The following is a 477,650-nucleotide window of genomic DNA, read 5'->3' on the forward strand; positions in this document are numbered from 1 at the left end:
TTCTAAATACTGCCATGTAAAGGCACTATATAGTGCTATATGGATTTTTTTAAGGTTCTAAATGGAACCTGTATGGTGATACAAAATAACATTTGTAAGGTTCTATGAAGATCCACAAAAAAAAGTTATATCTACCACCAAAAAGGGTTCCGCTATGGTTGCAACACTTTTTGAGGGTTCTTTATAGAACCTTCATGGAGAATGCTTCTATAAACAACCTTTCTCAAGCGCAAAGCATTTTTAGTTTTTTTAATTCTGGTTCAATATCCATATAATACTGTTAAATATAATATTGTTAAAATTTCATGGTTGTATTATTGTCTTCATTAAATAGTTGAATCAGCTCTGGAATGGCTGGGGGTCCCTGAGGAGGTAATTGAGAACTACTGACACAAAGCCACATGTGAGTCTTTCACAAGACACCATCACTGACCATAGTCATATTTAATATGTCATGGCATAACACAACACATTAGATCAACTGGAATGACACTCTCACTAAAGGTTGCACAAAACCACACCCCAATATATTTAATGAGCCCCAGCCCCTACATTGAATTATTTTTACAAAAGAGAATGTAACCCTTTTTTTACTGCAAAGAACCATTGAAAGGATCAAAAGGTTCTTTGGGTCAGTATGGTTCCACATACACCCATCACCCTTCCCAAATAACCCTTGAGGAACCCTCATTTCTTAGTGTTTATTGCACCACCAGTATCTCTATCTTCATATCTGTTTTCTGACACGATGTACAATCCTGGGCCTGTCTCGGCACTGTCTCCTCTCTGAGCAGGGCCCTGCCTGTCCTGACAATGTCCTTTCACATCATGTTATTGTATAGCACACTCTGGGATGCAGTAGTGCAGTCAGCAAGACATCACTCAGCCTCTTTGTCTGATGTCTGCCCCCCTTTTCTTTTCCATTAATGCACTTGGCGTCCATTTGAAAGTGACGGGGAACGGAATGTGCCTATCTGTTTAGCTGTCAGAAGATCATTGACAATAGTAATAGCGCTCACTGTTTGCCTCATTAGCCTTACTGAAATCCATAGCGGCAGGCTGAAGGATCTGACAAGTGGCAATCTCCCACCACTTTTATTTCATCCGCTGTACTGCTATTCCCTCACTCTGCCTTTCTATCCTGTCTCGCTCTCTCGTTCTCTTGTTCTCTCTCTCTCTCTCTCTCTCTCTCTGTCTCTCTCTCTCTCTCTCTCTGTCTCTCTCTCTCTCTTTCTCTCTCTCATATCCCTTCAAAATCACCGAACAGTGATACATTTTTGACATTACAGTACAGAAATGAAATCTACCCACAGTGTTAAAGATTTCTCTACAGAACGTAATCCAAAATATTCAGAATGAATACATGAGGCCAGACCTCTTCAAGGGATAGCAGGTTTGTACACACATACACCAAATACTCCAGGGGCATGGCAAATGGATTTTGGGTCCACTGGGTTTGTCACATCAGAATAGTGCTTCAGTACAGATCACAAGGTCAGATTTTCTTTAAAAAAATATAGATAAATGTCTCAAATACAGTCTCCTAACTTTAGAATCAGGTTATGGTGCACTAAAATGTATTGACTTTTTTCAGTGGCTAAGGTGTGGAATGTTGAACACCTCTGCATGTCAATACAGTATCAACTCGTATTAATCTGAGGTTCAGTTAATCCTAAATGACCTGTAAGCAATCAATGCACAGTTATTTAGATGCCCTATTGCCTATAGTGGCTACAATTGACAAAACAAACAAGTTTGGTCATCTTGTGTTACAATCATTTTCTTTACATACAGTTGAAGTCGGACGTTTACATACACCTTAGCCAAATACATTTAAACTCAGTTTTTCACAATTCCTGACATTTAATCCTAGTAAGAATTCCCTCTTAGGTCGGTTAGGATCACCACTTTATTTTAAGAATGTGAAATGTCAGAATAATAGTAGAGATAATTATTTATTTCAGCATTTATTTATTTCATCACATTCCCAGTGGGTCGGAAGTTTACATACACTCAATTAGTATTTGGTAGCATTGTCTTTAAAATGTTTAACATGGGTCAAATGTTTCAGGTAGCCTTCCACAAGCTTCCCACAATAGATTGAGTGAATTTTGGCCCATTCCTCCTGACAGAGCTAGTGTAACTGAGTCAGGTTTGTAGGCCTCCTTGCTCGCACACGCTTTTTCAGTTCTGCCAACACATTTTCTATGGGATTGAGGTCAGGTCTTTGTGATGACCACTCCAATACCTTGACTTTGTTGTCCTTAAGCCATTTTGCCACAACGTTGGAAGTATGCTTGGGGTCATTGTTCATTTGGAAGACCCATTTGCGACCAAGCTTTAACTGATTTCTTGGGATGTTGCTTCAATATATCCACATAATTTTACTTCCTCATGATGCCATCTATTTTGTGAAGTGAACCAGTCCCTCCTGCAGCAAAGCACCCCCACTACATGATGCTGCCACCCCCGTGCTCCACGGTTGGGGTGGTGTTCTCCGGCTTGCAAGCCTCCCCCTTTCCTCCAAACATTACGATGGTCATTATGGCCAATCAGTTCTATTTTTGTATCATCAGACCAGAGGACATTTCTCCAAAAAGTACACTCTTTGTCCACATGTGCAGTTGCAAACTGTAGTCTGGCATTTTTATGGCGGGTCTGGAGCAGTGGCTTCTTCCTTGCTGAGCGGCCTTTCAGGTTATGTTAATATAGGACTTGTTTTACTGTGGATATAGATACTTTGTACATGTTTCCTCCAGCATATTCACAAGCTCCTTTGCAGTTGTTCTGGGATTGATTTTCACTTTTCGCACCAAAGTACGTTCATCTCTAGGAAACAGAACGCGTCTCCTTCCTGAGCGGGATGACGGCTGTGTGGTCCCATGTTGTTTATACTTGCATACTATTGTTTGTAGAGATGAACGTGGTACCTTCAGGCATTTGGAAATAGCTTTTTCTGAGGTCTTTATTTTTATTTTCCCATGATGTCAAGCAAAGAGGCACCGAGTTTGAAGGTAGGCCTTGAAATACATCCACAGGTACACCTCCAATTGACTCAAATGATGTCAATTAGCCTATCAGAAGCTTCTAAAGCCATGACATAATTTTCTGGAATTTTCCAAGCTGTTTAAAGTCGCAGTCAACTTAGTGTATGTAAACTTCTGACCCACTGGAATTGTGATACAGTGAATTATAAGTGAAATAATCTGTCTGTAAACAATTGTTGGAAAAATGACTTTTGTCATGCACAAAGTAGATGTCCTAACCGACTTTTTTTAAAACCTTTATTTAACTAGGCAAGTCAGCTAAAAACAAATTCTTATTTTCAATGAGGTCCTAGGAACAGTGGGTTAAGTGCCACTAGGCTACCCTGCCGCCCCTGACTTGCCAAAACTATAGTTTGTTAATTAACAAGAAATTTGTGGAGTGGTTGAAAAACGAGTTTTAATGACTCCAACCTAAGTGTATGTAAACTTCCAATCTCAACTGTATATCCACAGACAGATAATATATATAAAATTGAATTTCATTGGTCACGTATACATTATTGCAGGTGCAGCAAAATGTTTATGTTTCTAGCTCCAACAGTGCAGTAATATAGGATGAGCCATGACTAGAATATATTATATACATATATTGTGGATAAAACAGAATATAAACACTCTGTACATATGGCAGCAGTCTCTAAGGCGCAGGGTAGCGTACCGGGTGGTAGCCGGCTAGTCACAGTGACTAAAGTTCAGGGCAGGGTACTGGGTGGTGGCTGGTTCATGGTGACTATTTTACAGTCTGATGGCCTTGAGATAGAAGCTGTTTCTCAGTCTCTCGGTCCCAGCTTTGATGCACCTGTACTGTCTACGCCTTCTAGATGATAGCGGGGTGAACAGGCTCTGGTTTAGGAGGTTGATGATCTTCTTATAGAGGGCTCTACATATTCCCAGAGATTGCCTACTACACAATCTTCTCCACAGCAGTATTAAACAATCCATCATTCCCTTAACTCTGGCTCTGTGTGTTCCAAATAGCACCATATTCCCTATATAGTGTACTACAAATGTAGTGCACTATATAGGGGATAGGGTGCCATTTGGGACACATAGGCTGTGTTCAGTAATCAGACACAGCCCTCTAGTGTCTTCTGCCTGTCTCTCCTGACTCCTCTGGCCCTGTCAGCTTCTCCTAGTGTTGCTTCAATCTCACAGTCACTCTGAGCTGAGCAGTCAAGTAGATGCTGACATGATTGCCTTTAAGCAGCGCCTCTTGTCCCCATCCCTCTATCCTTCTCTGTCTTCCCCTCTCTTCTCCTCCCCTCTCTTCTCCTCCCCGCTCTTCTCCTTCCCTCCCCTCCTGTCCCCCCTACCCTCCTCCACCCCTACTCCTCTCCTGCCCTCTCCTCCTCCCCCTCCCCTACTCCCTTACTCTCATCATCAGTGACACACAGCTGCAGCCAGACAGGCCAGGCACCTCTTGTGACAGTAAGAGCACCATGATGGATTGCCCTGCCAAAACTGCTGATCAAAGGGGGTCAAAAGTCAAATCTGGGTCCGCACTATCTGAGCATGTGCAAGAGAGATAGGTTGCACTGGGCATGTGAAATAATTAGATAGGCAGTGGAGCTCTTGTTACAAAAAACTCAGTGAAATCTGAATTTGTATGAATTTTTGTTTTTGAATGTTGCAATTGAATGTGTTTATTTAATCTTTATTTTGAATATTTTTTTAGTTCATTTGATCAAAGACACAGTTTTAATAAGTATTTTTTAGACTGTGAACATGAACAGCTGAGCTGGAGTACTTGATATTTGGGGTTCATCACTATAATAGTGATTGGATGTGCCATCAGATGTGTTATGGAGTGCAGTTTTATTAGTGCTTGTCTGATTGAGGAACATGGCTTATGTTTACAGACAACTGGCACAGACAGTCATGGGAGGAAGATACCAAAATGTGCACCTCACCCTCTCTCCCCTCTTTCCCTCATACATACACACACGCGCACATGCACCCCCCCCCCCCCTCCCCCACCCCCCACAACAACCACACACACACACACATACAGTATATAAACATAAAATGTAATATACGCCCTGATCTGGCTGAATAGGCACTCTGCTGAAAAGACATGTGTCACAGTAGCATTGACCCAGTGGTAGTGATGTACTGTAGGTAGAGATGACAGCATCCCAGCCACTGAAGATAACTCTGGGACATGCCAAGTTTGGTATGTGTCACGTCCTATCGTTGTCACAGCCACACATCTCAACAAGATGCAGAGGTATTTCTGTACGGAAACAGCATCATTAAAACGGTCATGTTTTTACCTTGAGACATTTGTTGTTGTTGAGAGATTACATGGTTAAAGGATTTATTTAAGTGATAATACCCGAAAAGACAGTGTTTGGAGGAAGTCGAAGTCGAGGGCTGGCAAACCGTGCAAATATATCTTCCGAACACCGGCTTCCAGGACATTATCACTTTTACACAACGGGTTGCCAACATATTCAAATAATGATTGACATATTTTCATCAAAATGTTATTTTGATGAATTTATTCATACTATTTCATCCTTGCACAAGATATAGTCCAGACACAAATCTAGGGTTTCTACCCAAGCCATCTAGATGGTTTAAGGATTTATACGTGGTTTAAGGATTTATATATATATATATATATATATATATATATATATATATATATATATATATATATATATTTATGCTGGATGCCTTCCTAATTTTGGGTTAAAACATTTGACAAATGTACTAATATTGGATAGACTATTAGCATACATTTTTCTGAGGGGATATGTTCTTTGGAGAAAAGTAGTAATATTCTAGCTGTGCCACTTGAGATGCTGGTTCGAGTCCAGGCTCTATTGCAGCCGGCTGCGACCGAGAGACCAACGGAGCGGCGCACAATTGGCCCAGCGTCATCTGGGTTAAGTGAGGGTTTGGCCAGCAGGGATGTCCTTGTCCCATCGCGCTCTAGCACCTCCTGTGGCGGGCCGGGCGCAGTGCACACTGACACGGTTTCCAGGTGTACGGTGTTTCCTCCGACACATTGGTGTGGCTGACTTCCGGGTTAAGTGGGCATTGTTTCAAGAAGCAGTGCGGCTTGGTTGGGTTGTGTTTCGGGGGATGCACGGCTCTCGATCTTCACCTCTCCCAAGTCAATACGGGAGTTGCAATGATGAGACAAGACTGTAACTACCAATTGGATACCTCGAAATAGGGGAGAAAAAATTGGTAAAATAATATAAAAATATATATATATATTATGTCCACCCACACTGTCTCAGGGATACACTATGTGCCTTGTATCTCACAAAGACTATGAAAATTACATCTTTATGGAAGAACTGACCCAGTCATCATCCCCCAGGTCGTAGGCCTACTCCATCAATAAGAGTGCACTACATAGGGAATAGGTTACCATTTGGTACGAATCTGATTTCAAGCCTGGTTTCAGATTAGCAACATTTATCACTGTGAGAGAAGATGGTATAATTAGCTTGTCAGTCTACTTTAGGCTGAGCTAGCGCCTGGCTAGCGCTCTGCGGGAAGAAGGATGGACTGCATGCCAAAGGACCTGACAGCCAGTCGATAATGTGGCAATTAATGTCATAAATAATTCTAAAGTCAATTATTTCAAAATGGACCCTGCACTCTCAAAAAAGCACTGTATTTGCTATCCTTTCCCTTCTAGCAGACGGGGTCGATTGTTTTCCTCTTCTACATATGGGACTAATAAAGCCATATGGCAGGGTTCACCAACTAGAAGAAAAAAAAGAAACGCACACCTATTTAGGCGAGGTGCTGGCTAGCGGAGTAGAAAACTTGAAAATAAAGGAGAGCCATACACTCTAGGAGCTCAGATGCAAAGAATGTAATTTACCCATTATGGTAAAAAAAAAATAAGACACCAGGAAATCAGCTCCAAATGATTTTGATGTTGGAAATCTGTTCCAAGTATTCTCACGCATAATACAGACACGTGATCGTATACAAATGTAAGCAATGTTCGAAATTATTATGTTTTAGTCAAATATCATATCTGCTCTTGCGGTCAACTTGCAGTCTACAGATTATTTGTAATTATGTTCCAGCCCCCTGACCTGCCACTCAAGAAAAAATTGGCCAGCGGGGGATTCTAGTTGAGGATCCCTGCCATATGGTGAAACCATAATCATTTCGGATAGAATTTATACAGTACATGTTTTTATGTGTATTTGTACAGTCAACACAAACATACATTTAATTTGAGAATGCCTAATATAGTGTGTGCGTGTGCGTGTGTGTGTGGACGTGTGTGTGTGGACATGTGTGTACGGACGTGTGTGTGTGTGGACGTGTTCCCACAAGAATAGTAAATGAACAAACATTTGACCAGCTGGGGACATTTTGTTAGTCGCCACAAGGTCAAATGCTATTTCTAGGGGGTTTAGGGTTAAAGTTAGAATTAGGGTTAGTTCTAGGGTTAGGTTTAAGGTTAGATCTTTGGGATAAGGTTAGGGGTTAGGGAAAATATAATTTTGAATGGGACTGAATTGTGTGTCCCCACAAGGTTAGTTATACAAGAGTGTGTGTGTGTGTGTGTGTGTGTGTGTGTGTGTGTGTGTGTGTGTGTGTGTGTGTGTGTGTGTGTGTGTGTGTGTGTGTGTGTGTGTGTGTGTGTGTGTGTGTTGGTGGTATCATTATTTCTGTGTCATATTTTCTAATACATTTCTGTTGAAATTGGAAAATGTCAAAACATATATTGTTAATATGGGTATCAAACAACCGTTTTCATCCAAATTAAAGTGCCTCATCTCCTCTCATGTCCGGTCATAACACAATGGTTTCTCAAGTTCATAAATAATGTGAGTCAATCATTTAATGGAAATAGCAGTTAAATATATCAGATGTATCTCTAAATCCTTCCGGAAGGCCTTGAGATGGAGGGTCAAGCTGGGTGGTAATATATAGAGTAGACTGTGATGTCTGAAGGTCGTGTCAGTTCTCTTCTACATAATGCATGGATCGTGTAACTCAGACTGACTCCAATCTCCTGAACCTGAACCTTGGAATGAGCATTTTACTAAGTAAATCAGCCAACATGGTGGCATTTCTATTAACCCACCAATGTGCTACTGACACAGGCATGAATCATGAATCATATCATATCTTACAAATTATAAATCATGTTTACTACTACATAGGGTGAGGGGTAAATGTTATTAGATACATACCGCCATCTGTTTTGCAGTTATGGCTAATTTATTTTTAGCGCAGTAGTAAGTAATAAAATGGAGTGTTGTCTTTTAGAGGGTTGGGAGTAATAACAACTGGGAAGGAGGGTAAATGGAGGGCACTGGTGTAATCAATCTAGCATATAGTCAGTCAGAATATAACTAATGTACTTGCACTGAATAGTGTCTTTGGCACATTGAATTTTACTGTGAATTTGACCAGATTATACCAAATAACCTCAACATTGACTGTACAGTAATGTTCACTATCAAGAGGTCCAAATGCAACATGATAAGTCATTACTTCAGGAGATGTACAATAGCCTATATATGTAAAACAAATATACTTCCCACATTGTCTTCTCAAGGTACACTGTAAAAAAAAAAAAATCCTGTTGTTTTACGGTAACTTACTGGCAGCCAGTTACCTGTAAATTACTATAAAAGAAAGTACAGTATATAACCGTATTTTCCCCCCAAAACTGTAGTTTAACAGTACATTACTGTAAAGTGCTTCCTTTTCAGTAATGTACTGTTAAACCTAAATGTAACCCGATGAGGTTGATATTTTGTCTGTGAAGCAGTGTAGTCTTCTCTAGTATTGGATATGTTCAATAATAATTCATGTGTAATACGTTGCATTATATCTCACTATACTGTAAATACGTACTGTAGGGTTTATATGTTATATTTGAAGCGGTTTACACACCCCCAGGACACTGGTTCAAGCATTGAGGTAGCAGAGAGCTTCGATTTATGCATGCAATCACTGAAACAAAGGAGTGGAACATTTTGACCTTTACAGAAAACAAAGGGTTCAGGGCCAATGGTGCCTCAGAGGAAAACTGCACCCTTGTGAACCAGCAGGGGGGACTTCGCATACGACAGGGATCAAATGTTTATCTGCTACTGTTTGTACCGCTGAATTGTACCAGTTGAAAAAGGGAAGAACTGAATCTCCTGGTCTGTCTTTGCTACGCCGTTCTTTTATTCCTTCCATTGAAGCTTCACCTTCATTATTTAGATGTTTTTTCTTTCATGAATGCTTTCTTTTGTTTATATAATATAAGAGTCAAAAATAGGAGAAAAGGACGTGATAGTGGAAGTAATAAAAATGAAAACGTAATTTTACTTGACTAATTTTAAATCAAGTTGGGTTTATTGAAATGTTTTAGAATGGTTGCAAGGTCCACTAGTGTACAGGTCCAGTGTTGTTCAACCCCTCTGCTTGCGTGCAGCCAGGATCCTTCTGTTCTCATTCCTTTCTGTATCAGAGAGGAACCTAATGCAAAATGAATGTGGCCCATGGCATAAAATATGGTAGTAGAGCTTAGCACAGAGGATCTCTGATCAAAAAGCCTTGGAACATCTGTGTAAACACATGGCTTTTTTTCAACGATGTAGACAATGTTCCCATAGCCTTAAGATATATGTCTGGGGCAATATACATTGCCCTGAGGCTGTACTCTACTGTACCAGGCTGGCACTCAACATCTGTAAAACACCCAGATCTACTTGCAATATCCACATGCAATATCCAAGCATTATCGTAGGGTGTAGTGGAATATCAAAGCATTATCGTAGGGTGTAGTGGAATATCGAAGCATTACAGCAGGGTACAGTAGAATTAAGACGTGGGTCTTAATTTGGGGTCTTTGTTCATACAAATATTTTCTTAAACATTCAGCTTATTAGTTTAGTGAACGAAAAACAGTGTCGACTTTGTACAGTAAAAAAAGATCTAACATGTCCCCAAACTACTTCAATATTAGGATTTTCTTCCTAATATTTTAGGTGGTGTAGTTCTCCACTAATGCATATAATTAATTGTCAATATAAAGATAAGCAGACCTTTGATCTATTGAATAACAATAGTTTCAGACATTCAGAAGAAATAACATGGTCTAAAAAGACACGGGTGGTTTTATAAAGGTCATATCTGTGGGCTTACGTGCGTTTGTAATCCAAACAAAAAGGAACAAGAAATACCAGTGAACGATAACAACCTCATAGAAACCTGCTCCTCCTTCCTTTGTTGTTGTTCTTCTTCTGTATTTCTGTTAATAATAGCCCAAGGTAAAGATTTATCTGCTGTTGACAATTTACTTCAGCTTCAAATAAAGCAGCCAAGGTCACTTTTTCCTTCCCCTTTTTTTCTCCTTCTGTGGGCTGCCGGTCCCCACAGGATTAAATTGTCATGTCCTTCTAATAGACAGCACAGGGAATCATTAGTCCTGCTCAGCTGTCTGACTGATAGGCTTTTCAGGCCTATCATCAGAGTGTCTGGCTGTGTCCAAAATAGCACCCTATTCCCTACACTGTGCACTACTGTTGACCGTGGCCCATAGGGAAACACATAGGGCTCGTCAAATGCAGTGCCCTATGTAGGGAATAAGATGCAATTTGGGACGCAGTCACAGCCATAGGCCTCCCCTCCCTCCCTCCCTCAGCCAGCCAGCCATTATTGACACTGTGTCAGGGCTGAGAGGAGGATGGCTTAATCAGGCAGGACACTCAACATTGATTTGACAAGCCTGGCGTAATGACCTCCTTGTTTTGGTAAAGGATCACTGTTTATCCAGGATGGCATTGATGCACTAAGAGCCACCGCCTAGCTAGCTAGCTCGCCTACTGCATTGTCATGGAAACTATTATCACTAGAGGCTGCATGGCTAGCTCTGCTCTGGTGTGTGTATGTGTGTGTGCTCTGATGCTGCTCTGGCAGTGATCTCTGTAACCAACAATCCTGTATTTCAGTAGTGCAGTAGTGCATAGGGATTAGGGTACCATTTGGGGATGCACACCGAGTGTGCTTCAGTAGCCGCGACAGCCATGGTGGATCAGTGCAATCAACAGCCCCTCCGCTTCCCTCGAGCCTCTGAGGTGTCAGACAGTAAATATTATTGGCATGCTGACAGTCCCCCGCCGAGCCAGGGTGTGTAAAAACGTTAATAAGCAACATGATGGGCCCACTTCATCCCAAGGTGAGAACGTGGAGACTGTCTTATCAACTATTATCCACAGGCTGCACTGAGACAACCAAGCCTCCCCTGTCAGATGATTTGTCTAGCAATCGCAAAGGGGGAAATTCAGACACAGAGTTACACGCTTGTAAATGGAAATGTATTTCCTTTTTATGCTTTTCTCTCTGTGCATATTTTGACCTTGAACTTAAGCATGAGGAAACGCATGTGACAGTAAGTTTATCCTTTGGGGTGGAGATGAAAGAAAGAAAGGTGTGGCTACAGATACACCGTATTCTGACCTGGACTTAATTCCCTCATTCCACCACCTTTATGCGTGAGGAAACCATGAATAAGGTCCAGCACCTATCGGTTCAAAGTGGAAAAACATCTACACTTAATAACAGCGTTCTCCTTGCACTATAACGTATAAATTGATAAGCGCTAGGTAAATGAGTAATCCGTTTGGAGAAGGGGATTGTAATTACAAATAGAAATGGTTTTAGATTATTTTTTCTTATGATCACTGGAGACATGTGAAACCAGTCATACGGAAGCGAACTGAAAATCATATCAACATGGAATGTATTGCAGACCCTTTTCACAGCGAAGTAGGCTATAACTAGCTGTGCCGTTATTCATAATTGTTATTGTTTGTCTTCATAATTTGCAGGGATGAAATTTGGAAATCCAATCTATTGGCTTCTGATGTGATCTTCCTGTCCGGGTTGGTGCCCCCCTCGGGTTCGTGTCGTGGGGGAGATCTTCTTGGGCTATACTCAGCCTTGTCTCAAGGTAGTAGGTTGGTGGTTGAAGATATCCCTCTAGTGGTGTGGGGGTTGTGCTTTGGCAAAGTGGGTGGGGTTATATCCTGCCCGTTTGACCCTGTCCGGGGGTATCGTCGGACAGGGCCACAGTGTCTCCCGACCCCTCCTGTCTCAGCCTCCAGTATTTATGCTGCAATAGTTTGTGTCGGGGGGCTAGGGTCAGTCTGTTATATCTGGAGTATTTCTCCTGTCTTATCCAGTGTCCTGTGTGAATTTAAGTATGCTCCCTTTTATTCTCCCTCTCTTGTTCTGTTTCTCTTTCTCTTCTCTCGGAGGACCTGAGCCCAAAGGACCATGCCTCAGGACTACCTGGCCTGATGACTCCTTGCTGTCCTCAGTCCACCTGGACATGCTGCTGCACCAGTTTCAACTGTTCTGCCTGCGGCTATGGAACCCTGACCTGTTCACTGGACATGCTACCTTGTCCCGGACATGCTCTCTCTCTACCGCACCTGCTGTCTCTAACTCTGAATGATCGGCTATGAAAAGCCAACTGACATTTACTCCCGAGGTGCTGACCTGTTGCAACCTCTACAACCACTGTGATTATTATTATCTGACCCTGCTGGTCATCTATGAACGTTTGAACATCTTGGCCATGTTCTGTTATAATATCCACCCAGCACAGCCAGAAGAGGACTGCCCCCCCCTCATAGCCTGGTTCCTCTCTAGGTTTCTTCCAAGGTTCCGGCCTTTTTAGGGAGTTTTTCCTAGCCACCGTGCTTCTACATCTGCATTGATTGCTGTTTGGTTTCTGTACAGCACTTTGTGACATTGGCTGTCACAAAGTGCTGTACATTTGATTGATTGTAGCGCCCAACCTACCGTGTTGATTTATGCGCTCAACAATGTTTTAACTATATGCTATATCATGTTAAATATTAGCCACTATTGGGAGACAGTAATACCCACACACATTTATAACTGTCACTTTAGTATCCTTCCATTTGTAGCCTACATTTTGCATCATTCCATTCCATTCTGTTAACCTTTCTTTCCTTTGTCACGTCCGTGTAGTTTTTCCTGAGGGTAGCTAGCAATAGTGGATCATATTACGTTGCGCAATAATTATAGAACTCAGATCACACATAGAAGTTTAAACCTGCAGCCTGGCACACTGTTCAAGATGACTGCACTGCTGTCCTTACAGTTCAATGCTTAGTGAGGATTATTATGGTAGATTTATGGGACTGTTTAACCCCTATTGTACAGTACACTTGTCTCACCTTCCAATATTTCATGGATTTAACTTGAATATGGAAACTCTCAGGATTAATCAAACACTGTCTTTTGCTTCATCAATATATTTTGTTCATAAAGTCTCAACAAACCATTTTTTAAATTATTCATAAATACTTTCCTAACCCTTAAATAATTTACAAGATCAGAGTATTTTTTAAATCTACCAATTGATGCTGAAACAGAGACGAATATTAATACAGTGCCTTGCGAAAGTATTCGGCCCCCTTGAACTTTGCGACCTTTTGCCACATTTCAGGCTTCAAACATAAAGATATAAAACTGTATTTTTTGTGAAGAATCAACAACAAGTGGGACACAATCATGAAGTGGAACGACATTTATTGGATATTTCAAACTTTTTTAACAAATCAAAAACTGAAAAATTGGGCGTGCAAAATTATTCAGCCCCTTTACTTTCAGTGCAGCAAACTCTCTCCAGAAGTTCAGTGAGGATCTCTGAATGATCCAATGTTGACCTAAATGACTAATGATGATAAATACAATCCACCTGTGTGTAATCAAGTCACCTGTGTGTAATCAAGATACTGTTGTGAAGAAGTTTAAAGCCGGATTTGGATACAAAAAGATTTCCCAAGCTTTAAACATCCCAAGGAGCACTGTGCAAGCGATAATATTGAAATGGAAGGAGTATCAGACCACTGCAAATCTACCAAGACCTGGCCGTCCCTCTAAACTTTCAGCTCATACAAGGAGAAGACTGATCAGAGATGCAGCCAAGAGGCCCATGATCACTCTGGATGAACTGCAGAGATCTACAGCTGAGGTGGGAGACTCTGTCCATAGGACAACAATCAGTCGTATATTGCACAAATCTGGCCTTTATGGAAGAGTGGCAAGAAGAAAGCCATTTCTTAAAGATATCCATAAAAAGTGTTGTTTAAAGTTTGCCACAAGCCACCTGGGAGACACACCAAACATGTGGAAGAAGGTGCTCTGGTCAGATGAAACCAAAATTGAACTTTTTGGCAACAATGCAAAACGTTATGTTTGGCGTAAAAGCAACACAGCTCATCACCCTGAACACACCATCCCCACTGTCAAACATGGTGGTGGCAGCATCATGGTTTGGGCCTGCTTTTCTTCAGCAGGAACAGGGAAGATGGTTAAAATTGATGGGAAGATGGATGGAGCCAAATACAGGACCATTCTGGAAGAAAACCTGATGGAGTCTACAAAAGACCTGAGACTGGGACGGAGATTTGTCTTCCAACAAGACAATGATCCAAAACATAAAACAAAATCTACAATGGAATAGTTCAAAAATAAACATATCCAGGTGTTAGAATGGCCAAGTCAAAGTCCAGACCTGAATCCAATTGAGAATCTGTGGAAAGAACTGAAAACTGCTGTTCACAAATGCTCTCCTTCCAACCTCACTGAGCTCGAGCTGTTTTGCAAGGAGGAATGGGAAAAAATGTCAGTCTCTCGATGTGCAAAACTGATAGAGACATACCCCAAGCGACTTACAGCTGTAATCGCAGCAAAAGGTGGCGCTACAAAGTATTAACTTAAGGGGGCTGAATAATTTTGCATGCCCAATTTTTCAGTTTTTGATTTGTTAAAAAAGTTTGAAATATCCAATAAATGTCGTTCCACTTCATGATTGTGTCCCACTTGTTGTTGATTCTTCACAAAAAAATACAGTTTTATATCTTTATGTTTGAAGCATGAAATGTGGCAAAAGGTCGCAAAGTTCAAGGGGGCCGAATACTTTCGCAAGGCACTGTATATTTAGATGGCTTTCTTTCATTGATCCCTAATATTCTGAACCTCTTCTCTTGATATTCTAGTGAGTCTGTCAACAAAATTTGAATTAAAAGGTACACCGTATTTAAAGAGCGTGTTACACACCTGCATAAGGTAAATCTGAATACCTGGACACACCTAGACAAAAGGAACACTTATGTGAGAATGCGATTCCTTGACTACAGCTCAGCGTTCAACACAAGTGCCCTCAAAGCTCATCACCAAGCTAAGGACCCTGGGACTAAACACCTCCCTCTGCAACTGGATCCTAGACTTCCTGACAGGCCGCCCCCAGGTGGTAAGGGTAAGAAACAACACATCCTCAACACGGGGGCCCCTTTGGGGTGCGTGCTCAGTCCCCTCCTGTACTCCCTGTTCACTCATGACTGCATGCGGAGGCACGGCTCCAACACCATCATTAAGTTTGCCGACCACAACAGTGGTAAGCCTGATCACAGACAATGACGAGACAGCCTATAGGGAGGAGGTCAGAGACCTGGCCGTTTGGTGACAGGACAACAAACGTTCCTTCAACGTGATCAAGACAAAGGAGATGCTTGTGGACTACAGTAAAAGGAGGACAGAGCACACCCCCATTATCAACAACAGGGCTGTAGTCAAGCAGGTTGAGCGCTTCAAGTTCCTGGTGTCCACATCACCAACAAACTAACATGGTCCAAGCACACCAAGACAGTCGTGAAGAGGGCATGACAAAACCTATTCCCCCTCAGGAGACTGAAAATATTTGGCATAAAGGTTCTACAGCTGCACCATCGAGAGCATGGTTACATCACTGCCTGGTATGGCAACTGCTCGGCCTCCGACCACAAGGCACTACAGAGGGTAGTCCGTACGGCCCAGTACTTCACTGGGGCCAATCTTCCTGCCATCCAGGACCTCTACACCAGGCAGTGTCAGAGGAAGGCCCTAAAAATTGTCAAAAACTCCAGCCACCCTAGATATAGACTGTTCTCTCTGCTACCACACGGCAAGCGGTAGCGGAGCGCCAAGTCTAGGTCCAAGAGGCTTCTAAACAGCTTCTACCTCCAAGCCATAAGACTCCTGAACATCTAATCAAATGGCTACCCAGACTATTTGCATTGTCCCCCCCTTTTACTCTGCTGCTACTCTGTTTATTATCTATGCCTAGTCACTTTAATAACTCTACTATACTGACATGTACATATTACCTCAATTACCTCGACTAACCGGTGCCCCCGCACATTGACTCTGTACCGGTACCCCCTGGCATAGCCTCGCTATTGTTGTTTTACTTCTGCTATTTAATATTTGTCACTTTTATTTATAATTTTGGGGGCTATTTTTGCTTAAAACTGCATTGTTGGTTAAGGGCTTGTAAGTAAGCATTTCACTGTAAGGTGACTGTGACTGTGTGTTGAATACCTGTTGTATTCAACACACATTTCATTTGATTTTGAATACCAACTACTGAGAAGTGCATTGGAAAGTGTGAGTAGGAAAAACATACATTACCTATGTCTGAATTTGCCCCAAAATGCCTTGTGTATACTAGAATATATAGCCTAGAAACTACAGTATACTGGACTGTATTCCTCTTAAAATGGAGTTGATATTGCATATGTACAATATAATTAGTAATTCAATTATTAGGGATCCCCCCACCTAAAAACAAATACAAGATCACAAATAACAATATGACATAGAACACAATACATCAGTTTTTTTAATTTGTGAAAATACAAAATGAAATCATGTACAACTTATTTACAATCCTTAAAAAGACAATATACTGTATTTAGCATTGGATATTGTATGTACAGACATAGGACCTTAATTTGATAGTAGTGTATTTGAGGTTCAAAAAGGCTTCTGAAGTTTGTAGTTTCTACTTTGAAATTTCAGACTTGATTTTCCCTAAAGGAACATTTTCATAATGTCCATGAATTCTAATACACATAATTCACATTTCCTTTTGCTGCAGGATTATTTCCTTGCTGTAGCAAACTGGCTCAAATTAAGATTCTACATCTGTATGACATAGTCAGAAATATAAACATAGCACTTGTCATTGTATCCACAAATCAAAGTGTTAAAATATACAAACAAAACAAACTAAACTGCAATGCCAATCTCCTCTTCACCCAACATCTATAAACGCAATAGGAATAATTCACTAAAGCTTTGTATTGACTTCTTGAAAGGACCAAGAAGTAAACATAGAACATTTTATTTCGCAGTTACTAAGTAAATTCCTAATTTCAATGTTAGTTTAAGACTTTAACTCTCATCATTCGTTACAATGCTAATTATCCTCAGGGATTCTGTACATTCCCAATAACCTTTTACAATTAAATATCAAATTTTCCCAAGAATTTACATGATTTGAAATGTAATTTATACGGTTTGAATTGCCTCTATGACTAGATATGACACGCTCTTCTTTAGCAATAGCAATATACATGCCCTGCTTCTATATAATCCCTATCTTAATAAACCACTTTCTCTACAGTGGGTCTTTAGCCAGAGTCCTTTGACCTGAACACTGCCCGGCACAATGCTGGCACAGAGGCACGGAAATCTTGGGTGTTCCCCAAGTCAGCAAAATGCCACACCATTTCTTTCTTCAGATTACTGACTTTTTCTGTCTCTTTAAAGTCATGTACTGCTTTTTTATTGTATGCAGACAGAAAATAGATTAACACATATGGTTATGGTTTATGGACATGACAAATTGGTGTGGAGTTTGAGTGTCAGTTGTGTTACACCAAAACATGAGCTTTGTACTGTAGTTAGCCAAATGCTCCCTTTATGATTCAGCTGTTTTGGGGTATATCTACAGAAAATCCTCGACCTTCTTCTACCGTCTGAGTATAGCACTGGGACTGGTCATGGAGAACATCCAAGCTACTCTAGTGCCTCCATGCCAAGCAGAGCTTACAGCCAAAGGAGGATCTGTCTACAGGTATAGCACTGGTCCAGGAGGTTAATGCACATTCCTCTACTAACAGAGAGTTGCGGAGAGAGCTGTAAGATTGGTGAGTGGGTTCAGGGGTCAGGGGTTGTTGTAGGTGCGCGATGGTACCAGAGCTACAGATATATACACCCACTTTATACGATATGTGGCTTTCTCATTCTTTCACCTAATTCCTGGTGATATTAACATAACTTATTAACCCTCCCTGTGCTTCCAGGTACGTCTATTAAGGTAATTAAGGTATAGGTAGGGTTATACAGGTAGGGTTATACAGTATAACCCTCCCTTTGCTTCCAGGTACGTCTATTAAGGTAATTAAGGTATAGGTAGGGTTATACAGGTAGGGTTATACAGTATAACCCTCCCTGTGCTTCCAGATAAGTCTATTAAGGTATAGGTAGGGTTATACAGGTAGGGTAATACAGTATAACATAATCCAATAGGTAGGCCTATTAGTTAAGGTAATTAAGGTCCGTTCATCTTATTAGCTGCTCGGTTAGCTTACTGAACATCCTCCAAAACAGCATCATCATACTTGGGTTATAGCATTATGCCGCTATAATGACAGGTCAAATGTATTGGGAATATGGTTTATTTTGTATTTCCAGTGTCATTCCACCCACATCTCATATTCCAGTATATTTGTTGGACATTGATATCAAAGCTAAAAAGGCAGGAAGTATCCTGTAGATCAGAAGACGCAAAAACAAACTGGCCAATCGAAATAAGGCTTGGGCCAACACAATAAAATGTACTATTTTGACATGAATGTTGACAATCAATCACAAATATAGTCTTGGGAATTTACTCGTATTAAATGACGATCCACAAAGTGATAATATGGTGAAATCAAAATCGATAAAAATATAATTCTGGTGGGACTGCATTTAACAAAAAATACCATATACCCTTTTGCAAACTTTGTTATGTATTGTATCTTACCAGGCATGTCAAAAACACATGGACCCAAAGCGTACGACTTTCCAATACTGGATACATGTCAGTCTTGAAACACCATTCTACAAATGAAAGTAAAAAAAGGAAAATGCTTTCAATGGCAAATAATTTGTCCAGTTTCATAACAATCTAATATAAAGTTTCATCATATGTAATCTTGTGTTGCGTTGCTATCTATTCTGACTGAAGCGACCCTCATTCTCCAAAATGGGTAATTGATGGAGTCTGGTCACTAAGGAGGAACTGGCTGTGCAAACTACATGGCTGAGTGTTAACGTTAGTGACTGTCTGACTGTACATTTGATTGATATATGATTGTATTTATGTATATTACGTTGCTTCATTTATATATAAATATATATATATTATGTTACTGTATGTACTGTACATATGAACTGGAAAAAGGTTGTCATTTTCCAAGAGGTTAGTTTGTACTGATGTGATCAGTAACTGGTGACTGATGAAGAAGGAATCTGAGGGAGAATACTGAATGATGTTTTCCCATGCAAACACCCCATTCGTCCCAACTACTCCTTTGTTCTCTGGAGTTCTATATTAAAAGAATGCTTCGGGATTTTGGCAATGAGGCCCTAAATCTACTTCCTCAGAGTGGATACCATTTTTATGTCTCTGCATGCAGTTTGAAGGAAGTTGCTAACTTGCGTTAGCGCAATGACTGAAAGTTTATGGGTATCTGCTAGCATGCTAGCACGCTAGCAGATAGCGCAATGTCTGGGAGTCTATGTGTAACGCTAGTTAGCATTGGCTTGTGAAACTAACTCAAACTTCCTTCATACTGGACACAGAGACATACAAATTGTATCCACGAGTTCATCTGAATCTGGGGGAAATATATACAATCCCAAAGTATCCCTTTAAAGCTAGAATCTTTACTTGAAACAATAAAGCAGTCAACCCTTTTTTGGGGGGTAAAAAAAGGGATAGGTCTGGTGCAATGTAACCACTCTCTAATTCAGATAGAGAGCTATAGATGCAAGGACTGACCAGCCAAAATATCAACATTACAGTTTTAACCATGTTTTGAGGCTATACAGTATTTGTTTACATTTACATTGTTTACAAACATTGGAGTAAAACAAACTTATATTTTGGGTTCTGATGGGGTACGACAGTTGAACTAAGCTCATGAGGCAAGTTTAAGTTATATTCTTCAAGATTCAATGGGTATATATCATTAAAGCAACTAAAGATTCAAGCTTTAAGGTGTTCTTCAGGTTCCAGCTCCACGGGTTCTTGGTGTACTTCCATGTGTTCTCTAGGTGGGTTCTAGATGTTCTTGGGTTCGAGTTCCAAGTTCTTTTTCCAGGTGTTCTACAGGTGGGTTCAACTGTGGGTGTCAACATGGGGTTCTGTAGTTCAGCATTCGTCCTCCACCTCTCTGATGGATGGAATATGGTTGTTGGTGGATTTGTAAGGGTTCTGGTTGACCTGGTGGTTGGCTGTGTGACTACTGTGACTAGTATTCATTGGCTTGATGTGAATGTTCCTGTGGTAGGCCGCGTTCTCAGGCTCATCTGTAAACCATGTCTTTTCTGAGAAGCAACAGAGAAATTAAACAGTTAATGGTTTGTGGATGTTACTGGGTCCGTCTTAAATGTCACCCTATTCCCTATACAGTGCACCTTCTTTTGACCAGAGCCCATAAGGAACTGGTCAAAAGTAGTGCACTGGGGAATAAGGTGCCACTTGGAGTGGAATCACTGTTTCCAAAAGGCTACAGTGCCTTGCAAAAGTATTCGGCCCCCTTGAACTTTGCGACCTTTTGCCACATTTCAGGCTTCAAACATAAAGATATAAAACTGTATTTTTTTGTGAAGAATCAACAACAAGTGGGACACAATCATGAAGTGGAACGACATTTATTGGATATTTCAAACTTTTTTAACAAATCAAAAACTGAAAAATTGGGCATGCAAAATTATTCAGCCCCCTTAAGTTAATACTTTGTAGCGCCACCTTTTGCTGCGATTACAGCTGTAAGTCGCTTGGGGTATGTCTCTATCAGTTTTGCACATCGAGAGACTGACATTTTTTCCCATTCCTCCTTGCAAAACAGCTCGAGCTCAGTGAGGTTGGATGGAGAGCATTTGTGAACAGCAGTTTTCAGTCCTTTCCACAGATTCTCGATTGGATTCAGGTCTGGACTTTGACTTGGCCATTCTAACACCTGGATATGTTTATTATTGAACCATTCCATTGTAGATTTTGCTTTATGTTTTGGATCATTGTCTTGTTGGAAAACAAATCTCTGTCCCAGTCTCAGGTCTTTTGCAGACTCCATCAGGTTTTCTTCCAGAATGGTCCTGTATTTGGCTCCATCCATCTTCCCATCAATTTTAACCATCTTCCCTGTCCCTGCTGAAGACAAGCAGGCCCAAACCATGATGCTGCCACCACCATGTTTAACAGTGGGGATGGTGTGTTCAGCTGTGTTGCTTTTACGCCAAACATAACGTTTTGCATTGTTGCCAAAAAGTTCAATTTTGGTTTCATCTGACCAGAGCACCTTCTTCCACATGTTTGGTGTGTCTCCCAGGTGGCTTGTGGCAAACTTTAAACGACACTTTTTATGGATATCTTTAAGAAATGGCTTTCTTCTTGCCACTCTTCCATAAAGGCCAGATTTGTGCAATATACGACTGATTGTTGTCCTATGGACAGAGTCTCCCACCTCAGCTGTAGATCTCTGCAGTTCATCCAGAGTGATCATGGGCCTCTTGGCTGCATCTCTGATCAGTCTTCTCCTTGTATGAGCTGAAAGTTTAGAGGGACGGCCAGGTCTTGGTAGATTTGCAGTAGTCTGATACTCCTTCCATTTCAATATTATCGCTTGCACAGTGCTCCTTGGGATGTTTAAAGCTTGGGAAATCTTTTTGTATCCAAATCCGGCTTTAAACTTCTTCACAACAGTATCTCGGACCTGCCTGGTGTGTTCCTTGTTCTTCATGATGCTCTCTGTGCTTTTAACGGACCTCTGAGACTATCACAGTGCAGGTGCATTTATACGGAGACTTGATTACACACAGGTGGATTGGATTTATCATCATTAGTCATTTAGGTCAACATTGGATCATTCAGAGATCCTCACTGAACTTCTGGAGAGAGTTTGCGGCACTGAAAGTGAAGGGGCTGAATAATTTTGCACGCCCAATTTTTCAGTTTTTGATTTGTTAAAAAAGTTTGAAATATCCAATAAATATCGTTCCACTTCATGATTGTGTCCCACTTGTTGTTGATTCTTCACAAAAAAATACAGTTTTATATCTTTATGTTTGAAGCCTGAAATGTGGCAAAAGGTCGCAAAGTTCAAGGGGGCCGAATACTTTCGCAAGGCACTGTATATCATAAGCTTTCCAAATCAGTACTGTTTAAGCTGAATGGGACCTAATGTCAGATAGCAAGCTATCTTTATAGAATAGTTTACCATGCTGTTGTGTGTGTCAGTGGTCATGCAATGCAAATATCATAATGTAACGCCACAGTACAATAGTCTACAACAATCAATGCATTCAGCTCTGGGTCAGCTGGGATGGCTGAAATGGACTCATAGGTTGCATCCCTAATGGCACCCTAATCCTTATATAGTGCACTACTTTTGACCCAGAGCTTTATGGGTCCTGGTCAAAAGTAGTGCACTTTAAAAGGGAATAGGGTCCCATTTGGGATCCACCCAATATCGATAATGTTTATATTCAAGATTTAAAATAATTCAAAAGTAATATTGCTTTATGTGGGGCTTCAGGCTTTGGCTTGATGCAACCTGCATTGTGTGGATCAAATTAGAACTACAAGACCAACTGACGGATGATTTGATATCCGTACTGTATATATTAAATTATGAAATTACTTATTCAATGACATTGTCCTAACAAGTGTACTTTCACAGAAGTATATGGTGGTTAGTGTAGAAAGATCCCTAATGGCTGACGTATCTGGTGGTTAGTGTAAAAAGATCCATAATGGCTGAAGTATCTGGTGGTTAGTGTAGAAAGATCCATAATGGCTGACGTATCTGGTGGTTAGTGTAGAAATATCCATAATGGCTGAAGCATCTGGTGGTTAGTGTAGAAATATCCATAATGGCTGAAGTATCTGGTGGTTAGTGTAGAAATATCCATAATGGCTGAAGCATCTGGTGGTTAGTGTAGAAAGATCCCTAATGGCTGAAGTATCTGGTGGTTAGTGTAGAAAGATCCATAATGGCTGAAGTATCTGGTGGTTAGTGTAGAAAGATCCATAATGGCTGAAGTACAGTATCTGGTGGTTAGTGTAGAAAGATCCCTAATGGCTGAAGTATCTGGTGGTTAGTGTAGAAAGATCCATAATGGCTGAAGTATCTGGTGGTTAGTGTAGAAAGATCCATAATGGCTGAAGTACAGTATCTGGTGGTTAGTGTAGAAAGATCCCTAATGGCTGAAGTATCTGGTGGTTAGTGTAGAAAGATCCATAATGGCTGAAGTATCTGGTGACTAGTGTAGAAAGATCCATAATGGCTGAAGTATCTGGTGACTAGTGTAGAAAGATCCATAATGGCTGAAAGGATTTACTCTACTTTGACTGACTTCACTTGTTTACTTTATTGTCCCCATCTGTAAAATGTGTTTGCTGTTAAATTTGCCTGAAAACAAGTCAAAGTGGCATCAAACCATTTGGTGTGGTCATATAAACTACTCCGTAATAGAGTATTTAAGAGGGACTGATGACGAGCTTATAGTCATGCAGCTCTGGGATGCTGTCGGGCATGTAGCATTTATTTTGGAAACACCAGAAGCTTCTTTGCTTTCATTTAGAAAGCAAAAAAAAAAGTCAACAAGGGCATGACTTTGATGCATTATCTACTTCATGCATATTCATTCATCGCATCCATACCTTGGCCCATTTTATTCATCCTTGTTGCACTTTAGAAAAACAAGTGTGAACTACGCATGTAAGACAAATAGGCATCATACATTGTATAACCATACAGTGGGGAGAACAAGTATTTGATACATTGCCGATTTTGCAGGTTTTCCTACTTACAAAGCATGTAGAGGTCTGTAATTTTTATCATAGGTACACTTCAACTGTGAGAGACGGAATCTAAAACAAAAATGCAGAAAATCACATTGTGTGATTTTTAAGTAATTAATTAGCATTTTATTGCATGACATAAGTATTTGATTACCTACCAACCAGTAAGAATTCAGGCTCTCACAGACCTGTTAGTTTTTCTTTAAGAAGCCCTCCTGTTCTCCACTCATTACCTGTATTAACTGCACCTGTTTGAACTCATTACCTGTATAAAAGACACCTGTACACACACTCAATCAAACAGACTCCAACCTCTTCACAATGGCCAAGACCAGAGAGCTGTATAAGGACAACTGTTGGCGCAATTATTAGAAAATGGAAGAAGCTCAAGATGACAGTCAATCACCCTCTGTCTGGGGCTCCATGCAAGATCTCACCTCGTGGGGCATCAATGATCATGAGGAAGGTGAGGGATCAGCCCAGAACTACACGGCAGGACCTGGTCAATGACCTGAAGAGAGCTGGGACCGCAGTCTCAAAGAAAACCATTAGTAACACACTACACCGTCATGGATTAAAATCCTGCAGCACACGCAAGGTCCCCCTGCTCAAGCCAGCGCATGTCCAGGCCCGTCTGAAGTTTGCCAATGACCATCTGGATGATCCAGAGGAGGAATGGGAGAAGGTCATCTGGTCTGATGAGACAAAAATAAAGCTTTTTGGTCTAAACTCCACTCGCCGTGTTTGGAGGAAGAAGAAGGATAAGTACAACCCCAAGAACACCATCCCAACCGTGAAGCATGGAGGTGGAAACATCATTCTTTGGGGAAGCTTTTCTGCAAAGGGGACAGGACGACTGCACCGTATTGAGGGGAGGATGGATGGGGCCATGTATCGTGAGATCATGGCCAACAACCTCCTTCCCTCAGTAAGAGCATTGAAGATGGGTCGTGGCTGGGTCTTCCAGCATGACAACGACCCGAAACACACAGCCAGGGAAACTAAGGAGTGGCTCCATAAGAAGCATCTCAAGGTTCTGGAGTGGCCTAGCCAGTCTCCAGACCTGAACCCAATAGAAAATCTTTGGAGGGAGTTGAAAGTCCTTATTGCCCAGCGACAGCCCCGAAACCTGAAGGATCTGGAGAAGGTCTGTATGGAGGAGTGGGCCAAAATCCCTGCTGCAGTGTGTGCAAACCTGGTCAAGAACTACAGGAAACATATGATCTCTGTAATTGCAAACAAAGGTTTCTGTACCAAATATAAAGTGTTGCTTTTCTGATGTATTAAATACTTATGTCATGCAATAACATACAAATTAATTACTTATAAATCATACAATGTGATTTTCTGGATTTTTGTTTTAGATTCCATCTCTCACAGTTGAAGTGTACCTATGATTTAAAAATAATACAGACCTCTACATGCTTTGTAAGTAGGAAAACCTGCAAAATCGGCAGTGTATCAAATACTTGTTCTCCCCACTGTATGTCTAATAACCAGTCTAAATGTGCTAGGATGAAACTTAAAGGGGTTCTTCAGGATTTTGTATCTACTCCCTCTGAGTCAGATGAACTCGTGTATACCATGTTTATGTCTCTGTGGCCACTATGAAGGAAGTTAGAGGTCGTTTCGAGAGCCAATGCTTACTGGCGTAGGCGCAATGTCTGGAAGTCTATAGGTATCTACTAGCATGGGTATCTACGAGTTCATCTGTCTCTGGAGCAGTAGATAAAAGGGCCTCATTGCCAAAATCCCAAAGTATTCCTTTAAGGATTTTGGGCACTGACCAGCCAGGCTAGTAGATCACAAATTCATGTCCAAAATCTGTGCCATGCGAAATTTGAACATTTCACTGGCCTGGCTGGCTTGTGTGTCAGATTATCTACTAGCCCAGTATAAAAAGTTCTAGCCTCAGGCTAGCTTAATATCCATCCCTAAAAACATTTGAACACATCAAAGTGTATTACGGTAACATGGTTCCAATTCATTTGCTAATAATTTTATAAAATTATGTTACAGCATGTACTCTACATTGGTATACAAATGCAAAGCAACTATAGAATGTCCATGCTTGTTTCCACAGCGTTCAGAGAGTTGTCCATGCTACTGTATAAATGGTCCTCTTTTTTTGATTTGACTGTAATTTAAAAAAATATATGAAAGGCATGCAACATCCAAACTTAATATATCTAAAAGAGGCATTCGCCTATATTAAAATACTAAAATAAGTATGCTATGTAAGACCAAAAAATATGCAAGATAAATAAAAACAAGCTTGTAAGTATATTTGTAGTCTCACCTAGAGTACTAACCATTGTAGCATTCACTCAGCAACCTCAGTAACTGTTAAAGATATCCTGTAAACCCACACTTAAACTTCAGTATTCTCAAGGAGATCACACACAAATGATCTCTCAGTATGCAGTTTGTGTGAGTAGTTCCTTGTTTAGAGAGTGTAGTATTGTAGTATTGCATTATATTCAGCTGGAGCCTTGGCTTAATAAACCATTTATAAACAGCATGTGACGCCTAGCATTGGGGTGAGTTTCTGTCGGGAGTGTTCTGGAATCCAATGGGCTGCTTTAGCATTAGTTAGCCTAGCATGCTGATGAACAAGGCAGTTTAATAAAAAAACGAGTATTAATTCAATCTTCTCGATTTCGCGGATTGGATAATGGGATAATTAGGAGTCCAGTGACACCTTCCATCCCTGGACTGAGATATATCCCTTATTGGTCACTGCAGTGAAAACATAGTGGCATAGGGCCGTTTGGACATGTATAGTTTTTTGGGCCTTTTCCCCCCAGCATTGTCCCAGCCAGGAAGAATGAAGTCCTCCACAATAACATGGGGCTTGCCTGTCCTAGCCACTCGGTAGCTCACCATATAAGATGCTTCTAGACCCTTCTTATTAATGGTATCTGTTGCTTTTATACATGTCTTACTACTCCCGTGGCTTATTTTTCAAATGGCCATGTTCTGTCTCTAAATGTCTGCACAAGTTTCATCGAATTCTGAGATAGTACTTTTGCACATATAACACACTGTGGCTGAGGAAAGGCACTACTCCTAATATAAGTGAACCCCAAATCAATGTAGTTCTCATCATATTTGCGCCTCTTCGATGGTTCAACGTCCCTGTCTGTTGTTAGGTGCTTTCCCGGGTGAGGGGGCAGTAGCTCTTTGGCTGCATCAGATTCACAACTGTCAGTGTCCATGTTTGCTGGGCTAACAACAAATGTAGAATTACTGATGCTAGCATTGGATGTGCTCGCGGAAGCAGAACAACTTGTGTCGTTGACAGGTGCAGCACTGCTGGTAGTAGCAGTACTACCAGTAGAGCTGGTATGTGTCTCTATGGACACAGGCCTTACTTTTTTAACCATTTATCAACTTTCAAGCAAATGGATTGAGCAGCAGCTATGTTTGGCTACATATGGACTGTTAGTGGAATTCCCGCAAAAAAGTAATGGTTAATGTGATTGGATGGTAATTATTTAACTAGGCTACCTGTACTTGACATTGTGTTGTTATTTCGCTGAACACGAGATGGTTTAATTTTATTTTTGGCAGTGAAACGAGGCTACTCACACCTCACCCAAATGTATAGTCCCTTTGGAAAATATAAATGGACTGTTTGAAAATGTGAAGAAAAAAAATATACTGTATATATATGTTTTATATATGCCGACGGCATTGCCTAGTTTGGGAATACCTGACATAGATAAATACATTTATAAATATGTTTATAAAAAGTGAGTCAAACCATTAATCAACCATTAACACATGTCATATAAGTAATCTGATGAGTTGACAATAACTGCTTTATAACTGTTTTTATAGTACACTGGTAGTACATTATAAATTGTTTTGAAATTGTGAACATACTACGATCAAACAGCTTATTAATTATCTTAACTCAGTAATAAATAATTAAAATTCTTAATTAAATGCAAATGTAGAGATTAATTACTGACATTTACAAATATAGGAACAATGATTCATAAATGTAAGTAAACTGTTTAGAAATGGTTTATTAAACCTCTTGAGACTAGGGGGCAGTATTTTGATGTTTGGATGAAAAACGCACCCAAATTAAACTGCCTCAGGCCCAGAATCTAGAATATGCATATCATTGTCAGATTAGGATAGAAAACACTCTAAAGTATCCAAAACTGTCAAAAACAACTGTCTGTGATTATAACAGAACTGATATTGCAGGCGAAAACCTGAGGAAAATCCAACCTGGAAGTGCTGTTTTTCCTGAAAGCTCTCTGTTCCATTGCCTGCCTTCGCTCCATTTAAAGGGGTATCAACCAGATTCCTTTTCCCATGGCTTCCCCATGGTGTGAACAGTCTTTAGACAAAGTTTCAGGATTTTATTTTGAAAAATGAGCGAGAAAGATCACATCGCATCATTGGATGGCTGGGTGCCAGCAGCGTTTTGCATGCGCAACAGCTTGGAGCAGACATTTTCTCTCTCTCTCCTATTGAAGAAGCTAGTCCCGGTTGAAATATTATCGATTATATATATTGTAAAAACAACCAGAGGATTGATTATAAAAAACATTTGACATGTTTCTACGGACTTTACGGATACTATTTGGAATTGTTGTCTGCCTGGTCGTGACCGCTCGAGCCTGTGGATTTCTGAACATAACGCGCCAACCAAATGGAGGTAATTTGGATATAAAAATAATCTTTATGGAACAAAAGGAACATTTGTGTAACTGGGAGTCTTGTGAGTGCAAAGATCTGAAAATCATCAAAGGTAAGCGATTCATTTATTGCTTCTCTGACTTTCGTGACCAATCTACTTGGCTGCTAGCTGTTTGTAATGTTTTGTCTACTGAAAGAAATGTCCTTACATAAACGCTTGGCATGCTTTCGCCAAAAAGCTTTTTTGAAATCTGACACGCCAGGTGGATTAACAACAAACTGTGTTTTGCTATATTGCACTTGTGTTTTAATTAAAATGTATTGTTTTTAGTCATATTTTTTGTAGTTTTTTTTATTTTATTTTACCCCGTTTTCGTGGTATCCAATTGTTTTTAGTAGCTACTATCTTGTCTCATCGCTACAACTCCCGTACGGGCTCGAGAGAGACGAAGGTTGAAAGTCATGCGTCCTCCGATACACAAACCAACCAAGCCGCACTGCTTCTTAACACAGCGCGCATCCAACCCGGAAGCCAGCCGCACCAATGTGTCGGAGGAAACACCGTGCACCTGGCAACCTTGGTTAGCGCGCACTGCGCCCGGCCCACCACAGGAGTCGCTGGTGCGCGATGAGACAAGGATAACCCGGACGACGCTAGGCCAATTGTGTGTCGCCCCACAGACCTCACGGTCGCGGCCGGTTACGACAGAACCTGGGCGCGAACCCAGAGTCTCTGGTGGCACAGCTGGCGCTGCAGTACAGCGCCCTTAACCACTGCGCCATCCGAGAGACTGTTTTTAGTAATTTAATTTGAATTTGGCGCTCTGCAATTCAGTGGATGTTGACGAAAATGATCCCGCTAACGGGATGGGTGCATCCAGAAGTTTTAAGGGATCTTAATATCAAGTGTTACCTTCTGCTGTTATCTGCTCTTGAATTGGGATGAAAGACGTGCAGGAGCTGTCTTTTTCCAAGTTGGTCCATTAAACTATGTTCGGCGAAATTCAAAAATGACATTATGCTATAGAGACCTCTGATTATTCACTGTTACGGGTTCATACACATTTTCAACGACTTCTCCATTACTTTTAACCAAATTTGCATGACTATTATTATAGTCTACATGAAAAAGTAAGCATTATTGACACTGGAAGGCTGCTTGCTGTTGCCACCCTTGATATAAAATATTAAAAACAAATACTTCTGTCTTTAAAAAATTATTCCCTCGTTCAATGAATCAGGGATCAAATGGATAAGGTATCTAACTAGACATGTCTATATACAGTACCAGTAAAAGTTTGGACACACACACTCATTGCAGGGTTTTTCTTTATTTTTTACTATTTTCTATTGTAGAATAATAGTGAAGACATCACAGCTATGGAATAACACATATGGGATCATGTAGTAACCAAAAAAGTGTTAAACAAATCCAAATATATTTGAGATTCATCAAAGTAGGGGTGTTCTACAGAAGATAGCCCTATTTGGTAAAAGACCAAGTCCATATTATGGCAAGAACAGCTCAAACAAGCAAAGAGAAATGACAGTCCACCATTACTTTAAGACATGAATGTCAATCAATGCAGAACATTTAAAGAACTTTGAAAGTTTCTTCAAGTGCAGTCGCAAAAACCACCAAGCGCTATGATGAAACTGGCTCTCATGAGGACCGCCACAGGAAATAAAGACCCAGAGTTACCTCTGCTGCAGAGGATAATTTCATTAGAGTTACCAGCTTCATAAATTGCAGCCCAAATAAATGCTTCACAGAGTTCAAGAAACAGACACATCTCAACATCAACTGTTCAGAGGAGACTGTGTGAATCAGGCCTTCATGGTCAAATTGCTGCAAAGAAACCACTACTATAGGACACCAATAATAAGAAGAGGCTTGCTTGGGACATTAAACCGGTAGAAATCTACCCTTTGGTCTGATGAGTCCAAATTTGTGATATTTTTGTTCCAACCGCCATGTATTTGTGAGAGGCAGAGTAGGTTAACAGATGATCTCCACATGTATGGTTCCCACTGTGAAGCATGGAGGAGGAGGTGTGATGTGCTTTGCTGGTGACACTGTCAGTGATTTACTTAGAATTCAAGGCACACTTAACCAGCATGGCTACCCCAGCATTCCATCCCATCTGGTTTGCGCTTAGTGGGACTATCAATTGTTTTTCAACAGGACAATGACCCAACACACCTCCAGGCTTTGTGTATTGTAATTGACAAAGAAGGAGAGTGATGGAGTGCTGCATCAGATGACCTCCACAATCCCCAACGCTCAACCCAGAGATGGTTTGGGATGAGTTGGACCGCAGAGTGAAGGAAAAGCAGCCAACAAGTGCTCCGAATATGTGGGAACTCATTCCAGTTGAAGCTGGTTGAGAGAATGCCAAGAGTGTGCAAAGCTGTCATCAAGGCAAAGCATGGCTACTTTGAAGAATCTAAAATCCAAAATATAGTTTGATTTGTTAAACACTTTTTTGGTTACTACATGATTCCATATGTGTTATTTCATAGTTTTGATGTCTTCACTATTATTATACAATGTAGAAAATAGTAAAATATAGAAAAACCCTTGAATGAGTAGTTTGACTGGTATTGTATAAGGCTCAGATATTACTGTTTCAGGGGAGATCTCTGCACAGCAAGTTATTTGTCAATTAGGCTATTCTTAGATCATTTTTTACGTTGTCACAATAACTGTTTAATACATTTAAATTTAAGTAATTTAGCAGATGCTCTTATCCAGAGAGACTAACAGTAGGGAATGCATACATTTTCAAACTTTTCCGTAGAGGGGAATCCCAGCTTTCCTACGGTGCAGATGTATTTAGGCTATCTATAGTGCCGGTGGAAAGGCGACAACTACATTAATGCTTAGTTAGCTATAATTAAATGGCGACAAAGCTGCTACAAGTTATGTTTTGATTTGGCCATCTAGTTAGACTGTTGTCTGTCATTACTTTATACCGGCTGTTGAAATGTCGCGCTCTCTCTCCTTGGGCAACAGCCCACTCACACTGGCACTCATGCAGCACCACAGACATGCACTGAAGGGTCATTCAGATAATGGCTGATATGTCATTTTTTAATTGATTGATCATATTTAAAAGTGTGCTTTCATGATGTAGATTAACAACAATTATGAAACTAATTTCCATGACCTTACAAACCTTCATTTGACAACTTGGAACTGCGCATCATGCCATTCAGGCTAGCACATTTTCAATCTGCACAAGTCTACTGTCACACGCAGATTCACTGACTAGCGGCAAATAAACTTGAACAAAGTGGAATCAGAAAAATTAATGCCCACTCTCCCTTGCTATTATTCAATGCAGATCCGGCCTTCATTCCACATTGATCAAACTTTTTTGCCTTGGTGTGGGAATCTGGGCCGGCAACATGCTATTTTGTTTTATAGAGGAGCCGGTACGCAATTCCCCAAAAATTAGAAGTGCCGGTACAGCGCTCCGGAAAGCTCTGGACCAAGTCAAGCACTGGCTGTCATCATCGACTTAAGGCACTTCGGTAGCCATTTTGATTTCTATGTTATAGAGCCATTGATGTCGATCAGTGAGAAGAAACCGGATAGGACACTTGACAACAGTTAAGACAGTTCACAGGCATTACTCGACAAACATGGATACGTCCCAAATGGCTCGCTATTCCCTGAACCCTAAAAGCAACAATCTTTTTTCTTTTTTTTCCCCCAAATTGGTAATGATTTAAAAGAGACACTAACTGTCAAGCAGTAACACTTTTATATTTTATTAACCTTTTGTACCATAAATGAAATGTCCATTAGGGCTCTGGTCAAAATTAGTGTACTATATAGAGAATAGGGTACCATTTGGGATGCATCCATCTTTAGAGGGGTACATACTTCTGTTTGTCCCGCGAGTCCCTGCTCTTGGTGCGGTTGGTACGGTTGGTGGCAGTGAGAGAATGGACGGAGGAGCTCTTTTTGCTGGAAGAATGGGAGGAGTGGGAGCTGTGGGAGAGGCTGGCCCTGGACTGACCCGCATTGTGGTCAAACTGCATCAGGCAGAAGATCAGGTCTGATGGCACCAACTCAAAACCATATGGGGGATTGGTTATCACATACCTAAAGAGGAAAGAGCCAGTGAAGAGTCATCAATACAGATTGATTTATTGATTTATCCCAAAAAATTATCAACCAGATACCAAAGCTGGTTGAAATGGCGTAATTACAAACATATTACAACGGTTGAAATCTAGTTGTAATGATGTCGTTGCAACCAGTTTTGCCTTCTGGGTAGTGGACATTCTGCCAACAATAATTTAAACTACAACATACTCACCGTTTAGTGCATTGACTTGTATGACTTTGTGTGTTTAAATGTGCGTCTCTTAATCGATAAATTCCGAAGCACAGCATGTTGTATGTTTTTAAAGCTTTACAAAATAAGTCACCGTAGCAACCACCATCCTGTAAGGCAGAGAAGCAGAACATTTCATACGGAGTTTTGATATTTCACACACGTTTGTCAAATGATACAGATCTCAATAAAAAAAATCAGATAAAAATACATATATTTCTTAATGTGAATGAAAGGTGTATTTACATATGAACATAGTAAATTTCCCTCAAAACGAATTTCATTATAAACATGTCCATTGTTTGTATGGTACAGCATTTGCTATGATAGGGGTCACAGGCCTGGATATATCATATCACCCAGCCATCTCCACATGCCTTGTTCTCCCCTACTGGCCTCGATGAGCAAACAGTCCCGAAGGACTTCTCTCTACTGCAAGCCGAGGTGACAAAACACAACCAGTCACTTACTCCCAAGTCAGCGAAAGGCCCGTCGTACAAGGCTAGCTGTGCCACACGACACCTGTCCCGGTTAGCGAGGGTCTGCGGTGTGCTGTAGCCTCCTCGTAATGCGTTCTCCTCCGCCAACAGACCCTCCAGCTCTGGAGTGGCCCCCCCTGTTACCAGCGTCCGGATCAGGGTGAGGATATTATCATTGAAGTATGTCTGAAAGGATGAAGAAGAAGGAGAAAGAGAGAGAGAGGGAGTATCCTTAAGCAAAGCAAACCCAGTCACAGCTGAATCCACACAAAGTGCCATGCAGCCTGAAGAGACAGTACTATCTAACCCTGGCCTGTCTCTTCACGTCGCCCTGCACCCAGACTGAACAAACAGGATATTCCAATTACTGCAGGTTACACTCTCTCTCACTCCTCTCCTTTCACGTCCATCAGACAGAGCTACAGTGACTTGTTCCTACACATTCATGCTGTTGAAGTACTCTTAGGAGTGGTAAGATCGGGAACGAAAGGTTTAGCCGGATAGAGAAGAGACGACAGTAGAGTAGCAGTGGTGGGGTAATAAATATGTAACAACCTCCTGTTAGTCAGTTACACCAATGTAGACTAGAGAACATGTTCAGGCCTTTTGATATCTCTGTCCCTTATCCCTAATATCATGCACATCTTGGTTACTACTTTGTTCCCAATTAGTGAGCCTGTACTGTGATGTCTGCCGCTTTCTAACGCTGTAGACTATAGAGGCTACAGCTGTCTCTCTGTCTGTCTGTCCTTGTTTGTTCTACACAGGAACATGTCCCCTGGCTGGGCCGCTGTCAGGGCTCCAGAGCAGAATGATGGACGAGGCCAATCTATTAAGTAGCATGACCTTTGTCTACAGTGAATCGCACTTGAAGGCAGCTTCTCAGTCAAAGTGAAAGGTAGACAGATGAAGCCATCATACCAGGTAAAGTGCCAGGCTTTCGTGTCTGTCTTCCGGGAGCTTTTTAAACACTGGGACATAAAATGCAATTGTACCAATGGGATTCCACTAAGACCTTGCTTGATATGATGATGTCTGTATAGATACCTTTTAGATAAAAACATCTATAGTTACACCTTCCTAACCAATATTTTCATTGCGCATTTAGGTTATGAAATGTCTAAACCACAAGCGCTTTGCGTTATCAACTGTGGTCCGAACCCGGGTCTCTGGCGAGCCCACTGAGCTAAAGCCTAGCCAATCGCTCAGGGGAGCCAACACAAGCCTTCAGGTCTGGGTTTTGTTTCTTACCGCACTCATCAGGGAATCCAGCACACTGACTGCGAAGGCCGTCCCACAGGCAAAGGGCTGAGTGAGGTACAATTCTGTGTCAGGGTCATCATCATCATCCTGGTCCAGGAACTGAACATTGGAGTCATTCACTGGTGGAGAAAGACATACAAATATGAACTTATTGATGTGTATGCTACTACAGTATCATGGTATAGCATGAAACACATGCTGTTGACTTTGCCAGTAACATGCCGACTAGACCGGCCAGGTTGCGTGCGTGAGCATTGCAACACATACATGTTATTCACTAATTTCATCCAAACTGCTCGTGCATCAACGGGCAGTTTGGATGCGCTGATGCGCTGTAAGTCCCGCCTTTCTCATCTACTCATTGGTTTTCCCAAGCATACTAACCCAAGTGGGTGATTGAAAGATGAATGTGGAGAGATTAATCCTCGACCAACCTGTGCCCCCGCACAATGACTCTGTACCGGTACCCCCTGTATATAGCATCGCTACTGTTATTTTACTGCTGCTCTTTAACTATTTTTTACTATTCTCTATCTATCTCTATCTCTATTCTCTATCTATTTTTTTTTTTACTTAACACTTATTTTTCTTAAAACTGCAATGTTGGTTAAGGGCTTGTAAGTAAGCATTTCACTGGAAGGTGAAAGTACCTGTTGTACTCAGCGCATTTGACAAATACAATTTGATTTTTATTTAATCAAAGAAAACTAACAAAAAACTAACTAGGTCTCCCCTTTACCTGTGAAATAATTGTCAAAGTAGAGATACAAAATCATGTGTTAACTCAAAATGGGTAAAAATTCTACAGAGATCCAACAAAAAATAGGACCATTATGGATTTCAGGGAAAATAACAACCCAAAGTTTATCTCCCAGGACAAAGTAGCTAGCAACAACAAGCTAGCTAAATGTCCATGAATGTTTCATGTGTGTTTCGACCAGTCTCCAAATTAATAGAGTTGGTTCACAGTTGGTTTTGATATTTTAACTTCATAAACGCGTCATAAACGTGTCTGGTGGGGAGACAAAATCGACATGACCACAATGGCGGACGCGCGTATGGGGCCGGTTTGGTCAAGGTGTAGGCTGCTGAATATACAATACAGTATAACTCAATTTGATCAAAAGCTCAACCATATGGAGTAAATAATTATCATGCATACTATATACTTTTACATACAGACTAAATGTGCAACTTAATCTAAGACATGGTTCACATCCAACAGTGACTATGAAGCATCACATATTCAGTGATAGAACGTACACAATGCCTGATAGCACAGAGGGATTGCTTTAAACAGTCAATGGCAGGGGATATGGATTGTTATGAGAATGAGAGGGGGTTTAGTATTTCAAAAGTATACATTCAAATCATTGTTGTACTTGGAGAAGATCTTAATCTTTACAGGCATCCTTGAAACCAAACATACACTTAGTGTACAAAACATTAGGTACACCTTCCTAATATTGAGTTGCAACCCCTTTTGCCCTCAGAACAGCCTCAATTATTTGGGGCATATACAAGGTGTCTCTACAAGGTGTCGAAAGCGTTCCACAGGCAGGCTGGCCCATGTGACTCCAATGCTTGCCACAGTTGTGTCAAGTTGGCTGGATATCCTTTGGGTGGTGGACCATTCTTGATACACACAGGAAACTGTTGAGTGTGAAAGACCCAGTACCGTTGCAGATCTTGACACACTCAAACCAGTGCACCTGGCACCTTCTACCATACACCGTTCAAAGGCACTTAAATCTTTTTTTTCTTGTCGATTCAACCTCTGAATGCCACACAAACACAATCCATGTCTCAATTGTCCCAAGGCTTAAAAATCCTTCTTTAACTTTTTATTGCAGTGGGCTAAATCAGGGTCAAAAAAAATATTGGTAGTCTTAAACAAAATGGATTAAATAAAATAAAAAATCCTCTTGACTCTACACACAATACCCCATAAAGACAAAGTGAAAACAGGCTTTAAAAAATGTTTGCAAAAAAACAACCTTATTTACATAAGTATGCAGATCTTTTGCTTTGACTCGAAATTGAGCTCAGGTGCATCCTGTTTCCATTGATCATCCTTGAGATGTTTCTACAACTTGATTGGAGTCCACCTGTGGTAAATTCAGTTTATTGGACATGATTTGGAAAGGAACACACCTGTCTATATAAGGTTCCACAGTTGACAGTGCATGTCAGAGCAGAAACCGAGCCATGAGGTCGAAGGAATTGTCCGTAGAGCTCGGAGACAGGATTGTGTCGAGGCACAGATCTGGGGAAGGGTACCAAAAAATGTCTGCAGCAATGAAGGTCCACAAGAACACAGTGGCCTCCATCATTCTTAAATGGAAGAAGTTTGGAACCACCAAGACTCTTCCTAGAGCTGGCCGTCCGGCCAAACTGAGCAATCGGGGGAGAAGGGCCTTCGTCATGGAGGTGACCAAGAACCTGGTGGTCACTCTGACCGAGCACTAGAGTTCCTCTGTGGGGATGGGAGAACCTTCCAGAAGGACAACCATCTCTGCAGCACGCCCCCAATGTACATTACAGAAGACTGAAATATAACAAAACCGTTTGACATAGAAACACTGGATTTTTGGTGTAAAAATCAATAAATGTTTATTAATTATGAAAAATAGTAATAACATTCCACCCATGATGCCACTAGATGGCGCTTTGGTCATTTGACTGCAAGAAAGGTTTATCCTGTCTCCTCCCCTTCATCTACACTGTGGATTTAACAAATTACATCATAGCTTTCACCTGGATTCACCTGGTCATGGAAAAAGCAGGTGTTCCTAATATTTTGTAAACTCAGTGTATATTGAATCTGTGAGTATGGTCTCTGGTTGGATTTGGGGTCAGCTCTTACAACCCATATCCAGGCCATTCATGCACTCATGGCTTTATGCATATTTAAAGCCTCAAGCTCTGAAATTCAACGCAAACAATCCTCAAGAGATTAAATATATAGTATTAACAACACGGATAAGATATAGTTTTGTCTTGTAAATATAGCTAATAGTTCCAGCTATATCTACACTGAACAAAAATATAAACGCAGCATACAACAATATCATTGATTTTACTGAGTTACAGTTCATATGAGGTTATCAGTCAATTTAAATTCATTCATTTGGACCTAATATATGGATTTCATATGACTTGGAATACAGATATGCATCTGTTGGTCACAGATACCTTAAAAAAAATGGGCCTCAGGATTTCTGCACTGTTTTTTTGTGCATTCAAATTGCCATCCATGAAATACAATTGGGTTCGTTGTCTGTAGCATATGCCTGCCCATACCATAACCCCACCGCTACCATGGGGCACTTTGTTCACAATGTGGACATCAGCAAACTGCTTCAAACTGATGCCATAAACGTGGTCTGCAGTTGTGAGGCCGGATGGAAGTACTGCCAATTCTCTAAAACGACGTTGGAGGCAGCTTATGGTAGATAAATGAACATTAAATTCTCTAGCAACAGCTCTGGTGGACATTCCTGCAGTCAGCATGACAATTGCATGCTCCCTCAAAACTTGAGACACTGTGTTGTGTCAAAACTACACATTTTTGAGAGGCCTTTTATTGTCCCCAGTACAAGGTGCACCTGAGTAATGATCATGCTGTTTAATCAGGTTCTTGATATGCCACACCTGGATGGATTATCTTGGCAAAGAAAAAATGCTCACTGACAGGGATGCAAACAAATTTGTGCACAACATTTGAAAGAAATAAGCTTTTTGTGCCTATGGAACAGTTCTGGGATCTTTTATTTCAAGTCATGAAACATGCGACCAACATTTACCATGTTGCGTTTATATTTTTGTTCAGGGTATTCATTTAAAAAGTCTTGTTACATACTTTTCACTGCCCAAAACTATGTCAATTTTTTTTAAACATGCCTTTGACCACAAAAAGCACAAGGCTTTTAAAAAAGAAAGTATTGATGTTGAGTTTTGTTTCAGAAGTGTTACTTCTATCAGACACTTCCAGCTGGGTGCGAAAATAAACGTCAGTCAGATTTGACGAGTCAGATGAAAGGAAGGAGGTCATTGGCCAGAGGATATGATCTATGAAGAACTAAGATGCTACTTTGGAAACAGCCACAAGGACTTGTATTGGGATGAAAGGTCCTTGTGATTCTCAGAAAAGAGAAAGAAAAGAACAGACGCATGAAGAAAGGAAGAAAAAATAGGCCAACACAGTCAATTGCAACAAAAGAACCCAGAGTAACATAGTACAATGTGCTCAAAGTGATACCATGGGAATGAACGAGACTAGGGCTACGTCCCAAATGTCACCTTGTTCCCTACATAGTCCACTACTTTTGACCAAGGCACAGGGCCCTGGTCAAAAGTAATGCACTACATAAGTAATAGTGTGCCATTTGGGAAGCAACCACAACCTCTTGGGCCAGGCAGCACGAGAAATCAAAAGGCAGCTTGATGGAGGACGAGGAGGAGGCGGCTGTAGAGCAACACTGAGGCAGTAGCTTCTTACCCAGCTCTGTTATTATTTGTATGTTGATTCCACTGCTTTTATCCTGACTGAATGAAACCACAGGCAGGACTTTGCCTGCTGTTTTTGATAATGGTGCTACAGACAAGTGTTAGGGAGAAATAGTTACGTGATGAAGCATGTTCAAGAGGTTATTAAGATTAGATGAATGTATTAGTCACGAATGGTTAAAAACATGAAAATCATCTTCAGAAGGTTAGAGAGCAGCAATTGACTGAGGAATTATGTTCTGTTTGGTTTTGGTTGGTTGTCATCGTCAAAACCTGAAACATTCTTACTATAGATTAGAAAATGTTTCATATTCTCAATGAGGCAATTCACTTTGGTGCTTTTTCGTCAATCATTAATAAAAAATATTAATATAATTACATGAAAATTTCCTTTTCACACATTTCACCCTCCTAAAAGAGTTTGTCAAAGTGACATTTCATTCATACCTGCTGACATACCTAGTTCAGTGATGATGGGGATGTTGGCTCCTGTTGTGATGGAAGCCTGTCGGACCAACCCCCCATGAAGTGGACTGTTTTCAGGAGAGGACCTGTCCATGCCTGGAGGAGTGAAACCTGCATGGACAGATATATAGACGTTAATGACTGCCTACGACATATATTTAAAGGCTCTATAAATGCGTACATTGTGGGTTACTACAAAACACATTCTTGCTATGTAGCACTGTTGTTCTGCCCCTCAGCAAGGCATTTAACCCCATTGTTCCACGAAACCGATGGCGTGGATGTGGATTAAGGCAGCCCTCCGCACCTCTCTGATTCAGCGGGGTTGGGCTAAATGCGTAAAAAACATTTTGGTTGAATGCATTCATCTGCGCAACTAACTAGGTATCCCCCTTTCCCTTTACTTATCTATTATCTGAGGAAGGTATATCAGTAGAAAGGAACAAATCATGATTTATTTATAATAAATTTATATATGTTTTAGCCATTCTTTGTCACATTCAAATAATTTGTAGTAAGACAATATTACACAATGTTGAGTGCAATATTCTTGAGGTCCCTCCATCCATCCCTAAAACATAACAAATGTTACATGTGGCCCATTTTGTTTCCATTAATGCCACAAAATAATAAAACAAGTGATGTGAGATTGACTTGACATCTCTTGCTTTCCTCAAACGGAGAAGTAAACACATTCATTCAGTGATGCTGTATGCATTATACATGGTCCTTGTTTTGACATCTGTGTCTTGCTGCTGACTACGGTAAACCCATACAAGTATTAGAGACACAACCAAAGGGCACAGAAATGTATTTTCAGGACAAGAGGTCTCATTTACATGACATTCAATGCCAGGGAGTGGCAGGCCATTATTGAAGATCATCTCACTCCACTGACACTTCTCACAAGAGAATTGTTTGATATAAAATTGATAAATGATCTGCTAGAAAAAGATATATAAAAATGGTCAGATTGATTACATATGAATAATAATAATTATTATTATTCATTTGCATTTAATCTACAAACAAATACACATTTAATTGACTTTGCATTCTCAAGTAAAGCATTATGCCAGGATAACGCCAGATTATCACCAATTACATTATGAAGAAACCAACCAGTAGCTAACTAGTCATTGAAGAACATGAATTACCAGGCTTTCCTGTCAAACACACCAGGTCAGGGATATTCGTCCAGCCAGGGCCTGTCTCCTCTGGGCAGAGCACTGAACTATGATAGGCCAACTCCTTCCCCTTGCTTACCTTGGGAGTTAGCCTGCAAGACCCCGATGCTGTCGTCAAACTGCATGGACTTGATGTTGAGTGACGCCAGGATGCATTCCTTGTCCTGCAGTGACGCGTCGTCAATATTGTTCTGATTGGCCGACAGGATGACACACATGTCACAGAGGTTGATATTGACAGCCCTCAGATCGGCCCGGCTTAATGGTGTGCCCTGTGAAATATGAATATAAGATGAACAAACATTGTTATTCTATAATAAATGATAATAGTAGAGATGTGATGGTGTGCCCTGTGACAGGAGAGGGATACAAAGGTGAAAAAGTTATTCTATACACTGTAAAACATTTCCTGTAATTTTTACAGTAAATTACTGGCAGCACAGTCAGTTGTTACAATGTAGTTGAAGGTATATACAGCTATATAACATTAAACAAAGTGTGAATGGTCACGTCATATCGCTGAGTCTCCGTTTCAGTTATTTAACTCAATTAACTCATATTCCTTTGGTCTTTCTTCTGGAGGAAAACAAACTGACATAAATTTTTAAAATGTGATTTAGTTCTACTCACAGGTAAGATGGAGACTTTGGGGAAGTTGTGAAGGGTCTCCCATTCCCTCTTCAGATACTCCAGGGAACCCACAAACACGATGGGTTTCAGCTCGTGGTAGTGGAAGTTGCTAGCTCTCAGAGGCATCACAAGGTTCCTTAGGCCCACCAAAGCCGACTTCGCGTCTCCAAATATACAGACGACCACATGGCCGCTTAGGACAGTCATGGCAGCTTCACTTCTGGTCTGAGACAGGGAAAAAAATCCAGTGACATAATATAATACAAGCCTTATAAAAGGACATTAGAAAGGCTCTTATTTATAACAAGTAATAAAGCATTATACCTGCAGGCTGCAAATTACTAACCAATGCCAGTTATTCTGAACAAAGTGTCCCTTGAAATTATTATTTGTCTACTGACTGTAATATAGTATCTATTAGATTGTAATTTGCCATTTCTAATACAGCATATTGGTATAATAAATGTCCTATACACAGGACCCCCCATGGAGCAAATGGCATGCCAACCACCTCATTACAATGTGTTTAACTGCCCTTTTGTGACACAACACGTCTGTTGCGGGAGAGGACCGTGTCACCAGATGCGTTCCAAATAACATCCTATTCCCTTTAGAGTTGACTACTTTTGACCAGGACCCACAGAAAACCCATAGATATCAGGTCAAAAGTAGTGCACTATATAGGAAATAGGGTGCCATTTGGGACACAAGCACTGATGAATGACCCCCTCAGCGGGAGGGAGTATGGAGACGCGTGAGGGAGTGAGGTACCCACCAAGATGACCTTCTCGATGTCTTTGGACTGGCACCAGTGGAACATCCCTGTGGAGTCGTACTTCTTCACGTTCATGTCCATGTTCTCAATCTGTTCGTTCCCCGGCATGAGGAGAGGGTCATGCCTAATCAAACAAAAGAAGGAGGGAGGGAGGAGAGAAATGGAAGGATAAGAGATAGACCTGCAGGGAGGATTGGAAGCTTGTCGTCGTTGTGTCGTTTTAAAATGTAATGAACTGGCGCGTAGTCGGCAGCCGCTGATCAATATTTGAACATCAAGATGAAAGGCAATAAATTGTTGAGCATTATTTACATGCGGTCGTATAACCTTAAAGTTGGCGAGACAAATCTATCTGGTTTATATTTCAGCTAATGTCAAAGGGGAATTATGTTTTTAATAAAAAATGGAAAGCTGAAATGTCTTGAGTCAATAAGGGTTCAACCCATTTGTTATGGCAAGCCTAAAATTACTAGTTCAGGAGTAAACATTTGCTTAACAAGTCACATAATAAATTGCATGGACTCACTCTGTGTGGAATAAAAGTGTTTAACATGATTTTTGAATGACTACCTCATCCCTGTACTCAACACATACAATTATCTGTCGAGTAGTGCATTTCAAACACAGATTCAACCACAAAGAGCAGCGAGGTTTTCTAATGCACCTATTCGTAGATGGGTAAAAACAAAAAACACAGACATTGAATATTTTTTTGAGCATGGTACAGATATTAATTACACTTTGAAAGGTGTATAAATGCACCCAGTCACTACAAAGATACAGGTGTCTTTCCTAACTCAGTTGTCGGAGAGGAAGGAAACCACTCAGAGATTTCACCATGAGACCAATGGTGACTTTAAAACTTCTTAAGGCTAGGGGGCAGTATTCAGAAGTTTGGATGAATGAGGTGCTCAAAGTAAACTGCCTATTACTCAGGCTCATAAGCTAGGATATGCATATAATTGGTAGTACTGGACAGAAAACACTCATAAGTTTCCAATACTGTTAAAATAATGACTTTGAGTATAACAGAACTGATATGGCAGGCGAAAACCCGAGGAGAATTCATCCGGAATGCTATTTGTTTGAGGTGACACTGTTTAAAATGCCTGTCTATGGAAAATCAAAGGAATACCTCCCAGATTGCAGCTCCTAGGGCTTCCAGTAGATATCAACAGTCTTTAGAAAGAGTTTCAGGCTTGATTTTTGAAAAATTAGCTAGAATTTGTAGTTTTTCTAGGTGGCTCCAATTTTGGCTGTAGTATTGTGGCGCGCGTGGATGAGAGCATGCACTTCGTTATTTATCTCCGGCAATGAACATACTATTCTCCGTCTTAAATTGTATTGTTTATTTACATATTAGGGTACCTGAGGATTGATTAGAAATGTTGTTTGACGTGTTTGGACGAAGTTCATTGCTAACTTTTGGGATTCATTTGCATGCATTTTGAACGAGGGAAACTGGTGGATACTGAGCCAAGCGCACCAACTAAACTGACTTTTTTGGGATATAAAGAAGGACTTTATCGAACAAAAGGACCATTCGTTATATAGCTGGAACACTTGGGATTGCAAACTGAGGAAGATCTTCAAAGGTAAGTGATTTATTTTATCACTATTTCTGACTTTTGTGACGCCTCTGCTTGTTTGGAAAATGTTTGTAATGCTTTTGTATGCGGGGTGCTGTCCTCAGATAATCACATGGTATGCTTTCGCCGTAAAGCCATTTTGAAATCTGACAAAGTGGCTGGATTAACAAGAAGTTAAGCTTTTAAATGACGGAAGACACTTGTATTTTCATGAATGTTTAATATTACAAATTAATATTGCGCTCTGCAATTTCACCGGATGTTGGCCAGGTGGGATGCAAGCACAAAGAGGTTTTTAAACAGTTGAATGGCTGTGATAGGAAAAAACTGGGGATGGATCAAAAACACGCATCCTGTTTGCAATAAGGCACCAAAGTAAAATATGTGTCAAAGAAATTAACTTTCTGTCCTGAATACAAAGTGTTATGTTTGGGGCAAATACAACACATCACTGAGTACCATTCCACATATTTTCAAGCATGGTGGTGGGTATGCTTGTCATCGGCAAGGACTAGGGAGTTTTTTGTTTAATAAAAGACTCACAGCTGTAAACGCTGTCAAAGGGGATTCTAACATGTATTGACTCAGGAGTGTGTGTCACGTTGTTCGTAATAATGATGGTCGGACCAAGGCGCAGCATACATAGAGTTCCACATATTTTATTAGAGAGTGAAACTTAGAAGAAGAAAAAAACAATAAAGAATAAACTAACCTTGACGACAATGCAGTGCTAACAGGCAACTTAACATAAACAATATCCCATAACCCACAGGTGGAAAAAATGCTATTTAAGAATGATCCCCAAATAGAGACAACAGTAACCAGCTGCCTCTAATTGGGAATCATACAAATCACCAACATAGAAAATCAAACCTAGGACCCCACATAGAAAATATAAACTAGAACAAAAACCCCTAGTCACGCCCTGATCTACTCTACCATAGAAAATACAGGTGACAGCGTGAATACTTATGTAAATTAGATATTTCTTTATTTCATTTTCAATAATGTGTAAACATTCTAAAAACATGTTTTAACTTTGTCATTAACTTTGTTATTATATTATATGTAGATGGGTGAGGGAAAAAATGTATCATCCATTTTGAATTCAGGCTTTAACACAACAAAATGTGGAATAAATCAAGGGCTATGAATACTTTGTGAGGGCACTGTATTGTGTCACAAATGGCACCCTAGTCCCTATATACTGTAGTGAACTACTTTTGACCAGAGTACTATGGGCCTTGGTCAAAAGCAGTGCACTATATAGGGAAAGGGTGCCTTTGGTTCGCACCCTCTTTCACTATTGTTAAGTGTCCTGCACTCAATATAGCACTTTACCTCCTTCAGGTTTTCACATAAGCCATCAGCAGGACTGGCCATAAAATTCCAGTTTCCATCCTCAAAACCCACTCATCAATATGATATTAAAAACCTTTTAGAGGATCAGCAAACAAATCACTTTTACTCAAAGTCGAAGTCAAAGCTTTATTTATTCTTATTTTTTTCCACTCTTTTTTTCTGCTTATTCCTGTCAGAAGTGATCAGTGGAGACGCCAACAAACTGCAGGGTCATCAGAGTGAGTGACATCAAATGTGAGGAGGAAGAAGGAAGGAGATGGCAGCAATACACTGCTTCTGGATGCCTCACAAATTGCACCCTACACCTTATGTAGTGCACTACTACCTTTGACCAAGGCCCAAGAGGCTCTGGACAAATGGGCCTTGGTCAAAAGTTGTGCAATACGAAGGGAATAGGGTGCAATTTGGGACAAACCCTCTGACTGGCATGAGCATGGACAACCAATTACGGCTTCCTTACAGCATACAGCTTCTGACGCTGCACTCCTCACGGTAAAGCTTTAACAGACCACACTTTAAATATTTCAGCAATTTGCCCAATCATATTTGCTTTCCAAACTGAAGACCATTAATGTTTTAGCATCTGAGCGGTGTGTGTGTCAGGACCGAACAAACCAATTTCTAGTGAGTGCGGTTATGAGCATCTGAGCTTGATGGTATCCTACGCTGACCACTAAACGTTCTCCAAACAAGCGTACCTGCGGTTGTACTGTGCATGCATTGACGCTAAAACAGATATGATCTATACAGTTCGTTTGAAAACAGTTATAATATTCAGGTTGTGGAGACAGGTTGGGGGGAAGGCCAAACGGTAGTATGAGGGTTAAAGCACATTTTATATGGGATTAATAATTGTGTTTTAGGATATAACGCCTTATCATCAAGTGCTACAGGCATAGAAAAATAAGCATGCCTGTTACCATGTTAATCTATGAAAATAAAACTACTTTTAGTTCCATACATTGTACCTAGCTTTTGTTACAACATGGATTAGTCAAATACATTTGCCTGAAGATAATACCCTCTGAAATATGCACATACTCTGTCTTCATCCTTTTAAATACTTTATATATTTTATCAGTTAAAAGCACTGTATCTTTGATCTGTATGGACATTAGAAGAATGCCACCCTAAGTAAGGTTTTAAGTATGCATGATGGTGTCAACTGAAAGTACAATCCCTCAGGCTCCATCAGACAGGAGACCCAAAATGTCTGCCTGTGGGGGTTTAACCCAAGGCTAAAGCCTTAATGTTCCTCTCTCACAGGAAAGTAGATGGATAACGCTGGCAAACGTCTACTTTAAAGCAGCAATCAGCAGTTGAAACAATAACAAAGCAAACTCCCGTCTCTGTTTTGGTAAAAAGCTGAGGGATGGAGCTAGAGAAATGTAACCACTCTAAAATTCATGGACAGAGCTATGGATGCAAGGAAAGACCACCCATAATATCAAAATTATACTTTGAACAATATTTTGAGGATATATAGTGTTTATTTAAATGTACATTGTTTACAAACATTGGCGTAAAACAAGCTTATATTTTGGGTTGTGATGGAGTGTGACAACTAAGCTCATGAGGCATTTATTTTATTATAATCTTCAAGAATCAGTGTATATCATTAATTTACAAGTCCAAAAATGGATGAAGCAACTGCAGATTGCCCCTTTAAAATGCTTTCTACTTCTCAAACTGAAATCTGTCAGGAGAACTCAATTCAAAACGACAATTCAAAAAGATCCAGATTTGTACGTGAAAGACACAAAGGTTGTGTTTAAACAGGGTTAGTGGAAGAAAAATCGTGGTTGTTTTATTGTAGTGCACGACCCACACTTAAATATGTGAAGAAACACTATACAGTACCAGTAAACAGTTAGGACACACCCACTCATTCAAGGGTTTTTCTTTATTTAAACCATTTTATACATTGAAGAATAATAGTGAAGACATAAACTATGAAATAACACTTACGGAATCATGTAGTAACCAAAAAAGTGTTCTTCAAAGTAGCCAGCCTTTGCCTTGATGACAGCTTTGCACACTCTTGACATTCTCTCAACCAGCTTCATGAGGTCACCTGGAATGCATTTCACTTAACAGGTGTGCCTTGTTAAAAGTTAATTTGTGGAATTTCTTTCCTTCTTAATGCATTTGAGCCAATCAGTTGTGTTGTGACAAGGTAGGGGTGGTATACAGAAGTTAGCCCTATTTGGTCCATATTATGGCAAGAACAGCTCAAATAAGCAAAGACAAATGACAGTCCATCATTACTTTAAGACATGAAGGTCAGTTAATCCGGAAAATTTCAAGAACTTCAAGTGCAGTCACAAAAACCATCAAGTGCTATGATGAAACTGGATCTCATGAGGACTGCCACAGGAAAGGAAGACCCAGAGATACCTCTGCTGCAGAGAATAAGTTCATTAGAGTTATCAGCCTAGGGCCTCCCGAGTGGTGCAGTGGTCTAAGGCCACTAGAGATCCTGGTTCCAGTCCAGGCAGGCTCTGTCGAAGCCGGCCACGACCGTGAGACCCAATTTTGTCCATTCGCGCACTAGCGACTCCTGCGGTGGGCCGGGTGCAGTGCGCGCTAACACGGTCACCAGGTGAATGGTGTTTCCTTCAACACGGTGGCGCGGCTGGCTTCCGGGTTAAGCGGGCATTGTGTCAAGAAGCAGTGCGTCTTGGCTGGGTTGTGTTTCGGAGGACACACAGCTCTCGACCTTCGCCTCACCTGAGTCCGTACAGGACTTTCAGTGATGGGAGAAGACTGTAACTACCAATTGGATACCAAGAAATTGGGGAGAGAAAGGGGTAAAAAATAAATATATAAAGAGTTAACAGCCTCAGAAATTGAAGCCCAAATGAATGCTTCACAGAGCTCAAGTAACAGACACATCTCAACAACAACTGTTCAGAGGAGACTGCGTGAATCAGGCCTTCCTGGTCAAATTGCAAAGAAGAAACAACTCATAAAGGACACCAATAATAAGAAGAGACTTGCTTGGGCCAAGAAACACGAGCAATGAACATTAGACCGGTGGAAATCTGTCAAAATTTGGGATTTTTGGTTCCAACCGCCGTGTCTTTGTGAGACGCAGAGAATGTGAACGGATTATCTCCACATGTCTGGTTCCCACCATGAAGCATGGACGAGGAGGTGTGATGGTGTGGGGGTGCTTTGCTGGTGACAATATCTGTGATTTATTTATAATTCAAGGCATACTTAACCAGCATGGCTACCACAAGATTCTGCAGCGATACGCCATCCCATCTGGTTTGCGCTTAGTGGGATTATCATTTGTTTTTCAACATGACAATGACCCAACACACCTCCAGGCTGTGTAAGGGCTATTTGACCAAGAAGGATAGTGATGGAGTGCTGCATCCGACCTCAGTCCAATTGAGATGGTTTGGGATGAGTTGGACTGCAGGATGAAGGAAAAGCAGCCAACAAGTGCTCAGCATATGTGGGAACTCCTTCAAGACTGAAAAGCATTCCAGGTGAAGGTAGTTGAGAGAATGCCAAGAGTGTGCAAAGCTATCATCAAGGCAAAGGGTGGCTACTTTGAAGAATCAGAGTGGCGCAGCGGTCTAAGGCACTGCATCTCTGTGTAAGAGGTGTCAGTACAGTGAGGACCAACTCCGTATTAATGTCAATATTAATGTCAAGAATTTTGGAATGAGATGTTCGACGAGCAGGTGTCCACATACTTTTGGTCATGTAGTGTATGTTGAACAGATCATTTTAAGAGAATAACATTTATGAAATATGCCAAGTTCTCACAATGGCTGATCATCAGAAACAACCACTTCTATTAGCAATTGGTTATCTCAATTTGTTTTATAATTGATTCTCAGTAGTTGCCTGCATGTGGATATACCTCTTGTTCAAAGTATAAACCATTAGCTCCTTCATATGTACATTTTGGCTGGGCTGATCTAACATTATCAATTTACCTTATACATTTTTTTATTTTACCAGGCAGGTCAATTAAGAACAAATTCTTATTTACAATGACGGCCTGACTTGCATGTTGTGTTTTTAATAATCTGTAGGAAGTTGAAAGGAAGAACAGAACAGGTGCTAATAAGAGTGAAAGCATTTAGTGCTTTTACACACAGCTAAATATTTCATTACGAGCTGCATGTTTCACCACACTCAGTGGAGGCCTGTCACTTCAATCTCCACTCCCCACCATGACTGGTGATTGAGGCAGAGACTGTCTGCCAAGATAGCTATCTCTCACAGTCTCACAGGCACACTGTGTGCGTTCCAAAAGGCACTCTATTCCCTATATATAGTGCGTTACTTTTGACCAGGGCCCATGAGGCTCTGATCATTAGTAGTGCACTATGTAGGGAATAAGGTGCCATTTGGGAAGCAAACACTGTCAACCATGACGGCCTGGCTGCCTGTCACTAGCCTACACCGCCACTCACCTCAGCCGCGATGTACCCAACATGACATGGGTGTCACGGTGCAGACGGGTATAAGCAAATGCTTTGTGACTTTCCACAATTAGATGTGTCTCATGGCCCATCAAGAGGTATGGAAATGGTGTTAATTTCAGCGAGGAGGAAATCGTCAAGGAGGATAGTGGAAGAGGAGGTGAGGTGTGACTTGTTACCTCAGTGACATGTCACTTTCTCTCTCTGCCATCATCAGGAGATGACTATATCACCATGACTGCGTCCCAAATGGCACCATATTCCCTACATAGTGTGTTACTTTTGACCAAAAGGAAGGGTACTTTGTACTTAGAAAATAGGGTTCCATTTGAGATGCATCCTATATCTCCTAGTATCTCCACAGCTGATTGCTTTCATCAACACATACTGTAGGCTATGGGTTAAATTATTTACACTGTGTAGATTTAGCAGAGTCGAAATCTTTATGAATGCCATAGGTTTCAGATCCACCCGTGAACCAAGAAAAGTTTGGGGTGGTTTTATTTTTACATTCTAATTAGTAATATTTCTTCTGCCTAGCTTGTAAGCCTATCACAGTGATGGATTAATTTAGATTCACATTCAACATGAAAGATAATACATCAGTAGCATATAAAATCAATGAATTCTAGAGCATAAGGAGTTGACAGCTCAACTGAGAAGAAACTCTGCTAGAAGCTGGGCATTTTATTTGTGTCAAATTTCCTCTTCCAGCATTCCCTTTAGTAAGAGTAATGTAGCTACAGCAGCTCCTAGCTGTGGGTGAACACTCTGTCCCGCTCCACTCCAGCAGGCAATGAAAGCAGGCGATGGCTTTGAAAATGCTCCCCCCATCATACAAACTGACAAAGGCATGCTTTTCAAAAACCCACAGCCAATCTGTTGATCATTACTTATTTACAGAGGCCGTGGGGCCCCCAGGTCCTGTAGAAAACACATTTGATATAGTATACATAACCAGATGGGTTTTTTTCTCCGCTTGTAGAAATAAAGTATCCCTGAGGCTAACCCAAACAATCCCCTCTTCTCCACAGCGCATACAGCCAGGCAGTCAGGCGATGCACCATGTAGCTCTTAAGTAGTTCATATATGAAAGATCAGATCTACCTGTATATCCAGCAGTATTAACATGGCCAACAGAGGAGGAGGATACGATAGGATAAACTTCAACGTCCCCTAAGGGGGAAATTGGCTTAAACACACAGTGCTGCTGTATACAAAATAAGCACTGTACATTACACACTTTGATGTGAGTCTGGTGCGTTAGCGTCCATTTAGCTAAGGGCTATAACATGAAAAGACCTTAGTCTGAGTAACATTACAGATCACCAGGTCTTCAACTACCTTCCCAGGAGCCAGGGAAACCTCCTAAAGTGGTACTGTAAAGCTCTGACACCACTTTGAAGCAAATCAAAAGAGGGCAAATGCCTGCTAAGAAAAATGTCCAATCTAACAGATCAAAGAAAACATGTGTAAATGATGTGACAAACAGGGACACTCCTTAGTTTTCTGCACAAAGGTGATTTCCTCATGTAAGAGGGTGAACAAATGTTTGTGGGTAACTGTAAAGTGTAGTACTATTATAACTTGCTCGGAAGTACCTTCAATTCAACTTACTTTTACACAAGTACATAGAGTAGTAATATAAAGTAGAATTACATCATGTTTTATACAGAGAGGTTTTGAGTTGTTCCATACACTGCTGTGTGACTTCTCTCTGACCTGGTCCATCTATTACCTTTCCTCTTTAATGATAAGGATTCTTCTATTCCCTCTAATGGCCTCATGTGTTGAATAACAGTCCCTATCACCCATCAAAATCAATAAACACTCATTTAATTCCATGGGACAAGATAAAAGCAAGGTAGCATTTGATTTTCAGTTTGGATGGTGATGGTGCACATCACTCGTGGCCTTATGAACCAAAAATAGAACTCAAAGGGATCGCTACAATAGAGGAGTAGCCCCAGGCGATAGAACCACAGGAGCCTCTCTGATTGGGTGGTGATGTCATTAGTGTCACTGCTGTTTAAAGACTCCAGTACATGTGGATGGGACTAGGAGGGTGACAGTTGAGGCCTTAAAACGAGAGTATTTCTCAAACAGATTATCATGGTCGGCCCGTCTGTCCCTCTCATTAAATAACTATTGAAGCTCTATGTGTCATTCACCGCTGATGAACTGACAGAGTAAAAATGCTTCGGCGTTAGAGAGTTCTGTCCCTTCTTTTTCTATGTCTAATTCCATGCAACACTTATCATCACAGTTGTTAGGTTAAAGAAATCAAAAATAATATTACTGATATATAGTGCTCTCTTGAAGCTGTTGTCCTACCTCATCATTTTTGGTGACCCGTTGGGTGAATTCCTTGTGTCTCCATTACGTTGTTTCTTTTTAGGCGACAGTGTCGAATACTGCTCCTCTTCGACTGCAAGCACAGACAAGAGTGTGAGGAACAAAGGAATGGCTGAGTGAAAACACTTATAGTAAATCATACATTTACTGTATGTACTATAAGTAACAACACCAAGACAACACAATCAGTTCAAAGGTCAGAGAAGATCCCAAAGAGAGAGGTTAGAATAAGGAGACCAGGAGGTGAGAAAGGAGTGAGGAAAGGGTGAGGTGGGGTAAGGAAAAGACAGGAGGGCACATGGTATGCAAGTACAACCTGACATGTTTGACAAACAGTCCAAAATCCCCAAAATGCAACTCAACCAAAATGCAGGTGCACATTGTCCGTGTGTGTGAACATAATGATCCAACATGCTGTGTGCCATCCCCATCATGCTGCTGAAATAATGTATCACTGACTTACTGTAAAACTGACTTACTGTAAAATGTAATTTCTGTAAAACAGACTTACTGTAAAACGTTGATAAGTGCTCATTTTAGCTCTTACTGTAGCTTTCATACTGTGCATAGAATATTATATGACAAAAATGGTACAATACAGTACTGTACAAGAATCCCCATAAAAACCAAGCCCACACTAGAAGGGCAATTACAAATCATACCTTCTCTTTTCCTTGTCAAACGTTTCTACATGTATATCTTGTTCACATTCTTTAGAAATATACAAACTGTAATTATCCTCATAAAGCAAACCATTTCTGAATCATTGTAGTTTAAAAATGCAGTATGGAATCAACCCATAGAATTAGCTATTGCTCGATTCAATCCATAGCGTAATAGAAATTTAAAGGCAATGTTCCCGAGTTAGCGGAGACTGCATTCACAGTAAACATTGCATATGTCAGCTTAATCGGAAATCAATCGTGTTATAGTGCTGAACTTCCGCAATACGGATTGAATCAAGCCCCTAGTATCACTAAGAGGGTGTGACTGACTGTAACACATGCATTAACCCAGTATAGGCAAATATTATTTAAAATTCCATATGGCCATGTCCTATTAGCGACTACTCATTATATTAGAAACACTTAAGATGCTTCTACTGCCGGCTATGAAAATCACTCACAATGTTCGTTCATCTAATTAAGATAATAAAGCATAAATATCACGGAGATGACATCGGAAATATGGCCCCTTTGTTCCAATGTCTGAATGCATCTGAGGTGGCTGGTCTTTAGTTTCCTCTCGTCTCGGGGCCTGACGACATTGACTGCGATGCCCTTGGCTCGTGTAATTAGGTTTGTCTGAGTGCCAGTATGATTTATCCACCGCTCAGCTTCCCCTTGGACATTGTCTTTTAACACTACGTGAAACTACATGCACTGACCCAGGCTCTTCTCTTTGCGGAAAAATAAATTACAAGTTTCACCCTCGAGTAGAAATTAATTTAGCTGATATCACATTTATACACAAAAAAATAAAGAAAAAACAGCTCCTCTGTGCCAGTTGAGTGAAAATAAAATTGAAGAAAAACAGCAAGCTTCTAACTAAGACTGTTACTAAAATCCTCTCATTGCATGTTAGCGTTTCTATTCACTTATCTTTAACACACAACTAGCCATGTTAGCAGCCATGTTGAGTTATAACGAGTTAGATATACAAAACCAGGATAATGTCCCAAATGGCACCCTATTCCCTATATAGTGCACTACTTTTGACCAGGGCCCATAGTAGTGCACTAGGGAATAGGGTGTCGTTTGGGACACACTCAGACAAAACCAGGAGAAGCAGCTAAGTGGTTTTAAATGGTGTTTCAGACTGTCAACATGACACAACGTGTTTAAACCTGACCTTCCTTTACAAAGGAATCTAGAATGTAACTCCTACATTCAAATGAATAACATCTCAAATATCATGGTCCTTTGAAGTTGGGCTACACGTTCAATTGCAACGCTGCTGGCATGTCTACCTACGACAGCATAATGGAAACAGGGACGAAGCACTGTAAGTAAGGGGCTTTCAGCAGAGTGGGATGCTGCTCACCCACACACAGACACACTGCTGGAGATGGCTGGTCGTTTGTTCACATCTTCCTCAGTCAGTTTGTTCAATATTTAATAGCTCCCAGCTGACAGCTGCACACACTGGGTCATTAGTAAGGAATGCTACACATGCAACCACTCCACTCCACCCCAGCAGTACAGCAGCCTAAGCTTCAGTCACAAACACATGTGTTGTGACGTTAGCTGTTGTGCAGGGCCTAGCTAGCCTAGCCACACCGTGCCGCACAGAGGCGAAACGCAAAGGGGGCTTGCAACCCCTCCACTAGAGCCTAGCAACAGCCTCACTCACAAACACATGCGTTATGATGCTAGCTAGTATTGTTGAGCCGGGCCTAGCTAGCCTAGCCACACCGTGCCGCAAGGAAGGGCAACACGAGGGGGCTTGCAATCTCTTCATTCAACCCCAGCCACAGTCTCAAACACATGCACCTGTGTGTTGTTATCTAGTAGTGGTGAGCAGGGGCCTAGTTACTGTTGCCTAGCTAGCCACACCATGCTGTGGTTCTATGTGAGAGGGCTTCTTACATGTACAGTGTCTCATATTGAGCAGGGTGGCATTACTAGAGTGACTGGGCTGGTATCTGTATTTCACTGGCAGGCTGCGTGCCCTCAGGAGCCTGCTGGCCTCCTCTGCTGCCAGCCCCCCTGGTCCACCTGGTACCCTCGCCACCTCGACCAGCTCTCTGGAACCCAGGAGGCTACGCCTCAGCACTGAGGGCCCCCTGGAAGGCTGCAGGCTTCCTTTACGGTTGTTGACTAGAGGAACTGACCCAGAGCCGGACCCAGAGCCAGGCAGTACTACTCCACTGTGGGGCGTTGCTACTTTATGGTGGGTCGCGTTGGCCGTGGAGTTGTGGTTCAATTTAATAGACTTGTTCTGATAGGTTGACCTTTTGATAAGGGTGTTGTCTTTAACTGCCAAATAGAAAATAATGAAAATTAGCAAATAACAATAATCACAGTTTATGAAATGTAGTTTGTCCTCAAATTAGTAACTATGGGGTTGATTTTAAATGTCTTTAATAATGGGTTGGATATCAGTGGATTTTTTTGTTGTTGTTCACAGTCGTGTCATTCATTATTATTTTAAGTATGGGATATGGCACAAGAATACTAACAGTTAAATAATTAAGGATCTCATTGTTATTAAACACCACTTAACCAGTAGACTCTTAAAATGAAATGTTAGATATGACATTCACTTTGATATTCATAATAAACATTAATTAATTAAGCAGGGCTTTCAGGTGTTACTTGGATTGTTGTACGATAAGAACAACGGCATGACAACGGACATTTACAATCAGTGTCTAAAAAGGAAAAATAGCATAATGCTGAATGAGGAAGAACTCAACGTAGTTTATCACAATAAATCTAATAAATCAACTATTTTAATCCCTAATCAAAGCAGTTTATTTGTTTATTTACTTATCTAATTTCCTAGTGTTTAAAATAGACAAAAAATTGTAAATATGACTCAAATCTAACAATTCCATCAGGAGGAAGATATTTCCACCTCGCCCAAAGCTAGCTGGGAACAGAAGCCAGTGAAGCCAGGGTGTAGAGATGATTATTTAACTGGTCAGCTGTCTAATACATTACCATCCCAGCCCCAAACCTCCTGCATTCATCTGTCCCACGTCAAACCCACACAGCTTTACAGCAGGGACAACACATTGTGGCAGATGGGCTGGCTATCTAGGACCAATGATGTTCAGTGCATTCTGAAAGGCTGAATACTTATGTAAGTATGGTATCTGTTTTTTATTTGTAATAAATTTGCAAACATTTCTAAAAACCTGTTTTTGCTTTGTAATTATGGGGTATTGTGTTTAGATTGGTGAGGATGTTTAATACATTTCAGGATAAGGATGTAACGTAACAAAATGTGGAAAAAGTCAAGGGGTCAGAATACTTTCCGAATGCACTGTAAAATATTTGCCCTGGATTGCTGATTCTATATTGGCCATTGAGAGCCTTTGAAGACACCAGTCGGTATTGGCACTACCCAGTAGGAGCAGTCCTCCATAGGACATTAATGTAATTCTACAGTATTTTAATTAAATGTTTCAAGGATGTACATGTATTTAAATATTTGTGTTGTTGTAGTGGGGACAGTAATATTAGTAACCTCACAATTATACTTTAAGGAAAAGGTTTATATATATAAAATAAAATAAATTAGCTCACAAAACATAATTGAAAGTATGCATTAAGCTGTCTGTAATAGAATTAACTTGGCAAAGATGAATATAGTCATTTATAACTTCTATAGCTTCCAAAATAACATTTCTATAGCTTCCTAAAAATGTTTAACAATGGTTTGGGGACTGGAAAGATGGAGGCACAGTGGTTTCAACACAGCACCCCCTACCAGTCATCTAGTGTATGTATAATTAATTGTCTAGGGCCCTCAACTCTGTAGATGGTCTATAGTAATATTTTCTCACTGCACTATACCCCTCCTAAATAATGTAGACGATTATGTGTTCTCATTGTCAACTCCCCCCCCCCCCAATGAAAACAATTGATCCAATAGCTATTTCCAAGCGCTCTTGAAATTCTCCAGACATAAGTGTTATCTGAGAACTAGAGTGCTATACTCTACAGTCCAGTGAACTCCAGAGATACCTTAGAGCCGTAGCACCATCTACTGCTCAAATTACAACTAATACTTCATGAAACATATAGTATTGGAATATACAACTGAAAAACAAACAGGTATCGGTCTGTACTTTCCACAAATAAATATTTTTAAATCAATAAATAAAGTGATACAATAAAATGTCAAAGTTAATTTGCCTCATGTACCATGTTAGGCTTTACTGTACAGCAATGTTTTTATCACAGGGCAACATCAGACAGACACAAGCCCCCCTCCCAAAGATACACAACCCAGTCCAGAAGGACATACTACATAGTCGCTTTATCAACGTCAGTGGTTGAGGATGTGGGATTATTGAGCAGTGAAACACAGGAGTGGCTGACAAGCAGGGTTGAGGTAAAACAAAATATATATATATATATATATTTTACCTTTATTTGACTAAGCAAGTAGTTAAGAACACATTTTTATTTTTATTTAATGCAGTCAATCCAGGAAGTTAAAAAAAAAGAAGAAAAAAAAAAAAGAAGAAGAATTCCAATTACAATTGTTCTCCCATTAGAAAAATAACCATGAAGGAAAACTGGAATTGTAATTTAAGTGTACTTCCTGAATTAATGAAATTAATTGAAATGGAATTGACCCCAACCCTACTGACGAGCAAACAGGAAAATATGAGGTAGACACAGTCAGAAGGATGGCGGCAGGGAATGGACAGGGGACTGGGATTAATGACTTAAGAAACAAATAAAAACATAAATTGAAATCAAAACTTACTTGATTTGATATATCCGTTATAGTTATTTTTTGCTGAGAAAAATGCAGATACAATGAGAGGTTACAGGGTTGTTGCAATGAGAGCAAATTATATAGGATAATAATACAGGTTAAAACTGAAGGATACAATGTTGGTTAGAAAGCCGCTGTTGGGTTGAATCTCTTTAAGACACCACTGAACTGTGGTGTGCCTTGAAGACCATATAGACAAAGCAATGGAAAATATAAAAAAATATGAAGAAAAAGAAGAATGTTTCAATGATTTGCGGTGATGCCGTCAGCAAGCTGAAATTATGAATGGTTAACTTAAAATGATAAACCGTATTGTTACAGCGCAACGTAGTTGTAGTTACTGCATATACAGTACAGCATACATTGATGACAGAGGCCTATAGCAGAATGGTCTACATTTACAAAGGAAAGGTTTTCCCTACTCCCCGGTAGGGATATCCCCGGTTCCACAGGATTGCCTGGGAACATCTGGATGCATGGAAGTTACTTTCTGTGAGTCAGTGATTCGGCTTTTGGACCCAGAGAAAGTACATGTTCATAAGTACCTTACGCATTGAATTCCCATTCCTGTATAGTACAATATAAAGGTCAGGCTTTGGGCTAAAGGCAGGACTGTGACAGGACATGTTCAACCAGGGAGCATGCTGGTCCTGGCATCTGTCGCCTGCGATCGGCCGGCACAGGACTAAGAGACTAGCATCTGTCCCCCAGCGAGGGGGGGGGGGGGGGGGGGGCGAGAGGGACCGAGAAATGGGGAAAGAGGGAGAGAAGAGAGGGAGAGGAAGGGAGAGAGAGAGGAGGAGAGAGGGGGCCCTGGGGGAGGAGAGAAGGAGAGAGAGAGATGGGGAGAAAGGAAGTGAGGGAGAGGAAAGGAGAGAGAAAGGAGGAGAGAGGGGGAGCAAGGGTGCTCTGGGTTGCCTAGTGGTTAGGAACTGTCACCCTGAGTTTCATGACAACCGGTAGCACTCAAAAAAAAAAGAAAATGCAAACATAATTTCCATGTCAGCCCGCGTAAGTCCCTGCCCTCAGCATGCCGCACACCGTGTAGACAGCGACTCTGGAGTATTCTCTGCTATCTTATCCATGCAGCCAGACTACAGCTAGTCAACTGGTCACATCCACAACAGCCCTGGAAGACATGATGCAGCTGGAGGGGAGAGGATAGCCCCAGAGATGTAACTATGTGCTGGAGATCTGCTTTTGATTAAAATACGTTTGCTTAAACAAATTTGGACTGACTTAATATATCAAAATAACATGTAACACATTGCATATTCTGCTCTTCTCAGGACTTATTTTCCCCCGACACAAACAACAACATGCACTAGTGTCGAGTGATGATGTCATGCGCCGACACCTCAGAGAGATATAAAATGCCTGAGTTATCAGGAACAAAGCTCCCTTGGCTCCATGTCTGTATCTCTGTCTGTAGGGGCCTGAGTTACCAGAGACAAAGCTCCCTTGGCTCCATGTCAGTGTCCCTGTCTGTAGGGGCTTGTTTCTTGGCAGGGTGGGTTGTGTGTCTTACAGCCCCGGCTCTTAAAGCACCTCAGTGATGAGTGATCCAGGTCACTAGTAAATGTACCACATAGGCCACAGCATTATGAAACCCTTCAACAATGTCCAAATAATAAAGGCAAGGAGAATTGGTTATGTCCATCCAAAATATCTAAATATTATTTAACATTTTGTCAATAAACTCAGCTTATTCAAATGTAAGAGATGTACTGTAACCAACTAAAAACATTTCATAATTCAATAAAATAATGATACATCATTTCATACCCATCTTAAAAGAATCCATATAAATTACACATTTTTAAAACAACAACAATAAAGCCGTAAATTATCTGACGCTAAAGTAAAACCAAAACACAAACTATGAAGAAACACCAGCACAACACACGCTAGACTAACATAGCATGCTCTAGAAGACAACTACCATCTTCACTAGTAGCAGGACAAAGACACTACACAATACCTAAAATCATAACACGAATATCCAACAACATCAACAATTACGCCAGTAGCTAACTAAAGTGCCATATTTAAACTATCGATTCCTTTTAAACCATACAGAAAACAAACGAGCCAGACTTTGTACCACATGAACATACATACAGTGAACATCACGAACATGGATAACACATGCTGTGTCACGTTGACAACTTACAGGCACTTAAAGTGGTTGAGCAATCATTAAGAGAGACAGGAGAGAGAGGGAAGCCACGTTGCTGAAGGGTGTCCTTCGTGTTACTATCATGATGCACATTGGCTGACATGCAAGAGCAGTCACACTCTGAATGGCCGCAATCAAAACAACATGCCAGCATCATTCTCTTGTAGACGGACATCTTGGCTACAGTCATGGGACGGTAGGGTGGTTGGTTGGTTGGATGGCAGGATGAGAGGAGGAGAGGAAAGGCAGCAGGTTAATGGCAACACAAGGTTATTCTGTACCTAGGAAGGAGGATGGGGCTAGGGAATACTTGGGAAGGGAGTAGCTGGGGAGTCAGACTCGAACTACCACATCGCTGACTGGTACTACTATTCTATAATCTAAAACTGACCAATGTAGCTAAATCCTATTGTGGGCTTTAGTTTGAAAACATTCATTGATGCTAACTTCAGTCAGTAGCTATCTTCTGAGACTAGTGGATGTAAATATCAAAGGGTCAATGATGACACTCAAGGTCATGGATGATAGATGCCCTGAGGTGAAATACACTGTACTCAATACTTGCATATAAAAGGTGAGTGGATGGGCTACTGTATTCGTTGTGTAGTGTATCACAGTTATACACAGTTATAGTATCACAGTTACACCAAAGGTATATCACATGATATAGTATGCAGCCTAAAGGTTTAAATAAAACAGTTTGCTGGTTTTGTGATGAACATGAACTGTAAGCATTTGACAACCCAAGCAAAGCAGGACTGTGGAATCTCAATGTTATGCCAAAAGCTATAACGCTACAGTATATCTTTGTCATCTTGACATAGATCCTCAGAAAAGTTCACATGATGTAGCCACTGGATGAGATGTTAGCCACATACAGTACAGTACACACGTAAGAGGATGGGACTGGGTGCTGGTTTGGCCTCAATGGGAAAGAATTGGGTTCACTTTGTTGGATTTGTAAAAAGTGAAGGTGTAGTGACTTTTGGGTAGAAAAAAATGGCACTTTCAGATTTCAAATGGTAGGTTGTTGTAATCATTACTAGTTTATAGAGTTTGGAGGACATCTGGTGGTTAGTTGCAGTAGAACTGATTATTTTTCTACAGAAGTCAAATATGTATCATGTATCATGTAAACATCACACTCTAAAAAAAGGTTATTGAGGGGTTCTTTGTCAGGTGTGAGGGTGATAAGCGTAACATTTTTTTTTGCATTTCAGGAAGGGTTCTTTACTGCTGTGATGGTTGTGAAGAACCATCATGTTCTTTCCCCCCAACATGAATGCCTTTATGCCATGAAGCACTACACTGTTAAAAAGTTACTCTAATTTTTACTCATTCCGGGGGTTTTCTTTATTTTTACTATTTTCTACATTGTAGAATAATAGTGAAGACATCAAAACTATGGAATGACATATCATGTAGTAACCAAAAAAAATTGTTAAGCAAATCAAAATATATTTTATATTTGAGATTCTTCAAAGCAGCCACCATTTGCCTTGATGACAGCTTTGCACACTCTTGGCATTCTCTCAACCAGCTTCATGAGGTGCCTGGAACCTGGAATGTATTTCAATTAGCAGGTGTGCCTTGTTAAAAGTTAATTGGTGGAATTTCTTTCCTTCTTAATGCGTTTGAGCCAATCAGTTGTGTTGTGACAAGGTAGTAGTGGTTTACAGAAGATAACCCTATTCGGTAAAATACCAAGTTCATAATATGGCAAGAACAGCTCAAATAACCAAAGACAAATGACAGTCCATCATTACTTTAAGACATGAAGGTCAGTCAATCCGCGAACATTTCAAGAAATTTGAAAGTTTCTTCAAGTGCAGTCACAAAAAACATCAAGCCCTATGATGAAACTGGCTCTCATGAGGACCGCCACAGGAAAGGAAGACAAAGAGTTACCTCTGCTGCAGAGGACAAGTTCATTAGAGTTAACTGCACTTCAAATTGCAGCCTAAATAAATGCTTCACAGAGTTCAAGTAACAGACATCTCAACATCAACAGTTCAGAGGAGACTTCGTGAATCAGGGCTTCATGGTCAAATTGCTGCAAAGAAAACACTACTGAAAGACACCAATAAGAAGAAGAGACTTGCTTGGATAAAGGAACAATAGCAATGGACATTAGACCGGTGGAAATCTGTCCTTTGGTCTGATGAGTTCAAATTTTGATTTCTGATTCCAACTGCTGTGTCTTTGTGAGACGCAGAGTAGGTGAACGGATGATCTCTGCATGTGTGATTCCCACCGTGAAGCATGGACGAGGAGGTGTGATTGTGTGGGGAGGCTTTTGTGGTGACGCTATCTGTGATTTATTTAGAATTCTAGGCACACTTAACCAGCATGGCTACCACAGCATTCTGCAGAAATACATCATCCAATCAATCTGGTTCGTGCTTAGTGAGACTATCATTTGTTTTTCAACAGGACAATGACCCAAAACACACCTCCAGGCTGTGCAAGGGCTATTAGATCAAGAAGGAGAGTGATGGAGTGCTGCATCAGATGACCTGGCCTCCACAATCACCCGACCTCAACCCAATTGAGATGGTTTGGGATGAGTTGGACCTCAGAGTGAAGGAAAAGCAGCAAACAATTGTTCAGTATATGTGGGAACTCTATCAAGACTGTTGGAAAAGCATTCCTCATGAAGCTGGTTGAGAGAATGACTGCCTCTCCTGGTTGACTGCCTCTCCTGGTTCACCAACTACTTCTCTGAGTTCAGTGTGTCAAATCGGAGGGCCTGTTGTCCGGACCTCCCCCTCTATGGGGGTGACACAGGGTTCAATCCTCGGAACAACTATTTTCTCTGTATACATCAATGATGTCGCTCTTACTGCTGGTGATTCTCTGATCCACCTCTACGCAGACGACACCATTCTGTATACTTCTGTCCCTTCTTTGGACACTGTGTTAACAAACCTCCAGACGAGTTTCAATGCCATACAACTCTCCTTCTGTGGCCTCCAACTGCTCTTAAATGCAGGCAAAACTAAATGCATGCTCTTCAATCGATTGCTGCCCACACCTACCCACCCGTCCAGCATCACTACTCTGAACGGTTCTGACTTAGAATATGTTGACATCTACAAATACCTAGGTGTTTGGTTTGGTTTCTAATTCACAACAAAGCATCCTTCACTCATGCTGCCAAACATACCCTCGTAAAACTGACTGTCCTACCGATCCTTGACTTCGGCGATGTCATTTACAAAATAGCCTCCAACACTCTACTCAGCAAATTGGATGCAGTCTATCACAGTGCCATCCGTTTTGTCACCAAAGCCCCATATACTACCCACCACGGCGACCTGTATGCTCTCGTTGGCTGGCCCTCGCTTCGAACTGCAAAAATCACTGAAGCTGGAGACTCATATCTCCCTCACTAGCTTTAAGCACCAGCTGTCAAAGCAGCTCACAGATCACTGCACCTTTACATAGCCAATCTGTAAATAGCCCACCCAACTACCTCATCACCATATTGTTACTTATTTTGCTCCTTTGCACCCCAGTACCGATACTTGCACACTCATCTTCTGCACATCTATCACCCCAGTGTTTAATTTGCCATACTGTAATAATTTCTCCACTATGGCCTATTTATTGCCTCACCCCCCTTATCCTGTTATGGATGATGCGAATTTTCGCAGCTTTTTGTTAAAAATCGCGCAACATTTCAAAGTCCTGCTACTCATGCCAGGAATATAGTATATGCATATGATAAGTATGTGTGTATAGAAAACACTCTGAAGTCTCTAAAACTGGTTAAATCGGGTCTGTGGCTATAACAGAACGTGTTTAGGACTAAAAATCCCAGGGAAAACTGTTTACCAAAAACAAAAACAAAATATTCGTCCACCATTCAATGTATTGTTTAAGACGACAGAAAATATATGCAAATCCCCTGTAAACGCCTACAGCTGCCACACGATGTCGCCATTGCTATCAATATCTGAATCATTTATCCTTGGTTACAACACGAATAGACCCCTCCTTTCTTGAGGCGCACCACAGTATGTTGTGAAACTGAAAAAATGGACGATGATTTCCAGACTTGCTGCTATCGAATACAGATCGCCCCGTGATCAATTTGATACATCATTAACGTTTATTAATACCTAAAGTTGGTTTAGAAAAGTCGTTTGAAGTGATTTGTAAAAGTTTATAGGCGACTTTTGTAATTTTAAAAAGTGACGTTGCGTCTTGTAAATGGACTTTTTGCAGCATCAGACTGGCCTTCAGCAAATGACATTTTGGGTATACAATGACGGATTTAATCGGGAAAAAGACCCAATTGTGATGTTTATGGGACATATAGGAGTGCCAACAAAGAAGCTCGTCCAAGGTAATGAATGTTTTATATTTTATTTCTGCGTTTTGGGTAGCGCCGGCTACCGCAAAATCTGTTGTTTACGTGTCGTGCTGGTATTTTGGGGGGTGCATGCTATCAGATAATAGCTTCTCATGCTTTCGCCGAAAAGCATTTTACAAATCTGACTTGGTGGCTAGATTCACAACGAGTGTAGCTTTAATTCAGTACCTTGCATGTGTATTTTTATGAAAGTTTGAGATTTATCGAGTACTAAGTAAAGTACTATAGGTGGCGCTCTGAAATTTCCGCTGAGCGGTCCCTGTACAGGGACCACCTCCATAAGAAGTTATCCTACCTCATTTGCATACACTGTGTGTATTGTATTATTGACTGTATGTTTGTTTATTCCATGTGTAACTCTGTGTTGTTGTTTGTGTTGCACTGCTTTGCTTTATCTTGGCCAGGTCGCAGTTGTAAATGAGAACTTGTTCTCAACTAGCCTACCTGGTTAAATAAAGGTGAAATAAAAATAATAATAATAATAAAAATAAAAAATATGTCAAGAGTGTGCAAAGCTGTCATCAGGGTAAGGGTGGCTACTTTGAAGAATCCAATATATTAAATATATTTTGATTTGTTTAACACTTTTTTGGTTACTACATGATTCCATATGAGCTATTTCATAATGTTGATGTCTTCACTATTATTCTGCAATGTAGACAATAGCACAAATAAAGAAAAACCTTTGAATGACTAGGTGTCCAAACTTTTGACTGGCACTGTAACTGTCAACCAGCTGTCAGTAACTTACTGTACTTTACCTGGACTTTTCTGATTACAAGATAGCGTAATATCAGTTGACATCTGCTAAGCATTCTTTGTGGTGAACACACTTGGGATCTCACCTGGCCGCAAACAGACCTTCCTGTCACACCATCAGGTCAGTGAGAGTGAATTTTCCTGTGAATTTTACAATAACTACTTGAAGCAGGCTGACAGAAAAATATTGAAAAATAAACATGAACTACAGTACCTGGTGACCAACTGCCATTAAGTTACTGGAAAATGCACAGTAACCTTAACCCTTACGGAAAAAACACATGAATTTAACATGTGATCGCGGGATCCGTTGTGATCACTTGTGATTTAATGTGAAGTAATGTGACAACATAAAAATACACATGACAACATGTGAGAACATGATCTCATATGAAATGAATGTGAAATAAATGTGACAACATGGGGATGCAAAATTTCAACATGTGAGAACATGAAACTACACGTGAGCACATGTGAAAACACGATTTCATGTGAAATAAATGTGACAACATGAGGATGCAACATTTCAACATATATACCATTACACTACACGTGACAACATTTGAGCACGTGAAAACATGATCATGTGAAAAGAAATACATCACGGGGATGCAACATTTCAACATGTGATACCATTAATTACACGTGACAACATTTGAGCACAAGTGAAAGCCTATATGTCAAATGCCATTTAGAATACTTTAAAAGGCATGGTCCCCTGCAGCTTTTGTCTAGTTCCCAGTTTGTTTCAGGGATGACCCCAATGATGTTTTTAGGACGTTCTCAGAATGTTGTGTTATGGTCTTCTATAGGTTTTGTCTAAAATACGGTAAATCTAAAACTAGTTACTGTATTTTACAGCTAAATGAAGGTGTTATGTTAAAGGACAGTATACTGCAGAGATTGGCTATATATTTATTGCCAATAATAAATTTCTGCATGTTGCCTAAAGTTGCAGTACAAATAAAGTAAACATGCACAACAACTTCAGTGTTATTTCTATAAAATGACAGTATGCAGCTATATTCTGATTTCAATTACTGTAACATCTTGTATAATTTTGTACTGTGAACACATTTGGGAAAAGCTGCCCAGAATCAAATAAATAATTGTACAATTATCAACACCAGCGTAACATCAACATAAAACTATGCAGGGCTTAAGGACACTACAGTATACATTTGTGGATTTTAACTTGCAACCTCTTGGTAGGGAGTGCATCGATGTTTCTGCAGTGCCAGCAGGGTCATACTCATTACTTGGAACATATTTTTATAACATTTTTTATTTAACTAGGCAAGTTAGTTAACAACAAATTCTTATTTACGATGACGACCTACATATATTAACACACTCAAAAAATAAGGGTATGGTTAAGGTACAGTGTTGTTCCTTGGCGTACAAAAAGTCAAAGGTACACATATAAACTCACATGGTACAGTTTATATTTTGGATATAAGGTACAATCATTATTACACTTTAAAATATAAGTGGGGGCAGAGATGTGCAGTATTTCTGTTACATGTATTTGAAGTATGTATTTCAATTACTTCTGAGTATTTTCTATTACACTGGGCTGAAGTATACTCCAATGTATTAGGTAACAACATACTTTCGAGTGCTGTAATTCGTATTTTGAAAATATAAAACACTTTTCTATACCATTTTTTTTTATAGTGGTTCACCATTTTGTGGCCACCTTTCACCCTGCATTGGTATCAGAATTCTGATGGCACTATGGTGGAATAAGACCATCTGCTACATGAACTAAATATAATTGTGTATGTAAACATGTACAATTGCAAAAGATGCTGAGTATTATTCTAATGAGCTCCGCCACAAAACAAGGTTCGGTCGAGAAGGGATACAGCTTTTGTCGAAATGGACTTTTCATAGCAGGTTTTGGAAAATGTACGTATCAGGTTAATTGAATTAACGTAGCAGGTTAGGATAATTAGGTTAAACTGTGTCCCATCTAGAGATTACCCCAAAATAAGGCCAATAATAGTAATAATAATACCCAGTGTGCTTTGCAGTTCATTTTGGTTCATTTTCACATACATTACATTTTGTAATTTAGCAGACACTCCTATCTAGAGTGACTTACAGTCAGTGCATTCAACTAAGGTAGATAAACAACAACATATCATATCAAGTAAAATGGTTCTGTAACCGTTACTGAGAATGCTGTTGCTGTACATACTTGTGAATGTATTTTTGTATTTTAAAATAAAAACTACATGTATTTCAATAAAATACATTTCAAAACACAAGTATTTCGTAGATTATTTTTGTAACATTGATCTTCATGGAAGTTTGTAATTGTATTTTGTAATGTTTTACCCATCAATCACTGTGTGGTGGAAAAGTACTGGTTGGGCCTCATTAGCATATTTGGGGGAGTGGTCAAATGTGGCCATTTAGCCAATTGCAGTTTCCCAATGACTTTAAAGCACCTGAATGCACCTGAAGCTGGTATTTCCGACTTCACAATTGGTAAATTCCCACCTCCCACATGGTTACTAATGCAGTACCATATTGAATATATTGGGTAGAAAAATGTACCATTGTACTAGATTCTCTGCACATGTACCCTTTTTGTACACCAGGGAACAACATTGTACTGTAACCATACATACTTTCATATTTAATAGTGTGTGGAGATATGTTCATGTTCACAAGTAACCATCTGGTGGCCCTCCAGAGACATTAATGCACTCCAGACCAAAAGGTTGCAAGGACAAGTGCCAAGAGCATTTATGCACACAGTGCTAGATTCTATAAGATCTGCACTAATGGCCACCTGAATAGTGGTTGTTTTGGCAGTGTCGGAGGTAGAACTGCATTAGAGCTGTCAAATCCCCAAGCAGTTCCCGGCCTTATACCTAAAGAGGACATTACAATTGGCTGCACAGAGCAGGTTGGAACACCGGACTGTGCTATGTGATCTACAGCTCAATTAGGCTGATAGAAATTTAATTTTTAATTTTGATTTGAGTTTCATTATTTCTATATAGCCTACACTTTCTCATTATGAAATTCTAACGTGATTAGGATGGGTGTGGCTTTGTGACAATGACCACATGACCACAAAACTCCAACACCGCCATATTTATTTTACCTTTATTTAACTAGGCAAGTCAGTTAAGAACAAATTCTTATTTACAATGACGGCCTACACTGGCCAAACCTGGATGCCAATTGTGCGCCGCCCTATGGGACTCCCAATCACGGCCGGTTGTGATACAGCTTGGGATCACCAATATGCTTGATCTGATTGAATCTAGGCCTTAATGTCAAGTGTCCCTAAGCACTGCTACTTTTTCGTTTGTGTTCTTTGGTTATGGTTGCGTCCAAAGTGTGCTAACGACTGTTAAGGTCAATTCAAAAAGTGAATCAAATTCCCAAATAATCTTAATTTGAATTTCTGTGCACTTCCCGAATACAGTTCGTTGTATAAATTTCAGCTGAAGAAATACAAAAAAAGTTGTTCCCACTATTTTCATCACAACTCCGTAGCTGGTAACTTACTATAAAATTACAGGACTTTTGATTTTACAGTTTGTCCCAAAAGCACACCTAAACAAGTATCCTATACGTTTAAAGTGAGGAATGGCAAGCTAATTTTGTGAAATCATGTTGAAAGGTGTTTTTGAAACACTTCACATGTGAAAACGTGTTTTTGGAACACTTCACGTGACATTTCACATGTGAAAACGGGTTTTTGGAACACTTCACGTGACATTTGACATTTGAAATGATCTGAAATTGTGTTTTTGGAACACATGTCACGTGACATTTCACATGTGAAATCATGTGAAAATCTGTGTTTTCATATTTTACATTTAAAAACCTGTGTTTCCGGAACTCTTTACATGACATTTTACATAGCGGGATTTACTTATAGCGGGATTCCTTATAAGCGTCTGGATTAATCTCCCACTCCTTGAAAGCGGCAGCTCTAGCCTTTAGCTCAATGCGGATGTTGCCTGTAATCCATGGCTTCTGGTTCAGATATGTACGTAAAGTCACTATGGGAACGACGTCGTCGATGCACTTATTGATGAAGCCGATGACTGAGATGGTGTACTCCTCAATGCCATTGGATGAATCCCGGAACATATTCCAGTCTGTGCTAGCAAAACAGTCCTGTAGTGTAGCATCCGCGTCATCTGACCACTTCCGTATTGTGCGAGTCACTGGTCATTGGTACACCCGCTTTAGATGTTGCTTGTAAGCAGGAATCAGGAGGATAGAATTATGGTAAGATTTGCCAAATGAAGTGCGGGGGAGAGCTTTGTATGCATCTCTGTGTGTGGAGTAAAGGTGGTCTACGATTTTTTTTCCCTCTGGTTGCACATATGACATGCTGGTAAAAATTTGGCCCAAAAAATTTGGCAAAAGTTTGCCTGCATTAAAGTCCCCGGCCACTAGTAGCACCGCTTCTGTGTGAGCATTTTCTTCTTTGCTTACGGCCTTATAGAGTTGGTTGAGAGCGGTCTTATTGCCAGCTTCGTTCTGTGGTGGTAAATAGACGGCTACGAATAATATAGATGAGAACTCTCTTGGTAGATAGTGTGGTCTACAGCTTATCATAAGGTACTTCTTTAAGACTTCTTTAATATTAGACATTGCGCACCAGCTGTTATTGACAAATAGACACACACCCCCACCCCTCGTCTTACCAGAGGTAGCATCTCTGTTCTGCAGGTGCATGGAAAATCCAGCCAGCTCTATATTATCCGTATCGTCGTTCAGTCACGTCACGTAAAACATAAGATGTTACAGTTTTTGATGTCCCGTTGGTAGGATAATCTTAATCGTAGGTCATCAATTTTATTTTCCAATGATTGCACGTTAGCAAGAAGCACGGATGACAGTGGGGGTTTACTCACTCACCTACGGACTCTCAGAAGGAGGCGAGGATCTGGGCCTGTTCCAGTGAAAGCAAGATATCCTTCTCGTCGGACTCGTTAAAGGAAAAAGTTTCTTCCAGTCCGCGGTGAGTAATCACTGTTCTCATGCCCAGAAGTTATTTTCGGTCAGAAGGGACAGTAGCACCAACATTATGTACACAATAAGTAAAAACAATAAGTTACACAAACCTCAAAAAACTATCATAACAGCCCATTTGGTTGGGAGAATGTAAAACGTCAACCATGTTCTTCGGCGCCATCTTTGGTTCACTCCAAAGTAAATCAGAATAAAGCAGCAAACTGTCCCTTACAGCAATAATACCTGAAACAAGCTCTAAAAATACAGTAACTTTTTGAATATTTACTGAATTTTCACTGCAACCAGTAGCTAGAAAATGTTGAACAGTGTAATGAAGAATCCTCTGATTCTGTCAATGTAATTAAGAACTATACATATGGTTATACCAAGAGTTATTCGAAGAACTGATGTAAAAAGGCCAAAAAAGGGTTCCTTACAGGGACTAAGAAATATATATAATTGGTACTAACTAGCACAGTCTTTTTTTCTCTTGTACCACAGGAAAAAATAATTGTTATGTAATTGGACTCGTATATTTGTATATTTGGCTTCATCAAATACTTAAGGTTGACGGGTATCTACCCTAATGTATAGGGTCGACAAATCTACCAATCATCACGTTTTTTGTGTTCTCCTTGACCTGAGAGTATAGCATGCAAATGATGTGAGTGAACGTGAAGGATGCAGGCAGAAGTGTCCACCATCGCCACATGCAACATGTGCAGTACACTCAACAATAACAAAAAAGATCGAACTCAAGGGTAGCAGGCTGTACTACGGAGGGTAGGGGTAGGGCACCTATATTACTCACAATAGAGCACTATACGTGAACAGTTAAAACATTGTTTCATGTTCCAAGGCAGCAGAAAGAGAATACATCATTAGCGTCAGTAGATATGGTCATCAAAGTTATATGAGACAAGCCTCTTTAAACAAGGCACAATATAGAAGAAGCCTGTTTGAAATCTTGAAAGGAGAAAATAAAAACAGATTTAAGACAGATCACACTGTTTTTGTTGTTGTCATGACTGGTCCCAGATCTGTTCAGATTGTTTTGCCAACTTCTATAGTCATTGTAATGCCAAACATGACAGATCTGGGACCAGGCTATATGTTTCTATATCCTCATTCTCTTTATTGAGTGCTACATTAAATATGAATAAATATGCGACCCAAATGGCCACCTATTCCTTACAGTTGCAGTGCGTTCTGTGTGGTGAATACGTTGGATTTATTGAATGTATGCGTCAAAGTGTATGTGTCAAAGTGTATGGGTCAAAGTGTATGTGTCAAAGTGTATGTGTCAAAGTGTATGTGTCAAACTGTATGTGTCAAAGTGTATGTGTCAAACTGTATGTGTCAAACTGTATGTGTCAAACTGTATGGGTCAAACTGTATGTGTCAAACTGTATGTGTCAAACTGTATGTGTCAAACTGTATGGGACAAGCTGTATGGGTCAAACTGTATGGGTCAAACTGTATGTGTCAAAGTGTATATGTCAAACTGTATGGGACAAACTGTATGTGTCAAAGTGTATGTGTCAAAGTGTATGTGTCAAACTGTATGTGTCAAACTGTATCTGTCAAACTGTATGGGACAAACTGTATGTGTCAAACTGTATGTGTCAAACTGTATGTGTCAAACTGTATGGGACAAGCTGTATGTGTCAAAGTGTATGTGTCAAACTGTATGTGTCAAACTGTATGTGTCAAACTGTATGTGTCAAACTGTATGTGTCAAAGTGTATGTGTCAAACTGTATGTGTCAAAGTGTATGTGTCAAACTGTATGTGTCAAACTGTATGTGTCAAACTGTATGGGTCAAACTGTATGTGTCAAACTGTATGTGTCAAACTGTATGTGTCAAACTGTATGTGTCAAACTGTATGGGTCAAACTGTATGTGTCAAACTGTATGTGTCAAACTGTATGTGTCAAACTGTATGGGACAAGCTGTATGTGTCAAAGTGTATGTGTCAAACTGTATGTGTCAAACTGTATGTGTCAAACTGTATGTGTCAAAGTGTATGTGTCAAACTGTATGTGTCAAACTGTATGTGTCAAACTGTATGTGTCAAACTGTATGTGTCAAACTGTATGGGTCAAACTGTATGGGTCAAACTGTATGGGTCAAACTGTATGGGTCAAACTGTATGTGTCAAACTGTATGGGTCAAACTGTATGTGTCAAACTGTATGTGTCAAACTGTATGTGTCAAACTGTATGGGTCAAACTGTATGCGTAGACGGCTTAACAGAAACGGTATCAGAGATTGAATGTTGAAATTTTGTTTGCCACATATCCAGAGGATGCTGCGTACCATTTTGCACAACAACAAAGTAGGTGTGATCGAGGCGTAAGGCACAGTTTTATACAGTATATGCATATTAAAATATGCCTGTGCATTAAAGACAAAGCTCAATAAATATTGTTATTAATTAAAGAACAGTAAATAAATACTTACATCGTTTGCATCCACATTTCTTTATCCTTTTGGGATCTGTGATGTCATCGTGACAAGCTTTGCAGTAAAAAAGTGCCCTAAGAAAACAGCACAGTATTAAATCATCAGCAAGTCCAAGAGTAATTGAACATACAGTAGTTTGATATCAAACTGTATTTGTAGGCTTTCTGTCTCTTCTAACAGAGGCAATTAGGTACATTTTCCTACATTTGCAGTACATTTTATCCTGATGCCTAGTCACCTTACCCCTGTACATATTTACCTCCATCACTCCACTATCCCTGCACATTGGAAATATGGTACTGGAACTGACCCTGTATATACTATACTTACTTACCTCATCGTGTTCTTCTTATTTCTTATTTTTCTATCTCATGTGTTTTTGTTCGACCTTGTTATTTTTAGTATTACACTGTTATTGATTACTGCATTGCTGGGTTTAAAGCTTGCTAGAAAGGCATTTCACTGTACTTGTGCATGTGACATTAAAACTTGAAACTCGAAACATTTACATACCTCTTTACTTCTTTGGCATCGCTGGCGATAAAGAACCCCAGGGTTCCTTCCTGCATCTTCACATGGTTCCCAGGGTTGATGAGGGTGCTGTTGTCAATACAAACAAATATACATGGTCGTCAATGAGGAGAATCTTTCTGTTACATTTAACATCCTAATGCACTAATCACAAGGAATGGTACACAAGGTACGCCTTTCGGACAAACACGGGTTGGTGAGGTACTGTAGTTCCTGGGAATCAAGCTAAAAACAAATGCAGGTGTCACTGGTATTATACAATGGCTGCCATCACCCAATGATAATTAAACAGTGACAAGTAATGATTAGAGAACCTCCACCTATAGATAATGGAAGGGACAATATGAGAATCCTCAGAGCTAAACCAGTGGCCAAAACAGGTTGTAATGACACCATTTCAACCAGCTTTGTCAGCTGGGAAGATGCTTGTATACTAACTAGCCAGATCACCCCAGAACTGTTTGTGTACAAACAGCACAAACAGATTTGGGGCGATCAGGCCATTTGTATGAACCTGATGGTTCAGTAAACAAGCACTGGCTCTTTAAGAGGAACATACACGCCACATCAATCCTCAGTAATTAGGTTAAAATAGTACATGGCAATGATTTTAGATGGAAAGTAGTCATTGATGTTTCTTTTCCACTGAGACTGTGACAGTAATTTGGCCAAGAACACCAGCCATGCTGTAATAAAAGTTAATTGCATAATTTCACACCTGCATACACATCAAACAGTAATCTGAAATGGAATGGTGGAAACATCCAACTATAAATATGAATACAAATCTGAATAACAAATGCGACATGGATGACTGTGGGTGTGTTTGAAAGTATTGAAGGTAAAAAATAAAGAATATGGATGTCGGGGGCATACCACTTTCTTTGTCAAACTTTGTAAACTATCTGTGTCAATTAGTGATGAGTACTGTGTATTAAGTTGAAGTTGAAATCCATTACAATAGATCACAGTCAGGACAGCTGTATTGTCATTGTAGTCTGGATATTGAGGTTTGCATGTAAAGATCTGGAAAATGGACATCCTGTACTGTGCTACATATGACTTGGTTCAACATTATTTTTACAATACAATTTCTGACAAACATCACATTGTACAATTGGCAATGTACAACACAGTGAACTTTACCTGCTTTCCCTTATATCAGACTTGTACTCGATAGCAATCAGTAGCAGCTTCAACTTCACATAGCAGAGTCTAGAGAGGAGCATTCAAAATCAGAAATATTTATACACAATCAAAGGGATGAGTAGGAGAGAGACAGACAGACAGACGTAGAGAAAGAAAAGGAGGGAGAGGGATGAGAGAGAGGAAAAATAAAAAGATAGAGGGGGAGAGAGAATATACTTGATATAGTAGGGTACTTCAGAAAAGAGGGTCATACTTACTCACAAATGGTCGGGAAGGATAAGCCCACAAAGGCACTAGACAGATACTCAGTGTACATTTCATTGGCTACTCCTTCCAGATAATACTTCTGCCACGTGTCCTCTTCAATCTGAAACAATGACAGATAAAACATGGCTTGCAAAGGTACAGTATTTTATCATGAACATATTTCACTCGCACAAAGGTTAACAAAGTGACCATAAAGCAAATAACACTTTAAGAGTGTCTGTACTGTATGGTGTATACTTAAATATAAGACAAGTATTCTGAAAATGCAAATCCAGTCAGACAACGTGTGAACATTACTGTACTAAAGGCTGTGGAAAAGTAGAATAATGTTAGTTCAATATCTCTGGCTCTTCCTGGTCCTTCGAGACGGATTTAAACGGACGACCTAACGATTACAGTCTTTTTGGCTCTCCCTAACGAGTACCTTGATGAAGGATCTCATGGAGAAGAGGTTGGCCAGCATGGTGGACAGGCCCTGAGCCAGACAGCTCTGTGCTATGAAGCCCAGCTTCAGCTCAGCCAGGCAAATGGCATCGTCACCCTCCTTCCAGTTCCAACTGGGAATGTTCAAAAGGTGGGCCTGGGGACACACAGGAAAGGTGGAGCGAGATTAAGGTTCTAAAATTCTCATACATTTCCTGAATTTTGCAACCCTTCTATACAAGGGAGGTGCAGGAAGAGCATCAGTAGAGAATTCATGTTCGCCTGCCTCCGTTGGAGTTCAATGACACAGTGTAATAAGTAGCACTCTGAAGGGTTTGTACTGTACACACCTTGTTGTGGTACTGCAACATCTGGGTAATGATTCGGATTTTGGGGTGGTAGTTCTTGATGGATATCACCCTGAAATATTGTTACAAGAAACAACTTAAGACCCATCTAACAAATCTAGGACACAGTAGTAGTAACACAGGTTTCTTGCTTAGGGAACTTGAGGTTAGACATTGGTATGTATTATCAATGCATTTCTCCAGAATACATTTTCACGTGCTCTCAAGCATACTGTACTTGCGTAATTTATCAAGGTGATAGAAAATGGAATAACTTTTGTATATCAGAATACATTTCCATATTTCCAATACACAGTTATACAACACAGCTTGGTTAAGTTGTTTCTGTACCTCATGATGTTGGAGGCATCCTCAGCATCAGGGTCTGCACAGTATTTATTAGCTAGGATCAAACAGGCGTCTGCTGACTCTATCTGAGGGCGGGAGATGACAGAAACATAAGACCTGACTCTATACAGACACTGGTCAAAAGTCGTGCACTACTGTACGTAGGGGAATATGGTGGCATTTGGGAGGCAGATAGACTTAGGACATTAGACTGATGCCAACCACCCAGGTGCTCCATCTGTAGAGACACTAGAAATCATAACTGCATTCACTCAGAGCTATGAACAGCATTGTACGTCACCGTGCGTTAATTTCTAACTTCAGTCAAAGTATATTTACCCTTTATAGATATCAATAGCTGTGTCCGAATACCCATACTAAAAATAGTTGGCATTGTGGGTTTTACGAAAATATAAAATGTTATACTATGTGAAATTCCCAAAATGTTGTATGCTTTAAATGCCAGGATGTCATACTCATGTTGGCTTTTCATCTAGTAAAATTCACTGCACACTATTGAGGAAGAGATTAGTCTTTCGAGACCCACGTGTGTTTGACAACAGCTGATAATCAGATATGGTTTCACGCTGTACCCAAAATGAGCGAATGACGGTAATAATATGCATTCTCAGTATGGATGAGCCTAGGATGCTGATATTTGTTGCTTACTGCATTCGATTTTACTAGAAACAGACCTTCTAATGTAGTAATATTTGTTCATATTATGCCGTTTTAATGTGTAGTAAGCAGCACAGATTTCAGGCACAGCCAATAACTTACCTGGCTTCTAAATTATGTCTCAATGAATGTTTGACAGTAAAAAATACAATATACACAATACCGTTCAAAGGTTTGGGGTCACTTAGAAAAGTCCAGTTTTTTTAAAGAAAAGCAAAAAATTTTGTCCATTAAAATAACATCAAATTGGTCAGAAATACAGTGTAAACATTGTTAATGTTGTAAATGACTATTGTAGCTGGAAACAACTGATTTCTTTATGGAATATCTACATAGGCGTACAGAGGCCCATTATCAGCAACCATCAATCCTGTGTTCCAATGGCACATTGTACTAGCTAATCCAAGTTAATCATTTTAAAAAGCTAATTGATGATTACAAAAACCTTTTGAAATACAATGCTGTGTACTACTCCCTTCACAGAACAGAGAAAACTGGCTCTAACCAGAATAGAAAGAGGAGTGGGAGTGCACAACTGAGCAAGAGGACAAGTACATTAGAGTGTCTAGTTTGAGAAACAAGGTCCTCAAATGGCAGCTTCATTAAATAATACCCGCAAAACACCAGTCTCAACGTCAACAACCGTTAGGGAGGAGGTCAGAGACCTGTCCAGGTGGTGACAAAATAACAACCTATCCCTCGAAGTAAGCAAGACTGAGGAGATGATTGTGGACTACAGGAAAAGGAGGACCGAGCACACCCCATTCTCATCGACGGGGCTGTTGTGGAGCAGGTTGAGAGCTTCAAGTTCCTTGGTGTCCACATTACCAACAAACTAGAATGGTCCAAACACACCAAGACGGTCGTGAAGAGGGCACGACAAAGCCTATTCCCCATCAGGAAACTAAAAAGATTTGGCATGGTTCCTGAGATCCTCAAACGGTTCTAAAGCTGCAACATCGAGAGCATCTGGTTGCTGGTTGCTTCACTGCCTGCTACGGCAATTGATCGGCCTCCGACTGCAAGGCACTATAGAGGGTAGTGCATACGGCCCAGTATATTACTGGGGATAAACTGCCTGTCATCCAGGACCTCTACACCAGGCGGTGTCAGAGGAAGGCCCTAAAAATTGTCATAGACTGTTCTCTCTACTACCGCATGGCAAGCGGTACCGGAGTCAGGGACAAAAAGGCATCTCAAAAGTTTTTACCCCCAAGCCATAAGACTCCTGAACAGGTAACCAAATGGTTACCCAGACTATTTGCATTGTGTGTCCCCCCAACCCCTCTTTTACGCTGCTGCTATTCTCTGTTAATCTTATATGCATAGTCACTTTAGTCGTACATACTACCTCAATTGGCCCGACCAACCAGTGTTCCCACAAATTGGCTAACCGGGCTATCTGCATTGTGTCCCACCACCCGCCACCTGCCAACCCCTCTTTTACGCTACTGCTATTCTCTGTCCATCATATATGCATAGTCACTTTATCCATATCTACATGTACATACTACCTCAAACAGCCTGACTAACCGGTGTCTGTATATAGCCTTGCGACTGTTATAGCCTCGCTACTGTATATAGCCTCGCTACTGTTATTTTTCACTGTCTATTTACTGTTGTTTTTATTTCTTTACTTACCGATTGTTCACCTTATACCTTTTTTTTGCACTGTTGGTTAGAGCCTGTAAGTAAGCATTTCACGGTATTCGGCGCACGTGACAAATATACTTTGATTTGAACAGTGAAAAGGTGACTCCGGGATGCTGGCCTTCTAGGCAGAGTTGCAAAGAAAAAGCTATAACTCAGAATGGCCAATAAAAATAAACGATTAAGATGGGCAAAAGAACACAGACACCGAACAGAGGAACTCTGCCTAGAAGACCATTTGAGGTGATTTGGGATGAATTGGATGGCAGAGTGAAGAAAAAGCAGCCAACAAGTGCTCAGCACAGAGTTGAAGTCGGAAGTTTACATACACCTTAGCCAAATACATTTAAACTCAGTTTTTCACAATTCCTGACATTTAATCCAAGTAAAAATTCCCTGTCTTAGGTCAGTTAGCATCCCCACTTTAATTTAAGATTGTGAAATGTCTGAATAATAGTAGAGAAAATGATTTATTGATTAAAATGATTTAATTCATTTCATCACATTCCCAGTGGGTCAGAAGTTTACATACACTCAATTAGTATTTGGTAGCATTGCCTTTAAATTTTTTTTACTTGGGTCAAACGTTTCAGGTAGCCTTCCACACGCTTCCCACAATACGTTGGGTGAATTTTGTTCCATTCCTCCTGACAGAGCTGGTGTAACTGAGTCAGGTTTGTAGGCCTCCTTGCTCACACGCTTTTTCAGTTCTGCCCACAAATGTTCTATGAGATTGATGTCAGGGCTTTGTGATGGCCACTCCAATACCTTGACTTTGTTGTCCGTAAGCCATAACTTTGGAAGTATGCTTGGGGTCATTGTCCATTTGGAAGACCCATTTGCGACCAAGCTTTAACTGACTGATGTCTTGAGATGTTGCGTCAATATATCCACATCATTTTCCTACCTCATGATACCATCTGTTTTGTGCAGTGCACCAGTCCCTCCTGCAGCAAAGCACCCCCACAACATGATGCTGCCACCCCCGTGCTTCATGGTTGGGATGGTGTTCTTCGACTTGCAAGCCTCCCCCTTTTTCCTCCAACCATAACGATTGTCATTATGGTCAGACCAGAAGACATTTCTCCAAAAAGTACAATCTTTGTACCCATGTGCAGTTGCAAACCATAGTCTGGCTTTTTTAATGGTGGATTTGGAGCAGTGGCTTCTTCCTTGCTGAGCGGCCTTTCAGGTTATGTCGATATAGGACTTGTTTTACTGTGGATATAGATACTTTTGCACCTGCTTCCTCCAGCATCTTCACAAGGTCCTTTGCTGTTGTTCTGGGATTGATTTGCACTTTTCGCACCAAAGCACGTTCATCTCTAGGAGACAGACTCCTTCCTGAGCGGTATGACGGCTGCATGGTCCCATGGTGTTTATACGTGTGCACTATTGTTTGTACAGATGAACGTGGTACCTTCAGGCATTTAGAAATTGCTCCCAATGATGAAGCAGACTTGTGGAGGTCTTGGCTGATTCTTTTGATTTTCCCATGATGTCAAGCAAAGAGGCACTGAGTTTGAAGGTAGGCCTTGAAATACATCCACAGGTAAACCGCCAATTGACTCAAATGATGTCCATTAGCCTATCAGAAGCTTCTAAAGCCATGACATCATTTTCAGGAATTTTCCAAGCTGTTTAAAGTCACAGTAAAATTATTGTATGTAAACTTCTGACCCACTGGACTTGTGATACAGTGAATTATAAGTGAAATAATCTGCCTGTAAACAATTGTTGGAAAAAGTAGTGGTCCTAACCAAATTGCCAAAACTAAAAATTTGTGGAGTGGTTGAAAAACGAGTTTTAATGACTCCAACCTTAGTGTATGTAAACTTCCGATTTCAACTGTATGTGGGAACTCTTCGAGACTGTTGGAAAAGCATTCCAGGTGAAGCTGGTTGAGAGAATGCCAAGAGTGTGCAAAGCTGTCATCAAAGAAAAGGGTGGCTATCAAATATTAAATATATTTGGATTTGTTTAACACTTTTTTGGTTACTACAGGATTCTATATGTGTTATTTCATAGTTTTGATGTCTTCACTATTATTCTACAATGTTGAAAATAGTACAAATAAAGAAAAACCCTTGAACGAGTAGGTGTAACAGTATAATTTTAGACCGTCCCCTCGCCCATACCCGGGCGCGAACCAGGGGCCTTCTGCACACATCAACAACTGACACCCACGAAGCATCGTTACCCATCGCTCCACAAAAGCCGCAGCCCTTGCAGAGCAAGGGGAACTACTTCAAGGTCTCAGAGCAAGTGACGTCACCGATTGAAACGCTATTTAGCGCGCACCGCTAACTAAGCTAGCCGTTTCACATCCGTTACATAGGTGTGTCCAAACTTTTTGACAAACCTACTAGGCAGAGTTCCTCTGTCTGTGTTCTTTGCTCATCTTCATTTTTTATTTTTATTGGCCACTCTGAGATATGGCTTTTTCTTTGCAACTCTGCCTAGAAGGCCAGCATCCCGGAGTCGCCTCTTCACTGTTGACGTTGAGACTGGGTGCTTTGCGGGCCATTTGAGGACTTGTGAGGAATGTATTTGTCCTCTTGCTCAGTTGTGCACCGGGGCCTCCCACTCCTCTTTCTATTCTGGTTAGAGCCAGTTTGCGCTGTTCTGTGAAAGGAGTAGTACACAGCGTTGTACAAGATTTTCAGTTTCTTTGCAACTTCTCGCATGGAATAGCCTTCATTTCTCAGAATGAGAATAGGCTGACGAGTTTCAGAAGGAAGTTCATTGTTTCTGGCCATATTGAGCCTGTAATCGAACCCACAAATGCAGATGCTCCAGATACTCAACTTGTCTACAGAAGGCCAGTTTTATTGCTTCTTTAATCAGGACAACAGTTTTCAGCTGTGCTAACGTAACTGCAAAAGGGTTTTCTAATGATCAATTAGCCTTTTAAAATGATAAACTTGGATTAGCTAACACAACGTGCCATTGGAACACAGGAGTGATGGTTGCTGATAATGGGCCTCTGAACACCTATGTAGATATTCCTTTAAAATCAGCTGTTTCCAGCTATAATAGTCATTTACAACATTAACAATGTCTACACTGTATTTCTGATCAATTTGATGTTATTTTAATGGACAAAAAATTTGCTTTTCTTTCAAAAACAAGGACATTTCTACATGACCCCAAACTTTTGAACGATAGTATATATATATATATATATATATATATATATATATATATATATATATATATATATATATACCCTTGTAAACGCATTATAAAAGGTTACCATATTGTAAAGTGTGACCAAATGTTCTTATACAACAAGGACCGGGAAAACTTATTGAAGAGTTGGACTGTCAAGGCCCTTTTCTCCATTAGTAGCTGAAAGAAATAAGTCAGGTTAATACTCATTAAAACAGGCCAGTTACCTTGACTCTGGCCAGGTCATGTGGGTTGAGAACAGATCCCTGGTAGAACTCCACCTGGGTGAAGTGGCGTTTAAACAAGGCTTCCAGCTCAAGATTAGGGGAAATACTGGGACACAAAGTAGAGTTTGTTAATGTTAACCAGGGCCTCCACTTCACCTCAAGATTCGGTTTAGTACTGGGACAGACAGGAGAGCGACCTATGTGTTAATGTTAGGGGGCTGAGTGAGGTCTCGTCTCCTCAGCAAATCAAAGTGAAATTTATTGTGTAGTATTTGAAATGTAATTTATTCTAATGTATAAGTAGTGTGCTGGTGTACCGGGCAGGCCCAGCGCTACCAACGGTTTCCATGGATCTGGGTGCTTTTTAGGATATAGTCATTGTAGAGTCTGAGTATTCCAAAAAAAGGAAAGGTGGTGGCAGTTCCCGAAAGGTTGTTGGGAGTCATTTTTTGGGAGCTGCTATCACCTTTCCTTCTCTGAAACACTCAGTATTGTTATGAGTTTTGGGGCCATTTTTCCAGACCCAGATTAAACATAGTCGTGGAATTAAACACACTTTCAATTTCCCATTGAGTATGGTTTTTAGTCCAGGACTAGGCTTAATCTGGGTCCTGGAAACTGGCCTGTAAAGTGTAAGGAAAAAACATGGTACACTTACTTATGGAGAAAAACAATTTCTACATTGACATCATCCCTGTCCTTGTGTAGGAAGTCTTTAAGGAAGTTGGACACACTTTCAAGTGTTATATGACCACAGACCACGATGTGCCTATAGGAAATAAGATCCAGGAATAGTCATAAGATTTAAGCTATGGTTTGCTAAAAGCTGCAGCCAAAATGAAGACGCTGATAAACTACTGATAGATGTCAGTGTCACATTCCTTCTTGATTCTGAAAATAAAATGAAATTATAAGTTGGATCTGACAAAAAAGTTTTGTCCACACCACAGTATAGTCAATAAAAAAGGACCTCAAAAATGTGGTTTCTGTGTAGAAAATGAACACTGTCAGCCCATTGTTAACTTCCCCCAAAAATACATAATTCTCCCTGGTTTGTACATGTTCTGTGATGAACAGGAGTCCATTTTTTACGTGAACAGGTGTAAGAGCTCTTTAGTCCTATGTGGTGCCTGAAGGACAGGAGAGATCACAGAGCTGAGCATGTTCTGGATTCCCAGTAACAGATTAAAAAGGATGAGTGTCCTTTGTTGGCGATTATGATGTGATTACTACATTGTACAATCCAGGAAAGAGCTTATCTTTAGCTAGAGACATCTTGCCTCCACGTGAGGGAAGTTTTCCGACAGACTGTATCCCTGCTACAGGATAGTACATGCAGGATTGTGAGAAAACGCTTCATCGTGAGATGAACTCAGGATGGGTTTAAGAAGGGCATTTTCCAAACCAATTGGTTTGGAAAACATACTGACAACATACTGACAACTCACATACTGCACATTGTTTTGAAATACCTCTTTAATATTGTATCTTATTAGAGTTTGGGACTGCATATAGCCTAGCGGTTGGGAGTGTTGGGCCAGAAACTGGAAGGTCATTGGTTCAATTCCCTAAGTCGACTAGGTGAAAAATCCCTTGAGCAAGGCACTTAACCCTAATTGCTCCAGGGAAAACCCACTCTGTGGAAGTGGGATATGCAAAAAATGAATTTCCAATTCGTACGTGTGAAATAATTATTATTACATTTGTTAATTATTGTATCATATTTACTTTATATTATTATTATTATTTTTTTACAGAGATGCTATATTTATATTTGTAGATGAAAAGGTATTAAAATGCATTGACAGTAAAACTGAGACATAAGGATATGAATCACTTGAAACAGAAATACAGATACATCAGCATGCAGAAGGAAAGAGGGAATAAATGGCCAAAACAAAGTTATAGAGACTGGACTAAATCCAAGTAAAAAAAATCAACAGAACAAAGTAAACAAAACAAAATTCTAAAAGCGAGCCAAGAGAAATCAAAGTTTGTTCAGAGGGTGGAAGCAGGATTTAGGGCAGAATCCTATTGTACCTTAAGAAACATGTTTTTAACTTGAATTTCAGTGTGATCCATGCATTGATTATGTGTTTGGGCCTTAGGGTGTAGGTCTGACTGAAGATTAAGGCCAGGAATGTAGCAGGGCTTGGAAAAATAAAATGAACTGGTGGTACCAGACAAAAAATACATAATCCAGAAGAGAAAAAACAGGAAATGAAAGGCTAAATATAAAAGGCTAAAAGATAACTAACTAAAAGCATGCGAGGAACATGCAAGATCATGTGTGGACGAAGCAGATGTAAAAGGTAACCGCATTTCAAATGATCTGGAAGAGAATTATATTTAAAATATCTGATTATTTAACTGCAGGTAATCCCTTCTTGTAGTTTCTTAGGACACTCTTTTGCTATTGTGCAGAATTTTCTATGACATCATCTCTGTCACCAATATATAAGACATAATGTTCAAAATGTATTTTTAAATACTGTAAAGGTACTACAGCTATAGCTGCAATAAGTCTTGACTTTACTGTAAAAAAGATAGTGGTGGGTTGCAAGATGCATATGATTGGCAAACACAAAACACAGGCACAAACATGTAAGTGTTCTAGTAAATAAGCAAGTAAAACACTCAAGCATACAGTATAGCAAATAATACATTTGACACATCACAAAAAAACATGTATTCATTATAAGAAGCAATGACAGCTAGCACACAAATACCAGTACAAAGCAATAGCGTAAGCTTTCATGGCCAAGCTCTCTAGTCACCAGTATGACTTTTTACCCCAAAATGTATAAAAGTATTAATATCAATCATTTCTGGATAATTACTGGTACCCCACTTTAGGAGAGGGGGACTTGAGTATTCACACCAAAACCACACTTTTTAGAATCATTTTTGTTTTGTATATTTGTTTGACTTACTTTCTGCCTCGTGTTGAGTTATAACTCCCTCCGTATTTCTTCCGATTAAGGATGAGAGCAGCAATTTCTGGCACGTAGCGAGCAAACATGGCCTACATGCATGGAACAGAAAAAAGAAAAGGGCATGCAGAGGATGGTTCTACTGCGGCAGAGGCAGTAGAGCCTCCCAGTAATACTTACTTTCTCCCATTAACCGCACTATAGGAACCACCATATTTCTTGCGGTTTCCTATTAACTCTATGATTTCAGGGACGTAGCTCGCAAACATGGCCTAAGGAGAAGATAGGAGACAGAAGAAAATACTAAAAAAAAGATACGCAAAAGAGAGAGCTGTGCGTCTATTTTTGCTTAAAAGATATCCGTAAAATTATTTATTTTATAGAAAAATTAAGAGAGAAAAAAAGTGTGAATAGAAAATGTAAAAAAAAAAAAGTATTGTTCTGGATAAGGTAGGTTACACACTGAGTGCACAAAATATTAGGAAGACCTGCTTTTTCCATGACAGACTGACCAGGTGAATCCAGGTGAAAGCTATGATCCTTATTGATGTCATGTGTTAAATCCACTTCAATCAGTGTAGATGAAGAGGAGGAAACAGGTTAAAGATGGATTTATAAGCCTTGAGACAATTAAAACATGTATTGTGTATGTGTGCCATTCTAAGGGTGAATGGGCAAAATAAAAAATGTAAGTGCCTTTGAACGGGGTATTATGTGGTAGTATGTGCCAGGCCCACTGGTTTGTGTCAAGAACTGCAACGCTGCTGGGTTTTTCACACATAACATTTTCCCATGTGTATCAAGAAAGTTACACCACCGAAAGGACATCCAGGCAACTTGACACAACTAATGGGAAGCATTGGAGTGAACATGGGCCAGCATCCCAACCTGGTGTCAGAGCATTTTGTATTATTCTGTATAATAGTATGATATGATACGTTTCATATGGTATGTATTAATTTGTGGATGTCCGTCACCCAATTCGTCTGATATGTTATGAATTTCCAAAATATATGATATGTTACAAATTCTAGCTAGGTGGCTAATGTTAGGTAGCTGGCTAACGTTAGCTAGGCTAGGGGTTATGGTTTTGGGTTAAGGTTAGGTAGTTAGCTAAAACGGTTAAGGTTAGGTTTAAGGGAAGGGTTTGCTAACATGCAAAGTAGATAACAAGTAGTATGTAGTTGAAAAGTTGCTAATTAGCTAAAATGCTAAGGTTTTCCATGATGAGATTTGAACTCACAACCTACTTTCATTTTTGCCTTAAGAAACCATCTGTTTTACGTAACCATATGTCTCAGATTTACATTTACCATGTTAAATCTAGTCTATGAGACCAGGCTGAGCATCCCTGTGGAACACTTTGGACACCTTGTAGAGCCCATTCCCCGACAAATTGAGGCTATTCTGAGGGCAAAAGGGGGTGCAACTCAATATTAGGAAGGCGTTCTTAGTGTTTTGTACACTCAGACAAAGTTAGATTACTACACTACAGTAAAAGTTATAACACAATCTGAAATTATGTAAAGGTTATCATATTCAGATTTGAGAAAAAAAAAGGTATGATAAGCAACGAAGAAGAAAAAAATGACAGGAAATATTTAACTTAACCAGCTTTTACGGATATTTATTTAGGAAAAAAGCAGGAAAAAATTACAGTTGACTATATCTGTATGTCAAGCTGTGATTGAAAAGAAAACGTTTAAAATAATAAAAAGGAAGAAAAAAACCTTATATGCCATGTTTTGTCCAACAAACACTTATGCCAGGTTGATTTGAATAGTACAACCCAATGTAACATAGCTGCAAATTGGATCAATTCATTAAATTGCTGAAAAATTACCTGAATTATGTCAATCCTATAGATTTGAAGCCTTGTGCATACTTACATTTGACTTGACAGTATATACAACTTATATATAACTTATATATTGTATACATTTATATAAACTATATAATATAACTTACATGAACGTATATAAACTTGGGTAGGAGAGTGACGCGTCATATTGTTAATGTCACTCTGATAATACTCAGGTACAATGTCCAGAGATAAAGGATAATAGAGGACTTTCAGCAACCCTTGAACCTCCGAACTACTGTAGTAGTACTGTACTAATGTACACACTAAGCCTTCTTCCATTGTTACCCCAAATACAAATGATCAAGTCAAATTAACATATTAAAAGTTCAATGGTTTTGGTTGCATATCATGCTAACTGACTGTTGTGTATCAATGGGTGTTACTGGCATACACTGTTGTGCCATGTTAATCATCAAGCTGGTCTATAGATCACTCCTTTCACTGTGTTTGTTGGAATTTGGGGAAGGGGAAGCTCAAGGATTGGGTCACCTGAAACCGCACATTACTTTAGTTAACGTTGCGAACCATTAGAAAACAAATCTTACTCGGTTTGAAAAATATAGAAATGCAATAAAACTATATAATAATAATAAATATATATGTATATACCTTCAGTACAATTATTATATAATAAATATTATAGGCGTAATTTGTAATACTTACAAATAATAATACATTTGACAATAAACTGCCATGGGTAACAAACTGCCACAAAAAACAACTACAAGACAACAATGGAGCTTTGATTTTAACTGGCATTGAAGTGCAAAGACTTTCCAGCTGTTGGTAGCAGCAGCAGGGACATGAATCATGATGATTGCAGGTGTGATCGTATGGATGAAGGACGGAAGCAGGTTAGGAGTAAATTAAATAAGAGAGGGATTTTTACCAAACCACCAAGGATGAAGAAGACCATGAAAAGTCGTCCCAGGGTGGTTTTTGCATACACGTCTCCATAGCCCACAGTGGACATAGTAACCATGAGTAAGTAGACACATTCCCAGTAGGAAAGTGCTTGGGAATTTTGGAAGTTTTCCCAAGGATCCCCTGAGTTTTCCACCTAGAACAGAGGTCACAATAACGGATATTGACAGAGAGGAACATGAAGAGCATTGTATTACAACTTACTGACTTGCTTACATACTTACTCAATGGCCGTCTCCGAATACCCATACTTGTATTCTAAATAGTAGGCATTTTGGGTAAGTGAAAAAAGTTTTATAGTATGTGAAATGTAGAAAATTTAGTATGGTTTAAATGCCAGGATGTCATACTCATTTCAGAGGACAGACAGAGTATCACCAGAGACACTCTTCAAAGGACAAAGGACTGTTGGGCAACACGGCCTTCCATCTACCACCAACCTATTGAAGAGTAGCTCAGAGTAAATATGAATTGCATTTTCCTTTTCCAAATGGGCGGTATTTTAGAATGCATAAGATCCTGTATTTACGAGAGACATCGCTTCTCCCTTTGTTCTTCAGTCTTCCCACTCTTTCACCTAAACCCAACCCCCCTTTTTCTTTGTGTAACCAGCTGTCATATCTGTTCTGTCCGCCAGGGACGTTTTCCTTTATGACATCATTTGTAATCAAGGTATGATCCATTCTGTGTATACGTAATTCTGTGTGATTAGTTAGGTATTTAGTAAATAAATAATTAAACCAAATTTTGCTGATTCAACTTGTTAGCCAGGGTTCGTGAAGATAACCAAGAACTTACAACTTTCAGATGAGACTGAAATAAGGTGACGATTAATATTGACTGCTATTGATGTAAAATATTACTAGGTCTTTAAGAGTTTATTCGGAAGAAAACTGCTCTATAAATATTATTTTGTGGTCCCCCGACTTTCTAGTTAATTACATTTACATGATTAGCTCAATCAGGTAATATTAATTACAGAAAGGATTTTATAAAATAGCATGTCATATCACTTAATCCGGCATAGCCAAAGACACGACACTGTTATATGTGTCAGAGACTGAGTATTTACCATAATACAGTACTTAGTCCTTCTGTTTTGCCTTTATGGCTCTCTGTGACTTACCAGATGTATGAAGCCTGCCGCTGTTAGCCATGTACTTATGAAGATTGAACATAAGTTCACCAGTTTTATGGAATTGCTATTGAAAACAAGAGAGCCAGACAATATCAATTAACAATGCTAGTGTTCAACAAAAAAAAGACCTGCCTTGTGTGAGTTCAAAAGAAGAACACCAGTAAAGGATGCCCTTTTGATAACATAATGAATAATTGGTAACACTAACTTGAACTATTATGTCAAAACAGTGCCAAAACATTACATATCACAAAGCAGTTATTGCTGTATAAGTGCCTAATGGTGATTTTGTCTGAAGAACATCCTTTGGGATAATGGATGATAACTGGTTACAGTCTGAGCTGCTCAGCCTACAATATTATGTAACAGCAACAAACCGAAAACTTGGTAAAAATGTTTTTGGGAATAATATTTCAAAATCCTAAATGTTAAACTAATGACAAACTTGCTTTCATTGCCGTTAACTTTTCAATACAGAATCAACTGTGAATAGAAATGTTCCTAAGGTATATACGGGTATCTGCCAAAATAAAGGAAACACCAACATAAAGTGTGTTAATAAGGCATTGGGCCCCTTGAACCAGAACAGCTTCAATGCACCTTGGCATAGATTCTACAAATATCTGGAACTCTATTGTTGGGATGCAACACCATATAGTACTTCCATGAGAAATTCCATCACTTGGTGTTTTGGTGATGGAAAACGCCATCTCAGGCACCACTCCTGAATTTCCCATAAGTGTTCAATTGGGTTGAGATCTGGTGACTGAGACAGCCATGGCATATGGTTTACATCGTTTTCAGGCTCATCAAACCATTCAGTGACCCCCCTTGCCCTGTGGATGGGGTCATTGTCATCCTGGAAGAGGCCACGCCCATCAGGATAGAAATGACTCACCATAGGTTGAAGGTGACCACTCACAATGGCGGTGTATTTATTGACGTTTACCTTGCCCTCTAAGGCAGGGTTTCCCAAACTCGGTCCTTGGGACCCCAGGGGTACACGCTTTGTTTTTGCCCTACCACTACGCAGCTGAAATAATCAACTAAATATCAACTTTTGATAATTTCAATCAGTTGTGTAGTGTTTGGAGAAATAAACTTGAGGACCGAGTTTTGAAAATGCTGCTGTAAGGGGTTGAGTGAACCATGCCAGGAGAATATACCCCACACCATAACAGAGTCGCCAGAATCCTCATTTACTCAAGTGTTTCCTTAATTTAGTCAGTTAACTGTATATTTCTAAGGTAATGTTACAGTGACGTGCATTGTTCTGGTCGTTCATGTACTGTGTGTTCTGTTCTGTTCTGGCCTTACCTCCATTACAGTAAATGAGTCTGGGGATTATTAAAAAAAAATGTTGAGCTATAAGCTCTTTCTGACATCTGTGCATCACAAGCTTTAATTCTAAGCAGTGGGGTAAATTGTAGAATTCATCATGTGGCATGCTGTCCAATAGGTTTCAAAGAGCAGAAAATGTGCACAATTTGGAATTCCAATGAAAAATATCGAAATTAAATTGAATATAGGATAGGTTATACATCCTAAAGAACAATACCTAACATGTTACCATTTCAGTTTTGAAAAGTGACAAAAATGATTTACTTGTTATCACAGAAGTACAGTATAATATGGTAACTTCTTTCATTCCCCAAATATGACAGCAATAAACCAAACTGTTCCCAAGTAATCCACCCAGACTGAAAGTAGGCCAAGCTCAGCTGACTAGTTTCCAATAATATTTTTTTTTAAATTGAGAGGAGGTTCTATATTTAACAATTTGCAGTAGCTACTGTACATTAAAATGCCACTGTATTAGAAGAGCTTGTGAGCGTATTGTATAATTGTAAATGTATCAATATTCATCACATAGACAGAATTACAAACATTGTCATAACATAGTGCATGCAAATGCTTTGAATACTACTAACTAGAATTAATACACACCAAATTTTACTGAAATTGAATACAGTGAAGTTGGAGAAAATAATAATGCACTTACCTTGTTTTTAATATGTTCAAAAACTGTAAGATTTCTGAGAACTGTATCAACCTTAATGCCCTTAAAAACCTCAAGCCTGTGTGAGAGAAAAGTAAAAGTAGAAGTTATTCAGAGTTAATTATTTGCATGTTATTTACATAAATCCGCCCACTGTAAATCCGGAAAAACACAGGACACCAACATAATTGCATACCTTTGAATCCTTCATGCATTTTTAAAAGCTTCAATGGATTCATGACTAATAGAAAATGAAAGGCCTCTCAAATAAACAAAAATAGTAGCGGAAAAGCACAACCAAGATGTTGACCTTTCAAAAAACAAAAACAGCAGCGACGAAGCTAGTAGCAGCAACTGAATATTTTTTTTTTTACTAAAAACAACAAACTCTGCATCAAATAATCTTCTGGAGAAAATAAATGCAATGCTAATATCAGGAGACAACTAAGTCACAAAGCACCGGCGTAAGGACTAAAAGATCGAAAACAGCAAGAGATGAAAACCTGGATTAGTCGGACCAAAGACATGTGGACAGGCCTAGTTAGATGGGTCAACAGTCACATTACGTCAAATAATCCCAAATTTGTTGCCATTTGTTTTTTAAATCTGCTAAATCTGAGTACCCTTCCAAGAGTTTAAGAACAAAGGTGCAATTGCCAAACAAAGGTGCAATTGCCAAATGCTGTCGCATGTGTGTGTGGCCTGTGCCACACAAAACCAAACAGCCTGTGGCTAGTCGTGCTCACCAGTACAATCTAATTATTAGTACAATCTAATCATCCATTCGATGTGAAAGAATTAATTGCTTATTTTTATAGCACAAAAGTTTGTTTCATTATGGCACACAACAGTATGTCAATCCCACAAACCCCTGGGTTAACTAAGTGTACTACAACACATGTACAGTAGATGTCAATGTTGTGTCACCTAGAATAACATTTGTTTAAAAAAATATATATATATTGTATTGACAATATATTGTATTTTCCTCCATTTTCAATGATTATTGTCCATAATTTCCTAAATTATCAAATCAGATTATGTTACTCATAATATAATTTTTTCAATCGCTTTTTTACAAGTATGTGGTAACCTCTTATGTGGTAAATCCACATTGCAATCAATACATGTTCATATAGAAAACTTGCTTTCACAATGCAATGCTTACATTACTTTTGATATGACTGCCTTCTCATTTATTAAAATACAATTTACTCATACTTAATCCATTTTCTCTAAATTGATAATCCCTTACCCGTTTGGTAAACCTATAGATTTTAAACTGTTTTGTCTGCTATATACATATGTGGACACCTACAGAACTAAAATGTATGTTTGTAAAGTATAAAGTAGGATATATACGGCAATGTACTATTATGGTTTTAAATCTGATATTGACAGGAACAGAAATGTACTGCATGTAACAAAAACATCCCTTATAGAGTAAGCATCCCTTAGCCCTTATATATATATAATTATGGATAAAGTGACTAGGCAACAGGGTAGATAATAAACAGTAGAAGCAGCGTATGTAATGAGTCAAAAGATTTAGTGCAAAAAAGGGTCAATGCAGATAGTTAAACGGTTAACCAACCTGGACTAACTATTTAGATGTCTTATGGCTTGGGGGTAGAAGCTGTGGTCCTTTTCAGAGTTGGTGCATAGGTACCGCTTGCCATGAGGTAGCAGAGAGAACAGTCTATGACTTGGGTGGTTGGAGTCTTTGACAAATTTTAGAGCCTTTCTCTGACACCGCCTGGTATAGCGGTCCTGGATGGCAGGGAGCTTGGCCCCAGCAACTTGTATATCAAGTAATTGCCATACCAAGCGGTAAAGCAGCCACTCAAGATGCTCTCAATGGTGCAGCTGTAGAACATTTTGAGGATCTGGGGGCCCATGCCAAATCTTTTCATCCTCCTGAGGGGGAAGAGGTGTTGTCGTGCCCCCTTCCGGACTGTGTTGGTGTGTGTGGACCATGATAATTCCTTAGGTGATGTGGACACCGAGGAACTTGAAGCTCTCGACCTGCTTCACTATAGCCCAGTTGATGTGGGTGTGCTGGGCCCTCTGTTTCCTGTAGTCCACGATCAGCTCCTTTGTCTTGCTGATGTTGAGGAAGAGGTTGTTACCCTGGCACCACGCTGCCAGGTCTCTGACCACCTCCCTGTACGCTGTCTCATCATCATCTGTGATTAGGCCTACCACCGTCATGTCATCAGCAAATTGAATGATTGTGTTAGAGTCATGCGTGGCCACACAATTGTTGGTGAATAGGTTGTACAGGCGGGTACTATTTACGCAAACCTGAGGGGCCCCCGTGTTGAAGGTCAGCGTGGCGGAAGTGTTGCTGCCTATCCTCACCAGCTGGCGGCTCGTCAGAAAGTCCAGGATCCAGTTGCAGAGGGAGGTGTTTAATCTCAGGTTCCTGTGCTGAACGCTGAGCTGTAGTCAATGAACAGCATTCTTCATCTTTTTCGGTGGGGTTTAACTGCTGTTGGCATCCAATATGTTGCATTACTGCCCACAACTGGACTATAGTATAAACCACATACGTTGTGGTACAAAATGGGAAAAGGAAAAAGGAAAACACCCTTACAACTAACCCTACATAAAAACCCACGACTTTGACCCTATCTGCTCCTGCACCATGCCAACGGCCTGGGAGGATGGGACCCCACACCTCAACACACCCTGTAACTCTAATGAAGTCAAATCTTGTATACGCAAATACTTCTCTGCAGCTGCCACCACCACATCTATTGTTTTGTGATTTGCATTCCATTTCTGCTGTACAGTTGATAACCATTGCTATGAACCCTAAGAAGCCAACCTTACTGAAGCATATATCACTCGTTGGCCAAACCTCTGTGCTGGTACAGATCTACTACTACAAAAGGTATTTATAAAGCCCTTTTTACATCAGCCAATGTCGCAAAGTGCTATACAGAAACTCAGGCTAAAACACTAAACAAAAAGCAATGCAGATGGATAAAGTTGTGTCAACTTAATCCATCCTCCTCTACTTTCTTCTGTCTCAACACACGACACCGGCACTACTCTGACTCTGGTCCCCTCAACCTACCTCTTTTGTGCCGGACACTTCCAATCGCCAGCATCGTGGGCCCTCCTACAGTTGACACACAACTTTATCCACCAAGACTACACCATCCTCCTGCACACGTCCCATATCTTGGAATCTCGCTCCTACACACTGCTGCAACATGACCACAAACATTTCATGAACAGCATTCTCACATAGTTGTTCTTCTTATCCAGGTGGGAGAGGGCAGTGTGGAGTGCAATAGAGATTGCGTCATCTGTGGATCTGTTGAGGCGATATGCGAATTGCAGTCGGTCCAGGATGTCTGGGATGATGGTGTTGATGTGAGCCATGACCAGCCGTTCAAAGCCTTTCATGGCTACAGATGTGTGTACTACGGGGCGATAGTCATTTAGATAGGTTACACATATTGTTTTTATGCAGATTTTACAATACTCGCATGAAAATCTGTTGCCAAGTGTATGGAAACCTAGCTAATGATCTACATTTTTTTTATACATCTCCCATTTGGCATGTCTCATGATGCGGTTTACAGCAGCACTGACGGCTGTATTGACATGACAACTGCATCAGAGTTTTGAACAACCCTTCCTCCCATTTTGTTCCATGCTGACTGAAGACCTAGCTAGCGAGTAACTAGCTAACACTAAACACAGCTATATAAACCATGCCCCTCTTCAAACACGCCTTCTCTGATGTTGGTTACAAGGCAATACTAGTACTAATTAAGTAAGAGAATATCATGTTTTTTGTTGTTTTGGCCACTCCAATACCTTGACTTTGTTGTCCTTAAGCCATTTCGCCACAACTTTGGAAGTAGGCTTGGGGTCATTGTCCATTTGGAAGACCCATTTGCAACCAAGCTTAAACTTCCTGATTGATGTCTTTAGATGTTGCATCAATATATCTACATTTTTCCCCCCCTCATGATGCCATCTATTTTGTGCAGTGCACCAGTCCCTCCTGCAGCAAAGTACCCCCACAACATGATGCTGCCTCCCCCGTGCTTCACGTTTGGGATGGTGTTCTTCGGCTTGCAAGCCTCCCCCTTTTTCCTCCAAACATATCAATGGTCATTATGGCCAAACAGTTCTATTACAAAAAGTACGATATTTGTACCCATGTGCAGTTGCAAACCGTAGTCTGGCTTTTTTATGGTGGTTTTTGGAGCCGTGGCTTCTTCTTTGCTGAGCGGCCTTTCAGGTTATGTCGATATAGGACTCTTTTTACTGTGGATATAAATACTTTTGTACCTGTTTCCGCCAGCATCTTCACAAGGTCATTTGCTGTTGTTCTGGGATTGATTTGCACTTTTTGCACCAAAGTACGTTCATCTCTAGGAGACAGAACGTGTTTCCCTCCGTGAGCAGTATGATGGCTGCGTGGTCCCATGGTGTTTATACGTGTGTACTATTGTTTGTACAGATGAACGTGGTACCTTCAGGCATTTGGAAATTGCTCCCAAGGATGAACCAGACTTGTGGAGGTCTACAATTCTTAACTGATTTATTTTGATTTTCCCAGGATGTCAAGCAAAGAGGCACAGAGTTTGAAGGTAGGCCTTGAAATAAATCCACAGGTACACCTCGAATTTACTCAAATTATGTCAATTAGCCTATCAGAAGCTTCGAAAGCCATGACATCATTTTCTGGAATTTTCCAAACTGTTTAAATGCACAGTCAATTTAGTGAATGTAAACTTCTGACCCACTGGAATTGTGATACAGTGAAATAATCTGTCTGGTAACAATTGTTGGAAAAATTACTTGTGTCATGCACCAGGTAGATGTCCCAACCGACTTGTCCCAACCGACTTGCCTAGGTTTTGTATGTCTATGTTTTGGCCGGGTATGGTTCTCAATCAGGGACAGCTGTCTTTCGTTGTCTCTGATTGAGAACCATACTTACGTAGCCTGTTTTCCCACTGTTAGTTGTGGGTAGTTATTTTCTGTTTAGTGTTTGCTGCACCTGTCAGAACTGTTTCGGCTATTCTTTTGTATTCAGTGTTCAGTCAATAAATAATATGAACACGTACCACGCTGCACCTTGGTCTACACCTTCTTCTAATGAATGCCGTTACAGAACCTATATGCATTTTACAGAAACCGTATGTTTTACATTGGTTATCTTGTTATTAGTCCCAACCTTCTATCTCTTATCACCATCCATTTTGGATTTCTGTTTGCCATACATTTTTCAACTGTGCTGTGATGCTTCATAAAATTACTGAACCTTTCTATTCTCATAGCTTTGACAGATTGTAAATTAAAGATAAACATTTTTGCTAAAATAATTATATTATTGATTGATTGACTATGACTTTTCAAATCACCCAGTATTGCTATCTGCAGCGTTAGTTCTAGGCAAATGTTACAATTCTTCAGCCATTCCTGGACCTGTGACAAAAAAGAGCCCCATATGGACAGTACCAAAATAAATGATCTAATGACTGCCTCCTCAAAGCAAAATCTACAGAGCTGGGAAGATTGTATCACCATTTATATAAAATTATATTGGTTGCAAGAAATGTGAATAATAATTTAAATTGAAAAAAGTTTTGAATCCGGCGGTTTGCGTGTCAATTCATAAACCATGTGCCATGGAATAGGTACATCAAAAATCTCTTCCCAACTATTTTGCAATTTATATGGCACAGCTGTCAATTTTTTGGTCCTTAAATTAAATTCTTTTTTTTTAAATGTATCACAATTTTCTTTAACCATTTATGTTTAATGCATGGCCCGACAGACAAGTTCCTTACTTTTTCCCCGTTCTACTTGCCTCTTCCATTTTTGTGGTAATGCTGCAATTAGTTGGTTGTAATTTTGGGTAGAGCAGACATTTCCATATGTCTGTGTTAGCTGCATGTGTGACATAACTCCACGAGTCCTATATATGATATAATTTACAAAAATTACACCTTTTTGAAACATTTTATCAAAAAAATAAGTTTTTTTATCAATTAGTATACTTGGGTTTAACCACAATATTTGTTGTATTATTTGTTCTGCCTTTTCAGATGGATTAAACTGAAATTGCAAACAACTTTCTAAGGCTTTAAAAAAATATATATTTTGGAGATGATTTCATTTTCAAACAACCGAAAGTGAGCAGTTGTAATTGAATAAAGGTCATTCTTGAACATGTGGTGAGACATTCCTACCAATTTACTACAGAACCATTTAGGATTTAAGTATAACTTTTGTATGACTGATGCCTTTAGTGAGAGGTCTAATGTTTTAATATTTAATCATTCCTGCCCTCTGAATTAATATTCGTTATATAAATAGGCCCTTTTAATTTTGTCTGGCTTGCCATTCCAAATAAAATTGAATATTTTTTTATTCACAAAATTTAAAAAGCAGGTCACTAGGTGTAGGCAAAACCATAAGCAAATAGGTAAACTGTAATATGACTAAAGAGATCATCAGGGAGATTTTTCCACAAATAGACAGGTATTTTACCTTTCCATGGTAGCAAGATCTTATATATTTTTGCTAACATTCTAAAAAAATGTATTGGACTGAGATCATTTCTTTCTTTCGGGATTTGTATACCGAGTATGTCCACATGCCCGTCAGACCTTTTTTTTTGGTAAACTATACAGTAACGTAAAAGTTGCATTTTTTTGTGATCCAATAAGTAATTCAATACATTTATCATAATTTGGTTTTAATAGATCCTCTATGAGGCTGTGGAGGGATTCTAATTGTGGTTTAAAAAAAACATGAATCATCAGCGTACAATGACACCTTTGTTTTTAAGCCAAGGATTTTAACAGCTAACATTTTGATGGCAATAATAAATAGATATGACGATAGTGGACAACCTTGTTTTACTCCTCTTGACAGTTTAAAACTACTGAGATGTAGCTATTATTTACTATTTAACACCTAGGGTTACTATACATAACTTTAACCCATTTTATAAGAGGCTCTAAAAATGTAAATATTCAAGGCATTTTCTATAAACTCCAGTCGTACTTTATCAAAAGCCTTTTCAAAATCAGCAATGAAAACCAGGCTTGGTGTCCCTGATATTTCATAGTATTCCATTGTTTCCAGTACTTGTCTTATATTATCTCCAATGTATCGTCCATGTAAAAAACCTGTCTGATTAGGATGAATAATATCTGACAATATTTGTTTAATTCTACGCATAATGCATTTAGCTAGAATTTTTGCATCCCAACACTGAAGTGTAAGAGGCCTCCAATTATTTAAATTGGATCTTTATATATACACCACTTGGATCCTGTTTCAGTAATAACGAAATCTGACCGTCTTGTTATGTGTCTGATAATCTACCATTCATATAGGAGTGGTTAAAACATGCTAATAATGGTCCTCTGACTATATATTTTTTTAAGTATACTTGTACTGGTATGCTATCCAGCCCTGGAGTTTTCCCAACCTTAAAGGCTTTAATTGTGTAATTATTATTTTTTATTTCACCTTTATTTAACCAGGTAGGCCAGTTGAGAAGAAGTTCTCATTTACAACTGCGACCTGGCCAAGATAAAGCAAAGCAGTGCGACAAAAACAACAACACAGAGAGATACACATGGGATAAACAAACATACAGTCAAAAACACAATATAAAAATTGGTATAGTGTGTGCAAATGAATAAGGAGGTAAGGCAATAAATAGGCCAATAGTGGCGAAGTAATTACAATTTAGCAATTACACTGGAGAGATATATGTGCAGATGAGGATGTGCAAGTAGAAAGACTGGTGTGAAAAAGAGCAGAAAAACAAATATGGTGATGAAGTAGGTAGTTGGTTGGATGGGCTATGTACAGCTGCAGCGATCGGTAGGCTGTTCTGCCAGCTGACACTTAAAGTTAGTGAGGGAGATATAAGTCTCCAACTTCAGTAATTTTTGCAATTCGTTCCAGTCCTTGGCAGCAGAGAACTGGAAGGAAAGGCGGCCGAAGTAGGTGTTGGCTTTGGGGATGACCAGTGAAATATACCTGCTGGAGCGCGTGTTACGGGTGGCTGTTGTCTCTGGTGACAAGTGAGCTGATATAAGGTGTAAATTTACCGTGCAAAGACTTATAGATGACCTGGAGCCAGTGGGTTTGGCGACGAATATGTAGCGAGAACCAGCCAACGAGAGCATACAGGTCGCAGTGGTGGGTAGTATATCGGACTTTGGTGACAAAACGGATGACACTGTGGTAGACTACATCCAATTTGCTAAGTAGAGTGTTGGAGGCTATTTTGTAAATGACATCGCCGAAGTCAAGGATTGGTAGGATAGTCAGTTTTACGAGGGTAAGTTTGGCAGCATGAGTGAAGGAAATAAGGAAGGAAATAAGAAGCCGATTCTAGATTTAACTTTGGATTGGAGATGCTTAATGTGAGTCTGGAAGGAGAGTTTACAGTCTAGCCAGACACCTAGGTATTTGTAGTTGTCCACATATTCTAAGTCAGAACCGTCCAGAGTAGTGAAGCTAGTCGGGCGGGCGGGTGCGGGCAGCTATCGGTTGAAGAGCATGCATTTCATTTTACTAGCATTTAGGAGCAGTTGGAGGCCACGGAAGGAGTAGTGTATGGCATTGAAGCGCGTTTGGAGGTTTGTTAACAGTGTCCAAAGAAGGGACAGATGCATACTGAATGGTGTCGTCTGCGTAGAGGTGGATCAGAGAATCACCAGCGGCAAGAGCGACATCATTGATATATATAGAGAAAAGAGTCTGCCTGGGAATTGAACCCTGTGGCACCCCCATAGAAACTGACAGAGGTCCGGATCTGATACTGTAAGTAGTTAGTGAACCAGGTGAGGCAGTCATTAGAGAAACCAAGGCTATTGAGCTTTATACCTTTTGGAATTAGTGCAGGATGAAAATTTCTGTTTGAAAAAAAATTGCCTTTGCTTTCCTAACTGACTGTGTGTATTGGTTCCTGACTTCCCTGAAAAGTTGCATAACGCAGGAGGTATTCATTGCTAGTGCAGTACGCCACAGGGTGTTTTTGTGCTGGTCAAGGGCAGTCAAGTCTGGAGTGAACCAAAGGGTATATCTGTTCTTAGTTCTACATTTTTTGAGAGGGGCATGCTTATTTAAGAGGAAGAGGAAAGCACTCTTAAAGAACATTTAGGCATCCTCTACTTACGGGATTAGTGTGTGTGTGTGTAGGAAAGTAAAGAAATAAAACAACAGTAAAAAGACATTTGACAAAAGAGTAGCAAGGCTATATACAGACACCTGTTAGTCAGGCTTATTGACGCTGTATGTACATGTAGGTATCGTTCAAGTGACTATGCATATATGATGAACAGAGAGTAGCAGAAGTATAAAAAGAGGTGTTGGTGGGTGGTGGGACACAATGCAGATAGTCCGGTTAGCCAATGTGCGGGAGCACTGGTTGGTCAGGCCAATTTAGATAGTATGTACATGAATGTATAGTTAAAGTGACTATGCATATAAGATAAACAGAGAGTAGCAGCAGCGTAAAAGAGGGGTTGGGGGGACACACAATGCAAATAGTCCGAGTAACCATTTGGTTACCTGTTCAGGAGTCTTATGGCTTGGGGGTAAAAACTGTTGAGAAGCCTTTCTGTCCTAGACTTGGCACTCCGCTTGCCATGTGGTAGTAGAGAGAACAGTCTATGACTGGGGTGGCTGGGGTCTTTGACAATTTTTAGGGCCTTCCTCTGACACCGCGTGGCGCAGAGGTCCTGGATGGCAGGTAGCTTTGCCCTAAAGTGATATACTGGGCCGTACGCACTACCCTCTGAAGTGCCTTAGGAAGTGTTTTAGGGAGTGTTTGACAGTGATGAAGGGTGGTCGTTTGACCGCGGCCCCATAACGGATGCAGGCAATAAGGCAGTGATCGCTGAGATCATGGTTGAAAACAGCATAGATGTATTTAGAGGGTAAGTTGGTCAGGATGATATCTATGAGGGTGCCAATGTTTACGGATTTGGGGTTGTACCTGGTAGGTTCCATTATAATTTATGTGAGATTGAGGGCATCTATCTTAGATTGTAGGACGGCCGGGGTGTTAAGCATATCCCAATTTAGGTCACCTAGCAGTACGCACTCTGACGATAGATTGGGGGGGCAATCAATTCACATATGGTGTCCAGGGCACAGCTGGGAGCTGAGGGGGGTCTATAACAAGCGGCAACAGTGAGGGACTTATTTCTGGAGAGATGGATCTTTAAAAGTAGAAACTCGAACTGTTTGGGCATAGACCAGGATAGTATGACAGATTTCTGCAGGCTGTCTCTACAGTAGATTGCAATACTTCTTGCATCAAGAAGTTCCTCCTCTATAATTTGGCCGTCACATGAGTCTTTCTGTACACATGTTCATTTTAGCTTCGGTTAGCGGAGATGGAGGAGACTGACGCGAAAACATTTCCTTAAAAGTACTTTACTTCCTCTTTCAAAATTTAATTTGGTGAATCATACGTGACTCCATCATTTGTAACAAGTTTCAATAGATTTTTTTTTTGGTAGCATTTCTATGTTAAAGATTGAAAATGAATTTGGTGTATTTTTCCCCATATTCCATCCAGTTCGCTTCATTTTTTATAAAATATTACACTGGAACTTTCTTGAATAAGTTCCTCCATTTCTTTTTGTTTTTCCTTTAACTTATTCTGTGCTTCTATGGTACAGTTTTTATTGCTATTGAACTGTAATGTTAGTCCTTCAATTTCCTTTGTTATTATGGAGTCTTTTGATCTAAATTGCTTTTGTTTTATAGATGAGTACTGAATTGCATTGCCTCTAAAGGCACATTTAAGTGTTCCATACAATAAGGGGATCTGCTGTACCTATGTTATGTCGGAAAAAGTCAGTTCTACATTCTTCTGTTCTAGTCATAAACAAGTTATCATCCAGTAGGCTTTGATTAAATTTGATTAAAATTCTGTGAGAGTAATATATATGCCAATTATGTGAAGATCCGACCGCATTCTGTCCCCTATCAACAGTTATTTTAACTTTTGGTGCCAGAGAGAATGACATAAGAAAGTAATCAAGACGACTAGCTTGATTAAGCCTCCGCCATGTGTATCTCACTAGGTCAGGGGATTTAAGCCTCCATATATCCACTAATTCCAATATATCCATGACATTCATGATTTCCTTAAGTGCCTGAGGGTGATAGTTTGTAGTGTGATTTCCTTTATGGTCCATAGAGGTATTTAAAACCGTATTAAAATCCCACACCATAATAATAGAGTCTAGTGTTGCTTGTAGAGTTGATACATTCTTGTATATATTTTCAAAGAAGCTTGGATCATTATTATTTGGACCATAGAGATTAATAAGCCATATGTTTATTGTCTAATAAAATATTTAAAATATTCCATATACCTTGATGATCTGTTTCTACAATTTTCACATTTGGAACAAAATTACTGTTAATCAATATTGTCACCCCTTTTGAAATTCTTTGCCCATGGGAGAAATACATTTCGCCCCCCCAGTCCTTTTTCCACAAAACTTCATCTAAAATTGTTGAATGAGTTTCCTGTAAACAATATGTATTATATTCCTTCTCTTTTAGCCAGGTAAATACTGATCGTCTTTTCATATTATCTATTAAGTCATTACAATTATAACTGGCTGTACTTATTTCACCACTTACCATAATGAGACACAAGTTTCAATTCTATTTATCAAAATATATGTTTTTAAACGTACCATTAAAAAGTAACATGATGTTTGAATGTCTATATAGCTGTACCATGATATTTGCATTGCTACTAGGTAAACCTCCAATTGGCCCCCACTATTCCACCTGCTAAAAGTCCTCTTCATCCCAAGTTTGGTTGTCATCCCAATGCCCTGCAGACCACCCCCGACCACCCAGATCCCATAGCCCCGGAGAGACCGGGATCCATCCTTCGAAAAGAGCACACAATGCCACCCACAGAACAGAAGCAGATCAGAATATTAGGTTATCATTGGTGTATTAAAATGAGAGTTAAGGTGACGTCGCCTTGTCCCCTTAATAATGAATCCAAGTGTTTGACATGAGGGAGGGGACCAGTAACTTTATCATCAAACTTTATCAATGTAGAAGCAACAGTCATTATTCGTACTTGGGTCATCATACTTTGATCTGGTTCCCTTCAAATAATCACGTTATGAAAAACATGATTGACTGTTCATGACCTTTAACCTGTTTAAAGGTCTTACTCACATCGGCTACGGAGAGCGTGATCACACAGTTGTCCGGAACAGCAGGCGCTCTCATGCATGGTTCAGTGTTGCTAACCTCCAAGGGAGCATAGAAGGTATTTAGCTTGTTTGGTAGGCTCAGGACCCGCGGCTGAGTTTTCCTGTGTTATCCGTGATAGTTTGCAAGCCCGGTGTATTAGGATTCGATCTTGGTCCTGACGCTTTGCCTGTTTGATGGTTCATTGGAGGGCATAGCGGGATTTCTTATAAGCGTCCGGATTAGTGTCCTCCTTAAAAGCAGAAGCTCTAGCCTTTAGCTCACTGAGGATGTTGCCTGTAATCCATTGTTTCTGTTTGGGATATGTACATGTTCACTGTGGGGAATACTTCATCGATGCACTTATTAATGGATGAATCATCGGATGAATCCCAGAACATATTCCAGTCTGTGCTAGCGAAACAGTCCTGTAGCTTAGCATCCACCAATTCCATATTGAACACGTGTATAGCCTAATGTGAAAACAGTGTAATGTCTTGTAATTTACAGAACTGTAGAATACTACATTTAAAGGGACATTTTGAAATGTTTTGCTATTAGATTAACTGGTTGTTAAAAACAACTAAATTGAGAAGATATCATGTTTTCTTTTGATGATTAAATCAATGTTCTCATGGTATTTTACAGTAAACATATATTTTGGATCAATGGTTGTATGGTGAAAGATTAATGCACAATAAAAGGTTTTGAATATAATACTTGCTGTGCTACAAGTGTTACCAGTTTGGAGTTTTGTACTAAGAGTTTTTAAAATTCACCACATGCTTGTGAGAATAGCACCAAAGCTATGTAGAAACAAATGCCCTCAAAAGATTGACTGTGTCAATCCTAGAAAGTAACTAAAAAACATTACCGTAATGCATGATTCAAGGCCACTAAAACCATTTCTTACAGCAATTTCTACTCTAAAGTACTTGTAGACTCTAAAGCATATCTTCTCTTGAAATTAGTAAATAATCCTAAATAATCTTTAGCTAAACTGCAGCTCCAAGAGTCAACAATAAAGTGAAATTAATCTCCATAGACGTGCAGTAAAACATGACGTTGGTAACAAAAATGTTATTGTAAATCAAATATCTATAATCTATAAATACAATATATAAATCATTCAGAGTCTCACTTCCTCCACACAAATTTTTATATTGATGTTACAGAAGCTTCGTCCAGATGGCAACACAACGCACAACACAAACCCTGGACCTGAGCTCTCTCTCTCCAGCTGACACGATAGCCGCCAGTGGAATTTGGACCAGGGTTTATATTAGATCCTATCTATTATTTCCTACATCGGCTAGCAACGTCTTAAGTTCTTACCCCAGTAAGAGATTAAATGAAAACAGGAAGTCAAGGTGTGACACAGGTTGTCCCGGTCCTTTTTTTCCACGGCCTGCCGTCGCTGGCCCATCTTGACCCTGTAGCCATTCTGAAAGAGCTCCCCGCAAGACTTCTTACGTCTCCACGTGTTCTGAAACGTCTCAGAGCGCGTGCCCCCTTCGGGCCCTCTGTACACTAACATCTTAGTCGGAATCATGATGTCTGTCTTCCAAGACTGACAAATACCTTTGGCTAAATGACGGGCAAGTCGGCAAAAGCTTCTCGAAATCGAAAAAGTAAGATGCCCAGCTGTTGCTTTTTATCAGTCGGTGTCCAAACAGCTCAGTTCAAGGCTTCACAACATCCTCTGGAACCACGTTTTCCAATTCCTTACAACAGCTTACCCTATCTAACCACTGCTTCTTTCCCCTTCCTTTATCACACAGCAAATCAAAGGCTCTCAGTGTCCATATTGGACAGCAGAGAAAAGACGAGCAAGTGGGCTCAACATGTCTGTGTCCAGCAGGAAGAGATTTAGGTGTGTTGGGATCAGATTTACCACAGACACTCATACTGTAGCATCCTCGTTGTGATCATCATTGGTGTACGGCAAGCTTAAAGCAAGCCCCTCTTCTGATCCATCAGAATATTACACTATAAGCTCCTTTAGGATTCGGCCAACCCAGAGAAAGACAGAGGGCAGACAGACGGTGAGGCAAGTATGTCCTATTACTACCAGACGATGTACAGTACATCTCATCAGACTGCAGATAGTCTATAGGATGGCCACATTCTGTCATAGACAGTCATTTTAGGGTAGAATGTATTTTAACTCCTCAAAACTGTCACCAGAAAGAAAGTGTATCACCACGTGATGTGGAGTGCCGAGTCAAGCTCTGGGCATACAGTGGCATTTTTCCTATTTTGTTGCCTTACAACCTGGAATTAAAATGGATTTTGGGGGGAGGTTGTATCATTTCATTTACACAACATGCCTACCACTTTGAAGATGCAAAATATTTTTGTTGTGAAACAAACAAGAAACAAGACAAAAAAACAGAAAACTTGAGCGGGCAAAATTATTCACCCCCCACCCCAAAGTCAATACTTTGTAGAGCCACCGTCTGCAGAAATTACAACTGCAACTCTCTTGGGGTATGTCTCTATAAGCTTGCCACATCTAGCCACTGGGATTTCTGCCCATTCTTCAAGGCAAAACTGTTCCAGCTCCTTCAAGTTGGATGGGTTCCACTGGTGCACAGCAATATTTAAGTCATACCACAGATTCTCAATTGGATTGAGGTCTGGGCTTTGACTAGGCCATTCCAAGACATTTAAATGTTTCCCCTTAAACCACCCGAGTGTTGCTTTAGCAGTATGCTTAGGGTCATTGTCCTGCTGGAAGGTGAACCTCCGTCCCAGTCTCAAATCTCTGGAAGACAAACAGGTTTCCCTCAAGAAGTTCCCTGTATTTATCACCACCCATCATTCCTTCAATTCTGACCAGTTTCCCAGGCCCTGCCGATGAAAAACTACCAACAGCATGATGCTGCCACCACCACGCTTCACTGTGGGTATGGTGATGAGAGGTGTTGGGTTTGCGCCAGACATAGCGTTTTCCTTGATGGCCAAAAAGCTACATTTTAGTCTCATCTGACCAGAGTACCTTCTTCCATATGTTTGGGGAGACTCCCACATGCCATTTGGCGAACACCAAACGTGTTTGCCTATTTTTTTCTTTAAGCAAGGTCTTTTTTTCTGGGCACTCTTCTGTAAAGCCCAGCTCTGTGGAGTGTGTGGCTTATTGTGGTCCTATGGACAAATACTCCAATCTCCTCTGTGGAGCTTTGCAGCTCCTTCAGGGTTATCTTTGGTCTCTTTGTTGTCTCTGATTAATGCACTCCTTTCCTGGTCCATGAGTTCTGGTGGGCGGTCCTCTCTTGGCAGGTTGTGGTGGTGTCATATTTTTTTAATTCTTTAATAACGGATTTAAATGGTGCTCCATGGGATGTTCAAAGTTTCAGAAATATTTTTTAGAACCCAACCCTGATCTGTACTTCTCCACAACTTTATCCCGGACCTGTTTGGAGAGCTCCTTGGTCTTCATGGTGCCGCTTGCTTAGTGGTGTTGCAGACTTTGGGGTTTTTCAGAACAGGTGTATATATACTGAGATCATCTGACACTTAGATTGCACACAGGTGGACTATATTTAACTAATTATGTGACTTCTGAAGGTAATTGGTTGCACCAGATCTTATTTAGGGGTTTCATAGCAAAGGGGGTGAATACATATGCACGCACCACTTTTCCATTTATTTATTTTTGAAACAAGTTATTTTTTTCATTTCACTTCACCAATTTGGACTATTTTGTATGTCCATTACATGAAATACAAATAAAAATCCATATAAATTACAGGTTATAATGCAATAAAATAGGAAAAACACCAAGGGGGATGAATACTTTTAAAAGGCACAGTATCTGAGAAGCTTTAGGAATCATTAATACATTTTTCTCTGGATTTAGTGAAAGAACAATGATCCTGAATTAAAAAGAACAATGATCCTGAATTAATCACAACTGCTGTACAAAAACTGACTGCTACCTACTGTACATTCAAGCTGCATTTTTTACATTCCACATAGCACCTCAAAGCAGGAAAGGGCAGCAATGCTACTGTACAACAGACGGAAAAGCATTACATTCTATTGATGGAAAGCTTACATAATAGTTTATCTATTCATTCAGTATATCAATTGAGGTACACTTGCTATTGAAAATGTGTGCAATGAAAGTCATTTCAAAACATTCAGATGTTCAGTGAAATCCCAATGTCCAAAATCAACACAAAAGATAAAACCTTTCCAGCGAGATTACAGAATAACATTTTCAAAAAACATCTCTTATTTTCTTTCAATATCCATAAGTGCGATCATTTAAGGCTAGTATCAGTGGACAGCTTAACACTAAAAGCCTCTTTCTGTGTTTATTTGTACAGCTCGTGAGTAAAAAGCTGGAGCATTTGGAGCGGGAATTAGCTGCTATCTTATCTTTTTGGGCAATGTTCTGCTGCTCCCTGGCACTCGTCCCCGAAAAGCTCTCACAAATGACTTACTAAAGCAGCAATGGAGGTTTGAATTTGAATGACAAACTGGTTTTATTTTCCATCCAAAGGTATCAAAAACCAAAACAGTTGAACTTCCAACTAAGACTTAGTCAACATGGAAACTCCACTTGCATGGTAGCTAGGCAACATCACTCAACAGAATTACTTGGTACGTTGCCAGAGTTAGCTACATTAGTAACTTGGAGGGTAGCCTATAAGCAGTTAACTACAGTAGTAACTTGGAGGGTAGCCTATAAGCAGTTGGCTACAGTAGTAACTTGGAGGGTAGCCTATAAGCAGTTAACTACAGTAGTAACTTGGAGGGTAGCCTATAAGCAGTTGGCTACAGTAGTAACACTTAGGGTAGCTTATAAGCAGTTAGCTACAGTAGTAACTTGGCATCTGTGCATGTTTACTTCCAACTAACATAACAGTCCTGAGTGCTTTCTTGATCTTTAGTGTTTGAGTGCGTATTTGTGGATGTGTGTGTCTGTTTGTATCTATGTCAGAATGTTCAGACAGAAGATTTGGGAAAAGGCTCTTTAGTCAATGAGAGATTGAGCCTGACTAGGGATATGAGAGCGTATTCATTCAGTGAGGGCAGTAGTGCTAAGCTCTATCCACAGAAGTTACAGCGTGACCTGGGTTCAAATACTATTCAAAATAATATCTAATACTTTACTTGGGCTTGATTGAGTTTGCCTGGCTTAATGAACCAATAGAATAGTCCCAAAACTGCAAACCCCGCTCTTAATTCAGATATAGCAGTGTCATAGCATTGCCAGGTCATCACCATCAATCTCCATCTATTTTTAAAAGCAACTGAGTGCTAAAGCATGTCTTAGTTGGATGCATATTAAGGCCCAGCAGATGGCAGTCTTTTCTTTGGATAATGGACAGCCTGTAGGGTTATCTTACCCTATGGGCCTGGTCAAAGGAGGTGCGCTAACTGGAATATGGTATCATTTTGGATACAGAGCTTTATCTGCCTATGGCCCCTGAGGAGTATCCTACGAATTAGGTTTGAGGACTTAGCGAGGTAACTTTGTGAAACTCTGAGATCAACTTGGGATAACGAGTCATACGAATGTGGCTTACCTTTTAGTCAGGTACATTTCTATGGCAACGAATCATTAAGAACTAACTTGCTCTGGGGTAGGCAAAGTCAGGGCTAACTCCATTAATCAAGAATATAAACTCTGCAAAAAAGGAAATGTCCTCTCACTGTCAACTGTGTTTATTTTCAGTAAACTTAACATGTAAATGTAAATAAATATTTGTATGAACTTAACAAGATTCAACAACTGAGACATAAACTGAACAAGTTCCACAGACATGTGACTTACAGAAATTGAATAATGTGTCCCTGAACAAATGGGGGGTAAAAATCTAAAGTAACAATCAGTATCTGGTGTGGCCACCAGCTGCATTAAGTACTGCAGTGCTTCTCCTCCTCATGGACTGCACCAGATTTGCCAGTTCTTGCTGTGAGACTCTCCACCAAGGCACCTGACATTTCCAGGACATTTCTGGGGGGAATGGCCCTAGCCCTCACGCTCCGATCCAACAGGTCCCAGACGTGATCAATGGGATTGAGATCCGGGCTCTTCACTGGCCATGGCAGAACACTGACATTCCTGTCTTGCAGGAAATCACACACAGAACGAGCAGTACGGCTGGTGGCATTGTCATGCTGGAGGGTCATGTCAGGATGAGTCTGCAGGAAGGGTACCACACGAGGGAGGAGGATGTATTCCCTGTAACGCACGGTGTTGAGATTGCCTGCAATGACAACAAGCTCAGTCCGATGATGCTGTGACACACCTCCCCAGACTATGACGGACCCTCCACCTCCAAATCGATCCCGCTCCAGAGTACAGCCCTCGGTGTAACGCGCATTCCTTCGACGATAAACGTGAATCTGACAATCACCCCTGGTGAGACAAAACCGAGACTCGTCAGTGAAGAGCACTTTTTGCTAGTCCTGTCTGGTTCAGTGACTGTGGGTTTGTGCCCATAGGCGACGTTGTTGCCAGTGATGTCTGGTGAGGACCTGCCTTACAACAGGCCAGTGTGGACAGTCTGAGCACTGATGGAGGGATTTTGTGCGTTCCTGGTGTAACTTGGGCAGTTGTTGCCATCCTGTACCTGTCCTGCAGGTGTGATGTCGGATGTACCGATCCTGTGCAGGTGTTGTTACATGAGGTCTGCCACTGACTTTTGGGGAAAAAAGGTGCTGATGCATTGATAAGCACACCAAAGACGACATTAATGATAAGTAATCAAATAAGGATGGCACTTCTAAAAGTCTATTTCACACCATATCCTGCTGAATTTGCAAGATAACTTTTCTTTCATTTCATGACAATGTGGCACTGACTTGCCATGTATTGATGTTTCAGCATTGTTTCAATGAAGAGTTCAGCGTTTGACTAGCCTCGTGCGACTTGCACACGCTGTTACAAGCCTGCTAGAGTTAGCATCAGGCAGAGGAACAATATCCACCATAATAGTACTGATTAAAGGTCCCGATTCTGATTCCCATGTAAAAGTGACTTTTGAGTGACTAAAACATCACCCATAAAAAAAATAGGGATTATTTTTTTGAAAAAGTACTTTTTCTCTAATGTCAAACTACCAGGAAGTCTGTAAAGACAGACTGAGTGGGCGGGGAGCTAGTAGGCTGAGTGGGCGGTGAGCTAGTAGGCTGAGTGGGCGGTGAGCTAATACATACATTTTCCATTTGGTATGTCTCTTGATGTAATGACATGAAGACAGAGTCTGAGTTGAGTAACCCTTCCCCGCTTTTGTTCCATGCTGGCTGAAGACCTAGCTAGTCAGTAACTAGCTAACACCAGACACAGATGGCGTTACCATTGTTGTATTAAAATGTGGCTTTTTGTGATAACACAAACATCTCTTAATAATCCAACCTCGATCCCGCCTCCTGAATCCAAGTGTTTGACATGGGGGAGGGGACCAGTAAATTTAGGATTAAAATGTATCAATTTAGAAGCAACAGTCATTTTTCATACTTTGGTAGTCCTACTTTGATCTATTTCCACCCAAATATCATCACATTTCATGAGAATTTTTTATTTTATTTAACCTTTATTTACCTAGGAAAGTCAGTTAAGAACAAATTGTTATTTACAATGACGGCCAACAAACATGATTTTGACGGTTCGGGACCTTTAAGCCTGAGCTGGAAGATGAACTTACCTGAAGCTGGTTAGCTTTAGAAAACCCTAAGTAGATATATTGTATCTTGCTTCATAGGATACCCCTCTGGTCAAAAGTAGAGCACTATATAGTCAATAGGCTGCCATTTGGGACACAGACAGAGCTAAAGCTACAGTCAGATGCTGATCAGGACTGAAAGGAGGGGGGTGTTTTCCTGAGCTCTTATTGACAGCTAATTGACAACTGATTGACAGCTGATAAAGATAAATCCCTAACCAACACCTGCATGTGATGAAGCAGAAAATCAGCTTTATCTGTAATCTCCTATAGACCTCTCGCTCTCTCCTGGAGATTAGCCACAGTTTTCTGAATCCCACATGGAACCCTATTCCCTATATAGTGCACTACTTTTGACCACGGCCCATGGGGAATAGGTTGTCATTTGGGACGCGGACTCAGGCACTCATTCATTTAGTAGATTGATTTCTATTTTAAAGCAGTGAATCAGGCAGGCGCCACTCAACAAAAGCCTATTAACTTTAATATCCCACTCATCATGTACTTTCAATCATAGACCAATTTCAATCACTTCAATCATCATTCCAGGTACTGTGGCAAGAAAAACAAAAAAGATTGTTCAATGACATGAAAGGTATTGAAATTACTTGTTGTATTCCATCATGGCAACTTAATACAAGACTGACAGCAGTGCAATATCACAACACTGTGAAATGTACATTGACAGGAACCAGAAACCATCACTGGTAAGTAAAACAAATGATTGATGTCAATGAACAACCAATACCACTATTACAGTCAGCCCCAGCAACTACTCCCAGCATCTGCGGATGTTGAAAAGAGGGTAGGGTCCAACATAAGCTAACCAAAGTAAAACCAGACCAAAAAGGAATCCATCAGGATCAACTAGAAAACAATGATTTAAATCAACAATCCATCTTAAACCACTGTAATACAACTATAATCCACTGGGGGGCGTTGCTGATCACCATTGAGGTTGAAATAGAAAACACCACTCCCACATTTGGCCAACCTGTAGGCTGTTTTGGAGGTCTGAGCAATCCAACCAGGACCGAGACTACTACATTAGTACTGGCCCATATAATAGACCTTTAGAGGTGTAAATGTAAACAGGTATTCTGTACTTACCAAGCCAGCTCCTGTTGAGATAAACAGACACGAACACTGGGGGAACAGTGAAGAAGTCCACCACTGAGTTCACCTCCAGCCAGAACCACAGCTTGTCATTAGCTGCAATAAACTGAAAGGGAAAATAAACAAATTAACTACAGTACCAGTCATTCCAGGGTTTTTCTTTATTTTTACTGTATTGTGGAATAATAGTGAAGACATCAACATTCTGAAGTAACACTGATGGAATCATGTAGTAACCAAAAGTGTTAAATAAATCAAAATATATTTGGGATTCTTCAAAGTAGCCACTTTTGTCTATTTGCACACTCTAGGCATTCTCTCAACCAGCTTCATGAGGTAGTCACCTGGAATGAATTTCAATTAACAGGTGTGCCTTGTTAAAAGTTAATTTGTGGAATGTATTTTCTTCTTAATGTGTTTGACATAATCAGTTGTGTTGTGACAAGATAGGGGTGGTAAACAGAAGAAAGCCCTATTTGGTAAAAGACCAAGTCCATATTATGGCAAGAAGAGCTCAAACAAGCAAAGAGAAATGACAGTCCATCATTACTTTAAGACATGAAGGCCAGTCAATCCGGAAAATGTCAAGAACCGTCGAGTGCTATGATGAAACTGTCTTTCATGAGGACCGCCACAGGAAAGGAAGACCCAAAGTTTCCTCTGCTGCAGAGGATGGGTTCATTAGAGTTACCAGCCTCAGAAGATGCAGCCCAAATAAATGCTTCACAGATTTCAAGTAACAGACACATCTCAACATCAACTGTTCAGAGAAGACTTGCGTGAATCAGGCCTTCATGGTTGAATTGCTGCAAAGAAACCACTACTAAAGGACACCAATAAGAGGAAGAGATGTGCTTGGTCCAAGAAACACGAGCAATGGACAACAAGTGCTCAGCATATGTGGGAACTCCTTCAATAACCCACCAGCAGAATTGGGGTTAATTCCACAAATTCAATTCTAACTAAATTCCCTCTCCCTGTAAATTTGAATTCAGATATAATTAAATTAATCTTATTTCCAATGTTAGGTACATTATAAGAATTCCATCCCCAATCCAATATTATCCCCAACAATTACTCAAATTCAATTCCCTCAGGCTTTTAGGCTAGTCCGGTCAATGCTCAGACAGCCTAGCTATACTAGAAATACAGAAATACATATACGTTTTAAGTTATTTAAAACTAATCCTGGAGTAAATGTTTTATACTAAGTGCATTAATTCCATTAACTGGGAAATGTACAAATATTGAATTCCAATTCAATTCCAATTGAATCCCAATCCAAACAGTTTAATTCCAATTCCATAACTTGGAGATAATTGAAACTCAAGTCGAATTCACCGTAAATATTCCACTTCCTGCGTGAATTGATTCAACTCTGCCAACCATCCCCCTTTTAATGTTGATATATGACTGTTGTTTGTTCAGGGTACAAAAAGGCATAAAAGTTATGAAAGAACGACAGATGAATGCTTCCACAGTTTTAATGAGTGCGATGTTTCAACTTGAATGACTTTGTTATCGGTCTTTGTTCCATGACATGATTGAAACTTCACTAGAGTAACAACTTGTTGTGTACAAGTCTTATGTAGCCTTGTACTTTCTTTACTTACCCGTAGACCAAAGTACAAGAGGAAGAAGACGTTGAAAGCCATGTCAATCTGTAGCGTGAAGTCTTTGTAGAAGTTCTGACAGGACTCGATGGGGCTGTCAAAAACACACAGAAAACTAAAATGTTAGAAATGTCTCACTTATTGAAGATGTATTCTTCTTCCCTGATTTAAAAAAAAGGCAAAAAAATGAAGAGGAATGAAAGAACTTGAAGGTGCAAAAGTTTGTATTTTCCAATGGATGATAACATGCATATATAGTAAATTCCAGAAAATCACATTGTAGGATTTTTAATGAATTTATTTGCAAATTATGGTGGAAAATAAGTATTTGGTCAATATTGGCTTTTTTGGTCCTCCAATAATCGGTATCGGGGTTGAAAAATCATTACCGGTCGACCTCTAATTTGTTGTGCTGTGTTTCGGCAAGTATGCATACTGTTTTTTTCATTCCTCAAGAGCAACTGGCATGAGCTTCTTCACAATGAGCCTTTTCTGGACTTTATCAACGCCTATGTAAAGCAACATGGACGCAGTGAGCAGTGTTGCAGCGAGATTATTGCAAGCAAATTTGCTGATACGCAAAGCAACTCAAACATTGAAATTGAATGCAACATCCATTGTCTGACAACATCAATATAGCGAACATGTTGGCTATATATTTTAGTTGGCTAGCCCAAATGGAATTGTCAACACTGTTTACTAAGCTAGCTAGCTAGCTAATCTTGGATGCAGTTGAAACTTCACAGGGTGAGGTCTGGGTGAGGTCTGGGTACATAACATACAGTATATCACAAGAGTACACCCCTCACATTTTTGTAAATATTTGAGTATATATTTTCATGTGACAACACTGAAGAAATGACACTTTGCTACAATGTAAAGTACAGCTTGTTTAACAGTGTACATTTGCCGTCCCCTCAAAATAACTCACACAGCCATTAATGTCTAAACCGCTGGCAACAAAAGTGAGTACACCCCTAAGTGAAAATGTCAAAATTGGGCCCAAAGTGTCAATATTCTGTGTGGCCACCATCATTTTCCAGCACTGCCTTAAAACCTGTTATGGCTGCATCCCTTTGTTCTCAATTTCTGCCTGAAGACATACCCAAATATAACTGCCTGTAGCTCAGCCCCAGAGGCAAGGATATGCATATTCTTGGTATCATTTGAATGGAAACATTCTGAAGTTTGTGGAAATGTTAATTGAATGTAGGAGAATATAACACAGTAGATCTGGTGGAAGAAAAGAGAAAGAAAGAGCATAGGTTTTCTGTTTTTTATTGTTGTAGTATCATCTTTCACATGTACTGGAATAGACACACAGTCAGATAGGATGCTGGAGATAATTTTGATGGATAACACAAGAGGGCAACTGTAGGTGTGCAAAGTTTCAGAATGATAACTTCAGGAATGGGTGAGCTACATGACATTTAGCATGAACTCACCCAGGTGTCCCACACAAGTTGCCCAAATGTACCCAAGTGGCCGAATTGGTGAAATGACCTATAACTATATACCGTAGTGCAAATAACTATATACAACATATCAAAAAGCAATTCTAACACACACATTTTTTTTTTTTTTGAAAATAAATATTTAATTTAAAAAAACAGTACACCCTTTGGAAGTCCTCGTCACAATATTTTGCTGCCTGTGCCATGTCCCATAGCAGTCTCTTTCTGATGTAAAGCAGAGGCAAACTGAACAAGTGGTGAATTTCATGCGACACAGAACACAACGACGCCTCCATGCTGTGCCCTTTTGGCCCTGAGGCACAGTCATGCCTGCAGTAATGAACTGTTGCATATGAACACCACTGGGGGCAGAGGTAGAGCGGGCAGCTTGGCATCGGGGGCTCCCAGTCGGAGTCGCTATCACTGTGAAAGAAAACATTTAAAAAATATGTATTGTATGAGCCTTTTATCATCACATAAAATAAACAGATATGTATTGTATAGAGCAGAGGGAACAGTCACTAAAGTGAAGTGATGCGGCCATTGTTGTGGGCCTGCACTCGCCCCCAGCACCCAATGGCTATTTCATATGGAAATGAAGAGGAGTAGCAGGCGCAGTGGCCATGTGTGTGTTTGCTGTTCTACTCCAATCCATTTGAATAAAAAAATTGAAAATATAATCTGACATGGAAAATATAATCTGACATGGAAAATATAATCTGACATGGAAAATATATATATACAGACACACACACACACACACCACACACAAAACACACATTTCATTGCAAAAAATAATAATAATATTTTTTTTTGCAAAAATATATATATTTATATTTCATAAAACAGCATTAGCACTTACCCGTCCAGAAGTACATCCTGTCCTTGCAGAAACTCAGTTCCTGTTTGAATCATAACACTCAAAGATTCCTCAAACAAAAAATCTGTCTCACTTTCACTTTTTCACTTTCACTTTAGACTTTGACTTCGCTTTACCTGATTTATTTGCCATGATATCTTCAATGAAATCATTGAAAATACAACTTTCCGAAATACAGCTGCGCGTAACAAGCCTCACAGCAACTCCTCTGATCGTCAAGGTGAGAATGGAGTTCGTTACGCATGCGATATCAAACAAGGAATGGTGCTCCATCCCAAAACCATTACATACTGGCGTTTACCTCAGCTCATTGGCTATCTACCTAGCTAGATTTCAAGAAGATCAGTGGTCATTGGGCAGAAATACAGTCCATAAACGAAGCTTCGCTAAAATGATTGGTGCGCCAGGTAGTCATTGCTCGTTGTCTTCAAATCAGTTCACTTCGGTCAATACTCCCCGCAAAAAAAACAATGATGTTTTGCTGTGTTGCAAACATCCAGAGGAATGCACTGAAACCAACCATGACTAGATAAACAATGTTTTACCGTGTGTAATTTACGTTGAATGCTCCGTAAAAAAATTGATAGAGATGGAATTCACGGCACAAACAGGTTACAAAATGTTTCGATTTAAGCTATAAAAATGGATTTTATCAAAGAAAACGGCACTGGGACCCTCAGGAAGAGAAATAAGAGCAAGATAGTAGAATGTAAGTCATAATTGTACCTTCAGATGTGAATGTGTAAAAACTCATGGCGGAAAATGTTTCTGTTGTTGATTGCTCTTCTCAAACAAAAGCATGGTATTTGTTCTCTGTAATAGCTATTTTAAATTGGAAAACGTAGTTTGATTACCAAAATTCTAATCTTTTGAAGGGTGTAAGACACTTGCATTTTCAAGAATGTTTAATGTTACGACGTTGTATTTTTAGTTTTAGAACTTTCCCCTGATGTTGATCCCTGTACAGGGATCGCAGCCATAACAGGTTTAACCCTCTTGGGCATGGAGTTCACCAGAGCTTCACAGGTTGCCACTGGAGTCCTCTTCCACTCCTCCATGATGACATCACGGAGCTGGTGGATGTTAGAGACCTTGCACTCCTCCACCTTCCGTTTGAGGATGCCCCACAGATGCTCAATAGGGTTTAGGTCTGGAGACATGCTTGGCCAGTCCATCACCTTTACCCTCAGCTTCTTTCGCAAGGCAGTGGTCGTCTTGGAGGTCTGTTTGGGGTCGTTATCATGTTGGAATACTGCCCTGCGGCCCAGTCTCCGAAGGGAGGGGATCATGCTCTGCTTCAGTATGTCACAGTACATTTTGGCATTCATTGTTCCCTCAATGAACTGTAGCTCCCCAGTGCCGGCAGCACTCATGCAGCCCCAGACCATGACACTCCCACCACCATGCTTGACTGTAGGCAAGACACACTTGTCTTTGTACTCCTCACCTGGTTGCCGCCACACACGCTTGACACCATCTGAACCAAATACGTTTATCTTGGTCTGATCAGACCACGGGACATGGTTCCAGTAATCCATGTCCTTAGTCTGCTTGTCTTCAGCAAACTGTTTGCGGGCTTTCTTGTGCATCATCTTTAGAAGAGGCTTCCTTCTGGGACAACAGCTATGAGACCAATTTGATGCAGTGCACGGTATGGTCTGAGCACTGACAGGCTGACCCCCCATCCCTTCAACTTCTGCACTAATGCTGGCAGCACTCATACGTCTATTTCCCAAAGACAACCTCTGGATATGACGCTGAACACGTGCACTCAACTTCTTTGGTCGACCATGGCGAGGCCTGTTCTGAGTTGAACCTGTCCAGTTAAACCGCTGTATGGTCTTGGCCACCGTGCTGCAGCTCAGTTTCAGGGTCTTGGCAATCTTCTTATAGCCCAGGCCATCTTTATGTAGAGCAACCATTCATTTTTTCAGATCCTCAGAGAGTTCTTTGCCATGAGGTGCCATGTTGAACTTCCAGTGACCAGTCAGTATGAGGGAGTGTGAGAGCGATGACACCAAATTTAACACACCTGCTCCCCATTCACACCTGAGACCTTGTAACACTAACGAGTCACATGACACCGGGGAGGGAAAATGGCTTAGTGAAAATGTCCAAATTGGGCCCAATAAGCCATTTTCCCTCCCCGGTGATGCAAACTAATTACTTAAAAATCATACAATGTGATTTTCTGGATTTTTGTTTTAGATTCCGTCTCTCACAGTTGAAGTGTACATATGATAAAAATTACAGACCTCTACATGCTTTGTAAGTAGGAAAACCTGCAAAATTGGCAGTGTATCAAATACTTGTTCTCCCCACTGTATACAGTACCAGGGATGAGCAACTAAAGTACTCAGGACCTGATTAGTGTCACAGCCCAGCTAACACACCTGACCCCAATAATCAACTAATCATGATCTTCAGTTTAGAATGGAATTAGTTTAATCAGCTGGGTTTGCTAGGGATGGGGAAAAGTGTGACACCACTCTGGCCCTCGAGGACTGGAGTTGCCCATCCCTGGTATGTACTTTTTAAGGTTAATAGATAAAGCAAGTTACGTTTTTAATTTTGCCTGTTGCATAATCTTTTCATTATGGTAGGGTTGTTTACAAAGAGCGCACGGACAAGGAGCAAATGGAACCTGTCCTGAGTTGACGATCCACTGTTGTGCAGCTCAAGAGAGGTGATTAAGTTACACTTGAAATTCACTACTGTTTTCCAGCTAAACATCTTAACTATAAGGTTAACTATCTGTGTGCCCTATAAATTCCCTCTATAAATTCCCTCTAGCTCAGGCCTACAGCTATGCATTTGGTTTGCTAACTTGCAAGCTCAAGCTTCTTGTAATATAGCCCAGAATTTCAAGTGTAATTTCATCACCTCTTGGTTGCAGCAGATGTACAAATATTGTTTTTATCATTGAACCCTCTCTCTGGCTAGGACATATAGACAAACTCTGTGTGACTTTTACTGCTGAGGTCGGCTACCATCCCCCGCCTGAGCCTGACCTCATTGTCCAGTGTTAGGGACAAGGTTGCTGACCTAGTCAGCCAATCACAGGCCCTATCAGGTGGGTTAACAGACTCCTTAGTTGGACACGGGCGTAGAAAGACGACAGGTCAGAAGAACTCTGCACGACCTCAACACAAGGCACCACTGGACCCTTCCAACATGGACAAGCTTCCATCTTGGAATTCCTAACTGTGTGTTAGTGCGTGAATTACCATAAACCACTTTCATCGATTCTCTTCCTATTTGCTGTGAATTAAATGAATGACTGGTTTATCTTTGTGACAGGGAAGGAATCGGATTTCACTGGTCCTCAACTCACAGCTCAGACATGTAATTCAGGATAAGTGGAGTTAGCCCTGAGTTAGCCTGCCCTGGAGCAGGTTAGATCTTAATTAGGGATAGGGTCTAGTTTAAAACTTCTTAAGGCTGGGGGGCACTATTTTCACATCTGGATGAAAAGTGTGCCCAAAGTACACTGCCTGCTACTCAGGCCCAGAAGCTAGAATATGCATTTAATTGGAAGATTTGGATAGAAAACTTAGAGTGGTTTCTAAAACGGTTAAAATTGTCTGTGAGTATAACAGAACTTATTTGGCAGGTGAAACCCCGAGGACCAAACATCCAGAAAAAAAAAATTGAGGTCACTTTTTTCAATGGTTTTTCTATGTGGATCTAGATTTCTAAGCCACTTGCTTGCAGTTCCTATCGCTTCCACTAGATGTCAACAGTCTTTAGAAATTGGTTGATGTTTTTCCTTTGAGTAATGAAGAAGTAGGGCTGTTCAGAACGAGGGTCGAGTCTAGTGTACTGTTGTGGTTGGGGCGCGCGACCTGAAAGCTCGCTCCACTTTGTTGTCGCCCGGTATTGAACACAGTTTATCCCGTCTTAAATTTGATAGATTATTTAGGTTTAAAAATACCTAAAGTTGGATTAGGAAAGTTGTTTGAAATGTTTGGATCAAGTTTACAGGTAATACTTTGTAGTCATGTTGCGTGTCATGTTGCGTAGTCATGAGTGGGAACCTGTGTTTTTCTGGATCAAACGCCACATTTTAGAGATATAACGACAGAATGTATCGAACAAAAGGACAATTTGTGATGTTTAATGGACATATTGGAGTGCCAACAGAAGAAAATCTTCAAAAGTAAGGCATGAATTATATCGTTAATTCTGACTTTTGTGTCGTGCCTGGTGGGTTGAAATGTGATTTTCATGTGTTTGTTTGATGGGGTGCTGTCCTCAGATAATAGCATGGTTTGCTTTCGCCGTAAAGCCTTTTTGAAATCTGACACAGAGGCTGGATTAACAAGCAGTTCATCTTTAAACCGATGTATAACACTGGTATGATTCATTAATTCATATTATGAGTATCTCTATTTTTGAATTTGGCGCACTGCTATTTCACTGGGTGCTGTCAAATCAATGCCGTTAACGGATTGACTGATGTGCCCAAAGTAAACTGCCTGTTACCAGGCCCAGAAGCCAGGATATGCATGGAATTAGTAGCATTGGATAGAAAACACTTTGAAGTTTCTAAAACTGTTAACATAATGTCTGAGACTATAACAGAATTGAAAGAAATCCGGTGAAAATCCAACCGGAAATAAAAATAAATTGTGGTCCCAGGCCCTTATTATGGAAACCTATTGTTTCTATGTAAATCCATCTCCCAGATTACAATTCCTATGGCTTCCACTAGATGTCAACAGTCTTTATTCAAGGTTCCAGGCTTCTTTTTTGAAAAACGAACAAGTATTTGGCGTTTTGGTTAGGAGACCACCTGAACAATATCAGTCATTCGGCGCGCGAGGGAGAGGGCGCACGCTTACAAATTTTCCTTTCCTATTGAACATACTACTTTCCGTATGAAATATTAGAGTTTATTTACATTTTAGAGTACCTGCCGATTAAACAGAAATGTTTGGACGAAGTTTAGCGGTAGCTTTTTGGACTCCTTTGTCAGCATGTTGAACGAGTGGATTACTCAAATTGATGGCGCCAACTAAACAGACTTTCTGGGATATAAAGAAGGATTTTATATAACAAAACAACCATTCATGTTGTAGCTGGGACCCTTGGGATTGCAAACAGAGGAAGATCTTCAAAAGTAAGTGATTTATTTCATCGCTATTTGTGATTTTTATGAAGCATTTGCTGGTTGAAAAATATGTTGTGGTGCGCCGTCATCAGACAGTCGCATGGTATGCTTTCGCTGTAAAGCCTTTTTGATATTGGACAACGCAGTTAGATTAACAAGAATTTAAGCTTTTAAATGATATGACACGTATATGTTCATGAATGTTTAATATTACGATAATTTATTTGAATTGCGCGCCCTCCAATTTCACCAGACGTTGTTAGCTGGTGTCCCGCTAGCGGGATGTCTATCCCTTAAGGATTCATTGACATAGAAATGTACGTGTCTAAAAGGTGAGCCACTTTCATGTCACCGGTTATTCAGAGTTGAATTCCTCTATATCACATCGTACTATACTACTCTGGAGTGATAAGAGCAATGAAGGCTCTTCAGAGGAGGACCATCCTCCGCAGTGATTTACTGTACATGTTTTACATTTAAAAAGTTATCCTTTTCAGATAAAACAATAGTAAATATAATCACGTCTCCAAATAATTGATTAAAACAGATTATTTTGTATGAAGGTTTACAGTACCCTCAACAGCACTCTGTAGGGTGCATCATGGTGTAGCCGGAGGACAGCTAGCTTCCGTCCTCTTCTGGGTACATTGACTTCAATACAAAACCGCGGAGGCTCATGGTTCTCACCCCCTTCCATAGACTTACACAGTAATTATGACGTCGTTCAAGCTCTCAGAGCTCTTGCAGCATGAACTGACATGTTGTCCACCCAGTCAAAGGATCAGATAATGAATCTAGTACTGAAAGCAAAAGATACAGCTAGCTAGCACTGCAGTGCATAAAATGTGGTGAGTAGTTGACTCAAAGACAGAGAAAGACAATAGTTGAACCGTTTTTGAGCAAGAGAGAGACATTTTTTTTCAGTTTAATTTACTTAGCTAGCCAGTTTAGCCTACTCAAACACCCTGCTCAAACAGAGGGATGCTATGTTAGTTAGCTGGCTATGACTATCCAACACAACACTAGAACTCAAGATAAGCTTTTGGTTTTACAAATCTATTGCCATCGGGGCCTGCCAGTGTAAGTGCTAAACTGCTTACTGAGTGTACACTGTAACGTTACAGCATGATTGTAGCAGGTTTACTAACGCATTAGTTCTATTAGCTATGTTGGCTATAATGTTACTTTAGCTAATATGGTGACAATGCTGTAGGCTGTGTGTAGCAGTTATGATATAGTTTGGCTTGGAAAGTTTTTTTCACCTGGTCACATACAGCTGATGTTTTGTGCATTGATGTCCACAAGGGACGAAGGGAAAAGATGGGAGGAGAGCGCATAGATGCGAGAAAGAATACAAGGTGGCTGTCATGAAAGTGAACTCTGTTTACGCGTGATCAGGGGTGTATTCATTCCGCTGATTCTGTTGAAAAAGTTCCTTAAACGCAACAAAACGGGGATGAACATACCTGAATTTGCAAAATAGAAACTCTTGTTTGCAACTGTTGGACTAATGATCGACCTGTGTGCACCTACGTTGTAAACTTTAATTCATAGGCTAGGTTGTAGCAACCTAGCAGAGGGAAATTTTAAGTATCATGTTGTAGCCTAAACTTATTGCTGTTACATTGAACTAGTTGAATGGAATATGAATGACAGTCATCCAACATGCTGTAATCAAAATAGGGCAATGCTCATGAAAAAATAATTGTCCTCTGACTGCCACTGCATAAGAGTGTCTTCTAAATTACCATAATGTAAAAGTAAACGTACAAATTAACACTTCAAAGCATGCTGGGTATTATTCTAATAAGTTTGCCCCTGAAATTATTGTCCTTATTTAGGGGGTGGATGTCATTGGAATAATACCCAGCCTGGTTTGCAAGTGTTCATTTGTATATTTACATTTTGGTCATTTAGCAGACACTCATCCAGAGTGACTTAGTGCAATCGAGGTAGGAAAACAAGCATATATCACAGTCATAGGACTGTGACATGTTTTTTGTTACCATTACTGAGAATGTTTTTCTAGTGAAGGCGTGTACTTGCAAATGTATTTGTATTTTGAAATGACAAAATACCTCAATATACCTGTCTCTTATGTAAATACAATACTTTCCAAAAGTATTTTGTATTTTAGTATGATACAATGGTCTCTAGAGTATGTGATAGCAAATCTATAGGAAGAGAGAGTCTGCAGATTCTTTCAAACGACAATTTTTCTATAAAAGCAGAGACCCAACTATGTTTGTTATGCTTTCAAGTCTGAACCATTCACCAACAATAGTTCAGAGTTTAATTAAGGCTTAACAAACATAGTCGGGTCTCTGCTTTTATAGAAAAATACATCATTTCTGTATATGTGGCAGTCAGCAGATAGTGTGTTAAAGGCAATTAGTTGTCTGTGCAGATTTAAGATAGCACAAGGTTGACAACCTGAGGGCTCAACCGTCTAACTGCATTCACAACAGCAAATACTATAATGTGCTCATTTCTGCAAGTTTCCATATGTGACTTTTTGTAGATAGTAAACCCACGGGATGTCACATGCTGCAGTCGCACCCAAACGGACCGTAGCTATATTAGCTATAAGTCCCACAAAGACAAGTTTTATGCTTATGACTAAGTCCCACAAAGACCAGATGAATTATGTAATTTTCCACGACAAGTATCTTGTATTTGTAATAAGGTACATAGAAATGTATATTTTGCCCATCTCTGCCTGCAAGACTAGGGTGTACATTTACACACCCTAAGCCTTTAGAGATTGACAACTCACTCAAGGATGATTGAGGCTGAGGATGTCCTAAAATGTACAATGTACATTGTGTAAAAATAATGCTTCAGTAGGCCTACAAGGCTAATTACAGGAAGGGCCCATATCTGTTACAACCAGCTGTCACTTAACAGACAACACGCCGCTGTGAGTCAAAGTGTGACTTAAGGAAAGCTGAGAGCCTTGTTGTTGACATTGGGTAAGCTAATGATATTGGGTCAGCTAATGACATTGGGTCAGCTAATGACATTGGTTCAGCTAATGCTTCAGGTGATGGACAGAGGGATAATACAGTATACAAACTTCTTAAAGTAATGTATATACAACATTTTATTGAAATATAATTATCATAACCTTTAGAAAAACTGACAAGGGAAGTACCACAACACGGTTCATTTTGCAAGTCAAAAGATTAAAGGTCAGGTCAAAGGTCATATGTTCTTCATCAGGTGAAAAGGTATTTCAGGTCGTAACCTGGATGACAGGGTGGGAGTACACATGGTATTGCATAGGACATAACTCTACCTGCGTTCGTTTAGATCATGAAATCGGACAATCACTCACAAAAAACAACAGACAGCGCTAACCATAGTACTCTAGTGTAGTGGTTCTCAACCTGGGGTACTAGTACCTCTGTACTGGCTTATCCACATGGGCTACTTGGAAAAACTCATAAGAACATACAGTAGGCTTAATGATCACTTGCACATGAGGGGGTGCATTGTGAAGGGGTACTTCGGGCAGATTGTGCTATTTTGTATCCAACTTCATATAGCCAGCCAGAAGAAAGGCCCACAGACACCCACACTTCAGTTTTTTTAATGTTTAGTCAAATATATCAAACAGTGATGACAGCCACACGTTCACTGCTCTCAGAATAACTCTCTCAGACTGAATGCACAAAGGGATTGGAAAGTATAAATGCGTTGTAAAAAGTTATATTTTGTGTAATGAAACAATATTCCAATGCCTGAATGAGCCTAGCTGGGCACAATCTCTTGAGACCAGAAGGCTAATGACTTCTCTCTATAAAGTCCGTAGGTCATGATGCTTGCAACACCAGGGTTGTGGGTTCAATTCCGATAGTGGACCAGTACGAAAAATGTATGCACTCACTACTGTAATTCGTACTGGATAAGTGTGTCTACTATTTGACAAAACAATGTAAACGTAAGTTTGGCCACACCTCCCCCTTGTTCTCTGGGCAATAAAAACAAGCTTTTAGGCCTCCTTCCTTTACTTCCTAATGGCACATCAGTAGGCTAAATAATAACAATATAGCCCTTTTCATGCAAAACACGTCAAAAATCTGAAAGGGCGTTCCGTTGGTGTTTCCTAGTGCTTAATGAGTGATGTTGATTGTTCTAGAACAGGAAATGTGATATTTCCTGTCTGTTCTGTTCTGTTCCGTCTGAGAGAGGCTCCGATCCTTGTCTTATAGAGATTATTAAGCAATTTCATCTGTGAGTAAAGGATTGTTGGCGTCGTGTGGTCGTTGAAATCTACTGTAAGCCCGGGCGGGCAACGGCAGTTACCTGGAAAGGATTTATCTCTCAAATGAAGAGATGAAAGGACAGGACAGAAAGACAAGCCAGGAAAGAAAGGACAGGAAAAGACAGGAAAGGACAGACAGGACAGGACAGATAGGGACAGGAGGTAAAGGACAGAAAGCACAGGACAGGAGGTAAAGGACAGAAAGAACAGGACAGGAGGTAAAGGACAGAAAGAACAGGACAGGAGGTAAAGGACAGAAAGAACATGACAGGGATAGGACAGACAGGACAAGAGGTAAAGGACAGAAAGAACAGGACAGGAGGTAAAGGACAGAAAGAACAGGACAGGAGGTAAAGGACAGAAAGGACAGGAGGTAAAGGACAGAAAGGACAGGACAGGAGGTAAAGGACAAAAAGAACAGGACAGGAGGTAAAGGACAGAAAGAACATGACAGAGACAGGACAAGAGGTAAAGGACAGAAAGAACAGGACTGGAGGTAAAGGACAGAAAGAACAGGACAGGAGGTAAAGGACAGAAAGAACAGGACAGGAGGTAAAGGACAGAAAGAACATGACAGGGATAGGACAGACAGGACAGGAGGTAAAGGACAGGAGGTAAAGGACAGAAATGACATGACAGGAGGTAAAGGACAGGAGGTAAAGGACAGAAAGGACATGACAGGAGGTAAAGGACAGGAGGTAAAGGACAGAAAGGACAGGACAGGAGGTAAAGGACAGAAAGGACAGGAGGTAAAGGACAGAAAGGACAGGAGGTAAAGGACAGAACGGACATGACAGGAGGTAAAGGACAGAAAGAACATGACAGGGATAGGACAGACAGGATAAGAGGTAAAGGACAGAATGAACAGGACAGGAGGTAAAGGACAGAAAGAACATGACAGGGATAGGACAGACAGGATAAGAGGTAAAGGACAGAAAGAACAGGACAGGAGGTAAAGGACAGAAAGAACATGACAGGGATAGGACAGGGACAGGACAGAAGGTAAAGGACAGAACAGACATGACAGGAGGTAAAGGACAGGAAGTAAAGGACAGAAAGGACAGGACAGGAGGTAAAGGACAGAAAGAACAGGACAGGAGGTAAAGGACAGAAAGAACAGGACAGGAGGTAAAGGACAGAACGGACATGACAGGGATAGGACAGACAGGACAGGAGATAAAGGACAGAAGGTAAAGAACAGAAAGGACATGGCAGGACAGGTCAGACGGTAAAGTACAGAAAGGATAGGACAGACAGGACACGATGTAAAGGACAGAAATAACATGACAGGACAGGAGGTAAAGGACAGAACGGACATGACAGGAGGTAAAGTACAGAACGGACATGACAGGGACAGGACAGACAGGAGGCAAAGGACAGAAACATTGAGGCGTGCTTCACGGTTGGGATGGTGTTCTTGGGGTTGTACTCATCCTTTTTCTTCCTCCAAACACGGCGAGCGGAGTTTAGACCAAAAACCTATATTTTTGTCTCATCAGACCACATGACCTTCTCCCATTCCTCCTCTGGATCATCCAGATGTTCATTGGCAAACTTCAGACAGGCCTGGATATGAGCTGGCTTGAGCAGGGGGACCTTGCGTGCGCTGCAGGATTTTAATCCATGGCGGCGTAGTGTGTTACTAATGGTTTTCTTTGAGACTGTGGTCCCAGCTCTCTTCAGGTCATTGACCAGGTCCTGCCGTGTAGTTCTGGGCTGATCCCTCACCTTCCTCAGGATCATTGATGCCCCACGAGGTGAGATCTTGCATGGAGCCCCAGACCGAGGGTGATTGACCGTCATCTTGAACTTCTTCAATTTTCTAATAATTGCCTCTCTGGTCTTGGCCATTGTGGAGAGGTTGGAGTCTGTTTAATTGAGTGTGTGGACAGGTGTCTTTTATACAGGTAACAAGTTCAAACAGGTGCAGTTAATACAGGTAATGAGAGGAGAACAGGAGGGCTTCTTAAAGAAAAACGAACAGGTCTGTGAGAGCCGGAATTCTTACTGGTTGTTAGGTGATCAAATACTTATGTCATGCAATAAAATGCAAATTAATTACTTAAAAATCATACAATGTGATTTTCAGGATTTTTGTTTTAGATTCCATCTTTCACAGTTGAAGTGTACCTATGACAAAAAATTACAGACCTCTACATGCTTTGTAAGTAGGAAACACTGCCGATTTTGCAGGTTATCAAATACTTGTTCTCCCCACTGTATGTACAGTACACATCTATCTCAATTACCTTGTACCCCTGCACATGGACTCGGTACTGGTAACCCCATGTATATCGCCAAGTTATTGTTACTCATTGTGTTGTTATTTTTCAATTATTTCTCTTTACCCTCTGCATTGTTGGGCCTGTAAGTAAGAATTTAACTGTTAGTGTACACCTGTTGTTTACGAAGTATGTGACATAACATTTCATGTGATTTGAATTGAGAAGTTGAATCAAGTGAGCTACCGCTGGAACAGGTAAATTAATAACCATTGACTGATTTAGCAATTGCTCTCAATTGACACAACACCATCATTGGCCATAGTCATTTATAATATGTAAGGGAATAGCACAACAAATTAGATAAACTGGAATGGCACTCATTCATGGTTGCACAAATCGAGTTGTGCGCAAACCCCGTCTTAAAATATTCTAATGAGCCACCTCCTCTACATTATTATCGCTAAAAGAGCAAATAACCCTTTTGTGAACTGTAACCATTGAAGAGCTCAAAGGGTTATTTTAGTCAGTTTGGTTCCACATAGAAACATCACCCTTCCCAAAGAATCTTGAAGTACCCTCATTTTTTTGTGTATACGTGATTTTGAATGTACAGGAAACCAACCATAACTACCATAATCTGCCACATCTACAGTTGCAGTTGTATTATCCACTTTGCAGACCATCAAAAAATGTGTGGAATATGTGTAAGGAGCATATATTTTGTTTCAGATATCATATTTCAGTGCCAGCAGCATGCCACACTGCATCCCACTGCTGGCTTGGTCTGAAGCTAAGCAGGGTTGGTCCTGGTCAGTCCCTGGATGGGAGACCAGATGCTGCTGGAAGTGGTGTTGGAGGGCCAGTAGGAGGCACTAAAAAAATACCCCATTGTTCCAGGGCTGTGATTGGGGACATTGTCCTGTGTAGGGTGCCGTCTTTTGGATGGGATGTTAAACGGGTGTCCTGACTCTCTGTGGTCACTAAAGATCCCATGGCACTTAGAGTAGGGGTGTTAACCCTGGTGTCCTGGCTAAATTCCCAATCTGGCCCTCATACCATCACGGTCACCTAATCATCCCCCTGTAACTATTCCCCAGGTTGTTGCTGTAAATGAGAATGTGTTCTCAGTCAACTTACCTGGTAAAATACATATTATTACAGCTTCTCTATAAATCAGGTTATAACCACGTTAGTCCACCTGTACCACATCATTTGCCAGATTAGATTTGGATCCCATTGACAAAAAGACCATCTCATTGTTTAGTAGAGCTCTGTTGTCACAGTGCAATAGTTTCCAGTATATTAACATAACAAAAAGCACGATACACTGTAGGTTACAGCTGTAACGTGTTGCAAAAAAATAATACTTACTCAGAGGAATCTATGAAATATATTACAAGGGCTCCGATGCTGAGGGCAAAGACAAGCACCACCTGAGGAGGAGAGAGAGGAAAAGTTAGTCTTTATTAATAGGTCAAAGCTTAGAGACCATCTAATGCATTCAATGTTATTAAGTAACACACTGAGAGGTAACATAAAGGTCCCAGTAATTAGCCTACTCTGGGGATATCACATGTACTGAGGTATATAATATGTTCATTAATTAAAGCTGGAATCCAGAGCGGTGAAACTGCCACATCTGTTTCACCAAATACTGTTTTATCCCTCTGACATCATTGCACACCATTGAACACGCAATAGAACAGTAGAGTATGTACTGCCATTTTTTTTACCACAATGCTGGATGCTCATTTCCTCAAAGTAATAACAAATGTGCCTCTGGTGGACAGTGGCGCTGTTTTGCCAATCGCAGATCTCAACTTTAAGGCCAAGGATAAATCATTCTTAACTGGCACTGTTAGAATATACACATAGTGAGCAGCTACACATCACATCATCTCATTCTGACAGGGTTATAAAAGAGAGAGCGAGGCTACAACTACACCCATGAACACACACAAACACTAGCCTAGCTGAAAGGGAATACACACAAACACAGAGAGAACTGTGCAGTATGCTACACACTAGCTGAAAGGGAATACAGCACACAAAACTGTAAACAAGAACTTGGCTCATCATGTCAATACAGTGAGATGAGGCGACAGTACAGCAGGGGATAAACAGAGATACAGCGAAGCCTTGAGCCTAGTCATATAGCTAACACAATAACAAAACAAGGGCATTGAGTGACACCCTCTCTCTCTCTCTGTCTGTCTAATAGGGGAGGGCCTTTTGAATGCAATTGAACATGTAGTCTATCTAAAGCCTGCTCCCAGATATGTTATTACTGTTAAGCATCGTTTATGGTTGATGTTATGCCTGGTGTTCAGCATTACAAGGATCATGGGAGTTGACGAAACAAAACAAACAGATCTAGGCTCACATTGGGAGAGACTACAGATTAAAGATGCACTATGCAGAAATCGCTCCACCATAGTTCGCCTAATTTCAGTTCATGTGACAAAACAAGCAAGTATACTGTAGTGTACAGAATCATTGTAATGACTACTCTGTTTGTATTCTGCCACATTCCCAGTCCCCTTGCCATGGTTAAATGCGGTGGTTCGCGCTTTCAGTTTTGCACGAATTCTACCATCTATCCATGGTTTCTGGGTAGGGTAGGTTTTAATAGTCAAAGTGGGTACAACATCTCATATACACTACTGATGAAATCAGTAACCTTCTCAGTGTACACGTCAATATTATTTTCACTACCTGGAACATATCCCAGTCCGCGTGATCAAAACAATCTTTAAGCGTGGATTCCGATTGGTCAGATCAGCGTTGAATAGTCCTTAGCATGGGTACTTCCTGTTTGAGTTTCTGCCTATAGGAAGGGAGTCGTGGTCAGATTTTCCGGAAGGAGGGCGGAGGAGGGCCTTGTATGCATCCCCGAAGTTGGAGTAGCAACGGTCGATATGCTGATAGAATTTAGGTAGCCTTTTCCTCAAATTTGTTTTGTTAAAATCCCGAACTACAATAAATGCACCCTCAGGATATATGGTTTCCAGTTTACATGAAGTCCAGTGAAGCTTGACCATGCTGGTCTGACCAGCATCCGACCAGCACGGACCATGCCCTACCAGTGCCCTATATAGAGTGCCTTTGGGACAGAGCCGGAGAGTGGCTTGGGGTAAACTGAGAGAGCAAGCAGTCAATTGAAGAAGAAACGGTGATACCCACCACTTAGCATATTTACACCAGTCAAATAAGGCCAAGAATTGGACAACATTTGAGGGCAAACTCTCCTATTAATTGCGTAGTCCATTGGCAGGAAAACAGGGAAGAAGGAAATCAACTTGATGAGACTGATAATATAGCTTCTATCTGAAGCTCTAGGTTTATAAATAAATACTTTTTTTATATAACTATTTTCCCTAAAGTATGAAATGCACCACACAACATTAAACGTTATTAAAAAGGCCATTAGGGACAATAATAATCTTATTTTTTCTTAAAAGAGTGGGGCAGTCCCACAGTGTATTAGATAAGACAAGTAAGGTAAGAGGAGAGTGGTAAATAGCAGTGGATCGGATTCAAACCCACGCCGCGCAGGTACATGTATTCTGAAGGCAGCGGCTTAGACCACCAGGCCACTATCAAGCATATTGTCATTGCTACAAAATGAACAACCCACATTCCTTATTAAATTAAAAGCACAGTGCATTTAATGTGGTCAGGGCCAGTACACTACAGTATTGTAATCCTGAGAAGCACAGATGAGATAAAAGCATCAGAAGTTAACTCCTCTCAGCATCCAGACCCGGGTTCAAATCTTCAAAAATGTTATAGCATTTATTTTAGACTGCCAGGTGGGCGAGGTCTGCACTTTTGAATGCTTTTCTATTGGTTCCATTCCAACATACAAGCTCTATCAAGTACCACTTCAGTATTTGAACACACCTCTGACATGCCACGTTTTACATAATGTTGTACGAAGTAGCAGTGACCCTGCCTGCCTTTGTCTATTTAGTAAATGACAGCCTGAACCAGCAGCAGCCCTAGCCATCCATAATAGATTAGTAGCTCAGAACTCATTAATTTCCATGATGATGTGACATTGTATTGTCAGTGTGTCCATTGACGTCTCCCATGATGAGAAAACACCTTCATGAATTTTTTATTTCCTGTCCTTCCTTTTTAAAAGCAGAGCTGGGTCTCTCTCTCTCTCTCTCTCTCTCTTTCTCCCTCTCTATAGTGGTGGATGGGCCACCAGTAGTTGATAGATGGGTGTTTCCACAAGAGGGCCCAGTTGGCTAGCTCATCCTTAATCCTATGGGCCCTGGTCAAATAAAGTGCACTACATAGTTGCCATTTGGGATACAGCTTAGCATGCCTTTACATACGAAGAAACCTGCCTAGAAAAGTAATATACTGTAACAGATTTACACTCATTATCCTGGTTTCACATCTGTGCTCTTATGGTCATTGTCAAACTAGCAGAAAACTGATGGGGGACCCGGCTAGACATGTATGAGGATACAATGGGCTTTCAGAAACATAAACTTTATGCACCTGATTCTTGATATACAACTGTCTTGTGTATGTAAATGAGGAAACCCAGATAGATAACAGGAACATGTTTTGTACAGCTACAGTATAAGACTACAGTATACTCCAAGTCACTATTATTCGAGGCACAAGTAAGTATCAAGCCACAAGGTCAGAGTCTCAAGTTGAGTCCCAAGTAGATCGGGTCAAGACTCGAGTCAAGTCCAAGTTGTGCATTCTAAGAGCAAGTCAAGTCGAGTCACAAGATTTCAAGTCTCAAGTCAAGTAAAAAAAAGGGTACCAGACAGCCCTTTTCATTATTTTGTCTACAACACATTTTGATTAAACTATGTAACTGTAAAATAAGAACCTATTTACAGGTCTTAGTGAGCCAATGGTTAAAGAGCCAAATCATACAAAATATACAAGTAGATTTACCAAATATACACTGGCAATAGCCCAAAAGAAATAGCCTCTGTATCAGACTTAACTTGTCCTATCTGAACAGACACAGATAAAGGGCAAGACTGTACAGCCTCACTCTGAGAAACCAAATGGAATCTGTCAATCTGCTCAAACAGGTAGCCTACATAATATAAGCACTTGGCCCCCAGGACCATACAATTACCCAATTAGCAACTACAACCAATAAACTGGTTCTTCAATGTAAAAGGCAATTTCCACATCCATTGTTACATTCATCTTAATCAGACAATTCTTTTTTATGATATTTCAACACCACGCATACATGATGAAACAATCATTTTCTCTTTCTCAATGTTATGACTCCAAAGCATTCTATGGGCACTGAGACGAGGGCGCACTCCTATTACGCACAACAAAAATGACAGAGACAAAGACACAGACACACGGAACCACGACCTAACCTGGAAAATATGAACAAAGGGAACCACAAACTGAATGAAATAAACAGAACTTCTACCTCATTGGTTTTGCGAACGTTTATGTGCACTATAAATATCACGCCCACTCAGAGCAGGCTAAGAAATGATTGGCTAAATGTGTCGTAGGCCTATCAAACCAGAAACAGAAATGTCAACGTGCTGCAATAAACGGTACGCGGACGGAGTGATAGATTTACATTTACCACACAGGGCCTATGCTTTTAAAGGAGTGAACAAAACAGCAAACATTTCAACAAGAGAAAAAAGCTCTCTTCACTGGCGGGAGTTCAGAGAGCGAAGAGAGTCTTCACCACAGTAATAATTAACTTTAACAACAAATTGCAAATGCAAGCTTCATAAATAAATTATCAGTTTCAAGCAATTGTTAGGCGTACATACCAAAAGACCAGCAGGCCTATGCTAGTTGCCCCATTGCTGGTCAATGTGCAAAGTAAACAGTTAATATTATTGATCAAACTATTTTTGGAGCTGCATATTTAATTATGGCAACTCTCTCTCCCTACAATTTGACATTTGCGCTGCACCCAATCCTATAGCTGTAAAGCAAATCAGCAAGCTGTTCGCCAGCTCACCCGACCTGTGTTGATTGACAGTTTGCTGTTTTTTTTACAAGGGCTATGTTGCGGCTACTGTCTCTGGCTGCGTGGAGAGTAATCCACAGAGACTCTGTGCCACAAAATGAGTGACAAAACATTACAAAACCTGGACAGATCATTTCAAGTCATCAGTCTCAAGTCAAAGTTGAGTCTCGAATTGAGGCTCCAAGTCAAATCATTTAATTTTCTGTCAAGTCTCAAGTCAACAACTCTGCTACACATGCTGGCATTTTCTACTACAAATCAGACCGATTTCCACAACAAAATCTGAATGAGGAAACATTTGTATACATTTGTATAGGCTACAATGCTTTCTACTAGCTCTGGTGCACTCTACTACTCTGGTGCACATTTGGGACAGAGCCAAGTTGTACTGTATCCCTACACCATGATTCAAAACACATGCAGAGCATTGAGACACACTCATGTTCATAAATAAACACCAAAACACTATTATCCTGAACTAAACCCCTCGGTAGGTTTGACTTGCCCATTTTGAAATGATCCTTTCCCTACGATAATGCTTTCCTCTATAGAGCATTGATAACTCCTCCAGTCAGAAATTAGTGAACACACCCACATGCATACACAAACAACACACTCATTAGCCTCTGGGTCTGTGTGGGATATGACTCTAGGCCCACTCTGTAGTAATAACAAGCAGGAAAAAGACAATGAACAGGGAAAAGAAAGGGAACAAGGAAAAAGACAGGGAACAGGGAAAGAACAGGGAAAGACAGTGAACATGGAAAGAACAGAGAACAGGGAAAGAACCGGGAAAAGACAGCTAACAGGGAAAAGACAGGGGACAGGGAAAAAGACAGGAAACAGGGAAAAGACAGGAAACAGGAAAAAGACAGGAAACAGGGAAAGACAGGAAACAGGGTAAAGACAGGAAACAGGGAAAGGACAGGAAACAGGGAAAGGACAGGAAACAGGGAAAGACAGGAAACAGGATAAAGACAGGAAACAGGGAAGAGACAGGAAACAGGGAAAAGACAGGAGACAGGGTAAAGACAGGAAACAGGGTAAAGACAGGAAACAGGGTAAAGACAGGAAACAGGGTAAAGACATGAAACAGGGAAAAGACAGGAAACAGGGAAAGACAGGAAACAGGTAAAAGACAGGGAACAGGTAAAAGACAGGGAACAGGGAAAGGACAGGAAACAGGGAAAAGACAGGAAACAGGGAAAAGACAGGAAAAAGAGCAAAGACAGGAAACAGGAAGAGACAGGAAACAGGGGAATGACAGGAAACAGGAAAATGACGGAACAGGGAAAAAACAGGAAACAGGGTAAAAGACAGGAAACAGGGAAAAGACAAGAAACAGGGAAAATACAGGGGACAGGGAAAAATACAGGAAACAGTGAAAAAGACAGGAAACAGGAAAAGACAGGAAACAGGGTGAAGACAGGAAACAGGGTAAAGACAGGAAACAGGGTAAAGACAGGAAACAGGGTAAAGACAGGAAACAGGGTAAAGACAGGAAACAGGGTAAAGACAGGAAACAGGGTAAATACAGGAAACAGGGAAAAGACAGGAAACAGGGAAAAGACAGGAAACAGGGTAAAGACAGGAAAAAGAGAAAATACAGGAAACAGAGCAAAGACAGGAAACAGAGCAAAGACAGGGAACAGGTAAAAGACAGGGAACAGGGAAAAGACAGGAAACAGGGAAAAGACAGGAAACAGGGTAAAGACAGGAAACAGGGTAAAGACAGGAAACAGGGTAAAGACAGGAAACAGGGAAAAGACAGGAAACAGGGAAAAGACAGGGAACAGGTAAAAGACAGGGAACAGGTAAAAGACAGGGAACAGGGAAAGGACAGGAAACAGGGAAAGGACAGGAAACAGGGTAAAGACAGGAAACAGGGAAAATACAGGAAACAGGAAGAGACAGGAAACAGGGGAATGACAGGAAACAGGAAAATGACGGAACAGGGAAAAAACAGGAAACAGGGTAAAAGACAGGAAACAGGGTAAAGACAGGGAACAGAGAAAAGACAGTGAACATGGAAAGAACATAGAACAGGGAAAGAACAGGGAAAGACAGTGAACAGGGAAAGAACCGGGAAAAGACAGCTATCAGGGAAAATACAGGAATCGGGGAAAATACAGGGGACAGGGAAAAGGACAGGAAACAGGGAAAAGACAGGAAACAGGAAAAAGACAGGAAACAGGGAAAAAACAGGAATCGGGGAAAAAGACAGGAATCGGGGAAAAGACAGGAAACAGGGAAAAGACAGGAAACAGGTAAAAACAGGAAACAGGAAAAAGACAGGAAACAGGGTGAAGACATGAAACAGGGTAAAGACATGAAACAGGGTAAAGACAGGAAACAGGATAAAGACAGGAAACAGGGTAAAGACAGGAAACAGGGAAAGGACAGGAAAAAGACAGGAATCGGGGAAAATACAGGGAACAGGGAAAAAGACAAGGAACAGAGAAAAGACAAGGAACAGGGAAAAGACAGGGAACAGGGAAAAGACAGGGGACAGGGAAAAAGACAGGAAACGGGGAAAGACAGGAAACAGGGTAAGACAGGAAACAGGGTAAGACAGGAAACAGGGATAGACAGGAAACAGGGAAAGACAGGAAACAGGGAAAAGACAAGGAACAGGGAAAAGACAAGAAACAGGGAAAATACAGGGGACAGGGAAAAAGACAGGAAACAGGAAGAGACAGGAAACAGGAAGAGACAGGAAACAGGGGAATGACAGGAAACAGTAAAATGACGGAACAGGGAAAGACAGGAAACAGGGTAAAAGACAGGAAACAGGGATAAGACAGGGAACAGGGAAAATTACAGGAAACAGGGAAAGACAGGAAACAGGGTAAAGACAGGAAACAGGGAAAGACAGGAAACAGGGAAAGACAGGAAACAGGGAAAGACCGGAAACAGGGAAAGACAGGAAACAGGGAAAGACAGGAAACAGGGAAAGACAAGGAACAGGGAAAGACAAGGAACAGGGAAAAGACAAGAAACAGGGAAAATACAGGGAACAGGGAAAAAGACAGGAAACAGTGAAAAAGACAGGAAACAGGAAAAGACAGGAAACAGGGTAAGACAGGAAACAGGGTGAAGACAGGAAACAGGGTAAAGACAGGAAACAGGGTAAAGACAGGAAACAGGGAAAAGACAGGAAACAGGGAAAGACAGGAAACAGGGAAAAGACAGGAAAAAGAGAGAAGACAGGAAACAGAGCAAAGACAGGGAACAGGTAAAAGACAGGAAACAGGGAAAGGACAGGAAACAGGGAAAAGACAGGAAACAGGGAAAAGACAGGAAACAGGGAAAAGACAGGGAACAGGGAAAAGACAGGAAACAGGATAAAGACAGGAAACAGGGTAAAGACAGGAAACAGGGAAAGACAGGAAACAGGGAAAAGACAGGAAACAGGGAAAAGACAGGAAAAAGAGCAAAGACAGGAAACAGGGAACAAATAAATGGAACACGGAAAAAGACAGGAAACAGGAAAAAGACAGGAAACAGGGTAAAGACAGGAAACAGGGAAAAAGACAGGGAACAGGGAAAAGACAGGGAACATGGAAAAGACAGGAAACAGGGTAAAGACAGGGAACAGGTAAAAGACAGGGAACAGGGAAAAGACAGGAAACAGGGTAAAGACAGGAAACAGGGTAAAGACAGGAAACAGGGTAAAGACAGGAAACAGGGAAAAGACAGGAAACAGGGAAAAGACAGGGAACAGGTAAAAGACAGGAAACAGGAAGAGACAGGAAACAGGGGAATGACAGGAAACAGGAAAATGACGGAACAGGGAAAAAACAGGAAACAGGGTAAAAGACAGGAAACAGGGAAAAGACAGGGAACAGAGAAAAGACATGGGACAGGGAAAAACAGAGAACAGGGAAAGAACAGGGAAAGACAGTGAACATGGAAAGAACAGAGAACAGGGAAAGAACAGGGAAAGACAGTGAACATGGAAAGAACAGAGAACAGGGAAAGAACCGGGAAAAGACAGCTATCAGGGAAAATACAGGAATCGGGGAAAATACAGGGGACAGGGAAAAAGACAGGAAACAGGGCAAAGACAGGAAACAGGGGAAAGACAGGAAACAGGGGAAAGACAGGAAACAGGGAAAAGACAGGAAACAGGAAGAGACAGGAAACAGGGGGGTGACAGGAAACAGGAAAATGACGGAACAGGGAAAAAACAGGAAACAGGGTAAAAGACAGGAAACAGGGAAAAGACAAGAAACAGGGAAAATATAGGGGACAGGGAAAAATACAGGAAACAGTGAAAAAGACAGGAAACAGGAAAAGACAGGAAACAGGGAAAGACAGGAAACAGGGTGAAGACAGGAAACAGGGTTAAGACAGGAAACAGGGTAAAGACAGGAAACAGGGAAAGACAGGAAACAGGGTAAAGACAGGAAACAGGGAAAAGACAGGAAAAAGAGCAAAGACAGGAAACAGGGCACAAATAAATGGAACACGGAAAAAGACAGGAAACAGGAAAAAGACAGGAAACAGGGTAAAGACAGGAAACAGGGAAAAAGACAGGGAACAGGGAAAAGACAGGGAACATGGAAAAGACAGGAAACAGGGTAAAGACAGGGAACAGGTAAAAGACAGGGAACAGGGAAAAGACAGGAAACAGGGTAAAGACAGGAAACAGGGTAAAGACAGGAAACAGGGTAAAGACAGGAAACAGGGAAAAGACAGGAAACAGGGAAAGACAGGGAACAGGTAAAAGACAGGAAACAGGAAGAGACAGGAAACAGGGGAATGACAGGAAACAGGAAAATGACGGAACAGGGAAAAAACAGGAAACAGGGTAAAAGACAGGAAACAGGGAAAAGACAGGGAACAGAGAAAAGACATGGGACAGGGAAAAACAGAGAACAGGGAAAGAACAGGGAAAGACAGTGAACATGGAAAGAACAGAGAACAGGGAAAGAACAGGGAAAGACAGTGAACATGGAAAGAACAGAGAACAGGGAAAGAACCGGGAAAAGACAGCTATCAGGGAAAATACAGGAATCGGGGAAAATACAGGGGACAGGGAAAAAGACAGGAAACAGGGCAAAGACAGGAAACAGGAAAAAGACAGGAAACAGGGAAAAGACAGGAATCGGGGAAAAAGACAGGAATCGGGAAAAAGACAGGAAACAGGAAAAAGACAGGAAACAGGGTGAAGACATGAAACAGGGTAAATACATGAAACAGGGTAAAGACAGGAAACAGGGTAAAGATAGGAAACAGGGTAAAGACAGGAAACAGGGAAAAGACAGGAAAAAGACAGGAATCGGGGAAAATACAGGGAACAGGGAAAAAGACAAGGAACAGGGAAAAGACAAGGAACAGGGAAAAGACAGGGAACAGGGAAAAGACAGGGAACAGGGAAAAGACAGGGAACAGGGAAAAGACAGGAAACAGGGAAAAGACAAGGAACAGGGAAAAGACAGGAAACAGGATAAAGACAGGAAACAGGGTAAAGACAGGAAACAGGGTAAAGACAGGAAACAGGGAAAGACAGGAAACAGGGAAAAGACAGGGAACAGGTAAAAGACAGGGAACAGGTAAAAGACAGGGAACAGGAAAAGGACAGGAAACAGGGAAAGGACAGGAAACAGGGGAAAGACAGGAAACAGGGAAAGACAGGAAACAGGGAAAAGACAGGAAACAGGAAGAGACAGGAAACAGGGGGGTGACAGGAAACAGGAAAATGACGGAACAGGGAAAAAACAGGAAACAGGGTAAAAGACAGGAAACAGGGAAAAGACAAGAAACAGGGAAAATATAGGGGACAGGGAAAAATACAGGAAACAGTGAAAAAGACAGGAAACAGGAAAAGACAGGAAACAGGGAAAGACAGGAAACAGGCTGAAGACAGGAAACAGGGTAAAGACAGGAAACAGGGTAAAGACAGGAAACAGGGTAAAGACAGGAAACAGGGAAAGACAGGACACAGGGAAAAGACAGGAAACAGGGAAAAGACAGGAAAAAGAGCAAAGACAGGAAACAGGGCACAAATAAATGGAACACGGAAAAAGACAGGAAACAGGAAAAAGACAGGAAACAGGGAAAAGACAGGAAACAGGGAAAAAGACAGGGAACAGGGAAAAGACAGGGAACATGGAAAAGACAGGAAACAGGGTAAAGACAGGGAACAGGTAAAAGACAGGGAACAGGGAAAAGACAGGAAACAGGGTAAAGACAGGAAACAGGGTAAAGACAGGAAACAGGGTAAAGACAGGAAACAGGGAAAAGACAGGAAACAGGGAAAAGACAGGGAACAGGTAAAAGACAGGAAACAGGAAGAGACAGGAAACAGGGGAATGACAGGAAACAGGAAAATGACGGAACAGGGAAAAAACAGGAAACAGGGTAAAAGACAGGAAACAGGGAAAAGACAGGGAACAGAGAAAAGACATGGGACAGGGAAAAACAGAGAACAGGGAAAGAACAGGGAAAGACAGTGAACATGGAAAGAACAGAGAACAGGGAAAGAACAGGGAAAGACAGTGAACATGGAAAGAACAGAGAACAGGGAAAGAACCGGGAAAAGACAGCTATCAGGGAAAATACAGGAATCGGGGAAAATACAGGGGACAGGGAAAAAGACAGGAAACAGGGCAAAGACAGGAAACAGGAAAAAGACAGGAAACAGGGAAAAGACAGGAATCGGGGAAAAAGACAGGAATCGGGGAAAAGACAGGAAACAGGGAAAAGACAGGAAACAGGAAAAAGACAGGAAACAGGAAAAAGACAGGAAACAGGGTGAAGACATGAAACAGGGTAAATACATGAAACAGGGTAAAGACAGGAAACAGGGTAAAGATAGGAAACAGGGTAAAGACAGGAAACAGGGAAAGGACAGGAAAAAGACAGGAATCGGGGAAAATACAGGGAACAGGGAAAAAGACAAGGAACAGGGAAAAGACAAGGAACAGGGAAAAGACAGGGAACAGGGAAAAGACAGGGAACAGGGAAAAGACAGGGAACAGGGAAAAGACAGGAAACAGGGAAAAGACAAGGAACAGGGAAAAGACAGGAAACGGGGAAAGACAGACACAGGGTAAGACAGGAAACAGGGTAAAGACAGGAAACAGGGTAAAGACAGGAAACAGGGTAAAGACAAGGAACAGGGAAAATACAAGAAACAGGGAAAATACAGGGAACAGGGAAAATTACAGGAAACAGGAAAAAGACAGGAAACAGGGAAAAAAACAGGAAACAGGGAAAAAACAGGAAACAGAGAAAAGACAGGAAACAGAGAAAAAGACAGGGAACAGGGAAAATAAATGGAACACGGAAAAAGACAAGGAAAAGACAGGAAACAGGAAAAAGACAGGGAACAGGGAAAAGACAGGAAACATGGCAAAGACAGGAAACAGGGAAAAGATAGGAAACAGGGAAAAGACAGAGAGCAGGGAAAAGACAGGAAACATGGAAAAGACAGGAAACAGGGAAAAGATAGGAAACAGGGAAAAGACAGGAAACAGGAAGAGACAGGAAACAGGTGGAGACAGGAAACAGGGGAATGGCAGGAAACAGGGAAAGACAGAAAGACAGAAAATGTCATTGATTGGCCAGATGGTGGTGCTATAACAATTGATTGAAAATGCAAACTTTGAAAGGTCACACCTGTCACCATTTTTGACCCCTCACCCCATGATATTCAGTACATGGGTCCCTCTCTTCACAAGGAACACATTTGTCTCAGGGGCCCGCCATGATGGATTTCCACCATTTCAAATTTTGTGAAAAACACTTAAAACACTACTTTTCTGCCACCAAATGACCGATCTGCACAAAACCTGATGTGTCGTCTATGGACAAAGGATTTTTATTTGTATTTATTTCACCTTTATTTAACCAGGTAGGCTAGTTGAGAACAAGTTCTCATTTGCAACTGCGACCTGGCCAAGATAAAGCAAAGCAGTGTGACACAGACAACAACACAGAGTTACACATGGAGTAAACAAAAAACAATCCAATAACACAATAAACAAGTCAATGACACAGTAGAAAAAAGAAAGTATATATACAGTGTGTGCAAAGGGCATGAGGTAGGCAATAAATAGGCCATAGGAGCGAATAAATTACAATTTAGCAGATCAACAGTGAGTGAAAAATGAGCAAGTAGAGATACTAGTGTGCAAAAGAGCAGCAAAGTAAATCAAATAAAAACAGTATGGGGATGAGGTAGGTAGATTGGGTGGGCTATTTACAGATGGACTATGTACAGCTGCAGCGATCGGTTAGCTGCTCAAATAGTTGATGTTTAAAGTTGGTGAGGGAAATAAAAGTCTCCAGCTTCAGCGATTTTTGCAATTTGTTCCAGTCACTGGCAGCAGAGAACTGGAAGGAAAAGCGGCCAAATTAGGTGTTGGCTTTGGGGATGATCAGTGAGATATACCTGCTGGAACGTGTGCTACGGGTGGGTGTTGTTATCGTGACCAGTGAACTGAGATAAGGCGGAGCTTTACCTAGCATAGACTTATAGATGACCTGGAGCCAGTGGGTCTGGCGATGAATGTGTAGCGAGGGCCAGCCGACTAGAGCATACAGGTCGCAGTGGTGGGTGGTATAAGGTGATTTGGTAACAAAACGGATGGCATTGTGATAGACTGCATCCAGTTTGCTAAGTAGAGTGTTGGAAGCTATTTTGTAGATGACATCGCCAAAGTCAAGGATCGGTAGGACAGTCAGTTTTACAAGGGTAAGTTTGGCGGCGTGAGTGAATGAGGCTTTGTTGCGAAATAGGAAGCCGATTCTAGATTTGATTTTGGATTGGAGATGTGTGATGTAACATGAGTCTGGAAGGAGAGTTTACAGTCTAGCCAGACCCCTAGGTATTTATAGTTGTCCACATATTCTAGGTCGGAAACGTCCAGGATGGTGACGCTAGTCGGGCGGGCGGGTGCGGGCAGCGAAAGGTTGAAAAGCATGCATTTGGTTTTACTAGCGTTTAAGAGCAGTTGGAGGCCACGGTAAGAGTGTTGTACGGCATTGAAGCTCATTTGGAGGTTAGTTAGCACAGTGTCCAAGGAAGGGCCAGACGTATACATAATGGTGTCGTCTGCGTAGAGGTGGATCAGGGAATCGCACGCAGCAAGAGCGACATCATTGATATTTACAGAGTCGGCCCGAGAATTGAACCCTGTGGTACCCCCATAGAGACTGCTAGAGGTCCGGACAACATGCCCTCCGATTTGACACACTGAACTCTGTCTGCAAAGTAGTTGGTGAACCAGGAGAGGCAGTCATTAGAAAAACCAAGGATATTGAGTCTGCTGATAAGAATATGGTGATTGACAAAGTCGAAAGAATTGGCCAGGTCGATGAAGACGGCTGCACAGTACTGTCTTTTATCGGTGGTGGTTATGATATTGTTTAGTACCTTGAGCGTGGCTGAGGTGCACCCGTGACCGGCTCGGAAGCAGGATTGCACAGCGGAGAAGGTACGGTAGGATTCGAAATGGTCTGATCTGTTTATTAACTTTGCTTTAGATAGGTGGGTATGATAGGTGGGTAGATAATGTGGGTATGATCTAGCACATCAATGTATATAGATCAGTCAAAGATATTCGTATCGTAACAACAACACTGTCAACCCTCAACATATGCAAGATCCTTCATATCGACCACACGGTGGCCCTATAAGAGGCACGTTTATATTTCTTGATCTGTTTGACTCAGAGTGACGAAATTTGGTACACATGCTCAGCGATATGAGTCTACCTAACCCATGCGATATCTCAGACACCACTGGCACGATTTTGACGAAACTTGGGTGAATGATGTGTCTTGCCATAGAGATCCAACATTTACAAAATGACACTGATTGGCCTGAGGGGGGCGCGTCAGTAATCAACTGTACGTACATTGATCACACACAATATCTTAGATACAACTGGCACGATTGTGATGACGCTTGGGTGAATGATGTGTCTTTCCATAGACATCCGTCATTTTCCAAATTACACTGATTTGCCCGAGGGGGCACTTCGTCATTCAAGGGGGACAACATGTTTACTGTTGCCTTGTACTTTTTGGAACCTTTACACAGAGGTTCCTCAAAGAACATTTTTGAACTGGAAAGGTTCCCCGTGTGGCAATTTGTAAAACCCCAAAAGGTTCAAGAGTGTAGAGCCACCACATTATGTTTGCACTCAGTATGTTCAAAACATTGTCCACAGATAAACCATACAAAATAAACCACATTATCTTTTAGAGGAGGATTGGGAGTCTCAAAATTAATCTCAGGGAACACCTGTTCCCTTGTAGTATACTGACATGGCAACAATGGGTTTTCAAATCTCCAAGTTAATTTAGCTAATATGAGAACGGCATCTCTCCTTGGGCACTTTATGCCAGGAGAGGTGATTGACAAACTTTTACCACAACACTAGCAGGATCTTCAACCACAACACCAAATGGGGTTACCATACCAAGGAAATTACATAATTTTATGGGAAATGTAATAACTACAACTATGAACATGAACACAATTAACAATATAAACTGTGTTATTAAAAAGGAACAAGAACACACACTAAATCCAATTCTTCGGTCCATTAGTTAGTGACACTGGTTTCATCACAAAGGGAGGTGTACTGTATATGAGTAGGTAGTGTAATACTAACTGAGTATAACTCAGCCAGGACATCCCTGAGCTCTATCCGTGAGTCCCAAATGGAAGCTTATTCCCTGTTTAGAACACTACTTTTGACAATGGCCTATAGGGGTAGTAGACTATGAAGGGAATAGGGTGCCATTTGGGACTCATCCCTTGTGTGTTATTCAGGTCCCCCCTAAAGTATCTTTGTGTTTTATATTTGGACAAGAAAATAGAGGGAACCCAGGTCAGCAGTTCACCTCAGAGCCAACAACAGGTCAGTGATATATTAGTTTGATGAATGCAGAGCCACATAGTAAACAGTGTTAACCACATAGTACACCGTATAGCTTGAGAGATTCACAGAGGATGTGACCCTACAGAGATCCATCAGAGCACAGGAATGGAAACTGAACAGAGAGTTGACTGCGTCGGACAGAATTCTAGGACAGAGAATGTCTGGCATCCTCCAGATTGGGAGGTTTACATTCCAGTTTGACCACTGGACTCATCTAGCACCGTGTGATAACTATGACACCGTCTGGAAACAGAAGATACTCTACAGGAATGACGGAGTCCATCCAAATCATCTTGGCTCCTGGACTCTTTCCACGCATTTCAACGCTGCATTGAAACAATGACTGGTCAATGATCCAAGACCGGCTCAGTTAACTGTGACAATGAGTCGTCATAATGCTGCATCAAATGTACATGATCTTAGGGGCATTGGCAAAGACAATGTAAGTAATCTACTTATGTACCCCTAATTGCATCTGTTTATCCTGCAGCTATTGTAAGCAGTAATCATGAGCCTATAAACCAGAGTTACACTGTTATCGCTGAGGTGGTGTGCAATAGCATGAAGACCACTTTATGCAGCTCACCCTGCACTATCAGCTCCAATGTAAATATCATGAGTAAGTCTACCTCTGATAAGCTTCCCAGTAAAGCAATTAAAACAATCAAGCAACCCAGAAAAGTGCTAAAATAGCCCATATTAACATATGTAGCCTAAGAAACAAGGTCCATGAAGTCAATAACTTGCTTTTAACAGATGAACTTCATATTCTGACTATCTCTGAAACTCACTTTGATAATATCTTTGATGATACAGTGGTAGCAATACATGGTTATAACATCTAACGAAAAGACAGAAATGCCAACGGGGGCGGTGTTGCAGTCTATATGAAGGACCGCATTCCTGTAAAGCTTTGAGACAATCTAATGTTAAATACTGTTGAAGTAATATGGCTACAGGTTCATCTGCCTCACCTAAAGCCCATTCTTGGGGGAAGCTTCTATAGACCACCAAGTGCTAACAGTCAGTATCTGGATAATATGTGTGAAATGCTTGATAATGTATGTGATATCAACAGAGAAGCATATTTTCTGGGTGATTTAAATATTGACTGGCTATCATCAAGCTGCCGACTCAGAAAAAAATGAAAACTGTAACCAGCGCCTGCAACCTAGATCAGGTTGTCAATCAACATACCAGGGTATTTACAAAATGCATAGGAATTAAATCATCAACATGTATTGATCACACCTTTACTAACGCTGCAGATATTTGCTTTAAAGCAGTATCCAAATCCATAGGATGTAGTGATCACAATATAATAGACACATCTAGGAAAACCAAAGTTCCAAAGGCTGGGCCTAATATAGTGTGTAAAAGGTCATACAAGAAGTTTTGTAGTGATTCATATGTTGATGATTTAAATAATATTTGCTGGTGTGTAATGAGGAGCAACCAGACGCTGCACTTGACGGATTTATGAAACTACCTATTCCAGTTACTAATAAGCACACACCCACTAAGAAAATGACTGTAAAAACTGTAAAATCCCCTTGGAATGATGAGGAACTGAAAAATTGTATGGTTGAGAGGGATGAGGCAAAAGGTATGGCAATTAAGTCTGGCAGCTCAACTGATTGGCAAACATACTGCAAATTAAGAAATCATGTGACTAAACTAAATAAAATGAAAAATAAACTACAAAATGAAACAAAGATAAATTATATAAAGAATTATAATAAAAAGCTTTTTGGGGCAGCTTAAATGACATTTTGGGAAAAAAAGCCAACTCGGCTCCTTCATTCATTGAATCATCACAAAGCCCACAGATATTGCAAACTACTTCAATTACTTTTTCATTGGCAAGATAAGCAAACTTAGGGATGACATGCCAGCAACAAACGCTGACACTACACATCCAAGTATATCAGACCAAATTATGAAAGACAAGACTTGTACTTTTGAATTCCGTAAAGTCAGTGTGGGAGAGGTGAATAAATTATTGTTGTCTATCAATAATGACAAGCCACCGGGGTCTGACAATCTAGATGGAAAATTACTGAGGATAATAGCAGACAATATTGGCACTCCTATTTGCCACATCTTCAATTTAAGCCTACAAGAAAGTGTGTGCCCGGGCCTCAGGCCTGGAGGGAAGCTAAAGTCATTCCGCTACCCAAGAATAGTAAAGCCCCCTTTACTGGCTCAAATAGCCAACCAATCAGACTGTTACAGACCCTTAGTAAACTTCTGGAAAAATGTATTTTGACCAGATACAATGCTATTTCACAGTAAACAAATTGACAACAGAATTTCAGCATGCTAATGAGGAAGGACACTCAACAAGCAGAGCACTTACACAAATGACTGATGATTGGCTGAGAGAAATTGATGATAAAATGATTGTGTGGGCTGTCTTGTTAGACGTCAACGCAGCTTTTGACATTATTGATCATAGTCTGCTGCTGGAAACATGTATGTGTTATGGCTTCACACCCCCTGCTATAATGTGGATAAAGAGTTACTTGTCTAACAGAACACAGAGGGTGTTCTTTAATGGAAGCCTATAAAATATAATCCAGTTAGAATCAGGAATTCCCCCAGGGTAGCTGTTCAGGCCCCTTGCTTTTTTCAATTTTTACTAACAACATGCCACTAACTTTGAGTAAAATGTGGCAGATGAATCAGAATTAGTTGGGCAACATAGATAATTAAGATGTCTTATCTGCATTATATGCTTATTTATATACTTGTTATTAGAATGTATCCCTTTGGACTCTGGTGTTGGCAGTTGCACTTCTTCCCTCAGCTGGGGCTCAGTCACTTGGGGCCCAGGCTTGTCTTTCACATATCCCTGGTGCTATGCAAGAATATCAGAAAGGGAAGAGGACAGGATGGAACATTGTCTTCATATGTGAATGTGGCTTTACCTATTCTTAAACCATGTGAAGGGATGGCATGATTAATGGGGAACCAATTACTTGTCTCCACAATGTCTGTGTGCAAGTCACTCCCTCCTTTGGCATTGGGGGGAGGTGTATGGCAGTGTCTGGAACCATTGTATGTCCTCTCTGATGTTGCACGTATCCTGGGAGAGTGTATGACCTAGAGGCTCACTCCCTTCAGTGAGATTGTCCAGGAGTGGGGTCAAGAAGGGGTTTACTTGAGAAGGGTGTATCTAGAGTTGACAATTGAGTTATGCCATTGGATGACTTGGTGTTTTTGTACTATGAAGTACCAGGAACGAGATTAGAACCTCGTCTTATGGGCCAAGCTGAACGATAATTTGTAGCGAATGCTATCTGGCTATGGGATACTCCTTTCTCATTTATAAAGTCTCACTTTGTGAACTGTTCCTAATATCTGTGGTTTGTCATGTCAACTAGGGGGTGGACCTTTGCTATAAAAGATCTCAGTAGCCATTGTGTTGTCACTCACAACGGTTCATTAGAAATGGTGAATCGTTGAAAGTCATTGCTATTGCAAAGCTCTTATTATTAAAGATGTAGTTTAAGTATAACTCTGACTGGTGTGAAAAGTTTGTCTCTCCTCATTTGATTGTAAAGAAATTAACCACCACAAAAGCCAGAGTTTCTATGTATGCGGACGACTCAACACAATACACGTCAGCTACTACAGTGACTGAAATGACTGCAACACTCAACAAAGAGCTGCAGTTAGTTTCAGAGTGGGTGGAAAGGAATAAGTTAGCTCTAAATATTTCTAAAACTTAAAGCATTGTATTTGGAACAAAACACTCACTAAACCCCAAACCTCAACTAAATCTTGTAATAAATAATGTGGAAATTGAGCAAGTTGAGATGAGTAAACTACTTGGAGTAAGACTAGATTCTAAACTTGTCATGTTCAAAACATATTGATACATCAGTAGCTAAGATGGGGAGAAGTCTGTCTATAATAAAGCAATGCTCTACCTTCTTAACACTATCAACAAGACAGGTCCTACAGGCCCTAGTTTTGTCACACCTTGACTACTGTTCAGTCGTGTGGTCAGGTGCCACAAAAAAGGACTTAGGAAAATTTCAATTGGCTCAGAACAGTGCAGCACGGCTGGCTCTTGGATGTACATAGAGAGCTAATATTAATAATATACATGTCAATCTCTCCTGGCTGAAAGTGGAGGAGAGATTGACTTCATCACTACTTTTATTTATGAGAGGTGTTATGTTATGTTGAACGCACCGAGCTGTCTGTCTAAACTGCTGGTAGACACAGCTCCGACACCCATGCATACCCCACAAGAAATGCCACAAGAGGTCTCTTCACAGTCCCCAAGCCCAGAACAGACTATGGGAGGCACACAGTACTAAATAGAGCCATGACTATTCCACATCAAGTAACTGATGCAAGCAGTAAAATTTGATTTAAAAACCAGATTAAAAAAACACCCTATGGAACAGCGGGGACTGTGAAGCAACACAAACATTGGCACAGACACAGACACACACACACACAGACACACACACACACACTATACATACACATGGATTTAGTACTGTAGATATGTGGTAGTGGTGGAGTAGGAGTCTTAATTTTGCTGGACCCCAGGAAGAGTAGCTGCTGTCACCGGGATCCATAATAAATACAAACAAATACAAAAAATATGGAAAATAACTGAGCACTGACCTCTGCCTGTTGAATGTTGCTTCATCTAGTTTGGAGAGATCCCCTTGTCCTTTAAGACAGTAACACAGTACCTATTCAAATGACTCCCTTTGTGATGAAATCACAGTCCATACCAGGACAATAACAGGACAATGTTATTGTGAGTCAATGTCACTGACACTAAAATAAACAAATTACACTTGGGCTTCTGAGTGGCTCAGCAGTCTAAGGCACTGCATCTCAGTGCAAGAGGTGTCACTACAATCCCTGGTTTGAATCCAGACTGCATCACATCCGGCCGTGATTGGGAGTCCCATTGTGCGGTGCACAATTGGCCCAGTGGGTTTGGCCGGGGTAGGTCGTCATTGTAAATAAGAATTTGTTCTTAACTGACTTGCCTAGTTAAATAAAATACATATTTAAAAAAAATGAATAAGTGATCATTTCAAATCATTTGTTGTGGGTATCACACAGTAGCACAGTCCAATGGCAGAACCAAATCAAATCAAAGTTTATTTGTCACGTGCGCTGAATACAATAGGTGTAGAGTGAAATGCTTACTTACAGGCTCTAACCAATAGTGCAAAAGCTAGTGGAACAGTAATTTGGAAAGTTTTTTATTGTTCAAGAAAAATGGAGCATATGAAAGGTCCTTCCTAACTAGCCTGTTGACACAAAGCCTTCCTTTTACAGCAGTAGGCAGCTGTTCCATTGTATCCATCAGGGGAACTTTGACTAAGTCCCAAATGGTACCATATTCCCTTTATAGTGCACAACTTTTGACTATAGCCCTATGGGCCCGGGTCAAAAGTAGTGCACTGAGTAGGGAATAGGGTGCCATTTGAGACGTGACAGCAGCTACACTACTACGCCCACAGTTTCCAACCACCAAGTGATAACAGCAAGTTAGGGTTCTATTCAATCTGTACAACTGAAGCGTTACATATTGCGCAATAAACATTTTACGGTCATTTCCGATTGATACGACATACAATGTACGCAGCGTTTACCGTAAATGCAATCTCTGCTAGTGTGGCAATATTACCTTTAAATTTCAATCACGCTGTAACACTGAACTTCAGCGATACAGATTGAATAGAGCCCTTAGCATCTGTATGACAACAACCATAAACATGATGTAGTGATTAACATGATGTAGTGTCACAAGGGAGACTCTGGCAGACATCCGACGAGCATCTGAGACATTTACAAAACCATTACTGTGAGGCTCAAAGATCCCTCTCCAACCTGACACAAGAAATGTTATTGGGTATTGCAGAAATGACAGGCATCATTCTTCAGGTTTACAACAGTAACACCATGTCACCAAGCAACACTGCTGCTGCTGCTGTTGTTTCTGTTGTTGTTGTTTGAAAATGACAATGGTACACAAAAGGAAATGCTAGGTTAAAAATATAGATAATATTGGGGTAAATATTGGACAGAACGCACTTTGAGTTATTTTGACCCAGCCAGTTGGGTCACTTAGTTGGGTTGTTGGGTTAATGATGCTGGGTTACTGCTCTTTGACCTACCGGGTCAGATCAGAAGACTGGAAGTGTGACTTAGTAGGGCCGTGTCTTTCAGCTAGTTCAGGCCATCTGTGAGAGTAAATGTAATTTCAGTGAATCTGTTCTGTTGTATTTGTAACTGTATGTTAAGAGCTGACACTTTCATAGAATGTATGAGGCCTACACAAGAGTATGAGTTCCTCAACTGCCTATGTATATCCCAGAGTTGGGAGAGTTACCATATTGAAATAATGTTTTATATTAAAAAATGTAATGTGCAAAAATATTGAAGAAAAGGTGAAATATTCAGTATACAGACTTAACATGATAAAGAGGAATGACGTACTCATGGGAGGCCATGAGTACATGTTATTCCCAATAGGCACGCCCCCAATAGGCAAGCCCCCAATAGTAATTCCTGTTCATCATGATAAGTTTGTACACGGCATTTATTATACACATTACATATTTGTATTTACATTACTATACAGTCTAAACTTACAGTCCATGGACTTTTGGAATAGACGACAATGTACATTAACATAAAACTTGCTCTTTCCTCCACCTCTCTTTTCTTTCATTTAACACCTGCTTTCATTCCTTTTACCTCTCTCTGGAAATAAACTCTTTTTTTATGCACAGACGAAAGAGATTATTGAGGATAACATCTACAGAGAGGAACAGCTACTGTATGTGGCATGCCGACACAGACTGAGAAATAACCCCCAGACTGCATGGTATTACTATCTGCCTAGGCCCTGTGTGCCGGTAGTGACAGCAGTACACACAACCTGCATACTAATAGGGCCTGTGGAACAACACAACAACACTCCGCTCCACAGGCCTGTAGTGCATCCTAAATGACACCCTATGTAGTGCACTACTTTTGAGCTGGGCCCGTAGCCCTATAAAAGAAATAAGGCACCATTTGGGACGCATAGCCTGGCTTCCTCAAACATGCTCTTAATATAATCTACATAGCATGTGTTTCATAAACAACTTATTTCACCCAGACCCAGTAATAACATAACAAAAGGAAAATAGGAGAGAACAGGTTCACTGATATTCAAGTCACTCTGGAATCTTCATCTAGATTCTAGAATCTTCATAATCACATAAATAAAACGGAGGGCAGTAACTTGGCAAGCACAAACCATTCAGTAAATTAGATGCTTAATAGTATTTAACAACCATGCCAATACTAAAGTAATTCTGAAAGAAAGTAACACTGCATAAATTAATCCTTAAAGAAAGTTCTATAAAATGTTAATGTTCTTAGAATAAACTTAAAATAAACAATGGCAAAAAAATATTATAAAATGTTGCTTCAGTCAAAGACGCTACTGTACCTGTATACTTTAAATCATTGCGCTAACAGTAGTTAGCATTGGCTCGCGAAACTAGCTCTAACTTCCTTCATACTGCACGCAGATACATAGAATGGTATCCATGAGTTCATCTGATTCTGGGTAAGTACACTGTAAAACATTTCCTGTTGTTTTTACAGTAACCTACAGCCAACAGTACAGTGCATTACATACAGTATCAGTCGAAGGTTTGGACACACCGACTCATTCCAGGGATTTCTTTATTTGTACTATGTTCTACATTGTAGAATAATAGTGAAGACATCAAAACTACAAAATAACACCAAAAGGATTAAACAAATCAAAATATTTTTTATATTTGAGATTCTTCAAAGTAGCCACCTTTTCCTTGACAACTTTGCACACTCTTTGCACACAAAACTTTGCACACTCACTCTTAACCAGCTTTTTATTTATTTATCATTTGTTTAACTAGGCAAGTTAGTTAAGAACAAATTCTTATTTACAATGATGGCCTACTCCAGCCAAACCCAGACAACGCTGGGCCAATAGCACGCTGCCCTAAAGGACTCCCAATCACGGCCAGGTGTGATGCAGCCTGTGTTGAACCAGGTACTGCAGTGACGCCTCTTGCACTGAGATGCAGTGTCTTGCGCCACTCGGGAGTCCAAAGGTAGTCTTCATGAGGTTGTGTTAAACAAATCAAAATATATTTGAGAGTCTTCAAAGTAGCTACCCTTTGCCTATTTGTACACTCTTGGCATTCTCTCAACCAGCTTCATGAGGGAGTCACCTGTAATGCATTTCAATAAACAGGTGTGCCTTGTTAAAGTTAATTTGTGGAATTTCTTTCCTTCTTAATGTGTTTGACCCAATCGGTTGTGTTGTGACAAGTTAGGGGGGTGGTATACAGAAGATTACCAAATAGGGCTAAGTCCATATTATGGCAAGAACAGCGCAAAAAAGCAAAGAGAAATGATAGTCCATCATTACTTTAAGACATGAAGGTCAGTCAATGCGGAACATTCCAAGAACTGTGAAAGTTTCTTCTAGTGCAGTCGCAAAAACCATCAAGCACTATGATGAAACTGGCTGACATGAAGACCGCCACAGGAAAGGAAGCCCCAAAGTTGTTTCGAGCTATCATCCTCAGGAATTGCAGCCCAAATAAGTGCTTCAGAGTTCAAGTAACAGACACATCTCAACATCAACTGTTCAAAGGAGACTGCGTGAATCAGGCCTTCGTGGTCGAATTGCTGCAAAGAAACCACTAACAAAGGACACAAACAATAACAAGAGACTTGCTTGGGCCAAGAACCAAGAGCAATGGACATTAGACCGTTGGAAATCTGTCCTTTGGTCTGATGAGTCCAAATTTGAGATTTTTGGTTCAAATCGCCGTGTCTTTGTGAGACGCAGAGTAGGTGAACGGATGATCTCCACATGTGTAGTTCCATCCGTGAAGCATGGAGGAGGAGGTGTGATGGTGCTTTGCTGGTAACACTGTCTGTGATTTATTTAGAATTCAAGGCACACAACCAGCATGGCTACCACAGCATTCTGCAGCAATACGCCATCCTATCTGGTTTGCTCTTAGTGGGACTATCATTTGTTTTTCAACAGGACAGTGACCCAACACACCTCCAGGCAGTGTAAGGGCTATTTTACCAAGAAGGAGAGTGATGAAGTGCTGCAGATGACCTGGCCTCCATAATAACCCGACCTCAACCCAATTGAGATGGTTTGTGATGAGTTGGACCGCAGAGTGAAGGAATGTGTTCACGAGTTACAATTTTCTATTTGAAAGTCCTGTATCTTGAAAAAAGTATTGCTAAAATTGCAAACGGTTTTGGTATTTTATATCACTTGCACTTCTAGATTAGGGATGTAATGTTTGACACCGGAGCTCAGGGGAATACGTAGAAATCGCTATGCAGTGTACTTCAAAGCGGTGTGACGATGCCTATATCACTTTATAAGGTTTGACGAAACAAAGCGTTGGACGTCAACCACTTGATTGTTTTGGTAGAAGACAAAAAGGGCCACGCTGAGCACCCGCTACGGCGTGTGGGACATCATATAATCATTTGGCTGTTTTAGGTTATTTTGACCAGCAGGTGCCTCGAGTAATGAACCCATTTTCAAAAACTTCAAGTTTCTCTATCACTATTCTAGAAGCCTTTAAGAAAACTGCGCCCAAAAACTACTATTTTTATTTGTTTCATTTGTCCATTGTTGACATAGTCCCAAAATTGTTTTGCTTGTCATCCCCGTATGATGCAAAATGCATCATTCTGGGATGATTTCTGTGTTTTGAATGTTACATACAGTGCCTTTGGAAAGTATTCAGACCCCGTGACTCTTCCACATTTTGTTACATTACAGCCTTATTCTAAAATATATTCATACATTTTTCCTCATCAATCTACAAACAATACCCCATAATGACAAAGCAAAAAAAGGTTTTTAGAATTTTTTGCTAATAAAAAATAATACTGAAATATAACATTTACATAAGTATTCAGACCCTTTACTCAGTACTTTGTTGAAGCACCTTTGGGAGCGATTACAGCCTTGAGTCTTCTTAGGTATGACGCTACAAGCTTGGCACACCTGTATTTGGGGAGTTTCTCCCATTCTTCTCTGCAGATCCTCTCAAGCTCTTTCAGGTTGGATGGGGAGCGTTGCTGCACAGCTATTTTCAGGTCTCTCCAGAGATGTTTGATCTGGTTCAAGTCCGGGCTTTGGCTGGGCCACTCAAGGACATTCAGAGACTTGTCCCGAAGCCACTCCTGTGTTGTCTTGGCTGTGTGCTTAGGGTCGTTGTCCTGTTGGAAGGTGAAATTTCACCCCACTCTGAGGTCCTGAACGCTCTGGAGCAGGTTTTCATCAAGGATCTCTCTGTACTTTTCTCCGTTCATCTTTGCCTCAATCCTGTCTAGTCTCCCAGTCCCTGCCACTGTAAAAAATAAATCCCTACAGCATGATGCTGCCACCACCATGCGTCATCGAAGGGATGGTGCCAGGTTTCCTCCAGACGTGACGCTTGGCATTCAGGCCAAAGAGTTTAATCTTGGTTTCATCAGACCAGAGAATCTTGTTTCTCATGGTTTGAGATAGGGCTTGGCGATATGGCCAAAATATTCTATCACTGTATTTTTTAAAAATTGGACGGTATGAAGGTATTTGACAGTATTTTTAGTTTTTGATTAATAAAAGTTCCACATTTGCTTAATGAGTAGTGAGTGATCCTAGGGTGGCAACACATACACTCTAAGTGATTTCAATGAGTCTTTCTCCATTCGGATTGTTTTATACTGTTCAATTCAACTTCAACCAAAAAACATTCAGCACATCTATATATTTCTGCATTTCCTGCACTCAATTGCAGTGGTGGAAAAAGTACCCAGTTGTCATAATGTAAATATACATAAATAGAAAATTACTCAAGTAAATGTGAAAGTCACCCAGTAAAATACTACTTGAGTAAAATTATTTGTTTTTAAATATTCTTAAGTATCAAAAGTAAATGGAAATGCTGAAATGTTCTGAAGTATCAAAAGCAAAAGTATAAATAATTTCAAATTCCTTATATTAAGCAAACCAGATGGCACCCTTTTGTTGTTTTTTTTATTTCCAGATAGCCAGGGGCACACTCCATCACTCAGTAGATGCAGTAGATGACATGGGATGTGCTCTTGACAAGTGTGTGAATTGGACCAATTTCCTGTCCTGCTAAGCATTCAAAATGTAACAAGTACTTTTAGGTGTCATTGGCAAATGTATGGAGTAAAAAGTGCAGTATTTTCTTTCGGAATGTAGTGAAGTAAAAGTAAAAGTTGTCAAAAAATGAAAATAGTCAAGTACAGACACCAAAAAAAATTACTTAAGTAGTACTTGAAAGTATTTTTACCTAAGTACTTTACACCACTGCTCAATTGAGATAATTTGGGCAAATAATCAAGGACTTATTTTTAACCAAATGTTGCAATTGCGATTTGACTTGCGAATTAGAGCAAAACTATTGGAATCATGGAAATAGAATGACTATTCTAATTATATAGTTAGAATATAATAGTGGGTACTTTGAATACAGTGTTGTTTGAGATGACAACGAATTAAAATTCCAGGGAGGAGTTATTGTGACAGGGTAGGAACTAAAGTGTTGATAAGTGTTTCCTAGGGGATCCTAGCTTTGGCTACATTGCATGTTCTCTTAGCTACTTAATGTAGCTAACATATTCTTGCTTTGCATATTCCTCTCTGATTTAGAAGATACTGTTGCACAAACAATATGCTGATTTAGGTCTACACTATCACTGGTATTATCAGGCCGTATTAGCTAACTACGTTTGCTCTTACTCAGTACATTTATTAGCTAGCTAGCTATTAGCATTAGTGGCTATCAACTAGCGTCTCACAAGATTTAGGGCAACTTGCTAAGAAAAGACAGACTAGCTGATGTAAGAAACAAACTAATAGTGCCATTATAGAACGCTAGTGGATTTATATTAAGAAGCAAAGTGAAAACAGCATTGTTGTCATCAACATTCTTGCATGTGCTGCATTGACCATGCAGACTGAACGCAAGTGTCTCGTGGTTGAGGAACATCAAACGTGCTCCTTGAGTGAGAGGGGGCGTGGCTAGGTCTGTGTGGAAAGTGGCACGGAGATAAAGAGCAGAGAGAGATGACTGAAGTAACGAAGTAAACTATAAAAAGTGACATTACACATAGCGTATCACATTTAACAAACCAAACACTCAAATACCGATATAGAAGGTAAAGTAAAAACCCAAACCGGTCCCTGCATCAATACCGGTATATCATGAAATACGGTATACCGCCCAGCCCTAGTCTGAGAGTCTTTAGGTGCCTTTTGGCAAACTCAAAGCGGGCTGTCATGTGCCTTTTACTGAGGAGTGGCTTCCGTCTGATTGGGGGAGTTCTGTAGGGATTGTCGTCTTTCTGGAAGGTTCTCCCATCTCCAAAGAGGAACTCTAGAGCTCTGTCAGAGTGACCATCGGGTTCTTGGTCACCTCCCTGACCAAGGCCCTTCTCCCTCGATTGCTCAGTTTGGGTGGGCGGCCAGCTCTAGGAAGAGTCTCTGTGGTTCCAAACTTCTTCCGTTTAATTATGATGGAGGTCACTGTGTTCTTGGGGGCCTTTAATGCTACAGAAATGTTTTGGTATCCTTTCCCAACCTTTCCAAATCATGTCCAATCAATTGAATTTACCACAGGTGGACACCAATCAAGTTGTAGAAACAGCTCAAGGATGATAAATGGAAACAGGATGCAACTGAGCTCAATTTCGAGTTTCATAGCAAAGAGTCTTATGTAAATAAGACATTTCTCTTTGGATATTTAATACATGTGGAAATCAAAAAATAAAAAAACGATTTTATCTTTGTCATTATGGGGTATTGTGTGACGAGGGAAAACATGTATTTAATCACTTTTAGAATACAGCTGTAACCTAACAAAATGTGGAAAAGGGGTAGGAATACTTTCCGAAGGCACTGTATGAACAAAACGATACTAAGCAAAACCAGATACCAACTAGTTTCCCCTTCCTTAGGCATGGCTGTTCTTTGTTCTTGTCCATATACAACAGGATGTTAATTTGACCCATTTTTCACAGCAGGAAAATAATCCTTCAGTAACAGGATATTATTGTGCGGATTATAATTAATGGACATTTTCGTAAGGGTTGATACATTTATAGTTAGGGAAAATCAAGTCTGACATTTAAGTGAAATCAAAAACTTACGAAGCATTTTTAAACCTTGAATGCCATACACGTTTGCATGCTATGCAGGACATTTCCTGCAACAGGGTGATCAAATTAAGATTCTACACCTGTAGCTTCTCACAACAGATTATAATGAAGTGCTCCTTAACATACTCTAAGCAGGTTCAATTACAACCATAGACTGCAAATAAATACAGAAGCTAAATAAGACAAATCTTCCCTTAGCACTTTACCATTTACTGACTCAAATACTTGAAGTTATAATATAATGCCATCTATCAGCTTGATATTTGTTGATTCCTCGGTGGGGCATGTTACGTAATCATTTAGGATGAATCACAATATGAGACAATAGGATGTTGTCACAGTAATGCATATACTTCAATGTCGACCCCCTGTATTACAGGATGACAGCGTAATAATACAGGCAGACAGACAAGACAGACAGACAGAAAAAGAATATCCTAAACATCGTCTATGACGTGATGTGCTGGACACATGGGGGTAAAATCTCTCTCTCGCTGAGGAAAGAGGATTTCTCTCTTATGCTGTCAATTCATTATTCTATCTGTCTGTGTTTTTATTCCATGGCGCTGTTGCCTCAGCCTCTTCGTACTGTATTTTAATGTTTACAGAATCATAGCTTCAATATTCAATGCCTTTAAAATAAATGTTGGCCTTTAATTAATTCTACAGAGAATAACCTATTATTTTACATAAGGAAATAACACCAGACAAATGTCCACATTGAAATATTTGATGCGTTTCCTATTTATGATTCCAAATATGTTTTTCTAACTTTTGATAGTCAACTTAATGGTATAATACACCCAGCAGCAACATGTGAGGGTCATAAATGTGGTAATTATGGGAGTCAATAACTACATACCAAAACAGCATCCCATATGGAGTACACTACATTTGACCAGAGCCTTATGGGTGCTATTTGGGACATCCCAAAGACAAAAGCATGCATTAAAAAAAGGCTTTATGGGCTGATAAACATTGAAAAAAATAAAAAGCTTGATAAATACATTTGATTAAAAGCGTGTTAATGCATTTATCTGCTATAGGAGACATGATGCCTGGCTGTAGATACATGGCTAATTGCTAATCATCCATACCTTGAGCTGCTGTTTACAGAAAGGATGCTAAACTAAGGAGGATGCATGCGCACACACGCAGAGAACAGGCTCCCTCAGTGACGTCATTGGGAGTTACTCAGTCAACAGAAGGCGCTGCATGAAACCAGGGTGGAAAAAGGAGACGCAGCTGATTTGCTCATTTTTCTTCTGTGTGGTGTTTATGACCCAGCCCCTCCATGGTCAAACATTTTGTCTGATCAGCTTTAACAAGCACAATATCTGTGTTTTTGGTTGTTGCCTTTAGGAATATAAACCCAAAATGTTATCGTAATCTCACAGATTGACAGTAGGGACAAGTTGGCACAACTTCTGAACCAAAATTTGGAAACTCTAATATTTATTTAAAGCCATTCCACAGAACAAAGTCTCTCAAATAAAATAGTCAGGAGTTACAGGAGATATTGGTAAGTATATAATATGAATTAATGTACAGCATTTCCTTTATGAGATTATACAAACACAACTACCTTTCAAATATTTGAATACCTCTATGATGACTGTCACGGCTACAGCAGCAACGCAATACAGAGAAGTAGGAATGAAAAAACAGATAAGTTCGACCAGTTCGTGTCAAGCTATTCTGTTATGTCAGAAGCTTTATAATGCAAGCTCTAAAATACAAGACAAAGTTGCTGTACTGTAAATCCCAAAACTTGAACACATCCAGTTAAGAGTCATATTCACACCTTTTTTGATAGTCCATAACCAAGACTGAATAGCCCTAACACATTTACAACATCTTGAAATTCAGCACAAACTGAAAGCTTTTTTTATTTTTTAGAGACAAAGTAGAATCTACACTTCCCGACAGCTGGTTCCCAAATTACAGTCCATCTTGGTGGGTAAAGTGCTAACCAAACACAAGGAAATGTCTAAATAGTTATTCATGTGACTCCAACATCCTGCTGGCTTTCCTGTTCTGTAGAGCCCTGATGTGGGTTTGTGTGGCAGGTGCATAGTCCATAGAGACTATGGAACAGCTATTAAACCCTGATGCATCCAAAAAGGCACCCTATTCCCCATACAGTGCACTACTGGTGACCAGGGACCATAGGGCTCTGATCAGAAGTAGTGCACTCTGTAGGGAATAGGGTGCCATTTGGGACCCAGACAGAGTTGACCAGGCAAACAGGAACAGCTCTTATGTCCTGGCTACATGAGCCACTGATTAAAGGGAACAACGAAATCGAACACTCCAGAGGAAAGCAGTTTGGCCTGAGAGACAAACACACACACGTAAGACCCACAAAGAGGTATATAATACTATTTGTATGTACTTTTAGCACACTTTTCCAGAGCCACTTACAGTTAGTACATTCATCTTAAAACATTTTACTGCAGTAGACTGTGATCTTGGTAGTCTTTAAACAATTCTACTTTGAAACAAAAGCACACACACATGGTTATGGGCTTTAAAAAAATTAAATAAAAAGACATCTGTACTGTGTCAGATAGAGTCCCTGCCCAGTCCCTGCCCTGCCCAGCTCTGCTGACCTACCATCAGGGGGAACCTGGTTCCACCATTGGGGTGCCAGGAGAAAGTAGAGCTTGGACTGGGCTGAGCGGGAGCTGCCCTCATGTAGGGTTCGGAGGGCCAGGAGACCAGAGGTGGCAGAACGGAGTGTTCGGGTTGGGGTGTAGGGTTTGAGCTCATCCTGAAGATAGGGAGGAGCAGTTCCTCTTGCTGCTCTGTAGATAAGCACCATGGTCTTGTAGTGGATGAGAGCCTCGACTGGAAACCAGTGGAGTGTGCGGAGGGGCAGGGTGAAATGGGAAGGTTGAAAACCAAGCGGGATGCAGCATTCTGGATAAGTTGCAGACGTTTGATGGCACAAGCAGAGAGCCCAGCCAACAGCGATTTGCAGCTGTTCAGACAGGAGATGACAAGTGACATGATTAGGACCTGTGCCGCTTGCTGTGAGAGGTAGGGTCGTACACTACGGATGTTGCAGAGCGTGAACCTGCAGGAGTGAGTCACTGCTTTGATTGCAGAGAACGACAGGGTGTTGTAAAGGGTCACACCAAGGTTCTTTGTTCTTCACCAAGGTCACTCTGGGATGGTGACACTGTGGAGCTGTCAACCGTTATGGAGTTGTTTGAGCGGGCAGGCCTTCCCCCGAATGGAAGAGCAGCGCCGTCTTGTCCAGATTGAGGTGATGGTCCACCATCCAAGTGGAGATATCTGCCAGGCATGCAGAAATGTGTGTCCCCATCTGGGTGTCAGAAGGGGGGGTAGTTGTGTCATCCGCATAGCAATGATAGGAGAGACCATGTGAAGATATGACAGAGCCGAGTGACTTGGTGTATAGCGAAGTGGAGAGGGCCTAAAACTGAGCCCTGGGGGACACCAGTAGTGAGAGTAGGTGGTGCAGACACAGATGGTAGGAGCGGCCTGCCAGGTAGGATGCAATCCAAGAGTGTACAGAGCATAAGACGCCCAAGCCTTGAGAAGGTGGAAAGGAGGAGATGGTGGAAAGGAGGATATGATGGTTCACGGTGTCGAAGGTAGCGGATAGATCTAAGAGGATGAGAACAGATGAGAGAGAGGCAGCTTTGGCAGTGTAGAGAGCGTCCGTGACACAGAAGAGCAGTCTCGGTTGAGTGACCCGTCTTGTTTAGGGTCATTCTGAGAGAGATAACAAGAGAGTTGATCAGAGACAGCATGCTCAATTGTTTTGGAAAGAAAGGGGACACAGGTTTATAGTTTGACGTCAAATGAGTCTAGTGTTGGTTTCTTGAGGATGGGAGCGACTCAAGCCATTTTGAAGTCAGAGGGGATGCAGCCAGTGGTCAGTTGATGGAAGTGAGGAATGGGAGAAAGTCTAGGGAGATGGTCTGGAGAAGGGAAGGCGGGATGGGGTTGAGCGGGCAGGTTGAAAGCGGCCAGACCTCACTAGTCACAGGTTTTCATATGGAGAGAAGGGAGAAAGAGGTCAAAGCGTAGGGTAGTTATGTGTGACTGGGACCAGTGGACTCAATAGGCTAAGTGAATGATTTGGAGCGGATGTCGTCAACCTTCTGGTTGACAAAGTCACCCGTATAGGGAGGAGAAGGAAAAGAGTTTCCTAGGGTTAGAGGCAGAAGCTTGAAATTTAGAGCCTTAGAAAGTGGCTTTTGCGAAGAGTGTTGAAGAGTGTTGAGACATTGTTAGGAAATTAGCTTAAAGTGTCAAGCTCACTGAGGAACTCTCCAAGGGCACCTGGTGGGCAATAGATGACAATGTTAAGCTTGAGTGGACAAGTGACAGTATGGAATTCAAATGAAGAGACGACAGGTGAGAGAAAATATCCTGTGCCACCACCGTGCCACAGACCAGATGCTCTTGGACTATGAGAGAAGTAGTCAGATGAAGAGAGAGCAGATGGATTAAGTGTTCTCTGGGGTGATCCATGTCTCCGTCAGAGCCAAAAAGTCAAGGGACTGAAGGGCAGCATAGGCTGAGATGAACTCTGCGTTCTTGACTGCAGATCAGCAGTTCCAAATGCTGTCAGAGACCCGGAATTCAACATGGCTTGTGCACGCAGGCTACAGTAAATTATAAGAGTAGCACCCAAGAGGTGGGTGGGGGGTCTGTAAAGCCTACAGGGAGAGGAGCGAACAGGTATAAAAATAAAAAAAACGTTACATTTTTTTATTATTGAATTTTAAAAGATACAATCTACCTGCAGTGAAGCCGCTCAACATTTAGATTACATGCAGTCATCTAGCAGGCACTCCCATCCAGAGCAACCAAGGTCAAGCGCCACACCCAAGGGTACAAGAACAGATTCTTCACCCAGTCGAATCAAGGACCCGAAACAGCGACCTCTAGTCCACCGGCCCAATCTCTCAACCATCCAAGATCCCACCACAGTTCCCCTTGAGAGCTACCTCTCAACCATCTAAGACCCCCCCGTCCCCCGAAAAGGGAAGACTCATGTTAAAAAAAGGAAGACTCATGTTAAAAGGAACCACCAGCTTTCATATGTTCTCATCTTCTGAGCAAGGAACTTAAACGTTAGCTTTTTTACATGGCACATATTGCACTTTTACTTTCTTCTCCAACACTTTGTTTTTGCATTATTTAAACAAACTAAATTGATTTTATTGATGTATTATATTAAGTTAAAATAAGTGTTCATTCAGTATTGTTGTAACTGTCATTATTATGCCGATTTTAATATATATACATATATTAAATCGGCATCTGCAGTTTTTGGTCCTCCAATAACCGGTATTGGCGTTGAAAAATCATAATCGGTCAACCTCTACTTCCAACCCAACTAAAACCGACGCAATGAACCACCAAAAATATCAAGAGAGAAAAGAATTCACACACACAGTTGTCAAAGCTACAAAAGAGCAAATAAGATGAGAAAATAACTAGGTGAGAGAGTGGTGTAGAGCCTTTCTCAAAAGAACTCTGCCGAACTGGCTTTGTTTCGGCAACGGGCTTAGTTGTGCTGACAAGTCTGACACCACCACTGCTTACAGCTGCTACTGAGAAACCAGGGGAGACTGAAGTACTAACACTAATTGATAATTGCCTAGCAGAGGTGGAGAGCATGCCGTCCTATACTAATTGCTGATTGCCTAGGAGAGGAGAAGCCACAACCCTCCAATACAGCCACTGATTACGAAAACAACAACAGTCCCAAATTGCCCGGCCAGTTAATCCTGGTTGAGGTGTCAACAATCATCTGCATGTTATGAGCAGTCAGCAGTTCACACACCAAGTAGGCTACTGGGAAGACAGCCAGCACTTAAAGTAGATGGCCCTAGCTAGCAAAAAGACAGTACTAGACAACAGATAAAGGCAAAAATGATACGTATCACTCCTGGAGATATCACGAATCCTCTAGCTATAGAATGAAGCACAACTTTAGCTCTATACAGCATATGGAGCTAACAGCCTCTGATCAAAACACTGAAAACCACCATGAATGGCACTCTGCTACATATACTATTCTGCTATAGACACAGAGAGAACATGTATAAACCAGTGGAGGCTGCTGAGGAGAGAACAACTCATAATAATGGAACGGAGCGAATGGAATGGCATCAAACACATGGAAACCAATGCCCGCTCTCCCCAATTAAGGTGCCACCAACCTCCTGTGGTATAAACACAACACATCAAATATATTTAGCATTTGACTTGACCTACAATGTGCCAAATTCAACAGGATGTCAAAATGACAAGTAGGCCATATGAGACTGACCCTTCGGCCTATTTTTCCATTAGAGTGCCAGGCATTCAACGCAACAGGGGAAACGGTTACCAGCATCTCTGCTGTGCTTTGGTGTATAAAGCTATCTGCTAGCCTAAGGGTAACTAGCTATCTCAGAGGGCCTTGATGGCCAAAGGCAATGACTGGTTTAATGTTTTCTAAAGGTTTTGCGATGTTACCATAGCATCAATGCTTTGCTGCAGTCAAAAGATAAAATTACCCTTTAGTGTGGAATGTTAGATATTTTTATTAAACATTATAAAAAATATCAAAAAATAAAAGACAATCTGGTGTTTCTATGTCAAACAGTGTTGTTATATTTCAATCTTCTGTGATGTATATAAAGTGTAATATTGGGAAGCAAACTCAAAATGTTATACATTTCAACTCTATATCTGACATGGTACATACAGGTGACTTCTTTTTAAGCCCATAACCATGTGTGTGGTGTATACTTTTGTTTCAATTTAGATTTGTTTAAGACTACCAAGAAACACTCTGTGTGACCCTGATTTAGCCCACTACAGTAAAAGGTTAACATACATTTCCAACAAAAAGATTAACATTTTATGCTTTTTCAGGTAAATGCAGCCTGAATGGAACACCTCAACCAGAACCTTAAAGCATTACTTGACTGGACTCTGTCCAAATGTATTCAACAAAACCAACCTATTCATTCTTTGGCATTGAATACATTTTGTGTGTCATTTTGACAGATTGCCCTTAACTTACAGTAAGTGATGCAGAAATCTTGAAGCACTTAGAAATTGGACGCTCAATCAAAGCTTTGGCTGATATCTTGAACGGTTCAGGTTGTATTTCATGTGGTGGTGTAACACTGTAACTACTCAGAGCCTGAAACACAATACACTTTGTTTGGCTAAGGTCACGCAGTGTCACACAGTGTACAGTGAGGGAGCTGACTAGGACTGTGTCCCAAATGGCACCCTATTCTGTTGAGAATGTATAATGTTCTAATACATCACACTACTATCAGTCCGAGAGATTAAGCATCTCAGAATTAAAGACTTCAAGATATAAAACAGCTTTAACTTAAATAGAATATATCAGTTCATATATCATACTCAATAGAAGTACTTATTCTAAAGGAACTTTATAGTTAAGTTTTTAGCTTGATTGCAATTAACCAAATAGGCTGACAGAACCTTGACAGAGCTAAGACAGTTATGATAGAACCTTGACAGAGCTAAGACAGTTATGTACCCTAAATGGAATAATGACACAACAAAATGTATATTAACACTGGTACAAACACACACAGACTCTAAAGTTATTTATAATCTTAAAGTGATCGCAGTGTTAATTCAATTCAGACTTGCTTTGGGAAAAGCTCATCAGTTTGGTGTAAAGTGGCGATGCGTTAGAAGGAGGATGACAGCTGCTGAATCAGGAAGCCACCTTGCTTGTTAACAGCTACTATTACACGTATGTGTGTGTGTTTTGATGCGTACACACAAAATATGACCCCCAAAAAATAGCATTTATAAAAACGGAAGTTGAAGTGAGTTTGTTCTTATCCTCCCACAAACTTTAGCCCGTGTGTAATCATTGCATTGCAAGAAGGTTAAAGTGGCCTAGTAGCCTTGTGCAGGAATATATGATGACACTCTTATTTGTAACAAAGAAACATTTATTTAAATATAATAACAATAATTGACCATTAGTGAGAACAGCATTAAATCGTTACATTTTATTTTAGCATTCAAAAATGATTAGAAATAGGCATATATTTCCTATTATTTTTTTAATTTTCATGATCATTGAAGAATACATTCATTTTCTGGTAAAATAGCCTATAGGCCTACAACAAGTTTGGATTGGCTACCATTAATCGTATCAGTCATTTAACTGGACCCACTTCACAGTAGTAAATACATAAGCTGATCCATGGGATCCAAATTTTATTGGTACAACAGACGGTTGGTACATTGACGTCCGTAGGCCACGTCTGAATACTGTACTGTCAAATTTCTCGAGTAGAGAACATTTCATTTATTTATTTATTTTTTTTTTTACCCCTTTTTCTCCCCAATTTCGTGGTATCCAATTGTTGTAGTAGCTACTATCTTGTCTCATCGCTACAACTCCCGTACGGGCTCGGGAGAGACGAAGGTTGTGTGCGTCCTCCGATACACAACCCAACCAAGCCGCACTGCTTCTTAACACAGCACGCATCCAACCCGGAAGCCAGCCGCACCAATGCGCCGGAGGAAACACCACGTGGCCACCTTGGTTAGCGCACACTGAGATGAGAGTAGAATATGTTTCTAAACACTTCTACATTCATGTGGATGCTACCATTACGGATAGTCCTGAATGAATTGTGAATAATAATGAGTTAGAAAAGTTACAAATGCACAAATAATCAGACCTGCAAGACACACTAACTTCTCACCATTACAATAACAAGGGAGATTATATTTGTGCGTCTGTAACTTTCTCACTCATCATTATACACGATTTTTAGTAATCATGGTAGCATCCACATTAGTGTAGAAGTGTTTAGAAACATGTTCCTTTTTACAATAAAAGTTACTCCAAAATATCACAGTACATTATTTAACATTAATTTCTATTGGGCACAACATAAACCAACAGCAAATTGCATCCAAAAAGTTTGTAGTCACATGTTTGATTTAATCATTGCATGCTAGGAAAATAGGACCAAATACTAAACTTTTGACTACTTTAATACACATCCAGTATAAGTAAATATTTTCTAATACCTTTGGTCCACTAAAATGGAGGGACTATGTACAAAAAGTGCAGAAATTTCTAAACAATTCGCCAGATACGGATGCAAATACCCTCAAATAAAAGTGGACGGTCTGCACTTTAACCTTATAGTCATTATTTCGTTTCAAATCCAAAGTGATGGCGCCATAACAACAAAAAATGTGTCATTTTCCCAATACTTTTGGAGCTCACTGTACAGTACAGTGCATTTGGAAAGTATTCAGAGCCCTTGACTGGCACCATCCCTACAGTTAAGCATGGTGGTGGCAGCATCATCATGCTGTGTTGATGTTTTTCAGCGGCAGGGACTGGGAGACTAGTCCGCATCGAGAGAAAGATGAACGGAGCAAAGTACAGAGAAATTCTTGATGAAAACTTGCTCCAGAGTGCTCAGGGCCTCAGATTGGGTTGAAGGTTCACTTTCCAACAGGACAACGACCCTAAGCACACAGCCAAGACAACGCAGGAGTGGCTACGGGACAAGTCCCTGAAAGTCCTTGAGTGGCCCAGCCAGAGCCCGGACTTCAACCCGATTGAACATCTCTGGAGAGACCTGAAAATAGCTGTGCAGCGACGCTCCCCATCCAACCTGAAAGAGCTTGAGAGGATCTGCAGAGAAGAATGGGAGAAACTCTCCAAATACAGGTGTGCCAAGCTTGTAGCGTCATACCCAAGAAGACTCAAGGTTGTAATCGCTGACAAAGGTGCTTCAACAAAGTATTGAGCAAAGAGTCTGAATACTATGTAAATGTGATATTTCAGTTTATTTTTAATACAATTGCAAACATTCTTAAAAACCTGTTTTTGCTTTGTCATTATGGGGTATTGTGTGTAGATTGATGATGGGGGAAAACAATTTAATCGCTTTTACAGGCTGTAACATAACAAAAATGTGGAAAAAGTCAAGGGGTCTGAATACTTTCCGAATGCACTGCATCTTTGTGCTTAGTGTACAGTATATCTTTGCATCTTTGCACATACAGTTGTATACAGTATGTTTGTGCTTTACATGGGCATGTTGTATCTTGGAACAAGGTTTGCCACCAAACTGAAATTGTATTACTTTAGAAGAGAGTTCTCTATGACTGGACTGCGTCCCAAATGGCACCCTATTAGCATTCTATTGCCTATATGGTGTACTACTTTTGACCAGACCTCTATGGGTCCTGGTCAAAAGGAGTGCAATGTAAAGCAATAGGGTGCCATTTGGGATGCTGTCAAGATAGAAGACTGAAGAGGGAAGAAGCTAGCTGGCGGTGCTGGCTGTTAGAATGTGTCAGTCTGTCAGAGTGGGGTCAAAGTTTTATCATCGCATTGTGACAGGGCTTGAGAGGATCTGCAGAGAAGAATGGGAGAAACTCCCCAAATACAGGTGTGCCAAGCTTGCAGTGTCCTAACCAATAACTCTCGAGGCTCTAATCGCCGCCAAAGGTGCTTCAACAAAGTACTGCATAAAGGGTCGGAATACTTATGTATATGTGGCATTTCGTTTTTTATTTTGTTTACATTTGCAAAAATGTCTAAAATCCTATTTTTATTTTGTCATAATGGGGTATTGTGTGTAAGGCTGTGACGTAACAAAATGTGGAAAATGTCAAAGGGTCCGAAAACTTTCCGAATGCCCTGTATGTCATAATATAAAAATAATAACTATTACAGAATAAATTCCTCACCTTTTATGGCCATGATGAGTTCATATTCCCAAAGTAGCCATAAAACAAATTACCGAGCGCATCTCTCATTTAATTGGGCCTATTAAATAGGCTATTATAATTTCTAGTGTTGCTCTATGCATCCGAAAGGGAACACAGTTTATAATATACAGTAGAATTTAATAGGTGAAGTGTGTAGGCAATGTCTCGGAATTCGCGGGCAGTGCAGCATATTTAGGTTTGAGGAAAAGTAAATGCAAAAATTATTGAATTCAAATGATCTGTTTACAAATCCACAACCATTTGGAAAGGTTTTTGTCTTTCAGAGAAATGGACACACAGCAAATGTCACTGCAAAAGAAAACATTCTGTCAAGACCTCCAAAGACATTTAATCAACACACTGCTTTTTCCTTTAGATACTGTCTTGTCCTGATTACAATACTTTGTTAGGTATACAGCAAATAAGAGCGTTGTTGTCACCATAAAAGGTGAATAATTTTTCTGTGTTTTTCTGGCGAAATTATAATACTGTGATCAATCTCAAGTGATCAATCTCAATATTTTTGTGTGTGTGCAGTTTTTTTTCCATAAATGCAGCGTTTATAAATCTAAATGTGTCAGAAAAACAAGTCACTGCCCGACTGTGTCTTTGTAGGGTCGATCTGAGAGTTATGCCACAAAATAGGACTGACATCAAGAAATAACCAACATATTAAATATAGGTGAGAAATACTAATAACCACAGCTACCGCATCAGTAGGAAAAATATACTATGAAGAAGAGCTTTCTTTACATAAAAACAAACAGATACAGTATTATAGGATACAACTTTGAATTGAGATAATTATATGTGTTAATTTATACAGTTTGAAGACTAGGAGGAGAGAGTGATGGCAACCCAGGGATTGTGCCCCATATGGAATTGTTTTCCCTAAGACAACAGACCAGTCCAGGCAGCTGCCACCAACCTAAAATAGCAGACTGGGGAGGGTTGACACACAGTGGTGGTACTAGCTGGGCACTAGGGGTTTATTTGCACTGTGGTGGGAGGAAGGCCAGGAGCAGTTAGAGAGCTGAAAGTCACATGCACGTCTGCATGTGTACACACATAAACACACGCACGCAGGGACGGGCAAACAGAAGCACGCACATATACACACACACACACTTTCCAATCCCACTGGCATCACAGGCCACAGGTGGCACATCGCCTTATCTCCAACGCCAAAGGGCACTGAAGCTGGTGACTATGTGTGACACCAATGATGGCTCCACTCTCCACTACATATGCCAGCAGCACTACTACCCTGTAGAGCCAAGAGTCAGGAGAGGAGAGGGCAGGAGAGGAGAGAAGAGGAGAGGAGAGAAGAGGGGAGGGCAGGAGAGAAGAGGGGAGGGCAGGAGAGGAGAGGAGAGGGCAGGGCAGGAGAGGAGAGGGGAGGGCAGGAGAGGAGAGGGGAGGGCAGGAGAGGAGAGGGGAGGGCAGGAGAGAAGAGGAGAGGGCAGGAGAGAAGAGGAGAGGGCAGGAGAGAAGAGGAGAGGGCAGGAGAGGAGAGGGGAGGGCAGGAGAGAAGAGAGGAGGAGAGGAGAGAAGAGAGGAGGGCAGGAGAGGAGAGGGGAGGGCAGGAGAGGAGAGGGGAGGGCAGAAGAGGAGAGGGGGGGGCAGGAGAGGAGAGGGGAGGGCAGGAGAGGAGAGGGGAGGGCAGGAGAGGAGAGGGCAGGAGAGGAGAGGAGAGGGGAGGGCAGGAGAGGAGAGGGGAGGGCAGGAGAGGAGAGGGGAGGGCAGGAGAGGAGAGAGGAGGGCAGGAGAGGAGAGGGGAGGGCAGGAGAGGAGAGGGCAGGGCAGGAGAGGAGAGGGGAGGGCAGGAGAGGAGAGGGCAGGGCAGGAGAGGAGAGGGGAGGGCAGGAGAGAAGAGGGGAGGGCAGGAGAGAAGAGGGGAGGGCAGGAGAGAAGAGGGGAGGGGAGGAGAGAAGAGGGGAGGGGAGAGCAGGATAAGAGCAAGATGGTAAACTCAGCATTGCCTGACTCATCAAGGAGAGGAGAGTGTTGTTATGGTGACTTTGTACTGAGATGAATGGAACATAGATGGTTTGATGATAACAACCCATTTCAGTTGTATAATCTACCATCTCTCTTCAGGTAACGCTGAGTTTCCCCTCCCATTACTTTCCAATGACACAAAGGATGTTTCTCTTTGCAATAGTGCTATAGAGTGTCACGCTCTCTTAATCCCCAACCCCCCCACCCCCCCTCTCTCTGTCAATTCAATTCAAGGTGCTTTATTGGCATGGGAAGAATATGTTAACATTGCCAAAGCAAGTTAAGAAGATAATATACAAAGTGAAATAAACAATAACAAATAAACAGTTAACATTATAATCACAGAAGTTACAAAATAATAAAGACATTACAAATGTTATATTATGTAAATATATAGTGTTGTAACGATGTGCAAATGGTTAAAGTACAAAAGGGAAAATAAATAAACATAAATATTGGTTGTATTTACAATGGTGTTTGTTCTTCACTGGTTGCCCTTTTCTTGTGGCAGCAGGTCATAAATCTTGCTAGTGGGATGGCACACTGTGGTATTTCACCCAGTAGATATGGGAATTTATCAAAATCGGAGGGGATTTGAATTATTTGTGGATCTGTGTAATCTGAGGGAAATATGTGTCTCTAATATGGTCATACATTTGGCAGGAGGTTAGGAAGTGCAGTTCAGTTTCCCCCTCATTTTGTGGGCAGTGTGCCCATAGCCTGTCTTCTCTTGAGAGCCAGGTCTGCCTAATGCGGCCTTTCTCAATAGCAAGGCTATGCTCAATGAGTCTGTACATAGTGAAGGCTTTCCTTAAGTTTGGGTCAGTCACAGTGGTCAGATATTCTGCCACGGTGTACTCTCTGTTTAGGGCCAAATAGCATTCCAGTCTGCTCAGTTTTTGGTTAATTCTTTCCAATGTGTCAATTAATTATCTTTTTGTTTTCTCATGATTTGGTTGTGTTGCTGTCCTGAGGTCTGTTTGTGAACAGAGCCCAAGGACCAGCTTGCTTAGGGGACTCATCTCCAGGATCATCTAGGTGATGGCTTTGTTATGGAAGGTTTGGGAATCACTTCCTTTTAGGTGGTTGTAAAATGTAACATCTCTTTTCTGGATTTTGATAATTAGATGGGTATTGGCCTAATTCTGCTCTACATGCATTATTAGGTGTTTAACGTTGTACACAGATGATATTTTTGCAGAATTCAGTGTCAATTTGGTGTTTGTCCCATTTTGTGAATTATTGGTTGGTGAGCGGACCCCAGACCTCACAACCATAAAGGGAAATGGGTTCTATAACTGATTCAAGTATTTTTAGCTAGATCCTAATTGGTATGTCAAATTTTATGTTCCTTTTGATGGCATAGAAGGCTTCTTGCCTTGTCTCTCAGATCGTTCACAGCTTTGTGGAAGTTACCTGTGGCGCTGATGTTAGGCCAAGGTATGTATAGTTTTTTGTGTGCTCTAGGGCAACTGTGTCTAGATGTAATTTGTATTTGTGGTCCTGGCAACTGGACCTTTTTTGGAACACCATTATTTTGGTCTTACTGAGATTTACTGTCAGGGCTGAGGTCTGGCAGAATCTGTGCAGAACATCTAGGTGCTGCTGTAGGCCCTCCTTGGTTGGCGACATAAACACCAGATCATCAGCAAACAGTAGACATTTGACTTCAGATTCTAGTAGGGTGAGGCCGGGTGCTGCAGATTGTTCTAGTGCCCTCGCCAATTCATTGATATTTATATTGAATAGGGTGGGTCAGTAGCTGCATCCCTGTCTCACCCCACGGCCCTGTGGGAAGAAATGTGTGTGTTTTGCCAATTTTAACCACACACTTGTTGTTGGTATGCATGGATTTTATAATGTTGTATGTTTTCCCCCAACACCACTTTCCATCAATCTGTATAGCAGACCCTCATGCTAAATTGAGTCGAAGGCTTTTTTGAAATCAACAAAGCATGATAAGACTTTGCTTTGGTTTTGGTTTGTTTGTTTGTCAATTAGGGTGTGCAGGGTGAATACGTGGTCTGTCGTACAATAATTTGGTAAAAAGCCAATTTGACATTCGCTCAGTACATTGTTTTCCCTGAGGAAATGTACGAGTCTGCTGTTAATGATAATGCAGAGGATTTTCCCAAGGTTGCTGTTGACGCATATCCCACGATAGTTATTGGGGTCAAATTTGTCTCTGTGATCAGTCCTTGGTTCCAAATATTGGGGAAGATGTCAGAGCTAAGGATGATGTTAAAGAGTTTTAGTGTAGCCAATTGGAATTTGTTGTCTGTATATTTGATAATTTCATTGAGGATACCATCAACACCACAGGCCTTTTTGGGTTGGAGGGTTTTTATTTTGTTCTGTCGTTCATTCAAGGTAATTGGAGGATCCAGTGGGTTCTGGTAGTCTTTAATCGTTGATTCTAAGATCTGTATTTGATCATGTATAGGTTCTTGCTGTTTCTTCTTTGTTATAGAGCCAAAAAGAGTGGAGAAGTGGTTCACCCATACATCTCCATTTTGGATAGATCATTATTTGTGTTTTTATTTGTTAAGTATTTTACAATTTTCCCAGAAGTGGTTAGATTCTATGGATTCTTCAATTACATTAAGCTGATTTCTGACGTGCTGTTCCTTCTTTTTCCGTAGTGTATTTCTGTATTGTTTTAGTGATTAACCATAGTGAAAGCGTAGACTCAGGTTCTAGGTCTCTATGTTTTTGGTTGGACAGGTTTCTCAATTTCTTTCTTAGGTTTTTGCACTCTTCATCAAACCATTTGTCATTGTTGTTCGTTTTCTTTGGTTTTCTGTTTTAATTTTTTTGATTTGATAGGGAAGCTGAGAGGTCAAATATACTGTTAAGATTTTTTACTGCCAAGTCTACACCTTCACTATTACAGAGGAACGTTTTGTCCAGGAAGTTGTCAAAAAAGGGTTGAATTTGTTGTTGCCTAATTGTTTTTTGGTAGGTTTCCATACTACATTTCTTCCATCTATAGCATTTCTTAATATTACTCAGTTCCTTTGGCTTTGATGCCTCATGATTGAGTATTGCTCTGTTCAAGTAGACTGTGATTTTGCTGTGATATGATAGGGGTGTCAGTGGGCTGACTGTGAATGCTCTGAGAGACTCTGGGTTGAGGTCAGTGATAAAGTAGTCTACAGTACTACTGCCAAGAGATGAGCTATAGGTGTACCTACCATAGGAGTCTCCTCGAAGCCTAACATTGACTATGTACATACCCAGCGTGCGACAGAGCTGCTGGACTTCCAATCCGTTTTTTGTTGGTTATGTTGTCATAGTTGTGCCTAGGCGGGCATATGGGGGAGGGAATGCTGTCACCTCCAGGCAGGTGTTTGTCCCCCTGTGTGCTGAGTGTGTCAGGTTCTTGTCCGGTTCTGGCATTTAGGTCGCCACAGACTAGTACATGTCCCTGGGCCTGGAAATGATAGCTTCTCCATCCTGGAGAGGGAAATCAGTCTTCAGTAAAGTATGGGGATTCTAGTGGGGGAATATAGGTAGCACACAAGAGGACATTTTTCTCTGTTAAGATCATTTCTTTCAAATTTATAGCCAAATGTAAAATGTTCCTGTTTTGATTAATTTAATAGAGTGAGTTAGGTCTTCTCTATAGCAAATAAACATACCCCCTGAGTCTTCCCTGTTTCATATCTAGTAGTTTGGTGGATGGAACTACCAGCTCCCTGTAACTTAGAGGGTAACCAGTGGGTCCGTCTCCTCTATACCATGTTTCTTGTTGGATGGCAATGTCTGTATTTCCGATTTCTTTGATGAAGTACAGGTTCCTGCTCTTTAGGCCAAAGGAAGATGATCTCAGGCCTTGGGTATTCCAGGATGAGATAGTGAAGGTTTATTGTTCTATAAAGTGTCCAATGTTGTTGGCTGTGTGGTTTAGCCTCAGGCCAGTAAGTGTGAGCAGAGACTGCTGAGCATCTGGTACATTCCATTGCTTGGGCTAGTGTAAGAGTGTGAGTTGGGCCTGTTTGCCCGCTCACGGCCTGGGTGTATGTGTGACTTCCAAGTTGAGGCCCTCTTTGCGGGAGTGGGGGACGTGGGGTGGGCAGGAGGGGCATAGGTCTGATCTGAGGGGCCCTAAATGGGGTGTGGGCATGGTTGACTTGGGGGGGTGGATGTGGCTGGTGGTGTTATGGTCTGGATGTAGGTCCTCTCGGCGGTGGAGTGGTAGGCCAGGTAAACATTTGGTTTTGAGGCACAGTCACGGGAAATACTTGCATTTACCCGCTGTATGGTAGCAGGGTGGAAGTCTTTTCGTGGTAGCAGGCTGGAGATAACCACTGGTGCGTTGGAGAAAGCTTTTTCAATCACTCCCTTGAGTGCTGTGGCCACCCATTCCTGCTGTGCTCTCAGGTCTTTTGTGCCTGTGTGTATTATTATGTGGCTGGGTGACCCTTGTTGGTCCTCAGACAGAAGGTCTAGGGCGCGTTGTGTGTTTGGACACCAGAGTTTAGACACTCTGTGTTTGGGGAAAAGTATTTTTTTCTTGTATATATTTCCCATTTGAGTCCATAAGGAGTACAATCTGTGTCTTGTGTATGTCCTCAGTGGGTGTGGGGGGGTTGTCAGAAGTGCTATCAGGGTGGCTCAGAGGGGGTGAGATCCCCTGGGCTTGGGGTTCTTCATTTGTCTGTCCCGCTGTGATTTCGACGCTATGGTCAGGGGTAGATTGTTCTGCTATGGCTCGCTCTGTCCCTCTCTAGCGAATTCAGACTCCTCAGACTGAAATATTCTCCTTGTAGTGCTTTTCTCTCAGCTGCAGGTCATTCATGCTCTCTGAGGATGAGAAGCGTTTGTCCTTCTGATGAAAACGCTCTTCTGGTCGACCAGTGTGTGCGTGTGCGTGTCTGGGAGACAGTGTGTATGTGTGAGGAGCTGCCTGCTACACTGTGGGCTCCCAAGTTGCTCAGCGGTCTACGGCACTGTATCTCAGTGCAAGAGGCGACACTACTGGTTTCAATCCAGGCTGAATCAAATCCGGCCGTGATTGGGAGTCCCATAGGGTGGCGCACAATTGACCCAGCATTGTCAGGGTTTGGCCGGGGTAGGCCACCATTGTAAATAAGAATTAGTTCTTAACTGACTTGCCTAGTTAAATAAAGGTTAAATATTTTTTTTTTAAATAAAACATCAAACAACAAGAAACTCCTTTGTTGTTCATATCATCGACAGAGCTTCAATTCACTGACCCCCCATTTAGTCTGGTCTAGGAATATGATCATCGTCCTCATTTGTCTCATCCTCAACTATAAGCTACATTCCACATACTTTATAAGTATTGCTTACAAAAACAATGCTCAAAGGTTAATAAAGAAAGGGTTAAACAATACAACACACTGTAAAAATATACTGTATATTGATGCAACTACAATTGTAAGGCAACCAGCTGCAATAGGATTGTGAGTTTGCTCAACATTTGGGCATAAAGCTGAACCAACATACATTCTCAAGTTGAATAGTATGTTCACTCAACTTAATGAAAGTGAACATTCACTTCAACTTGAGAAATTATTCTACCATATTTGCATAACCTGCAATAGAGCATGCTGGGAAATATAATAATGATGGGCGTGCTTTAGAGCAAACATACGTTTGTAATTTTACTCAGGAAGTTGGTTCAAATTCAGATCATTTTGAGCAGAGTTTGAGTAAACAAACTTTTACACATTAGCTCAAATTCTTGTCCTTTTGAAGTCCACTCAAATCACATAATAAACGTTGATTAAGCCATTGGTTAAGTTGGCTTTTTTACAGTGTAGGTTTCCATGACCTTAACCATCACTCATATGGCCTGTATAAATGTGTTTCTCACATCCATGACATGACTGGGATTGGGTTTAAGGTCGAGGTCATAGTGCCAGTGGTAGTTCTACGCTTCCAATAATAGAACACTATTCCCAGTGGCCAGCCAAGCCTCATTCTCTCTCCTATTTCTGCCTTTTTTTTCTCTCTCTCCTCCCAATCTCCCGCTCTCCTTCCCTCTCTCCTCCTTTCTCTCTTTCTTCCTCTCTCTAAATGTCACTCAGCAGGGGACTGTCACATTAGACAAAACATGCTTTACTGAGAAACTAAATCGGCCAGAAATGTAAAATCCTCCACTCAAAGACAAACACATTTCAACTGTCTTTCAACTACGCCTAATAAATGACATCGACATTGTGAATAATACTAAATTGGAAATAAAAACATGTCACTTACTACAAGTGGCCTGCAGAGTTTTCTGGCAGGACTGCAAAACAGACAGAAACACAAGCCACCTGTTCAGCCCAGAGAACAGCAGCTTAATGACACCTCTAATGAATGGTCTTGACTCATACACAACAGTATGGTTGATTACAGAGAATCGGAAAAGGAGAAGGTTTTCATGGGTTTGCACGTTTCGTTACAATATTGTTTTGAACATTTGTTTTAGGATTGATGCCCAACTGAACGTTCTGATGAAGATTTAGTCTGAAGTGCATTACTGTGGCTTTGAAACTCGATGACATTTCAAAAGGAGGCAAATAATTAGTATGAAAACCTTTTGTCATCTTTGTTATGTCGCCAGATTGACTTTAGATGCAGGACAACTTTAGCTAGCTAGATAAGATTGAGCGGACATCACTGAATTGTAGCTAGCTAACATTAGCATTGCTTGCAATTTTTTACGAACTTTGCTAGCTAATGGCAATATTGACATCTCTCTTAAGTAAATTTGACAACATAATAAGGGGCAAAGTTTTTCCTACTAATTATTTGCCTATTTTAGCAATATCATCATATTTCCAGTCCACTATAGTGTACTTTGGTCGAAACAGTCATTAGCCTCCATTCAGAATGAATGAGAGAGATTGTACTGGAGAAGCCAAGTACAAGTCGCTCGTCATTTCCGGTCACAACTTGCAGACTTGTTTACGTGTTGCTGTGTGTTTTTGTTGCCAACCTTACCTTACTTTGCTACCTGACAACTTTACGGTTTTTACTTTTTAATTACTGTTTATATTTTTAGTTTTTGCCTCACTCAACTTTTCTCATTCAATCTTTTCACTCCGGACGCTTTATCTGGACATGGTTCATCATGACCTCCAACAGCCGAAGCTAAGTGGTAACATTAACATGATGCCTTCTAATTGCAGTCGCTGTACTCATAATATACAGAAGCACGATCGCCTTACGGTGAGGATGGCTGTGCAGCAAGCCCAGCTTCAGACGCAATCGTTAGGCAAGGGTAATTTCAGTGTAGGAAAGGATGAAACATTGTCTGTGCCTCCAGTAAGTACAGATAGTAACGTATAAATCCCCTCGCACGGTCCCCGCAGCAGGACAACTTTCTCATGGCTTCTGGAGGGAAATGCTGTAGGAATGCTCAAGCGGTGTCGCTCATTCAGCCGACAGAATCTTTCAATCGGTTTTCCCCATTAAGCAGCTAGTCGGAGTCTGAGGCCGAGCCTTCTCCTGTCTCTACTCCTCCCGTTACGGGGTCTGAGACGCCGAAGCTTCCCACCATTAGCACTGACAAATTGAAAACCCTAGTCATTGGCGACTCCATTACCCGCAGTATTAGACTTAAAACGAATCATCCAGCGATCACTGTTTACCAGGGGGCAGGGCTACCGACGTTAAGGCTAATCTGAAGATGGTGCTGGCTAAAGCTAAAACTGGCGAGTGTAGAGAGTATAGAGATATTGTTATCCACGTTGGCACCAACAACGTTAGGATGAGACAGTCAGAGGTCACCAAGCGCAACATAGCTTCAGGGTGTAAATCAGCTAGAAAGATGTGTCTGCATCGAGTAATTGTCTCTGGCCCCCTCCCAGTTAGGGGGAGTGATGAGCTCTACAGCAGAGTCTCACAACTCAATCGCTGGTTGAAAACTGTTTTCTGCCCCTCCCAAAAGATAGAATTTGTAGACATTTGTCCCTCTTTCTGGGACTCACCCACAAACAGGAACAAGCCTGGCCTGCTGAGGAGTGACGGACTCCATCCTAGCTGGAAGGGTGCTCTCATCTTATCTACCAACATAGACAAGGCTCTAACTCCTCTAGCTCCACAATGAAATAGGGTGCAGGCCTATTAGTGGAGTCTGCCACTAGCACAGTCAGTGTAGTCAGCTCAGCTATCCCCATTGAGACTGAGTCTGTGCCTCGACCTAGGTTGGGCAAAACTAAGCATGGCGGTGTTCGCTTTAGCAACCTACTAGGAAAAAGACCTCCTCCATTCCTGCCATTATTGAAAGAGATCGTGATACCTCACATCTCAAAATAGGGCTACTTAATGTTAGATCCCTCACTTCAAATGCAGTTATAGTCAATAACAGGGCGGCAGGGTAGCCTAGTGGTTAGAGTGTTGGGCTAGTAACCAGAAGGTTGCAAGTTCAAACCCCCAAGCTGTCGTTCTGCCGTTGAACGGGCAGTTAAACCACTGTTCCTAGGCCGTCATTGAAAATAAGAATTTGTTCTTAACTGACTTGCCTAGTTAAATAAAGGTTAAACAAAAATATTAATTTTAAAAAAATGAACTAGTCACTGATCATAATCTTGATGTGATTGGCCTGACTGAAACATGACTTAAGGCTGATGAATTTACTGTGTTAAATGAGGCCTCGCCTCCTGGTTACACTAGTGACCATATCCCCCGTGAATCCCGCAAAGGCGGGGGTGTTGCTAACATTTACGATAGCAAATTTCAATTTTGTTATATCTGGGGTACTTCTCCTGTCTTATCAGGTGTCATGTGTCAATTTAAGTATGCTCTTTCTTTCTCTCTCTCGGAGGACCTGAGCCCTAGGACCATGCCTGAGGACTACCTGGCATGATGACTCCTTGCTGTCCCCAGTGCACCTGGCCGTGCTGCTGCTCCAGTTTCAACTGTTCTGCCTGCGGCTATGGAACCCTGACCTGTTCACCGGACGTGCTACCTGTCCCAGACCTGCTGTTTTCAACTCTCTAGAGACAGCAGGAACGGTAGAGATACTCTTAATGATTGGCTATGAAAAGCCAACTGACATTTACTCTTGAGGTGCTGACTTGCTGCACCCTCGACAACTACTGTGATTATTATTATTTGACCATGCTGGTCATTTATGAACATTTGAACATCTTGGCTATTTTCTGTTATAATCTCCACCCGGCACAGCCAGAAGAGGACTGGCCACCCCTCATAGCCTGGTTCCTCTCTAGGTTTCTTCCTAGGTTTTGGCCTTTCTAGGGAGTTTTTCCTAGCCACCGTGCTTCTACACCTGCATTGCTTGCTGTTTGGGGTTTTAGGCTGGGTTTCTGTATAGCACTTTGAGATATCAGCTGATGTAAGAAGGGCTATATAAATAAATGTGATTTGAGAGAGAATAATTCTCAGAGAGAGAAATGTTTACCTTCCAATAGTTATTATTTATTTCACTTTTGTTTATTATCTATTTCACTTGCTTTGGCAATGTAAACATATGTTTCCATGCTAAGTAATCAAATAAACCTTGTTTGATCTTTTACTATCTGTAAAGACGGGCCCCAGGCTTCCCTGCTGCAAAATAACAGATATAATAAGACTGGCATTCTGAGGGGACACCTATTTCTTCAGTCAGTCAGTCAGTCATGCTCCTGCTGTCAAAACATTAACAGACATTTTAGTTTCTGTCTGAGGCGTGGACAGAAATGTTACATTAATATCCGATTCTATTCTCTCATGCACTCAAGACCCGAAATACACCCTCAGATGGCCCAGAAATAGGCTTTAATTTGCCCCCTAAACAGGCTGACACAGAATACACACATCTGCCATGCTTAGGCAAGCTGTTGTTGCCATGGTGACAGTCAGGGTCTAGTCACTAAACAGTGGCGGTTGGCTCCACTGTGCTATTATTATTAAGCTGCATTGGAACCCTCGTAGAGATCAAACTAGTCCTTATATGATCACACACACACAAACATACATTGACATACACGCATTGACACACACACAATGACACTTATTTTCTCTAAATCATCACAGCTGCCAAAACCAACCAGAGGGGGACATTATTCACATAGTGATATGTCGATCAGATGACTTCTCTTCCTGCTCTGTCTTTGGCTACATCCCAACTGGCACCCTATTCCCTATACTACTTTTGACCAGGATCTATAGGGCTCTGGTCAAAAGTCGTGCGCTCTGTAGGGAATAGGGTGCCATTTCAGAATCAGTTTTTATCATAGAGGAGAGAACTAGGAAGCTATCTGGCTAAATCCTCATTTAGGAGCCTTTATCCTCTTTTATTTCCAGCCACCACACAGATTAGTAGACAGGACAAACAGTACCAGCATGACCTGAGACATAGGGGCTCTATTTCAACAAACCTAACGCAATGGTAATTCTTAGCGCTGGTGGTAGCGTTATAGGTTCAGGGGGGTGTCAGAAATATTTTTGCAATTTTCACAACCGGAATTATAGGCGCAGAAGCTGCCGGTGGCTCAAAGGGGCTAAGTTTTGATGAATAAACAAGTTGTGGGTGTGTCGAGGCTAGACACCTCACTGGCCAATCAGAACATGCTTCATAGCTAAATATGTGGTTGCTTCAAGTTGTGTATTTATTGTGTTGTTATCAACTCCAATTGGAATGTTAGTCCGTTATGGCCTAGTTCGTTAAATAGCCTACCACATATTTGCTAAATGTTTTCAATATGTATGCTGTTTACCTTGTTCTAATTGCATTGCTTCAATATGGAAATACATTGTTAAACATAGGCTATACTATTCACACGGATATAGGGGCTAGGCCTACTGTAAACTGCAGTCTGGACATGGACATGCCAAACATGTCAAAAGATTACATTGACTAGGCTATTGATAAGGTCTACAATTATGATCAAACCAAATAAAAACGTGTGTCTGTGTCTAAACACAGTTCCAGGCACCATAATTGCTCCCCGTGGTCATATAATACAGACAAGGCAATGGGCTATGGAGGGTTTTACACACACACACACTTTTCACAGGAGCTGGATAAAGATCCAATATAAAGAGAAGGGGGATTTCCATTCACCGTAATACTGCTCGCAAATGTTTTACAAACATCATGGAACAATATTACACATCATATTTGCATTTCTCCAGAAATAGCAGGTGAAATTGCATTGCAGTCAAGCCATGTACGGTCTCACCATAAACCCATGGACAGTAAATCTTGGTAATAAGTTTGTTTTTCATTTAATTTGATTTGAAAAACTATCAATCTGTTTTTTTACGCCAACAACAATATTTCTAAATAGGATCGGGTCAGAAGCATGATATCATAAAATCACATCTCGTTCCACGAGCGTAAGGCAATGTGTGCACACGTAGGCCTAAGGGCTCTTGGGCAGGAGACATGGATGTTAATCCTATCGATTGAATATAGTTTATTAAATAGTATACAATAACACTACAATAGGCCTAGTTATAACAAATATGTAGCCAATCACATTTGGAAATATTTGTCTACACACATTGGATTCGCATTTCGAAAATGTACTATATGTTCGAGCCATGGACAAGAGGACATGGCTCAAACAGTCTAATAAGATTAGACTACCATCGCTGTTGATATCTCACTGGGCAGAAACTGGTTGAATCAACGTTGTTTCATGTCAATTCAACAACAAATAAATCTAAAAGCTAATTGGATTTGCAAAAAGTAATCAACATTTCGTCTTTTCCACCCAACTTTTAACCTAAATCCAATGACATGGTCATTTTTTGTTATTGATTTCATGTTGAATTCATGTTAGTTGACCACTAAACCAGATGTAAATCAAAACTAGACTTTGTCCAGTGGGATTGCCTGTTAGTGACTTCGCCACATAAAAGGTAAACAAACAAACAGGCAAATAGCCTAGGTCACAAGCGGATTTAGCACCAAAGACAGTGATCGGAATTCCCCCAATTTGACAGTTAGGTCCAACAAATTTAAGTGACAGATGCATTTTTTTTTACATAATGGTCAAGGAAAAATAAGCTGTCTATTGTAAACAGACTTCCTACAGTCACTGACACCTTTTCACAAACTTTTCACAGAAGCTGCATGGACAAAAATCTTGTCCAATATAAAGAAAAAACAAGAATGCCTGTTCATGGTTTTGCTGCTTGTGATATTTTTTTATAAAACATTGGTTAAAGGTTACTGACTAGGCTACTGTGCACCTCTGCTGGCAAAATGGATTCCATAACCAATTGTGTTACAGCTTTTGGCGGGTCTTAAATATCACCATTAGCACTGATTGAAATTGGCACATTGTCGCAAGTTTTTAAGGACACACCTCAAACATTTCCACCCCTCCGACCTCAGTGCAAGCGAGCTGATATAAGACAGGTAAATGACCAACCCTGGCGCCAGGTTCTGAAAATAGAGCGCTGGCTTTTACAAGTCAAAATTGCCAAAGAGTGTGCCGTTTGACACTAGCTCCAGTTTAACGCCAGCCGAAAATAGACCCCAGGCTCTGTCTCTGTTTCCAACAGTAAGGGTAGCTGGTGACTTTGTTCTGCTTCACTAAGCCTAGGTGAAACTGCACCATTCTGACAGTGAATAAAATGAGAGTTCCTTCCTGGTCCATGCTGCTAAAATCATGATTGACAGCCTCCCTCCATCAATGTAGACAGTACAGTGGGCCAGGCCAGCTGGAGGTTGGACTACAATTGGGACTGGGGAGCAGGGTGGGGATGGAGGGGATGAAGAGGGGTGGCAGAGGAGATAATGCCCTTTATACACTGCATCCAGCCTACAGCAGCCCTTGGCACACCACTCCAACGTACACACGCATTTCATTAGACCTACCTCCCCAGTCCTCCCCCATCATCACCCGTCCCTAAACTAGATTTGCTAAGCACTGATAGCCAAATCATCAACGATGGCATCAACCCTTTTAAGGAGAAGATGTACTGCCAACAGCGACCGCTCTGATGCCAAGCTGATTTTGCACCTTGCAGAGGATGACTGAGGACAGAAGACTGTCCTTAATTATAGGCCGCCTGGGCTGGCAGGATACACAGGATGGGTCCCAAATGGCACCATTCCCTATATAGTGCACTATGGGTTTCCGTATGGGCCCTGGTCAAACATAGGGCACTATAAAGGGAATAGAGTGCCATTCGGGGCATGGGACGGGGTTAAAGTGAATTGAGGAGCCTCTCTCTAATCTGATGCTGGTTAAGTCTCTTCTCTTAATCTCACTATACAATATAATAAGGATAACGTAGGATGGAGCGGAGAGGAGGGGGGGGGCATGTGACACACACACTTTGGTGAGCACTTCCACCGGTTCGGCTGATGATATCTGGGTTCTTCAAATACTATTTAAAATAATTTAAAATACTTTATCTGTACTTGAGTAAGCTAGTCTGGTATAACAGGCCAATAGAGTAGATCCATAACTGCAACCCCCTCCTACCTGGCACTCGAGGCAGACCAGAGCAAACGCTCCAAGTATTTGAAATATTTCAAATATTGTTTGAACCCAGGTCCACTGGCTCACCAAAATGTAAACGGATCAACTGTGCTCTCTTGCTCTCGCTCTCCCTCTCAGGATAAGGGTATTACGGGATGGGATGGGGGGGGTATGGCCTTAATACTGTCCTATCTCAGATCCACTTCTCCACTTTGTCAGACGTCACCCTGACTTTGTTGTGACTGATGGACGGCGTAGCTCTTTGTGTGTGAGACCATGTTAGGTTATGGTCAAGTAAATCACAACAAGCAGACATGCATGTGCAACTTCCATTGTCATTTGTATCGACTTAAATACAGCAAGTATTTAATTTGCAGCCCTGAGAGTGAGCTTATGTGGCTTGCCAAATTTATTCAATAATTAACTTATCATAATGACTAATGCAGGAAATGAACAGGCCCACAGAACAAATGGCATATTCAAGCCATTTGTATAAGAATATTCATAAAAATGGAATGCTGATTTTCAACGCTTCCTGGATACCACTTTTTCTGAGTCCTCTATATTCCTTATCAACTTTTCCTGACAGGTGACATTCATGTGTACCACGCCTTGTGAAAACATAAAGCAACCCAGAAAAACAATATGAGACACTAACGCACCCGGACGCTGTCCTAATATGGACACCATACAGGTAACTAACTATAAAACATGAACCCTCCAGGATTCTGCCCTTATATGGATACTGTAGTACCAGGACTTGGTCCTAATAGGGACACCATAGAGATGACTATGCAACATGGACTCCCCAGGACTCGGTCCTAATTTGGACACCATACAGATGACTACGCAACATGGACTCCCCAGGACTCTGGTCTAATTTGGACACCATACAGATGACTATGCAACATGGACTCACCAGCACTCTGCCCGTCAGTGTCTGGGCTGATATCATGACCCCAGCCCAGTCTTTGACGGAGGTCATCCAGCCCACCTCACTGAGTGCAGCCACCGTCTCCTTGGTGTGCTTGATCCCGTCCCCATGGGAGGTAGGGTTGTGGACCCGCTGAGCATTCTAGAAGAGAGAGAGAGCAAGATGTATTAAAAGAAAGAGATGGAGACGGGGGTGAGAAAGGAATAGAGACAGAGACAATCAGCATTAATAATCAGGGTATAAGATCTTCAGAGCAAATGTATTGAATGTACTATCACGCTCCACCGGTCTCAAGCCCTGAAGAACAATACATGGTCGATACCAAATCAGCCTGTTTTGCTTTCAATACGTCAACACACACGTTAGCAGGAGACAGGAGAGTAATGCAAACACTGAGCCTAACACGGGCCTGGGAGGCTGTGTGCATGCGTGTGAGTGCGTGTCTCTCTCTGTGTGCGCCTGTGTCTATTTGTGTGTCTCTGGGAGAACGTGTGTATGTGTGAGGAGTGTCTCCATGGTAGCCAAGCAGCCAAAGAGCACCTCTGCTGCTGCAGCCCAGCCAACTCACTGAGTTTCTGCCTCACTGAGTTTCTGCCTCAGTGAGTGGGCTGGGCTGTCTGTTGCCTCAGTGAGTTTCTGCCTCAGTGAGTGGGCTGGGCTGTCTGCTGCCTCAGTAAGTTTCTGCCTTAGTGAGTGGGCTGGGCTGTCTGCTGTCTCAGTGAGTGGGCTGGGCTGTCTGCTGCCTCAGTGAGTTTCTGACTCAGTGAGTGGGCTGAGCTGTATGCTGCCTCAGTGAGTGGGCTGGACTGTCTGCTGCCTCAGTGTGAGTGGGCTGGGCTGTCTGCTGCCTCAGTGAGTTTCTGCCTCAGTGAGTGGGCTGGACTGTCTGCTGCCTCAGTGAGTGGGCTGGGCTGTCTGCTGCCTCAGTGAGTGGGCTGGACTGTCTGCTGCCTCAGTGAGTGGGCTGGGCTGTCTGCTGCCTCAGTGAGTGGGCTGGGCTGTCTGCTGCCTCAGTGAGTGGGCTGGGCTGTCTGCTGCCTCAGTGAGTGGGCTGGGCTGTCTGCTGCTTCAGTGAGTGGGCTGGGCTGTCTGCTGCTTCAGTGAGTGGGCTGGGCTGTCTGCTGCTTCAGTGAGTGGGCTGGGCTGTCTGCTGCCTCAGTGAGTTTCTGCCTCAGTAAATGGGTTAGGATGTCTGCTGTGCGAATACTTAACAGTGTGTGCCATAAGCGCATCTGAAGTATCCTATAAGTATAACTGTAGAACCTGTCATTTGTTCTACCTGGAACCGGAGGGTTCTTCATGACAGGCAGAATTTATGTTACGTGTATTTAAAAAAAGTATTTTAATTACTTCTGTATGTTGTATTAGACTGGATTGAACTACACTCCAATTACATTTGTAACAATATACTTTTGAAAGCTGAAATGTGTATTTTCAAAATACAAAATACTTTTCTACACCATTTCTATATAGCTGTTCACAATCTTGTGGCCCTAATCTTTTCACCCTACATTGGTATCAAAAGTCTGATGGCACTACGGAGTGATAAGAGTGTCTGCTAAATTAACTAAATATACATGTGTAAAAATGAACAATTGCAAAGAATGCTGAGTATTACTCTGAGCTCAGCCCCGAAACAAGGCAAATGACAATACTCAGTGTGCTTTGCAGTTGTTAATTTTCACATTTACATTTTGGTTATTTAGCAGACACTATTATCCAGAGTGACAGTGCATTCAACTAAGGTAGATAAACAACAACATATCACAGTCATAGCAAGTAAAACGTATCTGTAACAGTTACTGAGAATGTTGTTGCTGTTCGGCGGGCTACTTGCAAATGTAGTTTTAGATTTTAAAATACAAAATACATGTATTTTAATGATATACAATACTTTGCAAAAGTATCTTATATTTGATTTTGACACATTGTTCTTTAGGGTATTTTGTAATTGTAATTCAATGGCCTCAAAATGGTTCCCCCCCATAGAGACAGATTACAAAACCCTGAAACCAAAGGGTTCTTCATGAGGGTTCTACTTGATGTATCTTGATGTATCAAGAGCACGTTGACAGATCCCCCACAAGGTCAAAAACGGGGAGCCCAACCAGAGATCCATCAGCCACCGGCCCAAGCTCCCAACCGCCAGGCCACCAGCCCTCCAAGATCGGCCATCAGCCCTCCAAGATCCCCCCCACACAGTTCCCCAAGAGCTGCCCCTCAATCATCCATGGTTCTTTATAGAACCATCAAAAAAGGAATCTATATACTTCAGCACCAAAAAGGTATCCACTATGGTTACAAGTCAAAGAATCTGGTACTATTTAGAAGAAGAAAATTATTTGCGTTCACTACCTCATGAAGCGCCCCGCAGCCCCATCACATGACGCTCCTTGCTTTTCTACCCATAACCCCAGTAGTCTGCACCCCACTGCCCAATGACCTCACGCCGTCAGATGTTTGTTTCGTCCCAAATGGCACCCTATTTCCTATATAGTGCCCTACTTTTGACCAGGGCCCATAGGGCAGTAATACACTATAAACGGAATAGGGTGCCATTTGGCATGCATCCCTATTTTCACAGGAGCTCAGGACCTATGAAGAATCGCTTGATGTAATTTCACTGGGTTCTGAGAAGGTCGAGAGGCCAATATGAACATGTTCACTGATGGGGAAAGAATAGAATACAACAACAAGACGCTGTGGTGATTGTGACCTTGTTTTCTCACAGATGATGGCACTTGTGGGTGCGTGCCTGTGTGTGCGTGCGCTCGAGCGTATACCTATCTGCGTCATCTTCCAACAGCTGGTTAAACAATGCTACGTTTATTAGAGTCAGACTGCTGTTGCAGTGTTAATACCCAGGATTTCAGCATGCCGTTCTCCCAACATGCACTGGGGTTGTTGTGTGTCTACACTGATTGGCTAGCACGACTTCAAAGCTCTCCTGGCATGTAACTGTGCAGCAAGCAGCATGTGCTGTGCCTCTGCTTCAGCCATAAACCTTCAGAGAGCTGGGGGATCGGCACTGTTCCGATGGCACTCACGCAAAGCACAGGAAGTATGAATGGAAAGGCTACTAACACAGAAACAAAATTGCGCTCAATTGTTTGTATGTCTGAACAGCAGACAATAAAGCATAATAACTCTAAAATATGTGAACAGATATAAAGGACAGTTCTGAAATTAGGTTATATTATCAGAGAGGATATAATTATTCTGTGGCTCTTTCATGAGGAGATTCAAACCAAACTGAAGTGGTAATACTGGCACTGATAATAATATGTAGAAAACCCCCATAATGAACAAACCCAGCTTGTTGTTGTTGTGGTTGTTTGTGTTTTTGTTGCAGCAGATCGTCTTTAGGGAGGTACCGTAACAGTTGCGGAACGGAAAACAGCATATTTAGTCTTATTTAGTGTCAGTTTAATGCTGTGAAATCTAGGTCACGTCCAAAATGACATCCTATTCCCTACATAGTGCACTACTTTTGACCAGAGCCCTATGAGCCCTGGTCAAAAGTAGTGCGCTATATAGGTAATAGTGTGCCTTTTGGGAAGCATACATAATCGTGTTAGTAGGAGCTATTATTCAGAGCAAAGCCAGGCATCCTCTAGCAGACGAGCAAATTAACCATGATACATCTCCTATTGCAGGGGTAGGCAACCCTGATCCTGGAGTGCTGCAGGTACTTCAATACTTTGTCACAACTAGGTACCACACGAGACCAACTGAGGAAGGCCCTAAAAATTGTCAAAGACTCCAGTCAGCCAAGTCATAGACAGTTTTCTCTGCTACCACAAAGCAAGCGGTACCGGAACACCAAGTCTAGGTCCAAAATGGTTCCTTAATAGCTTCTACCCCTAAGCCATAAGACTGCTGAACATTTAATCAAATGGCCACCCGGACTATTTACATTGTGTGTGTGAATCAGGCCTTTGTGGCCAAATTGCTGCAAAGAAACTACTACTAAAGGGCACCAATAAGAAGAAGAGACCTGCTTGGGCCAAGAAACATGAGCAATGGACATTAGACCCTTGGAAATCTGTCCCTTGGTCTGATGAGTCCAAATTTGAGATGTTTGGTTCCAACCGCTGTGTCTTTGTGAGATGCAGAGTAGGTGAACGGATGATTTCCGCATGTGTGGTTCCCACCGTGAAGCATGGAGGAGGAGGTGTAGGGGTGTTTTACTGGTGAGATTGTCAGTGATTTATTTAGAAAACATTTAACCAGCATGGATACCACAGCATTCTGCAGCGATACGCCATCCCATCTGTATTGCGCTTAGTGGGACTATCATTTGTTTTTCAACAGGACAATGACACAACAATGACACAAGCAAGGGCTGCCTTCTAGAGAGACATCAGAAATTGTAACATTCTCTGTTTCATGGACAAATAGCTCTCTCAGGATATGTTGTTGGAATTGGTTCAGCCACCGGGCTTGTCCATGCATCGAGCCGACAGAGATAAACACTTCTTTGGGAAGAGAAAGGGCGGGGGTGTATGCTTCATGATTAACGACTCATTGTGTAATCATAACAAGTCCTTCTGCTCACCCGTCCTAGAATTCCTTACAATCAAATGCCGGCCATATTACCTCCCAAGAAAATGATCTTAAGTTATTGTCACAGCTGTTTACATTCCCCCTCAAGCAAACACACCCTCAAGGAACTTCACTGGACTCTATGTAAACTGGAAAACATATATCCTGAGGCTGCATTTATTGTAGCTGTGGATTTTAACAAAGCAAATTTGAGAACAAGGCTACCTAAATTCTATCAGCAAATTGATTGCAGTACTCGTGGCGGTAAGACACTCGATCACTGCTACTCTAACTTCCGCAATGCATACAAAGCCCTCCCCCGCCCTCCCTTCGGCAGATCCGACCACGACGCCATCTTGCTCCTACCAGAAACTCAAACAGGATGTACCAGTGACTAGAACCATTCAATGCTGGTCTAACCAATCAGAATCCACATTTCAAGATTGCTTTGATCACGCGGACTGGAATATGTTCCGGTCAGCCTCAGAGAACAATATCGATCTGTACACTGGCTCGTTGAGTGAGTTTAAATGGAAATGCATTTGAGATGTTGTACCCACTATGACTATTAAAACCTATTCTAACCAGAAACCATGGATGAATGGCGGCATTCGCGCAAAACTGAAAGTGCAAACCACCGCATTTAACTATGGAAAGAGGTCTGCGAATATGGCTGAATATAAACAGTGTAGTTATTCCCTCCACAAGGCAAACAAACGAAACAAGCGAAATGCCGGTACAGGAACAAAGTGGAGTCACAATTCAACGGCTCAGACACGAGACGTATGTGACAGGGTCTTTAGGAAATCACAGACTACAAAAGAAAACCAGCCACGTCACAGACACCGACTTCACGCTTCTAGACAAACTAAACACCTTCTTGCCCGCTTTGAGGATAATACAGTGCCACCATCACGGCCCGCTAACAAGGACTGCATCCCCCCTTTTCCTTCTCCGTGGCCGACGTGAGTAAAACATATAAACGTGTTAACCCTCGCAAGGCTGCTGGCCCAGACGGCATCCCTGGCCGCGTCCTCAGAGCATGTGCAGACCAGCTGGCTGGTGTGTTTACGGACATATTCAATCTCTCCATATCCCAGTCTGCTGTCTCCACATGCTTCAAGATGTTGTTCCTGTACCCAAGAAGGCAAAGATAACTTAACTAAATGACAACTGCCCCGTAGCACTCACTTTTGTCATCATGAAGTGCGTTGAGAGACTAGTCAAGGATCATATCACCTCCACCTTACCGGCCGCCCTAGACCCACTTCCGTTTGCATACCGCCCCGACAGGTCCACAGATGACGCAATCGCCATCACACTGCACATGCCCTATCCCATTTGGACACAAGGAATACCTATGCAAGAATGCTGTTCATTGACTACAGCTCAGCATTCAACACCATAGTACCCTCCAAGCTCATCATCAAGCTGGAGGCCCTCGGTATTAACCCTGCCCTGTGCAATTGCGTCCTGGAATTTGACGGGCGGCCCCCGGGTGGTGAAGATAGGAAACAACATCTTCACTTCACTGACCCTCAACATGGGGCCCCACAAGGGTGCGTGCTCAGCCCCTTCCAGTACTCCCTGTTCACCCACGACTGAGTGGCCATGCAAGCCTCCAACTCAATCATCAAGATTGCAGACGACACAACATGACACAACACACAACACTCCCTGATGAGACAGCCTACAGGGAGGAGGTGAAGGTACTCAGAGTTTGGTGTCAGGAAAAAAACCTCTCACTCAACGTCAACAAAACAAAGGAGATGATGGTGGGCTTCAAAAAACAGCAGGTGGGAGCACCCCCCTATCCACATCGAAGGGACAGCAGCGGAGAAGGTGGATAGTTTTAAGTACCTTGGCGTACACATCACAGACAAACTGAAATGGTCTACCCATACAGACAGTGTGGTGAAGAAGGCGCAACAGCGCCCTTCAACCTCAGGAGTCTGGCTTGTCACTCAAAACCCTCACAAACTTTTACAGATGCACAATTGAGAGCATCCTGTCGGGCTGTATCACCGCCTGGTACGGCAACTGCACCACCCTCAACCACAAGGCTCTCCAGAGGATGGTGTGGTTGGCACAACGCATCACCGGGGGCAAACTACCTGCCCTCTATGACACCTACACCACCCGATTTCACAGGAAGGCCAAAAATATTATCAAGGACAACAATCACCTGAGCCACTGCCTGGTCACACCGCTACCATCCAGAAGGCGAGGACAGTACAGGTACATCAAAGTTGGGACCGAGAGACTGAAAAACAGCTTCTATCTCAAGGCCATCAGACTGCTAAACAGCCATCACTAACTCAGAGAGGCTGCTGCCTAGATTGAGACCCAATCGCTGGCCACTTTAATAAAATGGATCACTAGTCACTTTAAACAATGCCACTTTAAATAACGCCACTTTTTATAATGTTTACATATCTTACATTACTCATATCATATGTATATACTGTATTTTATACCATCTATTGCACCTTGCCTATGCTGCCATATATTTTTATATGTACATATTCTCATTCACCCCTTCAGATTTAAATTTTTTTCCAAATTCCATTTGATTTTTTCCCACATTCCATTTTTTCTGTAAATTTTTCTGAATTCTGTGTTTTACGATTTATGCCAATTTTATCATCATAAAGAGTGTCTAATAATGTGAATGAATAACAGTAAATGTGTAATGATTCTACTGTGTTTCATTATACATTTTAAAAAGTAATGTAAGAATCTAGGCAACAGTGCAGCAAGCAATAGGCAAAACCTAGAGTTATACTTATGTAAAAAAAATTAAAATAGAAAAATAAAAAAATATGTTGCATTCATTCTTTTTTGTAAAATAGAGTGCTTCACATAAGTGTTTCATTATAAATGGAAAAAAAATACCAAAGGATTAATGCAAGGATCTATGGCTTTTCCATAGCTGGGGCCTGCCCACGGATCTTCTGTAGAACGGCACTCATATGCTGGTCGAACACACATGGCAGGTGAGTTTGACGGAGGCTGCTGTCATTTTCGGGCAACGCTCCTCCCTGTTTGCAATGCTTCACTAGAAACAAGCCGTAGCTTTCTTTGCTTTTCTAAGGGGAAGTCAGACTAAATAGTCCTGAATAAATTCTCATCTTGAATCTTCTGATGCGCTTCCACTAGTAATGGTCGTTTGAAGAGGTATGTTCTGGATAACACGGTGCTTTTCCTTGTTCTTCACATGGGCTTTAGACTTTAAGTGGTCATCACATGTATTTTTACGAGTCCAATCAATAGTATGTTGACAGAATTAGCAAAACAGCTTATCGCCTGACTCATAATAGTCCCTTGGTTAATACTCTGCTCTGAATTTAGGGGTTAGAGTAGATTTTTGTGTGGTTTTTTTACGACTTGGCCGTCTCAGACGGCCTCTTCAACATGTTTCTCAAAGTGACAGCCAAGTTGTGAGGTGACGTAAGGGTCCTACGCATGACCGACCCCCCTCGAAAACAGAAGTATTTCTCTAGGTCTACTCGTCTGTAATTTTACAATTATGAAATCATTTTGGTTACTACAATAATTAGGCCCACTTTTGATTAAAAACAATTAACAAACTCAGCCAAATTATGGAAAATTCTGCAATATTCCTTGTTTTACAGTTAATTCCATTTTTATTAGTAAATTCCGCGATTCCGACCGCGTTTTTTCGCATCAGGGAAATCATAGGGCCCCTGGAGAGCTGCATCAGATGACCTGGCCTCCACAATCACCCGACCTCATCCCAATTGAGATGGTTTAGGATGAGTTGGACTGCAGAGTGAAGGAAAAGCAGCCAACAAGTGCTCAGTATATGTGTAAACTCCTTCAAGACTGTTGGAAAAGCATTCCAGCTGAAGCTGGTTGAGAGAATGCCAAGAGTGTGCAAAGCTGTCTGTCATCAAGGCAAAGGGTGGCTCCTTTGAAGAATATAAAATATAAAATATAAAATACTACATGATCCCATGTGTTATTTCATAGTGTTGATGTCTTCACTATTATTCTACAATGTAGAAAATAGCACAAATAAATAAAAACCTTTGAATGAGTAGGTGTCTCAAACTTTTGACTGGTACTGTATGTTTCAGTAAGATTGGATTTTTGGCATTTATAGTAATAGTTATCAACTACTGCAGGGATGGAAGATAACTTGCAAAAAATAGAGGTTGTGGTGGAAGCTGCAGAGGGGTATATGGGTGTGCGAGACTTGACATCAGAAGAGTTACAGGGTGTGTTAAGTGGTGGTGTCCCATCCTTTCAGGCTGTTCGACTGCGGTAGCACTAAATAGATTTAAATAGTGGAGTAGGGTATTTATTACTACTTTTTGTGAGTGTAGTGTTAGATGGTAAGGTATTTGTGGTATTATTTTATTTTTGGAATTGTTATTCTTTTTTTCAAGCAAAGTATAAGGGAGTTATACTCCAGTCTAGTAGGTGGTGGTAATGCAACATTTTATTGGATGCCAACCGGCGTTAAACGTCATCGAAGAAGAAGAGGGGAACAATTGAAAAAAGCAGTGGAACTGGCTTTGAGGTCCAAAGTTGAATTTGAGAGCACTGGGGCATACTTTGAGCACTCTAGTTCTTCCATACAGCTTTGGAGATGTAAGAGATGGAGATGGAAAGGTTTCAATACAGGTGGTCACTCTCAGACATGTTTCTGTCTCTATTGACATGAATGTAAGGAATGCGCTACCATTTAATATGACCAATAAAATATGAGATGTGTGGGCTATCGTTTTGTTTGTATCTCCTATCAGCTTGGCTTAGTTACTGAGTCGGAGAGGAGTGGAGGAGAGAACAGTAGAGGAGGAAGGGAGGAGAGGGCATTTCAATTGAGTCCCAGTTAGTCGTATCTGGCTAAGAGGATCAGGATAAGTGGATCTGTGTTAGGGTGAAAGTGAGACACTAGTGAGAGGGGAAAATGTTTGTTTGTGTTGTCTCTGTGGAGCTTTATCAGACTGAATAGCTTGATTGAAATTTAAAGACAATGTTCCCCCGTTAGCGGAGACTGCATTCACTGTAAACGCTGCATATGTTGGCTCAATCTGAAATGACCTTAACCTAGCAATCAATCAAGGAAATGGTTCCATATCGTTTTTCAAGTATTCATTTTTCCCATACGGGATTTTAGAAAGACTTAAAATAATGGTTGTGTTTCATGTTGGCTTACCCTGGCATGACGTTTTGATAACCGTGCAAATCTCTCTAAGACAAGGTGACTTATCAATATATTGGCCAATATTTACCCCCAAAAAATTAAATGCTAATTAGCTGCTAATGTGACTATCATAAAGAACTACAAATGCCATGATGATCTGGACAAGACTGCTGAATCGAGGCAAAAGTAAGAATCTTTGGATCAACTATCTATCGTTAGCTACATTTAGTAATGAATAAACTGGCAAAATTTATTTAAATTGACAATTCTATGAATTGTCTTATGCAAATTTTAAAATTACACAATACCTGTTAGCAAAGATGTCAGCTAGAGATGACGTGCAAGAGCTTGCAGGGATTTGTAGTCTTGCATGATGTCTACTTTGATGCTAGTTAGCATTTTCAAACAATTGCAACCATTTCCCTGTTTGACCGCTAGTTTTTATGGGTATTATGACACCTCCAATGTGGGTCTCTATAGAAATCCAATCAGAGTTAGGATATCCCAAAATGTTTACTTTTAGTCAATGCCAAACTGCATTTAAAATGAGAAATTTGCTAAGTGAGACTATCTAAACCATCTAAATGCGATTAGCCATGTTAGTAACGGGTGCAATAACTACTAACAAATTAGATTAGTTAAGAAACATTTGTTATTTATCTTTGTGTAGAATAAGATCAATCTAATCAATCAAGGTATATGCAAAAACACACATACTATACTGATACCAACAACTCTAAAAATCGACATGCATGCTGGGAAATATGATAATGAGGGGCGTGTTTTGAATATGTGTGATGATTGTACCTTTAAATTCAAGATATTGGGTTAAGAAATGTACCAATATACTAGATTATCCACACATGTACCCTAAAAGGTACCGAACAGATTATATGTGCACCTCTGAAGGTACCCTATGTGTAATTTGATACCCCCAGGCACAATACTTTTGTACCCCCAGGCACAATACTTTACACTAAACGTACCATTTTTTCTGAGTGTGTATACAATGTACACACTGCTACATTCAGAGATGTGCAAAGATATGTCATGTATCTTGTTACAATTACACAATACTCTTAAGACCAATGTAACAATATAAATACAAATACCATTGACATTTAGGTTATTTATCAGACACTTATCTCACCATAGTGCCATCAGAATTCGGATACTAATGCAGGGTGAAAGAGAGCCACTAAATTGTGAACCGCTATAAAACATGGTATAGAAAAGTATTTTATATTTTGAAAATACTAATTACAGGTCTTGAAGTATCTTGTTACAAAATACATTGGATTGTAGTGCAGAAGTAATTAAATATGTATTTTAAATACATATAACAGAAATACTGCCCATCTCTGGTGACACTACACTCTGAATTACCCTTCTGGCCATGGTACTCTGTAAAGTTTGAAGCCATTTTGATTTAGTCTAGTGCAACCTGTCTTCAATATAGCTGAGGAGTCATTCACAACCATTGATTTAGTAGAATAAAAAAAACATGTTTTTAGTCATACTGTTACATAGAAAGAAGTACTAAATACACCTATGTAATGAACCTTCAGTGGAGCTCTTTCTATCAGATACACATCGTTCTCTACACATAGTTCTGAGCCAAGGTCAGGGAAATGTTGTTGCTTTTGACATATGACATTCAAACAGCACCTGTTTAAATTGTACCCTGAACGTACTTCACAGAGATAATGGCTGAGTAGTCAACGAGAGAATCTGATAAAGGAAAAGGAAAAAAAAGTGGCATTAAATTCATATAATTGGCTTCCAACTGTGACCCTCTCAGATAGTTAATGACTAAGTCTAAAAATGTAGCATGAAAAAGCCGTTCTCTATGAATTTTTTATGTCAGAAATGGCAGAGTTCAGAGATAAATGGCCAGTGGTGATATTAGACATCCCTCAGACCAATTAGTATAGTGAAAAGATCCCCTCATAAATCAAAGATGGCTGTCTAGCTTCATCCTCAGGGAACCAAGATAACTGTTCTCACCTTCAGGAGACCAAAGTGGACTCCAATGTGAAGATCCTTTCATTTCTACTGGATTCCCAACTTCCCAATCAAGGCAAAATGGGTAGATTATAATACCACTAATTAATATAGAATGAATGAAGTGAACATATCAGTGAAATTTGCATTGATGGATGTAACTTGTGAGGATGCAGACTTGCGCCAGAAATACACAGTTAGACGTTTTTCAACTTAAATTTCCTATTTATTCATGTTCAGATGAGAGCTTGCATTTATATGTGTTAGCAATGGTGGTTCTTTACATCCAGGCATATATATCGAGTCATTACGTTGCTTATTTTGACTAAAAAACATGTTTTAGTTTGTAACACTTCTACCGCAACTATCCTGCTTGAGTCTCATGACATGATGGCGGGGTGTTCTACAGAGTGCCTGGTAACAGGCAGAGGCCGATACGTAAGCTTATTAAAGATCAGTGATACTATCAAGAGCAGTGTGCGGTTTCCTTTTTCCCTCATCTAGAATAATCTATTTTGAAATGTCTGTGACATAATATTACATTTCATGCTATTTAAAATGTTAAATATTATTACCAGTTACCATCATATTTGTTGATGTAAATAAAAAATAAAAATTGTTTCTTGTTTTGAGGTGTCTTTTTTTGTTTCATGTGAGGATAGGAATGGTTCCACCTGTTATTGGTATTTCCAATGGGACCATTTCCTGTTTCGAGGTCTTCTCTGGTCCAAAAAGTTGGACCTGAACCTAAATGGACTGAAGGACAATCAGACCCGAATAGACCCAATCATTTTATTGAAAAGGTGGACCCGGACCCGAACAATCAGACCCGAGCCCAAGTGGACCTGACGATAACTAGACCTAGACCGAACACATACAGTTGAAGTCGGAAGTTTACATACACCTTAGCAAAATACATTTAAACTCAGTTTTTCACAATTCCTGACATTTAATCCTAGTAAAAAGTCCCTGTCTTAGGTCAGTTAGGATCACCACTTTATTTTAAGAATGTGAAATGTCAGAATAATAGTAGAGAGAAGGATTTATTTCAGCTTTTATTTCTTTCATCACATACCCAGTGGGTCAGAAGTTTACATACACTCAATTAGTATTTGGTAGCATTGCCTTCAAATGGTTTAACTTTGGTCAAACGTTTCAAGTAATCTTCCACAAGCTTCCCACAATAAGTTGGGTGAATTTTGGCCCATTCCTCCTAACAGAGCTGGTGTAACTGAGTCAGGTTTGTAGGCCTCCTTGCTCGCACACGCTTTTTCAGTTCTGCCCACAAATTTTCTATAGGATTGAGGTCAGGGCTTTAAGCAGTACACTCCACAGAGCTGGGCTTTACGGAAGAGTGGCCAGAAAAAAAGCCATTGCTTAAAGAAAAAAATAAACAAACATGTTTGGTGTTCGCCAAAAGGCATGTGGGAGACTCCCCAAACATATGGAAGAAGGTATTCTGGTCAGATGAGACCAAAATGTAGCTTTTTGGCATCACCCCGAGAATACTATCCCCACAGTGAAACATGGTGGTGGCAGCATCATGCTGTGGCGATGTTTTTCATCGGCAGGTACTGGGAAACTGGTCAGAATTGAAGGAATGATGGATGGCGCTAAATACAGGAAAATTCTTGAGGGAAACCTGTTTCTGGAGATTTGAGACTGGGACGGAGGTTCACCTTCCAGCAGGACAACAGCCCTAAGCATACTGCTAAAGCAACACTCCCGTCGTTTAAGGGGAAACATCTAATTATCTTGGAATGACTAAGTCAAAGCCCAGACCTCATTCCAATTGAGAATCTGTGGTATGACTTAAATATTGCTGTACGACAGTGGAACCCATCCAACCTGAAGGAGCTGGAACAGATTGGCCTTGAAGAATGGGCAAAAATCCCAGTGATGTGCCAAGCTTATAGAGACATACCCCAAGAGACTTGTAGCTGTAATTGCTGTAAAAGGAGACTCTACAAAGTATTGTTTTTTGGGGGGTGAAAAGTTATGCACTCTCAAGTTTTCTGTTTTTTGTCTTAGTTCTTGTTTGTTTCACAAGAAAAAGCATCTTCAAAGTGGTAGGCATGTTGTGTAAATCAAATGATACAAACCCCACAAAAATCTATTTTAATTCCAGGTTGTAAGGCAACTGTCACGTTTCTGACCCTAGTTCTTGTGTTATTTCTTTGTTTTAATTGGTCAGGACGTGAGTTGGGTGGGTATTCTATGTTTTGTGTTTCTAGGTTGGGTTTCTGTTTCGGGCTAGTATGGTTCTCAATCAGAGGCAGGTGTTGTTAGTTGTCTCTGACTGAGAATCATACTTAGGTAGCCTGGGTTTCACTGTTGGTTTGTGGGTGTTTGTTTCCATGTTTGTCACAACACGGTACTGTTTCAGTTTTCGGTCATGGTCACATTTATTGTTTTGTATTTCTTAGTGTTCAGTTTGTTTTATAATAAAATGACGAAAATCTTGGTCCGATCCTTACTCCTCTTCAGACGAAGACTGCCATGACGGCAAAACAATAGGGAAAATGCCAAGGGGGTGAATACTTTCACAAGCCACTATGTTGGATATCCCTTCTATAAGGAAATGTAATGGAGTCAAATAAATATGGTATAGGCTATGCAGAGCCGTGGTTGGGTCCACTCTGGTCTATCAGGTGTAGTTACATAGAACCGAGACCCGATGACAATCAAACAGGACCGACCCGGACCCGGGGGAAAAGTTTGAACTTTGGACCCGGATCTTGGGTATTTGAGTTTGGGTGGACCCATGAAGCCCTCTCTGTTCTAAGTTGAAAGGGCTGGTTGTGTATGGACAATTGTATGCTCTCAGGTAAGCCTATTTCACTCCTGTTTGTGAGTCGTTCTGTAGTGTTTGCAGTTTTTATGTACATTTTGCATAGATGAAAGCCAGGGTATAAACAAATTGTTTAGAAAAATTACTTTGTTAATTAGTAACATCCAATTTTTATATATTCTCGTAATCATTAATCATTGCAATATCATTAGCTTTGTAAATTATCTTCTTTCTGACTATTTGATACATCATGCAGTCACTTCTAAATTTAGGTTACACTTTCATCCAAAATAAATCTAGGCTCTACCATGTCGGATATTAGACATGATTGATCAGCACTATAATCTCTGGATCCTTCAACATCAGTTCTTAAAGGAAGAAGACATTGAACAGGAATAGAACATGAGGCCCTTGATACAATTTCTACAGAAGTCTTTGCATTATTCAAAAACATATTAATACATATGTCACAAGATCTCAATTATAAATTAATCCGTTCTCTATGGTGAAAACTAAAAGATATGGAGGCATCTCAAAAAATTCAAAAGTGGTATTAAAGTACCTGTTTTTACCACTGTTTGGGCTATAGTCCAATAAATGCCAATATTTTGCCAGTTGATTAACAAAAGACTCACACAGATTGCTTAGTGCTTACTCATATAAAATTACACTTCTGTAACTGCTAAACTTGGACATTACCAGAATGTCTCCATTCATCCCATTTTTGTTTTGCGCATAATAATTTTCAATCAGAGACTGTGTAGGCATAACTCTTATAAGATACAGGATATTCTAAGCAAGAATGGGATGAAAGGGAATGTCCTGAATGTGCAAGTTCAGAAGTTAGAGAAGAGTAATATAACAGTAAGTAAAACATATAATTCACACAGATAACAAGAATAACCTTTTACCATGTAAGAATATAACTGTCATACACAATCTCTCTCTCTGTGTGTGGTGTGTGTGTGTGTGAAAATCCGATCAGGAAAAGCATTTACAGAGCACATTTTAAGGAAGCCCAAAACCTAGCGTTTTGCAATTATGTTAGCACAGCTGAAATTAAGATTAAAGAAGCAATAAAACTGTCCTTCTTTAGACTAGATGAATATCTGGAGCATCAGCATTTGTTGGTTTGATTACAGGCTCAAAATGGCCAGAAACAATTCACTTTCTTCTGAAACTCATCAGTCTATTCTTGTTCTGAGAAATGAAGTCTATTCCATGCGAGAAATTGCCAAGAAACTGACGATCTCATACAACGCTGTGTACTACTCCCTTCACAGAACAGCGCAAATTGGCTCTAACCAGAATAGAAAGAGTGGGAGGCCCTGGTGCACAACTGAGCAAAAGGACAAGTACATTAGAGTGCCTAGTTTGAGAAACAGATGCCTTACAAATCCTCAACTGGCAGCTTTATTAAATAGTACCCACAAAACACCAGTCTCAATGTGAACAGTGAAGAGGCGACTCTGGGATGCTAGCCTTCTTGGCCAGCAATTATGTTAGCTGTGCGCACACTCCGTCAACCCTGATGTCCTAGCTGTGTCTGAATCCTGGCTTAGGAAGGCCACCAAAAATTCTGAAATTTCCATCCCCAACTACAGCATTTTCTGTCAAGAAAGAACTGCCGAAGGGGGTGGAGTTGCAATCTACTGCAGAGACAGCCTGCAGAGTTCTGTCATGCTATCCCGGTCTGTGCCCAAACAATTTGAGCTTCTACTTTTGAAAAGCCACCTTTGCAGAAATAAGTCTCTCACTGTTGGCGCTTGTTATAGACCCCCCTCAGCCCTTAGCTGTGCCCTGGACACCATATGTGAATTAATTGCCCCCCATTTATCTTCAGAGTTTGTACTGATAGGTGACCTAAACTGGGATATGCTTAACACCCCGGCCGTCCTACAATCTAAGCTAGATGCCCTCAATCTCACACAAATTATCATGGAACCTACCAGGTACAACCCTAAATCCGTAAACACGGGCACCCTCATAGATATCATCCTGACCAACCTGCCCTCTAAATAAACCTCTGCTGTCTTCAACCAGGATCTCAGCGATCACTGCCTCATCGCCTGCGTCCGTAATGGGTCAGCGATCAAACAACCACCCTTCATCACTGTCAAATGCTCCCTAAAACACTTCAGCCAGCAGGCCTTTCTAATCAACCTGGCCCAGGTATCCTGGAAGGATATTGACCTCATCCCATCAGGAGAGGATATCTGTTTATTCTAAAAGTGCTTAACCTCACCATCTTAAATAAGCATGCCCCATTGACAATAATGTAGAACTAAGCACAGATATAGCCCTTGGATCACTCCAGACCTGACTGCCCTTGACCAGCACAAAACATTGTGTGGTGTACTGCATTTGCATCGATATGCAACTTTTCAGGGAAGTTAGGAACCAATATACTCAGTCAGTTAGGAAAGCTAAGGCTAACAGAAATGTGCATCCTGTAGCAGAAACTCAAATGTTCTGGGACACTGTAAAGTCCATGAAGTGTAAGAGAACCTCCTCCCAGCTGCCCACTGCACTGAGGTTAGGAAACACTGTCACCACCGATAAATCTATGATAATCGAGAATTTCAATAAGCATTTTTCTACAGCTGACCATGCTTTCCACCTGGCTACCACTACCCCGGTCAACAGCTCTGCACCCACCACAGAAACTTGCCCAAGCCTCCCCATTGCTCCTTCACCCAAATCCAGATAGCTGATGTTCTGAAAGAGCTGCAAAATCTGGATCCCTACAAATCAGCTGGGCAAGACAATCTGGACCCTCTCTTTCTAAAATGATCCACCGCAATTGTTGCAACCTCCTATTACTAGCCTGTTCAACCTTTCTTTCGTATCGTCTGAGATCCCCAAAGATTGGTAAGCTGCCGCGGTCATCCCCCTCTTCAAAGATGGAGACACTCTAGACCCAAACTGCTACTGTCATGTACTGTCATGTTGTGTCTTGTTTCTGTCCTTTCTCTTCACCCTGTCTCCCTCTGCTGGTCGTGTTAGGTTACCTTTTCTCCCCCTCTTTCCCCCAGCTGTCCCTTGTCTTCTCTGACTACCTCGTTCACCCCTTTTCCCACCTGTTCCCTTTTTCCCTCTGATTAGGTCTCTATATCTCTCTCTCTTTCTGCTCCTGTCTTTGTCGGATTCTTGTTTGTGTTAGTCATGCCTGAACCAGACTATCGTCATGTTTGCTGCAACCTTGTCCTGTCCTGTCGGAATCTGCCGGTCCATCTGAGCCTACCTATGTTTGGTTATTAAAGAAGCTCTGTTTACATTAATTCGCTTTTGGGTCCTCATTCACGCACCGTAACAGAAGAATCCGACCAAGAATGGACCCAGCGACTTCGGATCCTCTCCACTCAGCCGTCGAGATCCAGGGAGCGATGCTAGGCAGACACGAGCAGGAATTGTCTGCTGCTCGACATGCCGTTGAGACCCTGGCCACCCAAGTCTCCAACCTCACAGAACAGGTTCACCATCTCCGCCTCGATCCACCGGCCACTTCCAGGGCTTTCGAATCTCCGGAGCCCAGAATCAATATCCCGCCGTGTTACTCTGGGGAGCCCACTGAATGCCGCTCGTTCCTCACCCAGTGTGATATTGTGTTTTCTCTCCAGCCCAACACTTACTCCAGGAGCACTGCTCGTGTCGCCTACGTCATATCTCTCCTTACTGGACGGGCTCGTGAGTGGGGCACGGCAATCTGGGAGGCAAGGGCTGAGTGTACTAACCAGTATCAGGACTTTAAGGAGGAGATGATACGGGTTTTTGATCGATCTGTTTTTGGGGAGGAGGCTTCCAGGGCCCTGTCTTCCCTATGTCAAGGTAATCGATCCATAACAGACTACTTTATTGAGTTTCGCACTCTTGCTGCCTCCAGTGGCTGGAACGAGCCGGCTTTGCTCGCTCGTTTTCTGGAGGGTCTCCGCGCAGAGGTTAAGGATGAGATTCTCTCCCGGGAGGTTCCTTCCAGCGTGGATTCCTTGATTGAACTCGCTATTCGCATTGAGCGACGGGTTGATCTTCGTCACCGAGCTCGTGGAAAGGAGCTCGCGTTCTCCGTTGCCCCCCTCTCCGCATCACTACCATCTTCCTCTGCCGGCTCGGGTGCTGAGCCTATGCAGCTGGGAGGTATCCGCATCTCGACTAAGGAGAGGGAACGGAGAATCACCAACCGCCTCTGTCTCTATTGCGGTTCTGCTGGTCATTTTGTCACTTCATGTCCAGTAAAAGCCAGAGCTCATCAGTAAGCGGAGGGCTACTGGTGAGCGCTACTACTCCTGTCTCTCCTTCAAGATCCTGCACTACCTTGTCGGTCCATCTACGCTGGACCGGTTCGTCAGCTTCCTGCAGTGCCTTAATAGACTCTGGGGCGGAGGGCTGTTTTATGGACGAGACCTGGGCTCGGGAACATGACATTCCTCTCAGACAGTTAAAGGAGTCCACGGCCTTGTTCGCCCTGGATGGTAGTCCTCTCCACAGGATTCAGCGTGAGACGCTACCTTTAACCCTCACTGTTTCTGGTAATCATAGCGAAACCATTTCTTTTTTAATTTTTCGTTCACCTTTTACACCTGTTGTTTTGGGCCATCCCTGGCTAGTTTGTCATAATCCTTCTATTAATTGGTCTAGTAATTCTATCCTCTCCTGGAACGTCTCTTGTCATGTGAAATGTTTAATGTCTGCTATCCCTCCTGTTTCCTCTGTCTCTTCTTCACAGGAGGAGCCTGGTGATTTGACAGGGGTGCCGGAGGAGTATCACGATCTGCGCACGGTGTTCAGTCGGTCCAGGGCCACCTCTCTTCCTCCACACCGGTCGTATGATTGTAGTATTGATCTCCTTCCGGGAACCACTCCCCCCCGGGGTAGACTATACTCTCTGTCGGCTCCCGAACGTAAGGCTCTCGAAGATTATTTGTCTGTAGCTCTTGACGCCGGTACCATAGTCCCTTCCTCCTCTCCCGCCGGAGCGGGGTTTTTTTTTGTTAAGAAGAAGGACGGGTCCCTGCGCCCCTGCATAGATTATCGAGGGCTGAATGACATAACAGTGAAGAATCGTTATCCGCTTCCTCTTATGTCTTCAGCCTTCGAGATCCTGCAGGGAGCCAGGTTTTTCACTAAGTTGGACCTTCGTAACGCTTACCATCTCGTGCGCATCAGGGAGGGGGACGAGTGGAAGACGGCGTTTAACACTCCGTTAGGGCACTTTGAATACCGGGTTCTTCCTTTCGGCCTCGCTAACGCTCCAGCTGTCTTTCAGGCATTAGTCAATGATGTCCTGAGAGACATGCTGAACATCTTTGTTTTCGTTTACCTTGACGATATCCTGATTTTTTCACCGTCACTCCAGATTCATGTTCAGCACGTTCGACGTGTCCTCCAGCGCCTTTTAGAGAATTGTCTTTTTGTGAAGGCTGAGAAGTGCTCTTTTCATGCCTCCTCCGTCACATTTCTCGGTTCTGTTATTTCCGCTGAAGGCATTAAGATGGATCCCGCTAAGGTCCAAGCTGTCATTGATTGGCCCGTCCCTAAGTCACGCGTCGAGCTGCAGCGCTTTCTCGGCTTCGCGAACTTCTATCGTCGTTTCATCCGTAATTTCGGTCAGGTGGCAGCTCCTCTCACAGCCCTTACTTCTGTCAAGACGTGCTTTAGGTGGTCCGTTTCCGCCCAGGGAGCTTTTGATCTCCTCAAGAATCGTTTTACATCCGCACCTATCCTTGTTACACCTGACGTCACTAGACAGTTCGTTGTCGAGGTTGACGCGTCAGAGGTGGGCGTGGGAGCCATTCTTTCTCAGCGCTCCCTCTCTGACGACAAGGTCCACCCTTGCGCGTATTTTTCTCATCGCCTGTCGCCGTCGGAACGTAACTATGATGTGGGAAACCGCGAACTGCTCGCCATCCGCTTAGCCCTAGGCGAATGGCGACAGTGGTTGGAGGGGGCGACCGTTCCTTTTGTCGTTTGGACTGACCATAGGAACCTTGAGTACATCCGTTCTGCCAAACGACTTAATGCGCGTCAGGCGCGCTGGGCGCTGTTTTTCGCTCGTTTCGAGTTCGTGATTTCTTATCGTCCGGGCTCTAAGAACACCAAGCCTGATGCTTTATCTCGTCTCTTCAGTTCTTCAGTAGCCTCCACTGACCCCGAGGGGATTCTCCCTGAGGGGCGTGTTGTCGGGTTGACTGTCTGGGGAATTGAGAGGCAGGTAAAGCAAGCACTCACTCAAACTCCGTCGCCGCGCGCCTGTCCTAGGAACCTTCTTTTCGTTCCCGTTCCTACTCGTCTGGCCGTTCTTCAGTGGGCTCACTCTGCCAAGTTAGCCGGCCACCCTGGCGTTCGGGGTACGCTTGCTTCCATTCGCCAGCGTTTTTGGTGGCCCACCCGGGAGCATGACACGCGTCGCTTCGTGGCTGCTTGTTCGGTCTGCGCGCAGACTAAGTCCGGTAACTCCCCTCCTGCCGGCCGTCTCAGGCCGCTTCCCATTCCCTCTCGACCGTGGTCTCACATCGCCTTAGATTTTGTCACCGGACTGCCTTCGTCAGCGGGGAAGACTGTTATTCTTACGGTTGTCGACAGGTTCTCTAAGGCGGCTCATTTTATCCCCCTTGCTAAGCTTCCTTCTGCTAAAGAGACGGCACAAATCATCATCGAGAATGTTTTCAGAATTCATGGCCTTCCGTCAGACGTCGTTTCGGACAGAGGTCCGCAATTCACGTCTCAATTTTGGAGGGAGTTTTGCCGTTTGATTGGGGCTTCCGTCAGTCTCTCTTCCGGCTTTCACCCCCAGTCTAACGGTCAAGCAGAACGGGCCAATCAGACTATTGGTCGCATCTTACGCAGTCTTTCTTTTCGCAACCCTGCGTCTTGGTCAGAACAGCTCCCCTGGGCAGAATACGCCCACAACTCGCTTCCTTCGTCTGCGACCGGGCTATCTCCTTTTCAGAGTAGCCTCGGGTACCAGCCTCCGCTGTTCTCATCTCAGTTCGCCGAGTCCAGCGTCCCCTCCGCTCAGGCTTTTGTCCAACGTTGCGAGCGCACCTGGAAGAGGGTCAGGTCTGCACTTTGCCGTTATAGGGCGCAGACTGTGAGAGCTGCTAATAAGCGTAGAACTAAGAGTCCAAGATATTGTCGCGGTCAGAGAGTTTGGCTCTCCACTCAGAACCTTCCCCTTAAGACCGCTTCTCGCAAGTTGACCCCGCGGTTCATTGGTCCGTTCCGTATTTCTCAAATCATTAACCCTGTCGCAGTGCGACTTCTTCTGCCGCGATATCTTCGTCGCGTCCACCCGGTCTTCCATGTCTCCTGTGTCAAGCCCGTTCTTCGCGCCCCCGCTCGTCTTCCCCCCCCCCCCCCCCCCCATCCTTGTCGAGGGCGCACCCATCTACAGGGTCCGTAGGATTTTGGACATGCGTCCTCGGGGCCGTGGTCATCAGTACCTAGTAGATTGGGAGGGGTACGGTCCTGAGGAGAGGAGTTGGGTTCCCTCTCGGGACGTGCTGGACCGTGCGCTGATCGATGATTTCCTCCGTTGCCGCCAGGCTTCCTCCTCGAGTGCGCCAGGAGGCGCTCGGTGAGTGGGGGGGTACTGTCATGTACTGTCATGTTGTGTCTTGTTTCTGTCCTTTCTCTTCACCCTGTCTCCCTCTGCTGGTCGTGTTAGGTTACCTTTTCTCCCCCTCTTTCCCCCAGCTGTCCCTTGTCTTCTCTGACTACCTCGTTCACCCCTTTTCCCACCTGTTCCCTTTTTCCCTCTGATTAGGTCTCTATATCTCTCTCTCTTTCTGCTCCTGTCTTTGTCGGATTCTTGTTTGTGTTAGTCATGCCTGAACCAGACTATCGTCATGTTTGCTGCAACCTTGTCCTGTCCTGTCGGAATCTGCCGGTCCATCTGAGCCTACCTATGTTTGGTTATTAAAGAAGCTCTGTTTACATTAATTCGCTTTTGGGTCCTCATTCACGCACCGTAACAGCTACAGACCTATATCTATCCTACCCTGCCTTTCCAAGGTCTTCGAAAGCCAAGTTAACAAACAGATCACTGGCCATTTCGAATCACACCGTACCTTCTCCACTATGCAATCTGGTTTCTGAGCTGGTCATAGGTGCACCTCAGCTACGCTCAAGGTCCTAAATGATATCATAACCTCCATCAATAAAAGACAATACTGTCCAGCCGTCTTCATCAACCTGGCCAAGGCTTTCGACTCTTGTCAATCACCGCATTCTTATCGGCAAACTCAACAGCCTTGGTTTCTCAAATGGCTGCCTCACCTGGTTCACCAACTGCTTCTCAGACAGAGTTCAGTCTGTCAAATCGGAGGGCCTGTTGTCCGGACTCTGGCAGTCTCTGTGGGGGTGCCACAGGGTTCAATTCTCGGGCCGACTCTTTTCTCTGTATACATCAATGAAGTCTATCTTGCTGCTGGTGATTCTCTGATCCAGCTCTACGCATAAACCATTTTGTATACTTCTGGCCCTTCTTCGGAGACTGTAAACAAATCTCCAGACGAACTTCAATGCCATACAACACTCCTTCCGTGGCCCCCAACTGCTCTTAAATGCAAGTAAAACAAAATGCATGCACTTCAACCGATCGCTACCTGCACCTGCCCGCCTGTCTAGCATCACTACTCTGGACGGTTCTGACTTAGAACATGTGGACAACTACAAATAACAAGGTTTCTGGTTAGACTGTAAACTCTCCTTCCAGACTCACATTAAGCATCTCCAATCCAAAATGAAATCCAGAATCGGCTTCCTATTTCGCAACAAAGCCTCCTTCACTCATGCTGCCAAACATACCCTTGTAAAACTGACTATCCTGTCGATCCTTGACTTTGGCAATGTCATTTTCAAAATAGCCTCCAACACTCTACTCAGCAAATTGGATGCAGTCTATCACAGTGCCATCTGTTTTGTCACCAAAGCCCCATATACTACCCACCACTGCGACCTGTATGCTCTCATTGGCTGGCCCTCGCTACATATTCGTCGACAAACCCACTGGCTCCAGGTCATCTAAGTCTTTGCTAGGTAAAGCCCTGCCTTATCTCAGCTCACTGGTAACCATAGCAACAACCAACCGTAGCACATGCTTCAGCAGGTATATTTCACCGGTCATCCCCAAAGCCAACACTTCCTTTGGCCGCCTTTCCTTCCAGTACTCTACTGCCAATGACTGGAACGAATTGCAAAAATCACTGAAGCTGGAGTCTTATATCTCCCTCTCTATCTTTAAGCATCAGCTCTCAGAGCAGCTTACTGATCACTGTACATGTACACAGCCCATCTGTAAATAGCCCACCCAACTACCTCATCCGCATATTGTTATTTTTTTTCTCTTTTGCATCCCAGTATCTCTACTTGCACATCATCATCTGCACATCTATCACTCCAGTGTTAATGCTAAATTGTAATTTCACTTTTATGGCCAATTTTTTTGCCTTACCTCCCTAATCTTACTACATTTGCACACATTGTATATAGATTTTTCTATTGTGTTATTGACTGTACGTTTGTTTATCCCATGTGAAACGCTGTGTTATTGTTTTTGTCGCACTACTTTGCCTTATCTTGGCCAGGTCGCAGTTGTAAATGAGAACTTGTTCTCAACTGGCCTACCTGGTTAGATAAAGGTGAGAGAAAAAACCCCACTGAAGATCAAACCTGACTACTGTCTGTTAACCCTCACACCTGATGATTTGGTGGTCCTCAGAATGGAAAAGGTTGTGAACCGCTGCACTAGACAGACTGAGACACCCAGCAGTGATGCACATTGATTAATGAGATCATGGATGGAGCCATGTCTGCACATAACCCAGACCACCATCAGTCTAAGGTTGCGTCCAAAATGGCATCCTATTACTGCACTACAAAGGGAATAATTTGGGACTTGCAGTATAAACTGTCAAAACGATGGGTCCTTTTTTTCCTCTGGAATATAAGAAGCACACATAACCAACCCATAAAGTAAAATGCAACATCCATTTATGGCCAGCTATGTAAAACTCTAACATTGATTTATCCTGCAATATATGTTGTTCAATTGGTAATATACATTTTTGTTCTAATTCCTCTTAAGGGAAAAGTAATCAGATTACGTTACTGAGTTTGGGTAATCCAAAAGTTACATTACTGATTAAGGTTTTGGACAGCTACACTATATATACAAAAGTATGTGGACAAACCTTAATTCGGCTATTTCAGCTACACCCGTTGCTGACAGTTATATAAAATCGAGCACACAGCCATGCAATCTCCATAGACAAACATTGACAGTAGAATTACTTTACTGAAGAGCTCAGTGACTTTCAACGTGGCACCGTCATAGGATGCCACCTTTCCAACAAGTCAGTTTGTCAAATTACCAAGTGTCGGCTGGAGTGGTGTAAAGCTCACCGCCATTGGAGCAGTGGAAACACGTTCTCTGGAGTGATGAATCACACTTCACCATCTGGCAGTCCGACAGACAAATCTGGGTTAGGCAGATGCCAGGAGAACTCTACCTGCCCGAATGCATAATGCCAACTGTAAAGTTGGAGGAGGAATAATTATTTCATGGTTCAGGCCTCTTAGTTCCAGTGAAGGGAAATTTTAACATACAATGACATTCTAGATGATTCTGTGCTTCCAACTTTGTGTCAACAGTTTGGGGAAGGCCTTTTGCTGTTTTAGCATGACAATGCCCCCATGCACAAAGCGAGGTCCATAATGAAATGGTTTGTCGATCTGTTTGGAAGAACTTGACTGGCCTGCAAAGAGCCCTGACCTCAACCCCATCGAACACCTTTGGGATGAATTGGGACGCCGACTGCAAGCCAGGTCTAATCGCCCAACATCAGTGCCTGACCTCACCAATGCTCTTGTGGCTGAATGGAAGACAGTCCCCACATCAATGTTCCAACATCTAGTGAAATACCTTCCGAGAAGAGTGGTCGCTGTTATAACAGCAAAGTCCAACTCAATATTAATGCCCATGATTTTGGAATGAAATGTTCGACCAGCGGGGGTGTCCCCATACAGTTACACTACACTACAAGACTTTGCTAGGTAAAGCTCTGCCTTATCTCAGCTCACTGGTCACGATAACAACACCCACCCGTAGCACGGGCTCCAGCAGGTATATCTCATCCCCAAAGCCAACACCTCTTTGGCCGCCTTTCCTTCCAGTTCTCTGCTGCCAATGACTGGAACGAATTGCAAAAATCGCTGAAGCTGGACTTATATTTCCCTCACTAACTTTAAACATCAGCTATCTGAGCAGCTAACCGATCGCTGCAGCTGTACATAGCCCATCCAATCTCCCTCATCCCCATATTGTTTTCATTTACTTTTCTGCTCTTTTGCACACCAGTATTTCTACTTGCACATCATCTTCACATCTATCACTCCAGTGTTAATTTGCTGAATTGTAATTACTACGCTACTATGGAATATTTATTTCCTTACCTGCTCATGCCATTTGCACATACTGTATATAGACTTTCTTTTTTCTATTGTGTTATTGACTGTACGCTTGTTTATTCCATGTGTAACACTGTTGTTTGTGTCGCACTGCTTTGCTTTATCTTGTCCAGGTCACAGTTGTAAATGAGAACTTGTTCTCAACTAGCCTACCTGGTTAAATAAAGGTGAAATTAAAAACAAGTAAAAAATAAATAAATTGCATCACCAAAAGTAACAGATTACATTTTGAAAGTTGACTACCAAATCCTGCTTACCAGTAGCAGCAGGTTCCCATTGCCAGGTATAGTTTGCATCCAAAATGGCACCCTATTCCTATATAGTGTACTACTTTTGACCAGAACCATGGTCAAAAGTAGTGCACTCTTTCTGAAATAGGGTGTCATTTGGGATGCAGACACTGTGGTGTTCCATTCCAGGATAGATGTTCCCTCCCCTCTACCCTCCTTCACTCCTCTTCACAGATCTGATTGGACTGTATAGGCCTAAGTGAAATCAATGTGAGAGATTGTTTTGACCTATCCAGTTGTCTCAGACATGTTAAAAGGGAGGTAATGAGGGCAGAGAATACAGTCAATCTGGGGTTGTGTCCCAAATAGCACCATATTCCCGATATAGTGCCCTACTTCTGACCAGCTCTCTATTAGCCTGGTCAAAAGTACTGCTCTATAAAGGGAATAGGGTGCCATTTGGGATGCAGCCTAGACCTCAAAGAGCAGCCTGGAGCTTCCCCTTTCAGGACTGCAGTGGGTGAGTGGGGGGGAGATATCTCCCTCATAAACAGAGAGGCCAACTTAAAAACAACAAGGAGAAACGGAACAGATTATCAGCCTCCATCTATGAAACACTAAAAGCACCTGCTCTATTCTAGGTGCTTTGTTTGTGATGCTAATCACATGCACAGATTGGGTGGGGGTGGGTGGGAAACGGTGTTCCTGTTCCTACACTAACCAGCTCTCTGTTAGATCCTGAGCCTAGACAATTGCATAAGGGGAAGGATTTTCACTTAAAATGAATTACTTTGCTTGTTGCTTAGCAACCAAAAAAACGGACTCTCATTGTATACATACATATGTGCCAGTTGCCCGTCGACTGATTGACATTACATCTGTGTGTGTGGGTGTGTGATTCTTGAGGGAGAGAAAATAGAGGAAGACAGGAGTGAGTGAGTGAGTGACATGCAAAAGAGGAGAGGGCAGAAGGAAGGGAGAGCTGGATGACACACGGGAGAGGAAGAGTGATTAATGTTCGTTCCATTGGTTCGATCTGGTAAAAAAAACGCTGGCTTACTCATCATTACCTAGTGTTCCAGTCTCTCATGGTGCTTTAAAGTGGAACTGACAAAAAAAATTAGTTCATTAGTTCATTAGTTCATATACACCCGCTGAAAGAATATGAGGCCTTTTTTTTATGTATGAGAAGTTAGATATAGACATTTTCACATGTTCAAACTTTGATAGAATGTTTGGGAATGAAAGTAAGGCTTTTGTGAAAATTCTATAGCAATATAGAGTGGGAAAGCGGCCTTGCGTTTGGACAATTAATAGACACTACAGTAAATAAAACCTAATAAAAATGTGTCAAGTCTTGTCCAGGGCTATGTTCAATACGTTTCTACGTTCTGGAACGTTCAATTGAACAGAAACGGTGCTGTACTGAACGACCAGTTGAAAAGAGGGGAGAGGTTGGGTTGTGGGTTGGGGAGAGCTGTCAGCACGGCCACTGCCCTTCTAAATACGTCACTCATTGCTTCAAGGTACACCTCGCCACACCCAACAAACAGGAGCAAACGTACTTCAAAGTCTGTGCAAAAACGTTCAAGAATGTTTTGGGGAAATGTGCCATTCAGTACAAACCGTTCTGTAACATAGCAAACATTCAAGTGAACTGAACACACCTCAGGATAGACTCTACACAGACAGGGGTGCCATAGCCAATCAGAGCTAAATAAGCCATTTGCCACATGGGCCTGTCATCCTTCCCTTTGAACTGGACTGTGTTTACAGGCAGTAGCACCAGCGTGACTTTAGATCGTTAGAAAGCATTCGCCAAAAGCCACAAAATAGTGGATTTCTGCAAATATGTAAATACCACGGGAGTGCCTTAGATTTGGGAACTTTACAGTTCTATTGATCAAACAACCATGAACAGGTAGGGTCTCGCTTCCTCTGTTGATTATGCACATCATCAACAATAACGTCATCATCAACAACAACAATAACAAGATCAACAACTGTTAGCCAGAGCAAGATGAGCTCAAATCTATGGAGGGAACAGTAGATAAACCCTCCCCCCCCCCAAAAAAATGAGCTTGTAGTCGGCAGACTAAATTGCAATGATAAACAATAGGAATAGTAGACTGCTCGCCCTTCTGCAGCTTGCCTGCCAATGCATTGTTTTCCTAACCCACGTTTTGACAACTGAATGCGAACATGCCTGCCCTCCCATTTGATTGATGCCAAATATATTTCATTGACAACTAAGTGATATGCTAACTGCGGATAACAGTCTTTCAAGTTCAGCATAGCTAGCTAGAAAACGGATTCCCATTTCTTGCTAGCTAGCAAACGGATTCCCATTTCTTGCTAGCTAGCAAACGGATTCCCATTTCTTGCTAGCTAGCAAACTGATTCCCATTTCCTGCTAGCTAGCAAACTGATTCACAGTTCTTGCTAACTAACCAGATGACACCTGCATCTCTAGCTCTAGCTAGTGATGGGGTAACAAACCTTCCTGAAGCATTGAGCATTTCCAGCCAATTGTGTCAAAAATAAGTTTGTTACTCCAGGCTTTGAGTCACACAGTGTACACTATTGGCACCTGCTGATCAAAATCATTTAGAGCAGCCAAATTATTATAGACAACGTCCCACACTCCATAGCGCCTGCACAGGATAGCATTTTTGTATTCTACCAAACCAATCAAGTGGCTGTTCGACGAAACAAAGCTTGATCACATGCTTCTGATAAAGCGATAAACTGTTCAGCGATTTCGACGCATGCCTCGGAGCTCCGGTATCAAACCTTAAATCACTAGCTGTAACCAATGACATGACATCCCCCCCCAGCAGCTTCCTCCCCCCTATCTCTCCCCCCTCTCGCTCTCGGTCTCTCCCCCGTCTCCCCCTCTCTCTCGCCTCCACTCTTTCTCTCCCCTCCCCCCACTTTCTCTCCCTCTCTCTCCTCTTTCTCCCCCTTTCTCTCTCTCTCTCCCCTCTACCCCCCTCTCTCTTGCCCCCCCCCCTCTCTCTCTATTCCTTCTCTCTCTCCGAAGAACTGATTGCAGCAAACAATATACCAGGTCAGCTGTGATTTACAACCTGATAGCAATATTTGTTGGACTACCAAGAAATGTATTGGTGAATATGCTATATTAATCAGGCATTGAACTGCATCCATCTATTCTGCCAACAACGCCTTATTCTACGTCATTCATTTTTTGTCAAATAGAACATATCTTTAGAGCCTCTTATAAAGTTGGTTTTGTTGCATAAACTGGTCATTTGATATTTTTGAGAGACATGATTGTCTGTTTGTTTCATATCTGTAAACTAGTTAAAACACTGTCAGTCTTTATTGTCATGCCAAACATGTATTTTAGAGTGGGCTGCAAGCAGCACATACAGTATGGAGACAGACTATAGTGCAACAGGTTGATAGTCAAATAACCACTTTCCCTTAGTAATTTCCCTTAGTAATGCCAAAGCATTATTTCCCTCACAGTAGAAATAATCATGATTTTCATATTAACCGTCCAGGCAGGCGATGCGAAACAGCTTAGTGAGGATAATGACTTTTAGATGGGTATTTTACTCTCCAGCTGTATATGTATACATGAGTGAGAGTACTACAGTAATCTCATACTGGTCTCGTTTCATACTGGTTCACACCTCACACACTACTCTTCTCACTGGTCTAGTTCTCTTAGCGTTGGCTCATACAGCAGTGGTCATCTCAGCACTATAATTCATCAAAACAAGATTATTATTTTCTTGACCAACTCAAATCTTTGTTGTCAAATAGATCCATGCTCATTAGAGTGATTGAATCCTCTATATTATACATGGTTGATACAACGATTGGAGAGAAACAGAGAGAGCGAGAGAGATCACTGAAGTTCCAAGTCCTTCCCTCTCTTTGCCATCTCTCTCACTGATCTGCATTAGGTTGGGAGGTGATTACTACACTGGATGATTAAACACAGAACTCAATGTCTAGCCACATCTATGATGCATTGTTACCTGTACTGTAGAGTTTTACGCATTAGTTTTTCTCCAAGTTTGGAGGATGAGAATAAGGCTCTGTCCCAAATGGCACCATATGCCCTATATAGTGCACTACTTTTGACCAGATCCCTATGGGCCTTGGTCAAAAGTAGTGCACTATAGGGAGGTATCCCTACTGATTGCACTTCATTTGTGATCTAATAATCTGCTAAAGTAACCTGACCACTAACTGCTGACCTCATTAGTTGTACAATAAAGCGATACCAGGTGTGTTCATCAACAAACAGTATTAAGTAATGTAACGTTATTCATGATCGGCCAGATGACATAATCCAGAGCAAGCCTATAGAATCAGAAATTGAGATGAACCGGTTCTTACATTTACAAAAAGCTCTTATCCAGAGTGACTTGCAGGAGCAATTATGGTTAAGTGCCTTGCTCAAGGGGACATTTTTCACCTAGTCGCCTCAGGGATTCAAACAGCAACTTTTCAGTTACTTGCCCAACGCTCTTAACTGCTAGGGTACCTGCTGCCCTTCTTACAGCAGAATTATACAAATAAAATTGTCACCCCTACCCCTACACAGCCATGGGAATGTCAAGACTGCAAACACAGTCCATAGACAGCCATGGGAATGTCAAGACTGCAAACACAGTCCATACACAGCCATGGGAATGTCAAGACTGCAAACACAGTCCATACACAGCCATGGGAATGTCAAGACTGCAAACACAGTCCATACACAGCCATGGGAATGTCAAGACTGCAAACACAGTCCATACACAGCCATGGGAATGTCAAGACTGCAAACACAGTCCATACACAGCCATTGGAATGTCAAGACTGCAAACACAGTCCATACACAGCCATGGGAATGTCAAGACTGCAAACACAGTCCATACACAGCCATGGGAATGTCAAGACTTCAAACGCAGTCCATACACAGCCATGGGAATGTCAAGACTGCAAACACAGTCCATACACAGCCATGGGAATGTCAAGACTGCAAACACAGTCCATACACAGCCATGGGAATGTCAAAACTGCAGTAGTAAGATGAAGGTTTGAACTGCTAGTGGTGAGCATGCATTCACTGTAAATAAAACCCTGCAATATTTACAGTAAATTACTGGCAGCACAGTAGCCAGTAAATTACTGTCAATTTACTGGCCAAATATATCTCTTTTAAAATATGGTATGATACTTTATTCTGTGGTACAGTATTCTCACTAATGCAACAAATATAGCATCTTACAAGGCATACCTCAAAATATGTTAATGTGCCCTAGATTATTTTGCCACCCACAACATTCTCCCACAATGCACCACAACTCACAGTATGCTGCTGTAAATATACAGCAAAACAGGTAATACAGTACTTTACTGTGAAGTGTAGTGGAATGCCATTAAACCCACAAAATGCATTGCTCTTTACAGTACTGGTGTCACGCCCTGCCTGACCTTAGATATCTCTGTTTTTCTATATATTTTGGTTAGGTCAGGGTGGGTACTCTAGTTTTTGTATGTCTAGGGTTTTTGTATGTCATGGGGGTTTTGTATGGCTGTTGGCCTGATATGGTTCCCAATCAGAGACAGCTGTTTATCGTTGTCTCTGATTGGGGATCATATTTAGGTAGCCATTTCCTCTTTTGTGTTGTGGGATCTTGACTATGTGCCTATCAGCACTAGTTTGTATAGCGTCACGTTTCGTTTGTTGATTTTGTTGTTTTTGTTCAGTGTTTCATCCATTAAAAGAGAATGTACGCATAACACGCTGCTCCTTGGTCTCACTCATACAACGATCGTGACAACTGTACTGTAATGTAGGTTTACAGTAGCTAACTGTAAAAGTTTTGCTGTAAATTTACAGCAACTTGTCAGTGTTGCTGACACCTTTATCAACTATTGATATAGATATTTGGTCACTCTAGTGACACACACAGTATGGTTCTGGCAACTGATGATGCTTTTAAAGAATGTCTCTTTGACACACAACAATGCTTGACTGGTGTAATAGAACAGCAGCTGTCAGTGGTGGGGGTGTGTCCAGGGTAGAGACTGGGGAAAACTATTCCTGACTAACTGTTGGAATCTTGTCAACTAACTGTGTGTGTGCGGTGCGTGTTTGCGAGCCTACATATTTTCCTGGACAACATTGCTTCATGGAAAAGTTTGTCATTATAACCAGAGGTGTCTAAAGTATTTCTTCAGATGCAATCTCACCTTTTGTTAATTTGTGTATTTGTCGCAGTCTGATCGAGTTACACTTCTATTAAATAAACTGAATATACATTCTGCATGTATATATAGTATGAAGTACCACAGCTGCCTTTCATCCATCAATTGCTAAGACAGGCCTACATGACCGGCCTACATAACAGGCCTACATGACAGGCCTACAGATGACAATGGTTTTAACAAGTTGCTTTGGTTCTAAACCTGCTCGTGTAATTTCAGACAATGAAGAAACGAGATGACACACGGTTGTAAGTGATACATCTGTGTTTGTTCATTCAACATTAGGCCAAATATACCACGGAGTGTTTGTTTTTTAAATGGTGTCCTACCTCAAAACAAAACAAACATTTCCTAAAAACAAAACTAAAATTCCCAACAAACATTTTCATAATGAATACATGAAAAAAAGTATTCTTTCGGTATTGTAATTATTTGATATGATGATTAGTTTCTGATTTCTGACAGGTCAAATAATTCTCACTTGAAACAACAGGTGTCAAGAATACAGGCAGAGCTCAAGAGCCTCAGTAATATTATGCCAAATCATTACACAGAAGATCTGCACATCTAAAACGCATATACTCTAATTCACACTTAATAAAATACACTTGGAATGTAATAACTCACACAAGTTTCACTGTTACAATGTTATGCAGGTGTTATAACTGTATTGTAATGTTATAACTGTTTTTTCATTTGGGGGAAAGGTAACAATGTGGCTGTGATTTTTGGTGGGGAAACATTATTGCACAGACTGTCACAGGCCTATAGTAAAGAAAATACCCAATTCTATATGCATCCAAATGATATGAAGCCAAAGTTTCACACTAAAACAGCAACATAGACATTAGTCAATTTCTGTCACAAGTTATGAAGGCATTGGAAATGTGCTGTGTGTGGACATATGAATATGACCAACCTTCTTTTTGGTGTTACAGTGGCAGCAGACGGTCCACAGGTACTTGAGAGTTCTCCAGAGCAGAATGATGAAGAGACCCCCAAAGAATGTGACCATGGAGGAGGCAAGGAAAGCCCACCACATGCGCTGCCCATTGCTATCACAGGGCACATCTGGGGAGAACGGGATGATCACATCCGTCTTGGATATGCGGATAGAGGGAGAGTCCGGGTAGTAACTATGTTTACCTTTAGGCATTATTCTGAGGCTACTGATGCCCAGGGATAGGTTTCCATGTTCTATAACTAGTATCCAGACGATATGGGTAGTTCCAGCCAGTGCCCCATATCCCACAATTCAGCCATATTGCTTCAACTAACTACCAACCTTCCTTCCTGTACTCTACCCTGTCCGTTTACATCAGTCCTTCAATGTAAATGTTGTGTTCTCAGCGACCTGTGACGCAGAAACTGCACTTCAAATGATAGGATATGATCGTTCCATTAGCAGAAGTCATTCACAGATCGCACAATAAGTTTTATGCGAATTGTATGCTAAATCAGATATTTCTTCAAAACTCGTTCATATAATTACATATTGAAAATCCCGTTGCTGTTCTTCTTTGTTGTTTCTTTTGGTGTAATAGTTCAATATTTCCAGGAAAGGCAGCAATTATCTTCGAGTCACACGTCGTTCTTGTTTCTCCATCAGGTAACCAAATCGCGTAGGCAATCGATGGTAACCCTCGCCCTCACTCACAAAACTCCACCTTGTTGAGTCCGTTATTTCTGGTCCATTTAGCGCTCTCGTTGGGTGTTGATTACTACTTTCTCTCTTTATGACAGCAGATGACTTATTTCCGTTCATTAAAGCTGTTCAATAATGCTTTCCATAGGTTTTCTTGTCTTCTTCTTGCTTCAGTGGCGGCCAGATGATAGCGGCTGACTGTCAGATCTATTTGGAAGATGATAAGGAACTGGGAGGGCGATTTACAGGTAGCGGGGGTGGAGCCATAATATGCACTAGCACTAAACCCAATGTCTTGAAAGCGTTTTGCGTCTGGGGGAGAAGGAGAGGATTACTTTTTCCCGAAAAGAATACAGCAGAAATATGTTGTCCACATATCGGCTTGAATAGAACCTGTTGAAAAGCCACACAAAAGCAATCTGTTGCTCTTTTAACGTTTCTTCATGCCAAGAAAACAAGTAGGCTACCTAGAATTTAAGTGAAAATACGTAGCTTTGTCACATGTAAAATATCCATGCAAAATGTATAATTTAAAGCATGATTACATTTATTGATTTTAAAGATGGATTATGATGATGAAATTAAGCAATTAAATCAATTAATTCATAGCTCGGAAATTATGCAGCGCCAATTGTCGTTTTAAATATATAACGTCTTGTTCTGACCGTTATCGTTAGGTTTAAAAACAACTTTTTTTTACTTTTTACCATGTACTAATTTATAAAGTGGAGATTCTGCTCTCCCTTGTGGTCACATATTGCATTGATCCCCTAATCGTGAGCCTGAGCTAGCAGAGAATATTTTTTTTTTTATCTTTGTTTAACTTGGCAAGTCAGCAAATTCTTATTTACATTGACGGCCAAACCCGGACGACGCTAGGCCAATTGTGCGCCGCCCTATGGGACTCTCAATCACGGCCAGATGTGATACAGCTTGGAATCGAACCAGGGACTGTAGTGACGCCTCTTAATTGTATATTATATTGACAAGATAGTCGAGTGACCGCTCTAACAATGGAAATACATGGCCTCAAAAATGGAAGAGGTAGAGGGTGAGGCGGGATCAGGTAGGACCATTATAGCCAATGAGAGGGCAGATACACACGAAGAACAGGCTATAAAGAAATCTTTGTATCTGTGCTATTTGGCGTCTGTGACAGCATGGACATCTCCATTTTAAAATAGTAAATTTTATATTACATTTTTCATTGGCTGATTGCACCTAAAAATCCCCATCCAATTGACTACTTCAAATTGCTGGAAGCCCTCAATGGCAAAGTCCATGCTAAAATGGGTTATATCCATGATGAGTCCTTTATCTCTATGACAACAGGCACAACTTTGATATAACGTTGTTGTTTTTTTCAAAGTTGCCGAAATGCCATGTATGTCCAAATTCAACATTGAACTCCATACAAAAATTCCTCTCTTCGTGGACAGATTTTGGGCTGAGTAAAACCTCTCCCTTTGCCTCTTCCTCTCTGGATCGGAAGGGGAAATTGGAATGGACAGAACGTGTACATGCGCATTCCAAATCCAGTTTCATGTGCGTTTTCTACGTTTATAAGAAATCATTCTCAGGGGAAAAAAACAGGTGTTTCAAATGGAGACAATAAAAAGATACTGGCCGATACACCCCATTGATTACCGAAAGGTTGCCGGATCGAATCCCCGATCTGATATGTTAAATCTTTCGTTCTGCCCCTGAACAAGGCAGTTAACCCACTGTTCCCCGGTAGGCCGTCATTGTAAATAAGAATGTGTTCTTAACTGACTTGCCTAGTTAAATAAAGGCAGAATTTAACGCGTTCCTGAAGATTACAGCTGGGTTTCTTAAAACGTTCCCAACGGGAGATAACATGCTCCCGAGGGCTAAACTATGATTGCAACGAAAAACCCAAAGGGTTAAACAGCAAGCAGATCAGTTAAACTCTTATTACCTTGACAATTAGTTATGATACCAGTAATCTGGTCGAGATTCTCTACTCCCATCCCCAATGAAATATCGATCAGGAGAATCCGAAAGAAGCTGATGAATGTAAAAATACTTATTTGAGTATAAGAATATAGAAGTAGTAGGCCTGTATTTCTTTAAAACGCAGAAACGTTTTGTTCCAACATTCATTCAAATTTATTCGTAAGAAATATATTTTTAAATGAAAATGTATGGCAAATATAAAACCTTTGCCAAATCATATTGTAGCAAATTAGTCTTAACAATTAAACTTTAGTAGGCTCTGGTATCATAGACACTTATATCAGTTTCATTAAAACTGTATAAATGGCCGTGTACAAACTTAAACTTTAATCAGAGAATACAAAATAACATAAAGAAAGCACTAAACCAAAGCAATGCCCTTACAAGCCACGCCTCCCAAGTCTTCTAATAAGCTGCAGTCATTGCAATATATTTGGTCAAAATGCATTTTTATTGTACTTGACAAATACCAAAAGCACTAACATGCATTTCATTTTATTTAAATTACTACAAACATTACTACAAACATGATACATCCATGTCTTTCATGTGCATATGACAAATAAACAAATTAACTTAAAGAGAGCATTGCAACCAATGTCCAACGGGCAACACTTAATTTGTACTGGGTCGTTCCACGAAATGAGTGCTCTTTCATATGTTAAGTATAAATTAATATTTCATTTTCAAAGCCTGTTACATGAAATTAAGTCCCCTTTAATATAGGCAACATTGATAATTCAATTAATCTGATTTTCAACATGAATAAAGTGCATTTTGACATGTCCCTCTGTGCGCCCTCTGTAAATTCTAGGAAGATTTTAACCCACTAAAATACAAAAACATTTCACCATCATTGCAAAGCCCAAGTTGCTTTGAAGATTATTATTTATTTATTAGTGATTCATTTACGTCTGTCCCTCATTTTAAGGTCAAATCTGTTATGTGAACTGAACTCTCATTTTAATATGGAAACATTGAACAGTCAAATCAGAAACACTTTACTTGACACCCAGTGTCATGACACGGTCATAACCATGTCATAATATGGTCATAACACTGTCATGACTCATATATTTTCACCTGTTGTGACCCATATTGCGTTATTTTATGGCTGGTTATGACACCTACATAAGAGTGTCAAAACCCACTTTTTTTTATTTTTTTTTCCCCTGCCAAGAAATGTCCTTTCGTTTGAAAGTTGTTTCTTGAATCCTTTGTTGTTGTAGTTAATTCTTTAAAATTTTTTCCATCGTATTTTAAATAACTTGTAGAAAATACACCTTATGACAATGTCATGAAGCATTATGACCTTCCTGTGTCACTTTACTTGGACTAAGAAAATGCACTTTATGACACTGTAGCCTAGTAGTTAGAGCGTTGGACTAGTAACCGAAAGGTTTCATGTTCAAATCCCCGAGCTGACAAGGTACAAATCTGTCGTTCTGCCCCTGAACAGGCAGAACTAAAACCAAAACTAAAGTTCCTAGGCCGTCATTGAAAATAAGAATTTGTTCTTAACTGACTTGCCTAGTTAAATAAAGGTACAAATTTTTTTTTTTTTAATCTGACCATTGTAATAGATGGGCCTATTACATACAATTGAAGTCGGAAGTTTACATACACTTAGTTTGCAGTCATTAAAACTCGTTTTTCAACCACTTCCCCAAATTTCTCTAGGAGACAGAACGCGTCTCCTTCCTGAGCGGTATGATGGCTGCGTGGTCCCATGGTGTTTATACTTGCATACTATTGTTTGTACAGATGAACGTGGTACCTTCAGGCGTTTGGAAATTGCTCCCAAGAATGAACCAGACTTGCGGAGGTCCACAATTTTTTTTTCTTAGGTCTTGGCTGATCTATTTTCTCATGATGTCAAGCAAAGAAGCACCGAGTTTGAAGGTAGGCATTGAAATACATCCAGAGATACACTTCCAATTTACTAAAATGATGTCAATTAGCCTATCAGAATCTTCTAAAGCCATGACATCATTTTCTGGAATTTTCCAAGCTGTTTAAAGGCACAGTCAACTTAGTGTATATACAGTGCCTTGCGAAAGTATTCGGCCCCCTTGAACTTTGCGACCTTTTGCCACATTTCAGGCTTCAAACATAAAGATATAAAACTGTATTTTTTTGTGAAGAATCAACAACAAGTGGGACACAATCATGAAGTGGAATGACATTTATTGGATATTTCAAACTTTTTTAACAAATCAAAAACTGAAAAATTGGGCGTGCAAAATTATTCAGCCCCCTTAAGTTAATACTTTGTAGCGCCACCTTTTGCTGCGATTACAGCTGTAAGTCGCTTGGGGTATGTCTCTATCAGTTTTGGACATCGAGAGACTGAAATTTTTTCCCATTCCTCCTTGCAAAACAGCTCGAGCTCAGTGAGGTTGGATGGAGAGCATTTGTGAACAGCAGTTTACAGTTCTTTACACAGATTCTCGATTGGATTCAGGTCTGGACTTTGACTTGGCCATTCTAACACCTGGATATGTTTATTTTTGAACCATTCCATTGTAGATTTTGCTTTATGTTTTGGATCATTGTCTTGTTGGAAGACAAATCTCCGTCCCAGTCTCAGGTCTTTTGCAGACTCCATCAGGTTTTCTTCCAGAATGGTCCTGTATTTGGCTCCATCCATCATCCCATCAATTTTAACCATCTTCCCTGTCCCTACTGAAGAAAAGCAGGCCCAAACCATGATGCTGCCACCACCATGTTTGACAGTGGGGATGGTGTGTTCAGCTGTGTTGCTTTTACATAACGTTTTGCATTGTTGCCAAAAAGTTCAATTTTGGTTTCATCTGACCAGAGCACCTTCTTCCACATGTTTGGTGTGTCTCCCAGGTGGCTTGTGGCAAACTTTAAACAACACTTTTTATGGAGATCTTTAAGAAATGGCTTTCTTCTTGCCACTCTTCCATAAAGGCCAGATTTGTGCAATATACGACTGATTGTTGTCCTATGGACAGAGTCTCCCACCTCAGCTGTAGATCTCTGTAGTTGATCCAGAGTGATCATGGGCCTCTTGGCTGCATCATTGATCAGTCTTCTCCTTGTATGAGCTGAAAGTTTAGAGGGACGGCCAGGTCTTGGTAGATTTGCAGTGGTCTGATACTCCTTCCATTTCAATATTATCGCTTGCACAGTGCTCCTTGGGATGTTTAAAGCCTGGGAAATCTTTTTGTATCCAAATCCGGCTTTAAACTTCTTCACAACAGTATCTCGGACCTGCCTGGTGTGTTCCTTGTTCTTCATGATGCTCTCTGCGCTTTTAACGGACCTCTGAGACTATCACAGTGCAGGTGCATTTATACGGAGACTTGATTACACACAGGTGGATTGTATTTATCATCATTAGTCATTTAGGTCAACATTGGATCATTCAGAGATCCTCACTGAACTTCTGGAGAGAGTTTGCTGCACTGAAAGTAAAAGGGCTGAATAATTTTGCACGCCCAATTTTTCAGTTTTTGATTTGTTAAAAAAGTTTGAAATATCCAATAAATGTCGTTCCACTTCATGATTGTGTCCCACTTGTTGTTGATTCTTCACAAAAAAATACAGTTTTATATCTTTATGTTTGAAGCCTGAAATGTGGCAAAAGGTCGCAAAGTTCAAGGGGGCCGAATACTTTCGCAAGGCACTGTAAACTTCTGACCCACTTGAATTGTGATACAGTGAATTATAAGTGAAAGAATCTGTCTGCAAACAATTGTTGGAAAAATGACTTGTGTCATGCACAAAGTAGATGTCCTAACCGACTTGCCAAAACTAAAGTTTGTTAACAAGAAATTTGTGGAGTGGTTGAAAAACTAGTTTTAATGACTCCAACCTAAGTGTATGTAAACTTCCAACTTCAACTGTAGGCTATGATGTAATGGATTTTTTTTGTCTTGTGTGAGTTTTGACACTATAAGTGTCATACTCAGCCATAAAATAGTGCAATATGCAGCGCATTTGGAAAGTATTCAGACTCCTTGACCTTTTTCAAGTTACGTTACAGCCTTATTCACAAAATTATTAAAAACATTTTTTCCCCCATCAATCTACACACAATACCCCATAATGACAAAGAGAATACAGGGTTTTAGAAATGTTTGCAAATGTATTTAAAATAAGAAACGTATTCACATAAGTATTCAGACCCTTTGATCATCCTTGAGATGTTTCTACAACTTGATTGGAGTCCACCTGTGGTCAATTCAACCTTTCTATATAAGGTCCCACAGCTGATAGTGCATGTCAGATCAAAAACCAAGCCATGAGGTCAAAGGAATTGTCCGTAGAGCTCCAAGAAAGGATTGTGTTGAGCTACAGATCTGGGGAAGGGTACCAAAACATTTCAGCATTGAAGGTCCCTAAGAACACAGTGGCCCCCATCATTCTTAAATGGAAGAAGTTTGGAACCACGAAGACCCTTCCTAGAGCTGGTCGCCCGGCCAAACTGAGCAATCAGGGGAGAAGGGCCTTGGTCAGGGAGGTGACCAAAAACCCGTCAGAGCTCTAGAGTTCCTCTGTGGAGATGGGAGAACCTTCCAGAAGGACAACCATCTCTGCAGCACTCCCCCAATCAGGTCTTTATGGTATAGTGGCTAGACGGAAGCCATTCCTCAGTAAAAGGCACATGACAGCCCGCTGCCTATCTTATGTATAACACCTCTACCTTGTCACAACACAAATGATTTGGCTTAAACGCATTAAGAAGGAAAGAAATTCCACAAATTAACTTTCAACAAGGAACACCTGTTAATTGAAATACATTCCAAGTGACTACCTCATGAAACTGGTTGAGAGAATGATGCAAAGAGTGTGCAAGCTGTCATCAAGGCAAAAGTTGGCTAAATTGAAGAATCTCAAATATAAAATATATTTTGATTTGTTTAACACTTTTTTTGGTTACTACATGATTCCATATGTGTTATTTCATAGTTTTGATGTCTTCATTATTATACAATGCAGAAAATAGTTAAAATAAAGAAAAACCCTGGAATGAGTAGGTGTGTCCAAACTTTTGACTGGTACTGTACATGTATCTCTGCAATGCATTTTGGCATTACATGCATTTTAGCAAAGATGCAAATATATCTACATGTATTTGAAATACATTTTTACGTGACGTTAAATATATTGAAAGTGTTAAATTAACAGTAGGTTTCCATCCAATTGGCGACAGATTTTCATGTGACTATAAAAAAATCTGCATAGAGGAAATGCAAATTTTCCCGCTAGTTGCTGTTTCCACCAAACATACTTTTTTGCTGCACTGTATTTAGTCAGCCACCAACTGTGCAAGTTGCTTGTTTGTAGGTGACCAAATACTTATTTTCCACCATAATTTGCAAATAAATTCATTAAATCCTACAATGTGATTTTCTGGATTTTATTTCTCATTTTGTCTGTCATAGTTGAAGTGTACCTATGATGAAAATTACAGGCCTCTCTCATCTTTTTAAGTGGGAAAACTTGCACAATTGGTGGCTGACTAAATACTTTTTTTGCCCCACTGTATCGGTTTTGGATTTTTTTTTAAGCACTGAGGACGCAGTGCACACAGAATGTACTTTTTTGCTCAAGTTTTCATGACCGAATTAACATCTAGAAGTTCGATGTGTTTCCATACATTATCAACTCTACCGATAGTTTTGGCACAAACTGTTGCATTAAATAACAAATATGCCCACTCTGGTCTTGGCACATGTGCTCTAGCCAACAGCTGGCAGATACAGTGCGCGTAGTCTGTGCGGGTAGGCTAGTCTACATGAGACTATTATTGATATGATGATGAGACTATTATAGAATATTTTTACTTGTCAAACAGCAGTCAAGCATTGATCATCATGTCACCAGAATATGACCCTCGATGTTTATTGGAAAGGCGCATCAAGAGCACCCTGCACTTTCACCATCCTTCAACATCTTCTTTGGGATTTGGTTGGCGGATACACCACCACCTACTGAACTGGAGTGTGAGGCCAGTCTCGGCCTACATGAAGTCTCTTCATTAGTTCCTCTAACAAAGTGAAATATAGCTCTAGACACCACCACCTACCCTACATTAAAAACTTAATTCCACTACTTTGACCCTAGCTGCTCCTGCACCATCCCAACAGCCTGCACCATCCCAACAGCTCGTAACTCTTCTGAAGTCAAATCTCGTATACCCAAATACATCTCTGCAGCTGCCACCATAACATCTATTTTCTGTGATTTACATTCCATTTATGCAGTACAGTTGATAGACCATTGCTATGAATGCTAAGAATCCAACATTACTGAAGCATAAATCCTCTGTGCTGGCACAAATCTACTACTCACTGGAATCCTCTCAGGATACCTCACACTTGACCCATCCTCCTCTACTTCCTTCACTGTCTTAGCATACGACACCTGCACTACTCTAGCTCTGGCCAATTTAATCTGCCTCTCGCACCGGACACTTCCAATTCAAAACTGTAACTATCCACTCAGCAGCAGCATTCCATGTTGTATTGGTAAGCAACTCCCGTGTTTATTTGGCACTGTGTTTGAAATTCATTGCTCCACTGAGGGACCTTACATATGTGGGGTACAAAGATAAGGTAGTCATGTAAAAATAATGTTCAACACTATTATTGCATACAGTGAGTCCATGCAACTTATTATGTGACTTGTTAAGCAAATATTTACCTCTGAACTTATTTAGGCTTTCCATAACAAAGGGGTTGAATACTTATTGACTGAAGACATTTCAGCTTTACATTTTTAATAATTTCTAAAATGTCTAAAAACATAATTGCACTTTGATATTATGGGATATTGTAATAGATTTTGCCTCATGGAATTCCCTATTGTCCCCCTAAAGAACATCCCAGTTACCAATAACAATGCCATCAATCAACTGTATTTATAAAGCTATTTTTACAATCAGCAGTTGTCACAAAGTGCTTAACAGTACCTCAGCCTAAATTACAAACGGGCAAGCAGAAGCATATTGGCTAGAAAAACTCCTACCATTATCTCATCTACTGCCACTTTCCAATATCCCTGCTGTTTTCACGGTTAACTTACAGTAGTCTATTATTGTCTACATGTCTAATTGTCTTTCTGTGACAGTCTAGGTGCACTTCCATTTCTATAAAATTAGTTGTTAAATTATCCACAACTTGATTATCTCAGATTCATTCACATCACGGACACATTCCAAATCTGATTAATCAAAGTGATTCAAACATAATTCATTTAAAACGGGCCTAGCCGACAATTCTCTACTCCACCTGCGTTGGCTAGTGCAGGCAGCATAATTGTGAATCACTGAAGATCTCTGGTTGACATTTTCCTTTGTAATTGGAGGAAAGATTAAATCTGCTGAAACAAGCACGGTGGTTCGCTATGGACGTGTGTACACACACACACGCTCCCTCTCTCTGACACAGGCTCCCTCTCTCTGACTGACCCACACACACACACATATGCTCACACACACACACTCTCTGTCTCTCTCACACACACACTGATGCAGTGGCGGCAGTGAACATGGAGAGGGTCTGACTGAAGCTAAGCCTTCTCTGTCATCAGCTAAGTGCCAGCTGTCCCTGGGAGGGGAGAGGCTCGAGGCTGGGCCTTACAGTAAACTACCAGGTCTAAGCCCTGTAGCGAAGGAGAGACTGGGCCTTACAGCACACTACCAGCTCTAAGCCCTGTAGCGAGGGGAAGGCTGGGCCTTACAGTACACTACCAGCTCTAAGCCCTGTAGCGGGGGAGAGACTGGGCCTTACAGCACACTACCAGCTCTAAGCCCTGTAGCGAGGGGAAGGCTGGGCCTTACAGTACACTACCAGCTCTAAGCCCTGTAGCGGGGGAGAGACTGAGCCTTACAGTACACTACCAGCTCTAAGCCCTGTGGCGAGGGGAAGGCTGGGCCTTACAGTACACTACCAGCTCTAAGCCCTGTAGCGGGGGAGAGACTGAGCCTTACAGTACACTACCAGCTCTAAGCCCTGTAGCGGGGGAGAGACTGGGCCTTAGAGTACACTACCAACTCTAAGCCCTGTAGCGGGGGAGAGACTGGGCCTTAGAGTACACTACCAGCTCTAAGGCCTGTAGCGGGGGAGAGACTGAACTGATCGAAGATGGGATACTGTGGCATGTACATATTTGATTGCGTTTACTGTTGTTTTTGCAGTCTGCACAGGCTCAGTTTCACATATCATGGGTGTTGTGTGATGATATTTGAATCTGATAATCAAACAAATCACTTCAAAAAGTAGGCTTTTACCACAGGTGGGCTCCAATCAAGTGGTAGAAACTTCTCAAGGATGATCAATGGAAACAGGATGCACCTGAGCTCAATTTCGAATCTCATAGCAATTTCGAATCTCATTCCATGAGGTCTGCGGCATTACAACTGCAGACCTTGTGTAACCACGCCAGCCAAGGACCTCCACATCCAGCTTTTTCACCTGCGGGATAGTCTGATTCACGTCCAGCTTGGCACTTGTAGGTTTTTACTTAAAATCAATTCAATCCAGACATTGGGACGGCATTCTGAAAAAACTAGCTAACACACACAACATCCTGTTTGACCTACATATCCATTGTCTCTTTGTTATCTTCATTGTAAAGTTGGTACATCATGGACTGATAATGGAATGGCTACTCAGAGGAACTGGCTACCATATCAGGATCAGTATTGAAACAATCAATTAGTAATGACTTTTCAACTATGACCAACAATTGAATTGCATAGCTCAAATGTATTTGGAATGTTTTCAAAAACGATCAATTCATTGATCATCACTGTGCTATCACCCAGCCCAAGACCCACCCAATCAGATTGAGCAACAAAATAATACAAATAAAACATGGAATGCTCTCTACTTGTCAGTGTTCCAAAGGGGACATCATATGTATTTTTACCTAAACATGCAAACAACATCAGATAGAATGAATAGCTTTCAGTGCACTGGAATGACATTCACTCTTATTTCAGTCAGTTAGTATTGGCCACCAATGACAGTGAATGTAATTTCTGGCTATGCTACTGCTAGATATTCCTTTTGTCCAGGTGAGAAAGGGTAGTGTGGAGTGCAATTAAGATTGTTGAGTGCATCATCTGTGGATCTGTTTTAGCAGTAATTTATTTGATTTATTCATTTTACTGTTATTTAACCAGGTAAGTTGACTGAGAACACACTCTCATTTACAGCAACAACCTGGGGAATTAGTTACAGGGGAGAGGAGGGGGATGAACAAGCCAATTGTAAACTGGGGATTATTAGGTGACCATGATGGTATGAGGGCCAGATTGGGAATTTAGCCAGGACACCAGGGTTAACTCTTATGATAAGTGCCATGGGATCTTTTAATGACCTCAGAGAGTCAGGACACCCGCTTAACTTCCCATCTGAAAGACGGCACCCTACACAGGGCAGCATCCCCAATCACTGCCCTGGGCTATTGAGATATTTTTTTTTTAGACCTGAGGAAAGAGTGCCTCCTACTGGCCCTTCAACACCACTTCCAGCAGCATCTGATCTCCCATCCAGGGACTGACCAGGACCAACCTTGCTTAGCTTCAGAAGCAAGCCAGCAGTAGGATGCAGGGTAGTATGCTGCTGGCATATGTGAATTGGAGTGGGTCTAGGGTGGCCAGGTGAATGCTGTTGATGTGAGCCATGACCAGCCTTTCCAGCTTTTCAAAGCCCTTCATGGCTACCGACGTGAGTGCCACGGGGTGGTAATCATTTAGGCAGATTACTTTAGCTTCCTTGGCCACAGGGACTATGGTGGGCTGCTTGAAACATGTAGGTATTACAGACTCGGTCGGGAAGAGGTTGAAAATGTCAGCGAAGACACTTGACAGTTGGTCCGTGCATGCTTTGAGTACATGTCTAGGATTTATTTCCCTGGTTGCACATGTGACATGCTAGTAAAAATGTGGTAAAAACGATTTAAGTTTGCCTGCATTAAATTCCCAGCCACTAGGAGCGTCGCCTCTGGGTGAGCATTTTCTTCTTTGCTTATGGCCTTTATAGAGTTGGTTAATAGCGGTCTTAGTGCCAGCTTAGTTTTGTGGTGGTAAATAGACAGCTACGAATAATACAGATGAGAACTCTTGGCAACTTAATATTAGACATTGCACAGCAGCTGTTATTGACAAAAAGACACACCCCCACGCCTTGTCTTACGAGAGGTAGCGTCTCTGTAGTGCTGGTGCATGGAAAATCCCGCTAGCTCTATATTGTATGTATCTTCGTTCAGCCATAAAACATAAGATGTTACAGTTTTTAATGTCCTTTTGATAGGATAATCGTAGGTCATCAATTTTATTTTTCAATGATTGCACGTTTGCAAGAAGAACGGAAGGCATTGGGAGTTTACTCGATTCTCAGAAGGATGACAAATCTGCAGCCCCTTTTCCGGCGTCCTTTCTTCACGCAAAAGGCATGGATCCGGGCCTGTTCCAGTGAAAGCAGGATATCCTTCTTGTTGGACTCATTAAAGGAAAAAGTTTCTTCCAGTCTGCGGTGAGTAATCACTGTTCTCATGCCCAGAAGTTATTTTCGGTCACAAGAGACGGTAGCAGCAACATTATGTACACAATAAGTAAAATAAATAAGTTACACAATGCAAAATTTTTTAAATAAATAGCACAACTGGTTGGGAGAATGTAAAACATCAGCCATGTTCTTCAGCGCCATGCTGTTCATTGACTACAGCTGAGCATTCAACACCATAGTGCCCTCATAGCTCATCACTAAGCTAGGACTCTGGGACTAAACACCTCTCTCTGCAACTGGATCCTGGACTTCCTGACGGGCCGCTCCCAGGTGGTAAAGTAGGCAACAACACGTCTGCCGCGCTGAACCTTAACACTTGGGTGTGTACTTAGTCCCCTCCTGTATTCCTTGTTCACCCACAACTGCGTGTCCAAACACGACTCCAACACCATCATTAAGTTTGCTGACGACACAACAGTGGTAGGCCTGATCACGGACAACGATGAGACGGCCTTTAGGGAGGAGGTCAGAGACCTGGCAGAGTGGTGCCAGGACAACAACCTCTCCCTCAATGTGAGCAAGACAAAGGAGCTGAATGTGGACTAAAGGAAAAGGCGGGCCGAACAGGCCCCCATTAACATCGACGAGGCTGTAGTAGAGCGTGTCGAGAGTTTCAAGTTCCTTGAAACAACGAACTATGGTCCAAACATACCAAGACAGTCGTGAAGAGGGAACGACAAAACCTTTTCCCCCTCAGGAGACTGAAAAGATTTGGCATGGGTCCCCAGATCCTCAAAAGGTTCTACAGCTGCACCATCGAGAGCATGGTATGCATGGCCTGGTATGGCATCTGACCGTAAAGCGCTACAGAGGGTAGTGCGAATGTGCCAGTACCTCACTGGGACCACGCTTCCTACCACCCAGGACCTATATAATATGCGGTATCAGAGGAAAGCCCATACAATTGTCAGAGACTCCAGTCACCCAAGTAATAGACTGTTTTCTCTGCTACCGCACGGCAAGCGGTACCGAAGTGCCAAGTCCAGGACCAAAAGGCTCCTCAACAGCTTCTACCCCCAAGCCATTAGACCGCTGAAGAATAAAATTGCCACCAGACAATTTACATTGACACCCCCCCCCCCCCTCCCTTTTGTACACTGCTATTACTCGCTGTTTGTTTGTTACCTATGCATAGTCATTTTGCCCCCACCTACATGTTCAGATTACCTCAACTAGCCTGTACTCCTGCACACTGACTCGGTACCGGTGCCCTCTGTATATAGCCTCGTTATTCTTATTGTGTTACTTTTTATTTTATTCTACTTGGTAAATATTTTCTTCTTCTTGAACTGCACTGTTGGTTAAGGGCTTGTAAGTAAGGGTTTCACGGTTAAGTCTACACATGTTGCATTTGGCGCATGTGACAAATAATGTTTGATTTGACTTTACTCTCTCACCTGGTCTTCAAATTAGGGCAAAGAGAAAAATGTGCAGTTTTATCGCTAATCTCATGCTATTCTACACATTTTGCCATGTGGCTGAGAAAGTTTTGTTTTTTAAAGCTAATTAAAGCTAAAATATAGGTGTGTTGACTGTGATAAAGGGACTGGATTATGTGCTGTCTCGTTTGCTAAATCAACAAATATAAGTAGGCAGTGATATCCATAGAAACACAGTGACATATGCCTCAATGCGGTCATATTTGTGGCTTATTGGGGGTGACTTTCAGTTAGTTATTTTTGCCCACCAGCGAGAGTGAATATCATTTCTGGCTATGCTACTGCTACATATTCCTGAGACTCTCTCACCTGGTCTTCAAATTAGGGAACTTCCATTTATATAACGTGTTTGAGTATAGTATGTCTGTTAGTACAGAGACTATTCATTTAATCAATCAACAAAATGTACTTTATAAAGCCGTTTTTACATCCGCATTTGTCACAAAGTGCTTTACAGAAACCCAGTCTAAAAGCCCAGAGAGCAAGCAATACAGAGGCAGAAGCACAGTTTCTAGGAAAAACTCTCTAGAAGACAGGAATGTAGGAAGAAACCTAGAGGAACCAGGCTCAGAGGGGTGGCCAGGCCTCTTCTGGCTGTACCGGGTTAGAGAGGAACCAGGCTCCGAGGGGTGGCCAGGCCTCTTCTGGCTGTACTGGGTTAGAGAGGAGCCAGGCTCCGAGGGGTGGCCAGGCCTCTTCTGGCTGTACCGGGTTAGAGAGGAACCAGGCTCCGAGGGGTGGCCAGGCCTCTTCTGGCTGTACCGGTTTAGAGAGGAACCAGGCTCCGAGGGGTGGCCAGGCCTCTTCTGGCTGTACCGGGTTAGAGAGGAACCAGGCTCCGAGGGGTGGCCAGGCCTCTTCTGGCTGTACCGGGTTAGAGAGGAACCAGGCTCCGAGGGGTGGCCAGGCCTCTTCTGGCTGTACCGGTTTAGAGAGGAACCAGGCTCCGAGGGGTGGCCAGGCCTCTTCTGGCTGTACCGGGTTAGAGAGGAACCAGGCTCCGAGGGGTGGCCAGTCCACTTCTGGCTGTACCGGGTTAGAGAGGAACCAGGCTCCGAGGGGTGGCCAGTCCACTTCTGGCTGTACCGGGTAGAGAGGAACCAGGCTCCGAGGGGCGGCCAGGCCTCTTCTGGCTGTACCGGTTTAGAGAGGAACCAGGCTCCGAGGGGTGGCCAGGCCTCTTCTGGCTGTACTGGGTTAGAGAGGAGCCAGGCTCCGAGGGGTGGCCAGGCCTCTTCTGGCTGTACCGGGTTAGAGAGGAACCAGGCTCAGAGGGGTGGCCAGTCCACTTCTGGCTGTGCTGTGTGTAAAACAAATGTGAAAAATATGAATATAACAGAGACAAAAGGAGATAGATCATACAGACATGATAACAGGCATAATTACACACTCCTCTTGGAATAATATGGATACATTGGCTTCTTCTATAGACCAAATACACTAGTACAAAAGGGGACAGAGTGTAGGTCAGACAAGGAGTGAGTTGTCTTGGAAGGTTACTCCTGCAATTACACTTCCATCAGAGTGCTCGTCACTCTTGGTCCTCAGCACACCATGTTATAACCAGTCCTGCACAAACACAAATCCAGAGGCGAGTGCAAACAACACCAGAAAAACAACTAGATGAATCTTTATCATTGAAGAAAATTGTGATAAAAATATGCATGTCTGTGTATGGTGTATACCTGACACGCTCCAAATGTGCCCGTTCACATATGCAGGTGCTGAGTTTCAGCGCAGTCCCTCGTCCCAGGAGGTAGTTGGCCTTGTGGTGAACGTTTTTGTTTGTGTGTAATGGTAAATTACAATTAAAACAAATCACTTGGACTTGGACAACGTTCCCCACATGTATTTATTTTTCTTAACATTTGATACAAATAATATAATTTCATTGAGAAGTGAAGTTATAACTATAGTCTACTTTCGTGTTTCAACCAACATGAGAAGATGAAATATTATAGAAAAAAAAGGAAAAGTAATTTACCAGTTTATCATAATGTTGAAATTTATGAATTCATCCTCTTTTAATTTGGTGCATTCAAACCCCTAGAACAGAAATAAAATATCCCTTTTTGAAATTCTACATTTCGGGTAATAGAAAGATGCCCATTAGGAAATGTATGAAATGTTAGGAACATTGGAACAACTCTACAACACATACATTTTCTCATGGTGAAACTATCGTACCTACGGTAAAGTATTATTGCATTTCTTAGTGTTCAAGCATTACTAGGTTGAAGGATAAATGGTGCAGAACAAATCTGTTTGGCACAACATACAGAAGGAAACATATATATATATATATATATATACATATATATATATATTTTGCATTGAGAACAGTAAGTGGGTTGTAAAACAAACGTCTGTCATTTACATCAACTTGGGGGAAAAAAAGAATCATGCAAATTTGTCATACATTTTTGTCTTTAAATATGTAAATTATATGACAAACAACAGAGGGAAAAAAATACAACATACAGAATCATTTCTGTTCACTAACTGCTACATTTGTAGGCTATAAAGGAAGGTTCATAACCAACATTATTAGATTGGGATTAGAGAACTGAAATGACAAAGAAAACATACATAAAGATGAGAACACAGTGGTCCATTCCATTCTGTTAAGAAAAACTTGCTGCACCCATGTTGAGCCTGTTGCCATAACTATAGTTCATCATGGTTATTACATGGTCTTCTAGACAGATCCCAGATCCGTTGTGACATCATGATAACAACTACAGCACAAACAGGTCTGAGACAAGTCTAAAATGTTGTTTTCTTCTATTCCATGCATCAACTTCTATTCTGACATATGATTGAGAACCATAGGAACAGGAAGAGTCAAGGAGTGCCATAGTGGAGTTAAGGGACAAACATTCAAGTAAAAAAGCATTACAATATTAAATACTAGTGTAAACGAATCTCTAGGCCTGTCTGAAGTATACAGCATCACTATGACATCATCATTATAGTGGGATTATTACTTCTATTTGTGGGGTGTGAGACAAATCAGTGCTATATGAATCTTCATCTTTCAGATAAGTGTTATTATGTTGAGAGTATATCAGAGGCTGCACGCATCCCAAATAGCACCCTATTCTCTATATATAGTGCACTACTTGGGGAAGTAGTGCACTACATAGGGAATAGGGTGCTATTCGGGATGCAAGCCTCATAGTTGACTATTATAACAACAGTGATGTGATATTGTTGACTAGTTTTTAACATTTAGCCGTGGATAAGTGTATCATACCCAACCTTCCTTGTTAAGGGTTGAAGTGTTACATAGATAGAAGCACCTAGAAACCTTCTAGAAAGCTCCATCAGGAATCCATATGACTTTACTTTGTTCTTGGTCCACTATAGTCATGATCTGAGTGCAAATGTAGGACAGGCTTCCTCCTTGGACGATACCTGCAACACAAAAAAAACTGTTTTCAAATCTCAGAGTAGATGATCTGGTCCGGTTCTGTCTCAGAGTAGATGATCTGGTCCGGTTCTGTCTCAGAGTAGATGATCTGGTCCGGTTCTGTCTCAGAGTAGATGATCTGGTCCGGTTCTGTCTCAGAGTAGATGATCTGGGCCATTACTGTCTCAGAGTAGATTATCTGGTCCGGTTCTGTCTCAGAGTAGATGATCTGGTCCGGTTCTGTCTCAGAGTAGATGATCTGGTCCGGTTCTGTCTCAGAGTAGATGATCTGGTCCGGTTCTGTCTCAGAGTAGATGATCTGGTCCGGTTCTGTCTCAGAGTAGATGATCTGGTCCGGTTCTGTCTCAGAGTAGATGATCTGGTCCATTACTGTCTCAAGAGTAGATGATCTGGTCCGGTTCTCTCTCAGAGTAGATGATCTGGTCCATTACTGTCTCAGAGTAAATGATCTGGTCCGGTTCTGTCTCAGAGTAGATGATCTGGGCCATTACTGTCTCAGAGTAGATGATCTGGTCCGGTTCTGTCTCAGAGTAGATGATCTGGGCCATTACTGTCTCAGAGTAGATGATCTGGTCCATTACTGTCTCAGAGTAGATGATCTGGTCCATTACTGTCTCAGAGTAGATGATCTGGGCCATTACTGTCTCAGAGTAGATGATCTGGGCCATTACTGTCTCAGAGTAGATGATCTGGGCCATTACTGTCTCGGAGTAGATGATCTGGGCCATTACTGTCTCAGAGTAGATGATCTGGGCCATTACTGTCTCAGAGTAGATGATCTGGGCCATTACTGTCTCAGAGTAGATGATCTGGTCCGGTTCTGTCTCAGAGTAGATGATTTGGGCCATTACTGTCTCAGAGTAGATGATCTGGGCCATTACTGTCTCAGAGTAGATGATCTGGTCCGGTTCTGTCTATGTAACTTCACTCATTACGATCTAACAGGCTGATCTTAGTTCAGCGCTCCTACTCTGATACAATTTATGAATACGAGGCCTGGTCTGACTCCAGACTGTAGGTACATATGACAGGCCTTCTCACATAGCAACAAACTGAATGTTATTATATGATATTAACATAATACTAACCTGTAAAGACCTTGCTGTACTCCTGTTCAGTTTTCTGTGCCATTTCAAACTGCTCCTTGGAATGTTTCTGAGAGACTTTATCCCGTAAGTATAGAGGATCCTTCTGTTCTCTGAATGAAGGAAAGAACAAAATCATATTAAATATCAAATATTTCAGTTCATTAAAAAAGAGGTGACACATGGCACACAGTTGATATCACACAGAGACTGTGGTGGCATGGCAACAAAATGACCCCCAATTATTTGCATAGACGGCAACAAGACAGCAACAACAAAAAAGAAAGACTGTCTCTGCTCTTCACTACAATTGCAGTGTTGATGAGTAATAGTGCTGTACGAACTGAGCGGTAAGTACAGTCAAACTTAAAACAGGCACACTGGGTGGCAACTGGGTTAATGAGCCTCTCTTGTCTGTGACCCGTCTGCTCCTGACCTGCTGTTTTCCTTTCCCTGCCTGGCCTACAGTCTACATATTGACTATATGACGCCATCTAAAGGATAGAATGTCAGAGAGTGGTTCATGGTTTGGTTCTCTCTCTCTCTCTCTCTCTCTCTCTCTCTCGCTCACTCTCTCTCTCGCTCACTCTCAAAGGCATCTGCCATAGACATACTATTCACGTGTTTATATGAGATGATTGGTCTCTGCTGGTAGTGTGGAGTGAGTGAAGAGCAGCAAGGGCTTAGCCAAATAGCTGAGAGTGTACTGTAGGGCCCAGCCTCCAGCCTCTCTCGCTCTCTCTCTCAGAGACAGAGACGAGCAGCCCCCAGTACAAAGCTCAAAACTGGAAGAGACAGGCCCAGCTTTCAACCTCTCTGTCACAGGGATAGCTCAGCTAGACGCCCCCGCAGCCCACCACAGAGCTATAGGGCTCAGCCTCTCTGTCACAGGGATAGCTCAGCTAGACGCCCCCGCAGCCCACCACAGAGCTATAGGGCTCAGCCTCTCAGTCACAGGAATAGCTCAGCTAGACGCCCCCGCAGCCCACCACAGAGCTATAGGGCTCAGCCTCTCAGTCACAGGGATAGCTCAGCTAGACGCCCCCGCAGCCCACCGCAGAGCTATAGGGCTCAGCCTCTCAGTCACAGGGATAGCTCAGCTAGACGCCCCCGCAGCCCACCACAGAGCTATAGGGCTCAGCCTCTCAGTCACAGGGATAGCTCAGCTAGTCGCCCCCGCAGCCCACCACAGAGCTATAGGGCTCAGCCTCTCAGTCACAGGGATAGCTCAGCTAGACGCCCCCGCAGCCCACCACAGAGCTATAGGGCTCAGCCTCTCAGTCACAGGGATAGCTCAGCTAGACGCCCCCGCAGCCCACCACAGAGCTATAGGGCTCAGCCTCTCATCCCAGGGACAGCTGGCACTCAGTTGATGACAGGGAAGGCTTAGTTCAATCAGATCCTCTCCATGTCCACTGCCGCACTGCACGAGTCTCTGTGAATGTGTACGAGAATGTGTGAGACAGTGTGTGAGTGCCTGCAGGGCTCTAGAGTACAACCATTTTATTTGCATATGCACCTAAATATTTTGCTGTGCAACCTGGAATTTTAAATTAGGAGCACCATTGTGCCTAAAAAAAATGAAGGATTCTAGCTTTATTACCTCAAATATTTTTCATTGTGCTCCTAAATGTCTTTGTGCGCGCCTACCTTTTTCAACTTAGGCGCACGTGCTCCTTGTAAAAATAGTCAGCGTTGAGCCCTGGCGTGTCTGTGCCTGCGTTTTGTGTCTGTGTGTGAGAGTGTGCATGTCTGTGTGTTCAGCAGACTTAATCTTCCCCTCCGATTACAAATGAAAATACCAACCAGAGATCTTCTCTAATGAATCACGATTATCCCAAGAGGAGTGTCGGCTAGGGCCGTTTCTGATTCATTTCATTTTGATCACTTTGATTAATTTGTTTTGGAACGTGTCTGTGATAGGAATGAATCGGAGATCATTTCTGCAATGTTATAGTAATGAAAGTGCACCTAGACTGAAAGACAATTAAACTTAATACACTACTGTAAGTCAACCGTGAAAACAGCAGGGATATTGGAAAGTGGCAGTAGATGAGGTAATGTGCTGCTTGCTTGCATGCTGTTTGTGGTGTAGGCAGAGTTACCGTATATGTAAAAGGTTTGGGTGTAGCTGGTGCAGAGGAGTCAGGCGCAGGACAGCAGAGATGAGTAATAAAAGTAACTTTACTCAAAATTACCAAATACATGTAGTAATACCAAGCCCACACAATAGGACCGAAATACATAAAACAAACACGCACAAAAACCATGGGGAAAACAGAGGGTTAAATAATGAACATGTAATTGGGGAATTGAAACCAGGTGTGTAAGACAAAACAAATGGAAAATGAAAAGTGGATTGGCGATGGCCGCCCGAACAAGGAGAGGGACCGACTTTGGCGGAAGTCGTGACAGTATAAACACTTTGGAACAAGTTCTGATGTAAAGAGGGCTTTATAAATACAGTTGATTGATTGATAGCATTGTTATTGGTATAAAAAAAATAATGTTTAAAGAAGACTAAAGGAGATCCATGAGCTTTTACATTTCAATAGAGGAACTCCATGAGGGAAAGCAGCTGTGATAGCTTGGCCAGATGACTCTGATAGCAGTGGTGTTAGATCATTGTCTCAAAATACAGCACACAAAAATAAGTATTTATAGTAGAATGGGGGCTAGTACTCACTTTATCTGCTTTGCATTTTTGTAGCGAATGAAAATGACAATTGGATAGATGTGAACGCTGTGAAGCCGTTCGATGGCGTGGGGTGCAATGTCAAGTAAACAGTGACAATCCTTCAAAATAGAAACAACAACAAAATCTAACCAGTTGGGTTTGCATGAGAAATGAATGAAAGCACAGCAAAGAATGTTTCCAAAATGACATATCATTAGATCAACTGACAAAATCTAACAGCCATTTTGTTAGGTTCTGTCACACTGTACATAACATACACACTGTCACGATATAGGATGGCAGCTGCCATGTATTAATCCAGATATTTACTAGTCCTGTCTATGTACAAAATATGCTGAACTGGTTTCTCTCCTAAATATGTTTTTTTTATCTCAATAAGACTAAACTGTAAATAAATAAACTAAATATACCTTCTCTGTGATTTCCTTGATGGAAGCAACAGTTGTGACATCAAAATGGCCGCTCCTTCGTTTGAAGTCTATGAAGACGCAGTCCTTCACCCCTCGTTCTATCGCCTGCTGAGATGCCTTCATCACCTCTGAATGGACAGACAAAAATAATCACATTTTAGTATTTCATATACTGTATAAAATAAAATAACACATGATAATTGACAATCAATTTACTTATTTGAGTAGTTTACAATCCTGTCATAACATGACATAGCATTATCATAACATGACATAGCACTGTTATAACATGACATAGCGATGTTCTAACATGAAATAGCATTATCATAACATGACATAGCATTATCACAACATAACAGCCCACCAGGTAGGCACCGACAGAACCTCCCGGGGGCCTCCTTCACCAGCATGTCCTTGTTAGCCTCCACTAGGGGCCCCAGAACCAGCACTGGTCTGGGGCTGGAACACTCTACCTTCTGGATCCTCTGGTAGGCCAGGCTCACACCATCTGGTAGATAGACAATACACAGAACCGTCAGCAGAATTATGGAAAACTACAGTGTGTATGTACATGATACCCTAACCCCAGAACCAGCACAGGTCTGGGAATGGATCACACCACCTCCTGGACACTCTGGTAGTTAGACATTATAGCACTATGTCAAAACAGAGATCATGAACACTGCAGTGGAAAACTAGCTTTGCACCTACATGAATAATAGCATATGCCACTTGAGGCACTTTTATCCAAAGCAACTTACAGTACAAAGCAAGTGCATACATTATGGGAATGTGAACCATGTTGGTGTAACGGCAGATTTCCTCCTCTTCGTCTGAAGAGGAGTAAGGATCGGACCAAGATGCGGTGTGGTAAGTGTTCATGACGATTTTAATAAGAAAAGCACTGAACACTATGAAATACAAAAACAATAAACTAATACGTGAAATAACCAAACCCAAACAGTTCCGTGTGGCGACAAACACACACACGGAAACAAACACCCACGAACCAACAGTGAAACCCAGGCTACCTAAATATGGTTCTCAATCTGGGACAACGATAAACAGCTGCCTCTGATTGAGAACCATATCAGGCCAAACACAGAAATAGAAAAAACATAGAAACACAAACAGACTGCCCACCCCAACTCACGCCCTGACCAGACTAAATAAAGACAAAACAAAGGAAATAAAGGTCAGAACATGACAGTTGGAATGGACCCGGCAACCTTGGTGTACCCAGGGCTCTACGCTGACCTTTCATTTACTTTTTACAAGCAGCGAGTGTGCGCCTAAGTTGAACTAAATGTAGGAGCACACAAAGAAAAGGTATCAAGCCGTTTTCTTTGTTGTAATGGTCCAAACATGACAGTCATGAATCTGCACTCAGTGTGTTCTCCATGATGCTCAGGGGCTGCGGTACAGTGAAGTAATCATTGCAACAATTATCCTCTGGGGGATCTTTAACCTCGTGCACTGGTGCTACCAAATTAAAACTCCAGGTCTCACGGCAAAATATTTAGGCGCATATGCGGGTGAAATGGTCACACTGTAGAGCCCTGTCACCAACTGAGTCACACATGACCATACATGAGATGAATCAAGAATCTACATGTTCCACGGTTATCATTTACAGTACAGCAAGGTGTGAATGGGCCTTCCTCACCCTCCATGATGGGCAGTGAGTCAGTGCTGATGGCGTCCACTAGGTCCTTCCCGTCTTTAGACCCAGAGCGTTTGTGTTTCTGTTTCCTGCGGAAGAAGGACCTGCGAGCGGCAGCCGAGAGGGTCTTACTGGCGGTACCGCTCTCATCCTTCATATCAGGCATGCTGTGTCTCCTGTAGAACTCCTGGTCCATTCTGAAAAACACAGGGGAATACACAGTACAACGGGTTTGAATTTAATTTTTTTTATTTCACCTTTATATAACCAGGTAGGCAATTTGAGAACAAGTTCTCATTTACAATTGAGACCTGGCCAAGATAAAGCAAAGCAGTTCGACACATACAACGACACAGAGTTACACATGGAGTAAAACAAACATAGAGTCAATAATACAGTATAAACAAGTCTATATACGATGTGAGCAAATGAGGTGAGATAAGGGAGGTAAAGGCAAAAAAAAAAGGCCATGGTGGCAAAGTAAAACACTGGAATGGTAGATTTGCAGTGGAAGAATGTGTAAAGTAGAAATAAAAACAATGGGGTGCAAAGGAGCTAAATAAATAAAATAAATACAGTAGGTAAAGAGGTAGTCGTTTGGGCTAAATTATAGGTGGGCTATGTACAGGTGCAGTAATCTGTGAGCTGCTCTGACAGTTGGTGCTTAAAGCTAGTGAGGGAGATAAGTGTTTCCAGTTTCAGAGATTTTTGTAGTTCGTTCCAGTCATTGGCAGCAGAGAACTGGAAGGAGAGGCGGCCAAAGAAAGAATTGGTTTTGGGGGTGACCAGAGAGATATACCTGCTGGAGCGCGTGTTACAGGTGGGTGATGCTATGGTGACCAGCGAGCTGAGATAAGGGGGGACTTTACCTAGCAGGGTCTTGTAGATGACATGGAGCCAGTGGGTTTGGCAACGAGTATGAAGCGAGGGCCAGCCAACGAGAGCGTACAGGTCGCAATGGTGGGTAGTATATGGGGCTTTGGTGACAAAACGGATTGCACTGTGATAGACTGCATCCAATTTGTTGAGTAGGGTATTGGAGGCTATTTTGTAAATGACATCGCCGAAGTCGAGGATTGGTAGGATGGTCAGTTTTACAAGGGTATGTTTGGCAGCATGAGTGAAGGATGCTTTGTTGTGAAATAGGAAGCCAATTCTAGATTTAACTTTGGATTGGAGATGTTTGATGTGGGTCTGTAAGGATAGTTTACAGTCTAACCAGACACCAGAATGAAGCAATAAGGCCCATGAAGGTGTGGTATATGGCCAATATACCACAGCTAAGGGCTGTTGTTCTTACACATGATGGAACGCAGAGTGCCTGGACACAGCCCTTAACCGTGGTATATTGGCAATACCTGAGGTGCCTTATTGCTATTATAAACTGGTTACCAATGTAATTAGAGCATTAAAAATAAATGTTTTGTCGTACCAGTGGTAAACGGTTTGATATACCATGGCTGTCAGCCAATCAGAATTCAGGGCTTGAACCACCCAGTTTATAATGCTTTTTAAACATGTTATAAGCATGCATAAGCATTAATAAAGTAATTTAATAAGGCGTATCATGTGTTTTTTAACCTTTATTTTAAAAGGGAGTCATATTGAGACCCTGCAGAAACACACACATCAAATACCAAATGCAATCATTAAATATCTCTGTGTATCAACATTTCAACATTCAACATAACTGTTACCTAAAGTTTATTTACAGCAGGTACAGTATGACTTACATGTATTTGCTGGGGACCTGCCCTCGTGCCAGCTTGTGTGCGCTCTCATCTAACTGCCACGCCATCCAGAAGCCAAAGTTGCCCTTTGGTAGCGTGTCTTCAATGTACAGGATGTCATCCTTCTTGAAACTCAGCTCCAGCTCCATCTCTGCTACTCGCTCATAAAGTGCTCTGAAAGGAGAAGGAACACAGATGGGTTGACGTTCATTTAGAAAATGTAAAGATCATTTTCATGGGGATGCAGTGATATTGTACAGTTAAAGAATATAGACATGTAAAAACCAGGTACAGTTTATTTACACCTGATGGATGTTGACTACAGGCCCGATGTGACTCCATATGTGAAGGGGATACAGTAGTAAGATGTTGACTACAGGCCCGATGTGACTCCATACGTGAAGGGGATACAGTAGTAAGATGTTGACTACAGGACGGATGTGACTCCATACACGAAGGGGATACAGTAGTAAGATGCTGACTACAGGCCCGATGTGACTCCATACGTGAAGGGGATTACAGTAGTAAGATGTTGACTACAGGACCGATGTGACTCCATACGTGAAGGGGATTACAGTAGTAAGATGCTGACTACAGGCCCGATGTGACTCCATACGTGAAGGGGATACAGTAGTAAGACGTTGACTACAGGACCGATGTGACTCCATACGTGAAGGGGATTAGAGTAGTAAATTGTTGACTACAGGACGGATGTGACTCCATACGTGAAGGGGATTACAGTAGTACGATGACTACAGGACGGATGTGACTCCATACGTGAAGGGGATTACAGTAGTAAAATGTTGACTACAGGACGGATGTGACTCCATACGTGAAGGGGATTACAGTAGTAAGATGTTGACTACAGGATGGATGTGACTCCATACGTGAAGGGGATTACAGTAGTAAGATGTTGACTACAGGACGGATGTGACTACATACGTGAAGGGGATTACAGTAGTAAGATGACTACAGGACGGATGTGACTCCATACGTGAAGGGGATTACAGTAGTACGATGACTACAGGACGGATGTGACTCCATACGTGAAGGGGATTACAGTAGTAAAATGTTGACTACAGGACGGATGTGACTCCATACGTGAAGGGGATTACAGTAGTAAGATGTTGACTACAGGATGGATGTGACTCCATACGTGAAGGGGATTACAGTAGTAAGATGTTGACTACAGGACGGATGTGACTACATACGTGAAGGGGATTAGAGTAGTAAGATGTTGACTACAGGACGGATGTGACTACATACGTGAAGGGGATTAGAGTAGTAAGATGTTGACTACAGGACGGATGTGACTCCATACGTGAAGGGGATTACAGTAGTAAGATGTTGACTACAGGACGGATGTGACTCCATACGTGAAGGGGATTACAGTAGTAAGATGTTGACTACAGGACGGATGTGACTACATACGTGAAGGGGATTAGAGTAGTAAGATGTTGACTACAGGACGGATGTGACTCCATACGTGAAGGGGATTACAGTAGTAAGATGTTGACTACAGGACGGATGTGACTCCATACACGAAGGGGATTACAGTAGTAAGATGTTGACTACAGGACGGATGTGACTCCATACGTGAAGGGGATTAGAGTAGTAAGATGTTGACTACAGGACGGATGTGACTCCATATGTGAAGGGGATTACAGTAGTAAGATGTTGACTACAGGACGGATGTGACTCCATACGTGAAGGGGATTAGAGTAGTAAGATGTTGACTACAGGACGGATGTGACTAAATACGTGAATGGGATTACAGTAGTAAGATGTTGACTACAGGACGGATGTGACTCCATACGTGAAGGGGATTACAGTAGTAAGATGTTGACTACAGGACGGATGTGACTCCATACACGAAGGGGATTACAGTAGTAAGATGTTGACTACAGGACGGATGTGACTCCATACACAAAGGGGATTACAGTAGTAAGATGTTGACTACAGGACGGATGTGACTCCATACACGAAGGGGATACAGTAGTAAGATGTTGACTACAGGACGGATGTGACTCCATACACGAAGGGGATTACAGTAGTAAGATGTTGACTACAGGACGGATGTGACTCCATACGTGAAGGGGATACAGTAGTACGATGTTGACTACAGGACGGATGTGACTCCATACGTGAAGGGGATACAGTAGTAAGATGTTGACTACAGGACGGATGTGACTCCATACGTGAAGGGGATACAGTAGTAAGATGTTGACTACAGGCCCGATGTGACTCCATACACGAAGGGGATTACAGTAGTAAGATGTTGACTACAGGACGGATGTGACTCCATACACGAAGGGGATTACAGTAGTAAGATGTTGACTACAGGACGGATGTGACTCCATACACGAAGGGGATTACAGTAGTAAGATGTTGACTACAGGACGGATGTGACTCCATTCACGAAGGGGATTACAGTAGTAAGATGTTGACTACAGGACGGATGTGACTCCATACACGAAGGGGATTACAGTAGTAAGATGTTGACTACAGGACGGATGTGACTCCATACACGAAGGGGATTACAGTAGTAAGATGTTGACTACAGGACGGATGTGACTCCATACACGAAGGGGATACAGTAGTAAGATGTTGACTACAGGACGGATGTGACTCCATACGTGAAGGGGATTAGAGTAGTAAAATGTTGACTACAGGACGGATGTGACTCCATATGTGAAGGGGATTACAGTAGTAAGATGTTGACTACAGGACGGATGTGACTCCATACGTGAAGGGGATTACAGTAGTAAGATGTTGACTACAGGACGGATGTGACTCCATACGTGAAGGGGATTACAGTAGTAAGATGTTGACTACAGGACGGATGTGACTCCATACACGAAGGGGATTACAGTAGTAAGATGTTGACTACAGGACGGATGTGACTACATACGTGAAGGGGATACAGTAGTAAGATGTTGACTACAGGACGGATGTGACTACATACGTGAAGGGGATTACAGTAGTAAGATGTTGACTACAGGACGGATGTGACTCCATACACGAAGGGGATACAGTAGTAAGATGTTGACTACAGGACGGATGTGACTCCATACGTGAAGGGGATTACAGTAGTAAGATGTTGACTACAGGACGGATGTGACTCCATACACGAAGGGGATTAGAGTAGTAAGATGTTGACTACAGGACGGATGTGACTCCATATGTGAAGGGGATACAGTAGTAAGATGTTGACTACAGGACGGATGTGACTCCATATGTGAAGGGGATTACAGTAGTAAGATGTTGACTACAGGACGGATGTGACTCCATACACGAAGGGGATACAGTAGTAAGATGTTGACTACAGGACGGATGTGACTCCATACGTGAAGGGGATTACAGTAGTAAGATGTTGACTACAGGACGGATGTGACTCCATACACGAAGGGGATTAGAGTAGTAAGATGTTGACTACAGGACGGATGTGACTCCATATGTGAAGGGGATACAGTAGTAAGATGTTGACTACAGGACGGATGTGACTCCACATGTGAAGGGGATACAGTAGTAAGATGTTGACTACAGGACGGATGTGACTCCATATGTGAAGGGGATACAGTAGTAAGATGTTGACTACAGGACGGATGTGACTCCATACACGAAGGGGATACAGTAGTAAGATGTTGACTACAGGACGGATGTGACTCCATACACGAAGGGGATTACAGTAGTAAGATGTTGACTACAGGACGGATGTGACTCCATACGTGAAGGGGATACAGTAGTAAGATGTTGACTACAGGACGGATGTGACTCCATACACGAAGGGGATACAGTAGTAAGATGTTGACTACAGGACGGATGTGACTCCATGCGTGAAGGGGATTACAGTAGTAAGATGTTGACTACAGGACGGATGTGACTCCATACGTGAAGGGGATTACAGTAGTAAGATGTTGACTACAGGACGGATGTGACTCCATACACGAAGGGGATTACAGTAGTAAGATGTTGACTACAGGACGGATGTGACTCCATACGTGAAGGGGATTACAGTAGTAAGATGTTGACTACAGGACGGATGTGACTCCATACGTGAAGGGGATTACAGTAGTAAGATGTTGACTACAGGACGGATGTGACTCCATATGTGAAGGGGATTACAGTAGTAAGATGTTGACTACAGGACGGATGTGACTCCATACGTGAAGGGGATTACAGTAGTAAGATGTTGACTACAGGACGGATGTGACTCCATACGTGAAGGGGATACAGTAGTAAAATGTTGACTACAGGACGGATGTGACTACATACGTGAAGGGGATTACAGTAGTAAGATGTTGACTACAGGACGGATGTGACTCCATACGTGAAGGGGATTACAGTAGTAAGATGTTGACTACAGGACGGATGTGACTACATACGTGAAGGGGATACAGTAGTAAGATGTTGACTACAGGCCTGATGTGACTCCATACGTGAAGGGGATTAGAGTAGTAAGTTGTTGACTACAGGACGGATGTGACTCCATACGTGAAGGGGATTACAGTAGTAAGATGTTGACTACAGGACGGATGTGACTCCATATGTGAAGGGGATTACAGTAGTAAGATGTTGACTACAGGACGGATGTGACTCCATACGTGAAGGGGATACAGTAGTAAGATGTTGACTACAGGACAGATGTGACTCCATACGTGAAGGGGATACAGTAGTAAGATGTTGACTACAGGACGGATGTGACTACATACGTGAAGGGGATTACAGTAGTAAGATGTTGACTACAGGACGGATGTGACTCCATACGTGAAGGGGATACAGTAGTAAGATGTTGACTACAGGACGGATGTGACTCCATACGTGAAGGGGATACAGTAGTAAGATGTTGACTACAGGACGGATGTGACTACATACGTGAAGGGGATTACAGTAGTAAGATGTTGACTACAGGACGGATGTGACTCCATATGTGAAGGGGATTACAGTAGTAAGATGTTGACTACAGGCCGGATGTGACTCCATATGTGAAGGGGATTACAGTAGTAAGATGTTGACTACAGGACGGATGTGACTCCATACGTGAAGGGGATTACAGTAGTAAGATGTTGACTACAGGACGGATGTGACTCCATACGTGAAGGGGATTACAGTAGTAAGATGTTGACTGATGTTTCAAAAAGAAATATGTGCAGCAATCTGATATGAAAACATTTCAGAGTGACAACATAGTTTTAGTACCTGATATAAAACCCATCTCCTGGTGAGTCTTTGAGCATGGCGAGCTCATCCAGACGATGTTGGACTTTAAACATGACCGTTTCAGCCGGTTTCAACATCTCCAGGTAAGCCTCTTCCGCAGTCTTATTCTTCATGTTGACACCATTGTACTGTTGAAAAACATCCATTCAATATTGAGCAAAGTAATAATACAAAATGTTTGTGAATCACTGAATAGTTTGCTAACATCAAATTAACTGTACATAAAAAAATGGAATCGGTAGCTAGCAAGAAGAAAGGTATGTGTTGGAGTAACTCTGCATCTACTTCAGTGCTACACATGGCCCAGGAAGTCTGTAGGTATACCTGTCTCTCTACGTATGTACCATACAGGTTACCTCTATACTACACTATACGGCCCTATACTCTACCTCCAGTATTTGGTCTCCAGGCACCAGTCCGTCGGGACACTTGGCAGGGCTGTCATCCTCCAGACTCTCTACATATATACCATACAGGTTCCCTCCACAGAGCTGCACCCCCAACTCTCCCTGGGGCTTCTTCAGCCGCACCAGCCTCACCTCTGGGGCCCTGCGAGAGCCTGCACCTGGAGATGATAGCCTGGACAGAGACGGATATGCCTCCCATAGTCAGAGTCTATCTGGCAACCCAATGACCACCACTTAAAATTGGTCAATTCAGGAACGTAACTCAAATTCCAACTTCCTGCATTGACTGAATATGAATGGAATTGACTTAAACCCTGATGACATATTAATAACTAACACTAAGGAACAGAATGCTACAGCTGTTGTTTATTTGATTTATTTCGACAATATTATGTCCACCTGAGTTATCCTGTACCTGAAGGAGCTGTGAGGGCTGGTTGCTGGGGTGGTCTGTTTAGAAGGTGGTGTCATGGTCCCTTCGTCTTGCTCACTCAAGGTGTCGATGACGGAGTGATTGTCTGGAGTGGTGGCTCCGCTGAGCTGGGGGGTTGGCTGACCACTGATGGACTCCATACGAGAACTGAAGAGAATGTCATCAAAATCAGTCTCCTATTACCTGGAGCGAGAGAGGTTTCCCAGCTCTGTGTGTGTGTGTGTGTGTGTGTGGCGTACCCTTAACTGGAGCAAGAGAGGTTTCCCAGCTCTGTGTATGTGTGTGTGTGTGTGTGTGTGTGTGTGTGTGTGTGTGTGTGTGTGTGTGTGTGTGTGTGTGTGTGTGTGTGTGTGTGTGTGTGTGTGTGTGTGTGTGTGTGTGTGTGTGTGTGTGTGTCTGTGTGTGTGTGTCTGTGTCTGTGTGTGTGTCTGTGGCCTTACCTGGAGCGAGAGTGGTTTCCCAGCTGGAACATGTGTGGATTGTACTGAGCCAGGATGGTGATGGTGTCACACTGCTGACCAATCACAAGCCTCGCCTGCTGCTCATTGGCGTTCCGCAAGTTGATCCCATTAAACTGAAAGAAAGAACAACAACAGTTTGAGTGAGTGAGTGAGGGATGGATGAGTGAGAGGGATAGAAGAAGAGAGAGAGAGCGAGAGAGACAGGGGGAAAGGTGAGAGAAAGAGAGTAAGATTAAGATCGAGAATGTGGGTAAATGGCATTTAAACATGTTTTTTGAGCTAAAGGTGCTAGATGTAGTATGTCTCAAATAAACAACTCTGCATTCTGTTTCCCCACAACATGGTGGAGACTTTGTGGCTGTGGAATCTAGTGGAAACCACTCGCGCTTGAGCCCTTTACTTACAGTATGATCCACCAACTTTAAACAGTTGAAAATACTATATTTTTCATTATTAAAAAAATATTTGGGTAGCCAAGCGGTTAGAGCGTTGTGCCAGTAACCGAAAGGTTGCTGGTTTGAATACCAGAGCTGACAAGTTGAAAGATCTGTAGATGTGCCCTTGAGCAAGGCACTTCACCCTTATTTGCTCCAGTGGCACCATACTGCTATGGCTGACCCTGTAAAACAACATATTTTATATCAAATGTATCGGTCGCAGGTGTAGTGAAATGCCACTGCTGCAGGTGACAATACAAAATGAAAACATATATTTCACAGCGATTTAAATGGTACAATGAGGGGCCTCCCGGGTGGCCCCTTAACCACTGCGCCACCTGGGAGGCCCCTCATTGTACACCTGCGACCGATACATTTGAGCAAGAGACTCTGAGTTCACGAACGGTCCATGGGGCGACACACAATTGGCCTAGCGTCGTCCGGGTTAGGGAGGGGTTGGCCGGTAGGGATATCCTTGTCTCATCGCGCACCAGCGACTCCTGTGGCGGGCCGGGCGCAGTGTGCGCTAACCAAGGTTGCCAAGTGCACGGTGTAGCCTCAGACACATTGGTGCGGCTGGCTTCCGGGTTGGATGCGCAATGTGTTAAGAAGCAGTGCGGCTTGGTTGGGTTGTGTTTCGGAGGACGCATGACTCTCTCCCGAGCCCGTACGGGAGTTGTAGCAATGAGACAAGATAGTAGCTACTAACAATTGGATACCACGAAATTGGGGAGAAAAAAGGGGCAAAATAAATAAAATAAAATGTTTTTTTAATTTATTTTTTTAAATGGTACAATGATGCTATACACAATGAATTGCTTGTTTTGTCACATAAACTGAAATTAGGCAAACATAATAGAATTCTAACAACCAGGTAATGGCAGGGTGATTTCTGCCATTGATGATTCTGCTTGTGGGATGATAACCACCCCTCTGAGTGACGCTGAAGGAATAGCGTGGTGGGTGGGGGGGTGCAGCCTGCCAATTTAACAACAAGAGCCGGTCCGGCTTTCGTTGACCAATAGGAAGACTGAACCATCGTTATGCAATTTTATGTGGGACCAAAAACATGTTTTCTTTTTTTTAACATTGTGAAACGCATCATTCAAACATTTCATTATTACTGCAGATATATAGCTGACGCTCTTATCCAGAGCGACTAACAGTAGTGAGAGCATACATTTTCATACTGGTCCCCTGTGGGAATTGAACCAACAACCCTGGCGTTGCAAGCGTCATTCAAGTCCAATGATCTACTAACTGAGCTTCACGGGACTATGACCCAAAAAGTAGGTGAGGAAAACATACCTCCAGCAGTTGGTCCCCGTACTCCAGCCGTGCTTGGTGCGCAATGCTTCCTGCCATCACCTTGGACACGAACACACCCCCATTCTCCCCACTCACTATGGAGATGCCCAGCGGTTCTGCCCCCTTCTGTACCGTCACGTTACGGGGCTCCTCCAGATAGGGCCTTTTAGGAGACCAACAGAAAGAAGAACATTACAAAACCTAATACTGACTTAGCGTCATACTGTAATGACACCACACACACACACACAAAACCCATCCCGTTAAAACATCATCAAGCAAAAAGTGGTTTTATTTTGGCACAATTTTGAAATAATACTAAATACCAAAGGCCAATGTAAATTAGTAAATGATAAGGGAAAGTACTGACTAGCCTGAATGTGAATGCCTCCTTCTGTTAAAGCATATTACGACACAGATATAAGCTGTGCATACAAAGGATGTTCCAGCCAGGCTCCAGGTCATGTTCCAATCATGCGATCAGACAAAATTCAACAGCATCGTCATGCAATTTTAAGGAACTAGTGAAAAGCACTGAAGACACTTTAAAGGAATATAATGTGTATTTTCTCTTATGTTATAGCTTAGTCTCAACATCTCACTAAGGACTTCTCAAATGCAAAGGATTAGCGTTGCAAAATTCCAGGAAGTTTCAAAGTGGCACAAAATACTTTTTGGAATTCATGGGAATTTACATAGAATTTACAATTCGGGGAGTTTAAGCACACTGATTGCTTTTCCCCTTATTCTTATATGCTTCCTGTCATCAATTGAGCCATATTACTTAAAGCATTACAAATAAAACAGTCAGGTACTTTAACAATGTTAGAAAAATCAAGACTCAAACGGCACCCATTTCTGCGTGCCTGACTAGTGTAGAACAAACCTCAAGCTCCGTAATGAGGAGAACCTGGGCCTAACAGCCAGAGGCAGGCGGAGAAAGGATCTGTTATAGAACAGATATCTAGAGCAGAGATGAAGAGGGAAGGGAGATAAATGGGGAGAGAGAGGAAAGAGGGAAAGACAGGGAAAGACAGTGAAAGAGAAGGAAAGAGAAGGAAAGACAGGGAAAGACAGGGAAAGACAGGGGAAGACAGGGAAAGACAGGGGAAGAGAGAAGAGAAGGAAATTACAGGGAAAGAGAGGGAAAGACAGAGAAAGACAGGGAAAGACAGGGGAAGACAGGGGAAGACAGGGAAAGAGAAGGAAAGACAGGGAAAGAGAGGGAAAGACAGGGAAAGAGAGGGAAAGACCGAGAAAGACAGGGAAAGACAGGGGAAGACAGGGGAAGACAGGGAAAGAGAAGGAAAGACAGGGAAAGACAGGGAAAGACAGGGAAAGACAGGGGAAGAGAGAAGAGAAGGAAAGACAGGGAAAGAGAAGGAAAGACAGGGAAAGAGAGGGAAAGAGAGGGAAAGACAGGGAAAGACAGGGAAAGACAGGGGAAGAGAGAAGAGAAGGAAAATACAGGGAAAGAGAGAAGAGAAGGAAAATACAGGGAAAGAGAGGGAAAGAGAGGGAAAGACAGGGAAAGACAGGGAAAGACAGGGGAAGACAGGGAAAGAGAAGGAAAGACGGAAAGACAGGGAAAGACAGGGAAAGAGAGAAGAGAAGGAAAGACAGGGAAAGACAGGGGAAGACAGGGAAAGAGAGAAGAGAAGGAAAGACAGGTAAAGACAGGGAAAGAGAGAAGAGAAGGAAAGACAGGGAAAGACAGGGAAAGACAGGGGAAGAGAGAAGAGAAGGAAAGACAGGGGAAGACAGGGGAAGAGAAGGAAAATACAGGGAAAGAGAGAAGAGGAGGAAAATACAGGGAAAGAGAGGGAAAGAAAATCACACAGAGAGGGTGAAGAGAGGGAAAGAGGGTGAGAAGAGGGACAGAGGGTGAGGAGAGGGACAGAGGGTGAGGAGAGGGACAGAGGGTGAAGAGAGGGACAGAGGGTGAAGAGAGGGACAGAGGGTGAAGAGAGGGACAGAGGGTGAGGAGAGGGACAGAGGGTGAAGAGAGGGACAGAGGGTGAGGAGAGGGACAGAGGGAAAGGGGAAGAGAGGGAAGAGAAGAAAAAGAGGGGAAGACGGAAAAAGAGTAACGAGGCAAAGGAGGGAAAGCAAGAAAGGGAAAGGGAGCGAATCAAAAATCCCAGAAAGGAGAGGATGGATGTCAGGAAGGTTCAGAGAGCTCCAGATAGACAAGGGGAAGGAAAGACAGTTTACAGATAAAATTATAGAAGATGGAGCCACAAACAACGTGGGACACAGCTTCCAGACAGTGATGTTTACTTCACCACTAACACTACGATCAGCATCAACTCACAGACAGACAGACAAGAGACAAAGACAAACAGAAGAGAGACCGATGGGATGTACAGGTATATATCAACATGTTCCATTGACTAATGAGGCAACACGTAACTAGTCAAAGTGATGGGGATGGTACCTCAAAGCAGGTGTGTGTGTGTGTGTGTGTGTGTGTGTGTGTGTTAGTGTGTGTGTGTGTGTGTGTGTGTTAGGGTCCTGCATCAGGTCGGAAAGGTCTTCAATCAAAATATATATATTTTTTACAAACCCAGGAGCTTGTTGTGTTGCGAATTCCATTCTGTGAGTGGTGAGGCAGGCAGTAGGCTGTGAGAGGCTGTGAGAGAGTGTAGAGCAGGTACTGTCTCTTTGTGTGGTGCTGAAACATTCTAATTCGTCCACGTGCAGAGCTATGTTCCGTCCCGCCACCACACGTGACAATACATTGTCAAGTTTTCTTTCCCTAGCTAGGCTAGCTCACTTGGAAATGGTTAATGTAACCAGAGAAATAAGAAGATAGTTTATAATGGTGGAATACACCATCGTGGAAACAGGTGCTGGCAAGTGAAACCCCTGGTTAAGAAGGATTTTGGAGTCCCTTTAGGCAAGGAGAGCAACCCGGTAGATGGATAGCTTACATAGCCTGCAAAATGTGCCCAGAAGGTATTTGTTGACAATAATTCTGTTAATTATCAGTTTGTTAATTTAGACCATACGCAGATCATATGAAGTTTAAACCACTGCAGCTGGTGAAAGTTTGAGTATAGCCAACTAAATGCATGTATTTTTGTAGGCTATATTAGATTCTGGGAATTGTTCATTTAAGTTTCAATTAAACTATTTGATTATCTGAAAACATATTGAATGTAGAGGTATTGTTTTGTATGTCGGCTATAGGCTTTCATTAGGTAAGAAGGCTAATTAGAAGTCAATTTGATTTGTCAATGTGCTGCATCGTTGGTTTCCTTTTATTCAAATGTTGAATAGACATGCAGACAAATTCATTAATGCAGGGAAGGGGAATAATAGCCTACTACTCTGGAGTCATAAAAACAATTAAATAAATGTACATTATTTTGCGGGTCAGGGATCAGCTCTCGGAACAATGCTATGCGGGTGGGTCGGGTTGCAGAGAAAAATCTGTCCTGCTGTGGGGTATTGGGTGGGGCTCGGAATTGATGTAGCCGGCAGGTGTGGCTCCAAAAAACTGACCCAGGTAGGACTCTAGTGTGCTGATGCGCGCACATGTGTGGCTGTGTGTGTGCATGTTTGCACCTGTCCTTCCGTCGGTCCCCTATTAAGGCAGGGCTGCCTGATATCCTGGGCTGGGTGGCGCTGGTGGAGATAGAGCTCTGTGATTGGCTGCTGGCAAAGGACGCTGTCTCTAGATTGGCGGGGGACATGGGAGGAGTGGAGTGGGACAGGGAGCTGCACTCTGAGTGGGACAAGGACCCTGGTGGGGGGAAGGCGAGAGGAGGGTGACATGGTGGAAGAAAAGAAAGGGAGGAGAAACTAAGTTACTCATAGGTTATTACTGTGTCGTAATCCAATTGCCCATGTACTTTCTAGGTAAATAAATGCTACTTTTGTTACCACATAGTTGATGGGCACAGAAAAAAAGAATTGAATCCCTTCAAATACATTCATGAAAATCTATTCATTACATACATTCAAAATTCAATAAGCTCATACTGTTGGAGGAGTGTAAATATGTAACCTTGTAGCAGCAGGAGACATAAACAACCTACCTCTATCAGACCCTGCAACAGACCGTGGGTATCGAGTAGGGGGGATTTTAATACGCTCGTGCCGGAAATGTAAATTACCAGAGGAACCTGTCAAGATCATAAACAGATGGAGGTGAGTTACCAGTAGTAACAGTCAGACTAACAGTAATAACAACCTCTATCTTAGAGGGGTAAGACAAGTGAATGTTAATATCATTCATGCCATGAAAGACCATAAACTGATTATAACGATAGTAAAAGCACTACATGTATGATCCCGTGTGGCTCAGTTGGTAGATGCATGCAACGCCAGGGTTGTGGGTTCGAATCCCACGGGGGACGAGTAAAAAAAAGAGTTTCAAAATGTATCCACTCACCTCTGTGGATCAGAGTGTCTGCTAAATGACTAAATTGTATCCACTCACCTCTGTAAGTGACTCTGGATCAGAGTGTCTGCTAAATGACTAAAATGTATCCACTCACCTCTGTAAGTGACTCTGGATCAGAGTGTCTGCTAAATGACTAAAATGTATCCCCTCACCTCTGTAAGTGACTCTGGATCAGAGTGTCTGCTAAATGACTAAAATGTATCCACTCACCTCTGTAAGTGACTCTGGATCAGAGTGTCTGCTAAATGACTAAAATGTATCCCCTCACCTCTGTAAGTGACTCTGGATCAGAGTGTCTGATAAATGACTAAAATGTATCCACTCACCTCTGTAAGTGACTGTGGATCAGAGTGTCTGCTAAATGACTAAAATGTATCCACTCACCTCTGTAAGTGACTCTGGATCAGAGTGTCTGCTAAATGACTAAAATGTATCCACTCACCTCTGTAAGTGACTCTGGATCAGAGTGTCTGCTAAATTACTAAAATGTATCCACTCACCTCTGTAAGTGACTCTGGATCAGAGTGTCTGCTAAATGACTAAAATGTATCCCCTCACCTCTGTAAGTGGCTGTGGATCAGAGTGTCTGCTAAATGACTAAAATGTATCCACTCACCTCTGTAAGTGGCTGTGGATCAGAGTGTCTGCTAAATGACTAAAATGTATCCACTCACCTCTGTGGATCAGAGTGTCTGCTAAATGACTAAAATGTATCCACTCACCTCTGTGGATCAGAGTGTCTGCTAAATGACTAAAATGTATCCCCTCACCTCTGTGGATCAGAGTGTCTGCTAAATGACTAAAATGTATCCCCTCACCTCTGTGGATCAGAGTGTCTGCTAAATGACTAAAATGTATCCCCTCACCTCTGTGGATCAGAGTGTCTGCTAAATGACTAAAATGTATCCACTCACCTCTGTGGATCAGAGTGTCTGCTAAATGACTAAAATGTATCCCCTCACCTCTGTGGATCAGAGTGTCTGCTAAATGACTCAAATGTATCCCCTCACCTCTGTGGATCAGAGTGTCTGCTAAATGACTAAAATGTATCCCCTCACCTCTGTGGATCAGAGTGTCTGCTGAATGACTAAAATGTATCCCCTCACCTCTGTGGATCAGAGTGTCTGCTAAATGACTAAAATGTATCCCCTCACCTCTGTGGATCAGAGTGTCTGCTAAATGACTAAAATGTATCCCCTCACCTCTGTGGATCAGAGTGTCTGCTAAATGACTAAAATGTATCCCCTCACCTCTGTGGATCAGAGTGTTTGCTAAATGACTAAAATGTATCCCCTCACCTCTGTGGATCAGAGTGTCTGCTAAATGACTAAAATGTATCCCCTCACCTCTGTGGATCAGAGTGTCTGCTAAATGACTAAAATGTATCCCCTCACCTCTGTGGATCAGAGTGTCTGCTAAATGACTAAAATGTATCCCCTCACCTCTGTGGATCAGAGTGTTTGCTAAATGACTAAAATGTATCCCCTCACCTCTGTGGATCAGAGTGTTTGCTAAATGACTAAAATGTATCCCCTCACCTCTGTGGATCAGAGTGTCTGCTAAATGACTAAAATGTATCCACTCACCTCTGTAAGTGGCTGTGGATCAGAGTGTCTGCTAAATGACTAAAATGTATCCACTCACCTCTGTGGATCAGAGTGTCTGCTAAATGACTAAAATGTATCCACTCACCTCTGTAAGTGACTGTGGATCAGAGTGTCTGCTAAATGACTAAAATGTATCCACTCACCTCTGTAAGTGACTCTGGATCAGAGTGTCTGCTAAATGACTAAAATGTATCCACTCACCTCTGTAAGTGACTCTGGATCAGAGTGTCTGCTAAATTACTAAAATGTATCCACTCACCTCTGTAAGTGACTCTGGATCAGAGTGTCTGCTAAATGACTAAAATGTATCCCCTCACCTCTGTAAGTGGCTGTGGATCAGAGTGTCTGCTAAATGACTAAAATGTATCCACTCACCTCTGTAAGTGGCTGTGGATCAGAGTGTCTGCTAAATGACTAAAATGTATCCACTCACCTCTGTGGATCAGAGTGTCTGCTAAATGACTAAAATGTATCCACTCACCTCTGTGGATCAGAGTGTCTGCTAAATGACTAAAATGTATCCCCTCACCTCTGTGGATCAGAGTGTCTGCTAAATGACTAAAATGTATCCACTCACCTCTGTGGATCAGAGTGTCTGCTAAATGACTAAAATGTATCCCCTCACCTCTGTGGATCAGAGTGTCTGCTAAATGACTCAAATGTATCCCCTCACCTCTGTGGATCAGAGTGTCTGCTAAATGACTAAAATGTATCCCCTCACCTCTGTGGATCAGAGTGTCTGCTGAATGACTAAAATGTATCCCCTCACCTCTGTGGATCAGAGTGTCTGCTAAATGACTAAAATGTATCCCCTCACCTCTGTGGATCAGAGTGTCTGCTAAATGACTAAAATGTATCCCCTCACCTCTGTGGATCAGAGTGTCTGCTAAATGACTAAAATGTATCCCCTCACCTCTGTGGATCAGAGTGTCTGCTAAATGACTAAAATGTATCCCCTCACCTCTGTGGATCAGAGTGTCTGCTAAATGACTAAAATGTATCCCCTCACCTCTGTGGATCAGAGTGTTTGCTAAATGACTAAAATGTATCCCCTCACCTCTGTGGATCAGAGTGTTTGCTAAATGACTAAAATGTATCCCCTCACCTCTGTGGATCAGAGTGTCTGCTAAATGACTAAAATGTATCCACTCACCTCTGTAAGTGACTGTGGATCAGAGTGTCTGCTAAATGACTAAAATGTATCCCCTCACCTCTGTAAGTGGCTGTGGATCAGAGTGTCTGCTAAATGACTAAAATGTATCCACTCACCTCTGTGGATCAGAGTGTCTGCTAAATGACTAAAATGTATCCACTCACCTCTGTAAGTGACTGTGGATCAGAGTGTCTGCTAAATGACTAAAATGTATCCACTCACCTCTGTAAGTGACTGTGGATCAGAGTGTCTGCTAAATGACTAAAATGTATCCACTCACCTCTGTAAGTGACTTTGGATCAGTGTCTGCTAAATGACTAAAATGTATCCACTCAACTCTGTAAGTGGCTGTGGATCAGTGTCTGCTAAATGACTAAAATGTATCCCCTCACCTCTGTGGATCAGAGTGTTTGCTAAATGACTAAAATGTATCCCCTCACCTCTGTGGATCAGAGTGTCTGCTAAATGACTAAAATGTATCCCCTCACCTCTGTAAGTGGCTGTGGATCAGAGTGTCTACTAAATGACTAAAATGTATCCACTCACCTCTGTAAGTGACTCTGGATCAGAGTGTCTGCTAAATGACTAAAATGTATCCACTCACCTCTGTAAGTGGCTGTGGATCAGAGTGTCTGCTAAATGACTAAAATGTATCCACTCACCTCTGTAAGTGACTGTGGATCAGAGTGTTTGCTAAATGACTAAAATGTATCCCCTCACCTCTGTGGATCAGAGTGTTTGCTAAATGACTAAAATGTATCCCCTCACCTCTGTGGATCAGAGTGTCTGCTAAATGACTAAAATGTATCCACTCACCTCTGTAAGTGGCTGTGGATCAGAGTGTCTGCTAAATGACTAAAATGTATCCACTCACCTCTGTGGATCAGAGTGTCTGCTAAATGACTAAAATGTATCCACTCACTTCTGTAAGTGACTGTGGATCAGAGTGTCTGCTAAATGACTAAAATGTATCCCCTCACCTCTGTAAGTGGCTGTGGATCAGAGTGTCTGCTAAATGACTAAAATGTATCCACTCACCTCTGTGGATCAGAGTATCTGCTAAATGACTAAAATGTATCCACTCACCTCTGTAAGTGACTGTGGATCAGAGTGTCTGCTAAATGACTAAAATGTATCCACTCACCTCTGTAAGTGACTGTGGATCAGAGTGTCTGCTAAATGACTAAAATGTATCCACTCACCTCTGTAAGTGACTTTGGATCAGTGTCTGCTAAATGACTAAAATGTATCCACTCACCTCTGTAAGTGGCTGTGGATCAGTGTCTGCTAAATGACTAAAATGTATCCCCTCACCTCTGTGGATCAGAGTGTTTGCTAAATGACTAAAATGTATCCCCTCACCTCTCTGGATCAGAGTGTCTGCTAAATGACTAAAATGTATCCACTCACCTCTGTAAGTGGCTGTGGATCAGAGTGTCTGCTAAATGACTAAAATGTATCCACTCACCTCTGTAAGTGACTGTGGATCAGAGTGTCTGCTAAATGACTAAAATGTATCCACTCACCTCTGTAAGTGACTGTGGATCAGAGTGTCTGCTAAATGACTAAAATGTATCCACTCACCTCTGTAAGTGACTGTAGATCAGAGTGTCTGCTAAATGACTAAAATGTATCCCCTCACCTCTGTAAGTGACTGTGGATCAGAGTGTCTGCTAAATGACTAAAATGTATCCACTGACCTCTGTAAGTGACTGTGGATCAGAGTGTCTGCTAAATGACTAAAATGTATCCACTCACCTCTGTAAGTGGCTGTGGATCAGAGTGTCTGCTAAATGACTAAAATGTATCCACTCACCTCTGTAAGTGACTGTGGATCAGAGTGTCTGCTAAATGACTAAAATGTATCCACTCACCTCTGTAAGTGACTGTGGATCAGTGTCTGCTAAATGACTAAAATGTATCCCCTCACCTCTGTGGATCAGAGTGTCTGCTAAATGCCTAAAATGTATCCACTCACCTCTGTGGATCAGAGTGTCTGCTAAATGACTAAAATGTATCCACTCACCTCTGTGGATCAGAGTGTCTGCTAAATGACTAAAATGTATCCACTCACCTCTGTAAGTGGCTGTGGATCAGAGTGTCTGCTAAATGACTAAAATGTATCCACTTACCTCTGTAAGTGGCTGTGGATCAGAGTGTCTGCTAAATGACTAAAATGTATCCACTCACCTCTGTAAGTGACTGTGGATCAGAGTGTCTGCTAAATGACTAAAATGTATCCACTCACCTCTGTAAGTGACTGTGGATCAGAGTGTCTGCTAAATGACTAAAATATATCCACTCACCTCTGTGGATCAGAGTGTCTGCTAAATGACTAAAATGTATCCACTCACCTCTGTAAGTGACTGTGGATCAGTGTCTGCTAAATGACTAAAATGTATCCACTCACATCTGTGGATCAGAGTGTCTGCTAAATGACTAAAATGTATCCACTCACCTCTGTAAGTGGCTGTGGATCAATGTCTGCTAAATGACTCAAATGTATCCACTCACCTCTGTGGATCAGAGTGTGTGCTAAATGACTAAAATGTATCCACTCACCTCTGTAAGTGACTGTGGATCAGTGTCTTCTAAATGACTAAAATGTATCCACTCACCTCTGTAAGTGACTGTGGATCAGTGTCTGCTAAATGACTAAAATGTATCCACTCACGTCTGTAAGTGGCTGTGGATCAATGTCTGCTAAATGACTAAAATGTATCCACTCACCTCTGTGGATCAGAGTGTGTGCTAAATGACTAAAATGTATCCACTCACCTCTGTAAGTGACTGTGGATCAGTGTCTTCTAAATGACTAAAATGTATCCACTCACCTCTGTAAGTGACTGTGGATCAGTGTCTGCTAAATGACTAAAATGTATCCACTCACCTCTGTAAGTGACTGTGGATCAGTGTCTGCTAAATGACTAAAATGTATCCACTCACCTCTGTAAGTGACTGTGGATCAGTGTCTTCTAAATGACTAAAATGTATCCACTCACCTCTGTAAGTGACTGTGGATCAGAGTGTCTGCTAAATGACTAAAATGTATCCACTCACCTCTGTAAGTGACTCTGGATCAGAGTGTCTGCTAAATGACTAAAATGTATCCACTCACCTCTGTAAGTGACTGTGGATCAGAGTGTCTGCTAAATGACTAAAATGTATCCACTCACCTCTGTAAGTGACTGTGGATCAGTGTCTGCTAAATGACTAAAATGTATCCCCTCACCTCTGTAAGTGACTGTGGATCAGAGTGTCTGCTAAATGACTAAAATGTATCCCCTCACCTCTGTAAGTGACTGTGGATCAGAGTGTCTGCTAAATGACTAAAATGTATCCACTCACCTCTGTAAGTGACTGTGGATCAGTGTCTGCTAAATGACTAAAATGTATCTCCTCACCTCTGTGGATCAGAGTGTCTGCTAAATGACTAAAATGTATCCACTCACCTCTGTGGATCAGAGTGTCTGCTAAATGACTAAAATGTATCCACTCACCTCTGTGGATCAGAGTGTCTGCTAAATGACTAAAATGTATCCACTCACCTCTGTAAGTGGCTGTGGATCAGAGTGTCTGCTAAATGACTAAAATGTATCCACTCACCTCTGTAAGTGACTGTGGATCAGTGTCTGCTAAATGACTAAAATGTATCCACTCACCTCTGTAAGTGACTGTGGATCAGAGTGTCTGCTAAATGACTAAAATGTATCCACTCACCTCTGTAAGTGACTCTGGATCAGTGTCTGCTAAATGACTAAAATGTATCCACTCACCTCTGTAAGTGACTGTGGATCAGAGTGTCTGCTAAATGACTAAAATGTATCCACTCACCTCTGTAAGTGGCTGTGGATCAGAGTGTCTGCTAAATGACTAAAATGTATCCACTCACCTCTGTAAGTGACTGTGGATCAGAGTGTCTGCTAAATGACTAAAATGTATCCACTTACCTCTGTAAGTGGCTGTGGATCAGAGTGTCTGCTAAATGACTAAAATGTATCCACTCACCTCTGTAAGTGACTGTGGATCAGAGTGTCTGCTAAATGACTAAAATGTATCCACTCACCTCTGTAAGTGACTGTGGATCAGAGTGTCTGCGAAATGACTAAAATATATCCACTCACCTCTGTGGATCAGAGTGTCTGCTAAATGACTAAAATGTATCCACTCACCTCTGTAAGTGACTGTGGATCAGTGTCTGCTAAATGACTAAAATGTATCCACTCACCTCTGTGGATCAGAGTGTCTGCTAAATGACTAAAATGTATCCACTCACCTCTGTAAGTGACTGTGGATCAGTGTCTTCTAAATGACTAAAATGTATCCACTCACCTCTGTAAGTGACTGTGGATCAGTGTCTGCTAAATGACTAAAATGTATCCACTCACCTCTGTGGATCAGAGTGTCTGCTAAATGACTAAAATGTATCCACTCACCTCTGTAAGTGACTGTGGATCAGTGTCTTCTAAATGACTAAAATGTATCCACTCACCTCTGTAAGTGACTGTGGATCAGTGTCTGCTAAATGACTAAAATGTATCCACTCACCTCTGTAAGTGACTGTGGATCAGTGTCTGCTAAATGACTAAAATGTATCCACTCACCTCTGTAAGTGACTGTGGATCAGTGTCTTCTAAATGACTAAAATGTATCCACTCACCTCTGTAAGTGACTGTGGATCAGAGTGTCTGCTAAATGACTAAAATGTATCCACTCACCTCTGTAAGTGACTGTGGATCAGTGTCTGCTAAATGACTAAAATGTATCCCCTCACCTCTGTAAGTGGCTGTGGATCAGAGTGTCTGCTAAATGACTAAAATGTATCCACTCACCTCTGTAAGTGACTCTGGATCAGAGTGTCTGCTAAATGACTAAAATGTATCCACTCACCTCTGTAAGTGGCTGTGGATCAGAGTGTCTGCTAAATGACTAAAATGTATCCACTCACCTCTGTAAGTGACTGTGGATCAGAGTGTCTGCTAAATGACTAAAATGTATCCACTCACCTCTGTAAGTGACTGTGGATCAGAGTGTCTGCTAAATGACTAAAATGTATACACTCACCTCTGTAAGTGACTGTGGATCAGAGTGTCTGCTAAATGACTAAAATGTATCCCCTCACCTCTGTAAGTGACTGTGGATCAGAGTGTCTGCTAAATGACTAAAATGTATACACTCACCTCTGTAAGTGACTGTGGATCAGAGTGTCTGCTAAATGACTAAAATGTATCCCCTCACCTCTGTAAGTGACTGTGAATCAGAGTGTCTGCTAAATGACTAAAATGTCTCCACTCACCTCTGTGGATCAGAGTGTGTGCTAAATGACTAAAATGTATCCACTCACCTCTGTAAGTGACTGTGGATCAGTGTCTTCTAAATGACTAAAATGTATCCACTCACCTCTGTAAGTGACTGTGGATCAGTGTCTGCTAAATGACTAAAATGTATCCACTCACCTCTGTAAGTGGCTGTGGATCAATGTCTGCTAAATGACTAAAATGTATCCACTCACCTCTGTGGATCAGAGTGTGTGCTAAATGACTAAAATGTATCCACTCACCTCTGTAAGTGACTGTGGATCAGTGTCTTCTAAATGACTAAAATGTATCCACTCACCTCTGTAAGTGACTGTGGATCAGTGTCTGCTAAATGACTAAAATGTATCCACTCACCTCTGTAAGTGACTGTGGATCAGTGTCTGCTAAATGACTAAAATGTATCCACTCACCTCTGTAAGTGACTGTGGATCAGTGTCTTCTAAATGACTAAAATGTATCCACTCACCTCTGTAAGTGACTGTGGATCAGAGTGTCTGCTAAATGACTAAAATGTATCCACTCACCTCTGTAAGTGACTCTGGATCAGAGTGTCTGCTAAATGACTAAAATGTATCCACTCACCTCTGTAAGTGACTGTGGATCAGAGTGTCTGCTAAATGACTAAAATGTATCCACTCACCTCTGTAAGTGACTGTGGATCAGTGTCTGCTAAATGACTAAAATGTATCCCCTCACCTCTGTAAGTGACTGTGGATCAGAGTGTCTGCTAAATGACTAAAATGTATCCCCTCACCTCTGTAAGTGACTGTGGATCAGAGTGTCTGCTAAATGACTAAAATGTATCCACTCACCTCTGTAAGTGACTGTGGATCAGTGTCTGCTAAATGACTAAAATGTATCTCCTCACCTCTGTGGATCAGAGTGTCTGCTAAATGACTAAAATGTATCCACTCACCTCTGTGGATCAGAGTGTCTGCTAAATGACTAAAATGTATCCACTCACCTCTGTGGATCAGAGTGTCTGCTAAATGACTAAAATGTATCCACTCACCTCTGTAAGTGGCTGTGGATCAGAGTGTCTGCTAAATGACTAAAATGTATCCACTCACCTCTGTAAGTGACTGTGGATCAGTGTCTGCTAAATGACTAAAATGTATCCACTCACCTCTGTAAGTGACTGTGGATCAGAGTGTCTGCTAAATGACTAAAATGTATCCACTCACCTCTGTAAGTGACTCTGGATCAGTGTCTGCTAAATGACTAAAATGTATCCACTCACCTCTGTAAGTGACTGTGGATCAGAGTGTCTGCTAAATGACTAAAATGTATCCACTCACCTCTGTAAGTGGCTGTGGATCAGAGTGTCTGCTAAATGACTAAAATGTATCCACTCACCTCTGTAAGTGACTGTGGATCAGAGTGTCTGCTAAATGACTAAAATGTATCCACTCACCTCTGTAAGTGGCTGTGGATCAGAGTGTCTGCTAAATGACTAAAATGTATCCACTCACCTCTGTAAGTGACTGTGGATCAGTGTCTGCTAAATGACTAAAATGTATCTCCTCACCTCTGTGGATCAGAGTGTCTGCTAAATGACTAAAATGTATCCACTCACCTCTGTGGATCAGAGTGTCTGCTAAATGACTAAAATGTATCCACTCACCTCTGTGGATCAGAGTGTCTGCTAAATGACTAAAATGTATCCACTCACCTCTGTAAGTGGCTGTGGATCAGAGTGTCTGCTAAATGACTAAAATGTATCCACTCACCTCTGTAAGTGACTGTGGATCAGTGTCTGCTAAATGACTAAAATGTATCCACTCACCTCTGTAAGTGACTGTGGATCAGAGTGTCTGCTAAATGACTAAAATGTATCCACTCACCTCTGTAAGTGACTCTGGATCAGTGTCTGCTAAATGACTAAAATGTATCCACTCACCTCTGTAAGTGACTGTGGATCAGAGTGTCTGCTAAATGACTAAAATGTATCCACTCACCTCTGTAAGTGGCTGTGGATCAGAGTGTCTGCTAAATGACTAAAATGTATCCACTCACCTCTGTAAGTGACTGTGGATCAGAGTGTCTGCTAAATGACTAAAATGTATCCACTTACCTCTGTAAGTGGCTGTGGATCAGAGTGTCTGCTAAATGACTAAAATGTATCCACTCACCTCTGTAAGTGACTGTGGATCAGAGTGTCTGCTAAATGACTAAAATGTATCCACTCACCTCTGTAAGTGACTGTGGATCAGAGTGTCTGCGAAATGACTAAAATATATCCACTCACCTCTGTGGATCAGAGTGTCTGCTAAATGACTAAAATGTATCCACTCACCTCTGTAAGTGACTGTGGATCAGTGTCTGCTAAATGACTAAAATGTATCCACTCACCTCTGTGGATCAGAGTGTCTGCTAAATGACTAAAATGTATCCACTCACCTCTGTAAGTGACTGTGGATCAGTGTCTTCTAAATGACTAAAATGTATCCACTCACCTCTGTAAGTGACTGTGGATCAGTGTCTGCTAAATGACTAAAATGTATCCACTCACCTCTGTGGATCAGAGTGTCTGCTAAATGACTAAAATGTATCCACTCACCTCTGTAAGTGACTGTGGATCAGTGTCTTCTAAATGACTAAAATGTATCCACTCACCTCTGTAAGTGACTGTGGATCAGTGTCTGCTAAATGACTAAAATGTATCCACTCACCTCTGTAAGTGACTGTGGATCAGTGTCTGCTAAATGACTAAAATGTATCCACTCACCTCTGTAAGTGACTGTGGATCAGTGTCTTCTAAATGACTAAAATGTATCCACTCACCTCTGTAAGTGACTGTGGATCAGAGTGTCTGCTAAATGACTAAAATGTATCCACTCACCTCTGTAAGTGACTGTGGATCAGTGTCTGCTAAATGACTAAAATGTATCCCCTCACCTCTGTAAGTGGCTGTGGATCAGAGTGTCTGCTAAATGACTAAAATGTATCCACTCACCTCTGTAAGTGACTCTGGATCAGAGTGTCTGCTAAATGACTAAAATGTATCCACTCACCTCTGTAAGTGGCTGTGGATCAGAGTGTCTGCTAAATGACTAAAATGTATCCACTCACCTCTGTAAGTGACTGTGGATCAGAGTGTCTGCTAAATGACTAAAATGTATCCACTCACCTCTGTAAGTGACTGTGGATCAGAGTGTCTGCTAAATGACTAAAATGTATACACTCACCTCTGTAAGTGACTGTGGATCAGAGTGTCTGCTAAATGACTAAAATGTATCCCCTCACCTCTGTAAGTGACTGTGGATCAGAGTGTCTGCTAAATGACTAAAATGTATACACTCACCTCTGTAAGTGACTGTGGATCAGAGTGTCTGCTAAATGACTAAAATGTATCCCCTCACCTCTGTAAGTGACTGTGAATCAGAGTGTCTGCTAAATGACTAAAATGTCTCCACTCACCTCTGTAAGTGACTGTGGATCAGAGTGTCTGCTAAATGACTAAAATGTATCCACTCACCTCTGTAAGTGGCTGTGGATCAGAGTGTCTGCTAAATGACTAAAATGTATCCACTCACCTCTGTAAGTGACTGTGGATCAGTGTCTGCTAAATGACTAAAATGTATCCCCTCACCTCTGTGGATCAGAGTGTCTGCTAAATGACTAAAACGTATCCACTCACCTCTGTGGATCAGAGTGTCTGCTAAATGACTAAAATGTATCCACTCACCTCTGTAAGTGACTGTGGATCAGTGTCTGCTAAATGACTAAAATGTATCCCCTCACCTCTGTGGATCAGAGTGTCTGCTAAATGACTAAAATGTATCCACTCACCTCTGTGGATCAGAGTGTCTGCTAAATGACTAAAATGTATCCACTCACCTCTGTAAGTGACTGTGGATCAGTGTCTTCTAAATGACTAAAATGTATCCACTCACCTCTGTAAGTGAATGTGGATCAGAGTGTCTGCTAAATGACTAAAATGTATCCACTCACCTCTGTAAGTGACTCTGGATCAGTGTCTGCTAAATGACTAAAATGTATCCACTCACCTCTGTAAGTGACTGTGGATCAGAGTGTCTGCTAAATGACTAAAATGTATCCACTCACCTCTGTAAGTGGCTGTGGATCAGAGTGTCTGCTAAATGACTAAAATGTATCCACTCACCTCTGTAAGTGACTGTGGATCAGAGTGTCTGCTAAATGACTAAAATGTATCCACTTACCTCTGTAAGTGGCTGTGGATCAGAGTGTCTGCTAAATGACTAAAATGTATCCACTCACCTCTGTAAGTGACTGTGGATCAGAGTGTCTGCTAAATGACTAAAATGTATCCACTCACCTCTGTAAGTGACTGTGGATCAGAGTGTCTGCGAAATGACTAAAATATATCCACTCACCTCTGTGGATCAGAGTGTCTGCTAAATGACTAAAATGTATCCACTCACCTCTGTAAGTGACTGTGGATCAGTGTCTGCTAAATGACTAAAATGTATCCACTCACCTCTGTGGATCAGAGTGTCTGCTAAATGACTAAAATGTATCCACTCACCTCTGTAAGTGACTGTGGATCAGTGTCTTCTAAATGACTAAAATGTATCCACTCACCTCTGTAAGTGACTGTGGATCAGTGTCTGCTAAATGACTAAAATGTATCCACTCACCTCTGTAAGTGACTGTGGATCAGTGTCTGCTAAATGACTAAAATGTATCCACTCACCTCTGTAAGTGACTGTGGATCAGTGTCTTCTAAATGACTAAAATGTATCCACTCACCTCTGTAAGTGACTGTGGATCAGAGTGTCTGCTAAATGACTAAAATGTATCCACTCACCTCTGTAAGTGACTCTGGATCAGAGTGTCTGCTAAATGACTAAAATGTATCCACTCACCTCTGTAAGTGACTGTGGATCAGAGTGTCTGCTAAATGACTAAAATGTATCCACTCACCTCTGTAAGTGACTGTGGATCAGTGTCTGCTAAATGACTAAAATGTATCCCCTCACCTCTGTAAGTGGCTGTGGATCAGAGTGTCTGCTAAATGACTAAAATGTTTCCACTCACCTCTGTAAGTGACTCTGGATCAGAGTGTCTGCTAAATGACTAAAATGTATCCACTCACCTCTGTAAGTGGCTGTGGATCAGAGTGTCTGCTAAATGACTAAAATGTATCCACTCACCTCTGTAAGTGACTGTGGATCAGAGTGTCTGCTAAATGACTAAAATGTATCCACTCACCTCTGTAAGTGACTGTGGATCAGAGTGTCTGCTAAATGACTAAAATGTATACACTCACCTCTGTAAGTGACTGTGGATCAGAGTGTCTGCTAAATGACTAAAATGTATCCCCTCACCTCTGTAAGTGACTGTGAATCAGAGTGTCTGCTAAATGACTAAAATGTATCCACTCACCTCTGTAAGTGACTGTGGATCAGAGTGTCTGCTAAATGACTAAAATGTATCCACTCACCTCTGTAAGTGGCTGTGGATCAGAGTGTCTGCTAAATGACTAAAATGTATCCACTCACCTCTGTAAGTGACTGTGAATCAGTGTCTGCTAAATGACTAAAATGTATCCCCTCACCTCTGTGGATCAGAGTGTCTGCTAAATGACTAAAATGTATCCACTCACCTCTGTGGATCAGAGTGTCTGCTAAATGACTAAAATGTATCCACTCACCTCTGTAAGTGACTGTGGATCAGTGTCTGCTAAATGACTAAAATGTATCCCCTCACCTCTGTGGATCAGAGTGTCTGCTAAATGACTAAAATGTATCCACTCACCTCTGTGGATCAGAGTGTCTGCTAAATGACTAAAATGTATCCACTCACCTCTGTAAGTGACTGTGGATCAGTGTCTTCTAAATGACTAAAATGTATCCACTCACCTCTGTAAGTGACTGTGGATCAGTGTCTGCTAAATGACTAAAATATATCCACTCACCTCTGTGGATCAGAGTGTCTGCTAAATGACTAAAATGTATCCACTCACCTCTGTGGATCAGAGTGTCTGCTAAATGACTAAAATGTATCCACTCACCTCTGTAAGTGGCTGTGGATCAGTGTCTGCTAAATGACTAAAATGTATCCACTCACCTCTGTGGATCAGAGTGTCTGCTAAATGACTAAAATGTATCCACTCACCTCTGTAAGTGACTGTGGATCAGTGTCTTCTAAATGACTAAAATGTATCCACTCACCTCTGTAAGTGACTGTGGATCAGTGTCTGCTAAATGACTAAAATGTATCCACTCACCTCTGTAAGTGACTGTGGATCAGTGTCTGCTAAATGACTAAAATGTATCCACTCACCTCTGTAAGTGACTGTGGATCAGTGTCTTCTAAATGACTAAAATGTATCCACTCACCTCTGTAAGTGACTGTGGATCAGAGTGTCTGCTAAATGACTAAAATGTATCCACTCACCTCTGTAAGTGACTCTGGATCAGAGTGTCTGCTAAATGACTAAAATGTATCCACTCACCTCTGTAAGTGACTGTGGATCAGAGTGTCTGCTAAATGACTAAAATGTATCCACTCACCTCTGTAAGTGACTGTGGATCAGTGTCTGCTAAATGACTAAAATGTATCCCCTCACCTCTGTAAGTGACTGTGGATCAGAGTGTCTGCTAAATGACTAAAATGTATCCACTCACCTCTGTAAGTGGCTGTGGATCAGAGTGTCTGCTAAATGACTAAAATGTATCCACTCACCTCTGTAAGTGACTGTGGATCAGAGTGTCTGCTAAATGACTAAAATGTATCCACTCACCTCTGTAAGTGACTGTGGATCAGAGTGTCTGCTAAATGACTAAAATATATCCACTCACCTCTGTGGATCAGAGTGTCTGCTAAATGACTAAAATGTATCCACTCACCTCTGTAAGTGACTGTGGATCAGTGTCTGCTAAATGACTAAAATGTATCCACTCACCTCTGTGGATCAGAGTGTCTGCTAAATGACTAAAATGTATCCACTCACCTCTGTAAGTGGCTGTGGATCAGTGTCTGCTAAATGACTAAAATGTATCCACTCACCTCTGTGGATCAGAGTGTCTGCTAAATGACTAAAATGTATCCACTCACCTCTGTAAGTGACTGTGGATCAGTGTCTTCTAAATGACTAAAATGTATCCACTCACCTCTGTAAGTGACTGTGGATCAGAGTGTCTGCTAAATGACTAAAATGTATACACTCACCTCTGTAAGTGACTGTGGATCAGAGTGTCTGCTAAATGACTAAAATGTATCCCCTCACCTCTGTAAGTGACTGTGAATCAGAGTGTCTGCTAAATGACTAAAATGTATCCACTCACCTCTGTAAGTGACTGTGGATCAGAGTGTCTGCTAAATGACTAAAATGTATCCACTCACCTCTGTAAGTGGCTGTGGATCAGAGTGTCTGCTAAATGACTAAAATGTATCCACTCACCTCTGTAAGTGACTGTGAATCAGTGTCTGCTAAATGACTAAAATGTATCCCCTCACCTCTGTGGATCAGAGTGTCTGCTAAATGACTAAAATGTATCCACTCACCTCTGTGGATCAGAGTGTCTGCTAAATGACTAAAATGTATCCACTCACCTCTGTAAGTGACTGTGGATCAGTGTCTGCTAAATGACTAAAATGTATCCCCTCACCTCTGTGGATCAGAGTGTCTGCTAAATGACTAAAATGTATCCACTCACCTCTGTGGATCAGAGTGTCTGCTAAATGACTAAAATGTATCCACTCACCTCTGTAAGTGACTGTGGATCAGTGTCTTCTAAATGACTAAAATGTATCCACTCACCTCTGTAAGTGACTGTGGATCAGTGTCTGCTAAATGACTAAAATATATCCACTCACCTCTGTGGATCAGAGTGTCTGCTAAATGACTAAAATGTATCCACTCACCTCTGTGGATCAGAGTGTCTGCTAAATGACTAAAATGTATCCACTCACCTCTGTAAGTGGCTGTGGATCAGTGTCTGCTAAATGACTAAAATGTATCCACTCACCTCTGTGGATCAGAGTGTCTGCTAAATGACTAAAATGTATCCACTCACCTCTGTAAGTGACTGTGGATCAGTGTCTTCTAAATGACTAAAATGTATCCACTCACCTCTGTAAGTGACTGTGGATCAGTGTCTGCTAAATGACTAAAATGTATCCACTCACCTCTGTAAGTGACTGTGGATCAGTGTCTGCTAAATGACTAAAATGTATCCACTCACCTCTGTAAGTGACTGTGGATCAGTGTCTTCTAAATGACTAAAATGTATCCACTCACCTCTGTAAGTGACTGTGGATCAGAGTGTCTGCTAAATGACTAAAATGTATCCACTCACCTCTGTAAGTGACTCTGGATCAGAGTGTCTGCTAAATGACTAAAATGTATCCACTCACCTCTGTAAGTGACTGTGGATCAGAGTGTCTGCTAAATGACTAAAATGTATCCACTCACCTCTGTAAGTGACTGTGGATCAGTGTCTGCTAAATGACTAAAATGTATCCCCTCACCTCTGTAAGTGACTGTGGATCAGAGTGTCTGCTAAATGACTAAAATGTATCCACTCACCTCTGTAAGTGGCTGTGGATCAGAGTGTCTGCTAAATGACTAAAATGTATCCACTCACCTCTGTAAGTGACTGTGGATCAGAGTGTCTGCTAAATGACTAAAATGTATCCACTCACCTCTGTAAGTGACTGTGGATCAGAGTGTCTGCTAAATGACTAAAATATATCCACTCACCTCTGTGGATCAGAGTGTCTGCTAAATGACTAAAATGTATCCACTCACCTCTGTAAGTGACTGTGGATCAGTGTCTGCTAAATGACTAAAATGTATCCACTCACCTCTGTGGATCAGAGTGTCTGCTAAATGACTAAAATGTATCCACTCACCTCTGTAAGTGGCTGTGGATCAGTGTCTGCTAAATGACTAAAATGTATCCACTCACCTCTGTGGATCAGAGTGTCTGCTAAATGACTAAAATGTATCCACTCACCTCTGTAAGTGACTGTGGATCAGTGTCTTCTAAATGACTAAAATGCATCCACTCACCTCTGTAAGTGACTGTGGATCAGTGTCTGCTAAATGACTAAAATGTATCCACTCACCTCTGTAAGTGACTGTGGATCAGTGTCTGCTAAATGACTAAAATGTATCCACTCACCTCTGTAAGTGACTGTGGATCAGTGTCTTCTAAATGACTAAAATGTATCCACTCACCTCTGTAAGTGACTGTGGATCAGAGTGTCTGCTAAATGACTAAAATGTATCCACTCACCTCTGTAAGTGACTCTGGATCAGAGTGTCTGCTAAATGACTAAAATGTATCCACTCACCTCTGTAAGTGACTGTGGATCAGAGTGTCTGCTAAATGACTAAAATGTATCCAATCACCTCTGTAAGTGACTGTGGATCAGTGTCTGCTAAATGACTAAAATGTATCCCCTCACCTCTGTAAGTGACTGTGGATCAGAGTGTCTGCTAAATGACTAAAATGTATCCACCCACCTCTGTAAGTGACTCTGGATCAGTGTCTTCTAAATGACTAAAATGTATCCACTCACCTCTGTAAGTGACTGTGGATCAGAGTGTCTGCTAAATGACTAAAATGTATCCACTCACCTCTGTAAGTGACTCTGGATCAGAGTGTCTGCTAAATGACTAAAATGTATCCACTCACCTCTGTAAGTGACTGTGGATCAGAGTGTCTGCTAAATGACTAAAATGTATCCACTCACCTCTGTAAGTGACTGTGGATCAGAGTGTCTGCTAAATGACTAAAATGTATCCACTCACCTCTGTAAGTGACTGTGGATCAGTGTCTGCTAAATGACTAAAATGTATCCCCTCACCTCTGTAAGTGACTGTGGATCAGTGTCTGCTAAATGACTAAAATGTATCCACTCACCTCTGTAAGTGACTGTGGATCAGAGTGTCTGCTAAATGACTAAAATGTATCCACTCACCTCTGTAAGTGACTGTGGATCAGAGTGTCTGCTAAATGACTAAAATGTATCCACTCACCTCTGTAAGTGACTCTGGATCAGAGCGTCTGCTAAATGACTCAAATGTATCCACTCACCTCTGTAAGTGACTGTGGATCAGAGTGTCTGCTAAATGACTAAAATGTATCCCCTCACCTCTGTAAGTGGCTGTGGATCAGAGTGTCTGCTAAATGACTAAAATGTATCCACTCACCTCTGTAAGTGACTCTGGATCAGAGTGTCTGCTAAATGACTAAAATGTATCCACTCACCTCTGTAAGTGACTGTGGATCAGTGTCTTCTAAATGACTAAAATGTATCCACTCACCTCTGTAAGTGGCTGCTGATCAGAGTGTCTGCTAAATGACTAAAATGTATCCACTCACCTCTGTAAGTGACTGTGGATCAGAGTGTCTGCTAAATGACTAAAATGTATCCACTCACCTCTGTAAGTGACTGTGGATCAGTGTCTGCTAAATGACTAAAATGTATCCCCTCACCTCTGTAAGTGACTGTGGATCAGAGTGTCTGCTAAATGACTAAAATGTATCCACTCACCTCTGTAAGTGGCTGTGGATCAGAGTGTCTGCTAAATGACTAAAATGTATCCACTCACCTCTGTAAGTGACTGTGGATCAGAGTGTCTGCTAAATGACTAAAATGTATCCACTCACCTCTGTAAGTGACTGTGGATCAGAGTGTCTGCTAAATGACTAAAATATATCCACTCACCTCTGTGGATCAGAGTGTCTGCTAAATGACTAAAATGTATCCACTCACCTCTGTAAGTGACTGTGGATCAGTGTCTGCTAAATGACTAAAATGTATCCACTCACCTCTGTGGATCAGAGTGTCTGCTAAATGACTAAAATGTATCCACTCACCTCTGTAAGTGGCTGTGGATCAGTGTCTGCTAAATGACTAAAATGTATCCACTCACCTCTGTGGATCAGAGTGTCTGCTAAATGACTAAAATGTATCCACTCACCTCTGTAAGTGACTGTGGATCAGTGTCTTCTAAATGACTAAAATGTATCCATTCACCTCTGTAAGTGACTGTGGATCAGTGTCTGCTAAATGACTAAAATGTATCCACTCACCTCTGTAAGTGACTGTGGATCAGTGTCTGCTAAATGACTAAAATGTATCCACTCACCTCTGTAAGTGACTGTGGATCAGTGTCTTCTAAATGACTAAAATGTATCCACTCACCTCTGTAAGTGACTGTGGATCAGAGTGTCTGCTAAATGACTAAAATGTATCCACTCACCTCTGTAAGTGACTCTGGATCAGAGTGTCTGCTAAATGACTAAAATGTATCCACTCACCTCTGTAAGTGACTGTGGATCAGAGTGTCTGCTAAATGACTAAAATGTATCCACTCACCTCTGTAAGTGACTGTGGATCAGTGTCTGCTAAATGACTAAAATGTATCCCCTCACCTCTGTAAGTGACTGTGGATCAGAGTGTCTGCTAAATGACTAAAATGTATCCACTCACCTCTGTAAGTGACTCTGGATCAGTGTCTTCTAAATGACTAAAATGTATCCACTCACCTCTGTAAGTGACTGTGGATCAGAGTGTCTGCTAAATGACTAAAATGTATCCACTCACCTCTGTAAGTGACTCTGGATCAGAGTGTCTGCTAAATGACTAAAATGTATCCACTCACCTCTGTAAGTGACTGTGGATCAGAGTGTCTGCTAAATGACTAAAATGTATCCACTCACCTCTGTAAGTGACTGTGGATCAGTGTCTGCTAAATGACTAAAATGTATCCCCTCACCTCTGTAAGTGACTGTGGATCAGTGTCTGCTAAATGACTAAAATGTATCCACTCACCTCTGTAAGTGACTGTGGATCAGAGTGTCTGCTAAATGACTAAATTGTATCCACTCACCTCTGTAAGTGACTGTGGATCAGAGTGTCTGCTAAATGACTAAAATGTATCCACTCACCTCTGTAAGTGACTCTGGATCAGAGCGTCTGCTAAATGACTCAAATGTATCCACTCACCTCTGTAAGTGACTGTGGATCAGAGTGTCTGCTAAATGACTAAAATATATCCACTCACCTCTGTGGATCAGAGTGTCTGCTAAATGACTAAAATGTATCCACTCACCTCTGTAAGTGACTGTGGATCAGTGTCTGCTAAATGACTAAAATGTATCCACTCACCTCTGTGGATCAGAGTGTCTGCTAAATGACTAAAATGTATCCACTCACCTCTGTAAGTGGCTGTGGATCAGTGTCTGCTAAATGACTAAAATGTATCCACTCACCTCTGTGGATCAGAGTGTCTGCTAAATGACTAAAATGTATCCACTCACCTCTGTAAGTGACTGTGGATCAGTGTCTTCTAAATGACTAAAATGTATCCACTCACCTCTGTAAGTGACTGTGGATCAGTGTCTGCTAAATGACTAAAATGTATCCACTCACCTCTGTAAGTGACTGTGGATCAGTGTCTGCTAAATGACTAAAATGTATCCACTCACCTCTGTAAGTGACTGTGGATCAGTGTCTTCTAAATGACTAAAATGTATCCACTCACCTCTGTAAGTGACTGTGGATCAGAGTGTCTGCTAAATGACTAAAATGTATCCACTCACCTCTGTAAGTGACTCTGGATCAGAGTGTCTGCTAAATGACTAAAATGTATCCACTCACCTCTGTAAGTGACTGTGGATCAGAGTGTCTGCTAAATGACTAAAATGTATCCACTCACCGCTGTAAGTGACTGTGGATCAGTGTCTGCTAAATGACTAAAATGTATCCCCTCACCTCTGTAAGTGACTGTGGATCAGAGTGTCTGCTAAATGACTAAAATGTATCCACTCACCTCTGTAAGTGACTCTGGATCAGTGTCTTCTAAATGACTAAAATGTATCCACTCACCTCTGTAAGTGACTGTGGATCAGAGTGTCTGCTAAATGACTAAAATGTATCCACTCACCTCTGTAAGTGACTCTGGATCAGAGTGTCTGCTAAATGACTAAAATGTATCCACTCACCTCTGTAAGTGACTGTGGATCAGAGTGTCTGCTAAATGACTAAAATGTATCCACTCACCTCTGTAAGTGACTGTGGATCAGAGTGTCTGCTAAATGACTAAAATGTATCCACTCACCTCTGTAAGTGACTGTGGATCAGTGTCTGCTAAATGACTAAAATGTATCCCCTCACCTCTGTAAGTGACTGTGGATCAGTGTCTGCTAAATGACTAAAATGTATCCACTCACCTCTGTAAGTGACTGTGGATCAGAGTGTCTGCTAAATGACTAAAATGTATCCACTCACCTCTGTAAGTGACTGTGGATCAGAGTGTCTGCTAAATGACTAAAATGTATCCACTCACCTCTGTAAGTGACTCTGGATCAGAGCGTCTGCTAAATGACTCAAATGTATCCACTCACCTCTGTAAGTGACTGTGGATCAGAGTGTCTGCTAAATGACTAAAATGTATCCCCTCACCTCTGTAAGTGGCTGTGGATCAGAGTGTCTGCTAAATGACTAAAATGTATCCACTCACCTCTGTAAGTGACTCTGGATCAGAGTGTCTGCTAAATGACTAAAATGTATCCACTCACCTCTGTAAGTGACTGTGGATCAGTGTCTTCTAAATGACTAAAATGTATCCACTCACCTCTGTAAGTGGCTGCTGATCAGAGTGTCTGCTAAATGACTAAAATGTATCCACTCACCTCTGTAAGTGACTGTGGATCAGAGTGTCTGCTAAATGACTAAAATGTATCCACTCACCTCTGTAAGTGACTCTGGATCAGAGCGTCTGCTAAATGACTAAAATGTAAATGATTGCTGGCTCATAATGTAGAAATCTAATTATTGACTCAATAAGGTTTTTATTTTTTATTTGTTCATTCGTTCGTTCATTTGTTCGTTCACTGACCCAGTCTGGTACTGGAGGGCAGGGAGTTGGTGCTGTGTGGTGTCTGGCTACAGGGTGATGAATCTGACGTTAAGTCACCAGACCGCTTGTGGCTCAAATCCAGGCTCAGACGACCTTGGTGCTGGGGACTATAGGAGAAGAACACAGTCATCAGATTCATGCAGCGAATTATGACATATCTATGTTGAGCTATATTGTAAGATCTAGACCATTAAGTGCATTGTTGACATTAAGTTTATGTTTGAATTACTGCCTTCTAATCATGGACTGATTCAGACCTGGGATACCTGGAAATGGCTTGGCATTGAGGAGGGGTATCTACCTGGGGTGAGAGTGTGAGTGGTTGCCTGAGGTGGGTGCAGGAGGACAGTTGTGGTTTGTGTGAACGTCATGGCTCCAGGCGGTATAGACTGGGTTCCTCATCACAGCGGTGACAGCAGGACACGGGGCTAGACCTCTGTGTCCGGGGTCTGGATGACCAAAAACAAGGACATTTACATTTTAGTCATGAAGCAGACACTCTTATACAGCTCTTATAAGTTAGACGCAATAAGGAAAAAAAAAAAGACATGGTCACAATCATCACAATTCAAAAGAGACGCTATCTGTTAAATCAGGGCCAGTAAGGGTTAAGAAAACAGGAAATGAAAGAGATCAGGTGCAATATCACACCTGTACTGAAACACAGTGGAGAAAACAAGATAAGAAGATGCATCTTTAATGAGATAATCTAATATACAATTACTTGTTCAGATAGTTGTAACAGGAGACTTACGTGCAGTCATGGTGCTGCTGTATCCTGGTGGTACCAAAGGCATGCTGTAACGATGAGAGCGCATGGGAGAGAAACGCACCAAGTCCACCGGCTCTGGAGACGCCTCGTCATTAGAGAAACTCTGGACGCACAGTAAAGACGGACAGGAACTATCAGCTCTAGTAACACACACTGACACGGCATGCAGCGTATGGAAAACACAGGAGTTCATTGCAGAGTTAATATTTGCTGCGTGTAATGGCAAATCAATAAGAATATCAACATCGTACCAAAAGGAAACTTGGAAAGTTTGGCTAAGCACAGCCACAGGGCTCAATTAATTAATCAACCAAACAATCAATCAACCAATCAATCAGGAATGTTAATTACCTGGATAGGGATGTGGATGTGTAGAGGGGTCATGTTCCGGCGTAACGCAGGGGCTGATTTGGGACGGTACCTTCTCCTGTCCAGCTCCTCCCCCCTCTGCCTGCTTACATCCTCATCACATGACTTCCTGGAGCTGATGATTGGCTGCATCCCCTCTCCAGGAGGGTCTATGTAGTAATTGTGCTTCTCACTGTCCCCGTCTCTGTCTCGATTTTCTCTGTCTCTGTCTCTTTCCCCATCTCTGTCCCTTTCCCTATCTCCGTCTCTGTCTCGACCCTCCAGCCCCCCCCCCTCCTGTTGTTTGCCCACCAGGGGTAGGCCACCTGGGGCCTGGCCCGGGGTGGTTGGAGGGGTGCCTGTCCCTGTGGTGATGGTGGAGTCCGAGGCAGAGCTGATCTGCTGGCGGTGTTTGAACCTGAACGAATCGCTCCTCTGAGGTGGGGTGGGAGGGGTCTGCCCTATCCCCACCCCTGGCCCCACCTCAGACTGAGAGTCCTGCGGGGAGTGTTTTGATAGCTGGGACAAGGAGAGGTAGTCCAGCTTGGAGGACGCCTCGGGCCGTTTGAAGGTGTCTGCGTCGAAGATGGACTTCCTCTGCTTGGGCTTCTTATAGATGGAGAGCTGGGCACACTCGAGGATGGACGCGCCCACCAAGACTTTAGGCCAGGTGCCTCCGCTCGGCTTCTCTCTCTCTGGAGTAGTGGTGTGTCCTTCCTCTCCTCCTCTGTCTCCTCCTCTGTCTCTGTCTCCTCCTCTGTCTCTGTCACCTACTCTGTCTCTGTCATCTACTCTGTCTCTGTCTCTGTCACCTCCTCTGTCTCTGTCTCCTCCTCTGTCTCTGTCTCCTCCTCTGTCCAGCAGCGTGCTCTAAATAGAATATAACCCCAGGGTGGAAATTGATATGTTACAGTCTTACACAAATAACAACATTACAGCACACATTAAAAACAATAACTTTCAGGAGCTATTTAGAAAAAAACTACTTGACATGCATCCATTCTTCCCCCTACCTCCACATCCCTCCAACCATCCATCCATTCCTCCACATCCCTCCAACTATCCATCCATTTCTCTCCCTCCCTCCACAACCCTCCATCCCTCCATCCATTCCTCCCACACCCCTCCAAACATCCATCCATTCTTCCCCCTACCTCCACATCCCTCCAACCATCCATCCATTCCTCCACATCCCTCCAACCATCCATCCATTCCTCCACATCCCTCCAACCATCCACCCATTCCTCCCCCTCCCTCCACAACCCTCCATCCCTCCATCCATTCCTCCCACACCCCTCCAACCATCCATCCATTCCTCCCCCTCCCTCCACAACCCTCCATCCCTCCATCCATTCCTCCCACACCCCTCCAACCATCCATCCATTCCTCCCCCTCCCTCCACAACCCTCCATCCCTCCATCCATTCCTCCCACACCCCTCCAACCATCCATCCATTCCTCCCCCTCCCTCCACAACCCTCCATCCCTCCATCCATTCCTCCCACACCCCTCCGACCATCCATCCATTCCTCCCCCTCCCTCCACAACCCTCCATCCCTCCATCCATTCCTCCCACATCCCTCCAACTATCCATCCATTCTTCCCCCTACCTCCCCCTCCCTCCAAACATCCATCCATTCCTCCCCCTCCCTCCATCTATCCATCCATTCCTCCCTCCACATCCCTCCATCCATTCCTCCCCCTCCCTCCACACCCTCCATCTATCCATCCATTCTTCCTACCTCCACATCTCTCCAACCATCCATCCATTTCTCCCCCTCCCTCCACATCCCTCCAACCATCCATCCATTCCTCCCCCTTCCTCCAACCATCCATTCCTCCCCCTCCCTCCACATCCCTCCGTCTATTCATCCATTCCTGCCCCCTCCAACCATCCATCCATTCTTCCCCTTCCCTCCACATCCCTCCAACAATCCATCCATTCACCCCCCCCCCCACATCCCTCCAACCAACCATCCATTCCTCCCCCTCCCTCCACATCCCTCCGTCTATTCATCCATTCCTCCCCCCTCCAACCATCCATCCATTCTTCCCCTTCCCTCCACATCTCTCCAACCATCCATCCACCCCCCCCCCTCCCTCCACATCCCTCCATCTATCCATCCATTCCCCACCCCCCCTCCACCCATCCTTCCAAGACCAACCTGCAGGGTAATACAGTCAGAGGCCACAGGGGTGAAGGTGAGAGGTCGTCTGCTGTGTGACTCCCCTCTCCTGTAGCAGTAGTCCTGGTGGAGCTCTGGGGACCCCAATGGCCCTGAACTGACTGGGCTGTTCTGCAGACAGCTCCCCCTGTGGGATAGAGAGCGGGAGTACATGGAGCTACTGGAAAACGGCTTGTGCTGGCAGATGGAGCCACCTCTACTGTTGTTGTCTACTGCTACAACGTTGCTATGACTCCTGTCTTTGTTGGGATGGTTGTGTCTCTCTCCACCACTGGAGCCAATATCAGGGCAGAACATGTCTGTCTGGGTAGAGCTGTTGTTGTTCTTGGAGTTCCGGGAGTGCCAAGAGTGGAGCGAGCGGCAGTTGGAGGTCTTCTCTGAGGCGTCTCGCAGGTTTTCAAAGATACTCTGGCCGGAGCAACTCTGAGGGAGCAAACAAGTGGTCACTCATTTCCACTTAGGTTGTTCATAGTGCTGAAATTTGTGACCCAGGAAACATTTACAGAGCATTCAGAAATAATTCATACCCCTTGACTTAATCCACATTTTGTTGTGTTACAGCCTGAATTCAAAATGGATTTCTCTCCCATCTACACACAACACCCCATAATGAACTCTGGCGGCAGGTAGCCCAGTAGTTAGAAGCGTTGGGCCAGTAGCCGAAAGGTCGCTGGCTCAAATCCCAGAGCCAACTAATTGAAAACCGGTTGATGTGCCCTTAAGCAAGGCACTTAATCCTAATTGCTCCAGGGTTGCCATCAATAATGGCTGATCCCTGGCACTGACCCCTCTCTCTGTGGGATTTGCAAAAAAACATGTGAAATAGGACAAATGTAAGCCCCACCTAATTATCTTGTAATAACAAAGTGAAAACATGTTTTTATACATTTTCCCAAATGTATTGAAAATGCCTTACAGTAATATTTCATTTACATAAGTATTCACACCCCTGAGTCAATACTTTATAGAAGCAACTTTGGCGGCGATTACAGCTTTGAGTCGTCTTGGGTATGTCTGTATCAGCTCTGCATATCTGGATTTGGTGATTTTCTCCCATTCTTCCTTGCAGATTTTCTCAAGCGCTGTTAAGTTAGATGGGGAGCAGCAGTGAACAGCAATCTTCAAGTCTTTCCACAGAGGTTCAATATGATTCAAGTCTGGGCTTTGGCTGCGCCACTCAAGGACTTTCACATTCTTGTTCAGAAACCATTTCAGCTTTGCTTTGGCTGTATGCTTGGGGTCATTGTCCTGTTGGAACGTAAATCTTCGCCCCCGAGTGCAAGGTCGTTTTCACTCTGAAGCAGGTTTTCATCAAGGATTTTCCTGTATTTGGCTCCATTGTTCTTTCTATCCTTACCAGTCTCCCAGTCCCTGTCGCTGAAAAGCATCCCCATAGCATGCTGCTGCCACCACCATACTTCATGGTAGGGATGGTGTTAGCGCTTTACATTCAGGCCAAAGAGTACAATTTGTGTCTCATCAGACCACAGAATATTTTGTTTTATGCACTCAGACATTCACGTGCCTTTCTGAAAACTCCAGGCGTGCTGTCATGTTGCCTTTTTCTTAGCAGTGGTTTCTGTCTGGCCACTCTCCCATTAAATCCAGATTGTTGAATTGCTGTAGAGACTGTTGTCCTTCTGACAGGTTCTCCCATCACAGCCAAGGAACTCTGAAGTTCTTGGGTTCTTGGTCACCTCCCTGACTAAGGTCCTTCTTGCCCTGTTGCTCAGTTTAGTTGGATGGCCAGCTCTAGGCAGAGACTAGGTAGTTCCATATTTTTTTCAATTTCCCAATGATGGAGACCTCTGTCCTCTTGGAAACTTTGAACACTCCAGAAATGGTTTTATACCCTTCACCTGATATATGACTCATCACAATTATATCTCAGAGATCTACAGACAGTTCCTTGGACTTCATGGTATAGTTTCAGCTCTGACAGAAACTGTCAACTGTGGGACCTTATACATACAGGTGTGTTTATTTCTAAATCATGTCCAAACAATTGAATTGGTCACAGGTGGAGACGAGTCAAGTTGTAGTGACATCTCAAGGATGATCATAGATGCACCTGAGCTCAATGTAGAGTGTCATAGCAAAGGGGTGTGAATACTTATGCAAAACACTTTGTCATTATGGGGTATTGTGTGTAGATGGGTGAGAAAAAACAAGGGGAATGAATACTTTCTGAAGGCACTAACTGTTTAAAGAAAATAGAGGAAACATTCATGATTATTACTTTCTCATTACTGGCAGGTAGAGTACATGCCAATACGGGTTACTATAATTTAATATCTCAGCTTAATAGACTAAATAAACTTTGTAATTATATGAACCAACCAGTTCCAATACAATAATATATTTCACATTTTCTCAGCCCCCATTACCAGCTCAAGATATTCATTCCACAGCTCATGCTAACATCTATCTATCTATTGCCTACAGCATTGATAACAAAGCCAGTAGATGAAGATATCCCTAATGGCATCCTATTCCCTAATAGTGCACTACTTGTGGCCAAAACCCTGGTCATAAGTAATGCACTACATAGGGAATAGTGTGGCATTTGGGACTCAGACAGCCTTAACTCACCTTGATGAGAGAGACGCTGAGAGCATCTCTGCAGCTCCGCAGTAAAGCTTCACACTCAGACAGTGACTTGTTATCTAGTGCTATTCCATTTATCTGTGGAGGGGAAAATGAGGTCAGCACATCGTATCCAAACAATGTTATAGCAGGGAAGCAAGCAGGTCTTCACTTAAATACTCCCAAGTCCCAAATGGCCTCCTATTCCCTATGTACTGCACCACTTTGCATTACTTTTGACTAGGGCTCTGGTCAAAAGTAGTGCACTATATAGGGAATAGGAGGCCATTTCAGACGCAGACCAAATTATTTATAAATGAATAGAGTCACCACGGTAATATGCAAGCAAACTGTCTGGGGATCCATGAATGTGTTATGAAATGCAATTTAAGATATGATGATGCAAAACTACAAATGGGAGAATCCGGTTGGTCATAAACAACAAGCTGAGATTTGCATACAAAAATATAGTATTAACATGTGACCATGTATTTACAATATACAGTGAGGGAACAGTAAGAGACAGAATAACAACAACAAAATCCAGAAAAACGCATGTCAAAAATGTTATAAATTGATTTGCATTTTAATGAGGGAAATAAGTATTTGACCCCCTCTCAATCACCTGGCTCCCAGGTGTCTTTTATACAGGTAATGAGCTAAGATTAGGAGCACACGCTTAAAGGGAGTGCTCCTAATCTCAGCTTGTTACCTGTATAAAAGACACCTGTCCACAGAAGCAATCAATCAATCAGATTCCAAACTCTCCACCATGGCCAAGAACAAAGAGCTCTCCAAGGATGTCAGGGACAAGATTGTAGACCTACGCAAGACTGGAATGGGCTACAAGACCATCGCCAAGCAGCTTGGTGAGAAGGTGACAACAGTTGGTGCGATTATTCGCAAATGGAAGAAACACAAGAGAACTGTCAATCTCCTTCGGCCTGGGGCTCCATGCAAGATCTCACCTCGTGGAATTGCAATGATCATGAGAATGGTGAGGAATCCGCCCAGAACTACACAGGAGGACCTTGTCAATGATCTCAAGGCAGCTGGGACCATAGTCACCAAGAAAACAATTGGTAACACACTACGCTGTGAAGGACTGAAATCCTGCAGCGCCCGCAAGGTCCCCCTGCTCAAGAAAGCACAAATACATGCCCGTCTGAAGTTTTCCAATGAACATCTGAATGATTCAGAGGACAACTGGGTGAAAGTGTTGTGGTCAGATGAGACCAAAACGGAGCTCTTTGGCATTAACTCAACTCGCCGTATTTGGAGGAGGAGGAATGCTGAATATGACCCCAAGAACACCATCCCCACCGTCAAACATGGAGGTGGAAACGTTATGCTTTGGGGGGGGGGTTCTGCTAAGGGGACAGGACAACTTCACCGCATCAAAGGGACGATGGACGGGGCCATGTACCGTCAAAACTTGGGTGAGAACCTCCTTACCTCAGCCAGAGCATTGAAGGTAAGCATCACAATGACCCAAAACACACGGCCAAGGCAACAAAGGAGTGGCTCAAGAAGAAGCACATTAAGGTCCTGGAGTGGCCTAGCCAGTCTCCAGACCTTAATCCCATAGAACATCTGTGGAGGGAGCTGAAGGTTCGAGTTGCCAGACGTCAGCCTCGAAACCTTAATGACTTGGAGAAGATCTACAAAAAGGAGTGGGACAAAATCCCTCCAGAGATGTGTGTAAACCTGGTGGCCAACTACAAGAAACGTCTGACCTCTGTGATTGCCAACAAGGGTTTTGCCACCAAGTACTAAGTCATGTTTTGCAGAGGGGTCAAATACTTATTTCCTTCATTAAAATGCAAATCAATTTATAACGTTTTTTAAATGCGTATTTCTGGATTTTGTTGTTGTTATTCTGTCTCTCGCTGTTCAAATAAACCTACCGTTAAAATTATAGACTGATCATTTCCTTGTCAGTGGGCAAATGTAAAAAAAATCAGCAGGGGATCAAATACTTTTTTGCCTCACTGTATATATTCATGAAGTATGAGTACTAATCTAGGATTAGGTCCCCACCTATTAATTCATTTGAATCTAAATGGCTAAACTGATCCTAGATAAGCACTCCTACTCATATACGCTTTATGGATACAGGCCCAGGTTTAGTAGCAAAACAATATTAGCTTTCATAATAAAAGCAGGTGTAATGTGATACGTACAGCGATGAGTCGATCTCCAACTGTGAGTGAACCCTCCTTGGTTGCTGGAGAGCCCGGAGTGACCCCAGCTACAAACACCCCACACTCCAGCCCTATACCACTGGCTGGAGGAGGCAGGGAGGATAACGTCACGTCTTCAGCACATACACATTTCATTATCCTCCTCCTCATCACAATCGTCATCATCAATCTAGTGTTGGATACTGATGACAGAAGTTTCATATTTTGCTTTCCATCCAAAAATGGATGATAAGTGCTTGGGCAGGGCGATATGCACTAAGAAAAGAGGGTTCCGCAAGGGTTCTTTGGGAAGAGTGATGGTTCTATGTGGAACCATAATAACTCCAATAACCCTTTGAGCTCTTCAATTATTCTTTGCAGTTCAGAAAATAGTTCTTTGCTCTTTTAGTGACAATTCAAATATAGGGGCGGAGGCTCATTAGAATATTTTGGGGCATGGGTTGCTCACAGCTCTTTTGGTGAAACCGTGAGAGACAGTGTGATTCCAGTTTATCTAATGTGTTGTGTTAAGCTATTACATATTACATATGACAGTGGCCTTGTGTCAATTGAGAACTGATGTCTAAATCACTAGATCTCAAACCTCTCCTCAGGGAGCCCCAGCTGTTCCAGAGATAGCACACCTGATACAACTTGTCAATTAACACAATAATAAAACCTTTGGAATTTTAACAATATAATATGTCTAACCAGAAGAAAAAAAAAACAGTATTGTTCTTCAACTGTTTTTTGTAGAACCTTTGAGATTGAGATAAAGGTTCTGTAAAATAACCATTAAAAAGAGGTATATACGACATCAGAAATGGTTGTAATGACAGCAGAATCCTTTTTGGTGCCCTTTTTTTAATAGTTCTTTATAGCACCATAAAGGTTACATGTTTAACCTTATGAGCATGCTTCTTTATAGAACATTCAAAAAGAGGCACCAAAAAGGGATCCGCTATGGTTACAAGTCAAAGAAGACATATCTGGCTCTTATATAGAACTGTACCTGTACACAGCCAATCTGTAAATAGCACACCCAACTACCTCATCCCCATATTGTTATTTATCCTCTTGCTCTTTTGCACCCCAGTATCTCTACTTGCACATCATCATATACACATCTATCACTCCAGTGTTAATGCTAAATTGTAATTATTTTGTCTCTATGGCCTATTTATTGCCTTACCTCTCTAACCTTACTACATTTGCACACACTGTACATAGATTTTCCTATTGTGTTATTGACTGTATGTTTGTTTATGTGTAACTCTGTGTTGTTGTTTTTGTCGCACTGCTTTGCTTTATCTTGGCCAGGTCGCAGTTGTAAATGAGAACTTGTTCTCAACTGGCCTACCTGGTTAAATCATTTTTTTTTTTTAAATGTTTTTATTTTGTGAGGTTTTGCTGTATATGAGTGATACCTTTGTATCCTGTGAGGTTGATCTCAATAGGAGTGATTAAGCGTCCTCCCAGAGATTTCCTCCTGCGGACCACCATATTGATCACTCCTTCTCCGCTCAGCACTGCCTTCAGAACCTGCTTCCTGTCCTTATTGGTCAGGTCCACATTGTTAATCTTCAACAGCCAATCATTCACTCTGTAGAGAGAAGAGCAACCAATAATTGACTTTGTAGAGAGAAGATGCAACCAAGCAGAACTGTAACCAGTGGATGATTAATAATAACAATATGTTTTTCAAAAGTAGGAAGAAGGCCATTAAGTGTGATTTACCTTAACCTTCCTTCAGCAATACCTCCTCTGTCCACCTTACTCACAAATATCCCACAGTCTCCTGGTAAATATGGCTCATTTATCCCCTCGGCAACGTCAAAACCAAGTGCTTTTAAATCCATGTCCTCCTGAAATAACGTAAATAAAGCATTACTATTTCCTCATTAAAAAGGCGCATCTGATCTAAAATGTGTCCATGGTTTGCTTGTCTGAATATTACTACTGTTTTACTACTGTATTCATTCTTTGTGGTTCAATTCTATTTGGCAATAGCACAAAGTAATGCATGTGGAATTGGCCAAGATAAATAGCTTGGTGAGCGCTAAACACTTACTCTGTTTTTCTCAAACTGCACAACTTCCGTCTCCCACTCCAAAGAGTCTGTGTCGATGGCTGAATCGTGTGAATTATGAGCCATCAGCTGACGAAAACTGGCCTCCTTTTCCAACTGGTCTTCAATCCTTTCTCTGTAGAAAGAGAGAGAAACTTTGAAAACAACCTTTACATTTGAAGACAAACTTGTGCATGTACAGACAGCCAGTCGTTAGATACACATTTCAACCACTAGGTGGCAATAAAACCTGGTTATAAATAACACTGTCTGTCAGAGCACCAAAACCTACAGTACTTCAAATCAAGTTACAGAACTGGCAAAGTTAAATAATAGGGTTCTATTCCTCTGTACTGTAAATAGTTTTCAGAGGTTTATATTCTGATGTGGATTGATGGAGAAATGGATGGATGGAGGATGTAGAAGGATGAATAACTCACTTGAGTTCCTTAAGTTCGCGTGACGCGTCATTTTTCTGTTTCCTGGTATCATCTAGGTTTCTCAATGCATCTGCCAGGTCGCTCACCGCTCGGTCCCTCTCTCTCCTCAGGTTGTCACATAACGTTCTGACAGACACACACACACAGGGCGTCATCTACATTAATTCATACATTGCCTTTCAAGCTTGTCCCATTTTCTGTAAATATCCAATAATCACCCACTCTTCTGTGGAAATTTAAGACCGAGCCTTTCAACTAATTTTTCGGCACTGGCCACTGATCCTTGAGTCTTCAATATCGATATAAAGTGTGTTTCTTAGCTATCATCCTGTTGGCTTCCTGACAGGTTCTAGGGGCCATGTGCTATGGAATGCAAGATGTTTCTCTCTATTTATTCTCTCTCTACTCACCGAATACTCTCTCTCTCTGCCACTATCTTGTCTCTCTCCTGAAAGGCCCAGTCGCGTCGACACTTGGCCACCTCTGCTTCCTGCGTCGCCTCCTTCAGCTCCTGAGACATGGCTTCATACTGCTTCCTCAGCACCTCTATCTCCTTGTTGGCCCGCTCCATGTCCAGGGTTGTCGAGTCTTGTTTCTGATGAGGAGGAAATGGGTGTAGGTTGAAGTTGCCCCTAGATGCTGATCTTGGGTCAGTTTAGTACCCCCCCCCCCCCCCCACTAATGGTTAAGATAAGATTGGGGGTGGGGGAAGCTTATCCTAGATCTTTACATAGGAGAAACTTCACCCCGGAGAGAGGAAATACACAACTATATGACATATGACGAACTTATGACGAACTACACTCAGTGGCCAGTTTATTATGTGTACACCTATCTAGTATGGGGTCAGACACCCCTTTGCCTCCAGAACAGTCTGAATTCTTCAGGGCATTGGAATGTTGCTCAATTGGTATCAAGGGACCCAACATGTGCCAGGAAAACATTCCCTACACCATTACACCACTGCCACCAGCCTGTACCGTTGATATCAGGCAAGATGGGGCCATGTACTCATGCTGCTTACACCAAATCGCAATAGGAACCGGAATTCCTCGGACCAGGCAATGTTTTTCCACTCCTCAATTGTCCAGTGTTGGTGACTGCGTGCCCACTGGAGACGCTTCTTCTTGTTTTTAGCTGATAGGAGTGGAAGCCGGTGTGGTCTTCTACTGCAAGGACCGACGAGTTGTGTGTTCCGAGATGACGTTCTGCACACCACTGTTAGCTTGCACGAATCTTGTCATTCTCCTTCGACCTCTTTTATCAACAAGCTGTTTTCGACCACAGGACTGCCACTGACTGGAGGTTTTTTGTTTGTCGTACAATTCTCGGTGAACCCTAGACACTGTCGTGCGTGAAAAGCCCAGGAGGCCGTTTCTGGGATACTGGAACCGGCACGCCTGGCACTGCCGCACTCAGATCACTAGTTTTGCCCATTCTAACGTTCAATCTGAATGCCTCGATACCAGTCTGCCTGCTTTACAGTACATAGCAAGCCTTGGCCACAAGACTCACTGTCTGTAGGAGCGAACCATTTTCGTGGACATAATAAACTATATATTTCAAGCACACAAGTGCTTTCAGTTAAAAATATTAGGTGAATGTGTTTCCTCATAGGAAAACTGGAATTTAGAGTTAATATTTCAATTCCAACTTCCTGATTTGATTGAATTGAAAATGGAATTGACCCCAACTGACTTGTTGTGTAACATTTTGTTTGAGTGCATCCTATGGATTAGATTATAGATTTGGCTGTGAAGTGGGACAGACGGGGATGTGACGGCTGGTTGTGCTTTTTTCATTCCAGCTGTGCTCACTGTGCTGTGCCCTTAACCCAGGGTAACCCCGCCAAGCAGGTGCCACATAGCAGGGGATTCATAAAAGATTATCCAGCCAGCCACCACGATGGCAACAAGGAATGGGACCATTTTAAAAACAGACAGACATACACCACCAATTCTACCACAGTATTTCTGCATCCCAAATGGCACCCTATTCTTTATATAGAGTGCAATCGGAAAGTATTCAGACCCCTTGACTTTCTCCACATTTTGTTACATTACAGCCTTATTCTAAAATGTATCAAATACTTTTTCCCCCTCATCAATCTACACACAATACCTGATAATGGCAAAGCGAAAACAGTTTTTAGAAATGGTAGCAAATGTATTAAAAATAAAAAAACAGACCCTTTGCTATGAAACTTGAAAATGAGCTCAGGTGCACCCTGTTTCCATTGATCATCCATGAGATGTTTCTACAACTTTATTGGATTCCACCTGTGGTAAATTCAATTGACTGGACATGATTTGGAAAGGAACACACCTGTCTATATAAGGTCCCACAGTTGACAGTGCATGTCAGAGCAAAAACCAAGCCATGAGGTAGAAGGAATTGTCCGTAGAGCTCTGAGACAGGATTGTGTCGAGGTAAAGATCTGGGGAAGGGTACTAAAAATGTCTGCAGCATTGAAGGTCCCCAAGAATACAGTGGCCTCCATCATTCTTAAATGGAAGAAGTTTGAAACCACCAAGACTCTTCCTAGAGCTGTCTGCCCAGCAATCGAGGGAGAAGAGCCTTGTTCAGGGAGGTGGCCAAGAACCCGATGGTCACTCTGACAGAGCTCCAGAGTTCATCTGTGGAGATGGGAGGACCTTCCTGAAGGACAACCATCTATGCAGCACTCCACCAATAAGACCTTTATGGTAGAGTAGCACATTGGTGCGGCTAGCTTCTGGGTTAAGTAAGCAGTGTGGCTTGGCAGGGTTATGTTTCGGAGGAGGCATGGCTCTCGAGTAAAGGGTCAGAATACTTATGTAAATGTGATATTTCAATTTTTTTTTTTTTTTATGAATTTGCTAAAATGTTGTTTTGACATCATGGGGTATTGTGTGTATATTAATGAGATTTTTTTTTTTTTAAATCCATTTTAGAATAAGGTTGTGGACAGGTGTCTTTTATACTGATAACAAGTTCAAACAGGTGCCATTAATACAGGTAAGGAGTGGAGGACAGAGGAGCCTCTTAAAGAAGAAGTTACAGGTCTGTGAGAGCCAGAAATCTTGCTTGTTTGTAGGTGACCAAATACTTATTTTCCACCATAATTTGCAAATAAATTCATTAAAAATCCTACAATGTGATTTTCTGGATTTTTTTTCTCATTTTGTCTGTCATAGTTGAAGTGTACCTATGATGAAAATTACAGGCCTCTCTCATCTTTTTAAGTGGGAGAACTTGCACAATTGGTGGCTGCCTAAATACTTAAGGTCACAGTTATGAAAACTTAGGACACTAAAGAGGCCTTTCTACGGACTCTGAAAAACACCAAAAGAAAGATGCCCAGGGTCCCTGCTCATCTGTGTGAATGTGCCTTAGGCATGCTGCAAGGAGGCATGAGGACTGCAGATGTGGCCAGGGCAATAAATTGCAATGTCCATACTGTGAGATGCCTAAGACAGAGCTACAGGGAGACAGGACGGACAGCTGATCGTCCTCACAGTGGTAGACCACGTGTAACAACACCTGCACAGGATCGATACACCCGAACATCACGCCTGCGGGACAGGTACAGGATGGCATCAACAACCGCCCGAGTTACACCAGGAACGCACAATTCCTCCATCAGTGCTCAGACTGTGCGCAATAGGCTGAGAGAGGCTGGACTGAGGGCTTGTAGGCCTGTTGTAAGGCAGGTCCTCACCAGACATCACCGGCAACAACGTCGCCTATGGGCACAAACCCACCGTCGCTGGACCAGACAGGACTGGCAAAAAGTGCTCTTCACTGACGAGTCGCGGTTTTGTCTCACCAGGGGTGATGGTTGGATTTGCGTTTATCGTCGAAGGAATGAGCGTTACACCGAGGCCTGTGCTCTGGAGCGGGATTGATTTGGAGGTGGAGGGTTCATCATGGTCTGGGGCAGTGTGTCACAGCATCATCGGACTGCGCTTGTTGTCATTGCAGGCAATCTCAACGTTGTGCATTACAGGGAAGACATCCTCCTCCCTCATGTGGTACCCTTCCAGCAGGATCATCCTGACATGATCCTCCAGCATGACAATGCCACCAGCCATACTGCTCATTCTGTGTGTGATTTACTGCAAGACAGGAATGTCAGTGTTCTGCCTTGCCAGTGAAAAGCCCGGATCTCAATCCCATTGAGCACGTCTGGGATCTCTTGGATCGGAGGGTGAGGGCTAGGGCCATTCCCCCCAGAAATGTCCGGGAACTTGCAGGTGTCTTGGTGAAAAAGTGGGGTAACATCTCACAGCAAGAACTGGCAAATCTGGTGCAGTCCATGAGGAGGAGATGCACTGCAGTACTTAATACAGCTAGTGGCCACACCAGACTATTACTTTAGATTTTTACCTCCCCTTTGTTCAGGGACACATTATTCTATTCATCCTGTTAGTCACATGTCTGTGGAACTTGTTCAGTTTATGTCTCAGTTGTTGAATCTTGTTTGTTCATGCAAATATTTACACGTTAAGTTTTCTGAATAAAAACGCAGTTGACAGCGAGCGGACGTTTATTTTTTTGCTGAGTTTATATATATATATATGGAATAGGGTGCAATTTGGGACACAGCCTATGTTTCAGCCTCTCTGCATGTTTCAAAGTGTAACACTGATAGTGGGGAAGTGATGCTGAGCAACAGTAGTAGTGAAGCATTGGGGCATTGAATTATGGTCCAGAGTAAATCAATCCCGTTCCATTCCCTGGGTTTACTGTGGCTGTTGGGCAGTAATGAAGTGCTTTGTAGAGTGGCAGGCAGCACTTTTATACCCACTATGTGTCAAAGTCAGAGACATGCTTTCCACTTCGATTGCTGGGCATTTCATAATGTAGGGATCTTTTGACTTCTACCTCTGTAGTAAATTCTAAAAGACAACCAGAGACAGAAAGCTTGACACAAAATGAAATGAAGCTGGGACAAATGTGTTGTAAGAGCCATGGAGAAGCGCACAGTAGGGGGGGCGGAACATCATTTCAAATCAATTGTAGATGGCAGGTTGACCGCAAGAAGCCAAAACTGTTAGAATATTTGACTAAAGCATAGTAATTTCACACCTTGCTCACATTTGTATACAATCACATCTCCCTATTATTATTAAATTAATCCTGCCTAGCCTGTATGGCCTGACTAGCCTGTATGGCCTGTCTAGCCTGTATGGCCTGTCTAGCCTGTATGACCTGTCTAGCCTGTATGGCCTGTCTAGCCTGTATGGCCTGACTAGCCTGTATGGCCTGTCTAGCCTGTATGGCCTGACTAGCCTGTATGGCCTGTCTAGCCTGTATGGCCTGACTAGCCTGTATGGCCTGTCTAGCCTGTATGGCCTGACTAGCCTGTATGGCCTGACTAGCCTGTATGACCTGACTAGCCTGTATGACCTGACTAGCCTGTATGGCCTGTCTAGCCTGTATGGCCTGTCTAGCCTGTATGGCCTGTCTAGCCTGTATGACCTGTCTAGCCTGTATGGCCTGTCTAGCCTGTATGGCCTGTCTAGCCTGTATGACCTGACTAGCCTGTATGACCTGACTAGCCTGTATGGCCTGACTAGCCTGTATGGCCTGACTAGCCTGTATGGCCTGTCTAGCCTGTATGGCCTGACTAGCCTGTATGGCCTGTCTAGCCTGTATGGCCTGACTAGCCTGTATGGCCTGTCTAGCCTGTATGGCCTGACTAGCCTGTATGGCCTGACTAGCCTGTATGGCCTGCCTAGCCTGTATGGCCTGACTAGCCTGTATGACCTGACTAGCCTGTATGGCCTGTCTAGCCTGTATGGCCTGACTAGCCTGTATGGCCTGACTAGCCTGTATGGCCTGACTAGCCTGTATGGCCTGACTAGCCTGTATGACCTGACTAGCCTGTATGGCCTGTCTAGCCTGTATGGCCTGACTAGCCTGTATGGCCTGACTAGCCTGTATGGCCTGACTAGCCTGTATGGCCTGCCTAGCCTGTATGGCCTGACTAGCCTGTATGGCCTGACTAGCCTGTATGGCCTGTCTAGCCTGTATGGCCTGACTAGCCTGTATGGCCTGTCTAGCCTGTATGGCCTGACTAGCCTGTATGGCCTGTCTAGCCTGTATGGCCTGACTAGCCTGTATGGCCTGTCTAGCCTGTATGGCCTGACTAGCCTGTATGGCCTGACTAGCCTGTATGACCTGACTAGCCTGTATGACCTGACTAGCCTGTATGGCCTGTCTAGCCTGTATGGCCTGTCTAGCCTGTATGGCCTGTCTAGCCTGTATGACCTGTCTAGCCTGTATGGCCTGTCTAGCCTGTATGGCCTGTCTAGCCTGTATGACCTGACTAGCCTGTATGGCCTGTCTAGCCTGTATGGCCTGACTAGCCTGTATGGCCTGACTAGCCTGTATGGCCTGCCTAGCCTGTATGGCCTGACTAGCCTGTATGACCTGACTAGCCTGTATGGCCTGTCTAGCCTGTATGGCCTGACTAGCCTGTATGGCCTGACTAGCCTGTATGGCCTGACTAGCCTGTATGGCCTGCCTAGCCTGTATGGCCTGACTAGCCTGTATGGCCTGACTAGCCTGTATGGCCTGTCTAGCCTGTATGGCCTGACTAGCCTGTATGGCCTGACTAGCCTGTATGGCCTGTCTAGCCTGTATGGCCTGACTAGCCTGTATGGCCTGACTAGCCTGTATGGCCTGTCTAGCCTGTATGGCCTGTCTAGCCTGTATGGCCTGACTAGCCTGTATGGCCTGTCTAGCCTGTATGGCCTGACTAGCCTGTATGGCCTGACTAGCCTGTATGGCCTGACTAGCCTGTATGGCCTGCCTAGCCTGTATGGCCTGACTAGCCTGTATGGCCTGACTAGCCTGTATGGCCTGTCTAGCCTGTATGGCCTGACTAGCCTGTATGGCCTGACTAGCCTGTATGGCCTGTCTAGCCTGTATGGCCTGACTAGCCTGTATGGCCTGACTAGCCTGTATGGCCTGTCTAGCCTGTATGGCCTGACTAGCCTGTATGGCCTGACTAGCCTGTATGACCTGACTAGCCTGTATGGCCTGACTAGCCTGTATGGCCTGTCTAGCCTGTATGGCCTGTCTAGCCTGTATGACCTGACTAGCCTGTATGGCCTGTCTAGCCTGTATGGCCTGACTAGTCTGTATGACCTGACTAGCCTGTATGGCCTGTCTAGCCTGTATGGCCTGTCTAGCCTGTATGGCCTGACTAGCCTGTATGACCTGACTAGCCTGTATGGCCTGTCTAGCCTGTATGGCCTGTCTAGCCTGTATGGCCTGACTAGCCTGTATGGCCTGACTAGCCTGTATGACCTGACTAGCCTGTATGGCCTGACTAGCCTGTATGGCCTGTCTAGCCTGTATGGCCTGACTAGCCTGTATGGCCTGTCTAGCCTGTATGGCCTGTCTAGCCTGTATGGCCTGTCTAGCCTGTATGGCCTGACTAGCCTGTATGGCCTGACTAGCCTGTATGGCCTGACTAGCCTGTATGACCTGACTAGCCTGTATGGCCTGACTAGCCTGTATGGCCTGCCTAGCCTGTATGGCCTGTCTAGCCTGTATGGCCTGTCTAGCCTGTATGGTCTGTCTAGCCTGTATGGCCTGTCTAGCCTGTATGGCCTGACTAGCCTGTATGGCCTGTCTAGCCTGTATGGCCTGACTAGCCTGTATGGCCTGTCTAGCCTGTATGGCCTGACTAGCCTGTATGGCCTGTCTAGCCTTTATGGCCTGTCTAGCCTGTATGGCCTGACTAGCCTGTATGGCCTGTCTAGCCTGTATGGCCTGACTAGCCTGTATGGCCTGCCTATGTCAGCAACTGGTCTTGCATTTACATGTACATGACATTTAAGTCAGTTAGCAGATGCTCTTTTTCAGAGTGACTTACAATTAGTACATTCACCTTAAGATAGCTAGGTGAGACAACATTACTCAGGCATAGTAAGTAAAACATTTCCTTAACAAAGTAGCTTTCAGCAAAGTCAGTGCGAGTAGGAAAAAGTAAAGTGTGAGTATTAGTTCTTGCTGTTCTCTTCTTCTTATACAGGTGTGTTTAAGGTGTGTGGTAATGGTCTCAGGTGATGTGTGTGTTACCTGTCTAGTCTGGTAGTATTCTCTCAGTAGCTGGTCTCTCTGTATGATGGCCTCTGTCCTCTCCTTGCGGGCTACATCTCTCTCCTCCCGGATGGTCTGGATGTCTTTACAGGCCTGGCTCAACTCCTTCTGGGCCTCAGCCTTGTCCTTCACCTCGTGGCAGCACTTCTCCAGCAGCTCATTCTTTTCACAGATAGCTCTGTCTCGGTCAATCAGCGCCGAGCCAAGCTCCTTCAGCACAAAGAAGAGAGCAATTAGCTCAAAAACTTCAAGTGACAACAACAAAAAAAGAGCCATCTTGATGTCCTGGTCATCTGTCAACCTTGTTATTGGTGTTTCTATCATGCCATGGCCTTTGTCTTTTATAATAGGATGCAGACGTGCAAGACTTGGAAGGCTTGCAAACTAGCTTATACATTCAGATGTTTCATACTATTAAATGGCAGCTAATTGATTCTCTAATCGATGTGTTTCCTATATCGTTTTAAATAACAAATTAACACCATGACTCTGAATCAGCACACATAAGTTCAACTAAGAGGACATTTCATCCATGCATTTTGCGTATATTGAACCATGACCTGGCCTGACACAAACAAAATTACATTTAAATTTGTTCTGAAAGGGGTACAATTGCTTGTCACTGTAGTGGTACCCTGTAAGGTACAGTAACGGCCAAAATAAAGGAAACACCAACATAAAGTGTGTTAATAAGGCATTGGGCCCCTTGAACCAGAACAGCTTCGATGCACCTTGGCATAGATTCTACAAATATCTGGAACTCTGTTGTTGGGATGCAACACCATTCTTCCACAAAAAAAAGTATAATTTGGTGTTTTGTTGATGGTGGTGGAAAACGCCGTCTCAGGCACCGCTCCAGAATCTCCCATAAGTTGGGTTGAGATCAGAGGGGTAACTTTAGTCAACTCTGAGTTCGACTTGGGATAACCGGTAGCACGGAAGTGGATCATCTTTTAGCCAGGTAAATTTCTATGGCAAAGAATGGTTCAGAACCAACCTTCTCCAGGGAAGGCTAACTCAGGGCTAGCTCCATTTATCCTGAATAAAGTGTCGGAACCGCAGGTTGAGGACCAATGAAATCAGATTCCCTCCCTTCCCTTCCCTCCTCTTCTGGGCCTCATTTTCACCAAGTGAGTTTCGAGGCAAATGTTATAATTTATGACAATATATCCATGTCAGTGGAGGCTGGTGGGAGGAGCCATAGGAGGACAGGCTCATTGTAATGGCTGGAATGGAATTAATGGAATGGAGTCAAACATGTGGTTTCCATATGTTTTTGTTTTTTTTGTTAAAAAAAATTAAATAAATTGTACCCCTTTTTCTCCCCAATTTCGTGGTATCCAATTGTTAGTAGCTACTATCTTGTCTCATCGCTACATCTCCCGTACGGGCTCGGGAGAGACGAAAGTTGAAAGTCATACGTCCTCCGATACACAACCCAACCAAACCGCACTGCTTCTTAACACAGCGCGCATCCAACCCGGAAGCCAGCCGCACCAATGTGTCGGAGGAAACACTGTGCACCTGGCAACCTTGGTTAGTGTGCACTGCGCCCGGCCCGCCACAGGAGTCGCTGGTGCGCGATGAGACAAGGATATCCCTACCGGCCAACCCCTCCCTAACCCGGACGACGCTAGGCCAATTGTGCGTCGCCCCACGGACCTGCCGGTCACGGCCGGTTACGACAGAACCTGGGCGGGTTTCCATATGTTTGATACCATTCCATACATGCCACTACAATTACCCCGTCCTCCTATAGCTCCTCCCACTATCTCATAAGGCCTTATTTTAAGACCTAGTTTTACACTACAGTGGCCTGAAATTCCTGGTTTACTGGCCACATCAGCCCTGTAAGTCACATTAGGCTGGCTTGGAAAGTGATGTGTAATTTCTATATGAATCAAGCCAGAGTTAGGATAGCCAACAGTTGGCATTTTCTATTCACCTGCAATCTGCATTCAGAATGACTGACAGGGTTAGGAGACGACCAAACCATTTAAACTGGAACAACCATTTCAGTAACGGGTGCAATAAATCTAACTAACTGATTGGACTAGTTGAGAAAACTGTTTATTATTTATCTTTATAGCATAAGATTAATCAGCCAATCAAAGTAAATGCAAAAATACAGATATTAAAACAATTCCTAAAAATCTACCTGCAGTAGAGCATGCTGGGAAACATGATAATGATTATGGTACAAATTTGCCTTTTTAGGGTACCACCACCGTGACAAAGCCGACAGATCAGTACCATCAAGAACTGAGGGTACACAAAATACGTTTGTAACCTTGGAAATGGAGATGTCCCTTCACCTACCATTGAGAATGAGAGAGTGACGATTGTACCTTTACATAAAAGTATTGGGTACAAAAATCTACCATTATACTAGATTATCCACACATGTGCCCTAAAAGGTACCGAACAGTACCATGTGAGATCATACATGTACCGCTGAAGGAACATTATGTGTACAGTATATTGATCTTTTGGTACCTCAGGGAACAATACTGTACCCTTATTTCTGAGTGTGTACCTCCGCTAACACTACATACAGATTGAGGTACAGATTGAGGCATTGTCTTACCTGACGTAGTGCCTCCATCTCTTCGCTGGTCATCCTCTTCTCTGAAGAGGTGTTCTTCAGTTTGGCCTCAGCCACCTCCAGCCCTGTCTGGAGCTTGTCCACCTCTGTGATCACCTGCTCCACACAATACACTTTACTGCATTACAGTGATATTACGGTTTTACTATTATACTTGATGTAGTATTTATACAAAAGGAAAGAAGCCTCCTGGCTAAATCTGGCAAATGAATAGAAATGTGCATTATCCCTATCCACTAAACCTGGTAAAGTAAAAATATCTCTCTCTGACCTGGTCCCTCTCACTCATGATGAGTCTGTACTCATTGAAGACCGAGTCCCTCTCCTCCTTGTACTTCTCACAGTCCTTAACGGCCTTCAGCTGCTGGGTCTTCAATCGTGTGGATTCTGTCTGCAGCCGCTCCATCTCTCTCTGTAGCTCCTTGTTCTGCACTGCAGCCTTCGACAGCTCAGCCTGGGTCGAGTCAAACCTGACACAGTAACAGAACAGGGGGAGAGAGGTCGAGTCAAACCTGACACAGTAACAGGACAGGGGGAGAGAGGTGGAGTCAAACCTGACACAGTAACAGGACAGGGGGAGAGAGGTCGAGTCAAACCTGACACAGTAACAGGACAGGGGGAGAGAGGTGGAGTCAAACCTGACACAGTAACAGGACAGGGGGAGAGAGGTGGAGTCAAACCTGACACAGTAACAGGACAGGGAGAGAGAGGTTGAGTCAAACCTGACACAGTAACAGGACAGGGGGAGAGAGGTCGAGTCAAACCTGACACAGTAACAGGACAGGGGGAGAGAGGTGGAGTCAAACCTGACACAGTAACAGGACAGGGAGAGAGAGGTGGAGTCAAACCTGACACAGTAACAGGACAGGGAGAGAGAGGTGGAGTCAAACCTGACACAGTAACAGGACAGGGGGAGAGAGGTGGAATCAAACCTGACACAGTAACAGGACAGGGGGAGAGAAGTGGAGTCAAACCTGACACAGTAACAGGACAGGGGGAGAGAGGTGGAGTCAAACCTGACACAGTAACAGGACAGGGAGAGAGAGGTGGAGTCAAACCTGACACAGTAACAGGACAGGGGGAGAGAGGTGGAGTCAAACCTGACACAGTAACAGGACAGGGAGAGAGAGGTCGAGTCAAACCTGACACAGTAACAGGACAGGGGGAGAGAGGTGGAGTCAAACCTGACACAGTAACAGGACAGGGGGAGAGAGGTGGAGTCAAACCTGACACAGTAACAGGACAGGGGGAGAGAGGTGGAGTCAAACCTGACACAGTAACAGGACAGGGGGAGAGAGGTGGAGTCAAACCTGACACAGTAACAGGACAGGGGGAGAGAGGTGGAGTCAAACCTGACACAGTAACAGGACAGGGGGAGAGAGGTGGAGTCAAACCTGACACAGTAACAGGACAGGGGGAGAGAAGTGGAGTCAAACCTGACACAGTAACAGGACAGGGGGAGAGAGGTGGAGTCAAACCTGACACAGTAACAGGACAGGGAGAGAGAGGTGGAGTCAAACCTGACACAGTAACAGGACAGGGGGAGAGAGGTGGAGTCAAACCTGACACAGTGACAGGACAGGGAGAGAGAGGTCGAGTCAAACCTGACACAGTAACAGGACAGGGGGAGAGAGGTGGAGTCAAACCTGACACAGTAACAGGACAGGGGGAGAGAGGTGGAGTCAAACCTGACACAGTAACAGGACAGGGGGAGAGAGGTGGAGTCAAACCTGACACAGTAACAGGACAGGGGGAGAGAGGTCGAGTCAAACCTGACACAGTAACAGGACAGGGGGAGAGAGGTGGAGTCAAACCTGACACAGTAACAGGACAGGGGGAGAGAAGTGGAGTCAAACCTGACACAGTAACAGGACAGGGGGAGAGAGGTGGAGTCAAACCTGACACAGTAACAGGACAGGGGGAGAGAGGTGGAGTCAAACCTGACACAGTAACAGGACAGGGGGAGAGAGGTGGAGTCAAACCTGACACAGTAACAGGACAGGGAGAGAGAGGTGGAGTCAAACCTGACACAGTAACAGGACAGGGGGAGAGAGGTGGAGTCAAACCTGACACAGTAACAGGACAGGGGGAGAGAGGTGGAGTCAAACCTGACACAGTAACAGGACAGGGGGAGAGAAGTGGAGTCAAACCTGACACAGTAACAGGACAGGGGGAGAGAGGTGGAGTCAAACCTGACACAGTAACAGGACAGGGGGAGAGAGGTCGAGTCAAACCTGACACAGTAACAGGACAGGGGGAGAGAGGTGGAGTCAAACCTGACACAGTAACAGGACAGGGAGAGAGAGGTGGAGTCAAACCTGACACAGTAACAGGACAGGGGGAGAGAGGTGGAGTCAAACCTGACACAGTAACAGGACAGGGGGAGAGAGGTGGAGTCAAACCTGACACAGTAACAGGACAGGGGGAGAGAGGTCGAGTCAAACCTGACACAGTAACAGGACAGGGAGAGAGAGGTGGAGTCAAACCTGACACAGTAACAGGACAGGGGGAGAGAGGTCGAGTCAAACCTGACACAGTAACAGGACAGGGGGAGAGAGGTGGAGTCAAACCTGACACAGTAACAGGACAGAGGGAGAGAGGTGGAGTCAAACCTGACACAGTAACAGGACAGGGGGAGAGAGGTCGAGTCAAACCTGACACAGTAACAGGACAGGGGGAGAGAGGTGGAGTCAAACCTGACACAGTAACAGGACAGGGGGAGAGAGGTGGAGTCAAACCTGACACAGTAACAGGACAGGGGGAGAGAGGTGGAGTCAAACCTGACACAGTAACAGGACAGGGGGAGAGAGGTTGAGTCAAACCTGACACAGTAACAGGACAGCGAGAGAGAGGTGGAGTCAAACCTGACACAGTAACAGGACAGGGGGAGAGAGGTGGAGTCAAACCTGACACAGTAACAGGACAGGGGGAGAGAGGTCGAGTCAAACATGACACAGTAACAGGACAGGGGGAGAGAAGTGGAGTCAAACCTGACACAGTAACAGGACAGGGGGAGAGAGGTGGAGTCAAACCTGACACAGTAACAGGACAGGGGGAGAGAGGTGGAGTCAAACCTGACACAGTAACAGGACAGGGGGAGAGAGGTGGAGTCAAACCTGACACAGTAACAGGACAGGGGGAGAGAGGTGGAGTCAAACCTGACACAGTAACAGGACAGGGGGAGAGAGGTCGAGTCAAACCTGACACAGTAACAGGACAGGGAGAGAGAGGTGGAGTCAAACCTGACACAGTAACAGGACAGGGGGAGAGAGGTCGAGTCAAACCTGAAACAGTAACAGGACAGGGGGAGAGAGGTGGAGTCAAACCTGACACAGTAACAGGACAGAGGGAGAGAGGTGGAGTCAAACCTGACACAGTAACAGGACAGGGGGAGAGAGGTCGAGTCAAACCTGACACAGTAACAGGACAGGGGGAGAGAGGTGGAGTCAAACCTGACACAGTAACAGGACAGGGGGAGAGAGGTGGAGTCAAACCTGACACAGTAACAGGACAGGGGGAGAGAGGTGGAGTCAAACCTGACACAGTAACAGGAAAGGGGGAGAGAGGTTGAGTCAAACCTGACACAGTAACAGGACAGCGAGAGAGAGGTGGAGTCAAACCTGACACAGTAACAGGACAGGGGGAGAGAGGTGGAGTCAAACCTGACACAGTAACAGGACAGGGGGAGAGAGGTCGAGTAAAACATGACACAGTAACAGGACAGGGGGAGAGAAGTGGAGTCAAACCTGACACAGTAACAGGACAGGGGGAGAGAGGTGGAGTCAAACCTGACACAGTAACAGGACAGGGGGAGAGAGGTGGAGTCAAACCTGACACAGTAACAGGACAGGGGGAGAGAGGTCGAGTCAAACCTGACACAGTAACAGGACAGGGAGAGAGAGGTGGAGTCAAACCTGACACAGTGACAGGACAGGGGGAGAGAGGTGGAGTCAAACCTGACACAGTAACAGGACAGGGGGAGAGAGGTGGAGTCAAACCTGACACAGTAACAGGCCAGGGAGAGAGAGGTGGAGTCAAACCTGACACAGTAACAGGACAGGGGGAGAGAGGTGGAGTCAAACCTGACACAGTAACAGGACAGGGGGAGAGAGGTCGAGTCAAACCTGACACAGTAACAGGACAGGGGGAGAGAGGTGGAGTCAAACCTGACACAGTAACAGGACAGGGGGAGAGAGGTGGAGTCAAACCTGACACAGTAACAGGACAGGGGGAGAGAGGTGGAGTCAAACCTGACACAGTAACAGGACAGGGAGAGAGAGGTGGAGTCAAACCTGACACAGTAACAGGACAGGGGGAGAGAGGTGGAGTCAAACCTGACACAGTAACAGGACAGGGGGAGAGAGGTGGAGTCAAACCTGACACAGTAACAGGACAGGGGGAGAGAAGTGGAGTCAAACCTGACACAGTAACAGGACAGGGGGAGAGAGGTGGAGTCAAACCTGACACAGTAACAGGACAGGGGGAGAGAGGTCGAGTCAAACCTGACACAGTAACAGGACAGGGGGAGAGAGGTGGAGTCAAACCTGACACAGTAACAGGACAGGGAGAGAGAGGTGGAGTCAAACCTGACACAGTAACAGGACAGGGGGAGAGAGGTGGAGTCAAACCTGACACAGTAACAGGACAGGGGGAGAGAGGTGGAGTCAAACCTGACACAGTAACAGGACAGGGGGAGAGAGGTCGAGTCAAACCTGACACAGTAACAGGACAGGGAGAGAGAGGTGGAGTCAAACCTGACACAGTAACAGGACAGGGGGAGAGAGGTCGAGTCAAACCTGACACAGTAACAGGACAGGGGGAGAGAGGTGGAGTCAAACCTGACACAGTAACAGGACAGAGGGAGAGAGGTGGAGTCAAACCTGACACAGTAACAGGACAGGGGGAGAGAGGTCGAGTCAAACCTGACACAGTAACAGGACAGGGGGAGAGAGGTGGAGTCAAACCTGACACAGTAACAGGACAGGGGGAGAGAGGTGGAGTCAAACCTGACACAGTAACAGGACAGGGGGAGAGAGGTGGAGTCAAACCTGACACAGTAACAGGACAGGGGGAGAGAGGTTGAGTCAAACCTGACACAGTAACAGGACAGCGAGAGAGAGGTGGAGTCAAACCTGACACAGTAACAGGACAGGGGGAGAGAGGTGGAGTCAAACCTGACACAGTAACAGGACAGGGGGAGAGAAGTGGAGTCAAACCTGACACAGTAACAGGACAGGGGGAGAGAGGTGGAGTCAAACCTGACACAGTAACAGGACAGGGGGAGAGAGGTGGAGTCAAACCTGACACAGTAACAGGACAGGGGGAGAGAGGTGGAGTCAAACCTGACACAGTAACAGGACAGGGGGAGAGAGGTGGAGTCAAACCTGACACAGTAACAGGACAGGGGGAGAGAGGTCGAGTCAAACCTGACACAGTAACAGGACAGGGAGAGAGAGGTGGAGTCAAACCTGACACAGTAACAGGACAGGGGGAGAGAGGTCGAGTCAAACCTGAAACAGTAACAGGACAGGGGGAGAGAGGTGGAGTCAAACCTGACACAGTAACAGGACAGAGGGAGAGAGGTGGAGTCAAACCTGACACAGTAACAGGACAGGGGGAGAGAGGTCGAGTCAAACCTGACACAGTAACAGGACAGGGGGAGAGAGGTGGAGTCAAACCTGACACAGTAACAGGACAGGGGGAGAGAGGTGGAGTCAAACCTGACACAGTAACAGGACAGGGGGAGAGAGGTGGAGTCAAACCTGACACAGTAACAGGACAGGGGGAGAGAGGTTGAGTCAAACCTGACACAGTAACAGGACAGCGAGAGAGAGGTGGAGTCAAACCTGACACAGTAACAGGACAGGGGGAGAGAGGTGGAGTCAAACCTGACACAGTAACAGGACAGGGGGAGAGAGGTCGAGTAAAACATGACACAGTAACAGGACAGGGGGAGAGAAGTGGAGTCAAACCTGACACAGTAACAGGACAGGGGGAGAGAGGTGGAGTCAAACCTGACACAGTAACAGGACAGGGGGAGAGAGGTGGAGTCAAACCTGACACAGTAACAGGACAGGGGGAGAGAGGTCGAGTCAAACCTGACACAGTAACAGGACAGGGAGAGAGAGGTGGAGTCAAACCTGACACAGTGACAGGACAGGGGGAGAGAGGTGGAGTCAAACCTGACACAGTAACAGGACAGGGGGAGAGAGGTGGAGTCAAACCTGACACAGTAACAGGCCAGGGAGAGAGAGGTGGAGTCAAACCTGACACAGTAACAGGACAGGGGGAGAGAGGTGGAGTCAAACCTGACACAGTAACAGGACAGGGGGAGAGAGGTCGAGTCAAACCTGACACAGTAACAGGACAGGGAGAGAGAGGTGGAGTCAAACCTGACACAGTAACAGGACAGGGGGAGAGAGGTGGAGTCAAACCTGACACAGTAACAGGACAGGGGGAGAGAGGTGGAGTCAAACCTGACACAGTAACAGGACAGGGGGAGAGAGGTGGAGTCAAACCTGACACAGTGACAGGACAGGGGGAGAGAGGTGGAGTCAAACCTGACACAGTAACAGGACAGGGGGAGAGAGGTGGAGTCAAACCTGACACAGTAACAGGACAGGGGGAGAGAGGTGGAGTCAAACCTGACACAGTAACAGGACAGGGGGAGAGAGGTGGAGTCAAACCTGACACAGTAACAGGACAGGGGGAGAGAGGTGGAGTCAAACCTGACACAGTAACAGGACAGGGGGAGAGAGGTGGAGTCAAACCTGACACAGTAACAGGACAGGGGGAGAGAGGTCGAGTCAAACCTGACACAGTAACAGGACAGGGGGAGAGAGGTGGAGTCAAACCTGACACAGTAACAGGACAGGGAGAGAGAGGTGGAGTCAAACCTGACACAGTAACAGGACAGGGGGAGAGAGGTGGAGTCAAACCTGACACAGTAACAGGACAGGGGGAGAGAGGTGGAGTCAAACCTGACACAGTAACAGGACAGGGGGAGAGAGGTGGAGTCAAACCTGACACAGTAACAGGACAGGGGGAGAGAAGTGGAGTCAAACCTGACACAGTAACAGGAAAGGGGGAGAGAGGTCGAGTCAAACCTGACACAGTAACAGGACAGGGGGAGAGAGGTGGAGTCAAACCTGACACAGTAACAGGACAGGGGGAGAGAGGTGGAGTCAAACCTGACACAGTAACAGGACAGGGAGAGAGAGGTGGAGTCAAACCTGACACAGTAACAGGACAGGGGGAGAGAGGTGGAGTCAAACCTGACACAGTAACAGGACAGGGGGAGAGAGGTGGAGTCAAACCTGACACAGTAACAGGACAGGGGGAGAGAAGTGGAGTCAAACCTGACGCAGTAACAGGACAGGGGGAGAGAGGTGGAGTCAAACCTGACACAGTAACAGGACAGGGGGAGAGAGGTGGAGTCAAACCTGACACAGTAACAGGACAGGGGGAGAGAGGTGGAGTCAAACCTGACACAGTAACAGGACAGGGGGAGAGAGGTGGAGTCAAACCTGACACAGTAACAGGACAGGGGGAGAGAGGTGGAGTCAAACCTGACACAGTAACAGGACAGGGGGAGAGAGGTGGAGTCAAACCTGACACAGTAACAGGACAGGGGGAGAGAGGTGGAGTCAAACCTGACACAGTAACAGGACAGGGGGAGAGAGGTCGAGTCAAACCTGACACAGTAACAGGACAGGGGGAGAGAGGTGGAGTCAAACCTGACACAGTAACAGGACAGGGAGAGAGAGGTGGAGTCAAACCTGACACAGTAACAGGACAGGGGGAGAGAGGTGGAGTCAAACCTGACACAGTAACAGGACAGGGGGAGAGAGGTGGAGTCAAACCTGACACAGTAACAGGACAGGGGGAGAGAGGTGGAGTCAAACCTGACACAGTAACAGGACAGGGGGAGAGAGGTGGAGTCAAACCTGACACAGTAACAGGACAGGGGGAGAGAGGTGGAGTCAAACCTGACACAGTAACAGGACAGGGGGAGAGAGGTGGAGTCAAACCTGACACAGTAACAGGACAGGGGGAGAGAAGTGGAGTCAAACCTGACACAGTAACAGGACAGGGGGAGAGAGGTGGAGTCAAACCTGACACAGTAACAGGACAGGGGGAGAGAGGTGGAGTCAAACCTGACACAGTAACAGGACAGGGGGAGAGAGGTGGAGTCAAACCTGACACAGTAACAGGACAGGGAGAGAGAGGTGGAGTCAAACCTGACACAGTAACAGGACAGGGGGAGAGAGGTGGAGTCAAACCTGACACAGTAACAGGACAGGGGGAGAGAGGTGGAGTCAAACCTGACACAGTAACAGGACAGGGGGAGAGAAGTGGAGTCAAACCTGACACAGTAACAGGACAGGGGGAGAGAGGTGGAGTCAAACCTGACACAGTAACAGGACAGGGGGAGAGAGGTGGAGTCAAACCTGACACAGTAACAGGACAGGGGGAGAGAGGTGGAGTCAAACCTGACACAGTAACAGGACAGGGAGAGAGAGGTGGAGTCAAACCTGACACAGTAACAGGACAGGGGGAGAGAGGTGGAGTCAAACCTGACACAGTAACAGGACAGGGGGAGAGAGGTGGAGTCAAACCTGACACAGTAACAGGACAGGGGGAGAGAGGTCGAGTCAAACCTGACACAGTAACAGGACAGGGAGAGAGAGGTGGAGTCAAACCTGACACAGTAACAGGACAGGGGGAGAGAGGTGGAGTCAAACCTGACACAGTAACAGGACAGGGGGAGAGAGGTGGAGTCAAACCTGACACAGTAACAGGACAGGGGGAGAGAGGTGGAGTCAAACCTGACACAGTAACAGGACAGGGGGAGAGAGGTGGAGTCAAACCTGACACAGTAACAGGACAGGGGGAGAGAGGTCGAGTCAAACCTGACACAGTAACAGGACAGGGGGAGAGAGGTGGAGTCAAACCTGACACAGTAACAGGACAGGGGGAGAGAGGTGGAGTCAAACCTGACACAGTAACAGGACAGGGGGAGAGAGGTGGAGTCAAACCTGACACAGTAACAGGACAGGGAGAGAGAGGTGGAGTCAAACCTGACACAGTAACAGGACAGGGGGAGAGAGGTGGAGTCAAACCTGACACAGTAACAGGACAGGGGGAGAGAGGTGGAGTCAAACCTGACACAGTAACAGGACAGGGGGAGAGAGGTGGAGTCAAACCTGACACAGTAACAGGACAGGGGGAGAGAGGTGGAGTCAAACCTGACACAGTAACAGGACAGGGGGAGAGAGGTGGAGTCAAACCTGACACAGTAACAGGACAGGGGGAGAGAAGTGGAGTCAAACCTGACACAGTAACAGGAAAGGGGGAGAGAGGTCGAGTCAAACCTGACACAGTAACAGGACAGGGGGAGAGAGGTGGAGTCAAACCTGACACAGTAACAGGACAGGGGGAGAGAGGTGGAGTCAAACCTGACACAGTAACAGGACAGGGAGAGAGAGGTGGAGTCAAACCTGACACAGTAACAGGACAGGGGGAGAGAGGTGGAGTCAAACCTGACACAGTAACAGGACAGGGGGAGAGAGGTGGAGTCAAACCTGACACAGTAACAGGACAGGGGGAGAGAAGTGGAGTCAAACCTGACACAGTAACAGGACAGGGGGAGAGAGGTGGAGTCAAACCTGACACAGTAACAGGACAGGGGGAGAGAGGTGGAGTCAAACCTGACACAGTAACAGGACAGGGGGAGAGAGGTGGAGTCAAACCTGACACAGTGACAGGACAGGGGGAGAGAGGTGGAGTCAAACCTGACACAGTAACAGGACAGGGGGAGAGAGGTGGAGTCAAACCTGACACAGTAACAGGACAGGGGGAGAGAGGTGGAGTCAAACCTGACACAGTGACAGGACAGGGGGAGAGAGGTGGAGTCAAACCTGACACAGTAACAGGACAGGGGGAGAGAGGTGGAGTCAAACCTGACACAGTAACAGGACAGGGGGAGAGAGGTGGAGTCAAACCTGACACAGTAACAGGACAGGGGGAGAGAGGTGGAGTCAAACCTGACACAGTAACAGGACAGGGGGAGAGAGGTGGAGTCAAACCTGACACAGTAACAGGACAGGGGGAGAGAGGTGGAGTCAAACCTGACACAGTAACAGGACAGGGGGAGAGAGGTCGAGTCAAACCTGACACAGTAACAGGACAGGGGGAGAGAGGTGGAGTCAAACCTGACACAGTAACAGGACAGGGAGAGAGAGGTGGAGTCAAACCTGACACAGTAACAGGACAGGGGGAGAGAGGTGGAGTCAAACCTGACACAGTAACAGGACAGGGGGAGAGAGGTGGAGTCAAACCTGACACAGTAACAGGAAAGGGGGAGAGAGGTGGAGTCAAACCTGACACAGTAACAGGACAGGGGGAGAGAGGTGGAGTCAAACCTGACACAGTAACAGGACAGGGGGAGAGAGGTGGAGTCAAACCTGACACAGTAACAGGACAGGGGGAGAGAGGTGGAGTCAAACCTGACACAGTAACAGGACAGGGGGAGAGAAGTGGAGTCAAACCTGACACAGTAACAGGACAGGGGGAGAGAGGTCGAGTCAAACCTGACACAGTAACAGGACAGGGGGAGAGAGGTGGAGTCAAACCTGACACAGTAACAGGACAGGGGGAGAGAGGTGGAGTCAAACCTGACACAGTAACAGGACAGGGAGAGAGAGGTGGAGTCAAACCTGACACAGTAACAGGACAGGGGGAGAGAGGTGGAGTCAAACCTGACACAGTAACAGGACAGGGGGAGAGAGGTGGAGTCAAACCTGACACAGTAACAGGACAGGGGGAGAGAAGTGGAGTCAAACCTGACACAGTAACAGGACAGGGGGAGAGAGGTGGAGTCAAACCTGACACAGTAACAGGACAGGGGGAGAGAGGTCGAGTCAAACCTGACACAGTAACAGGACAGGGGGAGAGAGGTGGAGTCAAACCTGACACAGTAACAGGACAGGGAGAGAGAGGTGGAGTCAAACCTGACACAGTAACAGGACAGGGGGAGAGAGGTGGAGTCAAACCTGACACAGTAACAGGACAGGGGGAGAGAGGTGGAGTCAAACCTGACACAGTAACAGGACAGGGGGAGAGAGGTCGAGTCAAACCTGACACAGTAACAGGACAGGGAGAGAGAGGTGGAGTCAAACCTGACACAGTAACAGGACAGGGGGAGAGAGGTCGAGTCAAACCTGACACAGTAACAGGACAGGGGGAGAGAGGTGGAGTCAAACCTGACACAGTAACAGGACAGAGGGAGAGAGGTGGAGTCAAACCTGACACAGTAACAGGACAGGGGGAGAGAGGTCGAGTCAAACCTGACACAGTAACAGGACAGGGGGAGAGAGGTGGAGTCAAACTGACACAGTGACACAGTAACAGGACAGGGGGAGAGAGGTGGAGTCAAACCTGACACAGTAACAGGACAGGGGGAGAGAGGTGGAGTCAAACCTGACACAGTAACAGGACAGGGGGAGAGAGGTTGAGTCAAACCTGACACAGTAACAGGACAGCGAGAGAGAGGTGGAGTCAAACCTGACACAGTAACAGGACAGGGGGAGAGAGGTGGAGTCAAACCTGACACAGTAACATGACAGGGGGAGAGAGGTCGAGTCAAACATGACACAGTAACAGGACAGGGGGAGAGAAGTGGAGTCAAACCTGACACAGTAACAGGACAGGGGGAGAGAGGTGGAGTCAAACCTGACACAGTAACAGGACAGGGGGAGAGAGGTGGAGTCAAACCTGACACAGTAACAGGACAGGGGGAGAGAGGTCGAGTCAAACCTGACACAGTAACAGGACAGGGGGAGAGAGGTGGAGTCAAACCTGACACAGTAACAGGACAGGGGGAGAGAGGTCGAGTCAAACCTGACACAGTAACAGGACAGGGAGAGAGAGGTGGAGTCAAACCTGACACAGTAACAGGACAGGGGGAGAGAGGTCGAGTCAAACCTGACACAGTAACAGGACAGGGGGAGAGAGGTGGAGTCAAACCTGACACAGTAACAGGACAGAGGGAGAGAGGTGGAGTCAAACCTGACACAGTAACAGGACAGGGGGAGAGAGGTCGAGTCAAACCTGACACAGTAACAGGACAGGGGGAGAGAGGTGGAGTCAAACCTGACACAGTAACAGGACAGAGGGAGAGAGGTGGAGTCAAACCTGACACAGTAACAGGACAGGGGGAGAGAGGTCGAGTCAAACCTGACACAGTAACAGGACAGGGGGAGAGAGGTGGAGTCAAACCTGACACAGTAACAGGACAGGGGGAGAGAGGTGGAGTCAAACCTGACACAGTAACAGGACAGGGAGAGAGAGGTGGAGTCAAACCTGACACAGTAACAGGACAGGGGGAGAGAGGTGGAGTCAAACCTGACACAGTAACAGGACAGGGGGAGAGAGGTGGAGTCAAACCTGACACAGTAACAGGACAGGGGGAGAGAAGTGGAGTCAAACCTGACACAGTAACAGGACAGGGGGAGAGAGGTGGAGTCAAACCTGACACAGTAACAGGACAGGGGGAGAGAGGTCGAGTCAAACCTGACACAGTAACAGGACAGGGGGAGAGAGGTGGAGTCAAACCTGACACAGTAACAGGACAGGGAGAGAGAGGTGGAGTCAAACCTGACACAGTAACAGGACAGGGGGAGAGAGGTGGAGTCAAACCTGACACAGTAACAGGACAGGGGGAGAGAGGTGGAGTCAAACCTGACACAGTAACAGGACAGGGGGAGAGAGGTCGAGTCAAACCTGACACAGTAACAGGACAGGGAGAGAGAGGTGGAGTCAAACCTGACACAGTAACAGGACAGGGGGAGAGAGGTCGAGTCAAACCTGACACAGTAACAGGACAGGGGGAGAGAGGTGGAGTCAAACCTGACACAGTAACAGGACAGAGGGAGAGAGGTGGAGTCAAACCTGACACAGTAACAGGACAGGGGGAGAGAGGTCGAGTCAAACCTGACACAGTAACAGGACAGGGGGAGAGAGGTGGAGTCAAACCTGACACAGTAACAGGACAGGGGGAGAGAGGTGGAGTCAAACCTGACACAGTAACAGGACAGGGGGAGAGAGGTGGAGTCAAACCTGACACAGTAACAGGACAGGGGGAGAGAGGTTGAGTCAAACCTGACACAGTAACAGGACAGCGAGAGAGAGGTGGAGTCAAACCTGACACAGTAACAGGACAGGGGGAGAGAGGTGGAGTCAAACCTGACACAGTAACATGACAGGGGGAGAGAGGTCGAGTCAAACATGACACAGTAACAGGACAGGGGGAGAGAAGTGGAGTCAAACCTGACACAGTAACAGGACAGGGGGAGAGAGGTGGAGTCAAACCTGACACAGTAACAGGACAGGGGGAGAGAGGTGGAGTCAAACCTGACACAGTAACAGGACAGGGGGAGAGAGGTCGAGTCAAACCTGACACAGTAACAGGACAGGGGGAGAGAGGTGGAGTCAAACCTGACACAGTAACAGGACAGGGGGAGAGAGGTCGAGTCAAACCTGACACAGTAACAGGACAGGGAGAGAGAGGTGGAGTCAAACCTGACACAGTAACAGGACAGGGGGAGAGAGGTCGAGTCAAACCTGACACAGTAACAGGACAGGGGGAGAGAGGTGGAGTCAAACCTGACACAGTAACAGGACAGAGGGAGAGAGGTGGAGTCAAACCTGACACAGTAACAGGACAGGGGGAGAGAGGTCGAGTCAAACCTGACACAGTAACAGGACAGGGGGAGAGAGGTGGAGTCAAACCTGACACAGTAACAGGACAGGGGGAGAGAGGTGGAGTCAAACCTGACACAGTAACAGGACAGGGGGAGAGAGGTGGAGTCAAACCTGACACAGTAACAGGACAGGGGGAGAGAGGTTGAGTCAAACCTGACACAGTAACAGGACAGCGAGAGAGAGGTGGAGTCAAACCTGACACAGTAACAGGACAGGGGGAGAGAGGTGGAGTCAAACCTGACACAGTAACAGGACAGGGGGAGAGAGGTCGAGTCAAACATGACACAGTAACAGGACAGGGGGAGAGAAGTGGAGTCAAACCTGACACAGTAACAGGACAGGGGGAGAGAGGTGGAGTCAAACCTGACACAGTAACAGGACAGGGGGAGAGAGGTGGAGTCAAACCTGACACAGTAACAGGACAGGGGGAGAGAGGTCGAGTCAAACCTGACACAGTAACAGGACAGGGAGAGAGAGGTGGAGTCAAACCTGACACAGTGACAGGACAGGGGGAGAGAGGTGGAGTCAAACCTGACACAGTAACAGGACAGGGGGAGAGAGGTGGAGTCAAACCTGACACAGTAACAGGCCAGGGAGAGAGAGGTGGAGTCAAACCTGACACAGTAACAGGACAGGGGGAGAGAGGTGGAGTCAAACCTGACACAGTAACAGGACAGGGGGAGAGAGGTGGAGTCAAACCTGACACAGTAACAGGACAGGGAGAGAGAGGTGGAGTCAAACCTGACACAGTAACAGGACAGGGGGAGAGAGGTGGAGTCAAACCTGACACAGTAACAGGACAGGGGGAGAGAGGTGGAGTCAAACCTGACACAGTAACAGGACAGGGGGAGAGAGGTGGAGTCAAACCTGACACAGTGACAGGACAGGGGGAGAGAGGTGGAGTCAAACCTGACACAGTAACAGGACAGGGGGAGAGAGGTGGAGTCAAACCTGACACAGTAACAGGACAGAGGGAGAGAGGTGGAGTCAAACCTGACACAGTAACAGGACAGGGGGAGAGAGGTCGAGTCAAACCTGACACAGTAACAGGACAGGGGGAGAGAGGTGGAGTCAAACCTGACACAGTAACAGGACAGGGGGAGAGAGGTGGAGTCAAACCTGACACAGTAACAGGACAGGGGGAGAGAGGTGGAGTCAAACCTGACACAGTAACAGGACAGGGGGAGAGAGGTTGAGTCAAACCTGACACAGTAACAGGACAGCGAGAGAGAGGTGGAGTCAAACCTGACACAGTAACAGGACAGGGGGAGAGAGGTGGAGTCAAACCTGACACAGTAACATGACAGGGGGAGAGAGGTCGAGTCAAACATGACACAGTAACAGGACAGGGGGAGAGAAGTGGAGTCAAACCTGACACAGTAACAGGACAGGGGGAGAGAGGTGGAGTCAAACCTGACACAGTAACAGGACAGGGGGAGAGAGGTGGAGTCAAACCTGACACAGTAACAGGACAGGGGGAGAGAGGTCGAGTCAAACCTGACACAGTAACAGGACAGGGGGAGAGAGGTGGAGTCAAACCTGACACAGTAACAGGACAGGGGGAGAGAGGTCGAGTCAAACCTGACACAGTAACAGGACAGGGAGAGAGAGGTGGAGTCAAACCTGACACAGTAACAGGACAGGGGGAGAGAGGTCGAGTCAAACCTGACACAGTAACAGGACAGGGGGAGAGAGGTGGAGTCAAACCTGACACAGTAACAGGACAGAGGGAGAGAGGTGGAGTCAAACCTGACACAGTAACAGGACAGGGGGAGAGAGGTCGAGTCAAACCTGACACAGTAACAGGACAGGGGGAGAGAGGTGGAGTCAAACCTGACACAGTAACAGGACAGGGGGAGAGAGGTGGAGTCAAACCTGACACAGTAACAGGACAGGGGGAGAGAGGTGGAGTCAAACCTGACACAGTAACAGGACAGGGGGAGAGAGGTTGAGTCAAACCTGACACAGTAACAGGACAGCGAGAGAGAGGTGGAGTCAAACCTGACACAGTAACAGGACAGGGGGAGAGAGGTGGAGTCAAACCTGACACAGTAACAGGACAGGGGGAGAGAGGTCGAGTCAAACATGACACAGTAACAGGACAGGGGGAGAGAAGTGGAGTCAAACCTGACACAGTAACAGGACAGGGGGAGAGAGGTGGAGTCAAACCTGACACAGTAACAGGACAGGGGGAGAGAGGTGGAGTCAAACCTGACACAGTAACAGGACAGGGGGAGAGAGGTCGAGTCAAACCTGACACAGTAACAGGACAGGGAGAGAGAGGTGGAGTCAAACCTGACACAGTGACAGGACAGGGGGAGAGAGGTGGAGTCAAACCTGACACAGTAACAGGACAGGGGGAGAGAGGTGGAGTCAAACCTGACACAGTAACAGGCCAGGGAGAGAGAGGTGGAGTCAAACCTGACACAGTAACAGGACAGGGGGAGAGAGGTGGAGTCAAACCTGACACAGTAACAGGACAGGGGGAGAGAGGTGGAGTCAAACCTGACACAGTAACAGGACAGGGAGAGAGAGGTGGAGTCAAACCTGACACAGTAACAGGACAGGGGGAGAGAGGTGGAGTCAAACCTGACACAGTAACAGGACAGGGGGAGAGAGGTGGAGTCAAACCTGACACAGTAACAGGACAGGGGGAGAGAGGTGGAGTCAAACCTGACACAGTGACAGGACAGGGGGAGAGAGGTGGAGTCAAACCTGACACAGTAACAGGACAGGGGGAGAGAGGTGGAGTCAAACCTGACACAGTAACAGGACAGGGGGAGAGAGGTGGAGTCAAACCTGACACAGTAACAGGACAGGGGGAGAGAGGTGGAGTCAAACCTGACACAGTAACAGGACAGGGGGAGAGAGGTGGAGTCAAACCTGACACAGTAACAGGACAGGGGGAGAGAGGTGGAGTCAAACCTGACACAGTAACAGGACAGGGGGAGAGAGGTCGAGTCAAACCTGACACAGTAACAGGACAGGGGGAGAGAGGTGGAGTCAAACCTGACACAGTAACAGGACAGGGAGAGAGAGGTGGAGTCAAACCTGACACAGTAACAGGACAGGGGGAGAGAGGTGGAGTCAAACCTGACACAGTAACAGGACAGGGGGAGAGAGGTGGAGTCAAACCTGACACAGTAACAGGACAGGGGGAGAGAGGTGGAGTCAAACCTGACACAGTAACAGGACAGGGAGAGAGAGGTGGAGTCAAACCTGACACAGTAACAGGACAGGGGGAGAGAGGTGGAGTCAAACCTGACACAGTAACAGGACAGGGGGAGAGAGGTGGAACTAGAAGAGGATAGTTGAAGTGACAGGAGAGAGGTGGAGATAAGGGGATGAAGTACGATACAAACAAACAGCAGCCCTTTTAAGTGAATGAGAAGACATAAAATAGCTCACAGTAAAAATAACTTGGTAAAAATAGAGCAACATCTGATAAGAAAAGCAACATATGATGAATCTTGGCCAGTCGGCATCACAACGGAAACTCTTAAACTAAGTAGCATAGATCTGCAGTCACAGGCCTTCATTTCCTCTGGATTGAATTACTTCAAGCACTCCTGAGTGATTTATGAACAGTTATGAACACTTATGAACACTTATGCAGTAGTGATGGGGGGTAAAAAACAGATGGTTACACATCATAAAATTATTTTGGACAATATTATTGACTCCAAGTTTTGATGTATTTATTTTTGCTAGGTAGCATTAGCTACCTCTTGCTGGAGGTAGTGTTGGAGGGCCAGTAGGAGGTACTCTTTCCTCTGGGCTAAAATAAAATATCCCAATGCCCCAGGGCATTGATTGGGGACATTGCCCTGTGTAGGGTGCTGTCTTTCAGATGGGACGTTAAACAGGTGTCCTGACTCTCTGTGGTCACTAAAGATCCCATGGCACTTATCATAAGAGCAGGGGGGTTAACCCTGGTGTCCTGGCTAAATTCCCAATCTGGCCCTCATACCATCATGGCCACCTAACCATCCCATGCTTCCAATTGGCTCATTCATCCCCCCTCCTCTCCCCTTTAACTATTCCCCAGGTCGTTGCTGTAAATGAGAATGTGTTCTCAGTCAACTTACCTGGTAAAATAAGGGTAAATAAAAATAAAACACAATACATACAGGCACCTAAGTATTGTGATAATATTGTATCCCATTATATAGACAGGCAATTAAAGTTGACCTCCGTGTGTGTGTGTGTGTGTGTGTGTGTGTGTGTGTGTGTGTGTGTGTGTCTCTTACCTCCTCATAGAGGTAGAGTACTGTTGTTGGTAGTGTGTAGCAGCGTCTCTCTGCTTCAACAACATGTCCACCTGTTTCTGTAGCCTCCTGTTCTCCTCCTCCGCCTGCTCCAGACGGCTCAGGTCTGTGCTGTGGTTGGCTGTCTTCTCATTGAACCTAGAATAATATAATGAAACACGAAGGGAGAGTGAGCATGTCCACAACCTTCTGGACTGGAGTCCTGCACACAATCAACGGCTGCAAGGCTAGCTCCCTTGGGGGGGTCGTGCTCATCAAGACAGGATCACTAGTACAATATAGTAATATAACAATTAAATGATATACGTTGTCTTGTTGTTGTACCTCTTCCTCAAAGCCTCGTAGTCTCTCTTGGTGCCCTCTAGCTTGTCCATAGCTGTGTCATACAGCTTGTTGAGGATCTCTGACGACCCATCTCTCATCACCTGGAACAGAGAGCTCAATCATTTTATGAAAAATGTCAATACTGAACGTTTAATGCACTGACTGTATGTTGCTCTGGATAAGAGTCCATTCTAAATGACTAAAACATAAATGTTTTGAGATATTTTGTATTGTTTTATGATAGGACAGTTACAGAGAGGGAGATGGGTAGTTGAAAAACAGTTACAGAGAGGGAGATGGGTAGTTGAAAAACAGTTACAGAGAGGGAGATGGGTAGTTGAAAAACAGTTACAGAGAGGGAGATGGGTAGTTGAAAAACAGTTACAGAGAGGGAGATGGGTAGTTGAAAGACAGTTACAGAGAGGGAGATGGGTAGTTGAAAGACAGTTACATGGGTAGTTGAAAGACAGTTACAGAGAGGGAGATGGGTAGTTGAAAAACAGTTACAGAGAGGGAGATGGGTAGTTGAAAAACAGTTACAGAGAGGGAGATGGGTAGTTGAAAGACAGTTACATGGGTAGTTGAAAGACAGTTACAGAGAGGGAGATGGGTAGTTGAAAGACAGTTACAGAGAGGGAGATGGGTAGTTGAAAGACAGTTACAGAGAGGGAGATGGGTAGTTGAAAGACAGTTACAGAGAGAGAGATGGGTAGTTGAAAGACAGTTACAGAGAGGGAGATGGGCAGTTGAAAGACAGTTACAGAGAGGGAGATGGGTAGTTGAAAGACAGTTACAGAGAGGGAGATGGGTAGTTGAAAAACAGTTACAGAGAGGGAGATGGGTAGTTGAAAAACAGTTACAGAGAGGGAGATGGGTAGTTGAAAGACAGTTACATGGGTAGTTGAAAGACAGTTACAGAGAGGGAGATGGGTAGTTGAAAGACAGTTACAGAGAGGGAGATGGGTAGTTGAAAGACAGTTACAGAGAGGGAGATGGGTAGTTGAAAGACAGTTACAGAGAGAGAGATGGGTAGTTGAAAGACAGTTACAGAAAGGGAGATGGGCAGTTGAAAGACAGTTACAGAGAGGGAGATGGGTAGTTGAAAGACAGTTACAGAGAGGGAGATGGGTAGTTGTAAGACAGTTACAGAGAGGGAGATGGGCAGTTGAAAGACAGTTACAGAGAGGGAGATGGGTAGTTGAAAGACAGTTACAGAGAGGGAGATGGGTAGTTGTAAGACAGTTACAGAGAGGGAGATGGGTAGTTGAAAGAGTTACAGAGAGGGAGATGGGTAGTTGAAAGACAGTTACAGAGAGGGAGATGGGTAGTTGTAAGACAGTTACAGAGAGGGAGATGGGTAGGTAAAAGACAGTTACAGAGAGGGAGATGGGTAGTTGTAAGAGTTACAGAGAGGGAGATGGGTAGTTGAAAGACAGTTACAGAGAGGGAGATGGGTAGTTGAAAGACAGTTACAGAGAGGGAGATGGATAGGTAAAAGACAGTTACAGAGAGGGAGATGGGTAGTTGTAAGAGTTACAGAGAGGGAGATGGGTAGTTGAAAGACAGTTACAGAGAGGGAGATGGGTAGTTGAAAGACAGTTACAGAGAGAGAGATGGGTAGTTGTAAGACAGTTAAAGAGAGGGAGATGGGTAGTTGTAAGACAGTTACAGAGAGGGAGATGGGTAGTTGTAAGACAGTTAAAGAGAGGGAGATGGGTAGTTGAAAGACAGTTACAGAGAGGGAGATGGGTAGTTGAAGGGCTTGATAGAATCGATGCGTGGTCCGGAGTCAGCAGAACTACCACTAGACCAGTCTCCGGCACGTCCTTTTTTCCCTATATTGATTTACTATAAACTGTAGGGGAATGCTATGAGGATGTGAACCCAGCAGCCCTCCAGTTGCCAGATCAATACACCCTTTTTCCAGTACCTGGCCCAGGAATTCCCCCTGTGCTATCTATATTAAAAAAATGGAACCTTTATTTAGCTAGGCAAATCAGTTAAGAACAAATTCTTATTTACAATGATGGCCTACCACAGCCAAACCCAAACGAGGCTGGGCAATTGCGTGCCACCCTATGGGACTCCCGATCACGGCCAGAAGTGATGCAGCCTGGAATTGAACCAGGAACTGTAGTGACGCCTCTTACACTGATATGCAGTGCCTCAGACCGCTGTGCCACTCGGGAGCCCAATCTATCAGTGGAGGCTGGTGGCAGGAGCTATAGGAGGATAGGCTCATTGTAATGGCTGGAATGGAATAAATGGAACAGAAACAAACACATCAAACATATGGAAACCTCGTTTGACTCTGTTCTATGTATTCCATTCCAAATAGCCTGTCCTCCTATAGGTCCTCCCACCAGCCTCCACTGCTAGCTATCTATCTATACATATACAGTGATTTTGGTAAATATTCAGACCCTTTTTCCACATTTACGTTACGGTCTTATTCTAAAATATATATATTTCTTTTAAATCCTCATCTATCTACACACCATACCCCATAATGACAAAGCGTTTTACATTCAGTACCAGACAAAAGTTTGGACACACCTACTCATTCAAGGGTTTTTCTTTATTTGTACTATTTTCTACATTGTACAATAATAGTGAAGACATCAAAACTATGAAATAACACATATGGAATCATGTAGTAACCAAAAAAGTGTTACACAAATCTAAATATATTTTACATTTCAGATTCTTCAAATAGACAACCTTTGCCTCGATGACAGCTTTGCACACTCTTGGCAATCTCTCAACCAGCTTCATGAGGTAGTCACCTGAAATGCATTTCAATTAACAGGTGTGCCTTTTTAAAAGTTCATTTGTGGAATTTCTTTCCTTCTTAAATGTGTTTAAGCCATCAGTTGTGTTGTGACAAGGTAGGGGTGGTATACAGAAGATAGCCCTATTTGGTAAAAGACCAAGTCTATATTACGTCAAGAACAGCTCAAATAAGCAAAGAGAAATGACAGTCCATCATTACTTTAAGACATGAAGGTCAGTCAATACGGAACATTTCAAGAACTTTGAAAGTTTCTTCAAGTGCAGTAGCAAAAACCATCAAGCACTATGATGAAACTGGCTCTCATGAGGACCGCCACAGGAAAGGAAGACCCAGAGTTACCTCTGCTGCAGAGGATAAGTTCATTAAAAAGTTACCAGCATCAGAAATTACAGCCCAAATAAATGCTTCACAGAGTTCAAGTAACAGACACATCTCAACATCAACCGTTCAGAGGAGACTGTGTGAATCAGTCCTTCATGGCCAAATTGCTGCAAAGAAACCACTACTAAAGGACACCAATAAGAAAAAGAGACTTGCTTGGGCCAAGAAACATGAGCAATGGATATTAGATCGGTGGAAATCTGTCCTTTGGTCTGATGAGTCCAAATTTGATATTTTTGGTTCCAACTGCCGTGTCTTTGTGAGATGCAGAGTAGGTGTACGGATGATCTCTGCATGTGTGGTTCCCACCGTGAAGCATGGAGGAGGATGTGTGATTGTGTGGAGGTGCTTTGCAGGGGACAATGTCAGTGATTTATTTAGAATTCAAGGCACACTTAACCAGCATGGTTACCACAGCATTCTGCAGCGATATCATATCTGGTTTGTGCTTAGTGGGACTATCATTTGTTTTTCAATAGAACAATGACCCAAAACACACCTCCAGGCGGTGTAATGGCTATTTGACCAAGAAGGAGAATGATGGAGTGCTGCATCAGATGATCTGGCCTCCACAATCAGCCGACCTCAAGCCAATTGAGATGGTTTGGGATGAGTTGGATTGCAGAATGAAGGAAAAGCAGCCAACAAGTGCTCAGCATATGTGGAATTCCTTCAAGACTGTTGGAAAAGCATGCCTGGTGAAGCTGGTTGAGAGAATGCCAAGAGTGTGCAAAGCTGTCAAAGGCAAAGGATGGCTACTTTGAAGAATCTCAAATACAAAATATATATTTTATTGGTTACTACATGATTCCATATGTGTTATTTCATAGTTTTGATGTCTTCACTATTATTCTACAATGTAGAAAATAGTAAAAAATAAAGAAAGCCCCTTGAATGAGTAGGTGTGTCCAAACGTTGACTGCTACAGTAAGTATTCAGACCCTTTGCTATGAGACTCGACATTGAGCTCAGGTGCATCCTGTTTCCATTAATCATCCTTGAGATGTTTCTACAACTTGATTGGAGTCCACCTGTTGTAAATTCAATTGTTTTGACATGATTTGGAAAGCCACACACCTGTCTATATAAGGTCCCACAGTTGTCAGTGCATATCAGAGCAAAACCCAAGCCATGAGGTCAAAGGAATTGTCAAGCATCACATTTGAAGGAAACCAGGCACCGCTCATCACCTGGCTGATACCATCCCTACAGTGAAGCATGGTGGTGGCAGCATCATGCTGTGGGGATGTTTTTCAGCGGCAGGGACTGGGAGACTAGTCAGGATCAAGGGAAAGATGAACAGAGCCAAGTACAGAGAGATCCTTGATGAAAACCTGCTCCAGAGCGCTCAGGACCTCAGACTGGGGCGAAGGTTCACCTTCCAACAAGACAACGACCATAAGCACACAGCCAGAACAACGCAGGAGTGGCTTCAGGTTAAGTTTCTGAATGTCCTTGAGTGGCCCAGCCAGAGAACGGACTTCAACCCATCGAACATCTCTGGAGAGACCTGAAAATAGCTGTGCAGCGATGCTCCCCATCCAACCTGACAGAGAATATGCAGAGAAGAATGGGAGAAACTCCCCAAACACAGGTGTGCCAAGCTTGTAGTGACATACCCAAGAAGACTCACGGCTGTAATCACTGCCAAAGGTACTTCAACAAAGTACTGAGTAAAGGGTCTGAATACTTATGTAAATGTAATTTCAGTTTATTTATTTTTTATACATTTGTAAAAATGTAAAAAAGTAAAACCTGCTTTTGCTTTGTCATTATGGGGTATTGTGTGTAGATTGATCAGTGAAAACCCCCAGATATAATCCATTTTAGAATAATGCTGTAATGTAATAAAATGTGGAAAAAGTCAAGGGGTCTGAAGACTTTCCAAATGCACTGTATATATAGTGCATCCACAGATACAGCACTATACAATAAACTACAGTACATCTACAGATACAGCACTATACAATAAACTACAGTACATCTACAGATACAGCACTATACAATACACTACAGTACATCTACAGATACAGCACTATACAATACACTACATCTACAGATACAGCACTATACAATACACTACAGTACATCTACAGATACAGCACTATACAATACACTACATCTACAGATACAGCACTATACAATACACTAGATTTCAGTGTATCTACAGTACATCTGCAGTACATCTACGGTCTATCTACATTATACTTACATCTGTGACCACTGGGAAATACAACAGTAGAATACAGTGGTCTCTATCTCCACTATACAATACATTACAGTACAGTTTATTTGCAGCACAACAACACTATAGCACTCTCTCTACAGCCGTCTCATTGATGACATGGCAGTGCTACAGATAATGACTCAGCATGACTGAGTCGACAACCACTCTGTCTGAATAAAGCAGAGCAGACTAAAGTGCCCTCCTCTCCTCCATAGTGTAAAAATAGATTAAGCACCAGAAAACAAGACGTGCTTCAGTCAGTAAGGCAGCATCCCAAATGGCACCCTGTTCCCTATATAGTGCACTATAGGCCATGTTCAAAAGTAGTGCACTGTATAGGGAGCCATTTGGAACGCACTCCATGGCTATATTTACAAAGGTTACACCGAAACTCTGTTTCACTCTGAGAGCTCAGAGATCAAAGGAAAAGGTGCAACATTTTTCTAGTTAAATAAATATCCCAACATTGGAACAGTTTGTCAAATTACTGCCAAGAAAAAAAGTAATTTAGCAGAGTTGAGGGTCTTGGGGCTAAATGAAGACACTAAGCAGAGACTCTTTCAGTCAGAGGGAAGAGACACCATGTAGAACATTTATAATGTGCCTCTCCGGCTCCACTGCATTTCTACTGCGATGGCTTTAAAAGGACTGAACTAAAGAAAAGGATAATAATATGAATAGACGTAATGTAAGTAGTGTGTCATAATAACGAACATCCCACAGGAGGAACAGGCACATACAGTAGGCTACAACAATTGGATGCACTGACTGGACTATAAATCGCTTTGGATAAAATTGGCACATGTTTGTATGATTTGTGCATTACGTATATTCAACATGGGTATCAGGCAAAACCTACACGAGGCATTTTCTGCACGTCTACCGCATGGCATTGGCTCGCTCATTAAATCCTTAACAGACGTAATTCACAACGGCAGCCTAATTTGAATTGACATCAGGCTCATTTGATTGTGAATTTCTATGCTGTTTGATGCTAGTTTACTTAGTAATGACATCTCATGAGCTCATCAGCAATCCCAGCTTTGGGTAGACAATGTCTAATGCCCTAAATGGCACCCTATTCCCTTTATAGTGCACTACTTTGGACCAGGGCCTGGTCAAAAGTAGAGCACTATATAGGGAATAGGGTGTCATTTGGGACCTGGCCAATTAGGCACCTACTGATCAGACTGGTATTGAAAGCATTCCCCATGAACACGTTAGATATGACTGACAAACATTTAACGATCTGAACCAAGTGTTCAAACTATAATGAGAGCTAAAACAGATCCTACAGAGTGTGCGTCCCAAATGACACCTTATTCCCTTCAGGCCCCTATGGACACTGGTCAAAAGAGTTAACTATAAAGGGAATAGGGCGTTACTTGAGGTGCAACCAGAGCAGCAATGAGAGAAACTAAATGGTTGATTTAATAAATAATAATTCATTAATAATAATTTGGTCATGTCTAATTTGAAGGCATTTCTGATCGCTATGACGACATAGTGGAATGAGCTGGTCTGACCGTGCTAATGGTCCTAAATGGGCAGAACGTGTAGAATCTGTCTCATATGTCAGAATCCAAAAAAGTTATTTCAAGAAAGGTCAAAAGAAATGTCAGTCAGTGCAAGAATAGACGGCAAAGGTTTCGCCAAAGTTCCCATCAAACCAGGGATTCGAACTGGCAACGCTCTGGTCGCTGGCCTGCTTCTATAACTTCTATGCTAGCTGCCACCCCCTGGACCCAAAGAGAGGACCCTGGACCCAAAGAGAGGACCCTGGACCAAAAGAGAGGACCCTGGACCAAAAGAGAGGACCCTGGACCCAGAGAGAGGACTCTGACCCAAAGAGAGTACTCTGACCCAAAGAGAGGACCCTGGACCCAAAGAGAGGACCCTGACCCAAAAACATTGAGCATGTCAGGGTGAGTGTGTATTCTACTCCAATACCTGTTGGTGAAGCAGCCTCATGTCTCCCAGCTCTCTCTGGTCCTCATCATGTAGTCTCCTCATCTCCTCACAGCTCTGTTTCACATGGTTGTGTTCTCTGACCAGCTGGATGTTGTCCTGCAGAACAGAATGAAATAGAATTGGAATGAATCGAATAGAGTACGGTAGTATCCCAATAGGGAAATGTGTTATGTAACAAAGTACAGGTATACTTGGAATACAGATAACTTACCTGCCTCACAGCATCCAGCTCCTCCTTCAGCGGAGACTGCTCGCCGGCCAGGCGGCTGTGGAGCGTGCTGCAAACAGGAAAAAGATTGAACGTGCATCGACCCTGGCAGTGGCATGTGTTCTCTTTTTAATAAGTGTTGTATTTCATGTGCTACAATGAGCAGGTAGGAGCATTCACACAGAGAAAACTACATGGGTGTGCTTCACAATCCCGTGTTCAAAATTGTGAAACTTCAAACTTGTGAGCAGTTTGGTGAAGAAACATTTTCTCAAGCTTTAAAGGAACAATCTACCAGTGCTTTGTGGACAGTTGCTTTTTATCCCAAACGGGCAAGTCCCCTCCAGAAGCAGACTTGCTAGTAAATAAATAAATACTTTTGTTTCTGCTGCAGCCACAGATGAAGACAAACATGGCCTGGACCTAGAGGCAGAGACAGAGGCTTAAACATTGGGGCTAATCCTTCATCTGTCTGTTTTACATTCTACCCCAGCTGTTAGGTTGTTTGTCCCCACACTATTGAGACAGTATGGCAGACATCATTAAATCACCCAAATGGACAGACAGAGAGAACATCCGGCCCCCTCTCCTCACGCCTTTCTTTTCCTCAATAAAGTAGCTATCAGCAAAGTCAGTGTTTGTACACTATACAAATAGAAAGTCTCAAAACACCATGATTGTGTAATGAAACTGTGAAAAATAGTGCACCTAAGCTGAGATCTGGTGTTGAAATGTAAACCCAATGTAAGTGTTTTAATACAAAGAATGTGTTTTAAAACATAAATGAAGTACTCTGAAACACCCAAAGTGGTTCTTCAATCTGAATATTGGTGTTTTTAAGAGTGTTGTTAAAACACTTTTGGGGGTTTCAGTGCATGTAAAAGGCAGCATCAAAATAATCTCTCATACAGGGTTGGGTTGACTAGGTATCCCCTTTCCCTTTCAATGGTTTAGAAATGCAAATGGTTTATATCCTAAATATGAATTGATGATAAGGGCCTATGGAGAATATTTATTTTCTCAATGCTTTATTTAGACAGATTAGGGGTAGTAAGATGGTACTTTGGAATTTTGCCCACTCAACCACACAGCCACACTGTAAGAAATGATTCTGGGGTGAATTGTAATCGACAACAAAAAAACAACCAACATAATCCAAATGAATGCAAGTCGTGCAGAGTCTGTGGTCTAGGGGTAAGTCACCTGGCTTAGGACACGCCACCCCTCTTCCCATGAAGACCGGGGTTTTCTGCTCCAACCCTTCAATCTGTTTCTCCCACCTATCTCTACCTCCTCTGTCATTTCAGAACTGTCTCAATAAAGTGTTGAAATGTCTTACAAAATAAAATAATGCAAGTCATTTAAATTATTTGTTGATTTAATTTTACCAAAATAACGTAAGAAGGAATCCAACTTAATATGTTGCTCAAAATGTAAGTATCTTTTATGAGGATAACAAAAGAGAGAGAAAATTTAGTGATTGAACTCATTAGAAACTTTTTTTTTAGACTTTATAGTATAATTCTATATTAGTATGAAGCTTGCTGTGCCATGAGTTGGAATGGATCATGATGAATGGGTAGCACAACTGCCAGGCAAATTGACGTTCAATGAGGACAGCACCCATTCCAATATTCATGACTGTCAATGGAAGAGGCAAGTGCAGAATCCTCAATTCTAGCAGTTCAACCTCCAGTTATTGCTGGTGGTTTGAATACTTTGCTTAAAAAAGCCCGCCAACACTGTATTAAATGGAAAATGATCAAGTACATAAAACAATGTTAAACATTAAAACACCAGACAAAGGGATCTAATTCTGCACTAGACAGATTTCAACACATCATAATGGAGAGTTTAAAAGAGACAGGCTGTGCATCCCAAATGGCACCCTATTCCCTACACAGTGCAACCTATGGGTCCTTGTCAAATGTAGTAGACTAAATAGGGAATAAGTTGCCATTTACAACGCAGGCTAGAACAGTCATGATCTGATCTTTCTGACAGAAAAGCAGTGGCTCTGCTCACTTGAATTTCTAAAATCCCTGGTGTCAAAGGATTGGGATGATGGTTTAACTGAGCAGGAGCATTTGGAATGGGACACGAGATTGGTTGACCTCTTACCCCTCGGGAAAACATGTTCTGTGCAATCTGACGCACAGATCTCATAAGAGGGACAAACACAGGTTAAAAGCCCATCCATTCATTCCATCGCCTGATTGTTAGAACAGAGAGATTCAGAGCACACAACATAAATGAGCTGGGACAAGGCTCAAATATTTATGGACCCCAACCACTCCCATGCACTTCACTACAGACCGGGGTTTAAATACTATTTGAAATACTGTCAAACACTTTGGGTGGGCTTGAATGATCTCGTCTGTTGCGAGCTAACCCTATCCACCTGGCACTCCAGGCAAGATCAATTGAATGCACAAGGCATTTGAAATAGTTCTAAATAGTATTTGAACCCAGGTCTGCACTCTACCACTCACTGGTAGATTAGAAAAGTGTGTGTGTGTGTGTGTGTGTGTGTGTGTGTGTGTGTGTGTGTGTGAACATCACTCACTGGTAGAAGTCAGCTTTCTTCACGGCCTCCTCACATCTCTTCAGTGTTGTGCTGTGTTGGTTCTGTAAGGACTGCAGGTCCATCATGGCCTTCATACACTGCAGCTTAAGATGCTCGTAGTCCTGGCCTGACTTGGAGTTGGGCCTGGTTCTCACACACACACACACACACACAAATGGATGCACACACACACACACACACACACAAGAGATGACAGAAAAGAGTGACGTATCAGAACCAAGCCCCCCAGGAGCAGATTAAAGTGCAGAACACTATGGTGTGGGTGTGTGGTTATGAGAGAGGTGGGGACGTGTAGCTTCATTCAAAATACATACTCTTGTTTAATGTTTTAACAGAGTTGCTGAGCTCACAAAATGTGGATCCCATTTAGCGTCGCCTTTTTTTGCCTTTACTTCTCTGCTTCTGGCGGTAGAGTGACTTTGGAGGAATAAAGTGGGGGTCATCCCTGGTGAGCGTGTTATCTGTTGGCTGAGGGTGGTCATCCCTGGTGAGGGTGTTATCTGTTGGCCGAGGGTGGTCATCCCTGGTGAGCGTGTTATCTGTTGGCCGAGGGTGGTCATCCCTGGTGAGGGTGTTATCTGTTGGCTGAGGGTGTCATCCCTGGTGAGGGTGTTATCTGTTGGCTGAGGGTGGTCATCCCTGGTGAGCGTGTTATCGGTTGGCTGAGGGTGGTCATCCCTGGTGAGCGTGTTATCTGTTGGCTGAGGGTGGTCGTCCCTGGTGAGCGTGTTATCTGTTGGCTGAGGGTGGTCATCCCTGGTGAGCGTGTTATCTGTTGGCTGAGGGTGGTCATCCCTGGTGAGCGTGTTATCTGTTGGCTGAGGGTGGTCATCCCGTGGTGAGCGTGTTATCTGTTGGCTGAGGGTGGTCATCCCTGGTGAGCGTGTTATCTGTTGGCTGAGGGTGGTCATCCCGTGGTGAGCGTGTTATCTGTTGGCTGAGGGTGGTCATCCCGTGGTGAGGGTGTTATCTGTTGGCTGAGGGTGGTCATCCCTGGTGAGCGTGTTATCTGTTGGCTGAGGGTGGTCATCCCGTGGTGAGCGTGTTATCTGTTGGCTGAGTGTCTGTCTAGAACGATTCTAAGTGATGTCAGGCAAGTACATCGCCTGGCTCTGTAGTGAGTCCTGTACCTACAGTAGCTATAGTGCTTCTGTCTCTTATTATATTGGAATAATCCACCCCCATTGAAGGTGGTCCCAGGTGAAGGCCAGGCTCTGTCTATAGTGAGGGTTGTAGGGAAAGGGTTCCCTAACTTCTTCCCTCAGGTCTTCACCCTTCCAGCATTGAGGAACATCCAGTGCAAAAGCACTGTTCATGACACAAACTGTTCACACGCCTCTTGTTGGCGGACAGAACATTTTGCATCAGTTATCGACACACAAATATCATACCACCCCCCCGAAAAATGCTAACCTCCCGTTATTATAATGGTGAGAGGTTAGCATGTCTTGGGGGTATGGTATTTGTGCGTCTAACTATCTCACTCATCATTATTCACGATTCATTCAGGACTATCTGTAACCATGGTAGCATCCACATGAATGTGTTTAGAAACATATTCTATTCTTATTTACAATAAAAGCGACTCCAAAATGACACTAATGTATTACCATTCATTTCTATTGGGCACAAAATAATCTGAAACACAACCAAAACAAACAGAAAATGCATCCAACAAAATTGTAGATCCCACCCCTCTAGGGGGGTATCCCCCAGTTTGGGAATCCCCGGTGTAGAGTAGTGTAACTGCAATATCTACAGTGGTTCTGTCTCTACCAAGAGTTCTACTGTACCTGCAGTCATCGAAGGTGGTGCCGGGCGAGGACAAGGCCAGGCGTTTACGCAGCTCGTCCCTCTCGCGGGTCACCTGTCTCAGCTGGAACAGAACCGCCTCCATCTTCTCACTCATCTGACCGTGGCGGTTCTCCATATGGGCCGGAGGAGGGGACGAGGCTTGACCCATGGTACCTGTCACAGTCAGACTGTCACTGATGGCTAGGGCCCTTACACCAACATAGATGATGTGAAGTGCATAGGGCAATAGGGTGAATTTGGGATTGGGCCTCAGAAGACATAAGAAGATTCAAGGCAAAAATTGAGACAGAGATCGCTCTTTCCGCAGTCAGCATACCACAGGTGGCAAGGGCCCTTACCCAACATAGGCCCAATGCCAAATCGACCCCTAAACCCTCCTCCCTGCCCTACGCACTTGTGGAGATCTGAGAGGATTTGATTTGTATAAGCAGTGTGGTGAAAGTTACCTCCACCTAGCCCATCAAAGGTCAAGACGAAGCTATAACTATATTGTTTATTAGGCTGCACCTGTCAAATCCTCTCAGATCTCCAGAAGCGCATAGATATCGACTCTTGAGGCAACAATGGAGATTGAGAGAGCTTGTGTCATACTTCATGAAATACATAAGCCAAACAATCCAAAGTAAAGTAGCACATCGTTATTATGAATAATGTGACAACAATAATCAACAAACCAGGGGGCAAAATGTGGCACATGACGTCTTCATGACTACGTTTAAAGGGACATCCTGCGATTTAAACAATAACAAAGTGGACAAACTGTTTTTTAACTAAGCTCGAGGCAGTTGGGAGCTGAAGTCTTTAAGAACCAATGGCTATATACCATTCATTTGGATGTAACAATCCCAGATGGCCCCTTTAACCGTTGACTTGTGAGTGTAATCAGTCCAACACTCCAGCCATGTCTCAATTCATTAAATCAAAGGGCCTATGTTGCAGTGTTGACATAAACAAAACAGCTCTATATGTTTTCTTTCTGGACCTCTGACTGAAGACAACAACAAGCACCACAACAGAGTCCTGCGTCCCTCTCCTCTTTCAGTAGCTCTGCCCTGCAGGGCAATCCCTCTGGCCTCCACCCAAATGACACCTCATTCCCTATATAGTGCACTACTTGTGACCAGGCCCGATAGGGCTCTGGTAAAATGTAGTGCACCATGTAGGGACTAGCCATTTGGTACACAGCCTCTATCTCTCTCCCTCAGAGAGAGAATGGCTCAATGAAAACCATTCTGGGGGGGTTGGTGGGTTGCTTTTGTAAATCCTTTTACATCTGTGTAATCACTTGTTTGTGCTGACTGAAAGTCAGAAATAGCATGCTGTCTGGTTGGTTAGCCAGTTCTCTGGACCACATTCACCTAGTTTTCTAATCCGTAAGAACGATACATTTATATTCAAACATTCATACTACTACAGGATTTTTCCAGAAATCCTAGTTGGAGGATTCCGGATTTCCTGTTTATTTCCGCCTGATTCCAGGAATATTCCAACTTGAGTTTCTGGCAAACCTGGGAATTTTGCAACCCTACTACTGCGAAAAGAGAGAAACCCATCCAGGCTCACCTGCGCTACTGAGGGAAGTGCTGCTTTCAGAGTCAGACGGCATGGTAGACAAAACACTGTAGGTGGACCCTGCCAAACAGGACACAAAGACATTAAAGTCAGTCCATTTATACAATACATCCTTACTGTTCATCAAAACAAAAATGTGTCTGGAAGTTGACTAATTCAAACATGTAACTGTAACTAATCTGATGTACGTAAGAAGTGTGTTGTACCGGCCTGCCTGTTTTGTGTTAGTGATTCAATAAAATGTTTGAAATTCAACATAAAAATAAACGGAAATTTGTATTTTTGCTGTCTGTGAAATCCCAACGCTGTTGACACCACACATTTATAGTGACATTCATTAATCATGCTCTGATTACATCAGCACCTTGGGTGTGATAAAAGTGCTTCACAAATTAAATGTATTATCATTATTATCTATAGTACCGTAGCCTACTGTAGTATTGTGCCTCAATGCTGTGTATTACTCAGTGACTAACTACACTACACAGGCTTGGTTGAGTTTAAAGGGGTTATTCATAGATCAGTAAGAGGCTTTGGTTCAACTTCAGATGAGAGACAGACAGACGACAGGCAGACAACAGACAGACAGAGGACAGACGGACAGACGACAGGCAGACAACAGACAGACAGAGGACAGACGGACAGACGACAGGCTTTGGTCGGGTCTGACAGAAGAGCCAGAGCACACGCCATCGACATCCAGATGACATACAACTCTGCTGAAGGGACAATCTGCAGTACAAACAACAACAAAGTGGACACCCCACCACTGTTTGGGTAAACAGCTGAGGGATAGGAGCAATGTAACCACTCTCAAATGAATAGAGCTAAGGATGCAAGGTGGGACCATGGACTTACCAAGGTTGGAGGTTATACAGTGTTTGTTTACAATTACATTGTTTCCAAACAATGCCTGCTTATATTTTGGTTCTGATGGGGTACGACAGTTTAACTAAGCTAATGAGGCATTAATAAGTTATATTCTTGGTGCATACATTTTTGCACTTAAATGCATGATATTATATTCACTTAATTACTTACCTATTGTTGTTGCATTGTCTTGAAGGTGAACTTGCAAGAAAGCATTTCGTTGCATTATGTACTCCACATATATCATGTGTATATAACTAATACAAATTGAAGAGACAGAATCATTAGATCACTTGTTTTGGTACTGCTTGTTTTTGGTCACAGGTTCAGGAGTAGCTGAAGAATTGCAACATTTTTCTGAAGCTAACACTGCAAATAGCACTGCTGGGTGATTTGAAAAGCCGTAGTCAATCGATCAATAATACTCTTAGCGAAATATGTAGAAACTATGAGAATAGAAAGGTTCAAAGGTTTTGTGAAACATCACAGCACGGTTGAAAACTATATGGCATGGATGGTGTTCAGAGATGGATGGGAGGGGTTGAGTGTATCTGTAGGGTTAGACTAAAAATAACAAAAAACAAGATAAACAATGTAAAATATACTGTCCGTAGAATGTAAATAGTATGTTTAGGCTGGAAGTAGAAGTATTGTTGTCCATTAGTTTACTCCAATTATAAAGAAGGAATGCAGAAACCGCTCCGCTATTTCCTGGTTTCTAAAACTCAAATAGTTTGCCTAGTATCAGTTTATGTGACAAAACAAGATGGTAGAATGATTCTCTACACTATACTATCTAAACTGCTGTAAAATATATTCTCCATAAGCAAAGTATTGTATGTTCAGCTGTTGGAAGCAAGTGTACAAAACCACAAGTAAAAGACCAAAAACGAACCTTAAGAACGGAAAGCAGAGATAGAGCACACAAAATAGCTCTACCACTTCTAATACTTGCTTTAAATGAAAATGACATATCCTTAACTCCCATTTCTATGTGAATTTGGTCACCAAAAAGTTACATATTGCCCCTTTAAAAAATTAATATATTTACAAATAAGGTCAAGGAGTCGGAAAGTGTTCAGACCCCTTGACTTTTCCCACATTTTGTTACATTACAGTCTTACTCGAAATTTGCTTAAATAAAAAATATTCCTCAGCAATCTACACAAAATATCCCATTGTAAAAAACAGAAATACTTTTTTTACATAAGTATTCAGACCCTTTACTATGAGACTCGAAATTGAGCTCAGGTGCATCCTGTTTCCATTGATCATCCATGAGATGTTTCTACAACTTGATTGGAGTCCACCTGTGGTAAATTCAATTGATTTGACATGATTTGGAAAGGCACATACTTGTCTATATAAGGCCCCACAGTTGACAGTGCATGTCAGAGCAAAAGCCAAGCCATGAGGTCGAGACAGGATTGTGTCGAGGCACAGATCTGGGGAAGTGTACCAAAAAAATGTCTGCAGCAAGACCACAGTGGCCTCCATCATTCTTAAATGGAAGAAGTTTGGAACCACGAAGACTCTTCCTAGAGCTGGCCGCCCGGCCAAACTGAGCAATCGGGGGAGAAGGGCCTTGGTTACGGAGGTGACCGTGAACCCGATGGTCACTCTGACAGAGCACCAGAGCTCCTCTCTGAAGATGGGAGAACCTTCCAGAAGGACAACCATCTCTGCAGCACTCCACCAATCAGGCCTTTATGGTAGGGTGGCCAGACGGAAGACACTCCTCAGTAAAAGGCACGTGACAGCCCGCTTGGAGTTTGTCAAAAGGCACCTAAAGACTCAGACCATGAGAAACAAGATTCTCTGGTCTGATGAAACCAAGATTGAACTCTTTGGACTGAATACCAAGTGTCACGTCTTGAGGGAACCTGGCATCATCCCTACAGTGAAGCATGGTGGTGGCAGCATCATGCTGTGGGGATGTTTTTCAGACGCAGGGACTGGAAGACTAGTCAGGATCAAGGGAAAGATGAATGGAGCAAAATACAGAGAGATTCTTGATGAAAAGCGCTCTGGAGCAGGTTAGGACCTCAGACTGTGGCGAAGGTTCACCTTCCAACAGGACAATGACCCTAAGCACACAGCCAAGACAGCGCAGGAGTGGCTTTGGGACAAGTCTCTAAATGTCCTTGAGTGGCCCAGCCAGAACTTGAACCCGATTGAACATCTCTGGAGACCTGAAAAATACAGTGCCTTGCGAAAGTATTCGGCCCCCTTTGAACTTTGCGACCTTTTGCCACATTTCAGGCTTCAAACATAAAGATATAAAACTGTATTTTTTTGTGAAGAATCAACAACAAGTGGGACACAATCATGAAGTGGAACGACATTTATTGGATATTTCAAACTTTTTTAACATACAAAAACTGAAAAATTGGGCGTGCAAAATTATTCAGCCCCCTTAAGTTAATACTTTGTAGTGCCAGCTTTTGCTGTGATTACAGCTGTAAGTCGCTTGGGGTATGTCTCTATCAGTTTTGCACATCGAGAGACTGAATTTTTTTCCCATTCCTCCTTGCAAAACAGCTCGAGCTCAGTGAGGTTGGATGGAGAGCATTTGTGAACAGCAGTTTTCAGTTCTTTCCACAGATTCTCGATTGGATTCAGGTCTGGACTTTGACTTGGCCATTCTAACACCTGGATATGTTTATTTTTTAACCATTCCATTGTAGATTTTGCTTTATGTTTTGGATCATTGTCTTGTTGGAAGACAAATCTCCGTCCCAGTCTCAGGTCTTTTGCAGACTCTATCAGGTTTTCTTCCAGAATGGTCCTGTATTTGGTTCCATCCATCTTCCCATCAATTTTAACCATCTTCCCTGTCCCTGCTGAAGAAAAGCAGGCCCAAACCATGATGCTGCCACCACCATGTTTGACAGTGGGCATGGTGTGTTCAGGGTGATGAGCTGTGTTGCTTTTACGCCAAACATAACGTTTTGCATTGTTGCCAAAAAGTTCCATTTTGGTTTCATCTGACCAGAGCACCTTCTTCCACATGTTTGGTGTGTCTCCCAGGTGGCTTGTGGCAAACTTTAAACAACACTTTTTATGGATATCTTTAAGAAATGACTTTCTTCTTGCCACTCTTCCATAAAGGCCAGATTTGTGCAATATATGACTGATTGTTGTCCTATGGACAGAGTCTCCCACCTCAGCTGTAGATCTCTGCAGTTCATCCATAGTGATCATGGGCCTCTTGGCTGCATCTCTGATCAGTCTTCTCCTTGTATGAGCTGAAAGTTTAGAGGGACGGCCAGGTCTTGGTAGATTTGCAGTGGTGTGATACTCCTTCCATTTTGCTTGCACAGTGCTCCTTGGGATGTTTAAAGCTTGGGAAATCTTTTTGTATCCAAATCCGGCTTTAAACTTCTTCACAACAGTATCTCGGACCTGCCTGGTGTGTTCCTTGTTCTTCATGATGCTCTCTGCGCTTTTGACGGACCTCTGAGACTATCACAGTGCAGGTGCATTTATACGGAGACTTGATTACACACAGGTGGATTGTATTTATCATCATTAGTCATTTAGGTCAACATTGGATCCTTCAGAGATCCTCACTGAACTTCTGGAGAGAGTTTGCTGCACTGAAAGTAAAGGGGCTGAATAATTTTGCACGCCCAATTTTTCAGTTTTTGATTTGTTAAAAAAGTTTGAAATATCCAATAAATGTCGTTCCACTTCATGATTGTGTCCCACTTGTTGTTGATTCTTCACAAAAAAATACAGTTTTATATCTTTATGTTTGAAGCCTGAAATGTGGCAAAAGGTCGCAAAGTTCAAGGGGGCCGAATACTTTCGCAAGGCACTGTAGCTGTGCAGCAATGCTCCCCATCCAACCTGACAGAGCTTGAGAGGATCTGCAAAGAATGGGAGAATCTCCCCAAATATATGTGTACCAAGCTTGTAGCGTCATACTCAAGAATGCTGTATGACTATGCTGTAATCGCTGCCAAAGGTGCATCAACAAAGTACTGAGTAAAGGGTCTGAATACTGAATACTTATACATTTGCAAGCATTTCTACAAACTTGTTTTTGCTTTGTCATTATGGGGTATTATGTGTAGATTGATAAGGGAAAAAACTAATTATTACATTTTAGAATAAGGCTGTAACGTAACAAAATGTGGAAAAGGTCAAGGGGTCTGAATACTTTCTGAATGCACTGTATAGGGGATTGGAAATGATGCAGACAATTACAATCTGCAATATTAAAGCTGATCTACCCACTACATTTTTTTGTTGAATAATAATAATAAAAATAATAGAACTTCATATCATTCATTTAAGTTTTAAAAAAAGATATACCAATTGCAGATTGCCCCTTTAAAGCCACAAACATCCATAACCCCCTGGCCTGTCACCCAGCACAACACAAAGCCTTAGCACATTCATTAACTTCTACTTGGCTCCAGGATGGAAGAGAACAGCTGATAGAACAGTTTTTTTTAGCAACTTCTGGCCATGATGTAAGGCCTACCTACTACTCAAGTCAAAAAGAGCCAGCCAGGGTGACAAACTGTTCTATTTACCCACATCCCAGCAAGAGCACTATATCAATCCCTCTATGGCAACGTTCCCACTAGCTATAGGAGTCTGTGGTTTGATTAAAACTAAGCAGAGAGAGAGAGAGAGAGAGAGAGAGAGACAAAAAGAGAGAGTCCAGAGAGAGAGAGAGATCCCAGGCTTACAGTACAGAGTCTTTTCCCCCAGCCAGCAGAATAGTGAAAGAAAAGAGGGATGTGCCTGAGGACCAGAACAGAACAGAGACATCCATCCCTATGGATCAAGTCCGCTTTGTTCTCTACAGCTTGAGTTTCCCATCAGTCTGTTTGAGGTTGTGTCCCAAATGGCACCATACTCCCTATAGTGCACTGCTTTTGGCTAAAGCCCATGAGGGCCCATGAGGCCCTGTTCAAAAGAATGCACTACATAGGGAATAGGGTGCCATTTCAGACGCAGCCTGAGAGTGTCACAATGGGCAAGGTCCACGCCTCACTCACTTTCTGGCTTCTTGGAAACCATGTGACATTATCTGGAACTTTACTGCTGCAGTAGCTGGGATAGCTAGTGTGTGTGTGTGTGTGTGTGTGTGAGTGTGTGTGTGTGTGTGTGCGCCTGTCCTACCTCGTTTGTAACTCATTTGTGTTGATTACTTTGCCACAGCAAAGCAGCTGTGCTCTTCCCTGAACCGGGCGATAAAATGTTCAGATCAGTGGCAGTCTGTGCTGTTTAAGATGAGGGAGGACGATTTATTTAAAACATTTATGAGCATGGCATTATTTCTATTACAGCATTTTGGACACTCATTAATTTTCCATTCACCCAGCTCGATGTAACATCGATAGGTTTAGGCTATTATATGATACTTGAATTTTCCCTATACCCATCATGAGGTTAATACTAGCCTACGAATCTAAGTTTATAACCTAGGTGCACAGGTAGAGAGACAAATTGGAGTAATCAAGGTGACAAACAGTGACACATTCAATACAGCCTTGCATAATCCTGCCGGCATCTAGCTGATCTAGGGTGTAATCATTAGTCCAAACAGTTGCAAACGAGAGTTTCTATTGAACAAATTCAGGTAGGCTTATCCACACTTCATTCTGTTTACTTCCATTCAAGAAAAGTTTTTCACCTGCACACACAGTAAATTTTCATAGCAGCCACATACAAACAGCATCATCACTTTCCTCGTTGTATAATTCCTTCTCGGATCTACACCCTCTCCTCCTCTCACCTTCTCCCTTCGAGTATGGACTTCGGTGGACAACAAAACAGCTGTCTGTGACGAGGCAAAAAAAAATAATAATTCCATGCCAAACCTTCATACCATAACCGCTAAGCGCTACATAGCCTACATCGTTGTCACCATATTAACATCATAGTCAACATAGCTAATAGAACTAAGGTGTTAGTAAACCTTCTACAATCACACCGTACAGTGTACAGCAAGCAGTTTAACAGTTACACTGGCTGGCCCTGGTATTTGGTCAAGGCAGCAGCTACTCTTCAAGGGGTCCAGCAACATTAAGGCAGTTATATACAATATTACATGACATTACATTTCAAAATATTTTTCACAACAGATTAAGTGTTTTCGCTCAAGCCACTACTCTACTACCACATACCTACAATACAAGATCCATGTGTACGTGTGTGTAGAGTGCGTGTCTTATCATGTGTATGTGTAAGTGTGTGTCTTTTTGCCTGTGTGTGTGTGTGTGTGTGTGTGTGTGTGTGTGTGTGTGTGTGTCTCTTCAGTCCCCGCAGTTCCATAAGTTGTATTTTTATCAGTTTTTTTATCTGATTCTTCTACTTGCATCATTTACCTGATATGGAATAGAGTTCCATGTAGCCATGACTCTATGTAGTACTGAGCACCTCCCATAGTCTGTTTTGAAAATGACATCAACTTTCTCCAGTCCCAACAACATCAAACTGTTTTAGAGACTGAGAGACAGTGTCTGGTATTGCTCCAGTCCTAACAACATCAAACTGTTTTAGAGACTGAGAGACAGTGTCTGATAGTGCTCCAGGTCTCTCTGTCAGAATAAGCAACAAGAGGACTTGGAAAGCAGATCAGCTCCTGTAGAATGGCACTATGATTATTGTGAGTAACCTAATTTGTGTTGCTTATCTTCGCCTTCTAGTGAGTTACAAACTGTCATCTCCTACCATTCTGATAGAAGTGGTGAAAGTAAAAGTTGCAGGTTACATTATTATATTCTGAGAGAGCAACTTGGCATAATATATCCTAAAACGACTGTCAAAAAACATGGTTGTAACTTTAATCTGTTTGTTATTCCATTGGTTACCTCTAGGCAGATCCCACAAGGGCCGAGTGGCCCACATTCACTGAATATGGCACCTGTAAATGAGTAATCACAAGTAAAACCTTTCTCGTGAATGACCTCATTACTGAGCGCAAAGTTGATTGCACGTTTCTCACTGAAACATGGCTTCAGTCTTCAGACTGTAGTGCCGTTGTTATTGAAGGATTCCGCCAGACTACAGCTTTACATATTCTATCAGCCTCTATTTTTACTAATGCTCTCAGCTATAAGGAAATTTTTTTTGCGAATACTGTTTAAATGTCAGCCACCCGTGCTGGCCTTAACCCTGTATAGGCCACCAAAGCACTGCCCCATTTTCTTTACTGATTTCTCTGAACTATTGGCTATTGTCCTTGAGAACTATGATATAAATCATTGTGTTGGGTGATTTTAATATTCATGTTGGCAAAGAGACTGATTCCAAGGCCATTGAATTCATGAATCATTTGTGCTCTATGGACTTTATCTAACAAATTACTGGGCCCACCCATAACCGCAGCGATAGTATGGACCTGGTTATTACCACGGGGCTTTCCATTGACATACCCTCTATTGCTGATGTTGCTTTATCTAATCCTACTGTGTATTTTTTACCAACTTGTTGCCCATAGCACAGGGTAATACGGAAAGCATTATTAAGACTATCTGAATTTGCAACAGATTTTATTGATTGTGTGAACAATACTCCATCATCTATTCTGCCTTCCACTTTGATGAGTTAGTTGATAACTTTAATAACAAATTAAGGGCAACTATTAATGCCATAGCTTCAGTAAAGTTGAAAAACACCACATCCAAAACGGAGCCCCTTGGATAAGTGAGGAAACGAATAAATTAAAGAGAAATTGCAGAAAGGCAGAGCAGAAGTGGAGAAAGTCAAAGTTGCAGGTTACATTATTATATTCTGAGAGAGCAACTTGGCATAATATATCCTGAAACGAGTCACATACATAACAAGGCAATTAGAAAAATGAGCTCGTATGGCATTTCTATCTTGACCCCTCATAATCAGAATATTAGGGAGGGCTCATCTCAACCATTGATGTCCTGATAAATCCTACCCCTGCAAACCTGTGAAGTTTGCTGCATATTTCAGAAATAAGGTAGGCTGGATATCAGTCAAGCAAGACCCGATGAGAAGTTTGATGATATGTGCCCTAGCAAAGCCACTAGGGATTTATTTTGCTCAGGAAAGTGATATCACAATTTAAATCTTCTACCTGCCTTCTCCATCCTATCCCCAACACCTTCTTCAAACGAGTTTGCATTTGCATATCAGAAGAAGTGCATGCTATTGTTAATCACTCCCTGATCACAGGCAATTTCCCTACTGCACTAAAAACTGCTATGGTGAAAAGTAATCTAGATTCTTCAGCTCTTAACAATTTTCGGGCAATCTCCAACCTTCCATTCTTAAGCAGAATTCGGGAGAAATTTGTTTTCAAACAGCTAAATACATTTTTAAGTGACAACTGTATTTAAAAAAAAATCCAATCTGGATTTCATGCCCACTACAGCACAGAGATGGCCTTAGTTAAAGTGGTAAATTATCTTAAGAGCCAATACAGATTCCAAACAGCTCTCTGTCCTTGTACTCTTGGATTGAAGTGCTGCATTCGACACTGTTGACGCTGATGTCCTTCTGGACACACTGGAGAAGTGGGTTGGCCTCTCCGGTCCAGTTCCAAATTGGTTTAGGACCTATTTAACCGGTCAAGAGTTTTTTTCACCCTTGGTGAACATAACTGAGAGAAAATACATATCAAACGTGGCGTTCCACAAGGTTCAATTTTGGGTCCGGAACTGGTCAGTTTATATACAGTACCAGTCAAAGTTTGGACACACCTACTCATTCAAGGGGTTTTCTTTATTTTTACTTTTTTCTACATTGTAGAATAATAGTGAAGACATCAAAACTATGAAATAACACATGGAATCAGGTAGTAACCAAAAAAGCGTTCAACAAATCAAAATATATTTTATATTTGAGATTCTTCAAAGTAGCCACCCTTTTCCTTGATGACAGCTTTGCACACTCTTGGCATTCTCTCAACCAGCTTCACCAGGCATGATTTCCTAACAGTCTTGAAGGAGTTCCACATATGCTGAGCACTTGTTGGCTGCTTTTCCTTCACTCTGCGATCCAACTCATCCCAAACCATCTGTAACGGTTTTCTTGTGGTGAAGGAGAGGCGGACCAAAATGCAGCGTGGTGGTTATTCATGTTTCTTTAATATAGACTCTATACATGAATAAACTAACAAAACAATAAATGTGCGAAAACCTAAACAGCCCTATCTGGTGCAAACACAGAGACAGGAACAATCACCCACAAACACATAGTGAAACCCAGGCTACCTAAGTATGATTCTCAATCAGAGACAACTAATGACACCTGCCTCTGATACTAGGCCGAAACATAGAAATACCCAAAACATAGAAAAACAAACATAGACTGCCCACCCCAACTCACGCCCTGACCATACTAAATAATGACAAAACAAAGGAAATAAAGGTCAGAACGTGACAGTAACCACCCCCCCCCCCCAAAGGTGCGGACTCCGGCCGCAAAACCTTAACCTATAGGGGAGAGGCTGGGTGGGCGTCTGTCCGCGGTGGCGGCTCTGGCGCGGGATGCGGACCCCACTTCACCATTGTCTTAGTCCGCCTTATTGTCTGCTTCCGTGGCCTCCTAACCACGGCGACCCCTCTAAATGACCCCACTGGACTGAGGGGCGGAAGCTCTGGACAGAGGGGCGGAAGCTCTGGACAGAGGGGCGGAAGCTCTGGACAGAGGGGCGGAAGCTCTGGACAGAGGGGCAGGGGCTCTGGACAGAGGGGCAGGGGCTCTGGCGCCTCTGGGCTGAGGGGCTCTGGCGCCTCTGGGATGAGGCGCTCTGGCGCCTCTGGGCTGAGGGGCACTGGCGGCACCTGGCTGACTGGCGGCACTGGCGGCCCCTGGCTGACTGGCGGCACTGGCGGCCCCTGGCTGACTGGCGGCACTGGCGGCCCCTGGCTGACTGGAGGCACTGGCGGCCCCTGGCTGACTGGCGGGACTGGCGGCCCCTGGCTGACTGGCGGCCCCTGGCTGACAGGCGGCACTGGCGGCCCCTGGCTGACTGGCGGCACTGGCGGCTCCTTGCAGACTGGCGGCACTGGCGGCTCCTTGCAGACTGGCGGCACTGGCGGCTCCTTGCAGACTGGCGGCACTGGCGGCTCCTTGCAGACTGGCGGCAATGGCGGCGCTGGGCAGACTGGCGGCACTGGCGGCGCTAGGCAGACGGGTGGCTCAGGCGGCGCTGGGCAGACGGGTGGCTCAGATGGCGATGGGCAGACGGGTAGCTCAGATGGCGCTGGGCAGACGGGAAGCTCTAGCAACGCTGGAGAGGAGGAAGGCTCTGGCAGCACTGGAGAGGTGGGAGACTATGACAGCGCTGGAGAGGAAGGCTCCGGCAGCGCTGGAGAGGAAGGCTCCGGCAGCGTTGGACTGAGTAGCTCTGGCGCCTCTGGAATGAGGGGCTCTAGCGCCTCTGGACTGAGGGGTGGGAGCTCTGTTAGCGCCGAAGGGGCAGGAGACTCTGGCTGCGCTGGAGAGGAGGAAGGCTATGGCAGCGCTGGAGAGTAGGAAGGCTCCGGCAGCGCTGGAGAGGCGGGAGACTCCGACAGCGCTGGAGAGGCGGGAGACTCCGACAGCGCTGGACAGGCGGGAGCCCCTGTAAGGATGAGCCGGAGAGACAGCCTGGTGCGGGGGGCTGCCACCGGAGGGCTGGTGCGTGGAGGTGGTGACGGATAGACCGGACCGTGCAGGCGCACTGGAGCTCTTGAGCACCGAGCCTGCCCAACCCTACCTGGTTGCATGCTCCCGGTCGCCCTGCCAGTGCGGCGAGGTGGAATATGTACTTCCGGCGCCGACAGAGATGGCCGCCTCGCTTCACGTTCCTAGGAAACTATGCAGTTTTTTGTTTTTTTACGTGTTATTTCTTACATTAGTACCCCAGGTCATCTTAGGTTTCATTACATACAGTTGAGAAGAACTACTGAATATAAGATCAGCGTCAACTCACCATCAGTACGACCAAGAATATGTTTTTTGCGACGCGGACCCTGTGTTCTGCCTTACAAACAGGACAACGGAGTGGATTCCATGCAGCGACCCAAAAAAACGACTCCGAAAAAGAGGGAAACGAGGCGGTCTTCTGGTCAGACTCCGGAGACGGGCACACCGTGCACCACTCCCTAGCATACTTCTTGCCAATGTCCAGTCTCTTGACAACAAGGTTGATGAAATCCGAGCAAGGGTAGCATTCCAGAGGGACATCAGAGACTGTAACGTTCTTTACTTCACGGAAACATGGCTCACTGGAGAGACGCTATCCGAGGCGGTGCAGCCAACGGGTTTCTCCACGCATCGCGCAGACAGAAACAAACATCTTTCTGGTAAGAAGAGGGGCGGGGGCGTATGCCTTATGGCTAACGTGACATGGTGTGATGAAAGAAACATACAGGAACTCAAATCCTTCTGTTCACCTGATTTAGAATTCCTCACAATCAAATGTAGACCGCAGTATCTACCAAGAGAATTCTCTTCGATTATAATCACAGCAGTATATATCCCCCCCAAGCAGACACATCGATGGCTCTGAACAAACTTTATTTAACTCTCTGCAAACTGGAAACGATTTATCCGAGGCTGCATTCATTGTAGCTGGGGATTTTAACAAGGCTAATCTGAAAACAAGACTCCCTAAATTTTATCAGCATATCGATTGCGCAACCAGGGGTGGAAAGACCTTGGATCATTGTTACTCTAACTTCCGCGACGCATATAAGGCCCTGCCCCGCCCCCCTTTCGGAAAAGCTGACCACGACTCCATTTTGTTGATCCCTACCTACAGACAGAAACTAAAACAAGAGGCTCCCACGCTGAGGTCTGTCCAACGCTGGTCCGACCAAGCTGACTCCACACTCCAAGACTGCTTCCATCACGTGGACTGGGACATGTTTCGTATTGCGTCAGATAACAATATTGACGAATACACTGATTCGGTGTGCGAGTTCATTAGAACGTGCGTTGAAGATGTCGTTCCCATAGCAACGATTAAAACATTCCCTAACCAGAAACCGTGGATTGATGGCAGCATTCGCGTGAAACTGAAAGCGCAAACCACTGCTTTTAATCAGGGCAAGGTGTCTGGTAACATGACCGAATACAAACAGTGCAGCTATTCCCTCCGCAAGGCTATCAAACAAGCTAAGCGTCAGTACAGAGACAAAGTAGAATCTCAATTCAACGGCTCAGACACAAGAGGCATGTGGCAGGGTCTACAGTCAATCACGGACTACAGGAAGAAATCCAGCCCAGTCACGGACCAGGATGTCTTGCTCCCAGGCAGACTAAATAACTTTTTTGCCCGCTTTGAGGACAATACAGTGCCACTGACACGGCCTGCAACGAAAACATGCGGTCTCTCCTTCACTGCAGCCGAGGTGAGTAAAACATTTAAATGTGTTAACCCTCGCAAGGCTGCAGGCCCAGACGGCATCCCCAGCCGCGCCCTCAGAGCATGCGCAGACCAGCTGGCCGGTGTGTTTACGGACATATTCAATCAATCCCTATACCAGTCTGCTGTTCCCACATGCTTCAAGAGGGCCACCATTGTTCCTGTTCCCAAGAAAGCTAGTCCTCACATCCGTCATCATGAAGTGCTTTGAGAGACTAGTCAAGGATCATATCACCTCCACCCTACCTGACACCCTAGACCCACTCCAATTTGCTTACCGCCCAAATAGGTCCACAGACGATGCAATCTCAACCACACTGCACACTGCCCTAACCCATCTGGACAAGAGGAATACCTATGTGAGAATGCTGTTCATCGACTACAGCTCGGCATTCAACACCATAGTACCCTCCAAGCTCGTCATCAAGCTCAAGACCCTGGGTCTCGACCCCGCCCTGTGCAACTGGGTACTGGACTTCCTGACGGGCCGCCCCCAGGTGGTGAGGGTAGGCAACAACATCTCCTCCCCGCTGATCCTCAACACTGGGGCCCCACAAGGGTGCGTTCTGAGCCCTCCCCTGTACTCCCTGTTCACCCACGACTGCGTGGCCACGCACGCCTCCAACTCAATCATCAAGTTTGCGGACGACACAACAGTGGTAGGCTTGATTACCAACAACGACGAGACGGCCTACAGGGAGGAGGTGAGGGCCCTCGGAGTGTGGTGTCAGGAAAATAACCTCACACTCAACGTCAACAAAACTAAGGAGATGATTGTGGACTTCAGGAAACAGCAGAGGGAACACCCCCCAATCCACATCGATGGAACAGTAGTGGAGAGGGTAGCAAGTTTTAAGTTCCTCGGCATACACATCACAGACAAACTGAATTGGTCCACTCACACAGACAGCATCGTGAAGAAGGCGCAGCAGCGCCTCTTCAACCTCAGGAGGCTGAAGAAATTCGGCTTGTAACCAAAAGCACTCACAAACTTCTACAGATGCACAATCGAGAGCATCCTGTCGGGCTGTATCACCGCCTGGTACGGCAACTGCTCCGCCCTCAACCGTAAGGCTCTCCAGAGGGTAGTGAGGTCTGCACAACGCATCACCGGGGGCAAACTACCTGCCCTCCAGGACAGCTACACCACCCGATGTTACAGGAAGGCCATAAAGATCATCAAGGACATCAACCACCCGAGCCACTGCCTGTTCACCCCGCTATCATCCAGAAGGCGAGGTCAGTACAGGTGCATCAAAGCTGGGACCGAGAGACTGAAAAACAGCTTCTATCTCAAGGCCATCAGACTGTTAAACAGCCACCACTAACATTGAGTGGCTGCTGCCAACACACTGACAATGACACTGACTCACTTCAGCCACTTTAATAATGGGAATTGATAGGAAATGATGTAAATATATCACTAGCCACTTTAAACAACGCTACCTTATATAATGTTACTTACCCTACATTATTCATCTCATATGCATACGTATATACTGTACTCTATATCATCGACTGCATCCTTATGTAATACATGTATCACTAGCCACTTTAACTATGCCACTTTGTTTACATACTCATCTCATATGTATATACTGTACTCGATTTCATCTACTGTATCTTGCCTATGCTGCTCTGTACCATCACTCATTCATATATCCTTATGTACATATTATTTATCCCCTTACACTGTGTATAAGACAGTAGTTTTGGAATTGTTAGTTAGATTACTTGTTGGTTATTACTGCATTGTCGGAACTAGAAGCACAAGCATTTCGCTACACTCGCATTAACATCTGCTAACCACGTGTATGTGACAAATAACATTTGATTTGATTTGATTTGATTTGAATAGCCCGCACTGGGCTATGCAGGCGAACCGGGGACACCATGCGCAAGGCTGGTGCCATGTAAGCCGGCCCAAGGCTGACTGGAGACCAGATGCGTAGAGCCGGCTTCATGGCACTTGGCTCGATGCCCACTCTGGCCCGGCCGATACGCGGAGCTGGAATGTACCGCACCGGGCTATGCACCCGCACTGGGGACACCGTGCGCTTCACAGCATAACACGGTGCCTGCCCGGTCTCTCCAGCCCACCGGTAAGCACAGGAAGTTGGCGCAGGTCTCCTACCTGGCTTCGCCACACTTCCTGTGTGCCTCCGCCAATACATTTTTGGGGCTGACTATCGGGCTTCCATCCACGCCGCCGTGCTGCCTCCTCATACCAGCGCCTCTCCGCCTTCGCCGCCTCCAGCTCTTCTTTGGGGCGGCGATATTCTCCAGGCTGTGGCCAGGGTCCTTTACCATCCAACTCATCCTCCCATGTCCAGTCCTCCTTGCGCTGATGTTGCTGTTGCCCGTTACCACGCCGCTTGGTCCTGTTGTGGTGGGTGATTCTGTAACGGTTTTCTTGTGGTGAAGGAGAGGCGGACCAAAATGCAGCGTGGTGGTTATTCATGTTTCTTTAATATAGACTCTATACATGAATAAACTAACAAAACAATAAATGTGCGAAAACCTAAACAGCCCTATCTGGTGCAAACACAGAGACAGGAACAATCACCCACAAACACACAGTGAAACCCAGGATACCTAAGTATGATTCTCAATCAGAGACAACTAATGACATCTGCCTCTGATACTAGGCCGAAACATAGAAATACCCAAAACATAGAAAAACAAACATAGACGCCCTGACCATACTAAATAATGACAAAACAAAGGAAATAAAGGTCAGAACGTGACACCATCTCAATTGAGTTGAGGTCGGGTGATTGTGGAGGCCAGGTCATCTGATGCAGGTCATTGTCCTGTTGAAAAACAAACGGTAGTCACACTAATCTCAAACCAGATGGGATGGCATATTGCTGCAGAATGCTGTGGTAGCCATGCTGGTTTAGTGTGCCTTGAATTCTAAATAAACCACAGACAGTGTCACCATCAAAGCACCCCCACACCATCACACCTCCTCCTCCATGCTTCTCGGTGGGAACCACACATGCAGAGATCATACGTTCATCTACTCTGTGTCTCACAAAGACACGGCAGTTGGAACCAAAAATCTCAAATGTGGACTCATCAGACCAAAGGACAGATTTCCACCGGTCTAATGTCCATTGCTCATGTTTCTTGGCCCAAGCAAGTCTCTTCTTTTTGTTTGTGTCCTTTAGTAGTGATTTCTATGCAGCAGTTCAACCATGAAGGCCTGATTCACTCAGTCTCCTCTGAACAGTTGATGTTGAGATGTGTCTGCTCCTTGAACTCTGAAGCATTTATTTGGGCTGCAATTTCTGAGGCTGGTAGCCCTGTGGCAGTCCTCATGAGAGCCAGATTCATCATAGCGCTTGATGGTTTTTGCGACTGCACTTGAAGAAACTTAAAAAATTCAAGAAATTTTCCGGATTGACTGAACTTCATGTCTTAAAGTAATGATGGACTGTCGTTTTTCTTACCAAACGCATTAAGGAGGAAAGAATACCAAAAATGTACTTTTAACAAGGCACAGCTGTTAATTGAAATGCATTCCAGGTGACTACATCATGAAGCTGGTTGAGAGAATGAGAAGAGCGTGCAACGCTATCATCAAGGCAAAGGGTGGCTACTTTGAAGAATCTCAAATATAAAACATATTTTTGATTTGTTTAACACTTTTTTGGTTACTACATGATTCCATCCATATTATTTCATAGTGTTGATATCTTCACTATTATTCTACAATGTAGAAAATAGTAAAAATAAAGAAAAACCCTGGAATGAGTAAGTGTGTCCAAACTTTTGAATGTATGTTACCCCTTAGCAGCGTTATCAGAAAGCACAGCATTGATTTTCACTGCTACACAGGCGATACACAACTGTACATTTCTGTGTCATCAGAGGATTTTAGCTCCACGGATAAATTATTAGACTGTATTAGTGATTTAAATATGTGGATGGCTCACAACTTCCTCCAGCTAAATCAAGACAAGAACGAGGTACTTATTGTTAGAGCCAAAGTACAGAGAGATAATCTGGCCGCACATTTGAAGTCATAAAGATAAAACACCAGGTAAAAAACCTAGGTGTTAGTTTAGATTCTGAACTCAATTTCGAATCGTACATTAGGAATATGACCGAAATAACTTTTTACTACTTGGAGGATCATTGCCAATGTGCGGCCATTTCTCTCCCAGGCTGATACAGAGACTCATCCATGCTTTTATAACAAGTGTCATCAGACTACTGTAAAGGCCCTTTACTGGCCCAAATACTTTTGACATTATCGATCATAGTCTGCTGCTGGAAAAACGTATGTGTTATAAATTTGCACCCCCTGCTATATTGTGGATAAAGAGTTACCTGTCTAACGGAACACAGAGGGTGTTCATTAATGGAAGCCTCTCCAACATAATCCATGTAGAATCAGGAATTCCCCTGGGCAGCTGTCTAGGCCCATTACTTTTTTCTATCTTTACTAATGATATGCCACTGGCTTTGCCAGAGTGTGATGTATGCGGATGACTCAACACCATATATTTGATACATAAGTAGTTAAGATGGGGAGAAGTATGTCCATAATAAAGCGCTGCTCTACCTTTTTAACAACACTATCAACAAAGGACTTAGGAAAATTGCAATTGGCTCAGAACAGGGCAGTACGGCTGGCCCTTGGATGTACACAGAAAGCTCTTCACAGTCCCCAAGTCCAGAACAGACTATGTGAGGTGCAAAGTACTACATAGAGCCATGACTACAAGGAACTCTATTCCACATCAAGTAACTGATGCAAGCAGTAAAATTAGATATTTTTTTAAAGATTAAAAAACACTTTATAGAACAGCTGGGACTGTGAAGCAACACAAACATAGGCACAGACACATATATACACACACATACACACACAATACCTACACATACACATGTATTTTGTACTGTAGATATGTGGTAGTGTTGGAGTAGGGGCCTGAGGGCACACAGAGTGTTGTGAAATCTGTCAATGTATTGTAATGTTTTAGAATTGTATAAACTGCCTTAATTTTGCTGGACCCCAGGAAGAGGGGGGATCCATAATAAATACAAATGCTCTCCTGTCTGGTCTAACCAAGAAAGCCATTGGTCAACTGCAAAACATACAGAATGATGCAAGCACGGGAACTGATTAAGAGCAGACGGAGAGCACACATTACAACGGTCTCTGCACTGGTTACCTGTTACTTTTAGAATACATTTTAAGATTCTTCTATTGGTTTTTAAATCAATCCACGAATGTGCACCCCAATACATGTCAGACATGCTTTTAAGTTATGTACCCAGTAGGTCCCTCAGGTCCTCTGGCACTGTCATTTTAACTATCCCAAAGCCTAGGACAAGGAGGCATGGAAAAGAAGCCTTTAGTTACTATGCCCCCAGCCAAAAAACCTGAGGGGGCCGAAACTGTAGATATTTTTAAAACAGATATTTTTACTTTTCCTTAGGGTGCTTTTTAGAAGTTCAGTTTTTATTTGTTTTTTCCTTTGAAGCACATTGTGTTGCATTCCATGTCTGAAATGTGCTGTATAAATAAAGCTTGATTTGATTTTGAAGAGCCCTCTAGTGCATATCTTGTGGGTATGCATGGGTGTCTAAGCTGTGTGCTAGTCGTTTAAACAGACAGCTTGGTGCATTCAGCCTGTCAACACTTTTTCCACAGAAAAAAGTTGAGAAGAGAACTAACACTCTCTCCTCTACTTTGAGCCATGAGAGATTGACTTGCATTTATTTATGTTAGTTCACTTCTCTGTAGACATTTAAAAGCCAGCTGTGCTGCCCTGTTCTGAGACAATTGCAAGTCCTTCTTTGCAGCACCTGACCACACAACTGGACACTTGTCCAGGTGCGACAGAACTAGGGCCTGTAGGACCTGCCTTGTTGATAGTATTGTTAAGAAGGCAGAGCAGCGCCTCATTATTGACAGACGTCTCCACTCCTTAGCTATTGTTGCATCAACCTGTTTTGACCATGACTTGCTCAATTTCCACATTATTCATTACAATATTTCATTTAGGGTTTAGTGAATGATTTGTCCCAAATACAAAGCTTTTAGTTTTTGAAATATTTAGGACAATCTTATTTCTTGCCAACCATTCTGAAACTGACCGCAGCTCTTTGTTAAGTGTTGCAATGATTTCACTCACTGTAGTAGTTGACGTGTATAGTGTTGAGTCATCTGCATGCATAGACACCAGTAAGATGAACTAGACAGCTGCCCTGGGGAATTCCTAATTCTACCTGGATTATGCTGGAAAGGCTTCCATTAAAGTTCAGCCTCTGTGTTCTGTTAGACTCTGTAGCCACAATGTAGAAGCCGGTGTAAAGCCATACGTTTTTCCAGCAGCAGACTTTCATCGATAATGTCAAAAGCCGCAACAAAGTCTAACAAAACAGCTCCCACAATCTTTCTATCATCAATTTCTCTCAGCCAATCAGTCATTTCAAATCAATTCAAATTTTATTTGACACATGCACCAAATACAAAAGGTGTAGGTAGACCTTACCATGAAATGCTTACTTACAAGCCCTTAATAAAATATTTACAAAATAAACTAAAGTAAAAAATTATAAAAAGTAACACAATAAAATAACAATAACGAGGCTATATGCAGGGGGGGTACCAGTACCGAATCAATGTGTGGGGGTACAGGTTAGTCGAGATAATTTGTACATGTAGGTATGAGTAAAGTGACTATGCATGGATAATAGACAGCAGTGTAAAAACAAATGGAAGGGGTGGAGTGTCAATGTAAATAGTCTGGGTGGCCATTTGATTAATTGTTCAGCAGTCTTATGGCTTGGGGGTAGAAGCTGTTAAGGGGCCTTTGGGTCCTAGACTTGGCGCTCTGGTACTGTTGCCATGCGGTAGCAGAGAGAACAGTCTATGACTTGGGTGACTGGAGTCTTTGACCATTTTTGGGGCCTTCCTCTGACACCGCCTAGTGTATATGTCCTGGATTGCAGGAAGCTTGGCCCCGGTGGTGTACTGGGCCATATGCACTACCCTCTGTAGCCAAGCAGTTGCCATACCAGGCAGTGATGTAACCGGTCAGGATGCTCTCGATGGTGCAGCTGGGGCCCCATGCCAAATATTTTCAGTCTTCTGGGGGGGAAAGGTGTTGTCGTGCCCTCTTCAGGACACTGTCTTGGTGTGTTTGGACCATGATAGTTTGTTGGTGATGTGGACTCCAAGGAACTTGAACCTCTCAACCCGCTCTACTACAGCCCCGTTGATGTTAATGGGGGTCTGACGGCCCGCCTTTTCCTGTACTCCACGATCAGCTCCTTTGTCTTGCTCACATTGAGGGAGAGGTTGTTGTCCTGGTACCACACTGCCAGGTCTCTGGACCTCCTCCCTATAGGCTGTCTCATCATTGTCGGTGATCAGGCCTACCACTGTTGTGTCGTACAAGAAGGGAGTAAGCACGCACCCCTGAGGGGCACCAGTGTTGAGGATTAGCGTACCAGGTGTGTTGCGGCCTACCCTTACCATCTGAGTCCAGGATCCAGTTGCAGAGGGAGGTGTTTAGTCCCAGGGTCCTTAGCTTAGTGATGAGCTTTCTGGGTACTACAGTGTTGAACGCTGAGCTGTAGTCAATGAAGAGCATTCTCACATAGGTGTTCCTTTTGTCCAGGTGGGAAAGGGCAGTGTGGGGTGCGATTGAGATTAAGTCGTCTGTGGGGCAGTATGCAAATTGGTGTGGGTCTAGGGTTTCCGGGATGATGGTGTTGATGTGAGCCATGACCAGCCATTCAAAGCATTTCATGGCTACCGAAGTGGTAATTTAGGCAGGTTACCTTCGCTTTCTTAGGCACAGGGACTATGGTGGTATGTTTGAAACATGTATTACAGACTCGGACAGGGAGAGGTTGAAAATGTCTGTGAAGACACATGCCAATTGGTCCTCACATGCTTTGAGTATACGTCCTGTCCTGTTAAATCGGTCTGGCCCTGCGGGTTTGTGAATGTTGACATGTTTAAAGGTCTGGCTCACATCGGCTACGGAGAGCATAATCACACAGTCATCCAGAACAGCTGGTGCTCATGCATGCTTCAGTGTTGCTTGCCTCGAAGTGAGCATAAAAGGCATTTAACTCCTCTTGTAGGCTTGCGTCACTAGGCAGCTTACAGCTGGGTTTTCCTTTGTAGTCGGTAATAGTTATCAAACACTGCCACATCCAATGAGCGTCAGAGCCGGTGTAGTAGGATTCAATCTTAATCCTATATTGACGCTTTGCCTGTTTGATGGTTCGTCTGAGGGCGTAGTGGTATTCCTTATAAGCGTCTGGATTAGTGTCCCGCTCCACGAAATCAGCAGCTCTGGCTTTTAGCTCTATGTGGATGTTGCCTGTAATCCATGGCTTCTGGTTGGGATATGTACGTACGGTCACTGTGGGGATGACAGTGACTGTACTTATTGATGAAGCCGGTGACTGAGGTGGTGTACTCCTCAATGCCATTGGATGAATCCTGGAACATATTCCAGTCTGTGCTAGCAAAACATTCATGTAGCATAGCATCTGCGTCATCTGACCATTGATGTAAGTGTTGTGCATGTTGAATGTCCTTCCCTATAAGCATGCTGGAAGTCTGTTGTCAATTTGTTTGTATCTGGTCAAACACCACTTTCCAAATGTTTACAAAGGGTTGATAACAAGCTGATTGGTCGGCTATTTCAGCCAGTAAAATGGGGCTTTTACAACTCTTCTGTAGCAGAATAACTTTTGCTTCCCTCCAGGTCTGAGGGCACACACTTTCTTCTAGGCTTGTATTGAAGATATGGCAAATAGGAATGACAATAACGTCCACTATTGTCCTCAGTAATTTTCCAGGTTGTCAGACCCAGGTTACTTGTCCATTTTTTCACCTCTTCCAGACTCACTTTTCAGAAATAAAAATTACAATGCTTGTCTTTTATAATTTGGTCAGTAATATTTGGATTTGTAGTGTCGGCATTTGCTGCTGGCATGTCATACCTAAGATTGTAAATCTTGCCGATTAAAAAAATCATTAAAGTAGGCAATATCAGTGGGTTTTGTGATGAATGAGCCATCTGTTTCAATGAACGATGGAGCTGAGTTTGCCTTTTTTCCCAAAATTTAATTTAAGGTGCTCCAAAGCTTTTTACTTTCATACTTTATATCATTTATCTTTATTTCATAGTATATTTTATATATTTTTTACAAGTTTTGTCACATGATTTATACATTTTCAGTACATTTGCCAATCGGTCATGCAGACAGTCATTCCTTTTGCCTTAACCATAAAAAATTTCTTAATGGGTGCGTGTGTATTAGTAACTGGAATAAGCAATTTCATAAATGTGTCAAGTGCAGCATCTGGTTGCTCCTCATTACACACCACAGACGAACACATATTCTTTACATAATTAACAGGAATCACTACAAAACTTATTGTATGAACTATTATACACTATATTAGGCACAGCCTTTGGAACTTTGGTTTTCCTAGATATGGCTACTATATTGTGATCGCTACATCCAATGGATTTGGATACTGCTTTAGAGAAGATTTCTGCAGCATTAGTAAAGATGTGATCAATACATGTTGATGATTTCATTCCTGTGCTGTTTGTAAATACCCTGGTAAGTTAACTGATTACCTGAACCAGGTTGCACGCACTGGTAACAGTTTAAAGCTTTATCTTGAGTGGGCAGGTTAATGAAAGCCAGTCAATAAAGGTCACACAGAAAGTATACCTCTCTGTTGATATCAAGCATTTCACATATATCATCCAGATACTGACTGGTACCACTTGGTAGTCTATACCAGCTTCCCACAAGAATGGGCTTTAGGTGAGACAGGGGAACCTGTAGCCATATTACTTCAACAGCATTTAACATGAGATCCTCTTTAAGCTTTACAGGAAATAGGCAGCAACACCGCCCCCATTGCCATTTCTGTCTTTCTGTAGATGTTATAGCCATGTATTGCTACCAGTGTATCATCAAAGGTACTATCTAAGTCGGTTTCAAAGATAGTCAGAATATGAATGTAATTTGTTACTAGCAAGTTATTGATTTCTTGAACCTCGTTTCTTAGGCTACATATGTTAATGTGGGCTATTTTTTGCACTTTCCTGGGATGCTTGATTGTTTTTATTGCTTTACTGGAAGGCTTATCAGAAGTAGACATGACAATGTTATTTATGTTTGAGCTGATAGTGCTTCCAACTAGGGCACACCGCCCCATTTTTAACAGTATAACTGTGGTTCATAGGCACATGATTGCTGTATACAATGGCTGTAGGTTCGACAGATGCATTCAGGGAGTTAGAGGGACATAAATTAGGTAACTTACATTGTGACTTCCAAAGCTCCTGGGATAATGTACATTTACTGCAGCATTACTACAATTCAGTGACACAATGGCAGGGATTATCTGAGCTGGGCTTGTATCATTGATAAATCATTGTCTCAACTCCGCCTTGTGTGGACAGAGTCCAGGAGCCACGATGATTTGGATGGACTCCATTATCTTCTGTTTCCAGAAGGTGTCAAAGTTATCTATAAAAGTTATTCCAACAGAGCTAGTAATCTTTTAGCCAGGAGTGTAATGCCAGTAGCCTGCTGAATCTTTTACACCCAAGGCCCAATAATGGTACAGGGCCTGAAATAATTGGCTGCTTTTTGGAATCTTTCAGAGCTTGAATCAGTTCTTTAAAATACATTTTCAGCAGTTCCGAGCTAGTCCTCCTAATGTTGTTTAATCCCATATGGACTACGACAGCGTCAGCTCCCGGCAGCTGTCTCAGAACAGTCGGAAGCAGCCTTATAATGTCCTGTACTCGTTCTCCAGGATAGCACAGGGTTTTAGCCCTGGGAACCGAGATGTTTCTTACCATAGAGCTGCTGATGACGACAGCTTGTGCAATGACCGAGGAGGTCCAGCCATTATTTCGCCTCGAGTGGTTTCACAAACCCCTAAAGGACCGAAGGGTGGTGGGGCCCGATGGACCCGAGCCAGCTGTAGTATCCATCATGGATGATGAATGGGCTGGAGACTTAGACAGGCTCATGGTCTGATGAGGGGGAGTTCTGAGGATCTGAACTCGAGGAAGAAGCCACCAGAGAGGGAGACAGAAGGTGCAGGTACCTCCATTTTGAATTGGAAGCCCCCAGGGAAAAAGGCGCCGAAACCTCTGGATCCAGGGCAGCAAATTGTTTCTCATCTGTTTCCGGTCTGGCCTTACCTTCGCCTGGTGGCAATAAATTAATACAACCGAAAGCTTACCTGAAAGCTTACCTTGACTTGGAAGAGTTCCAGTGTTGGATAGCCCTTGCCAGCTAGCTAACATAAATAGCATTCCTCTCTGTTTGAGCCGGGTGTTTGAGTAGACTAAATTAGCTAACTACATTAGCTAGCTAAGTCAGTGAAAGTGAAAAACAAATACAATGAAATATAGCTAGCTTGCTCTCTCTGCTGCTTCTCCTTAATTTTTAAATAAATGAATTTGTTAAAAATGTTCAATTACTGACTTTCTCTCTCTTTGAGTGAACTACTCATCACATTTTATGCACTGCAGTGCTAGCTAGCTGTAGCTTATGCTTTCAGTACTAGATTCGATCTCTGATCCTTTGATTGGGTGGAAGAGATGTCAGTTCATGCTGAGGACGTCCTCCGGAAGTCGTCATAATTACTGTGTAAGTCTATGGAAGGTGGTGAGAACCATGAGCCTCCTAGGTTTTGTACTGAATTCAATGTACCCAGAGGAGGACGGAAATAGCTAGCACCCCATGGTGCTACTCTATTCAGTGCTGCTGAGGTTGCTGTAGACCTTCATTGCAAAACAGTGTGTTTTAAAAAATCAAAAAAAAAATATACGTTTCTGTACTGAATTTAATAATGCAGTACTAAATAAAATCAACATTTGCTGGTCGCGTGCACAGATTTGCAGATGTTATCGCAGATGTAGCCAAATGCTTGTATTTCTAACTCCAAACAGTGCAGTAATAATACCTAGCTATACAAAACAATACGCACATTATCCAAAACAAAGAAATTAAGAAATATCAAGCAACGAGCAATGTCAGAGTCCAGAATATAAATATATATAAACACAATAGAGAGTATGATGGGGTGTTTCGACATGGTCAGTATATGAATAGAAAATGTGTGTACAACAGTAGTTTTATGGGACGAGCCATGACTAGAATACAAAATATACATATAAAGTGGATACAACAGTATGCAAACCTCATTAAAGTGATCAGTGACCAATTACTCTATGTAAAGTGCCTTCAGAAAGTATTCACACCCCTTTATTTTTTCCACATTTTGTTGTGTTACAGCCTGAATTTAAAATGGATTAAAACTAGATTGTTGTCACTGGCCTACACACAATACACCATCATGTCAAAGTGGAATTATATTTTTCGAAATATTTACAAATTAATAAATGAAAAGCTGAAATGTCTTAAGTCAATAACTATTCAACACCTTTGTTGTGGCAAGCCTAAAGTTCAGGAGTAAAAATACACATAATAAGATGCATGGACTCTGTGTGCAATAATAGTGTTGAACATGATTTTTCAATTAATATCTCAAGTCTTACATACAATTATGTAAGGTCCCTCATCCGAGCAGTACATTTCAAACACATATTCAACCACAAAGACCAGGGAGGTTTTCCAATGCCTCGCAAAGAAGGACACCTATTGATAGATGGGTAAAAAAAAAAAAAGCAGACATTGAATATCCCTTTTAGCATGGTGAAGCTATTATTACACTTTGGATGGCGTTTCAATTGTGTTTCAATACACCCAGTCACTCAGTTGCCGGAGAGGAAGAAAACCACACCATGAGGCCAATGGTGACTTTAAAACAGTTACAGAGTTTAATGGCTGTGATAGAAAAAAACTGAGGATGGATCAACAACATTGTTACTCCACAAAATGTATCTAAATAATATAGTGAAAAGAAGGAAGCCTTTACAGAATACAAATATTCCAAAACATACATCCTGTTTGCAACAAGGCACTAAAGTAATACTGCAAAAACTGTGGCAACGCAATTAACTTTAGGTCCTGAATACAAAGTGTTATGTTTGGGGCAAATCCAATACAACACATTACTGAGTACCACTCTCCATATTTTCAAGCATAGCGGAGGCTGTGTCATGTTATGGGTATGCTTGTAATCGTTAAGGACTGGGGAGTTTTTCAGGATACAAATTAAACAGATGGAGCAAAACACAGGAAAGATCCTAGAGGAAAACCTGGTCCAGTCTGCTGTCCACCAGACACTGGGAGAATAATTAACCTTTCAGCAAGGCAATAACCTAAAACGCAAGGCCAAATCTACACTGGAGTTGTTTACCAAGAAGACAGTGAATGTTTCTAAGTGGCCAAGTTACATTTTTTTACTTAAATCTACTTGAAAATCTATGGCAAGACCTGAAAATGGTTGTCTAGCAATGATCAACAACCAATTTGACAGAGCTCGAAGCATTTTTAAAAGAATAATGGGCAAATGTTGCACAATCCATGTGTGGAAAGCTTGAGACTTTTGTTTTTTTGTTTTTACCTTTATTTAACTAGGCAAGTCTTAGAAACTTGCCCAGATAGACTTACAGCTGTAATCTCTGGCATAGGTGCTTCTACAAAGTATTCAATCAGGGGTGTGAATACTTACAGAAATAAAATATTTCTCTATTTAATTTTCAATACATTTGCAAAAAAAATCTAAAAACATGATTTCACTTGGGGGAAAAACGATTTAATCCATGTTGAATTCAGGCTGTAGCACAACAAAATCAGGAATAAATCAAAGGGTATGAATACTATCTGAAGGCAGAGTACTTAGGGCAGCAGTCTCTAAGGTGCAGGGTAGAGTACCTTGTGGTAGCGCACTAGTAACAGTGACTAAAGTTCAGGGCAGGGTACTGGATGGAGGCCCGCTAGTGGTGACTGTTTAACAGTCTGATGGCCTGGAGATAGAAGCTGTTTTTCCCAGTCTCTCAGTCCCAACTTTGATGCACAGGTACTGACTCCTTCTAGATGGTAGTGGGGTGAACAGGCAGTGGCTCGGGTGGCTAAGGTTTTTGATGATCTTCTTGGCCTTTCTGTGACACCGGGCGCTGTATATATCTTGGAGAGCAGGCAGTGGGCCCCCGGTGATGCGTTGGGCTGACCACTCCACCCTCTGGTGAGCCCTGCAGTTGAGGATGGTGCAATTGCCGTACCAGGCAGTGAAACAGCCCGACAGGATGCTCTCAATGGGGCTCTTTGGAAGTTTGTGAGGGGGGCTAAACCCAATTTCTTCAGCCTTCTGAGGTTGAAGAGGTGCTGTTGTGCCTTCTTCGCCATGCTGTCTGTGTGAAGTGACCATTTCAGGTCTTCAGTGATGTGCACGCCGAGGAACTTGAGGCTTTTGACCCTCTCCACTGCGGCCCCGTCAATGTGGATGGGGGTGTGCTCTCTTTACAGTCTCCTGTAATCCACAATCAGCTCCTTCGTTTTGTTGACTTTGAGGGAGAGGTTATTTTCCTGGCACCACTCCACCAGAGCTCTCACCTCCTTCCTGTAGGCTGTCTCATCATTGTTGGTAACCAGGCCTATCACTGTTGTGTCGTCAGCAAACTTGATGAATGAGTTGGAGACATGCGTGAGACTACAGGGGGGGGCTGAGCACGCACCTCTGTTGGGCCCCCATGTTGAGGATCAGCGTGGAGGAGGTGTCGATGCCTACCTTCAACACTTGGGTCGGCCCATCAGGATGTCCAGGACCCAGTTGCACAGAGAGGGGTTCAGAACCAGGGCCCTGAGCTTTATGATGAGCTTGTAGGCCACTTTGGTGTTGAAGGCTGAGCTGTAAATGATTAACAGAATTCTTACTTAGGTATTTATCTTGTCCAGTTGGGATAGCAGTGTGCAGTGCAATGGAGATTGCGTCGTCCATGGATCTGTTGGGGCGGTATGCAAAGTATAGTGGACCTAGGTTGTCAGGTTAGGTGGAGGTGATATGGTCCTTAACTAGCCTCTCAAAGCACTTCATGATGACAGAAGTGAGTGCTACGGGGCAATAGTCATTTAGTTCAGTTACCGTCCCTTTCTTGGGTACAGGAACAATGGCAGACATATTGGATCAAGTGGGGACAACAGACTGGGATATAGACAGATTGAATATGTAATGTGTTAATAATAACACATTATCCTACAGTAATAAAAGTCAACAAAATATAAAGCCCTCTTGGGATATGTGAAATAATGGCCCACTATCCCCTCAATTGAAAAGTCTAAATATAGTCTTGTAATAATAACAAAACATTTGAACAAGATGTCCCCTGAGAATTGACTTGGTAATGAATGTTTGTTTTTTAACACTAAAGGGGTAGATCTGGGATAGAGTGACGGATGCATGGAGGAGATGAAAATATAAAAGACGAAATGCAGGGCATAAGGACCGAGACAGCTGGCAACATCCCAAATGGCAACCTTTTCCCCTATTTAGTGTGATAGTTATTGGGAATAAGCTGCCATTTAGGACACACACAGTCACTGAGACATTATTCTCTCCTAGCAAACTGCTCCATTCTGCCTTGTAGAAGAAAGTGAGCACAACTGGAAAAATGAAAATACACCACTGCTCACTGGTGTTTGGAGCAAGTGAAACAGAACACAGGGAAGACAAGCCATACGCACGCACCCGCGCACACACACACACACACACACACACACACACACACACACACACACACACACACACAATACAAGCAGACATGAAAAAAGACATCACACACCCCAATCTCTAATATGCTGCAGCAAAGTAATTTAGAGATCCACCAGAGACACAGAGCGTTCAGCACAGACAAAAGGTTGCATCTGCCAGCACCATGCCCTGCAGCTACCGTCATATAGAGTGGTATGGCATGTTTCGTTAATTTAGAAGAAAACAACCTTGGGCTCGTGAACGAAACCCCCAAACAGATAAGCGCTGCTATTAAGTACTGGTAGCAAGTCTAACATACTTATCAATGTTGTCTCAGTTCATATCGTCTCTCCCCCGTCAAAGGCATGCTACCATATCTGCCATCACTATTGTTGACTTCTGTTAATTTGCTAAGCCTTTCAACCCAATCTGTGATATTCCCTTAGGTAACATTAACAGCTCAAGTGCTATCCATCCAGAGTGCTTCTTCTCTCGGTTCCCCCTTCTCTCTCTGTCTATTTCCTCCTCTGTCCCCCATTCTCTCTCTGTCTATTTCCTACTCTGTCCCCCATTCTCTCTCTGTCTATTTTCTACTCTGTCCCCCATTCTCTCTCTATCTATTTCCTACTCTGTCCCCCATTCTCTCTCTGTCTATTTTCTACTCTGTCCCCCATTCTCTCTCTGTCTATCTCCTACTCTGTCCCCCATTCTCTCTCTGTCTATTTCCTACTCTCTCCCCTCTTCTCTCTCTCGGCCTGTGTTGATCAACATGAGGTTATCTAGCTCACACCCTGTGGGATGCAGCATGACTTCGGTCTATAGAGACAACAGATCAGAGCAGTAAGGCTGCTGTGTTGACAGTGCAGTATTGAAAGCCTGTCTTCTTGCCTGGCTATACAGTGTTAATTTCATCACCTATTTCGCCAGGCTACTCTCCCAGTGGAACAAGCTCCCGGTAGAAAACGGGGCGACGTGACGTTTAGAGCCACTTGACTTATCATGACGAATGCAACGTTTCCATGGGAGAAAGTGTTTGCACCCACAAATTGACAGGGAAAAATATTAAGAGACAAGAGACATCTGAAAGTGCATCGTTCTGGTAATAACAGATTGATAATGCTAGCTAGTTAGTTTGCTGCAACCTATCAGACTGCTACTTCTGACACAACTTTGATCATGAGGTTATCTAGCTCACACCCTGTGGGGATGCTCCAGACCGAGACCCTTTGACTTGGCTGGGCGAGGTACATTTTAATTGGTTGCATCAGTGAGAGCTGAACATGATCACCTCACACAAACGTTTCAAAAAACGTCCTATCTTTTGCCTACTAAAATCATGAATTGGTCAAACAGTAAAGTGCATTAGCCTCATGATTCCTGTAAAGAAAGTGTCTGCCCAGCCCCTGGGCCTGTTTCGCTGGGGCCTGCTGCTGTAATGAGGGAGCCACTTGATGTGCGCTCCGGGAGAGAGAATAAGGTTTACTTGTCACGTGCACAGAATACAACAGGTTAACTTACAAGCCCTAACCAACAGTGCAATTTTTGAGTAAAAAAAAATAGGTATTAGGTAAGCAATAGATAAGTAAAGAAATACAAAAGAAAACAGTAAATTACAGTGAAAATAACAGGCTATATACAGGTGGTACCGAACAGAGTCAATGTGAGGGGGCACCGGTTAGTCAGGCTAATTAATATGTACATGTAGGTATAGTTAAAGTGACTATGTATAGATGATAAACAGAGAGTAGCAGCAGTGTAAAAGAATGGGTTGGAGGGGGGAGGGTAAATAAGGTAAGTAAGTAAATGTATAGTTAAAGTGACTATGCGTAGATGATAGACTTGCATAACATTTCAAAATCCAAATGCGGGAAATACATAGCTTTGGAAGCAACTACTGTTGTTCTCAGCTTTCTGTGGGTATATATTTGTATTAATATTGAGCTAAATAGCAACTATTTTACAACCAAGATATTTGATATGGCTTTAAGATATGATGCGTGAAATTGTCCATTGCAACGTGTTTTATAGGACAGGTGCGTAATTGGCGGAGAAGTCAGGCACAGGAGAGCAGAACTGGGTAATAACCCGGAGATTTCTTAAGCAAAACCAACGGCATCAAGAACAACAAGATAAATGCCCGTCGTGCGCTCACGGGGAATGTGCACAATCCCACACAAAGAAATGGGGGGAACAGAGGTTTAAATACACAACAAGTAAATGAGGGAATTGAAACTAGGTGTGAGGAAAAACAAGACTGAACAAATGGAAAATTAAAAGTGGATCGACGATGGCTAGAAGACAGGTCATGCCGACCGCAGAGCACTGCCCGAACAAGGAGAGGACCTAACTTCGGTGGAAGTCGTGACAACATTACATTTCCTGTTAGATTAATACATGACTACTAGCAGTGGGTTTTTATTATCACTTCCTCATGTGGTGAATTAGCTCCAATTAAATGTGTCTATGATATTAGTTCTCATAAAGATGTAGGACAATTAATCTCTATTGAACAACAACATTTAGAAAATGATGGAGCTCTATTTTAACAGAATAATATAACAACAATAACATTGTCAACTCACAATTCATGACAATCACTGGATTAGGTTGCACATCAAAATATATTGAATCATGCATTCCTGCTTAGACATGTTAGATGAAACTTATTTATTGAATAGCCTTCCATCTCAGTAGTCTATTACACAGTCTAAAGCACTGTGAATGACTTCCTAAGGTGATTACAATCCTTTTCTATTGTGTGACACTGTAGAAAGAAATTGGTGCGACCAAATCATGGGCTTATGTCACCAACTGAAAAAGTTAGTGGCACCAGTCTGGAGAATTGTCAAGGGGTGTGATTTTTAATCTGCTGCAGAGTAATGAGTTCTTCTGCCAATTTGGCTGCAGGGAAGAGAATCATGCGATAGGATGTTATGCTGAAAGATATGTTGGTAGGACAAGGCTACAGTGCCTTCAGAAAGTCCTCACAAACCTTTACCCTTTCTACATTTTGTTGTGTTACAGATTGAATTTAAAATGGATTAAATTTAGATTTGTGATCACTGACCTACACACAATATCCCAAATTGGAATTATGTTTTTTTTATTTTTTTATTTTACAAATGAATAAAAAATGAGAAGAAGAAAAATGAAAAGCTGAAATGTATTGAGTCAATAAGTATTCAACCCCTTTGTTATGTAAATACTAAATCAGTTCAGGAGTAAACATTTGCTTAACAAGTCACATAATAAGTTGCATGGACTCACTCTGTGTGCAATAATAGACGATTCATCTCTGTACCCCACACACACTATTATCTGTAAGGTCCCTCAGTCGAGCAGTGAATTTCAAACACAGATTCAACCACAAAGACAAGGGAGGATTTTCAATGCCTCACAAAGAGGGGCACCTATTGGTAGATGGGTAAAAAAAAAGTAAGAAAAAAGCTAACATTGAATATCCCTTTGAGCATGGTGAAGTTATTATTACACTTTGGATGGTGTATCAATACACCCAGTCACTACAACGATACAGGCGTGCGTCCTAACTCATTTGTCGGAGAGAAAGGAAACTGCTCACTGATTTCACCATGAGGCCAATGGTGACTTTAAAACAGTTACAGAGTTTAATGGCTGCGATAGGAGAAAACTGAAGATGGATCAACAACATTGTAGTTACTCCACAAAACTAACCTACATGACAGAGTGAACAGGAAGAAGCCTGTACAGAATACAAATATTACAAAACATGCATTCTGTTTGCAATAAGGCACTAAAGTAAAACTGCAAAATATTTGGCAAATTAACTTTAGGTCCTGAATACAAAGTGTTATGTTTGGGGCAAATCCAACAATACATCACTGAGTACCACTCTTTATATTTTCAAGCATGGTGATGGCTGCATCATGTTATGGGTCTGCCTCTCATCTGAGTCTTTGCATGTGTGTTGGAGTGACAGTAAAATAAATATGGTCAACTCAGATAGTCCGTGTAGCGTTTTTGTTAGCTATTTTGAAGTGCTATGGCTTGGGGATAGAAACTGTTCAGGTGCCTATTGGTTTCAGACTTGATGCACAGGTACTGCTTGCCTTCTTCACGACTGTGCACGTGTCTGTGGACCATTTTAAGTTCTTAGTGATCTGGACACCGATTTCGACCCACTCCAATGCAGCCCCTTCAATCTGGATGGGGTGTGCTCCCCTCACCCATTTCCTGTAGTTCACGAGCAGCTCCTTGGTCTTACTGATGTTGAGGGAGAGGTTGTTGTTCCGGCCCCACACTGCCAGGTGATGATGATGGCGTTGGAATCGTGCGTGGCCACGCTGTCAAGGGTGAACAGCGAGTAAAGGTGGGGACACTCCCCTGTGAGGCCCCTGTGTTGAGGGTCAGCGTGGAATGGCCCGCAACAGCTGGGGATGGCCTGTCAGGAAGTCCAGCATCCAGAGGAAGAGGCAGGTGTTCAGGGTCCTAAGCATGGTGATGATCTTGGAGGGGACAATGGTGTTGAACGCTGAGCTGTAGTCAATGAACAGCATTCTCACATAGGTATTCCTCTTTTCTAGGTGGGTGAGGGCAGTGTGGAGTGCAATTGAGATTGCATCGTCTATGAATCTGTTGGGGCAGTATGAAAATGAATGTTGGAGTTGATGTGGGATGATGTAGTTGATGTGTGCCTTAACCAGCCTCTCAAAGCACTTAATGATTACAGATGTGAGTGCTACAGGGTGGCAGTCATTGTGGCATGAATCCTTAGAGTTCTTGGGAACAGGAATGATGGTGGTCATCTTAAAATTACAGGATTACAGACTGGGACAAGGAGAGGTTGAAAATTACTGGCAATATACAGCCTTGCGGGTATTGACCTGATTAAATAATTTATTCACGTCGGCCTCGGAGAGCGAGATCACCCAATCTTCTGGGTCGGTGGAGGACCTCACACCTGGCACAATGTTGCAATTGTCAAAGCGAGCATGAAATGCATTGAGTTAGTCTGGTAGAGAGGCATGGTTGGGCAATCACGGCTGGGTCTTTCATTGAAATCCATAATGAAATGTGGCCCCTGCCAAGCCTGTGTAATATGATTCCACCTTATTCCTATATTGTCCTTTTGCTCGTTTGAGTCAACGACGGAGGTGGTTAACTCTTCGACGATATCGACGAAGTCCCGAAAGATATTCCAATCAGTGCTTAGCATATCAGTCCTGTAGTATAATCTCTGATTCTGGAGACCATTTATAACGAAGCGAGTCATGGGTAATTCCTGTTTGAGCTTCGGAGTCATGATCTGATTCGCAGAATGGCGGACGAGGGACGGCCTTGTATGCTTGCTTGTGGGTAGAATAACAGTGGTCTAGGACTTGATCCCCCCTAGTGGAGGGAGAAGTGTTGCTGGAAGTTGGGCATCACGTCCTTAAAGACGCAGAATTAAAATTGCCGGCAACCAGGAAAGCAGCCACTGGATTTATGTTTTCCTGCTTGGTTATAGCCTTGTACAGTTAAAGATGCACTATGCAGAAATCACTCCACCATTTCCTGGTTGCAAAAATTCTAATAGTTTGCCTAATTTAAGCTCAAGTGAAAAAGATCGAAGCAGTCATTGTGTAGAAAATCATTGTACAATCTAAAACACTGTGAAATATATTTCCCATAACCAAAAATATTGTATATTCAGCTGTTTAAAGCTGGTGTACAAAACCTAAAGTAAAGGACGCACAAATAAAACTTCAGAACAGGAAACATAGAAATACACATATAACAGGTTCTTAGAGTAGAGTGATAATGGCGCCGGAGGGGATGGCTGCCATTTATTGGCTCCTAACCAATTGTTCTATTCTGTGTGTTTTTTTGCAATCTTGGTAACTTTTGTTGTACATAATGTTTTTGCCACCGTCTCTTATGACCTAAAACAGCTTCTGGACATCAGAACAGCGATTACTCACCTCGGACAGGACAAATATATATTTTTTAATGAATCGGAGGCAAAAGATTTACGACTCCTCCCGGACCAGGCCAAAATCGCTGTCATGCGCATGAAGAGGAGACCCCATTACTGGGGCTGCAGATCCGGGTGCTTGGTGGGAATTTGTCAGCAAGTGGATAATCTGCCTTTACCATCTGTCCTACTGGCGAATGTGCAATCACTGGAGAATAAACTGGATGAGCTCCCTTCGATATTATCCTTCCAACGGGACATTAAAAACTATAATATCTTGTGTTTTTCCGAGTCATGGCTGAACGAGGCCATGGATTATATACAGTTGGCTGGGTTTTCTGTGCATCGGCAAGACAGAACAGCAACCTCTGGTAAGATGAGGAGTAGTGGTCGCTGTCTATTTGTCAAAAGTAGCTGGTGCGCGATCTCTAATATTAAGAAAGTGCCAAGGTTTTGGTCGCCTGAAGTACAGGTACCTCATTATAAGCAGTAGACCACGCTATTTAACAACAGAGTTTTCATCTATATTTTTCGTAGCTGTCTATTTTCTACCACAAATTGATGCAGGCACTAACACTGCAATCAACGGTGTTAGTGAGGCCATAAGCAAACAAGAGAATGCTCACCCAGAAGCTGTGTTCCTAGTGAACAGGGATTTTAATGTAGGCAAAAACGGAAATCTGTATTACCACATTTTTACCAGCATGTCACATGAATTCAACTAGCCTACCGGGTTTAATAAAGGTGAAATATGTATTTTTTTAAATAAATCAAAACAATCAAGCAGGAAGTACCAGTGGCTTGCTCAATACGGAAGTGGTCAGATGATGTGGATGTTAAGCTCCAGGAGTGTTTTGCTAGCACAGACTGGAATATGTTCCGGGATTCAGCCGATGGCATTGAGAAGTATACCACATCAGTCACCAGCTTCATCAATAAGTGCATCGACGACGTCATCCCCACAGTGACTACACGTACATATCCCAACCACAAGCCATAGATCAGGCAACATCCGCACTGAGCAAAATGCTAGAGCTGTCGCTTTCTAGGAGCGGGACACTAACCCGGACGATTATAAGAAATCCCGCTATGCCCTCTGAAGAACCATCAAACAAGCGTCCATAAAGACTAAGATTGAATCTACACCGGACATCGGATGTGTCCGGACTTGCAAACCATTACCGATTACAAAGAGAAACCCAGCCTCGAGCTGCCCAGTGATGCGAACCTACCAGGTGAGCTAAATGCCTTTTATTCTCGTTTCGAGGCATGCAACACTGAACAATGCATGAGAGCACCAGCTGTTCCGGACAACTGCGTGATCACACTCTCCGTAGCCGATGTGAGTAAGACCTTTAAACAGATCAACAATAACAAGGCCGCAGGGGCAGATGGATTACCATGACACATACTCAGAGAATGGGCTGACCAAATAGCAAGTGTCTTCACTGACATTTTCAACCTCTCCCTGACCGAGTCTGTAATATCTTCATGTTTCATACAGACCACCATAGTCAGAGTGCCCAAGAAAGCCAAGATAACCTGACTAAATGACTACCACCCTGTAGCACTCACATCTGTAGCCATGAAGTGCTTTGAAAGGCTGGTCAAGGCTCATACCAACACCATAATCTCAAAAACCCTATACCCACTACAATTTGCATTCCGCCCCAACAGATCCACAGATGATGCAATCTCTATTGCACTCCACACTGCCCTTTCCCACCTGGACAAAAGTAACACCTATGTGAGAATATTATTCATTGACTACAGCTCAGCGTTCAACACCTTAGTGTCCTCAAAGCTCATCACCAGGCTAAGGACTAAACACATCCTCTGCCACTGGATCCTGGACTTCCTGACGGGCCGACCCCAGGTGGTAAGGGTAGGCAACAACACACCTGCCACACTGATCCTCAAAACGGGGGCCCCTCAGGGGTGCATGTTTAGTCCCCTCCTGTACTCCCTGTTCACCCACGACTGCATGGCATGCACAACTGCAACACCATCATTGATTTTACCGACGACACAACAGTGGTAGGCATTATCACAGACAATGATGAGACAGCCTATAAGGAGGTCATTGACCTGGCAGTGTGGTGCCAGGACAACAACAACCTCTCCCTCAATGTGAGCAACACAAAGGAGCTGATCATGGACTATAGGAAAAGGAGGACCAAGCACAACCCCATTCACATCGACGGGGTTATAGTGGAGCGGGTCGAGAGCGTCAAGTTCTTTGTCGTCCATATCACACAAAAACACGATCATGGTCCAAACACACCAAGGCAGTTGTGAAGAAGGCACGACAATGCCTATCCTCACTCGGGAGACTGAAAAGATTTGGCATGGGTCCTCAAATCCTCAAAAGGTTATACAGCTGCACCATCGAGAGCATCCTGACTGGTGGCATCACTGCTTGGTATGGCAACTACTCGGCATCTGACCATAAGGGGCTACAGAGGGTAGTGCGTACTAGAGGTCGACCGATTAATCAGAATGGCCGATTAATTGGGGCCGATTTCATGTTTTCATAACAATCAGAAATCTGTATTTTTGGGCGCCGATTTGCCATTTTTTTTTTATCCCTTTATTTTTAACTAGGCAAGTCAGTTAAGAACACATTCTTATTTTCAATGACGGCCTAGGAACGGTGGGTTAACTGCCTTGTTCAGGGCCAGAACGACAGATATTCACTTTGTCAGCTCGGGGATGCAATTTTGCAACCTTACAGGGTAGCCTAGTGGTTAGAGCGTTGGACTAGTAACCGAAAGGTTGCAAGTTCAAATCCCGAGCTGACAAGGTACAAATCTGTCATTCTGTCCCTGAACGGGCAGTTAAACCCCCTAGGCCGTCATTGAAAATAAGAATTTGTTCTTAACTAACTTGCCTAGTTAAATAAAGGTAAAAATACATTTTTAAAACTAGTCCAATGCAATAACGACCTGCATCTCTCTCTCTTGTTGCACTCCACAAGGAGACTGCCTGTTACGCAAATGCAGTAAGCCAAGGTAAGTTGCTAGCTAGCATAAAATTATATTATAAAAAACAATCAATCATAATCACTAGTTAACTACACATGGTTGATGATATTACTAGATATTATCTAGCGTGACCTGCGTTGCATATAATCTGACTGAGCATACAAGCATACAAGTATCTAAGTATCTGACTGAGCGGTGGTAGGCAGAAGCAGGTGCGTAAACATTCATTCAAACAGCACTTTCGTGCGCTCTTCATTGTGCGTCAAGCATTGCGCTGTTTATGACTTCAAGCCTATCAACTTCCGAGATGAGGCTCGTGTAACCGAAGTGAAATGGCTAGCAAGTTAGCGCGCGCTAATTGTCGTTGTGTTGCTGGTTCGAGCCCAGGGAGGAGCGAGGAGAGGGACGGAAGCTATACTGTTACACTGGCAATACTAAAGTGCCTATAAGAACATCCAATAGTCAAAGGTTAATGAAATACAAATGGTATAGCGAGAAATAGTCCTATAATAGCTACAACCTAAAACTTCTTACCTGGGAATATTGAAGACACATGTTAAAAGGAACCACCAGCTTTCATATGTTCTCATGTTCTGAGCAAGGAACTGAAACGTTAGCTTTCTTACATAGCACATATTGCACTTTTACTTTCTTCTCCAACACTTTGTTTTTGCATTATTTAAACCAAATTGAACATGTTTCATTATTTATTTTATTGATGTATTATATTAAGTTAAAATAAGTGTTCATTCAGTATTGTTGTAATCGTCATTATTACAAAAAATAATAATAAATCGGTCGATAATCGGTATTGGCTTTTTTGGTCCTCCAATAATCGGTATCGGCGTTGAAAAATCATAAATCGGTCAACCTCTAGTGCGTACGGCACAATAAATCACTGGGACGAAGTTTGCTGCAATCCAGGACCTCTGTACCAGCTGGTGTCAGAGGAAGGCCCTAAAAATTGTCAAAGACTCCGGCCACCCAAATCATAGGGTGGCAGGGTAGCCTAGTGGTTAGAGCATTGGACTAGTAACCGAAAGGTTGCAAGTTCAAATCCCCGAGTTGACAAAGGTACAAAGTCTGTCGTTCTGCCCCTGAACAGGCAGTTAACCCACTGTTCCTAGGCTGTCATTGAAAATAAGAATTTGTTCTTAACTGACTTGCCTAGTAAAATAAAGGTACATTTTTTTTTTTTTTTTAATAAAAAAATAGACTGTTCTCTCGGCTACCGCACGACAAGCGGTACCAGAGCGCCAAGACTAGGTCCAAAAACAAAGCTTCTACCCCCAAGTCATAAGAGTGCTAAATAATTAATCAAATGGCTACCCGGACAATTTCCATTGACCCCCTTTTATACGCTGTTGCTCCTCGCTGATTATTATTTATGGAGTCACTTTACCCATACTTACATGTACAGTACCAGTCAAACGTTTGAACACACTTACTCATTAAAGGGTTTTTCTTTATTTTAACTATTTTCTACATTGTAGAATAATAGTGATGACATCAAAACTATGAAATAACACATATGGAATCATGTAGTAACCACAAAAGTGTTAAACAAATCCAAATATATGTTATATTTGAGATTCTTCAAAGTAGCCACCCTTTTGCCTTGACGACAGCTTTGCACACTCTTGGCATTCTCTCAAGGTAGGTGTGGTATACAGAAGATAGCCCTGTTTGGTCCATATTATGACAAGAACAGCTCAAATAAGCAAAGAGAAACAAAAGTGCATCATTACTTTAAGACATGAAAGTAATTTAATATGGAAAATGTCAATAACTTTTAAAGTTTCTTCAAGTTCAGTCACAAAAACCATCAAGCGCTATGATGAAATTGGCTCTCATGAGGACCGCCACAGGAAAGGAAGACCCAGAGTTACCTCTGTTTCATAGGATAAGTTCATTCGAGTTACCTGCCTCAGAAACTGCAGCCCAAACAAATGCTTCACAGAATTCAAGTAACAGACACATCTCAACATCAAATGTTCAGAGGAGACTGCGTGAATCAGGCTTTCATGGTCGAATTGCTGCAAAGAAACCACTACTAAATGACATCAATAAGAAGAAGCGACTTGCTTGGGCCAAGAAACACGAGCAATGGATATTAGACCATTGGAAATCTGTCCTTTGGTCTGATGAGTCCAAATTAGATTTTTGGTTCCAACTGCCGTGTCTTTGTGAGACGCAGAGTAGGTGAATGGATGATCTCCGCATGTGTGGTTCCCCCTGTGAAGCATGGAGGAGGAGGTGTGATGGTGATTTGCTAGTGACACTGTTGGTGATTTATTTAGAATTCAAGCCACACTTAACCAGCATGGCTATCCCAGCATTCTACAGCGATACGCCATCCCATCTGGTTTGCACTTAGTGGGACTATCATGTTTTTTTCAACGGGACAATGTCCCAAACACACCTCCAGGCTGTGTAAGGGCTATTTGACCAAGACAGAGAGTGATTGAGATGGTTTGGGATGAGTTGGACCGCAGAGGGAAGGAAAAGCAGCCAACCAGTGCTCAGCATATGTGGGAACTCCTTCAAGACTGTTGGAAAAGCGTTCCAGGCGAAGCTGGTTGAGAGAATGCCAAGAGTGTGCAAAGCTGTCATCAAGGCAAAGGGGCACTACTTTGAAGAATCTCAAAAATAAAATATATTTTGATTTCTTTCACACTTTTTTGGTTACTATATGATTCTATATGTGTTATTTCATAGTACTGATGTCTTCACTATTATTCTACAATGTAGAAAATAGTAAAAAATAAAGAAAAACCCTTGAATGAGTAGATGTGTCCAAACTTTTGACTGGTACTGTACATATTACCTCAATTACCTCAACTAACCTGTACCGCCGCACAAGGGTAGGCATTTGACCATCAGGTATTCTAGATGAGTGAACAATGGTTCAACACTTCCACCGTGCTCGAGTCAGTACACCAGTTGTTATTGATGAAGAGGCAAATCCCCTGCCTGGATTTCTCCCGACTGCTTTCCTGTCTGCATGGTGAATGGAGAATCCATTGAGTTGGATAGCCATAGGGGCTCTCTTGTCCGAGAGCCATGTTTCAGAAAAGCAGAGAATATTGCAGTTTCGAGAGTCCCGTTATTAGCAAATCCGTGATCGGAGGTCATCTATCTTATTATCAAGTGACTGAACATTGGCCAGTAAAATGGAGAGAAGAGGTTGCCAGGAAACGTCAGCGTTTCCTCTTGGGTAGCCCAAAAATTGGGTCAGAATTACAGAAAGAGGCCAGGGCCAATGAGTTGAAGTCGAAGTTGAAGCCGGAATTGAGGTAAGTAACTGCCGATCTGATGGTCAAAAGTTCTTGTTGGTTGTAAGAAATGGTAGAGGATACATTAAGAAAATAAAGTAAAAGTAAATGACAAAAGAATCACAAAATAGCAAAGTTGGGTCGGAGTTTGCAAAACGCAGCCATCCAATATGGCGCCATCTTCCATTTCTGATGGCACTGAATGTATGTTTGTGCACATGAAAGTCAGTGATTTACAGTATGTTTACAATAGGTTAATGAGGTAATAAAAATGTGCTGTGACTAAAATGGGACAAAAATTAAAAGGGCATTTAGTTGACTAAAATAGGACAAAAATTAAAAGGGCATTTAGTTGACTAAAATGGTCCACTGTTTTCGGCATTTTGACAATCACTAGACTAATTCATTAACCAAATGACAAAAATTAGACTAAGACTGCCAGGAAAGGCTCCTGTTCATTAGGACACAATGTTTTAAAATGTTTTTCAATGGAACCCAGGTGTACCCTCCCTGTTTCAGTTTTGTTCTGTTTGGCACGTAATGCACAGGTCCCGGAAAAGGCCTGTGGAGGAGTGACTGAGTGGAGGAACCTGTCTGCCCAGTAGTGTGGGGAAGAACCCACTGTAACACCAGCTCTCTCTGTCTCTCACACGTTCTCCCTCTCAATCTCCCCCTCGCTCCCGCTTCACTCCCCCCTCTCTACCTCTCTAATTCTCTGCCTCTGCCCATTGTGACCTGTGTGAACTGCTCATCAGCCTGGTGGTGTAGGATTACAGAGAATACATCCTAAATGGCACCCTATTCCCTATACAGTGCACTAATGTCGACCAGGACCCATAGTACTGTGGTCGAAAGTAGTGCACTATATAGGAAATGGGGTGCCATTTGGTACGCACTGAGTGTGGTTTCTAATGGGCTCCTATGGGTGCATGGATGAAATATAAGGCTTCAGACAGACAGCGGCATAGCAGAGGATGAGATACTTTATAGTAGCCATTTTAACAGCCATAGGCCCTATTTCAATTCAGAGACCATGTCATTTTAACAGCCATAGGCCTACTGTTATAATACAATGTCATTGTATTTTTTTTTCTAACTCGGACGACGCTGGGCCAATTGTGCGCAGTCTTGTGGGTCTCTCGGTCGCGGCCGGCTGCGACTCAGCCTGGGATCAAACCCGGGTCTGTAGCGACACCTCGAGCACTAAGATGCAGTGCCTTAGACCGCTGCGCCACTCAGGAGAAGACAATGTCATTTTAACAGCCATAGGCATACTGTTACAATTCAGTGTACTGCACTAAATTTGAGTAAGTTAATTCATAATTGATATTAAAAGATTGATATCTTACCGGGAGGAATCACTGGAAACTATGGCATGCTACTATGGCTGTGTGGAGGAGAAACACGCAATGTAAATTATTATTTGAAATGCAAAGAGCCTTTGCAGATGCTCAACAAAAGACAAGTGCCAATGAATTAATTAACACTAGCCGCAACTACATAATGTTTGAAGAGCTTGAGTTCGATTCAACTCACCACACCAGACAAGTTGCGTGTGCCAAGTGTTGCAAAATAAACGTACACATACAGTGCATTCAGAAAGTATTCAGACCCCTTCCCTTTTTCCACATTTTGTTACGTTATAAGGGTACCAAAACATTTCTGCAGCATTGAAGGTCCCCAAGAACACAGTGGCCTCGTCTTGGAACCACCAAGACGCTTCCTTGGGCTGGTCGCCAAGCTAAACTGAGCAATCGGAGGAGAATGGCCTTGGTCAGTGAGGTGACCAAGAACTCGATGGTCACCCTGACAGAGCTCCAGAGTTACTCTGTGGAGATGGGAGAACATTCCAGAAGGAAAACCATCTCTGCGGCACTCCACCAATCAGGCCTTTATGCTCTGTTAGTCCAAGCGGGCTGTCGTGCCTCTTGTGGCCAAACGGAATCCACAAAAGGCACGACAGCCCGCTTGGACTAACAGAGCATGAGAAACAAGATTCTCTGGTCTGATGAAACCAAGATTGAACGCTTTGGCCTGAATACCAAGTGTCACCTCTGGAGGAAACGTGGCACCATCCCTACGATGAAGCATGGTGGTGGCAGCATCATGCTGTGGGGATGTTTTTCAGCGTCAAGGACTGGAAGACTAGTCAGGATGAAGGGAAAGATGAACGAAGCAAAGTACAGAGAGATCCTTGATGAAAACCTACTCCAGCGCACTCAGGACCTCAGACTGGGGCAAAGGTTCACCTTTCAACAGGACAACGAACCTAATCACATAGCCAAGATAACCCAGGAGAAGCTTTGGGACAAGTCTTTGAATGTCCTGGAGTGGCCCAGCCAGATCTCCGACTTGAACCCGATCAAACATCTCTGGTGAGACCTGAAAATAGCCGTGCAGCCGCGCTTCCCATTCAACCTGACAGAACTTGAGAGGATCTGCTGAGAAGAATGGGAGAAACTCCCCAAATACAGGTGTGCCAAGCTTGTAGCATCATGACCAAGACTCAAAGCTGTAATCGCTGCCAAAGGTACTACAATAAAGTATTGAGCAAACTGTCCGAATACTTATGTTAATGTAATTTTTTTAAATTATATACATTTGCAAAAATGTCTAAATACCTGTTTTGGCTTTGTCGTTATGGGGTATGGTGTGTAAATTGATGAGGGGGGGAAATACATGTAATCATTTTTAGAATAAGGCTGTAATGTAACAAAATGTGCATGTTATTCAATAATTTCACCCACAGCGCTTGTGCACATGAACAAGTGTCTGTGTAGCCAGGCGCTAAAACAGAACTTGGTTCTATTAGAGACGCTTGACACGCTGCAAGTCCCGCCGCCCCATCTACTCATTGGTTTTCAGGAGCATACAACCCCACGTGGGTATTTGAAAGATGAACAAGGAGAGATTAATCATAAATAACTAACCAAAAACTCTGAGAGTATAATTTTGAGGTCATATGAATTTAACATGAATTACTCTGCCATTTTCAAAGTCATGTCCCCCCCATCCTTGACTTTTCCTAAATAAGTATTTTCAACACACTGAATTTTGATATCACAGAATTTCTGTTATAAGCATTTATAACCCTTCCTTCATCAGTTGGCTGCCATCTGACAATGGCCGATCGGACACTGGCCCTTCAAAACTACACCTAAACTATATCAAAACTAATTTCACACATAGGCATACAATAATAGATGTAGCCTAAAAACTACATTCATTTGACAATATTATCAATTGACTTGTAAAGAGACTGCACACGTGGGTAATTGAAAAAGAAGGGAATGGAGCTTACAAAAAACCTTCATAACCTATCGGAAAGAGCAGGTTCTAAGGTTTCTAAAACACATACATGTCACACCCTGATCTGTTTCACTGGTCTTTGTGATTGTTTCCACCCCCCTCCAGGTGTCGCCCATCTTCCCCTTTATCCCCTGTGTATTTATACCTGTGTTCTCTATTTGTCTGTTGCCAGTTCGTCTTGTTTGTCAAGTCAACCAGCGTTTTGTCTCAGCTCCTGCTTTTCCCCAGTCTCTCTTTTTTTCTTGCCTACCTGGTTTTGACGCTTGTCTGTCCTGACTCTGAGCCGGCCTGCCTGACCACTCTGCCTGCCCCTGACCCTGAGCCTGCCGTCCTATACCTTTGCCCCACCTCTGGATTACCGACCTCTGCCTGACCCGACCCTGAGCCTGCCTGCTGTCCTGTACCTTTGCCCCACTACTCTGGATTATGGACCCCTGTATGCCATGAACTGTGGTTTGCCTGGCCCTGTTGCTGTAACAAACATTGTTACTTCGACACAGTCTGCATCTGGGTCTTACCTTCAAACCTGATAATACATTTGCCAAACAACTTAAAATTAAGGCATGGTTTGCATTTCAAAATATCACTTTTTTGTCAAATATTACAGCAGCTACATTCCATGAGTTCTACATGTCAGCACTTATGACAGCATAGCCCAGGGCTACTAAACACAGACTAGTAACAGAACATAAAATATGATGTTCTTTTGAAATATAATTTATTTGTTTTGTGGTTTTTCATTTTTACATATAGCCCGCAGCAGAGTTCCCAAATAGGCGGCGCCGCGGGCCAAATTTGCAGAGTTTTCTGAGCAAAACAAAATGTGTATATTTATTTTAGAATTGTTGTTCTTGGACATAAAAGACTGTAAAATCACCAGGAAATTAGCTCAGTGATTTGGATTTTGGAAATCTGTTCCCAAGTATTTCCACACATAAATAGAGAGGCATATGTGATCGTATCCCAGTGTAATCAAGGGTTGAAATAATTTTGTTTTTCTCAAATACTATATCTGTTTTGGGTTCTTGCTGTCAATTTGCAGTGTACAAATTATTTACAGGGCATTCAGAAAGTATTCATACCTTAGTACACATTTTGTTGTGTTACAACCTGAATTCAAAACAGATTAAATATATATTTGTTCTCACCCATCTACACACTATACCCCATAATGACAAAGTGAAAACATGTTTTAGAAATGTTTGCAAATGTATTGAAAAATAAATATAGAAATATCTCATTCACATTAGTATTCACACCTGAGTCAATACTTTGTAGAAGCACCTTTGGCAGCAATTATAGCTGTGTGTCTCTCTGGGGAACATTTGCCGATTATTATTTTAAAACTTGTCAAATTGGTAGTTGATCATTGCTAGACAACCATTTTTCAGGTATCGTCCTAGAGGTAGATTTAAGTCAAATGAACTCAGGAACATTCACGGTCTTCTTGGTAAGCAACACCAGTATAGATTTGGCCTTGTGTTTTAGGTTATTGTCCTGCTGAAAGTTGATTTAATCTCCATGTGTCTAGTGGAAAGCAGACTGAACCAGGTTTTCCTCTAGGATTTTGCCTGTGCTTAGTTTATTACATATTTTTATTCCTGAAAAACTCCCCAGTCCTTAATGATTACAAGCATACCCATAACATGATGCAGCCACCACTATGCTTACAAATATGAAGAGTGGTATTCAGTAATGTGTTATATTAAACACTTTCAATTCAGGAAAAATCGCTCTGCCACATTTTTTACACTATTACTTTAGTGCCTTGTTGCAAAATGGATGCATGTTTTGGAATATTTTTATTCTGAACAGGCCGTACACGCTTCCTTCTTAATGTTGTTTTCTGCTATCACAGCAATTAAACTCGGCAACTGTTTTAAAGTCACCATTATCCTCTACATTGGTTTCTTTCCCTAGTCTTTGTGGTTGATTCTGTGTTTGAAATTCACTGCTCGACTAAGGGACCTTTCAGATAATTGTGTGTGGGGTACAGAGATTAGTTAGTCATTCAAAAATCATGTTAAACACCATTACTGCATACAGAGTGAGTCCATACAACTTATTATGTGACCTGTTAAGAAAAGTTTTACTCCTGAACTTATTTAGGCTTGTCATAAGGGGGCTGGATACTTATTGACTCAAGACATTTCAGGTTTTTAATTTTTATTAATTTGTAACTTTGACATTATGGGATATTGTGTGCAGGCCAGGGGAACAAAATCTCAATTGAATCCATTTCAGGCAGGAACATAACAAAATGTGGAAAAAGTCAATGGATGTGAATACTTTCTGAAGGCACTATATACAGTGCCTTGCGAAAGTATTCGGCCCCCTTGAACTTTGCGACCTTTTGCCACATTTCAGGCTTCAAACATAAGGATATAAAACTGTATTTTTTTGTGAAGAATCAACAACAAGTGGGACACAATCATGAAGTGGAACGACATTTATTGGATATTTCAAACTTTTTTAACAAATCAAAAACAGAAAAATTGGGCGTGCAAAATTATTCACCCCCCTTAAGTTAATACTTTGTAGCGCCACCTTTTGCTGCGATTACAGCTGTAAGTCGCTTGGGGTATGTCTCTATCAGTTTTGCACATCGAGAGACTGAATTTTTTTTCCCATTCCTCCTTGCAAAACAGCTCGAGCTCAGTGAGGTTGGATGGAGAGCATTTGGATTCATTGGATTTGGATTCAGGTCTGGACTTTGACTTGGCCATTTTAACACCTGGATATGTTTATTTTTTAATCATTCCATTGTAGATTTTGCTTTATGTTTTGGATCATTGTCTTGTTGGAAGACAAATCTCCGTCCCAGTCTCAGGTCTTTTGCAAACTCCATCAGGTTTTCTTCCAGAATGGTCCTGTATTTGGCTCCATCCATCTTCCCATCAATTTTAACCATCTTCCCTGTCCCTGCTGAAGAAAAGCAGGCCCAAACCATGATGCTGCCACCACCATGTTTGACAGTGGGGATGGTGTGTTCAGGGTGATGAGCTGTGTTGCTTTTACGCCAAACATAACGTTTTGCATTGTTGCCAAAAAGTTCCATTTTGGTTTCATCTGACCAGAGCACCTTCTTCCACATGTTTGGTGTGTCTCCCAGGTGGCTTGTGGCAAACTTTAAACTACACTTTTTATGGATATCTTTAAGAAATGGCTTTCTTCTTGCCACTCTTCCATAAAGGCCAGATTTGTGCAATATATGACTGATTGTTGTCCTATGGACAGAGTCTCCCACCTCAGCTGTAGATCTCTGCAGTTCATCCATAGTGATCATGGGCCTCTTGGCTGCATCTCTGATCAGTCTTCTCCTTGTATGAGCTGAAAGTTTAGAGGGACGGCCAGGTCTTGGTAGATTTGCAGTGGTCTGATACTCCTTCCATTTCAATATTATCGCTTGCACAGTGCTCCTTGGGATGTTTAAAGCTTGGGAAATCTTTTTGTATCCAAATCCGGCTTTAAACTTCTTCACAACAGTATCTCGGACCTGCCTGGTGTGTTCCTTGTTCTTCATGATGCTCTCTGCGCTTTTGACGGACCTCTGAGACTATCACAGTGCAGGTGCATTTATACGGAGACTTGATTACACACAGTTGGATTGTATTTATCATCATTAGTCATTTAGGTCAACATTGGATCATTCAGAGATCCTCACTGAACTTCTGGAGAGAGTTTGCTGCACTGAAAGTAAAGGGGCTGAATAATTTTGCACGCCCAATTTTTCAGTTTTTGATTTGTTAAAAAAGTTTGAAATATCCAATAAATGTCGTTCCACTTCATGATTGTGTCCCACTTGTTGTTGATTCTTCACAAAAAAATACAGTTTTACATCTTTATGTTTGAAGCCTGAAATGTGGCAAAAGGTCGCAAAGTTCAAGGGGGCCGAATACTTTCGCAAGGCACTGTAACTATGTTCTGGCCCCCCGACCATCCGCTCAAGGAGAAATCGGCCCACGGCTGAATGTAATTGTGGACCCCTGGCCTACAGTAACAAACTACTGAAAATGTTTGGGGGGGGGTTTGGTATTCTAATGGTAGGCCTACCTAAAAATAACCAAATCATATATGCAGTCACTCTAACGATACATTAATGTACATACTACCTCAATTGGGCCGACCAACCAGTGCTCCCACACATTGGCTAACGGGGCTATCTTCATTGTGTCCCACCCACCACCCGCCAACCCCCTCTTTTACGCTACTGCTACTCTCTGTTTATCATATATGCATAGTCACTTTAACCATATCTACATGTACATACTACCTCAATCAGCCTGACTAACCAGTGTCTGTATGTAGCCTCACTACTTTTATAGCCTCGCTACTGTATATAGCCTGTCTTTTTACTGTTGTTTTATTTATTTTCCTACCTATTGTTCACCTAATATCTTTTATGCACTATTGGTTAGAGCCTGTAAGTAAGCATTTCACTGTAAGGTCTACACCTGTTGTATTCGGCGCACGTGACAAATAAACTTTGATTTGATTAGAAATTATACGTTTTTGCAATAGTACACTACCATTCAAAAGTCTGGGGTCACTTAGAATGTCCTTGTTTTTGGTTTTTAAAATAATAATGCCTTTTTGTCCATTAAAATAACATCAAATTGATCAGAAATACAGTGTAGACATTATTAATGTTGTAAATGACTATTGTAGCTGGAAACGGACCATTATCAGCAACCATCACTCCTGTGTTCCAATGCCACGTTGTGTTAGCTAATCCAAGTTTATCATTTTAAAAGGCTAATTAATCATTAGAAACCCCTTCTGCAATTATGTTAGCACAGCGGAAAACTGTTGTGTTGATTAAAGAAGCAATAAAACTGGCCTTCTTTAGACTAGTTGAGTATCTGGAACATCAGCACTTGTGGGTTCGATTACAGGCTCAAAATTGCCAGAAACAAGTAACTTTCTTCTGAAACTCGTCAGTCTATTCTTGTTCTGAGAAATGAAGGCTATTCCATGTGAGAAATTGCCAAGAAACTGAAGATCTCGTACAACGCTGTGTACTACTCCCGTCACAGAACAGCGCAAATTGTCTCTAACCAGAATAGAAAGAGGGGTGGGAGGCCCTGGTGCACAACTGAGAAAGAGGACAAGTACATTACAGTGTCTAGTTTGAGAAACAGACGCCTCACAAGTCCTCAACTGGCAGCTTCATTAAATAGTACCTGCAAAACACCAGTCTCAACGTCAACAGTGAAGAGGAGACTGAGATGCTAGCCTCTATGCAGAGTTCCTCTGTCCAGTGTCTGTGTTATTTTGCCCAGCTTAATCTTATATTTTTATTGTCCAGTCTGAGATATGGCTTTTTTCTTGCAACTCTGCCTAGAAGGCCAGCAACCCAGGAGTCACCTCTTCACTGTTGACGTTCTTTAATCTGTATGCCTACAGTAGCAATAAAAAGTATGTGAACCCTTTGGAAATACCTGGTTTCTGCATAAATTGGTCATAAAATTATATCTGATCTTCATCTAGGTCACAACAATAGACAAACACAGTCTACTTAAACTAATAACACACAAACAATTATAAGTTTTAATTTCTTTATTGAACACAATGTATAAACATTCACAGTGCAGGGTGGAAAAAGTATGTGAACCCTTGGATTATATAGCTGGTTGACCCTCCTTTGGCGGCAATAACCTCAACCAAATGTTTTCTGTAGTTGCGGATAAGACCTGCACAATGGTCAGGACAAATTTTGGACCATTCCTCTTTACAAAACTGTTTCAGTTCAGCAATATTCTTGGGATGTCTGGTGTGAACTGCTCTCGAGGTCATGCCACAGCATCTCAAACGGGTTGAGGTCAGGACTCTGACTGGGCCACTCCAGAAGGCATATTTTCTTCTCTTGAAGTCATTCTGTTGTTGATCTACTTCTGTGTGTTGGGTCGTTGTCCTGCTGCTTCACCCAACTTTTGTTGAGCTTCAATTGGCAGACAGAGACCCTTATATTCTCCTGCAAAATGTCTTGATAAACTTGGGAATTCATTTTTCCGTCAATGATAGCAAGCTTTCCAGGCACTGAGGCAGCAAAACAGCCCCAAACCATGATGCTCCCTCCGCCATACTTTACAGTTGGGATGAGGTTTTAATGTTGGTGTGCTGGGGCTTTTTTTCTCCACACAGTGTTGTGTGTTCCTTCCAAACAACTCAACTGTAGTTTCATCTGTCCACAAAATATTTTGCCAGTAGCGCTGTGTAACATCCAGGTGCACCAAACTTCAGACGTGCAGCAATGCTTTTTTTGGACAGCAGTGGCTTCTTCCGTGGTGTCCTCCCATGAATACCATTCTTGTTTCGTGATTTATGTATCGTAGACTAGTCAACAGAGATGTTAGCATGTTCCAGAGATTTATGTAAGTCTTTAGCTGACACTAGATTCTTCTTAACCTCATTTTGCATTCTGCGCTGTGCTCTTGCAGTCATTTTTGCAGGACGGCCACTCCTAGGGAGAGTAGCAACAGTGCTGAACTTTCTCCATTTATAGACAATTTGTCTTACCGTGGACTGATGAACATCAAGGCTTTTAGAGATACTTTACTAACCCTTTCCAGCTTTATGCAAGTCAACAATTCTTAATCTTAGGTCTTCTGAGATCTCTTTTGTTCGAGTCATGGTTCACATCAGGCAATGCTTCTTGTGATAGCAAACTCAAATTTGATTGGACTCCAGGTTAGCTAACTCCTGACTCCAATTAGCTTTTGGAGAAGTCATTAGCCTAGGGATTCACATACTTTTTCCAACCTACACAATGAATGTTTAAATTATGTATTCAATATAGACAAGAAAAATACAATAATTTGTGTGTTATTAGTTTAAGCACACTATGTTAGTCTATTGTTGTGAGTTTGATGAAGAACAGATCAAATTTGATGACCAACTTGTGCAGAAATTCAGGTAATTCCAAAGGGTTCACATACTTTTTCTTGCCACGTATGTAGATATTCCATTAAAAATGTGCTGTTTCCAGCTACAGTAGTCATTTACAACATAAACAATGTTATAGACACTGTTCTGATCAATTTGACGTTATTTTAATGGACAATTTTTGGGGATTTTCTTTCAAAAACAAGGACATTTCTAAGTGACTCCAAACTTTTGAACGGTAGTGTATATATTAAATGTTTTTATTAAGACTGTTAGAATGCAATGGCTCATAACGCGATTGTTATGTGCCCAGCTTTCCTAGTGTTAATATTTGGAGTAGAGAAAAACATGATTTTGTTTGCTTGTCAAAATTCTACAAAAGATCATATGCGTTTCAGGTAAAATAACAACCCAATGTTCATCTCCCAGGACAGAACTAGCTACATTTTCATGAATGTTTCATGTGTGTTTGACATGCCCCCAAATTAATATATTTTTTGCATTTTTTCACCTGCGTGTCATGATCGTGTCTGATATGGATGGACAAAATCAACACGAGGCACATGCATGGCTGGTGTGGTCAATAAGTCAAACTTGAGTTTCGTTCAACTCAATGGAGCCTGTCAACGCTTAACAACAGACTTGCACCATTGAAGTGTAATAACACATTAACTATAGATAGGTAGGCCGCAACCTCACAAAAATGTGTCATCAAATGCAGCGGTTAAACGCTATGAATATGGCTATGTTTACACAGGCAACCCAATTCTGATACTTTTCCACTAATTGGTCTTTTGACCAATCACATCAGCTCTTTTGCCAATAATTGTGATGCCTGTGTAAAACGCAGCCTATACGTCTTTAATAAACTACTCGAGAGGCAGGTTATATTGACACATTTTGAAATTATGCCCAATTATCATAATATTGAGCTGAAGCAGATTGAACAACATTGACTGCTATACTGTTGAACAGCACACATTAAATATGTGGATAAGGAGCAGTAGTAACCTGGTCCCAGATCTGTTTGTCTTCTTGTCAACCCCATTGCTATCATTGAGTATGTTTACATGCACAGTAATAATTTGATATTAAACTCATTATGGCAGTAGGCAGATTATATTTTTGTTATTTAAATTTTATTTAACTAGGCAAGTTAGTTAAGAACAAATTCTTATTTACAATGACGCCCCCCCCCCCCCCCCCCCCCCCCCCCTTCCCTCCCCCTGGCCAAACCCTCCTCTAACCCAGACAGTGAAGGGCCAATTGTGCGCCGCCCTATGGGACTCCCAGTTGTGACAGCCTGGGAACAGGCAGTCTGTAGTGACGCCTCTAGCACTGCAGTGCCTTAGACAGCTTTGCCTCTCAGGAGGCCATGTAAAATCCTTACTTTTATATCTTAAATCGGCATAAGATAAAAATTGAAGTAAGCATACACCGATAAAGGTCGACCGATTAATCAGGGCCGATTTCAAGTTTTCATAACAATCGGTAGTTGGCATTTTTGGGTGCGGATTATGGCCGATTACATTGCAATCCATGAGGAAACTGCGTGTCAGGCTGCACACCTGTTACACGAGCGCAGCAAGGTAGCTAGCTAGCATTAAACTTATCTTAAAAAAAACAATCAATCTTCACATAATCACTAGTTAACAACACATGGTTGATATATAATTAATGCAGTGCCTGTTCATTTATCATCGAATCACAGCCTACTTCGCCAAACGGGGGATGATTTAACAAAAGCGCATTCGCGAAAAAAGCACAATCATTGCACGAATGTACCTAACCATAAACATCAATGCCTTTCTTAAAATCAATACACAGAAGTGCATTTTTTTAAACCTGCATATTTAGTTAAAATAAAATCATGTTAGCAGGCAATATTTACTAGGGAAATTGTGTCACTTCTCTTGCGTTCATTGCACGCAGAGTCAGAGTATATGTAACAGTTTGGGCCGCCTGGCTCGTTGAGAACTAATTTGACAGAATTTTACGTAATTATGACATAACATTGAAGGTTGTACAATGTAACAGCAATATAAAGACTTAGGGTTGCCACATGTTCAATAAAATACTTAATGGTTCCGTATTTCACTGAAAGAAAAAACGTTTTGTTTTCGAAATTATAGTTTCCGGATTTCACCATATTAATGACCAAAGGCTCGTATTTCTGTGTTTATTATATTATAATTAAGTCTATGATTTGATATTTGATAGAGCAGTCTGACTGAGCGGGGATGGGTGGCAGCAGGCTCGTAAGCATTCATTCAGACTTTACTGCGTTTGCCAACAGCTCTTAGCAATGCTTGATTCACAAGCTGTTCATGACTTCAAGCCTATCAACTCCTGAGATTAGGCTGGCAATACTAGTGCCTATTAGAACATCCAATAGTCAAAGGTATATGAAATACAAAGGGTATAGAGAGAAATAGTCGACGCATCATAATTCCTATAATAACTACAACCTAAAACTTCTTAACTGGGAATATTGAAGAACTGGGAATATTGAACTACCAGCTTTCATATGTTCTCATGTTCTGAGCAAGGAACTTAAACGTTAGCTTTTTTACATGGCACATATTGCACTTTTACTTTGTTCTCCAACACTGTGTTTTTCCATTATTTAAACCAAATTAAGCATGTTTCATTATTTATTTGAGACTAAATAGATTGTATGTATTATATTATGCTAAAATAAGTGTTCATTGTTCATTCAGTATTGTTGTAATTGTCATTATTACAAATATATCGGCTGATTAATCGGTAATGGCTTTTTTGGTCCTCCAATAATCGGTATCGGCATTGAAAAATCATAATCGGTTGACCTCTAATTAAAACACCTGCTTTTCTGAGCAATCTTTAGAATTATTAGGACACGTAAACACCTTAAACGGCGTTCCAGTGTTGTATTTGATCTGCACATGTGCTAGCACCAGCCGCGAGCCTCCCTCTTTATCGAGAGTGAAGTGAGCCTCCCTCTTTACCGAGAGTGAAGTGAGCCTCCCTCTTTACCGAGAGTGAAGTGAGCCTCCCTCTTTACCGAGAGTGAAGTGAGCCTCCCTCTTTACCGAGAGTGAAGTGAGCCTCCCTCTTTACCGAGAGTGAAGTGAGCCTCCCTCTTTACCGAGAGTGAAGTGAGCCTCCCTCTTTATCGAGGGTGAAGTGAGCCTTCCTCTTTATCGAGAGTGAAGTGAGCCTCCCTCTTTACCGAGAGTGAAGTGAGCCTCCCTCTTTACCGAGAGTGAAGTGAGCCTCCCTCTTTACCGAGAGTGAAGTGAGCCTCCCTCTTTACCGAGAGTGAAGTGAGCCTCCCTCTTTATCGAGAGTGAAGTGAGCCTCCCTCTTTACCGAGAGTGAAGTGAGCCTCCATCTTTATCGAGGGTGAAGTGAGCATCCCTCTTTATCGAGAGTGAAGTGAGCCTCCCTCTTTACCGAGAGTGAAGTGAGCCTCCCTCTTTATCGAGAGTGAAGTGAGCCTCCCTCTTTACCGAGAGTGAAGTGAGCCTCCATCTTTACCGAGAGTGAAGTGAGCCTCCCTCTTTACCGAGAGTGAAGTGAGCCTCCCTCTTTACCGAGAGTGAAGTGAACTCGTAACAACTGAAGAAGTAGTATTCACATACAAACTTTATACAGTATGTCCAAACTCAGAATTAAATATGCTTAGAAAAAATAACATGGTCGCTGTGGTAGAATGCTTTGATTGGAAAGTTTTGGCGTTCATCAGTGCCCTCATGTATCCATGAAAACAGGATTATTAGGGAAAATGTTCTTGCAAAGCATGAAAATGTTTGAATCAAATTATTATACTATCTGACTACCCACAATAATTGCATTATTGTGTGCATGTAACCATACTCATTGACAAGCCAAACATGACAATGCCTTAAGGATTTAACAAGAGAGCAAAAACTGACTGGTACCCAGGTTAAAGAAAGGGGTGGAATAACTATATTTTGGGGTATCATCTACACCTACCAGTATTAGACTGAGGTTTCAGACTCTGACTATAGGTTTCTTATTGAATACTGTATGCTCAAAATGCTACTATGAAAGCTGTTAATCCAGTTTACCTTCTCTGTCTGATTCTGAGAAACTATCTACCTTTTCTACCCAGTTTTAACATGAAAAGCAGTCCAAAGTTTATCACACATTACGATCACCTTATAACACAGTCACAGTAATGTAGGTGCAAACTCTCATTCAGTTGGCTTTGACATTTAACATCTATACAGTTATTGATTGTGTTCCAATAAGAGTATGGCCACTCACTACCACACCATTGATTATTTTAGTCATTTAATTTCATTAAATGCTTTCACTAATAGCAATGGGGGGTAAGGTGTTAAACCTATGTGTGAGTGTAAAATCTCTCTCTCTCTATATATATATATAAAGTAGAATTTAACCCAAAGAAATCCCAAATCCCTCCACACTCTTTGTCCTGCTATCCTTTATGTTGTCAAATTGTTAATATCATCAAAGCTGGAGAAGTGGATTAGGTTGGAATGGAGAACACACACACACACACACACACACACACACGCACACACACACACACACACACACACACACACACACACACACACACACACACACAGAGAGAGAGTGAGACAGACACTAGATCAAATCTTAAAGTGGACCACCAGATGTGGCAGATGTCCATAATGAACGTGGGACTGAGACCACACATGGGGCAGTGACGTCAAGTTGTTTACATCAACTTGTGATCGTCTTGATCATCTCAACGACTGAATTTGACAGATTTCCGACCCATATTTAGGCTATTCACAATATGCGAAAATAATGACATTCTTTGACATTTGATTTGAGGATTGTAATTTCTCACCAGATGAATGATCTACGTCTCCAACGCCGTTCATTAAAAGTGCAGAATTCAGGTGAGGGTGCGTCTTTTCTAGGGCAGCGCAAAGGTCTTTGAAATGGTCTCTCTCTTTGCTTATCAAGATTTTCAGGAGAAGGACCACTTTCTCCGAGTTGGACGAGCAGTTGTGACCCAGTTCATAACGTTCCGATTGGGTGAGGGTACCAGTTTGAGACAACACCTCCACGACCCGATCTGCATGTGTTATTGACTCCAGTAAGTTCTGGTAGCATTTATCTAACAACTCTTTGTGCTTAGACTCCATCTCTCTCAACTCGCTGCTATTTGCACGACTACCGCGTTGCCTACGTTTTATCAGCTGACCACTTTAAGATCTCTACAGTTCAGCCGTATCCATTTCTGGATAGGTCACTTCTTGGAAGAGTTGAGTCGTAGTCCCGCGATTGTAGTGCATAGCCAAATTGTGTCGCCTTTCATCCCAAATAGAAAGAAGAGTAGACCCAAGTAGCCATATTTGTTGCCCAGGGCTGTTGACTGGTGCGCTAAGAAAAAGGGTTACATTTTACCACAGCGTTCAAGATCCAACTTTTCCTCCGTTTTCGTGACTATTAGGCTACGTCTGAAGTGGTCCGCATCGTATACCCATTAAATCCGGTCTTTCTAAATCGAGTTCGACCGACATGCTGAAAAGTAGTACAACTCTTTAAGAGCCTTTCCCCAGAACCGCAACCTCCACCATGACTCGAGCGCAGCAGCTGTAGTTCCCCTGCCAATCATATTTTAGTGCAATGGCCAAGTGGGCGGGGCTTTCCACAGACGCACCTGGCTTAAAACTTTACATTGAAAGGTGGAAAAATATTACTGTCAATTGGTAGGGACACCATTTGGGATAAAATCGACCGACAAAATAATAGCAATATTGATTTATCCCCGTTATTTCCTGTCATTTTCTGCTGAAGGGAGGATCTTTGTAGTGAAAAATATTCAGTAGGTCTGTTGCATTATATAATTTCTCATGGCACATTTTCCTCTGGTGTATTTTATACCTATATCTAAACCACAACACTCTGTCGATTATTAGGCTATCAGTTTGTGTACAATATTACAATATTCTGTTTATACTGAAAGAGACGTATTCCTCTTTGGGTCCCAAAAGGCACCCTATTTCCTGTATAATGCATCATTTTGACCAGAGCCCCTAATGCACTATATACGGAATAGGGTCCATTTAGGACGTATTCCTATCTGGATTGTTCACTGGTTGACACATCTGCACTATAATTTTGCTTCTGCTCTACATAGTCGAATCCTTCTCACATCATCTAAAAGAAGGATTCAGTGACTGGAGGCAGAAGTCACATCTGCCATGCAGATGAGAAGGTCTTGAGAAACAAACGAGATTGAGTGAGGAAGACGAGATGAGGAGAGGAGGCAAATGCTGGGAGATGGGGTCAATGGGGTCAACTCTAAGCTATAACACACATCCTCTAACCCTGACATCTATGGCCTATTTCTAACCCAACACTATAAAACATAGCCTCTAACGCTAAGCTATAAGACATAGAAATATGATGTCATGCAGTGTAGGTTATATGTAGGTTATAACAGAATACCTTTTGCGAACACTTTATTATGGGTAACACCCAACTTTCACTGGGGACAGTCCTCCCCACATTCTGAAATAGCATTTTTGCCCCCTCCCAGTTTTATCATTGGAATGTGATGCAAAACGAGGCCATGGTGTGCTTTAGGACCATGCGGACACCTCCGAGCAATCTGGTAGGCTGTTTGGAGTGATAATCCAACTGGATAAAATAATATGTATATATATGGTTTGGTAACATCTATAGGTCCTGTTCAAAAGTAGTGCCCTATATAGGGCATAGGGTGCCATTTGGGATGCAAACAATACCTTTCATTGCAGTAAACCATACACAGACGACCACCGCTGAGCTGGCCCTACTGTGAGTGAGCTTAATTCTGTACACACTGTGCCTATAGACTGACCCTTTGGCGTTTTAAACAGCTTGAAAACAATACCACTGATTATTCTAAAATGGTCAGCTACTTCAGCTTTTTAAGTGGAAAATCCATACAGAGCTGATCGGAATTTTGTGAAAATATGTAAATTCCTTGAACATAACTGTCACAGAACATACAGTACCTACATAAGGGGTGTGAGGGTTGCTATTGAATGCTATAGTAGTCTTCTACTGTCAATTATAATTCAATTGAACTTGAAATGCACATGGTGCACACATGCACACACACACACACACACACACACACAAACACACTTAAGGGGGCTGAAACATCCCATCGACTCAAGGTATAGATACAATTGGATACAAAAGGATTTTATTGTAATACATCAAAATAATTTACTTGTTTAGTTCATCAGAGGTAGCATGATTGAAAGGGTAGGCTATACATGCCAAAAATCCAGGATTAAATGGGTGAGTTTCACTGCATCGGGAAATCTGCTATCTCATTATGTGTTATTCTTCTAATCCTTCATTTTCCATGGAGGATTGAGAGTTAAACAGGGATTACTACATCCATGGCAACCAAATGTCACTTGGGCAGAATGTTCACTCATTCCATATCAACTGACTGGATGAATTCCACTCCTATCAACTCCTGTGAGTGACAGCATATTGCAACTGTCTATCCCCATAACTGGATGTAAATACTCAGTAAATACTTTCTGAATTGACAAAAATTGAAATGGAATTGATCCAAACTCTGGTCAGTAGTCAAATCAGGTCAGTAGTCAAATCATTTCAGTCTGAATTGTCTCCCCGGACCCTTTCTACATGAATTGAACATGGAATGGTATGGATCAGATGAGAGACAGACAACCTGCCCCAACCTCCCTTATGAGTACAATATACAGTAGTAGAGACAGTCCCAGGGGGAAAAAGACCCAGTGAGTCAGTCCATCAGTACATGGTGGTCTGACCTTGACAGCAGCTCTGGTTAAAAGTAGCCCTGGTTTGACTGCACCAGTTCAGTTCTGATGACGCATGGACATATTATTGATCATCATGACTCTATGGGAGCATTTAAACAGCAAGCCAAATGTAGATTCCCCCACTGCCAGCCAATATGGGACATTCGGTCATTCTCTCTGATAGACAGCTGGAAATGACTATATGTGCACACCATAGACAGTATAGGTGTATGAGTTCAAGCTGTGTAAAGGGCATGATGATTAGAAAGGCTTAAATATTTTCCTGGTACTAAAATACGTGTTAATAATTCATCAAGTGTAACTCTGTAACAACAGTACAAGGAAGTGGTCGGACTTTCCCGCTTTGCTCCTAATTTACCTTTGACCTTTATATTTGATGAAGAAAGGATCACATGGATTTACAAAGTGAAGGGTAATTTAGTAGTAACACTAAGCTAACGCTCAAACATAAAGATTTGGTTCCTATTTTTCCTGGATATTATTGACATTTGAGTCATTAGAAGATGCTCTTAGAGCCTTTTTACACATACAAAATGTGTAAAATTATATTTTTTGGGACGTCAGATTTATACAGTGACTTACAATAAGTCAACTACGGTGGGTGAGAACCACAATCATTGCAGGTAAATCCAGCTTCAAAATAGTCTCTTTGATATGTAATTTATAAGTCTGTGACGCTATGATACAAGAAGCCTAGACAACATATGTTAAAATTATTACAGCTGCATGAGAAAAGCTTCATTCACTTATCATAAGAGTAGGGGTGTTAACCCCGGTGCCTTGGCTAAATCCCCAATCTTTCACACCAATCATACCATTATGGCCACCAAATCAACCACAGCTTCCAAATTGGCTCATTCATCCCCTCTGAAACTCTTCCCCGGGTCATTGCTGTAAAATAATGTGTTCTCAGTCAACTTACCTGGTAAAATTAGGGTAAATAAGGGAGGGAAGAGAGAAAGATAGGAAAAGAGAGGCGGGGGGGAAGTAATTGGAACATTGCCTTTAAATTTCTCTCATCCTCCATTTCATCCACTTTTAGCAGCCCAGCTAAAGCTCTCTGCTGTGCTAAAACCACTATCTGGTGTGGCAGTGAACTCTAACGCAAACCAACCTTTTTCTCAAGTCCCAATTGGCACCCTATTCGATGGGCATTGGTCAAAAGTAGCGCACTATAAAGGGAATAGGATGCCATTTGAGACATTATTTAATTTCCCCTCTCAGATAAGAGAGGAAGGCCCATGCAGAGAGGGTACTTTCATATGAGCCTTTTCATTTCCACCTTTGACTGTAGGTAAGGTGAGGTAAATCTTGTCTCTGAAGAGGGATGGACTGTCAGCTTGACTTCGATGTGTCTGCGTAGGTTCATTATCTGGCCACGGTGGAAATGAAACAGGCCTTTGAAATGCAAATTATCATTGTTGTGTTAAACAGCTGTCTAATAGGGAAATTACTATTTAAGAAGTTATTAAATGTCTCTCAGTAGAGAAATGAGTCATTGCCTGGTCCCAAGTCTTTTTGTGCTCTCTCCATCTTCAATGTTGTCCTTGTCCAGCCTATGAGTGTAAAGGAGTTGGCTTAATAGCACTCAGGCTATGACAATCAATGATATGAATATGAAGGACAAAAATCCAATTATTGAAACAGAAAATGAGTTAGTCAAAATATTTTAATTGACACGAAGGATGCCGTTATAAGCCTGTAGATGAACATTACAACAATAAAATGATTATAAACGTTAGTTTGTACATACAAAGGCAGCACTTTTGGGCCATTGTGACAAGTAACAAAAGTGGTATTAATATAATAGCTATATACCGAGCCAGAATTTATAATTTTCCAGTTACCATGTCTCAGTGGATCCATTGCCAATTTCACTTGTGTATAAAACCTGCTCTCTACTGGCATAACATTTTACTACATGTATACCGGTTATAGATAGATGTATATGTAATGAATAAATGTTTCACTTTTGGCAAACATTTGCACAATTACTTACATTCAAATTATGGTAAAAATGGCAATGAAAGATTACATGAGAAACAAATATTGACTTGTGTGGAACTAAATAGCTTTCAAAATAGATGGTATAACATTGAAAGAGTTTGCATGCCATGGCGGGTTTTGGGTCTGCAGCATAAAAGGCAACATTGTGTTTATATCTGGGAAACAAGCAATGGAAAATTGGCTACATTAATAAAAGGTGTCACTAACAGAGAAAAATTGGGGGAAAAATGTGTACTGATATTTCATTATTATTGGCTTTCATTCTAAATGTAACAAGGTGCTAATTTGCATAGAATATAGTAGTAGTCAGCAATACAACTCTAGGATACAACGTTTTGTATATCTTAAGTATCTAAATCTCATACAATATTTGCACGTGTTTACACAAAGACTTTAACATCCAGAAATATTAATATATATTTAGTTTTTGGCAGAAAGCTAATCATTTGTAAATTATAGTACTGTATTTTAGTATACAATGATACTGATAACATGAAATATGATTACACATATCATGATAAAAAAAACGTTTGAAATTGCAGTGGTGTAAAGTACTTAAGTAAAAATACTTTTTCTATTACGGGATCTTTACTTTTAATCAAGTGTGACAATTGGGGACTTTTTCCACCACTGTGAAAATGTATCAAGACTACACAATAACTGATTGCATATGCAGCAAAGAAAATATTTATCTTGCATATATCGTTTAGTACATTATGTTGTGTGTGTTAGTAGTTAGTAATGACATGTTGCATTGGAGTGTGAGACACAAGTAAGGCTAAAATAAAGACATGCATCACAGGTTGATATAGGATCGTGTCTGGCACATTCTTATGGACTAGCACACTCATAGAAATAGAACGGCCATAGCACCTCTGAATTGAAATATTCTCATTCTAATTCTATGACTTCACTGTCCTGGTTGATGTAGACGATGTCTTAATTTCCCTCTAATCACTTCCACCACACAGCTTCAGCAGCATCTTCTTGTAGTCACCAGAGGTATCACCCTATCAGATGGTGAGAAAAAAAAAACAGTATTAAATGCATCATTCTCCATTAGATAAACCAAGAAATGAATATAATTTAACTTGTGAATTATTATTCATTCATTTCCATAATTTTGGCAGCAATCCATCTCCATAGCATAACATCAATGGATTGATTCCAATAAAATAATTTTAGCATAGTGATTATTTGTGTAAGGTACATACAGAGATGGCGGTGTACAGTGATTTCCCATAGGTCTGCTGATACACCTGTCTGATGTCCAGCATGTCCACCTCAGAGCGAGTCACCATGACCCGAATCAGAGTCCTGTCCTTGGTCCCAGCCCCCTGGGAACACATAGTACAGAGTCAATACTAAATATGAATTAAAGGATTTATATCACAAAGAGGGGTATGCTTCAGTCCGGCTGGCGCCAAGCCAAACTCGGCTAGGCGAACCGAATGAGTGTGCTCGCAAACTCCCTTAAAAGACATTCGCTTGAAAAATGTGAAAAGAGCGACAATAGTACCGTTTGTCCATTTTGATACACCGTAGCCAGTATACACTTCAAAATAGTCAGAATTAATCCAAGATGACTCAAGAAATCTGTCAATGATTTTGTTATTTCTGGAATTTTATATTTAACTAAGATATTTGGTGCAGTATTTATCAGTGAAAATATGTGCATGAAAACGAGTCGTCTCTCATTAAATTAAATGACAACAAAGACTTTATTAAAGAATCCCTACTGTTAACCAATCACCAACAAAGGGGCATAGACTTCAGCTACTGACTTTGGCTACCAACTTCGGCTTGCCTCGAGAAAATAAATGTGCCCGAAGAGTTGGAAAAAAACCTTACCGAAGTCCAAAACTTCACAAAATGTCATCATAATATCAGCATAATATAAGCATGAACTCTTCAGTCAACACAGTAGGTGCCATCCCATGAACTAGCCCTAAAACATAACTTGTTGTCTCAATCACCCCTATTACTAGCCTGTTCAACCTCTGGTATCTTCTGATTCCAAAGATTGGAAAGCTGCCGCGGTCATCCCCCTCTTCAAAGGGGGAGACACTCTAGACCCAAACTGTTACAGACCAATATCTATCCTACCCTGCCTTTCTAAAGTCACCGACCATTTCGAATCCCACCGTACCTTCTCCGCTATGCAATCTGGTTTCCGAGCTGGTCATGGGTGCACCTCAGCCACGCTCAAGGTTCTAAACAATATCATAACTGCCATCGATAAAAGATAATACTGTGCAGCCATCTTCATCGACCTGGCCAAGGCTTTCGACTCGTGTCAATCACTGCATTCTTATCGGCAGACTCAACAGCCTTGGTTTCTCAAATGACTGCCTCGTCTGGTTCACCAACTACTTCTCAGTTAGAGTTCAGTGTGTCAAATCGGAGAGCCTGTTGTCTGGAGCTCTGGAAGTCTCTATGGGGTGCCACAGGGTTCAATTCTCGGGCCAACTCTTTTCTCTGCATACATCAATGATGTTGCTCTTGCAGCTGGTGATTCTCTGATCCACCTCTACGCAGACGACACCATTCTGTATACTTCTGGCCCTTCTTTGGACACTGTGTTAACAAACCTCCAGACGAGATTCAATGCCATACAACACTCCTCCCGTGGCCTCCAACTGCTCTTAAATGCAAGTAAAACTAAATGCATGCTCTTCAAACGATCGCTGCCCGCAAATCGCCCGCCTGTCTAGCATCACTACTCAGGATGGCTCTGACTTAGAATATTTGGACAACTACAAATACCTAGGTGTCTAGTTAGACTGTAAACTCTCCTTCCAGACTCACATTAAGCATCTCCAAAATTAAATCTAGAATCGGCTTCCTATTTCGCAACAAAGCATCCTTCACTCATGCTGCCAAACATACCCTTGTAAAACTATCCTACCGATCCTTGACTTCGGCAATGTAATTTACAAGATAGCCTCCAACACTCTACTCAGCAAATTGGATGTCGTCTATCACAGTGCCATCCGTTTTGTCACCAAAGCCCCATATACTACCCACCACTGCGACCTGTTGTTGGCTGGCCCTCGCTTCATATTCGTCGCCAAACCCACTGGCTCCAGGTCATCTATAAGGGTCTTTGCTAGGTAAAGCCCTGCCTTATCTCAGCTCACTGGTAACCATAGCAACACCCAACCATAGCAGCCCGCGCTCCAGCAGGTATATTTCACCGGTCATCCCCAAAGCCAACTCTTCCTTTGGCTGCCTTTCCTTCCAGTTCTCTGCTGACTGGAACTAATTGCAAAAATCACTGAAGCTGGAGTCTTATATCTCCCTCACTAACCTTAAGCATCAGCTGTCAGAGCAGCTTACGGACCATTGCACCTGTACACAGCCCATCTGTAAATAGCCCACCCAACTACCTCCTCCCCATATTGTTATTTTTTTTGCTCCTTTGCATCCCAGAATCTCTACTTGAACATTAAATCTTGCACATCTATCACTCCAGTGTTTAACTGATAAATTGCAATTATTTCGCCACTATGGCCTATTTATTGCCTTACCTCCCTAATCTTACTACATTTGCACACACTGTATATAGATTTTTCTATTGTGTTATGGACTGTACGTTTGTTTATCCCATGTGTAACTCTGTGATGTTTGTGTCGCACTGCTTTGCTTTATCTTGGCCAGGTCGCAGTTGTAAATGAGAACTTGTTATCAACTGGCCTACCTGGTTAAATAAAGGTGAAATAAAAAATTTAAATCTTTAAAAATCACTACGGCGTCTAAATGTGTGTGTGTGTGTGTGTGTGTGTGTGTGTGTGTGTGTGTGTGTGTGTGTGTGTGTGTGTGTGTGTGTGTGTGTGTGTGTGTTAGTGAGTTTGAGTTTGGTTCGGTTTCGGTTCGATTATAAAAAAATAATCACGGTTTTCTATTTCGGTTTTGATTATTGGGTTGAATGCTGTAACACACAATACTTTTTTTTTAAAGGGTCCCATGATGGTAGTCACTGCCCATTACTACCTATCGCTTCTTAAGCATATTTTTTTTACAAAAATATTTAAGTTGTGTATATTACATTTGTTTTATTTGACTGCTGCCTATGCGGTCTGACAAAAATCACTATTTTGTAGTTCTTCAAAGTAAATAAGGCATAATTTTATGACTGCTGAATACCAACTATTAAATCACTTAGATCATATATTTTCAGGTAGAGATACACTACATGAGCAAAAGTACGTGGACACCTGCTCATCGAACATCTCATTCCAAAATCATGGGCATTAATATGGAGTTGGTCCCCCCCTTTGCTGCTATAACATTCTCCATTCTTCTGGGAAGGCTTTCCACTAGATGTTGGAACATTGCTGTGGGGACTTGCTTATTCAGCCACAAGAGCATTAGTGAGGTCGAGAACTGATGTTGGGTGATTAGGCCTGGCTCGCAATTGGTGTTCCAATTGATCCCAGAGGTGTTTGATGGGGTTGAGGTCAGGGCTCTGTGCAGGCCAAACCGGTCATGCTGGAGGATGTTGCAGGCAGCAGAATGTTCTCCACGGCGTCTCCAGACTCTGTCACGTCTGTCACATGTGCTCTGTGTAAACCTGCTTTCATCTGTGAAGAGCACAAGGCGCCAGTGGCGAATTTGCCAATCTTGGTGTTCTCTGGCAAATGCCAAACGTCCTGCACGGTGTTGGGCTGTAAGCACAACCCCCACCTGTGGACGTCGGGCCCTCTACCACCCTCATGGAGTCTGTTTCTGACCGTTTGAGCAAACACATGCACATTTGTGGCCTGCTGGAGGTCATTTTGCAGGGCTCTGGCAGTGCTCCTCCTGCTCCTCCTTGCACAAAGGCGGAGGTAGCGGTCCTGCTGCTGGGTTGTTGTCCTCCTACGGCCTCCTCCATGTCTCCTGATGTACTGGCCTGTCTCCTGGTAGCGCCTCCATGCTCTGGACACTACGCTGACAGACACAGCAAACCTACTTGCCACAGCTCGCATTGATGTGCCATCCTGGATGAGCTGCACTACCTGAGCCACTTGTGTGGGTTGTAGACTCCGTCTCATGCTACCACTAGAGTGAAAGCACCGGCAGCATTCAAAAGTGACCAAAACATCAGCCAGGAAGCATAGCAACTGAGAAGTGGTCTGTGGTCACCACCTGCAGAACCACTCCTTTATTGGGGGTGTCTTGCTAATTGCCTATAATTTCCACCTGTTGTCTATTCCATTTGCACAACAGCATGTGAAATGTATTGTCAATCAGTGTTGCTTCCTAAGTGGACAATTTGATTTCACAGAAGTGTGATTGACTTGGATTGCATTGTGTTGTTTAAGTGTTCCCTTTATTTTTTGAGCAGTGTATTTCCCTTCACTGGATCTAAGGGGCCTAACCCAAACCATGAAAAACAGCCACAGGCCATTATATTCCTCATCCACCAAACTTTACAGTTGCCACTATGCATTGGGGCAGGTAGCGTTCTCCTGGCATCCGCCAAACCCAGATTCGTCCGTCGGACTGCCAGATGATGAAACGTGATTCAACACTCCAGAGAACCCGTTTCCACTGCTCCAGAGTCCAATGGTGGCGAGCTTTAAACCAGCCGACCCTTGACATTGCACATCGTGATCTTAGGCTTGTGTGTGGCTACTCGGCCATGGAAACCCATTTCACAAAGCTCCTGACTAACAGTTATTGTGCTGACGTTGCTTCCAGCGGCAGTTTGGAACTCAGTGGTGAGTGTTGCAACCGAGGACAGACAATTTTTATGCGCTACGGTCCCGTTCTGTGAGCTTGTGTGGCCTACCACTTTGCTACTGAGCCTATGTTGCTCCTAGACATTTCCACTTCACAATAACAGCAGTTACAGTTGACTGGGGCAGATCTAGCAGGACAGACATTTTACGAACTGACTTGTTGGAAAGGTGGCATCCTATGACGGTCCACGCTGAAAGTCACAGAGCTCTTCAGTAAGTTCATTCTGCTGCCAATGTTTGTCTATGGAGATTGCATGGCTGCGTGCTCAATTTTATACACCTGACAGCAACGAGTGTGGCTGAAATAGCAGAATCCACTCATTTGAAGGAGCGTCAACAACTCCCCATTACATCGCACAGTTCAGGCTGGATCTGATTTATCTCTAGAAAAACAGAAGATAAAAATGAAATAAAATAGAATTCAAATAATTGAACCCTGTCAATTAGTTGTTGGTTAATAGCTCAGCACTAGTGTGTGTGTGAAAATATGTCTAAGACACTATAGTGATAGTGACTACAAACAATGTCTCATGGCGGCTACCCGTAAACACGGTTGAAGAACATTTCCATCAGCGGAGTGAGAAACAGTTATTTCCTTACCGCCATGGCCTTGTGAAGCCTCTCTGCAAAGTATTCAGGAGTATTCCTGATGCATTTCACTGCAACACAAGACAAGGCTTTACTTCATAGAGTTGAGACATGACTAACCTTCATACTGGCTTAGTCCCAAGTGGCAACCCATTCCTCCTTTAGAGCCCTATGTAGACACTGTGCATATCAAAACAAACCAAATCAGTGTGATACTGAATCATATGATTTTAAACACTCATTAGTCAACAGGAATTTCAGATCCAAAAAGTGCTAGATGGTTATTTCTGAACTTACCAACAGCCACCATGCCGTCCTCCACGTCTCCAGACATCTCCCTGCAGATGCTCTTCACGATGTCTCTGCCACACATCTGTTGGTACTCATGGAACACTAGCAGAAACAATGGCAAGGGTTGTAATAACAGGTAATACGGTTGTTATAGCCATAGGCAGGGTGGTTATAATGTAGGCAGGGTTGTTATAAACATGTAAACATGTAATAATAACATGTAATATACTACTGAGCCATGGCTGTTATAACCATGGGCAGGGTTGTAATAACATGTAATACGGTTGTTATAGCCATAGGCAGGGTTGTTAAACATGTAATAAGGTTGTCATACTAATGAGCCATTGGCAGAGTTGCTAGAACCATGCGCCGGGTTGCTATAATCATGTAATAAAAAACATGTAATTTGCTAGATATTGCTGCATTGTTGGAGCTAGAAACAAACATTTCGATGCACCTGCGATAACATCTCCACAACTGTGTACACGACCAATAAACTTTGACTAGATTTTTTAAGGTTGTTATAACCATAGGTAGAGTTGTTATAACCATACGCATGGTTGTTAAACATGTCATATGATTTTTATAACCACTTAGTATATAATATACCAATATACTAATGAGCCATGGGCAGGGTTGTTATGACATTGGAACAACCAGTTAACATACATTAATATAGTGAATAAAATGTTTGTATAAATAGTGTTGAGATAATAGACATAGAAAAACAGGATATGAGGAAACAACCTCACTCAATATCTGAAAGGTTACAACCCTGTCGGCCAGAACAGTGAACTGACTTGGTAATATAAACACAGATACTGCAGGATGGGTAGCTACCTGCTCTCAGGTGGGGTTTGCTCCTGGCACACAGTATGGCGTTGAACTGGGACTCATCCGTCCCCACTTTGTTCTCCCCGGCAGCATACAGTTTCTAAACACACAACATAACAGGATCAGTTTCTAACACACAACATAACAGGACCAGTTTCTAAACACACAACATAACAGGATCAGTTTCTAACACACAACATAACAGGACCAGTTTCTAACACACAACATAACAGGATCAGTTTCTAACACACAACATAACAGGACCAGTTTCTAAACACACAACATAACAGGATCAGTTTCTAACACACAACATAACAGGACCAGTTTCTAAACACACAACATAACAGGATCAGTTTCTAACACACAACATAACAGGACCAGTTTCTAAACACACAACATAACAGGATCAGTTTCTAACACACAACATAACAGGACCAGTTTCTAACACACAACATAACAGGATCAGTTTCTAACACACAACATAACAGGACCAGTTTCTAAACACACAACATAACAGGATCAGTTTCTAACACACAACATAACAGGACCAGTTTCTAAACACACAACATAACAGGATCAGTTTCTAACACACAACATAACAGGACCAGTTTCTAACACACAACATAACAGGATCAGTTTCTAACACACAACATAACAGGACCAGTTTCTAAACACACAACATAACAGGATCAGTTTCTAACACACAACATAACAGGACCAGTTTCTAAACACACAACATAACAGGATCAGTTTCTAACACACAACATAACAGGACCAGTTTCTAAACACACAACATAACAGGATCAGTTTCTAACACACAACATAACAGGACCAGTTTCTAACACACAACATAACAGGATCAGTTTCTAACACACAACATAACAGGACCAGTTTCTAAACACACAACATAACAGGATCAGTTTCTAACACACAACATAACAGGACCAGTTTCTAAACACACAACATAACAGGATCAGTTTCTAACACACAACATAACAGGACCAGTTTCTAACACACAACATAACAGGATCAGTTTCTAACACACAACATAACAGGACCAGTTTCTAAACACACAACAGGATCAGTTTCTAACACACAACATAACAGGACCAGTTTCTAAACACACAACATAACAGGATCAGTTTCTAACACACAACATAACAGGACCAGTTTCTAAACACACAACATAACAGGATCAGTTTCTAACACACAACATAACAGGACCAGTTTCTAACACACAACATAACAGGATCAGTTTCTAACACACAACATAACAGGACCAGTTTCTAAACACACAACATAACAGGATCAGTTTCTAACACACAACATAACAGGACCAGTTTCTAAACACACAACATAACAGGATCAGTTTCTAACACACAACATAACAGGATCAGTTTCTAACACACAACATAACAGGATCAGTTTCTAAACACACAACACAACATGATCAGTTTCTAACACACAACATAACAGGATCAGTTTCTAACACACAACATAACAGGATCAGTTTCTAACACACAACATAACAGGATCAGTTTCTAAACACACAACACAACATGATCAGTTTCTAACACACAACATAACAGGATCAGTTTCTAACACACAACATAACATGATCAGTTTCTAACACACAACATAACATGATCAGTTTCTAACACACAACATAACCAGTTTCTAAACACACAACACAACATGATCAGTTTCTAACACACAACATAACAGGATCAGTTTCTAACACACAACATAACAGGATCAGTTTCTAACACACAACATAACAGGATCAGTTTCTAACACACAACATAACAGGATCAGTTTCTAACACACAACATAACAGGATCAGTTTCTAACACACAACATCACAAAAAAAATCATGACATTTATGTATATCAACAGAGCATGTAAATTTGAATTATTTATGAATTGTAATATTGGAGCAGTTGTTCATCAATCGGTTTCAGTATCTTCTTCTTGGCCATGTTGACTACCCAGCCTGGCGAGAGGCCAAAGACCAGTTTCTAACGCACAACATAACCAGTTTCTAACGCACAACATAACCCATTTCTAACACACAACATGATCAGTTTCTACACACAACATAACAGGATCAGTTTCTAACCAGTTTCTAACGCACAACATAACCCATTTCTAACACACAACATGATCAGTTTCTAACACACAACATGATCAGTTTCTAACACACAACATGATCAGTTTCTAACACACAACATAACCAGTTTCTAACACACAACATAACCAGTTTCTAACACACAACATGTTCAGTATCTAACACACAACATAACATGATCAGTTTCTAACACACATCATAACCAGTTTCTAACACACAACATGTTCAGTATCTAACACACAACATAACATGATCAGTTTCTAACACACAACATAACCTGATCAGTTTCTAACACACATCATAACAGGACCAGTTTCTAACACACAACATAACAGGATCAGTTTCTAACACACAACATAACAGGACCAGTTTCTAAACACACAACATAACAGGATCAGTTTCTAACACACAACATAACATGACCAGTTTCTAAACACACAACATAACAGGATCAGTTTCTAACACACAACATAACAGGACCAGTTTCTAAACACACAACATAACAGGATCAGTTTCTAACACACAACATAACAGGATCAGTTTCTAACACACAACATAACAGGATCAGTTTCTAACACACAACATAACAGGATCAGTTTCTAAACACACAACACAACATGATCAGTTTCTAACACACAACATAACAGGATCAGTTTCTAACACACAACATAACAGGATCAGTTTCTAACACACAACATAACAGGATCAGTTTCTAAACACACAACACAACATGATCAGTTTCTAACACACAACATAACATGATCAGTTTCTAACACACAACATAACAGGATCAGTTTCTAACACACAACATAACAGGATCAGTTTCTAATACACAACATAACAGGATCAGTTTCTAACACACAACATAACAGGATCAGTTTCTAACACACAACATCACAAGAAAAATCATGACATTTATGTATATCAACAGAGCATGTAAATTTGAATTATTTATGAATTGTAATATTGGAGCAGTTGATCATCAATCGGTTTCAGTATCTTCTTCTTGGCCATGTTGACTACCCAGCCTGGCGAGAGGCCAAAGACCAGTTTCTAACGCACAACATAACCAGTTTCTAACGCACAACATAACCCATTTCTAACACACAACATGATCAGTTTCTACACACAACATAACAGGATCAGTTTCTAACACACAACATAACAGGATCAGTTTCTAACACACAACATAACAGGATCAGTTTCTAAACACACAACACAACATGATCAGTTTCTAACACACAACATAACAGGATCAGTTTCTAACACACAACATAACATGATCAGTTTCTAACACACAACATAACATGATCAGTTTCTAACACACAACATAACCAGTTTCTAAACACACAACACAACATGATCAGTTTCTAACACACAACATAACATGATCCGTTTCTAACACACAACATAACAGGATCAGTTTCTAACACACAACATAACAGGATCAGTTTCTAACACACAACATAACAGGATCAGTTTCTAACACACAACATAACAGGATCAGTTTCTAACACACAACATCACAAGAAAAATCATGACATTTATGTATATCAACAGAGCATGTAAATTTGAATTATTTATGAATTGGATATTGAATATTGGAGCAGTTGATCATCAATCGGTTTCAGTATCTTCTTCTTGGCCATGTTGACTACCCAGCCTGGCGAGAGGCCAAAGACCAGTTTCTAACGCACAACATAACCAGTTTCTAACGCACAACATAACCCATTTCTAACACACAACATGATCAGTTTCTACACACAACATAACAGGATCAGTTTCTAACCAGTTTCTAACGCACAACATAACCCATTTCTAACACACAACATGATCAGTTTCTAACACACAACATGATCAGTTTCTAACACACAACATAACCAGTTTCTAACACACAACATAACCAGTTTCTAACACACAACATGTTCAGTATCTAACACACAACATAACATGATCAGTTTCTAACACACAACATAACCTGATCAGTTCCTAACACACATCATAACATGATCAATTTCTAACACACAACATGTTCAGTATCTAACACACAACATAACAGGATCAGTTTCTAACACACAACACACATAACCAGTTTCTATCACACATTGTAACATGTTCAGTTTCTAACACACAACAGTATCAGTTTCTAACACACAACATGTTCAGTATCTAACACACAACATAAAAGGATCAGTTTCTAACACACAACACACATAACCAGTTTCTATCACACATTGTAACATGATCAGTTTCTAACACACAACATGATAAGTTTCTAACACACAACATAACCTGATCAGTTTCTAACACACATCATAACATGATCAATTTCTTACACACAACATAACAGGATCAGTTTCTAACACACAACACACATAACCAGTTTCTATCACACATTGTAACATGTTCAGTTTCTAACACACAACAGTATCAGTTTCTAACACACAACATGTTCAGTATCTAACACACAACATAACAGGATCAGTTTCTAACACACAACACACATAACCAGTTTCTATCACACATTGTAACATGTTCAGTTTCTAACACACAACAGTATCAGTTTCTAACACACAACATGTTCAGTATCTAACACACAACATAAAAGGATCAGTTTCTAACACACAACACACATAACCAGTTTCTATCACACATTGTAACATGATCAGTTTCTAACACACAACATAACCTGATCAGTTTCTAACACACATCATAACATGATCAATTTCTTACACACAACATAACAGGATCAGTTTCTAACACACAACACACATAACCAGTTTCTATCACACATTGTAACATGTTCAGTTTCTAACACACAACATGATCAGTTTCTAACACACAACATAACATGATCAATTTCTTACACACAACATAACAGGATCAGTTTCTAACACACAACACACATAACCAGTTTCTATCACACATTGTAACATGTTCAGTTTCTAACACACAACAGTATCAGTTTCTAACACACAACATGATCAGTTTCTAACACACAACATAACAGGATCAGTTTCTAACACACAACATAACATGATCAGTTTCTAACACACAACATGATCAGTTTCTAACACACAACATGATCAGTTTCTAACACACAACATAACATGATCAGTTTCTAACACACAACATGTTCAGTTTCTAACACACAACAGGATCAGTTTCTAACACACAACATAACATGATCAGTTTCTAACACACAACATAACATGTTCAGTTTCTAACACACAACATGTTCAGTTTCTAACACACAACATGTTCAGTTTCTAACACACAACAGGATCAGTTTCTAACACACAACAAAACAGGATCAGTTTCTAACACACAACATAACAGGACCAGTTTCTAACACACAACATGTTCAGTTTCTAACACACAACATAACAGGATCAGTTTCTAACACACAACATAACATGATCAGTTTCTAACACACAACATAACATGATCAGTTTCTAACACAGAACATAACCAGTTTCTAACACACAACATAACAGGACCAGTTTCTAACACACAACATAACAGGATCAGTTTCTAACACACAACATAACAGGATCAGTTTCTAACACACAACATAACATGATCAGTTTCTAACACACAACATAACAGGATCAGTTTCTAACACACAACATAACAGGATCAGTTTCTAACACACAACATGATCGGTTTCTAACACACAACATAACAGGATCAGTTTCTAACACACAACATGATCGGTTTCTAACACACAACATAACAGGACCAGTTTCTAACACACAAAATAACATGATCAATTTCTAACACACAACATAACATAACCAGCTTCTAACACACAACATAACATAACCAGTTTCTAACACACAACATAACATAACCAGTTTCTAACACACAACATAACATAACCAGTTTCTAACACACAACATGATCAGTTTCTAACACACAACATAACAGGATCAGTTTCTAACACACAACATAACATGATCAGTTTCTAACACACATCATAACATGATCAATTTCTAACACACAACATGTTCAGTATCTAACACACAACATAACATGATCAGTTTCTAACACACAACATAACCTGATCAGTTTTTAACACACATCATAACATGATCAATTTCTAACACACAACATGTTCAGTATCTAACACACAACATAACAGGATCAGTTTCTAACACACAACACACATAACCAGTTTCTATCACACATTTTAACATGTTCAGTTTCTAACACACAACAGTATCAGTTTCTAACACACAACATGTTCAGTATCTAACACACAACATAAAAGGATCAGTTTCTAACACACAACACACATAACAAGTTTCTATCACACATTGTAACATGATCAGTTTCTAACACACAACATGATCAGTTTCTAACACACAACATAACAGGATCAGTTTCTAACACACATCATAACATGATCAATTTCTAACACACAACATGTTCAGTATCTAACACACAACATAACAGGATCAGTTTCTAACACACAACACACATAACCAGTTTCTATCACACATTGTAACATGTTCAGTTTCTAACACACAACAGTATCAGTTTCTAACACACAACATGATCAGTTTCTAACACACAACATAACAGGATCAGTTTCTAACACACAACATAACATGATCAGTTTCTAACACACAACATAACATGATCAGTTTCTAACACACATCATAACATGATCAGTTTCTAACACACAACATAACATGATCAGTTTCTAACACACAACATGTTCAGTTTCTAACACACAACAGGATCAGTTTCTAAACACACAACATAACATGTTCAGTTTCTAACACACAACATAACCAGTTTCTAACACAGAACATAACCAGTTTCTAACACAGAACATAACCAGTTTCTAACACAGAACATAACCAGTTTCTAACACACAACATAACATTATCAGTTTCTAACACACAACATAACAGGACCAGTTTCTAACACACAACATAACAGGATCAGTTTCTAACACACAACATAACAGGACCAGTTTCTAACACACAACATGATCAGTTTCTAACACACAACATAACAGGACCAGTTTCTACACACAACAGGATCAGTTTCTAACACACAACATAACAGGATCAGCTTCTAACACACAACATAACAGGATCAGTTTCTAACACACAACATAACAGGACCAGTTTCTAACACACAACATGTTCAGTTTCTAACACAGAACATAACCAGTTTCTAACACAAAACATAACCAGTTTCTAACACACAACATAACATTATCAGTTTCTAACACACAACTGCTTTTAAACGCTAGTAAAACTAAATGCATGCTTTTCAACCCATCGCTGCCCGCACCTGCCCGCCGGACCAGCATCACTACTCTGGACGGTTCTGATTTAGAATATGTGGACAACTACAAATACCTAGGTGTCTGGTTAGACTGTAAACTCTCCTTCCAGACTCACATTAAGCATCCCCAATACAAAATTAAATCTAGAATCGGCTTCCTATTTCGCAACAAAGCATCCTTCACTCATGCTGCCAAACTTATCCTCGTAAAACTGACTATCCTACCGATCCTCGACGATGTCATTTACAAAATAGCCTCCAACACTCTACTCAGCAAATTGGATGCAGTCTACCACAGTGCCATCCGTTTTGTCACCAAAGCCCCATATACCACCCACCATTACGACCTGTATGCTCTCGTCGGCTGGCCCTCGCTGCATATTCGTCGCCAGACCCACTGGCTCCAAGTCATCTATAAGTTGTTGTTAGTTAAAGCCCTGCCTTATCTCGGCTCACTGGTCACGATAACAACACCCACCCGTAGCACGCGCTCCAGCAGGTATATCTCACTGGTCATCCCCAAAGCCAACACCTCTTTGGCCGCCTTTCCTTCCAATTCTCTGCTGCCAATGACTGGAACTAAATGCAAAAAAAATCACTGAAGCTGGAGACTTATATTTCCCTCACTAACTTTAAACATCAGCTATCTGAGCAGCTAAACGATCGCTGCAGCTGTACATAGCCCATCTGTAAATAGCCCATCCAATCTACCTACCTCATCCCCATACTGTTATTATTTACTTTTTTGCACAACAGTATTTCTACTTGCACATCATCATCTGCACATCTATCACTCCAGTGTTCATTTGCTAAATTGTAATTACTTCGCTACTATGGCCTATTTATTGCCTTACCTCCTCACGCCATTTGCACACACTGTATAAAGACTTTCTTTTTTTATGTTGTGTTATTGACTGTATGTTTGTTTATTCCATGTGTAACTCTGTGTTGTTGTTTGTGTCGCACTGTTTTGCTTTATCTTGGCCAGGTCGCAGTTGTAAATGAGAACTTGTTCTCAACTGGCCTACCCGGTTAAATAATGGTGAAATAAAAAAATAAAAAATTAACAATAAACAACATGATCAGTTTCTAACGCACAACATGATCAGTATCTAACACAAAATAACTATCAGTAGAAGCATGAAATGCTTGTCTAACTCTTTGGAATCATATATCATATCTTTGGAATCATATCGGCTGCCAATATTTTTTTAATTATATTTTTTAAAGATGAAGATACATGCTTCCTTAATTAAGTAAAATTTCAGATCAGAAATTAAACAAATAATGTCCAATTTCTTATAAGCCTACTGGGTATATAAGCACTATTGTGACATCACAAAGATCTTTAAAACTATTTAAATGCTATTATATTAACAGAACAAGAAACAGTGATCACCTGAGCATCCTGTTTGGCCATGTTGATGTCCACTTGTTCCCTCTCGTCTCGATTTCCCTTCAAACAGGAAGCAAAAAAATGGTTTTACTACAAAAGAAATGGATGCGTCCCAAATGGCATCTTATTCCCTATATAGTGCACTGCTTTTGACCAGTGCCTGGGAGGCAGACGATATTATTCCACGGGAGGAAAAAAAATCTGGAAACCCTTACAAACTATGAACAGTGGAATACTCGTAGCTTGGAAGGAATTTGAGGCATGGAAACTCAACTTCTCCTCCACCAATTTCAGTAATTGCTTCCATAAATCTTCCAGGGTATCTTTATGGGCTGCGTCCTAAATTACACCCTATTCCATTTATAGTGCACTACTTTTGACCAGGCCCATACGGTTCTTGTCAAAAGTAGTGCACTATATAGGGAATAGGTTACAGTTTTGGGATGCATACATTGCTTCTTGAAAAATCCAGACCCAGCCGCATCAAAAGTTTTGGGCACATATTCGCAGTAGAAAGGGGTTTGTTTACATTGAAATGGATACGATCATTCAACTTCAAATACAGCTCCTGCAAGTTAACAAACAAGCAATCAGATGGTCATCGTCTACAACATTGCAGATGTCATTGGAGGACTGATTACGTAGCAGGCCAGCGAGGCAAGGTAAAATATCCCAAATGTAGCTAGGTAAAGCCAGAAGAATAATAACTTGTTGAACATAGCTACTATAGCCATCAGTCTTGTGTGTTTTCATGGTCATCACTCACACACTACTATGTTTGTCAATGTCCCAACATCAGTGTATAGCTGCTACAGGACTTTTGCTGTGAGCATATGTGTGCACCACTCCAATATGACGTTTGCTTGTAAACAAAAAATGTCTCTATAATAGGCTCTACTTCCTGACTCAGGAAGAGGCTATAGTAGATGTTTATCTTGAGAGGGAAATAGCAGTTTCATACAAATTTGGTTTCCCCGAGTCTTTTTCGCTTGTTCACTTCATTAAAATAATATAACATTTCAGAAATTGTTAGCACAAATTAAAGATATGTCTAATTTGTACCCATTAGATAGCCAGTTTGAAGTGCAAGAGCACCGACTTTGTTGAGTATTAGGTTGTCATCATGAATCAGCTTTAGCCTTCACTGTCAAAGATGTTACACAATGATAACAATTAACAACACATCAATAACATAACAAAAACCCATCGATAACATATCAATAAAAAAGTTACCTGACAGAGTGAGACGAGGAGCCTACGGAAGTGTCCTGAGGTGTCGTTACTGATGGAATCCTCCAGGGTCTTACCATACTCTGAAACAAACAGCATTTCAATACATAGTCTTAAACTAACGCCATTTCAGTCAGTTACTCTGAAACACACAGCATTTCAATACATAGTCTTAAACTAACGCCATTTCAGTCAGTTACTCTGAAACAAACAGCATTTCAATACATAGTCTTAAACTAACGCCATTTCAGTCAGTTACTCTGAAACAAACAGCATTTCAATTCATAGTCTTAAACTAACGCCATTTCAATCAGTTACTCTGAAACAAACAGCATTTCAATACATAGTCTTAAACTAACGCCATTTCAGTCAGTTACTCTGAAACAAACAGCATTTCAATACATAGTCTTAAACTAACGCCATTTCAGTCAGTTACTCTGAAACAAACAGCATTTCAATTCATAGTCTTAAACTAACGCCATTTCAGTCAGTTACTCTGAAACAAACAGCATTTCAATACATAGTCTTAAACTAACGCCATTTCAGTTAGTTACTCTGAAACACACAGGGCAGGTGTCTAGTCTCCTTACTTTTTCCAATCTTTACTAATGCCATGCCACTGGCATACAGATGACTCAACACTATACATGTCAGCTACTACAGTGACTGAAATGACTGCAACACTTAACAAAGAGCTGCAGTTAGTTTCAGAGTGGGTGGCAAAGAATAAGTTAGTCCTAAATATTAATAAAACTAAAAGCATTGTATTTGGGACAAATCATTCACTAAACATCAACTAAATAATGTTGAAATTGAGCAAGTTGAGGTGACTAAACTGTTTGGAGTAACCCTGGATTGTAAACTGTCATCAAAACATATTGATACATAAGATGGGGAGAAGTCTATCCATAATAAAGAGCTGCTCTGCCTTTTTAACAACACTAACAACAAGGCAGGTCCTACAGGTCCTAGTTTTGTTGCACCTGGATTACTGTTCAGTCATGTGGTCAGTTGCCACAAACACACACACACAATAACATACGCACTATACACACGCGTACACATGGATTTTGTACTGGTAGTGGTGGAGTAGGTGTGTTGTGAAATCTGTGAATGTATTGTAATATTTTTAAATTGTATAAACTGCCTTAACTCTGCTGGACCCCAGGAAGAGTAGCTGCTGCCTTGGCATTTTAGCTACTGTTGCCTTGGCAGCAGCTAATGGGGATCCATAATAAATACACAGCTCTTACCATGTTTGTAAATTTGATTGATTTCTCTGATTTCTGCATTGGAGCGAGATGACAGGATCTCAATCAGACATGCTTCATCAGTACCTGCACCCTGAGAACAAACCAGCCAGGGTTAAGTATACAGTAAATATATAAATGCTATGTGTATGAGTTCCAGAAATGATCTAGAAGACATTAATAACTCCTGGCCAGGTGCAATAAAGTAATACTTATTCTCTACAGCTACAGTGAATCACCACATAGTTCACCATTTAGTCTGTGGTTCAAGACAAGAATACATCATGGCCCAAGTAATACTTGTTCTCTACAAGCTACAGTAAGTAGCTAAATCTTGTTCACCAGATAGTAAGATGGGTGATTCCTCAGGCCTCAACATACCTGACTTTGTCTGTCTTTAAAGGAGCTTTCTGTTTCATACTGAAATGACTCAGAAAAGAGGCCTAATATAAAGAGTGGAATAACCTGGGTGGTGTTCAGTAGGCACGAAACAAAAGAAAACGGACTGAAATAGGGAGGTAATATCAGAACTTGTCCAATAAAAAGCGTGTTTCTGTTTTGTTTCAAAATGTTATCCTACATTTTGCTCTAATGAACATGAACCTGGTATAGTCTAAGAGTAAACAAAAGAACGCATTCAAACCGATATGGCTTCTTTGAGTTCAGATGCATCGAACTTGGCTGGTGTCTGCAACATGGCAATAGCCAGCTTCTCAAAACTCCCAGTCAGCTCCGACTTTAGATCGTGGAATAAATCCTGTGAAATAGAAGATTGTGTAAGAGGTCACTCAACATATAGTAAATCTGTGCCCCAAATGTGCTGCTGCTCCACCCTATTCCCTATATAGCGCACTACTTTCAACCAGGGCTCATAGGGGAATAAGGTGCCGTTTGAGACTGTGGTGTAAATTAAATATTAATTACATACTATACTGTTTAATTAGACACAGTGTCTCCCGACCCCTCCTGTCTCAGCCTCCAGTATTTATGCTGCAATAGTTTATGTGTCAGGGGGCTAGGGTCAGTCTGTTATATCTGGAGTATTTCTCCTGTCTTATCCGGTGTCCTGTGTGAATTGAAGTATTCTCTCTCTCTCCGTGTCTCTCTTTCTGTGTCTCTCTTTCCGTGTCTCTCTTTCTGTGTCTCTCTCTCTCGCTCTTTCCCCCTCCCTCTCTCTCCCTCCCTCCCTGTGCCCTAGGACCATGCCTCAGGACTACCTGGCCTGATGACACCTTGCGGTCCCCAGTCCACCTGGTTGTGCTGGTGCTCCAGTTTCAACTGTTCTGCCTGCGGCTATGGAACCCTGACCTGTTCACCGGACGTGCTACCTGTCCCAGACCTGCTGTTTTAAACTCTCTAGAGACAGCAGGAGTGGTAGAGATACTCTGAATGATCGGCAATGAAAAGCCAACTGACATTTACTCCTGAGGTGCTGACCCGTTGCACCGTCTACAACCACTGTGATTATTATTATTTGACCCTGCTGGTCATCTATGAACATCTTGGTCATGTTCTGTTATAATCTCCACCTGGCACAGCCAGAAGAGGACTGGCCACCCCTCATTGCCTGGTTCATCTCTAGGTTCTTGGCCTTTATAGGGAGTTTTTCCTAGCCACCGTGCTTCTACACCTGCATTGCTTGCTGTTTGGGGTTTTAAGCTGGGTTTCTGTACAGCACTTTGTGACATCAGCTGATGTAAGGGCTTTATAAATAGATTTGATTGACATACTATGCTGTTTTACTTAAGATAAGTGTCTATTGTTATATGTAAGTATTTTTACTGATACAGGCTTGTCGTGTGACTTAGTCATAAATCTTGGCATACAGATAAGAGCCGTTCGGGTGAGACCTCAGTATGTCAAATCCTGTTTTCACAATCTACAGGAACTTAGATGTGTGAAAACAAGCAGGAAGGAACAGACAGTTGATGTTGCCACCATTATCTGAACAGACAAGCTAAATCTGCTTTTACACACCATGTTCCGTCCCTGTTTCCATCTGCTAAACTGCCACGCAGACAAAATAGGTGGTCGTTTTTCTAGAAGGGAGAGAACTCTGTTCATTGGACTTTCCTAACGACGCACTGAGTGGTTGTTATTGATTGCTTCATTTTTGCAAATGTTATAATAAAGTTGTTTTGAAGAATACAGTCTCGCTCTCCTTTTGGTTAGAATTACCACTACAGGGCGCAGACATAGATGAACACTACATGGAAGTTAAACTAACAGCAACAATAGCAGACAATAGAAGAAACCATAGCCATTACTCTAGTATAAACCTCACCTTCCCATAAGTGGTTTTGTAGGCTGCAACCATTGGAACCCTCTGCTTGCTGGTGCGGCTTCCAAGAAGCTCAATTATAGCGGACTCATCCGTGCCTGTTGAAAATAATATATTATTAGCATTATTAGCAGTTTAACTGGTAGTAGATGGAATGTGTATCACTAAATAGTGTGCTCTTAATTGTATAATATTCTACATATGCATCTAGCCATTGAAGATTTATAGAATATAATAAAATAACTTTTTTTCCCCAGAAGGAACTTCAGTTATGTAATGTGCATCTCTAAATAAAGTGTTATTAGAATTTGACTGAATCTCATCAAATCCTTCATACATCTATCCATGATAGTGAATGTCTATAATGATGAACTACTGACCAAAGCCCTTCATGGCCTTGCGGAGAACTTCCACATCCCTCAGAGGGTCAGCACCTGGGTGGTCCTTTATCGCACCCCTGTAGCCTCTCTAATGACAAATAGAAACAAGTACTGAAAATGAAGCAAGGAAATACTGAAACAAGGAAATACTGAAACAAGGAAATACAGAAACAAGGAAATATAGAAACAAGGAAATACTGAAACAAGGAAATACAGAAACAAGGAAATATAGAAACAAGGAAATACTGAAACAAGGAAATACTGAAACAAGGAAATACTTTGTAAAGTATATTAGGAAAAAGCTATGTAAATACAGGTTAATGGTTTCAGTCCACATGACACAAACTGAAAAAGAAACAAGAGATTCTCACATTGATGGCAGGTGAATGGGGAGTAGCCGGAGCACCACCTCCGTATCCTGGCATGGAGGGGTTGGGTGCCGGGGCTCCTCCAGGGTAGCCAGGCATGGGCTGCTGTCCTGGGGCAGGGCCTCCTGGGTACCCCTGGGGTGGACATGGAGCAGGACCGCCTGGGTATCCCTGGGGCATTCCTCCGCCTGGCTGTAATGGAGAAAAGGAGGTGATTAGCTGGTATCACATTACTGGCTCTGGCTATGTCCCAAATGGCACCCTATTCCCTAAATAGTGCACAACTTTTGACCAGGGCCCATAGGAATGGGGAGCCATTTGGGACATAATGACATGGTAACAGACTCCATACATGTTACAGGGTGTGTAGATCAGGTCGTAAATAGAACCCACTGATTTAGAGCCGTACAATATGTTGGTAGTTACTTGGTTCTTAGTTAGCTACTTGATTCAAGATAATAAGTCATATTTACCATTCCACCAACAGGGGCTCCACCCCAACCACCTAGAGAATGAAGAGACAACAAGTGAGTGATGTAGCATGATTTTAATGAACAGGATAACTCCAAACCAGAGCAAGCACACTTTTGCACTACCATGAAAACAAAATACTAATGTAATCCCAAAATAATAGCCTTACCTTGTGCTGGAGGAATGGAAGGATAGCCTCCGGCCTGCTGGGGAGGGAAGCCCCCTGCCTGGGGGGGGTAGCCGCCGGCTTGGGTTGGGTAGCCGCCGGCCTGGGGTGGGTAGCCGCCGGCCTGGGGTGGGTAGCCACCGGCCTGGGATGGGTAGCCTCCTGCTTGGGGGGGATATGCACCCGGTTGTGGGGGGTAGCCAGCTGCCTGGGGAGGGTAACCACCTGCCTGGGGAGGGTAGCCACCTGCCTGGGGAGGGTAGCCACCTGCCTGGGGAGGGTAGCCACCTGCCTGGGGAGGGTAGCCTGGATAACTCATCTTTAGGACCTGAAAGAAAGGAAGCATGAGAAGGTATTTATAAAAAAAAATATATATGTACACAGTTGAACTCTGGACCACCTATACTCCACACAGAGATGCATACAAAGCTCGCCCTCCATTTGGCAAATCTGACCATAATTCTATCCTCCTGATTCCTGCTTACAAGCAAAAATTAAACCAGGAAGCATCACTGACTAGATCAATAAAAAAGTGGTCAGATGACGTAGATGCTAAGCTACAGGACTGTTTTGCTAGCACAGACTGGAATATGTTCCCGGATTCCTCCAATGGCATTCAGGAGTACACCACATCAGTCATTGGCTTCATCAATAAGTGCATCGATGACGTCTTCCCCACAGTGGCTGTACGTACCATACCCCAACCAGAAACCAGGGATTACATGCAGCATCCACACTGAGCTAAAGGCTAGAGCTGCCTATTTCAAGGAGCGGGACTCTAACCCGGAAGCTTATAAGAAATCCCGCTATGCCCTCCGACGAACCATCAAACAGGCAAAGCATCAATACAGGACTAAGATCCAGGCACAACCTCAAACCATCATTACATTTGCCGATAACACAACAGTGGTAGGCCTGACCACCGACAACAACGAGACAGCCTATAGGGAGGTCAGAGACCTGGCCGTGTGGTGCAAGGACAACAACCTCTCCTTCAATGTGATCAAGATAAAGGAGATGACTGTGGACTACAGGAAAAAGAGGACTGAGCATGGCCACATTCTCATCGACGGGGCAGCAGTGGAGCAGGTTGAGAGCTTCAAGTTCCTTGGTGTCCACATCACCAACAAACTAACATGGTCCAAGCACACCATGACAGTCGTGAAGCAGGCACGACAAAACCTATTCCCCTCAGGAGACTGAAAAGATTTAGCATGGGTCCTCAGATCCTCAAAAGGTTTTACAGCTGCACCATCGAGAGCTTCCTGACTGGTTGCATGACTGCCTGGTATGGCAACTGCTCGACCTTCGACCGCAAGGCACTACAGAAGGTAGTGCGAATGGCCCAGTACATCACTGGGGCCAAGCTTCCTGCCATCCAGAACCTCTATACCAGGCGGTGTCAGAGGAAGGCCCTGAAAAATGTCAAAGACTCCAGCCACCCTAGTCATAGACTGTTCTCTCTGCTACCACATGGCAAGCGGTACCGGAGCACCATGTCTAGGTCCAAGAGGCATCTAAACAGCTTCTACAAGACTCCTGAACATCTAGTCAAATGGCTATCGAAACCATTCACATCCCCCCCCCTCCCCACCACTACCACTCTTTGTTGTCATCTATGCATAGTCACCTTAATTAACTCTACCTACATGTACATACTGCCTCAACTAACCGGTACCCCCGCACATTGTAACGGCACCCCCCTGTACATATTGTTATTTTTTACTTCTCCTCTTTAATTACTTGTTACTTTTATTCTTATCCATATTTTTTTTAACTGCACTGTCGGTTAGGGGCTCGTAAGTAAGCATTTCATTGCAAGGTCTACACCTGTTGTATTCGGCGCATATGACTAATAAAATTTGATTTCTCTTTTTTTGAACTGCCAGTGCTTTTGTTTTCTTCATGGTGTCGGATGACAAAGGGATATTGCATGCGTCTTACCTCATTTTTATACCCTACTGAAACAGAAAGTGATGTAATGCCTCAATATAGTTCCTTAATTAAGACTTAGATAAACTTAAATAAGTGGAATTTAATTACTGTTTTCATTTTGGAAAATGTTATTTACAATAATATTTAAGGGTGCCATTAATTGTGAAACCTTGATTTAGAGGACAATGATTTTTAATAAAATCAATAAATTATTTTAAGTGGGTTCCATTGAAAAATGGATAAAGTACAGTATTTCTCAAATGTTGGTATTTTGAGTTTCTCTCTATAATTATATTGTATATATTTAAAGTATTGCTTGTGCATTGCCAGTCAGGGGTTCCAGTAATGTTGGAGCTCACTGAATATAAAATACATTCAGGTCCAAAATTATTGGGACCTTTGATACAGACGTCCAAACAATACTGAATGAAATAAATAATTGCAATATTGCATGCAAAAAAAATGGGAAATTATATTTTATACTAATACAATTTCTCAGAGAAATATATTTTAATCTGTAATCAAAGAGGTAAAAATTATTGGTACCCCTGTTTTCAATTCTAAGGCACCCTCCCCTTGCGAGGATAACATTGAGACTTTTTCTAAAATGTTTAAAGAGATTGGAGAACCATTGGGTCGGATCTTAGGCCATTACATAATCTTGTCAGATCCTTGATATCCTTCATCTGCGCTTATGGACTGCCCTCTTCAATTCAAATCACAGGTTTTCAATGGAGTTCAAGTCTGGAGACTGAGATGGCCATTGCAAAATGGTTGATTGTGTGGTCAGTTACCCATTTCTTTGTGGATTTTGATGTGTGCTTGGATTTATTGTCTTGCTAGAAGATCCACTTGAGGCCAAGTTTCAGCCTCCTGGCAGAGGCAACCAAGTTTTGGGCTAAAATGTCCTGGTACTTGTTAGAGTTCATGATGCCGTTGACCTTAAGAAGGACCCCAGGACCAGTAGAAGCTAAACAGACCCATAATATCAAAGGTCCACTACAATATTTTACAATGCTATTGCCTGGCACTTGGATTGGAACTGGTAGTACGGTAAGATGACAAAAAAGTAGAGCTCTTTGGCCTGGATGCATATGCAGAAAAGTACCTCTCACTTACTGTAAAATATGGTGGTGGATCTTTGATGTTACGGTTATTTTTATTGCTTCCTCTGGTTCTGGGGCACTTGTTATGGTCAACACATACAGGAACATACATAGGAGGTACCGGCAAGACATTTAAATCTACTTTCACCCCTGGGTAAGTTTCTCAAAACCAAGTGAAATCGCAAAAGAAGTGTCTGGACACTTCTACAACATACCATTTAAAGCCAAAATACAGATTTGGTTTAAAAAAAGAGAAAAGTTAAAGGATGAGTTAAGCATACACAGACATTTCCATGTGACAAGATTTCCAGGCATTGGATTATTACATAAGAGAAAGCTCATTGTTTTGAGCAACTCCTACTTCCCCTTATAATTGCCAAGTTAAATAAAGGTTAAATGGGATAAAAAAAATTGAGTCTTCCTTCCTTTCCAAAACACACTGTAAGGACAATGACATTACGTACCTTGCCTAAAGGATCAGAGGAAGCATAATTACTGGGGAAAATAGCTGACCAAATATTCTATTCAAAGAATAAAACTGCTAATTTTATTCAGAGAATAAAGATTTGTAAAGACATAGTTCACTAAATATACTCAAATTATAATAGAGAAGTAGAAGTTTCACAGGCAAATGGAGACACAATGTGCCTCGCATAGGCTACATGGAGTAGTTGAGATGAATGATATGACTCCGGGATCAAATGAACAAACAGTAGACACTATTACAGACTCTTGACCAGTTCACCAGTATTCCACTACCATGACTTGATGTGAAGCCGGGGTATACCACAATAAACATAAACTGCCTTGCAGGTTTCTGGTTTCAGGGCCTGTAATCGCAAAGTGGTGCACTAGGTTCAGTTTTGCCTTTTAAATCATAATTAATACAAGGGAGACCTGTACTTACATCAGCACTCCTAATTTGAGACACTCCCTGGACTGGATAACCCCGAAAGCGCAACATAACCAGTGACATATGGAGGGGCGATTGGGTGTTCCCCACCCCCTCCCCTCTGACACGTCACACGTTCCGGTGTCTCAGTTAGGCTGCATTTCATATATTTTTTAATGGCAGTTTGATCGCAGGGGAGTCACTAGTAATGTCTACAGTTTTCAGTTTGGCTATTTGTTTCAAGTGTATTAGTCTAAATAAATCTCTGCCAAAATGCGTCATCTCTCCCATGTCTTATTCGACGAGTAGTTGTTCTGAAATGTTTATTTGCTTGCCTACATTTTACTCATTCCTCTATGTTTAATATAACACACATACATTCATTATTAATTTCGGTTGCCTGTTAAATTGGTTCTATAGAAAGTATTTGACTCTGATGTGTGCCACAGAAAGTATTTGACTCTAGACACAAAATTAAGGAATTAGAAGGGGGGGGAGAATTTCAGCAGGCAAGAAAATAAAATGAAATGAAACGCAACCTAACGTGATCAGCAGCCTAGAAGGACACAAATAAAAAATACTTTCTACTAAGATCAGTGAAATGTAGGCGACACTGACAACGGAGTGAAGAGCAGAAATCTCAACTAGCAAGCAAGTCGCAGCAATGAAGAATTGAGTGTGCGCGTTCACGCGAAGGGGGAGAGAATTCTGGCAGGGGGCGATTTTCGGCACAACACTGGGATCTCAGTCGTATCTACCCTAAACACGGATTAATCTGAAAAAACAGGCCGGGAGGCGGGCCCAGTACAGGCCTAATGCAAAGTTTAAGAATGAAAGTCATTGCTAGAGAACTAGCTTCGAACACACGACCATGTGTCACAACAAAATAACGAAATAAAACCATAAAGCAAATCATTTCATAAAACAACATACTTTCGGCTACATCAGACTAGAATGGTTGCTACGATGTAACCTTCCAGCCAATCAGAATAGTCTGTGTTGTCTCACGTTTCATGTGTTCATTTATCCGCTGAATAATAAATATATGTATGATACACTGAGGTTGTTACATAATATTACAATGTAGCCATCCTTTAAATAACACATTGTAGCCCAGTAGCCTACGCGTCCCGAGTTGAGGCAAAATGGCAGTTTGAGATTAAACTATTGCCTCTATTGCGTAGGTCTAATTAGAAAACCTGGTCGATCTGCCAAGTAGGTTCATGTAGGAGGGGAAAAATATGACAAAAAGTGTAGCGATTAAACAAGTGGCAATAACTAAATCCAGGATCGTTAATAAATAAGAGCGTTTTCAAAGGGCGATGATGGGCTGGGTGTTGAAACGAGATGCTGACATGGGAAATGCTTTGCTCTGACAGAAAATATACAGAATAGCTAAATAAAGCCAGTCAGAAGATTAAACCTTCCCACAATTCTAGAAGCACATTTCGAGAAATAGTCGAGTTCACTTGGATCGGCACAAAAGCTAACATTTAAGAATATAACCCTATAAAATCAAAATAACTTGTCTTACTTGGTTTTGACGGCGGGGCCGTTGAAGGGGAGAGAATCAGGAAGTAGTATGGGTGGGTCAGTGTATTTGTTGTGCTTTTTATTTTTGATCATTATAGACACAGATCTGTGTTTGCAAACATTGCCGCAGGAGGGTGATGCTCGGAAATTGGTGGCAGAACACGGCGGAGTTCTTGTAAAACGCCAGCTAAAAAGCCTATATTTATGTTACTTATGAGTGCATTTCACACTACTATTGGATTACAATTGGATTTTAAGGCTCGTATGAATGTCCTGCTTAATATAATGTCTGTGTCATCATCGCAAATCAACTGCATTATACACTGCTCAAAAAAATAAAGGGAACACTTAAACAACACAATGTAACTCCAAGTCAATCACACTTCTGTGAAATCAAACTGTCCACTTAGGAAGCAAACTGAGTGACAATAAATTTCACAAGCTGTTGTGCAAATGGAATAGACAACAGGTGGAAATTATAGGCAATTAGCAAGACACCCCCAATAAAGGAGTGGTTCTGCAGGTGGTAACCACAGACCACTTCTCAGTTCCTATCCTTCCTGGCTGATGTTTTGGTCACTTTTGAATGCTGGCGGTGCTTTCACTCTAGTGGTAGCATGAGACGGAGTCTACAACCCACACAAGTGGCTCAAGTAGTGCAGCTCATCCAGGATGGCACATCAATGCGAGCTGTGGCAAGAAGGTTTGCTGTGTCTGTCAGCGTAGTGTCCAGAACATGGAGGCCCTACCAGGAGACAGGCCAGTACATCAGGAGACGTGGAGGAGGCCGTAGGAGGACAACAACCCAGCAGCAGGACCGCTACCTCCGCCTTTATGCAAGGAGGAGCACTGTCAGAGCCCTGCAAATTTACCTCCAGCAGGCCACAAATGTGCATGTGTCTGCTCAAACGGTCAGAAACAGACTCCATGAGGGTGGTATGAGGGCCTGACGTCCACAGGTGGGGGTTGTGCTTACAGCCCAACACCGTGCAGGATGTTTGGCATTTGCCAGAGAACACCAAGATTGGCAAATTTGCCACTGGCGCCCTGTGCTCTTCACAGATGAAAGCAGGTTCACACTGAGCATATGACAGACGTGACAGAGTCTGGAGACGCCGTGGAGAACGTTCTGCTGCCTGCAACATCCTCCAGCATGACCGGTTTGGCGGTGGGTCAGTCATGGTGCTGGGTGGCATTTCTTTGGGGGGCCGCAACAAGAATTTGGCAACAAGAATTTAAAAATCACAATCATTTCAATAGTCTTGTTATCATTGTAATAGTAACATATTATATCCTTCATGTCAAAAACAGACAATGTCAGGAACAATGTCAGGAATAAGCATGTTCCAGAAATGTTTTCCTCTTGATGTAAGTTGGTCTTGTGAATGGAGAATGTCTTATATTTATTACAACAAGATTTCTCATGTAAGCCCACACCTTCCAAACTGAGTTCTGGATAAGCTTTGTGATCATTACCAAAGCTAAGATGAGTTTTCATTAGTGTAGTTAGACCACTGGGAATGGCTTTGATCACAGAAATAAACTCTCTGAAAGGTATTGGAAACTCTTTCAATGTTATAAATTGTTCATATGTAAGAATATTACCCCTGTTGTTGAAAACATCAAGAACAAAGTCAATATTCCTCTCATGCCAGCTGGGGTAGAACAATGACTTTTTCCTTACAGTTATGTCTGAATTATTCCACAAAAGAGCTTTATGTTGGGAAAAATTGTGTAGTAAACATATTTACAGGCCATTAAAGGTTGTTGGTGAAACCTAGCCAATTCACTGGGTAATCTTTCAGGAATATAATTACATTTCAGTAAAAATTGAAGACCTCCCAACTTATTAAACACATTATTTGGAATGAAATACCATATTGCATCAGTATTGATCAAACATCTTTTCAACCAGTTGATCTTAAGTGTTATTTACAGTTTACACCTTAGCCAAATACATTTAAACTCAGTTTTTCACAATTCCTGACATTTAATCCTTGTAAAAATTCCCTGTCTTAGGTCAGTTAGGATCACCACTTTAGGGCTATATCTGTTCTTAGTTCTACATTTTTTAACTGGGCATGCTTATTTAAGATGGCGAGGAAAGCACTTTTAATGAGCAACCAGGCATCCTCTACTGACGGGATGAGGTCAATATCCTTCCAGGACACCCTGGCCAGGTCGATTAGAAAGGCCAGCTCGCTGAAGTGTTTTAGGGAGTGTTTGACAGTGATGAGGGGACCCATTACGCACGCAGGCAATGAGGCAGTGATCGCTGAGATCCTGGTTGAAGACAGCAGAGGTGTATTTAGAGGAAAAGTTGGTCAGGATGATATCTGATCTTGCGGTATCATAGCCTCTTTGATGCAGAGCTTCTTCTCGTCCAGAAACTTGTTCCCCTTGGCGATTTTCAAGATGATGTCCCTGTAATGGCGCATAGTTAAGCGCAAGATGATATTGCGAGGGGGTCCGTCAGATCTTCGTTTCCAAAGTCGATGTACCACATTCATCACGTCTCTTAGCTTGTCTTTGATGCACAGAGCCACCTTTCCCAGGATATTAATGACTGCTTCCCTAATATCCTCTCCCTCTACCTCTTTTACACCTTGGATTTTCAGATTCCACCTGCGAGAGTACCTTTGAAATTCAGCGACATTCTCACACAGCTCAGTATTTTGGGATTGCAGTTTCTTCAACTCATTCTCTAGGAACGTTTTCTTTTCCTTGTTCTCGCTCACAATTTTGCGAAGCTGACTGACAGTTTCTGACAAATTATCGATCCTCTTTGATGTTACTTCGATGGGCCGCCTAACCCTCAATGTTGCTTTGACAGGCGAGAAACACTCCCTCTCAAAGCAACGCCATCTTGGCCCTCCCTGATGTCTTTCTTACTAAGGTCAAAAGTCTGTGCGTGACGTCAGTGTGTCGGGGTGTATGTATTTTTTCATACTTTAATTTAACATATTTACATCATCATTCAAAGTCGATCTATACATTTGTATTTTATCCTAATTTAAATAAACTTACAATAACATACACATAAATGTATATTTTCTCCCAAATCACATTATTATTCAATATTCAAGTACAATCCAGCCAAACTGTAGGTATAATCCGAATAAAGGAACCTGTTAAGGCACACTCAGTAGTTTGATACAAACAACAAAAGAACTGATTTAAAAAAGCCCTTTAAAATGCTATATGAACAACGACGAACAATATATGCAAAATCCAACCGTTGTAATGGAAGGAGGCGGGGCTCGGGGGCTGTGTGTGGGTGTTTGACTGTGAAAGACACGGATGAGAGCCAACTAGTAAAAGCACAGCCCCCTTCATTATCGAGGCACTGTGCCTTCAACATCAAAGAGCCATTCCAGACCCTGAAGTCAGAAGGACTTTGAGAGATAAGTCTCAAGTTTTATTGTTATGTGCACACGTACAATGAAACCAGTGCAGTAATCAAGATCAGTAGTAAAAATATTTAAAACATAAAGTAAAGTAGAAAGTCAGTAGCTACAGTGGGGAGAACAAGTATTTGATACACTGACGATTTTGCAGGTTTTCCTACTTACAAAGCATGTAGAGGTCTGTAATCATAGGGACACTTCAACTATGAGAAACGGAATCAAAAAAAATAAAAAATAAATCTAAAACAAAAATCCAGAAAATCACATTGTATGATTTTTAAGTAATTAATTTGCATTTTATTGCATGACAAAAGTATTTGATCACCTACCAACCAGTAAGAATTCCGGCTCTCACAGACCTGTTCATTTTTTTTTAAAGAAGCCCTCCTTTTCTCCACTCATTACCTGTATTAACTGCAACTGTTTGAACTTGTTACCTGTATAAAAGACACCTGTCCACACACTCAATCAAACAGACTCCAACCTCTCCACAATGGCCAAGACCAGAGAGCTGTGTAAGGACATCAGGGATAAAATTGTAGACCTGCACAAGGCTGGGATGGGGCTACAGGACAATAGGCAAGCAGCTTGGTGAGAAGGCAACAATTGTTGGCGCAATTATTAGAAAATGGAAGAAGTTCCAGATGACGGTCAATCACCTTCGGTCTGGGGCTCCATGCAAGATCTCACCTCGTGGGGCATCAATGATCATGAGGAAGGTGAGGGATCAGCCCAGAACTACACGACAGGACCTGGTCAATGACCTGAAGAGAGCTGGGACCGCAGTCTCAAAGAAAACCATTAGTAACACACTACGCCGTCATGGATTAAAATCCTGCAGCGCACGCAAGGTCCCCCTGCTCGAGCCAGCGCATGTCCAGGCCCGTCTGAAGTTTGCCAATGACCATCTGGATGATCCAGAGGAGGAATGGGAGGTCATGTGGTCTGATGAGACAAAAATAGAGCTTTTTGGTCTAAACTCCACTCGCTGTGTTTGGAGGAAGAAGAAGGATGAGTACAACCCCAAGAACACCATCCCAACCGTGAAGCATGGAGGTGGAAACATCATTCTTTGGTGGACGACTGCACCGTATTGAGGGGAGGATGGATGGGGCCATGTATCCCGAGATCTTGGCCAACAACCTCCTTCCCTCAGTAAGAGCATTTAAGATGGGTCGTGGCTGGGTCTTCCAGCATGACAACGACCCGAAACACACAGCCAGGGCAACTAAGGAGTGGCTCCGTAAGAAGCCTCTCAAGGTCCTGGAGTGGCCTAGCCAGTCTCCAGATCTCAACCCCATAGAAAATCTTTGGAGGAAGTTGAAAGTCTGTGTTGCCCAGCAACAGCCCCAAAACATCACTGCTCTAGAGGAGATCTGCATGGAGGAATGGGCCAAAATACCAGCAACAGTGTGTGAAAACCTTGTGGAGACTTACAGAAAACATTTGACCTCTGTCATTGCCAACAAAGGGTATATAACAAAGTATTGAGATAAACTTTTGTTATTGACCAAATACTTATTTTACACCATAATCTGCAAATAAATTCATTAAAAATCCCACAATGTGATTTTCTGGATTTTTTTCCCCTCATTTTGTCTGTCATAGTTGAAGTGTACCTATGATGAAAATTACAGGCCTCATCTTTTAAGTGGGAGAACTTGCACAATTGGTGGCTGACTAAATACTTTTTTGCCCCACTGTAGCCCTGTGAGCAGTAGCCCTGTCCTTTATTTTAGCTCCAACCTCGGTGTTAATCCCGGGCTTTTGATCGAGGAAGCAGCGAGCATTCACTGTGGGGACGTCAGTGATGCATTTCATAATGAAGCCTGTGATGGAGGTGGTTAGCTTGTCGATGCTATCGGCGGAGTACCGGAACATATACCTGCTAGCAAAGAAGTCCTGTAGCATAGCCTCTGATTGTGTGGCCGTTGTGGCAGTTTATCCAAATTAGCTGGATGTTTATCAATATTAGCTGGCTAATGTAACAATCATGCTTTCTTGAACAGTCACAAGGTTTCTTCCATCAATCCTTTTTTTAAATGTCAACAACAGGTTCAAGCAGGAGAGTCATTACACATAGCTACATTGTAGTTTATTCTTTATCAAAGTCATTCATGTGTGTTGGCAGCCAGCTACTGCACACACAGTACTGAAGGAGGCACTCACTGTATTGCATTCACCCATCCATTGTGTGTACCATAAAATCTACCCACCATTCAACCAACCTCCTAGAAAAAAGACACACACAAAAGGTGTGTCCGAAAGTGGCACCATATTTATTCCCTATATAGTTCACTTCTTTTGACCAAGGGCCCATTGCGTTTTGCCGAGGGCCCTGGTCAAAGGTAGTGTGCTATATAGGGAATAGGGTGCCATTTTGGATACAGACAAAGTAATTGCACAGGTCGATGTACGCGTTAACGCACAATTGTTTTCCCTTTTAACACTGGACTCTGGATGGGGGGGGGGTCATTGTGAATATAAGGCAGAGTAGGTAATAGGTTAACTCTGGTCCAATGCCCTGGACCAAAGCTAGTATTAGGTATAACTTCTGACATAGCCATAATCATTGATGGAATGGAAGTTTTTCTTCAACAAAGTTTTGTTTGCAGCATAGTCTTTTTTTCCTCATCATAGATCATACAATGAAATGTTCATAGCAATAGCTAAACATTTTGGTCCGGTTTCACAGACACAGATTAAACCTAGTCCTGGACTAAAAAGTTATTTTAAATGGAGATTCTCCATTGACCATGCATCTGTGTCTGGGAAACTGGTCCTTTGATTCTTACAGGAGTTGCAGAAATCAACTACTACAGTACAAAGAAATAAGAATGGTTTTGGAATACATAACTATGGTAATAGTAATCATATCAAGGCCTTTTTGGAATGTTTTAATGTCTTGTCTTCAGTCTCTTAAACAGATGTTCCTTCCTTCAGCACTGTACTCTGAAAGTCAGACACAAAAATACAAATTTACAACCACACCCAAACAATAAATACATGAATCAATCAAAACAATCATTGATGGACATTACAAAAAAATATAGAAAAGACATAACCACACCCATGCTGCAGCAGTTCAAAACAGAATTACTGTAGTCATTCAGGCTGTGTGCAATAATAATAATAATAAATATTTTACTCTGTATTCCACTAAGCAGACGCAGATATGCAAAACAACTGTCAGTACAGTGAGTGCATACATTTTTTGTTTGGGTATGTGATCCCTGTGGGAATTGAACCCACAACCTTAGCATAATAAATTAGTAATAGATTGTCATAGCCACCTTGGTCTCATCAGAGTGGTCCTGTAGTGTGCGGTGTTTGTTCCTCTCTTTGGCAAGCTGCTCCTGAGTGGACTTTAAGAGCTGCTGGAGTTTGGTGGCTGCTTGGCCAAGATCTTTGACTAGTTTTCTCTCTTTCTGCAGGCGCTCCTGAGGAGAAAAGAAGAGGGACAGAAGGTGATCCTTCGGACCTCACACAACCTCCATCGGCTTCAGTTCTGACCAGGGCATATATTCATAAAGCGTCTCAGAGTAGTAGTGCTGATCTAGGATCAGTTCTTCCTTTTAGACTATAGTGAATGGACAGGGGTGACCCATAGAGATGTATAACGATCGCAGCATTGAATAGGCTACTGTATATCCCATTATAGCATATGTGACAGCATGGGTAGCGCTATTCAGGCTCCATTTTGAATTAGTCCATTTGTTCTTCTACTACTTCTATGAGCTGGTAAACTAACTTTAATGGAGCATACTGCCACCTGGAGTGTGTTGTTTGTACAGGTATAAAGCCAAGGTTGGTGATTTATTGCCACCTATAGTTATGGGATGTTAGCTCAAGAGTATGATTCATTGGCTGATTCCTCCTGATGACCTGGATGGAATCATGTGATCCTTCCTTGACCAATAATAAGTCCCACCCAGTTGACTACTTTAAAATGGTAAAAGTCCTCAATGGCGGTGCCCATGCTAAAACAGGCATTTAGGCACTAGAGTCCTCACCCCAGAGAGATTTATAAATCCTAGATCAGAACTCCTATTCAGAGACGCTTGATGAATACTGGCCCTGGTCCACATTTAGCAGGCAAACGTTGTCCAATGTTGCAGGGTTAGGGTTAGAAATGTAATGAATAGAGCCAACATGATTACTATTTTTATTCTACATGTCAGAGAGGCATGTTTGTTCTACATAACAAATTTCTATCTGAAAGTTCCACAGCATTGTGTCCTGATGAACAAAGCCAAGGGTCATGTTCAGCGCTATGTGGGTACCTTTAGCTGGGCTACGTCCTCTGTGTCAGCCTGTGGGGAGTCTCCTGCCTCTTTCAGCAGGTCCAGCTGAGCCTGGAGCTCTGCAACCGTCTTCTGAGCCTGGGGGTAGGGAATCAAGACAAAACAGTCAGTCAGAGAAACAAGAAACAGTCAAACATACAGTCGAGCCGACAAATCGCTGTGTCTAACTAAGCAATTTTGTTGTTAGCCAATGTCAAACTTGCTAGCAAGAGCTACCCTCTTCCGGTTGGTATGTAGTGAGGGGTGGGAGAGTTTAGTACCTGTTCAAACTCCTCTGTGGTCTGATTCAACTGGGACCGGACCTTGAGCTGCAGAAAATATTGTAAAAGATGAATATCTGTACGGACACTAGAGATGTTGTGTGTTCCTCCTTGCTACAGACAAAAATAGATAAAAGCATGTAAAAGCACTATAAAATGTTGTGACTTGCACACCCCCACACCACCCTGTGTCATGTTAGTGCCCACTTCACTCCACACCAGGCAAGACGCAGCATCATGTCCAAAACAAACAGTGTGGTTCCTTCAGTGAAAAATCTCAAATCAGTGGGAAACTGAACCCAATGAGTGAGTGATCATGCTAAGATGAGAGTGATAGAAGCCATGGTTAGAGTTAGCTGCAGCTGGTAGTCAACACACACTGGCTGGTTAAACACACCATGGTTAGAGTTAGCTGCAGCTGGTAGTCAACACACACTGGCTGGTTAAACACACACCATGGTTAGAGTTAGCTGCAGCTGGTAGTCAACACACACCATGGTTAGAGTTAGCTGTGTATGGAGAAGACTGGACAGACTAGACAAACACAGTCTGGAGTTAGTGTGTTGATTATCTTGACGACCAGATTACCCTTCCGTTTCTTGTATTGCTGTAATGTTTTTATCAATCAAAATGTGTCAGTAAGAGAACAGGGGACTTTTCTACTGTGATCAAATGGATCCCAACTCCACAGATACATGGTTTAACAGCAGGAGAGATACTCATTTAGAATATAGTCCATAGAAATAAAATCGAGTCATTTTATTTATGAGTTAGTCCCTATTTATGACATGCCAAGATGGCTGCCATTACTAGAACATTTTAAAACCTCTGGCTGCTGTCTATGGTCATGACATCAGCCAGTAGTATTTGTATATCTCTCTATTCCCTGGTTGTGGTAACCATTGCTGTCCAGTGACCAGTTTCCAGAAAGTCTAGTACCCCCCCAGTAGAACAGACAAGCAGTGAAGGATGCCCCATGACCGATAACCTCCGGTGCACTCTGACCTCAGGCTCTGATTGGCTGTTCTGTGCCCTGGTTTCAGGGACTACCTCCTGGCTCTGAGCACACATCATCGCCTCGCTCAGCTGACCTCTGACCTGGAAAAGGAAGCTCCAAGGGTTAGGGACAAGAGGGGAGGGGGAGAATTGTGATACATACTAAGTAGACCTCAACAGGCAGCCCACTGCATTTCCTGTCAGGACCACAGGAGACAGGTGCAAGCACACACAGTCTTGTTTAACTAACCTTGTGGGGATTGATTCCCATTCCCTATTTTCCCCAGTCCCAAAACCTGGTGTACTGTATGGATGTAGATGTGTATAGCTAGTGTACCTATGGTGTACTGTATGGATGTAGATGTGTATAGCTAGTGTACCTATGGTGTACTGTATGGATGTAGATGTGTATAGCTAGTGTACCTATGGTGTACTGTATGGATGTAGATGTGTACCGGTGCCATTTCCTCCTCTGTCGGGGCGGTCTCGGACTGTTTCTCCAACTGGGCTTCCAACAGCATTAACTGCTCCTTCAGCTGGAGGGAGAGGAGGGTAAGGATTCCATTACTTAGAATTCAGTACAGACAGTACCAGTACAGCACGACACACCTACTGGACTGTAGTTGAAATCAGCCTGATATTTATACCTGTTCTATGCTTTGGTTCTCTGCCTTCAAGCTCTCTGCAGTCTCCTTCAGAGTGTGCACTTGTTCCAGGGCCTAGTGTGAGTAGAGAGGGTGTGGTTTAGAACATGGCAGTGTTTCCCCAATAATCATTGAGCAGTGGCGGGGTGCTTTTTAAAAATACATTTGTGGTCATTTTCGGGATGTAAATGTTTTCAGTGTAAACTTAAACGACTATGTAGAGAATATATTTATCTGGTTTTGGTATATAGAGCTATATATTTTTTAAATGAAATCATCTTTCAGAAGTAACAATCACCAATAAAAACTAGACAGTCAGAGAGAATCTAAAATATGTCCTGGCATGGGGCCCCCATTGATTGTGTCATAATGTTTGAGTCACTCAGATAGCATAAGAACACAGCATAAGAACACAGCATAAGAACACAGCATAAAAACACAGCATAAGAACACAGCATAAGCAATGGCAAAATGTGAAGAATTTCAGGAAATTTGCATTCAAACAGAAACATTGTCTCTTGGCCAAGAAAAGGGCTTTAAAAATGTTGGGTCGGAGACTGCAACATTGGCCACGCCCACTAATACACTGCAGGGCCACACAAAGAGCACGAGAGAGGACACAATATTACAGTTGGAGAGGAGAGAAAACACTGCTTCTTCACCTTCTTCAACTGGTCCTCAGAGTCAGCAATCTTGGATTTCCACACCAGCTCCTCCTCCTCTACACTCTTCTGAAGGCACTTCAGCATTCCTTCCTGTGGAGAGACAGACACATGATTGTGTGAGTATTTCTGTATTTGAAATTTTGCAGGATGAAATCTTGTAGACCACAACTCGCTCTCTCGCCCACTCACACACTTGTATTTTTATGCAAGAGAAGGTTTTGCTTGAGGTCAAATTTTTATAGATGCAGGTTTTGGGTGATAAATTCAGTAGATCTATCCCCCATTTACACCCATCTCTCACTCACACAAACATGTAATTGTCTTATGTTGTAGGCCCATTTTTAAGTTTATCTAGAGCAGGGGTATTCAAATCTTACACTACGAGGTCCAAAATACTGCTGCTTTTCTGTTCTACCAGAATTAATTGTACCCACCTGATGTCCCAGGTCTAAATCAGTCCCTAATTAGAGGGAATAATGAAAAAAGCAGTGGAACTGGTTTCAAGAGCCAGATTTTAATTTGAGGGATCTAGATATGCCGATGTGTAAACCAACTGGGCGTGTTGGGTTGTTGTAGGTACTCACCGTTTCAGCCAGGACTGTTCTGTACTGGTCACACTCTGCCTGCAGTGTCCCGTGGCTGTCCTCTGCTTCCTTAAGTTTCTCCAACAGCTCCTGGAATCAAAACACCACAGTCACCACCATTACATTTTCTACAAATGTGATATTTTTCTGTGGTGCTCTGGCTTACAGGTAAAAGCAGACAAACGATATACAGTACCAGTCAAAGTTTGGACAAACCTACTCATTCCAGGTTTTTGCTTTATTTTTTAAAACTATTTTCTACATTGTAGAATAATAGTGAAGATATCAAAACTATCAAATAACACATATGGAATAATGTGGTAACCAAAAAAAGTGTGAAACAAAAATCCAAATATATTTTATATTGGAAATTCTTAAAAGTAGCCACCCGTTGCCTTGATGACAGCTTTGTACACTCTTGGCATTATCTCAACCAGCTTCATGAGGTAGTCACCTGGAATGTATTTAAATTAACAGGTGTGCCTTGTTAAAAGTTAATTTGTGTAATTGAATGCGTTTGTGCAAATCAGTTTTGTTTGTGACACAGTAGGGGTGGTATACAGAAGACAGCCCTATTGGTAAAAAAACAAAACAAGTCCATATTATGGCAAGAACAAGAGAAATGACAGTCCATCTTTACTTTAAGACATGAAGGTCAGTCAATTCGGAAAATGTCAAGAACTTTCTTCAAGTGCAGTGCAAAAACCATCAAAGCACTATGATGAAACTGGCTCTCATGAGGACCACCACAGGAAAGGAAGACCCAGAGTTACCTCTGCTGCAGAGGATAAGTTCATTAGAGCAACCAGCCTCAGAAATTGCAGCCCAAAAAAATGCTTCACAGAGTTCAAGTAACAGACACATCTCAACATCAACTGTTCAGAGGAGACTGCGTGAATTAGGCCTTCGTGGTCGAATTGCTGCAAAGAAACCACTACTAAAGGACACCAATAAGAAGAAGAGACTTGCTTTGGGCCAAGAAACATGAGCAATGGACATTAGACAGGTGACATTAGATCTGATGAGTCCAAATTTGCGATTTTTGGTTCCAACTTCTGTGTCTTTGTGAGATGCAGAGTAGGTGAACGGATGATCTCCACATGTGTGGTTCCCACCGTGAAGAATAGAGGTGGTGGTGTGATGGTGCTTTGCTGGTGATAGTCTGATGCATTTAGAATTTAAGGCACACTTAACCAGCATTGCTACCATAGCATTCTACAGCGATACGCCATCCAATGTGGTTTGCGCTTAGTGGGCCTATCATTTGTTTTTCAACAGGACAATGACCCAACACACATCCAGGCTGTGTAAGGGCTATTTGACCAAGAAGGAAAGGGATGGAGTGCTGCATCAGATGACCTGGCCTCCACAATCACCCAACCTCAACCCAATTGAGATGGTTTGGGATGAGTTGGACCGCAGAGTGAAGGAAAAGCAGCCAACAAGTGCTCAGCATATGTGGGAACTCCTTCAAGACTGTTGGAAAAGCATTCCAGGTGAAGCTGGTTGAGAGAATACCAAGAGTGTGCAAAGCTGTCATCAAGGCAAAGGGTGGCTACTCTGAAGAATCTCAAATCTCAAATATATTTTGATTTATTTAACACTTTCTTGGTTACTACATGATTCCATATGTGTTATTTCATAGTTTGTCTTCACTATTATTCTACAATGTAGAAAATAGTAAAAAATAAAGAAAACCCCTTGAATGAGTAGGTGTGTCCAAACTTTGGACTGGTACTGTATATTAAGCATTATATACAGTGTACATAATATACTGACTACATAACCAGGGATATGTCCGGTAGCCAATCTTTGTCATACATTCCATATAGAACTGCCGTGAATAGAGCAGACATGATTCCTTATCCTACATGTCAGAGAGGCACATTTGTTCGACAAAGCCTATTTCTATCTACACGTTTCATAAACGGGCCCCATGACTTCTGTCAGACCAGACCAAACCAATCAAGTTATGATCATGGCTCAGTCAGATTTGAACATCATGTCTTACCGGCAGCTCTGTGCTAGGCTCTGATTCCTGGCTCTGCTGGACCTGAGCGAGGGTCTCCTGTACCTTCTGCGATTGGTCCCTGGCTTCCCTTAGCTCCACCTGTAGTGATGCCATCATAGCGTCCCTCTCTGCCAGACTAATAAACAACCAGATGGCCAGAAACACAGTTTACTTTAGTATCCTTTTTATATAGAAGAGCCAAAAGCAAATATTCCATATAGCTTTTAAATCAACATTTCTATTGTTTTACGATTTTAAAGACACTTCAAATACAGTTTGATTTGATATTCCACAAGGGAAAAACCAAGTTAAAATCAATGGGTTTGGTAAGGAACAAGGCTTTTTGTACCTGGTTTGTAGCACCGCCAGTTCTGCGGTGTTGTCGGACTGCTGAAACATAAAGCAGGAATTCAGATAACTATATCCTACAGTAGTACAGATCAAGTTGATACACAAGAAGGGCAACTATAGCCTGGTCCCAGATCTGTTTGTGCGGTCTTGCCAATTCCTATGGTTGTTGTCATGCCAAACGACCATAGGAGATTGGTGAAACAGCACAAATGGGCCTGGGACCAGACTAGGTTAACTGTAGGTGACTGTAGGAGAGGAATGGCACACTTACAGCAGTGCGGCTCTGCGCCTGCTCTGATGTTTCTTTGAGTTGCTTCACTTCCTGGCTCGTTCTCTCCTTCATTCTGGAATGAAGGACCACATTGTTAACCAGCATTAGGCAATGGTGTGTTGTAATGAAGTTGTATTGAAACATATCTTTTTTGTTTGTTGTTGATCCAAGTAAGCACAAGGCATATAACTAGAATTACTAGAACTAACAGTCCCAGTCAAGACAATGTTCTGTCCCTTCTATTAAGTATATTCTTCTGAAACTAGGTTTCAATAAAACCATAACTCACCTGTTGAGTAGCTGTTCCGTCTCTCCAGTGACATCAGCCTGACAAAAAAGCAGTCAACTTTGAGAAAACATGTCAATATTCATAATGGAAAAGCTGTCGTGTAAATATAGAAATGTACCGCTTTTAGCTCAAAGAAACTTACGGGAGAGTTTTTAAGTTGCTCCATCTCTTCTTTAAGCTGCTTCAGTTCTTCCTGAAGTGATGTCACCAGGCTTGCTTCCTCACTGAAATGAAGAGAGATGCATATAAGGATGTTCAGGTACATAATAGCAGAATTTAACAAAGTTGGTGACATAGTTTCAGCTTCAAATGGGTGATTTAAACTGAAATAGCAGTGGACTTGCTCCAGACAGACCTGTTAGGTGGGCTCTCGGTCTCAGCTGTAGCGACTGCCTGCCGGGACAGAGTAAGAAGATAAGGAAAGATAAAAAGACAACATTATGGTTCTCAATACCCCACTTTGGAAACCAAATGTCTCCTCCCAATGGATACAATTCTGCCTAGAAATGTCCAAATACATTCAGTAAACATAAATAACTGATTCAGCTCGGAAATCAAGAGAGAACTAACTGATTCAGCTCGGAAATCAAGAGAGAACTAACTGATTCAGCTCGGAAATCAAGAGAGAACTAACTGATTCAGCTCGGAAATCAAGAGAGAACTAACTGATTCAGCTCGGAAATCAAGAGAGAACTAACTGATTCAGCTCGGAAATCAAGAGAGAACTAACTGATTCAGCTCGGAAATCAAGAGAGAACTAACTGATTCAGCTCGGAAATCAATCAAATAAATGTGTTTATAAAGCCCTGTACAGAAACCCAGCCTAAAACCCCAAACAGCAAGCAATGCAGGATGTAGAAGCATGGTGTCTAGGAAAAACTCCCTAGAAAGGCAGGAACCTAGGAAAAAACCTAGAGAGGAAATCAATAGAGAAATAATGGATTCAGTTAGCCATGGCCATCCAACTAGCTAGCACAATAAAAACAGAATAGAGAATACTTACAGAAGCCTCCTGTTTCAGTTCTTGGAGATGCTTCAGCTCCTGTTGGAGTGATGCCAACTGACTGTCTCTGTCCTGAAGACTGGAAGATAAATGATTGGTGTTGTTGAGAAAAGACCAACTCCACATCTATAAAGAGAATTATGAGGGACAGATTATCAAAACCATACCTGCTCTTTAGCTGTTCCAACTCAGTGGAGTTACCCTGTAAAACATAAATAAACATGAATTCAGAAGTGGACCCCCAAAAAACGTTGATAGCATGGTTTTCACCACCACATCATCTCCGGACAAGCCATTGCTCATTAGCACCAGAGAGGTTGGAAACAGACACTCAATTTGTGATTACCTCCTGCAAATACTTTTTGAACAAATTTGCCATTGACATTGCTCTGAATCTTCATCATGAGTGTTTACAGAAAGTCATCGCATTTTGAGTCTCTCAGTTAACAACCTCTCTGGCACTAGTAAGCACTGGCTCACGCAGAGTGTGCAAGTGCTGGTTGGGAGCAGTCTAGGCGCTTACCCTAACCCTAATCTGACAACTCACCTCCGTGTCCTCGTCCACGTCTCTGTTGTGGCTGGCCTCCAGCAGGACGTTGATGGATTCTACCTGACCCTCCAGTTGTCCCTTCTCCAGCTCGGTCTGCTCCAGCTGGGCTGTTAGGGCCTCCACCTGGGCACTACGCTCTTTCAGATCAGCCTCTATCCTGCCCAGATGGACCTGGATGTCTGGGGGGGGATGGCAGATAAAACTCACTACAAACTATATATTTATAGAGCATCAGCTGTTCTGGACGACTGTGATCACGCTCTCTGTAGCCGATGTGAGCCAGACCGTTAATCAGGTCAACATTCACAAAGCTGCGGGGCCAGACGGATTACCAGGCTGTGTACTCAAAGCATGCGCAGACCAACTAGCAAGTGTCTTCACTGACATTTTCAACCTCTCCCTGACCGAGTCTGTAATACCTACATGTTTCAAACTGACCACCATAGTCCCTGTGCCCAAGAAAGCGATGGTAACCTGCCTAATTACAGCCCCGTAGCACTCACGGCGGTAGCCATGAAAGGCTCACGTCAACACCATCATGCCGGAAACACAAGCTCCACAGATGACACAATCTCAAAACACAATCTTTCATGGCTCCACCTGTTACCTGTATTAATGGCACCTGTTTGAACTTGTTATCAGTTCCCGAATGCACTCATGACTGACTATGAGCACCATTAATACAAATAACGAGTGGAGGACAGAGGAGCCTCTTAAAGAAGAAGTTACAGGTCTGTGAGAGGCAGAAATCTTGCTTGTTTGTAGGTGACCAAATACTTATTTTCCACCATAATTTGCAAATAAATTCATTTAAAAAAAATACTAATTTGATTTTCTAGATTTTTTTTCTCATTTTGTCTGTCATAGTTGAAGTGTACCTATGATGAAAATTACAGGCCTCTCATCTTTTTAAGTGGGAGAACTTGCACAATTGGTGGCTAAATACTTTTTTGCCCCACTGTATGTGAAAATGCTGTTCATTGACTACAGCTCAGCGTTCAACACCATAGTGCCCACAAAGCTCATCACTAAGCTAAGGACCATAGGAGTAAACACCCCCCTCTGCAACTGGATCCTGGACTACCCGACGGACAGACCCCAGGTGGTGAGGGTAGGCAACAACACATCTGCCACGCTGATCCTCAACACTGGGGCCCCTCAGGGGTGCGTGCTTAGTCCCTTTCTGTACTCCCTGTTCACCCACGACTGCGTGGCCAAGCATGACTCCAACACCATCATTAAGTTTGCTGACAACAGTGGTAGGCCTGATCACCGACAACGATGAGACAGCCTATAGGCAGGAGGTCAGAGACTTGGCAGTATGGTTGCCAGGACAACAACCTCTCCCTCAATGTGAGCAAGACAAAGGAGCTGATCGTGGACTACAGGAAAAGGCGGGCCAAACAGGCCCCCATTAACATCGACGAGGCTGTAGTAGAGCGGGTTGAGAGTTTCAAGATCCTTGGTGTCCACATCACCTACGAACAATCATCGTCCAAACACACCAAGACAGTCGTGAAGAGGTACCACAACACCTTTTCCCCCTCAGTACAGACTGAAAAGATTTGGCATGGGCCCCAGATCCTCAAAAACTTCTACAGCTGCACCATCGAGAGCATCCTGACCGGTTGTGTCACCGCCTGGTATGGCAACTGCTTGGCATCTGACCGTAAGGCGCTACAGAGGGTAGTGCATATGGTCCAGTACATCACTGGGGCGAAGCTTCCTGACATCCAGGACCTATATGCACTAGGCAGTGTCAGAGGAAGGCCCAAAAAATTGTCAAAGACTCCAGTCGCCCAAGTTATAGACTGTTCTCTCTGCTACCGCACGGCAAGCGGTACCAGAGCATCAAGTCTAGGACCCAAAGGCTCCTTAATAACAGCTTCTACCCCAAAGCCATAAGACTGCTGAACAATTAATCAAATGACCACCCGGACAATTTACATTGACTGACGCTCCCCTTTGTTTTTACACTGCTGCTACACGCTGTTTATTATCTATGCATAGTCGATTTACAAATGACCTATACTAACCTGTGCCCCCGCACATTGACTATGTACCGGTACCCCGTATATAGCCTCTTTATTGTTATGTAATTTTCTTGTGCTACTTTAAGATTAGTATATATAAAAAATACATATAATAATCACTTTAGTTTATTTCGTAACTATTTCTTGAACTGCATTGTTGGTTAAGGGCTTGTAAGTAAGTATTTCACGGTAAGGTTGTATTTGGCGCATGTGACAAATCAAATTTGATTAATGCTGTTCAATCAATAGATCTTATTCACTGCAATTTTGAAGAATAAAATACAATTGGTTAAGGTTGGCAGTCAAATAACGTGACTATATCTATTCCGATTTCTTCTTTTGGTCGGTTTATTTAATCTGACGGTTCAATTTAATGGTCGAATTTGCGGAAAGTTTGACATTGACATTGACTTCAATTGAGCATTTTCGCTTCATACTTGGTTAGTCCACTGGAATTCGAACAAACATGGCCGAAACGTGAATGTCTTACCTGAGAGGGAGGTAGCGTCCTGCTGGGCTTTCTCCAGGGTGCTCTGTGAACTCCTCAACTCTTCACTAACCTCCTCCAGCCTCCTCTGCAGCACCTGCTCACTCTCTACACGGCTGGCCTGAGGTAGAGTAAGACATATTTTAATATTCTGTAATACTACAGTAAGTATTGTGACAGCATGCTCAGGGTAAGATATGACCACAACTAGAATGAGATTGTATTTCTATGATTATAACAGTATGACATTATTCCCAGGGTCTGGCCTGAGGATGAAGGGTGGGGGCGCATTGTATGTTACTAACCACCAGAGGGCAGCAGAGGCTAAATACAAAACATATCTACAACATTATTATCCAGCTACAGAGACTTAGTAATAGGTATACAACTGGTGTGTGTGTGAGAGAGAAATACTAAAATCTGGAGGGCTAATGATAGTGACATGTGTATATTCACTAATAGGCATGTAACATTCTGTTGATAAACCTCGTAACTGGTCCAGAAGGACATGATAATTAAATTATTAATTAACATGAACTCTTGACTGCCAGGAAGTAAAACATTGACTCACTGACCCCATAATAGTACGTACACACACACACACACACACACACACACACTTAGGATTTACCGAATGGCCTAAACACAGCTGGTGTCTAGTAATGTTTTAAACTTTGCTTGGGCACATAGCACACATTCCATCTGGTGCCAGCCAATCAGTCAGCCCGTGAGCCAGCCAACCAGTCAGCAACCAACCTGCCAGCCAGCTAGTCATTCAGCCCCATTATTGTGTGGCTGCATTCCAGGTCAACACACAGCTCTATGATTTCAAGGCCATTAGAGACCCAGCCGCATCACAGGCGCATTAGACGGGTGGGGTACCAGCCGGTAGCGAAGGCTTTAGAGGGGTGGGGGACCAGCCGGTAGCGAAGGCTTTAGAGGGGAGGGGGACCAGCCGGTAGCGAAGGCTTTAGAGGGGTGGGGGACCAGCCGGTAGCGAAGGCTTTAGAGGGGAGGGGGACCAGCCGGTAGCGAAGGCTTTAGAGGGGTGGGGGACCAGCCGGTAGCGAAGGCTTTAGAGGGGTGGGGGACCAGCCGGTAGCGAAGGCTTTAGAGGGGTGGGGGACCAGCCGGTAGCGAAGGCTTTAGAGGGGTGGGGGACCAGCCGGTAGCGAAGGCTTTAGAGGGGTGGGGGACCATCCGGTAGCGAAGGCTTTAGAGGGGTGGGGGACCAGCCGGTAGCGAAGGCTTTAGAGGGGTGGGGGACCAGCCGGTAGCGAAGGCTTTAGAGGGGTGGGGGACCAGCCGGAGGGTAAGGCTGTAGAGGGGAGGGGGACCAGCCAGAGGGTAAGGCTGTAGAGGGGTGGGGGACCAGCCGGTAGCGATGGCTTTAGAGGGGAGGGGGACCAGCCGGTGGCGAAGGCTTTAGAGGGGAGGGGGACCAGCCGGTAGCGAAGGCTTTAGAGGGGTGGGGGACCAGCCGGTAGCGAAGGCTTTAGAGGGGAGGGGGACCAGCCGGTAGCGAAGGCTTTAGAGGGGTGGGGGACCAGCCGGTAGCGAAGGCTTTAGAGGGGTGGGGGACCAGCCGGAGGGTAAGGCTGTAGAGGGGAGGGGGACCAGCCAGAGGGTAAGGCTGTAAAGGGGATGGGGACCAGTCGGAAGGTAAGGGTTTAGAGGGGTGGGGGACCAGCCGGAGGGTAAGGGTTTAGAGGGGTGGGGGACCGGCCGGAGGGTAAGGGTTTAGAGGGGTAGCTAAGATTTTAGCCCGTAGCTAAGATTTTAGAGGAGTGGGGTGGGTAAGCCAGTGGGTAAGGCGAAGGCAAACTGCAAACTGGCAGTTCTAGAACTAGGGTGTAGTTCAACATACCCTTGGATATATTGGATTCCTTGGATTCCTAATAACATTTTCCTACAACAGACTAGCTAAATCTAGTGCAATACTATGTCATGAGGATCCAGATGGGTCGGATCAGCTTTGTAGTAGATGACTTCAGCCAGACTGGTGGTGGGTTGACAGTAAATCAGGGATTAGAACGTTCAGTTTTCTCCCTCTCCAAATTCACACAGGAATGTGCCTTTGTTTCACAGACGTTTCTCGCTGAAACTCTAACACGTTCTAAAGCGAATACTGGAACAATATTTCTAATATAGAACGTGGGGAATATATATATATATATTTTTTTACCTTTATTTAACTAGGCAAGTCAGTTAAGAACAAATTCTTATTTTCAATGACGGCCTAGGAACAGTGCCTGTAACTGCCTGTTCAGGGGCAGAACGACAGATTAGTACCTTGTCAGCTCGGGGATTTCAACTTGCAACCTTCCGGTTACTAGTCCAACGCTCTAACCACTAGGCTACCCTGCCGCCCCAATGGTCAGAGGTGATCTAAATGGTCAGAGGTGATCTAAAGACGGTCATTTTGGTTATTTTGTGATGTCATTAAAAATGTTATAAAGAAATACTGTAACTTGAAAAGTATATGCACACTACATGTACGAAGTCTCCATCCTTTATGTTGTGTATGAAAAATGATGTGTTTTTGTTAACCTTTTCATACGTGAGTTCCAAATATCTCTAATGGTCACCCCCAGCGTGAGTTGTTTTATGCACGTAATGTCAGAATGCACTCACTGTTCCAAAATGTGATTATTACGCAACAGTACAGTTAACACGCGCTGCCTGCTAATTATCTATAGGCTGTGTTTCAACTTGTCAAAATAATTTTCTAAGTTGTATTTTCTAAAAGTTTGAATTGAGGTGTGTTCCGCCTCTTGATTCAATTTACACAGAAGTAGCCCTTTTCAGCATTGTGGACAATTTATGTTTGAGGCTTTACTGAGCCGGACAAACTTCTCTTCGAGGAGAGCCCACGCATTTCACCAATGTTTGCGCAGATCAAGTATGCAGATATTTGCGCAGTCTTGCACAAATTGGAACATTTTCTGGCGGGCAAATAATAACTTTGGACACGGGTGCATTCCCATCAAAGTTCCTTATTTTCTGTATATCGTGTTGTTGGTTCTACTGTATGTACAGTTGAAGTCGGAAGTTGACATACACCTTAGCCAATTACATTTAAACTCAGTTTTTCACAATTCCTGTGAGACGCCTAAGACAGAGCTACAGGGAGACAGGACGGATAGCTGATCATCCTCGCAGTGGCAGACCTCATGTAACAACACCTGCACAGGATCGGTACATCCGAACATCACGACTGCGGGACAGGTACAGGATGGCATCAACAACTGCCCGAGTTACTCCAGGAACGCACAATTCCTCCATCAGTGCTCAGACTGTCCGCAATAGGATGAGAGAGGCTGGACTGAGGGCTTGTAGGCCTGTTGTAAGGCAGGTCCTCACCAGACATCACCGGCAAGACAGGACTGGTTCAGGGGTGATGTTCCTAACCTAAACCCGGGGTGATGGTTGGATTCGCGTTTATCGTCGAAGGAATGAGCGTTACACCGAGGCCTGTACTCCGTGTGCATGTGCGTCCGTGTGCATGTGCGCGTCCGTGTGCGTCTGTGTTTTCCAGTCCTACCTGCAGTAGAGTAAGTTGTTTCTCTACAGAAGACACCTTAGTCTCCAGCCCTCTCTTGACCTTCTCATCAGCTTGAAGGCTCTCACTCCTCTCCCCCAGCTCCTTGGTCAGTCTGGCACAGTCCTCTCTCAGCTTGGCAAGCTCTGCATTCTGTCTGAGGAGAGAAGAGAGAGGGAGGCCTGGTCAGTCAGGAAAATACACTACATGGCTAAAAGTATGTGGACACCTGCTCGTCAAACAGCTCATTCCAAAATCATGGGCATTAATATGTAGTTGGTCCCCCCTTCGCTGCTATAACATTCTCCATTCTTCTGGGAAGGCTTTCCACTAGATGTTACAACATTGCTGTGGCGACTTGTTCACATTCAGCCACAAGAGCATGAGTAAGGTCGAGCACTGATGTTGGGCGATTAGGCCTGGTTCGCAGTCGGCGTTCCAATTGATCCCAAAGGTGTTTGATGGGGTTGAGGTCAGGGCTCTGTGCAGGCCAGTCAAGTTCTTCCACACTTATCTCCATGAACATTTTCTGTATAGACTTTACTTTGTGCAAAGGGGCATTGTCATGTTGAAACAAAGTTAGAAGCACAGAATAGTCTAGAATGTCATTGTATTCTGTAGCGTTAAGATCACCCTTTACTGCAACTATGGCGCCTATCCCGAACTATGAAAAACAGCCCCAGACCATTATTCCTCTTCCACCAAACGTAACAGTTGGCACTATGCACTTGGGCAGGTAGTGTTCTCCTGGCATCCGCCAAACGCAGATTCATCCGTTGGACAGAGATGTTGAAGCGTTATTCACTCCAGAGAAAGCGTTTACCCTGCTCCAGTCCAAAGGCGGCGAGCTTTACACCACTGCTTGGCATTGCGCATGGTGATCTTAGGCTTGTGTGCGGCTGCTCGGCCATGGAAACCCACTTCATGAAGCCGTTGTGCTGACTTTGCTTCCAGAGGCAGTTTGGAACTTGATGGTGAGTGTTGCAACGGAGGACAGACGATTATTACTTGTTACGCTCACAGAACGGCAGTCCCGTTCTGTGAGCTTGTGTGGCCTACCACTTCGCAGCTGAGCCGTTGTCGCTCCTAGACATTTCCACTTCCCAATAACAACATTTACAGTTGACTGGGGCAGCTATAGCAGGACAGAAATTTGACAAACTGACTTGTTGGAAAGGTGCCATCCTATGACGGTGCCACATTGAAAGCCACTGAGCTCTTCAGTAAGGCAATTCTACTGCCAATGTTTATCTATTTTATTTTATTTTTTTATTTTTTATTTCACCTTTATTTAACCAGGTAGGCTAGTTGAGAACAAGTTCTCATTTGCAACTGCGACCTGGCCAAGATAAAGCATAGCAGTGTGAACAGACAATACAGAGTTACACATGGAGTAAACAATTAACAAGTCAATAACACAGTAGAAAAAAAGAGTCCATATACATTGTGTGCAAAAGGCATGAGGAGGTAGGCGAATAATTACAATTTTGCAGATTAACACTGGAGTGATAAATGATCAGATGGTCATGTACAGGTAGAGATATTGGTGTGCAAAAGAGCAGAAAAGTAAATAAATATAAACAGTATGGGGATGAGGTAGGTAAAATTGGGTGGGCTATTTACAGATAGACTATGTACAGCTGCAGCGATCGGTTAGCTGCTCAGATAGCAGATGTTTGAACTTGGTGAGGGAGATCAAAGTCTCCAACTTCAGCGATTTTTGCAATTTGTTCCAGTCACAGGCAGCAGAGAACTGGAACGAAAGGCGGCCAAATGAGGTGTTGGCTTTAGGGATGATCAGTGAGATACACCTGCTGGAGCGCGTGCTACGGGTGGGTGTTGCCATCGTGACCAGTGAACTGAGGGGATTGCATGGCCTCATCGATTGTATACACCTGTCAGCAACAGGTGTGGCTGAAAAAGCAGAATCCACTCATTTGAATGGGTGTCCACATACTTTTGGCCATGTAGTGTACCTCGGAGCAGGTTTCACAGTAGACAGTCTCTTAGTCAGACACTAATCCTAGACCTAGTAATCCTAATTTACTGTGTTCCATACGAATTTACATCTGCATTCTCAAAACTAAACGTATTCTTCATAGTGGCAAATACTAAAACGTTTTGGGACAGGGGCCGGGAACCCACCTACTTGCTCTCTGCCTGGCTGGTGGCCTGGTTCAGGGTTAGGGTTTAGGTTAGGAACAGACACCTACTTGCTCTCTGCCTGACTGGTGGCCTGGTTCAGGGTTAGGGGTTAGGGTTTAGGTTAGGAACAGACACCTACTTGCTCTCTGCCTGGCTGGTGGCCTGGTTCAGGGTTAGGGGTTAGGTTAGGAACAGACACCTACTTGCTCTCTGCCTGGCTGGTGGCATGGTTCAGGGTTAGGGTTTAGGTTAGGAACAGACACCTACTTGCTCTCTGCCTGGCTGGTGGCCTGGTTCAGGGTTAGGGGTTAGGGTTTAGGTTAAGAACAGACACCTACTTGCTCTCTGCCTGGCTTGTGGCCTGGTTCAAGGCATCTCTGAGGATGGAGTTCTCTTGCTGCAGACAAGCCAGCTGTGCAGTGGGACCTGACTCCAACTGCTCCTGAAGACTGATGACCTGAGAGTAGGGAGGGACTTTTGACTTAAAGTTTTGGAATGCTTTGGAAATCTTTACATAACTAATTTAAAGTACACTGAATTCAAATGAGAAAAAGACAGAAGCTGACAGACAGAGACAGACCTGCATTCTATTCTATATACAGTACCTTAGCGGTGAGTTTCTGTGTCTGTGCTACGTGGTCCTGGTAGGAGGCCTGCATCCGAGCCTGCAGAGCGATCATCTCTTGCTCCCTGGACGAGAGCTGGGAACTCAGCCTGGTTTCCACACTGGCCACCTTGGACTTCTCAGCAGACAGCTCCTACAGAAGGAGGAGAGAAACAGACTGTCAGACAGCTCCTACAGAAGGAGGAGAGAAACAGACTGTCAGACAGCTCCTACAGAAGGAGGAGAGAAACAGACTGTCAGACAGCTCCTACAGAAGGAGGAGAGAAACAGACTGTCAGACAGCTCCTACAGAAGGAGGAGAGAAACAGACTGTCAGACAGCTCCTACAGAAGGAGGAGAGAAACAGACTGTCAGACAGCTCCTACAGAAGGAGGAGAGAAACAGACTGTCAGACAGCTCCTACAGAAGGAGGAGAGAAACAGACTGTCAGACAGCTCCTACAGAAGGAGGAGAGAAACAGACTGTCAGACAGCTCCTACATGAAAAATATTTCATGTGAAATTCCAAATCCCTTCCTGAATTGACTGACTTCAATTCGAATTGACCCCAACCCTGGCTCCTACACACAGACAACAGTGGTAAACAATTGTTCAACTCATCCATGGGAGGGGATTCTAGTTATGTGGTTAAATAAGTCGTATTTTCAGAGATATTCTCAATGTGTGAGAATGTGTTTTTTTTTACCCCAGTGAGTTCTCAGTCTGTTCTTGGCTGCCGTGACACACTCCTGCGCATTGTGTGTGTGCGTGTTACCTTGGTGAGTTCCCTCAGTCTGTTCTTGGCTGCGGTGGCGTCCTCTTGCTGAGTTGCCAGCTGTTTCTGATTCTCCTCTAACTGTTTCTTCATCACAGCCACCGGGTCGCCCTTCTGAGTAGCCTGAGTAGCATGCGCACACACACAGGAAGTTAGTCACAATCAATATCAAAATAAAAAAAAAACTGTAGTGTATTTGTGAGTGTCTGACCAATCACCCATCCTCCTCATGCATGACGTGTGTCAGTGTCACCATCCCTCCCAGTGGTTTCTCCCGTCCCATGCAGTACCACCCCCCCACATCACACACACTCCCAGGACAAACCCCCTCAAATGACATCTCCCATCCAGTCCTGACCAGATTGTATTATATGCCCTGCCGGATTCCCTACCCTCCAACTCAAGCCTTACATTTGTCAACCCCCCTTCAACGCCACAATGGTATCACCCATCCCGGGTCATACCACGATGTCATGCATGATGTCCTCCTCCCCAGAGTGATTTCATATCACCCCTCTCCACCACCCCCCCCAACAGTATCTCCCATCCCCCGCCACAGGTCATACCATCTGCCAGGTGTCTTGTCTGATGCCAGCCTTGTCAGACAGGATCTCTATGAGGCGCTGGGCCTCTCCCTGACTGATCACCATACTGCTAACGGTAGAGACCAGGGCCCTGTAGGGCAGGTACAGGGGGGAATCCAGACCAGAGTCCACTGGTATGGCTAAACAGAGAGCACGACAGGGAGAGAGATGTTATTACATATACATATTACACAAGCACCTAGAGAGTCAGATGCAACAAGTAAGGAGAGGAAATCATAGCTATTAATAAAACATCCTTCCCTACTGAGAAAAGCACTCATCAAAAGGGCAGTTACTGTGCACAGGAATACAATGTTGGCAGAACTTGGGAAGTTAAGGGGTAAAAGGCCATGTTGAATATTCCTACTGTCTGATACAGTATGCCTGCCATCGTAAGATTGTGAGTTCTCACAATCTCAGGGGAGGGAACTGGGCACTGTGGGCAGCCTAGTAGGGCATTCTACTCTATTAGGTTTGGTTGATATTTGGCAGCTATCAGTTGTCTTCGTGGGGTGTTTGTGGGGTAAAAGGCAATAAATGAAGGCTAAATACAGTTGATATCAGAAGTTTACATACACCTTAGCCAAATACATTAAAACTCAGTTTTTCACAACTCCTGACATTTAATCCTAGTAAAAAATTCCCTGTCTTAGGTCAGTTAGGAACACCACTTTATTTTAAGAATGTGAAATGTCAGAATAATAGTAGAGAATTATTTATTTGAGCTTTTATTTCTTTCATCACATTCCTAGTGGGTCAGAAGTTTACATACACTCAACTAGTATTTGGTAGCATTGCTTATAAATTGTTTAACTTGGGTCAAACGTTTTGGGTAGCCTTCCACAAGCTTCCCACAATAAGTTGGGTGAATTTTGGCCCATTCCCCCTGACAGAGCTGTTGTAACCGAGTTAGGTTTGTTGGCCTCCTTGCTCACAAACGCTTTTTTCAGTACTGCACACAAATTTTCTACAGGATTGAGGTCAGGGCTTTGTGATGGCCACTCCAATATCCACATAATTTTCCTCCCTCATGATGCGATCTGTTTTGTGAAGTGCACCAGTCCCTTCTGCAGCAAAGCACCCTCACAACATGATGCTGCCACCCCCGTGCTTCACAGTTGGGATCGTGTTCTTCGGCTTGCAGGCCTCCCCCCTTTCCCTCCAAACATAACTATGGTCATTATGGCCAAACAGTTCTATTGTTGTTTCATCAGACCAGAAGACATTTCTCCAAAAAGTATGATCTTTGTCCCCATGTGTAGTTGCAAACCATAGTCTGGCTTTTTTTATGTCAGTTTTGGAGCAGTGGCTTCTTCCTTGCTGAGCGGCCTTTCAGGTTATGTCGATATAGGACTCGTTTTACTGGGGATATAGATACTTTTGTACCTGTTTCCTCCAGCATCTTTACTATATCCTTTTCTGTTGTTCTGGGATTGATTTGCACTTTTCGCACCAAAGTACGTTCATCTCTAGGAGACAGAACTCGCCTCCTTCCTGAGCGTATGACGGCTGCTTGGTCCCATGGGGTTTATACGTGCGTACTATTGTTTGAACGTGGTACCGTCAGGCTTTGGAAATTGCGGATGAACCAGAATTGTGGAGGTCTACAATTTTTGGCTGATTTCTTTTGATTTACCCAAGATGTCAAGCAAAGAGGCACTGTGTTTGAAGGTAGGCCTTGAAATGCATCCACAGGTACACCTCCAATTGACTCAAATGATGTAACTTAGCCTATCAGAAGCTTCTAAAGCCATTACATTTTCTGGAATTTTCCAAGCTGTTTAAAGGCACAGTCAAGTTAGTGTATGTAAAGTTCTGACCCACTGGAGTTGTGATACAGTGAATTATAAGTGAAAGAATCTGTCTGTAAACAATTGTTGGAAAAATGTGTGTGTCATGCACAAAGTAGATGTGCCAAAACTATAGTTAGTTAACAAGAAATTTGTGGAGTTGTTGAAAAATTTGTTTTAATGGACTCCAACCTAAGTGTATGCAAACTTCAACTGTATGTCTAATATGCTTAATATATGAGTAAATTCCCATGGCTCAGGGCAGAATGGGTGGGAACTGGGCAGCTGAACCCCTGGCTGAGAGGGCAGAGTGGTACCAGGCAGACACAGCCCCTGTGGCACCAGAGAAACTCCCTATTGTCTGAGTTACTGAGAGGCTTTGTCAGCTAGCACACAACAAGGCCAGAGCTGTGCACACATACACATGCACAAACTGAGCAGGAGGGCCCCACTGCAGCCAATAACAGACTGAGAATTGAACAGGCTACCACACACACATTGTCATTGTTGTAGTAAGAGTGTTACAGTAGTGCTTGTGTTTTGGCTAAAGTAGTTCCTGCCTAGACTACCGTTTCCACTCATTAAAAACAGAAAGATATGTTTTTAACAGCCTAGCTAGCAGTTACCTCACTTCCTGTGTTGGTCTGTCTGTCAGTCACAAAAACACAACCCATATAAGGAAGAATGACATCTACAGACAGACAACATACTTCCCTGGTTTTCCAGAAATCCTGGTTGGAGGATTCTGGATTTCCTGCTTATTCCCTTCTGATTCCAGGATTCCTCCAACAGGGATTTTGGGAAAACCATGGAATTTATTGAAAGTTCCTGGAATTTTACAACCCTAGGAGAAACTACTGTACTTGTGGTACTGTACTTGTGGTACTGTTGTTCTTGTGCAGCTGTAGTAGCTGCACTTTGGTGGCACACACACACACAACCCAACACACACACAGAGGCCTTGGGCCCTGACCATGTGTGTGCAGTAGTAGTCTTTCGACCAGACCACAACCAGTTAGACTGGCTAAGATCAGAGTCCACCACGGCAGCCTTCGTCAGATGCCGCCGAAACGTGTCCATTTGCTCTGACATGTGCTGCTAAAAAAATGACATGAAAACTTAAAGAATATTTCAGTGAGTGCAGGTTTTTCTTTCTTCCAGTGTATACCTTTTGAACCCGGCACCCAAACACTGTGTTACGACATACTTCAGCTGAGCACACCAATTTCTCATTCTAATCAGTCCACCACAGAGAAAACAGCTGAGCTTTGTTCTGCAGTGTAGGAGCACAAGTCTCTCTGCAGATAGTATATAGTCCGGCCTATTATACAATTAAGCAATAAACCCTTGACGTGCCTTATTGCTACTATAAACTGGTTACCAACGTAATTAGAACAGTAAACAAGTAGTTTTGCATCATACCCATGGTATATTGTCTGATATAAAACTGTGGTTCGAGCCCTGAATGCTGATTGGCTGAAAGCCGTGGTATATCAGACCGTATACCACGGGTATGACAAAACATTTATTTTTACTGCTCTAATTACGTTGGTAATCAGTTTATAACAGAAATAAGGCACCTCGGGGGTTTGTGATATATGGCTAATATACCACGGCTAAGGGCTGTGTCCAGGCACTCTGCGTTGCGTCAATCAGCATCCAGGAGGCATTTTTCTAAATCAAATAGTCTACTAGTTAGAAATGGAACTGGAAGCGGTGGTGTTCATTGATATCTCTTAATGTAAACTACGCTTTGTCCCTATTATTGCTCAAACCATTTCTATTTTCCACAAAATTGAAAAAAAATGCAACTAGGAAACTAAAAGGCATGCCCACACGCCAATATTAATAATGCCTTGCGATCAAGAGGACGGCCTTTCACATCGCCCCAATGCAGTATCGGCGATATCATGGACAGTAATGATTTTAGGACATTCCAAGATCTGAAAGATGCATTTTATAATTTTATTTTTTACTTAAGTCAGCTATGCTGGCCTATGGAGTTCCATGGGAAACCCAGCTGTCAACCTGTCCAATTATGGAATTTGTAAACAGACTACCTCTGTAACATATAAACTATTGGAAAGCCCATACTCTGAGCTAGCTATTAAAAAAGTATGGCCCACAGATCTAAATGTAACTGAATCATCCTTTAACTGGACCAGAATAGAGAAAAACATTACCTTGGCATCCTGTAATCCTGACCATCAATTTTTTCATTTCAACTTTGTTCACAGACTAACACCTAATAAATGTGTCATAATGAAATTGGCCTCAAATCTTTGTATGCATTGCTCTGTTGCTCTGTTTTTGAGTGGCAGCCAAAAGTTACTTGAAAATAGACCAAGCTTCCTTACCAGACTCAGCTTTTTTCTTGGAAGATGCCTTCTTCTTAGAAGGGTTCTGGGCCTCCTGAGCCCTGGCCTCCTGAGCCCTGGCCTCCTGAGCCCTGGCCTCCTGAGCCCTGGCCTCCTGAGCCTTGGCTGCAGTCTGCTGGGAGCCCACTGGGGGCACTGCCATCACAGGGACCTCCTTGGTGACAGCCTCCAGGACTGGTGCAGGCTTGGAGGGGGCAATGGGGGTGGTGGCCACCTGAGCTGGCTCTACCTTAGCCACCTTCTTCTCCTTCTTCTTCTTCTCCTTTGGTGCAGGGGCAGGTGGGGCCTCTACGGCAGTGGGAACTGGAGCAGGGTGAGTGGTTGGTTCAGGGGCTGGGGCAGGAGCAGGAGCAGTGGCTCTTTCTGGGGCTGGGGCAGGAGCAGTGATTCTTTCTGGGGCTGGGGTTGGTTCAGGTACGGCCACTGGGACCTCCTCTGGTTCCGATTCTGGCAGCTTCCCATTGGGCTTGTCATCTTTCTTCTTACCACGGTTCTTCTTCTCAGATACCTTAATGATTAGAATAATACATTTCATTTAGAACACACTTTAACATTATATATGACAATCAAAATGCGCTACAGTATGTGCATTAAAATGCACGCAGACACACACACAGCTAGAATAATTATACAAAAAGGAGAAGGTGTGTTTTATCTCGTTTTACCTTGTCCTTCTTCTTGTCCTTCTTGGTCAGTTGGCTGGGAGGTGCCATCTTGCCCAGCTCTCTACGCTGCTGGGCCAGAGCCTCCTCATACGAGGTCTCCTTCATGGAGAAGAATGAGAAAACATAACAGTTAAATGTAATACATGATCACCACCACGACAACAACAACTGTGTATCTCAGTAGGTTGAGCATGGTGCTTGCAATGCCAGTGTTGTGGGTTTGAGTGCTGCTGGGGCTACCCATAAGAAAAATGCACGCACGCATGACTAAGTCGCTTTGGATCTGCTAAATGGTATACATTATGATTATTATATTAACAACAGTTAGGCTACCTTCATGGAGAAGGTGGAGACCAGGACGATGCCAAGGGCTGAGATGAACATGAAGCCTCCAAATACCATGATGCCTAGCGTCTGAGGGTCATACAGATCCATGATGACCACTATGACGGGTTAGCTGTCCTGTTGGATGGGGAGAAAGAAAAACAGAAATTATTAGAATTGTATTTCACCTTTATTTAAGAACCAATGGAATGGCCTAAAAAAGGTGCAAACTTAGCCCAGCCCGGGCACCGGGCCATGCAAAACGAACTCCCCCAGTGAAAGAGAGGGTGTGGGAGGGCGGGAGTGTGAAAGCCTATGTGTAAAGTACTCAGTACAGATGGTTAGTGTACTTATAACATTGTTCAAATCAAATTGTCACATGCGCCGAATACAACAGGTGTAAACCTTACAGTGAAATGCTTACTTACAAGCCCTTAACCAACAATGCAGTTAAGAAAATCCCCCCCCCAAAAAGAGACAAGAATAACAAATAATTAAAGAGCAGCAATAAATAACAATAGTGGGACAATATACAGGGGATACCATTACAGAGTCAATGTGTGGGGGAACCGGTTAGTCGAGGTAATTATGTACATTTAGGTAGTTATTAAACTGGCTACGCATTGATAAGAACAGAGAGTAGCAGCAGCGTGGGTGGGGGGATAATGCAAATAGTCTGGGTAGCTATTTGATTAGCCGTTCAGGAGTCTCATGGCTTGGGGGTAGAAGCTGTTTAGAAGCTTCTTGGATCTAGACTTGGCGCTCCGGAACCGCTTGCCGTGCGGTAGCAGAGAGAACAGTCTATGACTGGGGTGGCTGGAGTCTGACCATTTTTAGGGCCTTCCTCTGACAAGTACAAAGGCCTGGTACAGAGGTCCTGGGTGGCAGGAAACTTGGCCCCGGTGATGTACTGGGCTGTACGCACTACCCTCTGTGGTGCCTTGGGGTTGCCATACCAGGCAGTGATGCAACCAGTCAGAATGCTCTTGATGGTGCAGCTGTAAAATCTTGAGGATCTGAGGAACCATCCAAATTCTTTTCAGTCTCCTGAGGGGGAATAGGTTTTGCCGTGCCCTCTTCACGAATGTCTTGGTGTGCTTGGACCATGTTAGTTTGTTGGTGTTGTGGACGCCAAGGAACTTGAAGCTCTCAACCTGCTCCACTACAGCCCCGTCGATGAGAATGGGGACATGCTCGGTCCTCCTTTTATTGTAGTCCACAATCATCTCCATTGTCTTGATCACGTTGCGGGAGAGGTTGTTGTCCTTGCACCACACGGCCAGGTCTCTGACCTCCCTATAGGCTGTCTCATCGTTGTTGGTGATCAGATGTGTTGGTGCCTACCCTCACCACCTGGGTGCGGCCTGTCAGGAAGTCAGGATCCAGTTGCAGAGGGAGGTGTTTAGTCCCAGGGTCCTTAGCTTAGTGATGAGTTTGTGGGCACTATGGTGTTGAACGTTGAGCTGTTGTCAATGAACAGCCTTCTCACATAGGTGTTCCTTTTGTCCAGGTGGGAAAGGGCAGTGTGCAGTGCACTAGAGATTGCATCATCTGTGAATCTGTTGGTGTGGTATGCAAATTGCAGTGGGTCTAGGGTTTCTGGGATAATGGTGTTGATGTGAGCCATGACCAGCCTTTCAAAGCATTTCATGGCTACAGACGTGCTACGGGTCAGTAGTCACTTAGGCAGGTTACCTTAGTGTTCTCGGGCACAATGACTATGGTGGTCTGCTTTAATAAACATGTTGGTATTACAGACTCAGACAGGGAGAGGTTGAAAATGTCAGAGAAGACACTTGCCAGTTGGTCAGCGCATGCTCGGAGAACACGTCGTGGTAATTGTTGGACAAGTTTAAAAGCTCTTTGTTCCATTGTATCCATAGAGACAGTTTATTTTTCCTACAGTTACACGCATTTAAAATGCTTCAAGCTTTAACAGTACTTATGGATGTGTGTCGCCATTAATAATATATGCCACTTAGCAGATGCTTTTATCCAAAAGCGACTTCTAGTCATGCGTGCATACATTTTACACATGGATGGTCCCGGGGATTTAACCCACTACCCTGGTGTTACAAACGCCACGCTCTACCAACTGAGCTACCAGACCACAAAATACATTAACTCGAGTAATTATTTTAATCGTTTGACAGCCCTAGAAATAAATAATAATCAGAAATTAAAAATTGGCCCGTTGATGCGGCTGAATTTTAAATGACATTGGAAGCTCTTTGGCCTAGAGACATTTTTGCATTAAAGCCAATTTCCTGCAATTCTACAAATTTCTCCACGGAGCTGAGAAAATATTGCAGTTTTAAAGCTAATTTCCTGCAATTATATGCATTTGCCATGGCTAATGCTGTGTTGTTTTACTCAAACATAATAATAATCTCAATACTGCTAAATTCATTGTTTTGTGAATTTTCAATTCTCCCCGACTGTCTAGTTGTCATTTTGGTGATTGAGAACTAACAAAGATTATATTATTTTAAAATATATGTCCATTATCTTTTCTATATGCTTTTTATCTGGTTTTAGTCATTTTAGCTTACACTGAAAGCATTTTTCCATCCTGAATTTGCATTTAATTTATCATACTGTTTGGACTTTGGTGACCCAGAAATAATGCTTAGGCGGCACACCCAAGTAGTTCAATAGCAGAAAAATCCCTGTATATCAAAAGGGCACTTCATTCCATATCACAGGCTTTTAAAATCCAATATTGGAGCACAATTTCTACTTAAAATATCAAAGTGATCCAAAAGGGACTCACTTCGTTGAACACACAGGGAAATGGATAGTTAGGCCTAGCCTAATTAAAAAAAAGGGCAGGTCTAACTCCAAGTTGTCTTCAGCGCTCTCATCTTAGACAACCTTTGCTTTCAAGTTCAAAGTACAAAGTTTGCACCTCTCGCACAAATTGTGTTACAGACTACAACATGTTTAATAAATGTTTATTAAAAAACATTTAAAAAATCGTTTGACAAGCTTTTAAATTACATCCAATCTCAACTGTTGATCTTTGCAGTGATGAAGCAAAATAGGTAAACTTTGAGCAGGCTTATCTCTTGAATGTTTTGGTATTCAGGTACAAAGTCACTTTCTGAGCACTTTTTCAATGGGCAAACCTGTAATCAGCCCAGGTGACAGACCCAGGTCTATAGTGGTCAAGTTCTTAAGGTTCAAGGACAAGATGGCTGTTCTGAAGAGAGCCAAGAACTTGAGAGGAATCAACACCTTCTTCAATGAGATATTCTCTGACGCTATGCAAGTCAGTTAAGAACAAATTCTTATTTACAATGACGGCCTACCGAGGAACAGTGGGTTAACTGCCTTGTTCAGGGGCAGAACGACAGATTTTTACCTTGTCAGCTCAGGGATTCGATCCAGCAACCTTTCGGTTACTGGCCCAACGCTCTAACTACTAGGCTACCTGCCACACGCACGCACGTTTGGGGTCACTTAGAAATGTCCTTGTTTTTTAAATTAAAGCACATTTTTGGTCAATTGAAATAGCATCAAATTGATCAAAAATACAGTTTAGACATTGTTAATGTTGTAAATGACTATTGTAGCTGGAAAAGGCAGATTTTTAATGGAATATCTACATTGGCGTACAGAGGCCCATTATCAGCAACCATCACTCCTGTGTTCCAGTGGCACGTTGTGTTAGCTAATCCAAGTTTATCATTATAAAAGGCTAATTGATCATTAGAAAACCCTTTTGCGTTTATGTTAGTGAGCACATATGAAAACTGTTGTGCTGATTTAATGATTTAAAGAAGCAATAAAACTGGCCTTCTTTAGACTAGTTGAGTATCTGGAGCATCAGCATTTGTGGGTTAAATTACAGGCTCAAAATCGCAAGAAACAAAAGACCTTTCTTCTGAAACTCAGTCTTGTTCTGAGAAATGAAGGCTATTCCGTGCAAGAAATTGCCAAGAATCTGAAGATATCGTACAATGCTGTGTAATACTCCCTTCACAGAACAGCACAAATTGGCTCGAACCAAAATAGAAAGAGTGGGAGGCACTGGTGCACAACTGAGCAAGAGGACAAGTACATTAGAGTGTCTAGTTTGAGAAACAGACGCCTCACAAGTCCTCAACTGGCAGCTTCATTAAATAGTACCCGCAAAACATCAGTCTCAACGTCAAAAGTGAAGAGGTGACTCCGGGATGCTGGCCTTCTAGACAGTTGCAAAGAAAAAAGACATATCCCAGACTGGCCAATAAAAAGAAAAGATTAAGATGGCAAAAGAACGCAGATACTGGACAGAGGAAGATTGGAAAAAAGTGTTATGGACAGACGAATCTAAGTTTGAGGTGTTCGGATCACAAATAAGAACATTCGTGAGATGCAAAATAATTTTGAGAGCCCCCAGGATTGATGATGAAATGAAAAATTGTATGGTTCAAATAAATTATGAAAAAGTTGTCGCTGCTCAGCTGATTGTCTAATTTTACAGTATGTCAACCATTTTGTGATATCTTAAAAATAATCAATTATATGACCAAACCAAGATAAATGACAAAAACACAAAGGAAAAAGACTTGAGTAGCGTAGCCCTTTACACCCGTACACGGGTAGTAGCTGTACAACGTAGACTTTAATCTTGTGATTATTGTGACTGCCATTGTATTTGTTTGTAAGCTTGTGCAGTCAAATTAATCTATGATCGTATGCTATCCATTTGTTGTTTGTATGCTGTTCTTTGTATGGCATTTTAATATTTAATAATTAACCAATGATATTAGGCCACTCTTGGCCATGATTACAGACACCTGTGTCTTTTGACACTACATAAACGAGTCATCCCGCAGAGTTTGATTATACCCTGATGAAGACAGCTTGGGTGTCGAAACGTTGGTAATTAAATTTTTGCATCTGAGCTCCTAGAGTGTGCGGCTCTCTTTTATTTTCAAGTAGCTATACAGTAACATGCTATACATGACGGTAGTAGCAGCTGTACAGTAACATGCTATACATGACGGTAGTAGCAGCTGTACAGTAACATGCTATACATGACGGGTAGCAGCTGTACAGTAACATGCTATACATGACGGGTAGCAGCTGTACAGTAACATGCTATACATGATGGGTAGCAGCTGTACAGTAACATGCTATACATGACGGTAGTAGCAGCTGTACAGTAACATGCTATACATGACGGTAGTAGCAGCTGTACAGTAACATGCTATACATGACGGGTAGCAGCTGTACAGTAACATGCTATACATGACGGTAGTAGCAGCTGTACAGTAACATGCTATACATGACGGTAGTAGCATCTGTACAGTAACATGCTATACATGACGGTAGTAGCATCTGTACAGTAACATGCTATACATGACGGTAGTAGCAGCTGTACAGTAACATGCTATACATGACGGTAGTAGCAGCTGTACAGTAACATGCTATACATGACGGTAGTAGCAGCTGTACAGTAACATGCTATACATGACGGTAGTAGCAGCTGTACAGTAACAATCTATACATGACGGTAGTAGCAGCTGTACAGTAACATGCTATACATGACGGTAGTAGCAGCTGTACAGTAACATGCTATACATGACGGTAGTAGCAGCTGTACAGTAACATGCTATACATGACGGTAGTAGCAGCTGTACAGTAACATGCTATACATGACGGTAGTAGCAGCTGTACAGTAACATGCTATACATGACGGTAGTAGCAGCTGTACAGTAACATGCTATACATGACGGGTAGCAGCTGTACAGTAACATGCTATACATGACGGTAGTAGCAGCTGTACAGTAACATGCTATACATGACGGGTAGCAGCTGTACAGTAACATGCTATACATGATGGTAGTAGCAGCTGTACAGTAACATGCTATACATGATGGGTAGCAGCTGTACAGTAACATGCTATACATGACGGTAGTAGCAGCTGTACAGTAACATGCTATACATGACGGTAGTAGCAGCTGTACAGTAACATGCTATACATGACGGGTAGCAGCTGTACAGTAACATGCTATACATGACGGTAGTAGCAGCTGTACAGTAACATGCTATACATGACGGGTAGCAGCTGTACAGTAACATGCTATACATGACGGTAGTAGCAGCTGTACAGTAACATGCTATACATGATGGGTAGCAGCTGTACAGTAACATGCTATACATGACGGGTAGCAGCTGTACAGTAACATGCTATACATGACGGTAGTAGCAGCTGTACAGTAACATGCTATACATGACGGTAGTAGCATCTGTACAGTAACATGCTATACATGACGGTAGTAGCATCTGTACAGTAACATGCTATACATGACGGGTAGCAGCTGTACAGTAACATGCTATACATGACGGTAGTAGCAGCTGTACAGTAACATGCTATACATGACGGTAGTAGCAGCTGTACAGTAACATGCTATACATGACGGTAGTAGCAGCTGTACAGTAACAATCTATACATGATGGTAGTAGCAGCTGTACAGTAACATGCTATACATGACGGTAGTAGCAGCTGTACAGTAACATGCTATACATGACGGTAGTAGCAGCTGTACAGTAAGTAACATGCTATACATGACGGTAGTAGCAGCTGTACAGTAACATGCTATACATGACGGTAGTAGCAGCTGTACAGTAACATGCTATACATGACGGTAGTAGCAGCTGTACAGTAACATGCTATACATGACGGTAGTAGCAGCTGTACAGTAACATGCTATACATGACGGTAGTAGCAGCTGTACAGTAACATGCTATACATGACGGTAGTAGCAGCTGTACAGTAACATGCTATACATGACGGTAGTAGCAGCTGTACAGTAACATGCTATACATGACGGGTAGCAGCAGCTGTACAGTAACATGCTATACATGACGGGTAGCAGCAGCTGTACAGTAACATGCTATACATGACGGGTAGCAGCTGTACAGTAACATGCTATACATGACGGGTAGCAGCTGTACAGTAACATGCTATACATGACGGTAGTAGCAGCTGTACAGTAGCATGCTATACATGACGGGTAGCAGCTGTACAGTAACATGCTATACATGACGGGTAGCAGCTGTACAGTAACATGCTATACATGACGGTAGTAGCAGCTGTACAGTAACATGCTATACATGACGGGTAGTAGCAGCTGTACAGTAACATGCTATACATGACGGTAGTAGCAGCTGTACAGTAACATGCTATACATGACGGGTAGCAGCTGTACAGTAACATGCTATACATGACGGTAGTAGCAGCTGTACAGTAACATGCTATACATGACGGTAGTAGCATCTGTACAGTAACATGCTATACATGACGGTAGTAGCATCTGTACAGTAACATGCTATACATGACGGGTAGCAGCTGTACAGTAACATGCTATACATGACGGTAGTAGCAGCTGTACAGTAACATGCTATACACGGTAGTAGCAGCTGTACAGTAACAATCTATACATGACGGTAGTAGCAGCTGTACAGTAACATGCTATACATGACGGTAGTAGCAGCTGTACAGTAACATGCTATACATGACGGTAGTAGCAGCTGTACAGTAACATGCTATACATGACGGGTAGCAGCTGTACAGTAACATGCTATACATGACGGTAGTAGCAGCTGTACAGTAAGTAACATGCTATACATGACGGTAGTAGCAGCTGTACAGTAACATGCTATACATGACGGTAGTAGCAGCTGTACAGTAACATGCTATACATGACGGTAGTAGCAGCTGTACAGTAACATGCTATACATGACGGGTAGCAGCTGTACAGTAACATGCTATACATGACGGTAGTAGCAGCTGTACAGTAACATGCTATGACGGGTAGCAGCTGTACAGTAACATGCTATACATGACGGTAGTAGCAGCTGTACAGTAACATGCTATACATGATGGGTAGCAGCTGTACAGTAACATGCTATACATGACGGTAGTAGCAGCTGTACAGTAACATGCTATACATGACGGTAGTAGCAGCTGTACAGTAACATGCTATACATGACGGGTAGCAGCTGTACAGTAACATGCTATACATGACGGTAGTAGCAGCTGTACAGTAACATGCTATACATGACGGGTAGCAGCTGTACAGTAACATGCTATACATGACGGTAGTAGCAGCTGTACAGTAACATGCTATACATGATGGGTAGCAGCTGTACAGTAACATGCTATACATGACGGGTAGCAGCTGTACAGTAACATGCTATACATGACGGTAGTAGCAGCTGTACAGTAACATGCTATACATGACGGTAGTAGCATCTGTACAGTAACATGCTATACATGACGGTAGTAGCATCTGTACAGTAACATGCTATACATGACGGGTAGCAGCTGTACAGTAACATGCTATACATGACGGTAGTAGCAGCTGTACAGTAACATGCTATACATGACGGTAGTAGCAGCTGTACAGTAACATGCTATACATGACGGTAGTAGCAGCTGTACAGTAACAATCTATACATGATGGTAGTAGCAGCTGTACAGTAACATGCTATACATGACGGTATTAGCAGCTGTACAGTAACATGCTATACATGACGGTAGTAGCAGCTGTACAGTAAGTAACATGCTATACATGACGGTAGTAGCAGCTGTACAGTAACATGCTATACATGACGGTAGTAGCAGCTGTACAGTAACATGCTATACATGACGGTAGTAGCAGCTGTACAGTAACATGCTATACATGACGGTAGTAGCAGCTGTACAGTAACATGCTATACATGACGGTAGTAGCAGCTGTACAGTAACATGCTATACATGACGGGTAGCAGCTGTACAGTAACATGCTATACATGACGGGTAGCAGCTGTACAGTAACATGCTATACATGACGGGTAGCAGCTGTACAGTAACATGCTATACATGACGGGTAGCAGCTGTACAGTAACATGCTATACATGACGGGTAGCAGCTGTACAGTAACATGCTATACATGACGTCAGAGCTCTGGCTTGGCGCTTCACAGCTCTGTATGGGTTTTGACTGACAGCTGTTCTTAACTTGAGCACAGAGCATGACAAGAAGTTGCCCCCATCCCTCCGGCTAATTGGGCAACTTTTGCTAATATTTTGTCTGAGTAACGGAAATGCTGTAAATTAGGATGACTCAATGTATTTTGAAAGATGAGACGTTGAGGATTATAATAAAAACCGCTTTGATGTCATACAAGCAAGCCAAACACCTGTGAGTCCAAATGTGCACTTCACATTTCCAAATCATAAAACTCAAGTCATATACAGTGTCAATGTTAATGATCACTAGGTTTGATGTACAAGATGACATGGCGATATATTCTGTTGAGAAAGAACAACCCAGGGTATGACCATTTTTGTTTATTGGGAGCACCCGAATGCACTCATGACTATGAGCACCAAAATTACATTATGATTCTCTGAATTGCCATGGGAAAACCTAACACTAAGATCGTATTTTATAACTTAGCTAGTCACGTTGGCAATAGAACAAGCTTTCAAATCATGCCCACCTGACCCAGATTGCGATTTACAATGGACTGTTTTTAGATTGAGTAAACAGTCATTTTGTGATGGCGGAGATGCGGGGTTGTGTTTCAAATGAAACAACTACAAGTAAGCTTGCTCTAGTTCCTGAACAGCAAAGCTAGGGGAGAAAAAAAAAAAGTACCTTATAGTTGAAGACTCTTCAAGTCATAAAAGTGCATTAAAATTGCTTAGGAACTGTTCACACATTAGAGAGGTGCGTGACCACTTGGAGACACCGGATAGTCCTCTTACACAAACACCTTGTACCTACCCCACATTTCCCAGGAATAGTCTTATAATGTTACTGAATCTATCCAGAGTATTTTCAGATTTAATTATCAACAAATGTTGCAAAAAGTAAAACAATTAAATAGAAAGTCATAAACCAACAGTGTAATGTCTGTATTCAGTCATGGGTCAGGTGAACTGTTGTGTATTCACCTTCGATCTAAAACTTTCCCATTATATCAAAACTGTTCCCTTTCAATTGCTACCATGGTTATGCATATGCTTTCAATTCAGCCCTATTCATACAGGCTAATTCCCACATGTAAAGGGTCAAGTTAGTGTGGGAGAGATGGAAAAACTATTGTTATCCATCAATAATAAGCCACCAGGTATCGACAACCTAGATAGGAAACTATTGGGAATGGTAGCAGACTGTATTGCCACCTCTATTTGCTAGATATTTAACCAAAGCCTGAAGGAGTGTATCTTTAAAGTAAAAGTAAAGTAAAAACACTTTAAAGAATTACTTAAGCCATTTTTCTCCTGTAGTTTACTATTAATATTTGACTACTTTTAAAGAAAAGAATGTACTTCTTACTCCATACATGTTCACTGATACCTAAAAGTACTTGTTACATTTTGACAGGAACATGATCCAATTCACACACATATCAAGAGAATATCCCCGGTCACCCCTAGTGCCGCTGATCTGGCGGACTCACTAAACACAAATGCTTTGTTTGTAAATTATGTCTTAGTATTGGAGTGTGCCCCTGGCTATCCGTCAATAAAAATAACATTTAAATGGTACCGTCTGGTTTGTTTAATATAAGGAATTTTAAAATGGTTTATAATTTTACTTTTGATACTTAAGTACATTTGAGCATTTCCATTTACTTTTGACACTTAAGTATATTTAAAACCAAATACTTTTAGACTTTTACTCAAGTAGTATTTTACTGGGTGACTTTCACTTGAGTCATTTTCTATTAAAGGTATCTTTACTTTTACTCAAGTATGACAATTGAGTACTTTTTCCACCACTGGTGTCCACAGGCGTGGAAGGAAGCTAAAGTAATTCCACTACCTAAAAATAGTAAAGCACCCTTTGCTGGCTCGAACAGCCACCCAAATCAGTTCGCTGCCTGGTCTTAGTAAATTGGATGGCGAGAATTGTGTTTGACTACTGACTTTCAGCATTCCTACAAAGAAGGGCACTCAGCTTGTACTGCACTGACTCCGATGACTGATGATTGCCTAAAATAAATTGATAATAAGATGATAGTTGGAGCTGTATTGTTAGATTTCAGAGCAGCCTTTGATGTTATTAATCCTAAAGCTTCTCTAACATCAGATATGTACAGTGCGGTGTCCTTCAGGGAAGCTGCCTTTGGCCTCTATTTTTACAAATGATTTGCCACTGGTCTTACACAAAGCTACAATGACTATGTATGCAAATGACTTCACACTCTACAGGTCAGCAACCAAAGCCAGTGAGCTCACTGAAATTCAAAATACGGAGTTACGGTCAGTATCAGAACGGGTGACTAATAATAAACTGGTCTTAAATACATATAAAACTAAAAGCATTGTATTTGGTTCAAAGCATGCTCTAAAAGTTCCTACATTTCAACTGGAGTTGCGCAGAGGGTCTTAACATTGAGCAAGTCGAGGAAACTAAACTCCTAGGGATATTGTTGTGAAAATGGGGAGGGGTATGTCTGTTATAAAAATATGATTGCGTTTGACACAAAATCAACTGTACCACCTCGATTCGGTCTTACGTAGCAAAACGTTTAATTCATTTTTATCCAGTGTAAAAAACAGAGCTAGAAAATGGTATATCATACATTGCAGTTGAGGAACAACGGGAAAGTCATTCTGCTTTGAAAGTTGATAAACTTGTAATCCCACTTTTAAGAAAATGGTACTTGAATATTTTGATACACCTACTGGAGAGCTCTTCTTTGTCAAGTCATTCAGCATCGTTAACACAATCTCTTAAGCCTTAGCCACACCCATCTCTAAGGATTCACATGTGGCAAACACACGCTGTATCAAATAAAATGTGTTTATTTGTCACATGCACAGGGTACAGAAGGTGTAAACAGTACAGGGATAGTACTTGCATACCAGCAATATCAAAAACTGAAAGTGTTCAAATAAAAATATTTTGTTGTTATTAGATTACCCGACACACTTGTCTAAATGTATGGATTGTGTGAAGGAAATGTTATAACCAGCCTCCACCCACATCTAGCTAAGCAGATGGGTCACTATTGGCTAGACATGTACACATCTTCATGAAATACAATCGATGGCCTTAATCACCCCCAGACACACCCAATTTGATAGGTTGTGTAACAATCTGGCCGAAGTGGAGTCTTCTGATTAGACATGTAGTTAGCTAGCTAAACAATGAACCGGAAAAACCCAACTCATACTACTACCAATACAAACATTGTCATAGCTGTAGTATGAATCTGCAGGTAGCTAAAGCTAACAAACTAGGTTCAATGTTAACTAGCAATGCAAATGGATTTCTGATTCAAATAATATTATTACACGTAAGGTTAGCCAGCAAGCTAACATTAGCTAACTAACAGTATGCTTTAACTTGCAATAAAAATGACTTTCTGACAAAATTATAAAGTATATCTGGAAAATGTAGCTAGACTGCTACCTGTATACCTGGATGAATGCTTCACGGCAGACTGGAACCATTTAACTCTGTTTTGTTTGGAGCTACAGCTTGTTTGGCCAGCTTTGTGTTAAGTCCCACCGGTTCACACTGACCGGTGTGCAGAAAGTAGCCCATCACTTTTTCCTCCTGATCTGTCGATAGCGTCTGCTAAATTCTGGGCATCAATGTGGTTGAGAAAAGTAGCAAAAGTTTTGTAGTTCTCAATGGTTAACGTTATATCTTTCAAAAACAGCACGGTAGAAAGGACTGTCAACACATACTGAACAGCTCACGTTAAAGACTGGTCTGCCATGTAGCACGCTTCTATCTAAACTAATTTCCCGGCATGTCCAGCCCATACATTATCTCAGCCAATCATGGCTAGTGGGAAGGTTCCTGCGTTTTTCCATGACTAAACCAACTAGGCTTGTAATTTAACAATTTTAATAATATTTATGGATGGAATACAAGTTTGTTATTAAGGCACATGAAAATTCACATTCCAGAAGGCAATTCTGCCGAAAAACGCATTTTGATAAAAAAAGAAAAATGTTTATGTTCAAATGCTGCTCCTGTGAAGTACAGTAGTGATGTCGACATACGCCGAGTTACCTGAAACAAGTCACATGTGGTCAAGTGTAGCAAAGAAAGACCTAGCAAAGCTGCAGCTGGCTCAAAACAGAGCAGCACACCTTGCCCTTAACAACACATACAGAACTAACAACAACATGCATACCAGTCTTTCCTGGTTGACAATTGAGAGACTTACTGCTTCTCTTCTAGTTATGAGAAATGTTGCTGTAATACATTCCAGATTGTTTGCATAATCAAATAACATTCAACTCAGACACCCATCCAACCAGGAAGTGGGAAATCTGAGGTTTGTAGTTTTTCAACTCTTTGCCTATCCAAGATAGTGTAAATTTGGTTCGATTGCACTTCCTACGGCTTCCACTAGATGTCAACAGTCTTTAGAACCTTGTTTGGGGCTTCTACTGTGAAGGAGGAGAGAATAAGAGGAGGTTGACTAAGGGGTCTGCCAGAAGGCCATGAGCTCAGTCAGGCGTGCGCACATGATAGGTAGCTGCGTTCCATTGCATTTCTGAAGACAAAGGAATTCTCAGGTTGAAACATTATTGAAGATTTATGATAAAAACATCCTAAAGATTGATTCTATACATCGTTTGACATGTTTCTACGAACTGTAATGGGACTTTGCCTGCCCTGCGCGTCGTGAATATTGATTTGTGAACTAAACGCAAACAAAAAGGAGGTATTTGGACATAAATGGACTTTATCGAACAAAACAAACATTTATTGTGGAACTGGGATTCCTGGGAGTGCATTCTGATGAAGATCATCAAAGGTAAGTGAATATTTATAATGCTATTTCTGACTTTTGTTGACTCCACAACATGGCGGGTATCTGTATGGCTTGTTTTTGTTTCTGAGCGACGTACTCAGATTATTGCATGGTGTGCTTTTTCCGTAAAGTTTTTTTGAAATCTGACACAGCGGTTGCATTAAGGAGAAGTTTATCTAAAGTTCCATTCATAACACTTGTATATTTTATCAATGTTCATTATGAGTATTTCTGTAAATTGATGTGGCTTTCTGCAAAAATCACCGGATCTTTTGGAAGCAAAACATTACTGAACATAACGCGCCAATGTAAACTGAGATTGTTGGATATAAATATGAATTTTATCGAACAAAACATACATGTATTGTGTAACATGAGGTCCTATGAGTGTCATCTGATGAAGATCAAAGGTTAGTGATTAATTTTCTCTATTACTGCTTTTTGTGACTCCTCTCTTTGGCTGGAAAAATGGCTGTGTTTTTCTGTGACTAGGTACTGATCTAACAATCGTTTGGTGTGCTTTAGTCGTAAAGCCTTTTTGAAATCGGACACTGTGGTGGGATTAACAACAAGTGTATCTTTAAAATGGTGTAATATACTTGTATGTTTGAGGAATTTTAATTATGAGATTTCTGTTTTTTGAATTTGGTGCGCTGCACTTTCACTGGCTGTTGTCATATCGATCCCGTTAGCGGGATCTCAGCCGTATTAAACATCTCCAAAACAAAATTAAATCTAGAATCGGCTTCCTATTCCACAACAAAGCCTCCTTTACACACGCCACCAAACATACCCTCGTAAAACTGACTATTCTACCAATCCTCGACTTCGGCGATGTCATTTACAAAATAGCCTCCAACACTCTACTCAGCAAACTGGATGCAGTCTATCACAGTGCCATCCATTTTGTCACCAAAGCCCCATATACCACCCACCACTGCGACCTGCATGCTCTCGTCGGTTGGCCCTCGCTACATATTCGTCGCCAGACCCACTGGCTCCAGGTCATCTATATGTCTTTGCTAGGTAAAGCTCCGCCTTATCTCAGCTCACTGGTCACGATAACAACACCCACCCGTAGCACACGCTCCAGCAGGTATATCTCACTGGTCATCCCCAAAGCCAACACCCCCTTTGGTCGCCTTTCCTTCCAGTTCTCTGCTGCCAATGACTGGAACGAATTGCAAAAATCGCTGAAGCTGGAGACTTATATTTCCCTCACCAACTTTAAACATCAGCTATCTGAGCAGCTAACCGAATGCTGCAGCTGTACAAAGAGCATCTGTAAATAGCCCATCTAATCTACCTACCTCATCCCCATATTGTTTTTATAATTTTTCTGCTCTTTTGCACACTAGTATTTCTACTTGCACATCATCATCTGCACATCTATCACTCCAGTGTTAATTTTGCTCAATTGTAATTACTTGCTACTATGGCCTATTTATTGCCTTACCTCCTCACGCCATTTGCACACACTGTATATAGACTTTCTTTATTGTGTTATTGACTGTACATTTGTTTATTCCATGTGTAACTTCGTGTTGTTTGTGTTGCACTGCTTTGCTTTATCGTCGCCAGGTTGTTGTAAATTGTTGTAAATGAGAACTTGTTCTCAACTAGCCTACCTGGTTAAATAAAAGGTGAAATTTAAAAAATATATATTATAATAATTCTGCGCAGTGCAAGAAGAAGCGTTGGCCAATTTCATATTGTCAACCAAATACATTTGTAAAATCCTTTCGGGCTACATTCCAGCTAAACTAGGAGTGGACAGTTAACTACCGGTACTTACAAAAGCGTGCATCTAACAAAGAGCTACGAAAGTAAGTAAATAGCCATATTAGACTTCAAGACATAAGGCAATTTTGTCAAACTCTCAATGCTCATTCAACATATTTACTGTTACTTTATTCAATCCTGTTTTAAAAGTCTCCCTAACAGTTTACATTCCCTGACACCAACCAGAAATGTTTCCTTGGCCAAATATTCCCAGATTTTCATAAAACAGCCACATAAGTGTTCTCCTGTTTTTCTGGATCACCAAAAGAGTAGGCTACGTACTCTTCAATTAGCTCACTCAGTGCAGCTGGGGGAGATGTGTGTGTGTGTGCTTGGCATTATAGTGCCAAGCATGTGTTATTATAACAAGTGCTTGGCATAATGCCAACACCCCAACGCACCGTCCAAGTTTGTCTGGACATTCCAAAGGGATTATTTTACTCCCTGGCCAGAGCAGTAACTACCCACCAGCCCCTACTCTCTGACTCCCATCCAAATCAAATCCAATTTTATTGGTCAAAAACACATGTTTAGCAGATGTTATTGCGGGTGGAGCAAAATGATTGTGTTTTTATACATACATTTTTTTATCCTTATGATACATGATGCTGTATTGCGCCAGGGGCCCACAACCTCCCAGATAGCATATGAACACACCATGAGCATCAGCAAGAAGTTTGCTTTAATACTGCTAAATTTTCTCTCATCCTCATGGCAAAATGTGAAGAATAGCATGAGATTAGCTATAAAATAGCACATTTTTTATCTCTGTCCCATGGCAAAGTGTTGAAATGCAGGAAGTTCATTTTATTTGGGGGGGGGGGGGGCTGCTAAAACAAATTCCTACTGCCCCCCCCCCCCTCTCAAAAATAAAAAAGTGGCGGTAGGTGCCCTGGAGCCCCAAATGCGGTGGTCAGTCAGGCCCTGTATTCGACATGTTTATCATAAGAACGCTGTCATGTAATTTCGAAATCTTTTATCATGACATGAAATGGAAATTAAGTTGTGTCATTACTAACTGGCATCTTGTGGGAAACTGTCGTAACTAGCATAGCTAACGCGTTACAAGAAAGTCGAGATAGACAGCTGAGAATTAGCAACTCCACAAATCTATGTAACTACCGTTACACAGAGTTTATCTACTATGTAGCTACATCACATCTCGAGTTGAGAATGATCAGCTAGGAGCTGGCTAGCTAACGTTAGCTAGGCTAGTAGGCTACAACACGTTAGCTAGCTGGCTTTTTAGCCAGTTAACTTAGTTTCATTGCTAGTTTATTATTATAAAATTGCGAAGTTGTCAGCTGCTGCCTAGTAAGAATCACATGCTAAATAGTTACAGTCATCATTAGCCAACCAGTTAGTTCGTCTAACTACCATCCATATGAAATATGGAATAAGGTTCTGATTTTTCAGAATAGTATTCTAGAGCTCTTCAGAATTCATACCTTATTTTTTATATATATCTGCTGATGTAGCTACTGTAGACCGCTTCTGGGGGCGGTTGAAGAAGCACGGATGTTGTCGTTGAATTTCTTTCAATCTGAAGTAAATTATGCAGCTATTTCCCCAAATTATCTCTCAGGCAGTTCGTCTGGGAATCCTCTTCCTTTAAATGGAGTCGTGGCACTTTGAGCTGGCTCGCATCGGGCCAGTGAGGGGGTTCGATTAATATCGCCCGGGCGCCCGTGTAGAGGTGTTTTAATCGACTGAAAGTTAATTGCTTTCGATTTTAAAACCGGGCTGCTCCCGGCGTGAGCCAGGTGCCCGGTTCAAAGCCCAAGGTGAAATCTGCTCAAAACAAGAGTGACCTACTTAAGTACGTGTGTAAATTAGTAGGATTCTGTGTTGTCCCATGGAAAAGTGATTGATTTTTTATTTTTTTTCTTCTTTCCCAAAAATGTTTTGTTGAAAATTCAAACATGTATTTTATGTTGACAAAATGACTGAGCCGCGCACAGATTATAGAATGGTGCTCCTCCCTCCCCGCTTTCGCCCGATGTTTGACGGCATTTGCTTAAACACCGACTCCGATTTTGTGCTCTGGGCCCATGTCCCAGAGCTAGATGTTAGATATTGGGCTGATTCGATTATGCTGAACATCAGGGCACCGGTCCATGGCCCGTGACGTGCCGGTCAAAAGCGGTGAGGGAGGGGCGCCTTTCTCAAATCGAACAGTAATCTGCGCAGTTCAGTTATGTTGTCATCAAGGCAGCATTGTGCATCGTCCACAAACAAATAACATATATTTTCCATAAAATATATTTTTCATTGGGAAGGCAGATAAAGCGTTTTCATCAAAATCCTTCATTACTTCTCGTGCTTAATTGCGTCACTTTTGTTTGGAGCCGATTTCGCCGTGGACTTTGAATAGGGCTCACCTCCCGGAGGCAGCCCTGTCCCAAAACGAATGCAATCAATTTGTGCTAAACACGGCCACACCGCCACTACTAAACATGAATCCCCTCATTAATCCACAAGATTCCTAATTGGCTAAATCTACTCAAGCAATGGAACCAACGATGTCTGTAGCTCACAATGGAAAGTGTTTCTGGGAGTTGTTCTGTGGTTGTTGTTCGTTGGAATTACTTGGCTTGACGGTGAAAGCTCGTTCTTAAAACTACAACATATGTGGAGGCTGGGCACACTGGCAAGGATGTGATCATCACATATTATTTTCATGCCCTCTTTGTGGACACGATTTCATTCGATTATATTCAAGGTAGCTATGCACATCTGTTTCTGGCACAGGAGGTTGGTGGCACCTTCATTGAGAAGGATGGGCTCTTGGTAATGGCTGGAGCAGAATACGTGGAATGGTATCAAATACAATGGTATGGTATCAAATGCCAATCCATTTGCTCTGTTCTGGCCAATATGATGAGCCGTCTTCCCCTAAGCAGCCTCCACTGGTTTCTGGATGTCCAGAGGTGTAATATTGCAGTGCTTTGCTCTGCAACATAGGGTAGGATAGAGAATTCCAAGTCAGATATTGAATTCCATAGAGAATAGGAATATGAAACAGTCCTCTGTCTCTTTGAGTAGCCTATATCTAATCAGATTAGGTCATTTTGGAGTTTGTGGTGAGTAGAATAGAATAGAACTGAATAGAATAACTTTGTTTTCAAGGTGAATTGCCCATGACGGGACCACGCAGACAGTCATCCAGACTTACACAAGAAGTGACCATCAATCAATCAAATCTATTTTAAAAAGCCCTTTTTACATTCGCAGTTGTCACAAAGTGCTATACAGAAACCCAGCCTAAAACCCCAAACTGCAAGCAATGCAGAGGCACATTGTCTAGGAAAATCACCCTAGAAGGCCGGAACCTAGGAAGAAACCTAGAGAGGAACCAGGCTCCGAAGGGGTGGCCTGTCCTCTTCTGCCTGTACCGAGTAGATAACAGGTAGGGTGGTGGGGCTCTATCAGCCGGGGTCCAGGAGAAGGTAGCCCTGTGAAGTCAGGTTAGGTCAAGGGTCTACAGCTGCAGTCGTAACAGCAACATGACAAGGTGGATTGGGGACAGGAACAGCCAGGAATTCTGGAAAAATGACACATACCGGTATTCAAAGAGGAGTCTGTAATTTGTTTTCTAATTATCTTTTCGTTAAGGAAAGTTCAATGTGACAACTTGATCCAAACATTAGGTCAGAGAACCTTCTACATACGTCACATACGTCACACAAAGATAATAGATGGAAATAGATCTCTATGCTGTTAAATATGTCACTTCAGCACTACAGCCTCTGTTCAGCCATCACCTTCTAATGCTGTCACAACCACACCTATCACACAAAGAAAATAGATGGAAATAGATCTCTGTGCTGTGAAGTGATGGCAGCAACCTGTGCATTCAACATAGCTCTTACATTTCCCTTTAGGGAATACAGTATCCTCTACCTTCACCACTGAGTGCTGTTCCAAACCATCCACTCCAGGGCAATCACAACTGCACCTATTGGATGTGCTGAAAAGTCACTGGTCGCTGTAGGCTACACACACACACTTCCTGACGTGTGCCAAAATGTAATTTTCTCACACTGCTAGCTGCAGGCACCAAGATAACACTGTTAGAAACACTGTTAGCACCGCAGTGACGACTCTGTTTTTCGGACGTCTGCTGCTGCTGTTAGTGCGTGTGTGTGTGTTACCTTGTCAGCCTTATCTGTTGGCGAAAGAAACGCACACCTGTTTAGGCGAGGTGCTGACTAGCGGAGTAGAACACTTGAAAAATAAAATAGAGCCGCACACTCTAGGAGCTCAGATGCAATAATTAATTAACCTAATAACCAACGTTTCGACAGACAAGTTGCCTTCATCCGGGTATAATAACGTTGTCAGCCTTGCCTGTACTCAACACCTCACCTTCTCTTTCTCCTTTCCGTCCTTTCTACTGAACACAGAGACTGCTTCTCTCAGGCCTCTATGACATATCAGCTCCTATGAGAGAAAGGTCATATTTTGGTAATGCTGTAGCCACATTCAACTCCATGTATTACAATGCTGTTGAAGTTTACATACAGGGCCGGTCCTGGACGTTCTGCCTCCCTAGGCAAGGCAAAAATCAAGACAATAAAATGTATAACCAATAGAAGTGCTTCCCTAAAAGCTACCTGGGTGTAAAAAAAACATATTCTCGTTTCAAAAAGAGAAAAGCTCAATTAATAGGGACAGAATACCATTTTTTTTTTGTATCCCCTCGAATATTATAGGCTGCAGTTTAGCTTCAGATTGTCATAGAGAGGAATCAATACATCCCCATATGGATCGGAGTCATGTCTTTGCGGGCGTTTTAGAGATTGCGATTCCTTATGGTAGAAACAGAGTTAAGCATGGTTATAGAACGCTTGATATAATCTGGATACATTTTATGTATTTATTTCAAAATATAAATCAAACAATAGATATGTTACAATTACAATAAAAATAACACTTTTATATAACATATTTAACATATTCTTTAATATCCCTGTAGAACTGTAAAACAGAGTAAGATCATTTGAACTTTGGAAACAAGTGCTTTCATAAATGCATGACGGGTCTCGTTTCGCTGGAGCAGTGTAAAATAAGCTTTATGTCAATGACCCAGCCTTAACGAATTTCGTTTATTTATATATCGAATTTGATTGTCCAACATCAGCATTTATTTATTTCGTCTCCACCTAGAGTCTCCACCTAGCTCTTTCCTCTGTTGTGGCGCTGCATTGCAGTCAGCGATGTTTTCTCTCGGTAGCTGTCCATGGTCAAATCGTCTGAGTTTGATTGGACACCAGCCTGATCTCCAGCTCCTTTCACCTCTGGAAACTATCTAGGTGGTCATTCGACTTCTCGTGAGAGCTGAGGAGGTAGCACGGGTTCTTTCAGTCCCTGGTTCCATCCCTGACCAGGGCAGATTTTCACTCGCGTGAAAAAAAATAGCCGCAAAAACAAAAGGTTGCATCGTTTTGCTTGGAATAGACAAGCCTTGGTCTCTCCACTCTCTCTCCGTTCGCCATCCCCCTATTGTAGTGGGCCACCGAAAACTTTCGTTGCCCCTCATCTCTTGGGAAATTCCCCTCCTTATGCTGATGTGGCCCAGCCTGCACTAACATCCCGTAAAGATCTATTTATATATTTTGGACACTCACTTTTATGTTTTTTGTCTGGGAGTCGGATTTAGCAGCAGCACCACAACTGTCATCGGGGACGGGGAGCGATGAATCTTAGTCTGGGTCCAAGATAGTAGGGTCTTCGCCGGCATTGTTTGGAAGTGTGGCTAGGCCTGGTGCGGCCACCTGTTCTTGTCCAGCCAGAAAGCGGTCATCATCCGTGGAAGTGCATGGCTCGGACTCCTTCGGTTTGCCCTCTTCACTGCTGGAATCAGCGAACAGGGGCTCGTCGCTCTCGGCGAATGAATGGCCTGTCCTCGTAGGCTTGTCATTGTTTGGCATTAACATGGTAGCAAATTGTTTCAAATCTCTATAGATTAGTTTTAGCTAAAATTATATCCACTAGTAGTAGCTAGCTAAAGTTATCAGGCTAGGTTAGGCTACTTCCTTAATTACTTATCGTCTTCGTCACACACACACACACTAAAAATGGTGCTGGGATACATTGTTGCTATGTACACAGTCATAAAACGAAGAACGGAATCCGGTCAATCCTCCAATGCTGACAAAATAATTGTTCTTGTGCACACAAAAATATTTGTTTACCAATGACACAGTAAAAACTATAACTGCATACATAACCTAAAAAAAGGAAACGCTGAATTAATGAAAGGAAATGCTAAAAGTACTGCTTAGGATTTATTAATTTCATCCACGATTAGTGAACATGTATAATGATGTTGAACATTTTGATGTATATTGGGCCCAACACCAGCCCGATACCGCATTTACAATACAGCCTACCACAGTATGTTGCTATGCAATCTGGTTTCCGAGCAAGTTATGGGTGCACCTCAGCCACACTCAAGATCCTAAACGATATCATAACCGCCATTGATAAAAGACAATAGTGTGCAGCTGTATTCATCGACCTGGCCAAGGCTTTCGACACTGTCAATCACCGCATTCTTATCGGCAGACTCTATAACCTTGGTTTCTCAAATGACTGCCTCGCCTGGTTCACCAACTACTTCTCAGACAGAGTTCAGTGTGTCAAATCGAAGGGCCTGTTGTCCGGACCTCTGGCAGTCTCTATGGGGGTGCCACAGGGTTCAATTCTCAGGCCAACTCTTTTCTCTGTATACATCAATGATGTCGCTCTTGCTGTGGGTGATTCTCTGATACACCTCTACACAGACGACACCATTCTGTATTCATCTGGCCCTCCTTTGGACACTGTGTTAACAAACCTCCAGACGAGCTTCAATGCCATACAATTCTCCTTCCGTGGCCTCCAACTGCTCTTGAATGCAAGTAAAACTAAATGCATGCTCTTCAACCGATCGCTGCCCGCACCTGCCCGCCAGTCTAGCATCACTACTCTGGACAGTTCTGACTTAGAATATATGGACAACTACAAATACCTAGGTGTCTGGTTAGACTTTAAACTCTCTTTCCAGACTCACATTAAGCATCTCCAATCCAAAATGAAATCTAGAATCGATTTCCTATTTAACAACAAAGCATTCTTCACTCATGCTTCAAACATACCCTCGTAAAACTGACTATCCTACCAATCCTTGACTTCGGTGATGTCATTTACAAAATTGCCTCCAACACTCTACTCAGCAAATTGGATGCAGTCTATCACAGTGCCATCCGTTTTATCACCAAAGCCCCATATACTACCTGGCTGGCCCCGCTTCATATTCGTCGCCAAACCCACTTGCTCCAAGTCATCTATAAGTCTTTGCTAGGTAAAAATAAATGCATATATATAATAGCTATAGTACATGGGTCAATCCATTTTAATTGAATAACTTTTTGACAGCATCCATTTTGATTTAAACAAAACTTTCCATACATGTTTGCCCATGGAAGAAGTGGTTGGAAAGTGACTTTTTCGATCTGAATCCCAAAACATTCAGGAGATAAAGGTGCTCAAAGTTGGTCCATTTTGAATACCCCACCATACCATGAGGCATCCATGTCTTCATCACTGGGAAAGATAAACGGTTAAGTTTGATATCATTTAAAATCTTACAAACACTCTTCTCAAACAATTTGATTATTTCTTGAAATAAATGTTTTAAATTAAAATTGTAATTAAAAAACAACAACTTTAATTTAATGTCAATTATCTATCCGCATAGGTTGTACTGTAGCTTAGACCTATTTCACATCGTCTGAGGATTTTGTATTTTGCCCTCATCGGTTGAGACACAACATGCTCTTGAATAAAGCGGGGCATTTCAATCATAGAAATAACATTTATAGAAGGGACCTACCTATCCCTTCAGACCACAGACCATTAGCTGGCACACCATTGAAATTTAAATTAAATAGAAATTTTTACTACTAATTACTACCACAAAGATGACCGCCGGCCCACCCACCGTTGAATGTTATGTCTGTTGTATTATCTATATTTATTTGATTTCAATAGGTTTCATATGGAGGATTGACAGTATAATTTAAAACAGCAGATATTCCCATTCAAGTCAACATTCTCTCGTGTGAACCTCCATCTTTGTGGTGCCATTTGAAAGACACAATTTCAATTTTATTCGTATTTTAGTATGTTTATTAGCCAAAACATGTGTCTCAACTAATGGCGGGCACAACACAAACACCTTAGATTATATAAAATAGGGTCTAAGGTACAACATACTGTATGTGAATATGAAAACAATGTGTAAGTTAATTGACTTTAAAAGGTTTTAAAAAATGACAGAATTTGCATAATAAAAATGTAAAAATTGTATGACAACCCTGTTTGTAAGCTTTTAAATGATATAAATCTGAACTTTTTGTCTTTTCCAGTGATGAAGACATGTCTAATAGTAGGATGTCTAATAGTACGGTGGGGGATCTAAAATGGGTCAACTTTGAGCACCTTTATCTCCTGAATGTTTTGGGATTCAGGTTCAAAAAGTCACTTTCTGAGCACTCGTACAATGGGCAAATATGTATGGAAAGTTTAATTCAAATCAAAAAGGGGTGCTGTAAAAAAGTGATTGAATTCAAATGGATTTACCCAAATAGATTTATTAGACCATTGAAGCTTTGACCTCAGCCTTGACCTCAGCCTTGACTTCAGCTCCATGGATGGTCACAACTGTTACTCATCCTCCTTCAGAGTAAACTAGTATTGTGGAGTAACTACAATGTTGTTGATCCAGCCTCAGTTTTCTCCTATCACAACAATTAAACTCTGTAACTGTTTTGAAGTCCCAGTTGGCCTCATGGTGAAATCCCTGAGCGGTTTCCTTCCTCTCTGGCAACTGAGTTAGGAATGATGACTGTATCGTTGTAGTGACTGGGTGTATTGATACACCATCCAATACCTAATTAATAACTTCACCATGCTCAACGGGATATTCATTATCTGCTTTTAAAAAATATTACTACCAATACGTGTCCTTCTTTGCGAGGCATTGGAAAACCTTCCTGGTCTTTGTGGTTGAACTTGTGTTTAAAATTCACTGTTCGACTGAGGGACCTTACAGACAATTGTATGTGTGGTGTACAGAGATTAGGTACACAACAACAATTAGGTGCACACAGAGTCCATGCAACTTATTATGTGACTTGTTAAGTACATTTTTAGTCCTGAACTTATTTAGACTTGCCATAACAAAAGGGGTTGAATACTTATTGACTTACTTTTCATTTGTAATTAATTTGTAAACATTTCTCAAAACATAATTCCACTTTAACATTATGGGGTAAGTGACACAAAATCTAAATTGAATCCATTTAAAATTCAGGCTGTAACACAACAACATTTGGAAAAAGTCAAGGGGTGTAAATACTTTGTGAAGGCACTCTACCCTTGACAATGTCTTGATGGGGCGGCAGCGTAGCCTAGTGGTTAGAGCGTTGGACTAGTAACTGAAAGGTTGCAAGATTGAATCCCGAGCTGACAAGGTACAAATCTGTCGTTCTGCCCTTGAACAAGACAGTTAACCCACTGTTCCTAGGCCATCATTGAAAATAAGAATTTGTTCTTAACTGACTTGCCTAGTTAAATAAAGGTTAAAAAATAAACACAGACTACACTCCAGTGCTCTGTGGTGTGTGTGAGCCTCATGTGAAGTACTTTCAGATGCACAACCCTTAACTGCCAACTGACTAAGGGGAACACAGTCATGCATGTGTCCCTCTGATGCACTACTGGAACCCAGGATTCCAATTTTCATCTTTAAGTTCAACCCAGCATGAAGGAGAAGCACTTAATTTCTCTCCTGTGCCTGTACTGATACTAAGATTATGACCAAAAGCCTATATTTTTGTGCTGTTCTGCCCTCTGGCTCTGTTTCCTCATTTTTGGCAACAACATGTGACTCATATCCAGCTCCTAAAAGTAAAACATTGGATGCATCCCAAATAGCAGCCCACGCCCTATAAAGTTCATCACTGATGACCAGGGCCCATATGGTTCGGGTCAAAAATAGCACACTATATTATAGGGAATAGGGTGCCATTTGGGATGCAATCATTGACTTCAGTTCAATCAGTTCATGGCCTTTTCTCCACCCTGCCCTTTTAAAATGCTGTTGTATCTCTGTTTGCAGCTCATGGCACATACTAGCATTACGTCCGATACCGTATGATATATTGACATAAAAACCATAACACAATTGACATGAAGTACAGCATTTATGTCCCAGACAACAAGATAGAGATTTGATATGACAATCTAAATAATGATTTCTATCCTAAATGTTTCTAATCAGTGTTTCTGTCGTGTCTTCTTGAGTATAATTTGACTCTTGATCATTTTTTGTGAGCAAACAGTATTATGAATGATGCAAGACATTGCCTAGGCAGGGCAGGAGAAACTAACCTGTCTATTTGCAGTAGTGGAATACTGACTCAAACACTCAGCACAGGCAAATCCTAATTTAGTCTGCTGCTGAAGATATGATCCCATAAAAAATACCCACTGTCTTTATAGCGTGTTATGTTTAGTTGAAGTCGTAAGTTTACATACACCTTAGCCAAATACATTTAAACTCTGTTTTTCACAATTCCTGACATTTCCCAAAATTCCCTGTCTTAGGTCAGTTAGGATCACCACTTTATTTTAAGAATGTGAAATGTCAGAATAATAGTAGAGATAATTATTTATTTCAGCTTTTATTTCTTTCATCACATTCCCAGTGGGTCAGAAGTTTACATACACTCAATTAGTATTTGGTAGCATTGCTTTTAAATTGTTTAACTTGGATCAAACATTTTGGGTAGCCTTCCACAAGCTCCCACAATAAGTTTGGTGAATTTTGGCCCATTCCTCCTGACAGAGCTGGTGTAACTGAGCCAGGTTTGTAGGCCTCCTTGCTCACACACGCTTTTTCAGTTCTGCCCACAAATTTTATATAGGATTGAGGTCAGGGCTTTGTGATGGCCACTCCAATACCTTGACTTTGTTGTCCTTAAGCCATTTTGCCACAACTTTGGAAGTTTGTTTGGGGTCATTGTCCATTTGGAAGACCCATTTGCGACCAAGCTTTAACTTCCTGACTGATGTCTTGAGATGTTGCTTCTACAGTGCCTTGCGAAAGTATTCGGCCCCCTTGAACTTTGCGACCTTTTGCCACATTTCAGGCTTCAAACATAAAGATATAAAACTGTATTTTTTTTGTGAAGAATCAACAACAAGTGGGACACAATCATGAAGTGGAACGACATTTATTGGATATTTCAAACTTTTTAACAAATCAAAAACTGAAAAATTGGGCGTGCAAAATTATTCAGCCCCCTTAAGTTAATACTTTGTAGCGCCACCTTTTGCTGCGATTACAGCTGTAAGTCGCTTGGGGTATGTCTCTATCAGTTTTGCACATCGAGAGACTGACATTTTTTCCCATTCCTCCTTGCAAAACAGCTCGAGCTCAGTGAGGTTGGATGGAGAGCATTTGTGAACAGCAGTTTTCAGTTCTTTCCACAGATTCTCGATTGGATTCAGGTCTGGACTTTGACTTGGCCATTCTAACACCTGGATATGTTTATTTTTGAACCATTCCATTGTAGATTTTGCTTTATGTTTTGGATCATTGTCTTGTTGGAAGACAAATCTCCGTCCCAGTCTCAGGTCTTTTGCAGACTCCATCAGGTTTTCTTCCAGAATGGTCCTGTATTTGGCTCCATCCATCTTCCCATCAATTTTAACCATCTTCCCTGTCCCTGCTG

At 42.4% G+C, this 477,650-nt stretch overlaps 4 protein-coding genes across 13 annotated transcripts; all 4 read right to left on the reverse strand.

The window, feature by feature from the left end:
- Positions 1–16,687: 16,687 nt before the first annotated feature.
- Positions 16,688–218,079, reverse strand: LOC139382018 (calcium-activated potassium channel subunit alpha-1a-like). Of its 2 annotated transcripts, XM_071125934.1 has the most exons (30): positions 217,134–218,037; positions 183,757–183,912; positions 127,885–127,946; positions 112,575–112,668; positions 110,956–111,067; positions 89,927–90,002; positions 87,913–87,988; positions 86,752–86,922; positions 84,179–84,270; positions 81,724–81,834; positions 81,066–81,171; positions 75,343–75,425; positions 74,995–75,064; positions 74,646–74,801; positions 74,212–74,321; positions 73,952–74,020; positions 72,788–72,874; positions 72,272–72,348; positions 57,486–57,518; positions 52,020–52,113; positions 42,287–42,410; positions 41,512–41,736; positions 40,961–41,153; positions 39,677–39,805; positions 34,709–34,839; positions 33,449–33,643; positions 32,961–33,088; positions 32,522–32,743; positions 23,830–23,858; positions 16,688–20,492 (listed from the first exon to the last, which is right to left on the reverse strand). In XM_071125934.1, exons 1-30 carry the CDS (start codon positions 217,368–217,370, stop codon positions 20,317–20,319), a joined length of 3,624 nt encoding a protein of 1,207 aa, XP_070982035.1. In that variant the 5' UTR covers positions 217,371–218,037; the 3' UTR covers positions 16,688–20,316. The 2 variants fall into 2 exon arrangements, with proteins under 2 accessions (XP_070982035.1, XP_070982036.1); XM_071125935.1 differs by lacking the exon at positions 57,486–57,518 and having other exon boundaries at positions 39,689–39,805; positions 217,134–218,079.
- A 16,873-nt stretch (positions 218,080–234,952) lies between these two features.
- LOC139382024 (disks large homolog 5-like) lies at positions 234,953–387,546 on the reverse strand. 3 transcript variants are annotated; one of them, XM_071125952.1, is made up of 38 exons: positions 386,797–387,546; positions 330,653–330,721; positions 329,068–329,227; positions 327,254–327,397; positions 324,691–324,757; positions 324,459–324,575; positions 317,107–317,207; positions 316,765–316,920; positions 299,022–299,220; positions 298,733–298,846; positions 296,125–296,355; positions 288,459–288,643; positions 288,049–288,174; positions 287,612–287,744; positions 287,278–287,405; positions 286,968–287,143; positions 285,541–285,644; positions 283,364–283,456; positions 280,751–281,194; positions 278,590–279,456; positions 278,221–278,341; positions 277,768–277,915; positions 277,446–277,573; positions 255,154–255,240; positions 254,681–254,858; positions 251,997–252,074; positions 251,111–251,273; positions 249,345–249,478; positions 248,887–249,051; positions 248,454–248,643; positions 248,044–248,192; positions 242,848–243,018; positions 241,118–241,311; positions 239,816–239,959; positions 239,452–239,579; positions 239,030–239,139; positions 236,347–236,456; positions 234,953–235,242 (listed from the first exon to the last, which is right to left on the reverse strand). In XM_071125952.1, the coding sequence occupies exons 1-38, from the start codon at positions 387,095–387,097 to the stop codon at positions 235,139–235,141; spliced, it is 6,417 nt and encodes a 2,138-aa protein (XP_070982053.1). In that variant the 5' UTR covers positions 387,098–387,546; the 3' UTR covers positions 234,953–235,138. The 3 variants fall into 3 exon arrangements, with proteins under 3 accessions (XP_070982053.1, XP_070982054.1, XP_070982055.1); XM_071125953.1 differs by having other exon boundaries at positions 329,068–329,242; positions 386,797–387,543; XM_071125954.1 differs by lacking the exon at positions 251,997–252,074 and having other exon boundaries at positions 329,068–329,242; positions 386,797–387,332.
- A 3,872-nt stretch (positions 387,547–391,418) lies between these two features.
- Positions 391,419–419,704, reverse strand: LOC139382025 (annexin A4-like). The gene is made up of 15 exons (XM_071125955.1): positions 419,655–419,704; positions 414,191–414,515; positions 414,024–414,055; positions 413,554–413,742; positions 413,183–413,270; positions 412,806–412,900; positions 411,165–411,278; positions 410,525–410,615; positions 409,275–409,354; positions 408,045–408,101; positions 399,220–399,313; positions 398,386–398,481; positions 398,101–398,159; positions 392,989–393,111; positions 391,419–392,784 (listed from the first exon to the last, which is right to left on the reverse strand). The coding sequence occupies exons 2-15, from the start codon at positions 414,504–414,506 to the stop codon at positions 392,725–392,727; spliced, it is 1,494 nt and encodes a 497-aa protein (XP_070982056.1). The 5' UTR covers positions 414,507–414,515; positions 419,655–419,704; the 3' UTR covers positions 391,419–392,724.
- A 5,425-nt stretch (positions 419,705–425,129) lies between these two features.
- LOC139381351 (ribosome binding protein 1a) lies at positions 425,130–467,496 on the reverse strand. Of its 7 annotated transcripts, none has more exons than XM_071124815.1 (28): positions 467,313–467,496; positions 450,323–450,451; positions 449,990–450,088; positions 449,304–449,832; positions 445,139–445,296; positions 444,573–444,695; positions 443,800–443,952; positions 443,533–443,651; positions 441,053–441,206; positions 437,512–437,629; positions 434,986–435,167; positions 434,606–434,640; positions 434,439–434,517; positions 433,791–433,828; positions 433,578–433,659; positions 433,436–433,473; positions 433,147–433,219; positions 432,874–432,911; positions 432,525–432,660; positions 430,514–430,603; positions 429,927–430,019; positions 429,268–429,339; positions 429,076–429,156; positions 428,630–428,722; positions 427,625–427,672; positions 427,344–427,442; positions 426,354–426,500; positions 425,130–426,012 (listed from the first exon to the last, which is right to left on the reverse strand). In XM_071124815.1, exons 2-28 carry the CDS (start codon positions 450,422–450,424, stop codon positions 425,980–425,982), a joined length of 3,012 nt encoding a protein of 1,003 aa, XP_070980916.1. In that variant the 5' UTR covers positions 450,425–450,451; positions 467,313–467,496; the 3' UTR covers positions 425,130–425,979. The 7 variants fall into 7 exon arrangements, with proteins under 7 accessions (XP_070980916.1, XP_070980915.1, XP_070980911.1 ...); XM_071124814.1 differs by having other exon boundaries at positions 432,874–432,914; positions 467,313–467,492; XM_071124810.1 differs by having other exon boundaries at positions 432,525–432,670; positions 432,872–432,914; positions 467,313–467,485.
- Between the last annotated feature and the right edge of the window lie 10,154 nt (positions 467,497–477,650).

The sequence above is a fragment of the Oncorhynchus clarkii genome, chromosome 23 (genome assembly GCF_045791955.1).
Source record: "Oncorhynchus clarkii lewisi isolate Uvic-CL-2024 chromosome 23, UVic_Ocla_1.0, whole genome shotgun sequence".
In the NCBI taxonomy this organism is placed as follows: Eukaryota; Metazoa; Chordata; class Actinopteri; order Salmoniformes; family Salmonidae; genus Oncorhynchus; species Oncorhynchus clarkii.

What these genes read in the sequence shown, in the direction of transcription:
- LOC139382018 (XM_071125934.1), bottom strand. Translation starts at nt 217,370, where the DNA reads ATGCCTAAAGGTAAACATAGTTACTACCCGGACTCTCCCTCTATCCGC. An exon ending in TCTGATATAAGGGAAAGCAG is followed by an intron (nt 72,875 to 73,951) that starts GTAAAGTTCACT and finishes TATTGACAACAG; the next exon opens with CACCCTCATCAACCCTGGGA. An exon ending in GACTCGCGGGACAAACAGAA is followed by an intron (nt 23,859 to 32,521) that starts GTATGTACCCCT and finishes GTTTTTCTAAAG; the next exon opens with TGCAACAAGGATGAATAAAA.
- LOC139382024 (XM_071125953.1), bottom strand. Translation starts at nt 387,097, where the DNA reads ATGGAGTCTAAGCACAAAGAGTTGTTAGATAAATGCTACCAGAACTTA. An exon ending in AGCTGGATGCTGTGAGGCAG is followed by an intron (nt 324,576 to 324,690) that starts GTAAGTTATCTG and finishes TCTGTTCTGCAG; the next exon opens with GACAACATCCAGCTGGTCAG. An exon ending in TGAGGCTGCTTCACCAACAG is followed by an intron (nt 317,208 to 324,458) that starts GTATTGGAGTAG and finishes TCTCTGTTCCAG; the next exon opens with GTGATGAGAGATGGGTCGTC.
- LOC139382025 (XM_071125955.1), bottom strand. Translation starts at nt 414,506, where the DNA reads ATGAGTTATCCAGGCTACCCTCCCCAGGCAGGTGGCTACCCTCCCCAG. An exon ending in TGGCCAAACAGGATGCTCAG is followed by an intron (nt 399,314 to 408,044) that starts GTGATCACTGTT and finishes TTGTGTGTTTAG; the next exon opens with AAACTGTATGCTGCCGGGGA. An exon ending in CAAACCCCACCTGAGAGCAG is followed by an intron (nt 398,482 to 399,219) that starts GTAGCTACCCAT and finishes TGTTTCTGCTAG; the next exon opens with TGTTCCATGAGTACCAACAG.
- LOC139381351 (XM_071124807.1), bottom strand. Translation starts at nt 450,424, where the DNA reads ATGGATCTGTATGACCCTCAGACGCTAGGCATCATGGTATTTGGAGGC. An exon ending in GAACAGTCCTGGCTGAAACG is followed by an intron (nt 430,020 to 430,513) that starts GTGAGTACCTAC and finishes GTCTCTCCACAG; the next exon opens with GAAGGAATGCTGAAGTGCCT. An exon ending in AGGACGTAGCCCAGCTAAAG is followed by an intron (nt 426,501 to 427,343) that starts GTACCCACATAG and finishes TTTTCTCCTCAG; the next exon opens with GAGCGCCTGCAGAAAGAGAG.